At 34.7% G+C, this 540911-nt stretch overlaps 15 protein-coding genes and 1 long non-coding RNA gene across 25 annotated transcripts; 4 read left to right on the top strand and 12 right to left on the bottom strand.

Moving 5' to 3' along the window:
- The first annotated feature begins 9224 nt into the window (after nucleotides 1-9224).
- Nucleotides 9225-76700, top strand: LOC128989577 (uncharacterized). Its single transcript, XM_054411488.1, has 8 exons — nucleotides 9225-9317; nucleotides 23370-23534; nucleotides 51674-51736; nucleotides 60543-60754; nucleotides 66466-66575; nucleotides 69933-70066; nucleotides 70525-70652; nucleotides 71788-76700. Exons 2-8 carry the CDS (start codon nucleotides 23370-23372, stop codon nucleotides 72284-72286), a joined length of 1311 nt encoding a protein of 436 aa, XP_054267463.1. The 5' UTR covers nucleotides 9225-9317; the 3' UTR covers nucleotides 72287-76700.
- Nucleotides 76701-77757: 1057 nt separating this feature from the next.
- On the bottom strand, nucleotides 77758-88540 carry LOC128990181 (lysozyme 2-like). Of its 2 annotated transcripts, XM_054412466.1 has the most exons (6): nucleotides 88265-88539; nucleotides 83253-83447; nucleotides 81735-81808; nucleotides 81044-81185; nucleotides 80142-80204; nucleotides 77758-78407 (listed from the first exon to the last, which is right to left on the bottom strand). In XM_054412466.1, the coding sequence occupies exons 1-5, from the start codon at nucleotides 88308-88310 to the stop codon at nucleotides 80191-80193; spliced, it is 471 nt and encodes a 156-aa protein (XP_054268441.1). In that variant the 5' UTR covers nucleotides 88311-88539; the 3' UTR covers nucleotides 77758-78407; nucleotides 80142-80190. The 2 variants fall into 2 exon arrangements, with proteins under 2 accessions (XP_054268441.1, XP_054268440.1); XM_054412465.1 differs by lacking the exon at nucleotides 80142-80204 and having other exon boundaries at nucleotides 77763-78407; nucleotides 88265-88540.
- A 10027-nt stretch (nucleotides 88541-98567) lies between these two features.
- On the bottom strand, nucleotides 98568-201393 carry LOC128988693 (rootletin). The gene is made up of 36 exons (XM_054410238.1): nucleotides 201323-201393; nucleotides 142399-142473; nucleotides 141364-141540; nucleotides 139435-139646; nucleotides 138319-138484; nucleotides 136737-136946; nucleotides 135456-135602; nucleotides 134585-134772; nucleotides 131486-131594; nucleotides 130349-130585; nucleotides 128525-128661; nucleotides 127602-127762; nucleotides 127247-127377; nucleotides 126392-126559; nucleotides 124631-124825; nucleotides 124066-124242; nucleotides 122971-123159; nucleotides 122221-122407; nucleotides 119237-119420; nucleotides 117658-117833; nucleotides 116723-116908; nucleotides 116306-116382; nucleotides 115574-115741; nucleotides 114245-114460; nucleotides 113241-113454; nucleotides 112055-112173; nucleotides 110436-110612; nucleotides 109318-109425; nucleotides 106600-106779; nucleotides 105531-105743; nucleotides 104747-104899; nucleotides 103517-103654; nucleotides 102247-102402; nucleotides 100390-100472; nucleotides 99479-99599; nucleotides 98568-98968 (listed from the first exon to the last, which is right to left on the bottom strand). Exons 2-36 carry the CDS (start codon nucleotides 142447-142449, stop codon nucleotides 98720-98722), a joined length of 5760 nt encoding a protein of 1919 aa, XP_054266213.1. The 5' UTR covers nucleotides 142450-142473; nucleotides 201323-201393; the 3' UTR covers nucleotides 98568-98719.
- Nucleotides 182974-189889, bottom strand: LOC128988692 (uncharacterized). Its single transcript, XM_054410237.1, has one exon. It carries the CDS (start codon nucleotides 189805-189807, stop codon nucleotides 188191-188193), a length of 1617 nt encoding a protein of 538 aa, XP_054266212.1. The 5' UTR covers nucleotides 189808-189889; the 3' UTR covers nucleotides 182974-188190.
- Nucleotides 201394-204365: 2972 nt separating the features above from the next.
- Nucleotides 204366-209199, bottom strand: LOC128990700 (uncharacterized). Its single transcript, XR_008490557.1, has 3 exons — nucleotides 208974-209199; nucleotides 206427-206567; nucleotides 204366-205274 (listed from the first exon to the last, which is right to left on the bottom strand). It is a non-coding gene; the product is annotated as an uncharacterized LOC128990700 (long non-coding RNA).
- A 239-nt stretch (nucleotides 209200-209438) lies between these two features.
- On the bottom strand, nucleotides 209439-237914 carry LOC128990699 (uncharacterized). 2 transcript variants are annotated; one of them, XM_054413219.1, is made up of 8 exons: nucleotides 237816-237835; nucleotides 233900-233991; nucleotides 226587-226800; nucleotides 216774-216866; nucleotides 216107-216248; nucleotides 215256-215386; nucleotides 211269-211333; nucleotides 209439-209735 (listed from the first exon to the last, which is right to left on the bottom strand). In XM_054413219.1, exons 4-8 carry the CDS (start codon nucleotides 216834-216836, stop codon nucleotides 209546-209548), a joined length of 591 nt encoding a protein of 196 aa, XP_054269194.1. In that variant the 5' UTR covers nucleotides 216837-216866; nucleotides 226587-226800; nucleotides 233900-233991; nucleotides 237816-237835; the 3' UTR covers nucleotides 209439-209545. The 2 variants fall into 2 exon arrangements, with proteins under 2 accessions (XP_054269194.1, XP_054269196.1); XM_054413221.1 differs by lacking the exon at nucleotides 233900-233991 and having other exon boundaries at nucleotides 237816-237914.
- Nucleotides 218607-220718, bottom strand: LOC128989052 (uncharacterized protein K02A2.6-like). Its single transcript, XM_054410907.1, has one exon. It carries the CDS (start codon nucleotides 220716-220718, stop codon nucleotides 218607-218609), a length of 2112 nt encoding a protein of 703 aa, XP_054266882.1.
- Nucleotides 237915-241770: 3856 nt separating the features above from the next.
- Nucleotides 241771-289418, bottom strand: LOC128990784 (microsomal triacylglycerol transfer protein). Of its 3 annotated transcripts, XM_054413364.1 has the most exons (18): nucleotides 289346-289418; nucleotides 286420-286443; nucleotides 281991-282178; nucleotides 281044-281247; nucleotides 280591-280740; nucleotides 279945-280110; nucleotides 258946-259094; nucleotides 257195-257355; nucleotides 256673-256833; nucleotides 256089-256207; nucleotides 255235-255392; nucleotides 254439-254702; nucleotides 253530-253761; nucleotides 253029-253151; nucleotides 249489-249578; nucleotides 246945-247099; nucleotides 245177-245344; nucleotides 241771-242055 (listed from the first exon to the last, which is right to left on the bottom strand). In XM_054413364.1, exons 1-18 carry the CDS (start codon nucleotides 289389-289391, stop codon nucleotides 241908-241910), a joined length of 2706 nt encoding a protein of 901 aa, XP_054269339.1. In that variant the 5' UTR covers nucleotides 289392-289418; the 3' UTR covers nucleotides 241771-241907. The 3 variants fall into 3 exon arrangements, with proteins under 3 accessions (XP_054269339.1, XP_054269340.1, XP_054269338.1); XM_054413365.1 differs by lacking the exon at nucleotides 286420-286443; XM_054413363.1 differs by lacking the exons at nucleotides 286420-286443; nucleotides 289346-289418 and adding an exon at nucleotides 285001-285081 and having other exon boundaries at nucleotides 281991-282454.
- A 5266-nt stretch (nucleotides 289419-294684) lies between these two features.
- On the bottom strand, nucleotides 294685-318537 carry LOC128988993 (sodium/nucleoside cotransporter 2-like). 2 transcript variants are annotated; one of them, XM_054410837.1, is made up of 14 exons: nucleotides 313695-313723; nucleotides 312698-312788; nucleotides 309168-309257; nucleotides 307966-308122; nucleotides 306633-306786; nucleotides 305579-305732; nucleotides 304441-304638; nucleotides 301752-301913; nucleotides 301313-301406; nucleotides 300217-300376; nucleotides 299273-299441; nucleotides 298492-298650; nucleotides 297075-297255; nucleotides 294685-295495 (listed from the first exon to the last, which is right to left on the bottom strand). In XM_054410837.1, the coding sequence occupies exons 2-14, from the start codon at nucleotides 312779-312781 to the stop codon at nucleotides 295461-295463; spliced, it is 1797 nt and encodes a 598-aa protein (XP_054266812.1). In that variant the 5' UTR covers nucleotides 312782-312788; nucleotides 313695-313723; the 3' UTR covers nucleotides 294685-295460. The 2 variants fall into 2 exon arrangements, with proteins under 2 accessions (XP_054266812.1, XP_054266811.1); XM_054410836.1 differs by lacking the exon at nucleotides 313695-313723 and adding an exon at nucleotides 318361-318537 and having other exon boundaries at nucleotides 294686-295495.
- A 2432-nt stretch (nucleotides 318538-320969) lies between these two features.
- On the bottom strand, nucleotides 320970-349124 carry LOC128989695 (sodium-coupled monocarboxylate transporter 2-like). Its single transcript, XM_054411695.1, has 14 exons — nucleotides 349052-349124; nucleotides 344171-344401; nucleotides 342914-343073; nucleotides 341988-342053; nucleotides 341622-341673; nucleotides 331966-332033; nucleotides 328855-329009; nucleotides 327972-328112; nucleotides 326813-326921; nucleotides 326018-326127; nucleotides 325437-325620; nucleotides 324688-324774; nucleotides 323838-323995; nucleotides 320970-321256 (listed from the first exon to the last, which is right to left on the bottom strand). The coding sequence occupies exons 2-14, from the start codon at nucleotides 344398-344400 to the stop codon at nucleotides 320986-320988; spliced, it is 1791 nt and encodes a 596-aa protein (XP_054267670.1). The 5' UTR covers nucleotide 344401; nucleotides 349052-349124; the 3' UTR covers nucleotides 320970-320985.
- A 36777-nt stretch (nucleotides 349125-385901) lies between these two features.
- LOC128988915 (uncharacterized) lies at nucleotides 385902-408847 on the top strand. Of its 2 annotated transcripts, XM_054410693.1 has the most exons (7): nucleotides 385902-386474; nucleotides 392390-392413; nucleotides 398006-398229; nucleotides 404733-404884; nucleotides 406269-406437; nucleotides 406645-406842; nucleotides 408011-408847. In XM_054410693.1, the coding sequence occupies exons 1-7, from the start codon at nucleotides 385984-385986 to the stop codon at nucleotides 408475-408477; spliced, it is 1725 nt and encodes a 574-aa protein (XP_054266668.1). In that variant the 5' UTR covers nucleotides 385902-385983; the 3' UTR covers nucleotides 408478-408847. The 2 variants fall into 2 exon arrangements, with proteins under 2 accessions (XP_054266668.1, XP_054266669.1); XM_054410694.1 differs by lacking the exon at nucleotides 392390-392413.
- LOC128988919 (mitochondrial import receptor subunit TOM40 homolog 1-like) lies at nucleotides 402271-403588 on the top strand. The gene has a single exon (XM_054410700.1). The coding sequence runs from the start codon at nucleotides 402366-402368 to the stop codon at nucleotides 403317-403319; it is 954 nt and encodes a 317-aa protein (XP_054266675.1). The 5' UTR covers nucleotides 402271-402365; the 3' UTR covers nucleotides 403320-403588.
- A 9553-nt stretch (nucleotides 408848-418400) lies between the features above and the next one.
- LOC128988917 (protein abrupt-like) lies at nucleotides 418401-432185 on the top strand. Of its 4 annotated transcripts, none has more exons than XM_054410696.1 (6): nucleotides 418401-418513; nucleotides 419998-420236; nucleotides 422688-422864; nucleotides 424574-424747; nucleotides 427555-427747; nucleotides 431199-432185. In XM_054410696.1, the coding sequence occupies exons 2-6, from the start codon at nucleotides 420042-420044 to the stop codon at nucleotides 431471-431473; spliced, it is 1014 nt and encodes a 337-aa protein (XP_054266671.1). In that variant the 5' UTR covers nucleotides 418401-418513; nucleotides 419998-420041; the 3' UTR covers nucleotides 431474-432185. The 4 variants fall into 4 exon arrangements, with proteins under 4 accessions (XP_054266671.1, XP_054266672.1, XP_054266673.1 ...); XM_054410697.1 differs by having other exon boundaries at nucleotides 420003-420236; XM_054410698.1 differs by having other exon boundaries at nucleotides 431204-431412.
- Nucleotides 432186-439220: 7035 nt separating this feature from the next.
- On the bottom strand, nucleotides 439221-458831 carry LOC128988916 (UPF0415 protein C7orf25 homolog). Its single transcript, XM_054410695.1, has 9 exons — nucleotides 458674-458831; nucleotides 457819-458113; nucleotides 453995-454229; nucleotides 448632-448726; nucleotides 447412-447611; nucleotides 446486-446649; nucleotides 441963-442131; nucleotides 441232-441319; nucleotides 439221-439358 (listed from the first exon to the last, which is right to left on the bottom strand). Exons 2-9 carry the CDS (start codon nucleotides 457975-457977, stop codon nucleotides 439278-439280), a joined length of 1191 nt encoding a protein of 396 aa, XP_054266670.1. The 5' UTR covers nucleotides 457978-458113; nucleotides 458674-458831; the 3' UTR covers nucleotides 439221-439277.
- Nucleotides 458832-465353: 6522 nt separating this feature from the next.
- Nucleotides 465354-466910, bottom strand: LOC128989053 (ATP-dependent DNA helicase PIF1-like). Its single transcript, XM_054410908.1, has one exon. The coding sequence runs from the start codon at nucleotides 466908-466910 to the stop codon at nucleotides 465354-465356; it is 1557 nt and encodes a 518-aa protein (XP_054266883.1).
- Nucleotides 466911-504430: 37520 nt separating this feature from the next.
- Nucleotides 504431-509800, bottom strand: LOC128989054 (uncharacterized). The gene has a single exon (XM_054410910.1). It carries the CDS (start codon nucleotides 509798-509800, stop codon nucleotides 504431-504433), a length of 5370 nt encoding a protein of 1789 aa, XP_054266885.1.
- Between the last annotated feature and the right edge of the window lie 31111 nt (nucleotides 509801-540911).

Below are 540911 nucleotides of genomic sequence, written 5' to 3' on the forward strand. Positions count from 1 at the left end.
GGTGGGCATGTCACGGCTCAAAATATTTCCAATGAAAAACGCTACAAGCAACACTGTGATAAGACGACTTCGTGAACTTTTCTGTAGATATGGACTTGTGAAACAAATTGTTACTGACAATGGAAATCAGTTCGTCTTAGAAGAATTTAGAGACTTTTGCCGCAAGAATAACGTGATTCACATCAGAACTACTCCCTACCACAGTCGTTCCAATGGTTGTGTTGAACGAGTCATTCAGACATTTCAAAACAAGTATCTCATGACTGACATAAATGATCACGAACAAAGACTCCATACACTTTTATTCTCATACAGAACAACTCCACATTCATCGACTGGACGGACACCAGCTGAACTTTTCCTGAAAAGAAACCCAAGAACTTTGATTGACACCCTAAGACCGGACGTGAAGGAAAAGATGAAACAGTCGTCAGAACGCCAAAAGTTTTATCATGATATCCACTCTAAACGTAAAGACTTTAGTGCAGGTGATACGGTTTGGGTGAAACGGAATCCAAATGAAAATTGGAGAGAAGGGGTAGTGCTAAGGAAAACAGCACCATTGTCATACAGAGTGAACATTGATGACAAAGAATACAGGCAGCATGCCGACCATTTAAGAACACGCCAACAAATACAGCCTGCACAACAATCTATTCAACGGCAAACTTCACAAACACTAACTTCACCTTCATCTGGTACTACAAACCAGAGAAAATCAAGTCGGAATATAAGAAGGCCAATGTATTACCATGATGAATATTAGTCCTCCAGGCATTTAAAGAAGGAAGGGGGAAATGTTATGTATGCTGAAATACTGTTCTTTAATTTAATTCAATCAGATGTTTTCATAAAAACAATGTTTGTTTTACTTGTTACTTTTGTTATAAATGCTTGAGAATAAAAGATTCTTCATTCATATATTTCATTCTATTTAAATGTAATAACGTCACAACTTGTTGGTTATAACTGTGACACCAAACCGAATAGAGATTAAGGGAGTACATGTAAAAGTTTAATGATAAGCTTGACCTTGTCTGGAAAATAGGTAACTGTAACGAAAAGAGATCTCAATATTTTTTTCCAAATCCAAAGTTTTACTTTTTTGTTTAGAATTTGCAATTAGAATTACAATAACAAAATACCTAGCTCAGTTGCTATCTCAATATTTAGAAGGTAAGTTATTGTACCTCTTAACTACAACCAATGGCATGATACAAATAAAACATCTTACTCCCAGTTTAGTAAGCAGACCCTGATAGAAACGTCAACATCTAAGCCCAAGTAACACCTGGGACTGGGACGTCGGGAGTTCATCCCTGGGGAGAAAATCTGGGATGAAACGTCCACGCTTTTTATTTCCCCTGGTTGAAGAAGCTTTGCTTGGCCCTAAGGGATTTTAGTGTATGTAGGGATGAGTTATTGTATATGTTCATGTCTTAAGTATTACGTTTCGGTACTGTACGTGTATTGAAATAATTTCTTCTTCTCAAAGATTGGTTCGGTCTATAATTTGTTCCCTCCAACTATATTCAATCACACTGATTAGAAAAGTCAGTACAAGACTGAATTGACTGACTTGAATTAATCTGTACAATGTTACCGATAAATATGGTATTAGGACGATATCGAACGTACGTAACTGATATAGTTAAAACTGGTAAAAGTGGAAATTGAGTTTGATTAGTATTATCTGCTTGGGTGCATGGTATACATTAATGTCAAACATAACAAATACAAATGGGTCTCGTTCAATATTTTACTTTTCGCAAAATTAGAAAACAGTTAACACACTCTAATACAAATTTCATAATTGTTAAATTTTACGATAAAAAGATATGGTCATTTATGTATCCTCTCAAAGTCCAGTCAAGTCTATCATTTGAAGATTCGTGTGGATTAATGAATTTAAATCAAAACCCAATCATAAAACAACATTTACTATAACTGAGGCAGTACACATGCAATGTCTGCATTATTGTTCGAAGTACATTAGTTTTCCACAAATAACTTTTTGTAAGCACTAAAATCAATTGCACTAAACTTAAAGGATGTCTAGAAAGTTATTAATAAGCAGTGCAAGTTCAGAAATCTCATATTGGTTCATATTGAGGGGTGGAAAAGTATATACCCTGTGCAAAGCTCGTTTCCCAGGAGTACTACCCTAATGTTGATTGGTGATCACGAGTCATGGGGTGTGCGGGTCATCAAAGGTGCATTAGATAGCAAGATGGTGATTGTGTGTGAGACGGAGGTTCGTCGATGTGAGTACAACACGCGAAACTGACTCCGACTCCCCCGCTCCCCCCCTTCCTATAACACACGTAGGCGCATCTAATGTTAGTGATTTAGTAAGGTAAACATTCGTAATATAATACGTGCTTTCTATAATAAATCTCTAACTTTAAATTGAAATAGATCATCGTATTACACCTCTTGGCATTGCTCCTGTTGCGAAGTAAAGTTCCTCAAAGCGTATTGAGGTTTAGTCCAGAAAAAATAAAAATCTGTTTGAATAACATCATTGCAACTCCACAGAGCGTCTAGGTAAAGAATATCGGAAATTGTTTAATAAACCTAACTTCGTGGCTCAGATTTTGTTGTAGTTTAAACACTTCCCAAGAGTTTATACTATTTGTGCTGTAGCAAGAAATCTCTAAAGAAAAACATCGTTAAATGAACCTTTAATTACGTGCTCCACTATTAAAATGCCACTTTCTTACTTACATAGTTAATAGATGGAGGTAGAGATAGAAGTAGAAGTTGAGGTGCCACTTTTCTCACGAGTTGAATCTTTGATCGTTAAAATGACATAACAGGGGGTTTAAATCGTATGTTCAGTTTGCTTTTGTTATTAAGTTGGCGTTTAGAACGACAATTGGAAATCGACAACACGTCTGACAGAGGCTCATTTCATATACCGTACATTTATTTTTATTCCAATAGGCCTACGCATTTACATGAGATTCTGAAGTCTATTTCATCTACAGAAAACTATTGTACGTGATACATTGTTCACTTGAAGCTTGAGATAGAAACAGTGCAGTGGTATTAATTACCTCGCAAATATTTCTAAAGGTGTTCTCGTGAACCACGTATTTTATTTCAACTTTGTCTTTACCTCCACATTCAGCATAAGGATACACAGGAAACACGGGTATAAACGGCGAGACTTCTAAAGGTAGCAGAGGGTGGTAAGGAGGCAAAGGATATTCAAGAACTAGGGGGGTGGGTGGTCGTCCTCTTCAGCGTTTCAAAGAGTTTCATTTTCTAAGTTCTTTTCATTTCCTCGGCAGTGTGAATTTCACAAGCCGGTCTGCATTGCATCTGCGTTTACCTCAAGTGGTCTTCTCTTTGTTTAGAGGGTTTTAACGTTTCAATGTTATGAATGTCAATGTAATGAATTCAAAAGCAAGGTTTAGAAATTATCACATTTCGCCTTTGAAATTATCACGCTTTGTTGAAATGTTTGTCATTCTAGCTGGAGGATTATAAAGTCGAGTTGTTCCCGTAACCTAATTCGCTTATTTTATCTCACATCACGCATCTTATTTGTATTTATTTAGTCTCGTTAGTATTTCTCTTTCTGTTCCGTCACAGGACAAGAAAATGTGTGAATACAATGCAGTCTTGGAACTGCAACTATTGTTTTAAAGTTATAATAATGGAGGTTGTAATGGCTGAATAAATTAAGCTACCACTTCCAGTATAGGATATATCTAAACTTCACTGTACACCTTGGTCGCTCCCTTAAACATTTAAGGGTATGACACCCTTTTAAACTTGGGCTACCTGTCTGGCCTCGAAGGGACTTGCGAATCTTATGTTGGTCTGTCCCCCCAGGCTTCACTTCAGTTTAAAGCTGGAAACTATGCACTTTTGAAGTAAAAAATACTTAAATCGTTTTCGTATCCCCCAAAAACGTACCTCGTCAGAGAATCCATTTGTCTTAAAAATACTTCCTCGAGGTTGCGTTGGATTGGCCATCCTTATAATCAATTTATTTACATACAGATTCCTCTAATTGATACGTACAATATTTAAACATTATTTCGATAATACGAAATTGTATGTCCGTACAGTGTAAAATAAGAACACAACTCAATAAAATGAGACTAAAGTAATCATGAATGAAATCCTCTTTACTAACATAGTACGTGATCCAAATATACTCGTACAAACTGGAACATGACACAGTAACATATTATAAAAGCAAGGCCGTGCACTCTTAAGAGAAATATTTATCAAGATGTGTCGGACAGCCAAGAGTGGGTGCCGGGTGGTGTATGGGTTTGCGATAAGACAAAGCTTTAACTAGGCCAGTGGGACACCCAGCTTTCAGGGACAATTAATGCCAATTACTGTATTTTTATAACAAAACCCATCCACAGAAGATGTTCACCACTCTCCGCCTTAATACTTTGCTTCCTAGTTCAACCATTCTGGCAAAAGCGCTTTGTTTTTAGATTGTATTTGCTGTAAATCACTCATAATAATTATGGTCATATAAAATTTATTTAAAAACTTACAAAGAAATTCAAGGTAAGATTTATAGCTAAATTGTATTTACTTGCATTGCAGGTAAATCATTTACAGACATTATTGACATTCTAAATATTTTACATAGTAGGTACATTAATTTTTTATACGTGTATTATAGTTACTTACATATTGTATACTATGCATTTTTTTATTTATTTACATTTCAGATATTTACTTACATTGCAAGCACTTAAGGCATTTGAATTGAAGATATTTACATTTTAACTACTTAATTACATCCCAAGTTCTGAAGTATTTTCAATAACTCTATGGTGTTGTATTCCTTGTTATATTTTATTTATTTCAATTCAGTTTTCAAAATATTTCTACATAATAATTCCCCATGTATGGAGTTTAAGTAAGATAAAATCATTGTTTTCCTGTTTCTCAAAGAATGTCAATACAATGCATGCTGATCTGTTTGTGTTGTACTTTCTAAAACATCGGTTAATGATTCAAACTGATCATAATAACAAAATCCACTTTTGAGCGTCTGTACACCATTGACTTTTACAGGTTAGGTCAAACTTAAACTTAACCTTGACTAGCTGTTACCCACAGGCTCCACCCCGTTTTACTACATTAGTATTAATAAAACTATTGATTGGTTAAGTTAAGATGAAATAAACCAAACAGAATACAGTAATGGTAATACAAACAAAATATAATAACAGCTGAGGTATTTTTAACATTAGGTAAATGGAAAGTTCCCTTTGGAAAGCAATTATGACCTTATAGGGCAATTTATGAAATAATGGGTAATTTTGCGCAAGGTTTCTCGTCATGACGAACATTTTAAGTATATGGTTTATGGAGGTGTGACTTGTAGTTTTCTCAAAAGTTCATCGGTACTTTTGGCTTTATATATAGATACGTCACATTGCGAACCACTATTGATGTTTTACAATTATCTTTGTTTCCATCAAAGATTGAAGGTACAAGTAAATAGTATTTCCCGAATACCAATAATTTTTACCACAGAGAAGTAAAATTTATAGTTTTATTAATTTATATTTTATTTCTCTGTGTTTTTGCGTATGATAATAATTTGTAGTCTTACAAGTTTGTCAAGTCAACACTTATAAGAAAAACATTTGTTAAAATAAATGGATAAGTGTTAAGCTGCAGTCAAAGCATAATGCACTTTTGTGTATTATAAGTAGAAATTTTTTTAACCCTGAATATTAATAATGTTCAAATTACTGTGCGATTGAAATATATTAGTTAGTGCGTATTCGATATTAAATTTAACCTGATCTATGGAAACATTTGTTAAATCAGTAAAAAAATGATAATACTGTACCTGAGAAGGGCTATGTAAACTATAAAACTTCAAACAACGTCTGAGCTATGAATGACTCATAAAAATAGAAACAAAAAACAAAGTAGAAAAGAAACCACGTCTGTTCCCAATACCTGATCGACTCGTACATTATCTCCAGAATTGTGCATGGTGGAGGGGGTGGGGAGGATCAAGTTATGGGGTCTCCAATACTATTCTAGGCTGAACCGTTTATATTTGTAGGTAGTGTTTTGACGGTGGGGGAGAAGAAGAGGGCTAGTGACGTCACGATGACGTCAGGTGTGACGCAATGTAGCTTTTGTCTGAGGGGGGGGGTAAATCAATACCCGCTACTGTATCCCGTCCCCGTCCCCGTCCCCAGTCTTGGTTTTGGTTTTCATTTCACGCTCCCTCCAGAGTATAGCAAACAATAACCGGGAAAATCTTTTGGTGGAGTCTTTAGAGATTTGTAATACTAGGTAAAATATTATGAGACTTTTTTCAATTTGTTTGAGTTAACAAAATGTAAAACTCCTGATCAGTATGTTCTGCTTTATTAAATTTGTTATTTAGGTAGTTGTTCTCAAGAAAAAAAATGTATTAGTATAAAAAACAGTTTATGAACCAAGCACAATATCAATACCACATAAACAACATTGATTTCTCATTAAAGATCCCCAAATCAAATAATTGTTGTCAATAAAGCAGTTAATCCAGTCAATAAATACGTTGGTGCAAACATCAATTTTAAACTTACACAATAACAAACTAAATATATCCATGTTCCACCATTTTAAGTGAATTTATAGTTGATTGAGTTTTTTTTTATCTGTTGATTATTAAAGGAAATGTACACTTAGACCCGCGCCCAATAAAAATAGCGGATGCTCAATATGTTTAATAAATTATTGACAAGATACACACAAAAAAAGCTAGCCCAGACATTTGCCCGTGTAAAAACTACAACAAAGGCTATCAAAGAACCATTACTCTTCTAGACACTGATGAAGCCCTGTTTGGTGCTTAGGGCCAGATGTCTACATCTTAATACACACCTAGTCATATTGGACAAAAAAAACTGATATTTAAAATTAATTATGTTAAATAATTTTTGTACTCCAAATACAAGTTGGATACACAAATTTTGGTGTTTAGAGATGTATTTCGTGATTGAAGATTACATTGTATAAACAGAATTGTTCAATATTCTTTATGTTTTTTCTTGTTCATTTACTTTCCGGTAAATTATCAGAACTGACTAAACTTGTTAAGTGTATTGTGTTGATAACAATACACATGCATTAATAATACGATTACCAAACAATTTAAAAACAAATCAAATTAAAATATATTTATCAAATATTGAAGGATAAAACTGATATAATAAGATGTATATAGGGTGTACGAAAATTAGGTAACGTCGTTTTTATAGATTATAAACAAGATTGGAAAAGTTAAACATTCGTACCATTCACATAACAATGACATAGATTATAATGTAAAAGTACATATTTAAAAGAAAAGAAAAGAGAAAAGTAAGGTTTTCAATCATTTATCTTTTATTTTCACTGCGTTGTGAAAATGCATGCATTGGCATAACGTTTCCCAGTAAGAATTTATGTTCAACAATTAAATAGAAAAAAAACTGTTACAAATTAAGTTAACACTGCCCCTGCATTAAAAAAAACTCCTAACACACACAGCAATCCAAATAAAATGTCGTAGATTATAATGCAATCTATTCATATTACATTGTAGTTCAAAAAAGTACAAATGTACAAAAAAAGGAAATATTTTATACAAAAAATACGTTTACATTGTGTCATTGACTTTATATCTACACATAGACTTTATAGTGTAGATATAATGTCAATGATTGTATGTAGTAATGGTTTGTATTTTAACATTTAATACATCTACTAATGTTTGCTTAAAAAAATTATTAGTCGTTGTTAAAACGGCAATAAAAGTTGCTGCAAGTTAAGCGTTTAGCAATCCATTTGAATTTGCACTTCAGCAAGAGCCTTTGAGTAATAAAGAAAATTAGTGCTTTGGGAGCAGTTAAGATAAGGCTCGAATGCTATGCGGATTCCATGTTAGATATAAGTTAATGCGCGTTTGTAATTTATATTGTAATATTCACATTTGTTTCTTAAGACACTAAGGTATATTTTTACGGTCGTTATTAGGTTAGTTTTGAAATCAATCGCTTGGAATTTGTTCTCGAAGGCATTTTTGAAGAATTTTATAGATTTAAGAAACTTTATCAAAGACGATAGTATACGATTTGGTTTTCTATACAATACATATAAAAACTTGGGCTATAGTTTGATAACAGTACAGTTGAGGTTTTTAATCTTTTACTATTACTAGTACCACTGAAGATGGAACGCCGCCTAGTTAACGTATTTTAACTCACATATGAGTGACGTGTGGGTAGAATGAAGTGAGAAGCCTTGGGTAGCTTTGCCAGCTGTTTCATTAGCCAGGATCATTTACGAGCTCAATGATCAAGAACATCTGGGCCTAGTTTGGAACCACCAAAACCCTGCTAACATTGTTCAGGATCTTCCCGGTGACCTTTTGATTACCAGATGAGCACTATAATTACTCAGATGCCCAGATAAATCAGCTATTTTATAAACGTAAAAAATAATAGTATCATATTTGTGAAAATATTGTCATATAAAATATTTACCAGTATAACGTTTGCTGTGTCTATAAAATTCAAGCTAAAGAAATTTTCGTATGATCAAACATTGTTCTAACACAGCGAAATCACTTTAATGTAATTGAGATAACCTGGCATTTTTTTGTACTAATAAAACAGCAGATATCTTATTTAGTTGATGATTCAGATTCTTTTTTCTAACAATACAAAGGATTGGCGTGAAAATTCGTAAATTCTTTGACAAAAAATAATTATGAAATCCGTTTTTTTTAACAGTTAGTAATACACTAAAAAAGATGAAAATGACAACACAATTTCTAACATGTAAAGTAAAACCAAATAAAACGAAATATGTTGTTTGTACAAACAGTGTAATTTTTTAAATGAAATTTGACATTTGATCTGATCAATTTGACATCCGAACCAAATTTGAAATCCATTTCGTATCGTAAAGAAAAAACAGTTTAAATCCAAGCCATAAAATACACCCCCAGTAAAGTAGTGTTTCGAAGGACCAATCCACTCTTGTACTCGATAAAGCTGAAAGACATTGCTTCTACTTGAACTTCTAGTACAAGGTCGACAGGGTGAGACGAACCATTGACTAGGGTGTATTTACGATTAAACTGATTAATTCTGGTTTAAGAGCGTTGTCAGGAGATTCACCGGGGGTGGAGATCGATTTTTGGGGGCGGTGTGTCCGGGGGTGGCACGGGGGACAGCACTGGGGGCAGTCAGGGGACGGCTGCGGTAGGGGCACCATGTTTTTGGAACTGGAAGTGATGTGACTACAGGGGAGCACATACCAGGCATCTAATAAAGGTAAACACTTTGGTTTGTCAAACAAATCGTGTGTTTTTAAATTACCTTTTTGTGGTACACAAATGTTACGTGTGTCACAGATTTATTTGTATTTTTTAAGAAGCTAGTGACATTTCTAAAGCCATTCATAGCTTAAAACAATTTTTAATAATTTTGATAAGAATGTAGGACAAAAAGGTTCCAAACAACGAAAACTTGTCATTTCATATAACTATTGGAAATTGTATTTCTATATGTAAAGACTTCAAAAAATGAAAACTGTTACCTCACATAACTATTGGATATTGTATTTATAGCTGTACTGTGTTCGATGGTTGTATAAAAATTATTGTAAAAAATTAAATTAGGAACAAAGATTATCTTCGATTTTTTAGTCATTAGATTGGTCCTATCTTATTGAACATTTCACACAATATCTGTTTCCCCATTGGGTAAAGATAAAGAACTGATTTATTTTAAATTTATTATACTTTATGCAGATTCACTATACAGTACTTTTATCAGTGCTTTCGTACTTCTTGATTGCATCTTATGGCAGTAAGGATATTGTACTACTGTATATATTTTGTCTTAAGTATATACTAAAACCCGTTCCTGTATTTACAGGAAATGAAATAGCGTTGAAACTTAGAAACTACTGTAAAAAATCATCTACTCGAATCTAAAACTAACAAAATTAGTCAAAATAAAGTCGTATTTCCCTTACAACGTTGTGCTTGTTTTATATTTATAAAACGTTACCTGGATTATTTACATGCAATATACTGACTATCTAGACATTTATTGAAAAATGTTGTTGTATAAAGTTACATTATATCTAAATGTAAATTAGTCACAAAGCATGTTATTGAAGACGTTTTTAGATCTCTAACCAATTAAATTATTAAAAAAAAGGTTATGCCTATATGTTTTTGTACAATTAACACATTACTGAATTCTGAAATCAGGCACCTACAATTTAGATATTTTACTTAGTTTTGAAGCTGCGACAAAAAAGTAGCCTTTTAAATAAGTTTGTTGAACTATTATTCATGGAAAACCCTAAATCTTACAGAGTTTTTCCAACAAATTATGCACGTTTTAAAACAACTGCGCAGTGTTTCATTTGTGATATGATATTAGGAAATATATCCAGGAATTCCCGACGCAAAAAAACGTTGAATTCAATAACACCGAAGTAACCTTAAATCATTACATCCCAAGCAACACCAATAAATATGCTATGTTAAACTCATCTCCATTCTTACTTGGCTTAAAATACCTACTTTGTTTGATCGTCATTTCATAGAACAGTATTAACAGTAAATAATACAGTATATGTAGTCACTGAAAACAATAAACATGTAAAGTATAAACCATTCAGAATAATTTGATCCACCTAATTTGTTCGATCTAAAAGTACTGGGATGAAATAAATCAAGAGCATTTCAACAACTACTTCTACATAATGTAGTATTTGTAAAACCAGTATATGAGTTATTTAGAGATACTGAATGCAACTCATACAAATTACATTATATAACGCTTAGCCTTGTTGTTAAGTCAACATAACACGTTAATTATTTTAGCCACATGAGCCAGTGTCACATTTTACAATAGTAAATATAATTTTGTTAACGTCCCGAAACACCGGCCAATAAAGGAACACTCAAATTATCCACTTCAATTTTTGAAATGATAAAAATGGATATTAACAAAAAAGGGATGAGCTTTCATTCAAAATAAATACTAAATAGTAACTACACGGATAATCATTTCGGTCTTATGCAACTAAAGTTTTCTTTGCGTAAATATTATTCAGAATACGAGATCCTAATGAATAAAACTTACAACGAGAACGCATTAAGAAGGAAGTTTAAACATTAGAGATCCCAAGCCGACCGTTTAACGTTATTAGTCCACTGTCAAATGTACACCCGTGTGCTCCTTGATGAGGCAGGTGTGGGAGTAGTCTTAATCTCTTCGTTTGACCTTTGAGAAATACAATTTCGATGGTGGCACTCTTGAAAATTGTGCGTTTAAACGCTGTGGGTAAAAAACAAAATGGCCCCCATTTAAAATGTTTAAAGTCAAATTCCATGAAAACCAGCTATTAAAATGAAGTTTTGCAACACATTATTTAAATCCTTTTTATTCCAAATCGAATGACACTTTATTTGCGAAAATCGGATAATAAATAAAAAAGTTATGTAACTTTTTTTACTAATGCTAATTATCAAAATGGCAGTCATTTTAACACCACAAAGTTAAATTCCATAGAAACTAGTGACAAAAACATTATAAAAGTTACATAACTTTTTTATTTATTATCCGATTTTCGCAAATAAAGTGTCGTTCGATTTGTAATAAAAAGGACTTTACATATTGTGTTTCAAAGTTTTGTTTTAATTGCTGGTTTTTATGGAATTTGACTTTAAAAACTTTTAATGGCCGCCATTTTGAAATTCGATGAGCCTAATCAAAGATTTTTTCGGATAATGTTAATTGTTTTAGACTTAAAGTTTATACCAAGTTTCATAAAAATATCTTCAAGGGCTATTGAGTTATGAGTTATTTTCAAAAAATTCAAAATGGCGGATTACGGCTAAACTAAGTCGAAATCGACACAAATTTATACAACATTTTTGCACATAGAATCTGAATCTGCACAGTCCACAACGCTTTACTGAAACACCCTTTATTACTTTTTGAAATATTTAACTGTCCTGGGACATTACATCCACCCTGATTAATTTTATTTATGAAAAATATAAAATTATGTTTTATGAAATAATGGTTGATCCTACATAAAAACTGTAATCATATTTTTTGTGCAGATTTAAAATAGCTACATTTTGGTATCAACAATTCTTTTGTAACCCTAACGGTTACTGATATAAGTAAGAAAACAAGTTTGCGATGGCGGCCATTTTGTTTTTTACCATTCGGCGTTCAAACGCACAATTTTCAAGAGTGCCACCATCGAAATTGTATTTCTCCAAGGTCAAACGAAGAGATTAAGACTACTCCCACACCTGCCTCATGAAGGAGCACACGGGAGCCTGTATATGTACATTTGACAGGGGACTATATGTAAATAATAGCACAATTATGCTGCTCGTAGCAGGCGAAGCTGCATAATACTGCATTGTTGCGGATACATGCACATGCTGCAGAATCTTAAATAGATATAATGTGTTTTGAATCATGCATGGCTTGTATTCACTTATATGTTGTTGACAGTTTATAAGAGTTTAAAAGAGTTTACCTACGACCGTTTTTAAAAGTAGCCGTTTCAGTTCAGTTCTTAGAATTGAAAAGTTTCTCATAACAGCATACATTGTTCTCTTTCATAAAAGCATAGTTTTTCATAACAACAAGAGTAACGGACCAATGAGGCTCGAGGATTGAGAGAGAAGAAGTGAAATTGTAATGATTCAAACTTAAACTAATCAGCTGTTCAGGACAATTTAATTGTTGAGTGGTTCAATTTGTGTTTGGTACAATGTTTCGTTGCATCACTGTCATTGGCAATGAGAGGTTATAAACGAAAACACAATCTCTCTTAGAAGTTATGAGAAGTGATTTTTAGTAACTCACTACCATAGATAAACATAAACCATAGATTAAACATACTCCCTTAGACATAATGTTTAACATACCGGTACTCCCATAACTAAGGGAGTATGTTTAATATATCTATGTTAAAACTCTATCGTAGGTAAAGTAGTGTACGCAACTCGCGTAAATAAGTGTTAACGACACGAGTAGAAAATTTAAGGTACGAGCCATAAAAAAAATTTAACTTAAAATTTTCTACTCGTGTCGTTAACACTATCTTTACGCAATCGTTGCGTAAATAAACTACTATTATAGGTGACCATGACTAGAATAACAGACCATTGGGTCATTGCCACTACACATTCACGTACATCGGGAGTTTATTAAATTAAACACAGGGGTTTATTGACTTGCTCACAAAGTTGATTGATTGAGTTGAAACCACGGAAAGCTTTGACACAATTTTCAATATGTCATATTTTTGCTCCGGGGTAAAGAATGATTTTTCATCTGCGTTGTTTCAGTTTTAATTTCACATTCTTTTTGGCTAGAGAACTGTTAGTCTTTTTTGGGAAGACTTATAAAAGGAGAGTGTTAGAAGTTAAAGTGATTTAAAAATCTTTTCTACACATTTGTTTTTAAAATTGTATTTCATTCTTTGAATTCTGATTAATTCAACGAAATACATTATACATTTAGTTTTATGATTAAAACTTATTTTATTTTAAGATTTATTACTAAACTTATAATGATTTTATAAGCCATGTTGATTATGTTTAATGTGTAACAATGAAATACAAAAAAAAACTGTTAATTCTTCAAATAAGGTGCACTTTCAAAGAATTTACGTTTGACACGAATAATTACTCATTGGTTTTAATAGAGGAAAAACAGCATATCACAAGTTAAATGTATAAAAGTAAATCGGTGAAATCTGGTTTTACGTTCGTTAAAAACGAAAACTTAGGCAAACGTCAAAACTACATTATCAACACAAGCACAACAGCTATACCGACAGTTCATGGTAGCATGTTTAACCTACTGAAGTACGATACTTAATTAAAATCCAATCCTGTTTCTATTCCTACAGTCGACTGACGGGCTGACATTTAAGCAGACATAGACAGACAGACGTACAACATGTTTAATGGATGTGTCGACACATTCGATCAATGTCCATCAATAATAATGCACTTTGGGCCAGGTAAACCAACTTCAAAGCCGAAATCCATCAGTGTGCCTGCATACTCTGTCCAACAATATTGTAGCTGCTCGGTTTATCATAAAACTCCCATAACAAAGCATTCGTATTGGTGCGATGTATACTGTAACGGGGAGATTCTTTAATTATCTAAGATAAAATTTATATCTAATGTAGACTGGCAAAAAAACGTCATTGTGGTAATTTATGTGGAAGTAGTAGCGTAGGATGAATCGAGTATTTAAAATAAGAAAGAAGGTAGTCAGCAGTTTTTATTCTTGTAAAAGCGCTTTATTCCCAAACAGTGCTTTTATTATCTGGCTTTTAAACAAGATAGCATTCTTTCGTCACTTGATTGTCTCGTCTTTTAATTAGTCTCGTTTGGATTTAATTTCTGTAACTTTCCTTTGCCGGTTTTCAAAAAATAGCAAGCCTGTTTCTAAAAGAATTCTGACACATAAGAATTGTTTTACTTTTTATTGCCATCCACGCACAGTTTATTAGTAAAGAATCTTTTAAGGGATTTTGTATAGTAGTTTATTTTGCATTCCTTTGCAGAAAACCTGCATACTAAGAAAATTTCATGTAGCTCTATTAAATATTAACGGAAAGGAAAATTCACTCTAATCGCAAGCCTAGTATAATCAAGGTTACATTATTATATAGGAATAGGTACTTTGGATATCTGCTTACAAGTGACACAGCAATGGTTTTTTATAACTGTTAGTTATGAAATCAATACATTTTCAAGAAATTAAAGATAATTTATTCAACCCCACATTTTTATCTCTATTAGTTTATTACCCAAAAGGACTGAATGAGGGGTGGGTACTGAATTCAGAACTTTAAATGTGTTTTCAATCTATCAGTTTAACATAATATTAATAATATTGTAAGTTATACCCTTTTAGCGAATTTCCCTATAGGGAAGTAGCTATTACCGTAGGTCTCATGGTAAGACTTAGGCCCGGGACCGATTTACTTTTTCATTTTGATGTCCCCAGAGGCCAAAAACACCATTCGTTAAAATTTTTATATATGTATATATATATATATATATATATATATATGTGTGTGTGTGTGTGTGTGTGTGTGTCCGTGAACACGATAACTTGAGTAATTTTTATCCGATTTTGATGAAATTTGGTTTGAAGGTGTAAGGCGGGATAAACTTGAATGAGTTCGCGATCCAGCATGATCGGACCATGGGAACAGGGTTTTATGGGGGTTTTATGGGGTAAAAATTGGTTTTTCTCACTTTTGACCCTCAAAACACAAAATTTCACAATTTGTCTCTAAACCTTCTTAAAGAGCTTAAAAAAAAACAATTCAGTATATCAAAGTGTTTTTGTAGGGTTATTGGTTACGGAGAAAACTAAAAAAATTGTAAATTTAAAATTCCCATGTTATTCTTGTAAAATGTTGTAGTTTGCTTGTTTATGGATATCTTTTGATCAAACTTGGCAAATATATTCATTTTCTACTAATCAATAATTATTTTACTTAAAACACACACTTTATTAGTTTCCTTGTAGCAGCAAACCTAGGTACTCGTTAAACCTAATGTTATTTAAATAGATCGATTGAAAATCAATTCAGCCAAATGGAAATTCGCTTAGACGGCAGGTTTGCTGCGGCGGGGGTATTTATGATACCAAATAGGCATAAATATAACTGATTTTAGTGATGATTATCTCACAATTCAATTTCTTATTTGGATCACGGGTTTCAATAAAGTTAATGTCGCCATGTTATGCCAACTTTTGTATTTATTAAATAAAATGAAATTAATTTATAAAATAATCCAATATTATCGAATTTTTTAAACCACTTTGGCGTATCTATAATAGTTACTCTTTAATTTAAATAATAGTAATGTCTACTACCTTAAATAGTCGTATGTTTAGCAAAAGTTCCTTATTCCACTCGAACTTTTTTGTGAAAAACCCCACAAAACATTAATAAATTATAATAATAAGTTGATAAAATAAAATGTACTGATTTACTAAACATTTTGAAACATTAATAACTGATTTGCTACCATAGAAAATATTTGCAAAAGTGATTAACATTATTAAATAAATACAATTCACGAAAATTTAGACTTAGTGTAAGACTAGTTTTCCGAATGAATCTTTTGGCATAGAATTTATACATACAAAAAACAATGAAAGTTAACTAATAAAGAGTAGTGTTTCTATGAGTAGTGTTCGTTTCGGAAGATGTCAAGAAAGTAACGGTTAATTCTGATCAAGCTAGGTAAAGCCGGCATTGTCAACGCCTCCTAAATCGACTAATCTAAACCAGTTACATATATTATAAACTGAATCTGTTTCATACATAGTTTTATATTTGTGTGAAGAATTTTTGTTTAACCTAATTTCCGGTATAAAGTTAACTAAGGCGGTTTCAAATATTCAGTAGATGGACAAAACAATGTTTGGCTCCATTCCCCTCCTTGCCCATTAAAACCCTCTTTTTCTATGCGGATGTAACTTTTGTCATAATGCGTTCATCACAAAGGGCATATAAAACTTGATATATGGGACTATAACACATTGTTTTTATATTCCTAAAAAAAAACAAAAAACTAAAAGGCATAAGCCTGCCCAAAACGAAATCCGAATACTTGATAGGAAGCATAATTTTGAAAGGCTGTAACAACCTTTAGAAACTGTTTAAATCTTGAAAGGGAAGTGACAGATTTTGAAATGCAGTACAGTAACGTATTTCATGAATCAGTTTTCATCGCAGGGAATGCTTCGTGTACCTCTTATAAAGCCGGTTCAGTATTCACACGCACATTTTACATGATAAATCCAAGAATTTACTATTAAAGAAATAGTTTGACAAAAATACGTCTATCCATTAGTCAAAACTTTATTTTATTTGTATAACTCACCTCTTAAAATTGAAATATTTTAACTCAACCAAGTTTTATAAAACCAAATCGAGAGACAAATTCATATTCTAGAGGATAAACCAACAATGGAATTTACAAAACTGCATAAAGCACAATCAGAACCCCTATAAAACTCCCAATCGGTTACAAGAATCCTTTGAACGTTAAACGAAAGAAAAAAGGGATCGATGGATGTAATGGCTTGTAATCTAGAACGTTTAACAGTTTAGCGATGTATTTAATACGTTGACACCCACATGGAGGGGTAATTGGCCACAGTTTTCCTGTAACCCCTTTTTGTGTCCCCTCCCCGCAGTGTGTGGGAGGGGTCGATCCTCGTATAATTGATGTACTTGTCATCGCTCGTCATAATCGACAGCCCATCAACCAACTTGGCAAAATTGCGGTTCAACTTTGAAATGCGCATAGCGAGAGCGGGTTATTTCATGAGCTTTGAACAATCTACGAATGTGAGAGTGAGGTTTTATAATATATATTATGGTTGGGGGGGGGGGGGTTGAGTTTTGGCGTTGGGCAAAGAAAGAGTATTGTGATTCCCAATCATGTATTAACAGATTTTTTTCTTGGTAAGTGGACTATAAAGGGTTCCCTATTAATACCGTGTGCTCCCACTATTTCCGCGTTCCGCCACCTCCGAACCCAAATATGTCCCGCCACCTCCGAATTCTTGAGTGACCCTTATAATCCCGTCACTGCCTACGTTGATAGCTGTCATTGCATCCACGGCTGCGAAGCCCCGTGGATGGAAGATTTAATGAAAATTTAACCCGTGGGTTAGGTTAGGTTAGGTCAGGTTAGGTTGGGTTAGGTTAGGTTAGGTCAGGTTAGGTTGGGTTAGGTTAGGTTAGGTTAAGTTAGGTTAGGTTTGGACGGAAAGTCCTAATGCAGGAAGTAACCGAGGATTATAGGGGTCACTCTGAAATTCGGAGGTAGCGGTACACGGAGGTGGCGGGACGCGGAGATAGCGGGAGGTAACCATTAATACGGTTTGCCAATATTTCGTTTCAGAAAGAATCATTGTATTTTTTAATTGGTTTACCACAAGTTTTATAATCATCCCACTTAACCTAACGACAAATTAGCTGCTAGTTTCGAAATACCCGCAGTTGTTTGTTAGGTCTTTGTCTATTTGACCAGCTCTTAAAGTGTTGTTCAGTACGTTCTTTAGTATTAGCAAATTTGTGCTTACCGAAAAAGGAAAATAATTAGTAAAAACCTGTTGTTTCGTTCAGAGGACAGCTCTAAATTGATACCAAACAAGCAAAAACACACAACTTTATGGTTTTCTAGTTTTAATTATTAAATAAAGTAATTAAATTGATATATCATTAGACACATTGACATTTCCAAGATAATTACTGATATTTACATAATTTATAATCATTAATCAGCTTATCACCTTGCTTTTTAATTGCAAGTCGCATTAGCTGTTGATCAAACTTAATCAACATACAAAGATTTAGACCTACTTTCAATGATGTGGTAGGTTTTCTGCTCTTAAAGCTATTTGTTTTTAAAAGTTTGGAGATTCCAGTAACCGGTAAAATTGTTACATAATTTCTGAAAATGTTGAAATTCAAAACAGAAACAACAAAACAGTAACCAGCATTTTAATAATAACAGTTTTCTAAAGCTGAAAAATAACTCTTAGAGAAGACTAAAAAACATTACTTATGAAAAAAATAAAAGTAAACACAAAAAATTTAATGACACATAAAGTCCAATGTTAAGTTTAAATGGTGGTCTAAACCGCCCGTTCAAAGGCCAAAGTACTACAAAGTACAACCCTACATGATAGGGTCTGGTCCGGTGCGGCATGCTGGTACCACCATACCCTATAGTGGTTGAAGATCATAGCTATTTAAAAGAATTATAGTATGGAGACTCGTTCCTAATTCATAAATCTGATTAAAACCACGAATACTAGAATAGACCCGGTAGAATCATAAACATAAACACATTATGTTTTTGTCCCGAAAATAAACATTATTTTACATTGCAATGGAACTGTGTAAACCACGTGTTAATGCTATTAGTTAAGATTCAGGCCAGCAACGTTATTTGTTGTGTTTATGGACCAAACCGATTCTGTTCAAGTATTCGTGTTAAAAAAGGAATAAAGAACCGAATATGTTGCCACAGATATTGACATGGTTAACAGAGGCCTGAGGCCGCAGATATTGGTATGACTATCAGAGGCCTGAGGCAACGGATACTGGTATGGCTATCAGAGGCCTGAGGCCACGGATACTGGTATGGCTATCAGAGGCCTGAGGCAACGGATACTGGTATGGCTATCAGAGGCCTGAGGCCACGGATACTGGTATGGCTATCAGAGGCCTGAGGCAACGGATACTGGTATGGCTATCAGAGGCCTGAGGCCACGGATATTGGTATGGCTATCAGAGGCCTGAGGCAACGAATACTGGTATGGCTATCAGAGGCCTGAGGCCACGGATATTGGTATGGCTATCAGAGGCCTGAGGCCACGGATATTGGTATGGCTATCAGAGGCGTGAGGCCGCAGATATTGGTATGACTATCAGAGGCCTGAGGCAACGGATACTGGTATGGCTATCAGAGGCCTGAGGCCACGGATATTGGTATGGCTATCAGAGGCGTGAGGCCGCAGATATTGGTATGACTATCAGAGGCCTGAGGCAACGGATACTGGTATGGCTATCAGAGGCCTGAGGCCACGGATATTGGTATGGCTATCAGAGGCGTGAGGCCGCAGATATTGGTATGACTATCAGAGGCCTGAGGCCACGGATATTGGTATGGCTATCAGAGGCCTGAGGCCACGGATATTGGTATGGCTATCAGAGGCCTGAGGCCACGGATATTGGTATGGCTATCAGAGGCCTGAGGCAACGGATACTGGTATGGCTATCAGAGGCCTGAGGCCACAGATATTGGTATGACTATCGGAGGCCTGAGGCAACAGATATTGGTATGGCTATCGGAGGCCTGAGGCCACAGATATTGACATTGCTATCAGAGGCCTGAGGCCACAGATATTGACATGGCTATCAGAGGCCTGAGGCCACAGAGATTGGTATGGCTATCAGAGGCCTGAGGCCACGGATATTGGTATGGCTATCAGAGGCCTGAGGCCACTTATATTGACATTGCTATCAGAGGCCTGAAGCCACAGATATTGGTATGACTATCAGAGGCCTGAGGCCACAGATATTGGTATGACTATCAGAGGCCTGAGGCCACAGATATTGACATGGCTATCAGAGGCCTGAGGCCACAGATATTGAAATGGCTATCAGAGGCCTGAGGCAACAGATATTGGTATGGTTATAGGAGGCCTGAGGCCACAGATATTGAAATGGCTATCAGAGGCCTGCGGCCACAGATATTCGTATGGCTATCGGAGGCCTGAGGCCACTTATATTGACATTGCTATCAGAGGCCTGAAGCCACAGATATTGGTATGGCTATCAGAGGCCTGAGGCCACAGATATTGGTATGACTATCAGAGGCCTGAGGCCACAGATATTGACATGGCTATCAGAGGCCTACGGCCACAGATATTGAAATGGCTATCAGAGGCCTGAGGCAACAGATATTGGTATGGCTATCAGAGGCCTGAGGCCACAGATATTGAAATGGCTATCAGAGGCCTGAGGCAACAGATATTGGTATGGTTATCGGAGGCCTGAGGCCACAGATATTGACATGGCTATCAGAGGCCTGAGGCCACAGATATTGACATGGCTATCAGAGGCCTGAGGAAACAGATACTGATATGGCTATCGGAGGCCTGAGGCCACAGATATTGACATGGCTATCAGAGGCCTGAGGCCACATATATTGGTATGGCTATCAGAGGCCCGATGCCACAGATATTGACATGGCTTTCAGAGGCCGGTTATTATGTGATTATTCTGTCAGCCTCACGCAACACAGACATGGCAGAAGCCTGGGCACTACTGTATACACCTTAAAATTTTTTTCTTCACAAAGACGTTTCAGCAAGATGTATCTTTGGTAGATCGTGTAAGAGTGGCGAGCGGGATGAGCGTGATAATTAAAGTTATACGAATTATTTTTTAGTTTTCCTATACATTTTTGAAGCTGCAACGCATCCGATGACCATGTTTAAGGTGTCATCGGATAGGTCGTGGCAAGTAGATTTGCCATAAAACAAAACCTTTGAAATTTCACCAGGGCTCTGCCCCAGTGACCTCCCCATTTTATTCTTACTAGAGGTTGAAAACAACTGGTTTGTGTTTTACTTAAGCTTCAAGGGATCAATTGGTAAAACCATTGCAAATAATTCTGATGAATTTATTATTTTTCTAATCTTTCTTGTATTAAATAATAGTAAATTACTCAATACATTTATTTGTTTAGCCCCCAAAGTCGATTTTAGTTGTTTTATCTTCCATCGTTTTAAATCAAGTCCAACCACACATAAAAAAAACACGCTTTCCACAAAACAATTAAGAACCTAATACAATGACACTGTTGCAATGTGACGAGGGAAGTGTCGGTTAACGCACTTCCTCCAAGGAAATTTGGGCGGGAAATGACACTTTGGGGAACAAAGCGCGGCAAACCCAATATACGTTGCTGGGGTGGCTGAGACGCTGTGTTGTGTAGAGGATTATCCTCCCTGGGTAAATGTCAATTAAAATTAGAACACGTTGGATTACTTGACTAACACGCAGTGAGGTAAACATGATCACATTATTAGTCGACAATGTGATGAAGTGTGAGTGTGTCATGCATGTGGCATTACACTGTATCAGTTGAGCTCAGAATATATCTTTGTTAGTACAGTTCAGCACAATTTGTATTTATATATAAATAATTGGCTCTTCCCGTTTTGATGGTGTACACTGATGTATTTTCAATAAAATTCTAATGATAACAGATTTTTCTAATGATATCTTTTGTGGGGGGGGGGGGGTTTATTCTAGTGGTTGGAGTGCGGGGTTTCTATCTTTAGAGGCGTAGGTTCAAATCTCGCCCATCACCTATATATTATAGAGATAATGTTGCAACTTGGAGGTTCAGTTCAAAGTCCACCTTGTAGGTAAACCTATCTTGACTACAAACATATATAAGACGTTTCGCTATATTGGAGAATTTGCTAACGATTGATTAAACATATTAAAATAAAGTAACATGATAACATCTTGACCAAAATTGGGAAATGAGATTCAATGCCATCTGTGAACTATTCTATCGTATTGATGTTCATCAAGCAACAATAATTGAGGACTGAATAAAACAATCACCGTTTCGGTTTCTTCACGCAACACACAAGATTCTCCTTTGTTCATACCTAACTCAGAATTGCACAAATCGATCACACAATCCTCCACTCACAGCCTGAGTTCATCCCTTTCTCAATGAAGTGATCGATCGTTGTATCACGTTTAAATGATGAATTAGAAGAGTAAATCAATGGTGGTGATTGTTCGTGCAGGGAAGTGTTTGCGTGTTGAGGCGACGCCCTGGGACAATTTGTGCGGCGGGGTTGCTCAAACTGCGTTTTACGATTACTATGTTAAATCACTAAAACTGCGATCATATTGTTCTTTTCACTTTCTGATTACAGTTATCAAAGAGTCAGCTTTGTTATTAGACAGAGGAAAGCTTCTGTTAGTACACGTAACAGATTTTCCATCGTGCTACTTGTTCGTAAACTAAGCTGTAGATAACAATTAATACTAAAGAGGGAGAAGCTGTTATTGTGATAACCTAGATCTGTCACTAAGGCATGATTTTAGATGGTTGGAGGGGATGGATTTTGTTATACAAGGAATTTAAATACAAGAATTACTAGTGACTTTTGTTCACAGTGAACAGTTTACCAGTCTATGATGTATTCGCTTTGACTGCGTTATAAGTTGTTAAGTACTCTGACGTAATTCGATTTACCTAGTTTTTATCAGTTAACATACGAAAATAAAAACTAAACTAAGTTGATGAGATGAAACTTGACATGATTTCGATAAACCTAAGCTTGTTTTCTAGAGGTTTGACTTCATCCAAACTAGGATATCATTATAGTAGGAATAATAGTTTCTGGTAAAGGTATTGTGCTTTAGAAAAGATATTGGCCTTGTGTCCAATTTTTTATAAGAGACGAGGCCTTGGAATCAGGATGTAGAATTTGGTGAACCAACAGTCTTCGGGGAAAGTACGTAATAATACTTTTATCTAAAAAATTACAAATCAATCTCTTTTCTGACGAACACTTTAAATTGATTCCAAGTTTTCAATCGTCTAGTTTAAGAGTTCAAAAATGAAAAGATTTTTGCCCTTAGGAGTAAAAAAGTTGATACACTAAAGTCACCATCCTTTAAACTTTTTTTAAAGTTCTACCTCACACATAATATCTTTATTTGAAATATTTTTCCAGATGCCGAGGAATCTATCGTCGTCGGCGTTTATGAAACCGTTCGTGGTGCTGGCATTGCCGGGAATGTATTTGTTCTACAAGTACAGCCAGTACAAGCGCCAACAGCAAGAACAGAACCGACGACGAGTGACGGAGAGGGAGTTGGCCCACCTCAACCATAAGATTGTGAGTTATTCACCTTCAATGTCTGCCTAGTTGAATATAAACCATAAGTATTTAATTGAGTTGTTATGTGCAAGCAAAGAGCTAAGCTAGATATTATATTTGGAGGTTAATGGATTGATTACTGCAAACGTGCTGTTGGTTTGTACTGTAAAGTGGTGGTGTCCTAGTCCAGACAGTGTTATACCATTGACTATATATGCCTATAGGTATATATAGTCAATGGTTATACCCAGAGATTACAGTGTGCACTCTGGTTATACCTGATACTGTGTGCAGTTTTACCAACAAAAATAGTTGCACTATACTACGCTTTAATGTAACCTTCTTGTTTTATTAAACTTTTTAATTTATGCATAAATCAAAATCATTTTAGGAATATTTATATGGCGGGGGTTAGTTAGAAACAACGATCACATAAGACCATGTGATCTGTGATTGGTCTTATGTGATCGTTGTTTTTAGAAAACAGTCCCACCATCGATTTATAGAAACAAAACTGCACCTTTAGTTTTATAAAACTCTCTTCTGGTTTAATTCAACCAGTTTTGAGAACGAATTAAATTATTGTTTTTGTCGAATCACAAACTAAGTAACTTTAAATAGGCCCAGTGATGTTGCAATACATCTGTGTTTGATTAATTGTTCTAAATTTTTTAGATTTTGCCACCCACAGGAATTTTATCTATTATTATGCATATAAATAAACATAGTCCTTTATATATTATTTCAACAATATAATTTAAGTTTACCTATTTAATATAAATTACATCAGTACTGATAGCGTGGAATTTCGCAACAAACTAAAATAAATCTTCCAATCGTAAACAACTGTGAAAATCTTTTCAATGAAAGCCGTCTTACGACACATTTCGTTTTACGACAAACCGGATTTTACAATAATCGTAAACCGCGCTTATTGGCGTCCACATCTTACCAGCTGAGAGACGAGGGGCAGAAACACATAAATATTTCACATTTCAAACAACTTAATTTTTTTCTTGAGAAATCTTCGGAGAGATTTATAGTTTTTCGGTTATATACCTACAATACACAGAGTTAACTATATTAGATATTACTAGAGCTTGCCCCGGGGTCGAAATCTCGACCAAAAGTATGTATCTCTATTTTCACCCACGCTGTAAATATCCTAAAACATGAGACTGGAATTTCTTGCATTTGTTTTTATTTTCTGTTTATATTTTGTTGTTATTTCGTCACCAACATGGTTACCCATAAGCTTATGTTATTTTTTTTATTTTATTCGCGTAGATTTACCCTGCGATGCACAGCATTTTTTTTTTAAACATGCTTTTCTATTAATATATAAAATTAGCCCCATGTCAAATCTCCATAAGAAAAGTTATTTTTTTATTTTTGACCAAATTGACATAAATATTCTCAAAATACAAATAAAACCAACACGTATAGGACCGACAACCTTTCTTTTGGTTCAACCTGCGTGTAAATCGGTCGAGTAGTATGGTCAGGGTGGCCGTCAAGCTTAAAAGTTTTGCCCCCTGTTAAATCTCCATAGGAAAACTTTAATTTCCATTTTGACCCAATTAACATAACTATTTTCAAAATACCGATAACCTTTCTTTTGGTACAATCCGCTTGCAATTCATCACGTAGTATGGCCAGGCTAGCTGCCAGAAGTTTTAAAATTTGCGAGATGTTTCATTCACTCCACGATGGTTCACTCCAAAAAGTAATTTTACAAATTATTTATTTTTATATTGGTTCCTAGAGGTCGCCCCATAGGCGAAAACTCGACCAATAATATGTGATGTATAGACTTCTCTATTTTCACCCCTCACTGTAAATAAAACATGTGATTGGAATTTGTTTGGATTTTCTTTTTATATATTTTGTTGTTATTTTGTCACCAGCATGGTAACCCATAAGACCCATGTTAATTTTTTTAAATTTCAAATTAATTTTTGTGCTTATTTTTTAGCCTATTTCAATTTTTAAATGGATTCTGCACATCTACAGGAAAATGTCTTTCATTTGGTACCAAGCTCGTGTAATTCGATCCAGTAGTATGATCAGGCAAGCTAAAATAAGTTTTATAAAAGTTTTTTTTAGTATATAAGATTATAAATTTTCAGTTTGCTTATTTTATGGCCCTTCTATCTGCCATTACATTTACATATTCAGTAATTTATAATTATATAATTTCTTCCTCTGTGTGATCTTTGCGGATTACATCAAAATCCGCAAACGAGGCTGCCATTGGCTTCTATGCTTATTATTGAAATAGCCGAATTTTAGTTATTTTAAATATCAACAATTATTTTAAATATATCAACAAATTTAACGAAAGAGATTACAGGTATTTTAATTTAGTCAAATTAATCGTATTTTAATTTCGGTCCAGTTGATAATCCTTTTCCAGAATCATTCGTCCATTTCTTGTGGAACGTAATAATTGGATAACATAATATTATGATATTGTTTGTGGAATAACAACTAAATTTACACCCATAGACCATAAATAGGTTCAAACAGTTACAACATAAATAGGTTGTATATTTTTAAAATTTTTAAACGGGTGGACAAATAATTAAACTATTGATTTAATTATATAAATGAATTAATTTTTAGTTGTGAAAACAATAATTGATATCCGTGTCCCTACAGTTCTTTAAGCAAATGTCAATGTCCCCTTATTTAATAAATAAGTAAACGTCCTATATGACAATTCACGACTAGCTATAATCAACATACAGGCAATTCGATTTTAATTATACACAAAAACCACAAACGTTTGCAGGTTGGTTTGTCTATATTAGCCTACAAATTTACTATATGGCGTTGAATGCTTATAATGTTTTTTTCGCTTACTCTTATTTTATCATCGATACCTACTACATTGACGGTATAAGCCACATTCTTACATTACATAATTATTAAAAGTTATTTTACCTACGACCGTTTTTTAAAGTAGCCATTTCAGTCCAGTTCTTAGAATTGAAAAGTTTCACTTAACAGCTGTTTACTTTCATAACAGCATAGTTTCATTTCATAACAGCATAGTGTTTCTCATAACAACACGGGTAACGGACCAATGAGGTTCAAGAATTGAGGGAAAAGAAGTAAAATTGTAATGCTTCGAACGTCAACTAATCAGCTGATCAGCTGATCAGTTTGACAATTTTAATTGTTGATCTTACTTGTTCCTGTTGATACTCGCGTATTCTTAGATTAAACTGCTTTTAAAATGTCAGTTAGTGAAAGTGAAGTTGACGAGATGGAAATGAGAGCACAAACTGCTTATAATATTCTATAATATTCGATGCTGAGATCTAACTGTAAATTAACTCTTTCACTATAATCATTCAGTTGTAAAAAAAAATAATAAATGCAATATTTCCCTAATGGTACCTGATAATTTATGGTATTTATGGTAAGAATGCTGCTAGCAGAACCTATTCCCTGAAAAAGGTAACTTATTATTTAACGAAGTTTTACAAACACGTAACTACATGAAATCAGCTGATTATACAATAAGTCGTTGCATCACTTTCAGTAGCACTGACAATAAACGAAAACATAACCTCTCTAAGAAGTTATGAGTAGTGTAACTAAAAACCAGATTGTTAGTAATAAAAAAACTGTCGTAGGTAAAGTAGTGTACGCAACTCGCGTTAATAGTCTTTACGACACTCGTAGAAGTTTTTAAGGCACTCACCAAGGCTCGTGCCTTAAATTTTCTACTCGTGTCGTAAAGACTAACTTAACGCAATCGTTGCGCAAACTACTATTAATCATGTCAAGTGTAAATTTTACTATGTTGTGAAACGTAATGCACCCAAAAGCCTCATATGAAACTGGTAATTTACAACTGATGCCAAATATGAAGATGAATGCCTTGGAATGTAAAAATACAACTTTTACTACAAAAATAATATTGTCCATTTCAAAAATCACAAATGTCCTCATGGTTTTTAAAGCGATACAAGAATTTCGTACGAAAAATATAACAACTAATTTACCTATTAGAAACTAAAGTTATTCCTTATTTATAATTTATTTGCTGCCAAACCCCCAGTAAAGATACACTGTAAGCTGTATTCATACAGTCAATACACACGGCACATGGTTTACGAGTGACACATAAATTCACTGTCAGGTTTATTAGCCTTTGGATGAGTTATTGGTCTTTGATGGCCAGGACAGTTTAACAGTCCCAGTACACCAACCAATCTGTCGATGTTTATGTGGTAAATGGTCCGCAGCTTCCCGTTGGAGAAATAAAGTCTCTATTTATAGGAAAGATAATTTCGTTCATTCTTCGCAGTAAATTTGATATTTGGAATGTGATTGAAGTGCTGTTCTCTTTTGTAACGATACCGGTTTTAGGATTGGGTAAAGGGAGTAAATTTTTGTAAAATTTAGTTTTTTAAAATATGGAATGGTTTTTTTTACATGGATCACGAATAATTTAATGTCATCAAGCGAATAGAAAGAAAAAAATTAGAGTTCGAAAAAACGTGTGTAAGTAAATGTTGGTGAGTGGTCAAAGACAACCTTAGCACGGATAATTTGTGTTATAAATACAGTAACACATTTTTTGTCTACGCTGGTAACATATCCCGAAGGGTAGAATATGTTTGTAGTTTAAGAAGCTGATAAGTAACTTTACAAACCTTATAAAACTTAAAATTCTTTCGTACTTGGACTATTTTGTAATAATGTATGTCAACTTCTTATACGATTCCAATATACATTTCATTAACACAATACTTAGTCCCAGGCGACAAAAGAAATAGCAATAACAATCTTCTGCGTGTTTGTAATCACCCCATGTCATTAAATTTTTCTCCAATCTAGTTTCACTGATTTGAAAGATATTAGGAAGTTATTAGGAGGTTTTATCTACAGGGTGAATAAAAAGTCAAGACACCCCCATCTAATATTTTCCAAGTAAATATAAAGAGATATCCTTTTGGTGGTCGTGCAATCTTAGCAGAAACTTTCATTTTATGATTTTGAAATTTTTGAGTGGTCCCCCAAAAGGGGGGATTTGGGGGGCAACTCAAATATTTTAAATGTAAACCCCCTGCAAGTGACACCTCATTTTGAAGGGCTTACAAAAAATTAAATAATGAAGAAAACTAGAGGTCGCTATCTACTCTCTATCCAAAATGGTAGCCCATCAAATGTTGTGGAAAATCAATGGTAAAATTGGGTCGTAATGGTAATATTGGCTACCATTTTGGATAGAGAAGAGATAGCGAACTCTGGTTTTCACCATTCTTTAAGTTTTTGTAAACCCTTCAAAATGAGGTGCCACTTTCAGGGGGTTTACATTTAAAATATTTGAGTTGCCCCCCAAATCCCCCTTTTGGGGTAACACTCAAAAATTTCAAAATAAAAAAAATGAAACTTTCTGCTAAGATTGCACGACTACCAAAAGGATATCTCTGTATGTTTACTTGGAAAAATATTAGATGGGGGGGTCTTGACTTTTTATTCACCCTCTAAGAAGAGAAACTAGACTCGAAGTGTGAGAGAGTTAGGCATGGTCGTTCTGGTGATTTGTACGCCCCAAATATTGAGGATCTTAATAAAACCAGGCCACCTTGGTGTCGAATTTACAACCATCTCTTGCCCCACCTCCCTCCAACCCTCTACCAGCTTCCCCTTAAGTGCTTTCACCACTCTGAAATATTTAAAGACGAATAATTTTATGAATCAATATAATTGCTTACCTATTAATTGGACCAGAGAGTTTTTGTCCACAAACTGAAAGATGTATCTATGGACATGTTATGAAACCTATTGCATATTTGGGTTGTATTGATTATTTGGTATAATTTCTGGTTTAATAATTTTGCATGCATGTTGATCATTGTGGAATATTATAATATGGCCCATTTATGTATTCATTGATAAGCATTTAGGTATTAAATTATATAGATCTAAGCTATAACGTATTGAAGTCTATAGAAAACATTTTTGCAATTATTCTTTGTTAGATTTTTTCCTGATATCTTATGTATTTCGGTAAATAATTATACATTTCTTCTCAGATGTAGTACGGGTTGTATTGGCTACAGTGGTGGATTTAAATGTATAGAATCATTATGTATAGGATAGTAAAGAAGAACAGAAAACAAACTAGAACAAATCAACTCTAATATTTTCACAATGTTATCAAATACTCTTATGTTAGCTAAAAATACGTTGTCCTGCACTACTGATGAGCGGATATTTTTGAATTGTGGATACACACATGTCATACAACAACACACCATAGGTCAAAATAGGTGATACAAAAGCATAATTTTAGCATAGACTCTCTTTATCCTAAAGAGTAGACAATTATGTCGTGTTACCTTATGCAATTTTGGTGCTTGAGTTAAAATGAAAGATTTCCAAATAACTGTATCTATTAGCGTATGCAAAAATTAGGAAATGTTGTAGAACATTTACTTAAATGATTCAGAATGGAAAGGAAATATTTTTAAATAAACTCTACCAAGCAATGTGAAATGAGGTCGTTGTTTTAGCAGATTAAAAACATAAATCTAAGTAATGAGTATTGACACCCACAACTCCATCACGTACAGTAGTGAACATGTGTGGAGGATCATCAACGTTCAGAAGATACACGAGAGGGTAAAATGTGGTGGAATGTGGTAAAGAGGGTAATTTGTTACAAAAACCTCAACTGCTCGCTGCCCTACACTCCACACTCCACACACCATCAACACACATCTGGCGAGCTGAATTTGTATTAACTCTATGGAGTAACTTGCTATATGTTACACACGTCATTGCCAGTGCATGCATGTTTATACATATCAACACAATTGAACGTGTATCAACAGTTTGTATACCAAGAATTGTGTTTTTCGATCTTTGGTGGACAATGCAAATATTGTAATAATATGCATACAACTTTTACTAAATCCCTAGTGGTTGCTTCTATTACAATTAAATATTTCAAACACGTAGTCTCCGGGTTTTCAATGTAACCATGTGAAGCTTATGTATACATTAATTGTATACAGCTTTTGTAGGAAATTATGTATACATTTGCAATTTCTGAAATTCATCCTACTTTTCTTACACTATCTCACGGATAAATAACACATTCGGTAGAAATATTATGCACAACTAACACCTATGATATAAGTTTATGGATTACAATAGATAAAACATATTCCCTTAGGCATTTTACCTTTGACTATTGTAACAGGCAATTAGTCAATGGTATTAAAATAACAATTACATTGATTACATAAATTATTCAGCACTCGAAAGTGATAATTGATAAAACTAGAAGTTTTCAAGGCCTGTAATTTTACGCTTATACTGTACATCATTGCTACGAACGGGGAAGCTAATAGATTATTTATTTCTATAAACAAAGTGAAAACCATGTGTACACGTTACTATTTTATGACATACACTACCGTAAAGTGTGCTTGCTTGCTTCTGGTAGAATAGTTTAATATGGTATGTCGTATGTTAAGGTTTGAAATACGGTTTAAATTTGTATTGCATTTAAAAATCTTATTTGCTTCAAAGCTAAAACAACCAAATGGAGAATAGGAATGTATTTTACACATATCGGTTAGTTATTTGTGTATCCTTCCATACAACAATTAAGTTACACGTTATAAAGTAGATATACACAATTTACGTTATTGAAATCATACAGAGAGCTTGAACGTATGATTGAATTCTGTCTATGATAAAAAGAGAATGTATGCTACCTGTCACTGCTGGTGTTAAAAGAAAGATTCTAGCGCACTGTATAATCTTACATGACATGGCGGCAGTATTTGCGTGACTGAAAAATTAGGTCGCAACTTGTTTACAAGGCGCTGTAAGCTGGACAACCCACTGGCAAAATGTTTAACTGAATCTGGAATGTCGTGCGTGGTCGTTTAAAACTGCTATCAAATACATTCAAACACGCTGTTTTGATTACTGAATGAAGTGTTGGCATATCTTGGCATTGTTGGCGTTAGAGAACACTATTTTCATAATAATGTGAGTAATAATATAAAATAATGAATAGTTAGACAGATTTAAAATTCAATGACGTATTTGATAGAGGATTAGGCTTGCCACTGTATGAAATATACGTCAGAAAAGTTTTGCCCGATCAATTGGTAATATTACGCCCTAAGCTTGGGTGAAAAGGATTTTTATAATTATGTGTATAAAATATGAAATCATTAAAACTAATAATAATTCCAATTTTATGACTGATTGAACAGATGTCTAGTATTTTCACTGTACAATAAACAATTTCACTGTTTCAGGATATTCAGTACTTTGAGCATCTCCAAGTTATTGTCCAATTACTCACACCTACATTTTGTAATAACCTAATTTTCTAGAAACGCCCTTTATGCAAACCTTATCAGATAATAATACCGTATGGAACAAATTTACGAACTATGCTTAAACTTACAACCCATATTACAAATATCACTAGATCTCTTCATAACAAGTTAGGCCTACATCTTTTTTATGTAACGTTTCAAATAAATTTTCCAGAATGCTTCAGCCCCTATTATAACATTCTAATGTTATTAAATGTTCTGTACATAGCGTTGTGTTTTAGAGGTACAACGTAATATGAAGTTAACAACAGTGCGTCAACTCACAAAAGCAATGTTGTGATACGATACAAGACAGTTAGATGTTAGTAACTTATTTTGTGATTTTATTTTTTCATGTTGGTTTTATTATTTTTAAATTGTCTGTGTAACCAAGTGGTTAGAATGTTCGCCTTCAAATATAAAGGTAAGGTTTCATGACAGGCGAGATACTTACTGGACCCAGATGCCATTTTTATTCAGCCATCCTGACTATCAATTGGTAATGCTATCTAACAAAAGGTCGATGTTAAATGGTAACAAGAGGGTTGGACAGTAGCTTACCCTTACATAAGGTGTAGAACGTGCCACAGGCTTAGATAAACACTAACTCACAACATGTCTATGTTAGATTCTGATGAACACCTGAAAATGGATAAATGTGAGCTATGGAAGGAGGTAGCCAAAACATTGTGTATTTAGACCTGTGTTAGCTTGTGTTAGTGACTCCGTTCTGAGTGACAAATGACTCTTCTCAAAAGACTTCGGTTTCTCGTAAGTAATTTTCCAATCCTATAATATTTAAGTAAACTAATGGTTTTCCCCGAGCAAAGCTCGGTCCCTAGGTATGAATACTCATAAGGTTAACATGGGAAATTTCAGAGCCACTGGGGCGGAGCCCGAAAGGATTTTTGAGAAGAATATGTTTTTTATGTCAATCGGGAATGTGAACTATCATCATACCAAATTTAAACCCTGTAGATTTGGTATTTTTTTGCGTTTACTTGTCACAAACACCCATACATCCAAACTTTCTCACTTAGGCTATAATATTAGTAGGTATGCTGTTTTACGCGACTAGTACAATCAATATACGTTTATGGGAGGTTATGGTGTACATGGCACGCGTCCAGAGGGGAGGCTGCACCATGTTGCGGAGATGTACCCCTCCCCCACCACAACCCCTACTTATGTGACGTCACAACCTACCCCCTCCACTAAACCAGCTGCTGAGCCACATCAAATGGCCCGACGCCGCTCTTTAAGCACTTTCGCGCGGCAAATTCCTTTATAGTTCAACACGGGTGTGATTTTCTCAGAGTTTAGCGAGATCCTAATACAAACCATCTGAGCATGAGAACGTGATTTTATAGTATTTTGTACTATTGATAACACTGTTTTTAAACATGCGTTTGTAGTTTTTAACAAATAAGTCATCTTAGTATTTTTAAAAGTTTTTGATAAACATTAATTTACTCAATTTTACCATTTAAATATGGGGAACATTTCACATTACTTTATTTGATACAAATTATCGTCTACATTTAAAATAATTTGTAAAAAAGTAATAAAAACTTATTTTATTAATTTCTTAATGTACACTCCATATATTCAATTAGGTAATTCTGAAGCCGTAAATAATATCAACTGTATCACAAATAAAACCGAAAATAAAATACAACTATAGTAATGTATTACGATTAAAACATTTGGTGGAATCAGTTACTGAATTTAGTTACCCTATGGTCATAGATAATTAATTTTTTGCATAATCAAATCCTTAATTTACGACGTTTAACTGTAAAAACTGCAATAAACACAATACTATACTGATAATCTACCGATGAAGTCCTTGAAAGGAGTTAACGTTAAGGACTTATGAGGATTAGTTAATTGCCGATGCACTCCAGCAAAAGTTAATGGTTGATTTCGTAGTTATTGTTTTGCGATGTCTTCATCAATTGGATAGTTGATCAATTTATGAAATAAGAACACAAAAAAGGAAATAAATTTGTATCCTCAGAAATATAAATCATGAGTCTTTGTTATTTCTTCAAATAATTTATGTCGGTTGGTAGATAAAACTACGTTTTCCACATCTATCTATAAACTGAGGATGTAAGACATCTAAAGGATGTAGGATTGAAATGAATACAATAGTAAAGGATGGAGTATAGTTAAAAAGTAGTAAAAAAATACACTTATTTAAAATACAATTGAAAGACAGTAGTTTTACGAGATATTTCAACATTCATCCCTTCCACCTAACTTTTCTCAAACTGTAGGGTGGTTCATCCCTCGTGCTCAGGTAAAACTTCCCCTCCTGTCTGAAACACAAATTAAAAAAATATAGTAACATTTTATTTCTTAAAATTGTGTGTTTCTTGGATTTACGAATATAACTATTGCTACATACTTTTTAGCCCTAATTATACAGTATTGATCTAAATCTCGACAATTAATCTACATGACAAAATATGGTAAATTACTTGTAGCAAGGAATGCTTGAAATAATCAATCAAACTCCATTGGAGATGATTACGTTGTATCATCAGTCACCAGAACTATTTGTGGGAGAAGTGGGGGTGAGAGAGAGAAATGGGTTGAACGACCGAAAAATTACTTGCATTTTAACTAAAATCGCTTACACAACAAATATAAGACCAAGTATTGTTTGAAGGATATATCTTGAAGGACATGTCTTGTAATCGAATGAGCAATCCTTATTTTTTAAATTGTTTATATACAATTTATACAATTTGTACCATAGACAAAATTAATTAAGTAGTACAATTTCACAGAACATATGTCATTGTTTAAGTGAACCCAGATAAGTAATATATTCATAATATATTCTCTTAAGTACACGAAAAATGAAAGTACATGGATTTAAATCCAACTAAGGGTTTATTGAGTCAAAATAAACGGTTAAATACATTCTGTAGTACTTATAGTCAAGTACCTAGTTAAATTGTTGAACATTTATCTGAGCAATCTGTGCAAACTTTTATTTCGCCGTTTTAGATACTAGGTGAATGGGTAATTATCGTGAAAGGGTATTTCACGTTGGGTTAATTTTGATCTTTCAAATCTGAAGCAACCCCATAGCAATTTTAATTCTTATTATTTATTTGGTTTTAGTTAAGGTGCTCATTATTTTTAATGCTGTTTACCTTTAAATGAGTACAATACGATTCAATACGTATAAAGGTCCGATCTGAAGTATAATTTTTACAGGGTGAGGCAAGAAGAGCCCCCCAATTTTCTTTCGTTGTCTCACTATAAGTAAAGCAACAATGAATGAAAAACTGTGCTTATAACGTCAATTAAACAATGCCATTTTAGTAAACATTATGCCCGAGGCTATTAACACTGAGATTTTGGTGTGGAAACCTATTTTTAAAGTACAGTAGTGATTCTTGTGCGAGAACCCAGAGATTGTTTGGACCACATTCCATCCTTGGTCAACATGAATCCAAATTCCAATTCCAATCCAATCAACATGAATCCAATTCCAATAACTGTTCCAGATTGGAAAACAATAGTAAACTGGGTAAAATTATTTAGGATAACAGCTTAAACTTTAAAAATAATCGGTGGGTGCCGCAAAACTCTTTGTACACCAGCAAATTTTGAAAGACTGCGAGTCGCAGTAACTCGAAGTCCAAAGAGATTTGCCAGGAAGCTTTTTGTGTTGAAAGCTTTACGCTCTTTTTTTTGGGGGGGGGGGTGGGGGGTTCTGATAAGCTACTTTACTCTGAAGTTCGAGGTTTTTCAAAGTCGCCCTACAGATTCGCTTGAACCGAAGCTAGAACTGTCCAAAACTAAAGTGATTCCCGAAGAAATGCTGGAGGAGTATTTAAAGGAGTTTTCAAGGGACTAAAAAAGAATGTTAAGTAGGACAAGGACGTCACTTGCAGGATTTTGTTTTCAAGAAATGGAATAAACGACTTCGCTAAGTTAAAATGGCAAAAGATAAGCTGTGTTTTGATGTGCTATTCATTTATATTATATAGGGTGAATATTATTGAGTTTGTACTATTTATAAATTGGGGCGCTTTCATTGCCTCGCCCTGTATTCAAATTCATCGTCCTTAATTGGCCAAGTAAGTAAAATATAGCGTCGTCCAAATTAGACATAGTGAGATAATTAGACATAATGACAGTCCTATTAAATAGTGTCCAGTGAGATTAGTAAGTGGCTGATTGAAGGAAAAATTCCCTCCCTCTGAAAATACTAGTTGGCATTTTTTAACACTAGCACTGAGGGCGAGTACCTTGGATCAGCAGCCACCCCCATATACTGTAGTGGAGGACCGTGGTGGCACATGCCCATCTTGTACGACCCGAAGGACGGACAACGGACAGCTGGGAAGGCGAAAGGATCCAAAATAGACTCGGCGAAGTAAGCCCATGCTCTGTTGTGGCTACAGGCAACTGAAACACGGAGCATTATTGACAAAACGAGTATGTTATCAAGTAGGAAGTAGTAGGAGTGATTTAGGAGGAACAGTGAGCGACGTTGAGAACGAAGTAGGAAAAGGCCAAGACACGTTTGAAAGCTTTAGGAATCAATTTTTAGTCAGGCAAAATGAAAAAAGGTTAAATGGGTACTAGGAAACCATGATAGAATGTTAGGAGAGTGCTAGTTGTACCCAGGATATTAAGCTCAATTGTGGAAAGATATAATAATAATAAGGTGATTTCACTGTGTCTATTCGACTACAAGATAAGAGTGGAACACGCATCTTCAACACATCTTCACTATGTATATTCTATGATGCCTGGTAAAAAGAGTCATATTCGTATTTTCAATAACAGACGATCTAAAAAAGGCGTATGTATTTAATGATTGAAATGCTTAGTGTAAAAGTGGTATGTTGAAAATAAGTAAATCTATACTGTAATCCCTTCACACTTCTTTTCATCACCAGTAACGTTTAACATTACCATAGTAGAATATGAAGAATTTATTGTAATCATCAATAATAGTTAAATTGTTGTTAGGATTGATTGTTGAAGATTGCATCACATCATAATGTAGATGTAAATCACTAGTATGGAGTCTTACCATAGCCTCGGAGGTTCATCTTGCCCAGTAGTTCTATGAAGGTACACCCAGGCTGGAAGGGGATGCCGCCGTTGGGGTAGAAGTCCACGTGTCCGAGGGGTCTCCGGAACCCGAATACTCCTCCGTCCGTGTGGATGACGTCCACAAACCTGGCGTCCGTAGCGGTCAGGTGACCTCTCCACCCTGCCATGCGATACAGCGGGTAGGCCGGGTCCAGACCTAACGTCAGTGGGAAATTAAAATTTACACCAGGATTGTATTTTTTGCAACTTAAAATCACACATCCTTTTGTAAACTTTACTATGCCTACCAGTGAGGAAAAATTCAGGATGTTGACAAGGAAGTAGTGCTTGTATCAGAACAGATTTATGGACTAGGGAAAAGAGGGAATCTGCAATTAGTTGTGGTTACAGCATGCACCTGTGTTGACATTCTTTCCATTATTACCATCTTCATCGAATTCCTAAACCATATATGTTTGTGTTAAGTACGAGTTTTAATGGATATGAATAAATGTAAATGAATTACGTATCTTAATACAGTAGGAATACAGTGGATTCAATACTTATAAGTACAATACCAATTTGTATAGTGACTACTTGACAGTGGAAAAAGGAATCATCAAAATTGATGCAAATGATTACGGGAAGATTTATTTTAAAACAAGATCAGTGATTGCAATCGTTGGTGTGAGAAATCAAACTATACGAAACATTGAGAATGACATAGACGATGACGGTCGAAATATAACACAGACGAAATGTTTATCATAAAAATACAATTTGAACTTAGGAATTATTATGTATTAATCAAAATCAATTTTAAACAAGTTGCAAATCTTTATTTTATCAACTGAAAACTCCTCCAACCCTCTCACCCGTGATCCTCGGTAGTCGCAGGTCATGCAGCGCTTTGCCTGCAAACCCCGCCACCTCGGCCCCCAGACTGAAGCCCACGACGTGCATGTGGTGGACGGGGACGGCGCTGCGGTGGAGGAAGTGCACGAACCTAGCGAGGTGCAGACCTACGGGGCGGGCGTTCTGGGCGGCCGGGCGGTACCACGGAGCAGCGGATAGGGGTGACCAATCCACCAGGATCACGTTGTAGTCACCCCTCTGTAGAAATGCTGAGGAAAGGAGCAAAGCATGGATAAACATCAGGAAAACTTGGTGTTATTATCATTATTTGAGACAACAACACCAACTATATGCGTATTTCAACTATAGGCTATACAGTACCTGTCATCAGTTCTTAATTGCTTTGTTCAAGAGTTACATGCTTCGGAGAGCTGATTAAAGCTACTTTTGAATGCAAGATGAGTGTAGAATGTAGTGAGAGACCTGTAGCTTCGTTATTAACTAATTTCACTTTTTTCTTCAGCCTAGACCATTGATTAAGTGACCTTAAGTGGGACCAGTGATTAAGTGCCTAAGTTGTGCCCACGAATACAGTATTCGTGGTTGCAGCTCAGAAAAGCCCAAAGATCAAAGACATAATATGGGCCCAGTTTTAAGCCATCAAACTATTGATTTTTCTCAGGAATCTCAGGTAACTTTTGTCAGGTGAGCACTAGCGCACTGGCTTTTCCTTCAATCATTTTTGTTGTGTGAACTTAACACATTATTGTTAACTTTGCTTGTTTCAGTCAAAAGCCAGTCAACAGTCATACTTTACAACATTTGCTCTGGTTAACAAACTTATGCTTTCAGAATTAAATTAATCGATAATTATTGTCAAAGTTCATCTGGAAAGTTTAGGAAATAGACATTTTAACTCAAATTAACATTAACGGTTCAAATAAATAATACACATAGTACTTTTATAAATACAAATGATTGCAAATTGTCATTTCATTGCTTGTAAATGAATCATTTCATTATTGTGTTTGTGATTGCGTGTGATCCCGCAGATCCAATGTCACATTTGTAATACATTGTAATACATTTGTAATACATTTGTAATGTACATTGTCGTTATGTAATGACAAGTTGTACAGATTGTAATAAAAGATTGCTACTTTCAAAACTCTGTCATCAGTTACATATTGCAATGAAAATACAATGCTATTGAATTATCTTTCTAAATCAGGGCATTCTTCTTTTAAATATTTGATTTTGCCACCTAATTACATTTGTGTACTGTCTCTTACATAGTCAAAGTTATACTGTAATATTTCTCTTTTGTTAATCACGTTTCAAAAATTAATTTGAATAGAAACTCAATGAGTGCTGTAATTTTAATTTCTGATTGTTTAAAGTGTAGCTATAAACCCTCAAAAGTAAAACCATCATATTTACGCTTTTACCATAATCACATACAGGATAGCAATATAGATGGCTTGAAACGCTCAATAAATTTTTATAATTTCTTTCACTATTTATACAGGATGGTAAAAAAGTCCCTGGACAGTTAAATATTTTAAAAAATAATGAAGATAGAGCTACAATACTTGGTACAAAGTTACAGGGCATAAAACTCTATTTTAACACATATTCAGTGATCCAATAACTCTTCAGGGGGACGGCCCACAAGGAGTCGGAAGAAAATCTTAAATGGAAGCATAGGTCAATATGCACATCAAATTAAAGGTCTTTTTTAGTAGAATACAATGCCGCAAACCGCACTTCAAAAGGTTGATCCAGCGCAAAATGGCAGATGTTCAAAGATTTCTTGAATCGCCATTTTGAATCTTTGAACGACTGCCATTTTTTACTCAGGCATTTTTTTTAGCTTGAATTTGCGGCATCGTAATCTACAAGTGAAGACCTTTAATTTGATGTGCATATTGACCTATGCTTCCATTTAAGATTTTCTTCCGACTCCTTGTGGGCCGTCCCCCTGAAGAGTTATTGGATCACTGAATATGTGTTAAAATAGAGTTTTATGCCCTGTAACTTTGTACCAAGTATTGTAGCTCTATCTTCATTATTTTTTAAAATATTTAACTGTCCAGGGACTTTTTTACCACCCTGTATATTTACTATTTATATTTACTCATTGTTACCTACTTTAGTTAGACATACTGTATTTTTATTTTATTTTATTTATTTTTTTGCAATTTGACACATGTTGCAAACTAGTACTACAGTACTTCATGCAGGACAAAACTCCGATTTATTATCAGTAGTACGACTTTATTTCTTAAATTAAAGGAGTTTAAAGTCTGAAAGTCAAAGTAATCCAACTAGTGTAACACAATCATTTTACTATTCTAATCTCGATGCATGAGGGCGTGTGTGTCAGAAACAAAATGTTTTAGAAACAACATATCGATGGTATAAAGACATTAGGAATAATAAAATTTTATTTTACGTATTTTTTCTCACATTTACCAGAAATATATTCTTTAAGGAATAAGTAGACGCCTTTATGCATAAGGGAACCAAGCGACGCAGATGTGAAAATGAGAAATTAAGAGTCAAAGTTTAACCTGGGTCCTAAATTATAAAAAAAACCCAAACCCATCAAAAATGGTTTAGATGTGTGTAGTTATGATATATGTAATTATTTATCAAGAGAACTACAAATTATTTATGTTTTTGTTGCTGATATAAGGAAAAATGGCGCTTGGTTCTTTTACGCTTATTTGTGAATGTTTCAATAGTTACATACAATGATACAGCCCAAATGGCGCTTGGTTCCTCATGCATGGTTCCTTGGTTCCTTTATGCATAATATAAATTATTGGTTATTTTAGGTTGTGTTTACAAATTGTAGTGAATAGAATTTTGACATATGGTTCTCTAATGCAAAATAGATTATCCCACACAGAGAAAGGAATAGTATAGGTCGCCTTTACTATGATGGATGATGAAAATTGTTGGCGCTTGGTTCCGTATTGCAAAATAGACTATCCCACATAGAGAAACACGATTTGTTTATATTATTTTTTATAATTCTGTCAAAAGTCATACAACTATGGGAATTTTTCTGGGTATAGATTCTGGTATGTTCTTCAAGATGGCAGCACCAGCTAATTTTTTTATAATTTGGCACTTGGTTCTCATATGCATAAAGGCGTCCGATTAGTCAAATTACAAATTACAGTCGACTTTTAAATCTGAGACCATGGATGGTTAGCAGATCGTTTCTTAACTAAGATGTCATTCGTCATTGGGCAAAGATTTTTTTATTTTCTCAACAAAAGTTTGATGTTAAATGGCTCAAGACCAGGATTTGGACAACACCGTACAAAAATCGTAAATACGTCCGACGACGAATCATCTGACGAAAGAAACACAAGTAGAATCCAAAATTCTAATGAAACATAAAATAGCAGTAGAGATAAATTAATTAACTTCCCAATACAAAGCGCAATTTTTCTCAGAACCTCACCACTTACCACTTACCGGTTTTGATGGTCTGAGAGCTGCGACTTCGCGACGTCTCGGTGAACCCGTGGATGTAGAAGACAGTGGAGGAGTTCCGTCTAAGGAACGATCTGGACAACTCACGGTAGCCGTCAATGTACAGACGCTGGCCGTGATGGGGGTTGGACCTGAGGACGTCACGAGCAATCGTACAAAGTTTTAATACAATCTATGAAGCGGGTAGTCATGCAGTATTTTGTTTTAAAACCCCTAAACACGGACACCTGGGTTAGCTTAAAAAACGGTAATACATATTTCCATGGACTAATAATCTTTATTGTAGTTAGTTAAACCTGAAAGATGAGAAAAAGGGTTTTTTTTCCAGTAAACAGTAAATCGTAAGTTTGTTCCTCTGGGTTTCATTTGCTAGCTTTTTAGTAAATGATTGTTTGCATAATATTAATATTGGAACTATATATTTTAGCAACTTTTAAATTATATGTTATATATTACGGCATTTCGTATGGATGTGTTACAAGTCTCCCAAACGAGTGTTTTAACATCTTGAAACTCACAATTAAAATTATCACCTCTGAATGATTAATTTGGTTTTCAAGACAAAAAATTAACGCATTTTAAATCCCAAAGGGGATTTGTTGAAGCTTGTAAAAGAAAGTGAGATTTCGCTCAAAGCAAGGTCGAATACAGTATAGTGGGGACAAATGAATGGATATAAAGAGAACGTAGAATCTGAATTTGGTACTTTCTCGTTTTATCTGACTTTGTTATCTATTCCCAAAACGAAGGGACTGAAGTGGCAGAATCTAAAATAGTGACTTGCACAAATGACACTTTGTACTTTCACAGTTCACTATTCAGATTAAAAGATAACTGGTTAACCAAAAACGTTCTTCACTAAAACGCATTAAGTAAATATTTTGTATACGTATTGCGTGAGACAATGGCATTATTATTCCTCTTGATTTTTTGTTTTGAATTAAATGTAATGCAGCTTCTCTAAATGATTTGCATTCATCCTTTAGGGGCCACAAGCAATGGCTTATTTTGATGTCTTCATTAGAATCAGGTAATGAAATACTGATATTCGTTCATTTTTACATAACTGGAAGAATAGAATTAACACCTAAAATCGTAATAAGCACCACCATAGGTGTCAAAAAATATTTCCGAAAACATCTTTTAACAGACAAACAAAGGTAAACACGTTTGTTGATTCCCTATGACTAACTCAACGTTTGTAGTAGGGACTATGTTTAGAAATAATTACCAATTAAGATGTGGACAAGGGTGGATGTAAAATGCCTTGTATAGTATATATTAGTTACTAGCTAAGAACAATTGTGTGTTTAGCCAGGATTATTTATTAAAAGCTTAATGACCAAGAAAAGTGGGGCTGAGATTCGGACCATCAAAAAGCTACTGAATTTTCTGCAGAGTCCGGCGACCTCCACTCAGCTACACAGACACACTTTTGTCGATAATTACCTTGTAAAAAGCAGGAAGGACACGTCTCGGCGTAAGTCCGCGGAACAGCAAAGAGGACAAGAGCCTCTGGGAACAACAGACAGGGCGAGAGGTCCCGAAGCTGCAAACAATAATAATGCAATCGTCAAATTACAGATAGTAGAATAAGGGAAATGAAGTAATGACATAAACTATAGTTAAACATTCCCTCTTGTTATTTCAAAATGGTTCTATTTATACGTCAAAGATTTGATGTAAGCCATCAAGGAGATGGGCAAAATGTTACGCTTTTACTGATTAACTTTGGAGGAAATTTAAAACCCTGCAACTCGGAGCTTGTAGGATTATGTGCTTGGACATACTTATCCATTGTAGTATAAAAAATGTTGGGTTTGGAGTAGTTATACTTACAATGCTATGTTAAAGTTTTCTCTTATTAACGAAGTAATGAGTATCATTCTCAAGACATACTATACAACCCCATTGAGTTACAGTAAGCTTATACTATGCATTAAGTTTCCTCGTGAAAATAAAAAGAACATTTATCATTATCATTGGAAATAATTTACCATGTTAAAATCCTACTACTACTATCCTATTTAAAATTATAGTATTTCCCTACTATATTTCTCAGAAAAAATCTATTAGAACATTGCTGCATAGTTGTGTAAATACAGTCTTCAGAGACCCAAACCCCTTTTTATTACCATCCATACAATAAATTTGGAATTCAGCAAGATCAACTGAGATTATCTGCTGAGTCAGCTGCTGATAAGCCAGATGTCTTACAATACAATCAGCTGTTTGGAGACAGCGGTCAATTGTACAGTTGTTTGTCAATAGCTTTCCACCGTCAATAGACTGTGCTTCCTGCTGATTTTACTTCTTATCTCATCCCTTCTAGTTGCGAAGTAGTCAGTGTAGTGGAAAAACTACTGTTCCTTAGAAAGGTTGATTTTACTGTGGTAGAATTACTGTTTAAAGATGGTTTTCCTAAGAAGAACTGGTTATTATATACATAAACATCGTGTATACTCAAAGTATTGATATCTAATCGTAATCGTGCAATTGTGTTAAAAACAGTAGACTAATTTATGTTTGTTTTAATTGGTTTCCTATAGTCAGTGTCTATTGAGTCTATTGTTACATGATTAAATTACATAGACAATACTACACTCCAGAGTGGGTGTTTTTATGTCAATATAAATGAAGAATGCGTATTCAGTGGATTAGATAATGAATCAATTATCAATGATTTATGATGGGGACGCCACTACGTGCGTATTTTAACCCAAATATGAGTGAAGGATGAGTGTAGGATGAGTGGCGCGATCTTGTAGTCTTGTTAGTGACTAAGGCCGACATGTTCCTTAGACACAGCTGTTAATTAATAGCCCATACAGCTAATGGCAACTAAGGGACCTACAGTTTATTGTGGAATCCGAACCACATTTTTTCCTCGTAATTAACGAATTAGTCTAATTATTAGGATAGTACTGCGGATAGTCGTAGTACTCACTAGTGCGGACGTTAATCCACACCAGGTAGCATCGCATCCACAGTGCATCAATTATTATAACAGACTAAGACCAGCTGGTTTGAGCCAGGACCATATGTTAAAAGCCTAGTGTTCAAGGTCAGCTGGGCCCATTCTTGACAAATCTAAATATTGTCTTTAGCTTAGGACCGGAACTCCCTGATAAGTGACGAACGATAAAACTACTAAGCTACTGAGCTAAATGTCTAGAGATCTCTGTTCATTTTATCAATGAATGTTTAATACCCCTGGGATTAATTGGTTTATCGTTAAGTACTATGTCTGTTAGCATGTGCTTATTGATATCTGTTGACCAGTTCTACAGGCCCTTCAACATACACCCTGTATTTTGAAAACATCGATTTTCATACTCATGTCATAGGAAAGCCAATTCAAGAAAATTTCCATAAGTTATAAAAATTTGGTTGGATATTTTTAAATTTTTAACCACGTCAAAGGTAAATGCAGAAAATTTGGAGATTTTTAATAGGGTGTATGTATATTGTATAATGAACAGTAGAATATATAGCTGCAATCGAAAGTCCAAGGACAATCAACAGTTTTGAAATGTTGGATACAATTACCAGTAGTTGTTTCGAAATAATGTTGTTTAAAACAGCGGTGAGAAAATGGCGTGTTTGAAAACTGTTAGTCAATTTATGTTGTGATTCAGAGAAGTAGAAGACATTTAGCGCAGTTGTCGCATCAAGAAGGGAAAAGGAAATATATTTTAAAAGTCGATACTACGAGAACTCTAAACAAATAACCATTATTATTGATGGATAAGTGTCAATACTGTTGTCTGTAAAATCTTTTTTGGCAAGTCCTTAAAGAACCGATTTCGCAAATTGATAAGCTAATCTTACTGATTGATGTAATTAAGATTTGGCAGCAAAGATTTGAAGAAATCCTTTTTAATCTACGTTAATCCAATCCAGTTTTACAGAATGTATATTGATGTGAGCTATTATCATAAATGTGATTTCTACTGTTTGGGATTAGGTACGGTAGAATATTTAGCAAACTTGTAAGTTTAATAGGCATATTTACATGACCAACTTACGAGTATCAACTAGTTGAGCAATTTAATTTTATAAAATCAAAATATTACCATAATTGGTTTTTTGTTGTTTTCTGCTTCTTCGCAATACTGTAGGTTATAGTTTACCAATTTCTGCATTGTAATTAAAGTTCTTGGTCTATGGAGATTTCTGGCCGTAGACAAAAAATCCCAGAAATAGTAGTAAGTATAGTTTAGTTATAATGAAGTAGTTACAATGCTACAACTTAAGAAGTGTTAGCCAAAATATTGTATTTAGATATACATTTTATACTGGATTTAACCTAAATTAAAAAACGCACTTTTTAAGAACAGCCCATACAGTACTTGATCAATTTAAAAACAGTATACGAATCTTTATACATGATTTCCAAAATAAATAGGGGAATTAATTTAAATTAAATACCATTGGGAAAAACTCAATGACCAACTTATTGGTTGCTAGCCAAAGGTGCAATTAAGTGCCTTATTTAATTTTTGTTCTGCACTATTGCTCCAGATCTGCGCAAATATTTGTTCTTGACAATTGGGCATTTTAGTTTAGTATAGTTTTATAGTTAGCATGTTGTTTTCTGGTTGAGTGTTTTTAAAATTCTCTATGTCAAAAGGTAACAATAATTGTGTTGATTCACAGTGTATTCTTTTTATTGAGCATCTTTACTTCAAGTACAACTTGACTTCAGTGCATCATAATCACATTTTTATAGTTCTAGCTTTTGTTATCTGTTACACATTTAACTAAACCACAACTAAATAACGTCCATTGTCTAACCTGAATTCGATTAAATTAGATAAATCAAATTCATGACTCAACAACTAGGGTTTTCTTATTTAATTTTTTTTTATTAGTCGATTATTGTTACATGTTGGTTAAACACCTATCCTAGACCAAAGTTGTAGAAACGTTTAGGTACTCCATGCTGTAATTGTACATTACAGTCTTCAATTAAACGCTTAAAACATTCTATGAAAAAGGAGTTTTCCTAAATAAGTAAACTATATCTATTAATTCAGACAAAAAGCTAATAGTGTTCACTAAAAAAACGTAAAATAAAATTAAAAAACCCCAGACCGATGCAGAACTTACCAGAGTAAATGTTGATGGTGTGGCAGAGAAGCAGTGACATGAACATGTAGGGGCGAAGACCCTCGGGGAGGCGACCCCCTGGACGTGGTGGTGGTGACTCGGGTGTCCACGGGTCTGACCATGGTGTGGACGCGGCGGAGGCGGAGGTTGCACAACTGTCGAGGCCAGGAGTGGTGACAATTGTCACGGTCCAGCTAATGTTACAGTTGCGGGAATCTATCCCGTAGTGGGAAAATGAAGTGGGGGATAGTTTGTAAGATAAATATAATAAGGGACATTTCGTGCAGTTGTCAAGCTATTTATGCCGAATGAAGGACTTTAGGGTGTTACATTCCGTTCGGGACGGTTTGAGTATTCTAGTATTAAATTGTCTGTGATTCTAATGGTCAAACTCAAAGAACATCATTCAGTTATATATGTGTGTTATACAGGGTGAATAAAAAGTCAAGACCCCCCCCCCTCTAATATTTTTCCAAGTAAATATACAGAGATATCCTTTTGGTAGTAGTGCAATCTTAGCAGGAAGTTTCATTTTATGATTTTGAAATTTTTGAGTGTCCCCCCCAAAAGGGGGGATTTGGGGGGCAACTCAAAAATTTTAAATGTAAACCCCCTTCGAGTGAAGTGTAAACCTCATTTTGAAGTGTTTATAAAAACTTAACGAATGGTGAAAACCAGAGTTCGCTATCTCTTCTCTGTCCAAAATGGTAGCCAATATTACAATTACGAACCAAAATTACCATTGATTTTCCAAACATTTGACGGGCTACCATTTTGGATAGAAAAGAGATAGCGACCTATAGTTTTCACCATTCTTTAAGTTTTTATAAACACTTCAAAATGAGGTGTCACTCGAAGGGGGTTTACGTTTAAAATTTTTGAGTTGCCCCCCAAATCCCCTCTTTTGGGGGGACACTCAAAAATTTCAAAATCATAAAATGAAATTTCCTGCTAAGATTGCACTACTACCAAAAGGATATCTCTGTATATTTACTTGGAAAAATATTAGAGGGGGGGGTCTTGACTTTTTATTCACCCATGGTGTGTACAGAGTTCTACATCTGCAAGTGTTTATTAAAATGGATTTTTTTTATAAACTAAAAAATATTGGACCAGGATGAACCGGGGTGCTGGTGGATGGTTAACTATGAAATATTCACTGAAGGGGTTCAATATACTGATTTCGTTCGAACAACAAACAGCTTCTACATTACTTAGTCACTGTTTTAATACATTTTGTACGTTCAAGAAATTTCATGGTGAAAAATTCTGCTTCTCAGTTAATTCCTGAAGAAATTATTCCTGATTTGCAAAAAAATCTTGCAACACAAGCAAACCTTGATAACCTAAACACACCTTTTTCATACATAGGCCTACTTTGTTGTCAATCAGTTCATATTTTGTGTTCAGGATTACAGCTTCTTGCCTTAAATGTTACAACGTTTTCACGTACAGGCTCGTGAAGGGTTAAAGGAAGGGTTGTGTCTTATTTTGAAGGACCTTGGGCCTTCAAAACTAAATTTTATATTTTGGCGAGCTACGCTCTTTTTGGTGTACGACTCATAGATATGAACCCAGACAAATGCCAGACTTATGCTTATACAATATAAGTTTACTTATGTTATCAGGGTTTTATATGCAATGGAGTCTGGAGACATAGAAATACGATTTCGACATTCCAAAACCACACGGCGTCGGATTAAGGGGATGATTGAGGCTCTTGTTTGGATTCGAACATGGACAGAAATCCCATTCTAGTGGTTTGACATGTACAAAAATCCCCTTCCCACAGCTTGTTCAGTGCCTTATCCGGTTGGATTGGACATAAAACTATTTTTAATTAATTATTTTAAAAACACATACTTACTTTGATCAATAAAAAATATGCAATATATTACTGTAGTTTAATTAATACTAGTAATTGTATCAAGGAACATTTAGAATGGAATTAATATCACTACGTAACTACATCGATAGTTAAACTATTGAAAAATGTACGATCTAATATTAATTTCACCAAACAATTAATTTAAGGCGCTAACCTCAATTTACAATGGTTAAAATTTATTAATTAGGTACCGTAATAATATATTCTAGTTGAGAATGGAAATGGCTTTGGTTAGTTTGCAACTGTATGTATGGAGGACAAAACAAATTTTGACATATGCGTCAAACAAACCTAACGAAATTGTACCCTCATTTCTCTAAGCACTGTAATATTGTAATAACTATTGTAGGTTCATGATGGGTTCATCACATGTTTTGGGTGTGGTTACCATCTCCCATAAGGAAATGGAATATACTTCTTCATTAGCTTGTACTAACACCTATGACCCTTTGTTTCAAGTAAATGCTTACCATTTTTCGAAACTGACATTTACTCTCTCGTGTGTATAGGTTCATAATTTTGTACTTATATTCTACTACTAATGGCCTCAGATCAATTGTTCAATTGGTTCCACACGAAAGATTAATTTTGACAGGCTATTAATAGAAAAACACAAGGTTGATAGTTACAAGTTATTGATTTAGGTTGAGAATCGGAGCTAAGTTTATGAAAGATTTGTTCAGGTATATCACATATATGCGAATTATATGACATTCACAGTGTATAATTTACAGTAAGCAAAACTGTGTTCTAACTATAAATATTGTATATGGTGATTTAAGATTATCTAACCATTTTCATCTATTTTCACTCTCCAGTGTAGAGACAGCATAAGAGACGGTCTTTCTTTATTCTGTTTTACAGGCCTTTATCGCATTAATATTTTGCCCTATACACTGATGAAACTTAATTAGTTCAAAAATCTCTTGTTATGAAAGTAAATATAATATATATTCTTAGATAATAGAGCTGCAATGAATCAGAATTATACTACTGTAATGATTTGTTACTAACGTAGAAATACGTCTAAGAAACAGTTCGTTCGTCAAAAGAAGTTAATCAAGAAGTTGTGTAAGTTGACAGATTGTAAGGGACGGTCGCCAATACGACAAATCACTCCTCATGAAATTTGTTCTGACAAAGTATTCAACTTTTACAAGATCTCACTGGAATGTCAGAATATCAAGAGAATATAATAGCTTTTGGCGTTATGTCGGAACTGTTGTAGTGTTGTAATAACGACATTAAAAAGGTGGCATTTTTTCAGTAATTTGACTATTTGGAAATGTGATTACATCTGTTTCGTAGCTACAGTACTAAGATCTTAATTTTATGTTTAACTCCTAATTTTTCTAGACGACCCTACAAAAATTTACAAGTCATTTAATAAGCATTTGCATATTCGTTTTGCTAACTCAGTGCTATATTTGAACTTTAATTTTGTATATAGTTCAGCCTATCTATGTGTAAATTTCGATGTATTTTCAGTGGTGATAAGATTTAATCGAGAGTAGTATAATCAATTTTTGGGCCACGATGTTGAATTAAGATTAAAGAAGGAGCATGATATTTTTAGCATATTCCACTTTTGAATTCTTATACGATTTGTTTCCAGACCACGGTTAGCCAGGTTGGGTTCTGTAATATCTGGTAATTAATAAGTACTTAATTTATACTTAGCATTATTTATTCATTTGGTTTAAGAACTGCGATTAAACAAATCAAAGGTGAGAACCATCCTAATTGTCAGAGTTATGAATGTTGAGCCTCAGGCGAAATGACTGTTTTGCCCCAAGGAATGTGCAACGTGTGTCATTGTTGGGAGAAAGGGTGACCTTGGATACGCTGAATTATCCTGCCAATAGTCAAATGTGGTGTTATAGTCGACCTAAAACTGCGTGAGGGACCTTCACATACCGTGTCGGTTCCATTTTGTGCGAGCTATTTCAGTTTAGAAATAATGTTTCTATTACGACTCAAACTGTTTGACCTGTATTTGTCCCAAATTCAATTTTTTTAGCCCCTGAACTGCTTAGTCTAGACTAAAATAAAACATACCTCATAAATGTTGGTATAAACATGCCCTTTGGTATAATGTTTCAATGTTTCTGTGTACCACTTGAAAATGCCAACATGGCGAAACATGTAGTGGATTTAAAAAAACACACTATTTGAACTGCAAGACGTTTTATTTTAGTCTGTATTTGTCATGTAGAAAAAATTATGATTAAAAAATGAATTTCAGTTATTATTATAACTAAGATAAATGAAAATATTCCACCACATCGAACCTGCAGACTTAGCGATTTCCCATTTACCTAGTTGGATTTTCAAAAAAATTATTCCCTTACAAAAATCAGATGTATTTTCGTAAAATAAAATAGAATAACAAATAAAATTTACTTTCGTAAAATCAACGTTCACCAACCTATAAAATCTGCAGCGCAATTTCACCACCACACCAATTACTACTTCAGACAGATATTGGCTCTTGTATACATTATTATACAATTTGATATCATTGTAGACAGCCAGATAATGCTAATTTCTCTATCTGACTACAATAATAATCACACCAAATTTAGTCCGGCAGTTGTGTCTTTTCACAGCCCGAAATTGTTTTTCACAATGCTTCAGGCTAGCTAGACCTGTGTCTTAAAATTGGCAACTACCACCTTTAAATAAGCTTGCGATAACGTAATATCAGCCCCTGATTCCACAAATCAGCTGTTGTCGTTAAATCAGAATCTGATGCAGTTCTATCAGCGAGCCGCTGTAAACACTCGATTTTGGACACTTTCCAAAATAGAAACACGACTTTGCTCAGATTTCTTGTTATTGGAGGTGGCGCCGGCCCCCTGTTTTTACTCAAAGCTTTATTGCGTTCAATTTAATTTATTTAAGCAACAACTTTACTTTGCAATAAATAATGTGTAACACAACAAAATTAGTTTGAAAACAGTATGGTAATACGAGTCATCCTCATTGTAATCATTGTTGTAGAATGACTGTCATCGGTAAGGTGCTTGCAACTAAAATTGTGTATAACTTTAAGATTTTAGGAGACTTAAAAACGAAAATCGAAAGTCCCTTTCATCATGAAAAAATACCAAAAACAGATTTATTTCTTTACATTATCTAATGTTAAGAGTAAGTAGGCGACCAACTACAAGAGTTCTAACTAAACCAGTTGCGCTTTTGTAGATTACTTTAACCTAGTAAATCATGTAATCAATATAAGTTTTGGTAACCGCAACTTGATTGGACGAATTAGTCCTCAATAAAAATGCTTTTTACCATACGACCTTGTAAGTGTAACGATATATTATCTAAATTACGCATTTTGTTTGTTGCAGGACAAACTGTTGACGAAATTGGAAGAGAATGAACCCGAACTCGCAACATCTCAGGAGGATGAGGTATGTCAACACTAGCAAGTTATCGAGAGCCGAGAGCATTTTTATCAAAATCAAGTTGGCATTTAGTGACATTGTTTTACTAATCTGTAAATGCTACTAAGAGCAAAGTTCAGTGCATGCTACCGAGTTGTTGTCTGTCAGAGTTACCTGGCGGTTATACTTTGCGTATTGTTAGGAGAGAATACTAAATACAGAACTATACTTACGATTTGTGTGTGCACGTTCTTATTACAAAAGTAAATCAATTACATTGTTCGTGGTGGAGCACTTGGTATGCACGGATCACATGGAGAAAGGATAACGGCATATAGGCCTACCAGGTTTCACTTTAGGATTAATCTAAGATAGTCGACATATTAAGAATAATATTGGATCACCTTTTTACGAAACTATATTTACAACCCTTATTGGCCGTATGCTTTACAATATTATACTAAAAACCCGTGGTACAAACGCTATTTTTCACCACACTAAACAAAATTGAGAATATATATACAATAAATAAATTATATGTTTCACCACATTACGACGTTCTTTGCCGTTTTACAAACGTTAATTGGAGGCTGAAGCTGAAAGCTACGTATTGCTGTCCATGCCAGCTGTCGTCGTCATTTGGGGGCCGAGCAGGTTTTTACATCCCTGGGACCGAAAATCAGCTGTTCACTTATTTACTTAAAACATACACAAGCTGTATCCATAAACATTGCAATGGATAAAACTTGTTTTATTGTCACCGCTGTTTAGAAACCATTTATGGTATTACTATTTTTACTGATTCCTCTAAATATTTCTTCTCAAAACCTTTAAGTTGCAGTTATGTTGACTGTTAGTGTGCCTATTGTAAAAATTTTCTCAATTTTGTATAGTGTGGTGAAAAATAGCGTTCGTACAACGAGCCGAAAGGGTTTTGCAGCTCTCGATCGTTTAAAGTTCTTGACTTCGTCTTAACTTAAAACTTCGTCAAACTTCATTTTTGGCCCTTGATACGAAATATACTATTTCCTACTGTTTGGCAAGTATTGTTTTTATCAAACCGTCAAAATTAATATATCGATGAAATTTAGTCGGATTTTTAGGTTAAATTATATAAAAAGTACGGTAATTACCGAAACGATAACGTCAACAACTATTTAGATTAAACCACACCAAAATCGTCCTCAAAATGTGAACAGCCGAGTTTGGTGATATCATAAGCTCCATTGGAACAATTTTCTACGGTCTATTTGCCTAATTATTTTAGTATTGTTGCATTAACTATTGTTTTACAGATATATCTAATGTTAGAAAGATAGCCTCTGTAGAATAAGACAACTCTCGCACATCTGTCAAGATAGATAAGAAGTTGTCAGGAAAGACAGATGAGTTTCACTACACGCAGAGGTTTTGCTGATTTTACTGCTTGCGATGTTAAAAAATATTCCAACTTATAGACAATTTACACCGGTTAAAATCACTTTATAATTCAACCTTAGAAAAATTAAAGTTTTTTTTTATTTTTACTAATCACTGTTTTTACATGACAATCCTGCTTGCTCTTGCTTATTCTCATTTTTCATGTTTTCAACATGTTTCAACACGTTAGAATTTAGATGAACTATTGGTTTTGTTATTTGTTACTTTGTTTGAATACTATAAATGTACCGTAGTCCGTATGCAATTGAAAATCCGATGCATACCTAATAAATTGTAAGGCACGTACAATTATTCTTAGTTACTTTTGTCATTGTATATTCCGACATATAAAAAAAATACCCCCCGCTAGAGCAAACCTGCCGACTAAGCGAATTTCCATTTGTCTGAATTGATTTTTAATTAAATCTATTTAAATAACTTTAGGTTTAATGAGTACCCATGTTTGCTGCTACAAGGAAACTAATAAAGTGTTATTTTGATAAAATATTAATAGCTGAGTATAAAATAAATAAATTTGTCAAGTTTAATTAAAATATATCCATAAACAAGCAAACTACAACATTTAACCAAATTCTCCATAAAAATAACATGGGAATTTAAAAACTACAATTATTTTAATTTTATTAGTACCTAATAACTGTACAAAAACATTTTGATATACTGAATTATTTTGTTTTTTAAGCTCTTTAAAGAGGTCTAGAGAAAAATTTGGAAATTTTGTGTTTTGAGAGTCAAAAATAAGAAAAACTAAATTTTTACCTCATAAAACCCCCTGTAAAACCCCGTTCCCAAGGTCCGATCATGCTGGTTCGCGAACTCATCCAAGTTTATCCCGCCTTACATCTTCAAACCAAATTTCATTAAAATCGGACAACAATTGCTCAAGTTATCGTGTTCACGGACATATATAACACATATATACATATATAACAATATATATATATATATATATCTATATATACAAATATATACATCTATATATACATATATAACAATTTGAATGGATGGTGTTTTTCGCCTCTGGGGACATCAAAATGAAAAAAATCGGTCCCGGGCCTAGGTCTTACCGTGCCACCTACTGTAATAGCTACTTGCCTATAGGAAATTCGCTAAAATGAAAATTTATGTCATAAGACGTAGTCTTGCAGGCAATACGGAGACTGTGACGATTTGTAAGAATAAATAAATATATGGTTTTACGTTTTGGGAAATGTTTAATTTGGATTTACAAACAAAGATTATGAAATTCTAGTTCAAACTGTATAGTTATTTACAACTTTGTGTCCCGGTATTTGATTACTTATATATTTAAGTCATAGTTTCTTTCCTTACTTCCCCCCCCCTCTCTCTCTCTCTAAAACTAACCTCAACACATGTCTTCAAATAAAAAATCACCGCAATGTGCTTGTCACAATCTGCTAAACGTAAATGAAAAGCGTCACGAAATTAACCAACACGATAAACCCGATAAAGGGGAAGCCAAAGGGACAGTTTATGCCAGAGTTGGGGTGAGGGGGGGGGGAGTTCTTTCAAAAACGACCCCGGGGCTGTCATTAGCAGCAACGGGTGGTGCAAATTGTGGCTACTCTAGACTCTACCCAGCGAACCCGTGAAACCCTTTGATACTGGCAGATTGTACATTGCGACTGTGGCGTTTATTTCATCTCCGTTCTACACCACCGACGTCGTATCTTTGTGACTGTCGCCACAGCAAACATGAATACACTGTACAGTGGCCTACTCAGTTTAGTGCTGAATTCAGTCTCAACTTACCTCAAAAGTCACTTTTATAAAATAAGTATGGAAAGAAGAAAATGTTTGTATTTCAGTAAATATTTATTCTCCATCGATTATTTTGAAACTAGTTTTAATTTATATAGTATTAATTTAACCTGAATAATGAGTCTTTGTTTTGAAGTAAGTTTTGCCTATTTAATAAAACATTTTTTACTCTGAATAATATTTTTTTTACTTGGCAATTTCAGATGTTAACATACAATATTAACATTAAATAAATTGCTGAAAAAGAAAGCTTTTAAAACAATAATTGAAACCACAATGAAATTAATAAGATGTGAAATTACCGATGTTGAAGTATTTTTTGTCTGTTGTTACAGCCAATGATAAATACATTTCAATCATAAGCCATAATGAACGAGGTTTTTCCTGGATTCCAAACTGGAGGAAATATTCATCGTTAAAATTAGTCCCTCTCATTAATTTTGTTAAAACAGTAATAGTTCGCAAAAGCAAAAATTCTAAGATTTGTTACAATTGTAAGATTTAGTTTTAAGACTTGTTAATGGCTAGGTGGGGAGCTTGAAATGAAATTACTTACCTGGGCATAAACGTAAATCTCGAAAATTGATTATTTCCCCCCAAAACAATTGCTCCTCTCTATCAATTTCAGTTTATTTATGTTTCGTTGTGCAGCGTTCCGTTCTTGTTAGATCTCAGATTCAGCTATGTTAAGTGTTTATCTGAGCCGGAGTACAGTAGCAGTAGCTAGCAGCGAGCTGGCTCGTCGTTCATTTGCATATTTTAATAACCATCACTGCGCCAACATCACCATCGCTACCGCCATGAACTCTGAGCAATGAACAGCAATGAACCTGTCTCAACTGTATTATACAAGACTGACTCAGCTTCAGTATAGGTACTTCGTGGACTTAAGTACTCGTTAAACCTAATGTCATTTGAATAGGGAATACTTTGGAAAGTTAAGATTGATCGGTGTCTCTGGACGCAAAGAAAACTACAATATTTAACATTTTTTATACTTTTCTTAACAGATATCCATTTAGGCTATTAAAAGTTAATAGATAATTATGTGGTTTTTAAATTTTGTACGTTTACTTGTACTCTGGAAATACCATTGATCATCTAAACTAAGTTTAGTTGTACAATCAGCAGTCACTAGAAATATTTTTTTTTTCACATTAAAGTAGGTTACTTCAAAGGACTAACTTTATCTAAGGACTAATTGATTGTGATCGTGCCCCGTTGGAAAGCACAGTTTAAGCAAGTAGTGTATATAATAACTCTCCAACTGGCTCTGCCTTTACCAAGGCAAAACACAGAACGTTGCTTTGCAATCGCCTGGTCCAGTGGTTACCCTGACCAATGGCCACAAATTGGTCTAATGTTGTCCGTAAACAGCTCTAGTCCGTGGAGCGAGACGGAACTGGAGGCAGTGCCGGAATTGCTGTACTCCGCTCGATCAGCTGTTTTTGTGCTTTTCTTCACCGGAAACACAGATTGGTTGGCACCTCTTGCGTAGCAGAATTAATTAACGGTGTTATGTAAGGTGCATGAATGAATGAATTTACCCAAAATTACAATGTGCTTTTATTAGGCACGTAATACGCGTACACTTGATAATAAGTTGACAACACTAAAAAGAAAGATTACTACTATCAGCTGGTGCAGCGTTTTTAATTTCGTTAAACGCTTTGTGATTTAGCCTAGCCTTAAACCTTACCGTGCTGTATAGTGTTGAAAGACTAATAATTTATATCTTTGCTGCACTCGAAAACTGTCCACACTCGCCTGCGGCTCGTGCGTTAACATTATTTCTATCATGTGCAGCTAAGTGCCACTTCGCACACTAGTTACACAAATAACAATTGTCGCATGGTTAAATTGGTGGCAAACTATAACTTTCGGCTCTTGGTGCAGAAATGTACAGTACTCGCAATGTATACTTCTCATATTCAAAAATAGCATAAACATTTTTTATCAATTGACTGGTTCGCTAAATTTATTCCTTACAAATTCATTGCCACGGACATAACACTTTATAATGCTACAAAACATTCCAGCAATACAGTATTTAAAAATGGTTCACGCAAATAACATTTCTAAATAAATATTAATTTATTGTAACCACCAAAATTGCAAAACAATATCAAACTATGCTTTTTAAACCTGATAAAGAATTGCCATTGTTGCATTTACTCAATTATTTTGATAACTCTGCCCTTTCACAACAATTGGATGTCAAGAGTTTAAGAACAAAAGGCGATCAGGTTTACGTCATGTGCGTGTCTAAAGGGTGGATAAAATCTAACTGAACAGCTGTTTGATTGTTGACCAATTACTGAAAAGCCACCCTCCCCCCAACCAATCCTTTGCCATCCCTCCTGACAGTCCAACGATTCCTGGTCAATAGAAACAACTTTGATGCATTATGTCTCAGTTGTTTCTTTGACATATTGTTCACTTTACTGTCCAATGAAATATTAACATTGTTTGTTCCTTCAAATGGTTCCGTTCTTCATTATGTATTTAGTTCAGACGTGATTAATTATACTTTAACAAAGTAATAGTCCTCGTAAAGCAGCTATTTATTTGTACCGTTGTCTGAGCTCGACCAAAAATGTAATAAGTTGTTCTTGCTTTACTTGAGAGCATTGTAAGTAAAGGGATCGTTTCCTTAATTTTTAAACCCGAAATTACCTTTTTAAGATTCGAACGCTTAAATCAGAAAATCAAATTGAAATAATTAACGTGATCAATACGCTCTGCATTTACCTCCGTTGAATACCCATTCCAGTAAACATAAGGAGAGATAATGACCATTTGTAATTACTGAATAGGAAGCGGAAGTTTTGTACAACAGGTAGATATGATGCCTGTTTGTTGTTCTGTTGTTATAGTTGCATTGTATAAGTTGTAATGACAATGGCAGTGACAAGAATATCTGTTGCCTGCCATCTTTATTGAAAAGGGGCTGTCTGCTGAGAAGAAGATATATATAATCAGATATACAGGGTGTCTAGCTTCAACTAGGACAAACTCCGGGAAATTGTTCTATGGGTCAATATAAAGAGAAAATCTTATGAGAATTTTTCCAAAATCGAAAAACGATAACCAGATATAAATAAATTATTTATATTTTTTACATAAAAATGTTTAAATTTTAAGTAATTCAACTGATCTTAATAAAACTTTGTATTTTTATTATACAGGTATTTAAAGAGGCATGTTTGGTTGAAAAAAATTAAGTTGGTCCAATTATAAGTTTCAAAATGGCGGCCGTATGAATTTTTATAGCTTAAATTACTAAAAAATTTCTAATTTATGAATAAATGCCAAGAACACTTTTATTTAGCATTTAATATTCCCTATCAAATGACACAAAGATAAAAAAGATCGAATGACAAATAACTGAAATAGAAGAACGTTTTTTAGTTGTAAAATGATGCAAAATAGTAATGGCATCCTGACTAACTTTGCCTTATTTTACACCAAAAAACGTTCTATTTCAGTTATTTTTCATTCGATGTTTTTGACGTTGATGTCGTTGATTGGGAATTTTACATGCTAAATAAAAGCGTACTTGACATTATTTCATAAAAATTAGACATTTTTTGTAATTTTAAGTAATAAAAATTTAAATGGTCACTATTTTGAAAATTCAAATTGGACTGAGATAATTTGTTCACTAATTATCAATCTCATTTTAACTACGATAAAATACAAAGTTTCATAAAGATCGGTAAACAAATTTTTAAAGGTAAAAATTTTAAAGAGAAATAAACAAAATGGAGGTCAACAAAGTGATTTTGGAAAAAGTTTGATTCATGATTTTCTCTTTATTTTGACCTATAGAACCATTACCCGTAGTTTGTACTAGATGAAGCTGGACACTCTTTATAATGCATTATATAACACAATATATCTAAACATCTACCATCTAAATGAGTTTTTGATTATACTTTATGCACTATGTATAATATATATAACGACAGCATAATTGTTATTAAGTTGTAGATGATTGTAGCCATAATCATCGATAGTAAACAAAATTGAGATAGAATAATATTGTTAAGCTATAAATACAGCTAAAGGTATATGAAGACCAGGAAAGTTCCATATCCTATTTTTTCATGCATTATGATTCTAAAAAGAGGTTCAAAACATTCTATGTAAAAAATATTACAAAAGTGACACTGAACACTTCCAATGTTTTAATTTAAACAAACCCCTTTTCCACTTCTTAACTTTGGGGGGGGGGGACACATAATAAGTTCAATTTAAATACAGTTCTCCAATAAATTGATTTGATTTAAAATTAAAATGCAAGTAGTGGGGATTGCCTGATTTCAGTTCATTTCCCCATCCCTGCCACCCTGTACAAGAGGGTGTTATTTCTCACCTTGACCTGACCTAGTCAGTTATTTACATAAATTAGGGCAAACAACCCTGCCCATGTTACAAGGAAATCTGCACCATTTAAATACCTAATAGTAATATAGTGCCCAAACAAAGTTAAGTCAAAGTTAAAGCAGTTCACTGTTATCATTGAAGAATGTTTTCGATTGTTTGACATTGCACCACAAGAACACTTAAAATACAGTAGGGCATATGTTCCAATTAGAACTAAAATAAAAAAACCTTGTAAGTCCATAGTTTTGTATTCCTAGTGTGACCATTTTTTGTGTTTAAAAAACCCTACATCAGTGGAATTATGTATAGAAGAAATCACAAATGCTAGGATAAGTGATCCAAATCCCTCATCTTTTGTTACATGCTGGGATTGAGCTTGTACCTTAGCACCAAGGTGGAGACATGAACAAAAAGTTTCTGGGTAATGGGACTGTTGGGGGTTATTTGGGTCTATTCTAATGGTAAATTAAAATGTCATCTTAATGGGCTAATGTATTAACCTAACAAATTTGTCATATTGTATTTTATAGTTTGTGAATTATTTACTTAATTCATGTTCTGAAAAAGTTTTTAAAGTTATGGGGGTATCGCTAAACTTTTTTACCATTTACTATGGCTTTACTTAGCCTTAGTCTTTACCCTTACTACACACTCCTACATTCCAGTTTTCTGTTATTTCTCTTGATTCGGATCACAGGCTATAAACGTTTGTGTTCAATCCATCCATGGACCCATCCATCCAGACACTTTTAAAGAGTTTCCACATTTACAACTCCATCTCCAGTGAAATAACCTGAGAACCGTTATAATACACCATAAATAATTAATTTATTATTATTTACTTAGGTTACACTTAAATGTAAACCTAATTGTTTGAATTAGTTCATTTGCCACTGATAATAGATATGGCACCGGTGCTGTGTTAATTTGATATTTTTGATATTATAGACTGAATCGTTTAATTTTAACTCAAATTCATTTGTTTAAAGTTTACATTTGTGTTTATGTGCTTTACTAAGTGTAAACATAAAATAAAATAAAATCTGTTAAATAATATATTACAAAAATAGTCTTTACTTCGGGTAAGAGTTCTTTGTGACCGAAGCACAGAAGTGCAATTATTGAGGAATAATTGTTCATATATGTAATGTATTGTCCAACTTTTGTTCATTGATCGTGGTTTCTTTTTTTTAAGTTATCTAAATCACACAAAATTTTTCAGTGTGTCATCTGCGTCAACGCCAAAGCCACTATGCAGACATCGCCCTGTGGCCACCGCGTCGTCTGCCGCAAGTGCTTCGTCAAGACCATCCAGATGGCGGTGTCGCAGAGACTGTTGCCGCTGAGGTGTGTCATCTGCCGGGCCAAGATCTTGCGGCTGAAGCAGTCGTCCAGTCAGTCCTGGGTGTTGCCATCATCTGCGTCTGGGTACAGGTGGGTCTTACATGTGGTTTATTAAAATCTGAACAAATGGGAGTTATTGAAAGGAGCTAGGTTGTGACAGATGCATTAGGAGTAAGTAGTTATTTTATTAAACACAGTTGTTTGTCCAGCAGCTAGATCTTGAAATGAGATATTTTAATGATTCAAATTGTTCTTTTGTATTTATATTCAAACACACTAAAACCTAATTGATTAAGCAAGTTCTGTCACATTCCTCTGTTGGTTGAGGAAGGTTTAGGATATCCAAGTAGTGTAGAAGGAAGAAGGTAGTGTGAAGGAGGAAGAAGACATAGACCTCAGTGATTTTAGAACTTATGGAATATCTTAAGGACAAAGAAAATATTTAGAAAACTGTTTTGATTTCATACTACAGTGTACAAAACACCGCAACCTCCTGTGTATGTATGTTGATGTAGATTTGTTGGTTTAGTGTACCTTCTTAAGATCACAAAGTAATTCACTGAATGAATATATAATAGAATGTAAGAATGCAATATGAGGGACACGTGTTTATGTCTGTCTGTACCTTATTAGTTTTTAGGTTCTTCCTTTTTGATTGAGGATCCCAGCACTGCTGTAAGAGTTATAGTCTAATGATAAATAATTTCTCATCAGCCTTTTATAAGTGTTTGTAAGTTTATGTTATATAACTGATGTTTCTGTTATAGTGTGGGAGGCAAGACATGGGTAGTTGCCTCCTCAGCCAGTCAGTACCACATGGCTGTACCCAACTCTGGGTCGCTCTACTCCAAGGCCTCTGGCCCTTCATCTTTATCAGCTATTGCTATTGTTATATAACTGATGTTTCTGTTATAGTGTGGGAGGCAAGAAATGGGTTGTTCCCTCCTCAGCCAGTCAGTACCACATGGCTGTGCCCAACTCTGAGTCGCTCTACTCCATGGCCTCTGACTCTTCATCTTTATCAGCTATTGCTATTGTTATATAACTGATGTTTCTGTTACAGTGTGGGAGGCAAGACATGGGTAGTTGCCTCCTCAGCCAGTCAGTACCACATGGCTGTACCCAACTCTGAGTCGCTCTACTCCATGGCCTCTGGCTCTTCATCATTATCAGCTATTGCTATTGTTATATAACTGATGTTTCTGTTATAGTGTGGGAGGCAAGACATGGGTTGTTCCCTCCTCAGCCAGTCAGTACCACATGGCTGTGCCCAACTCTGAGTCGCTCTACTCCATGGCCTCTGACTCTTCATCTTTATCAGCTATTGCTATTGTTATATAACTGATGTTTCTGTTACAGTGTGGGAGGCAAGACATGGGTAGTTGCCTCCTCAGCCAGTCAGTACCACATGGCTGTACCCAACTCTGAGTCGCTCTACTCCATGGCCTCTGGCTCTTCATCATTATCAGCTATTGCTATTGTTATATAACTGATGTTTCTGTTATAGTGTGGGAGGCAAGACATGGGTTGTTCCCTCCTCAGCCAGTCAGTACCACATGGCTGTACCCAACTCTGAGTCGCTCTACTCCATGGCCTCTGGCTCTTCATCATTATCAGCTATTGCTATTGTTATATAACTGATGTTTCTGTTATAGTGTGGGAGGCAAGACATGGGTTGTTCCCTCCTCAGCCAGTCAGTACCACATGGCTGTACCCAACTCTGAGTCGCTCTACTCCATGGCCTCTGGCTCTTCATCATTATCAGCTATTGCAACTGTTATATAACTGATGTTTCTGTTACAGTGTGGGAGGCAAGACATAGGTTGTTCCCTCCTCAGCCAGTCAGTACCACATGGCTGTACCCAACTCTGAGTCGCTCTACTCCATGGCCTCTGACTCTTCATCTTTATCAGCTATTGCTATTGTTATACAACTGATGTTTCTGTTACAGTGTGGGAGGCAAGACATGGGTAGTTCCCTCCTCAGCCAGTCAGTAACACATGGCTGTACCCAACTCTGAGTCGCTCTACTCCAAGGCCTCTGGCCCTTCATCTTTATCAGCTATTGCTATTGTTATATAACTGATGTTTCTGTTATAGTGTGGGAGGCAAGACATGGGTTGTTCCCTCCTCAGCCAGTCAGTACCACATGGCTGTACCCAACTCTGAGTCGCTCTACTCCAAGGCCTCTGGCCCTTCATCTTTATCAGCTATTGCTATTGTTATATAACTGATGTTTCTGTTATAGTGTGGGAGGCAAGACATGGGTTGTTCCCTCCTCAGCCAGTCAGTACCACATGGCTGTGCCCAGCTCTGAGTCGCTCTACTCCAAGGCCTCTGGCTCTTCATCATTATCAGCTATTGCTGTTGTTATATAACTGATGTTTCTGTTATAGTGTGGGAGGCAAGACATGGGTTGTTCCCTCCTCAGCCAGTCAGTACCACACATGGCTGTGCCCAACTCTGAGTCGCTCTACTCCATGGCCTCTGGCTCTTCATCATTATCAGCTATTGCTGTTGTTATATAACTGATGTTTCTGTTATAGTGTGGGAGGCAAGACATAGGTTGTTCCCTCCTCAGCCAGTCAGTACCACATGGCTGTGCCCAGCTCTGAGTCGCTCTACTCCAAGGCCTCTGGCTCTTCATCATTATCAGCTATTGCTGTTGTTATATAACTGATGTTTCTGTTATAGTGTGGGAGGCAAGACATGGGTTGTTCCCTCCTCAGCCAGTCAGTACCACATGGCTGTACCCAACTCTGAGTCGCTCTACTCCATGGCCTCTGGCTCTTCATCATTATCAGCTATTGCTGTTGTTATATAACTGATGTTTCTGTTATGGTGTGGGAGGCAAGACATGGGTAGTTGCCTCCTCAGCCAGTCAGTACCACATGGCTGTGCCCAACTCTGAGTCGCTCTACTCCAAGGCCTCTGGCCCTTCATCATTATCAGCTATTGCTATTGTTATATAACTGATGTTTCTGTTACAGTATGGGAGGCAAGACACGGGTAGTTCCCTCCTCAGCCAGTCAGTACCACATGGCTGTGCCCAGCTCTGAGTCGCTCTACTCCATGGCCTCTGGCTCTTCATCATTATCAGCTATTGCTATTGTTATATAACTGATGTTTCTGTTATAGTGTGGGAGGCAAGACATGGGTTGTTCCTTCCTTAGCCAGTCAGTACCACATGGCTGTGCCCAGCTCTGAGTCGCTCTACTCCATGGCCTCTGGCTCTTCATCATTATCAGCTATTGCTATTGTTATATAACTGATGTTTCTGTTACAGTGTGGGAGGCAAGACATGGGTTGTTCCCTCCTTAGCCAGTCAGTACCACATGGCTGTGCCCAGCTCTGAGTCGCTCTACTCCATGGCCTCTGGCTCTTCATCATTATCAGCTATTGCTATTGTTATATAACTGATGTTTCTGTTACAGTGTGGGAGGCAAGACATAGGTTGTTCCCTCCTCAGCCAGTCAGTACCACATGGCTGTGCCCAACTCTGAGTCGCTCTACTCCATGGCCTCTGGCTCTTCATCATTATCAGCTATTGCTATTGTTATATAACTGATGTTTCTGTTACAGTGTGGGAGGCAAGACATGGGTAGTTCCCTCCTCAGCCAGTCAGTACCACATGGCTGTGCCCAACTCTGAGTCCCTCTACTCCATGGCCTCTGGCTCTTCATCATTATCAGCTATTGCTATTGTTATATAACTGATGTTTCTGTTACAGTGTGGGAGGCAAGACATGGGTAGTTCCCTCCTCAGCCAGTCAGTACCACATGGCTGTGCCCAACTCTGAGTCCCTCTACTCCATGGCCTCTGGCTCTTCATCATTATCAGCTATTGCTATTGTTATATAACTGATGTTTCTGTTACAGTGTGGGAGGCAAGACATGGGTTGTTCCCTCCTCAGCCAGTCAGTACCACATGGCTGTACCCAACTCTGAGTCGCTCTACTCCATGGCCTCTGACTCTTCATCTTTATCAGCTATTGCTATTGTTATACAACTGATGTTTCTGTTATAGTGTGGGAGGCAAGACATGGGTAGTTCCCTCCTCAGCCAGTCAGTAACACATGGCTGTACCCAACTCTGAGTCGCTCTACTCCAAGGCCTCTGGCCCTTCATCTTTATCAGCTATTGCTATTGTTATATAACTGATGTTTCTGTTATAGTGTGGGAGGCAAGACATGGGTTGTTCCCTCCTCAGCCAGTCAGTACCACATGGCTGTGCCCAACTCTGAGTCGCTCTACTCCATGGCCTCTGGCTCTTCATCATTATCAGCTATTGCTGTTGTTATATAACTGATGTTTCTGTTATAGTGTGGGAGGCAAGACATGGGTTGTTCCCTCCTCAGCCAGTCAGTACCACATGGCTGTGCCCAGCTCTGAGTCGCTCTACTCCAAGGCCTCTGGCTCTTCATCATTATCAGCTATTGCTGTTGTTATATAACTGATGTTTCTGTTATAGTGTGGGAGGCAAGACATGGGTTGTTCCCTCCTCAGCCAGTCAGTACCACATGGCTGTGCCCAACTCTGAGTCGCTCTACTCCATGGCCTCTGGCTCTTCATCATTATCAGCTATTGCTGTTGTTATATAACTGATGTTTCTGTTATAGTGTGGGAGGCAAGACATGGGTTGTTCCCTCCTCAGCCAGTCAGTACCACATGGCTGTACCCAACTCTGAGTCGCTCTACTCCAAGGCCTCTGGCCCTTCATCTTTATCAGCTATTGCTATTGTTATATAACTGATGTTTCTGTTATAGTGTGGGAGGCAAGAAATGGGTTGTTCCCTCCTCAGCCAGTCAGTACCACATGGCTGTACCCAACTCTGAGTCGCTCTACTCCAAGGCCTCTGGCCCTTCATCATTATCAGCTATTGCTATTGTTATATAACTGATATTTCTGTTATAGTGTGGGAGGCAAGACATGGGTAGTTGCCTCCTCAGCCAGTCAGTACCACATGGCTGTGCCCAACTCTGAGTCGCTCTACTCCAAAGCCTCTGGCCCTTCATTATTATCAGCTATTGCTATTGTTATATAACTGATGTTTCTGTTATAGTGTGGGAGGCAAGACATGGGTAGTTGCCTCCTCAGCCAGTCAGTACCACATGGCTGTGCCCAACTCTGAGTCGCTCTACTCCATGGCCTCTGGCTCTTCATCATTATCAGCTATTGCTATTGTTATATAACTGATGTTTCTGTTACAGTGTGGGAGGCAAGACATGGGTTGTTCCCTCCTCAGCCAGTCAGTACCACATGGCTGTGCCCAACTCTGAGTCGCTCTACTCCAAGGCCTCTGGCCCTTCATCATTATCAGCTATTGCTATTGTTATATAACTGATGTTTCTGTTATAGTGTGGGAGGCAAGACATGGGTAGTTGCCTCCTCAGCCAGTCAGTACCACATGGCTGTGCCCAGCTCTGAGTCGCTCTACTCCATGGCCTCTGGCTCTTCATCATTATCAGCTATTGCTATTGTTATATAACTGATGTTTCTGTTACAGTGTGGGAGGCAAGACATGGGTTGTTCCCTCCTCAGCCAGTCAGTACCACATGGCTGTGCCCAACTCTGAGTCGCTCTACTCCATGGCCTCTGGCTCTTCATCATTATCAGCTATTGCTATTGTTATATAACTGATGTTTCTGTTACAGTGTGGGAGGCAAGACATAGGTTGTTCCCTCCTCAGCCAGTCAGTACCACATGGCTGTGCCCAACTCTGAGTCGCTCTACTCCATGGCCTCTGGCTCTTCATCATTATCAGCTATTGCTATTGTTATATAACTGATGTTTCTGTTACAGTGTGGGAGGCAAGACATGGGTAGTTCCCTCCTCAGCCAGTCAGTACCACATGGCTGTGCCCAACTCCGAGTCACTCTACTCCATGGCCTCTGGCTCTTCATCATTATCAGGTAATGTTAATATTCTCGTACTTAAACTATATTTCTATGTATAAATTAGGATAGGATCGAATTCAAGTTATAAAAAAATGAGTAAAGTGTAATGGTAGAATCTTGGATTTTAGTTATTGATAGAATTAGACATCAAGAGATCAGTGATCCCAGCCTATGTGAAAGCAAAAGCTAGCTTTAACATGAGAATGATAAAGTTTTATTCATCTTGAGCCACCGGTAGACTGTACTCTGATGTCAACTGCAGTTTTCTGTCAAAAACTCAAATCTTTTTAACCAAACTAAATTTAAAGTAGAACTTTGTAAATCATAGCATATTTTATGTATCATCTTTGACTATTAATCCAATAGTCAATGGTATCATTAAATAGCTAGTACTGATGAGAAAATTTAATTTTGACAGCAGTTTACTCTGCGAGTGTTTATTCATCTACCGGTATGTTCTGTATAAATAAAAAATTGGCTACCACAACCACCTATGGATGGGATGTCAACTTCAGGATAGTAGCCTATATTACGTTTACTAGTTCTTAAAATAGGTGTTTACCGGACGAGTGTGAACTTACTACTCTAAGCTAACTTGACAATAAAAAATCTGTACAAATCCTTATATTCCCACCAACTAAAGGGCCAACAATCACTACTCATAACTTTTGAGAGTTTATGTTTTTGTTTATAACCACTCATTTCCAAAAATATAATACGCTGGTTAGTGTCCGGTAAAAGCTCATTACAGTACAGTAGTACGTAACAAAACCTCATATGATAATCTGGTAGCAAACAGCTGTTTTCTGGACTAAATCCTTGGGCGGGAAGTTTGTTAAAACAGTGTATCGCGGTGTAAAAATGTTAATGATATAGCAAAGTGACAAAATTAATGTTCCAAATGACTCATTAATGATGTCTTTGATAATTTCAAACAGTCACCTGATGAATTTTACTCAAGATCTATCCAAAGACCCTCCATTTGACAGGCAAGAATGATGATCACTCATCAGCTTCCGAGCTATTATACCACTGTTCATACATTCATATATAGCAGTACAAACAAGATACTATACACGTCTGTACCCTCTGTCAGATATCAATATACCACAGGAGTCAACAAGCTGAAACATGTTGAGAGCAGTCAATTGGTCTGATGGTTTGGGTTTGGGTAGTTGATCCTGGAGGACTGACCTTAAATAAAAAAAAACCTTAAGCTGATTCAAACTTTAAATAAACCTTTTGAGCTTTAAGCTGAGGAGCTCAAACCTTAAATTAATCTTAAATTGGCCAAATCTTAAATTCAGACAAAACTGATACACAGCATGTCTCTTAGATTTAGAGAGCTGTAATTAAAGAAAAGTTTGAGGAATCCTTGCTCATATAGTATAGTGATATTCATCTACATCATGCAAATTTTACTTAAATATACACAAAAAACAATTATGGTGATAGTTGCTGAAACCATTGATAAAATGTTACACAGCTTATATTTTCCTGAGTCCTGAAGCAAATATTGTGGCACACACAATACCAATAAAATTCTTGACCAAAAAAGAATGTTATTCCTGATTACAAGGTTTTTAACTTGTATGCTAGATTTGACCTACTTTCTCAAGGAAAAGGTATGCTAGATTTTACCTAGTTTCTCAAGGTTACAAAGAAAGTCTCTGAACAGCAGAACGAAAGCACGCAATGTAAGGAACACGTGTGTGTAATGTCTGCAAGGTATAACTAAACTAACATGTTATGTCTGGGAGGTATAACTAATATTCCACCCTTGGCTATGTACATTGAATTAGCCTATTATACAGGTGATTAAATAGCTAGTACGCCTGATTACTCTGTATTTCACTTGCTAAACAGTTTCATAGCCACTGACTCGACTATCAAAGCATATTGATCATACTTCTTTTATATTTATGGTTGTTTCACTTTTAATAACTTTTAAGACTGGCAACACCTCTAATTGGTTCTAAAATAGATAAAGTGGGTTTATATATTCATAAAGGTCAATTAAATGTTAAGAGACTTATGGACAAAAGGAAAAGATATCGGTTCCGGGTCTAGGTCTTATCATGAGATCTACGGTAATAGCTTATTCCCTATATGGGAAATACGTGTAAGCCTAAAAGATATAAAATACAATTTACATAAAACACAGTAAAGTTTATAAAGATTGATCTTGTTCATAGTTATTTTAATGCATTCAAGTTTCTTTTTAAGAGGAGACGAAGGAACAACCCTGAATGATTATTAAGTGACCAAAACTACAATTTATCAATCAATACAAAAATAATATATAATAATAATAATAATTTGAAAATTGAAAGTCCACAAATTATTATCCAAAACAGTGAGGATGTCAATTTTCATACATGAATGATAATTAAACTTATAATATTATGTATAAAAGTAATCACATTCACAGACTTATCCTACAATTTTATATTAGTTTATCTAGCCTCATCTCCATCTAAAAGAGTGATAGTGATGTAATTATAGCAGGTATTAATCTAATTAAAATACATACACCGCATACACCACACTCCCAAAGTCAATGCTATCCATAAACTCTTGAGATATGAGATTCTAGTGGGGTATGCATAAAGGTTTATTGTTGCTTTGAGAGGTTCCTGTCATCAAATCAATATGTCTGCTGGATACTGAAAGGTCAAAGTTCAGTTTTGATGTATGATATTCTGAAAATGCATCAATACAAGGATGGCCAAGTAGTTGATGGATACAAGACATAACCACGTGAAGGGCAAAGATAAAATACCTCGGCAGGAACATCATTGTATTCCTTGAGGTTGGCTGTACAACCTTTCTGAAATTCAGGTACTAAATTATTTAGAATTTACTAAAAATGTTAAATTTGAATTGGTACGTACATTGAATATAATCTTGATTTGTCATCACAAAAACAAAGAATATAAGTTTGCCCACAAAAATCAGAAGACCAAAATTAGTTAATTTAGTAGGTACAGCATTATTCACCGACTGAGTTTTGATTTGTTGTACATCGCAATAGTCTTTTATGTTTGTCCAATGAAAACAGTTTTTCAGTTTCCATTGACAACTGTTCAAACAAAAGTTTTACCTCATAGGCTATTTGTTAGAAAATAAGTGGAATTTTTTATATTGCCCCTAAAAAATAGAAGAAAAGAAATAGGTTAGATGGTTACATTTTTCACATTAGTTTCTAGATTTTTCTCTAGCCTTAATCAGGAGGCAGTGATAGGAGAGAGCTCACAACAACTTCCTTTGCTAATCAACCCCTAACATATTAGACATATCCTCTTTGATTGGCAAACTATCGATAGTTTGGTTATTTATATCGTTATAGATTTATAACATGAATATTTGCAGGTGTGTCTTCCGTAAGTTCTGCCACCAACTCCAGCAGTGGTAGCTCTGGTCATGGTGACAAGTATGACAAGTACCGTTATCCTCGTCAACCCATCTCCGGTTCATTACGCAAGTCTCAGACACAATCCATGAAGGTAAAGAGGTTACCGGTACCCAATATAACCCTAGTTATTGTCATAGTCATGCATATTCTAAAGTGTCATTTTGACATTTTAAATTGATGTCCATACATAACAAATATCTCAATCAAGTAATAATTATACAATATAATAATATAACATTTGTAAGATGTGAGTATCAGAAATGTCATAAGCTCAAAACCTTACACAATTTTGAAATCAAACAAAGGTTTCATCACTTCAAATTGATATCACAGAGTAGTATGGTATAGAGGAAGGTACACTTAAGTGGTGTGTAGCACTAGTACCTGGTGTCTAGGGCACATTCCAACACATACACTGCTCCTTCGCCTATATAAGCGCACTGTCATTCTATAAGGTGTGTTTACTCTGTACCTTAGCACCTGAGCACTCATAACAACTAGTCTTTATAAGTAGCAATTACAACTCTAAAGTGCCACTGTTTCTCATAGTACCGGCTGCAGGAGTACAAGGAAGTCCCCCGGGGGGAACCACAGGAGAAGCCCAGGTTGCCTCCCATCCAGGAGTTCCAGAGGGAATACCGGGCTGGGAAGGAACGCTCCACCTCTACCAGGATACGGTTAGTCCTCTGGAAGACCTCAGATAAATTCTTTATTTAACTATCAATTATTATTCAACTATCAAATCAAACCTTCAATCAAATATATTCCAATGAAGGAGGAAGTCTCAGTTCCAGGATTGTTGTATGGCAATATCATAAAATTTGTCTCTGATCAATTTGATTTTAACAGGAAATCTATGGCAAGAATGGTTAAAAAACACTTTTTTATGTGTGGGTTGAGACAAATTTTAGAGAGAAAAGAGCTTGTTAAAATAATAGTTTTTATCACTAGGAGTGAAAGTGGCTCTTTTTGGTACGCAGTCATGTTGGAAATACAATTGAGTACCAAAAAGACTCTTTTGCTCTGTGTGACGAACAACTATTTTCATCATAGGCCTAATGTGGAAATAACCTTAAAATTGTTACAAAACTAGACCACATAATTTGAAGTTATCCAAAGTCGTCATCAATGTTTACATTATTTCTGTTGTTTACATTTCTGTTGTTTACAACCGTAACTTAATTTATTGTGTTTTGTTGTGTGTATAGTCAATGGTACCATAAAAAAATGTTCAGGTTGGCAAACCGAAAAATGTACCACACCTATGTTTTTTCTGTTCCCTATTTGAAGTTACCCGAAAACAATGATTTTGCGGAAACTTTTGAGAACTAAAAAGAGCTGTTTTCCAGACAGTGTGATTAAAAAGTATTTTTATAACATACTAAATTTATTATAAATAAATGAACTTTTAAATACGTTGATATTTTGGAGTAAAATTAGAAGCTGGTGTTGTTTAACTGCATGAATTTTCAAGGCTCTGAATTTTGTTCAGTATCCATTATTTTAATGTAATGAATTAGCCCTTATTAAATAATGTTAAAATGTGAACGTTTTTATGATAAGCCAAAAACTTTAAAACAATCATGAAATTCAATAAGAATCAATAGCATTGATCTTACTAGCACACAGAATTTTGCTTAGGGCTGGATTCCCTCCCAAAAAAAAGGAAACAAAAACACAAGCAACAAAGTAAAAAGTTGTAAATTCTGAAAAGTTGTAAATTCTGAAAAGTTGTAATATTTTCTATATGATATTTTCATTTATATAGTTTCCAATATTTATTATAACCTAGCTATTTTCCTGTTTTTCCAGATGCGCACAAAAAATAGTAACTCAGTTGGAAACAACACCACTCGTGAGCAATAACAATAAAAACAAAACGTACTTCCGTTCTCCTCTCAAGCCCACAAACAAAGAGCCAGAGAGAAAGAAGCCTCCAATAGTGATCCAAAAACCAAAGGTAAAAGAGGAGAGGCATAAGGAGGAGAAAACCAGTGACAATAAGAAAAATAATGAAGAAAACATTGATAGGGACCCAACCACATCAACAAGAGATGACAAGAGTAAAAAGATTGACAAAAAGGAAAAGAAAGAAGAGAAAAAAGAAAACAAAAAGGAAGTGAAGCAAGAGAAGCCAAAGGAGGAAAAGAAGGAACTGACCAAAGCCGAGAAAAAGGAAATAAAGAAGGAAGCCAAGGCTGAAAAAAAGAATGCAAAAAAGGAAGCTAAACTTGAAGCTAAGAAAGAGAAGAACGAGAAGAAAGAAAAGTCAGACAAAAAAGAAAAGAAAGAAGAATCTGTTAAGAAATAATTTTTAGTAATTTGTTTTAAGGTAAAAGTGACAAGCAGGTAAAATTGTTAAGAAAGAAGGTTTTTGGTAACAGTATTTTTTACATGCTATACTGATGAATGAACAGCAGAATTACGAATTTTTTAGGTCTAAAGATTTCAATTTAATAAATCTATTTTACTGCTGATATTGCCATAATATTTATATGTCTGTATTGTCCAGTTGTTCCTTCTAAAGAGTTTTTAAAACTAGGAGTGTAGTCTGTAAATTAGGTCCCATCAAGCTTCCTCCACAACCAGGTAAGCTAGTTCCAATCGGAGTGCAACTCCATATTGCTTACTTGACCCACTATGATTCTAGCCATTTCCCACCCTATGGGACGAGTAGTCTCTTCATAGTTTTCTGAAACCCCATAACAGGAAAAGAACACGCCGGCCAATTATTAATCACGTTTTGTGATTAAGTTTCTGTAGGAAGGGGGTCAATCCATGTTGATTGCATTTGCTAGTCTGACAAATGTGTAGGCAGAAAAGTGTTTTGGCTTAGAAAATATGCATAAAAGCTCGCAGAAGTGTCAGGAAGTGTGTGGAGTCAGTCCACGTTTTCCTCAAGAAGGTCGGTAGCAAATGTCCATCAGTTTATATCAAGACAGCTATTGGAATTTAGGCAACCTTGTTTGTTGAACGACATGTTTCAGAATTCCAGAGCAAGATAATCTTATAGAGACTTCTAGTTATTAGTTCGACAATCTCTCTTGGTAAACCACCATTTACATGAAAAATTCACTAGCTTCAGTCACTGCTTTAAACAAGAGTGATGAAAGACAACAGTCGACTTTCGCTATAGGTAACATTGTGCTGATTTCAAAGACCACCTACTGCACATTTCTACGTTCAAACATAATACTTCATTCATGTCTGGCAACTGGAGATAAAAGATTTAAAAGTGGTTGATGAATGCTATCACTAATATCTAAATACAGAACGTGCTCTTTACTTGGCGGGAGCGTCAATTTTCTTTAAAACCCTTTCAAATATCATGACGATATTATCAGGGTGATAACCGGTTAGAATATAGTAGTTGAATAAAGTAATGGACGTGAAAGTGGCCTCAGTTGTGAACTAGCTCTAATGGTTACAACAGGAGCTCAAAGGAGATATCTAAGTCTACAGACAACCCTCTTAAAACAATTATTTCTTTTGAACCTAAGACAAATACCATAGAAATAATGTTTGAGATTGTATTTTTCATTGTAATACAAGCTTATAATACAGCTCTGGAATATTTTACCTGCTTGTCACAGTTGATTACAACGTTCCTTATGATCTGTTATAAACTCGTGACAAAGTCTATTTTTTGTAGTCTTTTAGTAAAGTGTGGCTGACATATCTTACAATGATAAGAATTTGTTTTCAGGATTGAAACGGAAATATTCGATATATACATTATAATTATATTAATAACATGCAATCAATTTAAAGTAATAATTAATAGTCAATTAACTTTTTATCTTTTCACATTTTCATAAGAAGTTAACTTACAGTATTGCATTTTAAAATAGTCATTAGAATGCCAAGTATAGGGATCGTGGGGTTGAAGGACTTAGGAAAGGCTGATTACAATAACAAGATTAAAAATACATCGGATAGATACTCAATGTTAAAATAACAAGTAAGTTAATGGTTTTTAAACATAAAAATTGTGTTTTTAACCATCTTAATAAGAAATTATACCGACCAAGTGAATTATATAAGTAAGGCACCGGGGCTATACAAATTATTGTTTTATTGTAATTTATTATTCTAGATTGTCTATAGATTGACCTAATCCTTGTCAAAATTAGTAAAAACTTTAAAAACCTTTCCCAATCTAAAGACAATTTTAAATTAATAATTCATAGAATTTAGTTGTGTTTTGCATAACCTTTTCTCTAAAAAGAAACAAACAAATTTAAGACTGTTAACAACCAAAGTCATATTTCTTATAAATATGAGATATTTACTGAATAAAGTAGAATAGATGTCCACCAATTGACTCCGTAAATACTCATAATTCTCCACAATTCTATTCAGCTGGGCAAATAATTAAGGTTTTACTTTTGCTTGTATTATAAAAATTTGTATTTATTTAAAAAGTATGTAAACAAATATATTTAAAGATGTTATTTAAAAATCCTTATGTGATGTGAAACACTGTAAGACGGTTTAAAATGAATAATGGAAAACGTTTCCATTATTTAAACCAATTTAACCAGTTTTTCAAACTTAGGTTTGAGAAAAAACATCCTATGACACTTTGGAAAAGATTTGACAATTCATTATGAATAACGAAGGCATATGACTAATTAAATTTAAGTTATGTCTTCTAGATCACCTTGCCTCTTCAAAACAATAATCATAGCACCAAACAATTCATGAGTCAAATCTCCACCCTAAATCTGGATTTTTAAAAACTTACTCAACCTATTCATACACCTATCCATACGTTTTATAGTCTCAGGGCACATGTTACATTGACTGAAAAATTGTAAAATTATATAAATAAAACTCAGCAATTTTCTAAATGGAAACCAACCAATAATTGAGAAATTTTGGAAAGTTTTGCTGACTTCTATGAGGAAGTCGCCGAGGCCTTAGTCAGTTACATCTGTTGTAAATTATAGTCTAGTCGCTAGTATAAGCAACTCCGAAATATTTTGTAATCTTTTGTAGGACGCTGTGTAGCGGTTAGTAGAAAAGAACACTAGTTGTAACTAAACATGTCTGTTTCTTCTTTTATAAAATGCAATCATTTGTGTCATTTAGGTTAGTTTTAAGGTGGAAGAGAAGTATAACAGAGATCTGATACGCAAGCTGCTATATAACTGTGTTTACATAATTTTTCAGAGTTTTGTGACTGTTTCAATTTAATATGGTAAAATTATATCTGGGAGATGCCTTATGAGGAAAAGATTCTCTGTATTCTTCTACAAAGAATTTTGTTGTTTAACCATATTTGTGTTGTTTAACCATCAAATTATCCATGAACGTTTTAGACTAAGTGAGTATGGTATAATTAATTTCTCCCTTCTGCTGACAAGAATATTTTATCCAAGATTTTTTTGTATGGGGTCATCAAAAAAGTGTTCAGGATTTCAATGTTTATCTACTAAAACACAAACAAGACATCAATCTGAAGTTTTCATCAAACATTCAACAGAAACTGCTATTCTTTAGGGAACCATTGATGACTTGCTATATTTGCAATATATTATGTAACATACCAATCTACTTACTGTATGTTCTACTAAAAAGGTGATGATTCTTTTTTCTGTAAAAATATTTACTCGTAACATTTCTTCAAATATCTGACAAGAAATCGCACAATACTGTTTATTTGAGAATTTGTTGACATTTTGCTTGCTGCAAAGACAATTTCTTATTTTGAGCGGAAACAAGGAATCTGGAGGAAACAAGCAATAAGAGGATATCTTCCTACACTAATCCTAACTTTGTACTTTAGTATCGGTGTTTTAGAATTTAATACGATTTTTATATGGCAGATGGTAAACTCTAGCATCTTAGCGGAGCAACACGTACAACTCTAAGAATAGATCTGAAGCTGAAACTAGAAGTGGATGTTGAACAGTCTTCTGCAGTTAAGATGCAGTCTTCTTCTTTGTTGGTTACTAGAGTATCTTTTAGTATAATATTTTTTTCTCTGTGATATATTACTAGGGGTTTGTAAGAAGCTTGTTACACACAAATATTTATAAGTAGTAATTTTTTACTCCGAAGAATGTTTTCCATAAATTAGTTTTGATACTTCAAAAATCTAAAACATATTTTTAGGTTCATTATTGTTTCTCTCTAATAATTGATTGTTGGAGTGATATTGTTCCTAACAGTTGAAGGAAGATAGTGGGGTATCACAGATTAAGGATAGTCCCCTGCATGTGCCAAATTTTAGAACTTTGTTAAGTAGAGCTTTGAGATCGGTGGTAGATAGTTCCATAAAGAAATGTTATAAATTGATTGGCCAATCATAGCATCACAGTGTTCAATTTAAATGGGGAAGGAGGATACAGTCTTTACCAAACAAATAATCAGATTTCTCTGAAAATGCTTCATTTTAAACATCTACTAAATATTAAAATGTACACTCGAACAAATCACAACTAGTGATGAGATTTTATCAAATGTGTGATGCAAGGTGATGAAACCCTCTTTTTTAATTCACTTGAACACATTTTTCCTATGCAACTGATGGTTATAGTTCAGGTGTTTAGAAGTACAAAATAATGCAAATATAAATCCTATCTAAATATTGTAATACATCCAACTAAAAATCTACCACCCATTTCAATGACACAATAATGCTATGAATAAATGAGATACTACATACTGTATTTACTGTATAACTTTGTAGCATAGGGTTGTATTGAATATATAAATGAATAAATAAAAATGTTGAAAAAAATTACATTTTATTCATACCTATACATACAATAAACAAATTTTGTTTTTATCACCCAGTTCTGGGTTCAGTGCTAAAGAGGGCATTGAAGACAATTACAATTAATGTATGAATAAAACGTATACATTATATCAAATTGGTTTTTTACTTTTTATACCGGGTGTCCAAAACCACCCGTACACCCCTTTCAAAACGATGGAACCATTTCTTACAAACAAAAAATAATACAGAACTAGCTAAATTGGGCACGGTCTACCAAATTGAGATAATTTAAAATCCAAAACCACACCGGAAGTGGATTTTTCAGACCGGAAGTTGACTTTTTTAAATGTAAACTACCAATTTTGACTACAAAGTCGGATTCTACGTTGAAAAATACATAGCTTTTGACTAAAACATTTTTTGAAAAACTTGTTTTCTACCTCTAATGCCCCATTAAAGTCAATAATTTTTAAGTCATTCATCTGTCAAAGTTACTCGAAACAATAATAGAGAAAAACAAATAACAAAGATTACATAAAGACATGTGATACATAGAATCAGCTGTTCAATGTAAACACCTTAGCAATAGAGTAACAGCTGGTCTACACATTGCTTAGTTTCATTTTATTTGAAAATAAATCATTTGTTTTTACATTAAAGGGGTCAAATGTAAAAATCAATAAAAAAAAAAATTAAACTTAGTAATGTGTAGACCAGCTGTTACTCAATTGCTAAGGTGTTTAAAATAAACAGCTGATTTTATTCATCATATGTCTTTATGTAATCTTTGTTATTTGTTTTTCTCTATTATTGTTTCGAGTAACTTTGACACACGAATGACCAAAAATTATAGACTTTAATAGGGGATTAGAGGTAGAAAACAAGTTTTTTCAAAAAATGTTTTAGACAAAAGTTATGTATTTTTCAACGTAGAATCCGATTCTGCAATCAAAATTGGTAGTTTACGTTTAAAAAAGTCAACTTCCGGTCTGAAAAAGCCACTTCCGGTGTGATTTTGGATTTGAAGTTATCACCATTTGGTAGCCCGTGCCCAGTTTAGCTAGTTCTGTATTATTTTTTGTTTGTAAGAAAAGGTTTCCATCTTTTTGAAAGGGGTGTACACCCGTACACCCCTTTCAATTAATTACCAATCAGTTAAACCAGTCTAATTACTGGGTTTTGGACACCCAGGTATAGCTTCTGTCAAAAATTACAATTACAAATCTAATTTCGAGGGGTTAAGGGGGTTAAGGGCAAATCTAAGGTAAAAATCATAAGATTTAGATGTAGTAAAGTAATAGGAATATATTTTTTAAGATTACATAATACTTCTTTGAAGGAATATAACCAGTAAGAACTTATTGGAAAAAATTGATTTTTTTGTATGAAGATTACTTATCGGTACATAATTTAGTCTAACATAATTTCCAACAGCTCAGGGGCTAGAAACTTGAATGTTAATTGTATGAAGAGCTGTGAGGTTGATTTTTTATAATATGCAAAGAACTATTAAAAGCTATTTTGTTTTTCTTTTGCATTGCAGTGTTTTGCCATATTACTTGCGTAAATATGATATGTACACCAGGGAAAAAGTTATTTCTAACAAAGCAATAAACTAACAATAAATAAAATGTTCAAATAAAATATTTCAAAATGAAACAAAACTATCCATATCCAGTGTAACGTCGATGCTTCCTCACGACATCTGAAAAAACATTTTAACAGTTAAATAATTTAAATTTTTTTGTGTTTGATGCTGTTGATTACTTGCTGGAAACCATTAAATTATAGAGCACTTTGTTAGTGTTCAATATGTTTATAAAGGGCTAGGTTGGAAAAGGTGATTATTTACTTTTCCTACAGTTACCAAACAATGTACATGTTCTCTCACTGATTTGAGAAAGCAAAGTGGCCAATTCGCTCATCAGTGAGACAATGTTAACATTGTCACACTCTAATTACTTTGTCTCACTCCAGATTTTCAACGTGAAGGCACGAAATAGTGAGCGCGTAACATGCAGGCAACGTTGTATGCACGCGAAATACGTTGGCAGCACTGGCTGTAAATCAGCTGGCCAGCTGTTGTACTGTTGTATTTGTCACTTCACATTAAATGTTATATTAAAAGTTCACTTCTGTGTAAAAATAGGTTATGTTTCTTCACCAATTTATTTTTTTTATGGTAACTGTAGGAAAAGTATAATGTGCAACTCGAGTTCAAAGTACTATTGCCTCACTTGAGAAACCATTCCTCACTCGCCTACGGCTCGTGATTAAGGATTTCTCTCGAGTGAGTCAATTGCTCACTTTTCTCACTAGTTGCACAAATAACTATTTCTTGAAAGAGAGTTTTCAGAATTAAAGCCAAGAAATTAAACAAAGAATAGGGAGCAATTAAATTAGTTTAAGCTAAGAAGAGATTGTCTTTTTTCATGCAAGAATTAAGATGATAGATGAGCTGGATTAAGACGAACACATATTAATTTAAAAATACATAGTGAAGCTTAGGAGCACAGTTAAGTTGTAACAATGCCTCTAATTTCTTTACCTTATAAAAAAACATGAGGCAGCATGATTTACAGTCACATTAAAAAATACCCCCGCCGCAGCAAACCTGCAGACTAAGCGAATTTCCATCTACACATCTGGAATTCCACTAAATTATTCCCTTAAAATTGTCAGATTTATTTCCTATTTAAATATATCATTAATATTAATGAGTACCAGTACTTAGGTTTGCTGCTACAGGGAAGAAAATAGGGGGTTTTATTGAAATGTTAATAGCTTAGTATTAAGTAAACAAAATTTCAAAATGTCATTAAGATATGTCCATAGACAAGCAAGCTACAACACTGTATTTATTCTCCATAAGAATAACATGGTAATTTTAAATTTACACTATTTTGCGATTTTTCCGTAACCGTTAGGCATGCAACAATGCTTCAATATACTAAATTATTTGTTTTTTGGAGCTCTACAAAATGGTTTAAAAAGAAATTGCAAAATTTTATGTTTTCAAGGTGAAAAATTAGAAAAACCCATTTTTACCCCATAAAACCCCCCATAAACCCCTGTTCCCATAGTCCGATCATGCTGGTTCGCGAACTCGTTCGAATAAATGTAGGTTTACACGTTTATACCAAATTTCATCAAAATCGGATCATTTTTGCTCGAGTTATCGCGCTAACGGACACATATATATATATATATATATATATATATATATATATATATGAATTTGAACGGATGGTGTTTTTGGCCTCTGGGGACCTCAAAACGAAAAACTAAATCGGTCCCGGGTCCAGGTCTTACCATGAGACCTACGGTAATAGCTTATTCCCTATATGGGAAATTCGCTAAAACAAGTGGAAGTAAATGTACAAAAATGTCTATTAGTTAAGCTAAACATGCAATATTAGAAAAGCATTTTAATACTCACAAATAAGCAAAGATAGAAGAGTTTCCATGAAGAACTAGTGCAGAATAGATCAAACTGTGTCCCCTTAAAATTTACAAGAATTGTTAGTTTAATTTTCTTTTGTTGAATGACGAAGGCTGTTAGGTATTTCTATCAGAAAACATGTTGGCTGGCAACACTTCGATCAAGCCTTATTGTAAAGCAATTAATAAGCATTGATTTTTAGTATGAAATTTTTTTTAAACTTCAAGTATAACATGACTGAGGGAACTTGCTACAGTACTGTACTGTTTATTTGTAGCTAGTGTGTTTCATGACTACTTCAAAATATGAAAGAGAAGTCAAGTTTGAAATAAGTAAAATTAATTGGCTGATTCACTTTTGGGGCCAATGCCGAAACAAAGATTTCACAGACTTACACTGTATTGGATACTAGCTTTGACTATGGAGAGAGAGAGAAGTTCACATTCCATTTCCATTTTAAAGTTGTACCTAATTGTCTATAGTGAAAGTGTATGTAGCTGAGTGTATTAAGCCAGTAACAGTGTGCTGGTCTCACTCACTGGTTTCTCTTGTATACATCAACTGTAAGGACAACTTACTGTCAACTATAATATTCTATACCTAACGCATACATTATTACTCAAATAAACACAAAGAAAGAAATTAGTTTTTGATACTAGCCAGTGCCCAGTATATAAAAGTAGGTCATTTGACTAAGTTTGCTTTGAATTAAATATTAGCTACACCTTATCCATATTCCATACACATGGGATGTCTACTTCCATGATACTTGAACCACTTTTGTTGTTGTAAAAAAAAAAAATCAAAGTGCTTTCTTTTTGCAAGCAATTCTTTTGGAAATTTCTTTTAGCAAGAGAGTAAGATGATATAAAAACAAAAATAAAATAAATAATGCGAACCTGGTAGTTTGGAAGTTGGCCTGCATGTAGAGTAACGACGGCCAAAGTTTGTGCCATCGAGTGAACTCCTGCAGTCTTCTTTGAGGTTAAAGTGCAACATGGCGTAATCATCACAATCAGTCACTCCGTCTCTGTTACAGTCCTGTGAAACAACAGACAATCGTCTAGAATACGTGTTTACTCTGCAGAGAAAATCATTATATAATTTAGTTGACATTTTAATGTCACACATGTTAACTGTAATCACAACGATCAATACAGAGAAAGTTTTCAAATGTTGGTTGTTATTACTTATAAATAAACCAGTAATAAAAAAGGTGTTATTAGGTTATGGAGCTGAAAAAGTATATCAGTATAAAGCAGTTAAGTACATATAAGAAGAAACTTTCCATTACCAATGAATTGCTACAATTGAAACAATTAATCTTTCACGAGGAAAGAGGAAAATTCCTAGAAGTTAGAATTTAACCTAAAGTTCTTGGAATGTCCTCTTGATGAGCCTTGATATGTTCTTCACTTCACCTCTGACATATCGTCACAATTAATTAATGGAGAAACTTCCTTCCTAATCAAAGAGGTAGGCCTAGCAAAAATAATATTTCTTAGAACTAGGCCTACAAGAAACATAAATATTAAAAAATTCTTTTACTATTATATCCTAATATCCCAAGTAATCCACATGGATACTCACAGATCCATATCTGATGAAGTATTCTTCTAAAATGTGTTGAGCACACGTGTAGTCCATAGCACAATCCAAGAAAGCTGGAACAGATGCACACGTTCAGATAAAAATAATATGTTTTTTGGTCGAGTAATACTGTAGGAGTAGATCAAAGAATCATGATGCTTGCCAAATCAGTGTGTGCATACATTTCATTAAAAACCAGTATTATGAAAATCGGTAAGTTAGAAGAGCCAAACGAACTCCAAAACAAACTCGGAAAAGAAAACCCAAATTTAACTCCCGTAAGAAATGTACAGGGAAGTTGCTTTTGTGCATAGTTTGAAGTGTACCGTACGTAAGATAAATGAATGCCGATGCTTGATGGCAAATCTGTGCGTGCATACCTTTACCAAAATATAAAAATCGGTCGGGTAGAAGAGCTTCCCAACTTGGGAAAAAACCAATAATTTTTAATTTATAGATTCTGGTTTTAGTTGGGAGTTTATTAAAGTAATCATGTTAATACCACAGGATGTTTCATATAAATTTACTACCGGTAACCATAGTTTGTTTTTACTTTTGGCTGAGATCTAAATCTAATCTAAAAAAAAATAACCTTACACACTACAAACATTTTTATTGATTGAAAAGCCATTCTAAATATCTATGTGTCTAAAATTGAAACAGTCATCTATAAAAAATTGTTGTTATTGCAAAGAGCTCACTTTTAATGGATTTACAACAGGGTGGCTGAAAAGTCTGTACCTAATTTTAAATGTTCATCACCAAAACCCCATATGGTTTTCGTAGCTCATATTGTCAGCCAATTTGATGCCATTGTTGGCAGTTCATATTGTAAACTGATTGATGCTTTTAAGTCTGCTATTATATGGCTGGTGTTTTGAACAGACCTGATTTTGGCCCGACACCCGAAGGTAACTTTTTTACCTGACTCGATATAAGGAAATTTGGTCCGCAGTCCTCTAAAGTAATAGTATTAGTGAATGGATTATTGATTAGCTAATGTTCTAGCCTTGTAGGTTTATTCACCCATTTTATCGTTAAAAAAATGGTCGAGTTTATTCAGTTGAATCAACATAGAGGGGCCACGGTGTGCTCCGCCAGAGAGCCACATAGGGTCTAAATATGGTCCTATTATAGCGTCTTCCGCAGGCCATGGTCACCAGTTGATGCAACCCAATTGACTGCGGACAATTTTTTGACAGGTTTGTAGAGAATTTCTATCTATTGGCCCAGTAGTGTTAGTATATTGTCAGTTAAAGTCTGTTGTGAACTACTTGTCCTAGCGCTCTTACTGGTTTTAACAAAATTCGTAAAAAAAAACGTATGGCAATATTCATATAAACATTGTAATCATAATAATTGTGTGGCAGGGCCTGTCGTGGGTCCAGGTCCCGGTAAAATCTCGCAAAATATCCCGTTCAAGGCTCGCAGGCCCTGGGTGCACGCGCCCTGGGTAATCGCCGCCATATATTATTCGTTCCTCGATGGTGCAACGCACATGATTACTTTTCCACTCACCATTTTCTCTGGAAGGGTCATCCTCGGGAGGGACGTAGTGTCCGGCGTCGCGCCAGTAGAGACGGTTGATCTGGAACGGGCCGCAGAATCCGTCAATGCAGCCGAGGGTCTGGTTACAACTACTGGCTGCGTGACACAGACAACGCAGACAGATGGGTGTCAGGTTGGACACAAACACTGAGTCACTGCTATATGCTGGAACACGACAAGACACTTTACATCTTCTGTCCAAATATAGCTAAGTGTTTACAGTACTTGCCATGATCATTGGACTTTTAATAAATCCTGGCTACAGAAACAGCTTGGTTAGTCGGTATTAAAGCTAGAGAAAGAATCTCTGTCCATTCTACACTAATTTAAACCCAGTAATGTTTAGGTAGAAATACAACCAGTTATTAGGAGTTCCCAAAGTAATAGAAGTAAACATCCCATTTCTATTCCCCATTAAAGCTGTAGCCACTGTTTGAATAAAAGTTACTGTAGCTGAATTGAGCCCCTGACACAGTGTATTGATTTAAATTACCAATTTCTGTAGAGTAAGCAAACATTTCATATAAGCCAAACTGAAAGGACAGTTGATTATGAAAAATACTTGAAAACATAATCTTTCGTGTCATGAAACAATACCAGAAAAGAGGGTGACGAAAACTAAAGGATTGAAATATAACTTACTGGAACCAAAATTGTGAGAAGATCATTTGACAAGGGTTTTTTTTATAAAAAAGAGTTGCATATGGTCCAAAGGTGGAATTTCTATTGGGACACCAAAAACAATGTTTCATGAACATAATCCATAGGCCCTACTGAAACTGCCACAACAATTAGAAAGGATTATAAGGGTGTTTTTGAATGGGGTAGAAAAACTGAAACTGCCACAGAGGATTCTTCAGGTGGACGGGGAGAAACGGGAGACTTATAATTCCCATTTCTGTCTTGGATGATGAACATGATTGGAACAAATATGTGTTTGATTTGGACTTTGGTATTATTTATATTTTAGGAGTTTATTTTTATGATACCGTAATTTAAGCTTTGGGTGATGCGACTGTTAGAGCTTTTAATAAACTGAACCTCACTTAAACATTTAAGTACCTACTTACTTTGTCTCATGTGAAAACATTTACTTTTCTTTTAGTACTGCATTTAAATTGTATGGTTCAATAGTAATATATGTACGAATGAACAAACAAAAGTAAGGTGTACCTCAAGACACGTATGTATGCATTATATGATACTGTTGTTATAGTTTTGTTTTGACGATGTCAATATACACCTTTGTATATTGTTAAACTTAAAATTCAGTAAATACGAGGGAAACGTTGAAATATAATGATAAAAATAAGTTTAACGATTTCTTTACGCTAGAAATGCACTATAACGGGTTAAGAGCTGCCATATCTTTAGTAAGAACAATTTTACAAACCACTACAATCTTAATCCTTCATAAAATTATTTCTGCTTTCATCGGTAAATTAAACTAGTTTTTCTATCGGTAATTGATTTAAGTAAACAAATTGTATAATCTTTTAAAGTAGCGAGATGTAAAAGCATTTAACTAAGTAATGAGTGATGTAAAGTGTTCCGTTTCAAACTCGTCGTTGTCTTGAATAAGAAGAATCAGGGATTTTCTCATCCCTGTTTCTCCCTGCACGTTGCCAAACTCCCCTCCCTACCTAAGGAAGCCGCTGTGGCAGCTTAGGTATTTCTATCCCACTCGAAAAAATCCTTCCTAATTGCTGCGGTAGTTTCAGTATGGATTATGATCATAAAATGTCATAGCAGTTTCTGTACGCCCTTTCTACTTCAGTACCTACCGGTAACCTGATGTCAATGGCTAAGCTAAAGTCAGTTAAAAAAAAAATAACGGGGTTGTGGTTTAATAGCTGCTGACGTTATTTGCAGCTCTTAATTACTGATTTGATCCCCTTTTAACCAAAAAATCTGTGATGACAAACAGTGCCGGATTTACCACCAGGCCGCAAACAAAAGGGGGCCGCAGAGGATTGACAAAAATGTATTTTCAGTACAAACAAATTTGAATTTTTTGAGCATCAGTTTGATAATGATAATGTCCCGCAATTGTGGCCTGTGGGGGATATCCCCGATTATGCCGTAGTGGCGAGTGTCAATGATGATGTCCCCGTAATTGCGGCTCACAGCAGATGTTCACGATTTTGCTGCAGAAGTGGGTGTCAGTGACGATAATATTGTCGTCTTTGTTTTAGGTGAGTGTTCACAATTATTCCGTGATCGTGGTTGACAATGATGATTTACCCGTGATCGTGGCCCGCGGGAGAGGCTCACGATTTCATCCGCGATTGCTGGTGACGATGTTGATGATGACTGTGGGAGATTTTTATGATTTCACCACTATTAGAGGGAATTTCATCACAGGGTTGGGGGCTGCTCAATTAATTTTGCCTAGGGCCGCAAGTACCTTAAATCCGGCACTGATGACAAAGAAGTAACACTAGAGTTAACTATAAAATCTTTTATGTCACATCAACATACAACTAAGGGAAAATATAATTTTGACAGTTTAGTACAAATATTGGCTCACTTAGCAATGTTCTAGTGCAATAAAAAGGTTTTCTGCAGCTGGCCCATCCACATGCGAAGTCTGCTTCAGTATTGCTACTGAATCAGTTGAGTTTTAATCAGTGTATCCACATGAAAAAAAAAATTATCCAACTTACTTGGCCGATAAATTCCATTTAATCCCGCTGTTTAATTATTATGTACCGGTATCATGTTTAAATAGTTGTTTAAACATTGCTATTATATTTTGCTACAGTAGTTTAATCAATTGGAGTTAGTTTATCTCTAAAATTATGTAGAAAAAATATACGTCAAAGCGGAAAATCCAGTTTATCCCGCACATGGTCTAAAAATCCTGCTTTAGGGATAATAATCCCACGTATGGAAACAGTGTACATAATGTACACAACTGCAACAGTTCATAAAATTTTGTATAATTAAATAATATATAAATAGCTTATTACCAGTCAATTAAGCCCAAAAACCTATTTAAAATATACTATGTTTAAAATCTATTTCAAACACAAGCTAAAGTAAAAATAATTATATATATCCAAACATAATCTCAAAAAGTAATTTACCCAAATTAAATTTCATATACTATAAATTGGCCTAAGTGACTAAAAAGTAACAGTGAACATCAAGATCTAGAAGACCTGAATACATTGTTGCTGAAAAACATGTGTTAGGTAACAACTGGATTTCCTTCTTCTACCATGAACTAGCCTGATGAAAGTGTAAAAACTAGTTTGTATGATTTTTATATTATAATATTTTCTAGTAAAAAGTGATAAGCTAAACCAATAGTCTAATTATTTCAAATAGTTTAAACAAGAAGAAATATGGAAACTTGGAAGAATCTTGGTAATCTCCATCTTATTATTACAGACAATTATATTTAAGTGTTGGACAATTTGAGAACATTAGCCTAATTCTGAGGTGGATCGAGTAGCCTCCTAGATGTTAAAATTTATATTCTTGATTCAAGTAAAGACTTTTGTTTTAGAACAATCTTATCCAAATTCTATATAAAATTATTTAGTAAAAAAGAAATCAAAGGCTAACTTTATTATCATAAAAAAAAGTTTCAAATAGGCTATTAGCAAGGAAATTGGTAATAAAAGAGAGTTCCAAGCACGAACCTAAAAACCCTGAGCTTGCACAACATACACACATGTACATACATGTACACATACATATACATACACGAACATACATGTACACATACATACTGTGTCCTGGAAATGAAAAGTTCTTTTATTTGACTTAGTGCTTTCATTAGACATTGAATCGAAGCTGGGCTATGGTGTTGCCCCCTTATGGAAATGTTTTTAAATTGTATATACAGCTTTATCTGATGGGATTTATAATTTAAAGAAATTGTCAACAGCTAAACATTTTATCAAGATCAATAGATTTTTGGGTTATGATATACTAATGAGTTTGTTTTGTAATTTTGTTTTCTTTCAAATCGAATGGCCTAGAATTCATAAACCAATTTACAAGCCGATTCTGTTTCTTCTTATAAAAATGTATTACCGCTCATATAAAATGTCAGTATACCCCTGAAAGATGTTTTCAGCAACTTGTTTGTTTTGGTTTCTAAAGATCAGTTTAAATATTTTGTTTATATTTTTTTGATTAATTTTTACTATTTAGGAAAAGTCATATTTTCTGTAGGATGCCACATATGTAAATAAGTTTACAAAATTAAACCCTACTAATATGTTCTATTGAGATCCCAACAAAGTTATCAATATTTCTTTTGAATGAATTACTGTAATAAAACATAAGTTATGAATAGAGCTGTGTTGTATTTCTAATCTACTCTAACTTAACCAAAGTAACATAGTTCTGCTGTACAGAAAATATGTCTCAATACTTTTCAATTGCAAATTCAACAAAGTAAATAAACATTGGCTTTCAGAAACACCACCAAAGAAAAATTAGAATCATCTTAAAAAAATGTCAACTATCCCAATTGATCATCTCCCTTGTTAATGTCATTACCCATGTATTTTGCAAATCATTTTGGACCTTGGTGCATTTGTCATTTTCACAGTAATCTGTTTTAAATTATTATAATTTTGAGTCAGCTGCCGATTAGGAAGCATTAAAGGGGACTGATTCGCAAGGAGACTTCAGCAAAATAGTTACTGAAAGGAATTTTACATGATGGGAATAGGTCAACTTGATAGTGGCTGGTTTCAGCCAAGCCGCCATAAATTTACAGAAACCGGCCATAATTAAAATTTGATTGACAAACTTATTGAACTATTTTTACTGTAACATAATACGAATCACACCTGATAACCCTTCCTCTATGGAATAACAGGAACATGACTCCAAACAGCTTGTTCAAAGAGTCACAAAATGACAATTGACAATAACTTAAATTAAAATATAATATAAGCAGGAATCGTAAACGTCTGTAAACAAAAGAATAAAGCTATTAAAATGCATGCAGCGCTTACCAACGACGAGCAGGACTATTACAACAGCTGATCGTGCGACAATCATGACAAGTATATCAGCTGACGACACTACTGAAACTGAGACATGTCTGTCTGAGTCTGATGTCTGCTTCACAAAGTGAGGTTATGTTACTTCTGTTTCCTCCAATGAATGACGTCACTCTGCTAGGAAGAACACCTTAGATGTGTGGAACTGGTTTAGAATGTATTAATTTCGGGATTCCCTCGGGGTCCTGTACTTTGAACTCTCCCACTACCCACGAATATATTATATTTAGACACTGATTTTCACATCTGTAGAAAGAGAAATCAGCCTCCAGTGTTCAAGGTCATCAACAAAACTGGATGCAATAAACGTAAACAACGTAGGAAGTAATCATAAGCTAATATGCGAATCGTGCTGTTACGTGTGATTATTCCCACTTGCAGACGTTATTTCCTGCAGATCGATTACGTTGGAATCCAGGAATTATCTGGGAATAAAGGTCCGAATCAAATTTGATTAGAGGAAGGAAAATACTGCAAATTCTTTTATTTCACACAATGTTAAATTTTCACTTTGAAGTCATAAAGTTAGTGAACTTTTAAACATTTGTTGTGGTGCATTACTTCAGAAGGAGAAATAATACAGTAATTTAGTTTACTTCACTAGACGGAATAATATATTCAATCCTTATATTCGATTTACCACGGCATAAAATAACATGTTAAAATAAAATACCATTAAAATAACATGCTGAGATTTTGTCGCCCAGTGGCTATGGCTGGTGCCGGCATATAAAAAAAATGTTAAATTATAAGAACTATTTTTTTCCAATACCCCCTATGCCCTTTTGTTCGCTTTATTTCTACAGAATCTAATTTTTGTTTTGTTATAGTTAGTAGTAATGTTTGCTGTATTATATTTAAGTTAAAAAAATACAATGTACTTGTATGTATATAATTAATGAAAAATAAAATATTATTTCATTTCATATAATTTTTTTTTATGATTCACATTTTAAATGTATTGGAATCTAAAAAATAACATTATGTAATTTTAGATTGTTGAGCTATGCTTTTGGCCCAAGAGGTTGATAATAATCCCTCTAGTTCATAACCACCCTCATAATCTTAACAGGTGAAGGGGGCCTTGACCTGTTACCAACATTCTAGAATAGCTTAAGTAATTAAGTGAGATTATATGGACTAATTACAAGCAATATATTCAAAAAATTCATTAAAAATTACATAGAAATGAGTGATTTTCACTTTAATTTATGCAAAAATTTCTGGGGAGGAACCCCCGAACCGTCTACTTTTTGATGCGGTAAGTCCGGCACCACTGTCACCCATTGGGTGTATGTAAATATGCTCTGACATACATCGAAATACAATGTGCTAGTAATTCCAATACACAGTACAGTACGGGTACGGAGTAGTGTAACATGTTGTCCTAGCTGAAATATTGCCAACACTAATTTAATTGTTCTTGTAAAAATAGATTGGAGTTTAAAAGAATCTTATAATATACTGTAGTACATGCAGAACTGTGAAAACACACACACACTGGGTACTGCTACTTGTAAAAACCCTTTAATAAAAAAACATCTATTTGATTATAAATTACTGTGTAGGTAATATTATTTGTACAGTCTCAGAAAAAGTGGGTTTCTATCTTCTATCTTTATTGGGGTTTGATCACAGTATGAAATTTTTATTGGGTAATTATAAAAGCTTAGCTAAAATATTTTTTAAGGATACTTTTTTTACCATCCATTAAAAAATTGTAGGACTGTATTGTGAATTAGTGATACTGTAGAAACCTACGATTGAAAACAAAAGCATTTAATTTTGTCTCCTTTTTGGTCTGTACATAAGTTTTTCTTCTAATACTTTGTTTAACATAATATTACTAAATACTAACCACATGTTATATTTATTATTAATTTTTGTAAACAGTTTTAGTATAAAACACATTTTTTCTTCACATAGCAGTGAGTTTCATTTTATCTACATTGTTTTTCAATTTAAAAAAGGTATTTCAAGAACATCAGTTCACCACATATCAAATACTATATGTAATGTTTTGTGTCAATAAATACTGTGAATATTGTATTGTAATGTTGGTAAATATTATAGTGGTAGTCAAAAACACCATACTTTTACATGGTTTTATAAGATTTAGTGCTCTGCTCGCCATGGAATCAGAAGGTCTGGTTTGATTCCAAGCATTTTTGAGTCTTGATTGACCACCATTTGTCATCGGGCTGTCGATTGATGACTATCAATTAAATTCAAAACAAATCCAAAGATCGAAATATTCCATCCAGCCTGGACAAACAAACAAGTCAGCAATAAGTCTTGTTGTCTTGAAGTGCCTAATCTATTGCTAAACTCAACTTCCCAGAAGACGAACAACTGTTGTCTGTTGTAGACCAGATGTTGTACATTACTGCAATTAGTCCAAGAATCTCCGCATCAAATGTGCAACGAATTGGAGCTGTTAATAACACTAAAACTCTCAATGTTGGCTTTATCATGCATGGTTTTATTTTTGTACCATAAGCAGATGATGAATTTGTGTGAGAAAATAAAAAAGCAAAACAAGTACCATAGCTAGAAAGTTTGACTGTTGAGTTTTATATCATCAAAATCATCTTTTTCTTAAAGCCGATCTTAGCTAGGCTATAGTATTTAAATAAAAATATTTCCTTCTAATCGAAAAATGTATTAGTGGTACAAAAATACACTAAACACGGAATTTTTATACTCATATTGATTACCGTGATTGGAAATTTTACTAAAACCACTATAAATTTAATTTTAATAGTGTGTTTCTTATAATAATATATTTTACTGTTGGGGTTTTAAAGTCCAGGGCAAGAATTATTCTAAATGTACGATTGTTTTGAATATTAAAATTGACAAAATAACATATTAACTGACCTAGCTATTCGCTGAGAATCTTTAATCTCAAGTAAGCCATTAGATAAATAGGCCTATTTGTGTCTTCTTGTAAAAAGTCTTGTTGAGTAGTACCATAGATTAAGACAGGTAGTCTTCTCATCCCATTGTAAACTTTGAAACTATTTTTTTTGTGTCTTAGTTCATGTCCGGTGACACTGATCGCTAGTGTCATTGAAATTTGTTTCTATTATTTTAGGGTTAATTTAGTGATTTGTGCTTTAGTGCTTGGTTATATAACTAGGAGATTTCTCGTCCTTGGTTAATTCAGCTGAAGACAATTTCATTGTTAGTTCGGTCTGGTCTGCTGTGTGTTTGTTTATGATTTGTTTCTTGTTATTTCAGTTATTTAAAACCTTGTTAAACCAATTAAATTATTCAATTTAAAAATAACTCGTACCCTCCTAGGAGGACACTAGCGATCAGTGTCACCGGATATGAACTAGACACGAAAAATGAGCTTCAAAATTTTAAATTGGATCAGAAGTCTAAAGTTGGTTAGTCTTTGGTAACACCACAAACAAAAAAGTAAAGTTAAAGTAAAATTGAATAAGTTGAATAAGTTAATAAGTTGAAGTAAAATTGTATATGTCAATTACTTAAAAAAGAAACAGCCAGACCTATGATTAAACCTACCATAATTGGAAGTTAAAAATCAAGAAGAATTGGATATTAAAACAATTCACTTTTTGAGCTTGTATAGATGTATTTATTCTAAAATATTTGCAAACAGTCTATAAAATATGGACAATATACTTCATCAATGTGAGCTTATAGAAATTTGTGCATTTAGTGCATGTACAGATGGTTTTTGGATTTTGGAAATACCAAAACCTAAGGCAGTTACTTAATTAGCGTTTGTAAGTTATGTCTTTTCAATGCAACATCTATTTAAAACAATACAGATAACACATTTTCAGTTGTTACAGTTTAAGCTTGAAATGGAATTATAAACCGTCGTATCAGTATAGTTTTTAACACTACTTTAATAAGATGAAACCAGAGAAATGCAAGAAAAAACAAAATTATCTAAATACATTTTGTATAAATAAAAATCCATGTTTTGATGCTCTAAAAAACCAAATGGTAAATATTGCCATATTGGATGCTGAACATTTTCTAGCCTTTATTCAATTACCTTATATAATTTTAATTTGAAATACAACAATAATAAATAGAACATTGCCTTCAATAGAAATAACAAAGGATGTTAGTTTCTTGATCACAAACATCAAAATAAAATATAATAAAATAAAATTTACATATGTTTACAATTACTCAATTCAAAAAATTTAATTAACAAGTCAAAATAAACTATAAATCTCATTTATCTGACTTTGGATCACTGGGCATGATGCAAAGCAGAAATTCACAAAAAAATATATAATGAAATAATTTACAAAACTATTTAAAATAAATAAAAATACCTAAATATAGTAAGTACATAAAATATAGGTAAACAAATTTGAAACTAATGTTAAAAATACACAGGGAAAAATACTTTGAAAATTTCACAATCAACCAACAAGTAAATCTTTACCAACTTTTTTGTTAAAGTTCATTACTGAAATATTGCATATAAATCGTGGAACAAAAAAAAGAATTTATAATTAAAAAATTATTCTAAAATCAGGCTCAAATGAAATTAAGAATAGCAAGTGATAAAAACATTAAAATATAGACCATTTGATTGAAGGGGCTCTAAAATAAACTAATAATCTAACTAACAAGCAATATTTTGTAGAAAATCTATTATTTTTTTTATAAACAAATATTTTCTTTCATCTAAAAGTCTAAAGTATGAAACCCACATCAAAATGGTATGATAAAAATGCATGTAATGTTGCCAAAATTTCTATTGAACTCAATAGAAGTTACAATCACCCGTGACAATTTTCATCAGACCACTTTTGAGGGGTCTAAAACAGTTATATTTTAAATAATTTAAATAAGTCTTTACACAGGTTTTGCTTGTAAAACAAGAAAAATGTTATGTTTTCCAACTGTAATTTGGCAAAGTACGCAGCACACTGATGATGAGTTCTACCATAGATTAAGCATATGTTTAATCTATGGTCCTACTGTAACATAATTCTAAAATGCTGAAAACACCACAAGCCTAGCAATCCCTAGTTCTCTCTGCTACACACTAACACTAAGTATGTATTGCACTTATACTGTAATTAATCCTAAGTGAACACATTGAGGCTAAGTATGGCTCAACCATTGACTCTAAACTCATCTACAGTTGTTTGGTAGGTTTGTTTTTTATTTATACCTCATAAGCCACATAAGAAATATCCAAGTGATATGTGTATTAAAAACAATGTCAATATTAACATTTTTTATTTGTAAATTCCTAAGACAACAATTTATGTTTTTTAACATATTTTTTTTAACATTTGGCGATTATTTTGGCATGGCTTTTTGGCCACTGATTGCTGTAGATATATTTAAAAAGTTTGGAAAATTATTGCTGGACTAAGCTCTAAGAAATTAATTATTCAAAACTAATTTTGAAATCAGTAGTTTTCTTCAGCCCATTTGACAAGTCTGATGCTTGCAAGTATCTGATGTTTTGACAAGTGTAACACTATTATTGAGTAATGTTTTTACTAATTTATTACAAATTGTACATGGTAACCTACTTCGTTTTTGTAATGATAAAAAGTCAAAAGAATAATCATAAACCTTTAAACTGACCTTAAACCTTTAGTACTACTGTTTTATTCTTTCCCCTATAAAAAAGTAATTTCTGGCCATATATGGCCATATCAAAATTCCATATATGGTTTTATAAAGCCATATATGGGTTTTGATGAGCATATATGGAAGCATATATGGCCAGATGTGGTTGTATCCATATATGGTGGTGTCCATATATGGCCATATATGTAGTATATATATGGAATTATTGTTCATATATGGCCATACATGTTTTCGATATATGAAATAATTGTTCTTATATGGCCATACATGTTTTCTATATATGAAATAATTGTTCATATATGGCCATACATGTTTTTCTATATATGAAATAATTGTTCATATATGGCCATACATGTTTTCTATATATGAAATTATTGCCCATATATGGCCATACATGTTTTCTACATATGAAATTATTGTTCATATATGGCCATACATGTTTTTTATATACGAAAATATTGCCCATATATGGCCATAAATATCCTCCATATATGGAATTATGGTCTATATATGGTCATATATGACTCCCAGGTATGAAATTAAATTACTCATATATGGAATAATAATTTTCCATTTATGCTCATCTATAAATGAGTTTTTGACAATAACTGGAATTATTATAAGGGATTGTTGCCACTTTAGGATTATGTAACTCTCAAACTCCCAAACACTTCTTATAATATTAAAAATCTAAAGTTTATCAGTTTGTGTATTTTCTTGTTGCTCTCCAAGCACAAACTACTTAACTGATTGAGTTGATATGTGGTACAGTAAGGGGGCAGATAATATAGGCAATTCTCCTTTAAAGTAATTATTAGTAAAGAAATAAAATATCCAGATTTGAACCCTGATGACAAAATCCTGTACATACATCTATTGTACAATTTTATTATAACGCAACAAAATCTTAAAACTGACGTATAATTTTAAAATTGTAAGTGTAGTAGGCCTAAATAAGGAGAATATTATATTAATAATTAATTAATTGTACCTTTGCTATCAAATAGTTGCAAATATCTATGTCACGTAGTTAGGCTATATTAATAATAACATTCTTCAAATGACATAAAATGTCTAAGAAAAATCTTGTTTTACGAGACCAAATACAGCTTCTCTTATTCGTAATGGGTTTTGATCATCCACATGATATGAAGCAATCGTGGTGTAGTGGCTAAGGGGGCAGACTCTCACGCCGGAGTCCCGGGTTCTATTCCCAGTCAGATGCTTAAGAATTTTGTTTTGCAATTTTTGAATTTAAAATTTTTATTATAGTTTTAATTTATAGTTTATACCATTTAAGGTAAAAATATGTTTAATTGTTATTTTTTTATTTATTTATATATTTTTTATTAAAAAATTCCATATATGGAGGATTCCATATATGATCATATATGGAGGATTCCATATATGATCGGATTCCATATATGATCATATCTGGTTGTATTTGGTCCAAAACCAAATATAACCGGATAAAAAAATTTTTATATGGCCATATATAAACTTTTTCATAAGGGTTTACTGCTACTAGGCCTAAGTAAACACACCCTACATATTTATAATAGTTTACACCAAAATGTTATTATAACACTATACCGCTTATTGAAACTTTAAACTACAACTATTTTTGAAAGATCTTGTTAGAGATAAATGTATATAAACTTTCTAAAGTCAGCACAGCTAAGCTACCTACAATGTAAAATTTAAACTTTAAAATAAGCTCGCAACTGTAATAAGTTTTTACAATTTTTCATGTATGTTATCAATATGTTTTGGTACATATGCCCAATGAAAGATTTTAATTGTTGTTAGAATCATACACTAAAAAAGTAAAGAGTTTTTTACTTTACCGTACAATATTTACAACTCCATACATAGGATTACTATTTATGATGGAACATATATTTATTTTGATTACACTAACTACTTTTATTCAATTTTCTTGGACCGAGCTTGAATATTACTAAATGTAATTGCCTAATTTTGTTACTAAATACGAGGGGGCCTATTGTTATCATCGACTAACATGTATACTAATTATGTGAAACTAATTTCTACTAAAAACTTCAGGTAAACTAGTAGAGATTTTATAAGATCGAATTTCTATTATGTTTACCCAAACTACTAACTAACATTTAAGAGGAATTGCCTAGTGATAAAATTTTCTTTTGGCTATTTCCATTTTTAAGAATTGCACATACAGTATTATGCACACAGATTACACAGAAAAAAATTTAAGTTTAAATAATTTATAATCTCAAAAAAAAAAGGAAATTATTAAAACATGTAATCTATTTAAATTAGAAAATACAGGAAGACATTTTTTAAACAAAATTTATTAATAACATATTGAAAAAAAGTTTCAATTTTTACTCCTGTAGACAAGTTTGTTCACATTTTTGTGTTTTGAGTTTGGACATCAAAAGTGGAAAAAAACTGTTAATAATAAATTGACAAAACCAGCAACAATATTTGTTATTTTAGAATTAATTTTTTCCTATGTAGGTAACCAATGTGGAAAGCCAAATTGTAGTAAAACTATATATTAACTTAATAAAGATGGTACATTTTTAAATATTTTTCAAAACAGTAGAATCTAAAGGTACGTTTTCCAATCCTAAAAAGTTTGTGCCGGGCAACACATATGCCCGCTGTGTCCCCGGCACAAATCTCCGAATTTGTAGGAATGGAAACAGCCTGGCACAAGTGCCAGCCGACTGTAGGACAAAACATGAGCCTGAGTTGCTGGAACACGTGCCCAGTTGGAATGGAAATGGCCGGGCAAAGTATGTGCCCGCAACTCACGCATGCGCAGGCCTGAAGAGGAACTACTGTTGCCACATACTTTAAAATTTTAAAAGCCAAAGGACGTAAGCATTTCAAAAAATATCATACAAACCCAAAAAAAGGCCCATCTAAGATAAAACCTTGATTTGATACCGAATATGTCTAGAGAAATATTTAGGGGTTGATAATTAAGAACAATACAAAACAAGAAAATTATTTCATCTATAGTATATATGTAGATGGATAGATATTAGACTTATTCAAGGTTGTATAAATATTTGTCGGATTGATTCTTATCTGAATGTAGCTTTTAAAAAATTACAGCAATGGCTTTGTTTGCACACCACAGGTATGAATCTTGATATCGTTGATTTAGATTTCCTGTGATTGTGAAGGTACACCGATGAACTGTAGCTATTACCCGTTGCTAAAATTTGTAGTGGTAAGTTAACTAACATTTTTCCAGGAGGAATAGGTTTTCAACAATCGCTGTTTTTCTCAATTTCCTGTACATTCAGTTTTATCAATAACTATAAATTATTAAGTCATAAGAAAAAATTTTGAAGCCACTTTGTTGCCTCGAGCATGTACCTGCGACTTGTAGTAATGGAAACGTCGCTTGAGTGTCCTTCAAAATAATCAACAGCCCTAGCAGAAGAGAAAACTGATTTCTAAACTGTTCAGTACTATTATTTCATTTATTATTTTACAGTTTCAACTAAACCAATTCAAGGTTATCTTTAACACACACATCACTGAATATTTCCTAAATGGACAATAATTATAATTAACTGTAAATTTGTGCATTGATTCTGTATAATGAGCAAATATAGCTACAACAGCGTTAAATATATACAACCATTGATATTTAGAATAAACTTTTTGTCTCAGACAAGTTTGAGACTCAATAATAAAAATAATAATAACTATAACATTCACACTCTCACTTTACAAAACAAGGATCCTTTCATAAACTTTAAAAATAGGAACTGGCGGCATAATAAACTATGTAAAATGCAAATAATACATTCAATGGTGAGTACAATACATTAATAATAATATAAATGTAAATAATATAAAATAAAACAAGACAAGCACACATTAAGTATGATAAATAAAGTACCGTAGCCTATAAAACATCCAGGTACAAAACTTATAGATAAGTAAAAATATTTTCAAACACAACACATATCATTTGTTTACCAATGACTGATTATTGAATAAATAAAATCTCCTAGGGCTAAGTGAACAAGTGTGGTTTTTTTACCCATTTTCAAATCTTTGTTCAATTTATCAAGCTGTATATTTAAAACCAAACTGGGTTTGTATGTAGTCTCAAACTCTGTACAAAATGATTAATGTGATCTATCAACACTAACAGCTCAACATCTGGCACAATAATATAATTGAAATTTGTATATACAATATTTACATTAACAATAACAAAACTCAAAATTGTAACTAAGTTTATATAAAACAATAAGACTTATATCGTACTTACAAATTCACTGACACATTACATAATAAGCTACAACATTAGAAAAGGTACAAAAATGATTATTTAACCTATGGCAGTTTTATTAATAAGAACTCAACTACCGGTAACCTAATTGCTATTTTATGGCAGTTGTTTTTGAGAATAGTTTCAAATAAAAAATTAAATTAAATAATACGTTTAAAATGTTAACAAATAGATGAGATTCACAAACTTGTGTGAAATATATTAATCACTAACCCTCCAGTGATTTATAATACTCATTATCACAACATAAATTACAGTTTACAAATAATCCATTACAAATAAAGTGTTTAAATTAACTGATCCATAACTGGGAAATCTTTTTTTCCTGAAAAAGATCAAGTTTCAACCTCCAATACTTGGAGATCATCAAAAAACTGATTCAGTTACCACTCATTAAGCCAACTTAGGCTTCTCTCATCAGTGGTAACCCGTTTACGGCCCCAAATTTAGGAGCCTGAGTGAACCGTTTACCTCAACATTCTACCCACACTCCCCTAGTGTGGTGTATGGGGTGTGTGTGGTCGGGGAGGGGGGAGAGCTAGCGGAGTCATCGAGGTATCCAGTTTTCGAGCCTCGTGTTCCAACAGGCCTGCGTCTAGCGAGGGATCTTGCGACACACGAGACAACGAATCACCCAACACTTGTCGCAGCTGCTGCGCCTCGCGTCCCATGCGCGAGCTGCGCAGCACATACATCTGTCTGCGTTTCACCTCCTGGTTCAGCTGCTCCCTTAACAACTGGATCTGAGGAAACAAACAGTGGTTGGTAAAATATTACCAAACACTTTTTTGGAAATTTTTTGCTAAAGAGTAATATGATTATTGATGGATGGAAGGTATAAAGTTGATAGTAGTTAGGTAGTCATATGGAATTCAGTGCATTATTATTCCCTTTTAGCTACTAAAAAATCAAGATTCCATTAATTTTTAAGTGCAACCCCAAAGGAAGCGCCTTTAATGGCAATTGTATGACACCACTAAAAGGAATGGGTCACATCCTTCAACATGAATACCTGAGGAAGATGCAATACACCTTAATGCTCAATCAATGGGGTGCAACATTGCCAAAGTAACTTTGACAAATCATGAATCTTTGTTCATATTATAGTCTGTATGATGAAACCTGTCCTCTGACCCTCCGTCTACCTGAGGCTGGCCTGGCCTCAATCCATCGTCCAGTCCACAGGTAGTGGGAGGGTCAAGTAGACAGAGTATAAACTGTGCTTTATTTTCGACTACTTCGCATTGTTTCACCTGACTCTCCAGCCGCTGAACCTGCTGTCTGTGTGATTGTTCCCTCGCCTCCAGTAGCCTCTCCGCTTGCAGCTGACCTGCACGGTACTTCTCTAACTCTCCACTCCGATCTAACGTCGACCTGGAGCATCCCATGAAACAAGACATCAGGAGTCTTCCAATATCAGAATGGACATGACAATAATTATTTTGGTCTTAAGAGATGATTCTACCTTTAAATTTGTCATATCTCTTCTTAAGTTTAAGATAAATATGCTCCAAAAGCTGTGAACATTTTTTAATACAATTAATTGGATGCACTATGTATCGATAGTCTTAACCAGTTTTATGTCTAGCTGTACTCAGTCTACTGGCTGTGGCTTTTTAACATTATCATGGATAAATTTCAAATCAGTTGTCCTAGCTGCTTGGGTGGAAGGTTTGGTTTTACATAAAAAAAAGTTGTTGTAATGTCTGAGCTGAGTTGTGATACTTGAGCACTTTTGAAACTAAACTATAGTGAGAACAAGTAGTGGGAAGAAACTGATGATGACGGTTAGGTAGTACGTGTTCAGGTTTACATAAAAAATCTTAAAATTCAAAAGAGAACAAATCAAATCTTTACTGACAAAAAATGGTTTCTATGATATGGAAGATTTTCTAAATTTCACAAAAGAACCCTTGGGCCTAGAATGTGATTTTCATAAAAGGTATTTTTTATTATTATTGTTTGTTTACCCTATTGACCTTTCCAATTCCTGCCACTGGACTACAAGTATTCAAATATCCAAGTAAGTACTGAGTAAGCTTGCCACAAAAATGGCATGCAATCTTATTTTCCTTTTTAACTGATGTATGAGAAAAAGGCAAAAGTTATAGTTTTCAGTCCTCTTTCACTTGTAAAATTTAAAGTAAGAGCGTTGTTACTTTACCTAGAGGAATGATGTTCCATGGATCCTTTGAGTCTTGACAGCTCCGCCTCTTTCTCCTCCAGCAAAGCCTCTAACCTCCGTACCTAGGAATACATAAAAAGAAACTCAGAACTAAATTGCAGATAGGAATTTCAATCGTTTTAATTGTCTAACTAGAGTTTAGGGCAAAACTGCCTAAACACCAGATAGATGTATCAAGAGTAAAAAAAAATGTTAGACTGAAAAAATGCTCTCATTGCAAACACTGATAGTTTTGGTGAAAGATCATAATAAACCCCAATTAAGAAGAAATGATGGAGAAAATAAGGAAGGGTTTGAACAAATGTTTAATGTATGTATTTTCTATTTTCATTTTATTTTAACTTTCAATTTTATTAGTCTGGTTTTGTATGACTAAATATTGATACATTGTCATCATAGGTCAGTAATTTTTGTTTAAACAGTAAGTTACTAGCTGTTTTGGCTGCTCTTTGCTTCGGTAAACTTTTGAATAGTAAAATAAATTCATTACTTGAAAATATAGTTGTAAGAACTGGGTATAATAATATCAAATGATGGAAATAAACAGCCAATTAAATGGCATTCTTGTCCTAGCTCTTTGAGAGTTTCAGCAATTTGTTTTCTCCTAAGTAAAGTTATGTTGTAAGTTAACTGTTGTATTTCCTTGATTTAATTTTGAAAAATTCACTCTCAGGGTGATCATTGACGATGAGTCTACATGTCATATGTGGGGATTCGAGCCGTTTATCAAAACAATAAGGCTCTTTCCCGCTGATGCAACATAACCACTATGTACATAAAGGGAGTGTTGCAACGTAGGCTACATTTTTGCAGCACTACCAAAAAATGACTGTACATTTGGAGACAGTGGCGGCTAGTCCATAAGGACTCTCGGACACTGCCCTCCCAACAATAGATAAATAAATTACATTTGAATATTCTTCAGTTAAATTGAATTAAAATTACTTTGACGAATACTTTAAACAACATACAACATAAATATATCAAATAATCGGATACTTCAATTCAGTAAAGACTTATTTTTGATCGTCGCTAGCTTAGTTAGGACGGCGGCCAGACTGTCCCAATCCCAATACATGTAGTCTTATGGCAGAACAACCGAATATCGCTGAGGGTGCCATGACGTCATTCCAATGTTTTAGGATGGGCGCTTTGGGGCAGAGTCCTAAGTTGCGAGCACACTCAAATTCTCTCAACAATGTTCTCACAAGGCTCAAGAACAAGACCATTCTCAACCCTGAAGGATTGAACCCTGATTGAATTTAGGAGGATCAGTTGAATACAAACAACTCATAAAATGAGGCAATTTACATTTTTATGCAATTCCAAAACTTATGTTCATATTTTATTTTCTTGGATTTGTGTAAAGAATTGGGCTACAGAAACATTATTTAACCTGACAGTGAAATTGGATTCCTCCAGTTTTTTCCATTGACTTCGTTCTTTATATCTACAGTACGGTACAAAACCCAAACAACTACAGCAACTTTAACTTCCATGGCTATATTGGAACTTCCCTAAACGGTAAACACTCGCTTAAACACGTGATGCAACTGTCATGTGTATGCTAAGCTTCACCTTTTCATTTTAAGGCAAACAATTGATCACAAACATTGGCCATGAGCACTGAACTAACAGCCAATTTTCTACATAATATAAAGACAATCTAAACTCTTAAGCTTTTTTACTGTACTGATTTAACAAGTATAAAAACCATTGTGTTCAACGATAAACTATACCAAGCCCAATAGACATGTTAGTATGAAAATTATAAAAAAATAAAATATATTCATGGTTTTTTGGAAACATTTCACACTAACAGCTTGGCCCTCCCACCTTGTGCTTCAACTCCCTGTTCTCCAGATCCAGCTGGTTAGTATCCCGTCCGCTACACAGAGTGTCATGGGAAGACTTGTCTGCTCTCTCAAAACTCTTGCTGCGCGACTGCATCTTGCGCTCCATACTGCGCTTCTCATTCTCCAAGTGACGGACCTGTTGTAGGACAGATTACAGTGATCAAAAGCTGACTCACTTTGGGTCTTAACTACTGGTTATTGACTTATGAGCTGTGAACCCAGCAGCGACCCTCCAACTGTCTCAGCTCATCATTGCCTGGGACTCAAAAGTTGATAGTTTTTACAATGTAACTCTTAATGTTAATTAAATCACCTGCCCACTTATAAATTAATACACTCTTCCAATTTGTATATAGACCTAGTTTAAAACTGAAAATCACATTTGTTCATTGGGGTTGTTCAAATAGATGCATATACTGGAATATAATACATACTTTACTGCCTGTTTGGATATCCTGATACATAAACAAACAGTTGCTAAATATATTTGTGGGTTTCCATTATATATTTATCATATTTTGAAAAGTAAAATAAAAACAAGATTTGAGATGAATACGTTTGTCTATTTAAATGACCACCTACTTGGGGCAGAAGCAAGTAGAATTAGAACATTCTGCCTAGTGGGGTACGGCCCTTGAAGGAACTATTCCAGCATTTGCCTAAGTGAGGAAACTGTACAAAACTTTCCTCAGAGTGGCCGGTCTGATACAGAGAATATTTTAAGGGATTTCCACTGGACAACAGTGGCGCCAGGCTTACCGTGGCCCCCTCAAAAATGTTTGCATAAATTAAAGTAAAAATCAAAGATTTCTACATATCTTGTAATGAATTTTCCGATTATATTTGCTTGCAAGTCGTCCATATAATAATTACGTTTTCTAGAAATATTTACACAATGTTATTTTTTAAATAAATTTTAAATTCCAATACATTTAAAATGCGAATTATTAAAAAATATTCCGGCACCACCCATAGCCACTGGGCGACAAAATCTCAGCACAAGTGTTATTTTATGACCTGGCTGATACCCATACAACATTGGCTACCACACTCAGTCAGATTAATATTAAGACAGAGATACTTGATACTACAGATACATAAGATTCTTAGTTATAAGCACATAAGTTACTTATATTATAGGAGAGTCACGACCCATAGTTTGGGAAACGCTGGTCAACACCTTTATCTTCAAAAGTACTTTTTACACATTTTTAAACAATTTAACAAAAGATTCTGGCTATTTTTGTCACCTTGTCATGCAAGGCTTCCACTTTAATCCTGAGCTCACTCCGCTCCTTCTGCAGACGATGCAGTTCACTGTCCTCACCTCCGGACTCTGATGGCCAGTTGGCCAATCTCAGTTGAGACTCCAGACCTGCTCTCTGTACCTGGGCAGAAACAAAACATCTTAACTCCGATCAAAGCTATGTGATGGCCAGTTTGAATCATCATTGTTAAAATATGGAGATACTCTTTTGGTCATGAAACCAAATGAGGAACAAAAGGGAGGGAGCATAAATAGTTTCAGAACTTGGGACGTTAGTACTGGACTTGGTACACAAAATGTGTCACCAAATAGTGAACCACTCAAAATTGTCAGTTAAAAAATTGACTTAGATCTTCTTTTTTTTGTGATTGATAATGTGGTCAGAAACCAATAGCCATGAAATATTTAAATTTTGTGTGTGTGTGTATGTAATAATGTATTACCTATTCAGTACAGTTTTAAGTAGGCTTTGTTGAACTGCCAGATATTCTGACAGTTCAAAACCAACTTCAGAAATTACATAGCCTAATTACATAGAAAGTTGACTATGAATGGTAATTAGTCTGGTTTTATCCCAGACCTTTAAAGCATCGTTCCCACGACGCGAGGTAGGGCAATTCCACGGATGGATTTGAGCAAGGGCTCATATCAATATACGTCGTGAAAACAGCACGTCCGTGGTCCGAAGTCGGTAAACTTATGAAACATCAAAGGCCTGTGGCTCGTGTTCGGTGCAGGGGGGAGGGAGGTGCACACTGCACTGTTCCCAGCCCATCGGTGAATCTTGAAATGTATGATCCAACACGCGTCGTGGGAACAGTAGGTCCGCAAATGTTCGCATATTCACTGATCCCTTTACTGATCAAGGACATCCGTGGTTTGGCCCTACCACACGTCATGGGAACAAGGCTTAGGACAGTCCACCACGCCATCAGCCATACACACTTTGAGTGGACATTTACATAAATTAGACATAAGGTGTGGCTTGTCTAGTGTCTAGAGTGTTGTCCAATATGCAAGGTTGACATGTGGGATGCCAAGAAGCTATAGGTAACCTGTGATAAATCTTTGAGGCAAGAATAACTTTTTCTGTATCGGCTCTTACTCCAACAAGAGCCATTTATAGATTGTTAGATTGAACATGGTAACTGTCAATAGAAGAATCGAGGATTAGAATTTAAGAGCAGCACAAATATCGGTACTGAAAATTTACCTCACAGTTGGTGAGCTCCTGATTGGTCCTGGCGTGGGTGTCGGTGAGGTGTTGGTGTGCTCTACGAAGCTCTTGAAGCGCTTGCTGCGCCGCGTCTAGCCGCTCGGCCATAACTCTACGCTCATTCTCACTGTTGGTCAGCGACTTCTGCAGCTAAATAAGGAAGAAACAACTAATGAAATCCAAGGAATTATTTTAAAATTGCTATGTTAAATTGTGTAATTAAATCTGAGTGTTTGCTGCATATACCCTCAGCCATACAAGTCTCAATATAATCACTGCTGTTTCAGTGTTTTCAGTTCCTAAAACCACACATTATAGACATCCCAAGAACAAAACAACCTGCGCAGAAGTGAAAAGATCATGTAGTTCGCGCCGGTAGGTGTGGCTTACCCTTCAAACCTGCGCGGCTCGAAATGGCCCAGGGTTCTTTTGTTTCTGGAATGTCTATACGTGTTTAAGTTAAGACAAGAATTTAGACATGTAAAATTTTAACAAGCTTGGAGCTAAAGGAACAATTAAACCTCTTTGTAAGGAAGCTTGCTTCTTGTTAGCTCAAGGGTTTGACTTCTTCTCCTCACCTCCTCACGAGAGGAATTTAAACTTGCTTCCTTAATTGATGTATATTGAAATGAGTATTAGGATTGGGTAATGAATTGGGTAATATGTAAGGTTATCAGGTTTTTTTTTAAATTTCGGAGAACTATTATTACTAGGTCCTTAACACAGGTGGATTTTCACTGAAAATGTTTATAAGCCTTTATCAATGAGTCAATGCATGTACCTGTTTGAGTTTCTCTGTGCTGGTGTGAGAGGTCTGACTGGTATCCTGTAGTGTCCTTTGCAGACTCTGTATCTCCAGTCTCAGCTCAGTCTCAGTGGCTGAGGCTCGCTCCAGTGACATGTTCAGCTGGTCAATGGTCGCCTTCAGAGAGCCGCAGCGTTCCTCCAGCGCGGTCAGGTTACGAGCCTGAGTCTCTGCCTTGTCTGACAGTTTCTGAAAATGGTGGATGTGATTAAAATAATTCTAATAACATCAACATCGGAGAGAAAACATACTCAGTCTATAAAATTACTGTGAAATGTTTGTAAACCAGAGGGAATCAATGCAATTTATTTTATATTGGTAGGAAGCTAATCTAAAGACAAGGGTGTACATGGTATACGGTAAGTATTAGGATTGGTCCACAAACTTGCAATTTAGATGTAACACTGATTCTTCTATTTGCCACCTTTGTAATCAGCTATTACTGTGACACCATTATGAGATGGGGACACTACTAACGCATATTTTAACCCAAATATTATGTAAGGAATGTGAGTGTGAGAGGAGTAAGATGATTAGTGTAGGTTTGGTACTGACTAAGATCAGCTGGTATTCACACCAGAAATGACAAGCCCAATGATCAATAGCTGCTGGGTCTAATATTGAATCAATCAATGGTGGTGTTTTGGACTTTAGAGTCTAGATTGTCATAATTAGGATGGCTTGACAGAATCTAAGGCAATTTAATTTAATATTTTCCATCAAAAAGCTTCTGAGTTCTGAATTTTCTAAGGGATCAAACCGGTGACCTTCTGATTACAGGACCACCACTAATATCACTCAAATGTCCAGCTATTTTGTTGCATATTATTTTTAATTATACCTCCCAATTTTTTTAGATTTAAAAAATTTGTTATGGAACCAGAATTTAATTTACAAAAAGATTTACCTTGATCATAAACTGGACTCACAACGTGTATCTTTGTCTAACCAAGAATATATTGATTGTATTATGTGTAAAGGCATTAAAGGACACCAACTGCTTCTCAGACCAAATGTTTCACTGTTAAGTTATACAGGATGTTACCTTGACATGAGCGTCCTTCTCCTGCAGCACCATCTGGAGTCTCTGCAAGTCTCCATCCAGACTCATCCTCTGCAGCTCTAGCTTGGTAGCCCTAGCCTCCACTCTGCCCAGCTCCTCCTGCAGAGACCGCTTCTCTCCCTCCAGCCTAGCTAGCGACTGTCGCATCTTCTCTAGTTTCTCCTGTTGTATCCATCGTAAAAATTAGGGTGTGTTGCTAGTCTAACAGTTCAACGTAAGGTTTATGGTGGTGATTGGAAGTTTAAATGTGATTGAATTCTGTAAAAGTATATACAACATGGACAGCAGCATAAAAACCATAGAACAAGGCCAACTAAAACCAAACTAGCTTGATGAGTAGCTCAGTAGTATAGAGCTTTGCTAGCTTACCTGAGAACATTAGAGTTAATGAGCTGATACACAATAAAAATTCACAAAACAACGCTGATATATTGTCCAATTATAGGACTTCTTTAGAGAGTTACTTAAAAAGTAAAAAAACTGATTTGCCTTTCCTTAGAGTGATGAAGATGAAGATGTGAGAAGGCAAAAAACACTAATACAAAATTGAACCAAACTCATTGTGCAGTTACATTAAACAACGGATACGTCTAAATCTCTTGTGTGATTCTTAATGTATGGATGAGAGACAAAACAAATATTTAAGAACCACTTTTACTCTTTTTATTCTAGAAGGATTGTAAATTAATTATGTATATCCTCCACAAAATTTGAGTATTTTCAATTAAATGGCTTATTTAAAATCCAATAGTACCAAAAGTAATTTCCATTCATTATTTTTGTTTGAGTTTGCTCCTCGATGCTTGTAATATTTCTTGACCAAAATGTGGGTTTGTCTACTGAAATTAATTAATAATTAAAAATAAGGGCAAGGTTGTAGGTTACAGCATAAGAATAAAACTCCCATAAACCCCATCACCTTAGGAAAGCTTAAGAAGGATACACCTATTAATTATAAACCAATTATATAAGCAAATTATATTTTTACAAGATATGTTGAAAGAAACTGTCTGTAAAAATGAATAAGTGCAACAATACAAAATAAATCAAACAAAACAAGGAAAAATAATAAAACCAAAATAAGAAAAAGATTTATTTTCAAACTAATAACAAACAATAATAAAACAACCAACATAGAGGGAATATACTTAAAAATAGTAAATGTGATTGGTCATGACTGTCTCTTCTTTGGAATTATAAATAGGAACTTCCTACTGGTACAGTGGTAATAACTACCAAAAACTAAAAATATTTTACAATACATAAAATAATAAAGCACCATTAGTTGAGACATGGACAAGATAAAAACAAATATTAAATCTACAATCTATAACAAAATAAACAAGAGGTAGTTAATTTACCATCCAAACAAAAAAATTACTCGTCATGAGTACTAAACCACAATAATTCAAAGCTACTGGTGAGATTAAAAGAAAACAATTGTTATAATAGATCAGTTTTGTCCAAAATAAAGTAGGAAATTTTATAATGTAGATAAATTTGAGTGAGGGGAGTTAAAATTTTGTAAAAAATTATCTAAAAACGACTAACAGTAAATATATATATATATATATATATATATATATTAAAAGGCACATTGTGACAGTTTTCGCTATTCATTACTGTAAAGTGGTTTAATATATTATGCAACAGGTTTATTTTTGGGGGTTATGTTGTAGATTTCCTCCAACTGAGAATCAATGTGACCATTGGTAAAAAAAAATAAGAATATATATTTAAAGTTTACACAGATTTGTAATAATTAGATTTTTGGTATGTGAGGTAGAACATTTATTTATATTAGGCTACTATGTTTATCACAAAGAAACTCTAAATTAACTTTAAAATAATTAGCTAGAGATTCTAAGTTCCACTAGATCATACTCATTTCAAGATCTTACAATAAAAGAATTTGTACTATAGTTGTCTCATTTGAGGAAGTGATTATAACAAATAAAACATAAGGTGCAGTCAAACAAAATACAAATAAGTAGGAAGATAAACAACACCACTGAAAACAGTAACAGAAACTACTTTACTTACACTATGTTCACAACAATCACCAATTATGTTGTTGATTACAATACATTATACATATTAGCTTTGATTATGGGGTTTACTATAGTCAATTCCACATTCACCATGCAGTACAGGTTTTATGGCCAATAGTGGCGATGTCAACATTGTTGGAAATATCAAATAGATAAAATCATACATTATGCCACATCACATCAATTGTTATGCGGGTTGCGTCACCAGTTCTCACAACCCTTGTGAAGGCTCAAAAGAACACATCTGCTTATTTCTACAACTTTATGTTTTTTTACTAAGATAGTTTAGTATTTTGGCTTAATGATTTGGAATTTGACTTTGGTATAGTCAGTCAAATAGTAAAAAGCGCAAGATAAAAGTAAACAATTACCTGAAATAAAAATAAAAAATATATAAAAGTCATAAATAACTAGAAAGATAAATGTAAAAGAGAGCCACCAAACAACACCATTGTAATAGAGTAACAGAAACAACATTACTTACACTAGGTTCACAACAATCACCAAATAAGTTGTCAATCAACTGGGCTAGTAAGGTGTAAAACAAAACAAAGCTGGAAGCAGCAACCAAATCACCAATCCAGCCCAACCTAGTGCACAGATCTACACAAGTGTGTGTCAGTCTACTAGCGTGTGATCGTAGGCTTACTTCACACTGAGCCTTCTCCTCCGAGCCTCCGCTAACACTCAATTCCAGACTCATAACCTTCTCCCGTAGATGTTGAGCTTCTTCCGTCTTCTGCTGGAGAGCTTCGCTCTGGAAATCAGAGGAAACAAACCATAATGTAACAAAAGTGGAAGTGCGGAGAAACTATTGTTTACTTTGGGTGCTTTGTTCACTTTTGGAGCTTTGCTAAAGCTACAAGTGAACTTGAGGCAAGCTACCTGACTGGAAGTTAGAAAATGCAAATAGTGGGTTGATTGAATTTCAATGAATATTCATTTTCACCTTTAATTTAGTTGTGTATTCAGTGAGGTGTCACTAAATATACTTACTTGCAGGACCATCTATTGCCTTGTTCTAACCCTTCTGATCAGGTAGTTTGCCTAATATTTAATATTATCCTGAGACAGGTTATGTATACTTCTCAACCTATTGTAAAATATAATGCTTCTTTTGGTGTGTGTTTCATGTTCAGTAACTTTTGGTTACGTTCTACACTAAATGTTTCTCTCTAATAATAGGGTAAATTTTACTGTGTTAGCATAGCATATCTCTTTAGTTATAATAAGACACACACAATTTCAAAACTTGTAAAAACACTTGTAAATATCTATGCTTTCGAGCGTTACCGGACTTAAATGCACGATAAAATTGTTGTGCTCAACAGTTCTATAAGGATGATAAATCTAAGCGGGTGTTTAATCTATTAAAAATTACGCAGAAAAATTAAACATTGGGCCCAATGTGTTGTTTTTAAGAAAATTATAATTGAATTTAAAATCTTTATTCCATTCCATAGTCTGTCGATTGAGTATATAAGGCCCTGTATTTTATCAAAAGGAACCTAATCAAACAATAGATCTTACAATTTTACAAAATGAAAAAAAGAAAAGGTCATAATTAATGTAATGATAGTAGAAAACAAAACATCTTTACACCCTGTTCTTACATCTATATCCAAACACCTTAATAATATGTTAACATTGAGTAGTGCACAACTAATGCATCAACACACGCACACAATCAAGTAAAACTGAGTAAATGTAGTTTGTGCCTTGATGGATACATTTCAATCTTGTCTAAGCCACATTTCCACTAGTCACCTGAGCCTGCAGTGAGGCCTGTTTCTGTCCCAGTCTTGTTTCCATCTCATTCTTCTCCTCTTGCAGCTGTCTCAGGCTGGCCAGAGCTGCTGTCAGTTTGTTATCCTGTTTGCCTTGAGCCTCCTGTGCTTCTTGCAACTGCTTCTTCATCCCAGCAACCGTTGCCTTCAGGTCATCCTGTGTGAACATGCACGTAGCCATTAACTGGTAGTGGGGTAATCCCGAGAGTTGAAGAGGTGCACATCATAACAAAACATATTAAAATCTGTTCACAAAATGTTGTCTGTTTGAGGGGAAGTTCCCCCACCACTCTTTTTGCTTGATATATAGCAGCTGATTGACATTTTGTCAAACCTCATCTGTTGAGCTATTGTTTTAAAGGTATGAAAAAGTGGAGGGGATAGATTTCTTCTCCTAAAACTGCCTAAATTTTGTGAACAGAGTATAAAATTTTCTGCCTTTCTATCTGGTATCTTTGATTATTGATATACAGTAGACTCCCTCTTATCTGGACACCTTTTAACCGGACATCGGTTTAACCAGACTACACTTGGCGGAAATGGCATCTCTTTAACCGGAAAATTTTTATCAGCACATCGATTAAACTGACTAGATCGGCAGGAAGTGGGCGGTACTGAAACGAATGTTCTCGTGGGAAATATTTGAGACCAGTGCTCACGTGTCTAAATACAACGCTCTCCTAAATTTAAGTCAACTACTGTATACAGTATGCATTTAAATGGTCCGTTTTAACAAGTCTTTGGTGACGTCGGTTTAACTGGAAAACCCGTTATCTGGAATGGCCTCGGTCCCGAGGAGTCCAGGTAAGAGGGAGTCTACTGTAGGTACACATCTCATTCCCGTGGCTGTAGCCAGTTTTAGAACGTAGGCCTAGTTCAATTGAACAACTGACAGAGTGCACTGATGTCAAATACTCATTTCAGTCGGATATGGACAGTTATTGACCAAGTAATACTGGAAACACAACTTATTGTCAGCTAAAGCATGTTTTAAAGTCATATCATATAAACTGTAGTATCCAAAACTATGAGAGAAAAGGGAATTTGTAAAGTAGGGCATGTTGTATGTGGCTCATTTAACTATGTTTTATTTCAAAAATCATTTGCTACAGCTGGTCCACATAGGTGGGATGTGTACATCAATATCCAAAAGTCAATGTTACTACACAACTCAGCCTTCATATAGTAGTGGAAGCCAATACAATTCCCTTCCCAAATAGTTGAGGAAACTATTCATTTTGAAGTTGTTGTTTTAAAAACCTTTCACCTCATACAAAACTGTTTTTTGAAGAAGAAAAGAAACTAAATGCAACATTATTATAAATTTATTTAGAAATCCGATATCCCGCAAAAAGTGAATATTAATCATTACAATATAAATTGGGAAACTATGACTCTAATTATCATTTCAAATTTTCTGCTTGTATATTAATTATACTACAGACAAATATAGCAAAAACAAAACAAGAAGACTGTATTAAAATACAATCATCTTGAATGCAAAGTAATTTAAACCCTAGATATAAGTAGCAAGTAAAAAAAATCATATGAAGCATTTAGACAACATCATAATTTTACTTCCCTTATAATTTCACTTACCCTTTCCCGTTCGATCTGAGCAACTTGATGCATCAGGTTACGAACTCCTTTCCTGACGACCTCAGGGTCCACGTCAATGATCGGGTCTCCTCTCGCACTGTCACTGTGGTGGTCTCCAGCTGCAATCATACAAACTATTCATTTTCAATACTATGATGTTAAAATTAAATATACATAATGCTAATCATATATTTGAATGCTGTTTGAAAGAAGGAAAAGGGCTCATGTGCACATTGTGTTTCTAAGTTCTAACCAAAAGAAAGTAAAAAAATGGATGTAACATAAAGCACAAGAGCCTACTTGTGATGGTACAAGGCTCTGCTGAATGGAATATCCGATTGGTGAAGAACACACATTGGAGAAATAGAAAATAAAACACAAAACACAAATATTTTAATATTTCACTGTCACTGACAGCATAATTATTGTCTTTAACTCAAATCTTCAACAGTTGAAAAAGTTTTGGTGACAGTGAAGTTAAACTTTCCCTGACTATAGGCGGATATATCTGCTAGCATTTTGTGCATAGCGGACAATAGTTATAGTTGACTGTCTTTAACAACATTAATCTTCGTAAAAACGTCCTTTCATTCAATTATATCTTTGCCGATGTACTAGGAATGGTTTTTTAAAAGAATAAGAAATTGAAGTTAAAAAAATTAATTTAAAAGAATTTTAAAAAGTAAGTAACCTAATAAAAAAGGAATAAAAAAAATATTTTGCTTGATTTGTAAAAAATCAGATGCCGGAACTGTAACCTATTTATTGTGATTTGTAACTATTTATCCCAATATTTTTATCTTCACGAAAGAGAGGTACTGGAACCCCACAAATCGAGCACTGGGTACACTATTTACAATATTCTATGACTTTTGGATATAAAAAAGCTATATTTTTTTTTAGTTTCTATCCAAATAAAATAGTTTTACTGTCTGTATACCTACATATTATAGGCCATCTGGAAAGGGTTAAGTATTCTAATAATTGTGAAGCTGAAGAGTGTACAATTTTGTGTTTCCTGTTTCAGAATGGTCTCATTCCCAGGTAAGCCTAATACCCTCACAAAATCCTTAAAATAAAATATAGGAATTTTAAATGTATTATCTATTATTTGAACCCAACAATAAAGCTAGAGGTTAGTAGAATACACATCTAATGTTAAGAAAATTTAATATCTGATACTAACAGGCTGATTTACAACGGACCGGACTCCACCGTCGTGAAGGACTTGTGAGTTTGAATGGAAGACTGACTGAGCCGTCAAGCTGTATGCCAGCAATACGACGCAGCGTCGAGCCCACAGAGCTCAGCTTCTGCTCCACTTCCTTCTTAGCTGCCTCCAGTTGCATCAAGTTGCTGTCTAAAGCTCGCACCCTTCCTTCGGCTCCACCGAGTCTTGCCTAAGAAAAAAATAATTTCCGTAATACAGCGTTGATGCATTATTGATAGACTATATGATAATTAATAAAAAAACATAAAATATGATTTTTGTGAGAACAGCAGGCTTACCTGAATGTATAGGAGTCCACTCTCCCACAAGGAACACAAAACTGTCACTGATCAGTGAAATCAGTGAAATAGTTCACTGTCAGTGACAGTAAAATTTGTTTGTCTAGTGTATGAAATGAAATGAAATGAAATGTGTTTATTGTCTTGTGAATTTATACAAATTATTGACAATGTCCGAAAAACTGCTAAAACTAGCATAGTCAGTTAATGAATACAATATACAATATTTACAAGAATACTACACACAAGGAGACATGTTACAATACATACTTTAATATTACAACCAAATAATCTTATTGTTCAGAAAAATGCGAGGCATTTAGAATAATGAAAGTTATGAAACCCCATAACCAACTAAATCCAACAGTAATTTGGTAAATTTGCTAGCTCTACTTAAAAATTAATAAAAGGCATTTCAAAAAAATCTTTTAGAGAATAAAAAGGGTTGTTCAAAAGCCATTTGTATCTATGTGAATGATGTGTTTCTTGTTTTGGAGTGGATTATTCCCCATTAAAATATGTCTGCTATCCTCACAAAAATCCTCTCAAATCTATGTCCATGTGCTCTAGGCGGCTTTTCTAGCATCAAATATTAGATAGGATAACTAAGGTAGTAAATTAATGTTTGATAAATTAGTATAAGCATTTGATCAATCGGCACTGACTGAATCATCACTGTACCTTGAGCTCAGATATCTGCTGTGTGGCGTCTGCTAGGCAAACCTCCAGGTTGTGCCGCTGGTCCTCTAGTTTCCTCTCTTTAGCTCTTCCATCTTCCAGTCGCACCAGTAGCTCCTGTTCGCGCTGCCTCCATCGCATCTCCTCCTCGTCCCCTCGGGTACGCAGTCGTAGGATCTCCTGTCTGGCCGCCTCTAGCCCTCCATCCAGCTCCATCAGCTGCAGAAACATTGGAGGGATGAGAAACAACCATGAAAGAGTGACCATTATGCATGATAGACATTAGGTTGGTGACAAGAGTGTAAAAGGTATGGTAAAAGTAAAAGTTTTGTTACTACATAAAACTGTTACAAGTGTTACATTACCATGAAAATGTCAAGGCTTGGCAAGAATGTTTAAGAGGTTTAATCTAGTGAATGATGATGGGTGGTAGGATGTGAAAGGGACCTAATGTTGAGAACCAGAGATACATCCGAATACATGGAATGCCAGTCCTAGGAATTTCCACTATGGTTATTGCTATTGATTATTACTTTCATCCCGATTCATCACAAAAATAAATTTACACTTAGATCCTCGACTAACATGACCACCATTAAGACCAATATACTTGAATTTTCTACAAGGAACAATCCGGTTTGTTGTTTAATTTTCTAAAAGTACCATGAAATAAATATAAATTCCCCATCAGCAAATATTCAAAGCATTGTTTCCCAACCTGAGGTACACTGGGGCAACTGCGGTGGTATGTGGTGTGTCGATCAGGGTTGAAGAATGAGTATTAGCTATTTCAAGTTTGTTTAGGCTGGAGTTTTAGTTCACAGCAACTGTGTAAAATCAGCAAAACGTAAGAACGAGGAAGAGGTTATTTTGTTAGTTTGGCGAGAAATAATAGCGCCCTAAAGTAATTTGAGAAAAATTAAAACTCTTGCGTCCAATGCTGCTTACCTCCAATTTGGATATGGTTTGAACTTCAGCTCAGAATTAATCTTTACCTAGACATTTTCAAGTTGGTTCTATTCATCAAGCTTCGCTTTTTCATTTAAGTTTGGTATTGTATTTTTATTGTATTTTGGGTTTTATGTTTTCAACTAACGGTATGGACTTCTTGTTAATATCAATTTGAAATAAAATCTCCACACAGAATTTTAAAATCCTACGTTAAGTTGGGAAATTAGTTAGAATGGCAAATTAAAAATATATTTTATTATTACCTCCATGTGACTTAAAAATATGCAAAATATTGTTGTCTTTAAGAGTACTGAATCATAAAAAAGTTTTGGAAACACTCTACTGGTTTAAAGAAGCTCAACTAGTGTTTAAAAACTGTACTTGTTTCCTGAGCTGGTTGGTCTCTTGCTGAGCTCGTTCTCTCTCCTCATTCTCTGTGGTGAGTCGAGTCTGTAGCTCCTTGTTCTCAGACTGAGCTGCACTGAAGCTCATATTGAGCCGCTGGAGCTCTTCCTGTAGACCAGCTCCTTGGTGGGAGCTCGCCGTCACCTTTAGAATCAAAATTATATTGCCAAAAATAAAAATACAATATAAGCAAGGCAATATACCTCAAGACCAAACATAAGCACAATAAAGACTGTTTAAAAACGAAACACAAGCTTCCAGAGGTACCATACATTATGTTTACACTTAAAATGGAAGAAAAACCTCAGAACTCCTTACTAACTAAATGTTTTCTCAACTGATAATTTTTGCCTTTTGTAAAACCAGGAATAGAATGAAGAGACAGGTGCTAATGGAGAATCTGCACTAATGTATATGAGATAAAGATAAAAAATGTATGTATAAATGTTATCTACAAAACCACACATTATTAAAAATGTGCATACATGTTAGCCAATCAACCACGATTATTTATCTGTTACTTTACTTGTTGGCTAACTACTAGAGTTTAGAGAGGTTCTCTGAACTAACTAGAGGTATAGTTCAAGAAATTGAATAAATGTGATAAAACAGTCAGTTTCATTCATGGTTAAGTATATACTCAGCAGAATGATCTCAAAGGGGCAAAATCTCATGCACTCAGAGTCTAATACTATTATCAATCATTACCTGCTTCTCTAGTTCTCGATTCAGAGTTTGCAGTCTGGCACGCTCAACTTCCAATCCAGTCCGGCTGTCTTCCAGGGCTAAACATTATGTTTACATTAGTAATCAAGTTTATTGATAGATGATGTTCTATTTTTAATTTGGATTCTTTTGTCCAAAAATATTTTTTCTGCAAACATTTTTAAAACTCAAATAACAAGATTTTTGACATAAGTATTTGTTGAAATTTTTTGACAAAGCAATCTCGACACCTGGTTGAGGTAACTAGAAATATAGCAATTAATCATCAAGCCATTTTGTTTGTTAAGTAACAAACAATAAAATGTTAGGTCTAAATAATCACCAAAGGTTCCCTTTAATTTCTACAATATTTTATGGCTTTTGTTTTTATAGACATTTTAATTACTATGGAAGACTCACATGAAATCTTCTGGAAGGCCTCCTCCAGTGTGCGAGCCTGTTCACGCTTCTCACCCTCGGAGCGTTTGATCGTCTCTCGCAGCTCCTTGTTGCTTGTGTTGTACTTCTCCTTCTCATATGTTGCATCTCCCAGTTGGCGTCGGACATCCATCAACTCCTTGCGCAATGACTCTCCTAAGTTCTCCGCTGAAATAAGAACAGTTGTTGTAGGCCAACTTTGGAAGAATATTCTCCTTTTATGATTCAGAGGTATAAAAAACAATTTACTATGAAAGCAAAATATCCTAATTTCTTTTTTTAAAAGACTCCTCCCAAAAATATTAGATTTATTTTTAACATGATTCAATTATAGTCTACATAGCCAATTGGTTAAAGTGCTTAACCTAAAATTTGAACTTCGTGGTTGGTTTGATTCCAGATGTGAAATTTTTTGGACCCAGATGCCATTTTTCATTGAGCTATCGATTAATGATGATACGAATGATATGATTTAACAAAAGGGTAACATTAGATAGTAACAAGATCAGGGTTTGGACCCCCACCCCCAGAAAACCGCAAAAAAATGCCAATGGTGTAAAACCACAAATAATAAAGTATATATTTAACTTATTTGTATCTCGTAATCAGTCTAGAATTTCTACAGCATTTATATTCTACTTGTACTTTAATTATTTCTTCTAACAGGGCAAATTCAGATTATACTTTTCATCCAGTAATAGCTTGTACACCACAGCTATTTTCAGAGTGACATTAGGATAAAATGTCGCCTCTTAAAAAATATCAATTATCAGACGTAAAAAATGCCTAATCAGTTTAGTTCCACTGAGATATAAACACTTTAAACTGCACCAACTTCTCACTGAATGCAGCTAAGGGGGTATACAAGGAAGTAGAGCTGCCTTACTGCGTCTCTGCATTATTTTAAGTCAACTTACCCTCCTTCAATCTCCTCTGGGTCTCATGCAACTGAGCCTGCAGGTGATCAAATCTGTCCTCCAACAGATGCAGTTGAACTTTCAACTCCTCACTTTCTTGCAGCACGAGATCTCTTTCCTTGCGGATTTCCTCAATTTTGTTCTCCAATCTGGCTTTCTCCTCTTCAGCTTTGCCTCTGTACAAAAGATAACACTTTGTTATAAATGCAGTAAACCATATGCAAAACTTTGGGAGGGGATATGATGTGTAGTATTATTAGTATTTTTGAAAAGATACATTTAATGTCAGTATCCAAATGAGAATCATAATAATCATTGGGTGACAAACAATGTTTGCTAACATGTCACTGTTCGCCAGCGAACGTTCGATGTTTGCTAAGTGTAGATGCATCGACGAACGTTCAACGAGCGAGGTTTGGGGTAGCGTATCGCAATTTTTGTTCAGCCTAAATGTTCGATCTATGATTATTATCACAATGTAGGCGAGAAAAGAAGTCAGTTATGGGCACAGATGAGAAAAGGAAACCCTGGGAGGCGTTGAAGTACTTCACATTTTTGCGCGACAAGTTTACACTAAGACCTACTCATTCTAGCCTTTCAACGACTTGACCAAGAAGAGAACAAGAAGAGAGGGTTGGAGACGAAGATGACAATTTTACGAAGAACAAATGATTGCACCATCCCCTGCATCTTGTTCAAGAAAAAGTGGGTAAAATAAATCTAAAAAGATTAAGCTTTTTCAATAATTACTGATTTTTACAGCGAATTAAGGCAGGGACCTATCAACAGAGATCCATTGTCTGTCTATGGTGAAACTGTTGCAAACAAATTATAAAACATTCACAATCGAAGAAGTAGATTTGTTGTAATTAACAAAATAGTCGATAGTGTAATAGCAGCAGAAACAACATACAAGGAAGTAAATGCTGACGAGTATGCACATCCACTTTCACTTGAAAAACCTAAATACTGAGTTTAGAGCGAACACCATATTTTGTCCGTTGAACAGCTTAAATAATGTCCAGCAAACGGTTTTTTCTGGTACAGCTTACAAATGGACATGTTTGTCGCAAACGTTCACCATGTGTGGACGCAGCTTCACTTAGTAGGCATTAGTACAGTAATAAGCTACCTACTCATAAACTGAGTTAAGGTAAAAACTGCAATTAAGGTGAGAGATGCTTAACTACAGTAGTCAATAGAAATTTCATTATTCACAACAAAAAGCAAATTTCAATCAGGTCAAACTCATTGAAAGAAAATAAGACAATTTCAACATGTTTTCATTTTATCCATCGCTTCAAATTTAACAGCAAAACTCAACCAAACTATTTGATACACTCATCCATCAACTAAAATAACTTTTAAAGATAAATCACAAGATACATGAACAAATCAACCAACACAACAGAACAGGTGAGTGTGTTGCTAGTGTGGTCAGTGTCTTGGACTTCAATATGAGAATATTGGTCTTCAATCTCTGGCATATCAATACCAGGAGTTTAGAGCGTTCTCCCTTTCAAAGGGTGTGATGTTTTCACTTAAAAATGCCACTGGCAAAAAAAATCTAAAACAGCACCTAGACTCTTCCATCCTGGCTTTGACTCTAGCTAGTTCGTCCCTCAATGTGTTGATGCTTGCTCGATCTTGCTCAATACGAGCCAATGCTTCACGTCGGGCCCGCTCTGCCTGACTTCGTTCCTCCTCAAGTTCTCGCTTCAAACCGCAAAACTTCTCTTGCAGAGCTTGCTGGTCATGTTGAGCTACAACATCAGTTACATGATTAGTGATCACCGTAATGTTAAAACCTATCATTACGACAGCAGTTAAAAGTAATTGAATTGGAAAACTCAGGTCGGAAGTAGACTATCAAGTATAAAAATAATTTATTTTACTCTTGTACAGGGTCAAAATAGAAGCTTTAAAACAGTACTGCGAATAAAACTGCATATTTCATGTCAATGGATCCGTTTTCAAAGATACACACATCTATACTAAAATTTAGGCGGTTTGAGAGGAAGGTTTCCTGGGTTCCCCCACCACTGTTATAGCGTATATATCAGCTTATCAGCTGTCAGCAGTTATTTCAATATTTGGGTGAGGTGGAGGGGATGGAATTGCTTCCCCTCAAACTGCCTAAATTTTGTAACCGGAGTATAATACTCGAACCAGGCAAAACACATACTTTGTAGCAAATGAAAAAAAAACAACGTCATTGCAACAGAGTCCATATTCATTTATATTTGAGATTTTCACAGTGGCAGTCCCAGGATATAATTTGGGGGGGGGGATGACTACCGGAGAGGGGTCTGGAATATTCCCCAGAAAAAGGGGGTCCGCCCCTGCCCCCCCCCAGAAAAAATGTGGAATTTAAAGTCTAAAAACATATTTTTCTATTGTTATACATATTTGAGCTCTAAAATATGCTCAAGTATTTATAGTAGCAAATAAAAATTAAATATTTGGGGGGGGATATATCCCTCCCACCCCCCCCCCCTGGGACGACCAATGGTTTTCCATAACAGTAGGAATTGCATTCAGAACAATTGTTATTGTTAAATTACCATGATTACAATATGCAATGTCTTTTCACATGCCTAGAATTTCAGTTGCTCCACATGAGCATTATTTCTGTTTCTGCCAGACAAATTGTCTTCTTATCCAATGATGATAGCTAATGTGAAGAATAATCATTAAGAAGATAACAAGATAGAACAAACTAAAGAGTTCTAATTAAATTATTGAATTTTGATAATTATCATGCACATTTTATACATGCAACAGTAATATTTTCTTTAGATATATTATTTAAATTTATAAATATATTTTTTTTACTCACTAACCAATGGCTTAGAAACAAATTTATACAAAATCTATGGAGTAACTTTTCTGAGAATCTACAAATTACAATCCTTGACTAGTCCACATCAGTCAAGTATTGAAGTAGATTTACTTATTTTGTACAATGATGCAACAACATATCTATAGTTTCAAAAGCAATTTTAGATACAAATACTAGATTTTTAATGCTGCAGAGGTGAAAATACAAACTATAAAACATATTATTAAATTTAGAAAAACTAGATTAGATCTAACAATAAAAACGTCACAATGATTTAATTAAACTAATTGTATAATGTTACATGTAAAAAAAATTATGTAAATATTGTGTACGAGTATTGCATTTTGTGGTGGTAAAAGTTCTTTACCTATGCCTCTAATCTTATTTAAAAAATACTCGTGGCATGAACGATGTTTGACTAGTGTGATGGTGTAGTGTACTTTTTTGCAACGCTACATAAACTCTATGTACTATGGCATTAGTTTGAAGGTTTTTTTTTTAAACAAAATATGTTTTCTTTGTACATACAGATGTTAAGTAAACAATTGTATTTGAAAGCGATAAATTTATGTACAGCAAGTGAAACTACCATATTTTTATGTGAAGACATCATATAACTAAACTGGGATAACGGTGTTTGTACATTAGAAATTTGCCAAAAGAATTTAAAATAAGCACAATATTTACCATGACAAAAGTAACATTTGTAAAATCAAAGTAAGATTTCTATTACATTTATCATGCTCTTAATTAGAGTAATGCATTGAAGTTTATAAAAAGCACGTTCAAAACAAAATGTAGCAAATCTATGTGTTTGTAATGATTATTTACTGCCAAAAGAATCCTTGTAAGCTTTAAACCAGTGAACAAGTGAGTGATGTGATCATATTGTACCGGTACATCTTCATCTCTAATGGTCTGTTTCTGTTTAAACAATTCAACAGTACAACAGTAGGATTTGTGTTGAGGACATGTGCCCAAATGTTAAAAAGCTCAAGCTGTTAAAATTTTTGCGGGCATATGTCCCACAACATGTGTCTGGTATTTGTTTATACGGTAACGTAATGTAGGTAACAGATAAAAAATATTATATCATCCTGCAAAACTTGTGTGAGAAGAAAAACATTTCAAGCTTGTAAAATTGAATGACTGGAGCGAATTTGTCATCTTCAAATCAAAACAGTTATAGGCTAGGACTCCCTAACAAATTGTTCTATGATCTCATAATAATACAAACACAGTACCATTGTTCGTAGGTACAATAGCCAATCATAACATAGAATATCTTGATCACATAACTATGGTTGTCTGCACTTAACCTTGCAATTCACTTGAGCTATTCTACAAAGGCAAATTAACAATGACAGACTTAACTATCTGATTTAACTTTTTCTGAAATTAACACTTTTGTTTTGATATTTTCATTGAAATAAAAACATTTACAAATAATTAGTTATAGGTAGTTTAAATGAATAGAAACAATCTAACTTTTACAGTAATGTATTTTTTGTTTTGTTGGTAGTAAAATTAACACCTTTCCTTAAAATTTAACCATGTGAAATCATCTAAATTTGTGACCCGGCTTAAGAACTGGCCTTTTACAATTATTACAAAGGCCATTACGGGCATGTTTTCATATGCATAGACAACACTGTTATGGTGTTTCACTTAAAATGATAATTTTGGTCTTAAAATACACAAGAACATTTGTTCAGACTTACCGATGAGCAGAGCCTGCTGTTTATCGTTCTCAGCACGCACCAAAGCTTCTTCGTGCTGTTGGCAGATGTTCTCAATGTGTTGTTCTAACGCTCTTATTCGTTCCTGAAGCTGTTGAATCTCTCCGTCCTTCTCTGACCCGAGCTGAGAAACTGTGGCTTGTAAACGCTTTTCCAAGCTGATTCTCACCTATAGAAGAAATATGCATTTAAATTTCTGACTGTAAATCATAGGTCTCGAGTGTGGCAGTTGTACTGATAATGATCTGAGTTCTTCTAAGTGACATTTGTGCAGTATACATAATTTATTTTTAACAATCCAAACTATTAAAATTTGGTAGACTATTCGAAACCAAATATTCCCTACAACTTGTTAAGCTAGCTAAGAAAATAATATAAAATGCAGTACAATATAAGAAGGAAACTCAAATCTGATCAAAGTAAACACTTTGGGTAAATTGTAGCAGGTAGCTTACCTTGGAAACATCCAGATAGGTAATGAAATACACAGAAACAAAGAAAATACAGAATATTGGTCAAGTGTAAACAAAGAGAGATGAATTCGTTTTGTCCAACTATATTCGTCTATACATTACAAGTTCCTAAAGAGAAAAAAATTTGTTTTTCACTGTATTTTACGGTCTTCATGGACCTTTTATAAACTAGCTGATAACCCTCTACCACTTTAAAAATCACAATACTGGCATAATTCCTTGAACAAAACTATGAAACCCCTTAATCAACGACTCTAACCTGTTCCTTCTCATCTGTCAGTCTGATAATGCAGTCTTCGTTGTGTTTACGCAGGTTTGCTATTGTCTGCTGACATTCTGCCTCCATCAGAGCTAACTGTTGAGTCAACGTGGCTTTCATCTCTCTCGCTCTTCGATCGCTGTTCTCCAACTCTTTGTTCAGTCGACAAATCTGCCCCTTCAGAGTTTCCTGGAAATATACCAAGCTATAAAGTATAATGTAAGTAGTAAGAGTCCTACTTATGTAACAGTCATGATAGCTCAGTTGTAGTGTCTTGGGCTGACTAACCGGACATTGCTGGTACTATCTTTTGTTATATTAGAGGCTTGCCTGAGATTATTCTTGGGAGTGACGGATCCATATGTCTGTATGCTGATGACTCTAAAATCCTACTTACTGGAAATTTTAATTCTGAAATTAAAACATCCTCTTCAAAAAATCTTCCTGTAACTCATGAGTTTAAAAAAAAAAATCTCCTTATAAATGCAAATAAATCAAACTTTATACATTTTTCCACAAAACAATTGAGAACAAAATTTGAAGCAGATATTTTAGTAAAAGAGGACAAAATAGAGCAAGTAGAACAAATTAAATTTCTTGGATTAATAATTGATGAAAATCTTACTTGGAATAGTCATGTTAAACATGTTGTGAAACAACTGACTTCTGGTATATACGCTTTGAGTCTTAGGTCTACAGCATAGATACTCTGTGAATAATATATTTTGCATTACTGCATAGTCACATATCTATTTATGGAGCAACAACAAAGAGCAATTTGGATTCCATTCTAATTAAACAAAAGAAGGCTATTCGTGTGATGATGAAACTGCAAAAAAGAGATTCAGCTAAGAGATATTTTACAGAATGGCAAATCTTAACAGTATATAATCTGTATATATATGAAACATCCGTTTAAAACCGTTAACAAAAAACAGTAATAATTTGAAAACAAAGACAGCTAAAAATCCATTCATCAAAGTGAAAATGTATAACAAATTAATAAAAACAAACTGGTACTATGTTTATATGTACGTAAAAGTTGTTTGAAGTTTACAATATAAGCTACTTATTTGATAAGTATAGTAAATTTGCCTGTTTAATAAGTAGATCTTGTTGTTCCTTTTCCAACTGAGCCCTCTTGTTTTCAGTTGCTTCCAGGTTTGATTGAGTATCAAAGAGAACTCCTTCCAGAGCTTCTTTTTCTGCTCGCATTGAAGCCAATTGTTCTTGAAGACGTTGTAACTCCTTGTCATTTGCTTCTAGCATAACCTATAAGGCATATTAATTGGTAATTGGAGTTTTGAGAATCTACAATTGGATAGTAAATACTACTACCCCATCGGATAGCAGATCACAATAGCCAAGAGAAAAATAATAAAACTGTTTAATACCAATACATTAATTCTACTCAAAAGCAAAACATATTCTGGTTCAATGAGTTAAACCTCAATTGACTGGCTAAGGAAGTCCTGCTTGGTTATTAAATTTCCTGAATATGTCTGGAGCTCCAATGCTATACTTGTGCAATTAAATACATTTCAGTACTGCAACAATCTAAGTCATTAGGACTAACTACTGTAGAAAATCAAACTATTAAGTTTGCTTTTACTGTTTGACCAAAACCTTAGCCTCTAAACAGGTCAGTCAAGTTAGTCACCTGTTTTTCCTCGCAATCCTTGACTAGGTCCTCCAGATTGCGGTTGATACGAGAGTTCATCTCATTGGCTTGCTCTAGCCGCTGCCGTATCCTCATCACTTCCTCATTTAGGCTTTCCTTCTTGCGAGCCATGATGGACAACTGATTGCTCAGGTCTCCCCTGTCTCTGGACATCTGTGCTAGCTCTAACTCTACCTGTTGGCAAAAGAAAAACAAATAGATCATTACCGTTGGTTAAAAGCTTAAAATTTCAGTTAGGAATTTTAAACACTTAGGCCCGGTTTCCCCAAAATGGTGTAAACTACGTTTATAATAAACTAGTTTATTTTTAAACTCCGTTTAAAATGTGTGTTCGGTTTCTCCAACATTTTACTGGCTTCGTTTAAGATAAACGGCAATTAGAGCGGTTGGCACTCCTGAATGTGTATTTGTAAAGAATCTTCGGTGGCCTTTGGGCTAGTGTTTCCTACAACCACCACAACGCTACGCTACAACTCAGTAGAGCAGACAGCAAAGTGCGAATGCAGCTATAGAATAACATCACTGTTTAAGGTTATGTTATCAAGTTATTATAAGTTGTTGTCAAATTCAGATTCATTCCATTTATTGAAATGGTCAATTCTGTCCCTTATTTTAGTAGGCCCTCTTGTTCTAGGTACTAAAGTGTCATAATCTACATCTTCTACTTCTTCGGAAATGTCTATTAACTCTTCCTTTTGAGGAGGTAAATAAGTTACTGCAATTAATTAATAGTAGCCTAACTTGTAATAAAATCAAATGTACTAAAAAAATAACTTAAACAATAAATTAAAATATAAATAAAACTTAACACTTAAAGCTAAACCAAGCCTATTTTCGTCCAAATGAATTTGTAGTTGCTTCAATTATTATTGTTTTAACACCTACTTTTTGTTTTGATTTGAGGTTATGTTATTGTTGTAATTTACTAATTTGAACTCAGTTTATTTTATCCCCAGTAGTTAAACCAAGTCAAGAGGTGGTTTAGTTTGAACTTAGATTAATACCTAGTTTAAATTTGGGGAAACACAAATCAAAGTTAAACTAAGTTCAAATCGCCGTTTAACTTAAAACTAAGTTTAAATGAGTTGGGGAAACCGGGCCTAATTGGTGTAATTCATGTTTGTGATAACATCAGATCAGAAGTACATTTTTGTTAATAGATTTGCAAGCTCACTTGTGATTATTCTAAACATTTCAACTTCAACACTTTGCAATCAGTTGGCCAGTTGTATGGAACTAGCTACTTAGTTGATGTTGTGAGGAATTGTTTCAACATCAGCTGTCAGCTGTTCAACAGCTCTGCCACCTGAGTGGCCAGTACCAGTGGCTGTTTTTTCTTCTTTTTATCAGCTTAGAAGCCATCTTACCAGCTTCTACCCCATAGTTCAAAATTATTTTACTTTTTAAGCTGATTCCTGGGTATCAAAACTAAGCAGAAATAAAAATAAAGATCTGCTTGACCTTCCGAAAGATCAAGTGTTGGCCAGTACCATCAGTCGTCAGTGGCCATCCGAGCAACAAAGATCTATGTGCAATTTATCCAAGCTACTGTTCAAAAACTATGACCAACCGGCAAAGACAATATATTATTCTTTCTGACTCCAAGGGGTCGGGTCCTGATTTGATCATTGGAACAAAATATATCTTTGTTCTAAATTTAAATGTTCTCACTTGTGCTTTACCTATATGAAATCTCAGAGCAACAGTGTCAAATACACTGTGGAATAATTTAATACTCACTTTCTCTTTCTCGATCTCCAGGAACTTGAGTTTTTCGTGGAGTGAGACTTTCTCAGAGTCGAGGTCTAGCCGTGTCTGTTCAGCCGTCAGCAGCTCCTTGCGCAGAGAGCCGAGGTCGTTGTTCTGGTCAACCACCTGACTCTGCAGAGCTGCCTTCTCCTGCTCAAGCTGTCCAATACACAAAACCACAATACATGTGAGAGGAGGTTTGCATTGCTTTCATACGTTTTTAACTACATAAATATTTATTATTGTGTTAAATTGTTCAAATCAGTCACAGTAACAATTACAATACCCTTATCCTTCTTGCTGAGGTTCCTGTGAGAAGAGTGTCTAATAAGACTGCTCTAGGCAACCAAACACTCTTAAGCATTGTATTGATTGTTACAAATTATATATAAATCTAATATAAATAGGACTTCAACAGTTTATGCAACCATGACAACAACGTCCTAGGGTTACGCTCTGATCTTAAGAACCATTACGCAAAACTTCTAAAGTTGATTTTATTATTTATTACCAAGGTGTTAAGAAGAGTGCAGGAGCGTAGAAAAAGGTAATCTTAAAGAGTTCAGCTGTGAGAATTATATACTTTGATACCATATACATACGGTCCTCTGGCTAATAATACTGAGCTGCAATGTCCCTCTATTCTCAAAAATAAATTGTTAAAATTTAAAGGAGGATATAAAGACAGTTTGTTGTCAATTGACTCATCTACCTAACTGGACTCATCACAAAGCAAACATCGGGTGAAATGGACAATGAGGAGTTGAACAGATAAATGAGGTAATACGTGCTTATACATAATGTAATTAAATTTACTTAGTATCTGTAAACAGAACTGCAACAAACCCGTCTGACGTCGTCAATCAGTTTTTTCTTGTCCTGTTCAAGAGAGTTAACAAGGCTCTCAGTTTTGGAAAGAGACTCATGAACATCCGAGCGCTCCAGTAACACTCTCTCCAGCTCTAGTTCCACTTCCCCTGCAAAAAAGAATAGAAAGTTAAGGTAGTGTCCAAAAACTGTATAGGCCCTACCTAAATCCTAAATCATCTTCTGAAGAAATTTGCTTTGTACTTTTGAAGGTGCGATGGTAGAGGGTGGTCAGATGAAACACCATAACTCCGGAACCTGCCAACAGAGGATCTTGCCGGATTTCCCTCTACTGTTGTATACTTCTCATTGAGAAAGTTGTTTGTTGACTAACCTCTGCTCTTCTCCACCTGAGCCAGCAGTATCTCAGCCTCAGCCTTGTGTTGCTCCAGCATGTCCTTGGCCAGGTACGCCTTGTTGAGATCCTCCCTCACTGTCAGAAGCTCTTCCCTCAGTCTGCTGCATCTGTCCTCCTCTGACCTCAGTGCCATCTCTCTGCCAAACACAATTGCACATAATGTTAGGCCAAATACACAGGTTGCAGACTCGGTAAAACCCAACAGTCTATTGAATGTCTCCGTGGACTCGTATAAAAATGTTTTATAAATATTAAATGGCAAAGAAACCATCACTGGTGTTATTAACCACCCTGCTCAGTTGTGGTTTATAGTACTCATAATTTCTTCAAGAACTACTCAGTACCTTTGTAATGTGAACCCAGCACTTCTAGAAAAAAAAAAAAAAAATTAAGACCGAGACACTTGAGTTACCAAAGTGCTAGCCAATAACCTAGCTAGTTGGAATCATAACAATAAATTTTCTATCAAAAATGTTAAAAAAAATTCAAGTATAATAATGTTTGATTTTAATATTCAAGGAATTTAAAACCAATAACCTGATCAAGGACCAACAGTAAGCATAATTGAAATCTTAATTCCCAAAGAAATCACAAAGCAAATTAAGTTCTGGACACTGTTAAGTTAAGACAACATCAAACACTAAATATATATATATTTTTTTATTTTAATCTTTAAAACTACCGTATGTTTTACAAGTGTTGTAACAACACCTTTGGAAATTACTTTAAATGTACTCTCTGTTGCCTAATATTCACTTTGGGGTAGTTTTTACAAATAATACTTACTCCACTTTATCAACCCAATGCTTCAAATTTAACTGTAGGTTGCGAATTGCAAATGCATACCAAACATGGGGCATTAATAACGCTAGTCTGTTGATAGTTTCCTGCTTACTAACCTTATTTCAGAATCCTTCATCAGTTTGTCCATTTCGTTTTGTAAGTAAACCTTTTCATCTTCAAGTGTTTCCACTAGTTTTTGAAGACGAGAGTTTGCTTTTTGGACCTTCTCATAGTCTGCACTCAGTGTCTCAAGCTAAAATTAGAATTGTAAAACAATTTAAACAGTAAAACACGTTGAATTGACAAACTGCATTACAGTATTCATTTACAGCTCGTGACTTGTAAGCTGGCACTTGGGCCTAGTGGGGGTATTGTAGGTGGAAGGAGAGTGGAGGTAAGGAAACGACCGGACTTCAAACATTTCCTCTGACTCACGGGGTTGTCTCTCACTATTTGACGTACTGAGCGTCTTCACGTGGGTCCCGAGAACAGTTGACACAACCCGCATGACGGCTTGAACTAGCTATCGGTAAAGTGCCAGCTTACCTGTCAATAAAGCTGTACAATATATGATTTAATATTGAATAAACGCTACAAATAATAACTCAGGAAGACTAAAGTAAAAGATTGATTATGTTTATGGAATGAATCTTAATACACTTGAATGAGATTGCACCACTATACAAAGGTTTACCTCCTTCTATATTACACTAGAGCTGGCCCGTAGTCGAAAACTCAACCAAAAATATGTATTGTGCAAACTTCTTTATTTTTACCCCTTTCTGTAAAAATAACATGTGATTGGAACTTCTTTAATTTGTTTTGATTTTCTGTTTATATTTTGTTGTTATTTCGTCACCAACATGGCAACCCCATGTTGCCCACGTTAACATGTCCCATGTTAATTTTTAAATTTTATAATAATTGTTTGTACTTATTTTTGAGCCAATTTTAATTTATAAAGAGATAGGTCACAATGTTAGAACCGATCAGCGAATCTTAAAACAAACCTGGCTGTAAAAAAACACAAATATGTTTAGCTTGGGAAATCAAGGGAATTACTTAAAGTAACCAAATGAAGTGGAACAGTAAGAATTCAAAATTTGTTTACACTTTTGAATAGTTTTTCTGCTTTCTAACGATACTGTACTATACCTATCTCCAGTGGATATTTATAGGCATGCACTGTAGATGCAATACTCCCTGGTGTGGATTAACGTCCGTACTAGTGACTAACATAAACAGTACTATTCTGATAATTAGACCAATTCGTTAATTACAAGGCAAAAGTGTGGTTCAGATTCCACTATAAACTGTAGGTCCCTTAGTTGTCATTGGCTGTATGGACTATTAATTAATAGCTGTGTCTAAGGAACATGACGGCCTTAGTCACTATCAAGACTACAAGATCACGCCAACCATCCTACACTCATCTCCATTCATACTTGGCTTAAAGTACCTACATAAAGTCGTCATTTCAGAATATAGTATTAAAATCATCTACTATGAGTTATAATAATAGTATTTTTGTTTTGAGGCAAAATTAAATTAGGTAACATATTAGTACGCTAATGATGTTTGACACTGATTTCCTATACTCAACAAATTTGTGTATCATCAAGAGGTAAAAAAACCCAGGTTACATACATAAAACCTCTTGGTTGTTAGGCGAGCACTACAACCACACAATTACCAACTATTGACTTTTGAATACTGAATGAATACTGAAATAGGAATAAACATTTCATCTACACAGACAGCTAAAGCCTACATTTTATAAAAAAAAGATAGCCCAATGAGCCACTCACAGAGTGTAGATGGAAAATTTGCTTATCATCTTGAGCATTTTTTATGGAATGGGATGTCTACTCATATCAATCCATAGTCATAGTACCCACTAAAGGTAACAAACTATCAAACTTCGATCAATGATCTCTTACCATTGTATTGATCTCCAGCCTGTTCTTGTCCAGTGCATTCTTCTCTGCGCGCGCAGAGTCCAGGGACTTGACCAACATCTCCTTCTCTGTGTGTAGCTGCGTGACCTGTGCTCTGGTAGCGTCCAGTTGAGACGTCAACTCCGCCACACGAACCTCCAGTGTCTTTGTCGTCTCCTCACAGCTCTCTGCCTGTCTCTTGGACATGGACAGCTGCTCCTTGCTGGCTTGCAGCTTAACCTGTTAACAGTGTGACCAATGAAAGATTGAAAGTAAGTCTTGTTTTTATGTTTGAAGTTCATTTTTGGCGTTGGTCGAGTTCATAATTTAAGGGGTGATTAATTCCGCTATTTCCCAGACGAACTTGTAACCTCAGTCTTGTTTAAGCCACCAACTGTGCAAACGTGTGTATGTGCGCTCCTACTCTTCAATTGTAGTACTAAATATTGTCTTCTTTATGGATTTTTAAAATTGTTATTTGACTGCTACACAGTTCTCCACATGGTTTTCTTGTGTGATGTTTCAGCTTTAGTTGGGTTTGTGTTCTAATCTTGTTATGTTTGAACTAATTTATCTTATCTGAGGATGCAATCGCATTTCGAGTCCTGAAATGTTGGGAAAATGAAAATACTTCTGTACTAATTCTCATAGAAAATGACAGAATGAAAAAAATGACTAATTATAATGACCGAAATAACTCTGTGGCAACTACTTCGGTGTGCTCAGTTAAAGTTCCTGGGACCAAGAATGCTACATTAGGAGTATTATTTATTTTTTTTCTTTAATTTTTTTAATTAATTTTTCTTTAAGTGATATGACAAGTAAAGTTAACAATTGCAGCCATTGCTAACAAATAATATTTATAGTAGTAGCCTACACTAAAAACCTATTTAGCTACTATATATATATAGCTGCACGGTCAACTATGAACAGTTCTTTGCAAAAAAATGTATCTGAAGGGTTAGGCTATGCACTCAGCAGTTATGTCAGAAGTTCAAATCCTTAACGTAAAATAGGTGGAAAATCCCTTTATTTAGGGTATCCCTTGATTACTAAATTATTGAATTATTAAATTATTAATTATTTGAAATATTAAATCATTCAGTAGTAGTACTAGTCTTGTTTGAAAAAAAAACTGACCTGTAGCTCGTGGATCTGCAGTTGGTATCTATGCAAGGCTGCTTGGACAGCTGAAATAGTGCTTTCTGCAAATGCTGGGGAAGTTCGCAATGCTCCACGCTTGGGTGATCTAAAACAATTCATTTCGAAAACAAAAGGTAATCTCCAGAGATTTTTTAATGTAGGCCTACCTTTAGTAAAGCGATTTTAGCAAACTTTGTAGTCAACCCTGTTAACTTCAATGCCAGATGACTTGGACTTGAGTAACAAAACATTGAAAACTATGTGTGTAAGCATAGCTAAATAAAACATGTGAATCATGAATATTAGTCACAAAGCATTAGGCATGATTACAATTATTAAATAACTAGCAGAGTACCTGTCCATCGTACGGGTTGGCGTAAAAGTATAAAATGTTTGTTACAGTTATACTTGGCTTTATGTTTGCAATGGGAAAGGACATTTTTAAGAAAATTTGGTTGTTTTAATTTACGGTATGCTATTACATAGCACATCTACCATAGCTATAATGTTCAACCACTGCACCTAAACACTATAAAAAAATAAATGTCTCATTTTATATCACAGCTTTTTGTTGCTAGTTGGTTCAAATTAGCTGTTGTCATGAATGCAAAAAAATAATAGTGCTGCACCCTGTTGTTAAACCTTTTAACTTTTTAATGCTATTTAATATCATAAAACCAACTTGTGTAGTTGAAAAAGCTGACAAAATTATGTAATTCCTTTTAAATATTAAGTAGCAGGGGACCGAGCATTGCTCGAGGTGTTTAATTTGCCCAAGATGTAAAAAATAGAACCTATAGTCTTGTTGCTTGGATGGCTGACAACACCTCTGGCTGGGCAAATGGCCTCAAGATCATACAAATTACTAAGAACAACAGTTACCATAGGGATATTAAGAGAACCACGTTCTGCACACCTCAGAGAAATTGACTAATCGGTTCTCCTTTGACATCAGAAGTCGTGAAGATAATAACAACCAAGGAAGAACTTGAATATGATTTCTCTAAGCTAGAATGTAGTTTGACTGAAGTAGAGAACGATAAGGGAACTCCTATGGATGACTACATCAGAAGTCTGACCAACGATTGTAAACAACAACAAACATGGAGAACAAGAATCCACATCAATTGAAATAATTTCACAATGTGACAATGATTGCGACAAAGGAAGCAACCGTTTTGAATGTTGCCTGAACATCCATAATGAAGACGTAAATAGAGAGCAGTTAGACTTACCGTTACCTTTGTGCACTCTCTGCTTAAGAAAAGTTGCCATTGATACTACACGGGAAAAGTGTGTAACGTCTTTAACTATCGAGGCAGAAAAAATGTTAAAGAAAAGAGAAAAAAACTAACTCCAGTTGCGGTCAGAGACAACGTGTTGCTGAGCATTCCTGACGTCGACCGGGGACGACTAGCCACTAGAAATGTAATGGCAGTTGTTGTAAATAAAAACAATGATTACAACCCTCTTGGCACAAGACTTGGAGTTCTGGACAAACAGTTCTCGAGAAACCAATTCCAGGTGATGCCAAATAAATTTCTTTGTACCGAGGATGTACCCGATGACCAAGTAAACGTACGAAAGTAGCGATGATGTCATCCGGATCCATGCATCAGTACAGTTCACCTTCGTACTGTACCGGCTCACCCCTTGCTTTGCTGGATACTTCCACGCACAGATCTGTAGTCTATGTGGACGGGCAAATCAGAGGTTAAAAGAGAAGTTGCCAACCTCTTAAAAAAAACAAGGTTTTATAAGATGTGGTTGCAAGAAGAACTGTTTGAGTAATCATGTATTAAGTCAAACGTAAAATGCAATTCTAAATGCCATGGCAGCACCTCTTGTGCCAATAAGTAAAAGAAAGATGTTACAAGAACTGTTTGATAATCGGCGTTTTAAGGCTACTCCTATTTTTGTAAAGCGGAAAAACATAATTTCAATGTATGTGTAATTGACCTTTTTATATTTGTTTCTATTAGGTAATATTAGGTGCTGTTTTCTTGTATTTTCTAAAATGCTATTTATACATTAAATAATTATAATCACAAACATAAATTTTTCCTACAGTTACCTAACAATGTAGGCTACATGTTCTCTCACTGATTTGAGAAAGCAAAGTGGCCAATTCGCTCATCAGTGAGATTTGAACGTGAAGGCACGAAATAGTGAGCGCGTAACATGCAGGCAACGTCGTATGCGCGGGAAATACGTTGGCAGCACTGGCTGTAAATCAGCTGGTCAGCTGTTGTACTGTTGTATTTGTCACTTCACATTAAATGTTATATTAAAAGTTCACTTCTGTGTAAAAATAGGTTATGTTTCTTCACAAATTTATTTGTTTTATGGTAACTGTAGGAAAAGTATAATGTGCAACTCGAGTTCAAAGTACAATTGCCTCACTCGAGAAACCATTCCTCACTCGCCTACGGCTCGTGAGTAAGGATTTCTCTCGAGTGAGTCAATTGCTCACTTTTCTCACTAGTTGCACAAATAACTATTATTTATTTTATCTGGTGATTGTGGATTTCATGTAGATTTTTGGGTATACGGTAGTAATAGTCAATGCTACTAGTTAGCGTTTGCGCAAACTAGAAATACCCACAACCCGACGTGGGCAATCACTTTTGCTCACATCGCGTTGTGGGTATTTTGCATTTGCTCAATCGCCGAAGAAGGTTTTGACTTTAGCATTTAAGTAAATCAGTTTACCCACAACGCGGTCTGGGCATTTCGTTTCGGCCAATGTCCGAAATAAAATGCTCACTCCGCGACGTGGGTATTTCACACTATCCAGATCGGGGAGTGGGTAGAAATTTCAGACATTGTCCGAATTTGGAGATTTCGAACAGGCTGTCATTGTTGATAAATCTCAGCTTCAGACATTGTTCTCATCATAGAATATATTCAAAATATTTTAGATTGGTTGGATGAAGAAGGGTCCGAATTAATGTAGGCAAGTTTACAGTGATGCACATTGCATATAGCACCAAAAAAACCTGGTCTTCAGTTAAAATGGAACATTGTGTTTGGCCAAGTGCGAGTGTCACAGATCAAAGACTCTCAGCGTAGTGCTTGATGTTTAGCATTACACACCTGGGAGGCACAGCCTGTGATGGTGTCAGGTGTACATGAGGTGTTGGCTGAGGTTCGGGATCTCTACCCTCAGAGTCTTGTATGACTGCGGTGGCGATGTCTCTCAGAGCATTCTGCAGCAGATCTACCTCCTCCTGCATCCTGGCTACCTGTCCTACACCAGCCTCCGCAGCAGCACACCTCTCCTCCTGTCAACACACAACCAAGTGTGAAGGAATGATGCCATGAATAGGATGAGGATATACAAAGTTTGTTCAGTAAATGATCTGGAGAATAAGTCTACACCTAAACTAGGGATGAAAGACAAATCGCTGGGTTTGGCCAACCACTCGTCACAACACGATGATTCACCAAGGATGCAAAACTATTTGCGAGTTAAACCAAAGCCCAAGGATTACAGTATCTTATTTTATTCTAACCTTACTGTCAATATTAGTTTGTTGTATCAAGTAAAGCGTATACAGTAGTAGTACCATAGACTAACCAACACGAGTAGACTTCTCATCCCATTGTAAATTTTGAAGCACGTTTTTCGTGTCTAGTTCATGTACGTGACACAAAGGCGCTAGTGTCGACGAAACTTGTTTCTATTATTTTAGGGTTAATTTCTTGATTTGTGCTTTACTGTTTGGTTATATAACTAGAGGACAAGTTATTGTTTATGATTAGATCGTATTATTTGGCTAAACGAGGTTTTGAATGGCTGTAATAACGGGAAACAAATTGTAAACAAAACACGACCTCTACATAAACCGTACAGAACTAACAATAAAATTGTCTTCAGCTGTTCCATAAGGATGAGAAATCTACTAAGGGAGTATGTTTTATCTATGGTAGTACTAAACTACCAGAATCACATTAGTTTACCCACCAACTGCTGCAGTTCCCTGGTAAGTTGCTGGATGTGGTCTTCCTTGTTGCGCACCTGTCCAACGGTGTTCTCATGTTCAGCCCGCAGAGCGTGTATTTGTGCGCGCAACTCTGCACACTCTATGGCTGCCTGCTGTTGCTGCTTCTCCTGTCAGACAACACAAGTAATAACATAAATACCCAAACAATGTAAGTCTATACAAATATCTTTTAAAATCTTGGTGATGAACAATACAACAACACATATATATCAGAAACTCTCCTTAAGAATCAATGTAAATTCACGTCTACATAATGTAATCTTGGCAAAAATAAATTAACCTCGGTTTAGCAAATTTGTCACAATTATGAAATTAAATTTAACAAATTTATTTAGCCAGACAAAGTTAGGGCTACATGGCAATTTCTTACACTCTACTTGTAACTAGTTTTGTTCAATCAAAGGCTCTAGGCCAGGATTTTGAATTGTAGAAAAAGGAGGATAGCAGCTAGCTTACCTTGAAAGTGTAGGTAGGCCATAGAACATGTATAAAATACACATGTGTATTTTCTAAATGTATGGCCTACCTACACTTTCAAGGTAAGCTAGCTGCTATCCTCTTTTAACCTGTAACTATAAATTATAACCTAAAACCTATGCAACAAAATTCCTATGGTGGACTTCATTATAACAAACAAAACGCAAACAAAACCAATTTTGTATTCATATAAGAGCTTTGTCACAACACTCTGTTCACAATTATTGGTAGACAAGTTTATTAAGTTTTGTTAAAAGTTTAGATTACACAGTGTGTCAGGATTACTTTGTTAAATTCGTTAAGTGACAATGGACATCAACAACAAATGGAAACAATGTATAGTACTATAACAACAGCGAGAACTAACAAAGTTAGAATACCTAAATAAAAAAAGACGCTTGTGAAGCTTTTCTAAGCATTTTTTATATTCTTACAAAGGTTGATTTGAGTGACAATGTGGTAAAAAGGATCAACAAATAGGATTTTACTACAGACTTGATCAACTTCAGCCATACACCTAATACAAATTTGTCTCAAACAAACAGTATTACCAAATCCTGATTACCAACAAAATACATCATGCAGACTCAGGCATGTAATTTTCCTGTTTTGTTTGTCAGTATGAGTACTGTTTTGATTTTACTTTCTGTATCTTCATTTTATACATTAGATTTTACAGTTTGATTTTTACTTTTATTTTTAACATATTTCTTATTTAAAGATTTAACAATTTATTTTTACTATCACAGACTAGGGATTCTTACCCCAGCCACACTAGATAGACTGACTCTACTGCTGATGCCCCCGGCTGCTACCACCATCTCTCTTGTGGTGGCTGATATCTCTCCCCTCATCTTGTTGAGATCTCTCTCCGTGGCCGTCTGCATCTCAGAGAACTGTCTCTTCACAGCCACCACGTCACGCCAGAGGTTCAACAGTCGATTGTGCTCCATCGAGTAGTATTCGTTGAAATACTGCAACATCACACTAAATATTGTACAATTTAACACTACAGGTAAAATGAACAATACATCACTTTAAAAATGCTAACAGTTTAAATCATAAATAATTATCAAATCAAAAATTGTAATGGTTTTTTGGTATCAACTGTTACAAAAAGAAACATGTACTATAACATGTTGTTGATGCAGGCAATATAGATCAGATGTCTTACTTTAAAAATTAAAGACAAAGTTGCTTAAGTTTAGAATAGTATATTTCGTACCTAGGGCCGAAAATGAGGTTTTGCCGGCTCGAGATAGTTTTTAAGTTCGAGACGAAGTCGAGAACTTAAATCGATCGAGAGCCGCAAAACCATTTCGGTCCGTGGTACGAACGCTATTTTTCACCACACTATACCCTATTACCACTATTCACCACAATAATAATGCACACTGATAGTCAACACAACTACAACTTTAAGGTTATGTGAAGAAATAATTTGAGGAATCAGCAAAAATAAAAATATATAGTTGCTAGGCAACGGTGACAATAACACAATTCTATTGAAATGCTATGGATTTTGATTATGTATTTAAAATGCATTCATGTTTTAAGTAAGTAAGCGGACAGCTGATTTTGCGGCCCCGGCCTGTAAAAACCTGCTCGGTCCCCAAATTATGGACAGCTGGCATCGCCAGCAAAACGTAACTTTCGGCCACCAATTAACGTATGTAATACAGCCAAAAACATGATAGTGTGGTGAAAAGAAAATTTTGTTTATACAATTTTAATTGAATTCCCTTTAGTATCATGAAAAAAATCGTTTAAGATGGTTTTTTTTATGTTTAAAAAGCCTATTTTGTGGTCAGTCAATGGCTCTATTAAATCCATAAAAGCATTAACTCTGTTGGATAAAATCTACGCACTATGTGGACGGGCAAATGCAAGGTTGAAAGAAACCACCAACCTTTTTAAAAAATGTCTATGTCCTTGGCAACGTTATTTTTAAAGGCAGATGTGTCTATTTTTTTATTATTGAATTATCTTCTCTGTATGTTTTGTTTCTCCAACTAAACTGCAGGTTTGTAAGCAGGTTAATTACTACGGGCTTGCTGAACACTTCAAAGTAAATAGAACTAGCGGATAAATAATACCAGCTGGCCTATTTCAAATAAAGACCTTGACCTGCCAGTTCTATTTGCTTTGACTATAACCATTTTAATCCTTACAACATACTGATACGATACATACCAAAGAATAATTTCTGCCAAATATTATGCTTGCAATCCCAAAGTTTGCTTCAAGCAACATTTTCTTAGTGTACAAGAGCTAAATATACAGCCAAAAGTCAAAGGAAATGTCCATTACTGGAAGATAATAATTTAACTTAACCCTAGAACCAACCTGCTCTTCTTCCTTCCATTCCTCCTCCTTAGCTACAACCTCCTCCCTCATCTGGTCCCAGTCCATGGTCAGCTTCTGCAGGTCGTTGGTCAGAGCCTCATTACTCTCATGAGCCTCTCTCAGTTGATCTCTCAATGCCTCATTGACTGATATCAGCTTCTCACATCTGTGTGAACGATCCGAGAAATGAATACGCTGAGTTAGCATAGCTTGTGACTAGAAGAATAGGTACTGAATGTGTTAAAATAGCTTACTGACTTGAAAGTTTCATTTCAGAAAAGATGTGTTAAGTGTACTTCCCTTTGTCCTATCACAAATGTTATGCTGGATTTAAACAATATTTTCTGTCTTATGCACCATCGATTTTAACAAAGACCAATCAAAAGAATTCGTTGTAAAAACGGCTTATTTAATGTCAAATCAGAAATCACCTTTCAGAGTACAAACAACTAAGACAGAAAATTAAAAATATGATGTTTACTGTCAATAGCACACTGTTAATGGGGCACAACAAACTACATTCTTTTTAAAAAAGTAGAATGTTATAACCCTAAATTCTGAAGAAAATGTTAAGCTCTGATTGCTGTAAACGTTGCTAGTAAAATTGTAACTTATAACAGAAAATTGTTTTTCAACAAAAAAAAACCGGTTTAGATTACAATTAGTATGTTATCGTACTTAAAATCCTAAACAAAATAGTGCACCCCCCATTACTGTAAACATTACAGTTCAAAATGTTTTGCATCTTTTATGATTTTCCCTATAAAATATCATAGTTACTCCCACCCATGATAAAGGTTGTTGACAAGCTATTGGGAGAAAATATGTGTCAGATTGCTGATATCGTTAATTTTGTATGATATTTGGCTACAGTATCAATGTTACATCTCATGAATTAAGTTACTATAAATAAATATGGTCTCCCAGTGGAAGAAATATTTCTGTGTCTTCTATGACTCGCCTAAACTTTTCAATCTTAGGATACCTATTAGAATAGCCTAACTTAGGTACTGTATGGCTAGCTGCTGGCTGCCTTTATCCTAAAACTCACTATGTTCTATTTAAATAATGTATAGGCTACAGCAGATCATCTATATAGATGTGATGTTTACTCACTTGCGGCGCTCGTCCTCCAGCCGGCGTAGGGCCGTGTCCAGGTCGTGTATCCGCTCGTCCCTGTCCCGCATCTCTCGTAAATGTTGTTGTGCTGCGTCCAGCGCCGAACCCGGTGTCGTGTACACTCGGCCCGGTGTCTCTGGCGCGAATGTCACAGCATCATCGTCCATATGACTCTCCAACTCTTCACATCGCTTTTTGTACTGGACCACCTGGGCAGGGCATAAGGTTACTTAGATATGTTCATTATTGAGCTTATTGTATATTTATTCTGGCTGTTCTAAATTCATCTATGAAGGATGCATAAACACTAAACATAAGGTCCAACCTACTAGTGTTATTGTAGCAATGTTTACTTTTCAGTGATAGTTATTCATCTTTCCAAAAACTGTTGACACATTTACACAACACGTTGCCTTCACCTCATGTACAGTGAGCATTTACTTCTATCAAATTGTTTAGAAGCAAAAATAGTACATAGTGTCCCTTAGGTATATGTAGTGGAATAGAATTACTTGAGTTCAGAAAGATCTGTTCTTTACGTATAACAATAGTTAACAAATTTAAAACTTAACTTTTGAACAAAGTTATACTTATGGTAACAACTGATGATGGAATTTTATGACCATAAGGATAACATGGAAGTTTTATAAACCCTTGATGCTCACTACTTAAATGAATAAATGAATTTATTTCCCATATTACAAAACACTTTACACTTTACTAGTGATTAGTTTTCTAAGTAAGTACCGAGAGTAAATTAGCTGATTTTGCATTAGGCCTACTTTAGCTTGATCAAAATCTATCAGTTTCATTAATTGATTGCATTTGTCCACGCTTAGTTGCTTGGGCTGCTTAGTCTTGCTTATTAATGCAATTTTGTCTCAGAGAGGTTACTTTGGAGATCAGCAATGAAAATGATTAGACATTAGTGATGAGCTTGTAATGAAATGTTCAAAAAAGCAAATTTAATAGGGGGATTTAATATGGGCAAAAACGACAAAGTACCAGAAAAGGTGCCGAGTGAATTCCCTCAGAGAAAAGTACCCAGGGAAAGTGCAGAGAGAAAACTGCGCAGGACTTTCGCTGGGTACTGGGTACCTTCCCCCACCTTCAAAGTACTTTCTGGCCCTATAAAAGGAACATCTTTGGGGGACTTTGTCAGTTGGGCCACTTGTGGAGTATGCACTAGAGGCGTGTTGAGCCCGGTGCAGCCGAGAGGCGTGTTGAGCCCCGATTCCCCCGCACTAGAGGCGTGCTGAGCCCGGTGCAGTCGAGATGCGTATTGAGCCCCGACACCCCCGCACTAGAGGCGTGTTGAGCCCAGTGCCTCCCGTCCCCGCACTAGAGGCATGTTGAGCCCGGTGCATCACGTCCCCGTACTAGAGGCGTGTTGAGCCCCGACTACCCCGCACCAGAGGCGTGTTGAGCTCGGTGCATCCTGTCCCCGCACTAGAGGCGTGTTCAGCCCCGGCATCCGTTTATTTCACTTTAAGTCCCCGGTGGCCAAAGGAGCTGCCTCCTGGGATCAGTTCGCCCTGGAGAGTCTGGATCCGACAGTGAGACTGGTGACATCGTGAGAAGCTGCTGCAATTGGGACACCGTGAGCCGCCCAGCACTTCAGGAGACGATGCCAGTTGAGGACCGAAGGAGCCTAGTCGAGAGGACAACAAGACAGGACAGAGGGGTCTGGAGCTGATCAACTCAGACGTCAAAGGACCACCTTACATTTGCTCTGGTCTCTAGTATAAGTGAGCAAATACGATTGTATATATAATTTCTGTAAATATTTGTAAATAGTCTTGAGATAAAATAAATGTATAAAAAAGTGTATGAGTGTTCAGTCAATAGATAGTCATGAAAAAACCCAAAAAAGTCTGATAGCAGAAATAAATTTAAAGTCTGAGAAAGTACCTTACAAGCTAGTACCTTGTTTTGGAGGCGGCTGACCAAAGTGGCTTGGTGCCTCTGCGCCTGTCTGTACGTGTCCAGGCGGCGCTTGTAGTTGGCAGTCTCCTCCTCCAGACGCCGCCGCAGGTCCTGGTTCTGCCTCGCCAGGGACTCCGAGCCATCCTCCTTCTCCATCCTCAGCGAGGATCTACTAGTCTGTAGAATAGATTATGTAAAATAAAAAAACAGTTCAGGTGGTAATCGGCAAATCAATAAGTAGTTTATAGACGGGGAAAGTAGTGATGGCAAATTGCTGGCTGTAAGTACGAGGCAGTTGCACTTACTGTATACTTACCAAGGAAAGTACCCCTGTAGAGGAGGTGAGTGCAACTGGTAAATAATTGCAGCCAGCAACTTGATGTTTGTACTTTCCTTGTCTACAAGCCACTTTAATTTGACAAAGAAATATTGAGGCAGTGAGTACATTGTAAGGAGAAAAGGAATTCTTTTAAAATCTAAAGCACACATTGTGTGTGCATCAATCGAATAAACTTAAATAGAAATAGTTCCTCCAAAATGCATAATCCAGGTGTAAATCCATTTTATTTAGTCTGGAGCTGGCAACCCATGCAAACTGGCCAATTCTTGAACCTGAGCAATCGACAAACTTTGGTGGCTGGACTATCACACTGGTCTCCAATCTACTATATCTAAGAAATCGATCTTGTTGAAAATCCCAGAAAAGAAGAATACTTAAATTGACAAACTTAGCACTTTTCAAATCCCTGTGAATTAGCATTGAATGGCCGGATTACCACCATCATCAATGGATCTTATCCAAGTGATAATGCCCCAACTTATATGAATAGCCTGAAGTTATGTGTAAAATGATTCCAGGCAGCCTATGTCGCAGGATCTAAAGGTAGGACATTAAAAAATGTTACAATAAAAACGATTTCAACCAAGTATACCTATAAGTATTTACGGTAAATCAATTTCCTTTAAACAGTCATTTCCCTTTCAAAACGTCAAAGAATGTAAACAAACTATCACAAAGAATCAAACAATACTCACATCTCTGGACTTGGGGTGGGAGCGTAGGAAGGCCGGCCGGCGCCGCTCCATGTCTACCTCCTTGGCCCGGGGCCCCTGCAATACAACACAACATTACACCCCAGTGTCAGTGAGTCATCACATGCAAGGTCGTGGGGACTCACTTCCGGTCAGACTGACCCACTGCCGCCCCTCTCACACAACCCCCTGTCCATAACCCTACAATCCCCTCATGATTTTGTTATCACTAATTACCTACCTACAGAAGTTACAAGGGAGAATTGATTAATTCAGCTGTCATCACTTTTGAATTACTGTATTCCCTCTTTAACTATCGCTATCATCAAGAACCAAATCCAGGTGGTTAACCGAAAAGGTCGGTTAAAATGAGTAACTTTCGAAATACAGTATGTAATCCTGTTTTTTTTTAGTTTTCCAATCTGTTATCACAACAAAACTTCAGCACGATGCTACTGCGATAAGATGGAAACAAGACTTTGAATTCCTACAAAAGGCAGCTCAATTCTAACCTGTGGGCAGATCAACCGAACCATATAGTTACCCGGGGAGAGGCGGTTATGAGGAGATGAGGTTGATCTAGGATCGGCTAAGAATGTAATAAAAAGATTTCTTTTCATCGCAGTTCTTTGATCAAATTACAATGCAATCCGTACTGATGACTTCAACAGTGATCCGACACATGGACCATGCGGAATTAAACCAAGCTCGTGTGTGGTTGTGGTTAGAACTGGTTGTGATAATTGATAATGGGACTCAGCTGATTCTTGATTTTTCCTAATGAAGACATGAAATGCATAGAGGATGCGCTTAAACTTAAAACCTTATCCAACACTGCAAAAGTAGCCTATACCCTACATTTTTTCTTACAAGTTGACTAAAATGGTATTTGTTGTTAGCCAGCTTTAATTTGACCACGTCTTTGTATTGCTGTATTCTTAACTTAACCAATCAATAGTTTTATTAATGCAGTTTTATCAACAGTACTTATGAAGTCAAACGGGGTGAAACCCGTGGGTAACAGCAAGTTATATTTCTTTCCTTTCAACCACAGTGGATTCGAATTGTTTCGTAAATATACTACTGTACCTTTGACTATTTGATACTACTTATTACAAATAATTGATAGTGTTTTTTTTTTATCTCGTAAAAACACAAAACGACCTTTGATCAACTTGTGATCAATGAAAAAAAACACATGATTGAATGTGCTTTTCTGTACGTTGAGCGATTCCACTGATCTAATCGATTAATACGGAAACCATCTAAGATTAAGACCTAGCAAATAATACCACAGTTGTTAGGCGTACTTACGTTAGTAAATCTAAATCTGTAAAGATGTAAAGCATACACTGTCAAAATCAGAGGCAAGACAGAGCGTGTGCGAGCCAAAATATGTCACGTAAGCGATGTGAGAGAGCTGAATGTACGTGACAGTTTTTATGATGAACTTACAACAGTGCTCACAATAGGAAGAGGGTTAAAATACTTTTTAAATAATCAAACTTGTTTCTATACACTAAGGGAATGTATGGTAGCTAAAGCATTTATTGTATACTAGTTAAAATACGCCGAAGAAAGCCCGTTATAATTTTTAAACACCTTCTTGGGTGCAAAAACTAAGATCCTTTCTTAAATAAGTAATCGTTAGTATAAAAAGTGAACCTCGTAAAAATATATACTTTTATTTTTTTCACGAATTTTCGCCTGGATCCGATATTGGTATAACGAGAGTAGCCTATCCGTTCAAAAAGGTAACCAACACAGTTCGCGTTGAAAAGATTTTTAGATCAAATCCATTATTTTGAGGAGCAGGCATGGAAGAGTCTGGCACAGGTGTGACGGGTTGATGGCTTGAGTGAATGATTCTGTTTAGGATTAGGCTATTTAATTTCATCATGTTTGTATGTTTATAGTATTCACTTTGAATGCGAGCATTTACATTATTTATTTAAATAGTTTTATCTATGTTTTAGAGGTTAAGTGGTAAATAGGACTTGCTAGTACTTCACCTCTCAAATAAAGATATTGTTCATTTGATTTCATTGTACCAAAAAGACCAAATCCTTGGATATAATATATTCACAAAGCGAACACTGTCTATAATTATGAAGATTACGACTACAGTACAAGGGAAACCATGACTATAAAGGCAACTATCCTTTTACAGTAGATGCATTAGACCTCCCATGTCATCAATTTCCAACTTTCTTCCCCTCTTTGAAAGTCACGTTATCGTAACATGGTTAGCACTACAATAAATATGAGAGTGAACTTTTTACGGAAGGGACATGGAAATTACAATGTCACACTGAAAGAGAGAGGGGTGGAAATTTAAAAGCAACACGTCATGGGACATTAATGCATTTGACCACTTAGGGTAAGCTTGGTAACTGCGGTGGCAAGCGTGGAAGGTGACGAAGGTGACTGACAAAACCAATTAGGAGTCCTGGGAAGCGCGATAGCGTAAGTTTAATGGTTACAACGGTTATTAAATTATCCATTCAAAAGTAACAACAACGGAATGTATCTAAATTAATTAATACGTCACAGCTAGGTTCAATTGTCAAAAGGGGCAATGCAATTTAACCTTGAACACGGAACAACCGTTGTCATATCGTATAGGAGAATATCATGAAGATGGCAGATACCACAAGGCATGTAGTTTAAGCTGGCTCCAAAGCATGTTACAAGGTACCAGCAATTAAATACTTTACATTAACACAAATCAATATCCAGAGTAGAAAACAAAATTCAAAAATATTTTTCCTGTCTGGTTTATATAAAATGTAGCGAAAGTCAAATGCTACTATCAATATCTTTTGTCTTCCACCGTTAAATACTCGTACTTCAAGGACGACAACTGTCATAGTCATACCGTTTATTTTACTTGAAATCTCCCGTTTGGACTTGTACCCGATGTTGCCGTGATTTCTCGCCGAGCCTACGACAGCCAGCGCGTATCTTGCAGGCAATTTAGTGAGCCTAATAACTCAGGAGCGGTATTGAGGGGTGTCACGCCAATAGCAGTCTGGGGGCGGCGCGGTCCGCGACTGGTACTTCCACCCCCACCCCCGCCCCCGCCACCGCCTCCACGAGATGCCCCATCATCATGGATGTCTCCACTACGCCACTCACCCTCCATGTCTTCTCCATATCCATCGATCCTTTCACGTAAAGTAAAAGTGAACTCACTGTTTGTTTTCATCCAAATTGTGTCAATATCTGGCCTCCAGCTTTGCATGTTGAATGTAATTCGCCGTTTGCTACCCCAGTTGCGTTTATAAGATAGTGGAATTCGTTTTCATACTTGTTTCAATATACAACACGAAGTTTGATGACTTAGGATAAATCACGGTTTGCACAGGGAACTTTTCCTTTGCATAGGATTGCGGAAGAAAAATATGAACATTTTTGTGTTTTTACAAAACACTATGTTTGGATAGACTGACTCTGCCGACGTCTTCATGTTATGCTGACCATCAATAACTTATAATTTGATGTTATGGCCAACAAAAACGCTCTAAGTGCCAGTAAAGCGGCAACGTCTACAATATTTAATCTTCAATATCTTTAATTTGTTACCAAAGCACAAAAAATAAACTTTGTAAAAGAGTTATGGAGTTTTCCTGTTCGGTTCGGTCGTTGGCCAGAAGAGTTTTGAAGTTTCAAGTATCAGACTCGTCGAGATTATGTGTAGATGTAGGTAAATCGATTCAACATTGAGAAAGAATAACAAATTAGTTAGTTCGAGGGTATCCGAACACCGAAGAGTGCCCAAATGTATATGCTCATTACAAAATAGTATATATAAATTAGTCAAACAACTGCCTGGTGAATAGAAAAACACACCATCAGATATCGTTTGAAATCAGCATGCCCATTATTATAGCATAAACTACCAAATTTTTTAAATGTTTCACTAACGAATTTCCCAACATAGTTTAAGACCAAGAACAAATATTTGTTTAACCATGGGAAATAACACTACTTCAAATGTGACTTTGTATATAAATAGAGTTTGGTAAGCCGTAGAACCATTTATTCAATCCCAATAGTTCAATAGTTTGAAAGTTTACAAACTTGGCTACTGCCACGCGATCACGCTGGCTCGCACTATTGAACTTTTCTTGAGAGACAGCGAACTTGTTGGAACTTACCAGGTGAACTTGACGGTTGGTACAACATTGACTAGTACAACTATAGGGGAAAAATAATTTTTCAAATCGGTTATACCCCGCAATTTATGACTTAATCTTAAGACAATAGTATTGTATTTTATTCCAGCTAAATACAAAATGGTAAATGTAATCATTAAAATTGGGTTTGTAAAACAACTAAAACATTCCAAGTTTCACAATAAATAACTTCGTACCGAACTGGAATAGAACAGTGACTCTGACGTTTTAAGTGTCTCACAATGTTCAATAGCAATAAAAATAGTTTTTTTCTTTAATTTGTAAAACTTTTAATTAGTGATAAACACTAGTTACTATGAAACTACGTAAAACTAGAAAAGAATCTTTAAATTGGTTTGGATCGGCGTAATGTTTGAACTTGTTTGCGGAATATTAAGACAATTTTACTTATTCATATTGAGCTATAATGTTCCCGGACCTATGCAAGGTTTCTTTCATACAAGCATAGGCATAACCGAATCTTTCACCACCCTGACTCTCTATAAAAAAACGCAATTAAAAATCCTTTAGCTATTCTTTGCTCCTTAATAATCGGAAAAGTCGTTTAAGAAAGTTGAATCTCGTAGTTTAATTTTACTAGATAAATTCATGGTCCGATGTACATTTCATGAAATTCAGTCGGGTAAAAATAGCAATAGCAATCCGTTCGACACGTCGCTTGCTATTTTGTCATCCACCGAAGACGAAGATACGATAGTCGGAAATAAATTGATCAGATGGTATATCCTCCAGTGCCAATTTTGAAGGTGACCAATATCAAAAACTTAAGCATTTAGCATACCAATATGTTTCTTGTGACTTTTAACTTATGCAACATATTCAAAACTTATAATTCTCTCAGTATTCGATTATAAAATATTTCGCTGCGTTTTTTGAGCCTACCAGCTTTTCTATATGTTCAAAACAAAACAATAAGCAATTCTGTATCAATATGGAAGAATGGATTCGATGAAGTCTTCAGCCTTACCTACACGACCCGGTTGGATTATTCGACCAACAAATACAGTAATACACATCTACAAAATACAACGCGATACTTGGAACAATGGCCAAGCCAAAGTTGAAACCCAGATAACACAAACATAAACCTATTTTATTACTAATTGAAGGCGGTTTGAAGTGCAGTCTGACAAAAACTTGCTAACTTTGGCCCAGACTTCCTCTTATCTAGTAGCGTTCATTACCAACACTTTTTTGCTCTTTCGAACAATTTGGACGAATTAAGAGAATTGTTTGGGTGGCGATATAACGTAAGTTTATTTTTGGCGACTTTCCCTTGTCAACTAAATCCTTTTTAAGGAGTGTGTTTCGGGCATGAAATCTTACCTTTGCATTACTGTCTTAAAATTAATATTAATATCATGGTTAATTTTATAAAATTAACGGTTATTTACAGTATAGGCTAAAGCATGTATCAGGCCTACACAAGTAACAGTACAATATGTAACACCATTCAAGCGGAGGTAAAGGAATATTTTATCTAATTAAAAAATAATGTTAAATTGTAATAACTACTGTTCTACAGCAAAATTTTTAAAATTCCCTAACATATAGACAAAGACGCATATCTTGCAATAAGAGCTGAATTAGGCCTAATTGTTAATAACTTCTTCAGTACTTGAGAGTTAATTTGTTGGGTATTGCCTAACGCGTTAAGTAAAAAAAGTATCTCACTCAAACAGTTGTATAGTAAGCAGCCGTGATAAAACCATGACGGTAAAATAATCCATGTGTACTAACACAAAATAGAGGTTTGTAGTATTACTTATCAGCTCGATTCACTGGGTTAGCATTTAAATATGTTCATCGACAAATATTACAAAAAATTTATTTTCAAAGATCGATTTGATTAAAAAGACACATAGAACTACAAATCAGTAAAATAAGTCATATGCTGCAATATTCATACTCGTGACACAAACAAAAATATCGAAAAAAAGTACCACATAATATTTTTAATAAATAAATAAATAATGAAGCAACAGATATTATTCGACTACTGTATATTGTTTAAAAAATCTGAATGTTACAATATCGAAAAACATGCTTGAAATACTACTTTTCATCAATCTGTATTCGAAAATAGCCCATTTCCATACAGCTGAGATATTCGAAAATCGTTAATTTATTAATTTCCTTACACCAAAAACAAATAGTGATCAACGATGTAAATAACTACATGATAATTTAAATATGATGACGGCTCGTGAGGAATGGTTTCTCGAGTGAGGCAATTGTACTTTGAACTCGAGTTGCACATTATACTTTTCCTACAGTTACTATAAAACAAATAAATTTGTGAAGAAACATAACCTATTTTTAAACAGAAGTGAACTTTTAATATAATATTTAATGTGAAGTGACAAATACAACAGTACAACAGCTGACCAGCTGATTTACAGCCAGTGCTGCCAACGTATTTCGCGCGCATACGACGTTGCCTGCATGTTACGCGCTCACTATTCGTGCCTTCACGTTGCAAATCTGGAGTGAGACAAAGTAATTAGAGTGAGACAATGTGAACATTGTCTCACTGATGAGCGAATTGGCCACATTGCTTTCTCAAATCAGTGAGAGAACATGTACATTGTTAGGTAACTGTAGAAAAAGTTGTTTATATCGTTGATAGTGATCAGCTGACTTTTCCTGACATAAATATTACTTTCGCTACATAAACTTTACTTTCGCTACACAAACAATACTTTGCCTGACATCAACAAGGTTACAACTGAAGTTTTAATTTTATTTTTAAGTTTGATGAAGTAGTTTTTTTATATCGTGATGAAAAGTATCGTTCAATACTCGTCACGAAAGTGCCATTAAGTGGCTCGATAGTGTTTCCCATACTAGTCTTCGACTCGGACTCGCATGTAAAACACTATCTCACCCGGAAAGTAGTGAAATATATATACTATTATTGTCACAAAACATTTTACAAATCCAGCGTAGCTGGTAATACAGGCGACATTATCAGATCTTTAAAAATCCAAAACAAAAGTAAAACTGCATTTACTTAAACTCTTATCCTTGGTTGTTTAATAAAATAAAAATTAATTTTAAACACAATCGAAATATTCTTTAGAAGAAACAATGTCGACTTAATGACAAATAGTAATAGATAATTATAGGTAAGATAAATTTTATACAATAATTTGTTCTATAAGTAATTTGTGTTGTTGTTGTTGTACTATTTTGTTCTCTGAATATAAATAAATTACTGTAATTTATGACAACAGCCACAAAATCGTATTATTCTTTGCTAGCACGTTCTTAAACTAATTACATCTACGAGTCAAAAACGTATGCACATGGCTAAACAACGGAAATTCTTGATCAAAAAGAAAACATTGAGTAGTTTGGGGAAACGTGTAGGAATATAATTGATTAAAAAATCAAGAAACAATAACTAACCGTCTAGTGATCTCTAAAAGGTTCATTAATGACATGAATGTCTTTTTCGAAATCAATGTATTCTTTTACAGACGATTCATAAACGGACGAACCAAGTACTGTACGATACGTCAAGACGCGACGTCCAGAATGTATACACCCATAATTTATGAGTTTACAAACATATAATTAACACAGCAATGAAAACAATAATACCAGCTTTGCTCATTATTGTGATGAACGAAATTCCTTCGTGTTGTCTAAAATCATTCTCCACAGAGAACGTTGTCTTAAGCTAAAAATATCTAAAACGATCAAATGTACCTGGCGAGTATTGTGAGCGGATCATGGTGTCGACGCAGACGATTAGACAGATACCTACACCAGAGTCTGGCACGTACCACCCGGGTACAGAGGTCGATATACCACCACACCGACAATCTCACACCCACAAAGTTACTACAAACTTGCTGAACTGGGCTACCAACACCTGCTATGACTGTGGCAGAAACAGCAGAAAATTCTATATAATCTTAACAGTACTTATCATACATATCTGTTATGATTGTTTACATAAAAAATTACAAAAAAATTCTGTATTTTTTTTACTTCTGAGGGGAACGTTGTTATAATTTATTGTATTGGTATTGGAAAATAATTGACATCAAGATGTAATCTTTACCTGCTTAACACTATGATCATTATGTTACCTATCTCTATCGGTTGAGGGATGTTTCATTTAATGCTCAACAAAAATTCAACAGTTTACCTTCAAATCACCTTCAACCTTCATAAGCCTTCAAAAACGATCTCCCCCGGACATTCTGAGGTTGGATAGGTGGAGAATCAAACAATGAATGAAATCTGATTGCCGGACATGGGCGCTTCAGACTGGGACGGTGGCATCGTCCTGTAATCCAACTACTAGGAAGTCACGAATTGTGGATATTTATATGCATTCACTGTGGATGCGATACTCCCTGGTGTGGATTAACGTCCGCACTAGTGAGTACTACCACTATCCTCAGTACTATCCCGATAATTACATCAATTTCGTTAATTAAAAGTAATAAATGTGGTTCGGATTCCACTATAAACTGTAGTTGCTATTGGGTGTATGGGCCATTAATTAACAGCTGTGTCTAAGGAACGTGTCGGCCTTAGTCACTAACAAGACTACAAGATCGCGTCACTCATCCTACACTCAAATTTGGGTTAAAATACGCACATAGTGGCGTCCCCATCTTAAATAATTCATTGATTGACTGATCGAACGTCTGCAACTGATGGGTTTTCATGATGGCCCAGCACTATGCAGTAAATGTGGCAGGTCAGAGGAATCAGCTGATCACCTACACCTACTTTTTAAATCTCTTAGGTAAGAAGGAACTCTTGGCAATCTGGTAACAGGGAATCGCAGGAGGAACTGATTGGTAAACTACAAGTATTTATCAAGTGCTTGGGTTAAGGTCTCTTGATAGAAGTTATTGAGGTACGCAAGAATTCAACAAATTCGGATGGAGTGCTTTGTGGCTTCAGTTCGCCAAGATAAGATAAGAAGACCTCTAATCTCTTATAGCTATACCACATTTTTTCATCGACTAACGAATTATTGTCAAAGCAATAGAACTATCACGGGCCTGTTTTCAAATTTCTACTGGGGTCTAGGACATTCACTGAACTATCAAATTATATAGTTTAGATTCCCTTGGCTCAGCTCAGTGAGTTGTATGTCGCAAGAGATAAAGCCATGATCCACCCACCAGCCAAAGTCCCCTGGGCTTGGGTCACAGTTGCAGTGCGGGGGTCAAGGGAGCTTCTATCTGGACCAATAACAAAATAAAACGTTCGAGAAATCACGTTGTCACTTGCCCGTGTTACTAATAAACATTCGTGTTTGAACGTAAAAAACACGTAGTATAATATATCCAATCTTATAAGATACGTTAAGATAAAATGTTTTCGGATTATTTTTGAAACCACTAATGATAACTACAGTATAAGTAGTGGGAACCAATGGAAATATCCAATGTGATGTCAAGACTTGTAATTGAATTAAATCTTTGAATGGACGATTTAGTTTTGATACCTTTATTATATTATTTAAAGGTCCAAAAACTGCAGTCGTGAAGAATAAGGGATGTTATCTACAATTCATAGCAGAGTAAAATACGCCTTAGTACTGTAGCAAAAGAATAATACAATAATAACATTTAATAAGTAAACGTTAGTTTCTTGCATAATTTTCTTGGGGGGGGGGAGGTTAGCGTGTAAATGTATATATTTTTTAAGCAGCTTTCATGTTTTAACGAGTTTCCCATATATGGAATAAGCTATTACCGTAGGTCTCATGGTAAGACCTGGACCTGGGACGGATTTACTTTTTCGTTTTGACGTCCCCAGAGGCCATAAACGCCATTCGTTCGGATTCATATACAGTATTTAAGTCCGTTAGCGCGATGACACGAGCAAAAATTATCCGATTTTGATAAAATTTGATACAAACGTGTAAATATACGTTTAGTCGAACGAGTTCGCGAATCAGCATGATCGGACCATGGGACTGGAGTTTTATAAGGGTTTGATAGGGCAAAACATTTATGGGGGTTTCCCATTTTTGACCATACAAACATAATATTTCACAATTTATTTCTAAAACATTTTGCATAGCTTAAAAAACAAGTATTTTAATATGCAGAAGCATTGTTGTATGTCAAACAGTTACGGAGAAAATAAAAAAATAAGATTTTAAATTCCAATGTTATTCTTATGGACAATAAAATAAAATTGTAGTAGCTTGCTTGTTTATGGAAATGGCCTGATTTAATTTTGCAAATTTGTTTATTTCTTGGTAAGCTATCAACATTTCTTAAAAAACACAATTTATTATCTTCCTGTAGCAGCAAACCTCAGTAACTTGCTCATTAAAATTAATATTATTTAAATACCCTCGCCGCAGCAAACCTGCCGACTAAGCGAATTTCAATTTGTCTAAATTTATTTTAAATTAAATCTATTTAAATAACGTTTGGTTTAACGAGTACCTAGGTTTTCTGCTACAAGGAAACAAAAAAGTGTGGAAATAATAACAGTTATAATTTCCGAATACTTTAAAAGAGTCGACTCAAAGATTATGGAAATACTCACGATGTACATAACAATTCGATATAATACAAATTTCTTGCAAATATCTTATCATTTTTTTAAGCTGATCTTGTTTTTTAGTGTTTTCTACAAATGTTTCCCACTTATAGACGCATTAGGTTGTCCGTAAAATAACGATTATAAATTCTTTAAAAAATCTCTTTTTCTTCTACTTGGTGGTGTTCTATGACTTTCCTATGTTTCCATAGTTTGCAAATCGGCTCTTCCAATAATTGCTCAAGAAGTGCAGCACAGTGTAAATTCCGTTTTTTTTTATATTTTTAGTACGGTATATCAAATTGCCCAAGGTTTCTCGCTTTTTATTGTAATATATACGCTAACCCAAAATAAAATAGTAAATATTTAATTTCAACCAAGTCAGTAAATGTTTGTAGCACACGTTTCCAAATTGCAACTAAAATATTAACAGCCATTAAATTATCCAGTTGACCATAATGTAAATAAATATCTTTATAAGGATAACATGGGAACTGGAAAAGCCACCGAGGCTGAGCCCAAGGGACTTTTTCAAAAATGTAAGGTCAGTTTGCAAATCTACACACCTAGACGAACATTTTGGTATATATGTAGGGTTAAATCTTAAAACAAAAAAAGCCTAAGTGTTCACAATGTTTCTTGTAGCGTATAAGCAGTATAAAATAGATGGATATATATAAATTATTGAAACATAAATAATTGTATAAGAATATACATAGTTAAATGAACAATTTCCATAAGTATTTTAATTTACTTTTCTGTATAAATCATTGGTAGTAAGTGATCTTTTCAACACGTAGCCTGGATATCCCTTAAAGATAAATATCTAACAGATTTATGTAAGATACTAGCTGTTGTACCCGTGTTTTGCAACGGGAAGAGGACACAAAATAGATACATTTTAATCTTTACATCTGTTGCATATAATAGTTACACATCCGCCAACGCTTTTAGAAACGAAATTCAACTTTTATGGCCTTAATAGAAACGTTTAAGTTATGACTTTAAATCTGGTAAGTAGTGGGTACCACCATTTCATCTCCCTTAATTACATATCTTTTTATTTATTATTGACATTTTAAATTTCAGTTTTGAAGTTATTACTAATTATTAAATTTAAATGAACATTTTTTTTTAAATTTTACTCTTCTTTATATTAAATCACAAATCCTTCCATCTTCAGTATCTTCACTCACAATAAATCATTAGCAAAACTAAGTCAGCTGTTATAAACTTTAGAAATATTGCTGTGCCTTACCAATACAGTTTTTTTTTATATATATTTAAGAAACTATATCTATAGGTACTATAAAAAATTTTAAACAAATAATTTAGCATTAAATACAATACAGTTTTTTGAAATATTAAAGAAACTATATCTATAGGTACTATAAAAAAATTTAAACAAATAATTTAGCATTAAAGACAGTAGACAAAACTAATATGATTATAAAAACATCAAGGAGCACACTTACCATTAAGTAAATATAGTAACAGATATTTCATTGATTTTAGAAACAAAGGAACACAGTGTACTACTTAGTTTTATGATATTTTCCTTGGTTTAATTTAATCAGTGGAGTGGCAAAACACAAATAATAAATTTATCAAATAAAGTAAATGTGAACTGAAAGCACTGAAAGCTATGTTAAGATAAAATAAGAGTTTTTTATATTACCATTTGATAATTAATTATAGTTACACATATAAAACTGATTTAAAAAAACAAAAATCAACGACTTACAATTTAGTTATTGATGATATTCTTTAGTTTAATTTAATCATAGGTTTAGCAAAACACAATAACTTAATTTACCATATATATATATATATATATATATATATATATATATATATATATATATATATATATATATATAAAACAATGTGATGTGCAAGTTATGTTAAGTTAATCCAACACATGTTAAGCAGTTAGAATTTATTTAAAGTAGCCTCCAAATTCATATAAAACATCTATACATTGTAATTTTCATACTGTTTCCATGGAATCATATAAATAATATTATTTTCATAACTTAGACGCTTTAAAAAATCCAAAGCAGAGCCGGAGTTGATACCAGGAGTTGATACAGCAACGGTTATAGAATCTTTTTTTATATAATCATTGACATAGTTTTAGAATAAATAATCCATGATAAAAGGTTAGATTAAAATAAACCTACCTCATAGTTATGGAAAGTATTATATTTAATTTCTTTGTATCAGCTGTCTGAAGTTGTGAAATATGCAGTTTAGCAGTTCTTCTTGTTTACATTTAAATGTCAAAGCAAATGTAAACAAACATTGTTAGTGTTCTCATCACAGCCATGGAGACCAATCAATATTTACTTTTAAAATCTTCACATCAGAACTTTTAAAGCCAAAGGGGCAAAGCCTACGGTCAGTATCGAAATGTGAATATTCCTATAATGGTCCTTGGTATGGTAACTATATTTTTGTAAAATTTTAGCCCAGTTGGTTCAGTAGTTTTTGCACCTATTAGTAATACACATACAGACAGACACCATTAGATTTTTATATAATAGTATAGATTTAAGTCTTATATATGCCTTCTGTAAAACTACTTACTTAGTTAACGTATTTCCGGGAATTCAATAGTATTAGTATTTCGTGGATTTTTAAATAATATGTTTTCCACAAGAATGTTACTTGTGCGATTCCCACAATTCGCTACAATAGGTAATGTTTAAGATACAAGAGTACTGCACTGATTTCCAAGTGCAATGGTGTACTCGAGTTGCCTCAGATATTGACTCGAACTATGAATCAATCTTTGCTCTTCTAGAATCATTACACTTGAAATGTTATCAGTTACGGGTTAACAAGTTCGATAGTATAGCAGGATTTCTGCATTTAATTTTTGTTTCCAAACTAAAAATGTATTATATATTTGTTTAAACCTTAAAAACATATAAATTTGAAAAAAGTTTATTCACACAATTCTACAAAGTATAGGATGGATTGAAGTTTTAACAATACCCTTAAGAATATTATTTTTTTTAAGCTGACAATAATTTGAAATCCTAGCCCAAGTATCAAAAGCATCTTTGCAAATACTTGCTTGAATTGAGTTAACCGATGTAAAGATATTTTGATTAATTTTAAAACATGAACGTACCATAGTGACTGATCACATTTCAAGGGAAGGGGAATTTATTTCTTTCTTCTGATAAAAAAGTAGTTTTAAATAAAAAAGTTTCTTTCTGAAAACTAAACCTCTCATTTTAAATATAGTAGACATTTTTTACAAAACCATTCGTATTATTCGCATAAACACATCCACATTCTAGAGGATTGTGCAAGAACTATCCTATTCCTATAAGTGGGAAATGCAATCCTTTACAGTTTGATTTGGTATCCTAAAAATCCGAATCAAAACTCTAGTCTGCTTCATTTTTGCATATAACTGTTTACCGTTTCATTTAGCCTACGTAATTCATATACAACTCCTACACAATAATTTAACGAAATGTATCAAAATCATCAGCAGTATTTACTAACAAATAAAACATTAAATCAAACTAAAACTATTCAAACACAAACGGTGAACATACGCTTATAAACAAGCTTGTACACAAATCAGATAAATGAAGTAGTTAAGCCAAACAACAGTTAGGATGCGGCACGGGCATCGTTAAAGTTTGGGGTAGTTAGAGATCGCGCACCGAGTGTAAATGCCTATTAGGAGGGTGGGTTGCTCTTTTGGAACCCCTCATGAGGCTAAACTGTGTTCCAATTACCACCATTTACTCTACATTTACTTTGGAAATGTATTATGTAAATCATTTGAGGTTCATTCGTTTGGAATTTATTTTTTGTGACGAGTTAATGCAATAGAATAATAGTATCCCTAGGGGTATTGGCACAGGTGATAGTTGCCATATCAATAAACATGGGGGTGAAATTTGTTTCAACTTTTCGGAAGATGGTATCCCTCCCGTCATCAAGTGATAGTAGGTTAAGTATAGAAACACTGCAGTTGCTGGTAAATCACGTTTACGCGTTATCACATAAACTAGGGTCTCCACAGAAAATTTGTCATTAATTAAATTTACATGACTATAGAGGGCCATTTACCATTGATTTCCTCAAAACGAACCATCGAACTTTCCTCGAAAATTTAATATAACATACACACACGAATAATACTGGCTGGACAAGTTATTTCACAGAAAATACTGAAACATGTTTTAACAGATAACAATGAAGTAATACATTTTTTCAAAATATGGTATTCAAAATAAGGAAGGAAAAAAGGAACCCCAGCCTCCTCCGTCCCTATAACTGGTCAAGGTCTCTCCACTTTCTTTTTTCCTTCCTATATACTTTTATATATAGGAAGGATTTCCATGACTTTCAATGGCCTGCATTTTTTTCCATTGCTATACCTGACTTCCAGAATGTGGACACCCTTCATAAACACGCACTAGAATTGTGGTGGTAAAACCACTACTCGCGAAAATAAGTAGCCAAAGATGAAATTAATAAATTACGTATAACACACATAACATATTAAAAAACCTATTTATTTATCTATCTATTTGCAAATTAACACACACAAAGAGCAAATCACACAACGATGCCATCACCTGAGGTCGAGGACAGGATTAGATTCCAAATGTCAAAACCTTGTGGCACTTTTTTACTAATCTGGAAAATTAGCGTATGTAATAACTTCTTAATAATACAAAAGGTGCCGTAAACTTGATTGTGTTCCTAAGATGTGTATAATTGCCTCAAGGGGGAGACATAAATAATACACATTATATATACACGATTTGAAATTGTAAAAACGTTACGAGTGTATAAATATGTTCTAGGCATTTGTATAATGTTAATAGAATTTTATATTCAATCTTTGGACTAAACTAATTATTCTACAATATTTCAAGCGTAGTTTGTAAATGTATAAATGCACAAACTATTTTCGGAATTCAAAGACACTATTAAGATTAAATTTGAACTGCACTGTGCTATGATTTCAATCGCATTTTCGGTTTTAAAATATCGTCAATTCAGACATATGCGTTCCTTAATCACACACGGATTTATATTGTACCCTTGCAAATTTGTCTGCATTTATTTCTGGAACTAACAATAACACTTTTCAAATAAACTACAGTAATCCCTCGATGGTGAATTTAGTGTTTTCTATTATATGTCGACAGAGCTAATCCAACTCCACACATAATGGTGTAGCTTTTTGTAAATGAAAAATCTTTTTGTTCTTACAAGTATTGTAGTGATAAACCGGAACAATTATACATCAGTTACAATGTGACTTTTTCATAGATTTTGCGTATTGTCTACACAGAAGTGATATTTACTTTGGAAAAGGTGCAGAATAACTTATCATGGAGTTTAAATTGTATAACACTATAATTAGTTTTAAAGTTCGATGAATTTTCGCTTTGAATAATTTCAATCACTGTAATCTGCCAGTACGTCATGTTTGACCGACTTACACTACAGCAGCTGCCGACTTACTATCACAGCCTTATCAGCTGTTTGTCCTGAACATACGTCATTCTTATCACTATCTCTGCGTCATCGGCAGCGGTCCTTCACTCCGGGCGACGATCTTCTTCCTTCCTTGTTTACATTTGGTTCGTTTAGCAACAATTGAAATAATAGCATGAAGTAACTTAATTGCGTTTATGAGATTGTAAACATAGCTTTTGATTAGATACAAACCAATGGTAAGATGTCGTTTCCATTGAGAATTAGTAAAAATTGTTATATATTTTTTTAGTTATTCCATTAATAGTTTATATTTGATTTTTTATAGCTACAATTATGGATAATTACATAACAGAAAAATAGCTAGCATTAAGTAAAATGAGTTTTGATCATTGTAAAACATTGCTAAAGCGCAATATTTTCAAAATGCAATAAATGTTTATAACCATAAAATGCAAATTTGCTGAAGACAATTAAGTTAATTTGTTTATCAACAAATAAACTTAACTTATTCAACGAATAATTAAATAAATTTACGATATTACAGTAGTAGCATATCAGGAATTTGAAAAAAAACCGCTAAAAATAAGATTCAAAGTAAGATGATCCAACTAGAATGCGTTTAAGATAACAATTTTTAGATGTACGCGTATTAAGTTAGGACTAGACTCTGAATTTATTTAATCCCGGACTCATAAGTATACAGTGTACATACATGGCATAATTTTGTCATTTCAGAATCAAACCTAGGTTATAGGGCTAGTTCAGAGTAAATAAGGTTCTAAGAAAGTGTGGCTCAAATGAATCTTCAAACAAACACCAAACTGAAATACATACAATACGTGTATACAAATATTGTATAATCTCGCCACCAATGGAATAAAGCTTAGTGATAATATATGTTTGCAATTTTCCTGTACGTTTTCATTATATTTCCGTCATTTGCTATTTAGTAATATTTGTTACGAACCTATGAAACACTTGATGATTGTTATTTTTAGTCAGTTTTTAACTGAGAATCAATTGTTTAAAAAGACGTGTATATTTTATGGTTACGTCAAGATAACCAAAGTTAACTATTATGGCGAAGATAGTTGTATTTTTTGCATTGAAGACACAGAGAAAATGGTTTTCACCTAGACGAATATATCTTTTTAGGGGGGCCTAAAATTACAAGGTTGCTCAAACCCACATGTAAAATGCCAAGCAAACATTCAATGGAGATAAGCGGACAAATTCTGTTTGAATTAGATTTTCAAAACAGAACAGTTACTAACTGGACCAACCGTGCTCCAACCGTTAGCAACAGTGTTTTTTTTTTCAAGTGTAAGTGACTAATAATTACCAAAGATTTGTTTGGAAAGCAGCAAAACATATTCCTTTTACAATATTCTAAAATTAGAATCCCTTAGGAACAATAAACACGATAACTTAAAACCTCATAGCCTAAATAGGTGGGGTAGCTGAGCGGTGATACTAATCGCATAGTAATCAGAAGTTCGCCGGTTCGATACAGAGTAAACTCGATAACTTTTGAAAAGTAAAAACCGGATCCAGCTGACTGTTATCTCTGGAACCACACAGATATAGAGAAAGGGATATTTTTACGATGCCGACTCATCAGTGGTGAACGATAAGTGTTGAATACGTACGATGACAGCTATGTTACAAAGATCAGCCGGGATAGTTGAACAAATACTCGTTCTTTACCAGCTACCCATATTTAGTATGCAGCTTAGTGCCCCGAATCTCCCAAAGTAGATAACGATACTAATAGTGATACCGAAACCATCCACTAAACACCTACCTTGACCACACTACTGTACACTACACACCGAGATCACAACTGTAAGTTACTCACCCTATGCATGTCCGTGTGTAGTGGCGGAGGGTCCAGGGGGTAATCTTCCCCCGACAGCAGACACAGGGGGGCTCGCGAGCGCGCGGGTAGGTACCATAGGGGGCTCATCCCTCCCCCGCCCTCTGGCATGTCGGAGGGGGACATTACCCTCTCCGGCACGGAATCTCAAATTGAAAGAGACTAGTTCAGTTTTAAATGCACCCTCGCGTGTCTTCACTGGTTACTGGATGTCGATCTGATGGCGGATTGGAAATAAATGGGGCGACTTGACCGATATTCAGAAAGTTTTAAAGAACAGGGGTGGAGATTGTACAGGGTTATTCTAAATGATGGACCCATTTTTAATGCTTTATAACTTTTAAACTATTAAACTTACCGCTATAAAATACACATCAAACGAAAGAGCAACTCAAAGAGTTTACGCCTTCCAAAGACACATCATTTAACAATATCGATCCAACAGAACTGTAGATTTAATTGTACAAAGTTAAAAAGTAATCTCCAACTTTTTTTACCACTAGAAATTTGGAGGTTACTTGACGTTTTTGCAAATAACTTTAAATGGTGAGGAAATCGACCAAAGTGGAAGGTATTATTCCGAAAGAGAATAAAATTTCCTACAATCTACTATTATGCATGTTTTGAAAATACTCAAGAAAGGTACCAAAAATTGCCTCAAAATGAAAAAAATAATTGAAAATCCCCGTCTTCAATTGTAGACAATAAACATAGCAAACATTAAATTTCACACTTTTTTATTTTAAGCAAATTTAGGCTACATTTATTGAGTATTTTCAAGATATGCTTAATAGTAGATTGTAGGAATTATTTATTCTCTTTCGGAATATTACCTTCCACTTTAGTCGATTTCCTCACCATTTAAAAGTTATTTGCAAAAATGTCAAGTAACCTCCAAATTTCTAGTGGTAAAAAAGTTGGAGATTATTTTTTAACTTTGTACAATTAAATCTACAGTTCTGTTGGATCGATATTGTTAAATGATGTGTCTTTGAAAGGCATAAACTCTTTGAGTTGCTTTTTCGTTTGATGTGTATTTTATAGCGGTAAGTTTAATAGTATAAAAATTATAACACATTAAAAATGGGTCCATCATTTAGAATAACCCTGTATTTCTGGCGTGAATCGAATGGAACTATTTTTTAGCGGATTACATTTTTAGCAATGTTTTAATGCTGAAGTGTGGTTCTGATGAAATTGCATTTCTTCCGTGGAATAAATTAAAGCCTTAGCTGGCTGCTCCCAACTCCCAACCACTAATTTTGTCTGTTTAATTGGGGAACAAATCTGACCGATAATTTTAACTTATTACTTAAGGAACAGGGGTTATGAAATTGAATCACTTCTGCATTTCTTCATACAAAAAAAAGAACAAGCAGAAGAAAAAACAGTGAAAAAATGTGAGCTGACAATTGTATCTCAGCTGTAAATTGTATGTTTTGCAATGGTTTTAGTTTTGATGCTGAAGTTTGTTAATAAATTGGGAAACATAAAATTTGGCCGATATTCAGGTATTTTATTGGATATTGAGAGATCGTGGGTTCTGATGAAATTGTGTTAGGCCTACTTATGTAAACAAAATGTAAACAAAAAAACTGTTGGCCGGTTTTGCAAAAAATGCTTTAGCGTTGATTTAATTTATTCCCTTACGTTAAATAGTTCGGATACAAGAATAATACTATTTACTTTGGATGCTTGTGTAGACATCTCGTACAGTAAAACTTTCTATTCTAGCTTTTCATACTTTATTTTATGGAGAGATACTGAAAGAAAGGAGATTATAAATTGTATTACTTATTGCTTATTTTATAAATGTTCTAGTTTTATCGTTGGTATTTGTTATTCTCTTACATTTAGTATTTTAGACATTCTGCAAATACTATTGACTTTTGGTAGTGCAGACAACCCATCTAGTTTTATTTCTTCTTTGAAGTTTTCATACTCTGATAGTTTATAGGAGCATATAAGGTACTAAGTTACAGGCTATAATGAATTTATCATTCAGCATGACACGGTTATAATCTGGTGTATGAGATAGAAAAATGTATTCCCTCAGCTATTTCTGTTAGTTGTTCAACTGAACTAAGAAATGTTATTTAAAACGTTCTACAAATATAACAAAGGAATGATATGTGCCTATCGAATTAATAGTAGTGTATCTAAAGTCACAGAGAACATTATGACCCTACAATATAAACCTGATGCCAAATCTAACAGATAATGCTCGATAACATTATTTCATGATCGTTAAGTGTCAGTTACAAACCCTTACTAACTATAAGGAAAAAAGGTGCGAAAGTTTAGAAAGACATATAGGCTAACTCTCTGAACCACCACGTTAGTTGTACAGTATCTCTTGAAACTACAACCACCATTTATATATTACTTTAATTTTACAGCCCTAACCCTTCGATAAAATAAACTGTGTATTCTCACGTACTTTTACGAGTAGTTTATAAAACAAAATAACCATCCCAAACAAATGTAGTAAATAAGTACGGAAAACTTGAGTTTAATTTGTGGTAAATAATTGGTTTGATTATTTCAAGGGATTTCTCTGATTGTTTATAAACACTCCATATTAGGAAGCTCCTTGTCTCGATAGATGTGAGAAGGGCTCCGAAAAACCGGGTCAACTGTAAGTGATACTGGAGCCCGCAGCCTAACCCAAATTTTCTAAAATAAATTAAATTGAATATATCTAGATCCATTAAAATAGTAAACTTAAATATCATTTGACTGCACAAGTATTGTAATAGTAGTTTACGCAACGATTGCGTTAAGTTAGTCTTTACGACACAAGTAGAAAATTTAAGGAACGAGAATTGGCGAATGCCTTAAAAACTTCTACGAGTGTCGTAAAGACTATTAACGCGAGTTGCGTACACTACTTTACCTACGACCGTTTTTTAATTACTAACAAGCTGGTTTTTAATTATCAACAATCACTACTCATAACCTCTGAGAGAGGTTTTGTTTTCGTATATTGTCATTTCCACTGAAAGTGATACAATCAGCTGATTTCATGTAATTACGTGTTTGTAAAACTTTGTTAAAAAATACGTTACTTTTTTCAGGGAATATGTTCTGCTAGTAGCATTCTTACCATAAATGCTGCATCAGGTACAATTACGGAAATATTGCATATTTTTTTGGACAACTGAATAATATACTGAAACAGTTAGTTGCTGTATGTAATTTCTAACTTCCTTTAACTTCCATCAACTTTGGTTAAGAATACGCGAGTATCAACAGGAACAAGTGGGATCAACAATTAAAATTTCTCAACTGATCAGCTGATTAGTTGACGTTCGAAGCATTACAATTTGACTTCTTTTCTCTGAATCCTTGAACCTCATTGGTCCGTTACCAGTGTTGTTATGAGAAAAACTATGCTGTTATGAAATGAAACTATGCTGTTATGAACACTGAGCTATAATAATAACTGGAGTAACCACTCTGTGTTTTAAAAACATACCACTGTTTTTGCTGGTTTTGTTTCAGAGTTTCGTTTCGTTAGGTTGGCCGGGTGATAGGGTTGGTGGGACTTGTCAAATTAGAGGCAAAATCAAGATGGCGTCATCCAACTTAGTAAACAAAAATCTGCCAACTCAACATTATGATTGCAATATAAGTTTATTTATTTATTTTACGAGCAAGAGCAACCCATTTTAACAAGATCATAAACCGATGGTCTTTATTTAATCAAATGCCATAGGGCTATTGGCCTAAACCAATATCTCCAAACCAGGAAACTTGACTAGCCTATTTTCACCACATAGCTTGAAAAGAGGTAAATAAGTTAGTATTTATTTACTATCAAACAAAAACAATTTATAATGTTTCAAAATAACTTTAAATACAGAGGTTTTAACGTGCAATAACTTAAATAATTTTTTTATACAAGTCCTTGAAATAACGGATAACATAACCCCAAATAAATAGTATGGTTAGGTTAGAATGAATTGGAATTATTTGACAGCATCCCACCAACCGATCACACGGCCAACCTAACAACACGAAACACCAAAAACAAACCAGCCAAAACAGTGGCACGTTTTTCTCTAACGTTTAACCAGAGAGTAGTGACTCCAGTTATAATCTACTAGCAGAGTACCCGTCCTTCGTACGGGGTTGGCATATAAGTATCAAATGCTTATAGCAGTTATGAGTGAGGACATGGTTTAAGAAAATTCGGTTCTTTTTGAAGTTCGTTCGCTACGCTCACTCACCTTTAGGTTGGAGCTCGTTCGCTGCGCTCACTTTCCTTCAGGTTAGCTCGTTCGCTACGCTCACTTGCCTTCAGGTTAGCTCGTTCGCTACGCTCACTCGCCTCCAGGTTGAAGTTCGTTCGCTACGCTCACTCACCTTTTGCTGTTGTCATAAATGTAAAAGAAATAATAGTGCTAGTGCTGCACCCTGTTGGTAATCCTTGTAACTTTTAATGCTATTGAACATCATAGAACATAACCAACTTGTTTAATTGAAACAGCTGTTAAGATTCATTAATTCCATTTCTCATAAGGTTAACATGGGAAACTCCAGAGCCACTGGGGCGGAGCCCCGAAGGATTTTTTGGGATAAAAAGTGAGCTATCATCATGCCAAATTTCAGCCCGATCCGACCAGTAGTTTTTGAGATTAGCTCATACAAACACACACACAGACACCACCTCTTCTTTATAATAGTATAGATAGATAGATAGATAGATAGATAGATATCTCAAGGGTTATGAAATGAAACTATGCTGTTATGAAAATAAACAGCTGTTAAGTGAAACTTTTCAATTCTAAGAACTGAACTGAAATGGCTACTTTAAAAACGGTCGTAGGTAAAATCACTTACATTGTTGCTCTATATAATGTTAAGAAAATAACAATTCACTAGCATTACATTGGCAAGTATCAAAGCCGCAGACTGAGCATGAGCACGGCGAGCCTAACCAACAATAAATCTAAACGCTTAGTCATACAATAAAAGGTAATTTATTGCCAAGTTGGACGGTAAAATATCGGAGTTGTGCGTGACCAGGTTGGGAGGATGGCACAAATAATCTATAAATAACAAGTCTGGATATTGGATAGACAATGCATGTGTATTGTATTCTGTATTTACTATAACTATGAACTATGGCTTAGTGTTTCGTAGGGTTACCTTGAATATTTTAATATGTACAATTTATCAATTGCAATTTTTATATGAAGGTAAAATTTGTCAAGTTAAGTCAAAACCATCAGTCTTTTCATAGGATGAAATTGAAATTGCCTTTTATTTATTTAATTAAAACATATATTCAGGGCTTAAAATACCCTGCTTAAGAAATCTCCTTCTGCAGAAACAACCTATTATTTTGCCTCAATATTGTTACGTATACACGCAGAAAGTATAATTAAATAGTATAGGGTGAATTGTTGCCTGGTTGGATTGAAATTTAACAGCAATTAATTAAAAGCCATTAAAATGTTGTTTTTATAACTGCAGTTCCAAATCTAAACTTTTGATATTTTTTGGTGAAGCTACTTTCCTTATAAACCAAACTCTGTATAACAATGACTAGTCGAACTGTCTAAATGGCTTGAATGAAAATAGGTTAAATACATAACATGTATTTAAATGTAGCAAATAGATGTAAATAAAGTTTCAATATAGCAGCCAAACGTAAACAGCTAGTAATTTTGGTTACTTGTTTTATTTAATGTCTGATTTAAAACGTATATGTATATTAACGAATAATAACGTATTTTTCTCATAACGAAGCTATCAGTTCCTACAATTCTAGGAAACAATAAAATTACTGGAACTGAAAAACAGGAAACTTTAAAAATAAGGCTAACGTAATGAAGAAATACGATTGAAATATTATTAAAACTTATCTTAATTAAGCATTATATTGTAAAATGTGTGTTGTAAAATCATGTCTTATTAAAATGTATGTAAAATGCTTCTGAAGTATAATTCAAAGATCAATTTAAATGTATTTGGTATTTTGTATTGCTAATAAAGTTTTACAACTACAGTCTACATATATCTTCTCGTTTAGTTGGTGAACTACATTTTGCGTAACATCGGGGGCGTTTAAAGGTTAATTGATAGCAATTTCGTAACAAGGATATTACATCAAAATTACAATTCAGTAAAGCATCTATTGACGCTAATTCTGATTTTCCACTTAACAGCTTTCGAAACACTAAGCAAAGCATGGTTACAAAGCAACAAAATTATACAAATATTCAGCTAGAAGAGTATGCTCAAATTTAACTGATAATACGTCCAAATTCTGAATAAACACAATTTATATAGGCTTAAATTATCAATTATTTCAATCTACAAATGTAAAGTGTACAAATCATGACCTTATAATCATGAGTTAGTTGGATAAATTATTTTTTATTTTCCCGAATCAAAAAGTTATTACTATTTTTTACTGTTTCAGTAACTGAGCAAACCTTATTCATCCACAACAAGAAGAAGAGTACTTTTTTAAGTACTAAACTTAAATAATGTGTATTAAATTTTCCTAATCTGCAAGTTACGGAACATTTAAAAAAAGATACTGTGTGGGGGTTTTTGTAATGGAAACAATACTATTGTCATTATTCTGCTATACTTTTCAAGATTCACGCAAAAACACACCCTGATTTACAACTAAAATCGCCAAAGGTATTTTTGAGGGGAATTTCACATAGCTGCTTTATATATCCTGCTAAGTGTCTTGGCAGAGTTTTTTTGTTGGCTAGCCAGGCAATTTTGCTTCGACTATCATGCGCAGATTTAGATATCTTACCATTAAATACCAAAAACATGATTAAATAACGGTATTTTACACGACGCTATAAATTATAGTTCAGGGACAACTGGAAATTCGACACAGCCTTGGGCACACAACACAAACCTACAACATACGTGAACTATCGCGGACGTCGCTGCACTGACACCGAAGCAGACTACGTCAATGTGGGACTTCATTAATCAAATAGCAGTCGATAAAATACCTGTATTTGAATTGGGCTAACCCCCTTGGTACCTAAGTAGTAAAATATACTTTCTTAAAGCAAATATTCAAACGAGATTACTCTAATAAAACTCTAAATTGTAATAAGACAATTGGACTGATATGTCACACATTGAATTTGTCAATATGTAAAAAACAGATTAAATTCACAAGCCCCATTGGGCGAGAAAATAACTGCATAACTCATGTACAGTAATCAAAGGAGGGAGGGGGACTAAGAATTATTGATTGTAAATTTAAGAAATCCGCTTTATAGCAAAAGGTATTTTTTTACTCAAAGATAATTAACTATTCATACTAGAATGGCGGACTGTCAATAATCACTGCAAAATGTATTCTTGTATGATTTGGAGTTTTTTTAATGAGCATTTTATAAGCACTCATCGTACTCAGTTTTTATTATGATAATCATACATTTTCGAAATAAAAAACACATCAAACACTTACGAAATTAAGTATTATGCCAATGTCAATAGTCTGAGGGTTGAAGTGTATTTTTTTAATAAACAAAAGATTTCCCAGGCATAGTTTAATTTAAATGGCCCTTAATACGTCCAGCCACATTTTAAATGTGTTCTTTTATTGAATTTCTAAATGATTCACTGGTTGCTTCTCAAATGATGGCTCGATAGCGATAGTTCACCATCTCTACTTTTGCTCTCCGTCCATTGTTGTTAAATTTGAAGATACTAGTAATGACAAAGTTTGTATCTATAATGCTTAAGCTCGACAGTACACATCTGACAGCAAAACTATAGTTTTCCTTTTATAACGGGAGTAAGAATTATAACTAAGTGAATCTTTGTCATATGCTTACCACGAGCCACGCACGGACTATAGTTGATTGGAATAGGCACGAAATTTGCGAATTTACTCTGATGAAGTTTACCTAATATAATCCGAACTCAGACGATACCCAACCTAACCAAACCTCGTGGTGAGAACAGGCAAAATTAAAGCACTGTAAAAAAAGTTATTTGTCTAACTAGTTAGCAAAGTGTTAGTTAGCACTTTGCTGCACACGAGAAAAATGTTTACATGTATCTCGAGTGCAGTAAAGCCCATTTACGCTCGTGTTTTGCAGTTTCTGCTATTTCTTTGGTCTACACATAAATCACAATCACTTTCACTGATTTCATTATTTTAAAACATGTTAGGCCCACTTATAATATTAATCTTTAAAATACTACACTTTAGCTTATGTTCAAACCAAGCTTTGAACGAAAATAGAATATAAACACGAAATTACAGGTTAAATCGTAGTATCAATAGTCAATCAGCTGATCATGGTAGTAGCATATTTAATTGTTGCTAACCTATTTCGAAGCGTACTCGGATTACATGCATAATAAAACCACGGTGTTTTGTGTTGTTTGGTTGGAATCCTGGTGTGCGCCAAAGTATAAACCGAGCGACAAAGTATAAACGGTGCGACAAATTAAGTAAATGCAGCAATTAGCAGCTTTCTGTACTATAATCAGTGCAAGGAAGCCAACTTTGTCGGGTGACAGTAGGAAAAAGTATATACATATATGTATATACATAGGTAGAACCTAAAAACACGGTTCATGTAATTGTAGCCAGAAATAAGCTTATACGCTTTCTTAAATAGCCGTAATCATTTACACTATTGTATTTACTTACGTCATCCATACCATTTTTTTTCTCGGAGAACGCGTTTCGACCCTTATGCCATATTTACTAGGGCGCACTCGAATCACGCCTTAAAAATACTAGTAAGTCCTCGTCAAATTGAGATGAATTGAAGAGTCGAAGGTTCCTCTCAAATTCTGTGTATCCCAATTTTGTGATGTTGTAGAATTAAAAATGGGCATTTGTTTTTTGTTGTTGTAGGTATCACCGTAAACGTTATAAAGGAGAATATATATTAAAATGCAAACAATTAAGAATCAATTTTATGAAAATTATTTAATTTAATAACTCGTGTTTGATTTACTGGTACGTGTACCTAGTTGTATACAAGTTAATATAATAGATGTTGAGATTTGATTCGTTAGTTATTTCAAACATAACATTTACTTCTAGTGAATACTATATCAATAGCTGACACGTCTATATTTGATACATATTTTTTCGCTTGATAGCCATTCATAATCCAAGACTGTACTGTTTTGGAAGTTTTCACAATAGATAACGACATGTTTGTATGACTATGAGCCTGATAGAGTGACGTCATCGCAGCATATCTGCAGTTTGAGAGCGCTCGCCACTCGCCTGACTGTACTTTGTAATTTAATCAACACCAGGATGTGGCCTACATGGCGTGAGGCATGCATATCATCTGTCTGTGTTGTTGAGGAGGCGTTGTTTACTGATAACGACATGTTTGTATGACTGTGAGCCTGACAGAGTGACGTCATCGCTGCATATCTGCAGTTTGAGAGCGCTCGCCACTCGCCTGACTGTACTTTGTAATTTAATCAACACCAGGATGTGGCCTACATGGCGTGAGGCATGCATATCATCTGTCTGTGTTGTTGAGGAGGCGTTGTTTACTGATAACGACATGTTTGTATGACTTTGAGCCTGACAGCGTGACGTCATCGCTGCATATCTGCAGTTTGAGAGCGCTCGCCACTCGCCTGACTGTACTTTGTAATTTAATCAACACCAGGATGTGGCCTACATGGCGTGAGGCATGCATATCATCTGTCTGTGTTGTTGAGGAGGCGTTGTTTACTGATAACGACATGTTTGTTTGACTGTGAGCCTGACAGTGTGACGTCATCGCAGCATATCTGCAGTTTGAGAGCGCTCGCCACTCGCCTGACTGTACTTTGTAATTTAATCAACACCAGGATGTGGCCTACATGGCGTGAGGCATGCATATCATCTGTCTGTGTTGTTGAGGAGGCGTTGTTTACTGATAACGACATGTTTGTATGACTGAGCCTGACAGCGTGACGTCATCGCAGCATATCTGCAGTTTGAGAGCGCTCGCCACTCGCCTGACTGTACTTTGTAATTTAATCAACACCAGGATGTGGCCTACATGGCGTGAGGCATGCATATCATCTGTCTGTGTTGTTGAGGAGGCGTTGTTTACTGATAACGACATGTTTGTATGACTGAGCCTGACAGCGTGACGTCATCGCAGCATATCTGCAGTTTGAGAGCGCTCGCCACTCGCCTGACTGTACTTTGTAATTTAATCAACACCAGGATGTGGCCTACATGGCGTGAGGCATGCATATCATCTGTCTGTGTTGTTGAGGAGGCGTTGTTTACTGATAACGACATGTTTGTATGACTGTGAGCCTGACAGTGTGACGTCATCGCAGCATATCTGCAGTTTGAGAGCGCTCGCCACTCGCCTGACTGTACTTTGTAATTTAATCAACACCAGGATGTGGCCTACATGGCGTGAGGCATGCATATCATCTGTCTGTGTTCTTGAGGAGGCGTTGTTTACTCTTCTGTTGTTGCAATATGTAGTCTTGAATTTTGTTAATCTTTGTTATTTATACATTGCTGATTTTTAAACCTTTAATATTTTTTTATCTATTATCCGTTGATTTTTTTATGACCCACTTCCACATCCTATATCACTAATCATTATTAAATGGCACAGAACGACAGAAACAAAATAGATCACATAACCTAAAAAACATACTAATAATTCTTTAATTGAATTACGTCATGGGGAAACCACACCAAGCACTAAATTACGCTGTCTTTCATAAATTTTCTGGAAATAAACAATATTTATCTCCAACAAGCGATTCTATTGTTTTCTATTGATACTACATCGTATATAAACGCAAGTGATGACTCACAGTATCGTGCCGGGATTATGTCTTGTCAGAGTCTAGAGAGGATCACTGACAGTTGACAATTCGACGACATTTCGTCGAGGGGTTGGGAAATTATTGTACATGTTAAACGCACAGTATCTTGACAAGGGACAGAAACGTGAGATATTGACGAAAACCAATTGTTCAATATCTATGCTGTTTATTCATCGGGTTAATATTACACTTATTAATATAGTATGACATTAATCTATACTATTATATAAAAATCGAATGGTGTCTGTCTGTACGTGTGTAACTAATAGGTGCAAAAACTACTGAACCAACTGGGCTTAAATTTTACAAAATTATAGCTACCATACCAAGGACCATTATAGGACTACTAACATTTCGATACTAACCGTAGGCTTTGCCCCTTTGGCTTTAAAGTTCTGAGGAGAACATTTTAAAAGTAAATATTGATTGTTCTCCATGGCTGTGATGAGAACCCTAATAATGTATGTTTACATTTGCTTTGACATTTAAATGTAAACAAGAAGAACTGCTAAACTGCATATTTCACAGTTTCAGACAGCTGATACAAAGAAATTAAATATTATATTTTCCATAACTATGAGGTAGGTTTATTTTAATCTAACCTTTTGTCATGGATTATTTATTATAAAACGATGTCAATGATTATAGAAAAAAAGATTCTATAACGGTTGCTGTATCAACTCCGGCTCTGCTTTGGATTTTTTAAAGCGTCTAAGTTATGAAAATAATGTTATTGATATGTTTTCATGGAAACAGTATGAAAATTACAATGTATAGATTTGTATGAATTTGAAGGCTACTTTAAATAAATTCTAACTGCTTAACATGTGTTAGATTAACCATAACTTGCACATCACATTGTTTTTTATATGTATATTTAGGTAAATTAAGTTTTGTTTTGCTAAACCTATGCTTAAATTTAACTAAAGAATATCATCAATAACTAAATTGTACGTCGTTGATTTTTTGTTTTCTAAAATCTGTTATTTAATTATCAAATGGTAATACAAAATACTCTTATTTTATCTTAACATAGCTTTCAGTTCACATTTACTTTATTTGATGCATTTATTATTTGTGTTTTGCCACACCACTATCATATCAATATCATAAAACTAAACAGTACACAGTGTTCTTTTGTTTCTAAAATCAATGAAATATCTATTACTGTGTTTACTTAATGGTAAGTGTGAAAATGTAAAGGCAATGGGCAATGGAACTGATTAAAAGAACTGGTTTGTATATTTAGTTGTTTGTTGATATTTTTGTAGAGTAGAATCAGAGATGCAATGAAACATATACTGTATTTGCTATTACATTTTTTAGTCCTTGATGCTTTGATAATCATATTAGTTTTGTCTGCTGTCTTTAATGCTAAAATTATTTGTTTAAAATTTTTTATAGTATAGTTTATATATATAGTTTAATAATAGTTTATATATATAGTTTATATATATATAGTTTTATATATATAGTTTATTTAATATTTCAAAAAACTGTATTGATAAGGCACAGCAATATTTCTAAAGTTTATAACAGCTGACTTAGTTTTGCTAATGATTTATTGTGAGTGAAGAAACTGAAGATGGAAGGATTTGTGATTTAATATAAAGAAGAGTGAAATTTTTTAAAATGTTCATTTAAATTCAATAATTAGTATTTTTGCAAGTTCAAAATTGAAATTTAAAATGTCAATAATAAATTAAAAGATATGCAATTAAGGGAGATGAAGGTAAATCATGTATGTCGAAGTTTTATTCGAAGATTTGGTCAGTTTTTTTCATATCAGCCTACACAAGATTTAAAACGAATCAAAACCAAAATGGTGGTATCCAATACTTACCAGATTTAAAAGTCATAAATTAAACGTTTCTATTAAGGCCATAAAAGTTGAATTTTGTTTCTAAAAGCGTTGGCGGATGTGTAACTATTATATGCAACGGATGTAAAGATTAAAATGTTTCTATTTTGTGTCCTCTTCCCGTTGCAAAGCACAGGTACAACAGCTAGTACCATTGACTTTGAATCCTTTAGTACTAATTAAAGGCTAGCCAATACGCTTTTATCTCGAAATCGACGGGACGGAGGCTTCGTCCTGTAATCCAGCTACTAGGTCACGAATTAATTGTGGATATTTATAGGCATGCACTGTTGATGCAATGCTCCCTGGTGTGGATTAACGTCCGCACTAGTGAGTACTACGACTATTCGCAGTACTATCCTGACAATTAGACCAATTACTTAATTACAAAGCATAAACGTGGATCGGATTCCACTAAAAACTGTAGGTCCCTTGCCATTGGCCATTGGCTGTATGGGCTATTAATTAACAGCTGTGTTTAAGGAAGATGTCAGCGTCACCGACAAGACTACAATATCGCGCCACTCATCCTACACTCATCTCCATTCATACTTGGCTTAAAATACCTACTATGTATGGTCGCCATTTCATCGAACAGTATTAACAGTATAGACTTAAAATATGAATCTAAATATATGAAGTTTTAAAACTTAATAACATTTGTTTGATCACTCGCACAACAAAATCAGCAGAATCTGCTGGTTCAAAATAGTGTTTTCTCCACCACCACACCACACAAGGTTTAAATTCTCATGTATTGTGATGATTATAATGCTTCTTATTGGTCATGTAGGAGATGTTCTTACACACTGTTGTACATAATGCTGTTTATTTCTGAATGTTGTACAGCAATGAATCATACACAAATAATAATGTTGGAGATTTGATAGATTGACAAACCTACATTACTTAGCATTTTCTAGCAATATTGCTGGTTTTAGTAATAAATTGAAATACATTCTTTCTTTGATTATACATCACAGAATTTGGAAAGATTTACCCATCCTTTTAGTGGATTTTCTCAAACCTGTCTTATGACCTTGGACCAAAGTTTCCATGCATAAACCAACTCCCTAATTCCTGGTCCTGCTTTAATGACACAAGCCCAAAGTGCAGTTTAAAGAAACTGCTTTGGTGAAAAAGTATTAATATACTGTAGATTAAACATACTCCCGTACGCGACTTCGGAGCGTACTCCTAGTACTAACTTCCCGATGAGTTAGAGACTTGAAACTTGAAACATAGCTCACAAATGGAAGACAATGCAATATTATATAATTTAATTTTCATATTTCCCTTGGGCTACGCCCCATGGGCTTGTTTTTATTAACTCGCTTTCTTGCAAATTTTTATATTTCCCGATGAGCTAGATACTTGAAACTTGAAACATAGCTCACAAATGGATGACAATGCAATATTATATCATTTAATTTTCATATTTCCCTTGGGCTACGCCCCATGGGCTTGTTTTTATTGGCTCGCTTTCCTACAAATTTTGATATCAATTTTAAACGAAGTTCTTGATGAGCTAGAGACTTTAAATTGGAAACATAGCTCACAAATGAATGACAATGCAATATTATATCATTTAATTTTCATGTTTCCATTCAGTACACTCATCTCCATTCATAATTGGCTTAAAATACCTAGATTCGCATGGTCGCCATTTCAAAGTTAAGTATTTAAGTATCACAACATTAAATGATAAATACCGTAGCATTAGTGTGAGAGTTCACTAAGAAACCAATATTTTTTGTTCTTTCCACAGCGTAATGATTCCAAACCTCCGTGTGGCTCACATTGCTTGAATCCATTGGCGGTTGGCGGGATTTGAACCCGGATCTGTAAAACAAAGGCGTGGACGATATTCTCCAATCACCAAGCAAGACGCACCTTCATCCATAACTATTAGCCCAGTCAATAATGACCCAAAAACAGATATCTTCGGAAATAATTAGGGTAAAGCTGAATTTTATATAGAGAACGACTGAGTTGTTTACATGTAAAACCATAGCTGATAGTTCTCGTTACGTATTGTTAGCTGCTTCATGATTAAATTCAAGTTAAACTAAACCAGCTTCTAAACAATATCAACAAGGAAATGCACACAGCGGCAAAACAGTGCAACGTGAATTTTATATAAGACGATTTTATCATTTATGATTTTTCCTAAAAAATGTAAATAAACTGTAGAGGGTGGCAAACAGAATTAATTGGTGTTATCAAAAGGCTGCGGCGCACCGCCTAGGCCGATATGGGATATGACCTTGGACGCTGCACTCTCCGTAACTGAGTATGGACGGTATTTGATTGTTTAAAAGTCCAAGCAAGAAGAAGAAGACATATATCTACTCATATTTTAAAAGTCTCTAAGGTTTACGTATTAGAGAAGTTAATTACTGTAGTTTCGACTGTCTCGTCTCATTCCTTGTAAGAATGACCATTGCACCTGCTACAAAAAATCGGGCGTTTTTGAATTTTCAGGGACTTTCCAAATGAAGTTTTTAGAGATACGTTGTATGTAAAAAATACCAGAACATTTTTTTACGAGGTGGAAAATTGTTTAACGTTTTCTAATGCCGTAGTAATATATTATTTTTTTTATTATGACAAGATACAAGGTTTACATTAATAGTGCCTAATAGGGACTGAGAGGAGAAGCCCTGTGGTCAGACCATCTTGAACTACAACCGCTTTCAACTTTACCCGACATTTAATCAATCGCTGCCGCTCATCGGATAAGATATACACTTGATGGTGTCGGATCTGTCAAATATTAATCTCAACATTAAAAACAGGAAAATAGAACTTTTAAAATAAGTTATCACGTTATTTTCTCAATTGTTTAAGCGTGCATTTGCCAAAACTATAACGATATAACGCAGTAGATTCTACACTGTAGTAAATCTTGAACGTTTACGATCTGAATCGCACTACTTTGTAAGACAATCCGGCCGGGTACTGAGTGATTAGTGATCGCCTAGTAATTAGTTTCCTGTCCGAACCTAAAATATGCCAAAAGCTTTTAACCCTTTCAAACCTGGACCCAATTCATGTTTAGTTTGGGCTCAAATGATTGTTCATGGTTAAGAACCAGCAGATTAAAGGTCGATTCACACCCATCAGCCAATGAATACCAGCCCAGTCACAGTTCAGTCTCAGTTGCATTCGCAATTCCTCAGTCAACTGCCCGTCAGTTGGTTTCAGTCAGTCTTCCGTCACTTTATTTACAGTGACGTTACAGTCGAAAATCTATTCACATAACACGATATTCTATCAACTTTTCATCGTCCATCTTGATAACTGTTACAAACATTAACTATACACACAATTATTGAAATAAGAAAAACAATATTGTTTTAATGCCAAACACAAACATCACACGACCGTCAGGAGTCCAAACAATCCCAAAATATCGGTGGGGAGAAATCTGAATGTTACTGACGGACCTGCGTTGGAACTGCTCCGGATGAGTGTAGATGTAGATAATGCATAATAAAATCCATTAAAGAATATTTTAAGACTGTGACTGGACTGTGACGCGCCGGAACTGATGTGTATGAATCTACCTTTAGTTGGTAAAAAACGTTCATCACATTAATTTATCACTGTGTTAGCGTCCACACAAAAATAAAAAGTATACATCGAAAAATCACTCTTGTTCTTCAAGAGTGACAATTGACATGGCGGTAGAAGGGATGTGGTGGAGATTCGCCAGAATGACAAGGGTTGGTGCGTGTGCGTGTGCGTGTGCGTGTAACGCGGGAGGCACCGCCAGGCACGGGCCACGCATAGCACGACACGCGTTACGCGAAAAACAACATCCTTCCGTGTCCATTCAACGGTTCTGATTTGAGAAAACATTCACGCGACTGTTTCAAATTTAAGTCGTCAATTGGCCGAAACATAGAACACGTCTTCATTTCAAGAGGATTTTCTAGGAGTGAATGTTTTGATAATGAAAGGAGAAATGGTGGTTTATTCCATAGTAATACATAGTTTAATATATTATTATGTCGTTGGTGCGATTTAGTGAGGGGGTCATTTAGCATGCAATCCTTTTATTACATTAAAATTCGATACATTAACTATGCACTTTATGAGAATCAAATTCCAAATGTTCCACATATTTTTTTTAATAATCAATACAAAAATTAAAGTTACTTACAAAAAAAAAGTTGTACCCATGGTTTAAATATTGAATTTTTCCCTTTATTATACTTTTAAGAGTATTACCTTTGACTATTAATACAACTCCAGTATCCATTATTCAATGGTATTACTTATCTATAATATTAAAACGAAACAGTGTTTTTTTATTTCACGATTCTGAATCAACCACTCGACGGATTTTCATGATTTTTGTGTTGAAAGAAAGATAATTTTGAGAACTAGGGAATGTCGAAGCAATAATTTTAGTTTAGGGTCCCAGTATTTTAGAAATTAAGTTTTAATTTTTAAAAAGTCTAGCAGCCGACGCTAAGATTCTAAACTAGCTTTTGGCATAAAATAATTTGCTTCATAACAGCTGTAAACATTCAGCTTTTGTGCCACAAATTCAGCATTTGGATAAAAATGTAAAGATATACTTAGGGTTGACTTATTTGTACTATGTGTAATGCTAATCATTGATACGTTCAATTCTTCTGTAAGAGGAAGACAGATTAATTAAATATACATAGTAAAAAATACTAGGATGTTCAAATTATTTTTTAAAGCAATCTTTGTAATCTTCGATTTGTTTTAGAGCAATATAATTTGTTTTAACTAACAGCTGGTTAAATATAAACTATGGAACTATGAGGTTATTTTATTTTTGTCATTGATTATAGGAAATAAGTCAGATTAGTAGAGATAATTAGACCACAGTTTAAACCACAGTTTTAACCAAAATTAATTAAACCACAGTGGGCTACAAATCGAGACTCTGTACACGAGTCTTAATAAAAAAGGATAAATGCAAATTATTTTACTACTCCACTTTTCAAGGAAAGATTAGAAAAAAACAAAGTTTACATGTTCTAATTCTTCATGGTAGCCTAGCTTTTTGTTTACAATTAATGTGTGTCTGCTTTAACTTTGTTTGAATTAGGCCCGGAAATATTGATGTCATAAAAAGAAGATCAAGAATAATCAGGAATCACGATTTTAATACCACCACAACCTCAGCCGGGATTTATACAAAGATAACAGATGGATGACATAGATTGAACACAACGTCAACATTGACCTAGGATACTGCAATTAGACAAACCATCCTTTTTATTTATGAAATCGTGTTCAGTTGTTCCTATATCAGCGCCCCCAAACGTGAAAATATCACTTTTATTTCAACTATGAATATATTGTAGTTGAAATTAACTAATATTGGAAATTACGATGTACATTTATTCAATGAGGGTGGGTAATAATCAAGGATAGAACTGATAACGGTATGGATAATAAACATTGACAATTACGTCATTAGCTTTACTAGCGTAGCGTGTTTACTTTTTATATTCCTGCTACATGTGACCAGAATGTTATTTGAACCAAACAGCTGTTTCAAAACAAACTGTTATTGTTTTTACTTTTCTTTGTTTACGCTTATTTGTTTAGCAATTAATGCAGTGAAATTGATATAAACGATAGGTATGACGATTAGTTTTGATGTTAGGACACCAAAGTTAAATTATGTGTACTGTGAATTTTATTGGATACTATCTTTTATTTGAGGTCGTTTCTATTCAGATCTACTGGAAATTGTGTATAGTAGTTGAGTTGTATTGTGGTGATAATAATTATGGAAGAGGGAGGTATGCTATGGAAGGTGGTATCGTTGACTAGGTCTATACACTTCTCAATTGACTATTACTCTCTCTACTGTAGGCTACTTACAATCAGTGTGCGTCTGTGCGAATCGGTGCACTTCAACCCTTTTCACATCGTAAAAATTGCAGGATTGCTGTTTTATTGTAAAATTATCGGATTTAAAATGCATATCGTACAGGCCTATGATGGAATAAAAACATACAGGGTTATTACAAATGATGTTCCTGATTTTGATTATAAATATTACTGGGTTAATTTGTTTCAAGACTATTTTAGTTGGTACCATTGGAAAGAAAAACTCATTAAGTTTCATTTACATTGGTTCGGGTGCATATCAGCTGTTTGTCAAGTCAATTGTTGTAAGTGTTGTGTAATGGCTGAATTTGAAGGCAGGATAGCTTTTTGTCAGTTGGAATATTACATTAACCAATCTGTTATTAGTGTGCAACGACACTTTAGAACCAGGTTTAACGATTATCCTCCTAGTAACCACGATATTGGCAAGTGACACTTGAAATTTAAGAGAAAAGCTGCATTTGAATGATAGTTGTAGTAGGGCTGAACTTAATAATGCGCTGCCTGAGATATGGAACGAGCTCGGTGGTCCGAATAATGACACACCCCTGAACTGGCCTACAAGATCTCCGGACATCACCCCCTGTACTTTTTCTTGTGGGGATACATCAAAGATAAGGCGTACACACTACCAGATAGCATACTTGAGATCCAGCAACGGATTACCAATGCTATCGAAACAATAGATCAAGACACACTTTTCAAAGTCTAGCAAGAGCTTTACTACATTATTGACATCGGTCGTACCACAAGGGGTTCCCTTATTTAGCATTTACAATTCTGTGCATCTGTGTCAAAACTTTTTGAGTTTTTCAAAAGTTGTAACCATTTTATTTCTTTGTATAACAAATAAAACTATATTTTATGTATGTTTGAAATTATGAACATCATTTGTAATAACCCTGTATTTGGTCACACATAAAATTTTGTTAAAAAGATGATTTTTCAAATTAAAACTGCAAGAAACTTTGTCCTTATATGTGTAAACTAGCTGAATTGAATTGTACACGGTTTTAACTCACTACTGAATTCCCGTACGTAGGACGGGCTAACACCTCGTTAACAATTAAAATAAATCTAATAAATATACAGTCAATCAATCAATTAATCAATTATCAATTGATGGCATTCTTGTGCAGTCTATAATTTATATCAGTTTGATAGGGCTAATATGCAAGTGTCCTACAGTAAGCAGTCTTTGGTTGTAATATCACAAAACAAGAAACAATTTATAAATACGTAGTTTTATTGCAGTAGCTTTAAGCATTGACTATATATTAAGTTACTGAATAAACAGATGCATACGTTTAAGTTATCTGTAGCTAACTCATAAGGATGGTAAATCTGTAAGGGAGTTTTTTATTGGATTTACACGAAAAATATTCCATCTGATAAATAAATCTTAAGTTTCACGAGTGTCGGTACAGTTGTGTTATTTTCAGTTATTGTGTTTTCTATCACTGCCTGAGTTGTACACTGATTTTGTAACGTTCCTTAACACCTGAAGAAAATTTCTGATCTCAGAACTTGAAAAGCGTCAAAATTTCTGTTTTACTAATAAGTTATGTAAAATCTTCGTAAAAATAATATTAAAAGCACTCCTTCGCCATCGAGAAACTAAATGTAATGTGTTTAAACCATACAAAACTTAATTTCAGAGAAGTAATGTATGGAGTAGGGACTATAACGTAGTTCGTAACAAAGTGACTCACAACACTACGGTTCAAAGTGCCGTAAGGGAAATGCTTGACTGAAATCGAAGCAAAATTCCTGTCAAGCAAGCACATCCATGGGGCTCCGGCGGAGGTTTCGGCATGACCTTGAGATTAGGGCGCAGAGCTGCTGATAAGAGATAACCCCTAGTTGAACCGTGCGATCACGCCCCGCGCTCAACCATTCCAAAAGTCAACTGTTTTTATATTCGAAAATCTCTCGCTATTTCCAACAGTAATTCGGAGAAGAGAAATGTTCTGACTCAGATTAATTACAGTTATCTGTGGCATTTTTCACGCTCCTTGTACCGGTTACATAAGAAATGTTTTTGCAGATTTCAAAATCTGTGTGTAAACCACTTGCGGTTTAGGGTTTGTCATGTTTTAGCGTCGTGCTTTTACCAGAGCAGTTTTCGTTTAGTAATCTCACAGGTTTAATTAAAAATTTATATTTTTGATGAGTAAAGAAATGCGTTCCGATTTAACTAAAAAAAATCGTCTTCATATTGTCTGCGTAGCTTTATGTCACGGTTACAAAATGCTTCACCAAACACATTTGTACAACACATTAGGGTAAAAAATCGTTAACTCATTATTCAAGATTAAACGTTCATACATTTTAAGTAACGTTTCTTTTTCATACGATGCGAAAACAGGTAAACCGAGCTACGTTAACTTTATACAGGCTGAATCTTTTACCACAGACAATAGAGTAAACATTATAGTATTCTATAGTCTGTGCTCTTACGTTGTCCACCAGTATTGATTGCATACAACCCGTTGTCCCTACAACGATAGAATAGTACATTTCATCACTAAAGATGCCCAAAAATATAACTTTTAATTATGTAAATGTGTTTGAACACCTCTGATTGTAACAAAAAACCGAGGGTTCGAATCTCAGGATTCTCAAATACAAACATTATGTCATATTAGCAGCAAATCCCGGCGTTACCAGGATCAAGATAATATTCACAATAATCTTAATAAATAGGGTTTTCGAGCGACTAATACAGTTTTACAGCTGACATTGTTCAAAAATGGTCCTCGTACAGCAAACAGCAACCAGCAAGCTATTCACACACAGAGTCGACCAACAAAGGGCCCTACACACTGTTAGCGGAGAATCGAGAATCCACAAGGTACCATTACAAAATACTGCTTTGCTGTATCTCCAACTAACTAATTCAAACGATCAATATCTCGAATGAAAGCCTTATTTCTAGGAGCTTGTAGGATCTTATAGACCAAGACGTATAAAATACCTAAAATAAAAATTGTGTTACGTATCGTTGAAGATAAGTTCTAAGATAATTATAATTATAGTTAGTTCGTGAATTAGCATCGTTCTTCAGGTACGACGATCTTAATAACATCAGCTAAAATGAGAGCTAGTATTTCACTGAAGGTTCTTAGACCAAAACAAAGGATAATGTAATTATAACTGGTGAGACACATCTTAATTAAAGTAAGAATACGAAATAAACCAAATTTATGTTTTTTTTTGTCGAGTAATACAGTAGAGATATGAATGATGATGCTTGATGGCAAATCTGTGCGTGCACACTTTAATTAAGACCAAAATTTTGAAAATCGGTCGGATAAAAGAGCCGAACCAACTTGGAAATACATAACTGTAATGCTCTATTTAATACAAACATAATATGCATTTGATTATTTTTTCCTTTCACAATCGGGGCTCTTTTTCTGAAAAAACGTACTTTTAATAGGCTTACCCAGTATTTTACTGAAAAATACAGAAGTCTCCACCCTGTCGCATCATTATACACAACACTGTCTCAAAAGCAAACTTAACAAAAAATTGCATTTTTAATAGGCACATTGTCAATACTCAAATATTTGTAATGAGATACAATTTTAAAGGTACGTATTGCGATTTCAAGCAACTTTCTCAATTTTTTTAATTAATTTGTCAAATTATAAACCAAAAACATGTTTTCTCCATACAAAACTCATAGTAACTGTTAAAAACTCATATCACAAAGCCTAGGATAAGAACAACTAAAAGCATTGGTTTAATATCACCATCAAATCTCATGCGTTATAAGACAAAACTTTTGCGTTTTTGTGTATTATCTTCTAGATAAACATTGAAACACAAATCATTACAATAACCACCTTAAAAAGGAGTTATTAATTAATTGGATTTCAATAACAAATTAAAAACAGGGAAAATCAAACACGAGATTTATTATCAAACTCAACAATATATTTCAACCTTTGATTACATCCAACTATCATACACCCACTATCACAAAAAATAAATATAAAATAATAAAGAATAAATAATATAGTATAAAACATATGAACATCTAGCCTTACATCTACTCAGTCTACTCGTTACAACTGACTATTTACAACATATTGTGGAGGGGCCAGTGCAAAGTGGTATAATACTAAGTCGACAATAACAAGCAAAGCATTAGAACATGACTTTCTGATGTAGCGGAAAAAAGGTGTTTTTACGACACACGTAAGAATATTCTTTTCATGAATAGCCTATATTAGAAACGACCTCTCGCACTTTAAATCACAAACATTTAATAGACCAATTTGATAAATATAACTAGGGTTCGTATTTCAAAATATTGTTTCTTTAATAAATATGTAATCATATTCCAAATTTTCAAGTGTTCAACTATATCTACAAGACTACCAATGTTTAAATAAATGTATTGCAAAAAATGTATTTTTGTCTTAATAAATATAAAGGTTGGCAGACACAAGTCTTAAATAATTTTTTTTATTTTCTAAATTATTTTTTTATTCGTAAACAACTAATAAATATATTTTTGGCAACGTCCAGGTTTTGAAAAACACAGTTTTGTAAAGCCTTGATACTTTTTGGTAAAAGAACCATCCTATTCCTGAATAAATGTATTTAGAAAATGAATTTGATGCTTGGGATTCATATGAGGAGTAAGCAAAACAATAAAAAATTTACATCGAAATAAACATTGTATATTTATAGGCCTTAGGCTAATAACGATCCTGAAATTGATAATAAATAATTCAATTTCAGTTAATGAATTTAAATTTAATAATTTAATAGCAAAAATAATATTTTTAACAACTGCTCATAGGCTGTAAAGGAATAATATTATAGCGTCGCATAAGAAACAATAAATTAAATTGTTAATCATTTAAATTATAATACGCTATATTTACTTGACCAAAATAAACATTATATTAGCTAGTAAATATACTATTGTTGTTTTCCGTTAGCAAAAATATTGTTAAATATCCCAACACCTCGTGCAATCGTTCAAGAACAGCAAAATTCAAAAGAAAAGATTGTCAGTAATATTTTCCATTTTGTCAAACAATTAATTATCAATCACAAGCCAGCCACGCACTCAACCCGAACTGGGACCGTTAAACAATCAAAAGTATTATTGGACCGTAAACAAACCCGATGGTCTAAGGTCCGAGAATATTAATTTCTGTGACCTCTGGAACAAAATATTGATTGTACAATGATGACGTAAGATTGTACGAGGGACCGGAACAGCCAAAGTACGACGTGCAGTTGACAGTGGCACAGTCAAAGCTCACCCTGTTATCACTTATCACACGAGCTACAATCAGCTGATCGAATGACAACAATACCTCCTGTCTGTCAGCTGTTGACCGAGGCCGGAAAATAAAGCAGGGTGTTTCACTAAAATATATAAATGTTTGTATATACTTACGTTTTTGTGTTTACAAAAACACGACATCTTTAAGAGAGAAAGACATTTTTTTAGTTTCCTAATTTGAACCTGAAGGATATCTTTTTTGACACTAGCTTTGGCCTAGTCCCAACATAAGAGCGAGTGCCAAAAATAAATTTAGGCAAAAAATATGCAATATACTTTTGTCAAACTGACTGGAATCTTTTAAGTAAGTCGCATATCCAATTAACTCACGACACGAAGTTTTCATCGATAACCCCGACCTCACATAAGTTTTGCGAAGAGCTGTGTTATAGTGTTTTAGATGAATTAGATATTACTCTGCCAACAATACTTTTACATTTACATTTTTCATCGACGGAAATACATTAAATCTATTAAATAATAAATGTTTTATTAAATGTATTTAATATATGTTATTGTATGTAGATAAACAATTCGACACATTGAAAATAATATATTATATAACGACATGGTATGTTTTACTGACAGGATCATTTTATTTGTCGAAATCAGGGTACGTCTTTTAAATACAGTTACATGTCAGAAAAATGCACTGCACAGCTAAATCGACTCGTGCTGGTTATTTATAGCAATCAGCCTATAAACTATTTCATCCAACATTAACTTTTGCTCTGCAAACACAAGCTTTTTTGTTAATTTTTTTTAATTTTCATACAGTTGATTGTTGGACAGTGATAAATTGTTTATGAATAAACATGTGTGTTAAGATGTTATGTAGCTCTAGAATTATTTAAAAAAATTGGAGTAGAAATGTTGTAGTACAATACATTACAGTCCAAATAGAAATGGCAATTGAAAATTTATTTATCACACCGGTTGGTTGACTGTGACAACTCATCTGAAACTGTTATATCCCAACATAAAGACGACAATAATATAATACGTCGTAGGACGTGTAAGTATACTGTGAATACTATCTATGAGAGTACTGTAGGTTAAATAATAAAGCTTGTTACATCATCAATCCCGTTCGTTATATTATGAGGACAATTCAGAAGTATTTCATAAGTATACTTTATTGAATGATTTGCACTTCACAATTTTAATTTTGATAAAATAGAAAATAACTGTGTAGACCGATTTATTAATTGTTAGTAAATTGTTTAATCACCTGAATGTTATTCTTTTAATATCTATACTGTAATACGAGTAACGTTTGAGCACAATTATTTCATGATTTCATCCAAATTTTTAGGAATATCTTAAGTTTCAGGCTAAAAACAATATCCATGCTAGCCACTGTTCTGGAAAAATTCGTTTTTCATTAATCTATACTGTAACTTATTACAGACAAATATGTTTGTTGTGTTCATTTACAAAAATAATTTTTGATTTGAACGTTTGCGGACAATGATTTCAAAAACAGTTCCTATGATTTCATAAAAATTGTTAGGAATATCTTAGTTTCAGGCTAAAAACAATATTCATTTCCCAACAATATTCCCACGGTTCTGGGAAAATTCGTTTTTCGTCAAAAACTTAAAATTAAATTTTAATATTTTTAACATTAGTCTTATGGAAAGCTAGGTAGCCAAGACAGCTCTACGAACACGAAAATGAATTAATTGAATGAACATATGCTTATAACAAACCATCTACAGTAAAGTGGCAAATTACTAAATACAGTACAAAATAAAAGGGCATTCCCATAAATATCATTTAGCATTGGTTATTTAATAAGCTTGGGGCGTGTTATAGAGCAATGGGATAACTACGACTGTTCAAAATCGTAGAATATTTTACCGTAAAAGATAATTAACTAATGCTGAACAAAGAGTATTGAGGGAAACACGAAAGGACGATATTTTCTGTAACTTTTGACAATAATTTTGTATTTAATAATTTTTGTAACTAGATAATTTTGACATGATTGTTTTATTTAGACATATTTTAAATGTGATTCATTATTAAAACTAACCTATTCACACTTATATAAATATACTCTGTTCTAGACTCCAGAACACAAAGTAAATGCTATGATATTTTTTGTCGGCGAACCCCTAAGTTCAGCTTTTGAAACAAAATTTACAGCAGAAAATTGACTTAAAAAATTTTCGGAGAGTTTATTTGCAGTTTTTAATAACTATTTTGCCATTTTTATGTTAACACTTTAACTTATTTCTAACAGTGGATTCATCAATGGAATTCAATGGTTTTGAATAAAAATAATACTTTCTCAGGCCTAGCACAAACATGAACGATGCGTCTTACAGCAATTAAATTAATTAAAGTCAATTAATTGGTGGAGGAAACCCGATGTCAAATATAGCACATAAACTATCAAATATATGATGAACTGATATAACATCGTATACAATGGCTCAGCTTTAATAAAAATGACAATGCTGTAATAGTACTATTTTTAAATGCAGAATTTTTATTTTGGTATTTTTTACTCAGTACAGTATTGCGAGTTTATTTAGACTAATGTTTTTTTCAATGACTTGAGACGACAGGGTCGTGCAAAAAATTTGCGGAAATAGCACCAATACGTGAGCATGATAAAATATTATTATATGATTTGTTTTATTGCATATTGTTTTACGTACAAATTAAACATCACGAGCAGTGTTCGGTCCGCTGGAACTAATTTATTCAATTATTTAGGCTATTCGTTTAGTAGAAGGCGCGTTACTAATAATGATAATCTAGATACATTTCGATATTACATCTAAGTATTTAAATCATCGTAAGTTTTCCTTAGAAATGAGCAGTCTAAATCAGTTGTTGTATATATTACTAGTCACGCAAAGCTGTAGTGTATATTTTATTAGAAAATAAAGAAAACAAACGAGAAAATATAGACGACTTTCTAATAAAACAGGTAAAACCACAATGATACAAACAAAATTAAACTATATCAAGTGCATAGGCAAGTAGCAATTTCAATATCAGCCAAATATCTTCTTGAATGAATTATGTCTTTAACACTAATAAATAGCTTAATGAGAGTAATATGTTAGATAATTCCGCAGTATTTTTACAAAACAGTTCGTAAGAGGGATTTTATAAAATCTACATTGACAACTAATAAAAAGAAGAATGTTTTGAATGGAACACTACAGAGGGCGCTGTTCAGAAGACACATATTCCAAACTTTTCCTTCAGTTTTCACATACATTTCGCACCACGCTCCCAACGCATGGCCGCTCTGTCAAGAGATTGACCAATTGATTGCTTAATTAACAAATGATTGTGGTATCATCTGTTTGTTTGCACTGGCCCCTGGGCTCTTCACTTCCTTGGTTCAACAGCCCGGCACTGATACAATGCACTCGTCAACAACGTGATTGCTCACATTATAACATCAAATTTACAAAGAGTAATAACTATATCACCTATATTATCGGCTTCGTTATAACATACCGTCGATGGTGAAAATGTGTTTTGGACGTTAAAAGAAAAGATGAATGCAATAAATTAAAGAAATTTAATGAATAATGATATTAGGTTGGATTGAAGCCATTAGGATTGCTCGTAAATAATTTTGATTCGGAAATGTTTATAATACCAAATATAAGAGTGTGGAAAGTGTTAAAATGGTGTAAAAATTCACTCATCAACAGTACGTTACAACGAACTAAGATTAGCACTTAGGAACGTCCATCAACTCATAGGTAATATAGATAATACCTTAAATGCAAATGACGAACATCATTAAATGCAACCCGAGCCGATCTACAACTAACGTATACAAGACTAAGAGTTACCGGACTCCTGCGACCCTCCTGAAGCCGTGGCCGCCATTGTCGATCGTCCTGTGGCCGCGCAGGAATCTACAGATGTTGGTGATGGGCAGCTGGATGTGGTAGTAGGCGAAGTACGGTAGTGGATCCCAGTAGACGAACAACGCCTCCTGCTTGTTGAGCAGCGTGCTGAGGAACCTCCTGAATGAGTTGAGCCCGGGACTCCTCAAAGTGTCCATGACAACCTGGTGCATCCAGTAGCGGCCCACTTCGCTGATAAGCGGTCCAGGCGACTGAGGGTTGAAGTGACGGCAAGGCTTCCATATCATCCTGGGGTGGACACTCGTATGACATATGTACGGCATAGAGACTCCCACCTTGCACCCTAGAGGTACTATGCTTCCACTCGCCGAAGACACGACAAATCGGAAACTTATGTGACCGGTGAGAGGTCGCAAGAATTTCAACTTGGCGAAGAACTGTTTGATCCAGAGATTGATCTCGTGGTGGTTGACCGGAGTCAATCCTCCCTGGACCGCGTCCACCTTACACGTCACATTAGCGACCACCGCAGAATCTTTGACAGTGGTACACGTTACAAAGTGGTCACCGGGATAGTCTCTGACGATCACCCAAGGTCTCTGCTGACTAACCTCGTGTCTCATCTTGAAGTCCTGGACCTTCTGTGGCAACACAATCCTCACTCTGTCCCGACAACCTAGCGGACCTACGTTGATCATAACGTGTCTTCCACTACACAACGTCCCTTTCTCGTACAGTCTGTACACATCGTCGGTGCTGGTGATCGGGTAGTGTAACGGCGTAGCCATACCTTCGGCGTGACACCTCCTCATCACTTCGAACACGTCGTCCAAAACACAAACCTCCTTCAGTCCGGGACAGAAGCACGTGCAGCCCATCAGCTCTACGTGCGGCTTCACTAAAGCGTCGTGGTAAGCTGTAGAACTAGAGCTGACAGGGATGTAATACACGGCTCTCTCCTCTTCCACTATCCTCTTCACAGCGGCCACGTACTTATCGGCTCTATCTCCAAAGGGAGACGGAACTGTGTAGTATTTATCCACGGCTGTTGAAAATCTCGCCAGTCCAAAACTTCCTTGCACATCGAACACCACGACCCTGGCTCCCGCGGAGTGAAAGTTCCTCGCCAGATGGATCGTCTGTATCGTACTTCCTCCGCTGATCAGAACAGTCCTCTTCCTCCGCAGTCTCTCGGACGCCGGTGTGGTCAGCACCGTCAGCACCCACTTGGTCATGTTGAGAGGCATCAAAATCAACTTTCCGAGACACCACAGCCACGCCGAGAACCACAGCGTGGGTCCGAACAGGATCACCTGGGTCCATACTAGGTAGAACACGGCACCGACCAGGTTGGGGATGAAGTGGAGGAGGATGTAGTTTATCCACGAGTCCTCTGACAGCTCGGGAGGTGGCGAGGGGGTTGACCTTCCCTCTGACAGGTAGCCGGAGGAGTGTCGGTGTAACAGGGGGGGAGAGCCACACAGAGGTGACCCAGGGGACGCCGGCGAGGGCGGAGACCCGGTGGTTCCATCGCTGCCGTTGCCCGGGGACGAACCCCAGATCTTGTTGACACTATCACTGGCCCACGCGGGCATTGTACCACTACTAGACTGAAAGCTTGCGCCGCGCCGCGCGTCTCCTTATAAACAATATCTCGGGCCAAAGTGCAACTTACTATCGCCCTCTCTCTCTTTCTCTCGCCACACTTTCGTTTCTGATTCACCAAATTTTGTTGAGGAATAGTTATTACTAATATTTATTAAGTACTATTTGTTAGTTAATAATTATGTAATTTCAATTGAGTACCAGTGATTAATTATACTACATCACAAAAAACACGTTATGGCTTATTCTAAACGGTGGTGTACGCGTCAACTAAATTTTTAGTCACTAATAATTAATACTAGTTAAATCACTGAAAACCTCTAAGAAAAAATAGCTATTATGAACGAATTCATATAATTATAAATTTCTATTGTATTATTCGTGTTTTGAAGCTAACAGTTTGACCTGGACCCGGGATCGATTTATGTTCTTTAGTTTTGATGTCCCCAGACACCAGAAATGGGTCACCAGAATTTTATCCTCCAGGAATTTTACCCCCAGGCAAAGCTGACGTCACTATGACGTAGTTACCTGAGCGCTCTAAAGTTTGTTCGCGAGCGGAATTTTACCCCCGCTGATTTGGGAGTATAGCGTGATAAATTAGATTAGCAATAAAAGCCGGAATTGTACCCCCTGTCCATTATATAATTAGCGATTAGGCAACTGTAGATGTACGGCCCGGATTTTTACCCCCGGAATTTTACCTCTTGTGCAGATATAAATTAGTGAGAATAAATAATTGTCTTATTTCAATAAGACTTATTTCAATTATTATCTTACAAACCATTTAAAAGAGAAGAAATTTAATTTCGTCAAAACCTATAGGTAATATTAATGAAGTTAGATGATTTTTATTTAGCAAAAATGTTTATCGTAATACTAGCGGCTATACCCATGCCTTGCAACGGGGTCAGTATAAAAAAGAGACAATGTTGGTTCTTTGAAAATGCCTTAAAAAATGGTTTCAACCCTAACTTACCATTTAATTTAGAAACAAAATAAAACTGCATTACTTAACTTGATAATATTACGCTTTTGTTAACTCATACCGTGAACACTTATTTAGGCTAGGCTACCTAGGATACAAAATCAATGATAGATTTTAAATGTATATTCAATTAACATTTTGAATGGTTTGTACTGATGTTTATGATCCATACCCTACACACAGACAGACAAAAACAACATCTTCTTTATAATAGTATGGATTTGTTAAGATAGAAACTGTAACGGGTCAAATTTTGTAACGTGGGGTAATATTTCACGGTCATCCCCAATATGCCCCCCCCTCCAGAACAGGGACGTACATCTGATGATATTATATTTAATTTTGTCTCCTACCTTGAAATTAGTCACAAAACAACATGACTGTTGAAACTAGTCGTTGTCTAACAAGATGAATTTTAATTGGGTACTGTACTTAGTTTTCAAAAATGTAATTTAATATGTAGGTACCAAAATAAATATAGTATATAGTAAATAGTAAATATATAGTAGTATATAGTACTATATATAATAAATATAATATTTCTCTCTGAATCATTTTGAAGAGTCAAAAAAGTTGTATATTGAAGTGGTTTTGCACAATAATTGGTTACGGAGAAAAAAATTAATTTATAATTGCCAGGTTATTTTTATGGAGAATAAGTCAGCTTTTGTAGTTTGCTTGTTTATAAATACATTTTGATCAAACTTGGCAAATTTATTCATTTTTTAATAAGCTATTATATTTTACTAAACTACACACTTTATTATCCTCCCTGTAGCATAAAACCTAGGTACTCATAATACCTAATGTTATTTAAATGTAAAAATTCAATCATGCAAATGGAAATTTGTCTGCAGGTTTGCTGCAAAGGGTTTCTTACTGTTCTATTAGTTGCAACGAGGTAAATTTCATCCAAATTGTATACTCCGTTCAGTCAGGTAAATACAAAATTGTATTCAAACCCTTTGCAGAGCCCGGTCCACTTCTATTTCTCAAATAGGCTCAACCACCAATCACTCTTGAGCATAGCTTTTCCTTAATCCTTTCAAAAGGTACTCCCCTTTATTCCCTACATATGCGCATCACATACCCATGAAATGGCTCATACAAGCAGAAAAATATTTCACACCTATCTACTAGGTATCTCATCTAGCCTTTTGATTTAAGGTAAATTCTGATAGGTTATTTGCATGTTTTTATTTTGTTTTTCCAAGCCAGTGAAATGTTTAGGGGATTTGGTAAGGGACCGGTCCAAAACCTGGTCATGATGATACATCATGATACAATCTAACGTCAACCTTTTGTTAAATAGCATAATTAATTTATAGCTAAATGACAAATGGCATCTGGTGATCATCATCAGGTTAAGGTTTCAATTTTAATATTGCTTAAAGTATTTCATCTTACTTTTTTCGATAGATAATAAGATAATAAGAAAATCTGCAGAGCACAAGCATGTAGAGAAAGTTGTTCAATGCCTTACTGCCTTATTTTAACTTACTGATCTCAAGAAGGAGTTCTTTTTAACAACCGTTTTATTTTTTTAAATCCGCCAAAGCAACTAGGAATTCTCTTTATTTGCAGGTTTGCTGCAAGAGGAAGGGGTAGTAGAGCAATTTAATTGCCAATTGATTACTAAAGAGGATAATCTGTGACTGTTTGGTCATTAGCAGTACAATGTGGTAAGGATGGAATACGGAATTGTATATTGTTGTATGGTTTCTAGAAATTATGGGACAACAATTAAAACCTCTCAAAGACCCCTCTCTATCTTCAACTCTTTCCACTACCTCCTAGCGAAAATGGCTCATGTTAAGTATTTGTTTGTAACAATATCTTTGAAGATTCAAAAACAATGAATGGAGGCTAACACCCTTAGAAATAGGGTAAAAATGGACAAAACTACAAAACTCTATAAATGTACAGTCCGTCAGCCCAATACTAAATATTTGTACAGTGATGAATTCCATTACCATTATTCAGTAGAAATATTAAGTCCTGTATATTTTATTAAAAGTAGTCCTACATCAACCTTGTTGAATAGTTTTATAGAAAGTTAGTTGGCGTTGACAACCAAGATTATTTAGGTTGTTCCGTCAAAAATAAAGCCCTGTGTATTAGTAAAAGTACACAATGAAAATGAAATGAAGATGAATGGTTTTATACGACGATAGTTGGCGTAGACAACCGAGACTATTCATGTTGCATGATAGAGGAAAAGTGAAGGACAGACAGACAGACGCACACTCCGGCCATAAATAAAGTTATTGGCGACGGCCGTACCAGACCGTTGTATTCCCCTATTCTCAGACAATATCTCGATACTTTATACATAAGTTGAATTACTCTACCTGGTCAAAGTATTAATTAAAATATATATAGTGTAACTTTTTAAGGTATAAATTTATCTCTTTTCAAGGGTGATAAATGGGAGCCAAATAACTACCGAGGAATATCATTACTAAATACTTCCTATAAGGTAATATCTAATATACTCAAGAAGAGACTTGATGAATACACAGAGGAAATAATTGAAGAGCACTAAGCTGGTTTTCAAAGGGGCAGGTCCACAACAGATCAAATATACATTCGGAGGCAATAGCTAAATATTGGGATTTTGGTAAATCTTTCTATGGCCTATTTATCGATTTTATAGCAAAGCGTGATAGTATTCATAGGGAAAAAATTTGGTATAGAATGAAAAGTTTTGGAATCCCAAATAAACTAATAAAATTTGCTACTTTAAGTGTTAATGGCTCTAAGAGCAAGGTTAAAATATAAAATTACTACTCAACATCCTTTGACATAAAAACAGGAGTTAGGCAGGGATATATAATTTCACCTACACTCTTCAATATAGCTCTTGAAAGAGCTGAAGAATACAGAATATGGCATAAGAATTGGAAGGTAAGCGTGCTCGCCTTTGCAGATGACGTAGTACTGCTTGCAGAGACCAGAGAAGAGCTCCAGGAAATGTTTGAAATCCTCATAGGCCTAAGAGAAACAAGAGTAGTGGGCCTGAAAATAAATGACAACAAAACAAAACTTGTCAGATTTGGAAGGGGAGCAGAGAACGAGGAGAACATGACAGAAATAGAACATGACAGTAAGTACAAGTTGAGTCTTTAAAATATGAACAGAAAGATGATGTATTTATAAATATAATTATTTTATATTTTAACGAATGTTTTCCAGTGGTCAAAATTAGAGAAAGGATTGACAACAAGTGTCGCTGGTATAATGACACTTTGAAACACGAAAAAGATCAAATCATCCAGCTTTATACCAAGGGCAGACTGCTTAAAAACACAAATACTGTAAATGATGCTAAACTAAAAAATAAAACCCTTAGGGAAAAATTAACAATGCTAAAAAGAGTATTAAAACAACGTGGAATATAATTAATAAGCAAGTGGGAACCGCGCAAAGTAGATAATATATCTAGTATTAAAGTAGATAACAATGTTTACTCTAGTCCAAACAAGATTTGCAATTTGTTCAATGATTATTTCATTAACATTGTAGATCGTGATGTGATACCTAAATTAAATGAAACTCCCAACTAAACCGACATTTCCCCAGACTTGACTTACTTTAAATGTGAACCTGTCAGCGACAAAGAAATAGACTAAATAATAAGTTCTTTAAATAATAAGCATTCATCCGGCTATTATGAAATCCCAATGCCCTTAGTTAAATATGTTAAGAAATATTTAATAAAACCTTTAGTACATTTAATAAATTCCTCTTTCATTAGTGGCATTTTTCCAGATAAACTCAAAATTTCAAAAATTAAGCCTCTTTTCAAGAAAGGAGATGAATCAACTATGTCAAATTATAGACCATTGTCACTGCTACCAGTAATCTCTAGGATTTATGATGAGGGAGAAAAGGTTGTATAGTTCGGCCGCTTAGAAAACGACCTGCGCGCTAATGCTAAACCAATGCTGGAGGAGGTCGTTTTCTAAGCGGCCGACTATAGGAGTTTTCTTGGATGTAAATAAGGCTTTTGACAGTGTCTCACATTCTTTACTTATTAATAAATTGGCAAAACTAAAAATTAAAGAACCTATGTTATCCTGACTAAAAAGTTACTTAACAAACAGAAAACAATATGTTGAGCTAGTTTACAACAATCAAAATAATTTAGTTTATACAAAAATCAGAGATGAAACTAATTCACCATGGGGTGCCCCAAGGCTCAATTTTGGGCCCACTTTTATTTTTAATATATATAAATGGATTACTTCAAGTCATTTCTGGTAATAATCATAAACTATTGCTCAATGTTTCAAAAACAAATTTAATGCCAATCAGCGCCACCAACAACAAAACTAATAAATTAGATCCCATCTCAATTACTATAAATAAAAATAAAATATTTCCAATAACTAACACCAAATTTTTAGGTTTGATAATGAGTAACAATTTAAGTTGGGATTTACATATTGAACACATAGCTAAAAAAGTCACATCTGGTTTGTATGCTTTGTATAAATTATCTAATCTTTGTGATCTTAAAACACTAAAAATGATATATTTTGCTTATATTCATTCAAATATACATTTTTTGATCTGCATCTACGGAGCTACAAGTAAAAGAAATTTGGTTAGGCCACAGTTAGGCTTTTAATTTTACAAAAACGAGCATTGAGAATCATATTGGATATTAAATGGAGAGAGACAGTCAAAGAGGAATTCAAAAACCTTGGAATTATGACTGTATACAGCACGTATATATGAAGTAATTTTATATTGTAGACAAAATTTTGCAGACTTACCTCTATTAGGTGAATGCCACTCCTACAATAAAAGAAATAGGGGTACTATTGCAGCACCTGCCCATAGACTATGTGAAAAGAAAACTACCCATGCTGGAGGTAAATTCTATAATAAACTTCCTGATCACATTAAAAAAAGAAAATCATTTCTTCAAATTTAAAAAAACATTTGAAGTACCACTTGTTGTCACTACCTCTATACTCTTTAGAAGAATATATGTTAAATTAGTGTTTTAGTTCTATTAGACTTGATTTCTTTATGTTAAGTTTTAGATATAGTTTTTGACGCCATTCCATGCACTGATTTATGAAGCCTACAATATGAAATAAAGACGATTTGATTTGATTTTAATTTAGGAGTTATTGTCAGCTCACAAAGTGAGGAACACAAAGAAATAAAGAATAGAATAAACTTAGCCAGTAGAAGTATGTACACTCTAAACAAATTATTATCATCAAGATTATTGTCTCACCACGCTAAACTTAAAATCTACAAAACTATCATAAGACCTGTCCTTCATTATGGAGCTGAAACCTGGATTATGGATAAAAACACGGAGAAAAAACTAATTACTTTTGGAAATAAAGTCCTGCGCAAAATCGTTTGGCCCTACTAAAGAAGGAGATGTGTGGAGAATTAAACATAATCAGGAACTAAGAGACCTGTTCAAGGAGCCAGATATAATTGCAGAGGTTAAAAGCAGGAGACTTCGCTGGACGGGCCACATCATTAGAAGAGAGGAAACTAGCAAACTTAATCAAATATGGAAAAGTGACCCACAGGGGAGGAGACCACGAGGGAGACCGAGGAAAAGCTGGACGGATGAAGTAAATAAAGATATGGCCAGGATGGAAGTCAACGAAGAAACCGCAAGAGACAGGGCGACGTGGAGGCAGTGTGTTGGTGAGGCCAAGTACCACTTGGGGTACAAATGGCCATGGGAGGAAGAGTAAGTAACTTTTCATGGAGGAAAATATCCAATAGGAAGTTCATTGATTCCTTGCCTAAGAGGTTGTATACTTATACACACCCACATACAGTTATGCCATACCAGTATATTCAATGCTTTGTTGTGATCGAAATGCTAAAAAAGATTACCCATGAGGTGGTGTACCATTGTATGTGAAAGACGGCATCGACTTTCAACTGTACCACTTACCTGACTTCATTGATCTTGGTATCGAGCATCTCTGTGTGGTGGTGAGTTTTAAAGGGAGTAAGTTTGGTATAAGTGTGGTTGGTTAGGCCTACGTCCCGCGAGCTCCCTCCAAGTCCCGCCACCTCCGAATTTCAAAGTGACCCTTATAATCCTTTGTTCCTAACTGCGTCAAGAATTTCCGTGTGGGCGAAGCCCCGCCTCCCTTACACCCCACCCCACCCTGGGGATTATAAGGGTCACTCAAGAATTCGGAAGTGGCGGGACAGATTTGGGTTCGGAGCTCACGGGACGCGGAGATAGCGGGAGCACACGATGTGGTTTATCGTCGTTCTTACATTGGGTACACTCGCCTTTCGAATCAGTTTCGCTCCCTTTTTATTGACCTTGCAGTTGAAGTTAAATCAGTGATTTATTTGGAGGATACTAATATTGATATGCTGTCACAAACCTGCGAAACAAATTACTTGCGTAGGCTGACGAGAGAATCCATTGAATCCAACACTATACAAATTGTCAACAAGCCTGCAAGAGTGACGGAAACCTCGACAAAATTGATTGACCACATCATAGGTGTTGACAAATCTGCCGAGATTGAAAGTGTTGGAGTCATAGAACCCCCAGCAGAGTTGACCATAGAGGAATGAGGATGACTGATCATAAACTAATATATTGTTGTATATCTTGTAAGAAAGACAAAAAGGGGTCGAAGCTAATCACATTTAGGTCTTAGATTTTTCAAAATTTAATGCAGATACTGCACTCAACATAATTGCTGATACTAACTGAAATTGTGTGTGCAAGCTAGAGTCTCCTGATAGAGCAATTTATTACTGATCATATAAAGAAAGTGTTTGATGAGGTTGCTCCTATTGTTTGTAAGAAGGTAACACGGAAAAAAGCTCCCTGGATAAATGAAACAATTAAAGAATTGTCAATTGTTAAAAATCAACACCGTAAACAATATTGGAGGACCAGTGATTCGTCAGACTGGCACGAGTATAAAACCATAAGAAATACAGTAGTTTGAATGGCATGATCCAAGAGGATAATAAAATATTCTTTTCTAACAAGCTTGCCTCATGTGCAAAACCTGCAGAGTTCTGGAATTGTTTGAAAGATTGTGAGATTGTAAGTAGTAAGAGAAATAGTAGGCACCCCCCCCCCCTCCCCCCGGTTTATAGATTAATAATAAGATAAATGAATTTGTCAATATGGGATCTGGAAAAGATATAGACATTGAATTGCTGAATAAACTTCAACAAGCTAAAAAACATGGAGATAACGATTTGAATTTCAAATGATTACAAAAAATTTTGTTAAAGAGGCAATAAACTCAATAAAATCAAAAGCTCTAGGTGTTGATAATATATCGCTGCTGATGATAAAATATGTTCGTCCATATGCAATAGGAGCAATAACACATTTGATAAATATGAGCCTAGCCTCTGGTGTTTTTCCTAAAAGTTGGAAGTTGCCCATGTGAAACCATTGCCTATGGTTGCTGCGCCAAAAACCGTCCAGCAGTTAAGACCTATCTTTGTGTACCTGCAATGTAAAAATAATGGAAAAGGTAGTAACTAAACAGATTGCTTTATTTCTAGATGATTTTGATATATTGCCTAAGCTACAGTAAGGTTTTAGAAAAAACCACAGTACTTGTACTGCACTGACTATGTTTGGGGAAGATCTATTTGATGCCAAAGATAAAGGCCTATACAGCACATTAGCTATTCTAGATTATTCCCAAGCATTTGACTCTATTGATCATGAATTGGTCAAAATTAAGTGCTATGGTTGCAGTGAAAAAGTTGTGTGTTGGTTTCGGTCCTATTTGGAGTCACGACTGCAGGTTACCAAAATTGGGAGTGAGACATCAGATCCGCTTTGCAAATTGTGTGGTGTTCCTCAAGGTAGTTGTTTAGGCCCTGTGCTGTTAAATTTATACACATCTGACTTGTCTAGAAGTGTAGAATATTGTACAGCACACTTGTATGCTGATGACTGCCAACTACACTTGTCATACAAGCCAGACCTGACATCAGAAGCAATCCGGCTCATCAATGCTGATTTGCACAACAGTTTTCAATGGTCTGTCATGAATGGCCTTGGATTGAATGTTGACAAGTGTGTCGCCATGCATACTGGACCAAACAATATGATGCAGGAATTGAGTAAATCTTCTAGCCTATAGAAGTCACCCTTGATGGCATGAGATTGTCTGTTTGCGACACTGTCACACTTGGTGTTGTACTTGACAAAGACCTCTCTTTTTCTGACCATGTCACATCTGCAGTTCAACGCAAAGTGGGTAGACTGAGACTGAGAGGTCTTTAAGCAGATTTAAAACTCTACTGCCAAAATATTCCTAAATGCAACTCATGCTGTCCGCCTTGGTCCTCCCAGCCTTTACATATTGCTTTCCTGCATATGGAAACAACATCTCTAAGGAGGATATGGGAAGAGTTCAATGAATTCAACATTCTGCCATAAGGTTCATTTTTGGCCTTAACAGCTTTGACGACGTGTCCTCCTTTCGAAATGTTGCAAAGCTCATCCCAATGGATGACATGTGCAGGAACCTGACCTGCTGCCTGGTCCACAAAGTGATCAAGCTGGGAGAGCCTCAGTACCTCAGCGAGAGGCTTAACAGGGGGGAGATCTGTCTGCGTGGTACTCGTTCCGACTGCAGGCTTCACTTTCCTAAAGTGAGGCTTGAGGTTGGAAGAAAGTCATTTTCTTATTTCGGTCCGCATTTGTATAATGGCCTCCCTCAGGACATAAAGAGCTCCAAATCATGTGGTTCATTCAGGGCCGCAATGAAAAAATACCCCCGCCGCAGCAAACCTGCAGACTAAGCGAATTTCCATTTGCCTGATTTGATTTTCAATTAAACCTATTCAAATAACATTAGGTTTAACGAGTACCTAGGTTTGCTGCCTACAGGGTAATAAAGTGTGTTTTTTAGTAAAATATTAATAGCTTAGTATAAAATAAATAGATTGGCCAAGTTTGATCCAAATATATGCATAAACAAGCAAACTACTTTTGGCTTCTAGGGACATCAAAATGAAAAAGTAAATCGGTCCCGGGACTAAGTCTTACCATGAGACCTACGGTAATAGCTTATTCCCTATAGGGAAATTCGCTGAAAATAAACAACTGTAAAACTGTATGGTAATTTGTTCCTAAAAACACAAACTGTAAGCCTATAACACTTAAGCCCGTTGTCTTAAATTGTCATCGTTATTTGAAGTCGAATGCCAATAAACCCTAAATTTGTCCTAGCTCATAAGAAAGATTATGCCTAGTTCAAACACAACTTCACTTACTGAATTTGCTAAAAAAAGGTCGGTACTCTTGCACAAACTATGAATGCAAAACTTAGATACCGTATCTGACTCCATTGTACCTACTATCGATTATCATTGTTACAATCAATAGGCTATAGAAAGTTAGGGTTTGAGTTAGTTTAGGTTTGGTTATCAATTGAATCGATAGGTCTACATTTATAGTTGGACAACTCGATGGAGTCGGATATCAAAGTTTTTCCGGATTAATTAGGCCTAAGTCGTAGTAAAACTTTTAAAAAGGCCTATAGCCTAAGTTATTCATTCAACTCCATAGTGATCCGTTGTGGTCAATTGCTACAATTGATAAAGAAGTTTGGTTTCGGTTTAACTTAGTTTGGTTATTGATTGAATTGATAGACCTACTTTAAAGATCAATACCGTACTACAGTGGAGCCGGATATCAAAGTTTCACCAAAGTCGCCTTAACTTAACTTAACAAGATGAAGTTTTCAGTACTGGATATTTTTTAATTAACTGGTGTTTAGTGCGGCTGCACTTTACTTTGGGTCCTACACTCATTCGAATGAAAATATCGATCAATATATCGATTAATCGATTGTTTCATTCGATATATCGTTTGGTTAGTTAAGTAAGGTTAACCTAACCTAACTAACCAAACGATATATCGAATGAAACAATTGAATAATCGAAATGAGTGTAGGACCTAAAGTAAAGTGCAGCCTTTAGTGCTTAGACAGACATTAGGCTAGTAGGTTAAATCGAAGTTTTATTCCAATATTTATTTGAAAGTTCAATACAGAAATTACTGTAAATAATGTACAAAGTTGTATTATTAATTATTTTATAACGTAATCTATCAGACTAGCTCTGTCAAAGAAGAAGAAATAAGTATACAAGTATTCAAAACCCTGAACAACTAAGTTAACAGAACCTCAAACCGATTTCTAACTCAGGCCAATGCAAATCCCCCAAGCTTTTCAACCCTACCAAATCAAAATTACCGCCATTTAACTTAAATGTTCTATAACGGGTTCAATCATAATACCATTAACTATTGGATTGATAGTCAAAGATAATACAAAGATAAGTATTAGTATAACTTAGTATAAGTTAAAAGGTTAAGTGCCTTTGCGGCACAAATTTGAGGTTAACTCAATCTGTCTGGGAAAGGAGCAAGAGGTAGGAATATAATAATAATTAGAATTAGTATCCCTTTGGTTCCACGTAAATTAATGACTAGATACAGAATATTGATGCAAACTTACCCATAACAAGTAAAATATCTAACTTAAAACACTTTTACAAAAGAATCAATTTTTTAAACTTGTAAACAAACCATAGGGATAGGAGTGTCGTCAGGGCAACCAGCAGAAAATAATGAAGTAGGTACGGTACATTGTTGCCAGCCCAGCACCTGAAACACTACCTTCTCATGCTAAGTACATGTAATAATGTATTGTTCAACATGGTTGAACCCGAATCCTGACAACCACTCTTTTGGTTATAAATTGTTAGAGTATGCTTGTATCCTATTATCAAACTCTAACCATGGATAAAAATTGTTTTATCTATGCTCTAACCAACACAAGTAGAAGACATCCCATGTAAATTGTGAAGCTTGTATGTCTAGTTCATGTTGGTGACACTAATCACTAGTGTCGAAGAAACTTTTTTTCTATTATTTTAAGGTTAATTTAATGATTTCTGCATTAGTGTTTATTTATATAACTATAGGACGAGTTATTGTTTATGATTAGATCGTTTTATTTGCTTAAACGAGGTTTTAAATTACTGAATAAATAACAAAAAAAAACAAATTGTAAACAAAACATGACCTCTACAGTGCACCGGACGAAACTAACAATAAACTTGTCTTCTGCTAATCCACAAAGATTTTTTTGTCTTTAACTCTTTATTTGCAACTGTTTTAAATATAAAAACAACGAGCAAATACAGAATATTAAAGCTTGGTTATTGGATTATGAAAATATTGACTCCAATTTTATATGTATAGAAATAGATTTTCGATTTATATTGTATATTGGTTTCCATTTCAATATGTTTTATTTTCAATCTTCTAATAAATTTATGTTTATACATTTAAATATATATGAAATAACACATGAATTAATGTGCTAGTGCACGGCCGCCTTTAACTCCATAATATTTAGCATAGATAAAACATACCTACTCCTCATAGATAAAACATATACTCCTTGAGGAGTATGTTTTCAAGTAGGGTTGTTTAGTGTCAGACGTCCCATAAGATAGCATGGCAGGCAGGTGAAATCAGTTCATTAATTCACACTTTATTGATTTAAATTTAAATGTAAATTACATACAGAATTGAAAATTAAAACCATATGAATTGCAAATCTATATCTGTACGGAGTCAATATTTTCATAGTCCAGAAACCAAGCTTTTGTAAACACACAATACCATTAGCTGCTTCCAAACAAAACAGCTGTTACAACCCTACTTGCGATGTTGCCACTTTGAAGGCCGCGGCCTGGGGCCCATTTCATAATAAACTACAAGTTACAACTTGTAATTTCCATTAGATTTGCATTGGGCGATCAGCTGATTTACTAATAATATTTAGTTTGTACTTTATTATGAAATGGGCCCCTGGTGTTAAAGGGGCCGTGATTTATACATCACTGGTTTTATATTGTTCATTCATGTGTACATTTTGATTTTTGTTATTTACATTATGTAATGTATTAATATTGTACTAGTGGTCGAAAACTCGGCCAAAAATATGTAATGTGCACTTGACTATAGGAGATTGAAGTAGACATTCGATCAATGGATCAGATGCCCCATTTTTTAAATTAAATAGCATGCATTTGAGTGAGTCTAAAATCGCATATTCTACCTCATTTTGCCTGTTGACAAAGTTGATTGGTCATAACAGTTAGTTGCTATAGCTCATATAATAAGTCATTACATAAGTTTGACTTGGTAAAAAAGATCGTTTAATCAACAGAAATTTTTCATTTTGATCAGCTCAATCTGTTGGAGGCTCACATCAACTACGACTAATTTCATTTAAAACTGCCCATTTCATAATAAAGTACAAACTAATATTATTAGTAAATCAGCTGATCGCCCAATGCAAATCTAATGGAAATTACAAGTTACAAGTTGTAACTTGTAACTTTTAGTTTATTATGAAACTGGCGACAACTTTAACATGGAGATGGAGTTTCTAGTTGTAAGTCAAAGTCAAATACAGGCTTCCCTTTTTTTTTAAATGAAATGAAAATCACATGAAAACATGTGATTGCAATTTCTCCTTTTTTATTTTCTGTTTATATTTCGTTATTTCGTCACCAGCATGGCAACCCATTAGGTCCATGTTAATTTTTCCAAAATGTTAATCTCATTTGTTGTGCTTATTTTTGAGCCTTAAAGGGATTCTGCACATCTACAGGAAAATATCTTTCCAATAGTATGCGTAGGCCTATTAATATATAGATAGATAATTTTTTATTATAGCTGTTTTAGGTTATATACCTGTAGCTATTGTAAATTGTGTATCAATGAATAAATAAATAAATAAATACAGTATATAGATTATCTGGTAAATTATCATAACACACTTCACGCTGGGGCTCCTCTAAGTGATTTTACAGTTTACACTAAGGCAATATTTGAATTGTTGCAGTGAAGGTGTCTAAACAGGAAGAGGAAGGGGGAGGTAGCTTTATTTACAAATTATTTATAGGTTTATAATAATGCCTGTTGAATCAATACCCAGATAGCAATTTTTTCCTGATTCAGTATTAAATCAAGGTTAAACTTTCAAAGATGCAAGCCTGAATTAATCTTAAAATATCAAGCCATCAAGCCTAATTCAGGGCTAATTCAAGGGTCCTACTGAACACTTGTGAAACCTGAATCAACCCTGAAAATTTTAGGTTGATTCAAGGTAAACGTTTCTGGCAGTAATGCATAATCAAGGCTGAATTGAGGTTGAATTAAGGTATAAGTATGTTTAAATTAAGGTAAAATCATGGTCAATTCAGGACTCATAACCTGAAAATTTAAGGTTAATTCAAGGTAAAGATTTTTGGCTGAAATCAAAATATATTGTTGAATTTGGGTTAAATAAAAGCATAATCATGATCAACTCAGTACATACAGTAACAAGTGATTGACTGACAAGGAATTTTACTTGACTTACGGCATTCTTACGGTCTTAAAGTAGTCCAATATTTTAATGTCCTAGTGGATAGCCTAGCTGTTTTGTCTTTGTGAACTCAAGAACTTTAATGATGCCTACTAAGCGCAGGGACAGCTATCTATTAGGACATCAAAATATTGGTTGCTTTATGGCAGTAAGTTAAGCCTTAAAATATTAAACGCAAGGTACATTACCTTAAGCTTTAATCTACGCAGAAAACTTTGGGTGGATACATAATTTGACCTTATAATCTATATTATAATACAGTTACCACTCACTCACTCATTGATCACTATTCCTCAAAAACTACCATGCATATGTACTCAGAACTTGGTGGCATGGAGGTTTCACTTAACCTCCATAATAGGTTTCACTTAATATGTACAAGAAGTAGCTTTGAGAGATTCCATCAGGGCTCTGGCTCACTGGCTTTAAAATTACAATGTTAACATATTTTTCTTTTGACAGAACTTTCGTTTAATTGTATTAGCTACCAAACCGCTGTTAGGAAAATTCTAAGCAAAACCAATGCAAAACAACTGTTTGTAGCAAAGAAAATTTTTCAATTCTGTTGTGAAGCCCAAGGGGAGGGGCAGCTAGAAACCTATAAATGATGCTATAACACTTTATTTAAATGTTGTATAGGATAACTGAGTTAGGTTAAAAATAATAAGCCTATTCTGCCAAGCTTGTGAGTGAAGGGTGAGAGCATTTAATTTTTAATAAGGCCTCATCAAATTACACCAGACCCTGCTTTAGAAAAGACATCTCAGTGATCAACAAAAAGTTTAAAAGTTCAAAACAGTTCTTCAAACATAGCCAAAATATCACTATTTGTGGGGGTATAAATAAAATGTAGCAAGTGACATTGGTTATAGTAAATTTATTTTATGAAAATATAAAGTATAAAACAAACTTGAAAATTAGAACATGAGTTAAATTAAGTGACATTTTACTTATACATTATTTACTGTCGCATAACCTCAGCCTGATGTTCCTATTCTGTGCACCAATAACTCCTCTTTTCCTGCAACAAAAAAAAATCATAAAGTATCGACTAAGGGAGTATGTTTTATCTAATTTTTTTTAAATTTTTTCTGTACATGTAATCTGCTTGAGTTAAAAATTTCAGCATGGTTTTCCAGTTCACTAAGTAATTTTTTACTTGAATTGTTTTGACTGTGATTAAAGCTGAAACTGTGAGCAAACATTTATTAATATAGTTATTTGTGTGACAAAACGGCACGGAGACGGCTGGACACTAAATCAAGTAAATAGGGGGCCCGGGATCGCTGAGCCCAGGGGCCCATGATGGCTCTCTCCGGCCCTGATTATCATTGACATTATCAATAGTCTAAAAAATTGGGGAGCGAGCAGGTCTAGTGGTTAGAGCGCGGTCATTCCGGTTCCTGGGGTCCAGGGTTCAAATCCCGCCAAATCACCAATGGATTTTAACTAAGTGATAATGCCGTAACCCCTAGGTCTAGCCTGAAGTAATGTGAAAAACAATCCCGGGCTCCAGCCTAGCGTACGGGGACAAAAAGTCTAAAAAATTGTTGAAACACACAGCGAAATGTAGGTACATGTCAGCTACACAGAGCTGCAAATTGTGTCATTCTGTTCACAAATGATACCAGCAAGTGGCGAGGAGCCTTGCTGCAGCGTACTTAAGCGAATTATGGATTTATACGCAGAAACTGGCTCTTACTTGAAAAACCACCCTTGTATGTTCCTTATACTAATAAACCAAATTAACAAACCCGAGACTTGTTATTAGAATTCTAAAACCCGTTGTTGCAACAGTTTAAACGAGTAGGTAGTTTTATCGAATTGGCCAGGGTAGAGTACTCGTCTGTCCTACAGTTATTCTAAAAGTTAGGCAAAATTTGCAATAACATTTTAACAAAGGCGAGGATGATATTGCTCTCCTCCTGGGCGTCTGCAGGATCTTTTGAGCGCTTCTAGAGCTCTGAACCTTAGATTAAATTAAAATAATTAATCAGTCAAAACCGTGAATCCTTCTCAGCACCCCGGGGAAGAAATTTGAGCGTGGCTGGTACTAGGGGTAGGCTGCTCAGTAAATACAATCTTATTCGCCCCTCATAATTTACGTCACATGCTTTTTACACTTTGGATCTTAGAAAAAATGTAAGTTAATGGGATATTTTAAGTAGGCTACCTATTGAGTTTTTCCATGCACGAAAACACTAAGAATGCTCTAGTTTTTAACCTTGGTGAACCCGTCATCGGCCACTGATGCCATGTCTTGTCATCACGGCCTGTGTCGAACTACAGGGAGTGTCGAACTATCGAGGTTCTACTGTAACAACAAAAGTAAACCTTATGAAATAAACAGTTCTATAACTAATATGCTCTACAAACCTTTTAGGTACTGGCCCTAAATTTGGCTTGTCACAGCCATGCACGGATGCAGTTTTTTTTTTTTACTTTCAATTCAGTGGCTTCAGCCAACAGTCTCTTGGCTACAACTGAAACAGTTTAAGTGAAACGCCTCATAATAGATAACAATAACAAAAGAATTTGTTATACAAATCTATATAAAGCTCAAATACCACTGACTCATTCATTCACTCACTCATCACGAAATCTCAGTTTAAACCATAAGACCTAGGAACCTGAATCTTGGCAGGCATCATCCTTTTGGGTAGTAGACTATCACTAAGAAAGGATTTTACCCTCCGACCTCTGGGCTCCGCCCCAGTGGCTCTGGAGTTTCCCATGTTAACCTTATAAAAAATGGAATTAATGAATCTTAACAGCTGTTTCAATTAAACAAGTTGGTTCTGTTCTATGATGTTTAATAGCATTAAAGTTACAAGGATTACCAACAGGGTGCAGCACTATTATTTCTTTTACATTTATGACAACAGCTAATTTGCAACCAAAAGGTGAGTGAGCGTAGCGAACGAACTTCAACCTGGAGGCGAGTTAGAGTAGCGAACGAGCTAACCTGAAGGCAAGTGAGCGCAGCGAACGAGCTCCAATCTAAAGGTGAGTGAGCGTAGCGAACGAGCTCCAATCTAAAGGTGAGTGAGCGTAGCGAACAAACTTCAACCAGGACGTTATTGAGCCATGCGAACGAGATCATCTTGAAAATTAAGAAGTTAAACGGGGCAAAGCCCGCGGGTTACAGCTAGTATTGGAAGAAAAATACAAAACAATCAGCTTTTAGAGAGAATATGCCATGTATTTGTATTTAACAAACTAGCTTTGACAATCTCACTTCTGTAGTCAAGTACAGAATAGACATAATTGGTCAGTGTGTGTTTTCAGGGGTGTACAGTGGGATTTACCAAATGAATCAAGTACAAAAAATTTAGTTTAGACTCGTTCAATGGTCTTGCCTCTCCGTTCAACCTGAAATTCTGGCTAAATTAAGCAAGATGGAAAAAGAAGTAAACCATAAGTCTGGCATTAATTTTTTTTAAACAACTTTCTTCCAAGTGAATTTTTGTTTGACCAACAAACGAAAGTTTTAGTAAGTTTAACCTACTAACTTTCTTACTCTAAGGTTTTAATAATATTAAGTTATGATTTAGGCTATTAATATTTTTTGTTTTAAATTACAAATCATCAATAAAATTTAAAAACTATAGGCCTACAAATGGTAAGGTTTATTTAAAGCAGAAAATTTTAGAATTTTTCCAAAATTGTTAATACCGGTACCGTAAGTTAAATTGCAGCACACAGACCAAGTTATTCATAATAATGTCTAAATTACAGTTCTAAATTCTGCAAATTTCGATGCAAAGCAAGATGGCAACTCATCTTGTAACGTTTGTTCAAACGGCAAGCCACTTGTTTTAAATCTGTGTTCGCTGAAGCTAATTAGTTAATTTGAAAAATAACACAGCAGCCTAGCTAACCTTGTTACAATAACTTTACAACTTACAGCATGGGCAATATACATCTTTAGTAACTTAAATAGGCACAAGTTACCAGGATATGATTTAAAGTTAACAGCTACATAAAACCAAAATGGCAGGTCTCCAGTCAAGTGACATTTTGTAGAAGGTTGTTTTAAATTAGTTCATTACGGTAGCCTACCTTTACTTAGTTTAATCAATGGGTATGGCGTACAAAACTTAAAATCTTTGAGAGATGCTAATCTTAACCCATCTTAACGTTTGCCGAAAAACCCTAGCATCAGGACATGGGACTAGGATAAGCCCTTAGACCTAGGCTACAGTACCAAGTCTATAACTTAAGACATAGGCCTAAGCTAAATTAAAATATTTTTCTATAGGCCTAGGTCTATTTATCCAATCCATCGAAAATCATTTCTTCATTCTTAAATGAAACTTCATAACTTCGGCCTATGATAACTTAAGACAATCTACGCTGATAAAAAACTGCATCATTAAGTTACATATTGGCTTGTGTGTTCATAATATTGTAGCCCACCGGATTTGGCAAAAATAAGTAACTAGGTCTTGAACAATTCCAGATACAATATTCCAACGGATCACAATACTTTCTAGGCCAACTATAAAACAATTCACCAGTCATGAGGCCTAGGGCAAGCACAGGCCTAGAATTATTCTGGATCCTAGTCCAAATTTGGCAGTTTATTGTTGTAAGATAATTTTCAGAGCATTTGTAACTTGAGGTTCTAATGTCAGTATGATTAGCATTCTAACACACATATCTTATCATAAGAATGGAAAAAATATTATGAATACAATGAAAAGATTAGCTGACTCACCTTTATGTTTCGTTGGCTCACAAGCACTTTTGTTGCAGTTAGTCTTCTAAAATCGAACACTATGGAATTAACTATGAACAAAGAAATTAAAAATTGACAAAAACTAACTTCAATATGAATACTTTATGTCTAAAAACTCTGATATAGTAATAACGCGAGAAACAAACGTCGCAAAAAGACAAACTGACAAGACACACAAAGACAAAGACAAAGAGGTTAGGATTGTTTAGGGGTGGATCCTGGCGTCTGGTCTGGCTGGCGTCGCTTGGTCGAACTGCATCATGGGAATTCGCGCTGTTGTTTTGTTGACTCTGTTTCAGGGCGGAATCTATGAACTCAAAAAGGGCAGTATTTTGTTGTCCTTGAATCCAGCCACAATGTTCCTAATATTTGCAACCTTGAATTGTGAATGCAAATTGTAGGGAAAAGTTTACCTTGAATCAAGGGTCCTTGCTATCTGGGATAGAAGGTATTAATAAATAATTAATATTTTGGCACTAATGGTTATCAACATTTAAGTTTATACAAAATATAAGTGTAGACAACACAACAAAATAAATTGAACTACACTTTTAACTGAAAAAACAGTCAGGATCATCAGGATCTTCATTCTCCGTCACACTTCTTGAATCAGTTACTTCACTTCCTACTTTTCTTGACAGCTTTTTTGTTCTTGCAGCCATCATTTCTGGACCCGGCAAAGACACTAACAGTTTTATCAAATGTATTTTTGATTCAGGTAATCTTTGATCAGCACACATCCTGTAAAAGAAATATTGTTAAGAGCACAAGATTAAGAATGTTACTAAATAGTTATTTGTGTAACTAGAGTGTGAAGTGACACTTTGCTGCACACGAGAGAAATGTTAAGGCACGAGACGCAGGTGAGTGTAGAAAGTTTCTCGAGTGCAGCAAAGCCAATTTACACTTGCTTTAAACATTGTATTTTTCCTACAGTAACTATAAAGCATATAGATAGTTAGTCTTTTAAACACTATACACAACACGTTTTTAAAAAGGTTAAATGCAAACGTTGAACAAAATGGGAAACGCTGTACCAGCTGATCTTAGTACCTTTAAGTGTTGATAACTTATTTTCAAGCGTACACGTATTACATGCCTAATAAAAGCAACAACAATTCTCTTGATTATTCCAACCCATGGGCAACCATGAAATTTATAAAGAAATTGGAGTGAGAAGGTGAGTTAGAAAGGGTACGATAAATATTATTAATACAATAAGGGAGTTGTTATTTTTCTTTAAACCACTGAACTTAAAATCATGTTAGTAAAAACTAGCTTAGTGAGGTTTCCAGCAGGCTTCAGTAAGCACATTCCTGTGTCAGAATCATATTTGGCCTTAGAGGATTTGACCATGTTACACCATATTTCAACTTACTTTCACTAAATGAAGTAAAAATAAACTCTTATAATTTCACACCTTCCGTCTTGTGATTCCATTATTAATAATGAAATACCAAAATATTTCTTTGATAGCTTTAATTTCATTTCTGACAAACACATCTGTGCCACTCGTAAGTTCTTATCTTTTATCTTCACACATTCACCGCTCAACAACTTATAGTAAATCGTTCTTGGTATCTTCAAGAATTCTCTTCCTGATCACATAAAAAAGCCATAGAAAACCGTGCAAGGTTTGAGGCAGAGATCAAATTCATTATTTTGAGTACTGTGAGTCTCTGGTACTGCTGTAAAGGGTTGGTTATGGGGCTTGTGTGAATGATTCTATTTAGGGTTATTCTACTGAATTTCATAATTTTTGTAAGTTTATAGTATGTTACTTTGAATATGATTTGTTTATAATATTAGTACTAAAAGAAATACGTTAATTTATGTTTTAGACGTTAAAGACACTTTTAAATTTCAATTTTAATTTTAATTTCATTTCATTTACATGGTTTGTGTGAAGAAGAATAGATTTATCTAATTGTCAAAATTGTATCTTAAGAAGTACCCAAGGTTAGCAGACCAAGTAAAAGCTGAAGAGATAAGTAATAAAGAACATCACAGACTGGGAATCAAAATAGAATATGGAAAAGTTAGATGAGAATTCAGAATTGAGCTTTTAATTTAATCTCTTGGGGTTTCAGTGGCCACACAAGTTAAGCAAGGTACAAGTTTCTAAGTTATAAACAAATAGCATAGCGAGTAAGAAAATAAGTAAAAATACTGTATCTAAAATTGATGACACACGTTTAATGAACTTTATCCTTGCCCACGAGTTAACATGTTTACATGTTGATACTTGTACACAAATATCTATACAACACTTACTCAAGAAACTCGTCAAGAAGCTTCTGATTACTGCAATCTTCATTGAGAAATAAAACCACAGCACTCTGTAACAAAAACGAACAATGAGGACAAAAAATTCATACAGAAAAAAATGAAATCCATACTATTATAAAATTGAGGTGATGTCTGTTTGTCTGTGCGGCTGCAACGACTAAAATACTAAACCGATACAGCCACAATTAAACACACCGATAGTCTACATATCTAAGAATGTCATAGGCCTATTCCCTTCCCTGAGTTCCTCTCAGGCTGTGCCCCTTGGATGTCCACAGTTTGAGGTGAGGTTTTCAAAAGTAAATATTAATTGGTCTCCATGGGAGCATGAGAAAATTCACAACTTTTTTTTTTACCTTTGTGTTGACATTTCAATGTAAACAATCAGAACTGTTGAATGCTTATTTGCCAATTTCAGACAGCTGATCCAAACAAATTAAATAATAGCTATTTACATTACAAGTGTAGTAAGAGCGTTTTTACATCACGCAGGTGAATGTTGTGCAATGAGCGGAAGCGAGTTGCATAATTCTCCTAAGTGATGTAAACAAGCTCTTGCGTAATGTGTAACGTACAAGATTTTACCTGACCCGACAATATACAGGAGGTTACGAACAATATTTTTCATTATCCATTTCACTCATCTTCTATCAATAACGTTCATTTACAAACAAAAGCTAGGTTAGGAATGTTAGGAAAATTTTCAAAGCATAACAATATAATTCAAGCGCACAGCTGATTTCTAGCGTTGAATGTCGTTGGCTCCATAGAGGTATATTTTTTAAGTTAAGCGCTCAATGTTATCTAAATGGGTTTCATTACCCATTGTTGTGTTTCCAAGTAAAAATATCCTGTATTTTATTGTAATTAATAAAAACAGTTCACTCAAAAACAAACCAGTTTATATATTGTAGATTTACACCCCGTTCTGTATATTGTGGGACATGAAAAATATTGTACGTAGCCCCTTATATATTGTTGGATCAGGTAAAATCTTGTACGTAACATAGCTGAGTTATGGTGATGTAAAAACGCTCTTACTACACTTGTAACGTAAATAGCTACTACACAACTATTTATAAAACTAGGCTATGTCATTGATAATGGAATTAAAGAAAAATTCTATAAATTCTATCATTGTAAGTTATGACAATTAAGTTATTGATACATTTTAATTTTAAGAGTGAGACAATTCAATGTAGGTCATACTTTTTTGTATAAACTTTGTGTCTTTTTTTTATAAATTCGAACTACTTAACAAGTGTTTGGATTAGGCGGTATAGAACATCTTCCTGTTACAAAGCACACGTACAGAAGATAGTTGTAACTAATTTTCTGATTTAATTTGCTAATTTCAAGAGTACTTATATCCCAAAATCCATAACTTAACACATTGGCTACCCCCAATGTACTTTGTATAAGCCCTCAGATACAAAGAGTGTGACAATTTTTCAATCTTTGTGACGTCACCGTTATTATAATTGTCATGGTTTTTTTTGTCTTGTCTGTCAAATATATTTATATTTTTGCTCGTTACTGTTATTATATTAAAATATTTATCAATTGTTATCTAGATTTGGTTACTGGTATTGTTATTTTTCTGAAAATATTTATGCATGTTACTATTGTCTAGCAATTAAGATGAATCTGTATCTGGCTTATATATGTTTAGAAGTATTTATCTTGTAACTTGAATCTCATGTATCATTGACTGTAAAAATGGTGTTTGCCGTATAAATAAATAAATAAATAAATTGGTACTGAATGTATTAAAAATATTTTGCTCTACTGTGATAAAAAAATCTTTAGTTTTAGATGCATAATTAAATAAACTAGGTAGCGTGTGAGACGAAGTCGAGTACGGGATTACCATACGAGTCCGGTAGGTAAACACATTTTGGAGGTGTGACATACAATATTTTACACCATACTAATAAATCTGTACAAATCCTTAAGTTATATAGCCTATTGCCTTTGACTTGAGGATTAACAAGCAATAGTCATAACCTTTGACAGAGGTTAAGTATGTTTTGGTTATAAGTTAACCACTCATTGCCAAATGCCTTATAATTAGCTGGTTGGTGCCTTATAACCACCACAGTACAGTGAAACCCTATTTGATCAAGCTGGTGGCAAACGGCTGTTTCTGGACTGTTTCCTTGTGTGGTAAGTTCGTCAAAACAGTGTAGTTAGTGTAATTTAAACGTTACTTATACAGGAATGGAGGTCGCACTTTTTTGTTTAGAATTATAAGTACCATAACAGAGAAATTTTAATCTAAATATTTTTTTTCCATTTTCCCGTTTTTTATGGGAAAATAAACATAGGCTAAGTTACAATTACTTTTGAACCACAATTTTTACAGCAATGGGGGGTTGCAATATGTTGTTGAGAATTATAAGGATTGTCACATGGAAGGCTTCATATTTCAATAAAAACCGGCTTTTTTCAAAAATATGATTTTCTCTTATTTAAAAGGTTTTTTTTTTAATAAGTTAACATAGACTAATTTACAATATAGCTTTTTAATCATATCTTTTTACAGAAATGGGGGTTAACTTATAACATTTTGCTCAGAATTTAAAGGGCTACAACATTGCCTACTAAGCTTTTATCAAAATCGTTCAGGCCATTTTTGAGAAACTTCAATTTTAGCGTAATTTTATGGGTTTTTATGGGAAAATCAACATTAATAATGAAAATTTCAAAAAAATAATTAACACCCGGAGATAGCCTACCAAAAATTTACAAACGACGTGTCAAAATAAAGTAGTTTTTGTGTAGACGCCCCCTTTCACCAATTCCTGTAATAAAAATCCTCGGGCTTTGCTCCACAGGCCATCAAAGTTGGAGTTTCTACCATAAGATTAACATGGGGGAATCAGAATATTGAATTGGAAACTTTGTCCCCACTAATTTGAGAGAACGGCTGGGGGTAGAAACTTGGTAGAGGTGTCCAAAGAAAGGTCTTGGTCTGTAGATGAGTTATCAAAAGAAAAACGAAGCAAAACCCCTTAGGACTCTACCCCAGAACCCTTTTTAAGATCCCTCCACAGAGTTGTTTACATTTTGGCCATGTGAATAATAATTTTTAATGAAACAGCTGTTCAATTTAAATTGTACTAGAGGTCGTCCAGTGGTCGAAACTCGACCAAAAATATGTAATGTACAGACTCTCTATTTTCACCTCACACTGTAAATAAAACATGTGATTGGAGTTTCTTCCATTTGTTTTGATTTTCTGTTTATATTTAGTTGTTATTTCGTCACCAGCATGGCAACAGATAAGATCCATGTTAATTTTTTCAACATTTTAAACTCATTTCTTGTGCTTATTTTTGAGCCTATTTTAATTTATAAAGGTATTCTGCACATCTACAGGAAAATATCTTTCCAACAGTATGCGTAGATTTTCCCTGCGATGCACACGAGCTGAGAAAAAAGGTTTTAAAGAAACATGCTTGCCTATTAATATATAGATAGATAAAATAAATACATGTAAATATTGCTGCATATTATTCAGATGATATATGTTCTCAAATCATTATTTTTTTTAAATCATAAATCATTAGAACTTGCACAACAATGACAAATAATGAAACCAAACCAAAATTAACCAAACTTGATCTTCACACAGAGAAGTTAAATCTCGTTTAATAATTACCTCTCAATTAACAAATAGGCTATCTAAATGTTACTACTGTGTGTGGCAAGTTTGATGACAGTTCTTGAACCAAAGGTACAATCAGTCTTAGATCACCAGAGAAGAGCAATTATCGTCCTCCAATTTCTTCTGCCATTTCCATTTGTATCACTTTTGATTAAATATTTTAACACTATTCCTGAGTAGATATGCCTACAAAACTGAATTCCAGCAACTGCCACATACCACATGTCACACCATTGCTTATTACAAACTATTTACAGGCAAGCTATTGTGCAGAATGTAAAATAACAACCACTGTTTCTCACCCTCCACAGTATGGGCAGGTCTGGCTTGGTAGCTCTGTGAAGAAGCCACTCTAGTAATTTAGCAGCCGCTGGATAGTTATTTGTCAAGAAGCTCACACGCAGCTCTTCTAGAACTTGTCTGTTGAAGCTACCTACAAAGTAATGAATAAGAGATATAAATATAAGCTTTAACAATAATTATTGGAAACAAAAAATTATCATGTATTGAATTTTTTAACAAACTTTTTTTAATAAGGTAGCGTTTTAAAGAAAAAAATACAAACATGCTTAACACATCTTCAATCGTCTTGAAAAACATCAAACCATGTATTGTTAGATTTATACCAAACCATAGTACACCACAGTACTTGAAACAAAACATTAAGGTGTTTCTTTCTACTTTGAAAAGCATAAAATTACATTTAGTTTTAGCTGAGCTTTAACCTGACGCAATCATGTCTACATAAAAAAATCGTAATGATAATGACAAAGACTGACAGTGTTAATAACTGCCATTGTTAATGTTCTGCAGACTTGTCCAGCTTGCCAATGATTGGCGTCCAACCTAGTACTGTGGGATTTTCAGTTTCTAGGTTACTGTGCTGCTGATCATTCTTACATTAAATTAATAGTTAATAATTATTTCAAATATTAATTTCAACAAACCACAAATCAGGCATACTTGCTATTTCAATTTTATTCCAACAAAAACATACTATTATAAAGTAATTATTGTTTCCAACTAAAAATACAATATATATATATATATATATTTAGTCCTAAAACGACCTCGGACAACCTGAGGACTTGGATAACCGGAGTTTCTATAATCAAGAGTGTACTGTATATACACAAGTGAGAAAATGTCTGACCGTCGCCAGAGAATATGTCCGCTGCAGCACAGAGGTTGTGGGCTTGTAGACATGGCAGCTGACATTCCCTCACAGCCTTCCGTCCACCAAAATGTGCCTCCTTGGAAGACTCATCATCTTCCAACAACGCAATGGCTTTTTTCTGTCGAAGAATACAGCTGATTAAGATTACATTTCAAAAGAAAGCAGCAGTTGGCTGATAAAAAGATTTTCTGAAAAGTGATAACATTCAGGTTTATTTGAGGAAATTAGGGCCGAGAGAGGCTAAGGGGTCATATATTAGAAGGAAATATCAGTGCTGCACGACCTTTTATTGCGTATTTTTTAATCCAAAAAGTAAAAGGAAAAATGAGTAATCTACTACAATATTGCTTTAAAGAAGAAACTACAAAATGCAAATAAGACTATTGCTGTTATCTGAGAAATTATAAAGAATTATACTAAAATCAATTTTTTTTACATAGCAACTAGACCTATATATTATGTAAAGTTTTTGTTTAAATGGTCCTAGATGTGTGTAGTATTCTCAAATTGTATGTTATAGTATTTATAATTCTTTTTAAATTTGAGAAAACGTAAGGAAAAGGCTAGAAAAGGTACTAAAAAAATAGCAAATATCTTCAAATAAAAGTAAGTTCCAGATCTAGACAATACGGTTTCAACTTACCAAACTCTTTTTTGTTATGATCACTGAGCCATCATCCACATCACTTTCAGAAGATTCAGCCATTATTTACTGATCAGGAGAATCACCATTAATCTGTAATAGGAAACATGTTAGTTGTTTACACAGTATGGTCTTGATTATCCAAACCAAGTTGGTCGCGGCAACATCGCGTATGCAGAAAGTTTTTCGATACAGGGAATATTAAAGTATAACTATAAACATGTCAAAAACCATTAAGACAAAATCGCTACCGATTTTCACATATATGGGATGCTGCGGTTGTTGCCACAAACCGAGGTATACAGTTTAATATCACACATAGACCGGGTGTTTCACTTGGTTAACAGTAAACACAGACTACGGGCCAGTGATGCAGCAAATTAAAAAATATTTTTGCCAACTATCATATAACATCAATAATCATCATATCCACAGACCAAGTGACCCACATATGCGACAGACATCCCTGTAGACCACTGCAGAGAATTCAGGGCCTTCAAATAGACCATTACGAAGATATAAGCTTTTTAATAACATTGGGACACCGACGCAAATATGCGACGTCAGTCTATGGGTAGAAACCGGCTGTCGCAAATGTGCGTCGCTGGTCCATATGAATGAAAAATTAGTACTATTGTGGTAGTGAATGAGTTAAATCAATACAGTTTGTTCATTATCAAACCTACTCGTAAAGGGTAGCAATAGGTATCCAAGTAAGAGGAGTTAACATATTGTGTACTATAGGCTAACATTCATGTAGTACAGTCAAGTACAGATGCCTAAAGACTAGAGAATTTCACAAACAAGGGCGGCAAAAGGAGATGTCTCAATCAACTCGCTGCGGTATTCAGTCATATTAAACTAAAGTAGTACGCGATTAACGTCCACGATCGCCTGCAGTGAAGTTCAGGCAGCTGAAGATCAGATGAGTGAGACTTTTCAGATAAAGATGCAACAAATGGAGAGTGTATAGTTTTGACATAGGTAAATTTTTACATCTATAGTACCAGTAATGTCCAAACTGGCAAAGTATATACATTTCTCAAGGGATATGTATCATCTGGGTGTGTATTGAGGTAAAGTTTGGGCTTATTTTCTTTAAATGCTAATAAAATTGATTACTTTTAATTGTTGGGTAGTCCACACATTCAATTCTGAAAATATCTTGATACCTCCACGTTTACCATCATCAAAATTTAAGCTTTTATGTTGAGGGTGACTTGATTGTTCTCTTAAATAAATATCAAATCTAACAATTAATTTACTACTAGTGTACCTGTTGCTTGAATTTGAGCAATTGCCAAGTATTACAGGTGTTATTTTAAAACGAATAACAGTCATAATTTCTGATGACTTGATCTGAAGACTTGACTCAAAGATTTTGGAAATACTTAAGATGTACATAACAAATCGATATAATCAACATTTCTTGTAAAAAGTGTTTTCTACAAATAGCCTTACTCATAGTCGCATTAGGTTGTCCGTAATAACGATTATAAATTAAAAAAAAAAATATGTATATTATTTCTATTTCTTCTCCTTGGTGGTGTTCTATGACTTTCCTATGTTTCCATAGTTTGTAAATCGGCTATTTCAATGATTACTACGAAATGCAGCACTGAGCACAGTGTTAATTCAGTTTTCTTTTTAGTATATAAGATTATCCAGTATCAAGTCCTTAAATTATATAATAAACATGATACAAGAGAATGTACACCCTATTTTATTCAACCATTTTGACTGAATGAAAAATATATAAACACAAACATAAACATTATAAAACAATAACATAAACCATGTGTTAAGAAATCATATGTTGTTGACAAATCTTTATTAATCCTCCCCCTCAAATTTACACGGCCGAATGTGGTTAATGTGCCTTCTCCAAACCTGCCCACCGTCCATCTCGATTTGATAATGCACCAATCCTTCTCTCCTTGTTATGTTTCCAAATTTCCACTTTCCGTCTTTTCCGAAATTGCGCACCTGAACCCTGTCCCCCACCCGAAACTCTCTTTTCATTTTTGTACATCCGTCGGGCATTTCTGTGTGATCTTGGGGTTTCTTCATAAGATCCAGCCTTGTCCTTATTCGTCTCCCAAACATAAGTTCATATGCCGAGGACCCTGTAGCATTTGTGGCATTCCTTAGTGACATTAGGATGTGATTTATTTTGAAGTGCAAATCTCCTCCATCATTCTCCATTGCTATTAACTGTTTCTTTACAGTCTGAACAAATCTCTCTGCTTGTCCGTTGGTTGCAGGGTGATAGGGGGCAGAGAATTTGTGTGTGACGCCACAAGCTTGTAGGAATTGGTTGAAGATAGATGATGTGAAGTTAGGACCATTGTCAGAGACTAACGTGAACGGGTAACCAAAGGTAGAGAAAAGTTTCCTCAGCTGTTGAATGCACCAATTAGATGTTGTAGTTTTGGTTGGTATGACTTCAACCCACTTTGAATAGGCGTCAACGATAATAAAAAGGTATTGCCCATAAATTGGACCTGCAAAGTCGATGTGTATTCGTTGCCAAGGTCCTGATGGAACCAGCCAAGGATGGACATCTACTTTTTCAGGAAGATTCTGCTTCAAACAACATGGACGACAAGACTTTGCTAGATCTTCTATGTTACGGTCAATGTGTTTCCAGTAACAAAAACTTCTTGCAAGATTTTTCATTTTCACAACTCCTAAGTGTCCTAAATGAAGTTCATTGAGTACTTTTCCTTGCAGTTTTTCAGGAATTACTACTCTGGAACCACGAAAAATGCAGCCATCATGAAGTGAATACTCATTATTCTTCAAGCCAATATGTTCTAAATCAGTACCATCTTGAAGTGCTTTCAAAAGAGGTTTTAGGTCATTGTCGTTTGATGTTTCATTTGCAATATTTTCATGTGTTACAGGCATTGATTCAATTTGGTTAATGAAAAAGGCTTCATGTTGATCAATTTGATTTGTCGGTGGATGTTCATTAGGAAAGCGAGACATGTAGTCGGCATTACCATGTAATTTGGTGTTCCTATATTCAATAGTATAATCGAAGCCAGAGAGGAAGTGAGCGTAATTGAAAATACGTGTGGCAGTCATAGTAGGTAAGGTTCTGTATGGGTCAAAAATTGAAACAAGTGGCTTATGATCTGTTACAAGGATAAACTTTCTTCCATAACAATATTGATAGAACTTCTTCAGTCCCCAGTAAATCGCCAGTGCCTCTTTGTCTATCTGACTGTACTTTTTCTCACTTGCAGTGAGAGATCGAGAAGCGAATGAAATTGGCCGTTCAGTACCATCTTTGTAGCGGTGGGAAAGAACAATTCCCAATCCAACTGGAGAAGCGTCCGTGGCTAGCACTAAGGTTTCATTTTCATCAAAATGAGCAAGGACCCGGTCACTAGCTATCTCAGCCTTAACTTTTTCAACGCATTTATCACATTCTCTGGTCCAAACGAACTTAGTGTGCGCCTTTAATAGATTGTGTAGTGGATTCAAGATTGTGTTCAAGTTGGGGATAAATTTCTGGTAGTAATTGGTCAAGCCCAGGAATGTTCGTAGCTCTGACACATTTGACGGTTTTGGTGATTTTAAGATTGCTTCCACTTTGTCCTTATTCTTGTGTAGACCATTTTGATCTATAGTATGTCCAAGGTAATCAATTTGTGTTTGAAAAAACTTGCATTTGTCTTTATTTAGTTTGAGGTTGTGTCTCCTGATGACTTTCAAAACACTTTCTAGCCTTGTTAGGGCCTCAGACTCAGTCGAACCTTGAATAATAATATCGTCAAAAAAACACTGAACGCCATCAATTCCAGAAAGTATTTTGTCCATAAACCCTTGCCATAGGGCCGGAGCAGTCTTAATTCCGAACATGAGTCGATTTACCTTATACTGTCCTTTATGTGTACTGATTGTTTGAAGTAGCGCACTTTCTTGGTCCATTGCCATGTGTAAATAAGCGTTACTGATGTCTAGTGTACAAAAGTACTTACCTCCACTCATTTTTTGCAAAAATGTCCTCGATACGTGGAATAGGGTACTTGATGTCCTTAATTTGTTTATTTAAAGTCACTTTGAAATCTGCACAGATTCTGACCTTGCCGCTGGGTTTCACGACTGGAACGATTGGAGTTCCCCAATCACTTTGTTCGACCTTCGAGATGATTCCTATTTTTTCCAATCTGTCCAGTTCTTCTTCAACTTTAGGTCTTAAAGCATATGGCACTAAACGAGGTTTCATGTAAACCGGTTTGGCATCTTCAAGTAGTTGTATATGTCCTTCTACCTCGGGAATAACACCAATATTTTGATCAAATACATCCTTGTAATTCTCAATCAGTCTATCGATATCTGCATGCGTGTGAGAACTTGTAATACTCCTAAGGTCAGCCCAATCTAGTTTAACTTCCCTTATCCAATCACGTCCAAAGATAGGATCGACCTTCCTGTTGATTACGTATAGTTTACCAATGAAATTGTGATCTTTGTACGTGCATTTCACAAATACATATCCAACAGGCTCAAAAACCTCCCCAGTATAAGTGCGAAGTTCTACTTTCGTTTTGTGAATGGATTTGTTTAATCCTAGATTCATGTAATCCTTGTAAGATATGGTGCTCAATGCGGCCCCAGTATCTAGTTCCATTGTAATTTCATTTCCCTCAATGTCCACCTTCAAATTAAACTTATCTGAGTTTTTTGAAGTTATTAAGTTCATTTCATAAGATTCATCTTCTTCAAGTAAGATATCAGCTTGACATGTGTTTCTCAAGTTCTTAAATTTTAATATGGAATTCTCGCTCAGACAGACTCGAGCGATGTGACCCATCTTTCCACATTTTCTACACCAGTGTTCAGTAAATTTACATTTGTTAGCTTTATGTTTTTCGTCACCGCATCTGTAACACTTTCCCTTAAGGGATTGGAATGTGAATGAACTGTTGTTGGGTCCTGTACATTTAGTTCTCATTTCACTGTTTGTATTGAATTGTTTATTAGTAGGCGTTGAAATCACTTGATTGATTTCGGCTTTATGTTGTGAAGATGCAATCATCGTATTTTCAGTTTTAGATAGTTCCATTATCTTAGCAGTATTTATGACTTCCTGGAAGGTCTTGTCTGATTCTACTTGTAGTAGTTTCGTTCTTATCTCAGCGTCTCGCAATCCCCTGATGAACTGTAAACGTAGCATAGTTTCAGCTATAGATTTTCCACAAGAACATTTGAATTCACAAGGAGTAACAAGTTTCTTTAGTTCAACTGTAAAATCTGTAACGGATTCACCTACCATTTGCTCTCGTACTATGAAATTATGTTGCCGTGCCCAAATGCTTGGTTGAGGATCCAAATATTGCTTCAATAAAGCTATAAGGTCATCATAATCTTTCTGAAGTGGCGTTTCAGGTGCACAAATGTTGTAGAGCTTTTGATGTAACGTAGGAGGTAGGGCATTAAGTAGGGTGAATGTCTTTGTAGTTTCATCTGATATGTGTTTCAGGTGCATAAATACTTCAAGTCTTTTTGTAAAATTGTCAAAAGATTCATCTTCACTGAAAGGTACAAATGAAATATGGGATGTTGAAGCTGTATTGCCAGTAGAGTTGCTTGCATTACCATTGATTTCTTGAGTTGTATTCGAAAGTGAAATGGGTTTCAACTGCCTCAACATAATCTTCAACTTAATGAATACTTCTTCAATGTCCATCTTGTAATTTACTTCTTCATCCAGTTCTGTGTCGTTTATTATTAGTTCTATTTTCTCTTGTACTTCAAGAAATTTAGTCCATGTTGAGTCCAGAAGTTCTAGACGTTCATCAACTTGCCTAGGATCAATTTCATGATTGTTCAGCTTGTTTGTTAATTTAGTAAATTGTGCCTTGATTGACGTTCTTATCCTTTTGTAACTGTTTAAATGTGATCTAATGTCAGTTGACTCCATTTTGGTTTTCCTCGTCGCCAGTTATCAAGTCCTTAAATTATATAATAAACATGATACAAGAGAATGTACACCCTATTTTATTCAACCACTAGCTGTACCCGCGGGCTTTGCCCCGTTTAACTTCACAAGTGAGCTCGTTCGCATGGCTCAATCACGTCCTGGTTGGAGCTCGTTCGCTCCGCTCACTTGCCTTCAGGTTAGCTCGTTCGCTACGCTAACTCGCTTCCAGGTTGAAGTTCGTTCGCTACGCTCACTCACCTTTTGGTTGCAAATTGGCTGTAGTCATAAATTTAAAAAATAATAGTGCTGCACCCTGTTGGTAATCCTTGTAACTTTAATGCTATTGAACATCATAGAACAGAACCAACTTGTTTAAATGAACCAGCTGTTAAGAAATTCCTTTTAAATATGAAAAATCATAAGGTTAACATGGGAAACTCCAGAGCCACTGGGGCGGAGCCCGAAAGCCCGATCAGGATAAAAACTACTTAGTTTTCCTATTTAATGCCCAAAGAATCGGTGTACCGAATTTCAGCCTCCTAGGTAAATGGGAAGTGGGAGAATTAGTGATGAGTGAGTGAGTGAGTGAGTCAGTGAGGGCTTTGCCTTTTATATATTTAGATTTTGACTGAATGAAAAATATATAAACACAAACATAAACATTATAAAACAATAACATAAACCATGTGTTAAGAAATCATATGTTGTTGACAAATCCTTATTATCAAGGCTCTCTCGCTTTTTTCCATTGTAATATTTACGCTAACTCGAATTCAAATAGTAAATATTTCATTTCAACCAAGTCAGTAAATGTTTGTAGCAAACTCCTCGTTCCCACCATTGACTTAAGTCTGGGACTTATTTGCCAGGCCTATTCCCCGTGAAAATCTTATTTCTTTTTAGGCTTCAGCCACTTTTAATCTTCGTCCAGACACATTATGTGTCCAACAGCCTAGCAGCACGACTCCCTTCCCCATCCCGCTCTGAATGTTAGGGATCATTGAGATTCGCTCTAACCTTTCCTCTCCCTTCATGAGCAAGTTTTCATTCCTTTTCTTTCTTAGTTTTTGTTCGTTTCTTTTATTTAATTTTAAAAACTTGTATACATCCCTGGTTTTTCCTATTTCCCAAGCTACTTTTCTAAACGTCTCAATTGTGTCCTTGTCATCATGTTTTATTTTCTCATCTCTAGACCTCTTTTATTTAAGAATTCTTCCTGTTCTCTTTTATTTGTCTCCTGAAGTGAACAATTTATAAATACTTGACTCGTGGTTTTTATTTATCCACATCTACATACTTCTTCTTCCACCAGGAGAAATCTCCACACATTCGCCTTGAAATTTTCCATGTTCTGTGACAAACTGTGTTTCATAATGGCCCATCACCCAATCTTGTTTCAGTCTCTTTCTGATGTTAGGTATATATCCGAACGTTTACCTTTAAACCGTTAACATATTATTCGGCTATCAATGACAATAGTATTATTTGTATTTCGTTCGCGTCTACCAGTTAAAGTTTGTCGGCCTCCTCCTATTGGCCGTCCTGGTCGACGTCTTATAATCTCCATTATGTCGAACAATTTTTTTGTTATGTTTTGATTTTGTGCAAATAAAAACTGGTTTAAGAAAATGAAACGTCAATCTTTTCAACTAATCTAATAAATCCTTATAGCACATGTATCCAATTTTGGTATGACCATCTGTTTCAAATATTAGTGTCAATTTCAAAGTATTCATCTGTTCAAAAGTAAACAATGGAGCTCCATTACTTATAATCTCCGTTCAAAAGTATGTCAAACGTTTTTTTGGTTATGTTTTGATTTTGTGCAAATGAAAACTGGTTTAAAACAGTGAAATAACAATCTTTTCAACTAATCTAATAAATCATTAATCTAATAAATAAAGCACATGTCTCCAATTTTAGTACAACCAGCTGTGTTTAAAATATTAGTGTCAATTTCAAAGTATTTATCTGTTCAAATGTAAACAAATATTTTCTCCCTAACATGGGAACTTTGAAGGCCACTGGGGCAGAGCCCTGATGGAATTCCAAATTTTTTTGTTTGATGGCAAAACTACATGCTAAGACCTTTCTAACGACACCTTGGACATGGTGATCGGTAGCACCACCGCTCCAAAACAATTATGACTAAAATATGCCTAGCGTATTAAATATATACGAGGTGTTAGCCCGTCCTACGTACGGGAGTAGTCAGTTAAAACTGTGTAGGCCTATAATTCAGAACAGCTAGTTTACAAATTTTATTGCAGCCTACAGTAGAAAGAGTAATTATCAATTGAGAAGTGTATAGGCCTAGTCAATGATATCACCTTCCATCACATACCTGCTTCTTCCATAATTAATATCACCACAATACAATTACTCATACTATACACAATTTCCAGTAGGTCTGAATTGAAACTCCCTAAAATAAAACGAAAACATCCAATAAAATTCACAGTACACATAATTATAACGTTGGTGTCCTGACATCATTAAACGAATCATCCACACACATCCTTTATGTCATTTTCACTGCATCAATTGCTAAATAAATAAGTGTAAACAAAGAAAAGTAAACACAACAACATATTAGTTTGTTTTTTAAATAGCTGAGTCAAAAATAAAATAATATTCATTTGAACAAAAGAACTGGTCACATGTTGAAGGAATTTAAAAATTAAAAACTCTAGTAAAGCTAGTGACGTAGTTAATTGTCTATGTTTATTATCTATTCCGTTATCAGTTCTAATATCCTTGATAACTAAACCACCCTCATTGAATCAATGTTACAATCCCCATATTTATTTATTAAAACTATAAAATATTCAGCGCCTCCAAACGTAACCACAACTAAACACACGCCAAACAACTTTTTAGATTTCATAAAAGGATGGTAAGTCTAATAATTGCAGTATCCTGGGTCAATGATGACGTTGTGTTCAATCTATGTCATTCATCTGTATATCTTTGGATAAAACCCGTCTGAGGTTGTGGTGGTAATTTAAAATCGTATTCCTGATGATTCTTGATCTCCTTCTTTATGACATCAATATTCCCGGGCCTGATCCAAACAAAGTTTAAGCATTCAAAAACATTGATTGTAAACAAAAAGCCACCAAGATGAATTAAAACATGTAAAAATTATGATTTTTCTACCCTTTCCTAAAAAAGTTGAGCAGTAAAATAATTTGCATATAATTTTTTTAAGACTCGTGTACAGAGCCTCGACTTGTATACTTCGATGGTGTTACTTATCTCGGTGGTCTACTAATCTTACTTATTTCCTATAATCAATGACAAAATCAGAGTAAATAACCTCATAGTTCTATAGGGCATTTTTATAATTGACCAGCTGTTAGTTAAAACAAATTATATTGCACTAAAACAAACCAAAGATTACAAAGATTACTTAAAAAAATAATTTGAACATCCTAGTATTTTACTATGTATATTTAAATAATCTGTTATCCTCTTACCAAAGGATTGAACGTATCAATGATTAGCATTACACATAGTATAAATAAGTCAACCCTTAGTATATCTTTTAATTTGTTCCAAATGCTGAATTTGTGTTACAAACGCTGAATGTTTACAGCTGTTATGTTAAGCAAATTACATTATACCAAAAGCTAGTTTAGAATCTTAGCGTCGGCTGCTAGACTTTTCAAAAATTAAAAGTTAATTTCTAAATAACTGGGACCCTAAACTAAAATTATTTATGGCTTCGACATTCCCTAGTTCTCAAAATTATCTTCCTTTCACAAAAAAATCATGAAAATCCGTCGAGTGGTTGATTCAGAATAGTGAAATAAAAAAACCCTGTTATGTTTTAATATTATCGATATGTACATATTTTCTAGAAACTAGAAACATACCTTTGACACCAAACTGTTCGTGCAACTCAGTAACTGACTGTCCAGTCTGACATGATAAAGATCCTAACAAGCTCTGGGTTGCATCCTTGATCACATTGTAGTTATGCAGTTCTTCCATATGTTGCTTTAGATCTTGTTTTGTGTTGTATTTGCTCAAATCTTCATCCAATCTGTTCTCAACAGTTTTCAGGTAATTGTACAGATCTTTACTGTCCTGCAACATATTAATAACAACCTGAACCAAAATCTCAAGTCAGAACTTTTTTCATGTTTTCACATGAAAACACATCAGCTGTTTTTCTTAATAACTAAAAGTGCTTTATTTGAACTAGCTGTTACCCACGGGCTTCACCCCGTTTGACTTCATAAGTAATAATAAAACTATTGATTGGTTAAGTTAAGCTGAAATAAACAAATACGAATACAGTAATTTGAACAAATAATCACACTGATTTTAATAAGGTAATAAATTGAAAGAATAATAATTTTAATAAAGTAAACTTTTGTATTAGGCAAGCTCACGTATTTTAAGTCGGCGCGGCTCTATGATTATTTTTTATACAAAATTGAAAGAGGGTGTCCAGTCCATATAGCAGGTGACTATCTATAATTAAAGGTGTTAATCTGCATGTCATTTTCATAGTTATGCGTTAAGTGTTATTTTATTACCGTGTAATCAGAGATCGGCATTATAGTGGTATTAACGAGTATCTTTAAAAAGATTATAACGCATTTAAATGTTTCTAACTTGGAAAAGTAACGTTTTAATACTAAACTAACTTCTTTTCCCTATCATAATATCAAACTAAATTATTTTCCTATTCATATAGAACATTTGTGTGTGTTATTTTCATAATGCATTTATTCTGAAGTAAACATAAAATACAAGAAAATATTTCCTTTAATATATAAACAAAACAGTTCAGTATGTTTTTTATATATTTATGTTATCCAGCTACAATTTATTGATTTTCAAAATACACACACAATATTTAATTTCAATCATATTTGCAGTTTGAGCCGCGCCGACTTGAAATACGTGAGCTTGTCTAATACAAAAGTTTACTTTATTAAAATTATTTCATTCTTTTTAGAGCGTTTTGAAGTCGGTTGTATTTTTTACAAAAATAAATTATTTCATGATTTTTAGTGACTGTACAATTTTTTATATATTAATTACTTGAGGTTTTTTGATAAGCAAAACTGTTTGAAACAATCAAAAGTTCCACAGAACAATCATTATTTTAAAACTGCTTGAGTCACCTGTTCAGGTTACATAATCAATGGGTATGAAAATAAACATTTTTAGATATTCCTAAGAAAGAAAGAGTTGTCCATTACATTAGGCCTAATGAAAAACTAATTGTCTTTTCTAGATACATTGAAATATCAGACATCATCGTTTCCTGCAATCGGTGTACTTTTACATTATAAAAAGAAATACAGTAACGTCTCAAGCCTTTTGGAACAATATGAAAGTTATTCCTCAGCCACCAGCATTAAAAAATCTCTCAAAAGTGGAAAATTGGTCGTTAACACGTATAGTACCTTTGGAAAATATTAAATGAAAGATTGGTTCAGCTAAAAGTGGTGTAAGTCATGTAGGGGGTTGTGTTTGCTCAAGATATAGCCTAGTCGAAATTGAATATCATCTTCCTCTAGGACTTTCCGAAGCAGGCATAATAGTATTGATATGTTATAGTAACTGGGTAGAGAATATTAATAAACATTCCACATCTGCAAATGAAATATGTATATGAAAGATTGGTTCAGCTAAAAGTGGTGCAAGTCATGTAGGTGGTTTTGTTTGATCAAGATATAGCCTAGTCGAAATTGCAAATCATCTTCCTCTAGGCCGCAGGCATAATGGTATTGATATGATATAGTTTTGTTAACACTTCTGTGTATAATGTCTACATTGAACCAGAAATAAATGATGCTGTAAAAAAAAGACAATTGACGATTATGCACTGTCACACTTCTTAGGTCGTGTAAGGAATAATTGCATTTAATTTATATTTAGACCTGTTTTACGAATGCTTTGGTTTTCACGATACACCTTTATTTGTCAATATCATAAAGCTATTCACTGAAACATATATGTTTTTGTAAGTCAGAATATTCAATACTAAAAACAGAATTACTGTATACACAAATCAGGTCAAACGTTAAAATACATTTTTTATAGTAACCAAAACAAAATGCATTTTTCATGTTTCATGAAGAATTGTCTGTAATGACTGATCCAATTTTTGGCAAGACTTGTTGATGAACAGGTGCTTGCTTCCTGACATTGTTTTGATATATGTTTTACTTATTGTTCTCATATTTGAACAGATTGTAAAATAAATTCTGATAAAAAAAATTTAAATGGTTTCAACTAACAGCTGTAGGAAAGTTATTATTATTTATTGCCTTCTCTGCACAAATGTAAACAATCTGTACAAATGTAAACAAAATAAATGTTGAATATTTAAGGAATTCAGAATTTTTCACCGAAACAAATATTATACTTACGGTAAACATAATATATAAGGTTCCAAATAGAAACTCTCCTGGTTATTTTGGTGGTGGAACCACACTGATCGGTAAAAGAATCACAGAGAAATTGGTGAACATACATAGAAAAAAAAAAAACATCGCCACAAACAAATTGAGAACCTCCTCCTTTTGTTGGTAGTGGGGAAGTCGGTTAAAAACAAATAAGTACAGCTGAGGTCTTTTTTATATTGGATATATAGACAGTTCCCTTTAGAAAAGATTTACGACCTTAACCCTAGAGCTGGCAGTAGTGTAACGCTGTACTGGCATAGGGATTTTATTAATTATGTAATATCATTTTTAAACCATCATAAAAATTAGAAATAGCAACATAACTATGGATTATTATACATCATTTTGTTCAGAATAAAACAAAGAACAATAATATAGGTGGTTTACATGGTTACCACAAAAAAAATTTTTTTTATTTTTTCCGAATTTTAGGCATTATTAGTTTTTTTATAAAATGTTTTATATTCCGTCGTGTAGCTAAGTGCAGGTTAGACTTATCATCATAAGGTAAATTGTAAAGTTGTAGTAAATTTTGTGCTGATTCAAAAAATATATAGTTTATATAGCTTACTTTGTGTATTTTGTTTGATAGCCCTATTATTATGTTGATCGTACCCCCGCGCTAGTACCAAATAATCATCCAACCCAGGTCATGTACAAAACCGTACACCTTATATAATATATAATTCCAGGGTATTCTGGTTTGAATTATTTAACTTATTTAGTACAACAGTAGCCCTAAAAAGCGAACAAAACTAAAAAAAAAAAAAAAAAAATTTACAGGCCTACCGTAACATCTGCATTGGCGCCGTATATCCGGCGTTGCCATTTCGGCCGCGGCCGTTCGCGCCGTATATCCGGCGTTTGGCACCGCTAGGGTTAAAGGCAATTTATGAAATAATGGATAGTTTTGCGCAAGGATGCGTTTTTTCTCGTCATGACGAACATTTTAAGTAGGGCCTATATGGTTTATGGGGGTGTGACTTGTAGTTTTCTCAAAAGTTCATAGGTACTTTGGGCTTTAAATATGGATTCAAATTTTATTTTTACTTCAAGATTGAAGTTTTATCTTCCTATTTTCAACAAGGTTTTAACTTTAAAGAAAATAAATAGTAATCTTCATCATTAGGAGCGAAAGTGGCTCTTTTTGGTACGCAAAAGGTAAAATATTACAACATTCACTATTCACACTACTGTACTCACATTCTGTATTGAAATGAAAACAAAACTAAAGGACAGTTTCATCTAGTTTAAATAATCAACCAGACTATAAAAATTGTTTTGAAAAAGGTTATTATAAAAATAGCCTTAAATTTGTTAATTGAATAAATATATTTATTATTTTTTTAATGAATTATACACTTTAATTGATAAAATGATGTGGCAATTACTAAGTTTTTACTTAGGCGATGGGATTCTAACAGCGCAGTATATTTTAAACGTGAGTTGTGACTGTGATTATTAAATTGGTGATATTCAGGGGTTTTTAATTTATAAATAATCAGATCATAAATATAAAAAAAATACTACAGTTTGAATTTGCAGATCTATAAAAAGAGGCTTGCAATGATCAGGGTGCCTCCCAGTCATTTATTTATTTATTTATTTATTAAAATACATCACATAACGCCTAAGGAGTGCTTCTGCACGCAGGCAGGTAAATTGTCAAAATATACACTGTGTACTAGTATAGAATAAAAGCAACATAATAATAAATATAGTAATAAACATAATAAGAATAAATTATTAACAGTATTGAACAGTATTGAAAAAACAAGTATAAAATAAGTTAGGTTATTAGCAAAGTTTACATTAAGTTATATCAATGTCTATAAGTTATGTTTACTACAATCAGACTGATAAAAATCCTCAATTCTGTAAAAACAATTGTCTAACAGGTAAGACAGTAAGTGTAACCGGAACTTTATAAATGATTTTACCTCTCTCAGTGATAAAGGAAGCTTATTATACAGTTTGAGACCCATATAAAAAGTACTCTTTTCATAAGCAGCAGATTTATGTATGGGGTACTGCAACACAGAGCTCATGGGCCTAAAGCTGTATCATAGCTCTTAAAGCGCTTTTTATGAGAAACAAAATTTATTTTACTCTAGGCTACCCCTACCACCCCAAAGCACCAATCCATATCTCATAAGTGACATGGAAAGCGAGCATGAGTGAGCAAAGTGAGCATGGGCCTAAAGCTGTATCATAGCTCTTAAAGCCCGTTTTATGAGAATCAAAATTTATTTTACTCTAGGCTACCCCTACCACCCATATCTCATAACATCCATATCCATATCTCCCATCCATATCTCATAAGTGACATGGAAGTATGTAAAATAGGCTGTCCTTACATATTTCATTATAGGAGCCTGATTTATAGGATGATTTAAAAGATAAACCACCGAGACAATCTTGAAGGTAAATAATCTATATGAGCATTACATGTGAGTTGATTATCAATATGAAGGCCCAAAAATTTTACAGCTGTACTATTATTTAGATCACAGTGAGTGGGGATCTGTTTTAGTAAAAAATTATGTTTTGGGGTTTTTCTTCATTTAGCAAAAATCAATAAACCAATTTGATGCATTTAGCTTTGTTTCATGGACAAGATTGTTGAGTTCTGTTAGGTTGGGGTTTACATGAAAAAAATTGTATCGTCAGCATACAGAATAGTTTAACAAGTGGCGGCAATAGCGGGCCCGCAAGCCTTGACCGGGATTATTCGGGAAATTTTACTGAATTTTTTGGTCCCCGGCAGGTCACTTTATGAGAGGGCCTTTATGCTGATTCAACTAAATAAACTCATTTTTTACGAACAAATCTGCCAATAAATAACAACTAGCCAATAAATAATTCCATTCTTTCGTTGATACTTTTAGGAGACTACAGTAACTGCACACAAGATTTGGTTTAATTCGAGTCAGGTAAAAAATGTGTCCTACCTATTGGCCTTGGGCCGAAATCAGGTTGGTTTAAAATCGGCTTGCTTTTGAAACTGTCGACTTTTAATATAAAATATTGATTTTCGAGCAGAGCAGAGTCTGGCCTACAGGCTTGAGAGATCAACACAAGTCAGAAAACCGAGTTCGAGCCGATTTTCTCAATACTCAATACAATAATTAATACCCAATTAAAAAGTATTGGAGAAGTAAAAGCTTTTATCTACGCCAGAATCACGCTCACGAGATTGAAAGATAACGCTTTTGACGCGATAGCGGATATCAACGAGAACATTTCCACGCGGTTAACGATGACTATGTCTCCGCAACGGGGAGAGATGTTCAGTTCACCATTTTGCCACGATTGCGGAAGACGACAATGATGTCCACACGACCGCAGGAAAGTTCAGAATTTGGAATAATGGATAATGGAAGACGATGATGACGTTTCTTTTTCCGCGGGAGATATATTTAGGATTTTGCTGCCATTCCGGAAATGTATGTGTCCATCATCGCGAGGGATATTAGGAATTGGGCCACTAACGCGCGAGACGATAATGTTATCTGATGATGTCCTAGGATTGGTTGTAATCACGGTAGACTATAATAATGTTTCCATGACTACAGGAAGTATGCTCGATTTTGCCGAGATCAAAAAAGACGATGATGACGCCTCGGTGCCTCAGGAGATGCCGTTCCAAGCAAAAGTGCAAGTTGAGATGGAAATGACTGTGATCATGTTTTTTTAAAGATTATTGGGAGAGAGGGGCCCGGTGAACAAACTTGCGGGGGGCCCGTGGGCTCCTACCGCCGCCACTGAGTTTTACTGATTAAAATAAATTAAGAATAAAAGTGGACCAAGGACTGAGCCTTGAGGAACACCCTATTTAACATTATATTCTTGTGACGTATTACCGTTAATGCTTACTATTTGTTTACAATTTTTTAGGTAAGATGAAAAGAATTGTAGAGTTGGCCCTCGAAACCCATAATTTTGTAATTTGGTATCAGCTAGCTAATGTGTTTCAATTCGTTAATATCAATATATGGGATCAAAAAATAAAATTTCGATGTTTCGAAATAAATCATCGATAATAATGAATGTTCCCTTTAATAGGAAAGTACCAAAATATGTTACAATATAGATTTCTTTAATTTGAACTTAAAGAAGGAAAAAGATTTCTAAGTAAGGATAGGTTCTGATCAATGAACTTAATTTAAATTCAAGTTTTTATTCCCAAACAACCTAATCAAATAGGTTAAATATAATAAAACCAATTAAAATACCAATTTATGTTTTACAAATTATTATCTCTAGATTGCATAAAAACGCTAGTTTACAGTTATTGTTTTCATTTTTTTCCCAGGCTACCTGGGCCTTTCTGGGGGGACCCCCAGGCCCCCGGCACTGGGGGCCGCTTGGGCCATTCCTGCTCCAGGGCGCTTCAAACTTGGCAATGCCACTGATTACATTGATCACTGTACCTAATACAGTATGGCAACTTGTAAAATTATTGTGTAGTATTAGTTCCAGTAGATAATTAATTTCATGCAAACATTTCTTGGTTGAGTTAACTACCTACTGCACGAAAACACTTGGAATTAACATATGTACACTTGTCACCCACTTAAAAAAAAGAGCCTCAAAATCACAAATGGTCACTCTAATTCACTAATTTAAATGGTCTTTCGATGGTTCAGCCTTTTCCTAATTCGTCTAACCAGCCTCCCATTTAAGCCTTACTGTAATTTTAGAGAATAGTTAAAGACTAAAAACTAATATTTTAAACAGCATTTAAACATCTCATTTACCTTTACCAACCTTAAACAACTTAAGCTTTTCTTCAGTGACTAGACCTACTTGTTGAAGCTGTTGAATCATTGACTTTGTAGGTGTACCAAGCCTGAAAATGATAACTATTAGGTAGTGTAAAAACAAAGGAATAAGTCTACAAACATTTCATCATAGGCCTAAATATTTTAATTTGATCTAATTGCAACAATCTATATATTTAACCCTCCGAGCGTCACTCGTCGAAAAATCGACGCACGACCCACTTTGTGTAGTGTCACGCGTCGATTTTTCGACGCACGAACATCGTTTACAGCGAAGGCTCTATGACTGACTGAATCGGATTGAACTGGATCGAGTTAGGTATCGTTCTTTTCGTTAGATTCTAAGCTTTCTACAGAGGTCTGTCTCTAAGCGCTTTATGTTCTCCGAGCCGATCGTAATTGTAGCAGACAGCTGACGTGCGTGTTTGTAAACAGCTAGGTTACCCTCGGACCGATACTGATGTGTTTTATTACGTTTATCATTGTTTTAGTGTTAAAAATCAAAAGTAGTGATATACGTGGTGCATTATAAGAAGATTTAAGTGATTTTGAAGGGCTGGTTGATGATACTGAAGAAGTAGGTAGTGATATTGATGTAAATTATCAGCCAGATTCCTAGCTATGGTTAGGCTATGCATTCTTAGCTAAACGCTATGTACTGAAATCTGTTTTTTGCCCATAACTTATTTATCTGCAAATCTACTTCCTTGTATTATTATATATTTGTAATCCTCATAAAATTTAGAACAAAACGGCTATTTTCAAATATTTATAGGCCTATAATTTATACAATTTCATTGAGCGCAAACTTATTTTTTTTTTGAAAATTTTCCAAAATATATTTTTTTTTACCTAAAAAATTGTTTTGAAACAAATGTTCCTTATGTTTTGTGTATAATATTGAAGCCCATGATTTTCCAAACAAAATGGTATATAGAACAGTAGAATTAACATTGTTTTAAGCTTCTCAGATCCGTTTTAATAAAACCTTGCAAATGCGCCAAAAATAGGCGGACATTATAAGGCCTAAACTATGGACACTCGGAGGGTTAATAGGCCAACATAAATTTTGTGATAACTGTTTTGAAGCTGCCACGCATCTGATGACCATGTATAAGGTGTCATTGGATAAGTCGTCGCCTGTAGATTTGCCATCAAACAACAAATCTTTAAAATTCTATCAGGGCCTGCTCCAGGGGCCTTTAAAGTTCCCATGTTATTCTTATGAAGAAAATATTTGTTTACACGTCAACAGATGAATACTTTAAAATTTACACTAATATTTGAAACAGCTGGTTGTACTCAAATTTCAATTAATGGAAAAAACTTACTCCGTTTTGGATGTGTTGCAGAAAGTCAACTGTGCCAGAAAGTCAAATAATTTATTCTTGTGCTATTAGGTAAAAAACAATATATTTTGCTGTAGCGTTAGGTCAACAGTCCCACTTGGTCAACAAGTAAAGTCGGTGCTAAAAACGTAGGCTGTGTATATGAGTTTTCATTTTGCTAATTGGATTTTCATTTTGACATAGTAAAACAGTTCCTACGAAGAACAAATATTTGATCAAACGATCTATTTGGATGTGTTGCTGAAAGTCAACATTACCAGAAGGTCAAAAGTAGGGATAGTCTGTTCAAAACAACCATAGTCTTCTCGACTCACAGCTTCAATAATTTTGTGTTTTGGCGTACTTAAAATTTTGTGTATTTTTTTAACAGGCACAGAGGTTCTTGGTTAATACTACTGGCTACTGGCTGACTGTTTGGTTGGAATCTAAAACAAATTATCGACCTCATTAGTAAAAATGTATATGTAGGGTAAAAGTAAGTTTTAAATTGTGATTTGAAACATGAAAAATTTAGCATGCAAGGAAGATTTTTATTTTTTGGTCAGAGAGGTTTCATCTGTGGCAAATTTGTAGCCAATAGTTTGATTCGTAACATATATTTTATTTAAATGTTTGCGCTCAGTAGTTCAGTAGATAACTTCGGTTAAACAGGAAGGGATATTTAGCATTTTGCAACACGTGCTTACAGTTCAAGGACAAGAAAAACATTCATTTACAAACCAGTAGGCCTACATTTTTTATTACTTATAAAACATCTTTCATTATTACCAACTTCCATGTTTCACAACAATTAATAACAAATCTTCAATCTTCATCTTATCTATATAATTAACTAGCAGAGTACCCGTCCTTCGTACGGGGTTGGCATAGAAGTATAAAATGCTTATTGCAGTTACGGGAGAGGACACGGTTTAAGGAAATTTATTTAGGCTACCTACGATACAAAACCAGTGATAGATTTTAAGGTACAGTAAAAGAACGTGTTTAATGGTTTGCACTGTAAACAAAAAAACTATCACAACAGTTACAAACCGAAAAATATAAATAAATATGGAAAATAGGGTAATTTTCTACAACAATATTTTAGTGAAATTATAATCAGGAAAATAGAAATTTACTCAGTCTATAGACTTGCTGCGGCAGGGGGATTATATTGCTGTTTACACAGAAATAAATCAAAAAAATAAACCTCAAACTCAGGATAATGGCCTGGCAATGATTATAGGATCTTAATTATTTCTTATATCCATGAATGATTTATTTTACAACGAATTGTTCCCTGTAAAATATTATTACAGCATTTCACAAATATTAGTACAAACTCAGTATAATAGATCATAAACATAAACAAATGAAGTAACTGAAAGAATCATACACTAATGAAATTACATTAACATATGGTTTTTGACAGCTCCATTTAAGTGAGGTTAAATAATGTTTACATTCGGGCTAGTGACATCGTTATTTTAAATTTATAATCCTTACCCTCTCTGTTCTAATATTCGTGCAGTATTTAATATGTTTCAACCAGCTGTGTGGAATTGTGAAATCAAAATTCATTTGACAGTTCTGCTTGTTTACATTTTTAAACTTTGTAGGTTTGTTCTTTGTTACCATGGATACTATCAATTAATATTTACTTTTAAATCTCTCACCTCAAATTTTTGAATGCCCACGGGGCAGAGCCCTAGGACAATATCGAAGCGGGAATAGTTCTATATGTATCCTCGGAACTGTAGCTTCATTTGTGTGCAATTTGAGCCCACTAGGTTCAGTAGTTTTTGAGATTAGCTCATACAAACACACAGACACCACCTCTTCTTTATAATAGTATTGATAGATAGATAGATATAATTAATATGTTATATAATTAATCTATATAATATATAACCATCTAGCCTATATAATTAATACCTCATATTCGTGTTCAGCGACCCAAAAAACATGAAGAAAAGTGGTGATTAGGACTGTACCTAAACTTTCCGCTAACTTTCCTAATATGCCTAGGCTAAAGTCATAGAGCCACCAAGTAGAAGAAATAGATATGATGTATTTTTAAAGAATTTACTATCGTTATCAGCCTAATGAAGAACACCTACAATATGAAGATTCCTACAAATAAGTTAACGACGATGTTAGCCGAAGTGCTACCATTTTTAATAGGAAACATGGACTTTACTTAACACCTATGGTTGAATAAAACTGGTTGGGCAAGGACATTAAAAATATGTTTACATAAAAGTCAAGTGATATTAGAAGAAATATAGGCTGCACTTTAGTTTACGTCCTACATTTAATATTATACGTTATACATTAACTACCAGCTGATTATAAAATGAAACTGTTCTAAACTAAAGCTAACCTTAACCAAACTGCAGAATGTGAGTAAATGTAGGACGTAAACTGAAGTGCAGCCTAAAATTAAACTGTCATAACCTAACCTAACTAACCAAACTTACTGAAGATAAAAAAATCGCATAAAATGTAATCAGATAAAATGTAGGACGTTGTTAACTAACGTGCAGCCAAATCAGTTCACATACCTTTCCATGGGAGTTTATTATGCACAGTTTTAGAGTTAATCCAATAATTTATTTGGACATTTTATGGGAATAATGGGACGACTCGGGACGAGGTTGAAGTTGAAGGTTGAGGTTATGTTTTAGTTTTCACTCTGACTCTGCTCTGTGGCTGGCAATGGAGTATTTTTTTTTCTAAATGTCACAAATGTGACGGCCTTGATTAAAATTCACGAGGCCCCAATGTTCACTTTTTGTGGTTATCCGTCTTTTTCTTAGTTTATTTGATATTAATCAGGAGAATGGTGTTGACACTTTAATTTTGTTATTTACATACATAAATGTTGACAATGAGCTATGATTTGTTCTGATATTTTTAGTTAATAATAAAGAAAGGATCTCATTAAGGAAAAATTGATGTAGTTGGGTATCTGGGAGGGAGGGAAAAGGTTTAGTCTTCCCTGCCTGGGCCGATCAGGCAATGTCCTAACCCGAAAAAGGTGGGCCTTGGATGAAGAAACCCAGGATTGGACAAACATTCATGTGAAATTTGAGTGAAAGTTATGTGTTTGTTTCTAGATCTTTCGACCGATAGAATGAAGGAATTTGTTTAGTTCGAGATAAATGTCGTGATCATTTGTGCTGACAACTTCATTAATTTCCATCGTAAAGTTTTTACTGGTTCTTTTGGTCTTTTTAAGATGCTGGTCTCTATCTAAGCTGTATTTTGGGCATTGCATGAAAATGTGGTAATGGAGAAAACCGTGCCACTGTTTTTGCTGGTTTGTTTCGGTGTTTCGTGTTGTTGTTGTTAGGTTGGCCATACAATCGGTTGGCGGGATGCTGTCAAATTCCAATTCATTCTAAACTAACCATACTATTTACTTGCGGTTATCCGTTATTTCAAGGACTTGTATCAAAAACTTATTTAAGTTATATTCGTTAAAACCTGTGTATTTAAAGTTATTAGGAAACATTATAAATTGTTTTTGATAGTAAATAGATAGGGCCTACTAACTTATTTACCTCTTTTCAAGCTATGTGGTGAAAATAGTCAAGTTTCCTGGTTTGGAGATATTGATTTAGTCTTAGGTGTATCCTTAGACTAAGCTATGATTTATCTATGGTTTATCCCTATGACATTTGATTAAATAACGACCATAGGTTTATGATCTTGTTAAAATGGGTTGCTCGTAAAATAAATAAATAAACTTATATTGCAATCATAATGTTGACATATTTTTTTTACTATCTACAAAACAACAGGATAACAGGATGATGCCATCTAGATCTTGCCTCTAATTTGACACACGGGATACGGACAACACGGACAAGGCCAACCTAACAACACAAAACTCTGAAACAAAACCGGGAAAACCACCAAAAACAGTGGTACGTTTTTTTTAAATACAGAGTGGTTACTCCAGTTATTATTATAGCTCAGTAATTGCAGCTGGTGGTCCTCGAATAGAATTGATTCTATGCTCAAGATGTTTGTAAAGCATAAAAAAATTCAGTCGCCTTTCTAATTCCTAGTTAGTAGTAGGGCCTACCATAGATAAAACATACTCCAAAATTGTCCCCTAGTTATTTAACCAAACAGTAAAGCACAAATCAAGAAATTAACCCTAAAATAATAGAAACAAAATTTCGTCGACACTAGCGCCTAGTGTGACGTACATGAACTAGACATGAAAAACGAGCTTCAAAATTTACAATGGGATGAGAAGTCTACTTGTGTTGGTTAGTCTATGGTAAGCCCCCTGCAGACGGGGACAGTAGTGGCGTCCAGTACTGGCGTCCACAAGTGGCGGCCACTGTACTGTCAAGACAGTAGCCCTACACACGGGGACAGTACTGGCTGCCACAGAAACTGTTTTAGTGGCGGCCAGTGTGACACCACAGTGTTTTTGTTCAGTATCAAAATGAATTAATTTGACGTGGAATACGAAAATGCAGTGGATGAAGTTGTTGAAGAAAATAAGAAATAAGAAAAATGAAGAAAATACCCCCGCCGTTGCAAACCTGCAGACAATAGGCAAATTTCCATTAGCCTGATTTGATTTACACTAAAATGCCTCCTTGAAAATATCACATTTCTTCCCTATTTAAATAGAATTAGTTTAACGAGTACTTAGGTTTGCTGCAACAGGGAGGGTAAAAAAGTGTTTTTTTGTAAAATGTTAAATAGTTTAGTGAGAAATGAATGTATTTTCCAAATTCAATCAAAATATGTTCATAAACAAGCAAACTACAACAGTAGACTTATTCTCCGTAAAAATAACATGGGATTTTAAATTTATAATTTTTTGGAATTTTCTCCGTAACCATTAGGCGCACAATAACGCTTCGATATGCTTAATTTGTTTTTCAAGCTATACAAAATGGTTTGGAAAGAAGTTGTGAAATTTTTGTTTTAGGGTCAAAAATGGAAAAAACCCTATTTTTACCCCATAAAGCACCCCCCATAAACCCCCGTTCCCATAGTCCGATTTTTAGCCAGTGGTGATTCCTATCAATCACTAGCAATATTTTTTCGAGTACCAGCAAACAATGTCAGTTTCATGTCTGATAGTTAAATGAATAAGTTAAATGAATGTGTCCAGCGTCTATAAGTTATAGGTTACCAACTTAATAATAGGCCTAGATTGTACATTTTGTTGAAATCGCGTATCGACAACAGTTTCCTCAGTGCTCTAATTGCGACTAGAACATTTAAGGTTAGGAAAAATTGCCGTCAGTAGGTCACGTGACCACGCTACTGTCCTCTGAGCGGCCACTAAACTCAAACTATTTTGTCTTTACTGGCGGCCAGTAGCTACTGGCCGTTGAAGCGTCCAGTACCTCATCACACGTAGACAGTAGGCGGACAATTACTGGCCGCCATTAATGGCTAGGTCTACTGGACGCCACTACTGTCCCCGTCTGCAGGGGGCTGTAGTACGTGGTAGTACTGTATTCGTGACAGATGGCAGTGGCAGACACTATCCATCCACAAGGGTCGCGTTCCGGACAGGCTCAAGGGAGCCATCCGCTACGTCGTCGCGTCGCGTCGTATTGAAGGGGGTACGCGTCTAATTGTCAACTCGTCAGATTGGCACCCTTCCTATAGGTGAAGATCAGACGTGTGCAGTAACCGACAGATTGGAACCCCGAGAAAGGGGTGATGCCAATCTGCCATCTGTCGGTGACAACTTTGACAGTCCCGCAGAGGCAGGGTCGGCGAGAGCCGGCACGGGCTCCTGGGCTGAACGATCCTGGGCCCCTATTTTCCTGATTTAGTGCCCAGCCGCCTCCGTGCCGTTTTGTTGCATATATAACAATACATATAAAAAATGCATGGTTGTTTGGTTAATTCTCGTGCTCACAGTTGCAGCTTTATTCAATTCAAAAATTACTAAGTGAACTGGAAAACCATGCTCAAATTTTTGACTATTAGCAGATTTTATGTCCAGAAAAGATTTTACATTTGATCAGGCCGGGCCCCCTTCTGAGCCCAGGGCCCCGGGGCTCTGGCCCCCCCTGCCCCACCCTCTAGCCGGCCCTGCGCAGAGGTGACAGTCGTACAGCACCGGACAGAATGGCACCCCTGGCCTCGATAGGCCCTCCTTATCGTTTTACTTATAATTAAACACTTCTAACTCCCCCCACCACCCACCTAATCTGATGTTTAAGAACAGAAACATGTCAATAATCAATGCATGTCAATTAATTAAATGCATACACATTGATAATAACATTAACTTTAATGAAATAATCGATTTTTCGAATCATCGAGGGACGAATTCCTAAACGTATAAGCATAAAACAGCACAAACTGCTTCGTAAATGGTTCATCTAATCAGAAGTTACAGTTCCTCAAGGATTTTAATATTATGCCATTAAACTCAGGTTTAAAATTTGGGAAGCCATCCAATAATAAAAACATAACAAATAGTAGGGACATTGAAGGTTTCAATAAAAATTTAAAACACAAAGATTTAGTAAAAATTTATATTTTAATGGTAAATACATGGATGTCCTGGCGCAGTTTTCTTAACGTTCATAAATACACTGTACATAATTTAAAATCACAGCCAAACTCATCTGAGTATACATTTGCATTTTGGCATTTTTTTAATGTTCTGAAAATATAACATTGCAGAGTTCATTATTCTTTTGGTTCAAGGCATAAGTCCTGCCAGAAACTGGAATTACTTTGTATTTTGATTTTCTTAACCTGTGCTTACTCCCTGGAATTCGTTCAGTTTTATGTACATTGTGTCTGAAACAAACAAAGAATAGTTATTTGTGTAACTAGTGAGCAAAGGCCTTTTGCCACACATGTTTACACATTATATTTTTCCTAGGTACAGTCACTATAAAGTATATAAATAATTAGTCTTTCAAACACTATACATCATGTTTTTAGGTACAGCTGGCAACACAGGTGCCCTGGAGAAAGTAGTCCCTGGTCCGTATCACTCCGCTATTTTTTCCTCGGCAAGCAATGTGTTTGTAATTTGCAGTGGTTTCCGCACCAAAAAAAAGCTTCAAGGTATCTTCTTGTTTATTAAGATCGTAGGAAATTTTTAAAAACGTTTAAAAGAAAAGTCTAGAAAGTTCAGAAATACCGAAATGAGAACATAAACTATAAACCCGAAATGACAGGTTAAATGTAGTTATAATAGTCAATCAGCTGCTCATTATTATCTTTAAGTGTTGCCAACCTATTTCCAAGCGTACACGGATTACGTGCACAACAGAACCACGCTGTTTTGTGTTGTTTCGTTGGAATCCTGATGTGTGCCAAAGTATAAACCATACAAGAAAGTATACCGTACAACAAAGTATAAATATGCAGCAATTAGCAGCTTTCTGTACTAAGAACAGTACAAGGAAGCCAACTTTGTTGGGTGACTGTAGGAAAACTTATTTTATAATCCATGTACTGCACAGTATTTCTCAATCGTATGAAAAATACATGTATTTAAATTTGTTGTATAATCATTTTAACTTTAACTAATACAAATTTAAATAATTGTAAATTAAAATTAATCGGCGTTTAGGTGAAGTAAGTACAGTAGTTTAGGTAGTAATCTATATAAATCTCCAGGTATTATCAAATTATCTACACCTTCCCGAAAATCAATTCTTTGTTTGAAGTTCATTGTTGGAGATGGTGAGTTAATGTTGTTCAAAGGTTTATTGCGGACATTTTCCCTCACGATGGTAAAAAACGATACACCATAATCTTCATAATCTTTCATAATCTTCATACACAATATCAGTTTCAAATTTGGCAATATAGGTTAAGAATATAAACGGCACATAAGTGGCATCCCCATCTTAAATCTATATATCTAATTCCGTAAGCCCAAAATTTTACAATGAAATTGTGAGTGAACGGGAGGCCGTAGAAAGCTGGGAGGGGTCTCATTTTAAAGGTCTGGGCATGAAATTTTGGGGAAAAATATTCATTTTTCTTAATTATGCACCAAAACGTTGTTACGGAATAAAATAATTCACATTTAAATAGCATTGGAATCTAGGTAATGTCTGCTTTGTTTACACGTGGTTTAACTTTATTTAAATCATATGGTAATATGTAATATCATTCCTGTAATATATGACGTACCATTAAAGCTGAAATAAACTTTTTACCAAATTTAAGGGGGTTCTGGATTTAATAAGTACGATTGGTTGTGTAGGTATGTCTGAAATAAGTGTAAAGATAGAAGTAATTACTGGAGTAGGCAAAGGGAACATATTTTTCATGCCAAAAATTAAACTAATATCTACAGATCTTAATATGCCGTTTAAGTTTACAAGGATTCAATGCCCATTGCAAATAGCTTTCACTATTATTATAAATAAAGTGCTAGGCCAAACCTTCACAAAAGTTGGCATTTATTTGAAAAAACCAGTGTTAACATACACAAATGTTAAAGGATAATTCAAGGTAGGGTAACCCATGAGACTAATACATGTAATTTATACAAAATATTTACTAATACACATATAGGGGCTATTGCCCCTACAAGCCACTAGTTATTGATATAATTGAGTAGTGCCATACTGTGACAAATGGGGTCTTAGATAGACAAGTTTAAAAAGATAAACATGTTTATGTATATATATACAGGGTGACAATTAAGTCTGGAACCTCTTTTTAAAATTTTTAAACCACAATAGAAAAAAATACCAAAGTTCACACTTGCTTAATAGTGATAGTAACGCACACATCTGCCCAATTACCGACCGGATAACCCCTTTGGGGGACGGTCCACAATGAGTCAGACAAAATTCTTAAATAGCAGCATAAGTCGAATTTGGTATAAATTTGAAGGTCTCCGTTAGTAAAATACAATGCCACCAATTCTAACTGAAACGGACAACCAAGTCAAAAATGGCAGCCGTTCAAATATTTCTTTAATCTGCCATTTTTAATCTTTGAAAGGCTGCTTTTTTTACCCAGCTGATATTTTGAGCTCAAATTTGTGGCATTGTATTCTACATATAAAGACCTTTTAATGTGATGTGCAAATCAACCTATGCTTACGTTTATGATTTTGATTCGACTTCTAGCGGGTGCCTCACAGTACAGGCTTGTTATGCTTGTGTATAACAAGCATTGCAAATTCAAGGAATATTTTAACAACTGTAATTTTTGACCCCATTGTCTGTTTAAGTTCGGGTTTGTGGCATTGTATTTTACTAACAGAGACCTTTAATTTGATACCAAACTCAACATAAGCTGCTATTTAAGAATTTTGTCCTACTCATTGTGGACCGTCCCCCAAAGGAGTTATCCGGTCGTTAATTGGGCAGATGTGTGCTGTAATATTACCAGTTACTAGCACATGTGAACTTTCTTATTTTTTTCTGTTGTAGTTTAAAAATAGAAAAAGAGGTTCCAGACTTAATTGTCACCCTGAATAATTCTACACTTAACATTTGAATCTTCTTCTGCTATTTAAGAATTTTGTCCGACTCATTGTGGACTGTCCCCCAAAGGGGTTATCCCGTCGTTAATTGGGCAGATGTGTGCGGTAATATTTTTTGACAATAATTGATAGTACAGTTTAAATTTGCTTTATCAAACTGACCGGAGCCTCACGAAAGATTATTTTTTCTTTTCTCTATGAAAAGGTGGTGATATGTTTTGTAAGTCAGCAATAAAACATAAACTGGCAAAATTTTACAACAAAGTGCATTGTGATTGTCGGCAATCTTTTGACTTGTAAACTCTAATGACTTGGTGAGTGAGCTGATCAACCCAAGTGCAAGTGAGTCAATGCAAGTGATATTACTGCAACTTCTAGGTCTAGCCTGAAGTAATGGAAACAATCTTATAACTTATGTTCAACTTGGTAGTCAGTTCCATCAGTTATGGTTACACTCACTTGATAATTGAGTCGGGTTGTTGCAGCTGTAAACACAGTGCGATTGTGCTGTAGAAGTCTATGTTGGAGGCCAAACGTAACCTGACCTCGGTAGCCAAAGTGAACTGAACCTGACTGTGGACGAACAGAGAGTTGACTCGGACAGCTCCAGTCATCGATACACCAGCACTGAAATGACAGAGGATCTGTGATAAATGACTTTAGATACAGCTTTGACTAAAATCCAATAGTCAATGGATTACAGTAAGTATTCATCCAATCCATATGGACCAGCTGTAGCCAGTGTGTAGAACTGTAGCCAGATTGTGCCGGTCTATTTCAACTTATCATACAATGATAGTTAATGGAGAAATGGAATATACTGCAGTTTACATAAATTGCCTTTACAGATTGTCATGATGAAAAGTTCCCTAAATAAACGGTATCAGCATTCTGACACATACTTTCTCCCATAAGTTTGTCAACAACCTTTATCACGCGTTAGCGGTGAGAGTAAATATACGGAAATGGGATTAGTACAATTTTGATCATAATTTAAAGGATTATAACACAAATTTTTTATCAAAATCGTTAGGGCCATTTTTGTGAAAATCTGATTTCCCGTTATTTTATGGGGTTTTTATGGGAAAATGACATAATTTACAATAACTTTTGAACCGTAATTTTTACAGAAATGGGATTTGTACCATTTTGTTCAGAATATAAAGGACTATAGCATACAACATTTTTATCAAAATCGTTCGAGCCATTTTTGGGAAAATCCGATTTTTCAGTTATTTTATAGGGTTTTATGGGAAAATCCCCATTAAAAATCAAAATTTCAAAAAAATGAAAAAAACGCCTGGATATACCATGGATTAGAACCTACATTCCAAATTTCATTGAAATCCACAGGACCACAGGTGTAGTCTCTAGCTCTGTACACATCCAGACACACAGACACACACACAGACATCACTTCGAAAACCACTTTTTTGGGTCCAGGGGGACCCAAAACGAATATATCCACTCAAAACTCAAACTCGAAAATTTTGACGAAAACAATACTTTCTCCATATTCTATGGTATAGGGGCAGAAAGTGAAAATGATATTTTTAAGCAGCACACTTTGCCAGCTGTATTAATTGAACCAATTTCTTTCCAATACAAAAACCTGCTTTACATTTGATAAAGGGAATGGAATGTCTACTTAACAAGCACGAGTTTTGGACATAATAAACTAGTTTTTCTGTGTGAATTAGAAAGACTAAGACTAATAATGTTGAGGGAAAAGAACCCTCGGCACATTGCAACATTTACCACTTAATCTTCTATTAGGTTTGTTCTTTGTAGTTGTCAGTAATAAACTATTTTGGACAGTGGTGAAGACAAAACATTTCATGCGCATGACATAAAATTGAATACCGTATGACAAAAGAGCAGAAACATGTATGCACATTTTTAAGCAAAATATAAATGGAATGTTAGTAGGATGGATGCCTTGCGTCTTTACTGACAAAGACCAGTTGATTCGGTAGATCTAATAATAGTCAATAAATAATATTCTGGGAATTTTTAATAGGGAACAAATTAAATTATCAGCTAACTTTAAGAGAGTCCAGATTTAATCACTATATACAATAGCCCATAAAGAGTAAGAGTTTCAATTTTAAATTTTTCCCATAAAAAATGTTGGATACCCTTAATCCTTAAGACCTAATTATGTTGTTCTAATAAATTTAAGTTATAGTATTTTTAGTATTCTGTAAGATTACTCAAGTACTCTCACCTCTTTTCCACTAATGATTCAGCGTTTCTGTTCCAAATGCTGAGAGAGACTTGACCAGAGAGATCAAATGATATTCCTCCTTGAAGGCTCAACTCTGCTATGAATCCTGCCTGTAGCGGAACATACTGGAGGTGGTCTTGCAAGAGGGCCAGAGCCTGTGAAAAATCATAACAAGGTTAAAAGTATTTTATTGGCGTTTGTTATTGCCTTTGATTGATATAAAAAAAGGACAGACCAGCACTGGAGGTAGGTAAATCGAACAGTGGTTCAGGGGCATTCAATTTCAGGGATGAAAAGATTTAGGGCAGAAAATTTTCAAATAAAAATATATTATTGATTCAAATACAACAAACAAAAATTATGAACAGGGCTGAATTATAGGAGAAAACTAAGGCAAAATAAACAATAGAAACAATACAATACCTTGCAGCAAACCTGGTGACTAAGCAAATTTCCATTTGCCTGAATTGATTTTCAATTAAATACAGGGTGCGGCAAAAAACCGATATATTTTCTGCAGAGCACTGTTCAGTGACAGGTCGTCTGAGAGTGGTGGGAGTAGGCTTGTTGGAAAACTTACACAATGCCACTTTTTGTAGTCATAGAGTAGTGGTCGCCTGAGTTACGTGCGGTCATTGGAGTTGTTTTTAAAAAGTATTTAAATCATTCATTGCAAATCAGCGGCATTGTCAGTTTCATGCATTCTTTCAATTCAGGCGACTTGGAGAAGTTCCGTTGCGTATCACAATAATGTGGTGGGTTACTAACTTTAGAACAACGGCTTCTGCGTTGAAAAGGAAGCTTGAAAGACTGTCCAAAGTCAGATCGGACGCCAGACAACTAACATTCGATAGAGTTCGTGCTGCTGTGGAAAACAGTCCTCGCAGGCCCGCCTGAAAACAAGCGGCTGCCTTGAACATGTTTGACCGGTCAGTTACACAAATTTTGAGGTAAATTTTCATCCCTACAGATTAATTAGAATAATAATCTGTTTAATTGTGTTATCCATACAGATAATCACGACGGAACCTCTCCATGTCGACCTAATAGAATAAAAGCACGAACTGCCACTGAGCTGCAATGACTAATTTACTACTTTTAAAAAACGACTGGATAACAACCGCACGTAGCTCATACAACCACTGCTCTATGACTACAATAAATGGCATTATATAGGCTATCCAACGAGCCTACACCCACCACCCTCAGACGGCCTGTCGCCGAACAGTGCGCTGAAGAAAATAGATCCGGTTTTTTTGCCGCACCCTGTATATACAAATAACATTAGGGTTAAGGAGTACCTCTAGGTTTGCTGCTAAAGGGAGGCCAATAAAGTGTGTTTTTTAGTAAAATATTAATAGTGTAGTATGTACAATGTATCTGTAGGTTCTGAATAAAGATTCTATTGATTGATTGATTTATTACTCCTTCAAACCAAATTTTATCAAAATCGGATAAAAATTACTAAAGTTATCGTTCACGGACACATCATAACATCAATATTATAAAATTTTCAACGGATGGTGTTTTTGGACTCTGGGGACATCAAAATGAAAAAAATAAATCTATCCCGGGCCTAGGTCTAACCATGCCACCTACAAAAATAGCTACATAGGGAAATTCACTTAAAGGTAATAACTATTTGGTGTAAGAAGATTTAGCAATACCCCTATCTCCTATAGAGGTTAACAGAAATTCTTGTGTTACAAGAAATACAAAAGTACAGATAAGTAAATGCTATGTTACGATAAACACCTTAATTGGAATGAACACGTAAACAAGATCTTGAAAAATTAAACTCTGGAATTCATGCGCTTTCAAAAATGTCTTTTTATTGTAATTTAACAACATTGAAAAATATTTATTTTGCTTACATACATTCTCATATTTCTTTTGGTATTTGTTTATTTGGAGCAAAAAAAAAGCAAATTTGGATGGTATGTTAAGACTCCAAAAGAGGTCTATAAGAGTAATGCTGAAATTGAATCAAGATGATTCGGCCAGAGAACATTTTAAACAGTTAAAAATACTGACGGTTTATGGCCAATATGTTCTTGACGCCATTTTGTGTGCAAAGAACAAAATTCCTAATGATGTCCCTAACGAACCCACACATCATTATAACACAAGAAAAAAGAACTCTATAAGGCAAAATCAGCACAGACTGAAGCTCTATGAAAAAAAACCAACATATGTTGGTGAACAGTTTTTAAAATTAATCCCAGAAAATATTAATAAAGAAAAAAATCCAATTAAATTTAAAAGACAACTGAAAGCTTATTTAATTAACGAGGTAATTTACTCGCTGGATGAATTTCTAAACCTCCCTCTTAAATAAATAAACTATATATGAATGTATCAACAAAGCTTCCTTAGTTGAATTGTAGGAAATAATGTTTAATTTATGCATTGATAATTTTAAGAAACCTTTGATTATACTTTTTCATACCTGTATTTTGACACTATTTATGTATGTTATGCTACATACAAATAAAGATTATTTGAATTTGAATTTGAATTATGTAGGTACATTGATTGGTTTACCTGGAATGCTGCTGTTTTCTCAGAAGCAGTCCCGGACCAAACGTGACCCATTAATTCTCCCTGTCCATTGAAAAACACAAACGGCCGAACCTGAATAAAGGACACATATTTAATTTACTTGTACACAATTTAAAAGGAGAAAGTTGAAATAAAATGTGTCTTTTATTACAAACACATCTTCAAGCAGTGTTGGATCTAGAACAGACACAAGGGGGGGGGGCGACCAGGGGGGTCTGGGGTACCCCCCCCTAAAAATTTGTGTATACTAAGTCTCCAAAATGGCAGTTTTATACCATTTCTTTGTCCAAAGTTAGGGTGACAAATTATTTTACGCAATGTGTATGCACTACTGTATTACATACAGTCAAAAAAATATATTATGTATACCCGAGGGAGGGGCGGTCGTCCCCTCTGCCCCCCCTCTGGATCCGCCACTGTCTTCAAGCTTATCTCATAGAGTAATTTTGTTTTACAAACAGATAAAATGTTGACATAACCTATTTTAAATTGTTTGCAAAACATGAACTTATTTTTTAACTTACTGTAAAAAGTATAAAACTATATAAGAACATATAACCAATATTGCAATGATTATATAACCATAAACAACTTTAAAGATTAAGAACTACTCAGAAGGTGAATGTACATAAAATATTTTTGAAGATGATTTTCTACACTATGTTCATATTATAAAGTTTACTAATTCAAAAATATCTCGGTTCAATGAAAATATGTTTGCAGTTCAATCAGATGTGTTGAGTGAATGTTAAGAAAGTATTACTTAGGAGCCAGAGGTGCCCATCCCACAAAGGTCAGGGGCATAACAATCCTATCAGGGCCCAGGGAGGTCCGCTATTGCAGCAAAAGTTGCAATATCTCCCGCAATTGAGGCAAACTTGTCTTCAGGGCCGGACTTAGGACTTCAGGGGCCCCGGGCAAATTTTCCAATGGGGCCCTAGGATTTCAGTGTGGGGGGCCTCCGGGGGGATTGGGGGGTCCGGGAAAAATGTCTAAATTTAGTCTTCAAATAGAGCAATTTAAGGCCAAATAAGCAATAAGTTCTATGTCAAAAATCGTTCTTAAAATATAACTATTATAACATATTTTTATATACAGCATCTTTTAATTTTATACACAAAAAATAAAAATGTTTGAAACCTAATCTTGCATTCACTATTCAAACAAACTCTGACCAAATGTTTCAATTGCTTTGTACCATATTTATTCTATGGTAGTACCAGTGACGGCATATTTGGTATGGTAGCATGGTAGGCTACCAATATATATTTGGATTAGAAGCATTGATATATTTTTGTTTATTACGTATTTAAATTATCGATTATTGCCGTCGATTTGTATGATTTTTCAATATTACTACAATATAGGTGTGATTATTTTATTTTCATAATGCTTTTGGTACCTATGGCATTCTTGTTTTTATAATATGTTAAAGTCCTAGCATGAAAATTACCATTGAGGACTTTCAAGTTTAAGTTTTTTATTGACGAGAAAAATCTTGCAATGTCTAATAAACACTCACAAGCTAACTATTTATATGAGTAACTGAAAGATGTTTAAATAGTTCCAATATCGATTAATACAACACAAACATAGCATTGAATACAACATTACTCACTTCAGCTTTGTTTTTGTACTGTTAGTTTGCAGAATTACAATAAAATAACTCAAAAAGTAAGACAATTTCAACCATCTTGACGTGACCACTAGTCTCAAAGGACAAACTATGGGAGTAAAGGGATTTAAATTGTTTTGGATAGGCGATAAGGCATTTTATGTGTGTGTATGTGAGTGCGTGAGGCAGACAGGACTAGACAGGATCCCTTATCAGCTCATTATCATTGATTGTTGCAGCTGCTTCTGCTTATCGCTTGTTTACGATCGACAACACTCGCCCACTCCCAATAAATGTAATTTTTTGTTAACATCAGACGACTCTAGTTGTTTTAAAGTGTCTATATAGATTTTAAAAATCTTACTGGCGCTGTATGATTTTGACTCCAAATTGGAGATCAACATTTTGACGCCTAACTTAATTAATTACTATTTTACAAAACCTTTACATTGAACGGATAATATACTTCTACCCCTTAAAATCCTGATTGGTATATACTTAGAGGTAAAAGAAAAGAATAACATTTAATAAAACATAAAAGGAGCAATGTGTTTATTTTTTAAAGTATTGAATCTCCATTTAACACAACACAATTTTACAAGTTACGTTATATGTTGGGACAAGAGTTTTCATATTTATTGTATTTTTGCCCCAAGCGCGGGGCTCTCTTCAACTCATTCGCCGCGGCCGTACGTTCGGGTGAGCGGCTTCATTGAAACTGAAACTTGCCCATCACAGTCTAGCACATATGCTCGTGTAAACCAGGCCTAAGTGTGGGGCCCAGTGCAACTCTGAGGAAAAGTCCCTTAGGGTCAAGAATTTCGTTCCTAGTAATGCCTTAAAATGTACCTAACAATAACCATGTAGAATAACGAAAATAAAAATAAAGCTGTTACAAAAGAAGGCCATTTGGTAGGCCTAAGTGTCTGATAAATTTTCGAAGTTATTAATAAAAACTACTGTGCAAGGGGGCCCCTATCGGGGCCCCCCTTGGCCCGGTGGCCCCGGGCGTTCGCCCCCTCCGCCCATAGGTAAGTCCGGCCCTGCTTGTCTTCCCCTCCCACAACTGCGAAGCCATCATCACTGCCTCCCGGGATAGTGGCCATATCAACAATACCCTGCAGTTTCGAAGACATTTCGATTACATCTTGTGATCACGTCAATATTTTTACATCCCCCTCATGTCGTGAAGACATCATCGCCTCCATCGATCGCGGCGATATCTTAACATTCTCCCTCCATCGTACGCACATCACAATCGTCTCCCGTGGTTGCGTTGCGGCTATATCTTAAAACCCCCTGTGTTCAGGAAGATAATGTGCTGAGATGAAAAAATTTCTATAATTATGGTTTGCAAGACCAAAAAACTATTTGAGAGGATACCTACAACTATCTTAATAAATAATCAATGGCAATACCTTGTGTAAAAAACCTTCCCCCCAAAATCCCAGTGGCACAAGTGAGTCATTGTCCCCCCTTTGACACCCCTTAGTAGCCATTTATCTGGCTTAAGATGATTTGTATCTAGTATATATCCCCGCGGTTTGCGTGTGATGCGCTATAGGCCCGAGAGATAATTTCACCCCTCTCTACCTACATTATGGTGTAACTTTTCTCTTCCTTACGCCCCCAACAAACCTAAAACCTCTAGCGCCCCGGGCCCTGGCCCACCAGGCCCATTTATGAAAGCTGCCCTGAGTATATAAAACGTTACTTTTATCAATTTGTCAAAACTGAGTTTGTATTCTATTGATTTACATTATGTACAAAAAGAGGTCCAAGAGTTTCAAAAGAATTTGTTGATTTATTGTTTTATTCACTTCCAGTTTTAACCATTGAATTGCTCTTGAAAGGTTTTCATCTGAAGAATAACAGTGTTGAGAGTTATGTTTAGTTAGTAACTATACCTGAACACCAAGTACAGTTAGATCCATGCCAGCCACAGCTGTTTCCTCCTCCCCCTCCGTCTCCTCAGCTGGAGCATCGTCCGATGTCAGGAAGGAGCTCAAGCCTCCAGCAAACAGTCCTAACTGAAAGTTGTGACAATTTTTGTTACATAAGTTGTACATCTGATTTTGACAATTGTTATATTAAGTTGTTTTGGACTTCGTAATGAATTATGGAAGGAAATTAGTGTCCGAGTTGTAGATAGTCTTAAAACATGAAAATAAATAGTTTCATTTAACATTGTACGAAACACAAACAAAACCCAAATGAGCAAAGATATCACTATTATACTGAACAGTCCCTACTTTAGGCTCCCTTCAGCACTGTCACATAGTCTGCAAAGTTGCGTTGACAATAATTTGGACTACTGATATAGGTAAGGACTGCACTATTATTTGCAATGCTGACTTTAACGTACTATGCAACAGAGGTAATGATAGCATAATCGATGAAATTCTTACAGAGAATATCGTCTGTGATGATCCGTCTCTATCAATGATGACGTCCACGGTGCCTCGCTTGACGATGCCTCCGTACATCTCCTGTACAGTAGACAGAGAGCCGTTAGCACTGGCATGTTTCATGAAGCTACGGGTGAACGCTGTGGAGAGCCCCTTCTGTCCCAGGATGTGGTAGTTTGTCAGGTTGAGTGATTTCAACAACCCCTTCACCATCACAATCAAGTTTCTGTCACTGAAAATGTATTACTAAATGTTATATATTGCAAAAAATATTGCAAAAAAACTGGATAGAAGAAGGTTAATATGCTTGAGTATAGATGGTATGTCGATGGCCAATATCCAGGTGCACTTTTTAAGATGAAGATAACCATAGCCTCCTTAAATACAAGGCCTCAGCGAGACAAAAAAAAAGCTGCAGACCCAGCACTCTGAAACAGCTGATGCACTAATTTGTAAAGGAGCGTTAGGGCAATGTATTATGTTTACAAGTTTGTTATTCATGTTATTACCAAAGCAACGGGACCGAACTTAACTGCCGGGGCGGACGGGATGAGCGCCCGGGGCCCCCAGACCAATTTTTAAAAAACCAATTTTTACCCAATAAAACCCTCATAAACCCTCATTCCTATATTCCGATCGTGCTGGTTCACAAACTCGTTCAAATAAATGTAGGTTTACACGTTTATACCAAATTTCATTAAAATCGGATCATTTTTGCTCGAGTTTTTGTGCTAACGGACACACACACATATATGTATTGAATTTGAACGGATGGTGTTTTTGGCCTCTAGGGACCTCAAAACGAAAAGTATGTCGGTCCCGGGTCCAGGTCTTACCATGAGTACTACGGTAATAGCTTATTCCCTATATGGGAAATTCGCTAAAACGTAAAATTGGTTTAGGATCTACCTTTCTCCAATTTGGTGAAGTCTCTGAAGCAAATAGGTTTTGACCTCATAGGCAGGATCTGGGCTCCGCAAGTATATGAGAAGGTCCGTGAGTAATGCCTCATCTGGACCATTCTCTAAGAGTATATCCAGGGCTAGAGTTCGAGCGCTGCTGTCGTACCGTTTATCCAATTGGAAAAACATAGTTTTTGCCCTCATAAGTACTTCTGGAGTCCAAGAGTCCTTTTGAAAAGAATGTATTGCATTAATTGCAGCAACACTTACTCTGGAAAAGAAACAACAACTTTTACTTTTTAGATTAATGTAGAGACCAAATATTTTATAAAAATTGGTTCTCTGAAATCTGATAATCTTATTGCAATTTGTTTATACACTATATTACTCTGTATACATGTTAAGATTTGTTTATACACTATATTACTCTGTATACATGTTAACATAATTTTAATGAAATGAAATGAAAAAAAGTTGCTCTGACAGTGCTTCTCAATCTAGAGAGAACCTAAGGAAAATTATGTCATTGTCACAGCCTCATCCGACATGAATGCTGGTTGAGCAGGTGATTGTTCTTGATGTAAATCAATTTGATAAATTTACTCATCATAAAGGAATAATGCTCGGACAAAATGTGTTAACAGTTCCAGTTTGAGCGCAATATATAGGCTTTCTTCCATGTTAAGTGCCCTTTTTAAAAAAATAAAAAATTTTTTTATTTTACATTTATTGAGCTAATTTGGTTTTTAAATATAAAACTTGAATAAAATTGTCATTAAAATTACAATCGGTTTTGTACTCACTTCTTGCTGCCAATTGAAGTGTAAGTTAAAAGAGTAGGGACAGACTCTTGATCAGCTAAGTTTTTCAAAGCACGGACATATTTAAGACAACAACCGTCATCCGTAGGGCTGCACTTTTTCAGCTTTTGAACAATCACTTGCAGCACCTCTTTAGATACCTGTAAAATGTCAGCACAAAACTGTTATTAACATGAAAGGCCCTTCACTCAGGTGATCAAGAATTATAAATACAACTTGCAAGGTGTGAGGGTGAAAAATTCCTTCCTCTGAACCATTACAAAATATTCAACGAAACTAATCTACTATTATATTAGAAATTTTCTAGGCATATAAAGAGAGTTTTTGTTAAACTAAATTAGCTTGATAATAATTATTAGCTGTACAATAGTTATTTGTGTAACTAATGGGCGAAGTGGCACTTTGCTGCTCACGAGAGAAATGTTTACGCACAAGCCGTAGGGGAGTGTGGAAAGTTTCTTAAGTGCAGAAAAGGCAATTTACACTCATGTTACGCATATATTTTTCTAACGATTACTATAAAATCATTTAAATAATTAGTCTTTCAAACACTGTACAACACGTTTTTAGGTAAGACAAATCCAAACATTGAAGGAAATGGGAAACGCTGCACCAGCTGATTGTAGTCGTAACATGTTTAAGTGTTTGCCAACTTATTTTCGAGCGTACACGGATTACTTGCATAATAAAAGCACGCTATTTTGTGTTGTTTGGTTGGAATATTGGGAATACTATGTGCGCCAAAGTAAAAATTGTGTGCCAAAGTAAGTTTTTTTGTACTATAAACTGTGCAAGGAAGCCCACTCTGTCAGGTTATTGTAGGAAAAGTTATATACCTTATAACTTGCACTGGCATTGTGTTTTCTAATTTTATTTGTCATTGCTGCTACGCTGAGAACAAGTGTTTCATCCAGTTTTTCATTGTATGGTCCAGATTCCATTAACAATAACAAATCTGAAACAGAATAGGTAGTATTTAAATTTACGATTATCTGAAAAAGTCTATCATCAAACTTTTTTTATATCTTATGTTACTTATTGTAGTCTTAGGTTGAAAAACTTCACACGTTATAAGGGGTTGAAGACCATATACAACAACAGTGAGTTTTTCATCTGTATAGCAAAAACATAACTTTCAGTGCATAAATAGGTGTATATTTTCCCCCCTCATTTCCAATTTTAAATGTGCATACTTTGTAAAAAAGTGAGCTGCTATATCAGATTAATTCAATTTTTAACTAATTTACCTACACATTTGATCCACATTACTAGTAAAAGCTTAAAGATCTTTTGCAATGCTTGAAATTTAGAATTTATAAACGGACCAGACTCTATGTATTGTCAACAATCAACTAACTCTCAGTGTTACCTCTAATAACGCTCTCAGATCATTCCACTGAAAAATGATGTAATGTATTACCTTTGATGACACTGCTAACAGGATGAGATCCAAAAGACAGTGACCAAAGATATCGCTCATTGAGATCCAAAGAGTCTTGAGATCGGAAATCAAGTATTTTACGAGCAGCTTCATGGGCTTCAGCAGTTTGTGCTGCCCCCAAAATATCTAACAGCTGCAGCCTAGCAAACATAAGGTAAATAAAGTAATAAACAAATGCTCTTACCAATTTTCCAATCAAATTTCGGTACATATTAAGAAGCTTAAAAAAGTTCAGTTTTTAGTGTTAAGAATGAGAAAAACCAGGTAAGACCTTTTGATAGATTTCCAAAAGGAAACATTGGCTTCCTTGGTGCATGGTCTGTATGAAAGGTATTTTGTCACAAGACTGAAAAAAGAGAAATATTTATGCGACAGTAAAGTGAATTTAAATTTGCCAAAATACATTATCCATTTACTTTTATTATTTTATACAATATTAAAACTTACAGAATATTTAGCAGAAGCTATCTGGTATACACTAAATAAAATTTAGAAACTTACAGAATGCTTTTGTTCTTGGAATTTTTTAAAGCTTTCACCAAGTCTTCTTTCTTGGAATCTCGAGCTATGTTCAGAAGTTTGATAAATGCAGATGCAGAACGAATTGTTCCAAGGTTTTCAGTTTTTAGTGGGTCTCTGTTTTCTTTCACCAAACTATGAAACTATAAAAAAAAACATTTGTGTTAATAATTTATCAATAAAAATCCATACCATGCTTTTTGGGTTTGGTACAAATGGATGGATTTGGATTATCTGTTTTTTCTGTTCGATGGATGGATGGTCTCAAAGGAAAGAGTAATAAGTCTGAAATAAACACCTCCTGATGAAAAATTTGCACCTTCCAATGAGTTTCACAAGTAGTTTTCAATCAGTATGTATAAATCAGCTACCATCCATGACATGGTTTAACTATATCTTTTGCCAAGTATAAAATTATAACTAACGGTAATTAATTAAACAACTATACTATTCCAAATTTATAGAGAATGTAATTTTATAAAGGAAAAGGGTCTTTAACAACAATAAAATACGTTTTTTTTTTACTCACACGTGGATTGAAACAAGTTCAGAGCATTATAAACTATGAGTTTCGATTGCCATAAAATAATTAAGTTACCGTACCTTGTTTTATAAAAAGTTAAGGGGTTGTCCAGCTCTTTTATACATTTGCATTTGAATCCTGACTGATTAACTTGTAACCATATTCATACAAAAGAGTTAAGAGTGAAAAAAAAAACATTTAACAATCAATATACTAACATAATATATTTTTCATATTATCTTTTTTACTTTGTCCCCTTATACATAGTATATGGATAAAGTATTGTTTTCCTCAAAAATTTCCAGTTTATGTTTAGTGTGGATATATCCGTTTTGGGTCCCTCTGGACCCAAAAAAGTAGTTTTCAAAGTGATGGCTGTGTGTGTGTCTGTATGTGTGGATGTGTACAGAACTACAGACCACAACTGTGATCCAATTTTGATGAAATTTGGTATGTAGGTACTAATCCAAGGTATTTCCAGAAGTTTTTATAATTTTTTTGAACATTTTATTTTTAATGGGGATTTCCTCATAAAATAACAGACAAATTTGATTTTCTCGAAAATGGCCCGAACGATTTTGATAAAAATGTATGTTATAGTCCTTTAAATTCTGGACAAAATGGTACAAATCCCATTTCCGTAAAAATTTTGGTTCGAACGTTATTGTAACTTATGTTACTTTCCCATAAAAAAACCCCATAAAATAACAAAAATTTGATTTTCTGAAAAAACCTTTTTTATCAAAATTAATATGTTATGGTCATTATGATTCTAAAAAATAATGCAACCCTCCATCGCTGCAACAATTAGGTTTCAAAAGTCATTGCAGCTTTTGTAATTTTCAACTATAAAATATCATAGTTACTCCCACTGCTTACCCATGATAAAGGTTGTTGACCAGCTTATGGGTGAAAGTATGTGTCAGAATGTTAATACAGTTTATTATGGTTTCTCTTTCAGGATAAATTCATAGGAAGTGAATAATATGGTGTGATTTGATGGTTTCTTATGGTCCTTTTAGTTAGTAAAGACAGAGAAAATTTGGTTCAAACTAAATGTAACTAAAAATATGAAGAAAGCTTGATTTGAGTTAGTAGTTTCTATCCAAAAATCATGTAATAGCTGAAATGAGGAGCTTGTTTTACAGTGCCAGTTACATTTTTCAGTAAGACTTTTGTTGAGGTAACACAATGTTCTCATTTATCTTACCGAAGGACAAGTTCCATCACTGCATGAAGTGTCTTCTTTAGTCAATGTCAGCTGGTGCTTGGCAAATGACTGCCCACTCGTCTTTTCAACCTGCTTTACAGCACCTTCCAAAGAGCTCTCTTGGATTAACGTAGCTCCAGTAGATCTATCTGAAACAATGGTGATAAATTAATCATTGTTTCAAAGAAGGAAGTTACGGTTGTTTGTGTCGTTTGTATGTTATCACTATATTGAACAGAAACAATACACCACACATTTATTAGCGAATTTCCCTATAGGGAAGTAGCTATTACCGTAGGTGGCACGGTAAGACCTAGACCCGGGACCGATTTACTTTTTCATTTTGATGTCCCCAGAGGCCAAAACCACCATTCGTTCAAATTTTTATATATGTATATATATATATATATATAGACTTATATATATATAGACTTATATATATATATATGTATATATATACACGAGGAACACGTTCGGAGCTCGCGATATATTCAATACACCCAGCGCCCAATAGGACCGCCTGGCCCGGAGCTCCCATTGTAGTCTGCATGCCTATAACGCAACAGTTTATGCGATGATATATTTTGAGCCATATCACACTAGGAGCTCCCAGTGTTGACAACACAAAAATCTAAATATTCCCTGTGTCACAACTATTAATTTTGAATTACATTTTAATTGTTTATTTGCCCTATTTGCTTTGTAATACGGAATTAAATAACTGTTTGTGATAAATACATCTATTAACAGGTTCACTACCAACCGTCACACTGCTATGTATGTATGTATCCTGACACCTGGTAGGGTGTGTGTTAAACAAACTTATGTGACAAAATGCATTTATGTTGAAGTTCTAATGTGTGAGTTAGGGAATGTATCATATACTCTACACAACCGGACCTCCCTCCATAGATGAATATAAGAGATTAGCTGCTTTCCTAAATACGATAACAAAAACTTTTTAATATTGAATTTGTTACTCTCGGTCCGTTTGTGGCACAGTCTATGTTACGTTTGGTATTATTAACCCATTGCATGCCAAATACGGCTACATAAGTCGGCCAATGTCTGACTTCCTGTGCCTTATACGGCTATAGCCGTATGTGAATAATGGTGAACATAAAGCATTACCGCGATATGATATATCGCAAAGTATGTCAGATAGTTGTGTCAAGACCACATCTGCTATAACAACGCATTTACGCAGTGTCTTGGGTTGACCTTGGGTTGGGTGGCGCGCCAGACCACCACTGAGATCAACGGCACTCTGTCGGGGAAATAAATGTGTGCACTCGAGTTTGAGCCTAAATATCTCTTAGATGAATTATCCGATTTTGTTGAAACAAAAATTAAATGTAAGCTTGTTTAAATACATTTTACGTTGTTAAAATTTTAAAAATTTTCCGTTTACCAGAAAAATTTATATAGTTGAAAGATCCTAAAAAGTACCGGTTTTTAAGAAACTCTGCACTAACACTGAAGTTTAAAAATTAATTGTAAACAAACCACTGAGCCAATCTATCTGAAATGTTTATGGCTTGTTGGTAGGTTCATTGTTAACATTTCCATGCATTATAAAATTTTTACTCACAATAGTTTTTATGCTGCTGTTAATGTTTTAAACGTATGCTAACATTGTTAATACGACGCTAAAATTTCGTTCAAAATACCATCGTGTTTGTTGTGACACAAGAAATAACACCAATACGACAGATCATTAATGCGAACAAAGGTGTTTTTTTAACAGATTTATATTTGTGAAGAAAAATTTCTCCCATGACTGGGGTGACCCCCCCCCCCTTCTTCCACACGTGCCTAATACTGTACCAACACAAGCCAATCACCAACCCAAACCACTCACCAACTCAAGCCATCGCTCACCATCTTATAATAATTATAATTATTTAAGCTACACTCCCTCATAAGTTGAACTAGCAATGGATATTCCTAAGAAAACTTTTTGCATTCAAAGTGTTAAATTGAGAGTTTTCTCAATCAAAATAGAACGTCATAAACTGCGACTAATAAATTTTAAACCCCCACCATGTATTTTTGTTGTCAAACAAAGTCGAGTTTACGAAATTTGTATTTCAATCATAGAGCCGATGCCAAAGTGTCTGATTTCAGCAGACACTTCGATCGAAATCAGACTTCTTGATAACCAGCATCATGACTTATTAAATAAAGAGCGGTAGATATATAATAACCATATTAGAAACATTTGTCTCAAATTACTTAGTCAGTAGTTGCAAATTAATTTCTTCAAATTTTAAAAGAAAGAAATCTTACGGTATTCCAAAAGCAAAACTACTTCGTTTTTGTAGATATTTTTTTCATAGAAACAAATTTTAATCCTTATATATAATTCTGTAAGACGAAATTTTTACCAGAAAATTGTGGACGTCTGGTAAGTCACAGAAAAGTGGGAGGGGTCTTAAATTAAAGATCTTGACCCCAGGGACTCGGGGAAAATAGCAGAATTCCCATAAAGTTACCAGAAAACGAGATACAACGTAAAATGTTCTCCATAATAATAGCATTAGAAGCCATTTAAAGCTAATTTTCGTTTACTTCAATACAGCTGATCGTGATATTTATCATCAAGCCAGTACGCAATGTTAACACTTGGATTACTTATTAGCCAGTCAATTATGCAAAGTACTATATAAAACCAGGATAACGTTACCTATAATAATTGAGACTTTTTACTTACGTTGAGATTGTTACTTGAGATTGTGTTGAGATTGTTGTACGTGAGATTGTTACTTACGTTTAGAACGTGGAAATAAATTATTATACCGTGAAACTTTTTAAATTTGTGTACTGTAACATGAAATAACCACATTAACTACACTACAGTGACTAAATTCAATAACGATTCAAGATTAAATGGAGACTTCTGCTTTGTTTTTATTTCAACACATATGTTCTAGATTTATTCTACATTTCATCTATAGGCCTATTTGTTAATCAAAAGTTGAAGACAAAGTTCCAATGGGAGGAAAAACAATATTGTTTGGAGATTTTAAACCGGTACTGTCTGTTGCTCGCAAAACATTTAAGAATCAGCCGATGATTGGGACTAATTTGGTAGAATATGTAACGTCAATCGCACCTTTAAGAGGAATACCACAACATAAACTTACACTAATTGTAGTTTTTTTTGTTGATCAGAAAAAATCTAAGGTTAAGTTTGGTCAATGCGGATGCCTTTACTTTACACTAATGTTGTTAAACCCTAACAAAAGGAGTATAAACTTAGAAATATTAACTGGGTAGGAATGCTAGCGGGTTTGTCCAAGAACTAAGCTTACCTCAATACAACTTTATTTGCTTTTCATATTTGACGAAGACAATTTCCAAAATTCCAATCAGGGAAGTTTTTTTATCACCATTAACCCCAAGACCAAATCTACCTTAATAAACCAGTATTTATTTTATTTCACAAACAATTATATGTTTGCTGACTTTAGCAGAGTTTACCTATATGTAGTGATTCGAATGATTTATTGAAAATAACATCAACAAAGACAAACAAGACAAACAACAAACTGTTTTTTACACAAAAGATGTGGCGTACAAGGATATCTATTCTGACACATAAATAATATATGTCTTACAGTTTGTTTGGATATTAGAATAATTTGTTTTATATTATTGAGCTTTTTAGGGACTTATGTCCCTACAAGCCACTAGTTAGAAATAAATCAATATGTTCCTAATTGGAAATACCGTCAGAACAATATATTTGCACGTGAAGCCCGTCGGGTTCAAAAAAGCGTGAGGCGATCGGTCACCGGCTCTTGCCCTCACGTTTTACACGTTTACCGAGTGGTGCTGTGCTGCTACCTACCGATTACTAAGTTAATTAATGACGTCACATAATTAAGACGTCAATAATTGAAGGTTTGGGATGTGCCAAACTGCTTTCCCCACTAAATTGTTTAGCTCTAAACAGTAGACAGCGCTAAACAGTTTAATGAAACCGTTGTCAAACAATAGTTTAGCTCACAACCTGTTAGCCTAGATGTTAGCCATCATCCAACTGTATTTGTAGAATAGTATTGTCAGATAAGTTGCCAACAAATAGTTATTATTAAATATAGTTGTTTGGCTCAAAAATAAATTTATTTTAGAAACAACGTGGCGTAATCGTAAAAAAATATTATAAAGGGGGTGAATTTGGTAAAATTAATTAACGTTTTCACTTCTTGAGCTCACTTTGAACATTTCATTACAGCTAAGGATGTGGTGTTAATAAGATATCTAAATTAGTGATCTCTGTGAAGAAGATAAAATGTTCAGACTATTTGAAGAATGAATGAAACAATATATTTGTTCAATCGAGAAATAACTAAGTGTTGATAATGCCGGTTAATTAAAGCCTCGTTGTTTTTATTTCTCTCTCTTAAAAATAAAATAAAGAAAGAATTTTTTTGGTGACATTAATTTGTACTACTCTCAATGGCACTGCTGTGGCTGTCCTAGTAAGCTATGGTTATCTCGGTCCCTACTTTTTATTTGTTGAAGTGCACAGTGTGCCACTTAGCCTTAGAAACCTCTGTGTATTATGATTTTGTTGTAGGCCTAATGAAACCTTGTCTAGAAGGAATTTCCATTGCCTGTGTTACCGGGCAGAAGTTTTTTTTGTGAAGCCGTTCTAAGCCACGCGTGTCTGGTTTTGAACAGCACATGTAATTCTAATTGAAGAAATACATGTGTTATTCCGTTTATCTCACGTTGTTGCATAGACAATACTATGGTAATTTAATTTTAAGTACTCCAATTGTATAACTGGGACTACCTGACGCACTCTTTTTTAAGTTGGTCCACGAAATAATGTAGTATATATTCCCTTGCATATTTGCATTTTATTGTATAACTGCCCGCAAGTACCAGAGTAAGTACTTCAAGATCATCTTTAGTACCTTTGATTTATACATGCGTAGTAGTCACAGAGAGCTGGAACCCTTGACAACCGCAATGACAACTGACCGTTTAAAAAACTGCGTCTGGCAGTAACAATAATGCCTTTGAAGGTATCTATATCTTTATCTTTTGAATAGCTATGCAAAGACAACTTGATGGAAAATAGCTTTTTAATCATTTCGAAAGGATTTGGCCTACGCATTGCATAGTATAACGATAGTTTGACCGTAGTAAGTTAATTTTGCTGTGATAGTGTATGAAATTGGTGTAAATAACTGTTTTGTGGCAATCCTGATTGTTGCTAGTGTCACAATTAGTTTTGAATTTTTCTTCAGGCGTCAAAGATGTCAAAAGGGTGATCACTTAATACGAAGGTCATCGTTAAACATACAGTACATGAACACACGCACACAAAAACCGACTTTATAAACTGCCAACAAGGTACATTTAAAACGATTAAAATAAACCGTTGTATCCAATCCATTTATATTGTTGAACCCAGTAAGCCATTCACGTGTGTCACCTCGACTATTTCGTTTTTAATCGTTTTAAATGTTACCTACTGATTTAACAAATATAAGTAGGTTTTCCAAGTAAATGTACTTTCAAGTAAGAATACATTTTAAACTTGTTCTATAAGCAGACTAATAAAGTTTCACCACTTACATAAATTACCTAAATAAAAAACATATTATTAATGAAACAGGTGCGGTTGAGTTTTATTTGAAAATGGTTAATGAATTTATAACTACTGCACACGATTAACTTGAAGAACCATTAGTTTTATATTTCACATCCCGGACCGTTGCAAAACACGGTTATAGCGGCCACAAAAATATCTAGTAGGCCTAATGACATTGAAATAAATCAGCCAATCACTGTTTTGTAGTATATTGTGAAACATTTAAATTGTTCAAATCAGGTATATTGTCAACGAAAATTTCGTTATAATAATCCCTTATGAAATATTTGTGATGAAGATATGCGAGGGGCCCGAGGGGGTGGCAAGGTCATTCGACGCGGCTCTTCTTTTATATCCGCAGTACTAGCAACGAATACAAGGTTTGTATTCATTGGTACTATGCTTCCCTGGACATCCCAAATACTTTCGTTCTCATCGTTAACAATCATTCACGACGTATAACGATCATCTTATCGTTCTCATCGTGGCTACGATTTTGAATCTACAGTGACTGTGAGAAATGTATTTGAGTTAAGAAAGACAACAAACATTTTATCACTAGCTGTTACCCGTCGGCTTTGCCCCATTTTACTTCATAGTACTGTATTAATAAAAATATTAATTACCATACAGGTTTGGGTGGCATCACAAGATTCAAGTGTCAAATTAAAGGGGATGATGCGAGGATTTGCCGAACTTAATTAGAATGTACGTCAATTAGTACAATCACTATTTACAAATTAGTTATATTGTTGGTTGGTGTTGCACCTAATTTATTACAGTCGTATTCAATCTAATTGATGTCTTACTGTGTAAGTTTTGCTTTTTTCTGTCTGGATCCCAAAATGTTAGTTTGTGCTACCATCATGAATTGTTTACGCTTTGCGTTGTTTATGTATCAATAGTTCGTGGTCAGTGTGTTTTAAATTACTAAACTAAATCGATTTCGAGCAACAGGTACACTATAGAACGTGAGGTAGGCGAAGGACTCTAAGGGTTTACAGCATTCACACACACAGAGACACACCCCCCCCACACACACACACACACACACACACACACATGGGTCACGCGTCGTGGTGTAGGTAGGGCCCTGCTTGCGAGTGCGCGTGCGTTGGTGGAAGGGACGTTACAGTAATCCCTCAGAGTCCTTCGCTAACCTCACGGACTATAGTCAATTTTAAATTATAACCTTGGTTCAGACCTCTTCTGACGGACTTAGGAGATAGGGAGGTCGTCTTTGGGAAACCCCGAAATATGTCTAGGGTTATAAATTCTTGTCTAGAAGCTACGCAGGTCAACGAACGAACGAACGTCAAAGAGATGCCGCTGTCTCGGGGTGGGTAGTCGACAGGTGTTCGCACGGTGACACTATAGGGTGGGAAAGTAGGGAAGGGAGCGAAACCACGTCGGTCAGTGCTAGATCAGCCCATGTATGCCATTCTTATTTGTAGTTTGTAGTATCGGGAAAATACAGAGGCGGGTGTGGCGCCGTTTTCGACACTTCGTTATTAGATCACTGACCTTGGTTGATTTTATTTTTTTCCCATTAGCTACGTTTTTCGCTGTAAAATGGTATGTTATAAACCACACACGAATAACACGTTACCGTAATAATATTTGGATAGACTACCGTTAAACGCTGAAAGAATATTTTATAGAAAAACAACTCACTCATTTCCCCTTAAGCACCACCCCTGCATCTACCCTATCACCTGCGATGGCGTGGTTAGAACATAATTATAGGCATACTTATAATAATTATTCTTTATGTATATTACCATTAAAATAGCTAAAAAAGTTGTTGTGATGGGTTTGGGAAAAAGATTGTGCACTTTTCCTATCACCCGTTCCTATCAACCATGTAATTTTGGCCATAGCTTCGTAAATTGACTACCTCAATCATACTCATACAGATTATTCTACACATTGTATATTAGCCTACCATTAAAATATTTCAAATATCTTGTGATGGGCTTAGAGAAGAGATAGTGCACTTTTCTTGACGCGTGTTCCTATCAACCATATAGATTTTAACATAGCTTCTTAATTTACGGGACTGTCCCAATCATACTCATGCCAATTATTATACACAACTATTGTATGTAACTATTAGAATTGAATTTGATGTGATGGGCTTAGGAAAAGATTGTGTACTTTTTCCTATCACGAGTTTCTAGTTTCACCATATAGTAGTGGCCATAGTTTCGTAATTTATGGGACTGCATCAATCATACTCATTAAACATAACTATTATTCTACACATTGTGTATTGTCATTAGAATAGCTCAAAGTTGTTGTGATGGGCGATATGAAGGAAAAAGATTGTGCACTTTATCCTGACGCGAGTACTGATCAACCGTATAGATTTGGCCATAGCTACGTAAATTACAGAACTGCCTCAATAATAATCATAAAGATTACTCTACACGGTATATTACCATTAGAATAGCTAAATTAATATGATTTTGTTTATATCATATTTTTTATCTTTTGTTTAAAATTGCATAATTTTAAGTAAGAGTACAACATTACAGAGTTGTTTCTTATTTCAGGGATCTATATGGTGGTAGATTTATGGTTGTCTGTAGTTTGTAATAAAAATCTTTTTCGTAATTACCTAAATTATAAAATGTGTCTGTTTACGATATTGTTCTAACGATTGAACCCAATAAACTACACCCAAAAGCTCGGAATACTATCCCCTAAACACAACAATAACTAATGTAAAGAAATGTAAACAAAATGAAATAATTTAGTAAACAATATGAACATGTTTCCAGATAAAATAAAAGTATAAGTGTCTTAATCAAAATTCTTTAAATATGCAAATAATTTTACATGATATTTTGTTATATTTTCTCTTTTCAGAAGACGATCTTTTAAATAATCATTCAGGTCAGCTGCAATTTTGACTCTTCCCTCACTATACATCCATGACACCTTTTCATTTGTAAAAAAAAATCAGTCATTATTTACCACCAACATTAACTCTAGTACATATAACTTAAGCACATCATACAACTTAAACATTCCCGTCCACTCAACTTCATTTTTCCAACATCACGTTCTGTCCAATGGAATTAAACTTTTTAACCAACTTCCTCAACATCTAAAGCTGGAGACTGATTTTCTCAGGTTTAGGAGAAAACTTAAAAAAATTAGGTTGAAAATGCTTGCTACAGAGTCCGCGATTTTTCCACTGACATGTAGCCAGTGATTTCTGTCCTGTTAGATTACTTGTAGGTCAAATTGTTTTAGTTAGTAGAGTTTTTTTTATATTTGATCTTTTATACATTTCATTGTAAACTTGACTATTCCAATAATATGTAATTTTGCAATTCTGGAGTAAAGAACTTACGACTTATGACATTGTTTCTAAATCTCCCTAAAATGTTTTGTAACTTCAATATTTGCTTAGCCAACCTAGGCTAAATTCCTTTGTTAGAGCCAGCTGCAATGATTCTATTTATCAAACGATCAACGAATTTCCATAAAACTACGTACATTTGCAAATTGCACAGTAAACGTATGTACTTCAACATTCTAAGACATAACGAAAAAATCAAAATTATAGATAACGCTATCCCTGGTTTTATTATAGTTAACAGGATATTTGAGAGTTAACTGGCAAATTAATAACCCAGATGTTAATATTGAGTACATGCTTGAAAATAAGGCACGATCACCCGTATTGAAGTAAACAAAATTCCCTTGTTTACGACTTCCAATACTATCCTTATGGGGAAAATTTAACATTATTTCTACCTTTTTTTATTAAATTTTATCAATTTCACTAATGTTACAGACCTTTAACTTTCTGAGAGGCAAATTCTTTAGACTCCCATTATTTTGAGGCAAATAATCACCTTACGTTATTAAATATACAGTATAGATATGTAACCCAATTATTGTCCCAAATATTTGCGCCCCAGCATACAGTTGGTTTGAGATACACGTAATCTAACTAACTAGTGTACATGTTGCTAGAAGTATTACAGGAGTTATTTCAAAACGAATAACAATCATATTCACAATGACTTTTAAAAGAGTCAATTCAAAGATTACCGGTGTGTAACTCAGACCATGTTTATCTTCGTTTTTGATAAACCTAATGCATTCCGGCCGGTTTTATCCTCCTCAAAATGCCTCACTGTACAGGCAACACAGGTCATTGATAGAGCGCCAATTGAGAACGAAAAGTCGTTTTGGTGTAGTGTTAGGGCGCATTTGTAGCCTAATAGTTGAGATTGTTCAGGGTCAGGTGCTGACTGTGACGCGCCACTGTTCTGTAGCTGCGGTCGTTATCACGATTATGCCACCTGTCTATGTTTCGTTGTCGTCGCGTCGGAGGCATTTAAAAGAAAAAAAAAGACAAATAAACAAATTATAGTGGTAACACAAAAAAACTATAAATGCACAAATTTAAGATACAATCATGTTAACACAATCCGTCATAGCGACACAAAACAACGATGAATACACAAATTTAAGATACTACCATACTAACACGATCCGTCTTGGGGTTTATGTTTACACAAACTCAAATCCTACTAATATTATAAATGAGAAAGTTTGGATGTATGGATGTATGAATATATGGATGTATGTTTGTATGGATGTATGTTTGTGACAAGTAAACGCATTAACCACTGGACGGATTTTGCTGAAATTTGGCATGATGATAACTCACATTCCCGATTAACATATAGGCATATTCTTATCTCAAAAATCCTTTCGGGCTCCGTCCCAGTGGCTCTATAGTTCCCCATGTTAACCTTATGAGTATTCATATTCAAAGGGAATTAAAGAATTTAGTCAGCTGTTTCAAATAAAAAGTTGGTTCTATGATATGCAAAAGCATTAAAAACTTACAAGGATTACCAACAGGGTGCAGCACTATTTTTTTTTAATTATGACAACAGCTAATTTGCAACCAAAAGGTGAGTGAGCGTAGCAAACGAACTTCATCCTGGAGGCGAGTTAGCGTAGCGAACGAGCTAACCTAAAGGCAAGTGAGCGCAGCGAACGAGCTCCAACCTAAAGGTGAGTGAGCGAAGCGAACGAACTTCAACCAGGACGTGATTGAGCCATGCGAACGAGCTCACTTATGAAGTAAAACGGGGTAAAGCCCGCGGGTACAGCTAGTAGTAAATAAATGTACTCAATGCGTTTCATTGAATTGAATTGAAAAATAAATAACAGCTGATCAAAATGTAAACATTTATGTTCTCCATAAGGATAACATGGGAACTTTCAAAGCCACTTGGGCAGAGCCCAAGGGCCTTGTTCAAAAATGGCCAGTTTGCAAATCTACGTGACACGCTCTTTCCAATGAGACGTCAATGGATAAAATCGATTAAGAAATGGCGGAGGAGTTCAACCCGAAAAAGTTTCATGTAGCGTATTAAGTATATAGATTTCTAACAACAGCTGGAGTTTCAAAACAATGTTTGTTTCCCATGTTAATCTTATGGAGAAATACGAAACTTTAAAGGCCCTCAGGGTCTCATTCTCTAATTACTTATCTAAAAAGAAAGTTTCCTGCACAACTTCACGTTACGATCTTTCCAATGACACCAAAAACATGTCAATCGGTTCAGTAGTTTTGGAGGAGTATTTGTCACAAAAATCCTGCTTGCGTATTAAATAAGTACTAGTGTACATGTTGCTCGAAATCGAGCAACTGCAAAGAAGTAGAGTAAAAAATAATCAAGTTATTGGTTAAAAAAAACTATGTTTGTGTAAAAACATTCACATGAAGTAGAGGATTTGTTTGATTTCTCGATCAGCTGTTTCGTTTCTAATGAATTAATACTGTCTAAGATTTGTGATTTTAAATACATCAATTATTATAGTAAAGTTTTCTAAATATGGTAACTTATTCTCAACTAAATTTTACTATTCCCAGCATGAAAATAAAGTATTGAGATCCATTATGAGTAAAGTTTAAGGCACACAATCCTTGATTGAAATGTAGTATACATTAACAGTCATAATACACAGCAATTACTATGTAGTAGACTTTGACTATTTTCAAGTAACAAACATATGTTTCTATAAATAAAAATGATCTCCCTTGTTATCCTTATGGAGAAATACAAAACTTTAAAGGGCCCCAGGGCCTTATTCTCTAACTATTTCCTTAAAAAAGAAGGTTTCCTGCACAACTTCACGTTACGCTCTTTCCAATGACACCAAAAACATGTCAATCGGTTCAGTAGTTTCGGAGGAGTAATTGTCACAAAAATCGTGCTTGCGTATTAAATAAGTAAATAGATGTATAGATGACATTCAACCAGATACATTTATTAAGGTTGTTGCATAACCTAGGGAAATTCTTTTTTTATTGTAAAAAATTTTAACATGTTTCTTTCTTTCCAAAAAAGTTTCATTATAACTAACCATCCATGTATAGGGTGTTATGACGTAAGTCCCTAAAAAGCTAAAAATTCAAAACAACTTATTGCAATATTAAAACAAACTAAAAATCTAAATAATTATCTGTCAAGATGGATATGCGGATATCCCTGTACAACATATTTTTGTGTAAAAAAGTTTCTCTGTTTGCTTTGGTTGTTGTTATCTAGATATATTAAGAGACGCTTATTCTAGACGCTTGAGGCACAGACAATATAATACTTTAATGTTTCCATTGTCTGTGGTTATGCTTAAATTCAAGTATTTTTAGTTACATCTTAGAGTTGTTTGAAAACTTGTTAGAAAATTATTTTGAATAACTCTATTTGCGTCGTCAATGTTCACCTACATTATTTCTGCTCTCAGTTTTTACTGATAACTTTTAATGTAAGCTAAACGTTCTGCTTCAATTCGAGTTAACATGTTGCAACAAAGTTTTTCCAGCATTAAGAATTGAAGAAAACTGTTGCCTTACTGATAACCCGTGTTAAGTAATTTAGTTGGGTTTTTTTTAGTTTGGTAATTTTACATATTTTATTTGAGACATCCTCCTAAACCAACGATTTTTTCGTATAGAATCCCGAAAAGTCTCCGGATTACCAACTGGACAGCCATAACACCATTGAAAGTTGGTTAACTTAACGTGTCTCTCAGTCTCAGAATAGGCTATGCCTCGCATCAGAACGTTCTTACGTTGTTTAGTGGAGTTTCTAGGGTTCTCTTAATACAAGTCCCAAAGTTTTGAAAGTATGGATTCGTTTGTCGAAATAGGTTAGTTAACTCTTGTAGCTATAAGATTTGGATAGCAATTGCAACTTTCTCTTTTTGAACAGCGTATATTATTTGCCTTAGAATCATAAAAATAAACTTGATAGACCCTACTCGATCGTTGAATACATAAACACTAATGCCTTCATTTATGTTTGGTCTAATATTGCCACTAAAGCTTTCAATAGCAACTTCTCATTTTTGACTTGAAATGTCTGGATTGTGTTGGTGAATTTTCTACCTCTCTTTTCTACTCTCCTCATACGCTTAAGATATCTATAATTGTCTCATCCTCCCGTTTTCAATATTTCTTATTTAAACTTGAGGCATTTTCTGTTCTTCCAACAAAACTGATTACCGGTAACTGTTTAACTTGTATTGCAAACATTAATATTTACTCCCAAAAAGCTAATGAGTTTCTTTTTATAAACAGCTGTTTTTGTTTTTAAATTTGTTCTATATATTTCTTAAGGGGAAACCCCGACCTTTGAGAGGGTCTCACGCCCTTAAGAGTTGGCATTTAAAAATTCTAACCTTATTGCAAAACTACATATTGAGACGAATTTTTTGACACCTTAAACTTAAACGTTGAAATTAGTCCGCAAATAAGGGAGGAGTTGCGTTAACAAAAAACGGCTTCACGTATTATATATATAGATTTACTTACTCTAATTTTGTAATCAAAATTCTTCTTTGAAATTATTTTCAGAGATTATACCATACTTAGGAGATTATAGATACTTTATAGAGCAGTCTTTGATCAATAGCAATTTATCATAATGATTGAAAACATTCAACCTGTAATCCGTTATGTAAGCAGCCTTTCACATAAGGCATTTCTGATTGTTAAAATTGTTTTGACAAACTTGACAACCCATAAATAAACCAATGTTGATTATACACAAAATAAATTACGTAAAAAATGTACAATTCTAAGGTACATTAAATTACATTCCCAACTGTGCATCGCGTTTCAAAGAATTGTATAGTATCATTTTAATTGACCAAAAGGATGCCAGATTTTAAAGTTTTGTTCGGTTATATTACAACGTGATAAATCAATTTTATTAGATAAGTCTTTCTTTCCTTTCTGAGTGTTTAAGTAGGAAACTTATCTAATAAACTGAGATAAATTAAGTGTGTTCTGTGTTTCGTTTTATGACAACCTACGAAAAAGTTGAATATGTAATTTCCTCGCAAAGGGTCTTTGTTGCACTCCAGAAACTATTCTCGAGCCACAGCCGAGAGAAATACCAACAACACTTTAAGCGACTGCATTTGTGAAACCCTCCCAAATCATAATTTTTACTTGAAGCGAAGAAGTGAAAAATATATAAGCAACGAAACACTCTTATGAATGGACGCACGACTGTAGGTTGTTAAAGCTGATTATTAAAAAAATTTCTCAGTCCAATACAGAACTGATATAGAACGCACAAACTTTTTCCCGAAAGAAAACACTAGTATAGCCTAACCTGTGTCCCGCGTACTCGAAACTGACATTCCGGGATACCAATAATACTACTTTTGACTATTGATGCAAATTCTGTTTCCAATAGTCAATGCTAGTACTTTTTAGTTTAATGTTTAATCCACTTTAACTTTAAAGTTATTACAGACACATAACTTGCAAACAATTTATTTATCTCGCTTATATTATTTAGATTTGCCTTAAAACAGGATCGGCTCAAAACTAAAAAAATAACCGAAATAGTTATAATTCTAAGCAATGGACAGAAAAAACTCTAATTTGATCTTCGTTACTTTGGAGAAAAAACAACGGTTTTGTTATACATGCGTAGCGGGTCTAAAGTAGAATTTGGCCAGCTAATGTAAACGTAAACAGCTGTATACTGTGGCCGTAACAGAAAGCTATCGCGACATTTAAATTTACTGTAGCAAACGCGTCGATTGATTTTTTAGGTAAGGATATAGCTTAATGTTGCATTCTTGTTAATATTTTGGCCTATCAACGGTATAATCTACAGTAACACAATCGTAATAAACAAAATGAATGAACCAATAATCAGCTGCGTATTTACATTACCAGAACAGGAAGTTAAAGGCAGTGTTATGTAAAATGTCACATGACTACTTTATAACACCATAGTATACTTTATACAATATAGCTTTTTAAGTTTAATCCATTATCTCACACCTACGATTAACTTGAAATCAGGATAACTACTCTTTTGAATTTTAACAGCAGAAAGTTTTTCAAGAAGATAAGGCAGTCCTATTATACATGTACTAACTTACAAATACAACTTTTTAGTCTACTCCTTTATCTAAAACCTACAGGAATATTAAAAACGGTAAAACTCTTTTGAATTTCGATAATGGTTATATTTTCAGGGGGTTAAAGCAGGGTTATTCAACATGTCGCATGACTAACTTATTTTTATAAATTTTAAATCTACTGCTTTATATTTCATTTACAAATACCTTGAAAACAACACAACATTTTACAATTTTGGTGAAAGTATTGTGTTCGGGGAGTTAAGGCACTGACATTCAACATGTTACATGACTAATTTGATTTTAAGACTTTTGAATGCACTCCTTTATATTGAACTAACAGATATCTTGCAAACGGCACAAATATCTTCAATTATGATGACAATATCGTTTTCAGGGAGTTAATGCAGTCTTACTCAACATGTCGCATGACTAACTTATTTTTACAACTTTCAAGTCTACTCCTTTATATCACGCTTGACGGTATCTTGTAAAATGCACACCCTTTTTGAATTTGGATGGCAGAACTATTTTCAGAGCATTAAGGCAGTGTTACTAAACATGTCACATGACTTACTCATTTTTACAACTTTTGAATATACTCCTTTATATTACACTTAAAGATAGCCTATCTTAAAAAAGGTACAAGCTTTTAACATTTGGATAACAGAACAGTTTTCAGTGCGTTAAGACAGTGTTATACAACATATCACATGACTAATTTAATTTTACAACTTTAGAGTCTACTGCTTTACATCACGCTTTAAGATATCTTGAAAAAGACACATTCTTTATGAGTTTGGATTGCAGAACTGTTTTTGGGGCCTTAAGGCAGTGGAACAAGTCGTATGACTATTTTTTTTAAACCTTAGAGTCTACCTTTTATATAACACTTGATGATGTCTTGAAAACGGCAAAACAGTTTTCAATTTTGATGACAGTATTGTTTTGAGGAAATTGGGGAAGTGTTATTCAACATATCACATGACTAACATACCTTTTACAACTTTTGTGTCTACGGCTTTATATCACACTTACAGATATCTTGAAAAATTAACAACTTATTTGAATTTGGATAGAAAAACTGATTTCAGGGGGTAAAGGAGTGTAATTCAACATGTCGCATGACTAATTTATTTCTAAAACTTTTGAGTCCACTCTTTTATATCACACTTACAGATATCCTGACAACGACTTAACACTTTTCCATTTTGATTACAGTTGTTTTCAGAGCGTTAAGGTAGTGTTTTTCAACATGTCGGACGACTAACTGATATTTACAACTTTTGAGTCTACTGCTTTATGTCACACCCACACAACACATTTAAAATTTGTATGACAGTACTGTGATCGGGGAGTTAAGGCAGTGTCATTAAACATGTTGCATGACTAATTGATTTTTAAAACTTTTGAGTTTACTCCTTTTTATTACACTTAAAGATACCTTGAAAACGGCACAAAAATTTCCAATTTTAACGACACCATTGTTTTTAGGGAGTTAATGGTAGCCTATGATGACTAGCAGAAGTTAACAAGAGCCGTTTTGTTCATTATATGATTTATTGCTGTACGACAATGTTTATCTAATTTTTAGAATTATGAAGCTGTTATTTTAAATATTGAAGTATGTATGACTTAACCAAACTCAAATCAATTAACTTACTTAAAATAACCCGAGCACTTATTATGTTCATGAAACATATTAATTTCGCCTATATTAATTCGAGTACTCGTCCACATTATATAATATGTTCCCATACCACATTATCGCGCAACACATATGCTAATGTTATCTTGCATTCATTGCCCAAGCAGTTGTAGTGTAACGTAGCAGTGTAGCAGTGTGGATCACGTGGTCGGTGGGGAAGTGAGACAGAGAGAGAAGGAATGTGCGAGCGAGAGAGAGCGCGGAATTGAAGACAGTTGGAGATATTCCGAATCCTAGTAAACCATGTATTGAAGGAGCACGCAATGTGCTCTAGAATTCCCATTAGGAGCTCTCTCGTAGGAGCTCCTTAGAGAGTTCGCATTGGGTGCTTGATGCTAATAAGGGCACATAGCGTGTTCTGGGTAAAAGGGATATAAGAAGTTTGGGGAAATTCCCAATCCTACAAACCTGTTTATTCAAAGCTAAAATGACGGCGAGCTCCTAATGGGAGAGGTCCACAGAGAGGTGAAGTGGGGAAGAGAAGAGGGAGCTCGCATTGTGCTCTAGAATTCCCATTAGGAGCTCTCTCGTAGGAGCTCCTCAGAGAGCTCGCATTGAGCGCTGGATGCTAAAACGAGCGCCTATCGTGTTCTGGGTAAATATATATATATATATATATATATACGTCCGTGAACGCGATAACTTGAGTAATTTTTGTCCGATTTTGATGAAATTTGGTTTAAAGGTGTAAAGCGGGATAAACTTGAATGAGTTCGCGAACCAGCACGATCGGACCATGGGAACGGGGCTTTACGGGGGGTTTTATGGGGTAAAAATTGGTTTTTCTCACTTTTGACCCTCAAAACACGAAATTTCCCGATTTCTCTTTAGACCTTTTTAAAGAGCTTAAAAAAACAAATAATTTAGTATATAAAAGTATTTTTGTTCAATTATTAGTAACAGAGAAAATTTAAAAAATTGTAAATTAAAATTCCCATGTTATTCTTATGGAGAATATTGTCAAATGTTGTAGTTTGCTTGTTTATGGATATATTTTGATCAAAGTTGGCAAATTTATTTATTAGCGAATTTCCCTATTGGGAAGTAGCTACCGTAGGTGGCACGGTAAGACCTAGACCCGGGACCGATTTACTTTTTCATTTTGATGTCCCCAGGAGCCAAAAACACCATTCGTTCAAATTTTTATATATGTATATATATATATATATATATATAGACTTTTATATATATACGTCCGTGAACGCGATAACTTGAGTAATTTTTGTCCAATTTTGATGAAATTTGGTTTAAAGGTGTAAAGCGGGATAAACTTGAATGAGTTCGCGAACCAGCACGATCAGACCATGGGAACGGGGCTTTACGGGGGGTTTTATGGGGTAAAAATTGGTTTTTCTCACTTTTGACCCTCAAAACACAAAATTTCCCAATTTCTCTTTAGACCTTTTTAAAGACCTTAAAAAAACAAATAATTTAGTATATAAAAGTATTTTTGTTCGATTATTAGTAACGGAGAAAATTAAAAAAATTGTAAATTTAAAATTCCCATGTTATTCTTATGGAGAATATTGTAAAATGTTGTAGTTTGCTTGTTTATGGATATATTTTGATCAAACTTGGCAAATTTATTTATTTTGTACTAAGCTATCAATATTTTACTCAAAAACCCACTTTATTAGTTTCCTTGTAGCAGCAAACCTAGGTACTCGTTAAACCTAATGTTATTAAAATATATTTAACTGAAAATCAATTCAGACAAATGGAAATTCGCTTAGTCGGCAGGTTTGCTGCGGCGGGGGTATTTTGTACTAAGCTATCAATATTTTACTCAAAACACACACTTTATTAGTTTCCTTGTAGCAGCAAACCTAGGTACTCGTTAAACCTAATGTTATTAAAATATATTTTTAACTGAAAATCAATTCAGACAAATGGAAATTTGCTTAGTCGGCAGGTTTGCTGCGGCGGGGGTATTTGTCAAATTGTTGTGAAATCATGAGGACATTCTGTAAATAATTTAAACAACAATTTACTCCACTGTTGAGTTTATGTTTGGTGTATCTTTTAGTCCTTATCATTGATATGGCTTAATCTGTATGGTTTATTGGAATCCCAAATTAAATCCATAAATTCAAAACTGAAATTTAAACTCACAAACCAACAAGTCTCCGCATTGATTACAGAAATGAAGGTATAAACAGTACATCTGTGTGATTGTGATGCCTCGTGTGTCTTATATGTACCCAGTGGCTGTATTTAGAAATGAGATGTTCATTATTTTAATTCATCTAGAGATTTGTTTTAGTCCCAAAAACTTGTTCCCGAACAAAACTTATGAGTGTACAGGGGCGGACTGGCCCGCCGGCCCACCGGCCGGTGGGCCGATACGCCTTTTCAACATTCTAATATTTGCGCCCTCGTTAAAGGAAAAATTCATAAAAATGTTTTAAAAATGAGACGAGATGTGTTTTTAGAAAGTAAGAGAAAAACTTAGAGTAAAAGTTTCAGCAGTGAATAGCAAAACATCAAGTCGGGTGTGAGACCTGAATAGACACTGTCGACAAGCGAGAGCAAAGCATAGCAGCTCTACTCTCTCGTACGTGTAGGCCTACTCCGAGTGGAAGGCACTTCACTCTGTGGTCTGAGCTACTTAAAAACAGCTGTCCTCTTCCCGCGTCATTTTACGCCGAACCCGAAAAAAAACTACACTGCGACCACGAGTACTAGAAAAATACCGGTATGGATCATAAACATAAACAAATGACGTTTTTGGCCCGAAAATAAACATTATTTAACATTGCTTAAATGGAACTGCCAAATCATATGTTCAATGCTTAGTATAGGATTCGGGCCAACAACGTCATTTGTTTATGTTTGTGATCCATACCGGTATTTTTCTAGTATTCGTGACTGCGACTGCATCAGACATCGGTCGGTGTCACGATGTCGTCTGTGGTAAACAACTAGTGAAGATAATTTAATATTATTCATATTTGTTATAATATTTAATTATTGCTCACACTATAACTATTTCACTTTAATTAAGTCACATTTAATTTTTATCAATGTCAACTCAACTCTCTTAATTGTAAAATGGCGTTTGCCGTGCATGTAATAAATAAATAAAGAGTGTGAGCTGTCAATAAAAATGTGTCTCTCTTTAGTGTCTGATTAGTGTCTCTGTGTCGAAAGCTTCAATTTATTTTTATATTCTTTACCTACACAGAAAACATGAACGAAAGGAGTATTGTAGAACCACTACTTTTACAAAATTTAAATTAGATTTAGTGACAGTGTATTTGTTAACTTAACCATTAGGCCTACACAGTAAAGGTTAAACAGTAAACAGTATTTTAATATGTGGCTACCACCTATTAATTAATTAATGATTTCAATATGCACTATGGCACTAATTTGGTCAACTTTCCTATTTTACTTACAGATAGCCAGCCCAAAATACCTTCGTAGTTCTCTCTAGGCTATGGCTTCCATTTCGTTTGTAGAAATAGGTTTTGTAGGCCTACTTTAGGGTTACAGTTTTCACTTAATGTAATGCTAAAAAAGTTTAAGTAAATAAATTGGTTTTGTTCACAGTGAAAGCATATTGTTTGTGTTAAAATAATTTCATAGAAATCTAAAATTTCTGTTATTTACAGTGCCAAAAAATACAACAGTTGCAAGTTCAGGTTGTAAACAGGAAGCAAATGATTTATATTGTATGCATGCATCCGCCAAGTCATGCAAGGGAAAATAGTGAAAATACACATATATAATACGAAAGAACCTAAGAAAATCTGTATTTTTATTTTTGTTAGGATATTTACTGTCAGAATAGCACCAAGTCGTGTGGGTAAATAGTCTAAATTTTGTAAACCAAACATTGACCAATAGTGTCAGTTATCAGATTTCTGATTTTCCACTGTTAATGCCTCTGGATTGCCCAAAAATGCGAGTTTACAGGTATAAATTTTAAACAATTTCCCGGGGGAGGGCCCCCGGACCCCCCTCTATACAGGGGGGTATTCCTTACCCCCCAGACCCCCCGGTTGGCGCCTTCGGGCTGGTCAAGGTTTACGCCCTAATAGAGTACCCAGTCCGCCCCTGTGAGTGTAGGTAATAAAAGAAAGGTTAAGGTAAACAGGAAATAAGGAGTTATGTTTGCACAGACTTGTCAGAATCATCTTAACAAAAATGTATATCATGTTGGCTATCAAAAATGATCTGAACTTAAATGATTAATTGTTTGTTAGCATTTTGATAATCTGGCAGGTAATTAAGTTAAATATTATATATTACCCGTCAGTTTCAGCTGCTGATGGGAGCTAAGAGATCCGCCAGCTTCCCCTCTGAGTGGGATGTGCAACTCAAGTTTCTCCTCTGACTCAATGCTTTTGATCGCATCTAAATCCTCAGTCAAGAATATCACACTTCTCCTTTTTGAAGAAACAGCAGCACTCCACATCTAAGATAATGTTTTACTTGTCAGATCACCCATCTTACTGTTAAAAAGTACATCTAGTATGGCAATAAGTAAGTTTTGAAGAAACAGCAGCACTCCACATCTAAGATAATGTTTTACTTGTCAGATCACCCATCTTACTGTTAAAAAGTACTTCTAGTATGGCAATAAGTAAGTTGACTTAAGAATTCTTCAAGTTTTAATAAAGATCTACATATATGCTAAGGTATTAGATTAATTTATTCCAAGTATAATTGACAAATCAGGCACTGAGAGTATAATCAGTAGTCTAAAGTCAGCGTGAGCGTTAGTTATTTGAAAATACATTAAAAGAATAACCTACCGTTTAAAAGGAACTCTTGTGTTTGAAACCCCAAAGATCTGAATCTTCTTCTTTTTCTACATTCTACACATAAGTCAGCACCTAAAAGATTGAATTTAGCAAAGAAAGAAATTAAATATACATTAAAAGCGACAGGTTACCTCTTCTGGATGGCGGATGAATGGCAATGGCGGTTCCATCTCACAGTTGGTTTTGTCCTTTTCTATCATGTTACGATCAAGACTAGTATACTGGACAGTGCAAAGTCCTGAGGCATCTGTCTCTCTCACTTCCTGATCTACCAACTGGAACTGTGACACAGAAAACAAGTGTTAATGTAAAATTAATACAATTACTTATTAATTAATTACAAGGTTTTAGTAAACCAAATGCAAAGGTAGGTTTGTGTTTCTAGCTACGGTACTGAGAAGGTTGTTCTGATGATATCAACAAATTCTTCCACCATATTTAATTTTAGAATATTATTTTTCAGATACCCTTTAAAACCCTTTTCAGCTAAAAAAAATGCTTAAAAGAAATTTGTGGCTAATGTAGTAACAAAAATAATATAAAGAATTATTTTAATTATAAACATTTGTTATTCACACACCAACCTGGAAAAAACTGGCAATCCCTTTCTTCAGGTTGACCATGGAAACTGGTTCGTTTTGATTGACATAGACTGCCTTAACATGTCCATTGTTCCAGTGAACAAGGAAGGGACTATTCTTGAGCTCCTCTAGTTTAGATGAGTGGAAGACAAACCCCTCTGGGGATGGGGCTTTTCTGGATTTTATTGATAATTTTGGCTTTTCCAGCTGCAAAAAAACAAGAAGAAAACTTTCATTTTGATAATTTGTTTTTAAATTAGGTTAGCTACTATAGTACAACATGTATATTTTTTCTGGGAATTTCCTCGTTAACTACTTTAATTGAGCTAAACTTACAAATTCAATTCCACATATATTTTTTAAAGGTGTATGCAAATAAATAGTTAGAGTTAGAGTCATCAATCAACACATGCAAAATGTTTCTAGTGACAACAACAAAACTTTGATTGTTGTTTTATCAGTGACCACTAGCTTTATATATTCCTTGGACTAGAGAGGTTTTTGCATGAAAATATGTGTCTACTCGGGCTTATTATGTTTATGAAAGAATACAAAAATACTAAAGAATACAAAGAACAACAAAAGTTTTGGAACATTTTTGCATGAGATTCACCCAAGGATTATTTCAAGTATAGCGGTTTTGTCAATATAATTACTACAAAAGGATTTCACACCTTCTCATTAATAGACAAATCCTATCAATATAATTACCTTGGCCACTCTTAATCTCTTTGGGGCAAGTGCTTTAGAGCTTTAAAGGACGACCTTTACCCCCACATGGGGGTGCTGATCATTAAAAGATCTTTCCTTGCTTACCGTATTTATCCATGTATCTGGATCACACTGGCTTCACACTAGGTTAAAATCTCGGATTGACGTGTCTCCCTTCTATCAATAGACATTAATAATTAAAACATTAAACATTTTCAAACTGATCATAGTCAACTCACCGTAACCTTGAGCAGTTTGTTGCTAGAAGACCCCAACTGCCAGACACATTCCACCTTGAGCTTCCCAGACACTTGGTATCCAACATCCTTCCCCGTCCTAGGCTGGGGTTCGTTGAGCAGCAGAGTTGACTCATAGTCGTAGTTGAGAACTGTTGTCGGCTCAAACAACTGTGAACCTCCTGCCGCAGCTAACAACACAAACCCGTGACACGAGAGCACTAAGGCACACACACTCCAACACACCACCGCCATCGGGTCTGCACCCATGTCTCATGCTGCGACTTCGCTAAACTTTACACTGTTATGTACATCTAAAACATTCACCACAATGCACCAGGCAAGCAAATGTTCTTCTACGTGTTCATTCTCAATCACGATGCGCTACAGACATAATGCATTTCAATGTTTCACATTTTGTTTTCAGTATGGTTAGTTCATAGGAATTGATTTTGCTGAAGTCTAGCCTAAAATAAAATTATTGGGTTAGTCAAACAAACAATAAGTGAATTTTGAAACATGAATACATTTTAAATTGAAGACAGGGTTTAAAATATTTTTAATAATTTTTTTATAAGATTTCCTAACATAAATTCCATGATATTTGGAAAGAATAAAGGGTTGAATCAAATCAAAATTCACTATTTGTTTATTATATATTTTAAATTGAATTTCTCGGTCATTATTTAGATCGCACCACTCATCCTACACTCATCTCCATTCATACTTGGATTAAAAATACCTACTTTGTATGGTTGCCATTTCATAGAAAAGTAAAGTAAAAGTATTTAAAGTAAAATGCTCTCATTATACTTTAAATTTCAATTCAAATATGCCAATTTCTACCTAATTATATATTTTTAATGTTTTTCTGTTACTTATACCTACAGTCAAAAATCCGGATTAAGTGGAACTGGTCCCTATCAGGATCATCAAATTTTCCAGATGATCAAAATTACCTTGAAAAGGGTACTATTTGAGTAAGAAACTTTTTACAATTATTGTATATTTTCTATAGGTACAGAAAGAACTGCAGTGGTGTCTTTTTTTAGAGCTAAGTTCTTAATTTGTTTAAAAAGACGCACAACATTTTAATTCTTGCTATAGGTACAAATCCAGATTATTTACAGTCCAGATTTTTTGCATCAGAATTATCAAGGTTCCACTGTAATTTGAATCTTCACACCCTGGCTTGGTCTAATTGTGCACTGTTTTAATCCATTCTTGTAGTACTTGGTGTAAAGTTAAACTGGTCATACTAGTTGGAAACTTTTTTTCGCCCTCTATACCATAGTAGCCTATATAGAAAAATTATTGTTTTTGTCAAAATTTTCGAGTTTGAGTTTTGAGGTGATATATCCGTATTTTGGTAAACCCATAAACCCTATAAACCCAAAAAAAATGGTTTTGAAGTGATGTCTGTGAGTGTGGATGTGTACAAAGCTACAGACCATGCCTGTGGTCCGATTTTGATTAAATTTGGTATGTAGGTACTAATCCATGGTATCTCCAGTTTTAAAAAATTTTTGAAATTTGGATTTTTAATGATGATTTTTCCATACAAACCCTAGCATAAATTAGCAGAAAAATAGAATTTTCTCGGAAATGGCCAAATGATTTTGATAGTTTTTTAGTATGTTATAGCCCTTTAAATTCTTAACAAAATGGTATAACTCCCATACTAATCCATGGTATCTCCAGTTTTTACAAATTTTTGAAATTTGGATTTTTAATGATGATTTTCCCATACAAACCCTAGCATAAATTAGCAGAAAAATAGAATTTTCTCGGAAATGGCCAAATGATTTTGATAGTTTTTTAGTATGTTATAGCCCTTTAAATTCTTAACAAAATGGTATAACTCCCACTTCTGTAAGCATTATTTTCCCATAAAATAACTGAAATTTGAATTTTTGAGAAAAAGCGGCTTTGATTAAAGTAAGTATGTTATGGTACTTATAATTATAAACAAAATAGTGCGACACCCATTGCTGTAAAAATTACGGTTCAAAAGTTATTGCAAGTTTTGTGATTTCCCAGTAAAGTATCATAGGCCTAGTTCTCCCCATGCTTAACCATGATAAAAGCTGTTGACAAGCTAATGAGAGAAAGTATGAGTCAGATACCTGATACCGTTTATTAAACATGTAATTGGACCACAAAATTACAGTGCAGATACAGATTTAGGACACAAAAATGCATTTTTCTAATATATCTACAGTAATTTAAAAATTCAGCTATTGGATAAGCTATATGTATGAGCTCACAGCATTGTCTACCTATTTATTTTACTGTAATTTTACAATAGTATTGCAATGTAATGTTGTCGTTGTCGCTTGTTCAATTTAATGGAACAATGGAACTTAAACTTGTAAAAGCCACCCCCTCCCCCGAACTACTCTTTCTGTACGATTAGTTTGTCAGGCTGGACTGTAATGTGAATAGATGTTGGTTTACCTACTTACGTGTTTTATATAAATATAATCATAATGAGAATTTTGATCAAAGTTATTTGTTTGCGGACATACTAAAGTTAATTTTAAAACCAAACAAAGTTGTTTTGGCTTATTAGGACATAAAACAAAAAGTGCAGCTGGCCAAGAAAAGTGGCATACAATTATAAAGGATTCAGTTTTGATAAAAATTTAAAATATAGTTATTTTAACCTTCTCTAAGAAAACTAAACGATTAAAAGTACTTTTAATATTCACTTTAAACAATTTAAAGAGAAATCAATCAATTAAATTAAAAATCAATTTGTTACAGTACCACATAACGGTTAGAAATAGAAATAACAATTATAAAATTTTACTTTATACAGTTGTGATGATAACAATTATAGATAAGAAAATGTAATGTATACTGATTCAATTAAATAAAACTGTCATATAGTTTCCCTTGTGAATACACTCAGGATAAGCAATAATTAGGGCCTAAGTAATACATCACAATAATAAGTCACTCAACTAAAACCACGGAGCCAACGAAATTATTGAAGTAAAATATCATTTACTTTGACAGAAATACCACACTACACTATCACACACTTCAAGTTCTAGTTCAAACAGCGAACAAGTACTACAAGGCGATAATGTGATGACGTCACCATACCGTTACCTACGGCCACTGACCCGATAACGCTGCTACACGCGGCAAACTCACGAACTACAAAGATGCATTCCGCGCATGCCTAGTGAATACGCACGCAGTGACGCATTCAATGAGTTGTGTTTCAAATCATGCATATCACTATCTTTTGTTTTGTTGATTGTTGTTTGATGTTGGCTATATTTCTACTAGTTTTACCTCGTATTTATGCAATTTATCGCCAATTTAATTTGTATTCGATTAAGTTACTTAATCGAATACAAATTAAATAAGTATTAAGTTCTACAAGAACTAATTTTATTGAAAGTCGGTCGGTTTTGTTTGTTTGGCGATCATTGGGATTTTGTGGGTTATGGCTAAATAACCAAGTGATCTTAGTGACAAAAGGCTGTCGAATCATTCAATGTTCGTCGTTCACCCATATTCACCTTTTATAAATCACAATTTGGTTGTCATGGTGGGAATCGTGTCTGGATCGTTAATTGCAATATAAAAATGGTTACGTTATTTTGCGCCAAACGATGCGTAACTACACACAGATCGTTTGACGCAAAAAGGTAACGTAAACCATTTTTATATCACAATTTGGTGTGTGTCGGCCGGTCGATGTCGTAAAAATATCTACATTGTTTCCATGTTAAATTCATTTTCAGATAGACATACGCTTTAGTTTAAAATCATGTTTGTCTTTGGTTTCGTATTATTTGCGGCAACGCTGCAAGGACGAGTAAATAAATAGCCTACTTTTTCATTAAAAAATACTCCGTCCAAAAGGAAAAATGTCTTCAATTGACCTTGTTGTGAAAAATAGTTATTCATTGTTAAAGACTAAAGTGGAGATAAAAGATGTAGTCCAAACTAATTTTAATCCCGTTTTTTCAATTAAATTTTGCAGTGCACCTTCTAATTTTTTATCATATTTGTAGCTGGACTATAAGCCCTAATGCAGTCATTATTACAACTAGGGTATAGAAAATTTAAATTACAAAATGATTGGGTTGGAACATGACGTTATGGTGAATGAATCAATGAAGTTGGTGAATTCTTTATGAATTTCACGAAGTTCTTTATCGTTCCCATTGTCGAAACTAATCCTATATTTGCAGCTGATAGTATTAGGAGGTTCCAATATTAGATGAGGCAAATGATTTAAATCTCAACAATTAATTACTAGTCTATCATGCGTTGGTTCCATGCAAAGACTGACATATTGTCATTGATTATTTACTATTACTATGTATTGTCATGTACAGTATTATATTGCATTCCCTTACTTGGATGCATAGTATAATTAATTATCTTACCAAATACTGTTTTAACATACCTGGCGCCATAAGGCAGTGTGATCCTAAACATAATAAATATATTATTAATTGGTAAGTTTCTTAGTTTAGAAGTCGAATATCCCTGTCTAGTTTTAACAATCTTATTTTTTAAATCATTGAACAAGCCTCAATTTTTATTAGTTAACAATAGTGAAAACATTAATTCCAAAACAATAAGTCAGGTGGCATGAACCGAGCAGCAGAACCTTTTCAACAATGTTTTGATTAAAGTGCTCTTGAAATTATAGGTTATCACTGGGTTTTGTCCACGCATTTTTTTAAAATCATACCTTAGTTAGATTTACTGTTGTAAATATTCAATGGCCACTGGCCAGGTCCGTAGGATGCGAGTTACGCGAATTTTAGTGGCATAAACGCACAATTTACAATAAATAAAATCCTAGCCAAAATCTGACACTGACACGAAAGCTTAAACTGGAATATGCCTGATTTAATCCGTAGCATTTAGCATTTGAAACATAAAAAAAGTATTGATGTATTAGTATTTTGAATCCGGTTATTTTGGGAGTTTGTCTTCAATAATCCCTATTATTCAAACCTATTTTGTTTGTTAGTTTATTTGGATGTTTAGCGAATCCATCCCATTTTTTGGACGAGGAAAACGAAATGCCTAACTGAGTTGGAGTTGGGTTTATTGTACGCAATGGAATGGATATTATTTCATAAAAATGATTTTACAATACATTATCGCCGTATTCCATGTTTTTATAAGTTTATGCATGGCTATTTTGTACTTCATACAACATTTGGTGCGCAGTGGACTATCATATCAACTGGTATCATGACTGGAATCATATTTGCTGTTGTCAAATCATAAACAATACGTTTAATATCCCCAACTGGGAAAGAGAGGAAGTACACCACTCATTCCACTGCCACTGCCAGATTGATCTAGTAATTGCGACTTCCGCCAAACAACAGCCTTCTACATCTACTGCAGCGTTCATTGTTTACTCTTGTTTTGATAACGAAAAGGAAACTTATCAACAACTCTGTTGTAGAAAGACTTTCCCTGAAATGATTTGTTAGGCTGTGTGGAAATACCGATTTCTCTAGAGAAAACTGTTTTGGGTAGTTTGTTTTTAAATTTGTAATTATTAAATTATTGCAGTTATTAAACTACCTGGGCAGTGAACAAATAATTATGTTCCCTACGCAATCCCTTTCTTCCCTTCAAGCAGAATACAACTTTTTGATTTTAACACATTCTGTAGGCTACACATGTTGGGTAAAATATGACTAAACATGTTTTTGACAATATGTCTAACAATATGTTTTTGACAAAATTAATGTCTTCTCCAGTCTCCATTTTTTTTAAATGCAGGACTATTTTCTTTTTTTCAGATCCTCACTTTGACTAAACACTGTTTGAACCTTACAGGGTATTTTAGGGAATATTTATTGTTCCAACATGATAATACAATTAATTTCACATTTATGACTTACACAATGTATGAAACAATAACCATCAAGGTTAATCTACCTGGTTTGGTGGATTTGCACAATCTACTTTTATTTTCATAATCTACTTTTTTAGGTTCTGCTTTCAGTCCCAGTTATCCCTCAATCAAAGAGGGATATTATTTTCATTGACTGCGTAGAACGCTAAAAGATTAAAATTGGGAGCAAAATAATTATTTTAAAACGTAATTAATATTTGCTCCATGGATAAACCATGTTACATTTTCATGATACGTTTATATCCAAGACATTCTTATAGTCACGTTATGACAACAAAGCTTAGGATTACTACCGTACTCAGTTAATCACTTATCTTAACTTAATTATTCTGAAACAATTAATAGATTGTGTATCGTAATCTGTTAGGACAATTTGACATAGTCGATAAATAAACATCTAAAAATCCATATTTTTATTGATGTCGTACCTTATACCGATCATCTAATCTTTACTAGTTTTGTGAATGGATTTTATACAAGCATTTACTGTTGATTTCCTCGAAGTGTGTTCTGCCAGCAACAATGCATTCCGATGACTTTTGTGTTTATTTGAACTTTGATACTGATAAGCTTGGGCACGTCAGCGTCAGCTTTTACTTATCAAACTTTTATTTGTGATAACTCACTTTGAAACACTTGTATTTGTGCTTGCCTTGGAGTTTAATGTGCAGTTTAGCACGTGGTCAAGTTTGATTTCATATCAGATTTTTTTTAGTCAGACAAAATTGATGCCGTATTTAAAACTTAGGCTAAATTGCTAAATATTTTCAACTAGATTGTTCTGTTATTTTGCATACCTATGATTTTTGTTAACTTTAATGTATCTCATTTATTGCTAAATTTTACATGGTTATATTGGATGAGTCAAAACAAATTTGTTGTCATGTAGACAAGTAGTTTAAACTTTTAACTCTTTTATAATTTACTGTATGTGTAGGGAGATATTTCATGATAATCTTTTTATTGCATTGTGTCAAAATAGATTAACTAGTGTTTATTTATTTTTTGTATAGGCTTAAATTAAAGAAGCAGGTTATGACCGCTTTTACTAAATAAATGGCACATATTTCAAATGTATATGCAATTTTTAACAAAAATGAATAATGTTTTGTAAGTTTTAAATTTTTATTATTTAATTATGCCTACAAAATTACTTCCAACTTTTAATAATAATCTAAATGTTAACTTTATTTACCTACACGTCCAAAACACGATTCACACGTTTCAACGATTATTATAATGAAAACACAAACTTAATTAAATTAGTGTTTGTACAAAACAAATTCTCAAAAATAAAAACAATATAACCTTAATCTAAGCTGCTACTGTAATGTGACACTGAAGTAGGTAGTTGTATTTTGATAAAAAAAAAACAACAAAAAAACAACTAAAATAATACAAACTACAACTGATTAGTGTATTAAAGAGGACATTTTGTACTTACCAAGGCCTATGAATATGAAGAGCACAAGTAAGGAGTATGCCGCCATAGTGACCACTGACCAACTGAGCTGAGTGACTCAACTGCAGACTAACTGAGGAATGGCTCTATGGCTGATGTCTGTTATCATGGGTCAGTCACTGATGTACCTGATAACTAATCATGTAGCTGCCATTTTGGAAACTAAACCCTTTTATCTCCAATAGATACTGATTTGTGAAATGTGCTACATATTGTGGCCTAATTGTTGCCAAATCCTTTATTTGTAATTTTTAAGATGAAAATCTTAAAACTTATTCTCATTGTTATTTTATTTTATTTTGTCAACTTTACTGTCAGTTCAAACTTGAAACATTTACATATCTTGTATATACCAAAACTTTCATTATTGAAACACTATTAATCAAAGGAAATAGGGAAATAAATTGATTAAACCTATAGAAATAACCAAACAGTGAGTTGAAGCAATAAAATCAATAAAATAGTAAAAAAATTAATAAATTTTATTAGCTAATTGACAAATACTTCCTCTAGCTCTACAGTACAATAGAACATCCTATTAAAGTACTTTCATGGGTAAAACCACTGTACAGAGGGTTTAACTATAAGGTTTTTATGGGGGAAATCTGTTTGAGAAAACCTCTTAACACTAAATAGATAATTTAAGTATAATTTTGTCATCATCTATTCAATGGTACTTTTTCTAAAACTTATGACTTACTTTTGGGAAGGAAGAATGTTTTTCAAAAATAATAACTGGTAATTTGTCTTACAATCGATGATAATCTTACTAATATTGTAAATGTGAACGTTTGTGTGTTTGTTTGTTTATTTGTTTGTTTGTTTGTTTGTTTGTCTGTGCATAAACCACTGGATGGATTGGGCTGAAATTTGGCATGATGATAGCTCACATTCCCGATTAACATATAGGCATATTCTTATCTTAAAAATCCCTTCGGGCTCAGCCCCAGTGGCTCTGTAGTTCCCCATGTTGACCTCATGAGTACTGTAATCATATATAAAGGGAATTAAAGAAATTAGTCAGCTGTTTCAACTAAAAAAGTTGGTTCTATGATATACAAAAGCATTAAAAAGTTATAAGATTTACCAACAGGGTGCAGCACTATATATTTTTTTGCATTTATGTAATCAGCTAATTTGAACTAAGCAGCAACAAACAACTGTGATACGCAATGAGAACTGTCAAAGTAGGATTGTTTACAGTTATGTTTATGTTTTTAATGTCATGAATAATTTGTGATTTTTTAAATTTGTAATACTTTATTTTTCTTTATTGTTTAGGTGAACAGGTAGAACATTATGGCTATGGTAAATGTGTAATACCATAGTATACCGTCAATTTAAAAAAAGCAAATTTTATCAAACTTTGTCAACTTACTCAAAGCTTGAGTATAACTGCAATAAGCATTTTATACTTATGGCAACCCCGTACGAAGGACGGGTACTCTGCTAGTATAATATATATTATAGTAACGCCAAATTTAAATATAAATTAAATACAAAATTCAATAAACAATACGTTTGTCTTTATTTCTCTAAACTTAAATGTAGATCACAAAAAATCGTTAAACTCCTACAGTTGTCACTACTGAGAAATTTTTGTACATACCAAATAGGATTTAAGAGAACAATATACCCCTAATTTTGATTTTATTAAAAAAGGAAAATTTGTATACTGTAATGCAAAATCCAATTCCATTAGTATTAGTATTAGTATTAGTAGTATATTCTTTCCATTAGTATAAAGTTATCAAAGCAACAAATTACAATATAACGAATAACAAGAATAACAGTTGTTATTAATTAACAACTAACTGTTATTAAGTTACAAATACTTTCTCATTCAGAATCAATCTATTGGCAAAAAATATTAGAGAGGATACAGTTTTTTTATTTGTATCAGTATTGGTAAATGAGAAGCAAAAAATGAAATAGGCTGATTACAATAGAAGAACATAAGACGTTTGTGATTTTTATGCAGAGAACTTCAGCATACACAGTTGTATTTGTATTTATATAGTTTATTTGACATGAATTTTATTACATTCAGCAAATCTTCAATATAAATTTTACTAAAGAAAGCTCAACAATGATTTAGATAATTTATTGTTTGTAAAACATATAATTTCAATTGTCAAGTGTTGATTAATATTTGATGACCCTATAAATAATTGAGTCTTTGTTTCAATGTAAAATTGACACTGGAAACGGGAAGTGCCCAAGGTCACAGAAATCACATGCAAGTCACTTAACAATAACTTGTTTCATTCATATCAGTTTATGATTGGAATTGGTATAAAAGAAAATATATGCATCATTGTTGAGCAGCTGTACACAGTCGCATTGACATTCAGAGCAACTTTAATAAGTGGGCTCTGACCCAGGTGTGCAAGAGGTTTAGGGGTTCATTGGGGACTGAACCCCAACTGAAAGATACTCAATATCCTATTCCCAGATTAGAAGACCTTTTAAATAAATTAAATGGGGGGAAATCAAAATGCTTCTGTGTTTTAGATCCGCATTAGGCTTTTTTACATGTACAGTAGGAAGAATAAAGTCAAAACTATGCTGAAGTTTCTACTCCATGGGTACATACAAAGCAAGACATCTCTTTATGGGTACCTATCACTTATGCTCCTAACGAGTTTCACAAAATCATTGACCAGGTAGTAGGTACAGTATCTAACTTAGATGGAACTGTTGCATACAGTATTTTGACGACTAATTTTCAGTTTTGTACATACAATTGTTAATGATTTGAAATGATTTCATTACTTACTCAAACCAAAAAGAAAGGGCAAGAAAGGGAAAAATTCCCAACAAAGTAGGTAGAGAGGGCCGCATCTATCTAAAAGAGGGCCTGAGTTTATTCGTCAACATGCATTGTAATACACTCAGAAAATCATCAATATACACTAGCGATGATGAACACAATTATTAACACAATCACAGACAATAGACCAATAACTTGTATTGATTTATTATTACCACAAATATTTTTATAGTTTCATACTTTGGTGAAGGGATACATAGACACACTAAAGAATGAAAACCTTGAAACAATTTGTAAACTTCTGAACATAGCTCGTGATTCCATGAAAGAAGACTTTGTGAAAGCTTTAAAAAGGGTCAAGAAACAAAGAATTCTATATTTCGGCTGCTTAGAAAGCTACCTCCTCCAGCATTGGTTTAGCATTAGCGTTCAGGTCGTTTTCTAAGCGGCCGAACTATACAGGGTGATTGATATAAGTGTGCCAGCCGTTTTATTCAAAAACCATAAGAGATATCAAAAAAAGTTAAATGGGAAGTGCCTTGGACTTTTTATTTAAAAAATTGTAGTAAAGTCGAAAAAATTATTTTAGCCGCCATTTTGCCAATATGGCTGCCAACTTATGGAACACCCTGTATTTTATGATGTTTCTGGCAGAAAATGTAATTTTAAGACAATTTTATTCTTGTAATTTTTTTCATAAACCTATAACCAAAGATAATAATGGTTTTAAGTTGTGACATTTTGAATGGTTTTCGAATAAAACAGCTGGCATGCTTGCTTAGGCCTTTATTGAAACTCTTTCTCATGCAGAAATTTCAAAACTTTAACCATTATTATCTTTGAAACGGTTGGGTTTATGAAAAAAATCACAAGAATAAAATCGTCTTAAAATTACATTTCCTACCAGAATATATCATAATATACAGGGTGTTCCATAAGAAAAATCAAAGTTGGCGGCCATATTGGAAAAATGGCGGCTAAAATATTTTTTTTGACTTGACTACAATTTTTTTAATAAAAAATCCAAGGCACTTACCATTTAACTTTTTTTGATATCTCTTATAGTTTTCGAATAAAACGGCTGGCACACTTATATCAATCACCCTGTATAAGTGTCTCTAATGGTATATTTCATAACTGGTAAAGTGACTATTTTCGTCCCAAACTCAAGTTTCATGTCCAAGGCGAAGCCAAAGTCGGAAAATGAGATCTCGAGCGTGGGCTGAAAAGACACTTTTTGCCCGTGTGAGGAACATTATTTTTTGTTATATTGCAATCTTATTTACAAACAAAGTTAGAAAGCAAAAACTACTTTACATGTATGATAACCTCTCTAAACGACTTTCAATTTGTTTTAATTTTTGCTAATGCAAACAAGTAGCTTTTTAGTAAGTGATTCAATCATTTCGTCTATTACAATTGTGTTACAAGTGTATAATTGAGAAGAATGCAACAATAAGCTACTACAAACAATGGAATCAATTGACACATAATATCAATACATGTGATTGGTTACAATCAAAGTTTACAACAGCTGACTTTTACCCCCAAGGGACTAAAAAGGCTTTTTTACTCCCTATAGAGTAAAATTTACTCCCGAGTCCCGAAAGTAACTTCAAATTCGCAACTCATGTATTAAAATGGCTTTTTTTGCTGCAGTATGACGAAGTAATAATTTAGTAGGCCTAACTGCATAATGATAAGGGGGCGATTAGAAGAAAATACCGTGTAAACGGTTAATAAAAATCAGAAAAAAATCAAATGATGGCTGAGTACTGTACATATTACTAATTATAAACTCAAACAGTAATTTTGTTTGAGTTAAGCCTCCGAATCAGATCAATATGTGTACTTTAATGTCATAAGGATCACTTGACTGCAAATGATTGCACCAGTATACATCAAAAAGTAATTTTTTTTCTTTGACGGTTTTGTATGATGTGGTAAAAAAATTGCAAACATGACTTTTAAACCGTAGTACATGCATGCCTAAGTAAATCATTATATATAACGTGAAGGCTAATTCTATGAAACACTACTCCAGACTCCTACATTAATATTGGACGGATTTTTACAAACGATGGGTTAAAATTAAGTATTTTTTGTGTAAACGCCCCCCTTTTACCAATTCCTGTTATAAAAGTCCTCGGGCTTTGCCCCACAGGCCATCAAAGTCCCAATGTATTTCTTATGAAGAAAAGATTTTGTTTACTTAAACAGACGGAGACGAATAATTTTTATTAATTGCTTACTAAAACAGCTGTTCATAGTAAATACATGATACACACAAGAGAGTTCGTTTTCAGTTTCGATAACTGGAGTTCAGTGATTGGGTCTTTTGAGTTGACTCTTTTAAGTATATAATCATAAATTATGACTGTTATTCATTTTGAAATAACACCTGTAATACTTTGCAATTGCTTGAATTCGAGCAACAGGTGCACTAGTAAAACTATGATAATCGATTACGTCATCTTCAAGGGTAAATAATAATAATCCTTTCTAAAACAATAATACTGTTTTAATTCGTAATACTGTACACTCTATACATTTCTTGTATTTACAAAACTACTCATTAAGTTAAAATATGCTATAATGCTTAAAATTAGTTAAAAATGCAATAAATTGTAATTAAGTACACTCATAAATATAATATTTAATATGGCAATTCAAAAACTTTAAAAAAAATATATTATTGCACTAAGGACTTAAATCTAAAAAAATACTTTTGATTGTTTAAATGGTAAAGTCGAAGCATGATGGTAGAATTTACAAAATGGGTTATTGCATCCATTATTAAATATTCTAAGAAAAGTTATTTTTACATCATAGTCTACTACAACTCAGAATAATTAAAATATGTAAAAATAGCTATCACTAAACTCATGAACTAACATAACAACATACAAAACAAAAAACAATCTATTTAATTTGTTTTTAAAATGAAAAACATGATATTTGTGTAAACTTAACAATGGAGTGTCGCCATTTTAGTGTGTCAGGGTGCGTTAAATTTACATTATTTCTCATTTTGCACCAATAAATATTTTGTCCACAAAACAATTCAGTACCTATGTATTCATTCACCAAGAGTTATTTGTTTGGATTCTTGATAATCCAAGGTTAAATTAACTAAAAATATATTTTAATTTATTGGTTTACAAAACCAAACACAATAAATTAAGTAACAAAGCATAAAGATTAAGTACTTTAAATGACTGATATGGCACTAAACTAATTAACTTGACTTGATGTTAGATTTTTAAGTTTTAAGTTTTTTTGTTTATTAGTTAGTTGTTTAGGAACTGATATTTTGCGAGAAACTTACGCTGAAAATCCATTTTCAGGCATTAAGGCACCTGAAAGCAAAATGTTCAAAATTAATGACTGTTCACTAATCATATTTATATCCAAACAAACAAGTTATAAACTAATCTAAAAAAAGTAGCCTCAGTATAATTTACATAACCTTCTAAAAGAGCAATGTAAAGCCCACCACACACTATCGAACATACCACCCGACCTGACAACCTGACCTGACGACGGACCCATCATCCAACCTGACTTATGTTGGGTGTTTCTCACACACTGTCGAGCATGTTACCCAACAAGTCAGGTGAAATATTTGTTCTGAGATAGCTAGATTTCAAACGACTATACCTAGCTGTTTGTGGGGGGATTTTTAGCGATGAATTTAGGGATTTTTAGAGCCTACGGAACGAGGCTCTTAAATTTTCAATTTTATTTTTAACGAACTTTAAATCACACTCTGGATACAGTTCCTTGCACTTTTCCATCAGGATATCGTGCTCCTCTTTACGCGCATGCTTGTTGCAATAGAGTTTACTTTTGACATCCCACAACGCCTTCTGGTCTCTGTAGAGTTAAATAAATTCTGACCAGAACTGTTTATTATCATTAAATGACATTATGGAAAATGGGACGGTTATCACGCACAACTCGCTAAACACAAGTTAACTGGAAACTGTGGCTAGTCGGGCGAGCAGTTCAACGGTGTCCCACACACGGTCCAACATGTCAGGCGGACGGCTCGAGTCGGGTGCTGCTATCGGACCGAGCATCCGACCTGACATATCCGTCGAGCATGTCGGGTTGGAACCCACACACTGTCCAATATGTTCGACAAGACGTCGGATCCCGACATGTCCGTCCAACATGTTAGATAGTGTATGGGGGGCTTAACATAAAATCAACTAGTTAATAATTGAATAAACAAAGGCAATATTTGAATTTGAATGTATTCTAATCTATATGTTTCTTCTACTAAAAAATGCAGCATCTGTGACCAAATCTTTTAACGTTGGACCGTATTTATTAGAAACATAGTAGGGTCAACTATATTATGATCAAAATACACACTTTTGTATTTAACTCCTATACTAAAATACATGTGCAGGTTCCAATAAAGATGTCTCACTTTAGGCCCATTTTTGTGTAAATCACAATACCTACAGTTGACCCTTTACCGTTTATAAAAAAAACAACACCTAGGAAAAAAATAACTTTTAACATAAACACCATGGCTATATATGTTTATAGAACTACAGTACGGTCCACGAGAGTCTGCAGTTGAGGGAGGAGCCTATTTACCACGCGACTTCGAAGGTGCCAATGAGGACCGTGAAGACCAGCTGATTTGAAAATATTGTTTAGTATATTTTAATTAGTGACAAAAATTAGTGAACGGGGGATGTTACAACGTCCCGCTAGTCCAGTCTTGCTATTGGCTGCCGCCAACTGCAGACTCTCGTGGCCCCTTGTGTAGACATTCCATCCCCATGTTAAAGCTGCCACCAGTTTTTGAACCTCAATGGAGTTGAGTTAAGCCACAGATACTTCAGTATCCAAAAGTAAATGGTTTAACAATTGACTTTCAAAATCTACAGTGCTAGATTATGAAATTACAAAGTTTGTTACCTGCAATGCATGCAGTCAGGAACGAGATGACAATGGCTGATATAAATGCTCTGATGGCTACAGCCAGGATGTTAAACCTCTGGGAAGGACAGAGAGTTGTCAGAGTGGAGATGAGGATACCAAGTGATCCAGGGTTGGCGAAACTGCACAGAGCAAACGTGGCAATGGCTTCTGTTCGAGGCTGAAACATATGGTTGGTTCAGTTTTATGTTGTGTCCCCATTGAGTAGATACATGGAGCAGTCTACTACCAGCTTAAACATGTTTTGGAATATGCCACAAACACTGATCCTGCATGAGGCGAAATTCTGTGGGTGGCTAGAACAATTACAAGACAATGAATAGACTCCGCTATATATAATAGGGCTCCTTATCGCTAAAAAAATAGTATGAATATACCAACACAAACAAATTTTAAAGTGAATTGTAAGAATTAATTCATACTCACTCCCATTCATAATCCCCATACTGTTGCTCATACCATGATTTTTTCTGAGCTAATTATAAAACTAAGAATGATATTTATTTACCAGACTTGGTGGGTATTTGTTATTTTTTCATATATTTTTATAAAATAGGTTAGCTATAAACTAGAACGTACTAGGGTGAACAGCCCCTTTAACAACTTTATTAGTGTCTTTTGTGTAGTAATGTGTGTTTTACTTTAACAAGTAAAACTGTTTCAATACTAGTCTCAGATATCAAATTCAAGTTCAATTTTGATAAAACACAATCAGTTTGTTGATATCTGTTTGTCAGGTTAAGTGTAAGAAAGAGCCTTGGGGCCCTAACTTTGCCTGGTAAAATAAAGAATTTTTAATTTCATTTCAATATCATAGAACATAAGATTGGTTGTTCGTTACTTACTTTGTTTTATAATCAGTTCAGACTAATTCACAAACTGTCAACACCTTGATAGCAGCAACATTCCCATCCCCAATCAACATCGAAATAACATATTAAATAGTTTCCCAAATCGACACTTTTGTGATGATTTTCCAATGGCAAGTCCATTTGTAATGTTCTTCCCATGAGGGTGACTACAACCATAATGATTTTTTACAATTTTTTGGCAACATTCCTGACTATCTTTTGGGGTTGTAGCAGTAACTCGATAATTTTCTGCAACTATGGCAACCACTATGATAATGCTTAAAAAACTGCTGCAACTTCTGTGAGTAGAGCAACATCACACTGAAGTTCTGCGGTTGTGATTTGTTTACTTGACACCACAATAGAAAAAGAGGATCTGTGAGGCTGCACCCTTCTCCTGCTCTGATTGCTACAACCATTTGCATTGGAATAACAAGGTAATGTTAGTCACGTATGCATTTAGCATAAAAGATTTTAACTGTTAAACTCAAAACAGACAGTGAATCAGGCATGCAATTTGATAAACACTGCAGCCATATACTCACGGATATTGCTCCAGTCTTCTTTATCTCTCCCAGTTTGACATAAGCCACAAACTCATTGACAGTGATCTTGATGCCGATCAGCCGAGAGACTGTAAGACACTGGGAAGGCTCCACACCCATCATCCACACCACAGGGTACAGGAGGTATGAGAAGATTGTCTGGTTGCAAACAAAAACAAGGTAAAACTTGAATGGTTTTACAAATATTCGAGAGCTTTGAATATTAAAGGTCACAGTGGTAATCACAGTGGTAAAAATTACTTTTGGTTCAAGCAGAGGTCTTAAAACTGTGTCTTTTCTGTTCTAAATACTTTACTAGACATTTAGAATTAATTAAATACGTCACTACTACTGTATCTATCGTCACAATCCAAAACTATCATTCCCTACATCATTAGAACCATAAATCAATAAAACAAATCAAAATTGTGTATTGACGTCTAATGATGTGAATTGATAAAAAATGTTTATATTACTGCAAATCAATCATGGACTCAGGAATTTTCTTCAGGGGAAGCAAAACAGTATCTTGTTCCTAGAGTTGGAGGAAAAGGCCCTCCTCCACAAAAAGTTAATGTTAAATGTTTAAAATAAAGCTTTTTGCTAGGTTTTACACAGCCCAAACTTCACTTAAAATTATAAAATTATTCCAAACGTGTTTTGTTCTTGACTATTGGTATCAGGTTCGTTTAAAAGGAAATTTGTTGTGCCAGAACCATAGATAGTGGATTTATTACTTGGAAATCCAGCTTGTATAATTGCAATCTATAGCTTAACTCACTTCAAGAGTGAAGTCTGGAACTCCCGCAAGCAGGCCGAGCCAAGCTAGGAAGTCGTTGAAGCAAGCTACGAAGGATACACATGCGATGATTGTTGCGATGATGCCTTGAACCATTCCAATCCCCACAAACGCCCCCTGTATCACAGCGTCCATCACACTCTTGTCCTCACTACAAAATGCCTGCTCGGTTAATCAGATTGATGATGAAACAAAATGCTTTCTCAGACGGTTGTTAAAATAAAATAGTTCTTTGGTTAGAAGTTTTGTAAACTAAGTTTTTGGTTAGTGATGGTTCTTGAAAAAAAGTAACTCTTTGATTGATAATTATTAATAGTTGAATTAAAACAGGTCATCAGTTACAGTGGCTGATTATTACCATTTTGTGGGTGGGGGCAAAAGTGGGGTGTCAGGAGGGATGTAATGCCCACCTGTAAATGGGGGGGTTCTAGGGAAATTGATTCAAAAATACCTTTAAAAACTAGCAGTGTTAAGTCCAGTTCCCGTGGGGTGTGAGGCATCGGAGTGAGCCTCAAATCGTGAAAATTAAGTCCATGGAGTAATGAATTCTAAAATAATTTAATGACTTATTGTGAGCTATAGCAACTGTTATGACCCATCAACTAGGTCATCAACAAAAAATAAGGTAGAAAATAGAATTTTAGACACTAGTACGAATGTGACTGGCTCACACATCTATGTTCTTTTAAACATTTGGCTACAGTTGGTCCATATAGATGGAATGTCTACTTCAGGATTCAATAGTTCAGGACAATCAAAAATTAACAGCTGATTTTAGCAAGTGAAACATTAATAACACAAACTAAACCACCCAGGGACAACTACATAGATTTATTGGACAGTGTTAGTGGGTCCCTCTCTATATGCAGTCTGTCAATATGTTGAAAATGCAAAGTAGTACAGTATGCATGTAGTAATGGTTTTACCTTTCATAGATTCGTACTGTTTTAGAGTCAGTTTTAGACTTGACACTCTCCGGATAGACAAGTTTGGCGTAACACAGGGCGGCTGGGGCAGTCATGATGGACGCTGTGATGATGTTTGACGGCTCCACACCAAATGAGGTAAAAGCGGCAAACACGGTGCCTGGGGAAGAAGTTGTTATGTAATTCTGATTTCATTCCACAAAGCAGGAACAAAAATAAATTGATGTACAACCTTTCACTAGAGAGTGGTACCCCATGTTAAACATTGGCCACTACAGAATGAAAATGGTAGTAAAATAGTGCTTTTCACAGAGTGTGTTGGTGTGAATTACTGATTTGTGTTGCATACCAACTATTTAACCAAGCTAAACAGGATTATACAACTTATTGTGAACTGTATACTATTTTATGTCTTATAAATCATTCAATAGCTGCTTCACTACTTATGTCATGAAAGCCGTTTCCCCAACTTGCAACTCATCAGAATTGAGAGGATAAGAGATCTTTCCTTCCAGTGAGTAACAAATCCAGAGAACCCCCCCTGACGACCTACACTTCAAATACCATAATCATAATCCACAAAAACAGTAGGCTTTTGTGAATACAGATTAATTTGTGTAATATAATTCAGAAGTGATTTATTGATAGTGACCATTGACCAAAAACCATAGACACATAGAAAGATTCTACGATTGAAGAAGTAGCTATAGTAGCTTAAACAATTCTAAGTGTTATGTGTTTATTTGTGCATTTTAATTTATTTTTTCAGTAAGGGTAAACATCCCGTTAAGCCTATCCATCACAAAATCCTCTAAAATCCTGGCTAAAGCCATCTTTACAAACATGCAAAACTAATTGAGACATCTAGGTTGTTAAACATACTAGTGTTGGGTAATGCATTTCCCTCCAACCTACTCTCTCAAGAGGTCTTATCACAAAATATCAGTACTGTATTATGTTTTGTGACTTTTATTGTATATTGATTAAGCCAGTGAACTCTCTTTCCTAGGTAAGCTAGCTGAGTTCTAACACTTTTCAGACCTTTCAAATACCATAACTATCTCAATGTGAATGGTGAAAATGAAACAAATGTTACCAGCAATAGTTGAAAATCCACCAGCCATAACTGCATGCATTTCAGACCTTGTTAAGTCCTTAATATAAGGCTTATACAGCAATGGTGCTTCAGTCTGGAACAGAAGTAACTTTATGTAATTTATTATATCATTAATTGGTTTGATAATTTGTTGGTATTATAATTAGTTAGTTGTTAATTAGATCAAAATTCTACTTTATCAATGCTATTAGACCTTACCACTTCCAATTGTGATTTGTGATATGATAAAACAAGAACGTTTCATATCCATATAGAAGCTAAAAGATATTGATTTTATCCAACTGGGATTTTTCAAGATCTATGGTTAACAATACATTTTGATGAGCACTTCTCAACGGATTCCTGTTAGAACAAGAAAGTATGTTACCGTGATTGGATCAGGAAGAGATTTATTTACAATATATGTTACTAGACTAACCATTCCAAGGAATACACTGGACACAGCGTTGACAGACTCCATCACTGTAGTGCCCAGCATGAACTGCATGAACCATCCCAACTTGAGGCAAATTACCTGCATCCAGCCCAGATAGAACAGTACTTGAACGATCATGCTGACAAAGAAGATGGCTGACAGAGCCTGAAATAGAGAAACTTACATCATATTGATGTTCTTTGGTCCAGGATCACTTCTTGAATATTAAAATGGTATAAGATGACATGTTTCCGTCTGTTATCCTACGCACATATCCTATACATGTATATGTTGTGTTCGTGGGTTGAATGGACTTTGGAAGTGGACTGAATAAATACAAGAGTTTTGCATGTTTAAAACACAGCCACAAACAGGTGGTTAAGGTTAGACTTTTGGAGGTAGACTAGGCTGTTGAAGGGACGGACGGACATGGACGGTGGTGTGATGTAGGTGGAGAGGGGATCAGGTGATGTTTATAGCCAATGAGGTTTATTGAAAATCATACGATCACAGTGGCGTGATGTACAAGGAAATCATAGTTACAACGGATATTAATATTCTTAAGATATATTACAGTATATATATAGAGGGTTAGTAAAAAGTGTGGAGACCCCCTGTTATTTTTTTAACGGCCCATAGTGGAAAAACTAAACTCGGCACACCTTTATGGCATGTTATGAAGTACTTTTTGGGCATAACCGCCACTTGGTGTACATCCCCAAAATGGGGGATTTTGGGGAAAACTCAAAAATTTCAAATACAAAGACCCATTGAGTGATTAATTTTCTTTTATTATGACCTTCAAAATGAGGGGTCACTCGCTGGAGCTTAATATTTAAAATTTTTGAGTTTCCCCCAAAATCCCCCATTTTTGGTTTGGGAACCAAGTGGCTATTAGGCTTAAAAAGTACTACATAACATGCCAAAAAGGAGTGTAGAGTTTAGTTTTTCTAGTGTGAGCCGTTACAAAATTTACAGGGGGTCTCCAGACTTGGGAAGCTGTAAGTTAAATTTAACTTCTGAGAATTTCAATTGGCTGCCATTTTTTACTGGATTGAGATAAAGACCTCTAATTTGCGTTGTTGGTTTTCTTTTACCAGGACTTTCAAAATGGGGGACCATTTGGGGATGTACACCAAGTGGCGGTTATGCCCAAAAAGTACTTCATAACATGCCATAAAGGTGTGCCGAGTTTAGTTTTTCTAGTATGGGCCGTTAAAAAAATAACAGGGGGTCTCCACACTTTTTACCAACCTGTATATATACATTATATATATATATATTAAGAAACTTACATAACTATCGCTTCTACCACGCTTCAATGGCAGATATTGGCAATCTATATATACAAGATAACTATTTATCCAAGCACAATTAATTGATAACTTAACAAAAATGGCTAAACATTGTACCTCAAAAAGGATTCTCTAATTTTGAAAGACAATCTTTAGAACTATATTGCGCTAAGAAGTTATATGAGTTTAGTACAGAAACCGTCAACTATCTTGAATAATATTCTTGGACCATAATGACTGCACTTTAAAATAATTACTGGAACTACTTAGTGGTAGCCTACTTTTAAGTCATAGAACTAGTTTAAGGTGGACATGGATGTTTCAAATTGTCTTGACAATTTGAACTGACATTAGACTGTAAGGCCCCCCATACACGTAACGATCGGCCGGCCGGCGAGGGCCGGATGGCCAAACTGTGTAAGGAGTGTCCCCATACACGCAACGATTCGCCTGCCGGCCGGACTGAAATTTCTCCGCCTAGTGGCAAGTGTGCAGTCAGTTTTCGTACGACAAAAACGTTTTTGTTAACTTGCTATAAGCTGGATCTTTTAAGTCCCTGTTGTGGTATGCCTTTGTTTTGACCCTCCGCCGACATTCATGCTTTCTGTATTCTCCTATAAAGGCTAGCACATGCTGATTAGTCCACGTAGCCATATTAGTACAAAGACTGATCAGAAAATAAAGTTAGGTTATGTCAATGACCGTGCCTGACCTTAAAAATGAACGTAAATAAAAAAAATAATGCTACTACTGTACTGTCGGCCTTCCGACGGCCTGCCGGCGACCCCATACACGTAACGATCGGCCTGAAGGCAGGGGTTGGCCGGACGACGACTGATGGGAATCCCATCAGTCGTCGTCCGGCCAATTTGGTCGTCCGGCGGCCGGACAATGACCCCATACACGTAACGATCGGCCGGCCGGCGTGGACTGTTCAGGCCGGGCCGGCCGGCCGATCGTTACGTGTATGGGGGGCCTAAGAGGGTGATTAACAGCCTGCCCCACAATGATGAGAGGTTTCAACACACAGCCTGAATATTACCAAAAAATAGGAAAACTCCTTCAAGGCAGGAAAATTCCTTGCAATGACAATGTTAAGTTAACTGTTGCAACATAAATCTGAAAGTTGTGCCGTTCCTTACCTTGTAGGCAGTGACGATTGCTACTAAACTATGCAAAAAACTGTATACTTTATACGGGCCTATTCCATACTGTACTGTTATGACAATTTTATTAACTGCTGTCGATAATGGTTTGGATGAAACAAAGTCTATAGTCTATACCAATGAGGGAATACTGGATGGATTTTGCAGTAGACTTTTACGTTTGATTAACGACAAAGTCCAAGTTTAATTTGGATAAAATATTACGGCAAGGTTTATGAATATATTGTTTACCTCAAAAGCAAAAACTGCTTCCTTTTTAACGAGTAGGTCTCCATATACAAATGAGGCTCCAACATAGGCGTATTCCAAAAAGTGTTCAGTTTGGATTCCAATGCACCTGAAAATTTGCCTTCCAACACTCCATCTTATAGCAAAAAGCCCAACAAGAAACTGTATAAGTATTCCCATAAAAACTGTTCTCCATTTAACCTAGAAACAGAAAAAAGATCAATATGCAAAAATGTTTTCCAAAGTTTTAGTGCAAAAAAAACTATCTATTCTTGCCTTTTTCATACTAATATAAATATGTTACATGAAGGAATTTCAGAACCACAAACTTGAGACTGTATCTCTCACAGATTAATAACCAAAGTAAGTCAAAGTCATTGAATAATAGCATGATTATAATAATATAATAAGAAAAGTTATGCACGCTTTTGAACAGATTGGAAGTTTTTTTTAAATCAAACTGATGAACATCAGTTTTTGTTTGTTTTTTTTTTTACATCTTTGCTTGGTAATGGAAGGTTGAATCCTTTTTAGTTGATTAATTTATTAAATAGCTTTTTGATTAGACCTTTACATTCATATTAATTTGTTTTCAAACAATTATTTTAAAAATGAAACCTGACAGACCACCCAGTAAGTTTTTAAAGATAACTGATTAGTATCATAGATCTACAAAAATATATGAAAAAAAGTCTACAACTAAAATAAATTCAACGGCAACCAACCAAAATCACAGTGAAAAATTATGGTGTTTGGTGGTGGCCTTCATAAAAATGTAGTGGTTGGTGAAAAATGTTAGACCTACATAAAACCTCGAGGTTTTATGTAGGTCTAACATTTTTCAAACGCTATATTTATCACTTTTTCAGACGTATTCACTTTTTTTTCTATTTCTAGAATGAAGCATATAAATAACAGGATAAACATAACTGATGCTCACAAGCAACTGATGCAAAACTTGTGATAAAATGATTCACAAGTAAAACAACTAATAAAAACCCTGCTTATCAAAGGATAAGTATTTCACTTTTAAGTAAGGTAACTTTGCTAAAACTTAGGTAACTGTGCAGTACGGTAGAGAAATTCCTACGACGATTGCTCTTTTCCTAAGCACTGAATGTAAGTCTAAATGTTAACTTACCCTAGTGGGATGTTTTGAGAAAATGAATCCTAAAAGGATGAACATGATCAGCCCTGCTATTGAGACAAGTCTTCTACGTTCCCCTGAGGTATCCCAGATCAGGAATGCTCCGAACACAGCTATCAGAACAACAGCCAATACTGGTCGAATCTTCCTAGAGAAACACTACAGGTAAAAGATACAAAACAATGAAATATCCAAACAGTTAAATCCCAGAGGTTTATCATAGAAACACTAATTGTTTTATTCACCAGTTTATGAATATCAAAAGTGTTTCTAATGCCTCAAAAATAGGGTCTCATGTGAATAACTTAAAAAATATATACTTCACACATTTATACAGGGTGTTCAAAAAAGGTGGGGACATATTTTACCTACCTAGTGATTCCCTGGGCCAAAATAAAGAGAAAATAAAGTATAGCATTTTTTTCAAAATCGCTTCGTTAACCAGATATCCACCATTTTGTATTTTTTACATAAACATTTTTATCTTTGGACTTTTTTAACTGATCTTTATAAAACTTGATATGTATGTTAAGATAAAAGAGACCCATGATAGAAAATAAATTTCATCTTGATTCAACTTAAAATTTCAAAATGGCGGCCATTTTAATTTTTTAAACTTAAATTACTAAAAAAAGGCTGATTTTATGAACAAACGTCTAGAATATTTTTATTTTGTATTTTTAATTTTCTATCAAACGATACCAAGTTCAAAAAGATCAAATAAGAAATAGCTGAAATATTACGATTTTTAGATGTAAAATGGGGTAGAATAAGGCAGAAGCTAGTCAGGTTTGCCCCATTTTACAGCTAAAACATGCCCAGCACAATGCAAGTGTGGCAAGAATTTAATGCCTCTGTGCCCTAGATTTTGCTTTATGAAGGGGTCTTATTTTATGATTTATTGTATTTTATTTCATTTGTTTCTTGCTGAACTGTCACAGGTATTCTGTGTATATTTCTTGTCTTATCTTAGCTAATATGGCAGCAACTTAAAAAAGGCATTCACTGTAGGCTATTATATATGTTATAACAAATCTGAATGACCTACCTCCAAGTGACTACTACAGGCTTGCTGTGAAACACTCCTGAGAAAGATGGCAGAATGTATGGTTGTATTACAAGATAATAGGAGAATCCATAGACAAAAATAAAAAGAACAATGAATGCCAATCCATAGCCTTGACACCATTCAATTGCCTCATCTGAAAAATATAATTTTTTATAGCAAAATATAAATTCACAAAATTTCAAGTTTAAGAATATAAGAGTTGTCAAGACTGAAAAGCTTAATTTCTATAACATAATCTACCTCCTCCTGACAAATACTAAAATTATTTTAGTAAGAATAAAATGAAAGAAAAGCAAAAGTGCTACACATTTTCACACTACAGGTTCAAATATTACACGATAAAGTTTTCACGACTATAAACACTTTATTTAGGGCCTATAGAAAATTGAATGACAAACCAACGCAATGAATTCCAACTTCCAATGACAAACATTTGAGTTAAATTATTTTAGCAAGTAAGAAAAAAAATAGGCAAAAACAAAATGCTCTACAAAATTGTCACACTACCTATACATATTACAAACGTATGTCCTTTTTAAAATAAATTAGAATATATTAATTCAATTGAGATAATGATAGCTTGCATTGATAAATGAAGGTAGAAATCAGGTGGGTCTAGATAACGAAGAACAGGCTGGTCTACAAAAACGCCACTAATCAGGTATGTAATGATGCCACCAAGACTGCATATCTCACAAGTAGAATTTCAATTTTATAAATACAAAATATAGAGGTTCTTTAGGCAAATATCACAATCAAAAACTGATTCTATATTCCCAGAAGTATAATATTAAGAAAATTAATATACCGCCTCAAACTTAAATTTTTTATACACAGTTGTGCCCTCTTTTTTATAACGGAATGTGATTTTTACGCTATTACATGGGTGTTTATAGGGAAATCTCATCATTTACAGTACATTTTGAACCGTAATTTTAACAGTGATAGGGGGTGTACCATTTTGTCAAGAGTACAAGATGATCTACAAAATAAAACAACCATCATTATACAGCCCTCTCTACAGTGTTGCAAATCATTACAATTTGATTCTGGCAATATTTTAGGTTAGCAATATAAATATTTTGCAAAATATTTTTGACGTAAAATATTACCTGTCTAATTGATAACAGTAAAAATATTGAATGCCAGAACTACAAAAATCCCTTCTTAACCTACTGCTATCCTGTGGCTATACTTCAATCACAACCACCAATATACAAATTATTAAAATTAGTTAACTGTAGCTTATGATGTGTATTAAAATTCACCTATGATTACCAAAAGTGTCAAACAATCTATATGGAAATCTTACCTTGTTTCAGAAACTGGTAAATAACTGCAGCAATGTATAAAATTATTGCTACTATCACAATCAACAGGCTAAACCCTTTGATAAAACTCCTATGATTTACAACAAAACAATCCCATTCTGTCCAAAACCTCTGCAATCCCACAGCTATAAAGTTTCTCTGAAAAATAAACAAGGATACATAAGTACAAGAAGCCATGCTCTATATATTATACTAGCTGTAACCCGCGGGCTTTGCCCCGTTTAACTTCTTAATTTTCAAGATGATCTGGTTCGCATGGCTCAATCACGTCCTGGTTGAAGTTCGTTCGCTACGCTCACTCACCTTTAGGTTGGAGCTCGTTCGCTACGCTCACTCACCTTTAGGTTGGAGCTCGTTCACTACGCTAACTCGCCTGAAGTTCCTTCGCTACGCTCACTCACCTTTTGGTTGCAAATTTTGGTTGTCATAAATGTAAAAGAGAGTGCTGCACCCTGTTGGTAATCCTTGTAACTTTAATGCTATTGAACATCATAGAACAGAACCAACTTGTTTAATTGAAACAGCTGTTAAGATTCATTAATTCCATTTCTCATAAGGTTAACATGGGAAACTCCAGAGCCACTGGGGCGGAGCCGATTGGACGGATCACGAAATTGATGGTGTATTCCATTCCTATTCCATGAAATTCTACACGTATGTACCAAGTTTCGTGGCAATCGGTTCAGCGGTGTCTGAGTTTATCACTGCCAAATATATATATATATATATACAAACATCCTCTTTTATACTTATAGATTAAAGAATTTATAAAATTGAGTATATGAACCATGCAGAATATGTATTTTAATTTCATCTTAGTTTTTCCATAGCTAAGCCACCATTTTGTCATAAAAAAAATAATCCAAAGAATATCTTAAACAATAAATGTTCAATTGCTAGACATTCTTGGAAAAAATATTTGTTTGCTATCGTGAAATTAAAGTATCACTCTCCAATCAAAACTTGAGACAAATCTTTAAAAAAATCTTAACTGAGGATACTGTTTACTCCAAATATCTGAGGAATAACTTTTGCTGTAATTTAACTTTATTTAATTTGTCTAAATTTGAATAAGGTTAAATTTTATATCTACATTTTTGCATTATTCTTTCACATAAAATATACTTGAAAATATGTATGATTTGAAAGTAAATTGTCTATATAAATATACATTTACACTTACAGATTCCTCCTTTAGCAATTCATCTTCTTCTTTTGTCTTCTGCATTTTATCCAAAGTATTGTGTTGCATTTCAAAATGATGAGGTCCTACCTGAAAACAGGAAAAATACATAAACAATAAAATCAACATTTTACTTTATTTCTGCAAAGTTTGTTTCTTGAACTTAGCATATTTGTCTCAATGAATATTTCAAGAACAGCTAAAGAAATAAATTAGTAAATTCCAACACATATTTCTATTATGATGATCACTGGCATAATTTTCTGAATTCTAAGAAATGTTGTACACTTTTGCAATAAGGTTTTTAACATGGAGACAGCTGTATTTGGTCGTGAAAATTTGTTTATGATGGAGTAATCAGCTGATTCTTATCAGCTATGAAGTCATCCATCTGACCATTCTTTTATTCTCACGTTCACTAAACGTACAGGTGCCTGAGTCATAGGTGACAAATAAATCAAGCAATGAGGAGAAATCTCTAATGTATGACCTCATCAGGATAATGGGTTGGCTTAAAAAGAAGTATGAGTCAATCAAAAGGAAAGTGTTTGTTAATATGGGTTGCTGCATTCTCATGTGTCATCTCAATTAGTCACTATAATTTTAGTATGTTTAGAGTAGTGTTTTAGTTTCTGATAATTTTGGATTTAGATACAGTACTGCTAATAAGATCTAATAAGCTTTGTAAAATATGTTGTTTGATAAAACAAACAATTGAATAATGGAATTACAATTTAGTTGATATCATAACCTAATTAATACATAGGCATCAAACCATTCTGCTGACAAAATGCCAAGGTTAGTTTCACAAGAAATTCTTAATATGGTGATTACTTATCACTTGAGGAAACAAACCAAACACAGTGAGGAAAGTCCTTGAAGCTAATGGAGAAATAAATATAAACCAAACATAGCCACCGAAAAGCGATATTTTTAAACACAGCAAACTCTTGTTCAACCGGACCACATTAACAAGGATTATGTTTAAATCAAACAGTTATTTGACATCAGTTTGTAAAAATGCCATAAAGCTTTGTCAGGAATGTGCCACCGTAAACAACAACATTTTGTTGCAAACTTTATCCAGTGCTTCAGTCTTCAGTTTTTCTGTGTTAATATTAAACAAGTTTAATTAATTTTATAGTTAATCAGAAGTGATTTAGAAGTGCATCCTTGTATTGGGTGGTGACGAACCAGTTCAATTAACATTGAATCATCAATGAAGGCACACACCTCAAACTCAGTATAGAACACTATAAATTTGCTACAGCTGCTCTATAGGAATGGGTTACATTTACTTTGCATAGTAGCAGCAGCAGTCACTTGTGATAGCAGCACGGCTATGTAGTATCAGTCGCTGCATAGGAAATGTACCTTAAGAAATTGGAATAGGTTATTAAAATAAAATGTAGGCTAAGTGTAATAATAAACACTAGTTTAATTTTTCAAAATGCATTGTTTCAGCCATGTAACTAAACATTCTTCCACATCTTGAAATTCACCTTTTTTACAAGTTTGTACCAAATTACCTACGATTTTTTTCCTCTTCAAACTTTTCTTTTTCATTCAAAATTGTATGTAATGTAGTTGATGTAAAAAATGATATGTTAAAATTCAAACTTATAAAATTACGTCAAATTCCCTAGAAATTTCTGCTTTCTTTTTTTGGATTAATTAACCACACAACAAATGCACAAAACAAAACATCCATAGCTCACAAGCATAAACAACAAGATACTGGACCTAGATAAAACAAGGATAATCAGTAATACAAAGACTTAGACCGCAATGAATAGACCCACTACTGTTGTCATGAAGATAAGTAATATTCTGAAAAACGGGAGTTGGTTGCGCGTGGAGTATAGGTTTTTTACTTGTTCTAGTCTGAATTGACATTGTTTTCCAAAAAAACATAGGTTCTGGAAAATTCCTGTGGGAACTGTTTCATATAGATATGTAGCGTGTGTTATCAAGGTTGAATTCTCAAAATGACTTGTCATAGAGGTTCTGAGTTGCCTCATGATTTGAAAAAAAGCAACTTATTCAGATTGTTTTAATAGAAAAACAGTTATATTATAGAGGTTAATTTACAATTGGATGTTATGTCTTTTTCAAGGGGGTACACTTGTTACACTTGTAATCGAGGTTGTCGGTTGATTGAGAGTCGTGTAAACGAGTTCCTACTTTGTAGCCAGAATACATAAAATGCATAATGAGCTTTCCACGCAAGTAAAATTAGTGTTGATAAGAGTTTTACACATGCAAGTAAAATTAGTATTGATATAAGTTCTCCTCAAACAAGTTAACCTTGGAAATGGTCACATTTTGGAATGTTGAAGACACCACAAAAAGTATTTCAATATCACCTTGAAAATTAACATGAACCTACATTTTTCAAGGTAAGCCACTTTGAACTTTTGGAAAACAAAGAATATATTGCATTGTGACTGTTTTTAATTTTAACAATTATTTCACCTTAGATATTACATGCAGTAATGATATTAAATGCAACAATTTATGGTAATCATTAATGTTCTTTCTTGAGACTTAAATTGTTATTGTGAAGACTGGAGACAAAACAATCGCACAATTAGATATTTTTAAATAAATATCTCGGAGAATTAGTAATTTTGGCAAGTTTTTGGACAGTGAAAAAGTCATCTAGTCATTACCACCAGTAGTTCTCAAGAAAAAAAGACAAAAATAGAAAGTTTGACACATGGTGAAGGGAAAGAACAGATGAAGGACAGCTTAAACTGCCCTGTGACTATGAGTTTTACTTAGTCTACATTATAGAATACATTATACATTATAGAAGCAGTTTCATTTTGGGTATTTCAAATAAACTTATATTTAAATGGCAGTTGACACCTGAGGTGAGTCCTTTGAACACTCCTGGTAATGATTACTTACAACCTCCACACTATTTTGAATCAAAATAATGGTGGTAACTAACAGAAAAAAAATGTATCTACTAAGCACAAACAAAGTACTGACTACTAAGCTAAGGCTCCTTGCTCTAGAATAGCAGCTATAACTAAGGGTAGAAACACACATACAGCGATTGGAAGCAAAGCGGCGCGATTTAGAGCGACAAAATCAAACCTATACAATCAAGTAGTAACGTGCAGACAAACAGCCAGGCCCATTTTTGACCCTGTCAGCTCCCGGGTCAAATTTTAATAAAATATTAAAAGTAAGTAAAGTATTAAGTCTATGTTAACATCTATTCTGTGGCCAAGATGAGTCAGGTTTTCTATTGGTTCAGCACATAACAAAAACTGAAAGAAACATTTGACTTATGACACTTAAATTCATGTACTGTAATACCATAAATTCATAATCTTTGAGATGTGGTGGTCGGTCCTATTCTGTACCACAATCTACACATCATGTACAAATCAAGATTTTCACCAATTTTCATTAGTATGGGCATTTAAAAGACTTCATGGAATTTGAATATTTATCAAAATGTTTCCAAACAGTAGAAAAGCAGAAAATAATAAATGTACACAACATAAAAAACTTACCAATTCATTCCCGTTATCATGCTTTGCAAAGTGAACATTACGATCTTCGCCTCTGTCATTCACATATGCCTCGTTGATTGACATGTCTTATCTATGACAAAAAAAGTCATGTGGTAAACCATGTGCAAAAATCAATTACTTACGAATAACACTAACACATTGGCTGTTAAACGTTATCTCGAGGCTACAACACTTGAACGAACACAATGTTCTTGAGTGGTTATAAGTATTTTACATAGTGAATGAAGTATTTTTACAGATTCATCCAAAAATAAAATTAATTAGATTACAACTTGTTGTTTGGGGTATTTTATTCTATTTTGTATTTTATGGGGTGGTTCGATCCTGAGAAAAGTCAGTAGCTTTTTGATGGTTCGAAACTGGACCCAGCTGTTCCTGATCATTGGGCTTTAAATAAATGATCCTGGCTAATGAAACAGCTGATCTTAGTCAGTAACAAAGCTACACAGATCATCTCACAACATTCTACACTCATCCTTCACTCATATTTGGGTTAAAATACGCACCTATAAGTGGCGTCCCCATCTTAATGATTGATAATTGATAATTGATATACAAACAAGAAATGTAATAAAACAAGATGGGGGAAGAAGGGCAATTCATAACCGTGCGATCTCTTGTGCGCCAGGATGGCTGGGCAATGACGAACAACAATTAAATCTCAATACTGTACTATACTTTATTAAGCACCATGACTAGATATGGATTAACTTCACAAGGCAAAGTTATAAGTCATAAATCATAATGATTTATACTTAAATAATGGTAAACATCTTTTACAATTTATTTATAGAAATGATCCAACAAATGATAATTGATGTAGAAATGATAATTGCTAGGTGAGTTCTCTGATATTTTGTATGGTTTGGAATTATTAGTCCTTTAAGCGATTATTTACAGGTTTATAATTTAGATAATTGTAATAGGTATGTTTAAAAGTTTTGGCCGACTGGACAATACTAGAGGGACTACTTACATCTCAGGAGGTGCCAGCAGGGGCTGACAGAAGAATTATCTATCCCTCGGGCTAAAACCATTCACCATAATCATAAATGCCTTATTTGGTGAATCTGGAATAAACAGTTTCTATTGGTCGGTCTAACTCGAGGACAGATATATACAATAACAGGATGCACATATCTGTGTTAGCGCATAGCAACTGATAATAATAACTGGACCAACTCTCCTTCTTTTCAATATAATTTTTTTAGTTTAATTAAAAGTTTTAAAATATGATTTTTTAAACAAAAAGTCATAAATTTCAACAAATTTATTTTGAAACAGGTTTCTAATCAAACCACTTTAATTTCCTAGTAGGCTACTCAAAATATATTATTATAAAAGATAAAGTGTCAGCACTACACTCTATCTTTGCATACAGTTTTTGTCGCAAATAAAACCTTTTATAGTATAAAATATTGATGGAAAGAGTGCATATACTATAGTTTAAGAATATTTACATCAGTTCACTAAAAGATGTAAGCTCAGCAAACTTTTTGTGTGGTTTTCAATCAGGGGGCTGTGGAGCTCACTGATGGAGGTCGTTTTTGTAAGTTGTTGGCTCGAATTGTGTTTTTTATATTTCTGCCCTACAAAAGTTTAGATAACATTGTAAGTTCTTCCCTATTCAAATACAATTTTTTACAATTGATCTTGATAGTAGCCTATTTGAAAGATTTCTATTTATAGGCATCAAGTTCCGAACACATTTACAATTGAATTTAATAATTTTTTTGTAAATAAATAGTGTTTTTTTTTATTTAAAAAATATTTTATTGAAAATATGTTTCTTTTATCATTGTTTATTGTGCTACCATGATATCTATACATCACTTTTTTCCTTTTAATATCAGTAATAAATTGGGACCTAGGTTTTTGTGACTGGTTGATTATTTCAGAAGTTACATATTTAGAAAAAAATATTATAAAAATGTATTTCAAAATATGAAAAACACCATTAACTTTTATTTAAATATACCCTTACATTTATTATCAAATCTTCTATTTAGCCACTTATTTATCAAATCATAATAAAAAAGTCAAAGAAAAATTATTAAAGACTAAAAAGTCTAAGATAGATGTGTATCCCCATGCTATACCATTAAAATAAAACACTGTTATTATATTATTTTATTTCACTACCGTTAAACAATTCTGAAATAAGATATTTGCAATATAGGCCCAAGAAAATGTACAGTTTGATGAATTTGGTTATTTATTTTTTTATTGTTTACTGAACTGGTGGGGTTTTAGAGTTCTTCAAAGGTAAAACAACATGAATGAAAGCATTGGGTAAACACTCTTATTGAAACAAGGTAGTCTAGCTGGCTGACACAAGAGACATGTGAGTCATGTTTTATCAGATGTTGTAAACAAACACCACTTTGTGATAATCACTCTTTCTAACAATCTTTACAAATTACAATTGTTAAGAATGAGTGAGGAGAAATTCAACTGATTAGAAAAATGGTTAAGTGGTTCTTTTTACTTTTTATAATACGGTAATGTAGGCAAGTAAAATTAGTGAAAAACACTTATCTAGGATTTTATCTGTATTAAGAGCTTACTCAAAGATGCAGGATTTTTGAAAGGCTAATGCTTTATTTATTAAGTTTGAATAAAACATACACACAGCTTAACAGTTTTTTAAAATGTTAATTTTGTTACAATAATTGTCTCACACTAAATTTACAAAACTAAAAAATATTACCGATGTAGAATGCTTAGAGAAATATATACCGTGCCGTGTTGTAGAATGTGACAAATGTAATAGTATCAATAATCTGGTAAAAATTAGAAAAAGAACTAGGGAATTCTTCCTCTGGGGTTACAAAAATACCTATACATATTTGCAATATACATACCCCTAAAGTAACTTGTTCACTAAAGACTCTGTCTTTTATTATTTCAAACACCTATTGGAAAATATCTTTAAACTTTAAGACCATGTACGTCTTACTGTTTCCAACTCCTAAAATACTTTCCTCTGATTGGCCAAAAACGTTTTTTAACAGTGGTGTAGGTCACAGAAATAATATTTTAAGTTTACAACATTCCAAAGTACACAATACATTTCAAATTTCAAAATGACCTCAATTTTTATATTTATAAAGTATAATTTGTCTATAACGAATGTAACCAGCATTCACTATGCTTTCAGGTAGTGCAGTGGTAGAACCCACTTTATTTAGCCTATATTCTACACTTATGTAATAAAGTATGATTTTTAGGAAAAAATAACACATTGTACTTTGGATATTATGACAATAATGTAAAATAAAACTCTGTGTATGTGGTATTTTTTCAAAAGTAGAGGTTGGCGATTCGAAAGGTTGTACAATTTTATTAGATTGTTACTTGAGCCCAGATTCATAATGTATTGATGAATATAATTATTTAAAAAATGCAAATAAGTTAGTTAATAAAACTAGGAAAAAAAACTCACCATTACAGGATTATTTTTTTATATCGCTAAACTTCATGATTTGTAACTATGGTTTGTAATCTTGTGGTTTTTATTAAAAGTAAATTAAGAATTTGACACAATCTAAACTCAACAAATGTCATGAGGAAATGAAAGCGACCAATTCAAAACTGTTTAACAGTACCCTATAGGTTCTACATATATAGCACATACACAGCCGCTATATATGCCATTTTAACTTGACAGAGTCATTTTTCCATTTCTTGAAAACAATGTCCTTTATGTCCTTGTCCTACTTGACAGTGTGCACAATGAGCTTCGGTTGATGTGCTTGGACCACGAGTCTACCCCTCCCACAATACTTGACATTACTTTTTAGTTGCTTAAAAAATTCCAAATACTAATTCCAACATTTCTTTAGGAACCACTTTAACTTCCTGGAGAAATCTTAGCTACAGTTCAAGCAAATCTTGGGTACGGTAAATTTGAAAAAAAAACCTTTAAATATAAGTAGCTTATAGGGAGAACTCCCAAAGAATAAAAAAGCCAATGTAAAGCTTTCAACAAGGAAAGCTTCCTAGCAAACCTGTTTGGACTTTGAGTAACCACAACCTACACCCTTCCGACATCTGCTGGGGTACTAAGAGTTTTGCACCTTCCACCTATTATTTTTAGGGTTTAAGCTGTTACCCTGAATAATTTTAGCCCACCCAGTTTCATAACGATTTTTGATCTGGAACAGTGCCATGTCAAACAAGGATGGATTTTGGTCCAAACCATCTTTGTGTGTTTGCACAAGAATAATTTAATTTGAATAATGGGTTTTCAAAGCAAAATCACTGTATGTATATGATACACATTACAGTAACATTTAACACAAACACGTTTTGACGACCTGGATATGAGTAAAAATTAATTGATATTCTTAACAAGTATCTGATGAAGGCGACATATTCACTGTAATGATCGTAATCTACTCTAGAGGAGGTAAAGGAGTCACAAGACGAAATTATGGTAAATTAACCTCTTATGCTATAAACTGTTAATTTATTGGTGCATTAACTTATCATGTGACAGCAACAGAAAATTGGGGTGATTTAATTGCCCCCACCCTGTGTTGCTGTGTTAGGTATATAAAAGCTATAGATTTGCTATACAATGTATAACCTCTCAGTATTGCAGTTCAAAGCATGTGATTGATAAACTTTTGGTGGATGAAATAATTATGTGATCTTGATCAGTTAAAAAAAATATTATGAAAAGTTCTATTTGGATTCAAACTTAAAAGTTACCATCCTCAAACCCCAACTGCATGTACAGATTTATGGTACTTGTGGCTCTTGGCCAAATTAACCTGATCCGAAAGAACCCTAATGAACCCCCCATGCCGAATGAACCTGATTAGGCCCTATCCCCTAAGGTGGAACTTCCATGCAATCACGGAAAATCAATTACGTTTTTAAAAATCTCCCACGAACGAGGAGACATCATCATCATCACTTGGGAACGCGGAGAAATCTTGGACATCTCCATCAACAAGGGGACGCTATTATCGCCTACAGCATTCGCGGTTGAATCGTGAACATCTCCTGCGATCAAGGGAACATCACCATCCTCATCAGCGATCGAGGCAAAATCTTGAACATCCCCCCCGGGATCAAGCGGACATCTTTATTGTCACCAGTGTGTTCTAAATTTCTTTTTTAAAATACCGCTGCACACCTAGACCAGGGCCTCTAGTGGTAATTCCGACACTTAACAACTGGTAAATAGATAGCAGACATTGTAGGCTAATACTTTGTATTATTAATGTTGGACTAAGAAAGTCAGGAGGGATTAAAACGAAGGTGTCAGATAAGACAAGATATCAAAGTTGTCACATACAGACATAATTACTGACAATTAACTGATATGGTAGACTATATTTCCATAAGTAATTCTCTCTACAACAATATTGTTAAATAAATATATATATATATATATATAACAACAACATTACAAAAAACCATTCTGTTAAATGCTAAGCACATTAATTACACATACTGGTATTTGAACACCTGCTAACTGCTAGGCTATTATCCTACCTGTGTACAAGCATAAGATTTTTATTGAGGACAATATTCGACACAATAAACTGTAGTTTCCTAATTACTTTTTGACATATTCACTTATAGAATCAAAGCACATAAAATATTTTAATTTCGTGAACGTTACTTACTAAATATCTGATGGATTTTGCCTGGCAGAACTAGTTGTCAAATTCATAACCTACAAAAAGCACCATTCCGGTCACAAATCCGCGAACATGTTTAGTTTCTCAACTCCATTCACCATTCCCATTCCCAGAGTTGTTTAATGGTACACCAATGTGACGAAGTCAACAACACAATTCCCCCACCACAGCTTTACTACACTTTCCTCCTGTCAGGTGAGGTAGGTAGGGGAATCAGTGATAAACAGCTGTTTGGTGTTTGGCTGGGACATCACGTGACTATCATGGCCGCCCAGCTGATTAGCCATTGTTGAAAGTAAGGTCGTGAAATTGTATTGTTGAGTGTATTGTTTGTTGATAAGAGTGGCTCTGTAAAACTTGAGCGCAAATTCAACGTGTGATATAGCTTGAAATGAATTTTGGTTTATAATTGTCAAAGGAATTGTGAAGTTTAAAATTTATGATTTATAATTGGTTAATTTTTAATTGATTTATAATTTATTTATAATTGGTCAGAATCATATTGTATTGTTGGTTATGTAACATGTGCAGTCTTTTTATTATGCTGTTTATTTCATTTTATTGGTTTATTTTATTCCAATGCTAAAAAGCAGTTTAACCCAATTAAATTGTATAATTAATACATCATAAAAAATTACTTGCCATGTTACATAAAAAAATATGGTTAAAGTCCATCTCGCTGAATAAACTAACTTGGTCAAGTATTGTGTTGTTGGTTATGTGAATTGTGCAGACTTATTATGCAGTTTATTTGATTTATTCGTTGTGTTCCAATGGTATAAAAAAGGTTTAACACACTTACATTGCAGCATTAATATATCACAAAAAATACTTGACAAGTGTCATATTTATGGGAAAGTTCATCATGCTGAAGAAATTAACTTTTAGTGTATATACACGTCACTCACAACAGTACAATAGATAACAATAAACGCATAAATAACAATAAATAATTTACAAACAAATCGTACAAACAGTTGTACTTAACTGTAACAGGTAGGCTTAACCTTTGGCATAACTAAAGGGAATTGTGCAGTTTCAAAAGTATAATAATAATTTTTAATGTTTAGTTTGTACAATAATTGCACAGTTTTTAGCATAAACAAGTTAAAGAAGAGCTTGAATGGTTTTAAATGTAGAATTAATAAAGAGAATGTACAATATTAGTGTAGTACCGCAAGACCGAGCTTTGCTCAGATTTAGTTGAACATTTATTTCATTTATAGTTATTTTAATTAAATAAAAAAATATTTGCTCTGTAAACAATGTGAACAAATATAGGTGATTCAAATAAAAATGCATCTTTAAAATAAATTGCAATCCACATAATGTTTTACATTTTAACTTTTAACAATTGATATATCATGGACTGTCGTTTGAGGGATTTGTAGGAGCATTGGGAATGATTATTTTTAACTTCTTTCCATAGGCCTACTATTTTTCAGGTGTGAGTAGAATTATTTGGCGGTAAGAACACTTTCAAGCCGTTTTGGTTCTAAACCAATAAGCCACGTAAAGCATACCATGCATTGAAACCCCAGTGAGCATTATCACACTGACAAATTTCAGGGTTTGTCCTTTGGCTCTTGTGTATGGCCATTGTGAAATTAAGCTTGACGCATAAGAAACTGAAGGTGCTGCATTGTATTTCCAAGATGGGACTTACTGCAATCTAAGGTAATTCGTGGAAAGGAATAAAATCTTCCAGAATGTTATCCAGTGATTTTTTTGGCTTAATAAAATTGTGTAGTTTTTTACAATTAATTGAGTTCTGTTGTACATCCCTTCAGTTATGTCCAGGTTTTGCGACAGCGTTCTGTTTACAACGGTGTTCTCTTTGAGATTTAATTGGGTCATGAGGTGGGAAATCGCCGATATCGATGGAGTTAAGGCATTTTGGTGTAAATTGTAAGGTTGCATCTGCTTGGTTTAATTGAATCGAAAATTGTGTAAACCTTCTCATTACCTTCACATTTAGCACTAAAACGTTGTATAGATGATAATTTTGCTTTTGAATTTTTTGACAATTTTAAATTTAAGTCAATTTGACGAGTTGGGTCAGAGAAGAGTTTAAATTTTATAGAATCTGATTAACAAATTTATATGCATATCACCATATCACATTGCTGTGGGGCTCACTCACTTCATTCACATTCTACAATAAAATTGACTTCTTTACATTACATTGATTTTAAGTGTAGCTCATTTGACGGGACAACCAAAGATTGGGTTTACTGGTATGAACGATTGAAAATCAGATTAAGGAACGAAAACGTCAAGAATGAAGACAAGAAACGAGACATTTTACTAGGACACTTAGGCCCACAACCTTTCAAAATTGTATTCGACTCGGTGCATCTTACACCCGTAAGTAATATTGGATTCAATGACGCTGTAGCAATCTTAGATAAATACTACACCAAACTAACCGCTCCTCTTTCACAAAGAAAGACTAGTAAAGCTAATAAAATATCACAAAGGTTTAGGATTATACCGAGTAAACAATTTATTTTAATATAAAAAAATCCATAACAAATATGTTTAAGTAAAAAAAGGATAAAAAAACTACATTAAACATTAAATTTATTCACAAGTTGTACAAAAGCTAATCTACAGGTTGTGTGATATTCTGTGGTTCAGTTTGTTGCCAAAGGTGGTGATGACGGGAGGTTTGGTGTCGTGCAGTGGTTGTTCCTCGGGCTGGCAGCGGGCGGCAGTGTATCCCGGGGGTGGCGAGGGGTTGCTAGGCGGGGGCAACAGCGGCTCTGTCACGACACTCACCACCAGCCCCACTCCTATAGTGATGATCTGTGCCATCAGACAGTACCAGAGGTAGGACACTCTGTACACCACCCAAGCGTATTCCTTTTCCTCACCTTGTCTGGAAATTAGATCAGATTAGATTTGTAGGACCCTGACTCACCAGGGTGTGTATTGACGAAGATAAGTGGACGATGAATGAGATGACAGCTTTGTTACTGTATAAGATCAGATGGCTCTTTAGCCTGAATCATTTTTATTAAATGCCTAATAAGGGTACGCTGACCACTGGGTACAGTTTTGAGCAATTATGAAGATATGTGAAGACACATAATTGGGTCTAATTGCAACCTTACGTAGCTCCTAACTATTCTTCAAATTACTATGGCTTAGGGTGAATACCGAATATACCTTTAGTTGTCATTAATACAATCTGTTAATAGATAACAAGTTTTGAAACACACTTAAGTATTGCTCTATAGTAAAACTATTTACTGTCAAAATTTTAAAAAACACATATCGTCACAAAAAACATTTGGAAAGATTATACGGTTAAACATTTTTCATGCATTAAATCAATTGAGACCACACATGTGCAATTTCATATTAATACACCTTTAAAATTTCAATTTAATATTCAATTCAAACATGCATCATCAACACATGGCTTATTGCATTCACTTTGAGGCATGCCTTTCAGGGCTGGCGCACACTATCCCAAATCACGACCACGACTCCAACCCGTCGGATACGGCCAGTTTTATAATAGGAGTTAATAGAACAGCGTGCACTGTTCGACTGGTCGGACCCTGGACGGACTCTGGTCGCACAACCAAAGTCCTTGCAGTTTGGTCGGGCCCGACTCACTGGCTGTTGCAGCCAAAAATATAACACATTGTAATGGGACGACGTCCACCACCCCCGACTTGTCTCTGACCCGACCAGTAGGCCTACACTCCAGTATTCCTAGATCAATTAAACGGCAAGCACTTGTTTTTTGTGCTGTTTGTGAAGTGACTTCTTTTGTAAAATGTGGCAGGATTTTTGACACTGAGAGTTTAATTATGGCTATTAAAGAAAGGTCCTGTTTATGGGATCTGTCAGCAGATTATGCCAACAGAGGGATGAAGAAGGAAGCTTTGAAGAAGATCACGCTGATGTTTAGTGGACGTGACAACGTTACTCATTCAGCCACTTCTTTAACATCCATCTTGACACTGAAGTTTGGTAAACATTCGTTGCCTTGGTCGGGTCGTGCTCTGGACGCATGGTGAACAACAATGACCGTTCGGGCGTTTGGTCGTAGTCGTGGCCGTGGTCGTGGCCGTGGTCGGGATAGTTCGCACCAGCTCTCCGCATCTGACCCCACAAAACCATTAGAGGGAATACCTAGGCCCAACTAGAAAAACAGGCCATGCTGCAAGATCCTTGACGTCAAACTAGTGGATTGATTTCTTGATAGATTCACTATAATGTCCCATATGTTTTAGGTAAGTAAGCAGGCTGTTTTTTTCAGATTTTAACGGTAGTTTTTAGTAAAACTATCCACCACTGTGACGTAGTGTTGCGCTGCCTGCACTGCAGCATGGCCTGTTTTTTAAGTGGAGACTTGGACATACCCACCCCCCTCTCTTGCCTCACTCTTTAGATGCCTTTTCGAAGATGGATGAAGACCATGGTTCATTATTTATGCCGATTATTTCTTTGACATTCCATTATATTTAAAATGATCTTTCCTTCAAACGAAGAACCATGAAACCATGGTTTATTCAGAACACAAACTTCACCATTGAATATACAGTAGAGGACTTGCTGTTTGGCCCACTCTTCGCTCGGGAAATTTGTTATAAAATTAATTATTCACATTTGAAATATTGCCCGAAAAATTATCAGACTATAGGCTATATATTAACTTCCAAGTAAATGTTATTAAAAATATGACCGCAGGCTTTCTATTTTATTCCGTACATCCTTCGCAGGATCATTTTGTATTTTTTTGGCTAAATCTGAGCAAGCGTAATTCCAATTTGTTTTGATAGTGTAAAATTTACAGTGTAAGTCCCACAACCACACTTGAGAGCGATAGTCATGTATTATAAGGTTTCCTCGTTATTCATGTTTTGCTCCAAAAATCTACAACATGGACGACTTGTCCAAATGTCATCCAGTTGCATGTTGAAAACCACAGAAATCCAAGGCTGGTGGATTGTCTTGCACTATGCCGGGGCGTTCGCTCTGGAATAGAGCTCCTTCCGACTCAATTTGGGAATGGCTTGAGACATGGGTTACTTGGGTCAAGGCATGCGTTAAGAGGTATGGGCTTGGCACACACAAAAGCGGAGGAGTTCGGACATATTTATTGACTTCAAACACTAGAGGCTTTAAATTGTGGATACAGTGATACAGTACTAAAGTAGGCATCCTATCTGTATGAAGGACCAGCTTTATCACATCCTGTGTTTTAAACAAGTAGAACATTATACTGTACATAAGTTGCTATAATTTAAACTCTTTGGTAAGTCTAGTTTGTTCTATCCATAGTCAAAGTATACAGTCATCATTGATCGAAAATTACTGTGAACTTTGGATGGTGAAAGATTGAATTCCAGAACAAACAATATAATATCAGCATCGTATCAAAACATGCAATGACATTAAACAGTAGAAGGGATCAGTTTAGCATCATTAGTTTATACACTTACTGATTGGACATGGAGATTGTCGTGAAGTTTCCAGGGCAATGATCAGTGGAGGAGGGCAGAGCTTCATCTACGATTTGTCCTGATTTCACAGCCAAGATTGATCCAATACAGATCCAGGACACTGTGACCACACTGGATATCAGCCCTGCTGCAGCACCCTGGCAAGTACAGGGAGTTTGTTACTGCACTTTGGGAAAACTGCAGCATGTCTAAATCTATAATGAGTGTATCCTTTACAATAATTGATGTTTCAAAATTTGATTTTTGCAAGGAGTTTCCAAAATGGTGATGTCATTTAATTTTTATCTCCCCTACTTTAAAAGAAATACAGTAACTTATCTACTGTATAGAAGTTTTCCGTTTTGCATGTGAAACTTGAAATAACTTGGATAAATTAAATATATCTGCAGGTCAGATAAGGTATGACACAATAAACGGTGACCATTGAGGTGGATGGTTTTTAAAAGAAATAACAAACATCTATGAAAAATGGTATTATAACTACTTTAATTACCGTACTTGATTACAGGCAGATTACAAATAAATTACAAATTACAAATAGTTTTTCTTTCAATAATTCTAATGATCGCAGAGGCAGCTGCGTTAATTGGCTTCTTGGGGCTGAGTTATATTTCTGTTTCAGAATACACAACTTTGACACTGACAGTTGTTTTCTCAAATAATTCACATAGCTATTGGTATTAGCATAGATAAAACAGAGTATTTATGTTTTATCTACTGTACAGTATGATATTAAATATTAGTCTAAAGGAAGCATTAAAAATAATTACACTTGTTGTAATTACCATGATATTTTATTTACTTCTAGGTTAAGGTTTGTTATACTTACCACAGTATTTGCTCGCTTAAAAAACATTCCTAGAATGAAAACTCCAAATAGTGACCCAGCAAAAATACTTGACAGTGAGATTGTCACCTGAAATGAGCAAATAAATTAATAGGCCTAATCAAGTATTTTGTCACATTTTCACAGATCCCATATGTTGTATCTGCAGTCTGCACTTAAGTCTCCAAGTGGAAAGTACCATCTTTGGTCTATTTATAGTGGCTCGGCTCAATCAGTACCTAATGTTTCACTCTTTGTATTTATAAAAGCATTGCAATGGGCTTGTATATTTCAGTGCCCATAACAACACTTTCTCCCTTCTTGTTAAACTTCTTACTGAGCTAAACTACTTCCTTACTTTGCTGAAAACGTTCCCACTTCAAAAGAACTCAAACAAGCGTTGTAACAAAAATATCGACCTACACTATGTTAGAATTCCATTATGAAATGGGAGACGACGATGCAAAACTGCTTTAGTAAATGGACCCATGCATAGGGATGGGTTTTAGGGTATATGAGGTGCAAGGGAGAAAGAATGCTCTTAATGGAGGGTAAAGGGGGTGCAATTATCTCTCGGACCCATAACACATGCAAACCGAGGGCCTGGGTCTCTGGGTTCCTACATGAACATATTCTTTAAACTTAAACAAATCTTGTTTGATACTTTTAAAGCTTATCATGCATAAGGGGTCCAAAATTTAAGAGCTCAAAGGTTTACTGGGTTTGTATACGTTTTAAAGCTATTTTTTTACCGGAACAAGGCCACCCATGAAGGGTACCAAGAAGACGAGAAGGTAGGAGAGAATACCGAAGAACAGAGCGAGTAGTTTGACTGTTAATCCTGCTCGCTTTTCTGTTAACTTCTCTTTGAAGTTAGTTCCATCCAGTTCGGCAAACCAGATAGCTGCGAGCGAGTTGACACCTGTCGATACAGTGCTGGAACACCAAGAGAGAGTATTAATTACCATAGATTACACATAATGCTCTGAGGAAATCAAATCCTAAAAATCAGCTGATGACAATAAAGTAGCTGGGTGGTTGATATAATGCTCTCTTACAAATTTTTTTGGTTCTTTCCTGGGAAACTGAGTATAGCTTTCTGATGGTTCTAAACTAATCCAAGCTTTCCTTGATCATTGGGATTTCAATAAATGGGCTTTAGAACAATGTGTGCTAGTAACAAAGATACAGTCTCATATTAAGCCATCATTTCCAAATGTATTATGGTGTTGGACTGATAATATGTTGAATTTCCTCGGTAATTGTAAAATTTGTTTCGGTGATATTAAGACAGGATTATGTTTTTACTTGAGATGTACAGTATTTCAATTACCTGAGTCCAGCACTGAAGATGCCAGCCATGAAGAGTCCAGGAACCCCTGGATAGTTGTGCAGAGTCTCCATTACGTAAAGGGGAAACAGCTGATCTGGTGTCGTCACAGTCTGTATAAAAAAATATTTCATAGATAATACATTTGCTCAGTTGAGAGGTTTTCCTACAAAACCATGTCGTCCTTACATCATTGAGTTTTTCTTTTATTATTGGCTAAACTTTTACATTTATTGTTTGTTATATGTAGGTTGAAAATGAGATAATAATTAGAGCTACTATTAAACAAAGCTAACAAATCTTATACAGTAAAGCAACAATTGTTGAAATGTAAAGTTATATTTAATTTAAATTGTTATAACCGTGTATTCTGAAAATGTATGCAGTAGTTTCTCTGTTGATGCCGTTGGAGCATAGAGTATGTTGTCCAGTAGTATCGGTCAGTCATAATAAGTGCTGAGTGCAGGTTGTAACAAGGGTAGTTTGTAATTGTTTAACTATGACTGAAGAATAATAATTGTAGAATTGAATCCAATATTTATTAATGACTAAGAATAACTTTTTCTTTAGCCATGGCCATTTTTTTTAAAAAGAAATCCATGGTAACAGGCAGGCAAACAGACAAAGCTTGTATTAGAGTATAGGATTTATAAAAACTTAAATTAAATTTTAACAGTTTTTGCAAAACAAACAACATTATTTTTCAAAAACCATTTGTATTTTGTAGTTGTATGTACCCATTACCGTAAGTGATTGTATTTTATCTGTTGAATAGTAAAGATTACCAAACTGTCTTACACCTGTGAGTAGTGGGTCGCAGTAGCAGAAGTGGGCAAAGATCAGCATTCCAGCGTAGGCTGTAAGCATGACTACCATTGTCCACCCCACCATGTTGATCCACAGCATACTAGGACATAGAAACTACATTAGTTATGAATATCAAACCGGTTTTGTTAGTAAATGTTTACGATCCATCCAGTACTTAGTTGAGTTTGGCACTGAGCAATTAATCAATTAACGTTGCTTTATGCAAGGCCCCACTAGAAAAACAGGCCATGCCGCAGGATTCATGACGCCACAGTAAGGGAATAGATTTGTTGAAAAATTCACTGCAATATCCCATATGTTTTAAGGTAAATAAACTGACCTCTTCAACGGTGGATAGAGCAGGAGCCTTCAGGTTACAGAGTGCACAGATTAAGATACAGATAACAAAACCTATGCTGAGTATAAAAATGTTGTGGCCTCCTGTTGTAGGTAAGGTTGTTTGGTTATTAGTCGTCTGTAATTCCTCATAATGGGTTATACTTCTAGGTAATTTGTAACTTATTACAATAAAACTAATAGGGAGAAAAAATAGTTGGTGTATTATGTATAACTATTTTCATGTATTTTATATACTAACTTATATCGTTGACTATTGGATACTAAAGTAGACATCCCATCTCCCAGCTCTGTATTCAATTTTTTATTAAAAAAGAACATAGTTGTGTAAGCCAGTCACAGAATACGATAGTGTCTCAAATTTTATTTCCTACATAATTTCTTGTTGCTGACCTAGTTGTATGGGTCATACATAACAGTTGCTATAGCTGACAATAAGTTGTTTCATCAGTTTGATTTGGTAAAAGTGTTCTTGTATTAGACAGAAATAAAATTAGTGATTTACATCAGCACAATCTGCCAGTGTGGCTCATCAACTATTTTGATTTTGATTTAAAAATTGGCAAAAATATTTACATGGGGATGGAGATGGAATGTCTATAGTTTGGCCGCTTAGAAAACTACCTGCGTGATAATGCTAAACCAATCAATGCTGGAGGAGGTCGCTTTCTAAGCGGTTGAACTGTAGTTGTATTAATAGTCAAAGTTACTATATTACAGTACTATCAAATTACTGATCTAGGTAGCTGTAAAGTAATCTATATTGCATAGTTATAGTGAGAGATTTACAAACTTCCTAGCTTGTTGGTCAGAGCCGACAGTGAGGTAGCGTTGAATCTGCAGCTGGTTTCCTCCATAGATGGCCATATGGAGAAACGAAGATCCGATGAAGGAGGAAAGTACAGAGTAGCGAACTGTCGGATCCCAGGTCCAGCTGGTAAAACATTATCATTTTCATTATCTATTACCATTATCAATAGAGATGGGGCCGCCACCCCCATCTAAGTGGGTTTAACCCTAATATGAGTGAATGATATGAGTGTAGAATGGAGTGATCTGTGTGGTTTTGATACTGACTGATCAGCTGTTTCCTTAACCAGGATCATTGACCAATGATCACAGCTGGGTCTAGCTCAAACCTCCAAAATGCTACTGACTTATTTTCTCAGGATTGATTCACCTTTTGGTTGCTAGGCGAGCACTATAACCACTCAGTTACCCAGTCTGTCACAGCTGATAAGTCCTAGTTGTGACAGAGGACTTCCAACTTAATATGAGCCACCATATATTACCGTACTTAGTTGGGATTAGCGATCCAAACATTGGGGCTATGCAACAAAGAATCAAATCATAAGCGGAAAGGCATATTTATTTTCCAGTCACATTCCAAATAAACCTGATTCACACTATAATCTGATATATAAAAATTACTTCTTTTAATAATACTTCCTCCTTCTATACGAACACAAAAGTCCAATAATTTACAACAACCAGTTTCATGTTTTCAGAGGTCACACATCATTTGTCATTTCACCTTTGTTATATCTCATGTGCTTCGTAATATCAGTAGGAATTGAATCATGTTATTGAAATATTTCTAAACAAGAAGAGACATAATAAATATCAATAGATAATGATTTCTAGTGTAATCTTATATATAATACATATAATCTTACTTAAAGATGTTGGTTCTATTAAAAGCTGCGTTGCGCTCCCAGACAACGTTGAAACCACCAATGTCATTGGTGCCTTTGACGAGAACAACAAACATTGCACAGTAGAGGACTATCACTTGGAAAGTATCTGTCCATACCACTGCTTTCATGCCTCCCTGTACAGAATATAATCAAACTATAACATTTTTCAAGATGGTAGTCCACAGTAAATAGTTGAAAATTATAGCATATTATTTTACTACACTAAATAACTAAATTTAAGAATTATTACAAACAAATAATTTAGAGAACACTGTCCATTAAAACTTGAGGTTAGATATTTTTTACAATTTCTTCCACACACCCTTTTATACAATCCTATCAAGTTAAAAATTTAATAATTAGCCTTGAGAGATAAAAATTTTACTGCTGACTTTTAGATACTTGTGTGGACAAAAACCCCATTTATAGAAATCGGCTGTAGTCAAGGTTTTATTCATTAAGAACATACTTGAAAGAGCTACTCAGTCCCAGAGCTTTGTTCTCTTACTTTTCATTATTGACATAAAACAAACTACAATTGACAATAAGTTGTCATTTCAGTTTGGTGTGGTTAACATTTCTGTAATTAGTAATTGACAACATATCATTCCTCTAGGCAGCTCAATTATTTTCTGCTGGCAACAGCTTTACAACAGGGATGATTACAACCAGTGGTGTAGAGGGTTGGGAACGTAGAAACGGTCCCCCCCCCCGTATTTTTCCTTTCCTTTATACCTCAATGAGTGTTCCCACACCAGAAAATTTGCGACTACACCACTGACCACTCTCCATAGTCGGATTGTACTCATCTCTTTGTAACCAGCTTTAAATTACGTGGTAGTCTAAATTGTGTAAAGATGTGAAAAAATATTTTTCCAAAACATTTGAACACGTACTCGCCGTCTCAATATTGCCTCATGGTTATCATAGTCAAATTAATCCAATTAAAGCAAACGCACAATGGATATGTATTTATTGTAATAAATATTGTGGAACATATTTATTTTATCGTTAAAGAGTTGTCTGGGTCCTTAGTCTTTTGAAATATGATTTTAAAATTGTGTATAATGTTTCCTCTTTAAGTATAGTCAATGTTATGTATTCACTACAACTAATACTCACAACTCTTTACCCTATCAAAATTTGTTTAATTCCTTTACAATTTTAGTTTTATAAAGGGTGGACCAAAAAAACAGGGACAATTTTAAAATGTTATTACTCAGCTGTTATAAAGGCTGGAGAGTTCATTGATGCGACAAAAGAAAGTTTATTTGATGCCATTTAGTGTATAGTTACTATGGATCATCAATGGTTACCGCAACATCGTGCCTTTGTCATAGAGACTTTTTTGAAGAATAATTTGACTTTCATTTCTACTCAACGTCAATTTCGTTTTCACTTCAACATTGGCCGTAATGGTGCAACCCCAAAGCGAAAAACTATTTAAAGTTGGGTAAGTAATTTCCAGAACACGTCTTCTGCACTCAAAGTCAAACCTAGTAAGATACCTCGGACTGTTCGAACGCCGGAAAACATTGAAATGGTTCGCGCGAGTGTCCTGCGTCGAACGTCCAAAGCCAACCGTTTGCAAAACATTGCATTGAAATTTTAATTTGCATAGGTTTAATTTTGAGTACAAAAGCCGTGTTTAGGACATTGTTTACCCATCTTTGAGTAGTTTATTCGGTTTGGGGCTGCACCATTACGGCCAAAGTTGAAGTGAACACGAAATTGACGTTGAGTAGAAATGAAAGTCAAATTATTCTTCAAAAAAGTCTCTATGACAAAGGCACGATGTTGCGGTAACCATTGATGATCCATAGTAACTATACACTAAATGGCATGAAGTAAACTTTCTTTTGCCGCATCAATGAACTCTCCAGCCTTTATAACAGCTGAGTAATAACATTTTAAAATTGTCCCTGTTTTTTTGGTCCACCCTTTACCTTCCCTAATAGTAGAACGAAGTAAGATGCCTTGTGTATAGCTTTGTTACTGATTAAGACCAACTGTTACATTAGTACACTTTATCAAAGCACAATGATCGAGGGCAGCTGGATCCAGTTTCAAACTGTCCAAAATATTTTTTTATCAAAACATACAACAAATTCCAAACTAAATGTAACTTTTAACTATTGATTAAACATTTAACTAATAATCTGTGTTTAAGTACTTATTTGATAATATTTGGCAAACCTTCATAAAACCATAAACCAATTGAATCCTTATCTACTGAGTAGATAAATAGTCACCAGTTTTATTGTTCTACTAAGTGGATAATAGGCAATGGCAATGATAAAATACATATTATTGCCAGAGTTGGTGATAAGTTTGAGTTGGAAATAGGCATTTCAAAGATAAAAATAGCAGCAATGTTGAAATTGGGAGACCCACTGTAATATTCAGCGTTTTAATACCAAAACTCATCCCCGGCATTGCTTGGTACATATTGTGAGGCAGAGGCATAGGAAGCCAGGCCCCTGCTTCTCCAATAAAAGAACATTGAAGTGAATATTATCTAGTCTGTAAAAATACCTAGTTAATAAACTAAAATAAAAACTATTTTGAAACTTATCAGTACAAACAGAATTTTTTTTTGTAAAGTATTAAAAGATTACTACTTACTTTATGTATAAGCAAGCATGACCATTTTGGTCCCTTTCAAAATGAACTGCATACGGTAATACTAATAAAAAAGGTCTAACCTGTAGAAAAAATCACTACGCAAAATATTAATGTGGGTTAGTACGTCTATGATTTAAATCATTAAATAAATGTGCCTGCTCATTTATCATTGGTTATCAAATAGAACAAAAGATTTATATCCGGGTGACATTTGATTGCTAATCATTAAGTTTGGCTTGAAACTGTCAGATATTGTGTTTTCGAATGTAGTGAGTATTCCCATAATAGGTTTGCATTGCAAGCATCTGGAAAACTGCACACTTAATATGCAATCCATCTGTTGACATGAATAAAGTTTTCAACAGACTACACGATCCCCGTCCGTAGAACGGGCACACAGCTAGTATAGTTTGATATTATAAATTGGATTCCCTGTGTTATAAGCCAGAAGTAATTTTTACTTACGATTGTTGTGTAGAAGATACAGACGATGTACATTATTGACACCACAAGGATGGTGTTGAAACCAGTCACTGTAACATTATTTTGTATTAATCTCAGGTAGAAGTATTTTTGTCTGTTCTTTGTAAACCTGAATAGTCTAGGCATATTAGGAAAGTTAGCAGAAAGTTTAGGTACAGTCCTAATCATCACTTTTCTTTATGTTTGTTGGGTCGCTGAACACGAATATGAGGTTTGCTGACAGATATTTTGCCCGGAACATTGGTTATTTTGTGAAAAACCTTAAAATTTGGGCACTTTTTTTTGTTTTTCGGGCAAATCTCGGTAAGTATGGGTTTTTGAGAAAATCCTGCTTTGTAAAATTAAAGATGACAAAATTTACTACAAGTTTCCTATATAATGTTTGTTTCTACGACGAACCATTTCACCACTAGAGCACACTAAAAAAGGCCAGAAGTACAAAAAATTAAAAACATTGCTAAATGCTGCCGTTTTACATTACGTTTCCATAGAAACAACCCATGTTACGATAATTTTAACTATTTATTCATGATAACAAAATGAAACACACTTAAAAATACCCCCGCCGCAGCAAACCTGCAGACTAAGCGAATTTCCATTTCCCTGATTGGATTTACACTAAAATGTCTCCTTAGAAATATCACATTTATTCCCTATTTAAATAAAAGTTTAACGAGTACTTAGGTTTGCTGCAACAGGGAGGGTAAAAAGGTGTTTTTTGTAAAATGTAATAATTTAGTATTACATGAATGCATTTTCCAAATTTGATCAAAATATGTTCATAAACAAGCAAACTACAACAGTTTACTTAGTCTCCATAAAAATAACAAGGGCATTTTAAATTTACAGATTTTTGGAATTTTCTCCGTAACTCGAGAACTCAAGCAAAAATCATCCGATTTTAATGAAAATTGGGACAAACATGTAAACCTACGTCTATTCGAACAAGTTCGCGAACCAGCATGATCGGACTATGGGAACAGGGATTTACGGGGGGTTTTATGGGGGTGAAAATTGGTTTTTCCTATTTTTGACCCTATAAACTTAAAATTTAGCGATTTCTTTCCATACGATTTTGTAGAGCTTAAAAAAACAAATAGTTTAGTATATTAAAGCGTTGTTATGTGCCTAACGGTTACGGAGAAAATTCCAAAAATCTGTAAATTTAAAATGCCCATGTTATTATTCTTATGGCGACTAAGTAAACTGTTGTAGTTTGCTTGTTTATGAACATATTTTGATCAAATTTGGAAAATGCATTCATTTCATACTAAATTATTACATTTTACAAAAAACACCTTTTTACCCCCCCAGTTGCAGCAATCCTAAGTACTCGTTAAACTTTAATTTAAATAGGGAATAAATGTGATATTTCTAAGGAGACATTTTAGTGTAAATCCAATCAGGTAAATGGAAATTCGCTTTAGTCTGCAGGTTTGCTGCGGCGGGGGTATTTTAAAGTGTGTTTCAGTTTGTTATCATAAATAAATAGTTAAAATTATCGTAACATGGGTTGTTTCCATGGAAACGTAATGCAAAACGGCAGCATTTAGCAATGTTTTTAATTTTTTGTACTTCTGGCCTTTTTTAGTGTGCTCTATTGGCGAAACGGTTCGTCGTAGAAACAAACATTATATAGGAAACTTGTAGTAAATTTTGTCATCTTTAATTTTACAAAGCAGGATTTTCTCAAAAACCCATACTTACCGAGATTTGCCCGAAAAACAAAAAAAAGTGCCCAAATTTTAAGGTTTTTCACAAAATAACCAATGTTCCGGGCAAAATATCTGTCAGCAAACCTCATATTCGTGTTCAGCGACCCAAAAAACATAAAGAAAAGTGGTGATTAGGACTGTACCTAAACTTTCCTCTAACTGTCACTTATATTCCTAATATGCCTAGCCTAGAACAAAGCCTAGTGTTGAGTCGTAGAGAATTTTAAACCTTAAAAATTCTATTCTCAAAATGTATTAATTTAATTTTACCCCAAGGCAATCGGAGAGCATGAAATAAAAACTCTGCTTCTCAGTTCACACACTTTTTAATACAGTAACAGGTTTTAAAATTGGATATATTGAATTATGACAAGAACTGTTATATTAGATTAGAATATTAAATGAAATCTTCCGGAAGGTTAAAACTTTTAAATCCTAAAAATCTGATAGAGATATTGTAAGAGTATTTTGAATAATTGCTAAATAAATTAAGTTAAAAATTATTTTCTACTTGCGGAGTCTTTCTAGAGAAGTCCAGGTTGTGGTGAGTTTCAAGTGAGGTCGTGACGTGGGTAGCGAAGCGGTTGTAAGAGGGTTGGAGCTGGCGATGTCGTCTGGGAAGGTTGCAGAGGGTTGGCCTCAAAGGAGTAGCTAGGAGAGTAGAGGTTTGACGTAGAGAGACTCTGCTAGTGGTCCAGTGATGCCCGTAGAGGAGAGGGATGACTTGAGCTTAAGAGTGGCGTGAAGGTTGACGACAGGAGAGAATTACCAGTCCATTCACTTGTAGAGGTTTCATCCAAATATTACTGAAGATTTACTTCATTCACTTCACATCACTGTCACTGATACACTGAACTGTACTATTATGTTCTAACATTGGTTATAATTAAAAGAGAGAATTTAGACTACATTTTGAATCTATAACTACAATATATTTGAGGACATGTTAACTAGAAGGCAGTAGTGTGTAGACTGAGACAGAGCAAAAAGTGAAAGCATAAAACAAGAACAATACTGTCTGGCAGATAAGGAAAACGAATATAGATAAAACCAACAATAATGGAATGCATTGGAAATACCAATGTCCAGCCAGTCCATTCATTACTTTTATCAGTAGTTTATTCTGATATTATATTCAAAACTCTACATACCGCCCACCCAAATGAATATTTGCAAACGTAAAAACAAAAAATCAAACAAAACAAAAAAAGGAAAGGGTAGTTTATGAGTCAAAGTCAGAGGGAGGGAAAGGAACCAGCTTGTGAACTGGGCGCACAAACGTCCCTTGTGCGGTTTTGATCTTGACTGCTCTTACTATTCCGTCACGTCCAGGGAAAGTTTCTTCTATTCGCCCGATTGGCCATTCAAGTGGGCTGGTGTTCTTCATTTGGAGGTATGCTACATCACCAACTTTGACATTGGGTTGAAGTGAAGTCCATTTTCTACGAGGAATCAGGGTTTGAACGTATTCCTGTGACCATCTCTTCCAAAAACACTGAACAGCCTGTTGTAGAAGTTCATATCTTTGTAGTCTGTTCATGGGTGTGTCACTGCAGTCAATTTCAGGTGGAGCTAAGAGTGGCGATCCAATAATAAAGTGACCTGGGCTCAAATAGTCGCCATCGTTAGGTCTGTGATCATCTTTCCGATTGGTCTACTATTGAGAATAGCCTCTATGCGTGTCAACAAAGTGTTCATTTCTTCATAGGTGAGAACAAGTGTGCCCATTACTCGTTGCAAGTGATGTTTGGTGGATTTAACAGCGGCCTCCCATAGTCCACCAAAGTGAGGGGCTGCAGGTGGATTGAAGTTCCATTTGATTTCCTTTTTGGCTAGATGCTGTGATATCTCTGGATTGGATCTTTTTAAAAACTCCTGAATCTCTTTGAAATGATTTGAGGCACCTTGAAAGTTGGTACCACAGTCACTGAAAATCTGCTTACAAAGACCTCGTCTAGCACAGAATCTATCAAGAGCAGCAAGAAATGATTTTGTTGATAGACTTGTAGCAAATTCAAGATGGACGGCTTTTGTGGACATACAAATGAAGATTACCAAATAACCCTTTGATCATGGAGCTTTTCTCCTATCACTTTCTTTGAATTCAAATGGGCCTGCATAGTCAAGTCCTACATTGAGGAATACCCTGAGGTTTTGAAATCTTGCAGAAGGTAGATCAGCCATTTTGGGTGTCATGGGCTTTGCCTTGAACATGTAACATTTGTTACATTTGAATATTCTTTCTCGTAATAATTGGCGTAATCCACTGATCCAAAATTTTGATTGTATGAGAGATTGGGACAATCGAGGACCACCATGTAAAGATAGTTTATGATAGTGATCACATAACAGAGTTGCTAAGCGAGATGATGTTGGTATTAGGATAGGATGTTTTCTGGAGAATGAAAGTTGGGAGTATTTTAAACGTCCGCCCACCCTGAGATAACCTTCTTCATCGAGAAATGGAGCTAGAGATCGATACTTAGTGGTGCACATTTTCTGTTCCTTTATGTTTTGTATTTCACCTGAGAGATATTGTTCTTGAACATTTTTGACACATAACATTAATGAGTCGTTTAGTTCTTGAGCGGTTATTGGCCCTTGCCTTTTGCTTATTCCTTTCTTTTGACTTTGAAGATTAAAGATAAATCGTAACAAGTAGGCAAGAACGAACTGCACTTTTGACAAGCTAGAGAATTTTTCCATAAGTTTCATTACTATGTTGTTATCGAGACTAGTTGTTAGGAAACATTCTGATTTCAATTCGGGGAGATGAATTTCTTCTGTGGGTTTTACATTTGACGATGGCCATAGGGTTGAGGGTTCATGAAGGAAGGAAGGACCTTTCCACCACAAATCAAAATCAACTATATCTTCAGGAAGCATGCCTCTGCTGGCACAATCACAGGGGTTTTCTTTCGAAGCTACATGACGCCATTGTGTTGGGTTAGTCTCTTCTAAAATGTCAATTACTCTGTTGGCAACAAAAGTTTTCAATTTGTACGGAGGGGTTTTGAGCCATGACAACACAGTAGATGAATCCGAAAACAGTATGATTGTTGATGGGTCAAAATTGAGATGTTTTACTGAAATTACTATTTGCATAAGTAACTGAGCCGCAGAAAGTTCTAGTCGGGGAATACTCATTGTTTTTAATGGTGCAACTTTACTTTTGGCTTTTATGAGGTGTACTCTGATTCCAGCTGAGTTTTCAGTACGGATGTACAAGTTAGCAGCGTAACCCTTTTCAGAAGCGTCACAGAAGCCTATAAGTTGTGTGGAATTTGAGGATGCTGTGGGAATGAATCGTTGGATCTTAATATTTGAAAGTTGTGGGAGAGTAGAAATGAACAGAGACCATTTACTACTTATTTCATTTGGAAGAGGTTCATCCCAGTTCAAACCAAGAAGCCATAACTTTTGCATCAGATGCTTAACATAGAATGTAACTGGAGTGATCCAACCTAGCACATCGTATATTTTTGATATTTCAGATAGCATTGATCGTTTTGTGAAAACTAGAGGGTTGAGCTTAATCGAGTATGAAAAAGTATCATCAAAGGAGTTGTACTGCAGTCCAAGAATTTTCATTCCAGGATCTTCATCTGAACATAAGACGAGTGGTTGTTCACGGTGATCTTCTGGTACGTTGTCTAGGATAAGTTTGTAATTACTGGACCATTTGCGTAAAGTGAATCCTCCTAAATCTAACAGTTTGATGAGTTCACTCTGTAGCTGCAAAGCTTGTTCTGGTGTGTCAACACTGGTGCATATGTCATCAACAAAGGTCTGATGCAGAATGGCGTTTGAGGCTAGAGGGAATCGCTTTCCTTCATCTTTGACAAGCTGCAACAAAACTCGCTGGGCTAGGAATGCACTTGATGTGACACCATACGTGAGAACGTTGAGTTCATACTCCTCAATAGGTCCGTTTGGTAAGGTTCTGTAAAATATGTGCTGCAAACTCCGTTGCTCAGGAGCTACAACAATCTGTCTATACATCTGCTTAATATCTGAACACACAACAATGGAATGAAGACGAAAGTTTGTTATAATTTCAGTTATATCCTTTTGCAGCTTAGGACCTGGGAACAAATTGTCATTTAATGACTTATCATCATTTTTAGGTTTGAAAGAGGCATTGAAAACTACTCTGAGTTTGGTAGTGCTACTATCTTCTTTCCTTACACAGTGATGAGGGATGATGTACGTAGAGGGGGTAGTCGCAATGCTCATGTGACCTTGAGCAATGTAGTCATTCAAAAAGTCCCTATACTCCTGATACATCGTTGGGGTTTTCTTCAGTCTTGATTCTAAATTTATTAGACGGTGCTTAGCGATTTCTCTTGTGTTAGGTAACGAAATGTTGTCTGATCTTACAGGCAGTGAAACTACGTATCTATTTGTTTCATCACGAAAATGAGTAGTTTGAAAATGATTTTCAGTCTCAATGTCTTCAGGATTGATAGGTTTCTTAGTGTTTACTGACTCTGTTTCCCAAAATCTTTTGATCTTATCTACAGACTCACAGCAGGTCAGAAAGTATGAGTTTTCATTTGTAGAAGAAATGCTTGGTACTTTGCCACCAATAATCCATCCAAATATGGTTGCCAAAGCGGAAGGTTGACCTTTGATTATATTGTGTGAGTCCAGAATAATATCATAGTACAAGTCAGATCCTAACAAAAAATCAATGGGTGCACTTTGGTCAAAAGTGGGATCAGCTAGCTTTAAATTAGAGAATTTTGACTGTACAGAGCGATCTAATTGGATGTTAGGTTGATCAGAAGAAATTTTAGGTACCACTATCGCTTCAGTTGTCAATTCAGTTTTAGGTGTAGAGATTGGGCTTATACTGCACATTACAGAGCCTTTGTTTTGGGAGACAGATGTATTAGCTACAGCCATAAGCGTAATTTTGCTGTAACGTCTTTTTAGACCAAGGCGTTCAACACATTCTGTAGTAATTAAACTAGTTTGTGACCCTCCATCGATGATGGCCCTTACCTGTTTTAGTTCACCATCGTTATCACGGATGCCAATAATAGCAGTACTCAGTAGCATGTTTGTACTTGAACAAGTATTAGTGTAGTGGCAAGTCTTAGGTTCTACATTATTTCCAGCATTAGGCTTAGACTCTGTCACTTGACTGTTATCTGAACGATGTAGGAGAGTGTGGTGTTTACCAGAGCATTTGAAACACTTAGACTTAGATTTACAATCAGATATCATGTGAGATCCGAGGCAAGAAAAACATAAGGCACTCTTTTTAGCTTGATCATATCGTTGCGCTACACTCATGCCTTTAAATTTTGAACAACCATAAATCTTGTGAGAGATGTCCTGACAGCACGGGCACGTTAATGAAGCATTCTTCCCTTTATCGTAGTGAATTGTATTCACAGTAGAGAGCATTGCACTGCGAGAGCTTGATGGCTTAGAGAACTGGGTAGGTTTGTGAGGTTTTGATTTTCCCTTGGGATCATTAGTGATTTCTAGAATTTTGAGCTGTTGTTGGACAAATTTGATTAGGTCTTCAAACTTTGGGATATCATTACTTGAATGATGACTTTCAAAATCCTTACGAGTGTTTGGTGTCAAAGAGCGTAAACCAATGTGGAGCATAGTGAAATCAAATAAATCGTCAATGCCAAGAACCTTCACAGCTGACAAATTACTATTGAATACTTCCATGAAGTTTGAGAAAGAGTTAGTTGAATCCTCTGTCATTTGGCGAAAAGATAATATTTTGTCAAGATAACAAGAAGCTAATAATCTTTTATTCTGGTATCGTTCAATTAGAATTTGCATTGCAATGTCATAATTGTCATCTGATATGGCCAGAGTGTCAATGAGAGAGAGTGCGTGAGATTTTAGTAAACTACGTAAATATGTAAGTTTTTCTACCTTGGTTAGGCAAGTGTTCTTATGGATCATAGAGGTGTAGAGGGCATAAAAGTTTGGCCAAGCTGTAATTGATCCATCAAATGGTTCAATTTCCAGTTTTGGTAGTCTTGCTACTTGAGAAGATTGTGTTGGGACAGATGATTGAGTAGTTTCCGGTTTACTTTGTGTATTTAAATTCCCTACATTCATCTTACGAGCAATTGTCTTCACATTGAAATAAATCTCATCATATGCCAATGAAGCTTTATTAACATCAATTTTTTCACCCTCTTCTACCTGAGTGTTTACAACATTTATTTCGTCAGATATTTGCTCAAAAGCCTCATAATCATCTTCGATTCGCTGGAAGCGAGAAACAAAAGAGTCTAACTCAGCAGTATAGCTTTGTTTTTGTTGAGCTAACTGTATACATTTTTTGCCAACATCATATAGAGCTTGTAGTCTAGCAAAATATTTTTCTCTCCTTTTAACAAGTGTTTCTAACTGGACAGTAGGTCGGGGAGTCATGTTTGCAGATTAAGTTTATATGACCAAGGAGGTATAGGTAGGTATAGGAAACCCTAGAGAAAAATAAAGCAACTTAAAAAAGTTAAAACAAACTACAAAAGAATTTAAACTTATTTATGCTCTCCTTTTGCAAAACAAAAGAAATTACCAACTTTAAAGTTACTGTAATCCATCCGGCTCGAAGGACCATTAATTTGTTGAGTCGTAGAGAATTTTAAACCTTAAAAATTCTATTCTCAAAATGTATTAATTTAATTTTACCCCAAGGCAATCGGAGAGCATGAAATAAAAACTCTGCTTCTCAGTTCACACACTTTTTAATACAGTAACAGGTTTTAAAATTGGATATATTGAATTATGACAAGAACTGTTATATTAGATTAGAATATTAAATGAAATCTTCCGGAAGGTTAAAACTTTTAAATCCTAAAAATCTGATAGAGATATTGTAAGAGTATTTTGAATAATTGCTAAATAAATTAAGTTAAAAATTATTTTCTACTTGCGGAGTCTTTCTAGAGAAGTCCAGGTTGTGGTGAGTTTCAAGTGAGGTCGTGACGTGGGTAGCGAAGCGGTTGTAAGAGGGTTGGAGCTGGCGATGTCGTCTGGGAAGGTTGCAGAGGGTTGGCCTCAAAGGAGTAGCTAGGAGAGTAGAGGTTTGACGTAGAGAGACTCTGCTAGTGGTCCAGTGATGCCCGTAGAGGAGAGGGATGACTTGAGCTTAAGAGTGGCGTGAAGGTTGACGACAGGAGAGAATTACCAGTCCATTCACTTGTAGAGGTTTCATCCAAATATTACTGAAGATTTACTTCATTCACTTCACATCACTGTCACTGATACACTGAACTGTACTATTATGTTCTAACATTGGTTATAATTAAAAGAGAGAATTTAGACTACATTTTGAATCTATAACTACAATATATTTGAGGACATGTTAACTAGAAGGCAGTAGTGTGTAGACTGAGACAGAGCAAAAAGTGAAAGCATAAAACAAGAACAATACTGTCTGGCAGATAAGGAAAACGAATATAGATAAAACCAACAATAATGGAATGCATTGGAAATACCAATGTCCAGCCAGTCCATTCATTACTTTTATCAGTAGTTTATTCTGATATTATATTCAAAACTCTACACCTAGCCTAGAACAATTTAACATATTTGAAAGTTATAATGAGTTACTCTTAAGGACTTAGCTTCCTATGAAATTATTCCATATCATAATTTCTCTTGCATGTCTTCTTTTGGTGATACTTGTATACTTCACTGAATAGGACCTAGTTTATCAACATTTTCACCTTCATCAAAAGTAAAGAAAAAAGGCGAGGAAATTAAAGATTCCATGATGGATAAACACAACAGTTATTATCAACCACAGTGCTATAAATATGATGACATAAGCTAAAAGCATTTGGCAGATTCTCTCACGACTGTTTTGTATATGATTTGTTTTTCAAACTTTTAAATTTAGAATATAAATTCATTGATATAAGATTGTTACTTTACCTTGATGCATGGCAAGAGCTGGAGCATAAAGCACCAAAGCCAGGTACAATACCTGTAAAACATCATTACTATTATATTGTTCAAATATAAGGAGTACAATTATTTATTTCATTTACCAGTAATATACCTAATTTCTCAGTGCTGTTACCAAGCACTTTAATAAAACACAAACTTGCACAAGAAATTAATTCTATGATAAATTACCAATCAAAGCTATAAAGTAGGTTATACATATTTCAGCATTCTGGTACCATTTCGAGGCTAACTTTTATCAACAGACAACTTGATCAGCAGTAATATTGAATTCTTGCTTATTGTACAAATCTGAACAAAATGAATCTGCGACAAGCTTTTTTAAAAACTTACCATTTGAATGCTGAAGAGGAAACTAGCTAGGAGCTGTAACCATCTGTTGAACCGATGCCCAAAATACTGTTTAAAAGCAAAACAAACATTACACTTAAAAATTTACATCAATTTTATAATTAAAATAAATAACAAATATTACAATGTTTCCTTTAGCATTGTAGTAAACAAATGGATTTTTGCTGTATACTCTGTACTGTAGCCTAGCCCACCTGCAAACATTTATACAGCTGTATCTATTGTTGATGCATGGTTACTGCATTGTTGTTATCTGAAAAGTTTTAACTGAAAGGTTACCTACACAACATGTTAAACAATCTCACATCAGAATTAGAGTGAAAAACAGATGAGTTAAATGAATTTCAATCTTAGAGTATAGTAAAGCCTCTGGTATTTGTTTTAATCTATGGTATGAGTTATTTTTAAAATGTATGGTATTTTTAAATTTTGATGTTTTAAGGCTTCTAAATTGAACCATTTCCTATCACAACTAAGGAAAGTCCTTTTTGTATAGATATAACAATACAGTAGAGTCCCGCAAACTCGGACTCGATAACCCGGCAGTCTGGATAACTCGGCAATCACCTGGTCAGATAATTAGTGATTTTTTGAGTCCGAGTTAAACATGGACACAAAGCCAGCTCAAGTATAATCATTTGCAACTCGTACTAAGGATTTGTTGTACTATATTTGATGACTTAATACTGACTTGTAATATAAATCTAATTTAAAAAAGCGGTTAAAAAGCTCAAAAATTGTATTGTTCTTATTTTTAACTCTAGTTCTCGATAACCTGGCATTTCACAAACTCGGCACCCTTCCAGTCCACATTACGCCGAGTTTGCGGGACTCTACTGTATAATAATGCCCACTAGGACATTGAAATACGTACTCGTTATTTGTTTACGGTATACACTTAAACGTACCTGATAAGCAGATGTGTGTTTGGATTTTCGGAAAAACGGAATCATTACGTATCCGACAAAAGGCACAAGGAAGAACGTAGCGAGGCCAAAGATCCACATTTGTGATCCGTAAAGGTAGACCTCGGCGGGTTGTCCCATCAGGGTAATAGAAGATAAAAAGCTGGAAATATTGCGGCTGTCAAATTCGAAAAGTATTACAGTCAAAGCAGATCAATTTTGGTCATGTCTAAGGCTTAAAACTTCAAAGAGTCTTCATTTTGTTAGGATATAAATGTATGAAATACTTTCCAAAATACATGAGCTTTTACTCTGTGACTGTGATTGTATAGACATTTGGAGTGATGTTGTAATGTGTGATTGTGAAGTGAAATGTGAAGAGTGGAGCGATGTGTGTAATGTCTTGATGATAACATTTGAAAATTGTCAGTAAATAAAAGGTGAATGTTCATACTTATTCAGTTGCCATTGGTTATATTTACTTTGTGCAGGTCTTCCTTCCTAAAAACTACATCTATAATATGCCAAGCTACTTAAGTCCAGTTTCACTTATGATATGTTAACTGAGAAATCTACCAGAAGGGTCATCAAAACGCAATAATAGCTTATGGTAATGTCAGTTCATTGAAGAGTATGTCACTTCTTACCACATCTACATGACATGTCATTTGCCATCACATTTCAACCTCCAACAGAAGTAAAATCTACCCACCTCAGTGCAAAAGTGTTTGCGTAGTCTTCACTACTTGTATGGAAGGTTAATTGCACCATTTTCTATGTTAATAGTAATTAGAAGAAGTTTCTTTACTTCTCTAATAATAGGATAACTGATTATTTGTTTGAAATTCTCGCTTGAGTCACCACCTTGTTCAAACGTGTCTGTAATGTTCACCTATCCTTATTTTTCTTATTACTATTTTCTTCCAGGGTGTCTTTTCTTGCTTTGTGTACTAAATGTGTCTGTGTGGATTTATTATGAGATTTTCCAGCTTTAGCTGAGTTTGTCTACTAATCTTGTCATGTTTTAGGTACTTTCTTGCCTGAGGTCACGATCCAATTTCAAATTCCTAAACGTTGTAGATACATTGTTCTTTTACTTGTGTTTAAAAATGTTTACATTTGTCTGCAAACCTTTAAATAAGATTACACTGTAATACTTTAATACTTTTCATTGAAATGGTGACCATACAAAGTAGGCATTAAGCCAAGTATTACCTAGGACAATTATATTGTTCAGAATTTACTTACTACTAAACTCACCTAGCCAACATGGACAGGGCTACAGGAACCGTGCCCAGCTTCCCGTTGGCTATCAGGAACTCTCCTGGGGAGTCTCGGGCTTCTCCGTCCCCTGGCCTGAGCAGACGACACCCATGGTACAGACCGATGCCAGTGGACACCAGTAACATACCTCCGAACACACTGTAGTCCAGCCATACAAAGTGATGTTCTACATGAGCACTGGGCAATGGGAGGCTGGTGTCTGCCATTCTGGGCCAAAATATTTCATATACAGTAACTTAGAAGTAGTACACTCTATTCTCCAAAAACATAACAAATTTGAAATCTTCATAATGTTTGGTTGAACTGGGTTTGATGTTTGAACTGGGTTCCTAAATAGCCTAAGTCGACAACTCTACTTCCTTCATACAAGGAGGAAGAGGAAGAGTTCACCGGGTTTGAAGAGGACCAAGGGCTCCAATTCACCATTTCTGCTGGAATAGCCCACTTTCATAAATGGGCTCAGCCCAGGGGCGTAAGAGGTTTTACATCTTGTCCTTGCAGGGGAGCAAGTAAGAGAAAAATTCCCCCACAAGGTGCAATTATCCTGGGGGAGGGGGGGGGGGGGGGGGTATAGCCCATCACATGAAAACAGCAGGCCTACCAGCAAGTAAAGTAAAGAAACTACTTCATATTATAGAAATTATAGAATTATTATATAAATTTCATCATTTAAAGTAATAAACACTAACTAATATTTATAAATTCAACACATTTTACAATAAAAAAATTTTATAATTATTGGTGATTTAATTTTGTATGATTCAATCAATCATTCCCAGGTTTGGATATTACAGTTTTACAGCCAAGTGAAAGTGTAAAAACAGTAAAGTGATACACACAAAAACTTACAACAGTATAAGGTAACATTAAATATAACTTATTAATAAAACATTTTTATTTAAGGAAAAAATAGTCTGTAATGATATATCCATAACCAATCCGAAGGGCGGGAGTATTTAATTCGGTCTCAGAATGAATGCATTACCAACTAATTATTAGTTGTTTACATTGCTGAACATGAAGCATTGTGTGCCCCAAGCCCCGCGAGCACACACAGATATGTGTTCTGCTTGTATCCACCAACCTGCAGGCACTTGCAAGCTGCGCGAGAAAAAATGCACCAACTTGCTTGACGTTTTTTGAACTAAAAGTTTTATTAGGAATCTCAATTAGAGAAGGAAAGAGTATGTTTCTGTTGCGTTGTCTCTTTTCTTTATTTGCGTGACAAAAAAATTATCATATTAGTTGAGCGATACAGTCAGGTCATCGTTTAGAGCCATTAAACAATAGGCATATGGTACATTAAAATAAAGCTCAGAAATAAGGCTCAGCTGTGTAGATTTTCCAAAAATTATCGGTATGAAAAATTATCAAAGTGCTCTCCACAGGCCGGGCTACGTCACATTCTTTAGAAGTTACTTTATTTATTTATTTGTTTATTCATTCATGGTATAACCATTTTACAATAATATAAATACTACAAATACTTCCTGTACATTATTGAATTAAATGAACAATAGCTGGTTCATGTGATTAATAGATGTTTGTTTATTTCCTTGAAAGGGTGTTTGATGTTCCTTTATTTTACAATACCTGGGGACACCTGGTTTATTTCCATTGTACCCCTATCAAGTAATCTTCCGTGTAATCTTTGCTCAATAGTAACAACTGATGTTTATCCCTTTGTACTGTACTTTGTAATTTGCTAGTAGACTGTGGATGGGATGTTATAAACATATGTGTCAAGTCTTTTGTTGACTTTTTCCTTGTTATTTTTGTCAACCAACATAGTTACTTGGCAACCCATAAGGCCAATGTTGACTTCCAATTTAATTCTTTTATGTAATTAGATTTTTGATGGCAGTTTTAACTGCAGTAAACACGTTTTTAGGTCAGATATAAATTATTTACAACATTTGACGGAAATCATCGAAGCCGTTTTCGAGATCTTTGTGCAAGCATACATATAAACAAACATTGCTCATATAAGAGTATAGGAATGTGATATATACAGGGTGTCTCAAGAGAGGTGTCTCAAATTGATTACGAAAAACGGCTTAACGTATTAAATGCAATTATTTCCCGCTAAATCGACCCCAAGGAATAACATAATAGTATATTACGTTACTAGTCCTCAAAATAAGTGTTTACCGGACGAGTGTGGTCGACGGGATTACCATACGAGTCCTGTACACACATTTTGGACGAGTTAGTACGATAGTGTACGCCATAGTTTTGTTAATAACCATTGATTGCCACCTAAATACAGTATAATCAGCTGATTGGTGTCCGGTAATAGTATATTACGTTACTAGTCCTGAAAATAAGTGTTTACCGGACGAGTGTGGTCGTTCCCGTGCGAGACGAAGTCGAGTACGGGATTACCATACGAGTCCGGTACACACATTTTCGACGAGTTACGTACGATAGTTTACGCCATACTACTAAATCCGTTCAAATCCTTATATATTACCATCAACTAAAGGACTAAAAATCACTAGTCATAACCTCTAAGAGAGGTTATGTTTTTGTTTATAACCACTAATTGCCACGAAAATACAGTATAATCAGCTGATTGGTGTCCGGTAAAACTCATTGCAGAACAGTATTACGCAATGAAACCCCATTTCAATTAGCTGGAGGCAAACAGCTGTTTCTGGACTAAATCCTTGTGTGGGAAGTTCGTCAAAATTATGTAATGTGGCTTAAAATACTTTTTTCCAATACAGAATGTGCCAAAAACTGAGGTTCACTAGTTCGAATCTCGGAATTTTCAAATGTAAACATATGTCATGTTATATATTATCATTTTAAAAGTATTTAATAGACAAACATTTTGATGAAAATAGAAATTAATTATCTTTTTCCGTTTCAAAACAGTAGCAGTTTTTTTTAGAAAAAAATCTATATTTTTAAAATACTCTGTGTTTCCTATACCAATGCATTTAGCCCTTCTCCGGTTGAATTTTCTTACTCGTTATGAAATTAGCTTTACTGTGATATGCAACAAGTAACAGTTTTTTGAAATAATTAAAATTAAAAAAAAAAAATATTTTTGAAAATTTGCAAATGCTCATTGTTCAAAATTTTCCAATAGCAACAATGTCAAGTGGCACATCATTTTATAGGTTTTTTTAATTCCTAACAACTTTTTAGTTAACACTTACTTCGTATCCCTTTTCTTTTTTGTGTAAATAACAACAAACCTAGTTTGCCTATATCAAATGCATGTTATTTGGGTTTGACGTGGTTTAACACTAAATAAAATGGGACCTTTAGTTATAATATTTGTTATAACACCTTTATTTATAACACGGCTAGATATAAATATAGTGCACTTTTTGTAATTTTAAAAACATTGTCTACTGTTTCTCAAATAACTACATTATGTTTTATTCACATTAATCAAAGTTACAATCCCCTTCCAAGGAGTGTGGCTTCACTCTAAACTACCTCCAGCCATTCACTTATATTTTAAGGTGTGTGTCATTGTCGTAATGCTGAAATAAGCCGACAGTTATCTGCTGATAGTTAAGTGTAAACGTTTACATCTTTACATCATCTCGCATACAAATACTTAACACACTGGTTTACGATCTGTTCTAGGAATGGGTTACGACGGTTTCAAAAGAGGATACTAAGATACTTTATTTGTATTTTGATATTTAACGAACTTTTACGGATTACAGTACCAATGAGAATATATAGGTCTATGTATAACAATATAACGATCCGGTTTTTGTACATGTTTGTTCTGATGATTGTTAAGACTATTGTTACGGTGATTCATTACTAGTACCTAACCTTATGATAAGTAAGAGAACATTATTTGTATTAGAAATATGCTACAACTCAGTTTATCACTATTGCGACGCAAATAATATACCAAGATAGAATAACTATTGAGAACCATTAAAATGCCTAAACTACTGCATCTGAACCGTTCTTTCCGTAATTATACAACCTAAATGTTTAAATAAGTACATCTGCTTAAGCTACACACACAATAATGCAATATTTTATTTCAGATTTCGTCGTCGAAACACAAAGCATGATGCAGCCAATTCATATAAAAATGTAGGAAAATCAAAAGCATTAAAATTGACAAGTGGGTTTATTTAGTGAAGAACTAACCATCAAATCTTGTCGAACAATAAATGTCTGAATTTTGTGTTGAAGAGCCAAAATTAGAAAATTTCAACGTTTGGATTAAGATTAAGCATTTCAGTAAATTTTCCAAGAAGAAATATTAATGTCTAAGAAGTATGTCTCTTCGGGTTTACTATACTGCGCTCACTTTGTAGGTTGCACTATGCAAACAGGTTGTATTTAATTTGACGAATATTCTTATCCCTCAACAACATGAAGGGTCACTCGAACATAGGCTACTACTCTTAGATTTTAGCTTAGCACTTTTAGAAATACAAAATGATGCGTAAAATAATTTTGAAATCATCTACAAGCAATCCATTTTACGTCCCCATAAATACGTAATTAATTTCATAACACATTCGCTGAAAGTAGAAACCATTTAAAGTTTTTTAAACTCTGTTTGTATGATTGAAAATTCCCAACAATCGCCCTTCAGATCCGCGTTCAAGCCTATAAGTTCCCTAAGACACATAATACACTACGCATGCATAGTAAAACTGAGGCAAGTACAACTCTAAACGATCTTAACTCCAAACGCCTGTTACTAACTCGACTATTAACATATTCTGAATAATCTATCACCCATCAAATACGTTACAGTAATCTATGTTCTAGTTAGTCAAAGTTTCTACGCTAACCACATATTGGTGTTTCAAAGTTAAGAACTAAAAGTAAACATGATATAGACAAGCGCTGGGTGCTTACCTAGGGTGGAACTCTCGGTAGTTCGGTGGGGAATGAAAGACTCACGCAGGATACCAAACAAGGATCGGTGGAGGGGAGGTCCTGGACTCCTGGAGTCCTGGCGGTGATACAAAGGTTGGCAGGACTGAAGTGATAGTAAACAAAATCTAAAATAATAGGTTCACCATCGATAAATACCTCATGGTGTACTTCAATCCAATGTTACGCGTTTAGGATATTCAAAAGGATACATGTCGATATATGGTATATTTTTAAAACAAAGGTTAGCAGAAACTATGCAAATTGTTATAGATATAAAACCTAAATTGGGTTTATCGTAGAGCACTTTGATGATTCAACTTTTTACTGTGTATATCCACACGATGTTTGTACAGTATCTACAATTGCTTAGTGTTTTGAAAGCGTTAAAAAGTAATCTCTAGTATTTGTTTATTGTTTGGTGACGTAACACAATTGGAATTTTCAAAGTTTCTTAAAGGAACGGTATAAATACTGATCTTGTCACCATCTAACGTCGACCTTTTGTAAGAATGGATAATTAAATAAATGATCGCTCAATGACAAATTTCATCTAGGTCTAGAATAAACATATATAATATTGAAGCTGCGAACTATAACTTAGGTACCCATACAGTTACGTTGCTTTTAGGGTTTCGCGATGGAAATTTAACTTTCCATGGATACTAGTCATCTTAGGTTCTAACTACATAATTTACAAATCCTGCTGGCGTCAGTTGGTGTGGTCAGTTTATAATTTTCATTTGAAATACGTATTTGCAATTCAAGAAGCAGATGTGATTTTAAGTATAACTTACGTAAATCAAGGGAAAACATGAACGCAATAATTGAGCTTAACCGGACAAAAACACGTTAAACAGGTCTTCAGTTGATCCATAATGACGAAAAATAATTAAGGGATTATTAATCTGTAGTTTTACATTGAAAGTGAGTTGTGTTAGAAGGTTTTTTCATTCTCTGATGATAGATAACATGAATAACCATCTTATAAGACGATGTACTGTAATAATAAAACTACAAAACTTCACGATTAGAGTTGTTCAAAGGGACCTACCACTTAATTTGTTTGCCATACTGCACATATTTTGACCACTTTGAAATTGTAAGTTTAAAACCTTGTGATATTTTAACCAAGGATTCGAATTATGGTAATTAAGTAAATAGTGTATTGTGTACGCAATGCGTTTTAAATCAAAGCTTGTGTTCTATACACCCTAAACCTTTTGAAAAACTGAAATAAATTTTTATCAACAAAGTTCTTCTCAAATGGTTTTCAGTATAAGCTCAGAGAAGTAATTTCCAAAGGTTTTAGATATACCCTAAATATGTCTGAAGCAATATTTATACCCTAAAAACTACTTACTGTATAATTTATATTATCGGTCAGTCATTCCTAGCTAAAAATCCAACTATTCACTATCGACCGTATCATAGCTAAATATTTCGATCTACAATCATTAGCGGTATTCCTATTTGACCAATAACTAGAGCGAGTTAATAAGAAGTCAGTATCATTATACAAATAATAAGTACTTGTTAATCAATGGGCTTTAAAGTTTATTATCTGTATAGACCAGTTAAAGACAAATTTGAAAGTTATTTCGTCCGGCGTATGGGGAGGACATTTTATGTGTTGCTACGATCAGTATTAGCCTATTTTCTGTCATTAAGCCAATCTTAAGCACATTTTAAACAAGTAGAATAGTCTAACTTTAAACAATTGCTCAATAGCTTGTACCTTTGGTATTATAACGAATAAGAGTAAGAGCGAATCGTTAAATCTATTCAACACTTGTAGATAATCATTTAGTCGACGTGTTTATTCACCAAAATCCAAACTTCTCAAACACATTGCATCGTAAGTGTTACATAAATGGACAAATTGTACTAAGTAATTGGTAAATCAGTCTATTCTAGCAATTATCGACACAACTGAGTCCGACCTCACATACCGATGAAGCGAATAATCGATGTGAGTTCTAGGCTGCATGATCACGGCAAGGCCTGCCTATTGACGCGAGGCTGACCAAGGTACGTAACAACCATTGTCATCCGAACAAGTAATTAGGTCTGTTAAATAACTAGATAGCTCTTCAAGCTAAGTGAAGTTTTTAATAGAATTCCTGCAAGTAGTTAGATCGTTACGATTTTGGATTTCGATTGTGTAGATTTTGCCGGGAAGTATTTCTATGAGGGATCATGAAGTTAAACAAAGAACAACATCCTCTTTAAAGATGCCTAAGATGCTTATAGTTCTAAAAGTATTGATATGGCTATATTCAAAACTATAATGGCTCCTAAATGTTTGAACTAACAGCTATAATGCGTGTTTTAGTCACAATACCAATTTCGAACTTGAGTTAATATATCAGCAGAAATTGTACGCCCTGTGAATTGTCTTTTAGCGAAGAGGAAGACGGTAGGCCTACAACTTTCACGCATGCACTACTTATGTACGTGATGGGAATGTCCACAACAATGTTGTAGCTTGCCAACTTGTATCCATCAGCGTGACAATGTCTACGAGCATAGCACGAGCATAGACATCATCTACGGCATAGATAACTATGGGACTGAAGACAATTGTGTGTGTCTTGACTAGTCGTTAGCGTTTTGGACTTCGGTTATTAAAGGTGTGAGAGCGACGATTCGATTCCCATCGTACCCGTAAATATTTTATAAGTTTGGAAAGTTTCTCCACAGATCTATATTTGTCATCTCTTCATTTGAAAATGCCAATGGCGTTCACACTACAAGTAATAGCTTTGGGTGTAGTAGCTGCTATTTATGCCTAGGACCAATCTTCCAGGGAGCCCTGGTAAAAGAAAATTGTACGAACTAATCCGATCTTTAGAGGAGTCTTTACGTTCATCTTTTTAATGAAAAAAATGTATTTTTCTATTCCAAATAATAAATAAATTTCTAAAATATCGACTGATAAAGCGTTTTAAGAAATAACAAAAAGTTGTTCTTAAATTACGACACACAAAATTTTACGTTATAATATTTTATTGTCGAATAAAGACAATATTTTACAAAATCCATACAGTAGTTAATTTTACAGCTATTGTTTTGAAGGGATGTAAAACTCGGGTTTTCATTCTGGTTAGTTAATAATTTCAAAGATATTTTTCATTTTGTCAACAAAGGTACACCTACATAATTACACCCCTGGACAGTTGCTTATTAGTTAGTTTTTCGTTGAATAATTGTATTCCAAGGAAGCTACTATTCTACCGATTTTAATTATATTTTCTTGTGTATGATTTGGTTATTTGAGGTGTTATTATTTCCGCAGTTGAATGTCCATAATTGCAAATACGTTTTTCCATTGAGTTTGAATTTTAAAGTTGGCATCCTATAAATTTAGACTCGATGTAGTAAGAAGTTGTAGTACCTTTCCAAAGCCAAATGGTTGTACTGACATATATCACATTAGAATGATTCCTATGGAGTAATTATTAGTGTTATTAAGGAGTCAATTTTCTCTTTTAGTTTATCATGCTATAGTGTAAGATTCGATAGTGTACAATAAGTTACCTTTTCTGTTATGGGTGAATTAATGGTTGGTTATAAGGCGTTACTTTACATCATCCTCTGCATGTGGCTAAATCTTAGCTCTTTAAACATACTACAACTTTGACATAGAAATGCGACATTTGCTTCAGGTAGTGTACAGTATATAGTCAACAGTACATTGACCTTAAAATGCAATAACTGAGGAAATGAAGATAGGAAAGGAACTTTAGTCCAATGGAGTTTTTATATATAATTCACACATTCTAACAGTTCATCCTAAAAATAAATTCAATAAAAATCGTACCGTAGGGAAAAATGACGGAAGGAACAATTTCCATTCTGACCATTAACTAAATCCTAATATTTCGTAAAAGATCCTCAAACGATGAAAACGTGAAGGTGTTCTACATGGGCGGGTTTACAATGAGATCTCCAATCAGATCTAGGCCTGCGACTCAGCAGAAAGCTTCTTTGTTATGAGTTTTGACACAAGTTCAGGGTCACGCAAAACTCATTAACGTCTTCTCACAATGGATATTCATCTTCCAACAATTATTACCAGAGGGTATTGTAAAAATTCACGATGTAGGTGAGTAATTTTCACAAAAAGTTCGTCAGAAGGAACGAAAAAAAGGGATTAATTTTTATATTCCAATATTTGGAATAATTGTGGTGGGTTGTATGAAAGAATTGGGTATTTAGTACTTTGTCGAGCGGATAACATGTCAGAAGGATGTCAACAATGGATGTCACTACACGGCTATCTTGTGAAAATACTTGCGAATATTAATTGAAGTATGGAATTCCATCCCTGAATCCACTAAGAACATAGTATGTAATCCGTGATAAATTTGGGGCGGAGGTAAATTTTTGTTTGCGAGCAAACATGAGTCTTGGTCACTGATATTATGACTTTGCTACGGTTTTTGTGTAAGTCTTAATTTTATTTTCAATACATTCTAGATCAGTCTACTCAACGCAATTTTATTTTTAGCATTCCGTATTTTTGAAACTGTACACACATGAATTATTTGATTACTGTCAAGAGTTATACCAGGAGATTGTGTTCAAATTTGACATACATTCTACGACGTATCTACATGTACGTGTATGTAATCCCATTGTGGTCACCAAGAGCAGAAACCGATTATTGAGAGCGAACGCGTGAAGTATTGGAGGCGACTGTTGGAGGATTTGGGACAAAAAGTTAGTCAAAAGAACGACAAAACCTTCAACAAGACGCCTTGGTGGTCAGAACGCAACCTTGCATCCAAACCTTCCACGCCATGAGCAAATGTTACGCATGATAAATACATTACAAACGTAAACGATGTTATTACACATACAAACGACATAGGTTTAATAGTCGAAAACCACAAAGCCTGGTTTTTTTTATAACCTTTAGACACATACTAAGTGAGTTAATTAATAAAAATTCCTATTAATTAATTTATCTTAGGGCAACGGAACGCCGAATCCACCCATACGTAATTGTCAATGTACAGTAGGCTAAATTCAAAACAATAATATGAAGACTTCTTCGTATTTCACGAATTCGTTATAGTAGTTTACGCAACGATTGCGTAAAGACTATTAACGCGAGTTGCGTACACTACTTTACCTACGACCGTTTTTTAATTACTATCAATCTGGATTTAATTACTAACAATAACTACTGATAACTTTTTAGAGAGGTTATGTTTTCGTGTATTGTCATTGCCACTGAAAGTGATGCAACGACTTGTTGTATAATCAGCTGATTTCCTGTAATTACGTGTTTGTTAAACTTCGTTAAATATTACATTGCTAGCAGCATTCTTACCATAAATAATATTGTATCAGGTACAATTCGGCAAATATTTCATTTATTTTTGGACTTCCACCAACTTAATTAAGAATACGCGAGTATCAACATGAACAAGTCGGATCAACAATTAAATTGGTCAACTGATCAGCTGATCAGCTGATTAGTTGACGTTCGAAGCATTACAATTTTAATTATTTTCTCTCAATACTTGAACCTCTCCGTTACCTGTGTGGATATGAGAAAAACTATGCTGATATGAAAGTAAACAGCTGTAAAGTGAAACTTTTCAATTCTAAGAACTGTACTGAAATGGCTACTTTAAAAAACGGTCGTAGGTAATAGTAGTTTACGCAACGATTGCGTTAAGTGAGTCTTTACGACACGAGCAGAAAATTTAAGGCACGAGCCTTGGCGAGTGCCTTAAAAACTTCTACGAGTGTCGTAAAGACTATTAACGCGAGTTGCGTACACTACTTTACCTACGACCGTTTTTTAATTACTATCAATCTGGATTTAATTACTAACAATAACTACTGATAACTTTTTATAGAGGTTATGTTTTCGTGTATTGTCATTGCCACTGAAAGTGATGCAACGACTTGTTGTATAATCAGCTGATTTCCTGTAATTACGTGTTTGTTAAACTTCGTTAAATATTACATTGCTAGCAGCATTCTTACCATAAATAATATTGTATCAGGTACAATTCGGCAAATATTTCATTTATTTTTGGACTTCCACCAACTTAATTAAGAATACGCGAGTATCAACATGAACAAGTCGGATCAACAATTAAATTGGTCAACTGATCAGCTGATCAGCTGATTAGTTGACGTTCGAAGCATTACAATTTTAATTCTTTTCTCTCAATACTTGAACCTCATTGGTCCGTTACCAGTGTGGATATGAGAAAACTATGCGGATATGAAATGAAACTATGCGGATATGAAAGTAAACAGCTGTAAAGTGAAACTTTTCAATTCTAAGAACTGGACTGAAATGGCTACTTTAAAAAACGGTCGTAGGTAAAATCATTTTCAGGTTTGTTTCTTACTGTATTTGTATTTCACCAGTATAATTACATTATCCTATAGGTTTTGGTTTTAGAACCTTCAGTGAAATACTGTACCAGATTTCATGTGAGCTATTGATAATTAATTATTGCAAGATTTGACGTACCTGAAGCACGCATCAACAATATTATTATATTTATTGCAAGACTTATCTGCAATCAATGATACGTAACTCCATTTGTATTTTAGTTATTTTATATGTCTTGGTCTTAAAATACTCGCATTTATATGAAATATTGATCATTTGAATCAGTTAAGTTTAAGATAACAATATAAAAAAACATAAATTCAAGCGTCGAGAGGCCAAGGGAGATATGTGACTTTTTAAAAAATGTCATTGTATTTTTTTCATGGTCATAAAAAAAAATATAAAAATAAAAATAAATTCACTTATACCCCTTGGCTTCCAACTCTTAGGTGTTTAGTTTGGAGGCCAAGGGATATAAGTGAATTATTTGTTGAAATTCCACCCTTTTTTAACAAAACCCGTTACCATGACAACATTTTTTTAAAAGTCACATATCTCCCTTGGCCTCTCAACGCCTCAATTGGACATTATCATCATATAATATTTATTTCAACGCTGCGGAGCAGCAGGGTTCCTTTAGTTCATATTTATTAGTGATTTAATTGTTACATGCGATTTAATTGATTTTGAGTAAGGTGTATTGATTAACTAATAAATGTCCGATGAGATTGACAGATTGTCCATAATATAATCACCTACACTGCCTACGCTGACTTGTAGTCGTCAAGGTCTCCTATTGTTGCCGATATAAGCCTATCTCTACCAAGCTCAAGGTCAAGACACAGCATGGGATCCACACCTATGCTCCCCATTCAAACCACATAGGCCTACTATAGTATCCAAATTACAAATAAATAAAATAAAATTTGTGTCATAAAGAGACGTATTTTTATAAGTATCTCCTGTATTTTTGTTACTAGAATAAAAAATAATGTTTGTATACATGATTCATATAAGTCTTTAAGAATGCCATAATGATCAGGGTAATCCATTTAATCAATGAAGAGTGCCATAGTTTTCCCAAGTTGCAGTAGTGGGTCCTTGAAATGTTTGATAGCATAAAATGCAAGGTTGGGTATAAGGTATAGAAGTATATATTTCACTTTAGCCGTTTATATAGAAAACATGAGACAGATCCACCGATGCACGCTATCCATTATTTACAAGGTAATTCAGGACTTTAAAAACATAGTTTTCAGTATTATTTTGCTTCTAGGTCTAAGAACAAATTCAGGGTTATTAATAAAGAATGGTGCAAAATTGAACGGTTAGTACGTCCGTTTCCGTAATTTCAAACAGCTGATTGTTACAACAATGGAAAACGCGTGTTTATAAGTTTGTTTTGACAAGGTTATGTTTTGCCTCAGTTACGAAGCTGCCAACAAATAGCTACAAAAAACAAGAAAATTAGTGTTATATTTTAGAATTTGCTCATACTAATGATATTGTTAGTGTTCAGCGGATCTTTAGGACTAATTTTAGGAAGAAGGCCCCTCATCGCAAATGCTTGGCTCGTTGGATGAGGCAATTTAAGACAGCTGGATGTTTGTGTTCCGGGAAGAGTTCGGGCCTCCTCAGACTCCGCCAGACGCTGTGGAGAGAATCGAGGCTAAGTTTGCGCGGAGTCAAGTTGGTACTGTAGGGAACTTCACACTACAATCCACGGTTTTACCGTTGACTGTAAATCCTTACGCAAGAGTTCGAGACGGACTCAGTACAAACCGAAGTTATTACGAGCATTGAAGCTTATTGACAAGCTAAAATGCACAGAATTTTGCCATGATACCTTTAATTTTTATGACAGGCTTTGTTGTACTCAACTAAGCAACCAAGACAAAACATAACTTTCTTGTAAAAAAAAAACGTATAAACGCGCCCTTTACATTGATGTAACAATCGCGCTTTTTACATTTGTTGTAACAATCAGCTGTTTGAAATCACGGAAACGGACGTAGCCTACCAACCGTTTAGTTTTGCACCATTCTTTTTTAATAACCCTGTATGTAACAATTTTTTTGTAGTACTACCTTTGACCATTAACACAACTAGACATTCCTTCTGTATGTTAAAATTGTCACCAATTTTCAAAATCAAAGCTTTAGTAGTTGTTGTGTGCTACCAACAGATTGTGCTGATTTAAATCACTAATTTTGGTCGAATACACGAACTTCTTAACAATTTAAACTAATGGAATGACTCATGGTGAGGTATAGCAACTTTACTGTGATGACCCATCAACTTGGCCAGCAACAATAAATAAGGTGGTAAATGGAATTTTAAACCTTAGCGAATCTGTGACTGGTTCACATAACTTTGTAACTATGTCAAAAAAAAAAAAAAAAAAAATTGCAACAGCGGTTCCATATCGAATGGATGTATACTTCAGTATCCGATAGTCAATAGTACTACTATGGCTTCAGCAAGCCGCAATAAAGTTTTTACTTTCTCAAAAGTATTCTCCACATATTTATTCGGTCTAAAACTACCGCATACACCTACAGCATTTTACGTGAGTTCTTAATAATTAGTCAATACACGTTTTATAACTAGTTATGTTTAAAATTCAAAATGGTATACATCTATAATTGTAAAAATTCCACAAAAGCTGGTCTATTTGCTCACCCACCAATGAAATTCAATTTCGTACGCTACAATAAACATTTAGCGTACTTGGCTTTGATTAGTGTGTTAATCCTAGGATTCTGCGAATTGTAAAACTATTTTGAACCAACCATAGCATTGACTTAAATTAGAATAGAAATTATTAATATCACTCCAAGGCAGAACTACTAATCATAATATTTGTTTGCACAAAATAATTCATATTTAGCAATACAGATGCTAGAAAACTGATGACCCTTGTTGATCTGAGTTATTCATGTGGACAGACAACAAAAATAGAAAGTACACGAATTGGGTACAATATTAATACTATGTACTTCACACACAGCACAGTTAATATTTGGGGTTTTAAATATCTTAAACTCATAAACCCATTTTTTACTTCTTAGAAAACGAAGCACGATAAAAAAACACAAAATATGATTTTCCCCGGTTGAAAAACTGTTATACACATGAACGAAGTTACGTTTAACCCCCCCCCCTTTTTTCAAATAGTTTGAAAACAAACACAATAGAAATAGATTCATTGTTACGCTTTAATTAATGGAATATGTTAATGTTTGTGTGATTAAAAGCAACTTGCAAAACAGTCCGTGACTTCATTAATACCAAGATTTTTATCTAAACAACACCACAAGCCAAGATTTTGCTTCAATGAATATTGTTGGATTAATTAGTACATGCACCTCTATAAAAAGAAGATATCCCCGCCGCAGCAAACCTGGAATTTAAGTGAATTTCCATTAGCCTGATTGGCTTTACACTAAAAAGCCTGCTTAAAAATATAACATTTTATTCCCTATTTAAATAGAATTATTTTTACGAGTACTTAGGTTTGCTGCAACAGGGAGGGTAAAAAAGTGTTTTTTTAATATTAATAGTTAAGTAAGAAATTAATGTGTTTTCCAAATTTGATCGAAATATGTTCATAAACAAGCAGACTACAACAGTTTACTTATTCTCCATTAAAATAACATAAGAATTTTAAATTTACAATTTTTTTTATTTTTTCCGTAACCATTAGGCACACAGTAACGCTTCAATATACTAAATTATTAGTTTTTTAAGCACTATAAAATGGTTTGGAAATAAATTGCAAAAATGTATGTTTTTAGGGTCAAACAACATTGGGATTCATCAATTTTTACCACATAAATCCTCACATAACTCCCCGTTCCCTAGTCCGATCATGCTGGTTCGTGAACTCGTTCAAATAAATGTAGGTTAACAAACAAAATTTCATCAAAATCGGATAATTTTTGCTCGAGTTATCGTGCTAACGGGCATATATGAATTTGAACGGATGTTATTTTTCCCTAGGGACCTCAAAACGAAAAAGCAAATCGGTCCTGGGTCCAGGTCTTAGGCTACCATGAGTACTACCCTAATAGCTTATTCCCTATATGAGAAATTCGCTAAAAAGGAGTTTTGGAGTTCTGGACTGATGGGGTTCGGTCCCAGTATTCGCCCTTGATTTTACTATTTTATTAAACAAGCGTAGCTTTGATTTTGACAAAAAAATATACCAATAGGACTATGGTTGAAGATATTTTACAATATAAGATTCAGGACAGTTCGGCAGCATCCGGCATACCGTATCCATTGAAAGCCTCAGCATGGGTTCAGCAGGCTCAGCTAGCTCGATGTTGTGGTAAACATCATTGGCTTCCTGCTGACTCCAAGATGGTGCTGATAGTCACATCATTAGCGGAAGTATCACATCTGCTAATGGAGAGTTCGGTGCGTATGTAGCGTATGTATTTGTTTCGTGTAAGTACGTTTTCATTCATACCACAATGCGCACATGTTGCGAGAAGTTTCGTATTGTTGCAAGATTGAGTTTGAAGCACATGTCTGCACCAAAAATGCCATTTGGGTTTGTTTGAGTTAAATTTGCTTTTATTCATTCCATTTACATCATATTCGAGGTTAGAAATCCCATTCATATGATTTACCCCAATTACTATTCCTACTGTTACCTGACAAATCGGGCTTTATTGCACTGATTACATCACGCAAAGTAACTGATTCCTGCTTTTACTTACTTTCCCACACTCATTTCACTTTTTGGCAGTTAATTTACTTTCCCGCACTCCAGTATTTCAACCCAACATCACAAAATAGTGTGCTTGTGTTATGCACGTAATATGGGTCATGTTGGCAACACTGCTAAATCGATCAGCTGGGGCATTGTTTATTTGTCAAATACTTAACTGAACCTATAACCCTGTTGTTGCGTGTTAACTTAAACATTACAAACCAACAATTATATTCAGACTTTGATTAATTATTATGTTTGTGAAATTTCAATCAGATTTTTATTTGCTTATTTGTGAAACAATTTAATTTAGGGTTTTATTTGTTTGTGAGATAATTTAATTTGAGTTTAAATTTGTTAATTTGTGAAACTGCGTGGTAAAAGTTATACTGTACGTACATACAATTGCCCATTATTTATGCTTTATAGCCCCTAACTGTAGGAAAGAAATAATTTGTAATACGAGCACAAATTTGCTTTGCGCACTTGTTACACAAATAACTATTTACACAGTGGGATTGTTTTTGGCACCACAACTTTGTTGGGACCATGTAATTATTAACTCACCCAAATACTTATTCTTTATGAGAATGGACTTTGCAATTTTCTTTATTACCATACTAATGGGGAACAACAATTCATGTTTGATATTGAACAGGAATTTTCGTTTGGGGATGTGTCCTATATAGCATATTCGATTACTAGTAGAAATACATACCATTCCCATTTTAGGTTGATGCCAGTTTTATAATATAATTTAACGTATAAATAAGCCAAAGTGGTTAAATACAGATTCCTGTCGAACACGCCGGCCTTTTAAAACAAAAGTAAAAAGACAACTTAGTGTACTGTACACTATGGCTTCTTTTATGTCACATAAACTATCCCAGAAATACAGACTAAGTGAGAAAATATAAGTTAACACGGCACTATAGCTCCTTAAAGACGGCCAATAAAAATACGGAATGTCTCCTTAAGTATCCAAAATGTCAATGAGAGCAATCTTCATTATACAGACTGTCCCAAAAGTCCCGGACCGGTTTAATATTTTCTAAACGACAACAGATAAATCAATAAGATTTGGTATATCAACACCACACCTAAAAATCTACTTTTTTATGGAAATATAAATTTTCCGTCACATCATGGGGACGTCCCCCAAGGAGTCAGAAGGAAATCTTAAATAGAAGCATAGGTTGACATGTACATCAAATTAAAGGTCTTTACTAGTAGATTACAATGCCGTAAATTCAAGCTCAAAAGAACGCCTGAGTAAAAAATGGCAGTCGTTCAAAGATTCAAAATGGCAGGTTCAAGAAATTTTTGAACGGCCGCCATTTTGTAACGGGTGATCCTTTCGAGGCGCGGTTTCCGGCATTGAACTCTGCTAGCTACACCCTGATGTGCATATTGACCTATGCTCCTATTTAAAATTTCCTTCTGACTCCTCGTGGGACGTCCCCATGATATGACAGAAAATTGATAGTTCCTTAAAAAAGTAGATTTTTAAGTGTGGTGTTGATGTGCAAAATCTTATTGATTTATCTGTTGTCGTTTAGAAAATATTAAACCGGTCCGGGACTTTTGGGACAGTCTGTATAATTAAGAGTAACGATTCATAACTAGTACCAAAACTAGAACACAAAGCATTTACCATGGCTGTGTTGGGGTTGTTTCAGAGTGGTCAATGAAACACTACACTCCATTCTACTGAGGTGATTCTCCTAGTGTCTTTGCCCTTGTTTACTGGGACGCTGCCCTGCGGTTCGTCAGCCCATGGTCCTCGCCCTCGGATGCTGAATGGTCCAGTGTCACTTCCTCAGATCATCTGTCGCTGACGCAGCCTCTGACGTTAGTTCCGCTCTCGACCGACGACCTCCCAAACTACGTACCTGGAGTGCCTAGGTTTGCTGACCCAGGGGTATCTCCAGGTCGAGCTGTCCAGATGAATAGTTCATGACATTGTACTTTCGTTTGATAAGCAATCAACAATTATTAGACTACTTCCGTTCTAGCGTTTGAACGTCTTATCTTATCTGTATAGTTAAGTGTATAATATACTACTGTACATTTATAGTGTGCTAATAATTCTCTTGTTTGTTTACGCAATTTTAATATAGACGCATATAGACATATAGACGTAACTGGGCATTTCAAACCAATGCACTAAGACTTAGAACGCCTGTTTCCTTAACCAGGGTCATATGTTAAAATGCCCAATGATCAAAGACAGTTCCGCTTCTTAAAGGGTTTGTATTCATTAGTTTAGTCCAGTTTCATTTAAAATTCATTAAAACTTCATTAAAAAGATTGCGACCTATTTCAGGATCGAACCGGCAAGACAGTTAACAGTGATAGGTTAACTTTGTTATCTATGTGTCTTTAATTTTATGCTAACGTTAACCAACATCTAAAGGAACGGACCAAATCTTAGTTTGTTTATATTGTCTAAATTATAAGTGTTGCTCATGTTGCTTGATAGCATGAATAACGGATGATCGTAGACACATTATGCTCAATAACAATCGTCATCTCTTATGTCTTTTCCCTCACTAAAACCTTGAAATACCAATGGTATAAACAACCACTTGTCATGCATAAGGAACAATATAATTTAAATACCCCCCCCCCCGCCGCAGCAAACCTGCAGACTAAACGAATTTCAACTTGTCCGATTACATTTCTACTAAAATATTTCCATAAATAAGACAAATTTATTCCAAATTTAAATAACATTAGATTTCATTAGTGCCTAGGTTTGCTGCTACGGGGAAGGTAAAAAGTGTGTAAAAAAATCGGCCCCGGGTCCAGGTCTTACCATGAGTACTACGGTAATAGCTTATTCCCCATATGGGAAATTCGCTAAAAACTGGATCAGTCGCCAGGTTAATGTAGGCATACAGTAAATTAAAAATATTGTGCTGCAAATTTGGGGAAAGTACCGTCTCTACCATTGGGTTAGTTCAATTATAGACAAAAGAATTACCTATTTTACATAGATGAATGTTCAGAAGACTTAAAGGAACGAGTTTTAAACCAATAAATTTAGTTTTAGCGATTTTCCTATATAGGGAATAAGCTATTACCGTAGTACTCATGGTAAGACCTGGACTCGGGACCTATTTACTTTTTCGTTTTGAGGTCCCTAGAGACCAGAAACACCATCAATTATTAGAGTACTAGCGCGATAACTCGAGCAAAAATCATCCGATTTTGATAAAATTTTATACAAACGTGTAAACCTACGTTTATTCGAACGAGTTCGCGAACCAGCATAATCGGACTATGGGAGCAGGGGTCTATGGGGGGTTTTATGGGGTAAAAATTGGGTTTTCCCATTTTGGACCCTAAAAACTTAAAATTTAGCAATTTCTTTCAAACCCATTTTGTAGAGCTTAAAAAAATAATAATTTAGTATATTAAAGCGTTATTATGCGCCTAATGGTTACGGAGAAAATTCCAAGAAACTGTAAATTTAAAATTCCAATGTTATTCTTAGGGAGAATAAATAAACTGTGTTAATTTGCTTGTTTATGAACATATTTTGATCAAATTTGGAAAATGCATTCATTTCATACTACCTTTTTACCCTCTCCGTTGCAGCAAACCTAAGTACTCCTTAAACTAATGCTAAGGGAATAAATGTGATATTTTTAAGGAGACATTTCAGTGTAAATCCAATCAGGCAAATGGAAATTCGCTTAGTCTGCAGGTTTGCTGCGGCGGGGGTATTTTAAATGTATGTTTGATATAGTGAGCGCCAGATAGCTTGTAGATGCCACAACAAAACTCTGCCGGCTTCAGAATGCTCTCATTTTTTGAAGGAGCTCACGCAACAAGACAACATTGGCTTCTAAAGTCTCAGAAATTAAGTGTTATAATAAAATAGCCTGGCATGAGACCTGCTGCATGATCAACTCAATAAAATAATGATTGTTATGTTTAAACTTTTAAAACATTATTTGACAACATAGAATACTGAGAGGTAAGCACAATGTTTCCGTTTAAAAATATTTTAATGTTCATGAGGTTAAAAACAATTAATTAAACTACTAAGTTATCGTGATAACTCATGTCAATCAATAACCAAAGTGTTTTATGCCTAGCCTATATTTTGGGAAATCTTTCAACCAGTGGTTCAAGAGAAAATTCAGGTTGAATCGAAGGGTAAACTGACTGTTACGTGGTGGTTGGGACAAGCATCTAAAGTTTCCTTGTGACTATCAACATTTATGAGAATGTTTTCAATGTGTGAAACTCAGCAATATTCAATAGAATTACAGAAGTGGTAATATTACTGTACGCTAAAACAGATATAGTTACACGAGTGCATGTATAATGGTTAATTCCCCTTCCTCCTTAACCCGTGCATCGATATTTATTTTCCGAGTCATCCTCCGGACCATTGGTTGTACTGTAGTAGTAATATATCTTTAAATTACTAATTTATCTTAGCCATCTGTTATTTCGTTTTCTCCAACCTTCGTTATCTGGTCCATATATTTTTCGTTGGTCTCAAATACAACGGGCTTTTATTCATACTTTCTGATCTGTCCTCAGGTTTCTGAACCATACAGAAGTACTATGAATAGTTACATTATGGTATACATTTTCTTCAACAGTTTTTCTAAAAACCAAAATAGCTTGCTGGTTGATATTTGCGCCAACCAAGACAAGACGATATAAAAGAGATATTAACACGTAAATCAATTTTAACATAAGCAATTTTGTAATAGTTAGGCGAGAAATGCATTTCTCTGACATGAGTTTGATTTTTCATAGCATACACCTATGTCCAAACAAATTATGCCTTATATTCACGACAATACGTTATAACACAGGAGCGTTTGCGATATACAGAGTGGAAAAAGTTACAGGACAGATAATAAAAAAAAAAATAAAGATAACCTATAAAACTTTGAATGAGCTACTAGTCATAAAAATCTATCTTACAAATTACACATCGATATCCCACCTCGTCAAGGGGACGGCGAGTTGGTAGTGGGAAGCGGAGCGAGTACTGTAATATATGCCGTGGGGTTCATAAACTGTCAAAACCGTCAGGTAGGCTCGAGTGCCGTTTGACTCCCCAGAGCGTAGAGTGATTCAGGGGAGGGGTATTAGTGGAAGGAGGTGTAGTGGACAGGATGTAACGGAAACCGGGTACAGTTTATTAAATGGGCTATCCTAACATCGATTGAAAATATCGATTCAATTAGTAAACCTTCATTCAACATTTTCATAAACAGAAAGTTTGGTTAGGTTTTAAGTTTCATTAAATCCCTCAAACACGTTTTGATCATCCTGTCCCCACCTGGTCGATCTTTCCACCCCCATGCATGCCTCCCCGTGGAACCGGTCACTGATACCTGGCTGGCACTCGCACCGCCAAGCCTCAGCCTGTAAAATGGCCCTAATCAAAGCATTTAGGCAACTGGCACTCGGCCCTGCACTCAGCTATCGTTAAAGCTCCTCTTCACGTCACAGTTTATCCCCTTACTTCACTTCCTACATCGCACTCAAGCTGCGTTCAAGCTATTTAGTATTTTGCTCGATTTCAAGCAACATGTTGCGTGGAGCACATCAATGCTCTAACATTGTAGTACTGTACATAGTCGCCTATACGCACTACGGCCACGTACGCACCAGATGCGCGCGCTGGCAGGCCCGCCAAATTCCGATCACACTTTTGTATTTTGGGCCCAGAGCTCAGAGAATGTCATTTGGCCTTCGATTATTTAAAGAACGAATGTCCGATTGACAGCACTTTTGTTTTCTTTGCAACACCGTTGGAAACAAAGGACCTGCTCATGTCCGGATTTTCCTTATTTACATTTTAAGTGTTTAAGTGAGATTAAAATCTCGTTCGTTCAAAAGAAGAAATATCAGTAACATTAGGTGATACTTAAGCGTAGCGTCAAAAGCCTCATTACATCAAACAGTTAAACAGTACTGTACTGAAATTCAAGTCCTTGTAAATAAGATTGGTCTAATAACACTTTTGTAAAGTATATATAAATATGTATGTACTTGTATAAAGTATGTAAAGTAATAAACATATATTTTATCAAAGAATAGCATTTCAAACTATATTGCATTTCAAGAATCTCGTTAGGTTAAAAACTATAGTCGGTTCAAAAAAAGTAATTTTCTTCAACGCGCGCTTTCAATTCAATTGTATGCATTTTGTGTGCATAAAACAATGTGTGGTTAACAACAACAAATGTATTAAATATATCAACTTTAAATAATTAATTATCTCATAAGGGTTTTATTTCAACGGAATTTGTTGCATAAAATTTAGTAAGCATAAAGTTTATATATTTTTTTGCTAGAGTAACAGTACAACCAATGGTCCGGGGGATGACACGGGTTAAGGAGGAAGGGGAGTTAACAATTATACATGCACTCGTGTAACTATATCTGTTTTACCCTACAATATCTCAGTAATATTACCACTCCTGTAATTTTATTGGATAATGCTGAGTTTCACATGGTTTCACACATTGAAAACATTCTCATAAAAATGTTGATAGTCACAAGCAAACTTTAGATGCTTGTCCCAACCACCACTTAACAGTTAGTTTACCCTTAGATTCAACCTGAACTTTCTCCCGAACCACTGGTTGAAAGATTTCCCAAAAATATAGGCTAGGCATAAAATTATTTACTAATACTTATCCAATAGTCAATGCTAATACGTTTCCGTATACAAAGACTCTCTGATAAAAATATAAACTTTCTAGCTAAAGAAGTTTTCATGTAACAAATTCCGATGATAATATCCTTCTATTTAAATATATTGTAATTAATATTTTGTCAAAACATTTCATTGATACCTCCCGCTATACCAGGGGGGTGGGGGGTTACGAAAGGAACAATCCGTTAAAGCAGTAAGATATGCTTAATATCATTTCCATCAACTTGGATGGATTTAAAAATTGGAAAATGAATGTGGTACAAGACAAAACGTTGATATTGTGTTAGTTATTAGCTTGGTGGCAAATGGATTCTGGGCCTAGAATCGCGTTAGGGATTGAACTAGACAGCTTTATACTGTATTAGCTGTTGTCCCCGTGCTTCGCAACGAAGCGAATAAAATTTTGATCTTGAATTCTGTTGTATAAAATAGTTACACATTCCCCTTTGGTTTCAGGAACATAAGTCCTTAATATAGTTATTTAAAACCAGTTTCAAACTATTTCTATTATTAATATTGTTTATGTGCATGTATCAAAGTTGTATGCTGTTTGCTGTAGGGTAGTTATCGTGCATGTAATTTATGTTATTGTGTATTACTGCCTTATGTAATTGGCTGTTAAGCTGTATAAGAGCACTTAATAAAGAATTTTGAATTTTGAATAACTCAATTGAAACTCTTAGTTTGAAAAATATCTTTCTTTAAGAATAGGCTACCTAGTACGAATTATATGAGGCGCTGATGCATTTATGGAAATAATGTACCCATACGATTCAATTTTCAAATTATAAGCTTACTTAACCATTTCGTTGATAAACGTACATATAAAGTAAATAAGTAAAAATAATCGCACAACATAAAGCACTGTAGTAAAGCAAAAAACAGTTTATATTGATTTAACATATAATTGATATGTTTTACCGTAGCTACTGAGCTTTTTTCAAAGTTCAATCTTTACCTGCAGATCAGTGTGTATTTATCACAATAATAAGCAAAAAGAAACTAATGGAAAACTTGTATTACCTTTTGTTAAAAAGCCAACCACTATTATTGTTAATCAGGGCACATATTTCATCAATTTAAATATAGATCAACAACGAAATACATAACAGTAATTATTTTAACTCATTCCATAGTTCAAAACGTGTACGTATTCGCATTAATTTATATAATTATTTAAAACATCGTGTAAAAAAAACATAGTTACGTTACAGATTTTAATTGATTTTACATACAAATTTAATTGCGAGCAGCTTAGTTTTGTGATATTTTGCATAGTCAAATTAAAGCAGTGTTGTAAATAAACAACTACTAAGGAAGATTTCTGTAAATGTAAAAAAGCGAATGTGAAGTAGATGATAGTAGAAAATATAAGTAGTAGCTACCTCTGGACAGAAGAAAAGTAGGTATAGTTGAAATTTAGTTTGTAAATTGAATTAAAACACAAATAAAAGTTTAAGAATTGAGTCAGTTAAATTTTCAAAACTGTACCAGTACATATCTCTTAGTTTTTAAAATCTATTAAAATCCTGATCCAAACATTTGTTTATCAATTCAAATTTGTAAAAATAAAGCTGCCATATCAAAATTATATATTGTAATGATCCTTCTGTTTTCATGAAAATACGTATATTTTCATAAATATTTTAACTAAACTATTCTCATAATCATAAAACTTTAGAATCTTGGGAGCAGAACCTGTACCTCTTAACCTCTGTTATTTGAACTGTCAAATTATAGTATTAACAGCTGACTTCAATTAATACTTTTTACTATTTACATTCTTCCAAAATGTAAACATTGAAACTTTGGAAGCCCATGGGGCGTAGCCCAAAGGAAATATAATAACAGGAATAGGCCTATATGTTAACCAGGTATATAAGCTACCTTCATACAAAATGTTATTTTAATCGTTTCAGTGGTTCTTGCATTATTAAGTAACAGACAGACACACACACAAACACACACCATCCCATTTTTTATATATTAGCCTATTAGTATAGATTTTAAGGCGAGCATTATGACTACATCAGACTGAGCCTTGTGTTACCAAAACCCGGGGCAGACTATGAGCCCCATAGTCAACGGTTGACCTTTAATGGCTTTTCGGTACTTACGTATTATACGGAGGCCACATATTTTACAGCGCGCTGCAGCGGTTATGTTAGGTTGGGTTATCATAAATATATGTTTTTTTATCAAATTAAACTATCTTAACCTAACCTAACCAACCAAACTTGCTGATGGTGAATGTTTACTAATCGAATCGAATCTGTAGGTTAGGTGGCCTCCGTTTAATACGTAAGTACCGGCTTTTCTTAGGGGAAAATTAATTTTTGCTACATTTCTTTTTAATCGTTTTAAAAACAGAGAACTATACCTATTTAATTTAAACTAGAGGTCACCCTGTGGGCAAAAATTCTACCAGAAATATGTATTGTGTAAGCTTCCCTATTTTCACCCTACGCTGTAAATAAAACACATGATTGAAATTTCGTCCATTTGTTTTGTTTTCTATTTATATTGCGTTATTATTTCATCACCAGCATAGCAACCCATAAGGTAGGGACAAGTTAATTTTGTAAATTTTAAATTGAATTTTTGTGCTTATTTTTGAGCCTATTTAATTTATATAGTGATTCCGCACATCTACATGCAAATATCATTCTAACAGTAAGCGTAGATTTTCCATGTGATGGGAAAAAGTGTTATGAAACATGCTTGCCTATTTATATACAGTATAGGATAATTGAAATGGTAGTGGGGTGACAAAAATAACATGACTATTAAGTAAGATTAAATAACAAAGAGACATTTTATTTATTCTTAAGTCACAGATAGATATGAAACATGCATAGGAAATACAAAGTTAGAGTTTCTAATCCCGACATATATTGTGATATTACTGATATCTGCAACATTAATATCGATCCTGCGAATGCCCCAGGAGTGAATGTATCGTCGGCGACATTAAAGCACCAGACGAAGTTGCACAACGTGCTAAAATATGGCCGAAACCCCGGCAAGCCAAATATATTTCAAATACAATCTTAAAGTCAAAATTTCGTCTGAGTCGCGGCATGCTAATGCGCCATCTTGGATGTAAACACCTTACACATGCGCATGTCTGAGCTTTGTCTGGCGGTCGGGCTTCCTTCCGGACCATTTAGGAGATACGTGCAAAAATATATCTATGGAGGCCAATTTAGGGGTCCCTCTGATAATGGGTACGTTCAAAAATGTATTTCAAAGAGGAACACTAAGGGGCCAATCTGAGAAGTGGAAAAATGTACCTGGTATAAGACATCAAACGTGATAAATGAAAAATGTATTTTTCCTACAGTCACCCGACAAAGTGGGCTTCCTTGCACTGGTTATAGTACAGAAAGCTGCTAATTGCTGCATTTACATACTTTGGAGCAAACTTTTTACTTTTTCGCACAGTTTTTACTTTGTTGCACGTGCTTTTATTATGCACGTAATCCGTGTACGCTTGGAAATAGGTTGGCAACAATTAAAGATACTACGACTACGATCAGCTGGTGCAGCGTTTCCAATTTCGTTCAGTGTTTGGATTTAACCAAACCTAAATCGTGTTGAACAGTGTTTGAAAAACTGATTTTTTATATATTTTGTAGTAACTGTATGAAAAATATAATGTGTAACGTTAGTGAAAACTGTCTATCCCACGTGTTACACGAATAACTATTTTCTTTTCACTATATTTCTAATTTTAATTTTTCGTGTGTGTGTTTTCGTAGGCCTAGTTCCCATTTCATCAGTATTTTTGGGAAAAATCCAAAATACATATTTCTAACACCTGAACAGTTGGAAGCTATGTAAGGCTAAATTAATAACACAATATTTTAACTTAAATTTCAGTCAGCTAGCTTATAAACAAGAAGATAGTTGAAGACATATTCCGGTGTTGAGACACCTTCTTAAGCTTCAGGTACTTTTGAAGATGCTCAGTGGGAAACCTTGATGTAGGATGAACACATAAAATACAGGTAGAAAGGAAAATTCGTCTGAACGATAAATTTTTAAAACAATTAACAGTAAGCAACATGCCCGTTGTGGCAAAAAAGACCGGAAACATTCATAGAGCATGAAACAGACCCTCCCCAGTTAGCTCAGGTCGTTCCTTAAACATTTAGGAAACCCCGTAAGTAGTTTCTACGAATCTATAACTCAGGCTGGCTTGGGCTCAGCTTGGGATAGGTGCATGACCACAAGATTATATAGTTTGTTTTCCAATCGCAATGAATTCAGAGTGTTGTTTTCAAAATTCATGTTGGTTCTCGGAACTTTTGGAGTCGCGGAAAACTTCCACCGATTATTGAGATGTGATTGAACTCAAGACCTACAATTTCAGATCCCGCGAAGCAGTAGAGTAGCTGGTTATGATGAGGAATCTGTGATTCGAATCAGCTGTGTGAGTAAAATTAGGTGTTTTCTGGATAGATTCTAAGTACCAATAGCTGTACGAATCTAATTATTTCAACTGTGTTCAAGTTTGTTCCTTTTATCTTTCTGAAAATTTGAAAATAGCACCTCTTAGTAGGTATAGCAAACCTTACTTTTTGGAAGCAAGCTTTGACCTAAAGTAAGTTTGTAAATTCACGAAACAAAATACAGTTTCAAAGTAATGCTTAAGCTGTACCCTTGGTTTACTAAGAAGTTTACTTAAACTACTACTAAGACAAATCTCGAAGAAAGAAATTTTGATCCCTGCAATAACTATAATAGACCACTAGCATTTAAATGGGTATAACATTTCCTTTTTAAAGAACGAAAAACAAGTTACATAGAACACTCAATTAACTATAATAGCTGAGAAGCTTGACACTGTTGACGCACGAGGTCACCAGATCCATCCTAAGAAAGTTTAACAGATATTTGACAGTTCAAACCCGAAACAGTTGTCAGTGATCATTGGGTGTTTAATAAGCAGTGGCCATGACACACCTTATTTTGGCCACTAATAGAGCTACACCTCCAATCTCTCTCCATTATAAACTCACTAGTTGTAAGCTGTAGCTGTAAGTGACTGGAAGCTTTACAATATGTTTTGACTGGTGTAACCGGAGCTGCTGAGTCGTGTCTGGCCATTCACTTGGGCCAGGAAATAGTACGAGGCGTAAAGCTCTGCCTAAGCTTAGGATTCTTCATTCATCATTCTTTTTCTGCTGACGCTTTAGCAATATTTATTTTAGCGAATCTCCCTATAGGGAAGTAGCCACTACCATAAGTGGCACGGTAAGACCTAGACCCGGGGCCGATATACTTTTTCATATTGATGTCCCCAGAGTCCAAAGATTTTATGTTCATTTACAATTTTATCTATCCATCTATCTATCTATCTATCCATCTATCTATCTATTTATCTATATATCTATCTATCCATCCATCTATCTATCTATCTATCTTATCTATCTATCTATCTATCTATCAATCAATCTATCTATCTATCTATCTTTCAACTATCTATTCTATTACAATTATAACGAAGAGGTGGTGTATGTGTGTGTATGGGATAAACTCAAAAACTACTGAACCGACTGGGCTCAAACTGCACACAAATGAAGCCGAGGATACATAGAACCATTCCCGCTTCGATATTGACCTAGGGCTCTGCCCCGTGGGTTATCAAAAATCCGAGGTGAGAGATTTAAAAGTAACTTTTGATTTATGGTATCCATGGTAACAAAGAACAAACCTACAAAGTTTAAAAATGTAAATATTGTTGTATCCACCCATTTCCCAAACAGTCAAAGTGTTATGAATAATTTATATACTGTGCTGAATTTAATTCTAAAATTCAATAACTTCACGTTACACAATACACAACACGTAAAAAAACAACGTGGTTTTTTTCACGTTACACATAAACATTTCTTAAAGAATTACGTAATTATTAACTTTACTTCTATTCCGGTAAAGTGGAATAATAACACAGGTAAATTACCAAAAAATATTGTCATAAATAATAGTAACATAATGTGTATGCCATATTAGTAGCCCTGGAAAATTCAGTATGAATAGACCTTTTTTATCAGCTGGATGGACGACTCAATAAACTAAGTCTCAACCTCAAAAAGTAAATAACATGCTCTTCACGTTCATAGCAAACTATGTCTTCGGTTCGACTAAAGCCCAGGGGAATCCCAAAAATTGCATACATCAGGGAAGACTGCGCAGACTTAACAGAAGGGAATTAACTATGTTTGATGGGCCAAAATTCCACCGAGTTCGTCTAAGAGTTCATGGACACTAAAAACATCGCCAAGAATGTAGATGGAGCTGGTATGCTAAGCGCTCCACTTCCCCATTTTACTCTTTGATTGACTTTTTAATGGGTTTATTCCTTAGATAGGTTCTATTGTATATTCATAATGCAATTATGAGGGATTTTTTTACATTAGAGTATCGTATCAAGATTATATTTAAATTAAAAATGCATAGGTACAGAAAAAGAATACGATGAAGATGTAAGCTTTTATGCTAGTTTATGCCTTTCATGTAAATTAATAGTATTTGAAAAACTTTTCTACCTGTATAATGAATAACCAACTGACATTTGAGTATTTTTGAGTGGTTATAGCGCACGCTTACAACCAGAAGGTCGTCGGTTCGATCTCTGTATACAACTCGGAAAATCATCTGTGTTGTATTTAACAATAAATAGAGTGTCTTTGTCCCCATCTTGATGTTGTAGGTACAGTTACAGGTGTATTTTAAAATGTACTAAAACTCTTATTGACAGCCTCAAGGTGACACACTGATGGTACTTCAAGATACAGGAGATTTTACATTCAGCAAGTTAACTTTCAATTCAAAGCAGAAAATTCAATTTCCGCCCCAGAGTACATGTACTATAGTTCAGGATGTAATCTGTTAGGTTTGGACGGGTAACGGTGCCTTAGTATAGTTTAGTAGTCACTCGTCCAGCGTTGTGAATGGCAACGTACGGAGTGTTGCGTAAAGTTCATTCACATACTACTTTCCCACAACCCAGACAAACCTGTTTGGGATCCATCAATGACATCAGTACAAATTTTACATGTATCAAATTCAGCTTTTTAAAACTATAATGCTTTACTTTAGTGACGTGTAAATGCTAGGCCAGACGAAATAAGGCTAAGCTAACAAAAAGTACCATTTAGCACATAAAAATCATAATATTAAGCTATTTATTATTCGATCTTTTTTTACCTTGATGTGCCAAATTTATTCATTATATTTTGAATAGTTTTAAAGATTTAACTAAAAAAATAATTAAACAAAATGGCGGTTGCCTCTCTATTAAAGAGTTTTTAGCGTTATTGTTGATTTTATTTTTATGATGACCCATAAAACATATTCCTTGATTTTTAGTTACTGAGTTTGAACACTAAAAATAAAATATTGATATATGTCGTATATTAATTTCATACTGCCTTCGGAATCCAGAAGTAACGTAGATTACTCCATGCGAGTATACCACTACACTACGCACTCGAAGTTGGAGTAGGCCTATCTCCGAAACGGCTGTAGTGCAATACTGTATTACATCCGGATTACGGGAACAGTAATTAATATATCGAACTATTTACCCACCATTTTCCACACTACATAGTATTGGGGTATTGATACATAGTACATAATAGAACTGATATAATGCTAGAATTGATATAATGCTTAACCTTAACTTAAACTTACACACGAATTCACTCTATATAATGTGGCCCCTAAGTCTGAAAATAAGTTTAATGAATCGTATTTAGTAGACTTTTTTCCATTGTTGTAGATATTGGAACATAAAAGCCTAATTTAACGCAGTTAACAGCCATTATTTGTCTATTGAATCTTATAAAACAACTGGTCTCTGCACTTCAAATCTTGTGAAGAAAATAGTAAATCAACAGAAACACATTATAGCAATCTTCAATTGGTTCTCAGTTACAGGCTTATCTTGAACATCTAAACTAAAAGCTTAACATCAATTATCAATCCAAAAAATATTTTTTGAAAATCTGTTTCGTTCAGTAGTGACACGTTTTAGTATTAAGGTGCCTATGTGAGTAGGATTAGTTTAATGTACTAGACAGGGTGTCTAGTAAAATATATTGCATCTAGAGGGTCTAGATGCAATCTATTATGTCTTTACAATCTTCTAATGATAGCTATTTACGGGATGGTTATCGTGAAATGCCAATTTTAGAGTTGAACTCGCTATTTACGTAGGTGGGTTTAATTTAAAATAGTTGTGAATTGCCCTAAATTGTGATAGTTTCCTCAAGGTGGATGAGTGATGAGCAAATTTTTAAATATGTTCTGTTGAAGGATAACTTTGATTCAGTAAAGTAGTGAATGACCCTGCCTAGGTGGCAGAGTTAGTCAGAGTCAGAGTAGTTGAATGTCCTAGACATATCCTAGACAAGACTCGCCCACTCTCGTCTAGCCCAAGTCTAGACGGACGCCTACAATAACATGGTAATCGGTCCGGAATGTACCAGTCGAGGAACTACCGGCTGTTCCAATAAAGTACAATTTAAACTTTAAAAAATATTATCTTTAAGTATAAAAGAGGTTTGTTTGTATATTTGTATATTTGGCAGTGATAAACTCAGACACAGCTGGACCGATGGCCACAAAACTTGGCACATACATGTCAAATTTCATGGAGTAGGTTCATACACCATAAATTTCGTTATAAATTTTAGGGCATAGCCCTGGGGCTGTCTTAAAGGTATCCATGTCAGGGATTTTGATAGAATTCCAGTTTGATTTGCTTACCAACAAAACATATAAAGTAAATTTTAAAACAGGTGATATCAATTTATGGTATGTTTCGTTCTGATATTTAATTGTATTATTGTTAATATGAATTGTTTCTTGGTCCATGTAGTTAACGAATTAGACTATTGCATATAAAATATTTTTATGCATATTCTAGAATAGGAAATGGTTTAGCGACATAAACAAAATGTTCTTATGTGTGATTTTTACAAATAAACAAATTGTTTCAGAATATGTTATTGACACTCTTAATCAAAATGGATTAATAAAAAGTTGTGTAGAGTAGAGTATGCGATGTTTAAGTTTTATAGAAAGAGATTATAGGGTTCATGAGAGCTCGCCCCATGGTCGTAATCTCGACCAAAAGTATGCATTGTGCAAACTTCTCTATTTTCACCCCACGCTGCAAATAAAACATGTGATTTGGTATTTCTTCCATTTGTTTTGATTTTCTGTTTATATTTTGTTATTATTTCGTCATGAACATGGCAACCCATAAGACCCATGTTATTTTTTTTATTTTAAATAAATTGGGTGTGCTTATTTTTGAGCCTATTTTAATTTATAAAGGGATTCTGCACATCTACAGGAAAATATCTTTCATTTGGTACCAACCGCGTGTAATTCAGTCCAGTAGTATGGCCAGGCTAGCTGTCATAAATTTTGCAAAAGTCTTTTAGTATATAAGATTGGTGGACCATTATCCCACCAAGCTTGTAGATCTACATCTGCTAATAAGAAACATTCAATAGACAATTTAAAACAGTTAGCGTTGACGAATGTCTTGAATTGGAAAATCAGTTAGCAAAACAAAGAGCTATCAATGATGACCTAAAAAAATCTGGGAATGTAGAGCACTATACTGGCCTTTGGCTCGCTGTAGGGCGGTGGCTTATTAGATTACTTACTACATCCTTGGAAAATTTCAAGTCTCTAGCACCTTTCTATAAACAGATCAGCATACCAAATAAGCCACTTCACTTTCGAGCTTATTCTCCTTAAAAATAACATAGGGAAGTGAATTCCAGTTTGGGGGAGGGGGGGGGGGGTGAAAGGCCAAGACCAAGAAGTGTCGAGAAGTCAGGAAGCACAGACTAATAAAAATAACGTTAATATTTAAAGATTAACTGCTATAATTTAGCTCAATGCACATGAAGAGTTTTATAGAGAAATACCGTGGGGGGGGGTTATTTTGGGTTGGGGGTTTAAATGTAGTATATTGTTTAAAGTATTCCTTGGTTATAACCGAAGACTAATACTTTTGAAAGATAGCAAGTCCATAATTAAAGTTGTTTAAGAATTGTGGGGGGGGGGTTGCATAATTTGTTTGGGGTGTGTATATATTTATATATTTGATCATGCAAATATCCTAAATAGTTGAGTTATTAGTAAGACATCCTACTAGATGGCAAGTATCTAGTACCTTTGACTATTAATACAACAACTTCTGTATCCATTAGTCAATGCTAGTATGTATGTGAATGAGTGACAGTAGACCATAATTATTGCACAAGTAGTGTCCATATGAATGATTTTAAATAGTGTTTTTAAAAAACTGCCATTAAAATTGTATTGAGGGGATGACATTTTTTCAATATCACTTTTGGGAGTTTTCCTTCAGAGTTGAGAACATTAAAATTACAAATATATATCTGAAAAGTAATTTAAATAATTTAAAATGCGTTGAAAATCCATGAAATTTTAATAAGTAGGACGATTTTGGGGTTGAAGAGGTGTGGTTTTGAGAAACGCCCAGCAGCGTATTGTACAAATTTAATTTCTGACCGTGAAAATTCTTTCCATTCTTTGCTTGGTCTTGCCGTTTTTGAGTTATAACCGTTTTAAGAAAACGCGTTTTCTCACACATTTTTTTTTCAAAAATATTTTTTAAGGGGGTTAAAATCTAAAAATGTAAAATGTTTAATTGTTCTAGGCGGTTCAACAACTTTCATTACGATAGCTGCCATTCTATCATCTGAGGTTGTGATAGCAACAATTAATTGTGATAGCTTCCACTGTGACAACTAACTGTCATTATGATAGCTGTCATTGTAACATCTACCGTTGTCGAAGCAGCGATTGTGACATCTGCCATTTTAATATTCATTACAAATATGAATTTCACAAAAAAAAAAAATGAAGGTGTTACTTTTTATGTGATTTTTGTACATTTCCACTCTTATCATTGATTACAGAAAAATAACATTAACACTCTTTCCAACCAGTTCATCCATCTTGATGATCAGGTTATACAGTAGTAGTTTACGCAACGAAGGCTAGTACCGTACCTTAAATTCCCTACTCGTGTCGTTAACACTATTTATGCGAGCTGAGTACACTAATTTACCTACGACAGTGTTTTAATTACTAAAAATCACTACTCATAACTTCTAAGAGAGGTCATTTTTCGTTTATAACCTCTCATTGCCACTATACTACTGACAGTGATGTAATTATTATACTAAACAATAATGGCACCACTCAACAATTAAATTGGCCTGAACAGCTGATTAGTTGAAGTTAGAATCATTACAATTTTACTTCTTCTCTCTCAATCCTTGAACCTCATTGGTCCGTTACCCGTGTTGTTATGAGTGTTATGCTGTTAATAAAGTAAACAATGCTGTTATGTGAAACTTTTTAAATTCTAAGAACTAAACTAAAACGGCTACTTAAAAAACCAATAATTATTAATATAATCTCGTCTCGAAGAGAGATATTTCCTAAAAATGTTAAACGACAAAATACACGCCTTTCCAAAACACCAGTAAGCAACGTGTAGTTTGATTTATCGCCCTGCTGTAACAGTAATCTTTGTAAACAGGCACGACGTAGGCCTACCACAAGGACATTGGCTGAAACCTCGCATGTTTGACGAAGACATTTGTCCTGTCTCGGCCTACATGCGACTTTGTTGTTGACTACTTGTCTACGTTGCTGCAATCTCACTTTCAATTTCAGATTCCGAAATAATTTTCCACGAATTATCTTTGGAATTATGCCAGGTGACGCCTTAAATTGTGGATATGGTGATGAGCAGTAGGAACGCACTTTACATTGCTACTGCATAAAATATCATAAAGTCACCTGACACCACAATGTTTTTTTCAAAAACTGACTTTTTCACTTTTAACTGTTTTAAATTTAGTTGATGATGGCTGAAGAGTTCTGTTGGGGCAAACTTGTTGAAGGTCTTTGTAAAGCCTAGTCCACACATGGAGACTGAGTCGGCCGACTGCCGACCGTGCGCGGACAGTCGGCGGACAGTCGTAAGACAGTCGACCGATCGTCTGCCAACAGTCTGTCAACACAGTTTCGGATACAAGTTTCCTATGTATTTTGCGTCCACACTAGCCAACCAGTTTTTCTATGTTTCTTGGTATGGCGACCAAGGAGAACGTTATTATATCCTGTGCGGGCTTCAGAACCATGGTGCTAAGAACCTAGGAATAGACAATGATGGACCCATTGGACAACACATTCTCGAGCAAGGTTCGTACTATGGTCACAATCTTCAATCAGACCTTCAGATTAGGTGAAGGATTTAGGAACTTCACTAGGTTGACTTCTAAAGATTTTGAACTTTTGTTGGACTTTGTTGGTCCTAAAATTTCAAACTTGAAGAGATGAACAATTCGATAAAATGTCATATAATAATATAAATTATTGAAAACTAATTCCAAAACTTTCAAGAAACTCAATCCAGGTCTTTTAATACCACCCAAAAATCGTCATATTACCGCTTTGCAGTCCAACTAAATGGGCTGAATGTCGAACACCTTCGGCTTGTATCACAGAAAACAAAAAACATACTACTATAACCAGTATGTTTTCTGTGCTTGTATCCAGTCTCCTGTCTCCAGACACGTCCACACATACAGACTTGAGACAAAAGTTTTGTCTCTTGTCTCCGTGTTTCCCATTCGAACGGGAAACAGAAAACACTGTATTTTGTCTCCAGAAACACCAAAATTTGTCTGTCAACAGTCGGCGGACAGTCGGCAGACAGTCGGCAGACAGTCGGCAGACAGTCGGCAGACAGTCGGCAGACAGTTGGCAGACAGTTGGCGGACAGTCGGCGGACAGTCGGCGGACAGTCGGCCGACTTACTGGAGACATCGCTGGAGACAAATGGCAACACTCCGGAGACAGTCGGCAGACAATGTTTCCGCAGACAAATCGCCATGTGTGGACGATAATTATAGTTACTGGACTCCCAGTGTCGACTTCAAACGTAAGCTTACCAGTTTCAATGTTCAGTGTTGTCGTAAATTTCTCCGTTGGTGAAGTGGTGGACGTAATACAGAAAGGAACAATTCTTCAAATAGAAAAGTTAAGATCCGTTTCATCTTTTATCTTCAGGCCTGATATATTCATCATGTTCTCTGTCTTCTTGAGATATTGCATTTACCTTGCGATGATTTGATTTTTTCAAACTTGATTACGAGCAGTGTTTATATTGTTGCGTTTGTTTGGGTACCATTACGACGATGGAAATCAAAACAATATATGATCAATGATTCTGTTTTTGATTGATTTATTTTTGCATCTTGTCATTGGAAGATTGCAAATAGCACAGTTGCATAAGATTAATATAATTAAGGAATAGTATATTTAAATTTTGAATTTTTTAAATAATGAATTTTGGACATAAATGTTATTAATTTTACATGGGATTTTCGATTGTTTTTTTTTTTTAGATAATGCAATCGTGTACCTTAAGTAAAAAAAAATACTCTCCACATTATATACAACAATGGTAGTATTGCAAAGCCGCGCCAGCCCCACCTAGCTCACTAATTGAGTACACATACTGCATTACACCAGCTGAATCTTGCAGGATCTCCATTAAAGTAAGTACTATTATACACCATTTTAAAGATAATAAAGGCAGCTACAACTTTTTTTCTAAGCATATTTTTATAAAACGTCAGCGAAAAAAGTTAAGGCGACAAAAAATAGAATTATGTGTCCAAAGAAATAAAAATCTTTACATTTATATGCAAATAACGAACAAACGGTAACAGCTACGATAAATATTAACCAAACAGGATTGTGTAGGAAATTGTATTACAAAGACAATAAAACTAATTTCAATTCAATATGTTGTTTAACAATCGAGAAAAAAGTGATTTACGAAACCCTTGCACTTTATTTGTTTAGGGGGGAATGCAAAGGGGTAGGGGCGCGGACTTTTGGCTGAACACTTGTCTAAATGGTAGTAGGGTAGTAGTCAATGGGCAAAAAATCAGCTTTTTACTAATTTTTTCCTTCAACCAGTGTTTTACGACACATGACTGGGCTATAATCCACGTACCTTGGTGTACAGGCATCGTAAAATCATCTACAGCGTCTGATAGTATCTAATATATTAAGTAAAACCTTTGAGCTAGTCTTATAGATCAGTGAAATTTTTATTTTTAATATTTCTACATTTCTAATTTTGATTAGCCTAATTAAATTACTTAAAATATTAATAAAGTTGGTGTGTTAATATTACTAGAATGGTAAATTATACGAGTTATTAACGAGTCATTGTTTCATTTTTCGAAGTGTTTTTATTTATTTTTAATACTGAATCGTTGAGAAATATATAAATACACACGAAAGTTATGAACACTTTTACAACCTGCAACTCTTGTCTACACTCCGGGAAGTTTTGATGTAAAGGATAGAAAATTGCTTCAATAACTCAAAGACGGAATATTTTTTTGAGGCTCACTACACAAAGAATAGTTTTAAAGTTTTAAACTGCTAAACATGTGTTGGATTAACTTAAAATAACCTGCACTTTACATGTTATATATTTTTTTATATTTAGGTAAATGTTGTAATTGGGTTTTGCTAAACCTATTCTTATATTTAACTAAAGAATATCATAAATAACTAAATTGTACGCCGTATTTGTGTTTTAAAATATGTGGTATATGTGTAACTATTTTTACGAGTAAATAAATATTAAATGGTAATACAATATTATCTTATTTCATCTTAACATACCATGCAGTTTACATTTACTTTATTGCATTTCGATTTATTTATCATATCTGTGTTTTACTCCACCGCTGATTAAACCAAGGAAAATATAGTAAAACTAAGCTGTATGTTTCTAAAATCAATGAAATATCTGTTACTATGATTACTAAATCAATAGGAAGTGCGAAAATGTAAAGGCAATGAACTATATAAATGGTCTGTATATTATATTGTTTGTTGATATTTTTATAGAGTTCAACGGACAAAATATGGTGTTCGTTCTAAACTCAGTCTTTGAAATTTTCGAGTGAAGGTGGATTTGCGTAGGCGTCAGCTTTTACTTGCTTGTTGTTTCTGCTGCATTACCTACATTATAGCAATGACGTCGTCGGGGGTGACAGAGACAGTATGAATACAATATGAACATAGAGGGCAGCACTTCTCATCGGACTTCGTAGCGAACTCTGTTTTGAATTTGTTGTAACATCAATTTAATTATATCAATTTAATTTAATTGTAACATTTGGATCCTGAAATTTAATAAAAAATATCCGTTTCGTCGTGAACCAATTGCCGTAGTATGAAAGATAGATCACCGCCTTGAGTTTTTTTTGCGAGTGGAGATTCTTATCATTTTCTAATGTATTTGTTTAAAACTTTAAAATTACCAGTCGAAGCATATAAAATATTGTCCCGGAAGTATGGAGGTCCTACAGCAATAGTTCATGCATTATCTAGCTATGTAAAGACGTCTTCTGCTGAAGAATGGATTGTGGTTGCTGATGAAGTAAGGGAAAATTCGACCACTGTCTAGGTGATATCGATGGTAAACAAGTTGTGTTGCAGTCACCATCTTATAGTGGATACACTTTTAACGCAAAGACACGCTGCAAGGGACTGCAACATAAAGGACTGCTCTCTCCGAACTGGACAAAGTTCGCTCATAGAGCGAACATTTTGGCTGAACAAAAATTGCGTCACGAACGTTCCATGAACGTCCGTCGATGCGTACGCACTTAACGACCTTGAACATCAAACGTTCGCTGGCGAACAGAGTTATGCTGGTGAACATTGTTTGTCAAGTGGGGACGCACCTTTAAACTGTCAAAAATAAAGAAGAATTCGTAAATGAGGGAGTTGAAGGTAAATCATGTATGTGAAAATGTTATTCGAAAATGTTCTAAGTATATCTCATATCGGCCTAGACAAGATTTAAAATTAATTAAAACCAAAATGGTGGTTTCCACTACTTACCAGATTTAAAAGCCATAAACGTTTCTATAAAGGTTGAATTTTGTTTCTAAAAGCGTTGGTGGATGTGTAACTATTTTATACAACATATATAAATATCAAAATGTTTCGATTTCGTGTACAACAAATAGTTCTATTATACTGTATATACAAATCTAAAGGTGTCTGTCTGTATGTGTGTTACTTAATATTGTAAAAACAACTTGGTTGTCTGGGCTTAAATTTTATAAAAAATATAGCTACCATACCAAGAATGGTAATAGGACCATCCGACCATTCACAATCTGATAATAACCGTTGTCTTTGACCCAAGCTTTACAAGTTGAGGCGAGGATTTTAAAAGTAAATACTGATTGGTCCCCATGGCTGCAATGAGAACACTCACAATTTTTTAATTTTCTTTGAAATTTCAATGTAAACAAGAAGATCTGTCAAATTACTAATTTCACAATTTTAGACAGCTGATCAAAGGAAATTAATTATCCTTATATATAATTCTGTAAGACACAATTTTTACCAGAAAATTGTGGACGTCTGGTAGGTCGCAGAAAAGTGGGAGATGTCTTAAATTAAAGGTCTTGACCCCAGGAACTCGGGAAAAATATCAGAATTCCCATAAAGTGACCATAAAACGAGATATAACGTGAAATGTTCTCCATAAGGAAAACATTAGAAGCCATTTACTGCTGATTTTTGTTTACTTCAATACAGCTGATCGTGATTTATCATCAAGCCAGTATAAGCAATGATAACATTAATTTAAATTACTCATTTGCCAGTCAATTCTGCAACGTACTTATATAAAACCAGGGTTAACGTTACCTGTAAAAATTAAGACTTTTTAGTTACGTTATGGAATGGGGAAATAAATAATTTTACTGTGAAACTTTTCAAATTTGTGTATTTTTTACGTTTAACATTAAATAACCACACTGACAAAATAATTAACGATTCAAGATTAAATGGAATACTTCTGCTTTGTTTTTATTTCAAAACATATGTTCTAGATTTATTCTACACTTCTCTTTCTTTTAAATTTGAGATTTATTGTAGTGTTTAATCAATACTTTGTATGAAGTGGAATAACCTCAATGGCTTTAGAAAATAACCTGGAAATAAAGATGGAATAGGTTCGTACAGGAAATATATATTTGTTAATTAAGTAAGTACTATGACAAGTTCGAATGGGAGGAAAAACAATATGCTTGGAGATTTTAAACAGGTACTGTCTGTTGCTCGCAAAAGAGTTAAGAATCAGCCAATGATTAGGCCTAATTTGATAGAATATGTAACGTCAATCGCACCTTTAAGAGGAATACCACCACTTAAACTTTCACTGATTGTAGTTGTTTTATGTTGATCAGAAGAAATCTAGGGTTAAGTTTGGTCAATGGGATGCCTTTACTTTACACTAATAAACCCTAACAAAAGAAGTATAAACTTAGAATTATTAACTGGGTAGGGATGCTAATTTAGCGGGTTTGGCAAAGAACTAAGCTTACCTCAAAACACCTTTAATTGCCTTTACTTATTTGACGAAGACAATTTCCAAAGTTCCAATCAGGGAGGTCTTTTTTATCACAATCAACCACAAGACCAAAGCTACCTTAATAAACCATCATTTATTCAAAAACAATTATATGTTTGCTGTCTTTATCAGAGTTAAAAGCTATGTATTTATTCAAATGATTTATTTAAAATAACATCATCAAAGGCAAACAAAGACAAACAACAAACTGTTTTTTACACAACAAATATGGCGTACAGGGATATCTATTCTGACACAGCGAAAATATGTTTCTTAGTTTGTTTGAATATTGGAATAATTTGTTTTATATTATTGAGCTTTTTAGGGACTTATGTCCCTACAAGCCACTGTAATATTTTATTCAGATTAATGAAATTAAATTTCAATCAATGGCCAGTATTGTGACTCTAAAACCTCCACAAAATGTTAAACACCAAAATCCTTCGCTATAAAAAGGGTTTATATTTTGAGAAAAGTGGACCCATTTAAAATGTGAAATAATGAGATACGTAAGCTTAAGACGGTATATCTGTCGATGAATACCTCCTCACAGGAAGTCACTGGTTTTATGAGTGGGCAGTTACAAAATCACCCAATGCTTCTTACCAAACCCATTTCATGGTGGGCTTAAATTTGCGTTACCGTCTCCTACTTGGACATCAATTTAGAGTTTGAAGGGAGTTTATATTGACGATGTGTAGCAGTTGACACTGATTTCTTTTAAATATATTGAAACATGTGGGCCTTATGCTCTAAATAAAAAATGGTCCACGATAGTAAAGTTACCTTATTAGTGCTTTCTTACTAGTGCCTATTCTATTCATGCTATGTTACTATGGATAGATAAATACGTTTACGTCCCAAACATAACTAATCGTATGTAATAAGTGATGTTACTAAACATGAATAATGCAAAGGGTGCTTAGAATATTGCTTCATCGTCAAGAATACATTTTGGTAACACATTTAAGTAACTCAATTTGATTACATATTTTTTAAATTTGAAATGCCCTATGTACAGTGTGCAGTATTGTGTAACACCGACTTGAAGGTTTACACCTGAGTAGGTAAAGCAGACACATAGGAGGGGGGGCGGGGGGGGGGGGGGTCTGAAGGGTACAAACACTTACTGCCACAATAAGAGTGAGACTTGCTCGCTTTGCTCTGTTTGTCTATGTGAGGAGAATGTCTGAACAGCCCGTCTAGACTAGACGTCTAGCACAACGCGATTCATTAAAAAATTCCTTCTGCGTCTATTAGAATAATTGATTGGCGACTGGTCTAGGCTGGCGATCTTTTATGCATGTGTCTGTCTGGTTTCTGCCGAAAACACGAGCGGTCCAATCAAAAATCTTTTGGCCCGCGGTGGGGGTTATATAAACTGACCCGGGGCGCTGGTTATTCCCAGAGCTGATTCCGTTTGGCAAACGCGAAAATATTTCTACAGTTAGTCAGAAAAATCGGTAAACAAACGCGTGATTCTCAAACATCGATTACGGTTCATAAATTGATTAGACAGAAAAATCTCCCTCCCCGCGCGCCCCCCCTCTACATACCTGCGGCGCGCGCGAGCACTTCAGACATAGACGCGATGACGACGAGACAGAACCACGAACCCAGAGTGTGGGGACTCCTAGGAGTATTGATGATCGCGGGAGTGATGGTACCCCCGGGGATGTCTAGACCACAGGCTCTGAGAGTGTCCGAGGAACTAGAGGTCCAGGACCACAGGTGGGAGCCGAGTACCGAGGAGGAGACTTTGAGGAGGATCTCGCACAGATTCCGGGAGAGCAGCGGAGTCCAGGGAGCGGTGATGGAGGTGCTGAAGGGACTGCCAGAGGACGACCTTAGGGTGCTGGAGCGGGCACTCGCCCCCGACGACGAGCTGCCCCATGGTGACATGCCGGCTGAGGACGTGGTAGAGGACAGTCCACAGGAGCTGCAGGTTGACGATGGAGGGGAGTTGGCTGGCTACAGGGGTGAGCTGTTGGTGCTGGACAATGTAAACTCCTCCATCCCTTACAACAACTCAGAGGTGGAGGAGCCACTGCACCCTCAACTGCAGAAGATCAACAGAGAGAAGTAAGTCACCTACATTCTTGTATTGTAACTGCTGTATTACTTTTATATAAGAAGGCTGACTATAGAAACATATATACTTATGTTAAAACCGTATTTTAAATTTAGTTTCCCTTGATATTCCAAAAAGATATATTTTACCTTAGTATCAGTATAATGCATGTTAAATCGTTTTCTCGGTAAATAAAAGGAAAAAAAAACTATAATATAATGTTATCTTGGCAAATGAAATAAACTTCGATATAAATTTCACATTCTTAGAAATACTTTTTTCGTACTTTTAAAAGCGATTCAACTTTTTATATTTTTCAAATTTTTTAAAGGCTTATTTACTTCCTGTTAACGGTAGGCAATCCATTCTTGAAGTTTTAGCCGGGGCTAGAATGAAAAAGAACTTCGTGTATTTTTATCTAAATAACTCGAATAAACTTCATTAAATAATTAAGAATATCACATCAGAGTCTGTATATTATTTTTTTATCTAGTGTTGCTTAGTCTATGATTATATCAATTGAAGTCAGCTGTAAATACCTTAATTTGACAGTTTGTTCAAAGAGCAGAGGTTATAAGAGGTACAGGTTCTGCTCCCGAAAGATACTAAAAATATAAACAAACATTTTCAAAGTAAAGTAAAACATATTATGATTACAGATAAAAAGGTGTTTGTTATGTATTAGTAAGTCATATAAATAGATTTAATATACTTACACATTAAAGACTAAAAAGTAGAAAATAATTTAAAAATAAATAAAACTTTTTTTAAAATACTTCGTTTTTAAACGCACTAGAAAGTAGAAAATAATTTATAAATATGTGCAGAGAATAAATACTTGTAAGATTAAAATGGAAAACGTTGGGCGCATGATAAAGAGGGGGTATTCGTAAATTAGCCATTTTATGCTCCCAACGTTTTTCGTTTTAAATCTTACAAGTATTTATTCTCTCCAAATATTTATAAATTATTTTCTACTTTTTAGTGCATTTAAAAAACGTGGTATTTTAAAAAGGTGTTTTTATTTTTAAATTTTTACCATACATCAGCATTGTAAATTGGAATTGAATGTTTGTTCGTTAATCCCAATGAATAGTCTTATTTTTAAGCCCTTATGTTTGTAAATCCAAAATCAAACACGTGTTAAATAAATCATCAAAACAACAAGTATATAGCAATCTAATTAATTTAAAGTATATCATACAATAATAGTGCCGTATACGGTATCAAATCAAGAATATAGTAGACCCCTACTATAAGGAGTTTTTGAAAGAATCTAATACACACAGTGAGAACGCAGCTTTCAATCAAGGTGTAAATATTTCCAAAAATTACGCGGATTTATTTGCTTTGAGATATTTGACAACGGTATAGTTACATTTTTATACAGTTCCCTGAAAAACACATTTTCTTTAAACTTCCATATGATTAGCATTGAAATAGTGCAGTTCTAACGTTGTATCCTAGACTTGAACAGCTGATCATAGACGTGGGTTATCAGTCAGACATTCACAATGGGGAAGTAACTATAATCGCTACCAAGGATTATAGGACGCGACGGGAAGTACTTACATGGCGCAGTGTCTGGGTTAATATTATGATCAATTTCTAGCAATATTTAAGTTAAAAACTACTATCACGGAATTGGTATTGTTTATGTTATTTGCGTTTAATAAGTCAAATTTCGTGCAAACACTTTTTACAGACACTGTAATACATATTACTAATTTCAATCGAAGAACTTAAATATTACAAGATTAATGTAAAGTATTTTTTGTAAAGTGTTTTCGGTGATCTAGGAAATTAAATTAACCTGATTAATTTCTCTTGTTCACGATTAATTCATAACGTGATTCTTTACATAACTGATTGCATCCAAGTATTTTAAAATACAACATGGTTGTAAGGATGCAAAATAGTGAGTATTTGAGTATGGATATACGTCGTCAATAGTATTAAAATCTTTAATACATATCTATATGGTATAACTTCACCATTCACAAAACGATGGACATGTATATCGATACATACAACTAACAGCCTAACGGTTTTACAACTTGAGTTCCTGATTTTTCTCCAAAGAAACAAATTAGAGTTAGGTAATACAAATAAATTAGCCTGTTTTTGGTTTGATACAAAATTCTAAACACATCACTTTATATTCATCTTGGAGCTATTATACGTTATGTAATGGTTGCAATCTGTATACACCCAAGAAGGATTAAGTACCAGATTCACTGAGAAAATCCTGATTAAAACTACATTCACATTATAAGGTGCCATACGTGTAATATACAGTAATGCCAGATTATCTAATATATACAGGGTGTTTTATTAAAAACTTGCATCTTTATTTATGTAAAAACCGCAATAGATAGAAATATGCAGTTTGCGGGAATCATCTATTGTCGTAGGGGGACCAATTGTTTTGAATTCAACGTTACATTCACATTCCCCCCCTTTCCCCCCCTGCCCCCAACTTAATTTTTTTAAATAGCAAGGTACCCCTTGTGACATATCAAATAAAATAGCATGAAAAAAGAAAATTTTTGATGAAAAAATATTGAAAATCGGTTCATAAATTTGTGAGATATTTCCCCCCTCACCCCCCCGGAACTTAATTTTTTTTTTATAGCAAAGTACCCCTTGTGACATATCAAATGAAAGAGCATGAAAAAAGAAAAATTTTGGCGAAATTTATTTTTCATTTGATATGTCACAAGGGCGGGTACCTTGCTATTAAAAAACAAGTTATGGGTAGGGGAAAAGGGGGGTGATTATCTCAAAAATTCATGAGCCGATTTTAAATTTTTTTTCACCAAAAATTATCTTTTTTCATGCTCTTTCATTTGATATGTCACAAGGGGTACTTTGCTATTTAAAAAAAATTAAGTTCCGGGGGGGTGAGGGGGGGAATATCTCACAAATTTATTAACCAATTTTCAATTTTTTTTCATCAAACATTTTGTTTTTTTATGCTCTTTTATTTGATATGTCACAAGGGGTACCTTGCTATTTAAAAAAAATAAGTTGGTGGCAGGGGGGAAAGGGGGGGAATGTGAATGTAACGTTGAATTCAAAACAATTGGTCCCCCTACGTCAATAGATGATTCCCGCAAACTGCATATTTCTATCTATTGCGGTTTTTATATAATTAAAGATGCAAGTTTTTTAAAAAAACACCCTGTATATATTAGTTCACAGAGCTAATATATAATTGAACTTGAGTAAACATATTCATCATTGGTGGAAAGAGTACGTTACATCACTGTTAAACTTAAAATTATGTATAAGTTATAAATTTAAGTCCAAACAAACCCGTACGCATTGGCTTTACTATTAAATTTACTGTTAAATCTTAGTAAGATACTCATAATCTAAGATTATTACATTTAATTGAAAAAAAAAAAACTATCACCCGCAAATAGTTTTACAAAAATGATAAATTACCGTACTCCTTTTCAAAACACTTGCAAGTTGTCTTTCCTTCAAATATAGATACTGAACGAGCTTTTAAGAAATGACAGTCTCCAAAACTCCATTAGTAGAATTTTACACAGTTACATAAAAACATATCGTTATAATGTCACTAAACGTATAAACACACGTTCGATTTAAGAAATCATTTCAAATAAAGAAAACACAAATATTTAGTATATTATGATATATATCTACTTTTATGGCTTAGGAATGGATAAAATAACAAAATAACACAGTTTAAGACATTTTAAACGTACTGTAACTGTAAATATGATAATCATTGAAACCATCAAAGGAAAAAAATGGAACACTTACTCATATACCAGTTACAGCTATGTAACAAAAACATATACACACTACACACAACTCAAATCTGTGTGTACTTGGCAGTTTAAGTTAAAATTCAAATTAATGTTACTTTACTGTAATACTTACGCATACTCATCAGTTCACTGAACAGTTACGGTAGTTAACGTTTTTTTTTTTTTTTTTTTTTTTTGTATTTTCACGTTAGATAATTTTTTTTGTATAGGGGGGTCAAAATTCATAGAACTTTTCATTTACCAAAAAACCATTACATTGCTACTTTTTTCTTCTGCAATCATGCAACGAACAATAAAACAAAACACCCTTGTTGGGTAAAAACTTGTTAGTTAACTAAGCAAAATATTTAAATCTAAACAACAATACTTGTAAAATGTATGTGTACCCATACTTTTTTTAAATCATTATGTAGATAGCGTATTTTACAAAAAAACGCAGGTACTGTAGGCCTTTATTCAATATGTGCATACTGTAAATTTGATTTCAATAGTCATACTCAAAGTGATCTTATAAAAAGGCAATTCGTGTAAATCCATCGAGGCGGTTTTTGAACCAAAACACAAAAGACGCAATACTTCACTTCAGCCACAGCTTCCGCTGGAACTGCTGCTTCGGTCAAAACCCCAATGATGTGTTTGCATCCTCCAGTCGGGCTTGATCAAGACTAAATCTCAAATTACTCTTGTCCAAACCTTGCTAGAAATAAAACTCGCCGAAACATAATCCGTGTAAATAAATAGAAAACTGCTATTTTTGGGATTACTGCTTGTGTGGCTGGGTGAAACTTCTCTAAAAAACTCTGAAGATTTTTTTTATGAGAAAATAATATTGAAGTCTACATTCTAACAAAAGATTTAAAATAGCACACCTATATTAGAAAATTGAGGTGGCGTCTGTCTGTCTGGGCAGCTGTCACGACTAAAATACTAAACCGATAAAGCTAAAATTAAGCACAAAGATGGTCCACCTAGGAATGTCATAGGGCTATTCACTTACCTGAGTTCCTCTCGGGCTACGCCCCTTCAATGTCCAAGTTTTGAGGTGAGGTTTCAAAGTAAATATTAATTGGTCTCCATGGAAGCAAAAATCACAATGTTTACCTTTGCGTTGACATTTTTATGTAAACAATCAGAACTGCTAAATAATTTATTATAGAAAGCTGATCCGAATAAATTAAATACAATATTTTTCACAATATGGCAGGTTTATTTATTCTAAAACTATGTCATTGATAATGGAAAAAAATCTGTAACCGTTGCTGTATCAACTCAGGCTCTGTTTCCGATTTCTTAAGTGTTAAAGTTATGAAAATAATGGTATTGATATATTTTAATGTAAAAAAGTAGGAGAAATACAATGTAGGTTAACTTTTTGTATAAATTTAGTAGCTTTTTGTTTATAAATTAAAAACTACCTAACAAGTGTTTGGATTGGGGGTTATAGTACCTTCTTCCCGTTGAGAAGCACGGGCACAGCAACTAGTTTAGTACATAAAATAATGTAATACATGGTAGACGTAAGTTTACGAGAATTTCAGTATAAACATTTTTAATCCACGCAAGAAATAAAATTTCAATTTAATCTTGGTCACTTTTTATTGAAGCCATAGAGTTTGATTGAAAAGGTTTATCAAACACATAAAAATATTAGATGATTAATTATTATAATTGGAGCTTGATTTAGTCTTGTTGGTTGTAGGAGTATTGGTAATTTCTAGAATTCGAGAATGAATTTAGTATTTGCAGCAAGATACTGAAATGTGTAACTAAAGTAAATTAGGATTACGTCCCGTACTGGTCTTAAAAACTAAGTTATTGTGTAAGTTATTAATTATTCCTTCAAATATATCCACTGTAGTTTACTTTTTTACCTTACGTAAAATAGAGAATGAAGGAAAGCGAAAATCTCAAGGACCTTTGTAAAACGTTATGAATCAACGTTATGAACGTTAGTCATAAACTATAAATTATAAACTGGGAAATATTTTTATCGAATAAGGAGATTGCAACACACATTTAAACCTATTTTGAAATAAGTTAATTTTACCACCGGTGAAGTATTGTTTGTTACAATTTGTATTTCATCTAAGACATGAAACTTGTTCATGATTTTTAATTTTCAGCTCTCTGAACGTTAGCCAGGAAAGGTATGCACATTTCGGTGTTGATTTTGTGTGTATTGTGACTTAAGACTTGAGTGTTTTGCATGCTGTTGTCTTTCTAATTATGGTGTGTGAATAATATCCAAACTAACTAAGCAATGGTAACACTCTAAATCAAGAGTATTAAAACTAGTACTAGTACAAGGAGTTCGTACCTGTGTCGAGGTAGGCCGAGATGACATTGTTATAACTCATATTTTGGTACCATTTTGTACTGAAAATAACTTACGCTTAACTTTTTTGTCATTATAGGTCAGATAACGTAATGAGGCGTTAGTCAACTATTCGGATTTTATTTGGCTCAACGCTCCATATATAAAAATAAAAACAAATCATCTAAAGAAAATAAAAAATTAAGACATAAAACGGAGTTTAAGTTTTTTTACTGCTTAATATGTAAATATGTTTATTTACAATAAAAAAATATGTCAAAGGATACCGCTTTGAAAAATCTGTACGCAAATTAAACTCATTAATACGCCAACAATCAATGGAAAATCTGTACGCAAATTAAACTCATTAATACGCCACCAATCAATGTAAAAATAAATAAGAATATATAAGAATAAATAAGAATACTAAAACTTTTACAAGTTAAAAAAAAGAGCACGACCAACAAACTACGCAAATCACAGAACGTTTTGTCAATCTAGAACGGATCTTATATAACATTTAATCAATAGTTAGTTATAGGTTTTTACTTATTATGTTGTATTAGAAAGAACAACCACTCGGATGGTTTTTCAATCTTGTTCACGAAATTGTGCATTTAGTCGTGTAACCTGTATTAAACCACATTAAGAATTTAAAGTAACTCGGTGCATAACAGATTACGACTGTAACTTTAACTTGCCTCGTGACTGGTCTACCGTTATGGTTTAACAGCTTGATTACAACGGTAGTATGGAATGTGTCATTGTAATATTTTACCTAATTGGTTTGAAAATTTTAATGAGTGAGTGGCACCACATACCTGCTAGCAAAGCTTTAAACATTCCCCAGTGACTAATACACCATAGAATGACAAAATAGACGTGGAATGAGACATTGTAATGTTTCAGATAAGGGGTTCAATGCCACATAAACATAATCTGTAAATACCAAGCCCGTATCTGCCAGATTAGGTATTGTGGGTGTCATCTAAAACTTATAGGGTTCCAAAGTAGAATCAAATAGAACGAAAAGCGTTTTTCTTTAATTGATTCCAATTTGATGCGTGCATTTTGTACGTTAGACTTGCAGCAGAATAAAAGCTGTAGGTACTTCTTTATACGGAGAATCAGGATAACTTACAATACTTTTCATTGCTTTGATCTAAAACCTGAAACTATCCCTATGTCAATTGTATTCCGACAAATTGACAAAAAATCGTATTGTAACATAAATTTTAATTTTGTGGAGTTTTATAAACATAATTGTCAAAATATTTCTCAACAATCTGTCAAAATTCACCTGTCACAATACAAGTTTTATTAAAGAGAAATGCGACAAATGTGTCAAGCCGTTGACCTGTCACCCTTGTCACCTTTTATGAAACATGGCCCAGTTCGATCCTGAAAAAAATGTATGTAGCTTTTTGATGGTTCGCAACTGGTCCTGCCTGAAGAAACAGCTGATCTTACTCAGTAAAACAGCTAAACATTCAAGTTCAAATTCAGCTGAAAAATACTCGGGGTTACAAAGCGACAATGCCAGATGATTTGTTTACTGAGTTTTTAAAACGTTTCCATCAGCTCGCTTTCTTGTCTGTTCGGTACAAAGTTTGCAATCGATTTTAACAAAACTTCCTGATGTCCGAAACTTGAAACATAGCTCACAAATGTATGACAATACAATATAATATAATTTTATTTTCATATATCGCTTGGGCTACGCCCCATGGGCTTCCAAATTTTCAATGTTTACATTTTGGTAGAATGGAAATATATCAATTGAAGTCAGCTGTAAATACTTTAATTTGACAGTTTGTTCAAAGAGCAGAGGTTAAGAGGTACAGGTTCTGCTCCCGAGAGATTAAAAAGTTTTAGGATTATGAGAATAGTGTAACAACATCCTAATTGCAGTTGAAATGGGTTTGGTTGTGTATTAACAGGCTATATCAAAAATATTTAATATGTTTACACATTAAAGACTAAAAAGTAGAAAATAATTTATGAATAAAAACGACTTTTTAAAATACCACGTGTTTAAACAAACTAAAAAGTAGAAAATAATTTATAAATATGTGGGGAGAATATATACTTGTATGATTTAAAACGAAAAACGTGAGCGCATGCAATAGATATTAATAGTTCAATTGGTGAAAATATTTGTAAATTTCCTAGTGCATGCGCCCCACGGTTTTTTGTTTTAAATCTTACAAGTTTTTGTTCTCCCCACATATTTATAAATAATGTTCTACTTTTAAGTCCGTTTAAAAACGTGGTATATTTTTAAAAGTAGTTTTTATTTATAAATTACTCACGTAAATCCCTCTAAGTATTTGGACAGTTTGAAAGCGTGAGTTGCCAGACAACAGAGACAACATTGATATGCGAGACACCAGACGTTGTCTAGACTCAGACAGCTTGGGTCCAGCTGACTCAGACTCGTCTGCTAAATTAGGTCAAGTTTAGTTCTACTCTGAATCTGGATTTGGACAGTCATCCTGCAAACCAGAATAAACCTTTGGGAACACAATCACGTAATACTTAATGGCCATTCAAGCTGTCTATTTCTGTCAATTGCTCGGAAAGTATTGATTTATTGGGTAGGCCTACACTCCTAGTTTTGTAAACAAATTTTGAAAATGGATTGGTCGAGTGGCAGGTGAACCTGTAATACAATAATTATTTGATAGTCAAAAGTATTTTCGTTGATGTGTGGATCTGATGGATCAAATTTAAGAGTTTTCTGGTACCTATATATTCGATGTTCCAATTCCTTTTACTTAACGTAACCAAAGTAAAATTTATATTCCAAAGATTCCTAGATGGTTAAGACACTCACAATAGATTAGTATTTTTTGTTTTTTCTTCGCCTGTAGGTAAGCAGCCTAGGGCTTTTCATAAATAATGCTACTGACATTAACTTGTATCAGTAGTCAAAGGAACTCGCTAAAGGAACAGATGATCTTAGGTCAGTTACAAAGATACGCATGTCATCCGACTCCATTCATTTTACACACTTCCCCTTCATTATAATTGTAAAGCAGGATACGCACAGTGTGCGTCGGTCTTTAATAAAATACCCCCGCCGCAGCAAACCTGCAGACTAAGCGAATTTCCATTTGCCTGATTGGATTTACACTAAAATATCTCCTTAAAAATATTACATTTATTCCCTATTTAAATAGAATCAGTTTAACACATACTTAGGTTTGCTGCAACAGGGAGGGTAAAAGTGTCTTTTTTATGTAAAATGTTAATAGTTAGTAAGAAATAAAAACATTTTCCAAATTTGGGCAAAACATGTTAATAAACAACCAAACTACAACAGTTTACTTATTCTCCATAAGAATAACATGAGAATTTTAAATTTACAATTTTTTGGAATTTTCTCCGTAACCATTAGGCGCATTATAACGCTTCAATATACTAAATTATTTGTTTTTTTAAGCTCTAAAAAATATTTTGGAAAGAAATTGCAAAATTTTATGTTTTTTGGGTCAAAAATGGGAAAAATCCATTTTTACCCCATAAAAGCCCCCATAAACCCCTGTTCCCATGGTCCGATCATGCTGGTTCGCGAACTCGTTCGAATAAACGTAGGTTTACATGTTTGTACCAAATTTCATCAAAATCAGATCATTTTTGCTCGAGTTATTGCGCTAACGGACATATATATATATATATATATATATATATGAATTTGAACGGATGGTGTTTTTGGCCTCTAGGGACCTCAAAACGAAAAAAAAAAATCGGTCCCGGGTCCAGGTCTTACCATGAGTACTACGGTAATAGCTTATTCCCTATATGGGAAATTCGCTAATAGATTGGCTAATTGATCGACAGGGGGGTTTTGCCAACAAAATAAACTTTTCTAACACTCTAATAAAACTCGAAAACTACACTAATCATAATCATACTGAATTAAGTTATTATGTTAATTTGTACACTGATAAAAAGTGTTCAAGCTGCAAAACTATAATTACGTTTTGAAAAATATAAAACATGTAAAATCTTTGTATACATTTGATTGATTTGTGGTTTATTTCTTAGTGTGATAATGATGTGTCGATCTGGTTACAGTATTTTAATTAATTGTTTGACTCCTTCAAACTGTGCTGTAGGCTCTCAACGCTTTAATGTATTGTAAATAGTGTCATTCATCTGAAGGCGTCATGTTAGTCAAGAGACCTCATTGGGTGTATATCTGTAGCCCTGCCTCATTGTAAGGTTATACGTAACAAATTGTTAAAAACTAATATAAATCTAGAGGAAAAGATTGATACAATATACTTTGATTACACACAACTAACAACTAACTTAATTTATTAAGTAACAATTTGTTCTCAATGACTTGTATTGTTTGCCTGATTATTATTTGCTGTTGTTTTAATGGTGTGATGAATTTTATACGGTTTTGGTTTGAAAAATTATAACTTTAGTAGAAATGTGTTTTATTAACGTTTTAAGTGGATGTTGTGCTTTTCAATATTTATGTCATAACTATTTACCAGTAAACTAAACTTTATCTGTCCAACAATACGCCCAGAAAGTAGCTGGTTCAAAGCCACTTAAAAGTCAGTTCACACTGAAATATGCTATGCTATAATAACACCCAAAATAACCAATTCTTCAATACGAGTACCTACAATTACTTGCCAATCTTACTTGATACAGCTCTTGATTGATATTAGTCAAGGCTAAGGGGCCAACGATGATTGTATTATTATATTGTTGTGGCTCATTGTATCTTACTTATTCACCATAACTGACACAAATGTAGCAACAGAATGTATACCAGCATTTCTATAGCCATATTCAAAGCAAAACTATTAGAATAGAAGTACCGGTAGCCATTAGGGATTTAGTCGGGACTTCGTAAGTTTGCAGTTGAGGGAGGAGCCTATTTACCATACGAGGATTTTTAGCTTTTCATATAAGTACAATATGTGGTTGAGTTTACATAAATTTCTTATATAATGGGAGAGTGGGAGAAATTGATTAGAATAGCCCCTCAGTTAATTTCTGATAGACATACACTTTCTGACTGATCAAATAACAATAAAATTTGACTTAAGTTGTTTCAATAGATTAAAGTTTAGTATTATCTTTGACTATTAATAATCCAATTGTCAATGGTATTCTTAGTTGTACTTATCTGATTTATAAGTTGACGATAATTGACCAAAAATGATTATATCATTCAGGGCCGATTCAATAAATGGGTCCAAGCCTAGAGGCACAAGAGGTTTAAGGTTTTCTGAAGGTTCAAGGAAGACAAAAATATCTAACCCTTGTAGGTGGAGACATGGTGGATGTATCTCTTTCACCCATGCGCATCACATGAAAACTGCATGTCTACACTAACAAGAAAGGTTACTGAAATACTAAAATAGTACGAAATATATTGACAGTGAATAATTTTCAGACTAAAAGAAATGAGGCTGGCGAACATCAAGAACCAGATAATGAACATCTTGTGGCCTGAGGGTACTCCTCCTTCCTTCAGCAGCAACATTACGATGCCTCAGCAGCCTCGACTACATCAGCAAGATCTGCTGAGGGCCATTGCTGACAAGATGAGGCCGCTGAAGAACCCCTTCACTCCTGGAGATGTCTACACTGAGAAGATCCAGAGCTTTTACCCTTCATGTAAGTAAACAGCTGATCTTACACAGATCATCTCACTTCATTCTACACTTATATTTTGGCTAAGTACGCCCAGTTGTGTCCACTTCTCATACTCTTTGGAATGGTTCATGACAGTAATGACTTTTAATAGTTAAAGGAGACTTTCAAATATTAATCCTGTTTTTAAGAGCCTTTCATTTGGTTGAAAAGCAAGCTGATGTGGACTTATTTGTTTCTCTCATAATTCAAGGTAAATTGTAGGATATTTTCTTTACTAATTGGCTTTTTAGTACTTATCTGAAAGACAATTTTTATATTAGATTGTTATACTCATTTTATAGATAAACGTTGATTAAATACCAAGAAAAAACAAGAAACTCTACAAATGCCAGACAAAACTAACCTTGAAGGTGTCTCTAGGTGATTCATTGGGATTATGATAGTAAATTTGTAACAGAGCGAATATTTAATATTTTAAAACATACATACAGGGTGTCCCGGAACTCTCTACCAATATTTTAGGGCATTGTTCCTGGGTAAGAAACATATCTAAATATCATATTTAAATTGTCCGGAAGTCCTTATTTACTCAGATAGCCGCCATTTTGTTTTTTTTCACTTATTAATTTTTTTCTGAAGATTGGTTAAACATACGAAGTTGAAACTTTACACAAAGCACAAACATTTATGACAACTAGACAAAGCTACAAAAAAATTATGACCATTTTTCAAATTCATAAAACAAAATGGCGGCTGTTTAAAATTTTGTTTCTTAAATTACTCGAAAACTGTTGATGTTACAAAAATTTTACAAGATTAACTTTTTTAAGGCAATTTTATTACAAATCGATCGACACCTTAATCTTTAAGATCGGACGAGTATTAACTGAGATATGGCAGTTTTAGTGATACGTGACCGCTTTCAGCATGCGCTGCAACTAATATCCGGCGGTCACGTATCACTAAAACTGCCATATCTCAGTTAATACTTGTCCGATCTTAAAGATTAAGGTGTCGATCGATTTGTAATAAAATTGCCTTAAAAAAGTTAATCTTGTAAAATTTTTGTAACATCAACAGTTTTCGAGTAATTTAAGAAACTAAATTTTAAACAGCCGCCATTTTGTTTTATGAATTTGAAAAATCGTCATAATTTTTTTTGTAGCTTTGTCTAGTTGTCATAAATGTTTGTGCAAAGTTTCAACTTCGTATGTTTAACCAATTTTCAGAAAAAAATTAATAAGTGAAAAAAACAAAATGGCGGCTATCTGAGTAACTAAGGACTTCCGGACAATTTAAATATGATATTTAGATATGTTTCTTACCCAGGAACAATGCCCTAAAATATTGGTAGAGAGTTCCGGGACACCCTGTATATGTATACCTCATAGATTTATCATCTAAGTTATTAATTCTGTAAGCTATTTTTTTATAAAAATTGTGAGAGTTTGACCGCTTGCAGGATGATGGGAGAGAGCTCGAAAAAATGGTCCTCGATGGGTCCTAGGGCATCGGGAAAAATTGCAAATTATGTTAAAATCTAGCAGACAATAAGACATGACAAAAATATATTTTGTTTAAAATGCATTGGAATTGGAAAATGTCTGCTTTGTTTACATTAAACAGTTCACCATTTTTATTATACGTGTAATTCTGTTGATAGAGTGCGTTAAGATTGTTTACTAATCAACAAATAATTAATAATTTAGATAAATTCTGCTTTCACTTATAAGTGGTCTAAAAATGATTTTACAATTTTCAGAGCTGCTGCATGGCATTGATGACTTGGTAAAATGAATTATCTTTAGTTTGCCCTTTAAATAAATATCTGATACTACAGTATAATATGAATAACGTTTGCGCACATTGATTTCAAAAAACGGGTCCTACGATTTCCTCCAAAATGTTTTTCGTTTAAAACATAAAATGAAATTTAATTATTTTTCACATTAGTCTTATGGACTGTCAAGTATCCATAACACATATTTTACTAAAATGTAAATATATGAATTGTAACATAATGCTTGAAACAAGTCATCTACAGTACAGAAGCAAATTATTAAATACAGTACAAAAGAAAAGGACATTCCTACAAATACTGAGTATTGATTTTAATACACTACACTTGGGGTGTACAACTCAGGAATAGGATAATTACGACAGTTCAAAAAGGCAATATCTTATGAGGCAATTAGATACACATGCATTAATGAATGCTATGAGAAGGGAGGGAAACAGGTCCACGTCATAGGAAGTGATGAAGGAAGTAGTAAAAACGAGCAGTCCGGAGTTTGGGAATCATTTGTGGCAGTTAGAATAATGTGTCAGCAATACTAAAATGCTATGGGAAGAGAGGGAAACAGGTCCACAACTAGGGAGAGGTGAAGGAAGTAGTAAAGGCAGGACGTGCGGAGTGTGGGAACCATTTGTGACAGTTGTTAGATAAATGTAGGAGTCAACATCAAAGTCTAGAAATAAGTTTTGTTGAAAGCGTCACAATCACAATGAAGATTTATGTTATATCTTAAGTAGTCATTATCCGAATGTGCAAGGAAGAAACAATGTTGGATTTTTCACAATGATTCTGTGTTCCACGAGGTTCTACTGTAGTAAAGTAATCATTATAAAATATTTGTTCAACTAACTTCTGTCATTTTACATTACAGTTTAAGGAATTTATAGTGTTCAATTGGCTCAAAATAGGCGCTTTTCCCCTACAACCCACTAGTCCTTTGAATTAGCTAGTATCAATCACATGTTATTAAATCCAACCTTAAATAGGAGAGATAATTGTTTTTAGCACATTCACATATCATAGTCTATTATGGATACTGAAGTAGACATTCTAGCTATATGGATCAGCTGTTGACAATTTTTAATCATAAAAGAACATAGTTGTGTGAGCCAGTCACAAAATGCAATAATATATAAAATTAGATTTTTGACCTTTATTGCTATTAATTGTTGCTGCCACAGTTGGTGGGTCATAATAGTTGCTTTGACTCACAATAATACTTTCCATCAGTTAAAAATGTTTGCACATTTGTCAGAAATAAGTAATTTATACCCCAGAACAATCTTTTGGGGGCTCACATAAACTACAGTACAATGGTTTTGATAAAATCTGGCAACAACTTTAATATGGGGATGGAGATGGAAGATGGAGTCTATAGTTGTATCATAGACTAACCAACACAAGTAGACTTCTCATCCCATTGTAAATTTTGAAGCACGTTTTTCGTGTCTAGTTCATGTACGTGACACATGGGCGCTAGTGTCAACGAAACTTTGTTTCTATTATTTTAGGGTTAATTTCTTGATTTGTGCTTTACTGTTTGGTTATATAACTAGGGGACAGGTTATTGTTTATGATTAGATCGTATTATTTGGTTAAACGAGGTTTTAAATGGCTGTAATAACGGGAAACAAATCGTAAACAAAACACGACCTCTACAGAAAACCGTACAGAACTAACAATAAAATTGTCTTCAGCTGTTCCATAAGTATGAGAAATCATAGATAAAACATACTCCCTTAGTAGATTTCTCATCCTTATGGAACAGCTGAAGACAATTTTATTGTTAGTCCTGTACGGTATATGTAGAGGTCGTGTTTTGTTTACAATTTGTTTCCCCTTATTACACTCTTTTAAAACAAGGTTTAACCAAATATTACAATCTAATCATAAACAATAACTTGTCCACTAGTTGTATAACCAAACAGTTAATCACAAATCAAGAAATTAACCCTAAAATAATAGAAACAAAATTTCGTCGACACTAGCGCCCAGTGTCGCTTACATGAACAAGACACGAAAAACGTGCTTCAAAATTTACAATGGGATGAGAAGTCTACTTGTGTTGGTTAGTCTGTGGTTTTATCTATGTTCATATTTTACAGGATTTAAGATTCTGTTTGTACAATATCTCCCTTTAGTCTATGGATAAACCTTCAATGAATGATGTGTTTTGCTTTAGTAACACTTTACTGTTGTGTATTTAACAGCTGACATTTTATGTTTATTTATTTATTTGGGAATGTTGATATCATCTGAATTTGTAACCTAAATGTAAGCAAATTAATCTCAAGTTTTCGATATTGAAATGAGTTTTTAATTTTTGTGATCTGAGCTGTATTTGTGCACAAAATTGTTTGCAATGGGTAACATTTTTGCTGCTAGCACACCTCCTCAAGACTTTGGAACCATTACTATCCCTTCTGATCCATCTCCAGAAGAGAAACTAGGTAATCCTGGATCATTGCAAAACTTACATAAGGAGACTGAAGACATCTTCCCAAATGTGTTTGATGGTGCTCGGTTTACACAAAACATGCCTTTCAGCAATAATTTCCTAATTTCGCATAAAATCAATCTCTACTCACAAAAACCTGGATCATACCGTTTAGGTGCAACATATGCAGGTCCAAATGTGGTAGCTCCTGGAGAAGCATATCCTTTATTGATGGCGGAGATTGACCCAAGCGGAGTGCAAAATGCCCTTGTTCTCCATCAGTTTGGGAGTAGAGTAAAGTTTAGATTTGATGCACAGATGTTTCAAACAAAGTTCTCTGTTGCTAATACACAGGTTGAATACAAAGCCGACAATTGGACTTCCTTGATTCAAGTAGTCAATCTTAAACCGTTGAGCGGCATTTCAGTTTTACTCACGGGTCAGTTTCTTCAGAAAATCACTCCTAGCTTAGCTGTGGGATCAGAATTACAAATTCAAAGGATGAGACAAATACCTGGGGGACAACTAGCGCTGTTCTCTCTGTCTGCGAAGTACATAGGAGCTGACTACATATGCAGTGGAACTCTCGGTACAAATGGCCTCACAATGTGCTACTCACAGAAGGCTAGTGATCAACTACGTGTCGGGGTTAAGGTGCAGACTGACTTGTTAATGCAACAATCAGTGGCAGCAATCGGTTACCATGCTGACCTGCCCAAAATCAACCTACAGTTAAGAGCAAGTTTTGACACCAACTGGATTTCTTCAGCAGTTCTAGAAAGGAGACTAGTGCCTTTGCCGGTCACACTTAGATTAAGTGGAAGTTTGAATCATCGAGACAATAGATTTACATTAGGAGTTGGATTTGCAATTGAGTGATCACTGTTATATTTTCAATACAGTAGAATGGATTTGGGTTGAAACATGGGAGTAAATATCAGTACCCATATTTTAAGTTATATTTAAGCAAAGTTGTCTTGATTAAATTCTGTAACTTTATGTGTATTTTTTATAATGGTTTAAGTAGGTACCTGCATTCAGTAATGTAACTGTTGCTTGTGCTAACTATAGTTTCGGTTCAGCTAGGAACCATCTTCAGGTCGTACAAGGTATCGTTATTTACCTCCGTGTATGAAGGTCAATAAAAGTAGGTAGAACACACACATTCATAAACGATCATTTATGTCTGACGAACATTGATTGTCGAAATGTTTGTCTATTAATGTGCGTGTTTGTGTGTGTTCTATATGTATACTTTTATTATAACTTAAACAACGACCTTTTTATACGGAGGTAAATAACGACACCTTGTACGGCCTGAAGATGGTTCCTAGCTGAACCGAAACTATATTGCCAAAAGCAGCAGTTACATTACTGAATGCAGGTACTTAAACTATTATGGATATTCAAACATAATCCGGAGACTAATAACTCTTGATAATGTGTGTGTTAAATTATTTACAAAGTAGGAAACTAGCAAATTTACATTATGACACTTCAAATTCTGATATTGTAATGAATTCAATGTTTACCTTTCATTGTGAACATATAAACATGTTTCAATAGTTGTGTTCAGATATTTTGTATGAATTTATCCTCAATACAATTAAACACCTAGTTAATTTACTTTTTATTTTTATAGTTCAATTGATCTAATTAAAAGCATGAAATATTTAATATAAAATGGTTTAAGTTACCTTTTGTCTTTTGCGTAGATGAAAGTATTTAGCTTTATGAGTCTTCATAATGTTTAACTTTTAATTTGGGGTGGATAAAAATTCTTCATATAGGCTATGACCATTTTCATATACCTATGACAATCTTCATGGTCATACAACCACAACAGAAAATTGTGTTTTACTTTAGATTTGTTGCTTACATGTTTACCATGTTTTGGACCAATATCTTTTTGAGGTGTGTCCAATTTGAACTTTTGCAAATACAATATCCATTAGAAAATTCTCTTTAGCATATATTACGGTCTACTGTCCCTCTGTTTTCTGACTAAGCAAGTCTAACCTGATAGACAGTTATCACACCTTTCGTGATTTCTTTTACTGACAATAAACACTATTTTTATTTTTACCAAGCAGTGTTACTTGTTACTAAAGAAAACATTTTCCATCAACATTATTTAGAAGCAAAGTTTTCTCTAACTCTGGAAAATTAAAACATTGTGCTTTAGTCACCTTCATCAAACAAGAACTTCAAGCAGTGAACTGTGTTACTTGTCCATCTTTTCCTTTGCAGAATAGTTAAACAATGACTTCACAGGTGATGTTTGTTTTGCAGGCGAGATTCCACGCAACACGGACGCAGAGTTATGGAATGACAACCGCATCATGAACCTGTTGTTCGACCTATCGTACCCGTCGCCGTCGCCCATGCAAGGCACTCAGGTCAACATAGTGGCAGCCAAACTGAGGCTTTACAAGCTATCACAGGTCAGATACAAAGAGAAAAGTACATTTTAGTTGAGAGTGGTTATTCAGTAAAATGTATTTTGTGGGTTGGAAATAGATCCTGGGTCTGGTCTCATCATGTTCAAAAGATTTGGTAGACTTGCTCATCCTCTAAAGCGGTTGAATTTAAATAAGTTAGTATAGTTGCCTTTTAATATGCCAAAAACATTGTAAGTCGTGTCCGGCTCAGTCAATTGTTGAGGAAAATAAGGTTTGAGATAGTTTTAGCGAATTTCCCATATGGGAGTTAGCTATTACTAGACATTCCATCCCCATGTTAAAGTTGTAGCCAGGTTTTTAATAAAATTTGTCTTGGTTGGTGTGAGCCACCTACAGATTGCGCTGATCTAAATGACTGATTTCTGGCGATTACATGATGGTTTTTACCAAGTCAAACTGATGGAATGACGTATTATGAGCTATAGCAACTGTTGTGACCCAGCAACTATGTCAGTTTAACAAAAAAATAAGGTACAAAATATAATTTTAAGCACTAGCGCAATCTGTGACTGGCTCACACAACTACATTCTTTTTTAGTAAAAAATTGGTGACAGCTGATCCATATGGATGGGATGTCTTCTTATGTATCCAATAGTCAATGCTATTACCGTAGTACTCATGGTAAGACCTGAACCTGGGATCGATTCACTTTTTTCAAAAATTTCAAATTGTAAGACCCATTGAGTGATTCCTCATTTTGAAGATCCTGGTAAAAGAAAACCAACAACACAAACTAGAGGTCTTTATGTTAATCCTGTAAAAAAATGGCAGCCAATTGAAATTATCAAAAGTGAAATTTAACTTACAACTTTCCAAGTCTGGAGACCCCCTGTAAATTTTGTAACGGCTCACACTAGAAAAACTAAACTCTGCACACCTTTATGGCATGTTATTAAGTACTTTTTGGGCAAAACCACCACTTGGTGTACATCCCCAAGATGGGGGATTTTGGGGGAAACTAAAAAATTTCAGACGGTAAGATCCATTGAGTGACCCATTATTTTCAAGGTCCTGATAAAAGAAAACTATTCTAAGATTATAAAAAATTATAAAAACTATAAAAATCAAATCAAAACAAATGTACTTATATGGCAATACAATCAGGTGATTTTTTTATTTACAATCTGGGGGATGTCATCATATGACGGGAATAGCATACCTATGTTTTTTCCTTCCTCCATGAGTACCTATTACCAGCCAGTAGTAGGCTACTAGCGTGCTACATATAGGTCTGATGTGATATCTGTAATTTGTTTGTCTTTTGGTTTGTCATTACTATCCTGATTCATGTCTAGAGATGATTAAGATTTTAAGTTTATCTGAGCTTCGACCACTGACATGGTCTAATCCTCCACATGTTTGCAGGGCAACATCTCTCTGGTACCTGAGTCCTGCCCTCCCTCTGAGCAGGAAGATTCTCCTCAAGACTCTGACCTTCCCTTCCCTCCATCGCGCCAGTTCCCCTCCTTCGCTGAGGACAAGATGATCAGAGTTTCTGTCTACTGGTACACTCGTTCACTCAAGAAGCACAGAGGTGAGTGTGGTATGTGTGTGTACATGAGGGTTGTCAAATAATAATCACTGTAAAATTACACGGTCACCAGTTATATTTTCATAGTACAAAAGTAATCCTCAGCAAATTGAAATATAGATTCTTTCAACATTTTTGTAAAAATAATTAACATTGTACACTTTTAAGAGCCAAACACAATATTCAATTTTCATGATGTCCTCATTTCAGTGAAGAGGAAGCTATTGGACAGCCAGATGCTGTCAGTTTATGGAGAAGCTTGGACAGAATGGAACATCCGAGGAGCCGTGAAGGTATGGAGGGACAATGGACGTAACTTTGGCTTGGCAGTAGAAGTGGAGGACGAGGACGGAACAGTGCTACCAACTGACAAATACTTCGCTCCTATGAACTGTTCACAAGAGGCATGTGAGTAGCGTCCCTTCCGACTGTCCCATACGAGACTGGGCTATAACATGGCTGTAGGCTCTAACCAAAGTGGTGTGGCGTTGATGATTGCAAAGATAAATTTACCCAAAAAGTATGAGATTTGTTGTTAAAGTATGATTGCCCGATATTACATGTTTGCTTTGTTTAGTGCAATGTTTTTTTTGAGTTTGATGGATTTTCTTAAAAACAAGAATAAGTCGATCTTGTTTTCTGATGACAAAAATAATTATTGATTTACCTTTGTTATTGCCTGAGTTCGTGTAAGTAAGATATTTATGTCACCATATACACCTTATGTGCACCAACAAAGGTAAATCTAATATAATTCAAGTTCATGAAAGGAGGATAAAAAAAATACATTTACTGCTTCACATCTAGTTGATTGCAAATACTCTACAAACAATATAATTGGTTAATTGATGAATATATTACAATCCAGTAATTACAATCTCTGAAAAATTCTTAAGGGACAAGTATGCTATATCTTTGAAGATTACACACAGTTTTGCAAATAAGTGTGTCAAGAATTTTGTAAAAACATTTTTACACTACAAAATATAGGTATTATTATACAATACAAAAATACAGGTACTTTAGTTTGACTCACTTGAAAGAGGATTTTAAAATAAATTGCCTTGTAGGCCTAAATAAACCACTTGACTTCGTGCAGAACAAAAGCTATAAAGTAGCCTTCTACTTAGAGTTGTATATATGAGGTAACTCAAATAAAGCAGTTATTTTTGCTCTGAAGGTGCATTTACTCAAATAAATAATGTATGAGCGGTGGTTGCATGAGGAAGGAACCATAAATAAATAGCTAGTGGTAGTGTCTAGGGCTAATAAAGAAGACACTGCTAGTTGGGACCAGACTGCACTATCTTATCATTTTGGTCACTGTTTGTCCACTAGACTGATACCACTGCAGTACTTTACTATATTAAGATAACAAGTAGTCAATAGTAGAAAACCTCCCCTAAAATTAGAGGAATAGCTTTATGTAATTTCTCTTGATCATGGGTTGAACTTTTTTAACTTGTTTAGAATTATGAATTTCATAAATACAAATAATCAGTTTACACATACTGTTTTGATTGTTATTGATCATCTTATTACATATCGATAGTTTAATGTTCCTGTTTTTCCGCAGCTACAAGCCGACCAATCCCCGGATTTCTCGTTGCCCGAGCTGGATTCCTCTCTAACAGCACGAATCATACGTGGGGAGCCAGCCTTCCTCTCGACACACTTCTGTTTCCGATGATCGACCTTTGTACCATCGAGTTCCCGGAGTCTGAGCGACCTGACGCCATCATCTACCACAAGGCCGACGTCTCAGAACAAAAGAAAACACCCAAAACCCCACAAAGAGAGCTCTTAGCAAGACCTTCCAACGAGACGGAGAAACACAAGATCCGACACCATGGACACAGGATGGCGGAGAGTCATCGGGAACAGCCGCACAGGCATCTGGAAACCGTGCGACGGGATGATGGTGACTCCATTGAGGAAATCACCTGGGCCGATGATCTAGACGGTCATCAGCTGAGGAAACAGATCATTGTGCAGAAAGTAATCAGGAAGAATATGAATAACCAACAAGACAATGAGAGGTAGACCAACTGACTTGTAAAGTAGCTTAGTCCCTGATAGATGTAGCTGATAGTTAATTGCTAGAACTGTAAAGTTTTAATGTTGTATAGTTATGTTTGCTTTACTCAGCTTTACTATTTGTGTTAATGAAATATTAGTCTTAAGATTATTGTTATTGTTACTAATGTTATGTTTTGTAACCTCTCCTACTGGTTTAATATTAAAAGTATTAACCCCTATGGTACAATTACTAGTAACCATATGATTATTTATTTGAATTCAACTGATGGTTTAAGTTTGTAAAGAAAAATTCAATTTGGCTGTTTTGTTGGTAATTTTACATAATAAGAAATACATCATGCATTACACTTCGATACATTCTAAAGAAATAATTATAAACAATAGTTATTTGTGTAACTAGTGGTGAAAGTGGCACTTTGCTGCACACGAGAGCAATGTTTACGCACGAGCCGCAGGCGAGTGCGGAATGATCTCGAGTGCAGCAAAGGCCTTTTTCACTCGTGTTACACATTATATTTTTCCTACAGTCACTATAAAACATAAATAATTAGTCTTTCAAACACTATACAACACGTTTTTAGGTTCAGCTAGCAACACAATTACACAAATGGTGCCCTGGAGAAAGTAGTACCCGTGGTCCGTATCACTCCGCTATTTTTCCTCGGCAAGAAATGTGCTCCGTCTTTTGAGAATATAGTTCCGTATGTTTTTTGTAATTTGAAGTGGTTTCCGCGCCTAAAAAAAATGCTTTAAAGGTATTTTCTTGTTTATTAAGACCGTAGGAATGTTTTAAAAACGTTTAAAAGAAAAGTCCAGAAAGTTCAGAAATACCAAAACTATAAACACGAAATGACAGGTTAAATCGTAGTTATAATAGTCAATCAGCTGTTCATAGTATTATTATCTTTAAGTGTTGCCAACCTATTTCCAAGCGTACACGGATTACGTGCATAATAAAACCACGCTGTTTTGTGTTGTTTGGTTGGAATCCTGATGTGCGGCAAAGTATAAACCGTGCGGCAAAGTATAAACCGTACGGCAAAGTATAAATATGCAGCAATTAGCAGCTTTCTGTACTATAAACAGTACAGGGAAGCCAACTTTGTCGGGTGACTGTAGGAAAAATTTTTTTAAATCACAATTTGTTTATCATAAGCCTCTTAACTATTTTTCTTAGTGGTTGGTGGTAGAGTAGTTACAAATTAAAGAAATATCTCTCCTTGCAGAGAATTTTAAAAATCACCAAATAAATAGGCCTATTGAAAATAAATACAGTTACAGTGTTGTTTGAAAACAATTAACTGTTGACCAAAACTATTGTTTGGAACTGTTGTTCCAAACTATTTTTATAGGTCATTTTGAATATGAAACACACTTTTATACTTTTTAGAACATGCAACTATATTTTGTATAGATCATAAAATTATCCAGAGTACAAAAGTTATAAACGTAAGATAATTTTAGTGTAAGATAATGTTAATTTTATTCATTACCTGGGGAAATATAGAGCTTGTAGGGTATATTTTTAGTTTAAATAACAGAGAAATTTTTAATGGCCAATTAATACAATGTACATACACTCTTTTTCTCGTTTTTGTATATTTTATCCAACCTAACCTCTTAGCTCTAGTTTTATGTGAACCCCCTCGCTTTTGTAAAACAATCATTCCATAAGCTGTATAAATGTAAATATTACTTTCTGATTTCAATGTAGCCTAGTTTAGGTTAGATACAAGGTACAGTACTTTGTTTCTAAATTTTGCTTTCAAAGTCTTTTACTTAATTAATAAGTACTTAAATACTTAAGTGTATTGTTGCTATCAATGTATAAATATTATGTATTTCTAAGCTTTATGTTCAAGGAAATATATGCTTAGTTTTTACTTTGTTTTTATTTAGTGAATTTCCTTGATCAATAAAATTGTAGCAAAGGATACAATAAAATGTTTTCTTTTTAATCACACTGCTGTGGCAGCCAGATCCGGTCTTGAGCAATATGGGGCCCAGTGTAAATATTCAGAGTGGGGCTCATGCTAAGAGTTGTAGCTCAACAACACTAACCAAAACAAAAATCTCAATGTATAATATTAGTATTTACACTCCCCTTTTTTATATTTTTCAAAATTATTGACAGTGCTACAATTAGGGTAAAATGGTTTATATTACCTGTCCGTCAGTGATCCTATTGTTGTCGTCTTAGGCGACCGGTTTCAGGATAAAAATCCCATCATCAGGCTGTCAAAAATGTCATGTCACTCAAATTGAGGTCGTCGGTAAACATATAAACACACACATACAACACGAAACACGAAAATACGGATTGACATTGCTAGCTACTGGCCAGTACAGGACACTACGACGCGGCACGGGTGGTTGCGTGGTCATGACTGAGGTGTCCTTGCTCCTCTCCCGTTATCTATGGAATGCCGGTGGTATTGTTGTCCTATTCTAATCGCTGCGTCATAGATAATGTTGGATTTGAAAGAAGTCTGTTCATTTAAAATGTGTTGTGGCTCGGTCTTGATGGATTTGTATATCTCGAATTCCTCTAAACAATCTAAAAACCGTCCTTTTTTAGGGTAACTATGTAAAATGTGTAGGTTATGGTCAAGGCTAGAATAATTATGGTTACTGTCTGCGAGGTGGTTGGCGAAAGCGGATTTTTGCTGGGCTATTGTTTTGGATGGAATGTGCTCTTTAAATCGTTGCTTAAATGAGCGAGTAGTCTGGCCTATATAATATTTAGGGCAATCATTACAATTGATCTTATATACTCCAGTCTTATTGGCTTTATCAAGACTGTTCCTTTTACGCTCTTTGAATATGGAGTTAAGTCTATTGTTGGCCCTGAATGATACACAGACGTCATTTTTTGCTAGTTCTTTCTTTATGGTGTTGTTAAGAATATTGCCATAATTAGCAGAGGCGTACAATTCACGAGGTTTATCAGGTGGTTGGGGTCTGGTGAGTGGTTTGTTTTTATGCTTATGTATTAGTTTATCAATCATACTGCTTTTGTATCCGTTAGCCACAGCTGTGTGTTTGATGATGAGGACTTCTTGTTGATAATCAGTTGGGCTTAGAGGCAGAGACAATAACCTGTGCACGAAACTATTGTAGGCAGCCATTTTTTGGTTGTGAGGGTGGTGAGAAGTAAAATGAATGGTCTGGTCGGTGGCGGTAGGTTTTCTGTAAATGGCAAACTTTAACCTGGATTCACATTTATCAATCTTTAGATCTAGGAAGTTGATGGAATTGTTACATTCAGTTTCAAGCGTGAAAGTGACGTTCTTATGGATTTTATTCAGGGAATTGGTCATCAGGTTGAGTTGCCTGTTGTTACCATTAAACAGTAGCAAAATATCGTCAACATATCTATGGAAAAATATTATGTTTTTGCTGTAACGATTTTTATCAGAAAGGATGTGTTCATTTTCAAACTTGTTTAAGAATATTTCCGCTAAAATCCCAGATAGGGGGGATCCCATTGCTAGACCATCATGCTGAATGTAGTAATCGCCATTGAAATGAAAATAGTTTTGTTTAAGGACCGTTCTGGTTAGGTTCACCAGTTCATTCACAGCTTGTTCTGAAAGTTTGGAGTTGGTTCTCAGATTTTCATTAAGCAAATCAATAGTTTCGGATATGTGTATCATTCAGGGCCAACAATAGACTTAACTCCATATTCAAAGAGCGTAAAAGGAACAGTCTTGATAAAGCCAATAAGACTGGAGTATATAAGATCAATTGTAATGATTGCCCTAAATATTATATAGGCCAGACTACTCGCTCATTTAAGCAACGATTTAAAGAGCACATTCCATCCAAAACAATAGCCCAGCAAAAATCCGCTTTCGCCAACCACCTCGCAGACAGTAACCATAATTATTCTAGCCTTGACCATAACCTACACATTTTACATAGTTACCCTAAAAAAGGACGGTTTTTAGATTGTTTAGAGGAATTCGAGATATACAAATCCATCAAGACCGAGCCACAACACATTTTAAATGAACAGACTTCTTTCAAATCCAACATTATCTATGACGCAGCGATTAGAATAGGACAACAATACCACCGGCATTCCATAGATAACGGGAGAGGAGCAAGGACACCTCAGTCATGACCACGCAACCACCCGTGCCGCGTCGTAGTGTCCTGTACTGGCCAGTAGCTAGCAATGTCAATCCGTATTTTCGTGTTTCGTGTTGTATGTGTGTGTTTATATGTTTACCGACGACCTCAATTTGAGTGACATGACATTTTTGACAGCCTGATGATGGGATTTTTATCCTGAAACCGGTCGCCTAAGACGACAACAATAGGATCACTGACGGACAGGTAATATAAACCATTTTATTCTATAAGTGATCCTGGGCCACTAAGCATAATGATAATACAATTAGGGTACTTTCTGCCCTTAGCCCAATCAGTTGAGTGGGCCAACCCCCCACGATCATGACATTGTGAACATCTCAGCCATCATCGTCGTCACCTGCAATTGCAACAAAATCCTAAACATCTCCCGCCATCACAGGGACATTGTCATCGTTATACGTAAGAGTCATGAATATCTCCTACTAATTTGACATTGTTATCATCACCTGCGATGTCACCACAAGGACATCATCATCACCACCCACGATGATAAACACGTCTAGCCTAGTGATAGATCTGGCACTAATAACTGTCATGATTGACGTAAAGTTCAATGGACCTTAAAAGTTTTTCTTTTTTTTTTGCACCCCTCCCACACCTGTTGCACATGCCTATGTGTGAAAACATAGTGGAGTGGCGAGGCTAGAGTGTAGCTAAGCGGGTTTTAGATCATACATGTACTTAGGTGCACCGAAACATAGTGGAGTGTGGATATCCGCGCCAACACGCTAGCCTCTCTTCTCCGAAATCCTACCCTGATTTCTTTAAATCGACAAAAGAGGCTTTATTTCGCCAGTTTTTGAACACCATCCTGTTTGGGACAAGGAATAATTTTATTAAAATGCATGAAAAAATATTGTTGAATTATTCTTGTAAAAAGGTACAGTTTTTCCATATAAGTGACATATTTAAATAACATACAATTTATCCACTAAGAAGATTTTTTATACTTTTTTAACAATGATTAGAAGCTTCTAAATATATTTTAAAATTTTTACTACTTTAAATGTGAAAGCAGTTGTCAATAAATGGACACTTTGCTGAGTTTTACTATTTTCACCATTCATTTATTTATTTGTTATTTATTTACAAAATCAGTAAATTTACCCTCATGATAGATAAATCAGTTTTAAAGTACGGTATATACAAAAGTACTTTACTTTAGCCTCTTGACTCGCTACCATCTCCACTGCACTATGTGCATGTGCAGCTCCACTACCATGGGGGTAAAAAAAGCTCTCAGCTATGTTCTCCACTTCACTCTAGCCCCCGCCGCTCCACTATGTTTTTACCCTAAGGCCGGCTCTGGGGGCAGCACTCTTGGTTAAAGAAATGGGAGAATGAATATGTTTGCAATACACGATGGGTGGGTTTTTATTTATCTGTTGTTCAATTTCCCTGAAAAATTTTCCAAACTCTCACTCAATCATTAGATTAAGCACATTTCTGTTTAAAATTTCTGAACAGCAATTATTTTTAAATTGGTAAATTCATTTCAATTTGGTTAACCACAACAAAATGTTAAAAACAATCAATTGCTCTTGACATAATCGAAATCAAGCCTGAGACATATCAAGATCCCTGATTAACACAATAGTGTTTTCCAGAGATTTTGGGACCCGCCCAATCCTACCTTCCAAATATAATCAAATATTCTTTTGGGAGATGAAGAACATGTTTTAAACTACCTATCAATAACGTCTGATCGTTACTTGAGCACCTAACACAAATAATCTTACAGAAGAATGCAGTTGCATCCCTTACAATAGATAAAACTGGATAAAAAATATTGTTCCTTCGATTTTGATATCGTTCACTCATTAAATGATATATCCTGTTACTTAGTTTCAGTAAAACAACGGTCTTACAAATCACAACAAACAACTAATAGTGTAACTGCTGTACAGTAAGTTGACTTTTAAATTCATTGAACCTTTCATAAACACGTTTTGCAGTGAAACACTAATTTTTAAACCACATAGAGACTGAGTAAGTTTTTATCTTTTCAACAAATGTAATAAATCCTTATATCTCCATTAAATTCAATTTGAGTATAACCAGCTGATTGGGGTGCACAGAAAGAGCCTCCCCGAAGATTGTGACCATTACACGCTAAGAACGACATCACAATCTGGCGCACCCCGGGCAACGCTGACATCTCAGCGGCAAATCCTTCTACAACCGGAAGACTTCGAAAAATGAATCTACCTATATAAACGGTCTTTTTCAAGGCCATTAGTAACGATCTCGATTAATATCGAGGGAATATCGAGAGACAAAGAAGTATTACTGTCTGATATGTGCAAGACTAGTAGTACGAATACGACTTCCTCCTTGTGCAAGAAACACTCCGGGGCATTTTAAAACCTTGACCCACATAGAACATAGAACATTGAACATAGAGGGAATGAGACTGATTCTAGAGAGACCTCATGATCAATATGGTAGTGCTGTTTTTGCCAGGCCATACATTGACATCACCTCAGCTTCGCTTACTGAGAGGAACAATACTGAGATACTAACGGCCAGGACACCACAGTACAGTGTCACCTCTTTGTATAAGCCTCCCGAATCTCAGTATGTATTTACAGAGCCCGATAATCTATGCTATGATGACATTAATTTCGTCTTGGGGGATTTGAATTGTCAGAGCATTGCTTGGGGATACAAAGAGACAAGTGAAAATGGGACAAAACTTGAAACCTGGACTGAGGCAAATGACCTCCAGCTCATACACGATCCTAAGCTCCCTTGCTCCTTTAACAGCGGTAGATGGAAGAGGGGTTATAACCCTGACAACATCTTTGTGAGCAGCAGGATTGCCTCCCAGTGTGAAAAGTCTGTAGGTGATCCGATTCCCCGAACTCAAAACAGACCTATAGTATGCACCGTTAGTGCTGTGGTTAGACTTGAAGTTGTTCCTCTAAGGCGCAGGTTTAATTTCAAAAAGGCCAACTGGACGGGTTTTAGGGAGATCATTGATAGAGAAATCGCCAATATCCCTCCACAACCTGATATGTATGAATCCTTTGTTAAGCTTGTCCAGCAGGTCTCGAGAAAAATGATACCTAGAGGCTGTCGAACCCATTACATCGCAGGACTCTCTGAAGAGGCAAAGCCACTGCTAGAACAATACCAAGGTCTCTTTGACAATGATCCCTTTGCTGAGGACACACTTCTAGCAGGTGAAGACCTTATGTAAGTCATTGCCGAATATCGCAAAACTAAGTGGTGTGATCTTGTGGAGAGTTTAGATATGCAGGTGAACAGCAGACGGGCCTGGAAGTTCCTCAAGAACATAAATGGAGATGCGACAAAACCAAAAGACAACTTTATAACAGATACTGCCGATCAAGTCGCTACCAACCTTCTTTTAAATGGCAAAACCTATGGAAGGAAATACCCGGAGCCTGTTGTGCGTGATGTGGCAAGTGAGAATCACTTCCTGGAAGAACCATTCACCATGTCCGAGCTAACTGCAGTCATTACCAGCTTAAAGACTAATAGAGCTCCAGGTATTGACGAGATCAGAGTCGAACAACTAAAGAACCCTAAAGAAAATGGCAGCTAAAAATGATTAAGACAATGGTCATCAAAAGTAATTTTGAACTGCCATTGTGTTATTAATGCTCAGATTTCTATTTTTTTACGTTAATTTTTATGTTTTGTCAAGACCTGTAAAATTATATCAAACTCGACTATACTTGCTGTTTGAAAATTTTGAGCTACCCCCTACCCCCACTACCCCTAAGGGCAAAATTTAAAATTTTCAAAACTGACCATAATTATTGTAGCCCTTTATATCCAAACAAGTTGCTGCAAACCGATTTCAAATATCTCAAATAGTTAAGGGGGGGTGCAAGTTACTTTTCAGCCACCCTATATACAGGGTGAGTTTTAATTGTCCCCCCCCCCAATTTGTTTCTACATTTTTTCAAATATCAATCCCAGACCACTTCCAAACATTGTTGGGTAGTAAGTACTTCATTTTGACAAGGTGGTCATTTCCGGCCGCCATCTTGGATCCGCCATATTGGATGCAAAATTTTTTTTTCAAAAGTAAAGGTGGGGTTGTGACCCATTATTTCGAACTGGATTTTTACCCTGATTACAATGCCGCAAACTGTTTTTAAAAATCTTGATTCATTCTAAAGTTATGAGGGCTTTTTAAAACTTTATTTTTAGCCCATTTTAACATTGTGCATTTACAAACTAAGACCATAATCTCAAAATAGTGCCAGATAAAGATAAGTATACACTACCAGTAATTATCGACATATTTTCACTTGGTTATGACTGATGTATTTTTTCGGCCGCCATCTTGGATCCGCCATTTTGAAATGTGATAAATTATTTTAAATATGAAGAGGGTGTTGTGACCCATCATTTCTAACTACTTTTTTAAGCTGAACTTAATTACATGATCCGTTTTTCATTTTCATTTTTTGATTTTTAAATATTGACATTTTTTACAAAATAATTGCAATATTTCATAAATAAAACTTGATAACAAAAAATGGATTGCGGCATTGAGTTAAGCTTAAGAAAGTAGTTCGAAATGATGGGTCACAACACCCCCTTCATATTTAAAATAATTTATCACATTTCAAAATGACAGATCCAAGATGGCGGCCGAAAAAAATACATCAGTCATAACCAAGTGAAAATATGTCGATTATTACTGGTAGTGTATATTTATCTTTATCTGGCACTATTTTGAGATTATGGTCTTAGTTTGTAAATGCACAATGTTAAAATGGGCTAAAAATAAAGTTTTAAAAAGCCCTCATAACTTTAGAATGAATCAAGATTTTTTAAAACAGTTTGCGGCATTGTAATCAGGGTAAAAATCTAGTTCGAAATAATGGGTCACAGACCCACCTTTACTTTTGAAAAAAAATTTTTGCATCCAATATGGCGGATCCAAGATGGCGGCCGGAAATGACCATCTTGTCAAAATGAAGTACTTACTACCCAACAATGTTTGGAAGTGGTCTGGGATTGATATTTGAAAAAATGTAGAAAAAAATTGGGGGGGGGACAATTAAAACTCACCCTGTATATATTTTGATAGTTCTGTTCACTTTTTAGGGCTACTTTATTAAATACATAATTGAAATCATAAAAACCAGAGTACCTACCCTGAAATTCATTTGATTTAAACTGATATGTATTTCGGCACTAAGTCCATGATCACAGTATGAGTGTTATAAAAGTATGTAAACAAATATAATTAATAAATAAATAGTTAATAACATTGTTTTAAATTCATAGCAATATTTTGATTAATTGGTTAGGTGTATTTTTTGTGTGTAATTTTACATGTTAATGTGTAAGATTCTTCTCTTCTCTGATTTGTCTGATTTTTTCGTGAATTGGATTTTGTTTTTGCTTTTGCATTACATTGAGAATTTGGTCACCGTGTTCTTTTGAATGTAGGTATATTTTTAATTCTTCTTTTATATACATTTTTTGACCCTTTTTCTCATAATTTAGAATTTTGACACACTCTTCTAATTTGCCATAATTATGATTATTTTCTAATATATGTTCTGCAGAACATGAATTTCAGGGTACTCTGGTTTTTATGATTTCAATAAGGTATATATATATATATATATATATGCGTGTGAAAATGTCCAGCCAGCAGACCACGGAAGGTCATTACTCTCCTCGCGCTGTGTGACCTTGGCGACCTAACTCAACGCCGGCCATATTGCGTCTTGCGTCAGCTGTGTATATGCCGTCTGCCGGGCTCTACTCTTCTGTCAAGTGAACTAACCTCAACAATTCTTTATTGGTTATATCAGTTTCCCTGTTGCGTTCCTGGATTCAAGAATAATAGTTATTGATCTTTCCCAACTTATTTGTTTTAAATAAGGTAATTTTAAATTTTTACTTTAACATTATTTTAATTCGATTCTTAAGAATAAACTGTACTAATATTGATTTTTCCACCGAGCTCCAATTTAAGTAGGCCTACCTCAAGTGTCAGTTTGATGTGAGAGTGTTTTTAATTGAAATGGACCTGGTTGGATTTTAATTCAAATAAAATCAAAACCATTTATTGCCATCAACATCATAAGTACATGTATAGCAACGTCGTACAGTTTTTATCACAATATATCCATTAACCTACTTAATAGGCCTATGACAAATTCTTTGACCTTATACACACATAAATCTCACAAAATCTTTCTAATAGTAAATTTAAATTGTTTTATTTCAAGACATTTAATGTGAGCAATGAGCAGGTAACATATTATACAATTTTTTGCCAAATTCACTAAAGTTATTGATTGTAAGTTAGTCATAAAATTACATTGGTTTATACGGAGAAAAGAGTTTTGTCTGGTAAAATGGTTATGAACCGAATCATTTGTAGGGAACTCTCTAATATTATTTTTAATATACAATAAACAATCTTAAATGTACAGAGAAGTGACAGTTACAACTTAAGAAATGTTTAAATATTGTTGCTCATGATTAGTCATATATTCTACAGATATTTCTAGGCTATTTGATTCGACTCTTTCTTTAACCAGATGTAGGAACTTAAACACCTAGCCTAGCGTCGGCCATGAATTTGAATTACTATAGCCTAACTTAATGGAATTCATCACATTCCTAGACAATCTAAATACCTCTCAAATTTTATGCATACAGTAAGTTAAATACTACAATGAAAAAAAGGTTAGTAATAACTTTTACATCTGTAATGCATATGATAGGTAGGCCTATGTAAGTTACATGATGTATAACGGCACCTAGCCTTATAGGGTAGGCTAAGTAATGTAGGTAGTCTAAGTTTAAGATGAATCAAGAATTTGTATTCATAATAAACGCTACAGTAGGGTCTATGTACAATACATGCATTAGATCAACGTCATTCAAACTTTGCGTAAAACTTTGATGATTGACCTTTTGTCATTTTTGGACCTTTAGTTCCCTTTGGCTACAATCATTTAATCTTGGCCTGTAAACCAAAGATTGATAGAACAGTGACACAGCGAGGCCGATAACTTAACATTCTGTTAAATGTTGCTGTTCTTCTGTTTATTAATATATAAGCTATTTTTTTTGCTATCCCAGTTTCATGAACTTGAATTATTAAATTATATTTGTTGTTGTTATTGTGGTGCATTTCTAATTAGTTGAGTTTTGTAATAAGTTGATATCCCTGACAAAAAGGGCTTGATTTTGATTATGGTATGGCAACGTTTAGATACTCTACATCCAATTAAGATATTGTGTCCTAAGTATAGAACAAAAAAGTTTATTCCATAGCCTACTCTACAACCACAAAATCTCAATGTTAATTGTAAACTTGTACAACAATTTAAAGACCTAATGGTTATTTTGTAGCGTAGGCCTAAGCCTACTAGGTACCCTACTGGAACTTTGTGACTATGGAATCTACAACTGAAAACAACCTGCTGAGTCTGAAATGGAATGGGTTTACCGATAATATTATCTCATCTTTGAACATAAGTTTGGACCACCAGGACTTTGTAGATGTAACCTTGGTCTGCGAGGGAGGCAGCATTAAAGCTCATCGACTCATCCTCTCCGCAAGTAGTTCTTTCTTCCAAAGGGTATTGAAGGTAGGGATTATTTCTCTGTATAGTACCTAATGATAACACAGCTATCAATTTTGTATTTCATCCACTAAAAAGAATAGGCTAGTTGTAGTAGAGTGTGTTTTTTTTAGGTATTGAAGCATATTGATTATCTATTCTGGAATATCCATCTGAAGCCACCATCGATGTAAATCTAACTGGATCACACCCTGGTACGAGAATATATGGCTCTGAAAACATGCCGCTACTGCCCCTCTCCCCACACCACTTGTGGGGATCGGAGCGGCCCCATAGCATTGAAGTAGCATTGTAACCGCCGACATACCACACTTAAAAATAGATAAAAAAAATTAAAAAAATAGAAATAGATCGCCGTGTAACTCTACAATATTTTATATAGCCTATACAAGGTGTCCCGGAACTCTCTGGAGCCATTTTGTGGGATTTGTTCCTTAGGTCAAAACAATGCAAAAACACCATATAAACATACCGGTAGGTCTAAGATGCCAGGTTTTCTATCTGTATGTGATTTCCACGTACCGGTAAATAAATCCATAACATTCTAACTCCTAAAAGCAATTGACTTGAATCTTGGTACGTAGGTAGTAAAAAGTAATTCCAATCTTTGCATAAAGTATCAGATTTATAAATTGTACCAAACCAAAATAGCGACCATTTAAAAATCTTTTATCTTAAATATCTTTAAAATAAGTGAGCATTTTTAGGAAACTTAATGCTAATTTATAATACTTTTTCTGAGACCGTGCGAGGTACAGTCCTCTGCACCATACATCACCAATGCGACATGGTGCAACAATGGGAGAAAAAATTAAAACATCATAACATTCATACACGGCCTCACAAAAACTGTTAGAACTTGGTTATTTTTAACTTATCTTTACTGTAGGTACTTTAAAACCGTTGGGTTTTTCATAAAATTTCCTAAAAACACGTTTTCTCAATATTTTATTTTATCATCACTTAATTCAAAGATATTAAAGATAGAAAATTTTTAATTACCGCCATTTTGGATTGGTACAACTTATATATCTGATACTTTGTGCAAAGATTAAACTTACTTTTTACTACTTATGTACCAAGTTTCAAGTATTAAGGATTTTGCGCTTAAGGATTTTGAAAGTTATTCATTTGTAAAAATTACATACAGACACATAGACAGAAAACCAGGCATTCTACCCCCCCCCCCCTTGTTTATATGGTGTTTTTGCATTGTTTTGACCTAAGGAACAAAATATACAAAAGGGGTCTAGATAGTTCTGGGACACTCTGTATGTATTTTGGCTTCAAGAAGTTTTGCAGAATGGCGTAATGGGTCCCGAGGTCACAAAATAAAATACAGATCTTAGTGAAGAATGTCATGACGTTATGTTAGTTAAAATTATCCCCATGTTGTTTAAAAAAATATATTGACTTAGTGAGTAAATAAAAACACGGTGAAAGTAATTATTAAAACTTCGACGTTTATCACAAGCTACCGAAACTTACAGGGTGATTAAAAATTAAATAGGCAGTTTGTATTTAATTTAGTTTGTATATTTCATTTGTAATCACCCTGTATTTTGTTTAATGACGTTAGAAAATGACTAATAATTGTTATATATAATCAGTTGTGTTGCTTATTAGATAAATTAAAGATTAATCACAACTAAATATGTTGTTAAATTTTTCCTATGATTATTCTGCCTTACATTGTGAGTGGCTATATACACATGAAATGCAGTACTGTATTGTACTGTGCACAGACCTGGCAAAAGTATTCTCAAACTTGTAAAAGTAACAATCGTTAATGTAATTTAGAGTTATCCGATGGACTATCCAACCAAAATGACTTGAGTAGCAATGTGTACTATCAAATCATTATAAATCCATGACTACACGTAGATATAATTTCAAAGTAGTGTTCTGTGTCTTTTAAATAACAGTTTGTGAATGCACTAAAGAGGCAAATTCATGTAGAATATCAGACACCAAGAAGAAAATGAAATTAATACATGCTACCAACAAAACGAACGTTAAAAAGTGTGAGATTTTGGCGGTTACAATGCAATTTCAATGTTGTTGGGCTGCTCCGTTCCCCACAAGTGTTTTAGGGAGCGGCGCGGCGGCGGTGGACCGTTTTCGCTTAACAGCCGAGCGTAATCCAGTTAGACTTTATATACATCGAATGAAACCACTTGTGAGGCTCATCAAGATTTAAATTTTATTAAGCATATGAATCATGTAGGTACCGGAATGTGCATGCGTTTAAGTTTAAAAAAAATTAAATATATTTTATTGAGGATTTTCTCATCTATCTTGAACATGGCATGAGTTAGTTATGTTACGTAAACTCCTTTTTTAACATTTAACAAATACATAATATAAACAGCTTTTACATGACAATGATTCTGGAAAGAGCACCAAAAATGCTATAGGCCTACGTAATGTAAATTCTAACTGTTTTTATGGTGACAGGAAAATATCTGTCCTCATCCAGTGATTGTGCTGAAAGGAATCACACTGTCTGAGTTGGAGCCTCTTCTAATGTTCATTTATCATGGAGAAGCAAGGACTTTTCAAGAAAATGTTCCTCGGCTGCTGGAAGCAGCTCACTTCCTTGAAATAAGAGGCTTGACTTCTGAATACGGTCAGGTAAGGAACATTAGTTAGGTACTTCAGGTATACTCTTTATAGTAACCGCAGGGGGCTCACGCTTGCGTGGGTTCGTGGCCTGGGCGACCACGCGGACCCTAGCTCTCCCAGAGGGGAGGTAATTGCCCGGTGTTGGAACCGGCACTTCAGGTAGACCACAAGCTATGGACGACTGGACAAGCCAGCCTCTTTGGGTTTACCCAAAGTGAGAGTACCCAGTGACATTCCCTCCATTCAGGGTGGTGGGGTGTTCAGCTCTGCTAGTGTTGATTAAGTTCATAGATCTTTCACCTGCCTGTAGCTTGTGGTTGTGACTGAGTCCTACCTGTCGTGTACGACTGACATTTTGTGAGGCATATCCTCGACTTTGGAAGTAGCCTCGTCCTGGGAGGTGAAATACCTAGCCCCCAGAGGGGAGGTAAATGCTCCGTGTTGGTATCGGCATTTTCAAGTTGGCCACAGACATGGACGACTGGGCATCGGGTCCCAGTGACATTCCTTTATCCAGGATGGAGGGGTGTTTAGCTCTAGGAGAGATGGAAGTACATCATAATCTCTAACCTACCTGTGTCTGTGGTTCTTTGGGCTTCGGCCTGCTTGTTGTGTGCGACCAGCATTCAGTGGGCAAATCCTCGACTTTGGAAGTAACCTTTCCTGGAGGTGAAAACGGGCAAGTACCCGCAGCTCACGGGGACACTCAAGGGCAACGTAACTTTCCGCAGTGTGAGGGCAACGGTTTGTAGGTACTTATGCAAACCAATCCCTGTCTCTGAGCACGGACGGTATGGTTATCTTGAGTGTGGGGGGTTCTTCCCGGAACCTCAATTGAGTCAAGGGTGTCGCCACCTCTGGTGGATAGGTTCATCCGGGTGGGTTCCACTTCTATACCTGCCTCCTTTTGGGAAACCCTGATGGCCTGGCAGTGATGTTGGGTCTGACGGGCAAACGAAGTAGATCGGGTGCTGGGTCCGAGCCCGCCAGGGGTATCTGGGGATCTATCGCTCTGGTTATCTCTGGTTTCCCAGCAATGGGTAAGGCCTCGATCGGGCAGCGGTGTAAATGGGAGGTTGGGGTTCCCGCTGACGGTCCCCTTCCTCCTGGCTATCGATGGCGGGTTCTGCCTGTCAGGGATTAGATAGGTCCCGAGTGTTGCTTGCACTAAATGCGTCGGGGCGCTCCACCATGGACCTCTAGGTCTCGACCTAGTGGAACCCAGGTGGAGTGACGCTTAAACAAGCAGCCGGAATCCCTGGTTAGGATTGAGGGGCAACCCTCCTTCCGAAGGGTCTGCTTCGGCAGCCGGCGAGCCTGATGACCTTAAGTCATCCGCCCATAATGTGCTAAAGGTTGATGCGTAAGCTTCGGCCTACATCATGGGGCCCGGGTATGTCCTAAAGGATAGGTACCGGGTATGCAGTCAGGGGGCTTCGGCTCTCATGACAAAACGAAATGGAAATGGAAAAATGGAAATACTCTTTATAGTTTTGAGTTTTGAAAAATCTGGTAAAGAATAAATCTTAAAGTTCATAGGACACAAATTCTCTTAAATAAATTTACCACTGTAGTAAAGCCTTGCGTGATTAGACTTTTTAGTTGAATCGACAACCTTTGCAACCCCTATAACCTCCCCAAATATGCACATAGATAATTGGAATGAAAAATGCAATATCCATGCTAACCATCATACCATTGTCCATTTATTGTTTCAGCGTTCATCAGATTTTAAGATTCCAAAAGAAAATCTAGATGGTTTTGATGAAATAAACGATTCCCATCAAACAGGAGTCCATTCTACAACACAGGAAGTAAATGAGTTATTCTCAAATGTAGAAACATTCAACCCTTTTGTGAGAAGAAATGAATTCCAGAGCGGTACTGAAAGTGTAAGTTAACTAGTCATTTGGGTTTTAACGAGTTAAAGCATAGACAAAAAGAATTAAATATAGACCGTCAGCTGTGCTGCGGTTACCATAGGTTCTGGCGCACACCGCTGGGAGCGCCATGTAGTTAGGCGTACGCACTACGTAAACTACACGGTGCTCCCAGCGGTATGCGCCAAAACCTATGGTAACCGCAGCACGGCTGACAGTCTATATTTAATTCCTTTTGTCTATGGTTAAAGGCAACTACAATATCCTATATTCTAATACGAGCAATGTCTGTTTGTCTGTCTGTAATATATATCTCAAAAACCAGCAGAAGGATTTTGATTAAATTTTGGAATTAGGGACTTGTAGCCCAAAAAATGGGATTGGCGACAGCCACTACCTCAGGAAAATTTGTATTTCACTTCACAACTCATTTGAAAATGTAAATTTTAACATTGGCCTTCTGGTTTGCTAAATTACTAAGATGGTTGAATAAAATAACAAGGATAAAGTAAACAAACGACTTGTAGCATGTGTTTATAACAAGCTATCAACAGTATACTAGCTAATTACAAAATACATACAAAGGGAAAAACATCAGTTGTACTGAGCAAAGATTACACTGTTTGTGGATGTTCTAACTAAATTTATTTAAAAGTTAGGAGAAGAAAAATGTTTTAAATTTAGGAAAAGATAATCATTTTGGAGCTAAAAAAAATATTGGTGGACCTGTAGGCCTATCACAGGAAACTGAATGTTACAAAAAAAAAAAAAAAAAAAAAAACTAATTTGGTAACTAAACATCTTAGCACTGCACTTATGGGGGCTTAATTGGCAGAAATATATTTGATCATATCAATATAACAATATTCTAAGTAAATTAACTACATCTGGGGTTTCAATTGGCATAAAACTATTACCGTATGCTACATCCCAATGAATAAAGAGATAGAATCTACATTTTTTTTATAAGTAGTAGCGCAAAAGCAAAAATCGTTGTGACAAGCATTTTAAGAAATTATGATTTTGTTTATACTGTATACTTTTATCTGCAGCTGTCATTGGTGAGTGTAAACGTCCAACAACGGGTTTCAGTGACTAAAGGGGGAAACATTAAATTCAAGTAGCACTTAATAGTCAAGATCATAAAAGTATATCTTTTTTGTTTAAAGTGCATACTTTTACAGAGTACAACAATACGGAGTTGTTTCTTATTTCAGCGATCAAATGTCTATGGTTTGTAATAAAATAATTATAAAATGTGTTTGTTTACGATATTGTTTGATTAAAATTAACCAATACACCCAATTAGCCAAGCAAGGCTCGGTCCCCCAGTACTATGTCATTATTTGTATTTGTTTAAGCTCTACAAAATGTTTTTAGGGTTAAAAATAAGAAAGCCCAATTTCTACAAAAACACCTGTAATCGCTGGTTCTAATTTTCTGATTATGTTGGTTTGCAAACTTGTCTGAACAGCACAAATTTACAGGTTTGCAGGTTTGTACCAAATTTCATCAAAATCAAATGATTTTTGCTTGAGTTACAGTACTAACGAACATAGGCCTACAGAAAGTAAATAAAAGATACGTCTTACAACACTTAAAACATATATTTGCAACTCACAAGATGGTAAATATACATACTGGAGTCCAAATTAACTTGTTCATTAGTCAGATTATTTCTATTTTTACATTTTCCTCCTTATAAATATAACATTTTTTCCAAGAATTCATTACATATTCATTAGGTGCGACCTACATTGGAAGCGGAATTGGACGGTCTAGGCGGGTGTGCCGGAAACAAACATATGTATCGCTGTCTCCCCTCCTACACTGGCACCGACTGTAGTGCCGGGAGGGAGGAATGAGTCTGAACTTGTTGGAAACGAATCAAAATAATTTGTTTTTTCACCCGGTCAGACCAGACCCAGTCGCTTTGAATTTCAAAACTTTGACCGAGGTTGGTGCATAGTTGAGGTTATTTATATTGTATGTTTGTTTTTTATATTGTGCTAAAGCTAAAATGGTTGACAAAGTTGGCCGTGGCTTAAGTGACTATAAAAAATATAATAAACAAGAGCTTAAAGCTATACAGTTTTGGTTATTTCTTATTTCTAAGGGAACTTAGAAGTTAGAACTTAAGTTGGGAATTTCAAATGGTAATTTAGATGTAGGCCAAAAACAATACACATTGACATAATAACACGTACATTGGTATATATACGTTGATGAAATTAGTGCCTAAGAAAGTGGCTTTGTGGAACCAGAAAGACGAATACTACCGAAACCTCAATTGCTGTCCAATAACATTAAAACAAAAAGTTCATCATCCATTTTTTCTCCGAAAACAATAACCAACAAACTAAACAACAAAAACTATGGTAAAGTCGCCTAAAACACAAAATTATAAAAAATTTAATTAACAAATAAGTTCAACAACAAGTTAAGGTTAATAACTTTAATAACAACACAAATGCTGTGTGCAGTGTGACAGTCGAGTGTTATTGAGTAAAGACCATGATACTGGCTGTCGTGTAGGAGCGTCAACCCGCTTCCGGTCTGAAAAGTCAGGTCTGCTCTGGTCGGGTTGGCTAAGTGATCAGAAAAAAATCTGCTACCAATGTAGGTCACGCCTTAGAATTCATTATTAGCCACATGGTGGAACAAGTGATAAACATGAACAACAGCTAATTTGTTTAAGCAAAAAACTGCTGTTTTAGCAGCGGGATGACAAAACTTGTAGTTATAGACAAGTAAATACTGCAACTCAATATTGCTTGCAACTTTGTTAACTTACGGTATTATGGTTTATGTCTTTTTAGGAATGCGAAACCAATGGGAGTGAAAGAACTGACATGGTTATTAAACAGGAGCCACTGGAAGAAGAAGAATCAAACACACAAAACCTGAAAGACCCGTGCAATCGAACACCAACCAGTCCAATAACAACGAAGTATGTCTCACATAGCGATCAAAATGACACTTGTCAAGCCGGTTTAAAATTTTCAATTCAAGGTATAATAACTTTTATATGTTCCAATATTTCTTTAGCTTATAATTCACAAGCTATTCATTTAAGCATGATTGATTTGTAGCAAACGGATTGATGTTTAAATTAATAATTACAACTTATGTCAATCAATCCAGTAATATTTATGGAGGACGCACGTTTCGACCTTTAGGTCATCTTCTGCTCCGCTGTTGCACTAGGTTATTCCATACTTAGTTGCATTGTTGGTGTAGCAACGGCGTCAAATATTTTACATTGAAAAACATAGTCTGACTACGTAAACATAAAAACACAAAAACACAACGCTGACGAAGACAAAAACATTTAAATAAATAATAATGAATAACCTAACAGCGGAGCAGAAGATGACCTAAAGGTCGAAACTTGCGTCCTCCGTAAATATTACTGGATTGATTGACGTAAGTTGTAATTATTCATTTAAGTGTTTGAATAATGATATCACAGATTACGTGGGGTTGAACGTTTTGTGAAAAATTTGTAAAGTATTTTTCTTATACTACTCACAAGATGAAATTTTGGTTTTAACTAAGTACAGAAATATAGATACCAAAATTTATGGATTCTCGATAACAATGCCTGAAAAACTGATTCTCAATACCAATACCGTTAAAAAAATACCAAAATGTCTGAATAGATTGGTTATCCTACAACAACCCCTGTCCTCATGTCCTTCCATAAAATAATTTTGGAGTAATGGAGTGTGTTCTAATCTGGGTGTTTTTCAATCAAAAATTAATGCAGCAATAAAAAATTTGAACTAGCCAAAATGTAAATTTTAACACTTCTAAACACATTGAATATAGCCTATAGCATATTAAGGCCCCTATTAGACGAGGTAGCCTGGCGACGTTGCCAGCGACCAAACTGGCTACTCAGCTTGTCAAGGGTCATTGATTCTTATGGATGTTATTCGCGAGGGTAGCCAGCGACGCAGCCACACTTTGGCGACCGACTGGCTACCGAGCCCCGTCGCCACTGCGGTAGCCACTGGCTACCCATATTGGCGACGCTGCGTTGTAGCATATGGTGCTTATTACACTAGGTCACGTCGCCACTCGGTCAGTTCATATCACGGGGGTACTTGCACACTGTTGTGTTGCGTTCTGTTGTGTTGTGAGTGGGTGAATTGTTCACTTCAGTTGATAAAATGTCTACATATGATTCAGTCGAAGGGATACGCGAAGATATGAAGAAAAAAGAAGAACCTCCGAAAGGCGAACAAAAGAAAGAATCAAAGAAAAAGCAAGAAGAGCTCATGAAAAAGTGTCAGAAGTTGGCCAACACAAAGTTGAACACTGAAAACTTTATTAGTGACTTTATAACAAGTACAAGTACAAGACAAGCACTCACAACAAAATGAGTAATGGCGGTAAAATTCTAGCTACTCAACTGGCTAATAGGTTTGGTGGCCAGTGCGTCGCCAGCTACTGTCGCTGGCGACGTCGCCAGGCTACCTCGTCTAATAGGGGCCTAAGGGTAAATGAAGATAGAAGAAAAAATATCCAAAAGAAAATTATAACCAGACGTGTGCAGCCTGTAATCTTTTACCGAGCCAAACTCGAGGTAATATCGTAATCATCTCCAGTGGTCGTGTAGACAATATCGTCTCCACATTCTTTCCTGCAGTCAAAGAAAAATCCTGAATGTTCTTTGCAGTAACGGAAACATAATCATTGTCGTATGCGATTGTGGTTAAGTTATGGGAAAAGAAAAGATTAGCTAATAAAAAAACTGGACAATAGATGCTATAGTTTAGGCTACTGTAAAGTTGGCCTTTCAGTTTGGTAATAAAATCAGGGTTTATGGCAGAAATCAGTAGTTGACAGCAGCACACCCAGTCGGCTTACTTCAACTATGTCCATTTCCATTAAAAACTGGCAACGATTTTAACATGGGGATGGTATGTCTAGTACTATCAATGGTCAAAGCTTCATCTTAAGATGGGACATGCTGTGTCTACTCTACTTGTTTATCATACTTCGTACTAATGATATAAATGTGAAAGTTTGTTTGTTTGTTTGAAGTTTAATCACACATTAACTACTGGTCGGATTGGGTTGAAATTTGGTATGATGATAGCTCACATTCCCGATTAAAATATAGACACACTAGCTGAGTACCCGTCCTTCGTACGGGGTTGGCATATAAGTGCAAAATGTTTATTGCAGTGTTATACTCTAACTTAGCTTTTGCAATGGGGTAGGACACATTTGAACAAAACTGTTTACTATAATAAAATTTACGCTATACTATAGTATTACACATCTACCATAGCCATAATGTTCTACCACTGCACCTAAACAATACAGAAAAATAAATAATTAAAACTTTGCAAAACATCACAAATTATTCATGCAATTAAAAACATAAACATAACAGTAAACAATCCTACTTTGACAGTTAGTTCAAATAAGTTGTTTTCATAAATGCAAAAAAAATAATAGTGCTGCACCCTGTTGGTAACTCTCATAACTTTTTAATACTTTCCATATCATAGAACCAACTTTTTTAGTTGAAACAGCTGACTAAATTCTTTAATTCCCTTTAAATATGAATACTCATAAGGTTAACATGGGGAACTACAGAGCCACTGGGGCGGAGCCTGAAAGTGTTTTTGAGATAAGAATATGCCTATATGTTAATCGGGAATATGAGGTATCATCATGCAAAATTTCAGCCCAATCCGTCCAGTAGTTAATGCGTGATTGAACTTCAAACAAACAAACAAACACACAAACTTTCACATTTATAATATTAGTAAGATTCTTATATCAAAAATCCTTTTGGGCTCCGCCCCATTTTCTCTAGAGTTTCCCATGTTAACCTTATGAGTATTCATATTGAAAAGGAATTAAAGAATTTTGCCAGCTGTATCAACAACACAAGTTGGTTCTATGATATTCAATAGCATTGAAAGGTTATAAGGTTTACCAACAGGGTGCAGCACTATTCATTCTTTTTCTTTTTGCATTTATGACAACAGCTAATTTGAACCAAGCAGCATAAAAAGCTAAGAGAATTTTACTTTTTTTCTATTATTTAGGTGCAGTGGTAGATCATTACATGGCTATGGTAGATGTGTTTAACTATATTACACCGTAAGTTGTAATATACCATAAACCAAATTTTCTTAAAACATCTCATCCTATTGCAAAGGCAAAGCACGAGTATAGAGTTGTGGCATTATCACTCAGATAAAATCCATTGGTCAATGGTGTAGTTGTAGTTTAAACTTTGGACCTTGGGGACCGAAGTCTCTTGTTCCACCACTAAACCAGCTCCATTCCCTTTTGCACAACCTATGACTTAATTGTCCTCTGCTAGAAACACCATCTAGGCCTCTGATACTAGTAGGTCTCAGAAATATTAAATAACAAACTAAGTTTCACTGGAAACAAAATTTACATTGATAAAAAACATACACTTTTTTTATAGAAAAGATGGTGCTCCAACAACAAAAGAAGTTAGCGTTCTACGAGCCACGACCGTGCCCCAAGTGTCACAGGGTGTATAGAGATGCGGCGACGCTGCGTAACCATCTGGTCAGCATGCACGAGATACTCAGACATCGGGTGGTGTGCTCCTGCGGTAAACTGTTCCAAACCAAGTACGACCATCACACACACCGCAAACGAGACCACAAGGGGGGTGGTGACGATAACAGAAAAAATGTCACCAAGTGGGAAGGATATAAGATTTTGAATATTTAATATGAGTGTGATTAATTTAATATGAATATACTAAAATCACAAGAAACTAAAAGTTCAAATAGGCAAGAAGGAAATAACATTTTAATTGTTTAAGTTGAGTGTTACCAGTTGATTAATTGTAAAATGTGAGAAATTTAAATCAAAATAAATTAAAAAATGCAAATAAATGTGAATGAAATATTATAATTGACAAAAAGTGAGATGAATTATAGTACTAAATAAAGGTAATGGGTGTTTCAAACCCACATATTAGGGACTGTGTGTGCAAAATCAGTAAATTAAGTTAAATTAAGAGGAGTGAAGGTCTCAAATTTGTTCAAGCCGATTTTGTATATGTAATTAATGTATCATATTGATGTAATTCGATTAACTGATTGTGATTTGTCACAATTCTTTTTCTAATGTATTTTTATGTTACAACGTAGAGTTTAATATAATTTTAAAGTAGGCCTACTATGAGCACGATGGAACTAGGATCTGAAATAAATGAGAGTTTTAAATTAATGCAATCTTTTTTTTTTCAAAAGGTAAATATACACAGAAATTGGTACAATTACTTAGAAAAAAATTACCAAACAAACACCTATTGGTCTGAGTACCAAAATTAGTTAGCTTTTTAACAAATTAGCTTTTTAGTTGTTATTTTACCAACATTCATTACATGTTCATTTTTTGTTGATGTATGTAAATATGTTAATATATTTTAGTGTTTTTACTGAGCATTAATGTTAGTTATTCCCCAATTTCAAAGTCATTTTTCAAAAATACAAGTGAATAATACATGAATAAAATAAAAAATGGGTGGTTATAAAACTCAAGAGAAAATGTTTTTATTGTGCATGTTTTGGGAAGAAGTACAATCTTAGAATTTCTAGAGAGTTTATGTTAACATTTCTTGGTAGTATTGCTCAATGGAATATCTCTTTATTTGAAATGCGGACTCTCCAGCAGCCATCTATACCTTTGACGATTGATACAACTCCAGTATACAATAATAGTCATTGCATCTATTCAGTACTGGCAAAAATGTGGTTTGGATTCCACTATAAACTGTAGGTCCCTAAGTTCCCTAAGATCCCTTAGTTGTCATTGGCTGTATGGGCTATCTATATATTAATGATCTATATATTAATTTGAAACTGTTTTTCTTTGTGACAGCTATTTTGAGAGAACGGCTGGGCGTAGAAACTCGGTAGAGGTGTCTAAAGAAAGGTCCTGGTCTGTAGATGAGCCATCAAAAGAGAAACATGGAGAATTCCCTCGGGGCTCTGCCCCAGTGGCCTTTAAATTCCCATCCCATGTTATTCTTATGGAGGAAAACAACGTTTTTGTCACAGCTAATTTGAGAGAACGGCTGGGCGTAGAAACTTGGTAGGGGTGTCTAAAGAAAGGTATTGGTCTGTAGGTGAGCCCTCAAAAGAGAAACGATGTAAATTTTCTGGGGGGTCTGCCCCAGAGGCCTTTAAAGTTCACTCTGCAATTTTGTTTACATTTCGACCATATGGATAATTTTACACTACTTTTAATGAACCAGCTGTTAATATTAAAATTGTATTCAAAGGTCTACTGAAACTGTCAAAATTAAATGTATACATTATTATTTATGATTTTAAATGGATTCTCCACTGCATGGCAAGTTTTTTATAGTTTCAACAAAATGATGAATTTATGATACGTTTGAAATGTTTTGTTCAAAAATCTATGCTTTATTGCTCTTAGAAAATTTTAAATTATGAAATAATAAGTGTGACTTATCAATTTCAAAGGAATATATAACTATTCCTTATCGAGTTAGCTTATACATATTGTAAGGTTGGCACTTGCCTTTTTTCCTACTTTCAATCACCATTTATTTTTAAATTCAAGAAAGAACACCTGAAATTCATTTATTGGTATAACAGTTTTTGATAATCGGGTTGAAAATTGTGTCATAGATGAGTACGTTGAGGATGAGAGCTGTGTTCAAGTTTTGAAATAGACTAACTACGGAGTCTATGGTTTTGGTATAGTAGGTGAACTAATGTCAATTCAGGTATTAAAAAAAAATGTGTACACAGTTTTTACTTTGATGTACACATGTAGCTAGGTTGAACAACGCATCTAAACCTCACTACATACAAAACATTCGGAAACACAACAGTGTCATCACATCTCATCGCATTTGTATAATTTCTTACCAATGCCTAACTAGGTTATGGATTTGGTTCCGCAAATGTTCAAGATTTGTGATAAAATTTCCTACAATTATGGTTCATTCCAATCCACGAAATACGTGCACAGCTTTATGTAATCTATATGGCCAAGGCAAAACTACCCCATAAGTTAATGAATTATCAAGTAAGAACAGGATGATTAAATACATGGGTCGATGTGGCAAGAGAAGGATTAAAATTTCTGAGATCGAAGTAAGAATGTTACTGCTTTCTGGAGAATCAGATATTTAAAAAAAAGATGAAGATTTACTTATAAATCCGGATACAATCTGAATGATTTTCCTAAAGCAGATGGAATTAGTGGTTAGTAATAAATATTGACTCTTTCCGTAACATGATAGACTAATTATATGAACTCATTCTCCCATATAGTGAAAGTGGCTTTGGTATGAAATATACTCATGAACAAACAATTATAAGACTCCTAAAAAACCTTTTGGGCAACCTAAAGCCGATAAAAAGAAAGGTAGGAAATATTGTGTTAAACGAATTCATCAATCACGTTTTTTAGGGAACACGATCGTCATACTTATTATTGCTTATCCTCCCTTCATATAACTAAGATTTTAATGACTTCACTCTATCCAACGCAGTTAGCTGAATTTACATAAAACCTCAAGATTAACCGTCGATTTCGACGGGGTTCCACTAGTCTATATATTAATTTGAAACTGTTTTTCTTTGTCACAGCTATTTTGAGAGAACGGCTGGGCGTAGAAACTCGGTAGAGGTGTCTAAAGAAAGGTCTTGGTCTGTAGATGAGCTATCAAAAGAGAAACATGGTTAATTCCATTGGGGCTCTGCCTCCGTGGCCTTTAAATTCCCATCCCATGTTATTCTTATGGAAGAAAACGGGGTTTTTGTCACAGCTAATTTTAGAGAACGGGTGGGCGTAGAAACTTGGTAGGGGTCTCTAAAGAAAGGTCTTGGTCTGTAGATGAGCCATCAAAAGAGGAAAGAGGTAAACTCCCTTGGGGCTCTGCCCCAGAAGCCTTTAAAGTTGCCTCTTCAGATTTGTTTACATTACGACCATATGCATAATTCTACACTACTTTTTAATGCAACAGCTGTTAATATTTAAATTGTGATTTATTGAATTTGTCAAAATGAAGTACAGTATTTGCAATGGATTTTCAAAATTTATTTTCTTCTGCATCGTGTCATGTTTTGCAATATAATGTTCTATTACCAAATGAGTGGAAAATCCTAATATCACAGTAACTTTTAAAATTGTTTCTTATGGAGTTAACTTATAGGTATCTATTGTATGGGTTGGTTTCTGCCTTTTTTTACCACTTCTTGGTGATTGTGCGTAGGTGATATTCTTTGGCATATTGCATCTGTAGACAAAACTTGGGTTGGTGTAATTATTACAATGGAAAATAGCGATAAATCCTAACTAATTTTATATAGGCTAAAAACAAAACTGAATTAACACTGTGCTAAATTTCTTGAGCAATCATTGAAATAACCGATTTGCAAACAATGGAAACATAGAAAAAGTCATAGAACACAACCAAATAAAATAAATAGAAATATTGTTTTTTTTACACTAAAACACTAAAAAAACAAGATCAGCTTTTTGAAAAAATAAGATATTTACAAAGATTTTGATTTTATCTAACTGTTGTGACAATTGTGAGTATTTCCGTAATCTTTGAGTCGCATGCTTCGCAATTGCTCGAATTCGAGCAACAGGTACACTAGTATTAATTAATTATTAACAGCTGTGTCTACCTACGGAGCAAAATTGAATACATATAGACCGGCAGCAGTGCTGCGGTTAGCATATGTTCCGGCGCACACCGCTAGGAGTGGCATGTAGTTACGGCACACGCCGCTGCAGGCGAGGAGCACAGGAGCCGTATGCTACCAGCAGACGCTGCAGTGTGTGCTGTAACTACAAGGCATTCCTAGCGGTGTGCGCCAGAACCTTCCTTTGACAGTCTATATTTATTATATTTGTCTATGGCCTGGCCTTAGTCACTAACAAGACTACAAGATCCTCCACTCATCTCCATTCGTACTTTGCTTAAAATACCAACATTTGTATGGTCGCCATTTCATAATAAAGTATTAGGGGCGGTTCACAAGATCGGGACTTCATAGTCTGCGACCAGACGTTGGTCCCAGCCTAATGTTGTGAAAGCTGGGCTTATTGTTGGTCGAGACCAAATCCGAAGCGGAGCCTAATGACAGGGATTCGCAGGGAATTTTTGTTGAGACGTTGGTAACAACAGCCTGGAAACACTTGTGAAGCCCCTGCTGCTGTCATATGCACTTCCATACAACAGGATGATCGTGAAAAAAGGCTAAACCATAACGTCGAAAACTATTATTTTTCGTGTATTTTATTGCCTCAATGCTCACATATAGTAATCTATCAAAGTTTATTGATTTATAAACACAACAAGCGACGTTTGTATGAAATCAGATAATGGAAGTCTTTGCGTGCATTATTGTAATTCAATTAAGATGCATGACATAAAATAACCCAGGAATTTATAACCGGATAAATGCCTATTTTGCATAAATACCCGATAATTTAGGATGGTGATTTTTGGATAGGCTAATTTTAACTAAACTTATTTAAATGGTATAATTATTGAAACTAAAATGTATTTAGAGGTACTGACTATTTAGATAAAAAATCATATGTGAGTGCTGGTCTTTAACCTTGGTTGTAATCTAAGAATATTCTATCCGTTATTCTTACACTCTCTAATAATATAGCTGTAAAATGTTGAAATAATATTCTGTAGTTTGCTCGTAATATTATTTATGTAAACAAACAGCTATGGTTTTTTATTTAGGCGGGTTACACACTAGTCAAGGAAAAGCAAAGCTTTTGATTGCATATCTCACAGCATCTTGACAGGGAAACTTGAACGTTACGGTGTGGGGGGCGTTGCTCTCTTGTCCATTAAGTTCTACCTGGAAAATAGGCAGCAAGTGATATCACTTAGTGGTGCTCAGTCAAGACCTTTGCCAATCCAACATGGCGTTCCTCAGGGATCGGTACTGGGACCAATTCTATTTCTGGTCTCAATCAATGACCTTGACTTAAATGGCTCAGCACTAAGATTTGCAGACGATACTACAATTTTGTCAACAGGTCCTACTCCTGCTCAAGCTCTCGACAACGCAGAATTTTTTTTTTGAGGAAGCCAAGACATGGTTCTCAGCCAATAAATTCAAGCTGAACGAGGGTAAGACACAGAAGATCGTGTGCACCTTAACTAGACATCCACAGATTGAAACTAAAGTTAATCTGCTCGGTTTCACCATTGACCCCAAACTGACTTGGTCTGAGCGTAATTGAGTTCGTATGCAGAAGGTTATCGAGAGTTGTGTGTCTGTTAAGAAAGTTGTCTAAGCTGGTAACACCACAATACCTACTTGTCGTCTATCACGCTCTCTTCCATAGCGTGCTGAGCTACGGCCTGCTGCTTTAGGGGCATGCGCCTAACTGCCATGAAGTTCTTCTAGAGCAAAAGAAGGCTATCAGGACAATAACCTTTAGAAAACGATTGGACCACTGCAAGCCTCTTTTTATAGAAACCAAAATTTTAACAGTTTACAGCCACTTTGTTCTCCTATGTGCATCATATGTAAAAAACAACATTCAAAATTTTCCGACCAGAAATACATTCCATACGTACAAAACAAGACATAATCAGGAAATAGACCTTCCCTTTTGCAGGTTTTCTAAAACTAAAAATGCTTTCCCGACCATAGCGCTCAAGATTTACAACAATCTTGAAACAAGGAAGTTTAATAAAGTGTTGAAGGCATGGCTAGTAGAAAGGCCACTCTATAGCCTGGAAGAGTTATTTTAAAGACTAAACTGAAACTAAATTGAGGCTACATCCACTGCCATAAGTAATGTGTACATATATGTAAATAGTAAGATACAAGCGTATCAGTCAGTATATTATTTAATTTTATAAATTGTAATTGACACAACCTATCCGGCATAGCTGGTCTCGGTGAAGAATAAGGTAATAAGGTGTCGCAGACATCGTGTCGTACGTCATTTTCGTGTCCGAGGCATGTCGCACGTGAAACAAACCAGTGTTACCAAATCAGAGCTTACACACTGCTTACGACATATGTTTGAGACATCATCTGTGTATGAGACTTGTGTCGCACGGAACCGGTTGGTCGGTGTTTGGTACGACATGTCTTACGAGACACCTGCTCCTCGCATGCGCCTGACGTCTCCCACTCTTCCCGCCAGGCGTTCTTCACTAAATTACAAAGTTTGTTGAAAGTAGCATATTCCATCCTAAAACAATTTTTGAAGTTATATGCTTCGTTATTATCGTTTTGCTTGTTGAGTGGTAACAAACTGACTTGAACCCTCAACATTGGCAGTCTAGTAGGGGTGGATCCAATATCTACAAGGTATGTGAAAACTACATCGACAACGTCTTCGTCTCACAACTGCAAGTAATAACATCACTTCATCCTCCTCTGATGACATTTTGCACATGACTGACCGGCAATCACGGTCATGCGACATACGACAAGAGACAGGCAAAAGACATTCATGTCCCATTCAATTTCATAAGAAACGACACGTGTCTGCGACACCAGTGTGTAACCCACCTTACATTTTGTGTTGTTGCGATTTTTGAAATCAGTTTCATTGGCATTACAATGCGTTTGTTCATATTTAGGAAAACATTGTTTGTTATTCTTTTAGTTTAGTTTTGAAATTTGATTTATTCTGCTTTCATTACCAAACAAATAGCTACCATCCAAGCTTTACTAACATACAAATAAACCATATAATAAATCAGCCAAAAATCTTATTGAAACTAACATCTTTTTTTCAATGTAGTATACTGTAATGGATTCTGTGTTCGGGAAATCCGTGCCTTGGAGTGAACGCCTCAAACGACTCATTGACGGCATCTTTGGAACATCTAAATCTATCTTTAAATTCATCAAGTCATTAAAGGGTTTTAGTCATGATAACGAGCTGGTCATATGCGAGGTAGTGAAGTGGTGGTACGTAGTGGTTAACATAATACAGTAAAGATATGAACCGGCATGATATCACCTTAAACTTGTCTCATACCAGGTCTGAGTTGGAGACCAAACACCATTGTTCTTTGGGCTCGGACCATCTCTTTTGAGCTAGGACGTGACTCGTAAACCCACCAGGACTAATGATCGAAAGCTGGGACTAACTGTAGTTGGACTTTTAAAACCAGGTTTTATCCCTGCACTAATTGTGTGGAGCCTATTAGTTTGGTCCGCGGCTTATACAGTCTCGAGCTCGTGAACCCGTTTTTTTCAGTCGCCACGCAAATACTGATTATTTCCGGATTTTGGGCTTGGACTACGATAAACCTGAGCTTGTGAACCGCCTCTTAAAGTATTTAAGTTTCATGATGGGTTATTTTCTCAGGTGACCAATTTGGCAGATGATTAAGCACAGAGTTTGTTTTGTAGGGTGGTTTTTGACTGTACTGGCTGAGAAGACGTAAAAGGTAAATGTAATATAGAAAAAAAACTACACAAAATAATAAATAATATGTATTTACAAAATCTCTCCTAGTGTAAAATGCATAAATGCACTATTAACTTACGTCTACGTCTGGAAGTTGTTTACATTCAGTCAAGGCACGGGACTCGTGAATAATTGCAGCAAATTTGACTCCCTAAAACCATTGATGAAAACCATACATACAAAGCTTTGACAAGGTATCTTAAAGAATACAGAACAAATATTTGTTGCCTTGTTATTTTGTTATTGCTTGTTAAGTTTGACGATGTCTATTACAATATGTGTATATTGTTGAAGGAATAAAGAATTTGACTATTGTCTATTGACAATTATACGTGTATTGTTTAGTGGCATAGTGGGTACACATTTGAGCTAATATTAGCACAGCTTCTGTAGCTTCAGACAGATATAGCCTGTCTCACATAAAATTTTGCTACTTCTTCTGGCGGTTAGAAACATCACATTAATTCAAGAAATATACAAGAATTAAATACCCACTCCGCAACAATCCTGCAGACTCAGCAAACTCCATTTAACTAGCTAGATTTCTACTAAAACATTCCCTTAAAATTGTCTGATTCATTATACCTAATTAAATAACATTATTACCTATTTAAATTAGTATTTTGAAGTAGATTTGCTGCTATAGGTGTCAAATTTGATTGAAATAAAAATATCCATAAACAAGCTAACTGATACTACAACTGTTATTTATTCTCCATAAGACATGGGAATTTTTTATTTAAACTTTGTTGGATTTTTATCCGTAACCTTAGGCATACAACAACGCTTATACATACTACATTATTTCTTTTTTTAAGATTTAAGAAATGTTTAGAAAGAAATTGAGAAATTTTATTTTTTCAGTGTCAAAAATAAGAAAAACCCATAGCATTTTAACCCCATAAAACCCCCCATAAATTAACCCCGACCATGCTGGTCTCAAATAAACGTAGTTTTACACGTTTGTACAAAAATTTCATCAATAACAGATCATTTTTGCTCTAGTTATCTTGCTAATGGACACACACACATAATATAATATATGTGAATTTGAACTATTTGGGTGTTTTTGGCCTCTGGGGACCTCAAAACGAAAAAGTAAATTGGTCCCGTCTTACTATGAGAACTACGGTAATAGCTTATTCTATTCCCTATATAGAAAATTCGCTAAAACATTACATTTATGTCTTTATGAACAATATATCCTAAATGACCTACATGCCCATTGCCCATTCTAGAAGAAAGCTCTTAGGCAGTAAAGACTAATTTTGTAAACATTGTTCATAATGACTTTTGTTCACTTCACTGACTGGTGAAACATCTAAAGAAAAACAATCTTTAATTAACACTCTAGAGATCATATAACAATCTAAAATTTGAGTATCAGGATCCAACATAGTCTTATCTTTGACACATGAATCCAATTACCAACTTTATAAAAGTGACACCGATAACTAGTTCTAAGGTGTTATCTATGGTCTCAGAGACTTTGTCTCTGTCTCAGTTATGGCTTGAGGGTAAAAAAGACTCGAGTCTACTACCTCCATCGAGACCGTCCACATCATGTGACCTATCTGTTGGAAATGTTTAATGTGTTTCTGTTTCGTTGTTCAGCATATTAATGGTGAAACATGTGGGTAAAGTGTCCTCTACAACCAATTTGATTTACACAATGAGATAAACCAGGTACCATCACAGATAAGTGAGTTAAGCGGAAACACACTCGTGGGATGACCGTGTGCTTTCAGCTCTGGTATGTTGGGCTGGAAACATAATTGTGACGAGCTAGGGAGATTCCGAGCAGCAAGCACTGTGTGGAAATTCCTATGGCACAAGAGTACAGGGTCTTCCTCCACTTTGGACGTTGTATGAGGGCAAGGGGGGTGGTGTTGGGCTTTGCCCTGGACACCACATTGCATCTTTGCACTTTACTGTACCACTGTACCTACCTTACTTCTTTGTAGTACCATTATTTTACTATGAATATAGTGAAAATAAGATATTTATTTTTTAACATAACTTACCTTTTGCAACGCCGCTTGCAAAAACCCCTTGTTGGCTGACACAGTAGGGGCCTCCAGAGCATGACCCGTTCCAAAAATCTCAAGTGATCTGTAAAAACAAATTGAAATTTTATATTGCCAACTTAATAACACAAACTTTTTCCTCATGTTAAGTTGGGTTTAAGTTATGTGCTTCTTAGAAAATACGGAAACTTTTTTTATAATAATGTCAGACTAACAGTTAAATTATGTCACGTAAATACCCATCCACAAGGTCTAAATTACAGTAATATTATTTGCTAAAAAAAGTCGGGTAAGTTTAAAATGCAATTGCTAGGAGGTCTATCTTTGAATGAAGGCCTGAAATTGGACAGGATGCGAATTTTAACTCGATAAAACAACATAGCTACATCAACACAATTTACAAAGTAATCAAGATGGGTTTGGCTAACAAAAGGCATAAGGCCAGTAGAACAGGAAGGTTAACGGGTCAGGTTACCTTACCTGCCTCTATTGTGTTTCAAGTTATGTGAGGCTGGTCCTGCCTGCCAACTGGCTTTGTGTAAACGGGGCTTAAGAGAATAATAATAATTCAATCTGCATAATATTTTTTTACTTTTCAATTACAAAACGGGAAACAATCAAGTTCTTATATCAATTCGGGAGATAAGCTTGTTCAAAAACTGAAAATAGGAAAAGTTTAGTAATGGTTGAAATAATAATTCTGTGACAATGTTATATATTACCATTACCTCCGTTTAATTTTTCCCGAAGGTCGCAGTCCGGGGTACATAATCCCTTTCACTTCTGTAACTCTGGACAAGAACTCAGTAGCCCGTCGCTTCTCTCCGGTTCCCCCTACTACTGCCAGGATCTTGTGGAAGTCATCCAGGGCGGCTGTACAGCATACTAGTTCCTTACCTGAACATAGAACTAGAATAGACTAACTATCCGAGAACTGGCCAAGTTTTGGAAAATTTGACAAATAATTAGGATAGGTTATTTGAGGAACGATTGCAGAATATTTCTGTGTTTTTGCTTAACCCTCGTCTGTGACACCACGGAGTTTTCCTCTGGGTGCATTTGTTTTTATAGAGAAACATGTGTTATCACCAACGATGTAAAGAACTACTGGATTGCGCTCTCAGTAGCACTGCGGGCGCTGTTTTTGGTCTATTCTCTGTATACACTAACTTGGCGTCTGGACCCTTGACTACCTGCGACCGGGCCGGGACCGTCCCTTGCTCGCTCACTTCTTGAGCAGCTGTTTCCATAATTAGTCACCAAGTCACACCCCTAATGCACTTATTAACTTTTTTGTGCGGGGCGGAAATTTACATTTTTATCTGTACGAGCAAAAAGTCCATGAATAAATAAGTAAAATGATACCAAACTTGACTATATTCTTATTACGTTTGTAGAACCTACAGGCATAAGTACAGTAGCTACTGAGGAATAGAAACTTTATCAGGGATAGAAATAAAACTGTAATATAGTTATGTATGAATTATTTTTAATTAAATCAGACGTGCACCGCGAATCTGCAAACACAAAAAAGGAATAGTGATTTATATATTTAAATTTCCTAATATTGTTACGGGAATAAAGTTTAAGAAGTAAAAACATGTAAAACGTGTTGAGGCGATGTAGTTTGTCCCAACCTAATTCATATTATGTTTCTTTGAGTAGATCTAACCAATCACATTTAAGTATATTGTAAACGTGAAAAAGATCTAACCAATCACATTTAAGTCTATTGTAAACGTGAAACACTTTTAAACCGTACGTTTCATTAAGTATACGTAATAATTATGTGTTAAAAGGTAAAAAAAACTAATCGTAAATGCGAGCGAAAGTAGCATTTGGCATGAAAAGTCAAAATTGCGTCATTTTGTACGGGCCAAATGAAACTTAAAATAATCATACAATCATCATGTTTCTAAGGATAGGGCAATTGTCGATAAAAAATTACAGAATTATGTGTATGTGTTGAGTAAATGTTTTTAAGCTAATTAAATTTTTGTATAAAGCGTTGGCCTACGACGGGCCTACCGTAGTTTTTCGGCAGATTATACATATTTCATCAATAGCATTTCAATACGCGATTAATCTAATGACGATACCCCCACGTCAGAATCGTCAGAGGTCTTAGGACGTGAATCACTAATTTCCCGGAAGACATGGGGGTTGGTATGGTCAAGTTTAGTATCATTTTTCTTAAAATTTCACGAACTTTTTGCTTGTGCAGAAAAAAAAATTAAATTCCGTCCCGCACAAAAAAGTTCATAATTGCAGTGGAGGGGCTACTAGTTGACTAATTATGGTAACAGCTGTTCAACGGGGGCGAGAAAGGTTTCGGCCCCGGTCCGTCCGCAGGTACATAGACTAGGGTTCAGACGCCAAGTTAGTGTATACAGAGAATAGCTCCCCCCAACCATCTACTGGCAGTAGCCGACGCAGCCCATACTTTAATACTTTTAATACTTTTCTTTGAAAAGGCGACCATACAAAATAGGTATTTTAAGCCAAGTATGAATGGAGATGAGTGTATGATGAGTGGCGCGATCTTGCCTTGTTAGTGACTAAGGCTGACATACATACACTCACCATTGTAAAACACACCTTTTTAAGTTGCTGCTCTGTTGAAATATATAGATATAAAATATTGCTAATGCATGCCAAACTCTTTTTAATATTCTAAACTTTATGTATTCTACTTTTCTTGCAAAAATAACACATTTGAACTCTTAAAACCCCGACTACATTTGTCCAGTTTTTACCACAGATCTGTGCTTGACATTAACGTGATAGGCCTACTTTTTCTTTCTTTTCTTGTGATATTTTTTCTAAGATACATTGTCATTACACATTGAAAGAAAAAAAGTACCGCGTTTACGTCAAATATAACGGTAAGTCTGTGGCAAAAACTTAGCAAAATTATTCTAAATGATTTATGTACTATTTTTTCATTTAATGAAATAGGAATTCAATTACAAATATTGTCCTACTTTCTACTTCTCCTTTTTAATCACCTATTATTTTACCATGTACAATTTGGAACTAGCAATATCGGTTTTCTAAAAACATCTACAAATCAGGTTTAGTGAATTTGTAGTTTTAAAGAATTCAGATGGGCTATTTTCTGCAAGAAACAAAACAGACATATAGGTTTTTAATAGTAAAAAGAGTTTGATAATCTTTAGCAATATTTTATCCCTACATATTTCAACAGAGCAGCAACTAAAAATGTGCATTTTATATATGTGAGTGTATGGGCTGTTCAACACACGTTAAAAAAAAACTCCGTGTGTCACCGATCGTGTTGCTTATGTTTGCTATGTATTTTATAAATATGCAAAGTAAGAGTTTTGTATTGATTATAAATGGCTTAAATACATTTTTGTATTATATGTACAAAACACAGTTTTTGTCTAATCTTTCATTCAACACCCGGAAAAAAAACTCTGTGTGTCACCGATCATGTTTTAAAATCAAAGACACCGACAAAGGGGGGGTCCAATTTTATACACTTTAGGGAATATAATTGAAGTCAGATCCTGTCATGACGACAATTCAGATTTTTTATTATTTTAAACAGATGTTTTAAAGAACATTCCTTCTTGCCAATGGCAGCCAATTGTTTCACTAATCAGTTCAAGCAGACACCATTATTCAGCAGATTTAGGATATTCTAAAAGCCAATAAACAAAACAAAACCTTTAAAATCTATGGTTTTTAGTGCATTGCATGAGAGAAGGAAATGGTTTGAGTTTTCAGTAAACACATTCAAATTAAAGTGCATCTCTTTCAATTTGCTGGGCATTTACTGAGGCTCAATTCTTAGTTTAAGGGTAGCTAGTGTACCTGTTGCTTGAATTTGAGCAGTTGCGAAGTATTACAGGCGTTATTTTAAAATGAATATCAGTCATAATTTCCGATGACTTTAAAAGATTATGGAAATACTCACGATGTACATAACAGTTTGATATAATCAACATTTCTTGTAAATATATGATCATTCTTCAAAAGCTGATCTTGTTTTTTAGTGTTTTCTACAAATGTTTCACACTCATAGCCGTATTAGGTTGTCCATAATAACAATTATAAATTCTAAATAAAACACATTATTTCTCTTCTTTGATGGTTTTCTATGACATTCCTAAGGTTCCACAGTTTGCAAATCGGCTCTTTTAGTGATTGCTCAAAAAATGCAGCTCAGTGTTAATTCAGTTTTCTTTTTAGTATATCCAGGCTTTCTCGCTTTTTTCCGTGGTAAGTTAATATTTACGCCAACACAAAATCAAATAGTAAATATTTCATTTTAACCAAACTAGCTGGTACCCACGGGCTTCTCCCCATTTGACTTCATAAGTGATAAGTGTTAATAAAACTATTGAAAGCTGAAATAAACAAAAAAGAATACAGTAATACAAACAAATAATCACACCTGATTTTAATAAGGTAATACATTGAAAGAACAACATACAAATAAGTACAGCTGAGGCATTTTTTACATAGAGGTATATGGAAAGTTCCCTTTAGAAAGGAATTACGACCATAAAGGGAAATTTATGGAATAATGGATAGTTTTGCGCAAGGTTTCTCGTCATGACGAACATTTTAAGTACCGGTATATGGTTTATGGGATTCCGACTTATAGTTTTCTCAAAAGTGTTCATGGGTACTTTGGGCTTTTTATAGAACTTCACCAGGAGGTATAAAACGACAGTTTACATCCAGTTTACTCCAGCATACATCGAAACGCGCGTAGTCCAGTACAGGAACAGAGGAATCACGAGGCAGTTACAGGTATTTTAACCTTTTTACATTATTATTTTTATAGAGGATCAGTAATGTCTGTATCACACGTTTCCTTAAATTTCAACCAAAATATTAACAGCAAATCAATTATCCAGCTGATCATGATGTAAAGTAAACAAATATGTTCTTCATAAGGATAACATGCAAACTAAAAGCCACTGGGGCAGAGCCCAAGGGACCAGAGGTAGCTGGTTAAGGAGCCTGTTGTTAACATTTTATGAATTTATGAGCAGGCGGATGCGACTTCAAAAAACATATTACTATGAGCATAGCTGGTGTCTAATAAGCAAATATGGAACATTAAAAAGATTCTGACTTCTCCAGGATCAAACTAACAACCTTCTGATTATAAAGCAAGTTCGACAAACATACTTCAGCTATTAAAATTTTTCATTATTATTCTATACTAATTAATTCAGTTTAGAGTTAGTTCTACAAGTTTGGCACAATCTACCTTCAAACAACTGGTCTAGAAGGGGTTTGACAGGAGCAGCGCGTTCCCACTCAGCTTGTTGTTGTAGAAGAGGCTCGCGGAAGTTGCAGTTACAACCACCGTTAGTCAGAGCGGACACATAGGCTATCAATGTCGTCACACAAAGGTTGAGCTTTGTAAATGTCCTGTAAAAAAATTTACATCAGTTTAGTGTAAATAAATGTTCAACTTTAACTATTACAAGAGCAGAAAAGGATTAATTCTTGTTCCATTTATAATTTTAAACTTTAATTTTCTATGTAAGTGGCAACAAATTTCCACAGATTTGTCTTAAACAAGACTTTGGTTTTAATCAAGTAAAAAAAAATTAGGTTTCATTCTAGCCGCATCATCCAATTCACATTGAAATTTTGTATGCTCCGAGTCACAATTTATATTTATCTAATGTGATTTATAATTGACTTGATAGGCTTTATACTTGAATTGAATGGCTTGTAGTACAAAACCGCAGTACGCTTCAAAGTAAAACACGGTTTATTATGTAGCTGCCTCGGCCGACGATATTGACCGAACACTTTTGATCCTTTTTTATCATTAACTAACAGAGTGGCTGCACCATTCTACTAGCTTACATCGTTTAAAACTAATCCTAAATTGTTTGGTAGCTTTAAAAAAATTTAAATGTTTTGAATTTTTTACCTTAAAAAACAATAGGTACTTGGGATAAAAAATATATATATTTGATATACAATTAAGTTTTTTAGACCTAGGCTACAACAACTATCTAACTACTAGAAAACACTTTTTTCCTAATTCAGTCACAAAAAAAATAGTATCAGAACCAGAAGCATTTTATGACCTAAACAAATGGTCATGATTTTGTCCTTTTTTATAGGGGTTTTGAAGACTCTTTTAAGTTTAGAACAGCAATAAAATATACTCCTTACTTTTCCTCAGCTGGAGTTACAAAAGCACTGGCAGTATCACAGATATTATCATCAACACTTTTAGAATCAGAACTAAGACTGTCGGAATCACTTAAAATATCATCATCAATAGTAACTATTTGTCCTTCAACCCCTATACTGAACTTTTCAAGATATGTCTTGACAATCTCAGGCACACCATTTACAAAGGACATATGGACCTGAAACAATATAAAAGTGCTTAAAATGGTTTAATGAAAGAGGATAGTCGATATATAGAATTGTACCATAGTTGAATATGGAAAAAATATAAGGCATGCAACAATAAAACACAAATATTGCTTTAAATATTTAGTCCAAGAGCCAGCAGCAAAATTAAAATTAAAATGCATATCAAAGTGTGAGAGTAACTACTTTCCCATCCGTTGTAGGTTTCCATCAGTTTGCGTTTAGACAATGACAAAATTTACAATCTGGGTTTGCTGTCGTCCGTGGTAGTCTTACAGAAGATGCAATTTAACAATTCGGCATATCTTGCACAGTTACACTGCAAACGGCAGTTGCCCAGTTGCACCGGCGGTCAAAGAACCCTGACGCCCTCCCCACCCATTGAAATGTTGTAAGGTTAGGTTAAGTTAGGTTAGGTTAGGTTAGGCTAAGTTAGGTTAGGTTAGGTGCTAGTTCCCTATATACGGTAAATATTAAGCACAGACTATATACGATGGAACGTAAAAGAGGGGATAGGTATATAAAAGCGTTCGAGGAGGGGAAGGAGCATCCAAGCCTGCCAGATTGTTGACCGCCGGTGCAACTGGGCACTCTTGAGAGGGAGGACTTGTCGACCCTAGCAAATTCCTTTGACCATCGGTGCAACTGTTCATCAACCCTGCAAACAACATGCAAAATAGGCCTATCCCTAAATTTTGTGACTGCCTAAACTAAACTAGTACTGTAATGAACAAAATCATTTGCTCTTATCATCTCTAAATGTTTATCACCTTCTCTGAACTCCTTCAACACTTTAACACAATTTTTAGTGTAAACCCTTTCTTCGTACATATGTGTCAACCGCCTATAGAAATTGGCTTTATTTAGCCTGAAAAATTTCAATACAGAACAACATAATTATCTTAAAAAATCTTGAGCAATAATGATCAACAATCACCATATCATCATATTACATGATCATTTAAAAACTAAAAATTTGAACCTTGATATATGAACATCCTACAAATGCTTACTTTTGGAGGAGTATAGAGATTCAAATTCTGAGAGGCTGCTAGCATATATGCAGCTGCTTGATCCGTAAGTGATCTTCGGCCAAAAGCATCTCCCTCTAAAATATAAAATATCAATAAATTGTAACATTACGGACATATGACATTTTGCCTTCAAAATGTTGTAAGGTTGTGCAGAATTACGTCTAGATCACCAATATAGTGTTTTTCTGCCACTCTTAAAAAAATTGTTAGTACATTATTTCCTGTTTATACATTTGTCATGTTTGACATATGGAACTATACTTAGTGCACTCTAGTGGTGGATATGGACACAACCAACTGGAATAGCCAAGACTTTTTCAATTACAGTACTAAATTTTCCCACTCGAGATTCAACTCTCTCCAGTACATGTCTTGATAATATTATTACTAATTTCAGCCCTAATATACGTAGGCTATGTCTTTTGTTGTACAAATTGGTTTATCTGACCACCTTAATCAGTACTGTATCTTAATGTGAATTGTGAGTCTATCATTAGGAAGCATAAGGATCCTGTTATAAAAAATATAAAAATAAAAAATAAAAAATTGTGAGACAATTTCTAGGGTAGCCTAAATATTTCAAACTTCCTCAATTTTTTTAAAATCAGAGGATTGGTCTTACTTCTTCCAGAGTGTGTATTTAACATCTTCTATAATACAGGGTGTTTTTAAAAGAATGCCGGGATTTTAAATGGTAGTTGCTTGGATACTATTCAAGGTAACTAAACGTTTTATACGTCAAGTTGAAGCTAAAATAACTAAGTTTTGTTTCCCGTGTAGCAAGGGAGGAAACTTTGACCTTGGTAAGCGTAAAACAGGTGCGGGGTGATATGCCGCTATTTTGACTCATACGCCTGACGCCAGTGGCCAGTACGAAATTTACGGCGCAACAGAAGGCACAGATTGTAATCTGTAGTTCGCAGAGTTTATATCCATTGCTAAATTAAACTAAATTTAAATCTACTTGATGATAAAGAAACTTGGAGCTGGTTTAATGAGTTTCGTGGCACCGAAATGTTTTGAAAAAACATTCACCTGGCCGGCTAAAAAAAAGCGATGACATAGTCGAAGAAATCCGAATATTCTGCATCAGAAGCCCGAAAAAATCGATTGCCCGACGAAGTCTTCAGTTTAACGAACCTAAATTGGTCACTTTATGATGTTATCTATAAAATATAGAGTCTTTGTACCGAAAAAGATTCAGTTAAGACATCAGATAAACCTGCCGATCGCCCTACGCGTACAGAATTTGCCAGTTTTACACTCATATAAGATTGATTAAAATTTAAATTTTAATCAATCATTCCGAATTGTATGAAAGAATGAGAAAAAAACTTTATTCTTTTCCCTTCAATTTGACGTTTAACTCGTTTAATTATCTTGAATAGTCCCCGAGCAACTACCGTTTGAAATCCCGGCATTCTTTTAAAAACACCCTGTATTAAAACGAAAGGGAGCGTTTCATAAACTCCAAATTTCACAAACTCCAACGCTTAAAATATTAAATAAACAGAGCGGTTCATAACCTCCAAATTTCATAAGCTCCAAATCTATAACATTCAAATAATCACTGTTTCACAATGTCCAAGTTTCACAAACTCCAACGTTTAAATATTAAATAAACAGAGCGGTTCATAATGTCCAAATTTCATAACCTCCAACGGTACAGTCTGGGCCAGAAGTCTCTCTAGTGGTTGCCACAGTCAGATAGCAGGCACCGTTCGCCAGCGCTCAACTACTGATTATACATACATTTTAATGATTGAAGAACACTCAGATGTGTGACTCAAATATGTGTTAGCACACAATGTGCAAATCAAATTTACATTTTAGCGAATTTCCCCTATAGGGAATAAGCTATTACCGTAGTACTCATGGTAAGACCTGGTCCCGGGACCGATTTACTTTTTCGTTTTTAAGTCCCTAGAGACCAAAAACACCATCAGTTATATATATATTCATATGTGTGTCCGTTAGCGCGATAACTCGAGCAAAAATCATCCGATTTTGATGAAATTTGGTACAAACGTGTAATCCTACGTTTATTCAAACGAGTTCGCGAACGAAAGCAATTACGGAGCAACAATGATACTTCGTGTTACACCGCTACAACAGTAGAACGTGTAGCGCCTACATACCGAACCACGGCAACCTCTGCAGCGACTTCTGGCAGAGACTGTACCGTTGGAGCTTATGAAACTTGGAGGTTATGAACCGCTCTGTTTATTTGATATTTAAACGGTGGAGTTTGTGAAATTTGGACATTTCGGTGATTATTTGAAAGTTATAGTTTTGGAGTTTATGAAATTTGGAGGTTATGAAACGCACTGTTTATTTAATATTTTAGACGTTGGAGTTTGTGAAATTTGGACATTATGAACCTCACCCAAACGAAACAGTGTTTTTTTATTTCACGATTCTGAATCAACCACTCGACGGATTTTCATGATTTTTGTGTTGAAAGAAAAATAATTTTGAGAACTAGGGAATGTCGAAGCCATAATTTTAGTTTAGGGTCCCAGTTTTTTAGAAATTAAATTTTAATTTTTAAAAAGTCTAGCAGCCGACGCTAAGATTCTAAACTAGCTTGTGGAATAAAATAATTTGCTTAAAACAGCTGTGTAATGCTAATCATTGATACGTTCAATTCTTCGGTAAGAGGATTGCAATACAATTAAATATACATAGTAAAATACTAGGATGTTCAAATTATTTTTTAAAGCAATCATTGTAATCTTCGATTTGTTTTAGAGCAATATAATTTGTTTTAACTAACAGCTGGTTAAATATAAACTATGGAACTATGAGGTTATTTTATTTACTTTTATTTTGTCATTGATTATAGGAAATAAGTAAGATTAGTAGAGATAATTAGACCACAGTTTAAACCACAGTTTTAACCAAAATTAATTAAACCAAAGTACAAATCGAGGCTCTGTACACGAGTCTTAATAAAAAAGGATAAATGCAAACTATTTTACTGCTCCACTTTTCAAGGAAAGATTAAAAAAATAACAGTGTTAGTTTACATGTATTAATTCTTAATGGTAGCTTTATGTTTACAATTAATGTTTGTGTTTGTCTGCTTTAACTTTGTTTGGATTAGGCCCGGAAATATTTATGTCATAAAAAGAAGATCAAGAATAATCAGGAATCACGATTTTAAATTACCACCACAACCTCAGCCGGGTTTTATACAAAGATAAACAGATGGATGACAGATTGAGCACAACGTCAACATTGACCTAGGATACTGCAATTAGACAAACCATCCTTTTATGAAATCGTGTTTAGTTTTGGTTACGTTTCGTTTGGGGGTGCCTATATCAGCGTCCCCAAACGTGAAAATATCACTTTTATTTCAACTATAAATACATTGTAGTTTAAATTAACTAATATGGAAAATTAATTACGATGTACGTTTATACAATGAGGGTGGGTAATTATCAAGGATAGAACTGATAACGGTATGGATAATAAACATTGACAATTACGTCATTAGCTTTACTAGCGTGTTTACTTTTTGTTTTTATATTCCTGCTACATGTGACCAGTTCTTTTTTTCAAATGAATGTTATTTGTACCAAACAGCTGTTTCAAAACAAACTGTTGTTGTTTTTACTTTTCTTTGTTTACACTTATTTATTTAGCAATTAATGCAGTGAAATTGATATAAAGGATAGGTGTGACGATTAGTTTTGATGTTAGGACACCAAAGTTAAATTATGTGTACCGTACTGTGAATTTTATTGGATATTATCGTTTTATTTTAGGTCGTTTCTATTCAGACCTACTGGAAATTGTGTATAGTAATTGTATTTTGCTGATAATAACTATGGAAGAGGCAGGTATGCTGTGGAAGGTGGTATCGTTGACTAGGCCTATACACTTCTCAATTGATAATTACTCTTTCTACTGTAGGCTGCAATAAAATTTGTCTTTATACGTGTAAACTACCTGTTCTGAATTATAGGCCTACACAGTTTTAACTGACTACTCCCGTACGTAGGACGGGCTAACACCTCGTCTATATATTAATACGCAAGCAGTTTTCTTTTCACAGTCATAACTTGATAACGGCTTGACGGATTTTAAAGTTTGTGGTGTCAAATTAAAGGTAATTTCAGGTAGGCCTAAATGTGCAAATACGCCTAAGAATATTAGGAAAGGGCATCACTTAAGGACTTAAGGTTGGGAATGGCGGCGCTATCTGTTGACATTAGATCAAATTCAATTCCCTTTGTTGACAAGTAAACATATATACATAGTTTGAAATAGTTTTTCAGGTTAACCACAGACTGCAGGACTTATTACTTCCACAGCAAAGCAGGAATTTATATTTTTATCTAAACATCTGTTAACTAAGTCTGGTTCATAAATCAAGAGGTTCCCAGCAATACTTGACAACAAAATTGTTTGTATTAGTTGTTGAATTGATTTACCTTACATCGTATTTTACTGAATCATCATGTAGTTTTGGTTACAGTTCAGTGTGATAAAGTGAATATTTAAAACTGCTTATTCACAGTGCATATTTGAACGCCTGAAATCTGAAGGACGTAATAGTTTATACTGGTGGATCAAACGAACTCACATTACAGTGTTTGATCAAGCGACCAGGTTGAATTATCCACAGTGAAACGTACAGTCTATTTCATAAGTTTACTCCACAATGCAAAATTGTACTTTTGGTTAATACAGATGAAAAATGTCCTCTGTACGACGTTAAGTAGAATGATTAAAGCAATAGGTAACTAAAGGCACAATACTGGAATTCGGTTCTCCATCGTCTTGGATTGTTCCGATAATACTCTTGAATAATGTGCAACAAGCTTATACAACCTAATTGGATGGTGTCCATCTTGGAGATCAAATAAGTGCTGCTACTGCAAATGTGGGTATGACAGGCACCCGGCATTGGCGGAACGGGATCAATGAGACACATTTGCCGTCACGTATGACATGGACTTTCGGTTGCTATCTCAACAGCATCTGCGCGACAGCAATAGGGTTTGTATGATATGAGTGCATTGATATCTTCAAACACACTTAAATTATAAATTGACATGAGAAACATATCCCTCGTAAAAGGTAGAGCTTGTGCGTTTCCTGGTGAAGCCTGGGGGTAGGTGGTTATAGTGGCTCAGAATCTGTTTTGTAAGGGCTTCAACCCTACCCCCAGTCTTCACCAGGAAACGCACGGGCTATAATGATGAGGTGATTTTGGATCCTGTTGCTCTAAGCCAACATTTTAAGGACTATTTTGTAAATATTGTTAAGAAAGATGCAGTAGAAAGTGAGCTTAACTATAACATCAAAATGTCTTAAACAATTATTCCTACCTTTAAAAATCTGATGTAAAGCAAAAGGGTTTCTTGCAATAACTTTTGTCCACTGATGACCTTCTTTAGAAACAATATCCACTGTGAGTCTTAGTACTTTCTCATTCAATTTGTAAGAAAAAGTCTTTAACACCGCTTCACATTCTTGCCTCTGCGCCTCATCAATGATTGCTTTATAAAAGTGTAGATTTGAACAGACTAGATGCTCCTTCTTCATTTTATTGTTTTGCAAAGTCTGCACAAACACATAATTTATTACTCTTAATTTTCACTTATGGAAATTTTTAAATTATAAACAATAAAATCCTCATTAGTATACTTTTGCCATAGGTAGGCCTATCATTAGAGTCCATGGCAGTGGTTATCAGCGTCAATCGTTTTGTCAGTTGTGAATAACTGCCAGATGTTTCGCCCTTACTATGAAGTTTGGCATTTATAGTGGCTATACTCAGCCGCAGCCAAGCCAAGCCACTAGGTCATAGTAACTGTGAAACATCTGAAAGCTATCCACAACTGACGACAGGACGACACGCTTTACACCGAAAACCACCACCAGTGGATTACAAACAATCTATAGCTGTAGGCAGAACAAAAGTTGGTCTAGGTTTGTCTTTAAATACATTAGGTCTGCTTGATAAAAAAACGGCCTGCTTCGTAAAAAAATGGGGTTTTCACAAGGCACTAAACAGGAAGTTCAATTGATCATCTCAGCTTTAACCTTATTAACAGCCATTTTATTAGCGAAGACAGCCTAGAGATGGCAAGTTGCTGGCAGCAAGTAACTGCCTTACTTACTAGTTGCACTTACCGCAACCATAGGGGTAGCTTACATTCATTAGTAAGTTTGCAGTAAATGAAACTGGTAAATACTTGCATCCAGAAACTTGCTGTCTATACTTTCCCCGTCTTAAGCTACTTTACTGAAGATTGAAGCCTCAACACCGGTAAAACAGTTTATTTGGAATTGTTTGATTACCATAACGGTTAGAGGTTGCTATATCCCCGGATTTCGCTGGAGGACGTTCAAAATTTAGCTCTGGGGGATTTCTAAAAAAAGTGAGAAACTTCCTTTTTTTACTCTCTATTAAAATACATTAGCCTATATAGCCTAACGGCATTTTTGGAATAGTTGCGAACGCAAATATCCTTATTCAATGAAAAATTAAATAGAACTGCAATGGACAGCAATGTTCTTTTCTTAGTTTTACTTTACCGTCTGTTTCGTTGCTTCCAGTTCTTCAATTCATGTCTATCGGCTAGGCGGAAGGTATCCGTGTGCACTAACAAAGCCAAGCAGATAGAGAGCGTTTTGTTTATGTTATTTTAGTGAGATGTGACATACAGGATGCGACATTTTATGCTTTCGTACACCATATTTGAATATTGACAGTGAAGCACGAATATTGATCAGAAACGGTATGGATTATGTCCATAGGTACAATACTTTCTTGTTAAAGGGAACATTCTTTATTATCAATGAGTTTTTTTCTCGATATATCAATATTTTTGGTTCCTTTTACAATCCATAATCCTTCTGTTTTATATCTTCAAACACTTTTAAATCATAAATTGACAACTGATCTTGTTTGGGCAAAAATTATATCATAGCTTAGGCCTTTATGGTGTAAGAAAGGGGATTAACCCTGTACCCACGGTGATTAAAAAATCGTCGACAGGACTCCCTCATACCCTCGTTGACAGGAAAGTACCATCTATATCTTCTAATAACCAAATAGGCCCTAATTTTATTTATGATTATGATCCATAACGGTTCTGTTTGAATATTTATCTTTAATGTAGGTACGGTACCTAAGTATACAATTTGAATAGCCCGTTAATTTTTATGGCACTATAGTGAGGTCACCAGCTAAAATCTCCTCTTTTATACTACAGTAGACTCCCTCTTATGCGGACACCTTTTAACCGGACATCGGTTTAACCAGACTACAATCGGCGGAAATGACATCTCTTTAACCTTACAATTTTTATCAGCACATTGGTTTAACCAGACTAGATCGGCAGGAAGGGGGCGGTACTGAAACGACTGTTTTCGTGGGAAAGATTTGAGACCAGTTATCACGTGTCTAAATACAATGCTCTCCTAAATTTGTCAAATATCACAGTAAACGGTCCGTTTTAACAAGTTTTTGGGGACGTCGGTTTAACCGGAAAACCCATTATCCGGACTGGCCTCGATCCCGAGGAGTCCAGATAAGAGGGAGTCTACTGTAATTACCATAAGGCAACCCTACATAACCATAAGGGTAATCTAGATCCATTCTGGGCAACAAAATTATGTTTGGGCTGAAAAGGGAAAAATATTTGTTTTTTATTAGAAAAATAATAAGATAGGGCCTAAGCCTAGTATAAATATTACCGGTATTTTTGCTATTGGGGTGCACTTCTACAGATGTACGATATATTATCAGATGAATTACGATGTATATAAAAATAAATCAAATTTTATCCGGGTTGATAATAATATCATAATGATTTAAAATAAGTAAGTTGAACCAAATGATAAATCTTTTTATTCATTTTTAAAACCCCTTGTTTCCACTTAATTAATTATTTAGTTTTAAAATGGAAGAAACTGTAAATTTTATATACCGTACCGTACATTTAAGCTTAACTTAACCTATGTAGGTACTTACCATATCAACACTAGGTACCGGTAGGTTTAAAATTGTAAATTGAAAATTGTATTGATTTTTGTACGTTTTTATAGTAGGTAATTTTTTTTGTTAATTTTCGTATAATAAATTGAGTTATAGAGGTCCTCCAATGGTTCGAAAACTCAACCAAAAATATTTAATGTACAGACCTCTTTATTTGTATCCTAAACATGTGATTAGAATTTCTTCCATTTGTTTTGATTTTCTGTTTTTTTTGTTGTTATTTTGTCACCAACATACCAACCCATAAAGCCCCCCATACACAGGCAAACATGTTCGCGAGCATGTTCGTGACGGTGTTGGCGGCGAACATGCTCGCCCGTGTGTGGGGTCTGCGAGCCTTCGTACCGGCGAGCATACTTAACTTAATACTTTAATACTTTTCAATGAAATGGCGACCATACAAAGTAGGTAAATTAAGCCAAGTATGAATGGAGATGAGTATAGGATGAGTGGTGCGATCTTGTAGTCTTGTTAGTGACTAAGGCCGTCTTATTTCTTAGGCATGTTGGGCTCGGTGCTCGGCTTGTCGGACTGTCACAGCACGATAGAAGCAAGAGTTGTCGCGGTGGCGGCAAGCAAGTTCGCGAGCATGCTCGACCGTATGTTGGAAACACGAGCATGTTCGCGAGCGTGTTGGCGGACCATGCGGAACATGCTAGCATGTGCATGGGGGGCTTTAGGCCCATTTTAATTATTTTAAAAATTAATTTTTTGTGCTTATTTTTGATTAATTTTAAATTTATAAGGTATTCTGCACATCTACAGGCAAATATCTTTCTAACAGTATATGTAGATTTTCCCTGCGATGCACATGAGCTGAGAAAAAAGGTTTTAAAGACTCTTGATTGCCTATTTATATACCGTACCGTACATAGAAAGCTATATTTTATTAAATAGGTATTAATAAAAATTTCAATCAACCCATTTTGAAATCGATAATTACGGCTAAAAAATTATAGGCTATAATTGATGTAGGCCTATTGAACCGAACAAGATTCAATATACGGTAGGCCTATGTCGTTATTCATCTTATACCTAATATAGGCTATTGTAGGTTCTCTATGGAAGTGTACCCAAGGATTGTATTAAGATGATGGATTTTAGGGCCTATGTTTAAATAAATGTAAACATTTTAATAGTATTTACCTCAGAAAGAAACATAATATCTCTCTTAATTTTCCTTTCCAGTTTATCAATCCCATGAACATGGCAGAAACTGCTTTCCTTTAATTTTAAGAGCAGCCCCTGTCCCTCAGATATGTGCGTTTTGTAGTCATCTTGCATTTCCTCAAAACCTTTTTCCATGATGTTTCTAATTGCTCGTAAAAACACAAAACTCTTTAAAAATGTACAATGAAGTTTCTGATTAGGGTGATGTGTGGGTCGCAAAGTTTTACCCTGATTATTAATGAATTCTTTAAGTCATATATAAGTTATTTACCTGAAATCAAAGTGAAATAAACTGGTGTAGTTATGGTTCAACAGAGGATTTTTAGACCTTTTCTTGCTAAAATATACAAGTAACTTAGACCCAAAAAAATTTATTGATAGGGCCATCCTGTAATTTGAGAGTAGCAGTAGCCTACGGTAGTTAAGTTTAAATATTTTATTTTGACTCGTACACTAGGCCTAGGCCTAATATAGTAATATTAGACCTAGTATTACTATGGCATTTGATGAATATTAGCCATCTTACTTAAGTAATCATTGAAAAATCAGAGTCTTAGTTCTACATGCAAAAGAGGAGGCTAAGAGACGAGGCAAAGACTAAGAACTCATTTGGAACAGCAAGAAACTGAGGCGAAGAATAATTTGTGAGATAAATTTATTCCTAACTTTTTTAATTGAGTGCTAACCATATTAACTTAATCTGAATATTATATAATTTTTAAATTACTGAAAGGGAAAATGAATTATAAGCTTATTGAAATAAATATTTTGACCATGATTTTAAAATCATTGTAATGTTGCATCACTGTTGTATTTTAAGCCTAAATTTACCTATGATTTTTATTTACTATTTACTAAGTTAAATATCGGTAGATCTGAACTGTTGTAGTTGTGAAAAAGCACACAAATTTATCTTGTAGGCCTACTTAGGAAGATTCAGAATTACTTTGTACTCTATTACACTTTTCCACTTTTGTTTGACACTTTGACAGTAGTAGAGGGTTAAGTTTACGATCGTGAAGTAGTGATGTGCGATACAGTGTTGCCAGATTCGCCGGCGAAAATTATCGTACAAGCAGGCCAAAATTATCGTTTTTGGGGCAAAATTATCGTACACACAATTTTCTTTTATAATAATATTATTATAATGTAAAACAAGCAAGTCGATGATGGAATGGCCGAAATATTACTCTATTTGTCTCTGCCACCCACCGTTTTTGCTCTACTAGCCTACCACTGAGCTAGAAAAATGAAAAATATAAATTCTACCGGAGGCAGCACACTATCACACACACACACGGAATCTGCATCTCTGCTAGAAAAATATTGAAACGCTGTAAAATAATGGTATTTTCTTCTCAACTGGAAAAATCAACCAGCTCATTGCTTTATTTCATTCCCCTACTGCCAATGTACTAAGTACAATAATTAATTGAAGGTACAACGTAATCCACCCCTGTCCCCTAGTACAAATGGCGGCCAACTTCTCTCAAAATTCTCCTATAAACACTTAAGTTGGTAGCCAATGGGCCCTCTCTAACACAGCTGATGGATTTGCAAGGTTGCCAGATCGAACAGCAACGAAGTGATGTTACCGTTTTTCCATATAGGCCTATTAAAAGTGGGAAACGTGTTTAAATGTATAATAATCAATATGAAATAGTTTATTTTCCAGCCCCCAAAAAATAATCGTACATTATGACAAAAAATCGTACACAACGTCAAAATTATCGTACAATTTTTCAAAATTATTTTTTATGGGGAAGGAGCAAAATAATCGTACAAATACGATAATTATCGTACACCTGGCAACACTGGTGCGATACGTATCGTATCGTATCGGAATATCGCGATACGCGAGGGACGATACGATATTTCGATACGATATTTGAAAAACGATACGTATCGTATCGCCTAAAACGATATTTGTATTTATATCGGCACATAGAGCGATACGATTCATGTCAAAACGATATTTTTAAGCTTTTTTTGCGCAGGCCGAGTAAACTGCAAAATTTGTACTCTGTGGATGTGTAGTTTGAAATAGGAGTTTTTGACGTCTGTATTTTTGGTTTTTACTTAATAAAATGTACCAGTCCCATCCCAGTCCAGTCTATTTCCACTAGCGTCCTATCTAGCACTAGCAGTGCAGACTGTGGGAACTGTCTGTGGCAATTACATTAATGTATCTGCAATCCTAAAATGCTATGGGAAGGATAGGGAAACAGGTCCAAGACGTAGGGAGTTGTGAAGGAAGTAGTAAAGGCGAGCAGTGTGGAGTGTGGGAATGGATTAATGTATCTGCAATACTTAAGACTGTTTGGCACTTTCTTGTTAAAGGGAACATTCATTATTATCGATGATTTTTTTTCTCGATGTATCGATATTACGAATTTAAACATATCAGCTGACAACTACGATAAATATTTTTCAGTATCAACAAACAATAATGAAATGAAACTGTTCTAAAAAAAATAACCTAACATAACTAACCAAACTTGCTGTGTAACATTCCATGTTTAAATTGGCTTTTTCTGTTATCAAAAGGATTTTTAAATAGTAGGCTACTAGGCTACAGCAAGTTTTGTTGGTTATGTTAGGTTAGCTGAGAACAGTTTCATTTCTTAATCCAAATAATAGACTACCTATTTTAGCCTAAACAAGATCATTTGTAAATATGTAATGGATCGGTAAACAAAAATATCGATATATCGAAAAAAAATCATCGATAATAATGAATGTTCCCTTTAACAGGAAAGTACCGACTGTTTTCAGAGTAAACTAATGCTTTTCCCCGAGCAAAGCTCGATCCCCAGGTACTTATATAAATTAGCCGTTTCTAGGTTAGGTAGGGGAGGGGGAAAACGATACGATACGTATCGTTTTTCGATATTTTTGACGATACGATTCGCGTATCGCGATACAGACGCCCGATTCGATACGGCGATACGATATTTTTTTCCGATACGTATCGTATCGCTGTATCGCGATACGCGTCCGTATCGCCCATCACTATCGTGAAGACAGCTATCGCCAGCTGTCGACCCTACATTTTTCCCCCTCCCACAACGATTTCCCCTCTTCGCCCTCTCGACCAATCAGATAACGCCTAGGTTTGAGCAGTACAGTCGATGCACAAAAAAAAGACCTCGCATTTGAATTTACCTTCTATGGATAATTAATAGTTTTCCGAACTAAAACTAATAACTGTGTATATGTAATATAGCACATATACGCACCAAAAAGTATAAATAAATCGAAACATATAAATTTTATCATATATATGTTCTCAGCATACAAGGAGTGTTTGGACGTACTTGAAACTATGTTGAAACAATATTCGACCAAATATTATTGTTTTAAATACATATTAAAGAATTATTAAAAACCATATATAATATATTTAAGTTAATTTCAGCCTGAAGTCCAGCTAACGAATTAGCACTCAGCGTACTAAGAAAGTTCGGACAAACATTTACCTATGTTGTGACGATATTCCCCAAAATTTTATCATTTTAAATTAAAGTATACACTTAAATGTACAACATATTAAAAAATCATTAAAATCTAAACATATATATTTAGGTTAATTTTAGCTTAAAGTCCAGCTAACGAATTAGCGCTCAGCGTACTAAGAATGTTCGGACGAACATATACCTATGTTAAGACGATATTCCCCAAAATTTTATCATTTTAAATTAAAGTATACACTTGAATGTACAACATATTAAAAATTCATTCAATTCTAAACATATATATTTAGGTTAATTTTAGCCTAAAGTCTAGCTAACGAATTTGTTCTCAGCGTACTAAGAGTTTTCGGACGAACACTTACCTATGTTGTGACGGTATTCCCCAAAATTTTATCATTTTAAATTAAAGTATACACTTGAATGTACAACATATTAAAAAATCATTCAATTCTAAACATATATATTTAGGTTAATTTTAGCCTAAAGTCTAGCTAACGAATTTGTTCTCAGCGTACTAAGAATGTTCGGACGAACACTTACCTATGTTGTGACGGTATTCCCCAAAATTTTATCATTTTAAATTAAAGTATACACTTAAATGTACAACATATTAAAAATTCATTCAATTCTAAATATATATATTTAGGTTAATTTTAGCCTAAAGTCTAGCTAACGAATTTGTTCTCAGCGTACTAAGAGTTTTCGGACGAACACTTACCTATGTTGTGACGGTATTCCCCAAAATTTTATCATTTTAAATTAAAGTATACACTTGAATGTACAACATATTAAAAAATCATTCAATTCTAAACATATATATTTAGGTTAATTTTAGCCTAAAGTCTAGCTAACGAACTTGTTCTCAGCGTACTAATAATGTTCGGACGAACATTTACCTATGTTGTGACGATATTCCCCAAAATTTTATCATTTTAAATTAAAGTATACACTTGGATGTACAACATATTAAAAAATCATAAAAATCTAGACATATATATTTAGGTTAATTTTAGCCTAAAGTCTAGCTAACGAACTTGTTCTCAGCGTACTAATAATGTTCGGACGAACATTTACCTATGTTGTGACAGTATTCCCCAAAATTTTATCATTTTAAATTAAAGTATACACTTGGATGTACAACATATTAAAAAATCATTAAAATCTAGACATACATATTTAGGTTAATTTTAGCTTAAAGTCCAGCTAACGAATTAGCGCTCAGCGTACTAAGAATGTTCGGACAAACATTTACCTATGTTGTGACGATATTCCCCAAAATTTTATCATTTTAAATTAAAGTATACACTTGAATGTACAACATATTAAAAAATCATTAAAATCTAAACATATATATTTAGGTTAATTTTAGCCTAAAGTCTAGCTAACGAACTTGTTCTCAGTGTCCTAATAATGTTCGGACGAACATTTACCTATGTTGTGACGATATTCCCCAAAATTTTATCATTTTAAATTAAAGTATACACTTGCATGTACAACATATTAAAAAATCATAAAAATCTAGACATATATATTTAGGTTAATTTTAGCCTAAAGTCTAGCTAACGAACTTGTTCTCAGCGTACTAATAATGTTCGGACGAACATTTACCTATGTTGTGACGGTATTCCCCAAAATTTAATCATTTTAAATTAAAGTATACACTTGGATGTACAACATATTAAAAAATCATTTAAATCTAGACATATATATTTAGGTTAATTTTAGCTTAAAGTCCAGCTAACGAATTAGCGCTCAGCGTACTAAGAATGGTCGGACAAACATTTACCTATGTTGTGACGATATTCCCCAAAATTTTATCATTTTAAATTAAAGTATACACTTGAATGTACAACATATTAAAAAATCATTAAAATCTAAACATATATATTTAGGTTAATTTTAGCCTAAAGTCTAGCTAACGAACTTGTTCTCAGTGTCCTAATAATGTTCGGACAAAAATTTACCTATGTTGTGACGATATTCCCCAAACTTTTATCATTTAAATTAAAGTATACACTTAAATGTACAACATATTAAAAAATTATTAAAATCTAAACATATATATTTAGGTTAATTTTAGCTCAAAGTCCAGCTAACGAATTAGCGCTCAGCGTACTAAGAATGTTCGGACGAACATTTACCTATGTTGAGACGATATTCCTCAAAATTTTATCATTTTAAATTAAAGTATACACTTGAATGTACAACATATTAAAAAATCATTCAATTCTAAACATATATATTTAGGTTAATTTTAGCTTAAAGTCCAGCTATTGAATTAGCGCTCAGCGTACTAAGAATGTTCGGACAAACATTTACCTATGTTGTGACGATATTCCCCAAAATTTTATAATTTTAAATTAAAGTATACACTTAGATGTACAACATATTAAAAAATCATTCAATTCTAAACATATATATTTAGGTTAATTTTAGCCTAAAGTCTAGCTAACGAACTTGTTCTCAGCATCCTAATAATGTTCGGACAAACATTTACCTATGTTGTGACGATATTCCCCAAAATTTTATTATTTTAAATTAAAGTATACACTTAAATGTACAACATATTAAAAAATCATTTAATTCTAAACATATATATTTAGGTTAATTTTAGCCTAAAGTCTAGCTAACGAACTTGTTCTCAGCGTCCTAATAATGTTCGGACAAACATGTACCTATGTTGTGACGATATTCCCCAAAATTTTATTATTTTAAATTAAAGTATACACTTGGATGTACAACATATTAAAAAATCATTTAATTCTAAACATATATATTTAGGTTAATTTTAGCCTAAAGTCTAGCTAACGAATTTGTTCTCAGCGTACTAAGAGTTTTCGGACGAACACTTACCTATGTTGTGACGGTATTCCCCAAAATTTTATCATTTTAAATTAAAGTATACACTTGGATGTACAACATATTAAAAAATCATTCAATTCTAAACATATATATTTAGGTTAATTTTAGCCTAAAGTCCAGCTATTGAATTAGCGCTCAGCGTACTAAGAATGTTCGGACAAACATTTACCTATGTTGTGACGATATTCCCCAAAATTTTATAATTTTAAATTAAAGTATACACTTGGATGTACAACATATTAAAAAATCATTCAATTCTAAACATATATATTTAGGTTAATTTTAGCCTAAAGTCTAGCTAACGAATTTGTTCTCAGCGTACTAAAGTAGTATTGTCAGCGTATTGTCTGGTACGCCCTTGCCAGTAGCCGTATTCAGGAGTTGAACGTCGACATCCAGGCCATCGTCGTTCTCTCTGTCAACTGTGTCGGCGCTCCTCAGCTCGTACAGATGACCGTCGAGGGAGTTCAAGATGAGGTCGTTGATCTCCTTGACGTTCACTATCAGAGTCGAGAGGATTGCGCGTCGCGAACACATATCAGAGTCGAGTAGGACGTTTGCGGGAAAGACGGAATCGACCAAGGTAGATACTAAGTTGGAAGGACGAAGGTATGATGTACGATGGGGACGGAAGTTAACTGAGACCGAGTTAATACGGCGGAGAGATAAGTAAAATATGATCTAGATTAGATCGGACCTAAATTGGGGGGAGTACGGTATGGATATATTAATTAATGTATGAATTACAATTAAATTAATTGTAAGAACTTACTGGTAGAGGTGAGTTATTATTTTCCGAACTTTTGTCAAGCCCTTGTCCCAGTTGAGTTCAATAGCCCGTTTAACACTGAAAGAAAGATTTAAATGTTATGAAGATTTTGATTATGTTATTTTTTGGGTCAATATGATATTTACTAATGATATTGAGCTAGTACCTTACCCCTCGAATTCACTGTAGGTACAAAAAAGTACACGACAGGCATCGACATCGAAACAAGTAGGACAGATTCTCCTTTTCGTAAGAGCATATAAGCCTCTACTTTGGTCGCAGTGATATTCCTCATCGTACCACCAAGGCATACGGTCAACATTGCCCATCAAATGGGCCATGAAGCGACGGATCCATCGGTAACGAGTTCGCAAGGGAACTTTACATGCCGCTAGGAGGATTTACATTTACCAATTAGGTTGCGTCTGTCCGGGAAGTCTCACTGTAATCAGGCGGTTGGAGATGCCGATTACGATGACTTTAGTGCCGTTGACGAGTCCTTCAGCGATGTTGAGGTTCCTCATAATGAGGCAAACAGAGCCGATCTTCAGCCGCAGAACATGGTCTGGTACGCCCTTGCCAGTAGCCGTATTCAGGAGTTGAACGTCGACATCCAGGCCATCGTCGTTCTCTCTGTCAACTGTGTCGGCGCTCCTCAGCTCGTACAGATGACCGTCGAGGGAGTTCAAGATGAGGTCGTTGATCTCCTTGACGTTCACTATCAGAGTCGAGAGGATTGCGCGTCGCGAACACATATCAGAGTCGAGTAGGACGTTTGCGGGAAAGACGGAATCGACCAAATCAGTCAAAGACGTCACTTGTCTAATCCCGTGCAGCGGAATTAGACTTTGTTCGTTCCGTCCCTCCAAGAAAGTTGTCGAACTGACAGTCCCGTTGCCTACCTCAAGAAGGAATTCGGAATAGGCTGTGGAACCACTAGTCCGATGAGCTGTCGTCAGGGCAAAAATTTTGAAATGCTGCCACAGATGGGAAGCCCGAAGAGAAACACAAACTATGTCAGATGGCGTTCGAGCGTTCACAACGACGGGTGCGATCTGGCGGAAGTCGCCACAGCAGAGGAAGATTTTGCCACCGAATAGCTCATTGGAACGCATGAGGTCTCGCAGGGATCTGTCCAGAACCTCGAAAACAAACCGATGTGCCATCGGGGCCTCATCGAAGACAATAAGCCTTGCAGCCCTGATGAGCTCTGCTCGCTGGGAGCCGTTGGTGATATTCCAAAAGCCGGTGCCGTCACCGAAGTCGAGTGGCAACCGGAACATGCTGTGAGCTGTAGTCCCACCAGGCATGTTACCCGCGGCGATCCCAGAGCTGGCGACTGCCAGTGCAACCTGACGACAACCTCTCACGTATGCGAGAATGACACGAATAAGAGTGGTCTTTCCGTAGCCACCCGGACCGTCAAGGAAAATGATTTTCGAAGACGTTCCGCTGGCTGGGGCATTGAGAACGGAGGTAACGTACTCAAATACACGGTGTTGGTCTTCAGAGAGCTTTGGCACCCACTCCTCCACAAACGCTCTCTGTTGATTTTCGCCGTGTAAGAGCAGTTCTCTGCCCAACTCCGTCGTGTCATCGTGTACATCGGGGAGGCCGTGATCTGCGACGCAAGAGCCCTGCCGACGGAGATTACGATCAATCTCGATGAGACCTAGCTTGTAGGCCAGTTCAACATCGAGAGGATTACGTTCAATGTGGTCCTCGCAGATGGAATCACGGAATACATCCCACAGGAGAGCTGCCAGAGCTCCCATGTTGCAGAGGATCACAAAGAAAGAACGAAGTCTCGGGCCAGTCATGAAAGTGGCGGCCTCGCGCAGCGCGTAGTGGTACTCCTGTTCATCTTGCACCAAGCCAAGATGCCGCGCGACCTCTTGAAAAGTGCGGCAGTTCGGCCCACCGCGGGACAGGAGGTCGGCATAACCACGGCAAGCAGCAGTCATTAACGCAGGTAATACTGTTCAGTCCTGCTCGGAGAGACCCAAAACAGTCTGCACACTTTCTCGCCGCGCTGGCGGGCCGTGATAAAATGGACGTGGATAAAATACGCTGAGCGCTAATTCGTTAGCTGGATTTTAAGCTAAAATTAACCTAAATATATATGTTTAGATTTTAATGATTTTTTAATATGTGCTACATTTAAGTGTATACTTTAATTTAAAATGATAAAATTTTGGGGAATACCGTCACAACATAGGTAAATGTTTGTCCGAACATTATTAGGACGCTGAGAACAAATTCGTTAGCTAGACTTTAGGCTAAAATTAACCTAAATATATATGTTTAGAATTGAATGATTTTTTAATATGTTGTATATCTGAGTGTATACTTTAATTTAAAATGATAAAATTTTGGGGAATATCGTCACAACATAGGTAAATGTTTGTCTGAACATTATTAGGACGCTGAGAACAAATTCGTTAGCTAGACTTTAAGCTAAAATTAACCTAAATATATATGTTTAGAATTGAATGATTTTTTAATATGTGCTACATTTAAGTGTATACTTTAATTTAAAATGATAAAATTTTGGGGAATATCGTCACAACATAGGTAAATGTTTGTCCGAACATTATTAGTACGCTGAGAACAAATTCGTTAGCTGGTATTTAAGCTAAAATTAACCTAAATATATATGTCTAGATTTTAATGATTTTTTAATATGTTGTACATTCAAATGTATACTTTAATTTAAAATGATAAAATTTTTTGGGAATATCATCAAAACATAGGTAAATGTTCGTCCGAACATTCTTAGTACGCTGAGAACAAATTCGTTAGCTAGACTTTAGGCTAAAATTAACCTAAATATATATGTTTAGAATTGAATGATTTTTTAATATGTTGTACATCCAAGTGTATATTTTAATTTAAAATGATAAAAATTTGGGGAATACCGTCACAACATAGGTAAATGTTCGTCCGAACATTCTTAGTACGCTGAGCGCTAATTCGTTAGCTGGATTTTAAGCTAAAATTAACCTAAATATATATGTTTAGATTTTAATGATTTTTTAATATGTGCTACATTTAAGTGTATACTTTAATTTAAAATGATAAAATTTTGGGGAATACCGTCACAACATAGGTAAATGTTTGTCCGAACATTATTAGGACGCTGAGAACAAATTCGTTAGCTAGACTTTAGGCTAAAATTAACCTAAATATATATGTTTAGAATTGAATGATTTTTTAATATGTTGTATAATTCTGAGTGTATACTTTAATTTAAAATGATAAAATTTTGGGGAATATCGTCACAACATAGGTAAATGTTTGTCCGAACATTATTAGGACGCTGAGAACAAATTCGTTAGCTAGACTTTATTTCTAAAATTAACCTAAATATATATGTTTAGAATTGAATGATTTTTTAATATGTTGTACATCTGAGTGTATACTTTAATTTAAAATAATAAAATGATAAAATGTTGGGGAATATCGTCTTAACATAGATAAATGTTCGTCCGAACATTCTTAGTACGCTGAGAGCTAATTCGTTAGCTGGACTTTAAGCTAAAATTAACCTAAATATATATGTTTAGAATTGAATGATTTTTTAATATGTGCTACATTTAAGTGTATACTTTAATTTAAAATGATAAAATTTTGGGGAATATCGTCACAACATAGGTAAATGTTTGTCCGAACATTATTAGGACGCTGAGAACAAATTCGTTAGCTAGACTTTAGGCTAAAATTAACCTAAATATATATGTTTAGAATTGAATGATTTTTTAATATGTTGTACATTCAAGTGTATACTTTAATTTAAAATGATAAAATTTTGGGGAATATCGTCTTAACATAGGTAAATGTTCGTCCGAACATTCTTAGTACGCTGAGCGCTAATTCGTTAGCTGGACTTTAAGCTAAAATTAACCTAAATATATATGTTTAGATTTTAATGATTTTTTAATATGTTGTACATTCAAGTGTATACTTCAAATTAAAATGATAAAATTTTGGGGAATACCGTCACAACATAGGTAAATGTTTGTCCGAACATTCTTAGTACGCCGAGCGCTGGATTTCAGACTCAAATATACTTAAGATTTTATGTATATATTATTTTATATGTTATGAATTTAAGTATTTCCCTCCATTTCATTTGTGAAAATGTGCCGGAAAACGTTACAACATGTGTTATATCGTTTAAATTAAGGTTTTAACATTTTTAACACAGTTGAGGTCTATTACCGTTGTATTAGATTGTACACAGGTAGGGTAGTGGGGGTGTGGAATTCTCCGCCCGCCGTTAGCTGGCGATAGCTGTCTTCACGATCGTGTTAAGTTTATGATTTTGTTTTTGTTCTACAAAACTGAACAGTGTAATCAGCTGAGCTGACCGAGCATCCCCAGCCGACAGTGTGGTATGATGATGACTTTATGAGTTTCAGCATCGATCACATATTATAAGCAGTAGTTTCTATATTCTTACATTTAACTTACACATAGCAGGTTTTATATATTTATTCTGTATAAATAAAATTCAAAATGAACGAAAGCGATCAACATAATTAAAGTACTGTATAAAAGCAGTAGAAGAATCTACTCTATCTCATAACATCGCCTCCCATCGACTATTATTTAAATTTAATGAAATATTGATCTTTCTTTAGAATAATACAAATATCTAATCGAAGGAAAATCATTAAAAAAATTCAATGTAGCTTCGGTTAACTATTTAAATAATGATACTATGTCATTTATTTTAATTTGAAATATTTTGTAACATAGGTACAGTATTGTGTGATAGATACGTGTAATCATCACTGGGGATCTAAATATCAATGTTTTAAAGAAAGATAGAATGTGTTATGGTTTTGTTAATGTTTTGAATATAGCACTAGAGTATAAATTATATTTCCCTACAAGTTACTGCAGAATCACAAACTGCAATTGACAATATTTGAACTTATTCCAGATGAAATCTGCCAAATGTCAGGTATCATAACCCACATATATCAGGCCATAATGCACAGTTATTTGATTAATAATCGTTTAACACACATAAACACTTATTTTAAACAGATCATTGCACAAATTTACAATAATTAAATAATGCTAAATTTTTTAAAGGTTTATATCAGGAGTCTTTTTGCAAGTTTATCAAAATCACCAGTAACTTATTAGAGACAAGTATGATGGTTCTCTAGAAATATATTTGTAAAATTTTGTAAACTGGTTTCCTAAAATAATGGCACGATAAAAGAGGATAAAACTAATCAATGGATAACCATAGGATTGTTTTTATGAAAAATTAAATTACTAGATTTAACAAAGCTGGAACAAAGCTTTTAGGTTAAGTACAAATGAAAATAATAAGGTAATAGTTAAAGATTTGAAGAAGGGGCTGAAAAGATGTATTTTCAAGCAAAATAGTAATTTTTTTATAGTAAAATCAAAATTATGTATTCACACTCAATTCATACTGAATCTCACTTATTCCATGTTAGTAGATTATTTAACCACGCAGAAACGATTTGTTGGATAAAACGCAGCAAGGTTTACAAAAATGAAAATCCACTATATGTATAGAATTCATTCAATCAATAATATAGATTCAGTGGACAAAGGGGCTACAGTGGTTTGTATATTTCTTGATTTGACTAGGGCTTTTGACAGTGTGTCACACAAAAAACTCTTATAATTGCACTGCAGGGATTACTGGTAAAGAATCAAAATGGTTTGAATCATATTTGGAATATCGAGAGCAATTTGTAGAAAGCACACTATTAAATTCTACAATTAAAAAAACCATTATTACAACTATATGCGGTAGTTAGCCCTCAAAATTTAAAAATTCAACACGGAGTACCACAGGGCTCAATTTTAGGACCTATTGTTTCTTTGTTACATAAAATGGCCATCTGAGTTTACCTGAAAACAATAACGTATGTTTATATGCCGATCTCTCTAATATCACTGTGACAGGAGATTCCAAGGAGGGTTTTGAAATTAACTCATTTATTAGTCTCTCAATTATTAAAAATTTCCTTGATGAAAACCCCTTTTTCTAAATTCAAGTAAATACAATTTCATATCCTTTTGTAGGAAAGAGCAAGGGTCAAACTAAAACCAGAAATCTATTTAGACGACAAACAATTAGACCAAGTAGAAGTGAAAAAATCTCTTGGGATTTAATTGTTGCTAATCTCAGCTGGGATACTCGTACAAATTATGTTGTTAGCAAAATGTCAACAGGTTTGTCTGCTTTTTTTAGACAAATGGATAAATGTTGTAAATTATAAACATTAAAAAGTTTCTTTAATTCATTCTCACTTGTCCTACGGAATAAGCATTTACGGAGCAGCACCAAAGAAAGATTTAGATCAAATATTGCGGAAAAAAACGCGTTAAGAATGATCATAATTCTCAACGAAAAAACAGAATTAAAAACGTATGAATAGTTATAATAATTCTTAACGCGTTTTTTGTTTCTGCAATATTTTATCAAAATTTTTCTTAGTTGTTGCTCCTGAAACGCTTATTCCGTAGGACAAGTGAGAATGAATTAAAGAATAATAAACTGTTCCTAATGTTTCTAATTTACAAAATGTATCCATTTGTCTCAAGGCAGACCAACCTGTTTACATTTTGCTAACAACATGGTTTGTATGAGTATGCCAGCTCAGATTGGCGTCAATGAAAAGTCCCAAAAATGTTGTCACTTTTACTTAGTCTAATTGTTTGTCATAAATATATATAGGCTAAATAAATATTAATAAATAAATATATATATATATATATTTAAAAAATAATATATATATATATATTGTTATTATTATATACATATTATTATAATATATTTACATACGTATAGTTTGAAAATGGATAAATCTGTTTAACATTTATTTATTTCCACAAAAATACTAACACTTACTGTTAATGCTCTCTACATTGTAGACACTGTAATGTATGTAAAACAATTTATGTAATGTTTTTTACATAATTGTAATGTATGTAAAATTTTTAGCAGAACGGAACGTGGACAATGAGTAATGAAAGAAGTCCAGGTGAATTGCGACATCACTCCCAGTACGTAGAAGAACTCAGTACAGTACTATTGATTTCAGACAAAAAAGAAACTACCTAATGGTTAATCCTAACTATATCCACAATGGTAAAAAAGGCAAGATTTAAAAATGTATTATTCAAGAAGTAAATTATCTAAAAAAAACTCCCATTTCAAACTCTAATTATTAAGGCCCCAAAGGTCATTTTTTATGTGTTTCAAAACTATAACATTTTTCTTCTTATTGTATATTAATTAAACTAAGCTAAAAAAATGTAGGCCTGACCAAGGCTTCACTAGAAAAAAACAGGCCATGCTGCAGCACGGGCAGTGCAATACTACGTCACAGTGGTGGATAGTTGTACTAAACTCTTACCATTAAAATATTACAAACAGCCAGCTTGTTTATTTACCTAAAACATATGGGAATGGTGATGGCAAAATGAATTTATCGATGAAATCTATCAACTAGTGTGACGTCATGGATCCTGCAGCATGGCCAGTTTTTCCTAGTGGGGCCTTGGCCTGACTAACAAAGCTATTGATGTATAAAGAGATTCGAAATTGTTGGGCCAATTAATTTTTTAAAGTAGGCATTTAAGGATCGAGTTGGGCAATTTGCACTCGTGTTACACATTATATTTTTCCTACAGTAGTTATTTTAAAGTGTAGAAATAATTAGTCTTTCGGACACTAAACACGTTTTAGGTTAGGATAAATCCCCGATTAGTATACTAGAAAAATGTATTTTGTACCGATTTTGTTGTAAAAGGCAACAAATCAATACAGGTTAATGCGAAGAACAGTCAGCTGGTTTCAACAATAGATCAGTATAGACCAGAATGCACCACGCACTAAAGACGGAGAGGGGATAAGGTTTAGCCGGGCGGCCATCTGTTTAAATCAGTACTCAGTCCTTACCCAAGTCTCATCGTAGCTAGTTCGGTAAAATTGTTTATCGTTCGTGGAAATTAAATTCATTTCGCGGCGTTTGGTCGGCCAATCTTAAATTTCCTTAAAGTCGTTCAGCCTATATCCCTAAGGGATATAATTGCCTCGCGATCGGAAATTAGAATCAGTGTTTTTGTCAAAAAGTGCAAAAGTTCGTTACCGGCCAAACGCAGTCCGCCATTTGAAAATTTCTCAAACGATTCACGAGTTCAATTGATCGCGTGTTGTAGTATACCGGCTAGTTACGTTTTCCCATCCTTTCCCCTTTGTGTTATATTTGTGGACGTCCAAACTGTAAGTAATTTTGTGTATTTATTTGTTAAATTGAGATTTTCAGTGAGTCGCACTTTGGTAAATTTTCCTGTCTTGTTTTGTCAATTCATGTAGAATAAGCACATGTTCATAGGTTCGATCACAATTTGTTGATTTTTAAATCCATTCATATTGTTGCAATCCGCTTTATTTATTAGACTGTGATATTTCTATAGTATTAAGAATAAATATATGAAAATGTTTTTATAGGGTAATTCAGAGTTGCTTTGTAATATTTTTATATAGTATTTGAATTTTGCACAGAGTCATTATTAAAAGTACAATTCGTTACAGAGTGTCACAATCAGCATTTTAATTTGGGGGAATCATTTAATATCAAAGGAGGGATTAGGTTGCTGGTTCGGCTGAATCGGGAAGTGTTATCGGAGGCTGTGCCAGTTTGCATATAGACGAACCGCCAAAGTGCCAAATTAGCTATAAAACAATAAGCAACGTTCCAGTAAATATTATTACGATTAAACGCAATACTGTTTAATCAGTTGACCTTCGAGAATCGACCTTCATATTTACATCGTTGGCCAACGAACAGGACTTGTTTGGCACTGGTCGTCTCAAATTAAATTAAATACCACTCCTCCGTTGACACCTTCGAGATCGGTGTGAAACCGCGCCAAATATTCCCCTTTGAATAAATCCGTTCAACATTCTCAGACAGATCAATTCCGTCTGATTGTGTCACTCAAGGTCATATTTTTATATTGCACCACACAATCAGAAACTGTCAAACTGGAATCATTGTAAATCTTAAATAATGCTTAATAAATCAAATTGTACTCACTTTTAGTTCTCAATAACCTGGTAGTTCTTTATTATATGCTATAGTATCAAATTGGTAAACAAAAGGTAATTCAGTAAATAATAGGCCACTACAAAAGATTCACCTTTTAAGTGCAACACTAAACACTAGTGTAGTAGTGAGCAAGTAAATTCGGTGTAGAATTAAGACTGGTAAATTGCTCTCATTAAAGGTATTACTTTTTTGGAAGAACTACAAACAGTGCCAAGGGCGTCCCCTAAGGACCTTTTGGGAATATTTATATTTTGCAGGGCCCACTCATATTTTTTCAATAACATCAAGCTTCCACTGCCAAAAAGCTCTGTCTGATATTTTTATTTTCTGGAGTTCTTCCAACCCAGGGGCAACCAACATTTGTAAAGATTCATTTGAGAGCATTGCAAGGAGCAAATATATTTAAATACAATATTTAAATATATAAAAGTAGTAGGAGGGAGTTGTTTTTATTTTTCTTTACAAATAAATGATATCATCGCGTGATCTCTTGGTACTGTTTGTGTCTGTGCGATTCACTGAAATTGTTTAGATTATAAGAAATTCTATTGTTATTGCCATCGTCATTGTGTATTGTGCTGTAATTAATTGTCAATTGGTTTTTGTCATCGTGGAAAATTCGTTTTGTTAAAGTGAGATATATTATCGTAAATTGAATTATTTTCCTAGCGGGAAAAATGCACCAACAATTTGGGCCTGGGTATAATACAACTGCGAATGACCGACGCGATCGTATGTCAAGGAGAAATTTAGAGGAATTAATCGATTTAAATGCGCCGATACACCAAAACAATGAGCATATTCCACCAAATAATAATGGAGTTAGTTTAGGTAGACAAAATCCCGATTGTCGTTTACCGATCGTAAACGATGACGAACCATCGTCAAATAGACAAAATTCCGCTTGTCGTTTACCGATCGTAAACGATGACGAACCATCGCCAATTAGACAAAATTCTAATAGTTGTTTAATGGACCTAAACAACCACGAATTGACTGAAATGCTATCAAGTACGTCGAATGCAACTCAAGATAACAGTCATGCCAACAGCTCGTCGTACGTGGATATTCAACCTTCAAACGGCGAACGCGAACGTGCGAGAGAGATGGAGATAGTCACTGCACAACAACGCGCGTCATTTCCTGTAGCGACTGGTTCACTGTCCACTGTTGCCCCGGTCAGTGCCACTGTACACCACCCACACCCACACACACATACGCGTTTGGCAACCAATGTGAGCTCCATGGTATTACACAGTAATGTGAGCTCCGGTAGAAGGAGAGGTTATTTAAAGAAAATATATGTCACTTTTTTAAAAGATGTCTTGTACTTAACTGTGGACACTTAAAACTCAAGGTTTGATTAAAATTCACAACTTGGATTTTGTAATGCAATGTGAGCTCCGGTATGTAAGTCGACCTGAGCTCCGGAAGTGTGTATGGTCAATGTGAGCTCCGGAAGTGTGTATGCTCAATGTGAGCTCCGGCAGTGTGTATGCACAATGTGAGCTCCGGAAGTGTGTATGCTCATTGTGAGCTCCGGTATGGTGTATGCTCAATGTGAGCTCCGGGAATGGTAAGTTCGAAGGTAACACCAACACTCGTCTTCGTTCTACGGAAAGTTACTAGTCTTGCCTAGGAACCCAGTTTTGGATCTGTTCAATGTGAGAGGCATTACTAGCTTCATTCCCACTGTTCTTGTGAACTTAACTCTAGATCAGACTGTTGCTTCATCCGCTTCTTCATCAGTTAATTTTTCATCTTAAAATCTAAAAAATATCTTTTTGGTACCTATGTTATCACCCACGGGATCTTTGAATAATTTTAGGCTTAACTGAATCTGAAGTGTATGTGGTTTGGTGGTTGGTCATTGTAATGAATTATATAAGATAAACCTGCATTACACTATCGACAAATTAACTATCAAATATTTATTAAAACACTGAGGCATACTGCAAACGCTGAGTCATACTGCAGCAAAAACAGCCGTATTTAAAGAGCTTAAAGTAGGTCTTTTCACTCTTTTCTCCCTAGGAAGTGAAAATCAGCTGATTTAAACTCAGTAATGAGCTTCGATTGTATGCAATCGCATGTATCGAAAGTATGTATAATTTTTTTCCACCACACTATAATGTTTTAGTGGTTCTACATACGTTAATTGGTGGCTGAAAGTTACGTTTTGCTGGCCATGCCAGCTGTCATCGTTATTTGGGGACCGAGCAGGTCCCTAGGGCCGCAAAATTAGCTGCCCGCTTACTTACTTAAAACATGAATGCATATTAAATGCACAATCAGTATCCATAGCATTGCAATAGAATTATTTTATTGTCACCGTTGCCTAGCAACTATTTATTTTTATTTTTGCTGATTCCTCGAATTATTTCTTCACATAACCTTAAAGTTGTAGTTGTGTTGACCATCAGTGTGCATTTATTATAGAGGTGAATAGTGGCAATGGGGGGCCACCAGTTGACCGACAAGATACTTGGTCGTCTTGCCACTAGACCGTCTTTTTTAATTAAATAGATAAATACTGAAAACCAGTACGTCGACAAGTTATTTCATCGTCAGTCCAGTTGACCGGCCTGTAAATCTAAATTATTATATACGAGAAACCAACTTCTCGTCAATCCTCCCGACCGACTTACCACTTGCTCGTCTTTTAGGTGGGGATGTGTTGAGCGGCAGTGCCAGCGGCGCGCGCAGCTGTGGAGGGCACTGCAGGCGTACCAACTTCTGTATCTTGTAGCGGTGGTTTTCATTCCGACGATTTTCAGCTATCACAATGCAGCGGACTAGCGAGGTTCTTATTACGTGTAATTGTTTGTTTCTCAATCGATATTTTGTTATACACAGTACAGTGAATATAAATAGGCCTATATTAGTTTACTTCAATGAAATAAATGTTTTATTTAGCTAAATAAATAAAAATACGCCGATTGAACAAATAAAATTGTTACAGACAACAGGAAGTCCTTAATATGATCAAAAAAGTGTTTATCTTTATTAAAAAATTACTGAAATTTGTAAACTTACTGCTGGCGACAAGGGTGGTGCCATACATAGGTTTATCAATAAATAAGATAAACATGGACAACCTTATGCAGCTATAAGTCAGGAAACATTTGTAGAAACATTAAAAAGTAATACCAATTTATGAAATATGATAAAATATTTACAGGAAATGTTGATTACTGTATATACATCGTGAGTATCTCCAGCAGTTACACACTGGTGATCTTTGAGTTGACTCTTTTAAACTCATTATTACTTTTTTTCGTTTTGAAATAAATTCTGTATTACTTTGAAATTGCTCGAATTCGAGCAACATGTACACGAGTTTGAATATTAAATTAACTAACATATTTATGTAATAGGAGGGTCAAATATTGTTAACAGTGGTGAGGTAACTACCGTTACATTTATTCAATTGAGAGATAAATACAAATTGATAATACCGGTTATTTAAAGCTTTGTTGTCTATTTTTCCCTCTCTTAAAAAAATAAAATAAAGAATGAATTTAGACTTTTGGTGACATTAGTTTGTACTATTTCTCCTTAAATGACACTGCTGTCTTGGTAAGCAATAGTTATCTCGGTAAACTATTTATTTGCTGAAGTGCACAGTGTGCTACTTAGCCTGAGAAACATCTTTTGTTTTATGATTTTGTTGTAGGCCTATTGAAAACCTTGTCTAGAAGGAATTCCCATTTCCTGTGTTACCGGGGAGAAGTTTTTCTTAGTAAAGTCTGTAGACGTCTTCGGTTTTACACAGAAACATGTAAATATAATTGAAGAAGTACATGTTTTATCCTCTCACGTTGTTGCGTGGACAATACTATGGTGATTCAATTCTGTGTACTTCAATTGTCTAACTGGCCCTAACTGACGCATCCTTGTTTTTTTTTTACTAAATAATGTAGTCTTTACTTCCGTGGATCTTTGCGTTTTATTGTTTAACTGTCCTCAAGTAAGTCTGTGTTCTGAGTAAGTACTTCAAATGCACGGCACTACTGTATATTCAGATTTTCTAATGAACTATCATAGATAAAAGGAGTATAGACATGTATGTATGACAGAGTATGTCTACTCCTTTTATCTATGGTACTATTTCCAAGTTCATCTGGACGACCCTGCAAATCGTTTCTATTAAAAAAAATTGTATTTGGTTTATGTTTATGAACTTGTATGAGTGTTGTTAACTAAAGCTAAATTCACATCAAATTAATTAATTTAATTTATTTTAATAGTATTTCTAATTAATTTCAGTTTTAAGAACATATAGTAAATAAATCCTTGTTGAAACGGCTGTACTATCCATGCAATTATTGTCAAACTATATGTTCAAAGATTCCTGGACGGCAATGTTATAATACTAGTTGGAGCAGAGGTACTGGATCTAGGGTTAATACAGTTTTGTGACGTGTAAGGTATATCACTGCAGAAGTAGTTAGCTCAAGAATTATGACGCGGATGACAAAGATTGGTAGCTTTTGCTATAATTATAAAAAAAACCAAGTACATAAAATCATTCACAGTTTTTTTTCACAGTCTATTGAATAGCCTGCAGTTAAGTTCACTCTAATGAAGAATATAGACGTGGCCAGAGTTCCAAACGATTTAAGCAACAACTGTTTACATGAACTATCCTATATGTAAGTTTTTTTTTATAGTGTGCAATGTACTTATTGAATTTTCATTAGTAATATATCATGGCTATATCGTTTATGTAAAAGTATCAAAAGATAGTAAAACGAAAACGAAACAATCAACCAAGATCAGTGACCGAAACAAGTGTCGAGCTGGCGGCGCCGCGCCTACCTCGGGATTCCCCGAGGGCAATAATTCATCTTTGAAGTAACACCGGTAACACTGACTCACTGGCCGACACGGATACCCGCCTACCACCCCCTTTGTGTCGTCACCCTATGACCACCGGTCGGTCGGCCACCCATCCAAGGAAACTCTAGACATCGGCGGCTCTTTGTCGTTCGTTGACCAGCGTATTTTCTAGAGTTGAATGTATACCCTCACTCACACCAGGGAATAAGTAAACTGTAGTAGTTTTCTTGTTTATGAAAATATTTGCATTAAATTAGAAAAAAATCATTTATTTATTTATAAAATGTTATTATTTTACAAAAAAAACACACTTTTACCCTCCCTGTTGCAGCAAACCTAAGTACTTGTTAAACTTATTCTATTTAAATATGGAATAACTGTGATATTTTCAAAAAGTCATTTTAGTGTAAATCCAATCAGGCAAATAGAAATTTGCTTAGTCTGCAGGTTTGTTGCGGTGGGGGTATATTTCGTCATAAACTCTTTTGCCACTTAAGAATCTTCAATAGTAAAGTGGCAACTAAAACGCGACTCCAGCGACCCAATTCTGGCGGCGCTCTAGAACTACCCGAAGGCCTTTTCCGGTATTACGCGTGCCGCATCACACAAGTAGTTTTCCCGCGCCCCTATTCAAACGCTTGTAGGCGAAGAAAAAGAAAGCGAGTTGACGACCGAGGCTAGGTCGACCCGATCGACTTCGACAGCTGTTTTACTGTCTCTCTCCCTCTCTCTCTCTGTCTTTGGATGTGTAGGGTTGGCGAGGGTTGTAAAATTGCTGAAAGTGAAAGGGACGTGGCTGGCGCTACGTTCCTAGTTTTTGGCCTCTTGGTGCTAACACTGGGTCGGCTACTCGAGATCAAACAACAGCGTGTTTTTAGTACAAAATTGGGTCCACAGTCACATCTATACTTATTTAATACGCAAGCAGGATTTTTGTGACAATTATTCCTCCGAAACTACTGAACCGATTGACATGTTTTTGGTGTCATTGGAAAGAGCGTAACGTGAAGTTGTGCAGGAAACTTTCTTTTTAGGTAAATAATTAGAGAGTGAGGCCCTGGGGCCCTTTAAAGTTTCGTATTTCTCCATAAGATTAACACGGGAAACAAACATTGTTTTGAAACTCCAGCTGTTGTCAGGAATTAAATATTAATAATTAGTTGCTCCCCATGGAAGCATGAGAGTTCTGTAGAGTTTGTAGCCTACACCTTATTGTCTACAAATTGGCTAAATAACTTAGGTACAGTACATTATAAAAGCTGACAGACTTTTTATTTTGACTTAAATTGTAAGCTTACCATTTCCCGTCCATGGGCAGTTTGATAGTTAAAAAATAACCCTTTAAACTGGAATAGGACTGTTATGTAAATTGTGAGTATTTCCATTAGTTAATAATCTTTTAGTTGACTCTTTTAAAATCATCGGAAATTATGACTGTTATTAGTTTTTTAACAAGTCATTTGTTTATATGTAACTCCTGTACTTCTTTGCAATTGCTCGATTTCGAGCAACATGTACACTAGTTAAGCTATAATTTTATACAATAGCTAAGATATTCCACATTCCAACCAAATATCTGGCCGAAAGTAGTTTTTGATTGCATTTTAATTGAATAATTTGTAACGAATCGAATTAAACCACGAATCGGACATACCATGATCCGTATGTCAAAATGTATGTTTTAATAGGTGAGGAATCCGATTATGGTATTTTTAAACTTTCGAAAATGTATGGTTTAGGCTGTAGAGATAAAATTACGGTGAAAATCAAATATATAATTTAAACGATTTTTTGTGTTGAAATTCTAAAATAAAATTCTTAACTCCTACCCCAAAATATACCGATTCATAATGTTTATTACAACTATGATCGATGATGTAGCCATAAGGTCGATACAAATTCTTATATTTCGCGCGACGAATATGAAAATATATAGATTTTTATTAAGGAACGGATTGTACAAATATATTGATCCGTATGTCGAAATGTATGTTTTAGTAGGTGAGGAATACGATTTTGGTATTTTCAAAGTTTCGAAAATGTATGGTTTAAGCTGTAGAGAGAAAATTACGGAGAAAATCAAATAGTGATTTTAAAAGATTTTTTTGTGTTGAAATTCAAATATAAAATTCTTAACTCCTACCCCAAAGTATGCCGATTCATAATGTTTATTACAACTATGATCGAAAATGTAGCCATAAGGTCGATACAAATTCTTATATTTCGCGCGACGATTATGACAATATATAGGTTTTTATTAAGGAACGGATTGTACAAATATATTGATCCGTATGTCAAAATGTATGTTTTAATAGGTGAGGAATCCGATTATGGTATTTTTAAACTTTCGAAAATGTATGGTTTAAGCTGTAGAGAGAAAATTACGGAGAAAATGAAATATTGATTTTACAAGATTTTTTGTGTTGAAATTCAAATTAATATAAAATTCTTAACTCCTACCCCAAAATATGCCGATTCATAATGTTTATTACAACTATGATCGATAATGTAGCCATAAGGTCAATACAAATTCTTATATTTCGCGCGACGATTATGAAAATATATAGGTTTTTATTAAGGAACGGATTGTACAAATATATTGATCCGTATGTCGAAATGTATGTTTTAGTAGGTGAGGAATACGATTTTGGTATTTTCAAAGTTTCGAAAATGTATGGTTTAAGCTGTAGAGCGAAAATTACGGAGAAAATCAAATATTGATTTTAAAAGATTTTTTGCGTTGAAATTCAAATATAAAATTCTTAACTCCTACCCCAAAATATGTCGATTCATAATGTTTATTACAACTAACTATGATCGAAATTTAAACTGTGTCTATTTAAACTGTGCGTGACACAATGATGATAATATCTTACTTTTGTCATTTTTGGCTAAGCCACTACGGATGATTATTGTCATGATTGTAATACTCTGTTTATTTCTTATGTACTGTACTGTAAAATATTTATGGCTGCTTCACCGCAGGTGAAGCCTTGGGTTGTATTTACTATGCCATTAGATAAGCTAATACGATAAAAATCAATGGCAGCGTTATTAAGAAATGTAAGCATTTCAAGTTGATCGAATAGTGGAACTAATTATGTGGAATGTTTGCTGAATAGCATTAGACACTGTGACGTTTGACTTATTTCCAAAGTCAACGAACACTGATAACCAGTGCAAATTTTAATCCAATATACCATGTGGTCCTATTGTGGTTTAATGTCAAATGCTCTTTCATTTTCAAGATGAGCTCGCTCGCATCAATCAAACACGTCCTGGTTGATGTTCGTTTACTACGCTCAATCCGGATATTGTGGCTACACAAATACCAATAAAAATAATCAATTATAATCAGCTATTCGCTTAGTTAATTTTGAAATATTTAAATTGTTCAGATCAGACAAATTGACAACAACAATGGCGTTGTAAAAAGTCACTATGAGATATTGCTGATGAAGGTATGCGAAGGGGTGGCAAGGTCATCCAACGCGGCTTCTCTTTCATCTACGCAGTTCTAGGCTTCTCTGGACTTCCCCAATACTTTCGTTCTCACGCCGATGAAGGACAGGTCAGGTTGATTGGAAATGGAAAGAAGTTGTAAAAGGTGCTTGTCATATTTATGATAGTCTCTATTCATTTAGGGCTTATAAGGGTGTTGTTAAGTTAGGGAAAGCAGACGCGGTGGCGTTCTTTTGAAGATATTGACCGCCCTAGTGGCAAGTCCCGCACCCGTGGACTTTCCCCGAGGCTTCGGTTCTCACAGTGATGTACGTCCAGAGAATTGTAAATTAAAACTGATTTATATAAGTTCCTCGTTATTTTTACGATAGTACCTTACCTATTCGGTGAAGGTTTTTAGGGGTGTTCTTAAGTAAGAGAATAGGGATGACAGACACGGTGGCGTTCTTTAGAAGTGGTAGGTCCCGCTCCCGTCAACTTAAATATTTGAAGGGTTTGGTATTTTTTTTTTTTTGAGCAAATATAAGCATTTGTCAATTATATAAGGCAAGGACTATACAGATCTTAGCATACACAGCATATACAGCATATACAGACATTATTTTCTTCCGCGTTCTCTTCCCATTGCGATTACTTATATACTGTAGTTAAGTCTTTTTTGTTTTACTTGCGATATCAGTAATGCTCCATATTTATTATGTTGCCAATTTATTGTTAATTTGTATTTTTCAAGTTTCTATGTTAGTTTTACCTGATATTCTCACAGCAATGGCCTTTTCGAACAGAAACAAGTAATATTGGCACGGGCTTGGAAATATGTTTCAAATCAGGCGAAAGTACTTGGAATCACACGATTAGCCGACATTTATGTTATAGAAAGGATTTCATGTGTTCTAAATAACAATCTCTCTAGACATCGCCAGAAGTTATTATTTTACCATCCATGCGATTCGGGCAACTTTGTCTAGCGATCCTTTAAGCTCGTGATACCCAACATCTGTTGACCGTTATTAAGTCACTGGTATCGCGGTTGGTTAGTAAGTATTCCTTTGGTTAGTAATACATCATAAAACCCAAATACATTAAATAATCAATGCTCAATAGCATTCATAGGAATGCCCTTTTCCTTTGTATTGTATTTTGTAATTTGTTACTCTAGTATAGACTAGTTGTTTCCAGTTAATATTAACTATACAGTACCTATTTAAAAATCATTAAAAAAATTTAATTACCTTTTAACTTCTCAATACAAAAAAAGGAAGAATTTTAAGCGCTTAACTTTTAACTAACCGTAAATAAAAATCGTAAGCTCAATACTGTTTTAATAAAGGTTTTAACAGAGTAGGCTTAGAATACTGACTGACAGACCAGTTAAAATGTTTATCTTACTTTTAAAATGTTAAATAAGAAACTCTTCACATACCATGTCTTTTTGTAAACACTCTAACGTCTTCAGCCAAATGACCTTGGTTTCGTTGTTCTTTAACCATTATTTTTAGATCATCAAAAGCGCGGCATCTTGAAATTGTTACGTACAATTCCCCATGCTGTAAGCAGGGGATGCAGCTCTAGCAGATAAAGACCAACTTTCCGAGGACGAATTTTAGAGGAACACTCGTTTTCCAGCTAAACTTCAAGTAATAATTTCAAGACTTCATCATTCATAACTTTCGCCATTAATCTGGTTCTATTAACCAGTCCTTTTTTTGGATTTAATTTTCTTAGTAAAATTACAATTACACCTTTTTTGACATAACTTGCGAGGAGGTAAACCCTTATCGAGGAGGAAAATATGTCATTCTGAACAGTGTACAGACAAAACTCTAATTTTATTTGCAGATATTTTATATACAGCACCATTTGATTACTGTAACTGTATTTTTTCACTTCTATAACAGATTTCGTTTCTCATGACGCTTGATGAACGACTTATACACCTAATAACAACTTACTTAAATAGGCAATCCTTACGAACTACTGTTGCAGTAAACTTAACTGTTACACATGTTTGAAATTTACAACATCTTGCATAATTACAATACTTTGTGCCTGTTGGCTACTATGAATCGTTTGGATTAATTTAAGATATTAAACTTTTTTGATATAGGCCTACACAAGGTAAATTGACCTCCATTTTACCCAAAATTATACACAGGTCCTATATATATATACTAGTGTACATGTTGCTCAAATTCAAGCAATTGCAAAGTATTAAAGGGGTTATTTCAAAACCAATAACAGTCATATTTAAAAAAGTTTAACTCAAAGTTTAAAAAGAGTTTAAAAAGAGTCAACTCAAATATTACCATTGTGTAACTCAGACCCTGATTACCTAAATCCCTGATCTTCGTTATTGATAAACCTTAAGCATTCCGGCTGGTTTTCTCCTTCTCAAAATGCCTCGCTGTACAGGCAACACATGTCATTGATGATTGATAGAGGGTCAAATTGAGAACGAAAAGTCTTTTAAGGCTGTGTCACACTAGGCTACTTTACTAGCCGCTAGCGAAATAGCGGCTACTCATAGCCAATCTGACATAGGCAGTAGCGGCTGGTAGGAGTAGCGCGCTAGTCTCATTTCACTAGCGTCGAGAATTGAACATGTCCAATTTTCTTGTGGAGAGATGTTTTATGCAGTAAACTTTATTTTTGATTTAAAATTTCTTTTTTAAAAGCCTTATTGTTACTCAGTAATATAGATTAATTTGAGAGGTATAAATTACATGTACGAAAGTTAAATGCCAACAACCTGTTTCCAATGAATGAGATACCATACACATACCTGTATAAATTGTTCCATGACTTCATAAATAGCTTTAAGCACTTCCGGTAGAAATGTAGATATTGTATTGTGTGGCACTCTGAAAAGATACTGAAGGGATTTTAAGCTGTCACCAGTTGCAAGATATCTTAAAGTTATTTCCAATTTCGTTCGACATGTTATTGCCACCCTCATTTTTGTATCTTGTTTTTGAATTAAAGGAGTTACCAAGGTTAGCAGCTCATCAAACTTTTTTACGGACATTCTCATAATATTGACAATATTGTAGTACGATTTCGGGTCCTCAACAGCTAGTTCTCTAATAAGTGTTCCTGATGCACCCAGCCTGTCTCTTCTCTTAATCCACTTACCCAGGAGCGTTTCTTCTTGTTGCGGATATTTTCAATTAAATCAATACAAACATCACTAACGCACATCAAAATTAAACGCCGTAATTCAACCCGGCTTATACCAACAGACGACATTTTCACAGGATTGACACTGACTGGCTGAATCGCTGCTACTAGGTAGCCGCTACCGACATTTGTTGTGTGACAGCTTTTACTAGCGTCTACTTCACTAGCCGCTACTAAATAGCAGCTAGTAAGTAGCCTAGTGTGACACAGCCTTTAGGGGTAGTGTTAGCTCGCATTCGTAACCTAATAGTTGAGATTGTCCAGGGTCAGGTGCTGACGTGTACGCCTCCTTTCTATGTTTCGTTGTTGTCGCGTCGGAGGCATTTAAAAGAAAAAAAACAACAAATAAGCAAATTATAGCTACACAAAACAACGATAAATGCACAAATTTAAGTTACAATCATGCTAACACGATCTGTCATAGCGACACAAAGCAACGATAAATATATAAATTCAAGATACAACCATACTAACACGGTCCGTTTTCGTTTTGGGGGTTATGTTTACACAAACTCAAATAGTAAATAAATTTACTCAATTCGTTTCATTGAATCGAAAAATAAATAACAGTAATTAAATTATACAGCTGATCAAAATGTAAACAATTATGTTCTTCATAATGATAACATGGGAACCTTCAAAGCCACTGGGGCAGAACCCAAGGAACTTTGTAAAAAATGTAAGGCCAGTTGGCAAATCTACGCGACACGCTCTTTCCAATGAGATGTCAATGGATAAAATCGGTTAAGAAATGGCGGAGGAGTTCAACCGACAAAGTTTCATGTAGCGTATTAATTATATACGAGAGCACGCCCTGTGGTCGAAAAATCGACCAAAAGTATGTTTTGTACAAACTTCTCTATTTTCACCCCACACTGTAAATAAAACATGTGATTGGAATGTCTTCCATTTGTTTTGATTTTCTGTTTATATTGTGTTGTTATTTCGTCATCACCATAGCAACCCATAAGCCCCTTTTAAATTTTTTAAATTTCAAATTCATTTTTTGTGCTTATTTTTGAGCCTATTTTAATTTATAAAGGGATTCTGCACACCTACAGGAAAATAGCTTTCTAACGGTATGCGTAGATTTTCCCTACGATACACACGAGCTGAGAAAAAAGGTTTTAAAGAAACATGTTTGCCTATTAATATATAGATAGATAGATATATATACACCATATTACCACACTACAAATGTAATTCTACAATATACGGTACGTAGTTTTATCCAAACAAACGATCAAAACCCCCTAATGATATTGTTATTTGATTCAATAGTCAATGCACATAAGCGAGTCTTATCTTTCAAAGCAGATTAAATAATACAAAGGCAGAGGAATGCGCGAGAACGAGGTCACTTCACGGTTGCTATAGAAACGACGAAACTATCCATTAGAATTGCGCGCCAACGTCAACTAAACTCCAGACTGTATAAACACGCCGAGTGTGTAGTGTTCGACGGAGCTAGGCTACTTTCAGTTGGCAAGACTGGCTTCTAGCCTCGAGCGACGTGGTTCAACCACGAGAAGCGCCTCAAACTCCTGGGTAATCCCCGGTTAGCTCCTCCCACTCTGCCCCCTATCCCCACCTAAAAGACGAGCAAGTGGTAAGTCGGTCGGGTCGATTGACGACAAGTAGGTTTCTCGTATATAATAATTTAGTTTTACAGGCCGGTCAACTGGAATGAAGATGAAATAACTTGTCGACGTACTGGTTTTCAGTATTTATCTATTTAATTAAAAAAGACGGTCTAGTGGCCAGACGACCAAGTATCTTGTCGGTCTACTGGTAGGCTCCCAGTGGCAATAGGGTATACTGTGGTGCAAAATAGCGTTCGTACCACGGACCTAAATGGTTTTGCAGCTCTCGATCGAGACGAAGTCGAGAACTTAAAAACTATCTCGAGCCGGCAAAACCTTATTTTTGGCCCTAGGGACGAAATATACTATTAAATGGGTTGTAGCTTAATCGGGTTTCAACTTTATTTAATTTACAGTCTGTTTCAAAAGTAGACAAATAAGCAAATACATTAACAATAATACAACATTAAAAGTATAGTGATTTACCACTCTCAACACTAGCTAACAAAGATAATTTTGATAACACAGCCGAATCTGAATGGGAGGTTTAATATCGTAAGTCGCTTCAGTCTGTAAATGGTGTTGTGGTTGTCCAATAAATTTAGTGCAAGATGAGAGCTCGCCCTGTGGTCGGAAACTTGACCAAAAGTATGTATTTTTCCAACTTATCTATATTTACCCTATGCTATAAATAAGACATGTAAATGGAATTTCTTCTATTTGGTTTTATTTTCTGTTTACATTTAGTTGTTATTTCGTTACCTACATGGCAACCCATACGGCCCAAGTTATTTTTTTAATTTTAAATTCGTTTCTTGTGTTTATTTTTGAGCCTATTTTAATTTATAAAGGGATTCATCACATCTACAGGAAAATATCTTTCATTTGGTAGGCCTACCAACCGCGTGAAATTCGTTCCAGTAGTATGGTCAGGCTAGCTGTCAAGTTTTGCAAAAGTTGTTTTGTATAAGACGATTTTGAATGATTTTCCAATTTGATAATCTTTTTTCACTAGATTTTGTAATTTCTTCTTTGACTTTTCAAATTCTAAGATTATTATGAAGTGTTCTGTTGGTAACAAACCAAGGTGCGTTGCGTTGACAATTTTACGTAGCAATTTTGATTGGTATCGTTGAAAAATTTCAATGTTTTGATGTACTTGATGATCCCCAAAGTTGGATCCCATAAGTCCAAATTGGTTTCATAACTTTTCTGCAAAGTAACATTATTTTGTGTACTAAGTTTTGATTTAGATCCAAGAAGACAATTAAGCTTCGTTATTTTTAAATTTGATATTGTCTTTTAGTCCAGATATGTGCCTTCAAATTAAGCTTTGCATCTAAGTGCATGCCCAAGTATTTTATTTCTGTTACTTTAGGGTGGTGAATATTGTTCATGGAACAATGTCCGGAGGACATGTAGCCAGATTTAGGGTAAAAGTAATGTTTTCTGATTTATTTTCATTAATTTTGAACCTCTGTGTTTTAAACCAATGTGAAATTTCATCCGAGTTTAACTGTAAATTTGCTGTAGTTTGAACCAGTTTGTCGTGGACAGATAAAATGGTCATATCATCCGCAAATGTGGCAACCATAGTGTTTACAATTTCTGGTAGGTCCGATGTATAGGGAATATACAAGTATGGTTCAAGCACGCTTCCTTTGGGGATTCCTGATTCTATAGGGTAAAGGTCAGTTAAATAATTTTGATGTTTAATTTGGAAAGTTCTGTTTTAAGATATGATTTTTAAATATGAAAAACTGAATGGGGTAGCTAAATGTAGCATTCTTGTCAATAGTTCGACATATCGGTAGTAATGTACACCAACACAATCGTAATAAACGAAATAATTTAATTATATTTACGAAACAGATGCTTGTTTGCATTAGCAAAATAAATAACAATTTAGAAGTCATTTTGAGAAGTTATCTAAGTATTTCTGTTAAAGAAATGACATTTCTTCATAATCTTAACATCTCAAATTATTTTAATACTTTCTTCTGAAATGGCTACCATACTAAATTCAAACTCACATAACAAGAAATTAAATAACATATAAACATAAATTAAAAAGTTTTACACCACAATTAAAAAACAAATGTACGATTGCTCTTGCTCATTCTTCATCAGATTAGGCATAGGCACGAGACCCTCCTTCATTGCGCAGTCTGTAGTTTTGGAGATAAGAGAGATATGCGGTAAAGATAAGGGAGAACTGGAACGGTCCGTTGTGGGTTTGCAATATTTATCTCAAAATCCAGCGCAAGGTTAACTAAATTTTGGAATTAGGGTCTGAATACGTGATTGGTGAAATCCAGGAGGCAATACTGAACTTGCACTACTTATGTTATATAGCATTTTTTACCTTATCTACCAAAATTTTGCTATTTTAAGCACTTTTTCCTTTGGAGCTTTAGGGGGAAACGACTATTTCACTCTGAAAATCACGTTTGAAAATCGAGAAAAGCTTTAGAAATCGGCGATTATAAGCGCTCGAAAAATCTTTTTTCCTTTTAATGGTAGCCTATTTTTCTTATTATTCGAATCATTTCAAACTTCTTTTCCTTTTGCACTTTTTGCAGCAAACACATATTTCACCACGAAAAACACGTTTGAAAATCGTGAAAAGCGTTATAAATCATTAATATCGCCACATTTGACTGGTAAGTGTCAATAAAAGAGTGCAAAAGAGTCCTTGGAGCCTAGACGTTCTAACTCATAAAACAATGAAAGAACTACAAAGACACAATATACTTTTATAATCTCACAATAAACTAGATATTTAAATTACAATCACTCTGGTGTTTGAAGAAATATTTTTGGACTGTAAATAACTCTCCAGCTGCTGTTTGAAATTAACGTAATTAACACTGCTCTTATGGGGGACAAATCCAAGATGGCTGTTAGCTTTCATTGACTCCCTTGGAGAACAATAAAAAACTACAAAGAACATTTCTAATCTCACAGTATACTCGATGTTAAATTATTATCACTTTGGTGTTTGAAAAAAATATTTTTGGACGATAAATCTCTCTTCAGCAGCTGTTTGAAATTATCCAAGATGGCCACTAGCCTCCAAGGACTCCCTAATATAACCTTTAGCTGAGCTCCTCAGCTTAACCTAACCTAAGCTGCGTTTACCCAAAATCGGTAATTTTCGGCACTTTGCTGATCTAAGCATGGGTTAGGTTAGGTTAGGTTAGAGTAAGCTAGGTTGGATTACTTTGGTTTACCCACAAATTGGTAATTTTCGGCACTTTGCTATTTTTTACGAATTTTAAAACCTGGGTTTCTGGGTAAAAATGGCGTTTGCTGGAAAACTGTTAGCAGCAATTTTTTTTTAGATGGGTTTAATAATAATAAAAACACATTAAAAGTAGGGTAAAAAATCAAGCTCCAAAAATCTTCGGTTTCCATCGCTTTTTGCTATGTTCAATCGAGATTTTCGAGCGTAGGAAAGATGCGGACAAGAAAAGAAAGTTAGGGACAAATAGGAGAGTTGTCCTTTTTGCGATTTATTACCACGTAAAACCTAAACAATATTTATAGGTTGGAAATTGGAGGTCAATCACACTCTCGCAATATCACAAAAGTGAACTGACCCGAGTGACCCGACACTCCAATAACTGGGATGACCTGTTGCAAAAGGAAAATCTAAGAAATTGCTTATGAAGTCCATTTGGAGTAACGTGTGAATAACGTGTTAACGGGACATTCCTGTATTCTGCTCACTCATATTTCCTTTACCTTTCCAAGTACTGAATGTTTATGAGTTTGCTTAGATTAAACAATATGTGGAACACTTTGTACCAGGTGCCTACGATTATATCTTACTAGAGGTAGCTAGTCGTGGTTTGTTCCCGAATTAAGAATAAAACATATTGTGTTATTGCGTTATAATACAAACGAGAGAAATTCGCCCATATTCAAGGTTGTATAAAATAAATCGGAGGCTATAAAGTCCACACGAAGTTGAAGCTATTGTTTTTAAAATAGTCAAGTATATTTTGATAAAATAAGGATTCGCTGCGTCGCGAGTGACGATGATGACACTTCCGTGATTGCGAGAGAATTTCACGATATGGTTCGGCGGACCTAGGAGACGATGATGTATCCGTAATCGCGGGAGATATTTATCCTGGCAAAGTAACCTCGAGCACAGAAAACGTTCTTAATATGTTTTCTGTGGCACGAGGTATGTTGAAGTTAGCACCGTGACCACGAGACATGTCAACGATGGCACCGTGAGTGCAAGATACGTTGACGGTTAACGCCATGACCGCAAAAACGTTGACGATAACACTGGAACCATGAGACATGTTGACGTTGGTACCATGACCTCAAAACATGTTGACGATAATGCCGTGACCGGAGACATAATCGAGACGTGTTGACAATGGCATCGTAACCGCAAAACATGTCAATGATTACGCCACGACCGTGAGAAATTTTGACGATGGTACCACAACCATGAGACATGTTGACGATCGCGCCATGAGCGTGGGCAGCGAGGGAAGTGTTTGCGATGGTGCCGTGAACGCGGGTAATGTTGATGATGGCACCGTGCTCACAAGCGATGGTGCTCTGACCGCGGGACATTCGGGGACACGTTGACGATCCGGCCGCGAGCGTGGGGCGTGTTGTGGACATATATATAATACAGATTTGTTGTATTATATAGAGATCTTTGGTTGTGGATCAGGCGCCGAGATTACGAGATGTGTTGACTGCTGAGACGCCTGGACAACTGAATATAGCGCCGCGAACATGGTCACGGTGGCTCCGTCATCACGGGAGATCTTCACAATGATGTCACAATTGAGGATTAAAGTCATGCAAAAATAATGACATTGTGATAGGCACATGTTAAAATATTTAGGATTGGGCCTGCCTGATTAAACTCTACTGCTGTTTTACAAGTAACCATATATCAGGCCTTAAGACTTTACTCAAGTTTTTTTATGTAGTTGTATTCGTGTCGTATTCACGTTAAATGTCTATATAAGGTTAGCATTTGGTGTTTTATAATTATATTTATGTTTCATAGTTAATTGAACCAAAAATTAAATTTGTTTAGTCAACAACAGATCTTGTTACTGTACTTGTTTAATTTTTATACAGAATTGTTTTTAGTACGATGCTTGTTTTCAATATTATTGCTATCTGCAATAATATTTAACCTAGTTGTTTTACCCCAAACAATCGGGAAGGAAATAAAAATCACGTCCCGAAATAAAAATAAAAAAAAAACTTAATACTGAAATGAAATGTAAACAGTTAGTTGTGGATACAATTAAGCATTTTAAAGAACATACGACGGAACAGCTGTTTCAAGATAGCTGACTATTGATTACTGATTTGGAGAATTGGTAGATCGACTTGAAAAAAATAAATAAGTACCAGGGTACTAAGCTTTGCTCGGGGAAATCATTACTATACCCTCAGAGAAGGCTTTGGTTTATGCAATTTATCCTTATCATAAATTAAAGAATATTTTATTTTCAGCGGTAAACACAGCTGGAGAACGCAACAGACTACGACAATGCTATGCTGACGGCGAAGCTACCTCCCCCCTCCTCAGTGCCTATAAACACGACATGGATATACAGTAGTCTGGATCGCGTTCTGGCACTAGAAATTCGAGAATAACGCGCTGAAAACAACTAAATGCGGAGCGGAAGTCAGAACAATAGCGGAACTCACATTGACTGTGTGGAACCATGTTGGTGTGCATCGAAGAGTGTAAACGCGATCGTAGCGCGACGTGGTGTCGATTTTATGAAGCTATACACTCGCACACTTTGGTAAAAAGCAGTAAAATGAGCTCCGACCTAGTTCGAGCTATTTCGGGTATTTCCGTGATGCCGAAGTCACTAGGACAACGAATCAGAGGCTTTCTCAATCCGAGCTCCGGGGGGTCGGAGCTCACATTGAAAACGGAGCTCACGTTGTTGGTGTGTAACCATACGTCGGATCTCACAATGTATCATTCCCCAACACACTCGACCTCTCACATACACTCACCATGACACACACGTACACGCTCACGCATACAATGTTAGTCAATCACTTACTAAAACCGATCAAATTGTGGTAATTGAACTGATTAATAAATTGAATACAGTCGACGGCACAGATGAACTTGAATTAATTTCATTTCTCAAAAACATCAAACCAATATTTGATATTTCTCCGAATTGTCATACAGAGATCATTAAACTTATTATCCCTAAGGTCAAAGGTCAAATGTTCCAATTGTTTTTAGAAGCAGTATCGAGTAACGCACGCTGGAATGTCTTACATGACGAGATATTACACAGATTTATTCCGTCAATTAGGCGACGAGAGATTGCATCGTTTGAGTTAGATCGACCACAACAACCGAATGAAACTTTTTCAGAATACGTCGATCACATCATATCTATCGCATTCGCTTTAAAATCGTCAATGTCAGAAGGCGAGGTGATTGAGATTGCTTTGACAAAATGTAATCCAACTGTTCGAAGTCATTTTTCGTTCGGTCAAATGCCACAAAGCTTATTTGAGCTAAAATCATTCGCAAATAGAATCACTAGTTCAATGCGTGCCGAAGAGAGATATTTTGGCAATGCAAATCGACGCCCATTGATTAATTCATCGCCTAGGGTTGTGAATCAAACTCGTCACAATCCAATTACGTCGCAAAACGATCTACGTAACAGACCCAGGGAAAGAATTGTAAAATGTTATCGTTGTCAAGGTGAAGGTCATATCGCTAGGAACTGTAGGGTTTCTTTAAACTAGATTCCGACGTTGTCAAGGGCACACAACGTCGAACTGTAAAGTTATCGCCCAACAAAAGTATGCAAGCAACAGATGTATCCGCGAAACTGCCGCTAATTAAGGTATTGTTTGGCAACAATATAGACTGCCTATCGCTGATAGACACTGGCAGTAGTAGGTCATTGATGAGTAAAACGCTTTTTAATAAGTTGCGAAGTGCTAATTTGATCAAACAGTCAAGTAAAATTAATCAATCAGTAGAAGTCGCGAACCGCCAGAAGATAACTGTGCGGACAGAGGTCAAAGTTCATTTTAAGATAGATAATCTGTCATGGGACTACAACTTCTGGGTAGTCAATCAACTTCCGTTACAGTTAATATTGGGGTACGATTTTATGAAGTTTGCGCGAATGTCCGTGAATTTAGGTGATTCAACAGCGGAGTTTAAGTTTAGGGAGAGTGTTAAATCATATTGTTTGATAGGAGAAGGAGAGATCCCAACTTGTGATAAACCCGATTTAGGTGATTCACCGCTCACAGACGACGAACGAAATAAATTCGAAAACCTACTTCGACAGTTTAGCGACGTTGTCACAGACAAAATCGGCTTAGCCAAGACTGAGCCTTACAAAATTCGTTTTAGTAAGGATATTGTGCCATTCCGACAAAGACCTTACCACGTCCAGCCAGATAAGATGGTAATAATGAGAAATACTGTGCAACAATTATTAGATGAAGGGGTAATAGAAAAAAGTGTTTCAGAGTTTAGTTCTAGCGCCTTCCTAAGACCAAAAAAGGAACCCGGAAAATTTAGATTGGTAGTCAATTATAAAGAACTAAATAAGTTTATTGAAATGGACAGTTTCCCACAACCAGAAGTAGATAAAGTTTTTCCTTATTTTAAAGATGCTCGTTATTTCACTACACTTGATTTGAACAATAGCTATTACCAATGCCTATTACACCCTGATAGTAGGAAATACGCCGCTTTCAATGTAGGATATGCCTTATATCAGCCTCGTACTTGTCCCCAAGGAATAAAAATCGGTAGCCAGGTGTTAGGACGCATAGTCGACGAAATGCTAGGAGACTTAAAATTTAAATGTGTAATAAACTTTGTCGACGATCTCTGCATTTATAGCGCAAACCCACAGGATCATTAAAATGACTTGAAAATGGTTTTGGAACGTCTAAGGGCCGCCGGACTTACAATCAAACCCAGCAAGGTCACCTTGGCAAAGAGGGGCATGCGTTTCCTGTCACACATAGTAAAGGATGGCAAACTGTATGTGGACGATACTAAAGCTGAAGTTATTAGTAATTTTCCTCGACCACGCAATTTAAAGGGTGTGCAACGATTTATCGGCATGGCTGCTTTTTATGCCAAGTTCATACCTAATTTCTCCGAAATCAGTAGACCATTGAACTACTTGAAAAAGAAAGGCGTAAGATTCAGGTGGGGTCCCGATCAACAATCTAGTTTCGACAAAATAAAGCAAACATTGTCCTCACCCGTCGTACTTCATCTTCCAGATTGGTCCAGGAGATTTATAATGTCGTGTGACGCAAGTGAAAACGCCGTAGGAATTGTCCTGGAACAGGAAATTAATGGCAATAATGTTCCAATCGCTTTTGCCAGCAAAACATTCTCAGGTGCTCAATTAAAATACAGCATGTATTTGAAGGAATTTGCCGCTGTATTGTACGGCCTGGAAAAGTTCAAGGATTATCTCACTGATAACCCATTCATCCTTAAAACCGATTGTATGGCTGTAACATATGTTATGGGCTCCGACAAGACTACTGGTATGTTAGCGCGTTGGAAACTACGATTTTCACAATTTCCATGCGAGAAAATCGAGCATTGTAGGGGCACACAAAACATAGTAAGCGACGCTCTAAGCCGGATGTTTGAAGTCAATGAACCACAACAGACTAAAACCCCAGCGCCACAAAGCAACGTTGGCCCCGACCGAGTCAAAGTCAACAAACAACAGCCGACTAAAACTCTCACACCACAAAATGATGTTGTCCCCGAACAAGTTTTCTTTCTACAACACTTCCCTGAAACCTTTGAGTCACTGAGTTCGAAACAACGCGAAGACCCACAGCTCCTCAATATTATAAATAACATCGAAGATGGAATCGACGTACCGAATTATTTTATAAAAAAGGGTATACTACGTTATCAAAAAAACCCCAGAAATCCGTCTAAAATCGTCGTTCCGACTCAAATGAGGAAAATGTTAATGAAATATTTTCACGACATTTCAATATCAGCTCACCTAGGAATAAAAAAGACTATCGGGCGAATCACACGCGAATTCACATGGGAGAAAATTTTCGACGAGGTTAAGCAATTTGTCAGATCTTGTAGCCTTTGTCAGCTGTCTAAACCAGCTCAAGCGCTAAATATTGGCCTGATGAATTCTAAACCTCCCGAAAGATGCTTTGAACGACTACACATCGATACCTTTGGACCATTAATACGAACCGCAAATGGAAATATGTACGCATTAGTTTGTGTCGATACATTTTCAAAGTTTAGTTGGATTATTCCATTAAAGAAGGCAAACACCAAAACAATCATTGCAGCGCTAAGGGAAAAAATTTTCACTCAACATGGTTTCCCAGAAATAATTGTATCTGACAACGCATCCATTTTTAAGTCAGAAATGTTTAAAAGTTTTTTGTTCAGCTTAGGGATCAAACACATCAATACTTCTGTAGCTAGGCCAAACTCAAATCAGTCAGAAAGAGTCAATCGCAATCTGAAAATAGCGTTAAAGATATTCCATTCGCAAACACAAAAACGCTGGGATGAAAATATCGCATATTTAAACATGGGTTTAAATTCAGCCGTCCACGAAACAACCAAAGCGACGCCTGCGCGAATTTTCTTAGGACGAGAAATTAATCATCCATTGCAATTACAGTGGGACATCGATCAGGAAAACGATACTGACGTTACAGAGGATTGTATCGCAAAAATCATGGATAATATTAAATCAGCCCATCGCAAAAGTAGCGCCAGATATAATAAAAATAGGAATCCATCGCCGTTCCAAGAAAACGATTTGGTATTATATAAAAGGTACATACCAAGTAATAAAGCCAACGAAGTATCGCACAAATTGACTCAAACATGGAAAGGTCCATACGTCGTAACCAATGTGTTAAGTTCAGTAAATGTCAGAATTGAATTAGTCGAGGATCCCAGTATAAATCGAGTAGTTCATGTATGCCAATTGAAAAAATATTATCAGCGGTAGGTGGATCGAATCGTATCGTATTGTTTTGTATGTGTTTAAATGTTTAAATGTGGTAACGTAAGAATCTTTATATCGTATTATATAAATATTGTTGTGAAAAATTGGAGTAACAGTGAGTGATTTCCCTGACAGTGAATAAAAATCAATGATGTGCAACGGTGTAAGTGTGCTGGGCGACTCGCAGGCCAGAAGGATGTGTGAAACATGGACTATAGACGACCCCAGTGTTGATCTCAATGCCAGTGGGACCCGAGGCGGTTGGACAACCACAGACTTAAAATCAGCATTAAGACCCATATTGCCTCGTCTCCACAAAACCTGTTTTATTATCTGCTCCATAAATGATATATTCAAGAAAGTACCCCCGAATCAAACCAAATCAATATAAAAATGGTTTATTTTACCTTTTTGCGTCGAACGATCCGTGTGTAGTTAGTACAACTACAGCTGTTTCATACCACTAGGGTACATCATCAGGTTGTTGGCAGAACGTTAGATAAAACAGCATTCATTCATAGATGAACTTGTCGAAATAAATATGTCTATATACACATAATACACGAAAAACATTTAAAAAACACGAATTTACGAACTTGGCCAAGTAACGAACACACGAGACAGGCGCCGATGGATGTTGCGTCATGACTGCAGTCGTGTGTCCAAGCATCAGCTGTTACCCCTCCCCCCCAACTCCTTTATCAGGACCAGTTTTGTTTTGGTTTAAATGAATGGCAGTATTGTAGATGATATTAGATCTGAATGAAATTTGTTCGTTCAATATATGGTCAGGGTGTTCTTTGGATGCCTTGTATATTTCGAACTCCTCTATTGTGTCCATGTATCTGCCTTTAGTACATAAATGCATAATTTCTAGATTACTATGTATGTCCGTGTAGTTGTGGTTTGCGTTAATTATGTGGTTGGCGAATGCTGATTTCGAGTTCTTTTTGGGTAGGTGTTCTTTAAACCTAGTGGCGAAAGAGCGAGCAGTTTGGCCGATGTAAAAGCTCGGGCAATCGTTACATGTCATTTTGTAAATACCTGTGCTGTTTACTTTATCGGAATGTGTTTTATTTTTTTCTTTAAGCATAGTAGATAACTTGTTAGATGTTTTGTATGCAACGTGTACATCGTTCTTTGCCATTTCTTTTCTCAAGGTGTTATTGAGTACTACTCCAAATTCAGCACATACATACTTTTTGTTTCTGGGTTCTAGAATCTCTTTTGTTTTATTTTTCTGTTTTCTGATAAGTTTATCAATGAGGGAGCTTTCATATCCATTGGCAACGGCAATGTGCTTCAAAATGTTTATTTCATTGTTGTAGTTTTCTGTGGTAAGGGGTATGGATAATAGTCTGTGAACGAAACTATTGTAAGCAGCTGTCTTGTGGTTGAAAGGATGGTGTGATGACGAATGGATGGTCTGGTCAGTTGTTGTTGGTTTCCTGTAGATTTTGAATTCCATGATGTGATCAGTTCTTGTTATTGTTACGTCTAAGAAATTAATTGATTTGTTAGCTTCGGTTTCGAGGGTGAATTTTAGTTTATGGTGGACATTGTTCAAATAATTTCCAAGTATCTTTATCTGCCTTTCATTACCGTTGAATAAGATTAATGTGTCGTCCACATATCGGCTGTAGTGAACTATTTTGTCTTTTTGTTTGTTGGAATCTGACCATAAAAATTTATTTTCTATATTGTTTAGAAACAATTCTGAAAGGACGCTTGAAAGTGGAGAGCCCATAGCTAAACCTTCGTTTTGTGTGTAATATTTATTTTCAAACGTGAAATAGTTTTGTTTGAGGACTATTTTAGTGAGATTAACTAACTCATTTTTAGCCTCGGTTGATAAGGAGGAGTTTTTATCTAGATTAGATTCAAGTATGTCGATGGTTTCATCAATGGTTTCACCATCGACATACTTGAATCTAATCTAGATAAAAACTCCTCCTTATCAACCGAGGCTAAAAATGAGTTAGTTAATCTCACTAAAATAGTCCTCAAACAAAACTATTTCACGTTTGAAAATAAATATTACACACAAAACGAAGGTTTAGCTATGGGCTCTCCACTTTCAAGCGTCCTTTCAGAATTGTTTCTAAACAATATAGAAAATAAATTTTTATGGTCAGATTCCAACAAACAAAAAGACAAAATAGTTCACTACAGCCGATATGTGGACGACACATTAATCTTATTCAACGGTAATGAAAGGCAGATAAAGATACTTGGAAATTATTTGAACAATGTCCACCATAAACTAAAATTCACCCTCGAAACCGAAGCTAACAAATCAATTAATTTCTTAGACGTAACAATAACAAGAACTGATCACATCATGGAATTCAAAATCTACAGGAAACCAACAACAACTGACCAGACCATCCATTCGTCATCACACCATCCTTTCAACCACAAGACAGCTGCTTACAATAGTTTCGTTCACAGACTATTATCCATACCCCTTACCACAGAAAACTACAACAATGAAATAAACATTTTGAAGCGCATTGCCGTTGCCAATGGATATGAAAGCTCCCTCATTGATAAACTTATCAGAAAACAGAAAAATAAAACAAAAGAGATTCTAGAACCCAGAAACAAAAAGTATGTATGTGCTGAATTTGGAGTAGTACTCAATAACACCTTGAGAAAAGAAATGGCAAAGAACGATGTACACGTTGCATACAAAACATCTAACAAGTTATCTACTATGCTTAAAGAAAAAAATAAAACACATTCCGATAAAGTAAACAGCACAGGTATTTACAAAATGACATGTAACGATTGCCCGAGCTTTTACATCGGCCAAACTGCTCGCTCTTTCGCCACTAGGTTTAAAGAACACCTACCCAAAAAGAACTCGAAATCAGCATTCGCCAACCACATAATTAACGCAAACCACAACTACACGGACATACATAGTAATCTAGAAATTATGCATTTATGTACTAAAGGCAGATACATGGACACAATAGAGGAGTTCGAAATATACAAGGCATCCAAAGAACACCCTGACCATATATTGAACGAACAAATTTCATTCAGATCTAATATCATCTACAATACTGCCATTCATTTAAACCAAAACAAAACTGGTCCTGATAAAGGAGTTGGGGGGGAGGGGTAACAGCTGATGCTTGGACACACGACTGCAGTCATGACGCAACATCCATCGGCGCCTGTCTCGTGTGTTCGTTACTTGGCCAAGTTCGTAAATTCGTGTTTTTTAAATGTTTTTCGTGTATTATGTGTATATAGACATATTTATTTCGACAAGTTCATCTATGAATGAATGCTGTTTTATCTAACGTTCTGCCAACAACCTGATGATGTACCCTAGTGGTATGAAACAGCTGTAGTTGTACTAACTACACACGGATCGTTCGACGCAAAAAGGTAAAATAAACCATTTTTATATTGCAATTTACGATCCAGAGGCTAACCCATCATGAAACCAAATCAAATCTTAAAATCATTACAACCCTCATTAAAGCCAGCAATAGAGACATTATAATTTCGACCATTCCCCCCACCCTCAACAGAAACCCACAACATCAAAACCAAATCAAACAAATCAATGTGTTTATACAATCGTTACATAATCCGCCCAGAGTACGAGTGTTACAATTTCATAAACAATTCCAACCGTTAACTACAATAAAGAAGAATGAATACTTCAAACACACTTATAAAAACGGCAGAAGAGATATTGTCCATCTGTCGAGAGAGGGTTATCGCCTGCTTATCGCATCACTGACAACAATGTTATCGCCGCTCTCTGTCTAACCATTGTTGAGCGCCCGCCCCACCCTCCCCAGCTGACAGCACTACTATCGGACCATTGTTGGGTCACTGTGCTACTGATCCACTAGAGCCAATACACCTGTGCCACTACGCTGCCGACCAACAACAATGTACGAGCCCAGCTGTTCACCACCTCGGACAACACGCTCTGCTGATTACCACATGTGGTAAATCATAGTGTCTATTCTGTGCGCGGGATGCCTTTGTGTGTTTAATGAGGAAATGATCAGTTGGTGTCCTTGTCATAAAGTAGATCATTGTAATAGTTTAGTATTGTTGTTACCATTATTTAAATTGTTGTTGCCTGATTGTTGTCGTTATTGTTGATTGTAAATTGTAATTGTGTTCATGTGTATCGTCGTGGTCCACCGGCTAGGCCAAAAATGCTCCGAGGTAGTACGATAGGTTTGACTGTCCTGGGCCGATCACGGATCATTTTTTTCTGCTAGGGGGCATTTTGTACCGATTTTGTTGTAAAAGGCAACAAATCAATACAGGTTAATGCGAAGAACAGTCAGCTGGTTTCAACAATAGATCAGTATAGACCAGAATGCACCACGCACTAAAGACGGAGAGGGGATAAGGTTTAGCCGGGCGGCCATCTGTTTAAATCAGTACTCAGTCCTTACCCAAGTCTCATCGTAGCTAGTTCGGTAAAATTGTTTATCGTTCGTGGAAATTAAATTCATTTCGCGGCGTTTGGTCGGCCAATCTTAAATTTCCTTAAAGTCGTTCAGCCTATATCCCTAAGGGATATAATTGCCTCGCGATCGGAAATTAGAATCAGTGTTTTTGTCAAAAAGTGCAAAAGTTCGTTACCGGCCAAACGCAGTCCGCCATTTGAAAATTTCTCAAACGATTCACGAGTTCAATTGATCGCGTGTTGTAGTATACCGGCTAGTTACGTTTTCCCATCCTTTCCCCTTTGTGTTATATTTGTGGACGTCCAAACTGTAAGTAATTTTGTGTATTTATTTGTTAAATTGAGATTTTCAGTGAGTCGCACTTTGGTAAATTTTCCTGTCTTGTTTTGTCAATTCATGTAGAATAAGCACATGTTCATAGGTTCGATCACAATTTGTTGATTTTTAAATCCATTCATATTGTTGCAATCCGCTTTATTTATTAGACTGTGATATTTCTATAGTATTAAGAATAAATATATGAAAATGTTTTTATAGGGTAATTCAGAGTTGCTTTGTAATATTTTTATATAGTATTTGAATTTTGCACAGAGTCATTATTAAAAGTACAATTCGTTACAGAGTGTCACAATCAGCATTTTAATTTGGGGGAATCATTTAATATCAAAGGAGGGATTAGGTTGCTGGTTCGGCTGAATCGGGAAGTGTTATCGGAGGCTGTGCCAGTTTGCATATAGACGAACCGCCAAAGTGCCAAATTAGCTATAAAACAATAAGCAACGTTCCAGTAAATATTATTACGATTAAACGCAATACTGTTTAATCAGTTGACCTTCGAGAATCGACCTTCATATTTACATCGTTGGCCAACGAACAGGACTTGTTTGGCACTGGTCGTCTCAAATTAAATTAAATACCACTCCTCCGTTGACACCTTCGAGATCGGTGTGAAACCGCGCCAAATATTCCCCTTTGAATAAATCCGTTCAACATTCTCAGACAGATCAATTCCGTCTGATTGTGTCACTCAAGGTCATATTTTTATATTGCACCACACAATCAGAAACTGTCAAACTGGAATCATTGTAAATCTTAAATAATGCTTAATAAATCAAATTGTACTCACTTTTAGTTCTCAATAACCTGGTAGTTCTTTATTATATGCTATAGTATCAAATTGGTAAACAAAAGGTAATTCAGTAAATAATAGGCCACTACAAAAGATTCACCTTTTAAGTGCAACACTAAACACTAGTGTAGTAGTGAGCAAGTAAATTCGGTGTAGAATTAAGACTGGTAAATTGCTCTCATTAAAGGTATTACTTTTTTGGAAGAACTACAAACAGTGCCAAGGGCGTCCCCTAAGGACCTTTTGGGAATATTTATATTTTGCAGGGCCCACTCATATTTTTTCAATAACATCAAGCTTCCACTGCCAAAAAGCTCTGTCTGATATTTTTATTTTCTGGAGTTCTTCCAACCCAGGGGCAACCAACATTTGTAAAGATTCATTTGAGAGCATTGCAAGGAGCAAATATATTTAAATACAATATTTAAATATATAAAAGTAGTAGGAGGGAGTTGTTTTTATTTTTCTTTACAATTTTTCTAGTATTCGTGGATAAATCCAAGCGTTGAACAAAATGGGAGACACTGCAACAGCTGATCGTAGCCGTAGTATCTTTAGGTGTTACCGTGTTACTTTTTCAAGAAAACCCTTGAACACGTGTTACCAACCTATTTCTAAGCGTACACGGATTACGTGCAGTATAAAAGCACGCTGTTTTGTGTTTTGGTTGGAATACTGGTGTGTGAAAAGTAAAAACTGTGCGGCAAAGCAAGTAAATGCAGCAATTAACAGATTTCTGTACTATAATCAGGGCAAGGAAGCCCACTTTGTCGGGTGATTGTAGGAAAAAATAATTGTTTTACAAGATAGTTTTTTAAATTTTGTTCTTTTAAAACTGTTGCTATAACAGCATTTTAAAAATACCCCCGCCTCAGCAAACCTGCAGACTAAGCGAATTTCCATTTCCCTGAATGGATTTACACTAAAATGTCTCCTTAAAATTATCACATTTATTCCCTATTTAAATGGAATCAGTTTAAAACATACTTAGGTTTGCTGCAACAGGGAGGGTAAAAGTGTTTTTTATGTAAAATGTTAATAGTTAGTAAGAAATAAAAACATTTTCCAAATTTGGGCAAAATATGTTTATAAACAAGCAAACTACAACAGTTTACTTATTCTCCATAAGAATAACATGGGAATTTTAAATTTACAATTTTTTGGAATTTTCTCCGTAACCATTAGGCGCATTATAACGCTTCAATATACTAAATTATTTGTTTTTTGAAGCTCTACAAAATAGTTTCGAAAGAAATTGCAAAATTTTATGTTTTTTGGGTCAAAAATGGGAAAAACCCATTTTTACCCCATAACAGCCCCCATAAACCCCCGTTCCCATGGTCCGATCATGCTGGTTCGCGAACTCGTTTGAATAAACGTAGGTTTACACGTTTGTACCAAATTTCATCAAAATCGGATCATTTTTGCTCGAGTTATCGCGCTAACGGACACATATATATATATATATATATAAATATATATATATATATACTAGCTGTTACCCGCGGGCTTCGCCCCGTATAAATTTGTACAAATTTATTAGAGAATTAAAATTTTCATTTACTGAATAATAATTAATAAAAATATGCAATTTGTATTAGTCAGTGTAGGTTTCATTAATTCTTATCCATACTCTTACTTACTATTCATACAGATAAATAGAACTTTAAGTGTTTTGAAAAGTGTTTTCTCTTTATTTACTAAGAACTTCTTCGTAAACAATATTCTTTGTCCTTTCTTCTGGTTGGAGGATGACCAGGCTGTCTGGAGAACTGACTCGCGAGCACGCGACATATAGCTGTCCATGGGAGAAGCAGTCATTCCTTAGATCCACGCCTGCCATCTTTAAACTCTGCCCCTGTGCCTTATTGATGGTCATCGCGTAACACACCTTTACAGGGAACTGCAGTCGCTTGAATTGAAAGGGGTGGTCTGACGGGATCATCGGTATTCGTGGGATGAAAACAGTATTTCCCTGGCCAACGCCTGTGAATATAGTTGCTTCTATCACATGTTTGTGTAAAACATTCACCTGTAGCCTGGTCCCATTGCAAAGTTTAGGTGGATTCAAATTCCGGAGAAGCATAATGGGGGAACCAATCTTTAGAAAAAGAAGATGAGGGGGTATCCCTGGTGGATTAAGGGAATGTAGAAATTCCACTGGATAGTGAACAGCATCTTCTGCCTCGACAACTGAGTCCACTGACTCGTATCTTGACATTTCTCCAGGTAGTTGCTCTAACAATGACAGATTTATACCATTTGCAGATTCATTTGTTGGTGTTAGAATTGCTCTCTCCTGTAACCATGCCAGGCTGTGACTCTCTTCATCATTTATACCTGGATATGTCTTACTGATCAGTGATTTTAAATCGTGAACAACAGAACAGAGACTTTGAGGGATACAAAATTTCCCATCACTATCCTCCGACACCTTCCCATCTCCTATCTGTAAGATTAGGGCTGAAAACTCTTCACTATCCAAATCACCATTCAGGTAAACCCTCATGTTAACCCTCAATGTCAGCATTTTTATTTTAGGCCATAAATAAGATGACTTGAGACACGCTTTGACCTCATCAGCGCGGGTTCCACGGGGCACTACAGGCAGAGTTTGCCTGAAATCGCCAGCCAGGAGAACCGTGATACCGCCCATCAGATGGTTACAATTTCTTAAGTCACGGAGTGTTCTGTCCAATGCTTCGATAGCTCCTTTATGGGCCATGGTACACTCATCCCACACTATTAATTGAGTTTCTCTCAGTACTTGTGCTAGGCTGCATTGCTTTGATATGTTACACATTGGTGTCTCTGTGTGGTTCAAATTAAGAGGTATCTTGAAAGCGGAGTGTGCGGTTTTTCCCCCATCAAGCAATGTTGCTGCTATGCCTGAGGAAGCAACTGCGATAGCGATTTTCCTTTCACTTCTCACTTTGGCCAGTAATAAATTGATTACAAATGTTTTACCTGTTCCACCAGGAGCATCCAGGAAAAAGAGTTGCCCTAATTCTGATGTAATACTACTTGTGATTTCCTTGTAAACTTTATGTTGATCCTGATTTAATTTTGCGGCATTTACAGCAACTGCATCAGATAGTTGGGCTACATCATAATTGAGTTCCCTTAGAAGTTCTCGGTTGGTTGTCACACTATGCTCACGTGATGGGGTAGGAAGGCCGTAATGTTTGAGTGAGTTTCCAGAAATCGAATAAACCAACTCTTCAAGCAAAACCATACACCTGTTGTAAACAATGTCCATAGCTTGCTCAACATCATCACAATCTTTACCTACTGACCTCCTTATATCATCCGCCAAACTCTCTTTATGATTATCCCATAGTTCCATGGGGTTCCCTACTCGACAAAACACCAGCATGGTAGCTAACAGCTCACGGATCTTATAAGGGGAATCTGAAAGGGAAGCTTCCTCTAGTGTGTGATTCCAGTGAGAGTCGTCCTCGAGTAACCCAAGCGCGCTGCAAGCTGCCTTAAATGTTGGATGAACAACCCCTCTAACAGTCTTGAGATATTCGAATGACGTGGGCCCTCTGACTTCGTGTAGTAAAATCCGGAGGTAGTAGCATTCAAAATTGTTTGGGTGTATAGTGTATACCCTTCCTAAGACATGGTCCTTTTTTATTCCAACGTGGCTCTGCACAGGAAGTCCTTGCTTCCTTCTTACAAACTTGTTGGATTTCCATACATAGTATGCTGGAACCTCACAGTACAGAAGACCTTTAGCGAAGTCATCATGCTGGCACAGTTCAAAAAACCCAATAAGAGTGGTTTTAGCTGGGTTATTGACTCTATCAGTGACATTAGTTGATGTAAAGTAGACTCTTTGCCCATTTTCGAGATGTACAGCAAGGTGAAATACTGGAGGGAAGCGTTCATGTATAGGGAAACAAAATATTCTCCAAGCTGCTTCGGAGCTGCTTATGTAACGCCCTGATTCATACCGAGTCACTTCGTCAAGTTGGTCACTTAAAGAGAACACTGCCTGGTCACTTCCTTTATTTACATACTTACAAACATATTTTATTGATTTAACAGAATTACAATATTCTACATTGATATGTGCGTTGAATGTACGGGAAAGTACAGGATTGTAGGGCACTACCCACCTATTGTCCAGAGTCATGTTGCTAATTTTGACTGTATGTCCACCGTCATTTGAGGCTCGTCTGCGGTACTTGGGGTAACCATCATCCCCAGTCTGAGTTTCTTTAAGAAGAGGTCGAGGGTATTGTTTGCTACACGATCCTTTCACCATGCACGGTGATTTCTTGTTTAAGTCACCACAAGGGCCATGAATCATTGTGGATTTAACAATGTTGTGGAGTTTTGTATCTGTTTCAGGGTCTGGTATCTCAGCGCAAATAACTTGATCGATTTTTTCAGGCTTGATTTTGGTTTTCAGCCATAGAAGGATATGGGGCAGTCCCCTCTTTTGCCACTCGATGGTGTACATGAAACATAAGCTGGGCCCAAAAATGCCAACCTTTGTTAGTAAATTAATCATGGATTTTACTTTAAGGTGAAATACACGACTGATTAAATCATGGCGGTCCTGAGGCTTTTGTCCATCAAACAGATTTTCAGATATTTCATCCCACTTAGGGTTACACGTAAATGTGATGAACAGATCTGGCCTTCCATAGTGCCGCACGTAGGTCATGGCGTCCTGTGTCCGCTCGTGCATGTACCGCGCCCCACCAGTGAATGTTGAAGGCAAGATCACTGCTTGTCCTAGGTCTTCTGGATTTGTGTCACCTTTCCCGACGGCATCTTTTAAGTGAACGTAGTTTTCAGCCCGAAGTTTTTTCTGATTATTTCTAATGAAGTTTAACCTCTCGGTTTCAATTTTGGCGTACATGTCAACCATGAACTGATTAAGTAAGCCACGGAAATGATGCAAGTAATTTATTTCTTCACTTAAAACCATTAACCGAAAACAATAATAGCTTGCAGCAGAAACTGTTTTCTGCAAATGAGTCTTTGTATCAGGGTCACACTGAGAAATGGATATGGAATAGCCATCTTCACCGTAGCAGAACATTAGAGGATACTGCAAAGCATCGTAAGCCCTGTGCGTTTCTGAAATGCGCTGAAGTTTATTGTCCCTACCCTTAATTAAAATATCTCTCTTTCCAAACTCTTGGCCAACAATCACTGCACCAACTTCTCCTGATACCGGTGCATTGTACCTGCCCCTGTGGGCATTAGTAGGTTTTTTATCAGCATGAATGACGACTTGGAATTGCCTACTATCTTCTGACATATTTTCAATAGCGCATTTAAAGTCCATAACATAAGTATTAAAATTATGAAGCATGTTTTGAATCATGTGGACTAATGCTGGTTTGATTCCTGGGACCTTGTCACAGCGTGCAGTTGTTTCCTTATTGTCATCGCCAATAAAATAAAGCTGTAAAAACTGATGATCATCGCTGTTTGATGAAGGTAGCAGGCTACCAATTAAATGATATACTTGTCCTTGTACCTTAAATGTAGGCATAAAGCCGCTTTCAACAATTTGTTTAGCTCCAAAGGACGTCATTTGGAAAGCACTATTATACTTTCTAGAGTTGCTGAGGAAGTGTTCACTTTCGGGATGACCACCGACAATGAGGCTGTGAAGAGGTTCAGGTCGTTTTTCAAGGCGGTTAATACAAACTTTTCCACTGTCACAACACAATCCGTTGGATTCGTTTTTCCATTTTAGAGCTTTACAATGATTGCATAAAACTTCCATGGGTCCTAACGAAATGATTTTATCTGATTCATAACAAATATTAGGGTCATATTGGAATCCAGAGTTTGCGTTTGCAGACCACGTCTTGTTTTTACGCTGCTGGCGCTTTTCATGATTTTTATCATATTTTGAAACAGCAGCCCGGTTCACTTCAGGTTTATTTTTTGTATACTTTGCGACAGCTACTCGGTGTGCTTCTGGATTTTGCTGAGTATACTTTGCGACAGCTACTCGGTGTGCTTCTGGATTTTGCTGAGTATACTTTGCGACAGCTACTCGGTGTACTTCTGGATTTTGCTGAGTATACTTTGCGACAGCTACTCGGTGTGCTTCTGGATTTTGCTGAGTATACTTTGCGACAGCTACTCGGTGTACTTCTGGATTTTGCTGAGTATACTTAGCGACAGCTACTCGGTGTGATTCTGGATTTTGCTGAGTATACTTAGCGACAGCTACTCGGTGTGCTTCTGGATTTTGCTGAGTATACTTTGCGACAGCTACTCGGTGTGCTTCTGGATTTTGCTGAGTATACTTGGCAACAGCCGCTCGATTAACTTCTGGATTTTGCTGAGTATACTTGGCAACAGCCGCACGATTGACTTCCGGGTTTTGCTGAGTGTATTTCGCCACAGCAGCTTTGTTGACTTCTGGGTGTGTTATTTTATATTTAGCTGCAGCATCACGCAGTTGTTTTAAACGTGGCGTAATTGAAAAATGCCCTTTCCGCTTGGTTCGTTTCTTTTTTGATTTTACTTTATCTTGTTTAGCTGTATTTTCGGGTTGTTCAATATTTTCCGAGTAACTGTCATAAGACTGAAAAATATTTGTTTTTTGATTTACATGCTCAAGTAGGCCTAGTTCTTTTTCATCATGTAAAATGTCTCTAATGTGACTTATCCTGATGGAAGTTTCAACAGGTTGTGAAGTTGCAATTTGCTTTAACCGTTTAACTTTAGGTTGTTCTATGCTGTATTCAAAGTTCACACCTTCATCTTCAGTGCATTGTGAAACTGTTTTCCGATACGGTTTGGGTGGAATTTCTGGTGCCTTTTGATGGTTAGTTTCAAGGACAATATTGAACTTTGTCGATGAGTCATGATCATTTTCAGTGTTATGAGTTGGCTCAAGAACATCAAAGTGTCCACTACTGAGATTACCAGAGAACAGTATATGATACTCAGTTGCTGTTCCCTCAACACCAAAGCTCTGCAGTAAATGACCATCATGGTATACTCTGAATATGCAGTGATAGAATTCAGATGCGGCAATCAACTCACATGCTGATCCGTAAGTCGATGGTTTCAGCATCTCATGGCGGTAGTGTTCAGGGGAGATATAATTATTCCCTTTAGTATCATGTGTTAAAATTTGGAATTTTGCCCAATTGGTAGAGACATAGTTAACTATTTTCTCTCTTACGTAATCGCTGTATAAGTTATTTCCATAAACTGAGTAGCATATAGAATGAAAGAGGCACGAACCATCTGGAGGCATGCGAATAACTTTAAACTGCAAGTCATTTTTTCCAAATATTGTCAATTTTGTATCCATGTCAAAAAATAAAAATAAATTAAAAGAAACCAATAAAAATAAAATTGTTAACAAATAATAAATTAATAAAACACTGAAATTGTGTGAAGTTAATTTTTAACCTGTCACACCACTGCACAAAATAAAGATTCATAAATATAAACAAAACAAAGATTAATTTCTTATTTGTTCACAATTTTATTTAACAGATGTTTACATTAAAGGACAGTTTCTTCTTCTGTGTTAAAGTAAAAGGTCTACAGTTTCTATAGTCAATGATCTTGACAGCTGGGTTCCTACTGTACTGTATCAAGATCATTGACTATAGAAACTGTAGACCTTTTACTTTAACATGATGATGTTTAAAAAATAATAGTGCTGCACCCTGTTGGTAATCCCTGTAACTTTAATGCTATTGAACATCATAGAACAGAACTAACTTGTTTAATTGAAACAGCTGTTAAGATTCATTAATTCCTTTTAAATATGAAAAATCATAAGGTTAACATGGGAAACTCCAGAGCCACTGGGGCGGAGCCCGAAAGCCCGATCAGAATAAAAACCACTTAGTTTTCCTATTTAATGCCCAAAGAATCAGTGTACCGAATTTCAGCCTCCTAGGTAAATGGGAAGTGGGAGAATTAGTGATGAGTGAGTGAGTGAGTCAGTCAGTCAGTCAGTCAGTCAGTCAGTCAGTGAGGGCTTTGCCTTTTATAAGATATATATATATATATGAATTTGAACGGATGGTGTTTTTGACCTCTAGGGACCTCAAAACGAAAAAAAAATCGGTCCCGGGTCCAGGTCTTACCGTGAGTACTACGGTAATAGCTTATTCCCTATATGGGAAATTCGCTAAAAGTTTAAAGCTATTTTAATGGTTTATTTTCTCCCAACGACTTTCAAGTGGTCGGAAAACATCGTTTGGAATCCTTTAGAAACTGTGATAAGAAAATAAGGCATTGGGTTTAGACAAATGTTGACACCAGAAGAGTCGTCAAAGAACCTCTACCTTTAGCAGTAGGAGAGAGGGGTTGGTTTAAGGATATAAGTGCGAAAGGAACGATAAAAACTACAATTAATATCTTCCTCGGTCCTACATAGTATCATTGAGGAATGGGAATGATGTAAGACGAAACAGATGGCATCTCATTTCCCTACCAAGAGAAGAGAATGCTGATTCTTATTATGTTTACCGTGGGATGAGGTTAATATGTTAACCAAAACGATGATCAAATAAGAAGATCAAGCAGAACTATCAGACCACCAATAAGATACAAGTAGAATATGAGAAAGGGGAGATGTAGTGTCATTTATATGTCTATGCATTTAACATGTTTTAAAATATATATTGTTGTGTGTGGTGATGACTCTTGTATAAAATAAAAAATCATATTCTTTATTTGCAGCATTTGTTAGTATTTTATATTATTATTATTATTAGCGAATTTCCCTATAGGGAAGTAAGCTATTACCGTAGGTGGCATGGTAAGACCTAGACCCGGGACCGATTTAATTTTTCATTTTGATGTACCCAAAGACCAAAAACACCATTCGTTAAAATGTTTATAGATTTATATATATATATATGTGTGTGTGTGTCCATGAACGCGATGCGATAACTTGAGTAATTTTTGTCCGATTTTGACGAATTTTTGGTTTAGAGGTGTAAAGCAGGATAAACTTGAATGAGTTCGCGAACCAGCATGTTCGGACTATGGGAACGGGGGTTTATAGGGGGTTTTATGGGGTAAAAATAGGGTTTTTCCCATTTTTACCCTAAAAAAACAAAATTTCACAATTACTTTCCAAACCATTATGTAGAGCTTAAAGAAACAAATCATTTAGTATATTGAAGCGTTATTATGCGCCTACGGGTTACGGAGAAAGTTCAAAAAATTGTAATTTTAAAATTCCCATGTTATTCTTATGGAGAATAAGTCAACTGTTGTAGTTTGGTTATTTATGAACATATTTTGATCAAATTTGGAAAATACATTAATTTCTAACTAAACTACAGTACCTATTAACATTTTACATAAAAAAAACACCTTTTTACCCTCCCTGTTGCAGCAAACCTAAGTACTCGTTAAACTAATTCTATTTAAATAGGGAATAAATGTGATATATTTAAGGAGACATTTTAGTGTAAATCCAATGAGGCAAATGGAAATTCGCTAAGTCTGCAGGTTTGCTGTGGCGGGGGTATTATTATTATATTATCATACACATACACTTCTGATTTTATTTGATTCATAGAATTTTGTTAATTAAGGAGATGGTTTTATTTTGTAGTTGAAATAAACAATAATTTAAACTTCTGAAGGAAGTACAATGTGTAGTTAACAAATCCTTCCTTTAAAGTCATTAGTTCTTGAAATGTTAAACTATATTATGTAAGGTTTTTCAGCTAAGCTTTTTTGATCTATAAAAAACGTATTTGGAAAAATCTTATTCTACGTCAGACGATGTGGTAGAAACAGTAAGAAAAGCTTTACCTGCAAGTGAAATATGTGACTGCACACTTCTTACGCCCTTACATAAAACAACCCTCATATAGTTGGCAGCAGTGTTGCTGTTGAGGAAGTCATAAGTTAGGTGATGGTGGCAACACTGGAGCTGTTTAAATTTTATGCAATGTTAAGATTACATGTTTTTAGGTCATAGTGGGGTTAAAGCAAAATAAAACTTAAAACCCCAGTGAATATTGTATATTTAGCATTTAAAAAGTAGGTTTGTTAAGGTCTGAATATAAGACACAAATTTTATTTTAAATGTTATAAAATGATGAACTGATTTAATTGAAAATGGTTTTTAATTGCAACATGAATTCAAAGCAGATTGATTTATTGAAAATAAATAATATAAATATTTAGGTACAAGGTGCAAATAAGTCCCTAAGACATTTATCCCTACCTCAATATTAAGCATTTGTTTCGTAAACCGTAAGATTGTGGCTGAAAATTAAAGTATTAAAAAATGTAACTTACCGGTCAAAAATAAATACATTTTTTGCCAATGAAATTCAGGTACAAAATATTATAAGTTGTTGATCACTTCTTGATCATCATCATACGTGTTATTACATTACCTGAAGGCACAAAAATACGTCAAATAACACTTATAATAATATATTTACACCTATACTGTTTACTCACAAGACTGTAAATACATATAAAATATGGTAAGTGGTGATCGATTTCGATTGGACCCTCCAATCATCATCAGACCCAATAGGCGAAGGTTAGGGCTCTGCTCCAAATACTTCTACAAATAACACTGTATTATAAGTGTTATTTGACGTATTTATGTGCTTTCAAGTTGTAGATCGTCAATGTACATTTAAGATGTTCTCATGAGGAGGTTTTAAACGTGGGTGTCATAAGAAAAGACTTGACAAAATAAGAAAAATTACATGTTTATAGCCAGCAACCATTCAGGACAACACAAAAAAACAGTAAAATGTAATAGTTTGGGAGGCAGAGCTATCCTTTATATCTCTTTAAGTTGCCTGAACCGGATCGGTTCTAACTATTGATAAAGCTATACAGCAAAGGTCTATGATAGGTAAATTATGAATAGTGAAGTCCAAGGTTTAGACAGCTCCCTCTCAAATACTTAAATACATAACAAATCCTATCTAGTTAACAATTATTACTTAAAAATATGTTCACAGGCAAAAGAAAACTTACTATGTCGACCTAAATGTTTTAGTTTGTAGAAAATAATAATCATTTTAAATGAACTTTTTTTTACACTTTTATAACTACAATAATAAACTTAATAAACATACAAAATAAATGTATACCTTACAATCCAGGATGACAACCATATCCTGAATATATCGTTCACTATTTTTTTTGTAATACTCTTTCAAATTTCACAACCAATTCAACCACACAAATTAACATAAAACTATTTTGCTAAGAAAAGATTCGATAGCGAAACATTTGACACAAAACAATATAGGCTAAATAGATATTTATGTACATCAAACACTAGATGATCATTTAGTTTGATTAAAAAAAAAACTGTAAACGTTCTCATAATGGCGTGTCGCGTTTTCAAATCAAGAACTTTGTTATACAAACTTTTCTGATGTGGTTCACCAAAAGTGCAAACTTCATAACTGAAAGTCTTTTAAGTAAACTCTTTTCCTTTCCATTTCCCACGCAATTACTCCCTTAAAATATTCTACCATTTTGCCCTTAGGTTTGAGCAATTTCAAGATTTAAGTGTATTGTCTATTCGAATTGAAAATGTGATACAGTGGTACCAAAGATCAAATCTTATTAAGATTTTGACGATCAATTTATTGGTACCAAAAAGATTGAAACAGAAAGATATAAGTACAATGAATCCTACAGAAGATGTACAATTTTAGTCGTTAAAACCACTGCGTAGTTTAAATATAGGAAATAAATTATAGAGGATGTCAATGATTACTTTAGGTTGTAGATTGTACCTAAAGAAGAACCATGTTATGAAAATGATGTTGCTTTCAGTGCAAATCAAATTAAATTTGTCTTGGAACATTAATTACTTTGTTTAATGTTGAAACGGGTTTTTACCCTTCTAAAAATAAAACATAAAAGCCAATGAATTATCTTCAGAAATGTCCAGAAGGAGAATGGTACCCGCAAAGTCGAACAAGGAAGCGAAGAGAGTGGTAAGAAAACATGGAACACGAGGAGGGGGAGGAGAAGAAGAACACAAAAACAAGAATATAACAAAAGTAGAGGATCAGGTTATTAATTAATTGCACGTAACGTTTTTGTTTGACATTTGTCGTGAAAGTAGATATAAATAAAATGGCTAATTTGATAAATTTATACACAACTAGCAGAGTACCCGTCCTTCGTACGGGGTTGGCATATAAGTATAAAACGTTCATTGCGAAAGCTTTGTGTTTGCAATGGGGGAGGACACAGTTTGGTAAAATTTGGTTCTTTAAATTTACGGTATGCTATAGTATAACACATCTACCGTATAGCCATAATGTTCCAATGCACCTAAACCAAAGAAAAAATAAACTATCTAACATTTGCACAATATCACAAATTATTCATTAAATTAAAAAGATAAACATAACTGTAAACATAACTGTAAACAATCCTATTTTGACAGTTCTCATTCTATATCACAGGTTTTTGTTGCTGTTTAGTTCAAATTAGCTGATGTCATAAATGCAAAAAAATAGTGCTGCACCCTGTCGGTAAACCTTAAACATTTTAATGCTATTGATTATCGTAAGAACCAACTTTAGTTGAAACAGCAGACTAAATTCTTCAATTCCTTTTAAATATGAATACTCATAAGGTTAACATGGGAAAGACCAGAGCCACCGGTGCTTAGCCCGAAAGGATTTTTGAGATAAGAATGGGCCTATATGTTAATCGGGAATGTGTGCTATCATCATGCCAAATTTAAGCCCAATCCGTCCAGTAGTTAAAGCGTAATTGAACTTCAACCAACAAACAAACAAACACAGAAACTTTCACATTTATAAAATTAGTATGATGATTTAACTTAAGGTACCGCAACTGTTAACTTAAGTCAGGATAAATTTTATAAACACAATTAGCATATTCAGGGAAATAAAACAAATTAACACATCAATCAGAAATCTGATTAATGAGCAATGCTGATCAATTTGTGACTAGACCGTGAAATAACTCTTGAACGCATAGTTTGGTCCATAAATGATTAATTTGATGGTAATTAGATAAATTAACTCCCTCAAATATCAGATTAGTGGAAGTTGTGATGGACTGAAATGCAATTAAATAATTTATCATGTGCTAATTCAGTCAAAGTTTTGTTAGGTAATCAACCTATGCCGTGTTATACAGGCTGGAACGAAGTTAGTGTAAGAAATGTATGTGTTGTGTATGTGATTCTTAGTGACAAAATGGCACAAATTTTGGTTTCCATACCCTCCCAGGTAAAGAATCACAGACAAATTAAGATTTTTCAAAATATTTCTAATTATACACAATGGCCCTAAGTGCACTAAACCTTGTTCGTATTTAGATTTTATTGTCATTTTCAGAATACTCTTGAAATTTCCAATTATAACATTTCCAATAATACAGGGTCAATGAGATAAAACATCTGTATAAACCTATATTCTGCAATGAAAGTTTGAATTTGTGATTTTTGAGAAAAATGCAATAACTTTTCAGGATTAACAATCTATGGACCTATGTTTGGTGATAAATCATAACCATCATCATCATTGAATATATTTAAAAAGGTAATTTATATTTATAATCTATCCTTATCCCACACTTGAAAAAAAGTTTATGATTGTTGTTTTCTACTTTTGTCATTAACATAAATCATGAACGATATAAACAAGTTTACATTGCATTTACCGAAAATTTTGGTTGAAAAGACACTTTTTACTCTATATTATTCCTCATATTGCATAATTAATTAACAAACTAAGCTAAATTCAATCAACATTAAACAATTATGAAAAGGTAAAGTTAATAGCATCAACAGTTAGCAATTACACCTGAGCGAGTTTTCATTACTTACTTACTGTCGTGTTAATTACCTGAAATAGTATATTTCGTATCAAGAATAGAAAGTGAGTCATTAAATATTTTAGATCATATGTTTGAAGTGCAGGATTTATCAAAATACAATATACATGAAGATCATTAAGCTTTTTTGTCAAGTAACCAGTACGGGGGGGGGGGGGGGGGGCCGAACCTTGCTCGGTTAAGGGTTAATAAAATAATATCGTAAATACATTTTATAATTTACAAAAACACTTTTTATTACAATCAATAGACGTTTTTATTGGTGAAATAAAAACTCTGCAATGTAAAAGTATGTAACCAAACAAAAATAAGATACACTTTTAAGATCTTGCTTAAGTTTATTAAATCTACTGTTCCTGTAATTTTTCGATCTAAAACTCCGTAAGTCCAGTTGACTTTTAGACGTAGTTTATCATTATTATTTAATTATTACTAATTAATTACTTTTTCTTCTTTGTATTTACTTGGATATTTTACATGAAGATTGAGGGTTTTACATAGACATAAACCAATAATCTTTAATCATTTACATCCAAATTTTATAGATCTGATATATAGCTACAACATCTTTCACTATTAAAAGATAACATTATTTTATGTCTGTAAATCTAAATGAACCTCTTAAGACTTCAAGTTATGAAAAATTAATGCACCGTAACATTGTAACAATAAAAAAACGTAATTGGTGTGTGGTTTCTTTAGGAGTATAATAGGAGAGCAAGTGATGATAGTTCAACCAACTCTAATTATAGGATTAAATTAAGTTAAGAAACTGGAGAACTAAGGTAATTTTCCCTAACAAGGGTCTTAGTAAGTTCCTTTGGTGGGTTTGTAGTTTATTCCTAGCTTCTTACTACTTAATTATATGTTTTCTATGGATTAGTTGTAAATTAATTTTAAATATAATTACGGTTATATAAATTAATTACAAATTAACATTAACGTTATGTTGTTCAAAGGTTTATTGTGAATATATTCCATCACGATGGTAAAATATAATACACAACGTTTCGGGATCTGGAATCTGATCCCATCCTCAGGTGAAAAAACTTAACTAACAATTTACAACTAACAATTTACAACTAACAATACACACCGAAATAATACAATAACACCCAACCTAAGTTGGAATACACTATAGAGAGTAGCAGTAAAAAATATGCACCATATAGCAGACAACATACAATAACATAAATAATAACCATAATAATAATTATCCTGTATATATCTTACTAATATTATAAATGTGAAAGTTTGTGTGTTTGTTTGTTTGTTTGTTTGAAGTTCAATCACGCATTAACTACTGGACAGATTGGGCTGAAATTTGGCATGATGATAGCTCACATTCCCGATTAACATATAGGCATATTCTTATCTCAAAAATCCTTTCGGGCTCCGCCCCAGTGGCTCTGTAGTTCCCCATGTTAACCTTATGAGTATTCATATTTAAAGGGAATTAAAGAATTTAGTCAGCTGTTTCAACTAATAAAGTTGGTTCTATGATATGGAAAAGCATTAAAAAGTTATAAGATTAACCAACAGGGTGCAGCACTATATTTTTGGTTCTATGAAAACAGCTAATTTGAACTAAGCAGCGACAAAAAACTGTGATTCGCAATTATAACTATCAAAGTAGGATTGTTTACAGTTATGTTTATGTTTTTAATTTCATAAATAATCCTACTAATATTTGTCATATTTTGCAAATTGTTGATAATTTATGTTTCTCTATTGTTTAGGTGAAGTGGTAGAACATCATGGCTATGGTAGATACTATAGAATACTGTAAATTTAAAAAAGCAAATTTTATCAAACTGTGTCCTTCCTTATTGCAAACGCAAAGCTTGAGTATAACTGCAATAAGCATTTTATTCTTATATTTCAGCCCCGTACGAAGGACGGGTACTCTGCTAGTAATACAATAACATGCAAATAATAACCAATCACAAAAACACTATATTCTATAAACGAAACGTTGTGTATTGTATTTTAACATAGCGATGGAAATGTCCGCAATAAACCTTTGAACAACATTAAATCACCATCACCAACAATGAACTTCAAAAAAATAATTAAAGTTAATTCTACAACGTTGTTGAACAATATAAATAGATCTTAAAAATGTTAACAAAATGTATTAAATAACAAATAATTAAATACTATTTATACTAAGAATATCTATGCAGACTCAATACTTTGCCTTTGATACGTTCTTTTAGAACTCCTAGCTCAAAATCCAGCACAATATTATAGTTTAAAGTCGATTTAAGTGTTCAACTTTATAATCAATTTATTAAGCTATATTATGTGCAATATTTTGTGTCTACTCACTCAGTAATGTAAAAAAAACCGACATCGGAACCCAATTTTACCATTAGCAATTTCAGAGTAGTTAAATTTAATATGATATGTAGTTAACTCCATCATAAAAATTTGTTTTTTTTTACAAAATGTAATATACCCTCAAAAATGTACCTACAACAAAGAAAATCAACAAAGGAATATAAATTAATTGTATTCATATTGCAGTGGGTCGAATTAATATATTTTATATGAAGGAAAAGAAGCCTCACTTACTAGACATCATTTTTTGTTATTATACTTCATTATTAGGTAAATGGTGCTAGTAGCACCATACATGACGACTTAAATTACTATATAAGTTTTTGACGGATAAATTCACATTCGTTGTATCTCTCTGATTAGTGAATTTTCTTTTAAGAGACAATTTCCTTCACTATTTTGGCAATGTCAGCCTTTAAAATGATAAAACCATCGTATGGGCATTTGATATTGTGAAATACAATTTGGATGGATATAATTAAACAATACTGGTTTATGTCTATAAATCTCAACCTTCATATTAAACAACCAAGTAAATAAAAAGTAGAAAAAGTAATTATTATTTGTAACAAGGGTTACAACTAGTAATAATTAGATAATAACGATGAACTACGTCCAAACATCGGTTAGCTATAGTAAAAGTACACAAAGAGGGCAATTATACATAGAAAACCAAAACAGTGACAACAAAGTTAGTAGCAAGTGTACCTCAGAGCTACATAATTACATACTTTAGTCAACAAGAAAGTTTTAATTGCCTGCCTACCCTGACGTGATACTGAGGCTACTTTGCTGCCTTTTCTGATTTTATAAGAAAATTTAGAACCAAGGCTTAGGCTCTTTAGGATTCAAAATCTTTCATAAAATTCCTTTATCCTTAAGAATAGGTTTTTTCTTATTTAGGGCAGACAATTTTTAGCAGTTCCTTGAAATATTTAACCACTTTAAATTATTGTAATTTGTTTTCATTCAATGTAATTTTAAATAATATTTCAATCAACTTTTTACTCTTGTAAAAAATAGAAAATAATATTTCTCTAGTGAATAACATTTTGGGTTTTTATACTTAGCTTTGCTATGTGATTGGATAGTATAATTATTATTCTCATCTGTAATAGCTATTTACTTTACAAGTGTAGTAAGAGCGTTTTTTTCACGCAGGTGAAGGTTGTGCAACGAGCGGAAGCGAGTTGCATAATTTACCTAAGTGATGTATAAACACGCTCTTGCGTAACGTGTAACGTACAAGATTTTACCTGACCCGACAATGTACAGGAGGTTACGAACAATATTACCCATTTCACTCATCTTATAACAGTAACGTTCATTTACAAACATAAGCTAGGTTAGGAAAATTCTTCAAAACATAACAATAAAATTCAAGAGCACAGCTGATTTCTAGCGTTGAACGTCGTTGGCTTCATAGAGGTATATTTTTTAAGTTAATCACTCAATGTTATTTAAATGGGTTTCATTACATCACCGAGTGAGTTTTTGATACTTTACATCACTCGAGAAGTAAGGAAGTTGTATACATCACGCTTGGGATAGGGAAGTTTAACATGGCGGGTTAGGTAAAATAATTATTTCCAGTTTTGGACATAATTGAATTTACCTAATCGTTTTCCTCTGAGGAGAGATTTCATATGTTCTGAAATGTGAAGAATATAAGTTCAAGTCAATATCTAAGAATCTTTACTCACACCTGTCAAATCAAATGTATAAATTTCACATAAAATATTCTTAAAATAACATTGTTTTTCTCTCAAATTAAACTTATATTATTAGTTTATTTGCATGAACACAATTCATGATAATTCTGCATAATAAAACCGTCTACTCTGTTGTATGAAAATGAATTTTTTGCATGGAAATAGTTTGTATGAAGAATCTAGCTGTATGAAGGTTATCTTAAAATATGAATGAAATAATGAGCTTATTCCACCAATACTAACAAATAAAAGATAGTCCAGGTTTCCAACAGTATATTTCATAACGGGTGTAGAAAGTGAGTCATTATATATTTGAGGCCATGATTGAAGTGCGAGATTTACCGAGCATTTTAAATGGTCGAGAGTCGAGAATATGTTTATACCCTGTTTTGAACGTTTCTTTTCACAACACTACAAAGACTAATTATTTTCTTAATTTAAACAGACATTAGATCTTGTATTTCTTTATACAGTAAGGAAAATTACAATACCCATGGACTTTTTAGGGTGTGTCTTCGATTTAAAGTTAATAATGATTTCTTTGGTTGTACAACATTGGTAAAACTGGAAACATGGGAAAAACAATTACCCAACTTTGTTTTTTTACGTCGGCAAAATCCAAAAAAGATAGTTAACATAACTTTTGCTTAGTAAAGATTTATTTTCGTATTAAACAATGTAATGATGAATTTTAGCAGGTGATAAAAATATAACGAAAATAGTTCATCTCTTAGTCAGTGTAGTGAAAAATTACGTTACCACATTTCCAGTATTTAGGGCAAACGTAAGACAGAAAATAAAACCAACTCTTTTTACAACTTATCGAGTCATGTACGATGGTCATGTATCTACCTGAGTCGTAAGTACAAATGTCCACTCTCTGTAGCGTCCTAAATATAGATTTCAAAACTATAACCATTGACTTTTGAAACATTAACAATTTACCTATCTAAAAGTTCAAGTTTAAATATCTTCCTATAATCGTTTAAGAATCAGTTGATATACCTTATAGAAAATTATATAGGTAACTCTCATTGCTGTGGCGTGTCTTAAAAATGTAGGCTTACTTTTAACTAAATATTTTAGTGTAATTATTTATGTTTTTTTTTTTTTAAAGCAACACTTTTTAAACAATTATTTACGTCAGAAAAGATAATCCATGAAATAAATTTTGAGCAGGTTAAAGGAAATGACGAAACAAACAATTCGGTAGTATACAAAACCAAGATAGGTTTTCCATAGTATAATGAGATAAGCAATTATGTTCTGTTAAAAACTTTTAAAACAAGGGACATAGGGAAAACGTACATTTAGAAAGGTAGGTCAGAACCATACAAAATCCCTCTGCCACACTCAAGACTTTGCAGCTCAAAATATATTCACAATACGGTAACGATGGTTTGATAAGACAGGAATACTTTTTTGAAGCATAAAATTAAATAACCTTATTGGGAGTAGATTACGAGTATAACGTTTTTGATAAGGTAAGTCTAAAATATTAAATCGTTAGTAATATTGAATTTGGACTCAAAATGTTTGCCATTAGACCTATAAAGGCGAAGCGCACATTCTAGAGGTTTCTTTATTAATCTGTTATCAAATTTTGAAACGATTGATGAATTTGTGAGTATCACAGGCTTTTGTTTTCTTAAAAGTTTTTCTATCAACTACAGAAATCCTTTTCCATCTCAATCACGAACAACTTGCCCCAGGTGAAATGTGGGAATTTAATCTTCCTTTGGACCAAGCAAGGTTGTTTTGTGCCTGGCTGTCTTTCAGTTTGAGTTAATTCGTATTGCATTTTCACAAGAAGAATGATAATCAAGCTATCATAGTTTGATTTCCTCTTGAGTGTCTATGATTATAAATGAAATCGTAATTTATAACTGTACTTACGTTTTAAGTAAATTACTGAAGGACAAGAAGAAACAGTTTAACTGAACGGATGTAGTTTTAGCTTTTACTAATAGTTTTGTAATTAAATTAACTTAAGACGCCAAGTATTGCGTAGCTAAATAATCCAGATGTAATCATAGAACAACTCTAGCAGCGTATATAGTATTATATTCTGTAATGTCTTATTGTAAAGTAACGAAATTACTTAGTTTTCGAGTAAGCGTACCTCGTAATAAGAATATTAGCATTTGAAATTGCAGACTGGGAGGAGCTACGCCACGGGAAAATATAATAATGACCTTAAGCTCATAGATATTCTAAGTGTTAACGTTATTAAATTACTGGGAATATTAACGGAAGGTTTAAAGATGCAAACTTAATATTATTGCAAGTATAGGTTTACAATAAAAGGATTTGGGAATGCAAAATGCACAGAATATAATCAACAACTGAGGTTTTTGTCGTAATATTACTTAATTTTTGTAGTGGAAGGTCTAGTGTTCCGATAACTTTGTCTAGTGTACGCAAAACATTAAAATATAGCTTAAGTACATTCTTCCAATCCCTTACTTAAAGCTGCAACAAAAGTCAATTTCGCACTTTTGTAGATTTTATTTTGACCTTTCAATCTCATTTTGGCTCTCTTGGTCGGATTGCTTTTATATTTTGAGAACCATAGATTTGTGCTATATGCTTTACACTTTAAATTTACGTATCTTTTGAATTGTCTTTGGATGTTTACTAGACTACAGTACCGTGGTCCCGAACCATGGCCTGGTATAGTTTATTTTGATTGGAAAAGCAATACTGCATAAAGTAAACTCATGTTTTATTTACATTTAGTTTGAAATTTTATTATTTAATATTCAGGAGAATTTTAAATAATTATAATGGAAATATTAACCTGGCAATCCACAACACGTCAATTGATTTTACAGTAGATGGTGGAAATCACTCGTTTATAATAGCCTATACATGTATATCTCATCACTAGGGTATAAAGTTACTTTTTTCGACCCGAGCTCAAGTTTTTTAAGTCGGAAAATTAGCGAGGGTTTAAAAGAAACTTTTTGCCCGGGTGATGAACTAATATTTTTCGTCACATTGCACCATTATTTGAACAAACTATGTTACAAACTGAAATAGTTTTGATTTTAAGATAACCTCTCAAAACTACTTCTAGTTGGTTTTCAATTTATTTGCTAATGGAAACAAGCAGCTGTTTGGTAAAATGATTCAATCGTTTCGGCTATTACGATTGTGTTAGTGTACACAAAATCCTATCGATATGTCGAACTATTTACAATAAGACAACAATTAACAACAATCAATTAAACAATCGATACATACTTTTGATACGTCCAATTGTTTACAATGGAAATTTACAACTGCGTTGACGACAGATGATTTTTACTCTCTAGGTGTTAAAACGCTTTTTACGCCCTAGAGTGTAAAAATGGTATTTTAAACCCGCAACGCATGAATTAAAAATGACTGTTTTTTTCTGCAGTAGGGTAGGCCTATGACAAACCTTTGTTCCGACAGTTTTTTGAATGTTTGCTGTTTGAAAAAAACATTTTTAATTCTAATTTGCATAAAACTCTTCACCCCGTTTGACTTCATAAGTATAAATAAAACTATTGATTGGATAAGGTAAGCTGAAATAAACAAAACAGAGTACAGTAATACAAAAAAATAATCACACTTGATTTTAATAAGGTAATAAATTGAAAGAATAACATACAAATAAGTACAGCTGAGGTATTTTTAACATTAGGTATATGGAAAGTTCCCTTTAAAAAGGAATTACGACCTTAAAGGGCAATTTATGAAATAATGAATCTCGTCATGACGAACATTTAAAGTATATGGTTTATAGGGGTGTGACTTTCGATTTTATATATGGATGAATGAATATAATATTATTAAAAATTTATTTGACTGTTAAATCAAAGTTTGCTAAGAATTGCCTCAGTACTTCGAGGATTAAGTTTTGGCAGGAGATGCCAATATAAACAATCAGTTACTTGGCAACCCATAAGGGCAATGTAAAATTTTAAAACTTTCAAATGAGTTTTAAAATAAGTATTTCCCTGATAATTCGGCTGTCGTCAATCACGATTTAGGCCTACATTAACCTATAATAAATCCATGATTCCAAAATTTACTCAAACTCGATTTCGATCAATTTTTGAACTGTGTTATAAATATAATTTATTTATACAGTAATATTATTACTGAATGTTAAAATCGTTTGCAGATGAAACCGTAAATCTGTAATCCGCAAACTGTCCGCCTCGATGGGCAACCGAATTTTCGGATCACTGGGTAAGTTCAATAAATGGATACAGTTCGGTATTTTTTGGTGAACTCAAACAAATCTTTTCTTCTGACTTCAAACATAGTTTTTGTTTAAAATCATGGGTCCTCAACTTACTTTTCATGGCTATAAGTTTGTATAACAAATTTTCTAATGACTGTTTACAGAGTAAAATACCTAAGGGAGATACAAATTTTCATTCTACAATATTTTTATCTGTATCGAACAGATGTGGTTTCGTTTGATCTAATTATAAACATTTAACAATTTTTTGATCAATGTTTTTAGTAAAATACTAAACATAATAATACTGTAACTAGTTAACAACATGTTCTATGGAAGGACATATTTTTCATAAAATCAGGACATTTAAAGTGTTTTGTTTACAATAAATAACTACTGCTACTCAAGATCAATCAATCAAATCCTCAAAATTTACAACTAAAGCTATCAGATAAGCAATCCAATTTTAAAATACAGCAAAACGCACGAGAACTTCAAAATAAGGTCCTTTTGGCTATGGTAAACTTATGTACAATCGTCAAGTAAATTTAACATACAAAAAGAAAAAAAAAACTCCCACTACAAACACCATAAAAGATTAATATAATAATTGCTTAAAGAATGATGAAAGATAGTTATATAACATTTATAATCAGCAAGGTTTAAACCCGCTAGACCTTTGTACTCAAGGTGTATACGTAATATTTATGTGTATAAATAATATAAATAATATTTTACAGATTCTACTTAGGTTGTACAAAATTTTGAAAGGAGTAAAACCCTGATTTCTTAGTACTGTACCTAGTTATTGAGGAAATACGATGGATATTTTTTTGAAATCGCAAGGCACTTCGTAAGCATTGTAAAATGTTGACTATAATTTCATTTAATCAGTGTTCCATGAATAATAGTCAACTACCTTCTACAATAAAGTTCGGAGATGCTATGTTCAACCCAAGCTATACAATTAGAAGCCTGATAACGTTATCCACTATTAGATCTCCCGGACGTCGCAGATACGAGTCCGCAATTTTAAATGCTAATTCAGATTACAAGAGACGCCTTCTCCGTAAACCGTGTAACATTGTTAGTTCACAGTCGGACAGAGCTGGCTCTATATAAACACATCTTGTAAGCATGGCTCACTCCGTAAGTAGGCATAGCGCGTAAAAATTTTAGATTTTGTTCAAGATTGCATTAAAAGAATTGGTGTATTTGAGCTCGGTATCATGACTTACTATAAGACAAAAGTGTTATTTAGAGATAGAATATCAGTCTAGACCTCTATGTCAAAAGTAAAGTCCCTTACTATTTGTTTGGTTAAAAGTATTCCTTAATCTGTTTATAATCATATTTCATTATTTCCTACTACTTCCTACCGCAGGTCCAACCCCTTGGGGAGGGTAGGCCTCTTAGTGGTCAAAATCTTTTATCTACTTTAGGTATTTACTCAGTAAATCGTCATTAAAAATTAGTTGTACAAACTTATAGCAATAAGTATTACACAATGTAAAGTAAAATGACCCATGATGCCCAAATGAATTATTGAATTAAATCATTCATTAGTAATACGTTGGCTTAAAATAAAAATTGACAACAGCTAAAAAGTCCTTTTGTATTTTACCACCGAAATTAGTTTACAAATTTTTTTGAATGTTAAGATATGCCTCAAAACTGGGTCAAATCTGTAAATACTCTGAAGTGACAGTTCCATATAGAAGACTGATAGCTTTGACTATTAATACCAATGCTGATAGTGAACAATTAATAATACTTAAAACAAAACTTGTCTTCTAAAGGTGCTTAAGGAAAACACTTGAAATCTAGTATCCTTGGAGTTTGAGTTTACTTATTATACTTGGAAATAGCGTATACAGTACTTACCAATGTTAACTACTTGTGTAATGGTCTTTAGAAGTTAAAATGGAAATAAAATAAAATAAATAAAATAAAATAAACTTCTTTTACTGTAATTGCCAACTCATACAGTTTGCATCTTAGGAAATAATGTATAGGCCTACGTATAAATTCATAAATTAAGTCTATTTCTTATGTTTCAATAATGTATGATACATAATTGCAGTGTTATCAATTAGTGTTTTAAATGTTTTGAGAAAGATACGGTAAAGGTCTACTTCTCCGTCACAGAATCTACATTCGAATGTATACTATTATTGGTAGGTAATGATTCATTCAGCGATGAGAAAATAAAAATAATTCACTAAAATCATTCATAAACAAATTAAAATAAAATCAAAACCTCCAAATATATTAAAAACGTTTGCATACTTTTTATTGTTATTCGTAGCACTTAGTCACAGCGGGAAAGGTGATAAAAGTAGGATTTCCTTATACAATAATTATGCATGTAAAATATAATTTAATAATTACCAAGTAGTTGATCAGATGATAAAATAAAGCGAAATTTACATCCAACTCGATTATATTATGTTCGGCGCTCTCCCTGTTAATGTTTTGGTGATATCCATTATAACCTTATAAATATTCATGATTTAATTGCCTGTGTTCTGAAAAACATTTTAAAATTTTCAGTACACTAAATATATGTTTTAAATATACAAAAAGTATAATATTTTATCAGTAGATGTTTGAAATAGGCCTTTCAATTTTGCTACTCCAACAACAATACTTTTATGATGCACGAGTTTGTTTTTAAGCCATAAAAACATTATGAAATTCCAAAATACTTATGTATTCACATGCTTTCTTAATTCTTTTTAAAATTAGATAAACTTCAGGTGAAAAAAGGAAAAGTTGGTGGCTGAGCCAGTATGGCTTATAATAGTAGTTAACCAGAATTTCTATGCAGTGTATTTGTCCATTTGGGCGTTAATCGAACATAATACGACCTTGGAAAAAGATTTTGGTGGGATCACTGACTTTTGGGACGCTGTTTTTCCATTATAAACTAAAAATAAAATGCAAGTAGCTCCTAATTATTGTCCTTTATTCTTATTAATTAAGCATCTCCACCGCAACACAGTTGCGGACTAATTACTTTGCATTTTTGCAAAACCAGTGCAAAATCCTTGTGTTAAACCATTAGAGCTAAACCATGTTAGAGTCTATGTATTGTAAAGTGTAATATTTCCCAGTATTGTTACATTTCCACAGATGCAGAGTTTGGCTACAGGTAACACCATTAAGGTAAACCACGGATCTCGTCTAAGGATATTCAAAGTTTCCTGATTATGCCTCGCCAATCTCCTTTGCTTTGTCGTTTTGTCTGTGATTGTGTTATACAAGTTTGTTTTGTAAACGTAGAGGTGGTTTTTATGCTCACTACAGTAATATCATTAATATATTTACCAGGGAGGGAACCTTGCTAAGAGACCAGTCATTGCTCGGTACTGTTTAATTTGTTTAGGAGGTTAACAACATAAAGTATACGGTCGCCATATCAGTTTAAGGTTGGCGTATACGACAGCAATCTTTGACGCACACCAGCACACTCTGTTGGGGGCTCAGTATAACTACTACATTTTGATTTGAAAACTAATGACAAGTATTTAGATTAAACGTTTAAAAAATCAACTCCTTCCCCCAAAAAATACAATAACCATAGACGTTGAATACATCTTTTAACATTTTTCTTAATTATGGGGACGGTGTAGACTATACGTTTCTTGTTTCCAGTTTACAATGCAATCAAGTACAGACAAATATAAGGTACCGTTACTTTGTAAAACTTTCTCTTGGAAGGATCCGAATAACTAAGTTGTTTATTAGACAAGACACTTCATCAAGACATCCTTTTGATAAGCGCCTCGTTGTCTTGTTATTTCAGCTTAAAACTACAATTTGAAACTCTGCATGATTCCTTTGCAAATAGGATATCATATGAAAACTTATTCCTAGTATCACTTTTTCTATGGCAAAGAGTCACGTCAATTTTATATATCAAAAATCATAAAATTGGATTATTTATTGGATTTTATTATTTGGTTTATTTTGGATTATTTATGTGGATATAATATTTATATCAACGTTTAGCAGCATGGGCCCTCTAGTCTTTTATTACTATACCACTACTGTAATGATCTTATATGACTATCTTTGAACCTATCATATTAAAAATTTATTACTGAGACGATTTAAAACAGCTACCACGTATGTTTAGCATACTTATTTGTGATAAATTAGAGTTGATTTAATTAACTGCGTTAATTGAAGTCGATAGAACAAGTGTATAACGTAAGTAAATACAGTTCAATCGTCTGATCATATCTATTGGGTTGTTCGAATACTGTATTAAATAACCAATGTATTGTTTTTTCCATATTTTATATGCTATAAAACACAAGAGAATTTAATAACTCATTTACCTGGTATGTGGTTACACCTTCTTTACCTGTGTCAGGAATTGCGTTTCACTCCAAATCAAATAATTTATCAGTGCAACAAATTAATTTCTCTCAAATAAACACAATATTTCATCATCAAACTTTAGATGTCTGGTTTAGGTATCTTAAAACCTACTGAGTCATCCAGTCTGTTGATAAGCTTGTTGATAAGTTTGATTATCGTTATCGTTTGAAAAAAACATATGTGTGTAATGAGCAATATACAAATCCAAATATTTTTTTTGGTCAACCGATTGGTTAACTTGATGAGTAAATGAACTGAATTTGTTTAAAACTTTTACTATTACGTAATTTTGACCCCAGTCAAATCTAACCAAGCGTAGCTTTTTAGAGAACCGTAATACTTTAAATATTTTTCACCAATATGGTTACTGTAGGCCTACATACTTACTGTACAGTAACTATTATTTTGTTAAAATCTGTACAGGGAATAAACATTAAAAAACAATAGTACATTTTAAAGTTACGCTTGGCTCAAATATCTGACAGTTTAAATATTTCCCATTGTATCAACAATAACTAATAAGATGGGCTTCTAAAAAACGTACCTCAAAATTTAAATGTTTGATGTGTAGCATTTTTGGAGCCTGTGAGTATTGGAGCCTTAAGAGTGTAAAGCAAGCAAATATGTGATTACCATTACGATATAGATCACATGAGGTATGGAAATGTTGTCTTGTGAAAAAATTAATTTCATATCCTCCCTGGCAACTATAAATATGTCTATTTGCGGTTTCAAACTTTTGCTCGGTGCAATGTCTCGGCTTGTCTGCCATCATTAAACTCCTTTCGTAAGAAACATAAGTATATTTGATAGTAGCTTCGTCGATGACACAAAAACAATACACAAACGACAGACACGAAACAAAGCATGTTATCCCTAAACTAAGTTTAAAGCGTCCATTAGTTAGAGGCCATTAAGAAACTTGTTAGCTAAATTGCTCTCTGTTTACAGTTATAGATCCATTGTTATGCTTTTATTACTTTACAGTTAATGGCAATTCTATTATTAAGCGTACTTTATTAACGATTGTTAACCTTTATCCCACAATATTCAGCAATAATATTCATAAACAAATTCCACATGATCATAAAGTAATTGGGGTAGCGTACCATGCATTGTAATGTAGAATAAACACTTCACAGAAAAACTATTTTAACGACTTAAACTGTAAACGGTTTAAAACTACAAATAGGTAAAAAAATAAAAAAAAAACAAAAACAAGGATTAATTGTGAAACATCTAGTCACCATTATCATTATAAGATCAGTTTTTACACTTAAGTCTTTTACAAAGATTAGTAAAAGAGTACATATATATATACATGGACATACTAATACTCGCATACGATTTATTGACGAATATATCATCGCAAAAAAATGGGAACAACCTCAAAGCACAAAAGTGCAAACCTAACATGATTTATACTATAATTACCAGAGCCAATGACTTGAAAAGCAGCCAAAACAAACAGATAAACTACAATTACGGCGTAAACTCTGACTTATCCGCGTTAAACCGATATATAGGCTGAGAAACGAATCATTGTAAACGCTTCTATATGGAATTTTGAATAGTTGATTGGCCACAGTATTCGATAAATTACTTTGAATACTATTGTTACATGGAAAACTCCTTTTTATATTAATCCAGATGACAAGAAGCTTGTCATTATATTTGACATACGCCCATCAAAGTTACAAACGTCTGATATTTGATTTAATTTGACATCTTTTATTTCATTTAGTTTCAAATATTTAAAATGTCTATCTATAGATACAAAGATGCATGTTATGTCAACGTTGTTAGATAGTATGATTTTTTTATCCATCGAGGTACCTAAAAAAAGTGAGATTTATAAGGATGTTTGTTTATAAGCATATAACCAATTATTTATTTGTTTGCATACAAATAGTGTTGTTTAAGGTTCTAGAAAAAAATAAAAATTGGAAATTTTTGAATTAACTTGCTATCTGACCAAACTACGTTTGTCGCAAAATCCAAACACTCCCAAAAATATCATATCATGTGTAACTACATCCAAACATAATTTGTACTCTAAAAATTAAAAGTAATGCTGTTTCGTTCAATTTAAAACATGTTATCACTACAATGACTTGGTTTATGTAATATCTGTACCCCAAAAGTATTTAAATTAACACTTTTATTAATCAAAAGACAGCTCAAAATAGGTAGGCGTTTACAGTTATATGTGAACATTAAAAACCTCTAAAACAAAAGACCGTAATAGTTTGGTGGAAAAAAGGATTTTGAGTTATTAAACACCTCCAAGGCAAACAGAAGTAAGCAGTAAAGTCAGCGAAACTTGAAGTAAACAACTCAAGAAGTCTCATTGAGATGATTCTTGAAACGTAAACCTCAGGATTGTATGATACGAGGTTTGATTACTATTTTCTAATAAGTATAAAAGTATCATATTATCAAGTGTCTATCTTAAATTCGTTTATAAGTAGATAAACACAATTACGAATCATGTTCTGTATACTATATTGATGTTTAATGTTCCTCTAATTACACGGGTCATTTACAGACAGTGTTGCGTGGCTTTCAACACACATTTTGTATTATTGAACATTAATTAACAGCTGTATAAGGAATATGTGGGCCTTAGTCACTAGCAAGACTACAAGATCGTGCCACTCATCCTACACTCATCCCTCACTTATATTTTGGTTGAAATACGCACATAGTGGCGTCCCCATCTTAAATAATTGATTGATTGATCGATTACGATCGTAGCAACAAGAAGAAAAAAACATGACTGAACACCTGTGCCGTAATTTTACCGTAATTAAATTATACCATTTCAGGAAACATGCTGCTACTGTGATTTTTCTTTGAAAATATATTTCAAGAATAGTATTGTAATTCTTTTGCATACGCCCAGAGAAGTTAGGATCACATTTCATTGTTGGTTGATATGGTGCTCCTCCATATTAGTAACATTTCTATTAGAAATATATCGCAAATAAATTCCAAAAATTAGTTTTTGACACTGTAATGTGTACTTGCACAGTAAAATGCATGCGATTATTAAATTTAAGTCACACATGAACTAATTTGAGACCAAAGAAACTTAAGTAAAGGTTTATGGCAGCAAAGTGAAACATGGAAATCTGGCTGAACGGGTATAACCAAACCACGTTCTAAGAGTGTAAAAGATAACACCCTAAACACAAAGTAACATACAGGATTATTCCCAAGGTACATAACGGGATTTGTCCACCAGATATTCGATTATCGGTTTCATAAGATCGAAATCGACACCCTTGTACACGTCTCGTGTTTATTTGCCTTGTAGTGTTACAAAGCTGGGTTGACAGTATATAAGCTTTGCTTGTCGACTACTACGTGGGTGGATGTATCAAATGTCGCTTAGCTGGGTAGGCTTTTGTCTTATGAATAAAGATCTGACGTGCAAGTAATACTGTTTATGATTTTACTTGTAAAATATAAACTTTGGAAAAGTTTCCTACTTTCAGGAAAGAGAATATTTAATGATAAAGTAAAAGATAAGATAACACAGTTGTTCAACTGCCTCTTTTAAACAGCAAGAATTGTTTTATAATGCAATCATACACTTAAACATTTGTTTCATTATAAATTGAATCGGGATTAAATTTTAATATCACATTCCTCTAGTTCTTTGTTCTTATTCTATTTTAAGTTGAAATTAATTCATTTAGTCTTAAGACATTGTGGCTAATACAATTGTATGGCAGATTATACCATTTACCTGGTAAGGGTTAAAACGTAAAATTGTTTTACAAACGTTGTCTACAAGAATGTTTGAGTAGGGACACTTTAATAGCTTTGAAGTTGCATAGGAAAACTCAAAACATAGCTTTTAAATTACCCTTTTATAAAGCAAAGGTTTGGCAATCGTTATTAAATTGCATAAATAATCACTTTATTGCATATAACTGTATTTAAATAATTAGTAATTAAAGAAATTAATGTCCTGATCCTTTACAGTTTGGGGTTACCTGTATGCTAGAGACATTTGCTAGCTAAGTTTATACCTATTGTAGGCAAAGCATTAACACTTTAAAGATACAGAGGGGTGAATAAAATAAACCTAAATATTTGCAAGAACGCGGTATCCAGTTTTACAGTTTTATGCTTTTGATAGGTTATTTTTAACTAATAAATGGTTTTAATTTCATTTAAATTTTTCTTGACGAAAAAAGCCTCTGAGGGCTGAAGCTGCAGTAGGGTTACTACTCCAAGGATCACCTGACAGTTTAGGCATTTAAACAATTTATTAATTAACTGAAGTGATTCGGAGGCTAACAACATGAACATATTTTAAACTGTAAATAAACTGGTGGGAGCACGATTTCAGAAATGAAATGATAGCTAGTAATAGGGATCAATAACTTACAAATGTTTAGTCATCGCGGCATAGTGAAATGATACATACCGAAGGAGTTATGGTCATTTCGGTCATAAAAACAAAAGCAAAGGTAACAAAGTTAGCAGCAAGTGTACCTCTGGGTTACATAATTACATACTTTAGTCAACAAGAAAGTTTTAATTGCCTGCCTACCCTGACGTGATACTGAGGCTACTTTGCTTGCTTCCGTTCCTGACATTTTTAAGATGATTTATAGAAAACGTGTCACTGAAAGCTGAAGTCTCAGTAATTCCACATTACAAAGTTTTTAAAATCGTAATGTGTTTTTTTTTATCTAAGAGAAGACTTAATATTACGGGGGGGGGGGATACTAGGTAATTTTAGAGTGTAGCCTACTTTGATACATCATTATTTGAAAGCATAACTTCTTGCAATTTTAATATGGTTTTATGCAGTTTTATCAATTTAAAACAGCCTTCGTTTTAGTAGTTTTAAGCAGCGAATATTTTTTTATTATCTTGTTATACAATTTGTACTAACTATTATCATATTATCATCGGTTGATAATACAAAAACTAAGGGTTCAAAGTACTCCAATACCTAAATCCTGATTTCGTACGGAGTTTGAATTCCTTAGTTTTCCTTCGAAGCATTTTGGCACAGATCTAATTTTTGACACGTGTAGTATAAAGGTCAATATCTAAGACCATTTAAATCCACTTGTCAAATTGAATTTAGCAATTCCATTGAAGAATGCTGTATTTGTTAAAATGACGTTTCATAAGATACTGTGAGAATTTAAGAATCTACAATAATCAAATCAAACCATAAATTAATAATGAATCAACAAAAATAAATAAAAATTATCAGTCGTTTTAGTGATTGACAGCGTTGTTCCAATTACGAAGAGTCGACTTCACAGTCGAAGTGTTTGGAAATGCACAATAGAATAAAATGGTTTTGAGGCTTAATCTAATTAATACAAAAGACTGTAAACCCAAAATTTTTGTTTGAATGCAATTTTACAATAATACACTTTTCAGTGTTACGATATATTCTTTAAGATTCTTACACCAGTATTGCTTAGAAATATGTGCAAGTAAAAAAAAAACATTTATCAACAAATTCTTAAAAATTTTACAGCAAGGAACAATGTATTCATTAGCTATTGATAAGTGATAAGGCTTTTTATTTTACAGGAATTTATTTTCAACTCACGTATTTAAACACCAACTACAGATATACCTATCTTTTGTAATTAGAACATAACTTGCATTAAGTGAATAGAGAGAATAGAATATTCTTTTGGTGACACTTTGTATTCTTAAACTGTTTGTCTTGAAGTTTAACTTAATTTATCTGTATTTTAAAAACACACAGAAAACACAATAAAAATAAACGGTATCAGCAAACTGAAACCTATTTTATACCATTAGCTTTTCAAAACCAATGTCGGTGAGAGTAACTTAACTATTTTATGGGTAAAAATGACACAATTTGAAATACTTTTTAGCCCTAATTTTACGGCATTTTCATACAATATTGAGTTATAAGGGCCATAATATACTAAATTTTTACCAAAATTATTGTTCGAACCGTTTTTTGAACATCTGTACTTTTAGTTGTTTATAGGTTTCTATTGGAAAGTTCGCACAAAAATTTAAGTAAAGAAATTTAAAATTTTGGAGATACCATGGACTTTTAGGCCTAATAACATAAATAATATCAGAAAAAAGAGTTTGTAGTTCTTATACATACATGCAGACACAAATATACATACATTACTTCGAGAACCACTTTTTTGGGTCCAGGGGGCCCAAAACGGATAGTTCAACTCAAAACTGAAACTCAGAAATCTTGACGATACAATACGTTTTCCACTGACTATGAAGAGGGGGGAGATCAATATAGTAGTTTATGAAACGATCGCGCAAAGGTAGTGTTAACGACACGAGGAGATATTTAAAGTAATTAAAGGCCTTGGCGTCTTCAAGACTATTTACGCGAGTTGCGTAAACTACTTTAACTACGACAGTGTTTTATACTAACAATCACTACTCATAAATTCTAAGAGAGGTTATGTTTTCGTTTATAACCTCTCATTGCCACTGACAAAAATACAACGAATCATTGAACCAAAACTAATTACACCACTCATTAACAATTAAATCGGCTTGAACAGCTGATTAGCTGAAGTTCGAAGCATTAATTTTACTTCTTTTCTCCCAATCCTTGACCCTCATTGGTCTGTTTCCGTATTGTTAAGTAAAATAACAATATTGTTAAGTAAGTAAAAGATGCTGTTATGTGGATATGTATTTTCAATTGTAGGAACTGAACTGAAACGGCTAGTAAACAAATGGTTGTAGACCAAACGGCAATCGGCATAAATAACAGTACAACACAGTACAACAGTATAACTGTAGTAAAATTAACATTTTTTCCACTTCACCATTATTGAGGCAATCTTATTTCGTAACGTGTCAATAATCATCGGGAAATGGGGGGGAATGTGAATGTAACGTTGAATTAAAAAAAAATTGTGCCCCCTACGTCAATAGATGATTCCCGCCAACTGCATATTTCTATCTATTGCGGTTTTTACATAAATAAAGATGCAAGTTAAAAAAAAAAAACACCCTGTATTTTTACAATAATGATGACGATGTTAATTACAATATTGTATTGTTTAAAGACTCAATAAACGACTATTCATTGACTTCATCACAAGAGTTTCTCGAAAAATAAAAGGACTAAATAAAAAAAGATTAAGTGTTGTCCTTCAATCTGCCGTAACATGGCTGATCTTGTAGTATGAAGGAAGGGGGATTACATGGCAAACATTAGCTTCAGAGTTTAGGATAACTGATAAGGATAATATCTAAGGCATGCGCTCATTTCGTAAAATATTTATATGGCTTTTTTTATCAAATTATGAATGAACTGAGTTTTAGGATAAAATCTATTTAACATTGATTTAGTTGAATTGGAACACCAATTTATGACTATTCATTTTGTTTTTAGTTCCTACAGAACGCTGAAACTTTTTACGGTATCTGTAACTATTTTGGTTTTTAGACTATAAGTGATAGGAAATAAATTAAATAAAAAAATATAAGTTTTACTCTGATTAATCTAAGACTGAAGTTCTTCAACAAGGTTAATGTTTTATTGATATTTCCATGGCTTAATATAACTTGGCTGAGTTAAAATTCACAAATTAGGAAAATATTAAAATAAATACGTTTAAAGAATAGTAGGTAGAATTAATTTTACACTGTATATTTAAGATCTAATCCTTTTTATAACGTTGATTTTACATTCTGTTGTGGCCAAAGTTTACTTAATTATAATATGTTATGATGATTGTATGTTGTTGTAAATGATTCTGTCAATGTTTTCTACTGTTGAACATCCATGTTCTGTTCCAGTTTTACATACTCTGACAGTTTTAAAAGGAATATACAGATGATAAACTCTACAACAACCATCCCCTCACTACCCCCATAACTAAGTATACCCAGTTGACCAGGGAATCTTCCAACAGCATACTCGACCGGACAATTAAGTGGAAGGTGAACCTGAGCTTGCTCTTTATAAACGATGTTTGTCTACGTAGTAGTAATGCGGCTTATGTTTACTTATTAAAATGTTGTTAAACTCGCAACAGCTATATTTCATAAGCTTGGATGGATTTAATGTATTGTAAAATACATAATGGATTAGTATTTCATGTATCATGAAGCCTATTGCCTTTTCTAATGTTTTTTTATCGTAATGCAATGTTCAACCCAAGTTATACAATTAGAAGCCAGATAACGTTATCCACTATTAGATCTCCCGGACGTCGCAGGTACGAGTCCGCAATTTTAAATGCTAATTCAGATTACAAGAGACGCCTTCTCCGTAAACCGTGTAACATTGTTAGTTTACAGTCGGACACCAAACTATAGGGAATGGTATATAGCTGGTTCCGTTTAAACCTAATTTTACTTGTAATTTTGTTGCCGTATAACGTATAAAAAATATTTCCCTTTTATTTTACCTTTGAAGAATATTACCTATAAAGGATTTTATATACGTTTGTAAACATATGTAGTAAAGAAGATAGCTTCAGAACCCGTCACTTAATTTCTTATTTTTTCATTGGTAAGTTAACTTAATATTTAAGGGTGGCTTTGACAGTTTCAGGATGGGCCTGAACTTCATAGATGCAATCTTATATATTAAAAAAACCATCGCAAAGCTTATGACAGCTAGCCTGACCATACTACTGGACTGAATACACGCGGTTGGTACCGAATGAAAGATATAGATGTGCAGAATCCCTTTATAAATTAAAATAGGACCAAAAATAAGGACGATGTAATGTATTCAACCATTAGGAGAAGAATATAATTGTAATTTAGGAATAGCCTAGATAATTTTGGAGCTAACAAATGCATTGGTGAACCAGTATTGCAGGGTTGCAGGGAACTGTTAATGTTGTTGAACAAACTAATTTGGCAACTAAACGTTTTAACACTAGACTTGTAGTTATTTAGATCAGAAAAGTACAGGAGCAGAAATAGAATTGATCTCATAATGATAACTATATTCCAAGTAAATATATCACATCTGGGAAATTGGCACTATTACCGTATGCTAAATACCACCAAAAAATCAATTAAACAGAATCTCAATTTCTTTAGAAGTAGAAGCACAAAAGTAAAATATATTTGTCACTAGCCATTCTAAACTAATATGATTTTGTATATTTCATATTTTTTATCTGCTGTGATCGGTGAGCGTAAAAGTCGAACAACGGGTTTCAACGACTAGAGGTGAGAAACATTCAGTGCGAGTTGCACTTAAACTTAGTCAAGATCTTAAAAGTGTATCTTATTTTTGTACAATTGCGTACTTTTAGATTACAGAGTTGTTATGATTTAAGTGATCAAATGTCTGTGCTTTGTAATAAAAATCTTTTTCGTAAATAAGTCTGTCTACGATATTGGTTTGACGATTAAACCCAATTAATTACAACCGAGCAATGCTCGGTCCCCCGGTACTATCTTGAAAAACAAAAACAAAAACAGTTCGTTATCAATATGAAGCTACACTGAATCTTCTGAAGTTTCTTTAGAAATAACCTTAAAAACTTGATCTAGTTAAAGTTCTACTCTGTTGGAAACCACTTTACTTAATCAGATTGAGAAAACATACACAAACGATCTTTCATATCTTTTCTTTAATGATTTTTCGAATTAGTCAGGGGAGTTCTAGCTTTTATCTTAGAGTTTAAGGGTTTTTTGTACAATTGAGTTAGGAACAAATGACATTAAGATGCAATAGTTTTGAGAAGATAAGGTATAAATCGTTGACCAGTTTCCCAATAACCCTGATAACTCAAGCAAAAACCATTCGACTATAATCATATTATTGTTTTTGCAAGCATTGAAACCAACGCAAGGACATGTTTGCGAACATACAGTTTGCATTGCAATGGGTTGGTGTATAAAATCTCTTTCGTCCCGATAAAATAAATCATAAGAACCTCTTTTCTACAAGTAAAAAAAATCTAATTGGTTCATTATATCAAGAATTTGGCATACCGGTATTACATTAATACCCTGGAGATATTACTGTGATCAAGTGTCGAAAGTACATGATCATGCTGAGCCTAGCCTTTGCTTCTCCTAGTCATGATAGACGACCTCGACAAGACAGGAAATGTTGTACTATTTGCTGACGACACCACCATAGCGTCACGAGGACTGTGAGTTGATCAGTCTGTAGCTAAACAGCACTTAATTAAAGCGTCAAACTGGTTTGAGGCCAATGGCTCCTATCTTAGCCAAACCAAGACACAATCTCTTGTCTGCAATCATGCCAAACATACTCCTTTCAATAATCCGGTGAAGCTGCTAGGTTTTACCCTGGACCAGAAGCTTACCGGGAATGACCACGTAGATCAGGTCTGCAGCAAGCTGTCAAGGGTATGATCCCAGGTCCTGAAATTTAGGGATCTTGTCACGGAGAAATACCTGTTGAATTTTTATCACTCTATGTTCCATTGCCATGTGATCTATGGTGTGCTTTTATGGGGTCACGCACCCATGACCGAAGACATCTTAGTCCAGCAAAAGAGAGCATTAAGAACAATCACCTTTAAGCGATCATCTGGCTCACTACAAGACTATCTTTGCCAGACTGGGAATTCTTACAGTGTTTCGTCACTATATTCTCACCTGCATAAAACCTTACCAGGCATCGCAACCAACTTGTTGTTCATAGAGTTAGACTGTCAAAGACTCAGAAGACCTATAGTAATGGAACCCATAGTTGTCAAACTCCATCTTACTATTCGACAAAAGGGAACTCCTTAAGATACTACTGAGTACCTTTAAAAAAAGTCTACTACTCACTGAAGGAGTATTTTGATGACCCACTATTAGGCCTAGGCTGACAAACGTCTGCCCACAGTCGCAGTGTTAGTTATGTGTTTATTAAAATTTGTAAATATGTATTCAAGTGTTTCCATCTTTTTAATGACGCCATCAATCCCCCATGAGGTAAAAGATGAAGAACCGTTGATAAATAATAAGCGAGATAAGTAGTTTCCTATGATTTAAAGTAAATTAAATGTCTCCATATAAAGTTATGCTTCTTATCATTGATATATTTATCATATTCGGCAAGTATTTTATTTTTATTTTATAAGGACTATTCCATCTAAAAATCATAGAAGCAAATACAGTAATTCGTTACCAAATCAATACTAATACTGTAAAGGGGGCGAGAATGTAAGTTTAAAGAACGATGCACACACATCAGTCCATTCACAGTCCCGTTACAGTCCAGTCACAGTTCAGTCTCAGTTGAATTCAAAATTGAATTCAGACAACTGACCGTCAGTTGGTTTCAGTCACTCTTCCATCACTTTATTTACAGTGATGTTATAGTCAAGATTTTTTTACTAAAACACGATATTTTATCAATTGTTAATGGCCCATATTGATGATTGTTACAAACAATACTTAAAACATAAACACAATTATTTAAATAACAAAAAACAAAATGTTTTCCCTAAAACACATGCATTACACGTCCGCCAGGCGTCCGAACAATCCAAAAATATCGGTCGGAATAAATCTGAAATTTACTGACGGTTTTCGGCAGAGCGACTGATGGACGTTGGGACTGAGCTGGATGAGTGTAGATACTGTAGTGTAGTGCAAAAGAAATTCACCAAAGAATATTTTTTTAACTGTGACGTGACTGATGTGACTGAACTGTGACGTGCCGGAACTAATGTGAT

This window comes from Macrosteles quadrilineatus, unplaced genomic scaffold, assembly GCF_028750875.1.
Source record: "Macrosteles quadrilineatus isolate MER2022 unplaced genomic scaffold, UCM_ALF_1.0 Scaffold_3__2_contigs__length_128488019, whole genome shotgun sequence".
Classification (NCBI taxonomy): domain Eukaryota; kingdom Metazoa; phylum Arthropoda; class Insecta; order Hemiptera; family Cicadellidae; genus Macrosteles; species Macrosteles quadrilineatus.

Excerpts from the sequence above, each read along its gene's own strand:
- LOC128989577 (XM_054411488.1), top strand. The coding sequence starts at position 23,370 with ATGCCGAGGAATCTATCGTCGTCGGCGTTTATGAAACCGTTCGTGGTG. Across the intron at positions 51,737-60,542 it reads CAACATCTCAGGAGGATGAG|TGTGTCATCTGCGTCAACGC; the intron begins GTATGTCAACAC and ends AAAATTTTTCAG. Across the intron at positions 70,067-70,524 it reads CTCAGACACAATCCATGAAG|TACCGGCTGCAGGAGTACAA; the intron begins GTAAAGAGGTTA and ends TGTTTCTCATAG.
- LOC128990181 (XM_054412465.1), bottom strand. The coding sequence starts at position 88,310 with ATGATTGTCGCACGATCAGCTGTTGTAATAGTCCTGCTCGTCGTTG. Across the intron at positions 83,448-88,264 it reads AATAGTCCTGCTCGTCGTTG|CATATAGCAGTGACTCAGTG; the intron begins GTAAGCGCTGCA and ends GTCGTGTTCCAG. Across the intron at positions 81,186-81,734 it reads ACTTCATCAGATATGGATCT|GACTGTAACAGAGACGGAGT; the intron begins GTGAGTATCCAT and ends GTTGTTTCACAG.
- LOC128988693 (XM_054410238.1), bottom strand. The coding sequence starts at position 142,449 with ATGGAGCGGCGCCGGCCGGCCTTCCTACGCTCCCACCCCAAGTCCAGA. Across the intron at positions 130,586-131,485 it reads TGCAGATCCACGAGCTACAG|GTTAAGCTGCAAGCCAGCAA; the intron begins GTCAGTTTTTTT and ends CACTGTTAACAG. Across the intron at positions 116,383-116,722 it reads GGCCTTCCAGAAGATTTCAT|CCCTGGAAGACAGCCGGACT; the intron begins GTGAGTCTTCCA and ends CATAATGTTTAG.
- LOC128988692 (XM_054410237.1), bottom strand. The coding sequence starts at position 189,807 with ATGCCCGCGTGGGCCAGTGATAGTGTCAACAAGATCTGGGGTTCGTCC.
- LOC128990699 (XM_054413221.1), bottom strand. The coding sequence starts at position 216,836 with ATGGCTGAATCTTCTGAAAGTGATGTGGATGATGGCTCAGTGATCATA. Across the intron at positions 216,249-216,773 it reads TCATAACAAAAAAGAGTTTG|AAAAAAGCCATTGCGTTGTT; the intron begins GTAAGTTGAAAC and ends ATTCTTCGACAG. Across the intron at positions 215,387-216,106 it reads GGACATATTCTCTGGCGACG|GTAGCTTCAACAGACAAGTT; the intron begins GTCAGACATTTT and ends ATTACTTTGTAG.
- LOC128989052 (XM_054410907.1), bottom strand. The coding sequence starts at position 220,718 with ATGGCAATGGACCAAGAAAGTGCGCTACTTCAAACAATCAGTACACAT.
- LOC128990784 (XM_054413363.1), bottom strand. The coding sequence starts at position 282,257 with ATGGGTGCAGACCCGATGGCGGTGGTGTGTTGGAGTGTGTGTGCCTTA. Across the intron at positions 255,393-256,088 it reads ATGCCAGTGCAAGTTATAAG|GTATCTAAAGAGGTGCTGCA; the intron begins GTATATAACTTT and ends GACATTTTACAG. Across the intron at positions 245,345-246,944 it reads GAATCATTAGTGGAAAAGAG|TGCTGGTGTATCGATGACTG; the intron begins GTGAGAGTACTT and ends CTGTCATTTCAG.
- LOC128988993 (XM_054410837.1), bottom strand. The coding sequence starts at position 312,781 with ATGTCAATCAACGAGGCATATGTGAATGACAGAGGCGAAGATCGTAAT. Across the intron at positions 301,914-304,440 it reads AAGCAGTTTTTGCTTTTGAG|GCTCTGTCAGCCATCTTCTT; the intron begins GTAAACAATATA and ends TCTCTATTTCAG. Across the intron at positions 300,377-301,312 it reads TGGATTTTCAACTATTGCTG|GCACCGTGTTTGCCGCTTTT; the intron begins GTAACATTTGTT and ends CTTCTTCCCCAG.
- LOC128989695 (XM_054411695.1), bottom strand. The coding sequence starts at position 344,400 with ATGGCAGACACCAGCCTCCCATTGCCCAGTGCTCATGTAGAACATCAC. Across the intron at positions 332,034-341,621 it reads AGCTCTTGCCATGCATCAAG|TGACTGGTTTCAACACCATC; the intron begins GTAAAGTAACAA and ends ATAATGTTACAG. Across the intron at positions 326,922-327,971 it reads TCTGACCAACAAGCTAGGAA|TATGCTGTGGATCAACATGG; the intron begins GTTTGTAAATCT and ends TCTATGTCCTAG.
- LOC128988915 (XM_054410693.1), top strand. The coding sequence starts at position 385,984 with ATGACGACGAGACAGAACCACGAACCCAGAGTGTGGGGACTCCTAGGA. Across the intron at positions 386,475-392,389 it reads CAGAAGATCAACAGAGAGAA|CTCTCTGAACGTTAGCCAGG; the intron begins GTAAGTCACCTA and ends TTTAATTTTCAG. Across the intron at positions 406,843-408,010 it reads GAACTGTTCACAAGAGGCAT|CTACAAGCCGACCAATCCCC; the intron begins GTGAGTAGCGTC and ends GTTTTTCCGCAG.
- LOC128988919 (XM_054410700.1), top strand. The coding sequence starts at position 402,366 with ATGGGTAACATTTTTGCTGCTAGCACACCTCCTCAAGACTTTGGAACC.
- LOC128988917 (XM_054410696.1), top strand. The coding sequence starts at position 420,042 with ATGGAATCTACAACTGAAAACAACCTGCTGAGTCTGAAATGGAATGGG. Across the intron at positions 422,865-424,573 it reads TGACTTCTGAATACGGTCAG|CGTTCATCAGATTTTAAGAT; the intron begins GTAAGGAACATT and ends TTATTGTTTCAG. Across the intron at positions 424,748-427,554 it reads TCCAGAGCGGTACTGAAAGT|GAATGCGAAACCAATGGGAG; the intron begins GTAAGTTAACTA and ends ATGTCTTTTTAG.
- LOC128988916 (XM_054410695.1), bottom strand. The coding sequence starts at position 457,977 with ATGGAAAAAGGTTTTGAGGAAATGCAAGATGACTACAAAACGCACATA. Across the intron at positions 442,132-446,485 it reads TCTAGACCAGTTGTTTGAAG|GTAAGGAACTAGTATGCTGT; the intron begins GTAGATTGTGCC and ends TTCTATGTTCAG. Across the intron at positions 441,320-441,962 it reads TCGGGAAAAATTAAACGGAG|ATCACTTGAGATTTTTGGAA; the intron begins GTAATGGTAATA and ends TTGTTTTTACAG.
- LOC128989053 (XM_054410908.1), bottom strand. The coding sequence starts at position 466,910 with ATGACTGCTGCTTGCCGTGGTTATGCCGACCTCCTGTCCCGCGGTGGG.
- LOC128989054 (XM_054410910.1), bottom strand. The coding sequence starts at position 509,800 with ATGCTGAAACCATCGACTTACGGATCAGCATGTGAGTTGATTGCCGCA.